The 453,564-nt window shown below is 44.0% G+C and overlaps 8 protein-coding genes and 1 pseudogene across 11 annotated transcripts; 3 read left to right on the forward strand and 6 right to left on the reverse strand.

The window, feature by feature from the left end:
- Nucleotides 1-43,986: 43,986 nt before the first annotated feature.
- On the reverse strand, nucleotides 43,987-103,232 carry IL17RD (interleukin 17 receptor D). The gene is made up of 13 exons (XM_040994681.1): nucleotides 103,022-103,232; nucleotides 65,387-65,444; nucleotides 60,515-60,640; nucleotides 57,072-57,190; nucleotides 56,401-56,521; nucleotides 55,183-55,227; nucleotides 54,914-55,065; nucleotides 52,873-52,938; nucleotides 51,847-51,901; nucleotides 51,174-51,284; nucleotides 50,314-50,498; nucleotides 46,357-47,305; nucleotides 43,987-45,610 (listed from the first exon to the last, which is right to left on the reverse strand). Exons 1-13 carry the CDS (start codon nucleotides 103,145-103,147, stop codon nucleotides 45,498-45,500), a joined length of 2,226 nt encoding a protein of 741 aa, XP_040850615.1. The 5' UTR covers nucleotides 103,148-103,232; the 3' UTR covers nucleotides 43,987-45,497.
- A 21,623-nt stretch (nucleotides 103,233-124,855) lies between these two features.
- On the reverse strand, nucleotides 124,856-126,400 carry HESX1 (HESX homeobox 1). The gene is made up of 4 exons (XM_040995052.1): nucleotides 126,177-126,400; nucleotides 125,497-125,696; nucleotides 125,114-125,215; nucleotides 124,856-125,010 (listed from the first exon to the last, which is right to left on the reverse strand). The coding sequence occupies exons 1-4, from the start codon at nucleotides 126,331-126,333 to the stop codon at nucleotides 124,900-124,902; spliced, it is 570 nt and encodes a 189-aa protein (XP_040850986.1). The 5' UTR covers nucleotides 126,334-126,400; the 3' UTR covers nucleotides 124,856-124,899.
- Nucleotides 126,401-136,513: 10,113 nt separating this feature from the next.
- APPL1 (adaptor protein, phosphotyrosine interacting with PH domain and leucine zipper 1) lies at nucleotides 136,514-173,951 on the forward strand. The gene is made up of 22 exons (XM_040994682.1): nucleotides 136,514-136,695; nucleotides 142,887-142,985; nucleotides 144,251-144,310; nucleotides 145,112-145,183; nucleotides 147,585-147,672; nucleotides 148,148-148,189; nucleotides 148,697-148,755; nucleotides 150,469-150,615; nucleotides 151,596-151,678; nucleotides 152,342-152,500; nucleotides 153,475-153,663; nucleotides 156,708-156,750; nucleotides 158,010-158,066; nucleotides 161,949-162,040; nucleotides 163,660-163,842; nucleotides 165,739-165,791; nucleotides 167,382-167,556; nucleotides 167,656-167,692; nucleotides 168,652-168,798; nucleotides 169,248-169,298; nucleotides 169,594-169,683; nucleotides 171,046-173,951. The coding sequence occupies exons 1-22, from the start codon at nucleotides 136,642-136,644 to the stop codon at nucleotides 171,190-171,192; spliced, it is 2,127 nt and encodes a 708-aa protein (XP_040850616.1). The 5' UTR covers nucleotides 136,514-136,641; the 3' UTR covers nucleotides 171,193-173,951.
- A 1,556-nt stretch (nucleotides 173,952-175,507) lies between these two features.
- Nucleotides 175,508-187,414, reverse strand: ASB14 (ankyrin repeat and SOCS box containing 14). 3 transcript variants are annotated; one of them, XM_040994685.1, is made up of 10 exons: nucleotides 187,305-187,414; nucleotides 185,957-186,011; nucleotides 185,867-185,872; nucleotides 185,425-185,551; nucleotides 185,171-185,329; nucleotides 181,614-181,859; nucleotides 179,293-179,464; nucleotides 178,037-178,580; nucleotides 176,210-176,363; nucleotides 175,508-175,686 (listed from the first exon to the last, which is right to left on the reverse strand). In XM_040994685.1, exons 1-10 carry the CDS (start codon nucleotides 187,412-187,414, stop codon nucleotides 175,508-175,510), a joined length of 1,752 nt encoding a protein of 583 aa, XP_040850619.1. The 3 variants fall into 3 exon arrangements, with proteins under 3 accessions (XP_040850619.1, XP_040850618.1, XP_040850617.1); XM_040994684.1 differs by having other exon boundaries at nucleotides 187,296-187,414; XM_040994683.1 differs by lacking the exon at nucleotides 185,867-185,872 and having other exon boundaries at nucleotides 185,425-185,559; nucleotides 185,956-186,011; nucleotides 187,296-187,414.
- Nucleotides 187,415-189,103: 1,689 nt separating this feature from the next.
- Nucleotides 189,104-314,186, reverse strand: DNAH12 (dynein axonemal heavy chain 12). Its single transcript, XM_040995053.1, has 73 exons — nucleotides 314,009-314,186; nucleotides 309,263-309,344; nucleotides 309,072-309,098; nucleotides 302,199-302,388; nucleotides 301,770-301,842; nucleotides 300,315-300,473; nucleotides 299,933-300,128; nucleotides 296,467-296,655; nucleotides 295,841-295,997; nucleotides 295,084-295,175; nucleotides 294,207-294,385; nucleotides 292,169-292,304; nucleotides 289,456-289,581; nucleotides 288,439-288,573; nucleotides 286,577-286,770; nucleotides 285,536-285,779; nucleotides 282,589-282,774; nucleotides 281,777-281,977; nucleotides 277,937-278,131; nucleotides 276,371-276,492; nucleotides 275,953-276,235; nucleotides 274,969-275,088; nucleotides 274,531-274,687; nucleotides 274,140-274,312; nucleotides 270,659-270,811; nucleotides 270,152-270,391; nucleotides 269,243-269,488; nucleotides 268,806-268,925; nucleotides 265,703-265,812; nucleotides 264,280-264,463; nucleotides 264,039-264,179; nucleotides 260,664-260,747; nucleotides 260,031-260,219; nucleotides 257,513-257,632; nucleotides 256,144-256,332; nucleotides 255,046-255,197; nucleotides 253,136-253,274; nucleotides 251,558-251,724; nucleotides 246,915-247,170; nucleotides 245,023-245,322; nucleotides 244,343-244,521; nucleotides 241,355-241,547; nucleotides 236,880-237,041; nucleotides 235,181-235,375; nucleotides 232,883-233,016; nucleotides 231,234-231,396; nucleotides 229,388-229,468; nucleotides 228,898-229,074; nucleotides 227,136-227,267; nucleotides 225,120-225,209; nucleotides 224,383-224,523; nucleotides 222,612-222,853; nucleotides 221,477-221,624; nucleotides 221,030-221,175; nucleotides 219,204-219,418; nucleotides 218,384-218,576; nucleotides 216,937-217,129; nucleotides 213,594-213,766; nucleotides 210,885-211,025; nucleotides 208,581-208,739; nucleotides 208,256-208,400; nucleotides 206,618-206,768; nucleotides 206,163-206,416; nucleotides 205,688-205,828; nucleotides 203,851-203,988; nucleotides 202,063-202,296; nucleotides 201,187-201,375; nucleotides 199,170-199,273; nucleotides 197,133-197,337; nucleotides 193,884-194,021; nucleotides 193,356-193,447; nucleotides 190,981-191,048; nucleotides 189,104-189,377 (listed from the first exon to the last, which is right to left on the reverse strand). Exons 1-73 carry the CDS (start codon nucleotides 314,176-314,178, stop codon nucleotides 189,187-189,189), a joined length of 11,883 nt encoding a protein of 3,960 aa, XP_040850987.1. The 5' UTR covers nucleotides 314,179-314,186; the 3' UTR covers nucleotides 189,104-189,186.
- Nucleotides 304,468-304,920, forward strand: LOC121165918 (annotated as a pseudogene).
- Nucleotides 314,187-318,405: 4,219 nt separating the features above from the next.
- PDE12 (phosphodiesterase 12) lies at nucleotides 318,406-321,970 on the forward strand. The gene is made up of 3 exons (XM_040994687.1): nucleotides 318,406-319,819; nucleotides 320,520-320,598; nucleotides 320,946-321,970. The coding sequence occupies exons 1-3, from the start codon at nucleotides 318,503-318,505 to the stop codon at nucleotides 321,386-321,388; spliced, it is 1,839 nt and encodes a 612-aa protein (XP_040850621.1). The 5' UTR covers nucleotides 318,406-318,502; the 3' UTR covers nucleotides 321,389-321,970.
- A 4,847-nt stretch (nucleotides 321,971-326,817) lies between these two features.
- On the reverse strand, nucleotides 326,818-344,075 carry ARF4 (ADP ribosylation factor 4). Its single transcript, XM_040994688.1, has 6 exons — nucleotides 343,753-344,075; nucleotides 335,335-335,415; nucleotides 334,690-334,799; nucleotides 331,461-331,532; nucleotides 329,365-329,490; nucleotides 326,818-327,758 (listed from the first exon to the last, which is right to left on the reverse strand). The coding sequence occupies exons 1-6, from the start codon at nucleotides 343,817-343,819 to the stop codon at nucleotides 327,672-327,674; spliced, it is 543 nt and encodes a 180-aa protein (XP_040850622.1). The 5' UTR covers nucleotides 343,820-344,075; the 3' UTR covers nucleotides 326,818-327,671.
- Nucleotides 344,076-357,431: 13,356 nt separating this feature from the next.
- Nucleotides 357,432-406,493, reverse strand: DENND6A (DENN domain containing 6A). 2 transcript variants are annotated; one of them, XM_040994689.1, is made up of 20 exons: nucleotides 406,222-406,493; nucleotides 389,712-389,750; nucleotides 389,575-389,617; nucleotides 382,900-383,012; nucleotides 379,978-380,058; nucleotides 378,852-378,957; nucleotides 377,908-377,987; nucleotides 376,247-376,300; nucleotides 375,405-375,460; nucleotides 373,432-373,554; nucleotides 372,830-372,925; nucleotides 371,331-371,425; nucleotides 365,807-365,872; nucleotides 365,661-365,725; nucleotides 364,960-365,049; nucleotides 362,578-362,631; nucleotides 362,373-362,482; nucleotides 361,757-361,859; nucleotides 360,153-360,227; nucleotides 357,432-359,686 (listed from the first exon to the last, which is right to left on the reverse strand). In XM_040994689.1, the coding sequence occupies exons 1-20, from the start codon at nucleotides 406,459-406,461 to the stop codon at nucleotides 359,555-359,557; spliced, it is 1,821 nt and encodes a 606-aa protein (XP_040850623.1). In that variant the 5' UTR covers nucleotides 406,462-406,493; the 3' UTR covers nucleotides 357,432-359,554. The 2 variants fall into 2 exon arrangements, with proteins under 2 accessions (XP_040850623.1, XP_040850624.1); XM_040994690.1 differs by lacking the exon at nucleotides 364,960-365,049.
- Nucleotides 406,494-453,564: the final 47,071 nt, after the last annotated feature.

Below are 453,564 nucleotides of genomic sequence, written 5' to 3' on the forward strand. Positions count from 1 at the left end.
CTTGTTACCATCATCCCAGTTGGGTCTGAGGGTGCAGCTGATTGTTTGGTACTTGGGACTCACTGTGTCTGTGAAGATAAGTGAGGTCCAAGTAGGTGTTGGGGATCACAACCTCATTAAAACTACAGATTGCTTGATGAGGGCCTGGCCAGTAGCAAGAACTCCATCTGTATGAAGAACCAACATGCGCCAAGGATTTCAAGAGCAGAAGAAGGACCACAGCAGGCTTCGATGAGGATGAGCGTGACTACCTGGGACAACAGGACACCCTCCAGGTGCACGTGATCCCACACTCCAGGATCCAGGGGACTCTGCTTGGGGGCGATCGAGGCTAAGAGAGACAGAGGGAGCAAGACAGAGGCAGAGCTACAAAGAGTATGGATGGCACAGATGTGCCAGAGGTTCACAGGCTAGCAGCTTCACCCTCAGGGAGGCAGCAATGGGATGTGAAAAGACCTTTAGAAGGTGGAGTTCGGTAGGCCATAACAGTCATTGGGGACAACACCTGAGAAGAGACTGACATGACCCTCCCCGACCACAGCCTCCCACAAGGATGTCCACTGCCAGGAGGCCCTCATTAGAGGTCACATGAACTTGAACTTCCGGCCTTTAAAGCTGTGAGCCACACAAACTATTTTTCTTTATAAAGTACCCAGCCTCTTGCATTTTGTAACAGACAGCAAATCAATATCCACATGGAAGATTTCGCTCACTACTCCCCTTTCTGGGCATTTGTCCCAAGGGGGTGTCTGGGCCATGGCTTAAGGTTCCCTGCTTCCCCAGTGTTAGCCACTGCATTCCTCACCACTCTGGGTGGGGTTTTAGCATCAACAGAAAGATACTCTTGGTACAACAGGGCCCCCCCCACACACACACAACTTACATACCAACTACTTGATGTGTTATTAGCCTGAGAAACAGCCACTGGCGTTAACACCAAAGAAAGTAGCTGTACAGGTCCCATGGAAGGGACAGCACAATGGACCACACACTGGCGCTTCTGAGGCAGAAGGTGTCAGGTCACTTCGATATCCAGCACTACTGCAGTCACTGTGTCCACAGCTGAGCATCACAGGCCTGCTGATTCTCCTTTCTAGCCCAGACTCCTCCATCTTGCCCAGCCAGAGCCTAACCTTCTCCCAAGTTAACTCTCGGGTCCAGGTGAACAGGGCCAGATACTCAGAACACTTGAGCTCCTGAGCCCCATGGCACAGGACAAAGCCAGTGTTGGGCAGACTTGAAGTCACTGCCTGCAATGCTATTCCCTTATTTCACAGGCCAGGAGCATACCAGGAGATATTTTTAGAATCTGGAACCCTGTCACAGGCGACTGCTCTGGCTTTCATCAGCACTAACTTCATCAGCTGAGGCATGTGTGTGTGTGATGGAGGGCCTGGGGTGAGAAAAGAGCCAAGATGTGGATCCTGGAGGCAGAGACAGGAAATAACTGAGAACTCAGGACAGCACCTTGGGGGTTCCCAGTGCCGGAGAGACCAAGCAGCCCACACCTGGGCTCTTGTTTCAGCCTGAGAGCCAAGTTTGCTGAGCGCTACAAGCTCTTCTACAACGTGGTAAATGCTGCCAGGGGACTTTACCCTACACTGCAAACTTTTCTCAATAAGGCACTTCCCAAGGAGCCATCAGAGGTCAAAGCCTGCCCCCCAGAAGCCAATGGCTAGTTCTAGGTCAAGGCCAGCACTGGAGACAATGCTCTGTACACAGCTAAAACACCAGCCTCAACCTGTGGCTAAGGAGAGGGGAGGGAGAATTGTCCCCATAACCTAGCACTGAGGGATGCCCTAGGGCCAGGCACTGAGGGGGAAGGTCTTGTCGAATACTCACACCAGCCTTAGCAGGCAGGAAATTGGGCGTGACCAAAATCCAGAGTTGGCAAAAGTCACACAGACAGTAAATGAGAAAGCTGAGACTTGAGCCAGACACTGACACCTGGGAACCCTTGTTCCTAACCACTGTGCTATTGCAGTGTGGATAGCTCAGCAATCAATGGTGGTGGAATGAATGAACGAATGAACTAATGGACAGCTTCAAAGGAATCCCAGGGATGGTGGAGCTGGGGATTGAATGTGTGTGTCTCTTGGAGACAAAGTCTCTATTAAACCCAGAGGGATTGACCATGAGTCTGACCTCATCTGCCCTGGATGCCAAGCAAGCGGCTGATATTCTCAGATCCAGCTCAAGGCAGTCACTCAGTCCCTTGAACACTGGGAACTCAGGCTGCCAAGATCTGAGAAAAGAATTTAACGCGCTCAACACTGGTGCAGCCATTGCCAATTCAGTGCCTCCTATTTATTATAACGGACAGCCAATTCCAGATACTCACCCAAACATTCCGGCCATCCACCCTCCAGGAAGCCAGCATCACAGCCATCTTAAAGATGCAAAACTGATCCCCTGGCTATGACCTGCACCTGCATGAGGGCAGTTCCAAAACCCAGTTCAGCTCACTCAGTGGCTGGTGATTCTCTCTGCCACACAATTGGCATCCTCACCCCAATTAATCAGAAAGCTGCAAAGATGAGAGCAGCTCGGGCGGGAAGTTCTTTATTACACTCAAGTTCATCAGCATCTCCCCTTCCAATCACGAATGTGAGAAAAGACCCTGCATCACACTCCCTCACTCCTTGCCCCAGCTGCCCGGATCAGCAGCACTGGGCACTTGCTGAGTGTCAAGACTGAGTCTACCAGCACCAAGTCCTGTTCATTTTTCCTTTAAAATAAAACCTCTTGGGTCCAGTGTGGTAGCCTAGCAGCTAAAATCCTTGCCTTGCCACACTGGGATCCCATATGGACGCCGGTTCTAATCTCAGCAGCCCCACTTCCCATCCAGCTCCCTGCTTGTGGCCTGGGAAAGCAGTCGAGGACGGCCCAAAGCCTTTGGACCCTACATCTGCGTGGGAGATCTGGAGGAAGTTCCTGGCTCCTGGCTTCAGATGGGCATAGCACTGGCCATTGTGGCTATTTGGGGAGTGAATCATCGGATGGAAGATTTTCCTCTCTCTCTCCTCCTCTCTGTATATCTGCCTTTCCAGTAAAAAATAAATAAACCTTTAAAAAATAAAATAAAATAAAACCTCTCACTGGGGCAGATGTTTGGTAAGGTTATTAGAAACACCATTTGGGATGCCCATATCCCATAGTGGAGTGACTGAGTTTAAGTTCAAGCTTTGTTCCCAAACCCAGCTTCCTGCTAATATACACCCCAGAAGGCAGCAGGTTATGGGATCTTGGGTTCCTGCCACCTGTTTGGTGGGGGTCCAGACTGAATGTCTAAGCCCCAGACACTGTGGGTACTTGGGGTGCAAAACAGCAGATAGAACATTTCTTTCTTTTTCCTGCTAACTTACTCTGCCTTTCAATTAAAAAAATTAAGCAGTATTCATAAATAACAGTTCTCTCATCCTATTTCCACTCCACCTTCAGCTGATCTGTTCAAATCTTCCGCTTTCTCCACTGCCCACCAGACATTCTGGAACATTCCCCTGCCCTGAGCTGCACAGTCCCCTCCTTGGTCTCCCTCCTCTCTCTTCACACACTTCTAATGTGGGTTTAAACCCCTCATAAGCTTCCCTGGCCCTGCAGTTGCTATAGGACTTAAAATGCATGCCATGCCAGTGGGACTCAATGGTGTCCCGTCCAGGTTCATTGCTATCAAGCAGGGATCTCCTTCCCTGGAGACTTATTCCAGACTGCAAGCGTCTCCAGTGAAGAATTCTCAAGGTCATGCACATCCCACTCGCCCCTGAGTTCCGGCTGCCTGTAAATGCCTACGACTAATTAATGACGACTTCTAATAACAGCCCTGGCTGCAGCAGGTTCAGCACCACTTCCACATGACCTCATTTCCTCTTCTCTCACCTGACAAAAGCGGGTGCTCTCTCGACCCCTCTTCTGAAAAGGAGAAAAACTGAGGCACAGAGCAGCTTGTCCACTTGCTGGAGGACCGAAGCTCCTCGGGGGAAAGGGTGAGAGTCAAACCTGGGGCTGTCTGACTCCAGAGTCTGCACCCCGCTCTGCTTTCACAGAGGAAGCAAGCCTACCATAACGGGCAGAGGGGGAAGGTGTAGACTTGGTGCTTCACAAACACTGTGACTGATCATCACAAAGGACCCACCGAGGAGGGAAAGCCCTTTGTCAGTACACAGAGAGCAAAGCAACACTCTTGACCAAATAAGATCTTCTCTCCTTCAGATCGCAGCAGAGGCCACGCCCCGCCAGGGAGCCCTGCACAGGCTCTGCGTGCTGCTTGCTCTGCATCATGCTTGGCACTCGGGAACTTTATAAACAGTTATCGGCCCACAAGAGCTTTTATCGCTGAGCAGGCAGAGGGCTGAATACATTTTTTTTTGTTCTCACTGTCTGTCAACTCCCAGAGCCATAGACAAAATCTGATTAGGATGCCAGGGCCTCAAGGTCCCAAGCCACGTGCCCCGATGACCTCACCTCCCCGATGGCCAAGGAGCATGAACCGGAGCCCTTGGCTAAGGACAAGGTCACCACCCACAAGAGCTGCTGAGGCCACTACAGGGAGACAGATAGTAGCAAGAGCAACCACACCACCTCAGGGCCATCACACTGTGCGGCTCATGATGCTGGGGACCAACTCAGGCCCGGGTACCCCTTCTTTCAAGGTCTGCACTGAAGTCAGTTAGCAAACAGCTGGGCCAGACATGTATCTGGGCCATTCAGCACTCTCATTCCTCCCCCAGAGGGTCTCAAAGCACCTGCAAGTGCCCCCACCTCAAGAAACCTGCAGGCTCCAGCCATGCCTCCTGCCTGCCTCCCCCCCCCCCCGCGCCCCGCCCCACACAGACACAGAAAGAAAAAAGACCTAAACATCCTTCCTTACGGTGCCATGTAATACAAAGCCTCTCAGAGTGGAACATGATGTAAGAGTTAAATCATAAAGCAGATCTGAACGCACATCGGTGACAAACGCCAACTTTACAGGCAATGCAAGAATAGTATATAAAGCATGAAGCTGCCGTGAAAAGACAAGTCCCCAGATTCCTGGAGCTACCCTCATGATGCCTGCCCAGCCCAGCCTGACAGAGTCCACGGCACCCACTCCTTCCCTGCTTGGTGCTTGGCAACACCAGGCTGCTGCCACAAACCTGGCCATGGTATGAAAGTTATCCTCCATGGAAATCAGAAAGCACTACATCACAGCTCTCTTCCCCACCAGCTCTGCACCCATGAGCTGATTAGACAGTTTCTAGCACCACACTGAAGCCACGTACAAATCATATTTTAAATTCAAAAGGGTCAAGGTCAAGGTTATCTTTTTTTAATTTGAAAAACAGAGAACATGCAAAAAACACAGAGAAATCAGTGGAGCTCCCATCTACTGGTTCTCTCCCCGCAAACGCCCACACAGGTCAGAGCTGGCCAGGCCACAGTCAGGAGCCAGAAACTCTGCCCAGGTCTCTCTTGTAGGTGCCAGGGCCAGGGTCTGCATTAGCAGGAAGCAGAAATGAGATGCTGGGACTTGAATCCAGGCACTCCGACATGGGATGCAGGTATTTTAAGAGGTCAAGTATTTTTCTAAGGTATTTTTTTTCTAAGGTATTTTTATGTGACTGCCTCTAAAGTGGACACCGACTAGCTAGAAGAGAAGGCAGGTTTCAGTGACATCCGTGCAGACAGTATTTTTGCAAGAATAACAACCAAGTGTTTCTCCGTATTTTGGAGTTTTCAAGATTAAAAGGAGATGCAGGGAATGGCACCAGGGCATAGGAAGTAAAGCCATTGCCTGGATGCTGGCATCCTCTACAGGCACAGGTTCAAGTTCCTGCAGCTCTTACTGCCAATCTAGCTCCTTGGTAATGCACATGGGAAAGCAACAGAAAATGGTTCAAGTGGTTGAGGCCCCTGCACCTACAGGGGAGCCCCTAAGGAAGCTTCCAACTCCTGGCTTCCATCTGGCCCAGCACTGCCATCTCCTTCTCTTTAAGTCTGCCTTTCGCATAAATAAAATAAATCTTTAAAAAAAAATACTATCCATCACAGTACAGTGTGACAAAGCCATAATAACAAAGACATGTACAGGTACATGGGAGGATGACCTCAGAGTACTATGGAGTGATGCCCGGGCTGGGTTTTTAACAGCAGTTAAGAGCGAGCCCAGCGGCCAAACACGCAGGGTCAGGGCCACTCTGGACAAAAGGTACAGCATAAGCAAGGACAAGGAGGAAAGGAGGACCCTCTCACTTCAGTGGGCTATGCACCTCCAGCACCTCCAGACTAAACAAGGTAATCCATGTATTGTGCTCAACCAAAACCATAATCAAGTGGTCAGTGCCTCCTATTTTGTAATGTTTTATTTGTACTTCATTTTCCTTTTATTTGAGAAACTGAGAGCTCTTCCATTCACTGGCTTACTCCCGCAAATACCCACAACTTCTGGGATTGGGCCTGGCTGAAGCTAGGACTCCATCTGGGTCTCCCATGTGGGTGGCAGACCCAAGTAGTGAGCAATAGGCTGCTGCCTCACACAGTGTGCGTCAGCAAGAAGCTGCAACTGGGAACCAGAGCTGGAACCCACATGCAAGCACCCCAACCCAGGAAGCAGGGGGCCCAAGTGGCAGCTTCACCTCTGTGCCACAAGTCCACCCAGAGTGGTATCTATCTTTATTTGCATTTCTACTCAGTCCTTCCTGAACACCAAAAATTGTGGCAGTCATGGTGGATTTCTGGGCCATGATTAGGAAATGAGGTTTCATACAGGCCCTTCAGGAGACATTTGGTTAGCACGACCCTTCAGGCCACCTTGGGATTTCTCACTGTAGTCTGAAATCAGGTTGTGGGGCTGTCCCAGTGCCCCTGCCACTCTTCCTTCGTTTCAGTAGGGTTTGTGCATACGAGGCTAGCACCCAAGGCATGGCCTCCACCATGTGCCCACTGGGGAAAGGCTGAGGAGGAGGTAAGGTCAGCCTTGGGCTGGATCACAAGGATCCAGCCTTTCCAGGAGGTAGAGGGGAGATCAAATCCCAGATCCCAGGATGAGGATTTGCAGAGGGTACCCTACTAGGGATCAGGTCCTACCTGGACTGAGGCTCCTTAGACCAAAAGGTGCTCTGAATTCAATCAACCACAGCATTCCCCTCCTCTAGGACCTGAGCACTGGTATTCCTGGGCCCGTTCTCCTACTCTAAAAGAGTGCCAGGATAGCAGAAGTGGCTGAATACCCCTACTTTACAGAAAAGCACTATTCCTGCCTGCCTACCTGCTTTTCTCTAAGTCTCCATCTTTAGGGACGCCCAGAACACTGAGCTTGCCAGAGAACAGGCAGACAGCTTCACAGGGGACCAACAGTGGAAGGCCACAAGGCACAGTGATAAGGACAGGCCTAGAGTTTTCCCATTCTATACTGGCAGCAGAGCCTGTCAGAGGGAGGACACTTAGGCAGTCCAGCAGCCACAGCAACAGCACCTGCTATGGGCTTCCTTCTGAAGCTGACCTTCTCAGTGACTCCATCCTGCAGGAGCTCATCTCCTCATCAGGGAGGAAACTGAGGTGTAAGGGGGTGCCAACCACCCACAGTGTGAGTGAGTGCAAGACCGAGGCACAAGCACTCAAAGCAAGGACCTCTGGCCCCCTCCCCCACCACAGAAGCCCCAAAAGAAAATAGCAGACTTGCACAACAGGGCCCCGGGCAAGGCTGGGTGCCAGTTTTTCTCATTGAGGTCAAAACTGGATCCCTTGGGCGGGGGAATGTGTTCTGACAGGATTCTTCCCGAGGCAGGGTGATTTGCTTAAATGAACACACACTACCCTTGCTGGTTCAGTAACATGCAGCAGTCCAAGCAGCTTCCTGCTCTTTCACATCCAACTTACCTCACACCCCCAGAGAGAGCATCAGAAGGCAGCCAAAAAAAAAAAAAAAAAGCAAATGATTCATTCCACTTGGGGACAAATTTGGTGAAACAGATGAGGCTTCAGTTAAGGGGAATGGAAGATCAATACACAGCAGGGAGCTGCCGCTCACCTACACCCTGACTCCCCTACAAAATGAAACTTTGTTCATCTGACCCAAATGTCTAGTGAGATAGATGCTGCAATGGAAAGGACCAATCACAGCCTCCTGACTGCCACTGGAGGGTAAATTCTCAAGTCAGCAGTAAAATCCTGGTGCCCCAAAATTCCCCCTGGAAAATCCCTCAGACACTCAGCAGGGCCAGTTCCTCCCCCAGCACAGGAGCAGGTGGCTATGTATTTGTCCACACTGCAGGTCAAGTGGGGTGCTCAGGACGGAAAGAAAGCACAGACGTATAACCCTGAGCCTCACACATGGGGCTTCCCCACACTGGTCTGAAGTACTGGGATGTGCGATTGCAACATTCCCTCATTCAGCAGAGCAGCAGGACCAAAAGGTTGTTTCCCCTTCTTTTGTTCTGAGAGTTTCTAGTTGAGATTGCACAAAATGAAATGCAAGGTGGATGTGACTCCATGATACCAGAATTGCATGTTGACATGATTTTAGGTAAGCTACTCAAACATCAATATGACAAAAAAAAAAAAAATAAGAATCTTTATAGTTTAGACAGCAGTGCTGACACAATTAGACTATCAGTACCTAACCTGATTTCTGTTGTTCTGCAGCTATGAGATACAGAATTTCTCTGTGCCTTGGTTTCCCCAACCATTAGGCAAGGACTGTCACAGTGTTTGCCTTGTGGGGCTTTTGTAAGGGATCGATGAAGCAACAGAAGCTAAGAGCCAGCACTGAGCCTCACAAGGGTGAGTGGCTCTTCCTCCTTCACCAATAAAGGTGGATGTTAGGAGAGCAGAGGGGTCCCCTCCATGGTTAAGCAGCCTGATGGAGGTACCCCTGCATCAGTTTTAGTGTAGACAGCTGTATGCAGAGCTATAGGTAGGAAGCTGCACATGAGAGGAGAGACCTCTGCTACAATCAGCCAGCCAGAGCTGAGTGAGAGAATCTAAAGTCTCAGCAGCCAGATACTGAGTGAATGAGAGGATGAGAGAAAGCAAGAGGCAGGTGTGGAAGGGCACGCTTCTAGAACATTCTAACCTGCCTGCTGAGGAACCATTACAGACCCACCCAGAAGGAAGACTTGTACAGGCCTGATGACCTCAGAAGCCAGATAAACCAGCTGCCCCAGCCCCAAAGAAAGTGACAGTAAACCTTGATGAGCCCTTCATGTTGCCCAAGGCACATGTAGGCCTTCAAGCCCCATTTCCCACTCTCCCTGGTCCTTGGCCCCCTTTCAACTCTGGGTGCTGAGATCTAAGTCTGCTCCCCATAGGGGATCAAGACCAAAAGTCTCTTCTCCACGTCACACACTTAACACAGAAGGGAGGACAGTGAGCAATGAGCTCTCTGGAGCCCAGCCAGCCCAGTCACGTGGCCAGCACGAGCCTCTGTCCTGCAGGCTGCTGACCCTTCACCTATTGCTTAAGCGCAGGAGACCGGGTCAGGCCTCTACCTCGTAGCACACGTACACTGCAAAGCCCATGGGGAAGTCTGCAGGGGCAGGGAGGAACAGGTGGAAGAGGACCCTTCTGCTGGGTCAAATTCAGTTCTCTGAAGTGAAGGAGGAACAGATAGTGGAAACGGGTAGACACTTCCAGAGGCAAGGCTTAGTGCCTGAGCACTGGGCTCTACTGGGGTGGAGGACAGCCGCTTCCCAACTCCTGCTGTCCCGAGGGACTGGCAGGGAGAAGACAGCAGACCAAAGCCAATCTGGGAACAGGAGCCCCCAAGTTGTTGGCCTATCATCTGGGAAGTCACTTGCCATCTTGTTACAGACACTCAAGGTCACAGTGTCAGACACTGCCACCTCCCACAAACTCTGCCTGGTGACCTGGCACCAAGGAAAACAGACCTCACCCACTGTGGCGGGACGTGCGAGGGCCTGTGGCCAAGGATGAGAGAGAGGAAAAGTCAGAGGTGTCAGAGCTAGGAGAACCTGCAGCTTACACCATGTCACGCCCAGCCCCTGCAGGCATCTTCTGAGCATGCTCAGCAAGGCTGAGCCTGGGAATCTACTCCCATGTGACTGGCACTGGCTGCTCAGGAAGCTGCATCGGTCCAGGCTGCTGGGTTGATCCAAAGGGGATGCAAGGCCAACTCCCACATTGGCAGCCCATGCATTCTCAGGTGGTCCCCTGTGTCTGGCTGGCTTCTAGGGACACAGGATGCTGTAAGCACCTACATCCCCCTGAGGGTGTTAGGTGTTAAGACTTGACCACCTGCACTTCAGTACTGAGGAGAGGAGAACCCAACAGGGAAGACAAAAAGCAGAGCCTGCCCGGAAGAGAAATCTGAACCCGAGGGCCAGGGAGGCCATTGCAGGCTGAGAAACCCATTCTGGAAAGCTGAGGGAGGGTAGCAGCATAGGGCACAACGAGAGAAAGATCTGTCTAGTGGTTCACTCCCCAAGTGGCTGCAAGGGCCAGAGCTAAGCCAATCTGAAGCCAGGATCCAGGAGCTTGCTCTGGGCCTCCCACGCAGGTGCAGGGCCCCAAGGTTTTGGGCCAGCTTCTACTGCCTTCCTGTACAGGGAGCTGTACAGGAAATGGAGCAACCAGGACATGAACTGGAGCCCATACGGGACTCTGGTGATTGTAAGGCAAGGATTTAGCCCTCAAACCAGATCTTATAGGGTGCTGGCTTAACCCAATATACCACAATGCCCATTCCAGACCTAACGGTTAAGACACCAGCTAGAATAACCACAACCCACGTTGGAGTGCCTGTGACCCATCCCATCTCTGCTCCTGATTCCAGATTCTTTGTTATACCCTGGGAGGCACAGGTCATGGGTCAAGTAGTTGGGTCCCCACTAGCCATGTGGAAGAGCAGGATGGAGACTTCAGCTCATATTCAGCCCAGTGATGGTTTTGTGGACATTTGAGAAGTGGACCAGCACAGTAAGTCTTATCTGTCTGCCTTTCAAATAATGTTATCTTTCAATTAAAACATAGCCCAGTGAACCAAGTCACCCCCTGGCTTACAATTCTGCAGGGACTTCATCCCAGCTCAAACATTCTCATTCTCTTCTGCTCATCTCAGAAGCCTTCGGCAACCCAACAGGACAACAGGAACCACATCGGGTCCCCTGCTTCCTCTAGAAGGCAAGGTCATAGCTCCACCGCACCACCCATGGCTGCCATGGTGCAGGTGGATGTCAGTGTCTGTGGGTACTAGGGAATCAGGAGCAGGAGGGTGGGTGTTGAACAACAAGGGATGATGAAGCTGATGTCAGAACCAAGGGCAGTGGTTGAGCAGCAATGGGCAAGGCTGGGCAGGAACTGGCCGGACAGGCAGGAGGGTAGTGAACATCCCAGAAAGGAGCGAGGATGAAATCCAGGGAGGGAGATGTGGGGGTGGACACAGAGATTGTGGACGACCATGGACCACCAGGGAAATCCTCAGAAGCAAGTGAAGAGCATGATCCAATGGATACTCGCACGTATCGGTGCATCTGTCTGCTTCCCTCATCTCTTTGAAAGGCAACCAACATCTACAAAACATACAATGTGCATGCCATTGGACAGAGCGGCTCCAAGTCTATGTAGGATGGTCACTGAGGGCCCCTTTCCTATCAGTAGAAGGGAGAAATGGCCACCTGGACAATAAATTATGACAGACGGGCCCAGGATCCCGTCAACAACCCTCAAGGCCTAACCTGTTTCAGAATTTACAATCTGTGCACATTTTAGAGAGGGAACATGAGGTATGAACAGTATGTTCCCTAGGAGTGCTGCAGGGTCGGGGACAGACCCTCCCTACCCCCCGCCGCCAACCATAACCTCATAAATATTGCTGCAGCCAAACACACGAGCATGTCTGCTATGTGCTATGAATAACCCCTGACTAACTCCAGAGAAAACTTCATCACCAACTCAGTTTCTATCAGATTTTTTTTGTTTTTAATGTGTAAGATTTTCTTGGTTCCCTGGCTATAAATTCAGGTCAAATAATGGAATAACCATAGCTCAGGGACAGGTACACAGCTCAGCATTACAATTCTGATGAAGACATCTGTGTCCCACACTGGAGTGCCTGAGGAGGTAGAATGGGAGTTACCTGGCTCTGGGAGGTTACTGTGACGGCTCAAGTAATTGGGTTTTTGTCAGCCACGAGACGTGGATTGAGATCCCAGGTCCCAGCTCTGACCTGGCCGCACCCTAACAGTTTGGGGCATCTGAGGAGTCATCTAAGGAACACAGCAGTCATCTCTTTCATTTTCTCTCTGTTCCTCTCAAATAAAAAAATATATGAAAATAACACCGGTGAAGGTTTCCTAAGCCCCTATGTGCACAGGTAACTCTCCAGGTGCCTTACCCCAGGGCCCAACAAGGGTATAACTAAGATCCTTCACCACTGCCACCACCATGAAATCTAACAGCACTGACTACACCAGGCATACTTGAAAGTACTCTATGTTAGTGACCGGATGAAATCCACCTTTCAATCCTAAACATGGCACAGTTAAAAAACCCAGACATGCCCACATGCCCAGCCCAAGGCCACTGCCAATAAGTGACATTTCATGTTCTCAGGCCTCTCACCCCCACGTTCTAGGTGTGTGTGTGTGTGTGTGTGTGCATTAGCCACAATGCCATGTCCAAGAATGCAGGCCTCACACTCTCCTAACCTCAACACACTCCTCATCTTCTCTTGAGAGAATTGGCTTTGTATTTTCACAGTCGTTGGCAAGTCACAATGAAAGAAAAAAAAAAAAAAAAAGAGTCACACCCTGCTTGCCTTCAGGCCCAGGACGTGTATGGTCCTGTGGGAGCTAGCACCTAGGAAGGAAATGAAGCAGGCCATCAGATCTGAAAGCCACCCAGCCAGAATGCCCAAGCTCAGGACCAGAGACCCTGTAGAGAATCCACATGCCCTACTACACCGCAGTCGGTTCAGTGTAACACTCTGCTGGGCCTTCCCCGGGGCCCTCGGCACAGCTTGAACACGCTGCTGAGGCTCAGCCTAGGACATGGCTGCAGGTGATATGTCCAAAGAGAGGCAGGTTCACCCTTCTCACTGGGTCCCTGTTACCTACCCCTCACCTCCATTTCACCCTCAGCTTCATGAAAAGCTGACCACCAAGGCAAATGAACTCCTGGTCCAAGTAGGAGCAGTAAAGAGAGTCCCCAAAGAACACGCTCTGGAAACACAGGTGGTAGATGCCTTCTTTGTTTAAAAAGCACTGGATTCAGAAAAGGCCACCCTCTCTCCATGTACCTTCTCTCCGCAAGGCAGGGACCATGCCAGGGACCAGCGACAGGCAGGGTTCACACACCACAGGATAAGAAGGCCAGCAGCATGGGCGCACAGGGGGTCACACAAAATCAACAGCACTGCCAACACCCGGGGCAGGGAGAGGCTGCGCAACAGAAGCCAATGCCAGCCGCCCGGCAGCCCTCCAACCTCGCCTATCTCTTGGGCTTGCCCTGCCCTCTGGCTTTGTACCAGCTTACCAAAACTTCCTCCAAGGACTCCTTAAAAGGTTCAGTAAAAGGATCAATAAAGTAGTTTACCACCTACAGAAAGTACAGAAACTTTAAGCAACATGTTTAGCTATGGATACCCCTGTGTCATCACTAAACAAGTGAAAACACAAAACATCTCCAGGCCCCTAGAAGGATGCCCATTCCAACGAGTGCCCTATGCCTAAGGCAACTGCTGTCACCACCTCTAACAGCCTAGATCACTTCCGCCTGTGTTTGAAATGCATACTCATGGATTCATACTGTACAGGCTCTTTAGCTTCTTGCACTCAACACTGTGTCATGAGGCCTGGGAGCCTGTGGCCTAGCAGCTAAAGTCCTCGCCTTGAACGCCCCGGGATCCCATATGGTCGCCGGTTCTAATCCCTGGCAGCTCCACTTCCCATCCAGCTCCCTGCTTGTGGCCTGGGAAAGCCTTGGGCCCCTGCTCCTGTGTGGGATACCCGGAAGAAGTTTCTGGATCCTGGCTTCGGGATCGGCATAGCATCGGCCGTTGTGCTCACTTGGGGAGTGAATCAGCAGACGGAAGATCTTCCTCTCTGTCTCTCCTCCTCTCTGTATATCTGATCTTTCTCTCTGTCTCTCCTCCTCTCTGTATATCTGACTTTCCAATAAATAAATAAATCTTAAAAAAAAAAACACTGTGTCATGAGTTTTATCTGTGGTATTGTGTGGAGCTCTTGTTCCTTCTTTCTCACGGCTGTGTATTCCATCGAGCAGACAGACCACAATATGCCTGTCCATAATGATGTTGACAGCACTGGGGTTGTTTCCATTCATTGGTAGTTACACAGAGAGCTGCTGTGAGCATGTGCATGCAAGTCCTGTCGTGTCCATGGGTACGCATTTCTCTCGGGTGTACACCTGGGAGTGGACATGCTACAGCATAGTGTGGTTTGAGTAGACACTGTCGAAACAGTATCTTTGCATCTTCATTCATGATTTCTTGGCCTTTCTCCCAGCTGTCACTTACATTCATGTGAGTATCTGATTAACATTGGTTTCCTGAAAGAGTCTGCTGCCTTCCAAAGAGTAGAGGCTGAGCCTATCTTTGCTATCATGGCCTCCCTAGTACCTAGCATGGGGCCTGGTCCAGGTGACAGATAATACACATATACACATATGTGATTTTTTTAAGTGAAAAAGTTTAAACATATGTACCATGTGGGCTGGTACCTCCAGTGGTCCACTCATTCCTAATCTTATTTCCTCCAAATTTCACCCACTGAAGCACATATAGTCATTGTATTCCTCAAGACATTCTTGGGGCCCAGTGCAGTGGCCCAGCAGCTAAAGTTCTCACCTTGAATGAGCCGGGATCCCATATGGGTGCTGGTTCTGATCCTGGTGACCCCACTTCCCATCCAGCTCCCTGCTGGCGGCCTGGGAAAACAGTAGAGTGTGGCCTAAGGCCTTGGGACCCTGCATCTGTGTGGGAGACCCAGAAGAAGCTCCTGGCTCCTGGCTTTGGATCGGCTCAGCTCTGGCTGTTGTGGCCACTTGGGGAATGAATTATCGGATGGAAGATCTTCTTCTCCATCTCTCCTTGTCTTTGTAAATCCGCCTTTCAAGTAAGAATAAATAAATCTTTTTTTTTTTTTTAAAGGACATACTTGGAGAGAGAGAATAAGCGCCTCCCATAGACAATGAGTGCTTCACCTTCGCTCTTACCAATCTGGCTGTTGATGTTAGCTATTCAGGAGGAGCTGCCCAACCTTAGCAACTGTGATAAAATTTCAGCTGTGAGACAGACCAACGACTCCCATGACCTCTCTTTTCCCCATGTTTATTGGTCGTTACCGCCTCGGGCCTGTTGTCAGGGCCACATCCACCCAGACACAACAGTCAAGCAAGGAACAGTTGTTGTCTCCCACTACTTCTTTCAAAAAAAAAACCAAAAACTGAAAAACAGCAAATCTCTTTCACAAAGACAGACAGCGGTCTTTCCCTCACACATGCACACGAAACCAAAGAACACTTTGCAGCTGAGTGTCACAGCTCACTCCCTGGAAACACAGTCTCCATTACACCCAGTACGATCGACTTTCACAGTTAGGGTCACTTGCTCCAGAGGCACAGGGTCTTTTTGAAATGTCATACCCACAAGGGCAGAGCAGCCAGAGACTCCAGGTCAGTAAGTGCAATGCAGTGTCTGGGCAACGTCCTCGGGACCCCAAAGCTGCAATGAAGATAATGGCCTGCAATGCTAAGAATCCATCACAAATTAAGGATGTGTTTTTTTGTGCCTGAGGTACAGTTAGTACCTGTGCTTTCTAAGCCCTTTTACAAGCACAGGGAGAGAATGCTCCAACATCTTCTGCCAGCGTACAACCTAAGGGTGGGTCACATTGTGGAGTCTTTCCTTCCACACATCCTTGTGCCCGTGTGCGTGTGGGGAGCAGTAGGTGCCCAGTCCCGGCTCCTACAGCTGCTGGCAGCCCGAGGCAAGCCACTGCACCCGTCTAAGCCCATGTCTTCTCCTGAAGGTGGGAATGACAGCAGTTCTTGATGGGGTGGGAGTGAGGCAGACAAGGGATGAACTAAGCCCCAGGCTTGTACACAGCAAGTGCTCAATCAAAGCAGCTGCTGTATTTGTGCTTGTTTTTAGAGGCACAGCACTAGGGTTCTGCGGGGGAGTGCTCTCTCTGGGCTGTGCACCAAGTGGTAAACCTGATCCTTTACACAGGGGCAGCCAGCATACTGGAGGTGACCTGGAGGAAGCTTCAGCAGCAGTGGCCTGAGTCACAGCCCAGCCCCTCCCAGCCATGTCCCTTTGTTCCCTGGGAGCTGAGCTGTGACTCACATGGCCTCTGGCCCTGGGCTGCGCCCATCTGACCAGGGTATGGACTGCCCTGCCCACAGAGTCACCAAGGAGACGGGGTTTACACAAGTTTCCTTTGCCTGCCCTTGTAACCCCTGCCTGCAGATCTAGGCGGGAACTTTGGGGTCTTGTGAATGGTTTGCACACATACAATGTCCCTTGTGGTCAGTATCTATTTGACACTGTGTGTCCATTTTGATTTTAGTCTATAGAGACTAACTCTAGGACAGTCACAATAGTATTTACCCCACCGCCATATGTAACTCTTCTCACAATTTCTCGAGCCATTTTTAAAAGGCTTCTTTATTTGAAAGGGAGAGAGAGAAAGAGAGGAAAGAGAAGGGGGCGGGAGAGAAAGAAACAGTAGGTCAGGTCAAAACCAGGTGGTCTCCCACATGGGTGTCAGGGGCTCAGAACTTGGGTCATCTTCCACTGCCTTTCCAAGTGCATAGCAGGAAGGTGGATAGGAAGTAGAGCAGCCAGGACCTGAACAGGTACTCTAACAAGGGATGCCAGAGTGACACATGGTGGCTTAACCCACTGCATCACAATGCCAGCTCCTTCCAACCATGTTTAAATGTACACTTCAGTGGCATCTTGTCTATTCACCATACCATGCACCCATCATCTCTGTTTCCAGAACTTTTCCAGCATCCCAAACAGAATCTCCCTGTTATTTAATCAGCAGCATTCCCCATTCCCCACTCTCCTCCCCTGGTAAACTATTCTACTTTCTGTCTCTGATGTTTGCTATTCTGAGAATCTCACACAGTGGAATCATAAAGTATCTATCCAGTTTGGATGCCATTGGATACTGTCATGTTCCACACTCATGTGCCTGGGCTTCCTTCTGTCCCAACTTCCCACTAACATGAACCTTGGGAGGCAGTGGGTGATAGCCCAAGTAGCTGGAGCCCTGCCACTCACATGGGAGACCTGGAATGAATTGTTGGCTACCAGCTTCAACCTAGTCCACATCTGGCCATTGTGGGTCTCTGGGGAGTGAACCAGTAGATTGGAATACCCTCATGCTCTCTCACCTTTTCAATTTAAGTAAATATTAAAACACATATCCTTCTGGCTTATTTCACTCATCATGAGGGCCTCGTGGTTCTTCCAGGATGCACCATGTGTCAGAATTTACTTCCTCTGTAAAGCTGCATATTTATCACACTTTGTCCATTTGTTCATTGTACCATGTGGCTACTGTGAATCACACTGCTCTGAACGTGAGTGTGCAAGGATCCAAGTCCCTAGTTTTGGTTTCAGGGTTACGTGCCCAGACATGGAATTGTTGGATCATATAGTAATTTTGTATTTAGAATGACCTGGGTGTGGCCTTATAACGGAAGCAGTCATCACACCACAGGTAAGGCTGCTGCACAGCTGTGAACATTTCTGTTTATTTCCTTATCAGTCCTCAAAGCAATTCCCAGAGGTGGGCCATGACGATTTTCACCCCATTCACAGACAAAGGAGCTACAGATGGGGAGGTTTCCCCTCTCAGATGGCAGTGCCATCATCAGAACCCGCACTGTATACCTGCTTTCTGCTGCTTCACCAAGCATGGCAACTGCTAGGGGCTAGCATGGTGCTGTAGCACATTAAGCTGCCGCTTGCAATGCTGGCATCCCACATAGCAGTGCTGATTCAAGTCCCCGCTGTTCCACTTCTGATTCAGCTCCCTGCTCATGTACCTGGGAGAGCAGCAAAAAATAGTGCAAGTGTTTGGGCCCCTGTCATCCACATGAGAGACCCAAATGGAAATCCAGACTCCTGGCTTTGGTCCAGCTCAGCTCCAGCAGCTGCAGCCATTTGCAGAGTGGATGGCAGACGTAAGTTACAAAAGAAGCACCCCAGCTCTGTTCACAAGCATTGTCTGCCCTAAAACATACTGTAAGGTTTTAACACCTGGCCTTGCCCTGAACTAAACAACTGAACATGGGTTCGTAGGAGGAACATTCCACTGGATCTGGTTTTATTCAGATTCCTTTCATGCAGCAAGAAATCCAATTGCATAGGAGAAGGGAGATTTGCAAGAGGGTCATGGGGCAGTTTGGTCACATGATTATATCAAAAGGCAATCAAGGGCCCTCGCCTTAAATGTGCTGGGATCCCATATGGGCATCGCTTCTAACCCTGGCAGCTCCACTTCCCATCCAGCTCCCTGTTTGTGGCCTGGGAAGGCAGTCAAGGATGGCCCAAAGCATTGGTACCCTGCACCCGTGTGGGATACCCGGAAAAAGTTCTTGGATCCTGGCTTCGGATCGGCACAGCACCAGCCATTGCGCTCACCTGAGGAGTGAGTCATCGGACAGAAGATCTTCCTCTCTGTCTCTCCTCCTCTCTATATATCTGACTTTGCAATAAAAACAAAATAAGTCTTAAAAAAAAAAGGCAATCCAAAGGAGCTCAGCCCTCTTTTCTTGCCAGCCCTGCTCCACACCCCTGGACCCTCCGTCCTACTTTGGACACAGGTGCCTCTGAGCATCTTCTCTGCCTCTTGTGAACCAAGGTGGGAGAAAGCTCACAGCATGGCCTGGCTGCTGGGCTTGTACTCGGCCCTGTTGTATCTCTGGAGCAGGCACCCACAGCCACTGGGCAGAGAACCCAGATAGGCTCAGTCTGGGTCACTCCCTCCACTTGATGCAGATGGGGAAACGGGCCCCATAAAGGTGCTCACTGTCTTTCATCAACAACAGCCAACATTTGGAAGCTTCCCAATAGAACTGAATAAGACAACAAGGTTAAATAAAGTTGTAACATACACTTAGTGAAACATTTTGTAGCTACTTAAAGAGCAATAACCAGCGAAGACTATGTAACAGCTTCAAGGAAAATGGAAATGGTTATGCAGTCCTACCTAATGGAAACTGCCAGATTCTCCCTCTTTCTGTCATTATTTTACATGGCATTACCTCCAAAGTTTCAGGGAAATGTAATTGTTTATTTCAGTACAAAAAAAATTGAAACAAATGCATATCTTTTTCATAATACATAATTTCCAAGGACTTTTTTTAAAGTTTTATTTTATTCTTATTGGAAAGGCAGATTTACAAAGACAAGGAGAGACAGAGAAGATGATCTTCTGTCCAATGATTCATTCCCCAAGTGGCCACAACAACCAGAGCTGAACCTATCCGAAGCCAGGAGCCAGGAGCTTCTTCTGGGTCTCCCACACAGATGCAGGGTCCCAAGGCCTTAGGCCACGCTCCACTGTTTTCCCAGGCCGCCAGCAGGGAGCTGATGAGAAGTGAAGCAGCCAGGACATGAACTGGCACCCATATGGGACCTCGGCAGGTGCAAGACGAGGACTTCAGCCACTAGGCTATCATGCTCGGCCTCTCCAACGACTTTTTGAAGACCCCTTGTCGACATGGATTTCAAAGCTGTTTGCATCAAAATAAAGGTCATCTTTTTTTTTTTTTTTAAAGATTTATTTTTATTATTTTTCATGAAGCGGAATAAGAGAGAGGAGAGCAGAGAGAAAATTTCGTCGATCACTCCCGGCAGGCGATCGTCGAGCAGACTCTGGTTCGGTGAGTCCAAGCTTGGGCCCACGTTCCAAGCAGGAGCGAAGGGAGGGCTGCGGATAGAAGGGCCCTGGCCGGTGGGCTTTAACTTGCCCACGCGCGCCCAAGGTCATCTTTTAACTCCACTGTTTTCATGAACTTTTCGAAGTATTCTCATATATGCCATAACTCACAGGTTAAGATTATCATCAAAGAATCAGACATAGCTTTGTAAATTTCCCAAACCTTTTTAAAACTGGTTCAACATTTCCGTGCTAGGGACAGAGCAGGCCACAAAACAGAAGAAAAGTCCCTGTCTTCATGAAATCTACATTCTAATGGGAAAGGCAGACAATAAAGATAAATAAGTAAGACACAGCATATACTGAAGCGATTACAGTAAGGAGGAAGAAAAAAGCAGAGAGCCCAGGGAGAATGCTGGAGGGAGTGTAGCTACAATGATCAGGAAGGGCTCAAGGAAGTGCAGGACTGAGTGTGTACAGCAGCAAATGAGTTTTGCCTTTGCCATGAAACAAGACCTATGCAGTTTTGATCAGAGGAGTTTTGATCTGCCCCACCCTTCAGGAGGATCCCTGTGCCATGGAATTGAGAACAAGCCGATATCAGGGGAGGGTGGAGACCACCACGGTGATTCCGGAGAGAAGGGCTTGGCTGTGGGTGGTCAGAAGCAGGGTGTAGAGCACTGGCCACATGCGAGCTCCACTTAGAAATGCAGACACCCTGGGGTCTTCTGCTAAGTGTGGCAAGAGTCCAGGGGGACACCCCAAGATTTGGTTCTGAGCAATCAGACAGCTTTCACTGAGATGCAGGATGGAGACCAGGAGAGCCAGGTGTTCCAGAAGCCAAGGCATGAAAGGGCTTCAAAGAAGAGAGTGACCAACTGCACAAACTCTGCTGGTACCAGACTGGGTGGTTCCAGACAATAGGACGCTACAGTGAATAAAACAGCAGTCCTCAAAGATCTCAGCAAGAAGTCAGGGACCAAGCTTGACTCACATGATGGATTCAAAAGACAATGAGTTCAAAGAGCAGCAAGCATTTAGCCAAGCAGTTCTATGACGCAGTAGACTAAGCCTCTGTCTACAACACCAGCATTCCATACAGGTGCTAGTTTCCATTCCAGCTATTCCATTTCTGATCCAGCTCTCTGCTAATGGCCTGGGAAAGCAGCTGAAGATGATCCAAGTCCTTGGGATCCTGCACCTACCTGGGAGACCCAGAAGTTCCTGGCTCTGGGCCTGGTGCAGTAGCCTAGTGGCTAAAATTCTTGCCTTGTATGTACTAGGATCCCATATGAATGCCAGTTCTAATCCTGGCAACCCCTCTTCCCATCCAGCTCCCTGCTTAGGGCCTGGGAAAACAGTCAAGGACAGCCCAAAGTCTTGGGACCTTGCACCCGTATGGGAGACCCAGAAGAAGCTCCTGGCTTCTGGCTTCATTCAGATTAGCTGAGCTCCAGCCATTTTAAACATGAATTGATAAAGACTGGGAAGACGGAATCAACAGGTAAACCCAAGACTCAGCCCTTAAAAGCAACAAATTCTGACTCATGCCACAACACGGATGAATAAACCTTGAAAACAAAGGAGGGGGTGGCGTGCTGGCATAATAACTCAATCGATTAATTCTTCACCTGCAAGTGCCAGTATTCCACATGAGTGCCAGTTATGTCCTGGCTGCTCCACTTCCAATCCAGCTCCCTGCTTATGGCCTGGGAGGGCAGCAGAGGATGGCCTAAAGCCTTGGAACCCTGCACTCATATCAGAAACTCCTCCAGAGTCTCCTGGCCCCTGGCTTCAGATCAGGTCAGTTCTGGCCATTGTGGTCATTAGAGGAATGAACCAATAGACAGAAGGTTTTTCCTCTCTCTGTCTCTCCCTTTCTCTGTAAATTTACCGCCTTTCCAAGAAAAAATAAAATGAAACATTTTGTAAAAAAAAAAAAAGACAAAGTAAGTGAGTGAAACAAGTCACAAAAGGCAAAACACTTTTTGATAAGCAAGATAAGTGGAGTCCCTGACACTCACAGAGACAGACAGCAGAACGGAGGCCATCAGGGGCTGCACGAGTGGGAGTGTGAGGCTCACTGCCTGAGACAGCTCCTGGAGACTGGCTGTACAACAACGGGAACACAGCCCTCACTGCTGAGCTACTGGACAGGCACCTGGCATGGCAGTGAAGATGCTGTGGGGGACCCACATCCCATATCCACATGCCTGAGTTTGAGCCCCTGCTTCGCTCCCATTCCAGCCTCCTGCTAACGAGCAGGCTGGGAGGCAGCAGGAGAGGGCTCAGGCGCTTGGGCTCCGGCTACCTGTGTGGGACACTGAGATGCGGTTCGAGTTCCCAGATTCAGCCTGGCCCAGCATTTCAAGAGCGAGCGGATGAATGGGAAATCTTGATCTCTGTCAAAGTACATACATTTTAAAACCTTTTAAACTGGACAGTGTTATTTGTATGGCACCACCATGCTTTAAAGCAAGAAGCAATGGAAGGCAAATAAACTGAGTCAGCAGGTCCAGACAATTGTTTCAAGAGGTTTAGCTCTGAGCTGAAGAGAAAGGAGAGCATAACTGGAGAGAACTGGAAAGAACACAGGGTTTCAGTTTTGTATTGGGTTGGGAGAAACAAAATTCTATGTATTTCTTGAAGGAACTGACTCAATACTGTTCCTGAATGTTCAAATTACATTCAAAACAAAGCTGTATTTTGGGGTAATGAGAATTTCTGGTGTAAGAAGGTGGTGTTGGTTACACAACTTGTGAATGTACTACTAAAACTATGATTTCTTAAAAAAAAAAAAAGAAAGAAAGAAAGAAAGAAAGAAAGAAAGAAAGAAAGAAAGAAAGAAAGAAAGAAAGAAAAAGGGCCTGTAGCAGCGGCCTAGTGGCTAAAGTCCTCACCTTGAATGCACTGGGATCCCATATGAGCGCTGCTTCTAATCCCAGCAGCCCTGCTTTCCATCCAGGTCCCTGCTTGTGGCCTGGGAAAGCAGTCGAGGATGGCCTAAAGCCTTGGGATCCTGCACCCATGTAAGAGACCTGGAAGAGCTCCTGGCTCCTGGCTCCTGGCTCCGGATCGGCACAACTCCAGCCACTGTGGTCACTTGGGGAGTGAATCATCAGAAAGAAGATCTTTCTCTCTGTCTCTGCTCCTCTCAATACGTCTGACTTTGCAATAAAAATAAATAAATCTTTCAAAATATAAATTTAAAAAAAAGAGAAAGAAATTACTAGATCGTGTTATTTAAAAGGATTATGGTGAGGGTCAATGTTGTGGTGTCGTTGGTAAAGCCGCCACCTGTTACACTGGCATCCTATATGGGTATCACTTCAAGTCCTGGCTGCTCCATTTCTGATCCAATCCCTGCTAATGCACCTGGGAAAAGAGCAGAAGATAGCTCAAGTACTTGCAAGAAAGTTCCTGGCTCCTGGCTTTGTCCTGGCCCAGCCCTGCCATCTGAGGAGTAAACCAACAGATGAAACAGCTTTCTGTCTCTCCCTTTCCCTGTAACTCTTTCAAATAAGTAAATAAATATTTTTAACATAAAAATATCTTGTGGTGTGCACTTAGCATAGCAGTTTAGACACATTTGGGAGTCTTGCATTTCCCCCTGAAGCAGCTGGTTCGAGTCCCAGCTCCTCTGCTTCCTCCAATCCAGCTCCCTGCTATTGTGCACCTTGGGGAGCAGCAGCAGATGGCCCCAATGTTTGGTCTCTGTTAGCCACACAGGACACCCCTAGTGAGTTCTGAACTCCTGGCTTCAGCCTGGCCAAGCCCTAGCTGCTGCAGGAACTCGGATGGTAAGCAAGCAAAAGGAAAATCTCTACCTCTCTGCCTTTCAAGAAAGTGAAAATCAACAAATAAAAATGTTATAGGGTCGGTTTTATAATAGGTGAATTAGATCATGATCAAAATTAAAAGCAAAATGCTAATGCATGTTTTCTGAATGCCCTGTACTGACACAGGCTGAGTTCCCACACAGACAGCTCCAGATCCCAACAGTCATGGGGGCCACTGACCCACTGGCCATTGCGACTGTGTGATACCTCACAGGTCAGGAAAGGCAAGATCACGCACGTTCCATCCGAGACACAAACGCCGCCTTAGTACACACAGCCCCCGTGGTTAAATCCACGGTATGTGCTCCCCCAGCGCTGCAGATAAATGACCTTTTTTATTATTATTATTATTATTAGAACCATAAAGTATCGAGTCTCTGGTCCTAAAACAACAACAACAACAAATCCAAGCAAGAAAATCTGTGACATCCCCCGAAATCTTATGCTGAACCCAGCAACTGCAACAGATCCCGGAATGGGCTTAGTGTACACTCCGTCACGGGGAGGGAGTCCTTTCTGAACCACCCACCCTCCCACCTGTAACAGTATTACCCTGGTGCTTTCAACCACAACCCTCTCCCTTTTCTCCAAACCACTTCGAACAGGATCTTTCTCACACACCCCCACACACCCGAGCCTCAAGGGTTAATTATGTGTCACTTGGGTTAAACCACAGTGACTAGACACTTGGCCAAGCATTACTCAAGAGGTTCCTGTCAAGGTGTTTTTTTAGCAATTAACCTTAAATCTTTAGACGTGGCAAAGCAGATCACACCTCACCGTGTGGGCAGGTGTCACCCCCAACAGTTACCTTCTGCCCATGAAAGCCTTTCAATTCAAGCTATGACTCTTCCCCAGGTCTGTAACCTGCAGATTTTGTATTCACCAAGCCTTTACAACTATATGAGCTGATACTTAAAAACCAAAATCTCAGTGGGTAAAGATGAACATCCTCTTGATAACACCAAACTCTAAAACACACCCAAAAGAAGTGACTTTCCACCTGAAATCATGCGTAAAGACTTGCACAAAATCTCAGGTTCTCAGAGGAGGAAACAGATTAAAACAAAACCAAATCCTGGGCCCAGTGTGCTGTGGCATGGTAGTTTAAACCGCTTCCTGAGATGCCAGCCTCCCATACAATGGCAGGTCTGTGTCCTGGCTGTTCCAGTTCCAGTTTAGCTCCCTGGTGGATTGTTGAGCAAAGCAGCAGAGGGATGGTTCAAGTGTTTGTGCCCCCGCCACCCACATAGGAGATTTAAATGGAGTCCCTGGCTCCTGGCCCACCCCTGGCTGTCCTGGCCACTTGGGAAGATCCATCTCTGTCTCTTCCTCTCTCTCTAACTCTGCCTTTCAAATAAATCAATCCTACCACTTAATAAAAGCACAAAATACAGCATAAGGAAGAATAACACCTGTCTGCATACCAATCAAAGCTCTCACGGCAGATAATTATTTTTAATGCAACTTCCAATCAAACAAATGGTATTATATCAATATCCATTTTGTAGCTGGGGTTTTTTTTTTTTTCAGTATGTAACAACTCATTAGAACACCAAAACTCCTGGCATCCCCTTAACTGCTGAAGGAGATAGGTATGTAATTTAGGTTCATGTCACGAACTCTTCTTAACAGGACTCAGCTTTTCTGGGTTCAAATCCTGGCTCCATCACTTGCTGGTAAATTATTTCCCTGTGCCTGGATTTCTTTATCCGTACAATATGTATGGTAACATCCAATCCATGAAGTTACTTTGAATATTAAAGGAAACAATACATGCTCAAGCACACTGAATTGTCTAACACGGAGAGAAAGAGTGGGTTCTGATCTATTAACGAGTTAAATTCAACGGGTGAATCATTCATTTAAAAACAAAAACTGGGAGCAGCATGTGGCAGGGCAGGTTGAGTCATCCCCAGCAATACTAGCACTGACTTCCAGAGCACCAGTTTGAGTCCAGGCTGCTCTGCGTCCAATGCGCTCATGCAACTGGAAAAGCAGCAGCAGACACCCCAAGCGCTTAGGCCACTGTCACCCACATGGGAAAGCTGGAGAGAATTCTGGGCTCCTGGCTTCAGCCCAGCCCAGTTCCAGGTGGGACAGCCACTTGGGGAGTGAACCAGCAGCGGGAAAGATCTTTATCTCTCCCTCCATCACTCTGTCTTTCAAATAAATAAATCTAAAACTTTAAGGGTGAAAAAAAAAAAAACCATAAACATTATGTAAGAAAGAATGAGCAAAAAACACTAGATATACATGGGCTAGTTATCAGATAATCTAACTTTTCTTTCAGATAAGTATACACATACAAACACACACATCCATCAGTCTAGATTTATTTTGTTAGGTGGGTCACAGGAAAAACACAGGTGAAAAGGCACTAGACTCCAGTATCAATTATACATTCCATAAAATTTGTAATCGTGGTCTTCAACTCATTCTAAAACTAATAATGTTACATTAAAATATGTTTAAATATGCTGCTGTTTAAATATGTTCCGGCCAAAGATTAGTGAGCCCCTGCCCAATTCAGAATACACAAAATGTGATTTGTCAAGAAAAATCACTTGAGTTTGCAAGACTGCACGAAGCTTGTGTAAAATGGAAGCCATACTGGAGAGAATCAGTCTTCCCAGATCCCTGGAGAGCTGTGTCATCCATGGAGGGTTACATGAGGTCAGCTAGGCTGCTCCTTCTAACACTCAGCAGGAGCCACAGTGCCAAAGCCAGGCTCTGTAACACGCTTCCTTGTTTTGGGGTCGGGTTATATCATTATGTTTTTTCCCTAACTTCCCATGGGCTCACGCAGGCGCACACAGACACATACCCCCAGTAAAAGATGGAAACAAAAGCTCAAATGAACTGTGTGTTTTAACAATTTCAGCAAAAGAAAACTATAAATCAAAGGCTCTTAGATTTTGAAGATCTCAAGACAATTTCTACAACACAGAAGGCCTCCCACCCACAAAGAAACCAAAAACTCAACCCTAATGAATCTGTTTCAAAATTCCTTTTTGGAAACAACAATGATACACAGCAACCAATCAGAGAGAAAGAGAGTGAGTTTTTGCTCTTCACAACTGAGAGTAAGCTGAGGCACGTGTGGCTCTGGGGTCTTCCAGGCTGTTCACTGTTTGGAAAACAAGGCTCCCTATGACATAAACACAAGTGCTTCACTTGTTAGTTCTTCTCCCTTGAGCATACGATCTCAGATTCATGCCAAAACATTGCATCTGGAACATATAAGTGCATGTGGGGTGGAAACTAAACTTTGGATGTGTGATATTGTTCCTTTCTTATTTGTATTCCATGCTTCAAACTCTGATGCCAGTGAATTAGGACAGGGGTAGTAAGCATTTCGGGAGTAGAATCCTTTACCCAAATGAATCCTATCCTTGCGTTAAATAGGTACAACAAGCTAAGCCAGCGCCTGACACTAGCATGACTGCCACTGTCTCATGCCCCCAGGGTGTGCCCTCCCCCTGCCTAGTTCTCACTTCTCAGGGCTCAGAGGCCAGGAGCTAGGGGAATATCTTCCGATTTCCCATCTCATCCACAGCACAAAAGCAAGCCATGTGGCCACAGGTGTGTGACTAGTGCCAAGATACATCCCACTTCAAAACTTTAAGATTTAAATGTCTTCTCTGAAGTCTCCAGCCTGAAACTACACACACCACACTGCACTGTGTCCCTTCCCCAACAGGGGGAAGCAGCAGGACACTGGATTCCCGTCCATGCAGCTCGAAGGACAGGCCTCCGAGGATTGCCCTAGCACATTTATTGATTACAGGAACTGAGCTACGCACCAGGGACCAGGACGGCTACAGGTCCAGACTGCATGTTGTAGTCAAGGGGGCCAAACTTTCCCAGCAAACTACAGCCAACACAACTCTTACCAAAGTCTCAGCTGACTCAAGATCAAGCTGATCCTGAAATCTGTACAGGGCTTAGAACAGCCAAAATACCATCAAAAGGAAGGCTAAGGTTGAAGGATTCATGCTTTCTTATCTCAAAACTTACCATAAAACTACTACTACAGGCCTTGCATGGTAGCCCAGTGACTAACGTCCTTGCCTTGCATGCCAGGGATCCCATAGGGATGCTGGTTTGTAGCCCGGCTGCTCTACTTCCCTTCCAGCTCCTTGCTTGTAGTCTGGGAAAGCAGTCAAGGACAGCCCAAAGCCTTGGGACCCTGGACCTGCTTGGGAGACCTGGAAGAAGCTCCTGGCTCCTGGCTTTGGATCAGCTCAACTCCGGCCGTTGTGGTCACTTAGGGAGTTCATCATTGGATGGAAGATCTTTCTGTCTCTGTAAATCTGACTTTCCAATAAAAATAATAATAAATCTTAAAAAAAAAAAAAAACTACTACTACACTGGTCAACACAGTACATATGGCGGTACTAAGTATGAGGATAGATGGGTTAATGAGATAAAATTAAAGGTGAAGAAATAAATTTATGGTCAACTGGTTTTGAATAAGTGATCAAGACAATGAAATGGGGTAGAATAGTTTTTTTCAACAAATGGTGCCGAGACAATAGAATACCCACATGCAAAAGAACGAGTTTGAACCTCTTCACTCATCTCACATTTCCTAGAAAAATAATTGAAAACAGGGGACAGGCACTTGGTCTACTGAGCCTGTAAGGCTGCCCCTATCCCAAATCTGAATGCCTGAGATGGAGCTCAGGGTATGATCCCAATGCCGGCTGCCTACTAGTCACATCCTGAAATACACTAGAGGTGAAGGCTCAGGTGGTTGGGTCCATGACACCCAGAGGTGAGAGCTGAACTGAGCATCCAGCCTTTGACTTTGACCTGGCCCAGCCTCGGTCATGGCAGACATTTGTGGAATGAACCAGCAGATAAGAACCACCTACCCTCTTCTCCCAAATAAAGAGCTTCTTAATAAATTAAAATAGGATCCATACTTTTAAAGAAAAAAAAATGGTTACAGAAATGAATATTACATAAAAGATACACATGGATTTTTAAATGTTCTGCACTAAAATTTAATTTTAATCTCATATTCCATAAACTTTCTGAATTATACTTAAACAAATCCATCTTAGACATAAAAACAGAGAAAGATTAAAGAGCAGCATACATACAATGAGCCAGTAAATAAATTTTTAAAGCTATCACAGGCGCACTCACCTGGATATAAAACCATAAGAAATGTGTAGCCTGTAAAGCATAAACATTTGCTTGGGAAGCAAGCTCAGCATAGAGGAGCTGGCATTTCATGTTCTACTCTTTAGTACCTGGCTTGCTTGCATTTGTAAATAAGAATATAGTCAAGATTTCTCATGCAAAAGACAAGGGAAGACAAATTCCCAAGGTAGACACAAGCGACTAAAGATTATGCCACGTAGTTAGATCAACAGGTGCAGGGCATCACAAGGGGGAAGGTTCTGGGGTACATGGAGAATGTTAGGATGGGCTCTGTCAGAGCACCCCACACACAGCTGGAGACAACCACGAAACAAAACGTTAGCTAGCCAGGATACAAGCATGTTCCTAAGGGACCAGGGGTATCCGCTGTCTTTCTCCAATTCTGCCCAAGTGCCCCAACCTCTCCTTCTAAAGCATTCTCATTCTGATGTAGCCCCCATGTCTAGTTCTGCCCCAACTAACAGGTCCACCCCAGGAAAGGTCAAGAGACACCTGGGAAATGAAAGCAGTGATTTATTCTGCAGTCACCCAGGGGCTCCAGGGCAACTATCCAACATCCCATAAATCGTCCCAGTGCTTAGGCACCACGCCAGGGTCCAGGTGTGCAAGCAGGAGCAGCTTCTGCCCTCCCAAAGCTGGAACACAGAATGTGTGAGAAGGAAGATCAGGCCAGACATTCAGAAACAGACCATTGTCTTCGCATCACCGCTTCCCAAGTAAAGCCAGGAAGGCCCTTTGCCCAACCAACTTTCCTGACACAGCCAGGCAGAGTTGTCAGAAAGTTATTCACACTCCACAGTACAACATCCTAGAGTGGAAAGCAAGGCTAACACGACGGCTGTGGCCCCAGACAGTGGTAGAGTTTGCAGGTACAGAGCCCAGTAGCACAGGAGGTGCCTTCCAGATGCACTGGAGTTTACTAAGGGTTGCTGTGTCAACTTCCTTGCCATGCCTGTGTCTGTAAACTCAGATACCTCATGCACACTCAAACAAAATGGCTAAAGCAAAGCAAGGCCTTGCACCATCTGTGGGCATCTTTATCTGGATCTTCACACATGCTCTTCTCTCTCCCTTCTACTCTCCACTTCCATTCTTGCTCTGGATGACTTGCTGTCACACTTTCCTGCTTTTCATTTTTTAATGTAAAGGTAGAGAGAAACATAGATAGGGAGAGAGCACCCATCTGCTGGCTGTCTCGCTCACTCACTTACTCAAACTCAGCTGGGATAGTTGTTTTTTTTTTTTTTTAAGATTTATTTTTATTTTTTTATTGGAACAACGGATATACAGAGAGAAGGAGAGACAGAGAGGAAGATCTTTCGTCCGATGGCTCACTCCCCAAGCGGCCACAATGGCTGGAGCTGAGCCATTCCAAAGCCAGGATCCAGGAGCTCTTCCAGGTCTCCCAAGTGGGCGCAGAATCCTAAGGCTTTGGGCCATCCTCCACTGCTCTCCCAGGCCACAAGCAAGGAGCTGGATGGGAAATGGGGCTGCCGGGATTAGAATCGGCGCTCATATGGGATCCCGGCATGTGCAAGGCAAGGAATTTAACCACTACGCCTTCACACCAGGCCCTCAGCTGAGATAGTTAAAGTCAGAAGCTGGAAACTCAACGTAGGTCTCCCACATGGGTGGCAGGAGCCCAGTTACTTGAGCCATCATCTGTTGCCTCCCATGGTCTGCATTAACAGCAAGCTGATATGAGGAGTCAGAGCTGGAAGCTGAGCCCAGGTACTCCAGGGCAGATGTCTTACCTGTGAGGTTAACCACTCCTCTGCATCATTTTATATGTCACTTATTCCAAGGACCCTCCCAGTCACTCCTCTTCCCTTGTATTACAAAAGAATGCAAAGAACTCTGGAAGGTGATATCACTGTCATATCTCACAACCCAGACAGTCTTTTTTTTTTTTTAAGATTTGCTTTATTTTTATTTGAAAGTACGAGTTACTGCGAGGAGAAACAGAGAGAGATCTTTAATCTACTGGCTCACTCCCCAAATGGCTACAATGGCCAGAGCTGAATCAATCTGAAGCCACGAACCACAAGATTCTTCTACTTCTCCCATGTGGGTACAGGGGCCCAGGGACTTGAGCTATCCTCTATTGCTTTCTTAGGCCACCAGCAAGGAGCTATGGATCAAAAGAGGAGCAACTGGGACTTGGCCCGCATCCATATGAATGTGCAGGCACCATACGCAGAAGTTTAGTCTATTATGCCACATCATCCACACACACACACACACACACACATCCTTAAATACATGAACTGCTGGGCATATTACAGAGCATTAAATAACACCAGTCGACCCATCAATCACTGCTGAGAGCAGGAAGTATGCACTTCTGTCCCCATCCTACTGATTTTCATCGCTTCAGTTCTCCGGTCAAGATCTGCTCAGTGACTACTCTCCCTTTGGGTGATAAGGTGGATGGGACCAAATGACACTAAAGAGGAAGGCATCCCTGTGCAGAGCAGGAGGGCTGAGCAAGGGACATACTACAGTCCACACTGCCCCAGCTTCCTGCTCATTTCACAGGGTGGTTTCAGAAAACTCACTGCTCCATGTTGTGTTGCCTGTCAAGGAAGGCAAGAGCCTCCTGGTCAACCAGTAGAGTCCACAATGAATGGCCAGATCTTACTCCAGGGGAGAGGTAGAGAGGTGAGTTCCAGTTCCACCTGAGTGACCCTGATCCCTCTGCCTGACAGCAGGCTATAGATCTGCTCATCTATTGTCTGTCTGCCTGCCACAGGATGTCCACCCCACAAAGGAAGGACCCTGTCAGTTTACTTGTTAAGCTGTGCAGTCGGCACCGGGGCAGTGCCTGGCATACAACTGCCCTCCCCGCCCTTCCTCCAGAAACATTTCTTAAAGAAGCTGAGTGACAAAGGCACACAAGGTCAACACAACTTCAGTTAGCAACAGTCTCTCCTGGTCCTCATTATTCTTTTCCTAAGGGGAAAAATGAGGGGTCAGGCATTTGTCTCGGCACCTGAATCACTGCTGGGGTTCAGTTGACTTTTAGGGCATCTGTCTCAGAGCAGCTCCTTTGAGTACTTGCTCTTTTGCTTTCAATCCAGTTTTTTACAAACGCATACCCCAGCAGGTAAAGGTAACAGCTACGGTGCCTGGGTCCCTGTCACCCATGACTGAATTCTGCTTTCCTGACGCTGGGCTGGCTCAGCCCTGGCTACTGCAGGCATTTGGGAAATGGGCCATTCCTCTTCTTTCTGGCTCAGTCCTGGTCTATTTCTGTGATTTTAAGATAAAAATGAAAACAGATCTAAAGAAAAAAATGTGTACCCATTTTCATAACTGAATGACAATTCTGATCAAAGTGAAGAACAAAACAAAACTTCTCATCAAAAATCCTCCAATAGATTCCACTCCACCTGTCACACAAAGAAGCTGACCCAAGACACAAATCAGAGGATACCTATATCAACCATTAGGAAAATGGATCTGGGTCCAACACGGTAACCTAGGCTTAGGTCCTCACTTTGCACGTGCCGGAATCCCATATGGGCACCAGTTCATGTCCTCGCTGCTCTACCTCCCTTCCAGCTCTCTGCTTGTGGTCTGAGAAAGCAGTAGAGGACAGCCTAAGGCCTTGGGACCCAGAAGAAGCTCCTAGCTTCTGGCTTCGGATTGGCTCAGCTCCAGCCATTGTGGCCAAGTGGAGAGTGAACCAGCTCTCTGTAAATCTGACTTTCCAATAAAAATGAATAAATCTTTTTTTAAAAAGCAAAATGGATTTGGGGTCTAGCACAAGTGTCCAGCATCTTAAGCCTCCATCTGCAGTGGCAGCATCCCACAGGAGCACCAGTTCAAGTCATGGCTGCTCCACTTTTGATCCAGCTCCCTGCTAATACGTCTCAAGAGCAGGGGATGATTGCTCAGTCCTTGAGCCCCTATACCCATGTGGGAGACCTGACAGAAGCTCCTGGCTTTGGGGGAGCCCAGCTCTGGCTAGTGTGGCCATTTGGGAAGTGGACACTGATGCTGGAAGTCAGGATGCACTACAGGGGGACCAGAGTGGTGGCACGCACAGGCCTGGTGACCACATCTGGGATTCTGGTTCCCTCACCCACACCCTTCTGCCAATGAACTCGGCTATCTGTGGAGGTGACAGAGTTCCTGGTCACTAGAGGAGTCACCCTCAAGCTAAGCAATAACTTGGAAAAGATGCTGCAGTGAGGACGGAAGCAAAGGTAAAACCACCTGACCTTAACAGTCACTTTGCACTCTGAGCTCCTTGCGGCCAGTTCCTTTTTACCTTTCAATCTTCAGCACTCCCCAGTGTCATCTCACGTCCCTCTGTGGGTGCGCCTCCATTCTGTCACTCAGGAGCATTTACCAAGCATCTATTATGTGTCAGGGTTCCCTGGAGAACAAAGCAGCACCTTCACCCTCCTGGATCCTACATCATCCTGGGCGGATGCAGACAATAAACCCTTAAGTAAACATACAAATAAAACCGTTTCGCATAAGCTCCCTGAACAACACGTCATGGGAGAACATGGCAGAAACAGGGGAGGGAGCTGCGATGGCCAGAGGGCCAGGAAAGTCACAGAAGAAACGATAGGACTGAAGAGCCAGGGCGAACCACACACAGGAGGGAGAGGTGGAAGGATGTGTTCAAGCAGCAGGACCAATACATGTGAAGACCCCAAATCTCCTGACCCCGTGAACTTAACGTCCATGAACTGCACCCCATCTTACCAGCCACACAATAGGCTGAAGCTCTAACCCCACAGCCTGCCTTCTGCTTTCCCTACTGACCTCTTTGCCAGCTGCTGTCCAAGGCAAGGTGGACCCCAACTTTCCACAGCGAGGCTGGGTTCTGAGCACGCACACTAAAGAACACAGACATGCTGATGTCAGCACTTCAACGTGTGTCATTCAGGGGTGGGACTGGATAAAGATGGCGGGCATGGGCCTTTGAGAGACACCTGGGCTGCTCCGTGTGTTTCTGGAGGTCCCCAGACTTGAGATTGCACATTTATGTCTGGAATGCAAAACGCCAAGAAGAGACCAAAGGAGGTTGGAGGGCAGCCCAGGAGACTCCACAGAAAAAGGGACAGTCCACTGGAGATAAAAGAACAGAGGAGACAGTGGCCAAGATGGGGTCCCAAGACCTTCAACAGACTCCTACACCAGGAGATTAGAGGCCATCACAGACCCAAAGGCTCAAGGGATTCAAGTGGCACCTCAGCCACTCTCCCCAGCCTTTCCCTGACACACACACATCCCACCGCTGCCCAGACCCCTGCTTTCCAACAGTGTCCTTGCTAAAGGTCATTCCAAGTCGCACATTCCAGGGCAAACTTCACACAAGGCTATGAGCCACTGGAAGCTGACCGCAAAGGCTCAGGTTTTCCAGTGAGGGGAGGGGGGGACCCCCAGCTTTCTGTGTGGAAAATTCCTGGTTCTTCACAGCATGGGCAGAAGCAAGAACCTGCACACACACCTCATAGGGAAGTGGGGAATGTGCTGTCCCTGGGTTCGAGTCTCTGCTACTCCACTTCAAGCCAGCTTCCTGCAAATGCACACCCTGGGGGACAGCTGAGAATGGTTCAAGTACTTGATTCCCTGGCACCCATGTGGAGACCAAGAATGCATTCCTGGCTCCTAGCTCTAGCCTGACCCAGTCCCAGTTGTTGCAGGCAGGTAAGGAGTAAACCAATGGATGGAAGATCAGTGGATCTCAACGGATGTGTCTCTGCCTTTTCAGATAATTCACAAAGTAGAAATTAAAATACTATCACACCAGCACCAAGGTAGACTTTACCTCGTACAATCACCATCTTAAAGCACTTGAATCGACAACCATTTTTGGTTCGTAATACCAGGGGATTTCTTCAAAAAGGTTCACAGGAAATGCATCCTAATGTGGCACCAACATAAACTTAGTTTTTCATTCCGGTTTTTTTTTTTTCTTTTTCCACGAACTTGTTGAAGAACCCTTCTATTCAACATCCCCCTCCTCTTACGGATGAGGACAAGCAGGTGCGCACAAGTGCAGTAAGAGTACGGGGCTCAAACAAACGCAGACCGAGGCTCTCCTCTCCCCCGCCCCAGGGAAGGAATCCCTGGGAAGTGCAAGAACCGGCGTCAACTTGAGTTTCTTTCTGTCGGTGCTTACGGGAGAACCACAGCCTGGCGGCAAGCCTAGTTGCAGGCAGCGCTGAGTGGAGAAGGCCGGTCCTCTAGGAACAAGCGGCTCTGTCTCCGCACGTTCCGGCGCCCGCGGAGGCCGCCCACAGAGCCAGCAGCTCTCCAGCACGGCCAAGCCCTGGGGAGCCCGTTTCCATCCTCCCACTCCCTCGGAGAACGCTGGCCGGGTGTCCCGGCGACGCTCACCTGAACGCCTCAGCGTCCGTCTCCTACCTCAGGAACGCGGGGACCCGCCGACACAGCCGACGCAGGAACCCCAGCCGGGAGCGCACAGAGCCCGACTCCCCCACCGCCCGTCACGCAAAACCACCAGCAAGCGACGTGCCCTTGCCCTGGCCCGCACCCCGCCGGGCTGGAGCAGAAATTTCAGTCCAGGGAAAGGGGCGCGTCCCGGCACAGGTGGCGCCTCCCTCCCCGGAAGTGGCTCCCAAGAACTAGCCGGCGACCCAAGTCAGCGCCTCCAGCCGGAGCGACGGCGCCACGACGGGCGCTGGCACTTGCCCACCTGCGCCGCGCCCAGGGCGCCCCCGTGCGATTCGCGGGACCCCACGGGCCAGGGCAGCGCTCGGGGCCGGCTGCTAGTAACCACGAGCCGGGCGGAGGGAACGAAGCGGCAGAGGGGTGAGAGGTGTAGCCGGGGACCGTGTCCGGCGGTGGCGGACCCTACCGGGATGTCCAGCCCGCCAGGGTCGGGCGTGGTTGGGGTTCCCGGCCGCCTGCCTGCACTCACCTCGGCACCTCGCGCTGCTCGGCCCGGCCCGCTGCAGGGCGCTCCGCGGTGGCCGGAGCGGGGAACGGCGGCTGCGGAGGCGGCTCCCCGGGGCGGGGCGGCCGGGCGGGCCACGTGGGCGGGAGGCGGGCCGGAGACCCCCGAGGGCGCCCGAGCCCCGAGGGCGCACGACCTGGACGCGGCCCTTGGCACTTTGCTCCCAGTGCCTCGCTGGAGGAGCAGACGGAGAGAGGGGTGTCTCCCAGCGGGGTCAGGAAGGGAAGAAACTCCAGTAGAGATCCGGGGTGTACAATCTGTTCCTTGCTCCACTCTCTGAGCCCGGAGCGTTCCCACGGAAAACACCCATCCCCAAGGGGTTGGCACGAGGGATAAAATCGAGCATAAGTGGCAGGGCAATGCAGGCGGGCCAGAGCCAGCAGCAAACTTGGTTCCACCGTGAGGAAGTAAACACGGGAACCTAAACGAAAGTATTTTCTGCATTCATTCATCCATTCAACAAACATAGCCCACAGTGTCCAAGAGCTCTTGGTGCTGTCGCTCTGCAAGCTAAGTCCCCACCTGCAGCGCCAGCATCTCATATAGATGACAATTTGAGTCCTGGCTGCTCCACTTTCAATCCAGCTTCATGCCTATAGCCTGGGAAAGCAGTGGAGGATGGCTCAAGTCCTTGGGCCCTTACACCCACGTGGGAGGCCTGGAAGAAACTCCTGGCTTCGGATTAGCTCAGCTCCAGCCATTACCACCATTTGGGGAGTGAATCAGCAGATGGAAGATCAGTCTCTCTTTCTCTGTATAAATGTGCCTCCCAGAAAAAAAAAAAAATATTTTTTTTAAAAATGAAAGAAAAAGTAATTTAATAATAATAACACTCAAGCTTGGTAGGCATTTATCATTTCTTAGGCAAATATAACCTACAGTGCTTAAATAAGTGAGGGCCCACCGCTGTGGCCTAGCGGCTAAAGCCCTTGCCTTGAACGTGCCGAGATCCCATATGGACGCTGGTTCTAATCCCAGCAGCCCCTCTTTCCATCCAGCTCCCTGCTTGTGGCCTGGGAGAGCAGTGGAGAATGGCCCAAAGCCTTGGGACCCTGCACCCACGTGGGAGACCTGAGGAAGCTTCTGGCTCCTGGCTTCAGATCAGCTCAGCTCCGACCATTGCAGCCACTTGGGGAGTGAACGAGTGGATGGAAGATCATTCTCTCTGCCTCTCCTCTGTAAATCTGACTTGCCAATAAAAATATATAATTTTTTTTTAAAGATAAACCACTCATTGTTTTTAGAGGCCTAAAAAGTGTGCATTTAGGGGCTGGACTGAATTTAGTATTTGCAGCAGCCCTAGGTGATGTGGGTCCTGTGTGGGCCCACATCTCAGATGCAGAAACTTAACCTAGGGAAGATGAAGCCAGCCCCCTGGCCAGAAGTCACAGCTGGACCCCTGATAATAGAGCAAACAGCTTTAGCAACCCAAGATGCCAAGGCTCCAGTCCCTGGCAGGCTTAGGGCTCTGGGGGACCTTCCCCAAGTTCTGTCCAAGGGTGAGCTGTAACTGCAACCTGTCCCCCTGCCCCTGATCCTTCCTCACAGGAGGCCTGAAGAATGGATTATAGATCTCAGAGTCCAGCATGAGGTGTCCCCTACTGGCTGCAGCTGGGCTTGGGCTGTCTGCAAGGCAAGCCCTGTCTCCTGCTACAAGTACTCAGCCTCACAACACTGGGTGGCCTCTTCCTGGCCAGCCGCCTGCCTGCCTGCCTGCCTGCCTCTGGGGCCAGAAATGAAGCATCGTGAGCAAAGCCACTTCCATTCCAACAGCTGCAACGTCTGTCCACTCCATCTCCAAAGAGCGCCCAAACCCCTGGGCCCAGTGCCTCCTGACCTGTCTGCTTCCTATCTCAGGAACACACACTGCACAGCATTTGATTTCCAAGGACGAACACTGTGTGCAGACCTGTAGTGCTGAGCCGTTTTCCCAGGAGCCACTTATGTTATCTTCCGCACTGGGGAGGAGCCAAGGAATTCAGTGTCTAAGGAACAAGCAAAAGACAGCCACCTCCTCATCAACCCAGAGCCCAGCAGCAGAACTACAAGCCAACACCAAATGCTCTACCCAGGCAGCCTTACGAACCATGTTCTCCTCCCATTAGACACCATTTAACAATGATTTGAGTGTCCCCTTCACGCCACACGCCAAGACAGATCCAGTCCTTGACCTCACACAGCTCACAAGCCAAAGAGGGAGACTGTCAGACCCTTCTAGCAGCAAACACAGAGCAGGAGATGATGAGAGACACCTGTGGGAAGTGCTGGACCAAACCCAGGCTCAAACCAGACAAGGAGGGAACCAGGCAGGCGGAAAGGGATGAGAGGGTGACAGGTGCACAAGCCCAGAAAGAACAGGACAGAGGTTCCACTGCTGGAAGTCCACCTCACTTTCCAACAAGTTCAGGTAAAGGCATGCTGTGGAAAGCTGTGGTCTGAAGACCTCACACTGCTGGCTGAGCAAGGCGTAGGTGCAGTGTGTGAGCCTCCTGCTCACAGCCAAAGGTGATGTGCTGTCTAATTACTGCTAAAAAACAAACTCCCTGATGTCCTCCTTGTAATTTTGGTTTCCAGAAGCCAGAACACATCTGCGTGTGCGATATGCAGACAGGCAACGCATCAGCTGTTCGGCATCAGGGCTTCTCCATGCAACTGTCCATTTTCACCCGGTCGGCATACCGAGCCTGCCTTTGATGAGGGGAGGTCTGTGATTTCTGGACTCAGGTTGGGAGTCTGCTGGGTGAGGAAACAGGTGGGAAATGTTGGGTGACTGTCCACATTTGGAAACCAGTGAAGAGGCCCAAAAGTCACCGCTGCTCAGCCATCTTTTCTTCTGCAAAATGATGTGCTTCAAGTGGCTAATAAAAGGCTTCCTTGAAAGCAAGTCCTTTCTGCTCTCATAACCTGGACCAGACGATTGCCAACAATCAGTGCTAGGTCAGGCTGGAGCCAGGAGACAGAACTCCAAGTGGGTGGCAGGGATCCAAGCACTTTGTCCATCATTCTCTGCCCTCCATGATGCAATAGCAAAAAGCCAGATTGGAAGTGGAGCAGCTGGGACTTGGCACTCACATAGGAAGTAGGCATCTCAAGTGCTGGCTTAAGGCACTGCACCATGGCAGCCAACCATCCCTGAAACTTCTTACTGCTCATCCTCTCCTGGATGCCTGCCAGCATTTATCGAGCAGTAACTACACCAAGCCATGGGCCAGAAGCATGCCACATTTACCACCCAGTTCAATTCAGTTCAGTTCACCACCTTCAGAAGGAGGGCTTTTTAATGGGCCCATTCTCCAGATCAGAAATAGAGGACTAGAGTCTTTAGAGTCACAGGGTGGCAGCAATAGTTGACATTGATGTGCATCAAGAAGTCAGTTCAGAGATCACAGAACACAAAGGAGCTGGGAAGAGAATGTCCGTTGAAAGAATGAACAGGTGTATATTTTTTTCTGCTTGACTGACAGGCAACTGAAGTGTGGCTTCCCAGCTTCAGGAGCTTTTCAAAACTTTTCTGGAGTGATAAAGCATAATTATTCTGTGAATCGTAAGTCTTCTGGACATGAACAACCCAAGGAGTGCAGGGAGGCTCACAGGTCACTGCCCCTGAAGAAGGAAGGGAGGGGCTTGGGGCTCAAACCCCAAGAAGTACTGAGGCTGGAGCCCTCAGAAAAGTACCAGGAACCCCAACCAGTCAATAAATAGAACAGACACTCTGAAATAAGGAACCACTCTGGTCTTAGAAACAAAGTTTTTTATTTCAATGCAGAAATTCTAGAGTACAAAAAAACATTTTGCAAATGTTAGCTGTGATCTACCATGACCTATTTACAAACTTCGGTACATATCAATCAAATCACTAACATCGTCAACATAAAACCACAGCACGCTGCCAGTTGGTGGGCACTCACTATCCCACCAAAGACAGACACACCGTGACACCAATCACTGTTGTGTTCCACAGGCTTCCCCATAAGGACAGCGAGGCAGCTTTCGCAGAATAAAGGAAAACCTCTTTTAACAGTGAAAATCAAGGTTACTAAACAAACACATTTGTTTTTTAACAAAAGGTTTTATTGCTGTCCAGACTCACTGTGCTTTATTCTTGAGAGGAAAAAAAAAATTTTTTTTTTTGTAACATAAGCTAGTGTCATCCACAGGTGATTTGTATCACTAGAGCTGTCCATTTTGTCCACATCCTTTGCTAGCGGAAGACCACCGCTGGGAACCCTCCTGGTTGAAAGCTTGAAGGACCAAATTGTCTGATGCACCATCTTAATGGTTTGCTTTGGTCAGGTTTTATTGACGATGCACAGCACAGCGCTTGATCAATGGAGAGCCAAGGCTTGGGCTCTTGAAGACATAGGAAAGGCTCTGGATACATCTGTGGTCCCAGTTACAGTTTCTGAGTGGCACTAACGGGCTGGAGGGGGCACAACTGGCCAAAATGCAGGGGGCCTCGTGGGAGGATTCCACTATGCTGGGAATGACCCTTCCAACAGGAAGGTGGCACTGAATGACTTCCTGTTGTCAACTCACCAGTGTTTAAACTGAAATTTGCACCATTTGAAGGCATTGCACCTCCCAAAATGAAAGCAACATCCAGAGATATGTAATTGGGGGAGGGTGGTAGGTGGCACAGGAGGTAAGAGCTGGTCTACATGCTGCTCAGGAATGATATTAAACCTACAGGGAATGAGCAACACACAGTTGACCTCAGCCGCCAAGAAATGATGACTTTCACGGGGGGGGGGGGGGCGGCACAAAAGCCATGTAGCAGTCATATAACTATCAGAATTAATATGAGCCATACACCGTATTTTTTTAAAGTGCTATTAGGTGTTTAAATGGTAAGACCATCTGAGCCCAGAAGAAATTCCCTGTAATCCTCACCCTGAGCTTGACTTTCTCAAAGGCACCAATGTGAATTAAGGCACCAACATTCGGTTTGAGGAACGAAACAGCGTGAAGCTGAGAAACAGAATAGCAGTGAAATTATTAAGCCCCTGGAAAACAAGGGCCTTGGAAGAAAGGTTTAAGTGAGTGGGACTATTTATCACTGAAACAAAAACACCAGGGGGATGACTTCACTGTGGTTTCTAAAGGCAGAGAAGGTGACCAGCTGTTCTCTCTCCACTAGCGCTGGAACAAAAGAAAGCTGGTTTGAATTTCTGTAAGGAAGACGTACAAAAAAACTATCTGATGAGCAGAGAAGGTTACAGAATCTCCTTCGCTGAAGATCTAGAATCCCATCCACAGCCATATGTCTGGAATAATTCAGTCCTGTCTGACACCAGGGAGGGCACACACCACAGCATCTAAACTTTCCCCTCGCCCCCTCAATCCTGAAACTGGAGCCAAAGCTATTGGCTTACAGTCAGACTTCCTTTTGTTGACTTTCACCTCAAGCCTGCAAAGGAGGGGATGTGACAAGGTTGCCCCTGACCCCCAGAAGGACTCCTGATTATCTCAACATCAGGAGGCTTTTCTCTGTGTACCCTCACACCTCCGACACAGGCAGGTCACAGATCCCATCAGCAGTGGATAATGCAAACACCTGGCTCTGGTGGAGACCGACAGACTGCCTGCCTTCCTCCCCACAAACGACCATTTTCCTAATTATGTCTGGGCCTAAACTCAGAACTGTACACCATCTAAGAAAACAGTTACAACGGAGGGAGAAACTATAAACCAAACTGATTGTGAAATTAACAGCTGGTCTGCCTATCTCTGAAGGTACTATGAAATACAAGAAGCAATCAAAACATTTCAAATATACTTAGAATCACATTAAATTTCTTTGAGGGGGAGTGGGGAGGAAAGAAAAGATCCCGCTACCAATGGCACTTACAGTGTTTTTGGGAGGCACCAAACGTCTGCAATTACCATGGATGGCTTTTGTTTCAAGTCTTACCAAAGTGCAGAGGTCAAGAGCAGGCAGCCGGTAGACTGCCAATCTACCTGCGTATTCAGTGGAGCCCATTCATGCCAATTCTTAAAATAGTACAGTTTGCCCCCTTTGGAAAGTTAGCCCCACAACACACACCTCCGTCCAGCTACCAGGAGGTAGTAAGAGGATGGGAACCTAACCAGACAATGGCGCTGAGAGTTGGGGGAGACATTTAGGACTACACAAGGTCATGACGGTAAGGCTTCCATGACTAAATTCTGGTGACTTTATGGGGAAGGGGGGTGGGGACACTGACTAGCTAACGCACATAAGCCCCCCCCCCCCCGGTCTGGGAGGCTCTGGCCAGCGAGGTAGCCAACATCACTTGTTCATCTCCAGAACCACGAGCTGAAATAAACCTCTCCCGTATACAACTTCTCCAGTCTGTGCTAGTATCAGCAACAGAGAACTACTTTTCTTATAAGAGAAAACTACACTTTTAATATCTGTTTAAAATCACTTTTCTTTTTTCCATTTTCATGCCCAGCTTCTCAATTTCTCTTGGGGAAAAAAAAAAGGAAAGATCAGCAAGTGCCACAAACATGGCCACAGTCAGCTGGAGTAGCTGTCCCCTGTGCGTTGGGTGGGAGCACTTCACTTTGCCCAAGTCCCCACCGTGCCCTGTTACCTTACACTAAAAAGGTACAATGTTACTTATGATATTATCCTACACCGGACCTTCCATGTTGGCACTCCAGGAGGCAAAGGATCCTTAAACAAAACACAGGATGAGCATCCTTCTCACTAGAATGACCTAAACCTTAACTACTCTCTCAGTAACAGAACCGGATTATTGTAGAGGAGCTATGAACTGCAAGATTTCTTGTCTTTTGGGAGGAAGTTGTGCCACTTCTAGAAATCAAAGTGCTCCCCTCACCTCCTCCCACAAGGTTCAACTCTGAAACACTCCCATAAACCCAGAGTTTTGGAGGGACAGTCCTGTTTACTTTGTATCAGAGTCACAGGACCTGAGTGTGAGACTTGGTTGCACAAACGGACTGTGATAAAGACCCATGTTTAACTACCCACATTTCACTACACATTGATGTTATCTTGTGTTCAAGGCCAACTTTAAAAACTCCTCATCTTGGACTGCGGTCACTCCCTGCTAACCCCAAACTGTCTTGGGACTTTAAAGCCTCATCGCCTTCTTGGGTGAAAATACTATCACCTGGCTGAGCTGGTCCTCCAAGAGGTAGTTGGCCCCTGCGAGGGGGTCACCTGTTCACCTGGCCTTTCCGCTCCCTCTCCTGGCGAGGCTGGCCACAGTAGATGCTGTGCCCCTTCTGTGAGGACCAGCAGCCAGCTCCCCACCTTCAGAGCCATCTCAGCAGCATCCTTGGTCTCCTGGAACCCCGGGGCTCCTTTCCACAGAACTTCATCCAACTTAACCACACGGGCTTTTTATTCTCAGGATCAAAGTCTTCTATGAGCTCATCCCTATTGTCTAGTTCCTGTTTCCCCAATTTCTGAAAGCCTGGGAGCCTTGGCAGAACTTTCTTCTGAATTCCATCTTATCATTTCCACTCTCTGGGACAACTTCTGAGACAAAAGAGGGGGAAAAAATGCACTTTGTTTCAAACAGATGTTGTGTCTCTGTAAGACAACTATGGCCATTCCTATGTCCCATATTTTGCATGCATGAACATAAACGAGGAAACTGGACCGGACTTGCTTGGAGTTTGGCAGGTTAGTGTGTGAGACTTGTCAATTAGAAATGCTAACATTTCAAAATGAGTACCCAAACCTTAAATCCAAAATAAAACACCTCCTGACTTCAGGACCAGCAGTCTCCTTGGCCTTTTTATTTTCCTTACAAGTGAGTTCACACTCCGGGCCCATGCCCTTGCAGCCCAGTGACTGCTTTCCTTCTGGTCCCTGAAGCGGCTTTTTTTTTTTTTCAAAGATGCCTTATTTTGCTTGCAAACCAGAATCTCTTCCTACACGTGGTTCCTAAGGGTATTCTGAGGGCTCTTGGCCTCAAAAAAAAAGAAATCTCTCTGCTCAAGGTCCCAGGTAATTTTCTTAACATGAGCAAGTCTGGGCCCAAATCTCCTTCACAGAACAGATGCCCGGGAGGCAATGGTGGAGTGAGCACCTGTGGTTGGGAGCCTGCCCCTCGCTCTAGACCCCAGGGTAGGGGAGGACACTCCTCTGAGGACCAGACGCCTGGCTTTATGGGGAGACGGTCTTGCAGCTCCCTGGCTCTGCCTCGGAGCAGCTGCAGGAAATTCGATGCCAGAGAACAGCCAAGCACGTTCTCCTGCTCCAGAGAAGCTGCCAGCTGCCTCTGCAGAGCTGGGAGTGTGACTCTGCATGCAAAACTCACACAGACATTTACTTCCAGCCTTCACTTCCCCACCTGCCAAGCATGTGTCCAGAGGGGTGCTCTACCCACCCCACCTCCCAACCCTGCCTCAGCCTGTGCCTCATCCATGCCCCTTGAGGCTGGCCCTATCTGAGGAATGAGAAAACACCCAGGTTCCTGGGCTGCATAATGAATGGACGTGTCAGAATCCAACTGCACCCATGAAAAAGGAGAGTGATGTCACAACTTGTTCTAACGCACTGGCAGGACAAGGCTTTTCCAGGGGGGAAGCTAAGACATCATCGCATCTTGCTGATCAATAAACAGGATAACAGCAACTCATCTTTCTTTTCTTTGGAAATGGAAATTTTGCAGAGAAGTCATTCACAAAAACAGAGTGTTTACTTCTGTGACAGTTTCCTTCCCACCTTCATTAAAAAAAAAATCTACATTTGTCAAGTCATCAAAGCCAGGTCAGATTACCGAGCCACCACCTCCCTACACTGCTGAAGCTCGAGGATTCTCACATCCCAAATGTTCAGAACACAAAAAGATGACCGAAGCACAAATTCCCAACTCCCAACAAATACCATCCAGCTGGGTGTCCGTTCCATAAAAGAAACTTCAAGACACCCATATCTGAGACACAACACGGTAAACCTAAGCCGGGAGATGTGGCCGGCAGCTTTGGCACCTGTATCATGCCTCCTCAGACCAAGGGAGGTACTACACATGGGCTCCCTGCATATGGACCAACCCATCTCAGACAAGACGGTCCAGATGCTCAGCCTGGTCCAGGGGTCCCCACCTCAGCCGGTCTCGGCACCCACTTAGACAATCACGCTTGTTGCATGAGTGCTGACTGCACATTCGGTCACTTTGTTGGCCTCTGGCTCCCAGCTTAGTTAACATCCATGCTACAGTCAGTTTCATCTCAGAATGGGCCAGGAACATCATCTGCAACATATCACAAGGCTCCAGATAGACCAGAACTCGATAACTGTGGCTGTCAGGAGAGACAAAGTGCTTTTTCCACAAAGCATTTCCAATCCACGTAGCAGACAGGGAGCGTCCACGGAGTTCAGTGACGTCTGAATAATCAGAGCAGATATTTTCCTTTTTCTCTTTCCATGTTTCCCCTCTCTGTCCCAGCGCAGGCTCTGGTCCAAAGCCTGGCCCAGTGTGGCAAGCTGCTGTCAGAACACACAAACACACCTTGCAGAGGTCTGCCCACAGGGCTTCAGAGAGTGGAAGACTTTGCCAAGCTGTTCATTAGAGGGCTGGAACAAAGGGGAGCGAGTGGTGGCTGGAACTTCACTCCAACTATCCTTGGATGAGACCTCAGCTCCAGTGGGGTATGCAGCCAGAGATGAACCGAGGAACCAGAGAGAGGTGACAGCTAAAGTGGCAATGCTTTGGACTCCCGTTCTGTTACAAAGGGGCAACCGTGTGGAGGTCATCACTGTAGACATGGCAGCCAAGCTCTACTCTGCACACCCCAGAGGCGAAGAGCTTGGAAGGGAGGACGGGAGGCTCTTCCTCACCTGAGAAGAAGAAAGAGCCACATGGTCACTGCATTGCCTTGGGTAGGCCGAGCGAGGGGTCCTTAGGCGGCTGGGTGGGGATTTGGACTTGGGGCTTTGTACATAGAAGGAGGACATTCCAAACAGCTCAGGACAGGGCACTGTGCACCTGTGAATGTGTATAGGTTGTCAGAGGTGAGGCCACAGACTGTCCTTGAAGGTTAAGGGTTTGTATGCTGAACTAACCACAGGGATGGAAGGGAACAGCATGCGATGGCATCCTGCAGGGGTTCCCTGACAGAGTGGCCTACTTTGGCACAGCCCTCTTCCTCTACCTGGGGCCCTGTGCTGAGTTAGTATGGAGAAAAGCCCGCTCCTGTGAACCCCAGGCTCAAATGGCACAGGTTCAAATGGAAGAGCAGTGGGCAGTCAGTGCCCTGAACACCAACCAGACATCAGGTATCAGACAGCCTTAGCACCCGAGGGGCTTGGAATTTAGCCCTTTCTGGAATCGAACGAGACAGCATAGGGCACATCCAGGGTGTCAGCATTCCCTTACAAGGCCTGGGGAGTACATCATTATTTCTGCGGAGTCAACACATTTATTCCTACATAGACTAAGTTTATCAAAGAAGCCAAGTTCCTTCCCAGCAGGTTTCAACACCCAACAAGGAAATACCAAAATGAAAAGAGAGAAGAAAAAAAAATGGTCTCAATGGCTTTCAGAAACGCGGCCAGGTGTTGTGGCCTGCACTGGGAGCCCTTACCCAAACCTGAGGAGGAGGACATGCTCTCAGTCAACGAAGACGTTTCTGTCTGATCAGCTGAGAGTCCTTCCATCAGCGGCAGGGAAAGCTCCGACGAGGGCACGGACGAATCGTAGATGCCCGAGTCCCGGGGCATGTCTGAAGGGCTGCCGGCTTTCCCCAAGTGAAACAGGGGTGGCAGGGCAGAGCCATTGTCCATGACGGTGGACTGGGCCTCCATGTCTTCGTCTGGGCTTCCCAGCTGGCCCTCCGGATGTGAGTCGGCCCGCCCAGGGATTCCAAGAGCAGTGACCTCGGCCTTGAGGCAGAAGTCGTTCTCGGGCCCTGATTTACCCATGACATCGTTTAAGACCAAACCCGAGTCAAACTTTTCCAAGACTGGCTCCCGGTAGTGCAGTGGGTGTGGATGGAAGGGGACGAACTGCTTCTCAAACCAGTCAGGCTCCTCGTCGATAAACTGGTGCATGTTGCAAATGGCGACATACAGGGAGCGGCCCGCCTTGCTCCGAAAGTAGTTCCGTCTATTGCTGCTGGATCCCGGATGCTGCGCGGGCTCCTGCAAGCCATGGTCACAGGAGTGCAGGTGCGAACAGAGCTGAGGGAGATTGTCCATGAGTTTGTACTTAGTACTCAGGTCCAGGACACCGGGGACATCTCCTTCACAGGAATAGTCAAAGTAAACGGTAATGAACTTGCTGAGCGCCCCAGAGGAGCTCTGCTTGGCCTGGCGGAGCTTCTCCGCGATGGCAGCCACAGCCACCAGGAAGAGTTCCCCCTTCCCCGAGCCATGGCCACTGCCTTTGTGCTTGTAGTTCTTCTTGTCCACAAAGTACTTCATGCCTTTGGAGCACACCACGATAATAAACTGGGCCTCATGGATCTTCTGGAAGACCCACGCCCGCTGCCCCTCTCTGCAGAGACTCAAATCTTCCCACAGGTCCAGAGCCACCTGTCACGAGGACAAAAGTCAGGTCACTTATCACACAGAACATGCAGGAAGATTGGAGGTATCAGAAGGAAGACGTTAGGCAGAGGTTGCAGGATCTGTGCCCCGGCACATTATCAGCGTGGCTATGTGCAGGCTCTTAGTTACTTTGCACCAGGGAGCAGTTGATGTTGCATGGTCACACACCAGGCCTCTCGAGGGCACGCCACTTTTAAAATACATCCTGTCGGGGTCATTATCAAGTCCTGGCCTACAAGCCCTTCCACTCCAAGGGAGATTTGCGGGGTCCCTGGACAAAGGGGAATAGTGCAGGTGGATCAGGCGGTTTTCCCTTCTCAGAACCCTCTCCCTGAATCCTGCTGCAGGCACCTCTTGGTGATCGTGCTTTCCCATGGCTACAACACAACACGGCAGCCACAGATCCTTACAGGGAAAGGGCATTCTGAGATGACCTTGTTCTCCTCCTCTGCTCCAGGATGTGACCCCCAACATGCATCCATTTGCTGAAAGTAATCCTGAGTCATCTTAGGATTCAAAAAGCTCATGAAAAAGAAAACTTAAAAGTAAGTTGACTCTGGAACAAACCTTGCATGGTTTTTGCATAATTTGCATTTCTACAGACTTGTTGAAATTTCAAATTTTCACGCATGGATTTCAAGAAAAAAAAATTTTTTTTGGAAACAAACGAACATATCTCTTAATTCCATTTCCCACAAATTCTTAATAATATTCTTCCATAGACAGAACAAGCATTTAGAAACCGTTCCAATCTTTGATCCAGTAATTCTGTTTCAGGGCCTCTATCCTTTGCAAACCATCACAAAGGGAGTATTACTGAACGATTAAGATATCTAACAACCTGGGTTAACTCAGTGATGCTGAATCGATATAATGGATTTTAAACTGCAACTTAAACTTGCAGTTTACAGAGGCGCTGCTAACAGTGGAGAAAGCATCAAGTGGAGAGAATCCTTCCAACATACAAAGCAAAACTGTATATGTAAGTTCTGCTCTATAGAAAGAGACTGGACAGGAACACAACAAATATTAACTGTGGTTCTTTCTCCAGGTTGATATTAGAGGACATTTCTAAATCTGTCATCTGTTTTCCGTTTCTAAATGTTCCACAACGTAGATCTAGTTCACTCAGAAATGTTCAAGTGGTCTCCCCAGAGTGTAATCAGCTTTAAAGCAGAACAAACTGAGCTGTCTGCGGAATCTGCAGATAACGTGTGTCAGTGGTTTGAGTTTGCAGTTGTTTTTTCAGCAGGTGCTAAAGCCAAGGTCAAGGCTTTCTCACGGGAGGAAACTGGATTGGCCTTGGAAATACATCCTATTGACACCAGGGGGCAGCCTTGCCACACGGAGAGATTCTGAGAAACACCAGTAGGTGGCTTCAACGCAAATTAACTCCCTATCACAAAATTATTGACAATTATTTAGGCCACCGCCTACAAGGCCGGTATCCCATATGGGCGCTGGTTCAAATCCTGGCTGTTCCATTTCTAATCCAACTCTCTCTGCTCAAATGGCAGAGAACGGACAGCCCAAGTGCTTAGAGCTCCTGGTTCCTGACTTGAGCTTGCTGCTTTCTAGCGTGCAGGATATTTCCCTCTCAGATTCTCCTCCCTCCTCCCTCTGTAACTCTGACTTTCAAATAAATAGAACCTTAAAAAGGAAATAGAAAAAGCAACAAGAGAGCTGTCATACGTCACTCTAAAAATGAACACCATGATATTAGGAAAAGCTACATATTACCAGCTTAAACAAGCAACTAGGAAACCAAGGCAGACAATTCAAGTACCTGACACATTAGGGCTCTCCCAGAGACCTCCGACCACAAACCAGCTTCTCCCTTGCCATTCCTCTGTAGCAATCAATGGCCATACAAGCTCACAAAACCCTCTGTTATACACGCCTCTCTGGACTCCGAGATTCCCTGCCTTCTGAAGACAGTCCTATTCTCCACTTACCTCCTTAGCAAAAGCCTGCCTGAATCACTGCTTTACTTGTCACACTCTGACCCTCCATCGGTGGCTTTTTCCTGAGCTCATTCACTGGGATGTCTTGACTGAACCCCTGCCCCGGCTGCATAGTCTTGTGACAGTTGCTGCTCACTACAATTCATGCCAGGTGGGTGCCACTCAATGCTTGTGAGCAATTATGGGCCAGGGATGGAAGCAAATGTTAGAATACTTAGCACTTGTGATGTGCAGGGCAGACTGCAATAGTACAGGACCACCTCCTAGGCTGGGGTTGTGACACAGCACAAAACCACCACCTGTAGAGCTGACATGCTCCATGAGCGACAGCTCAAGTCCTGGCTTTTTGTTTGTTTAGTATTTACTTATTTAAAAGGCAGAGTTACAAAGAGGGAGAGACAGAGAGATCTTCCATCTGCTGGTTCTTTGCCCATATGTCCACAATGGTTGGCGCTGGGCTGGTCCAGAACCAGGAGCTTTTTTCACATCTTCCATGTGGGTGCAGGATCCCAAGACTTGGGCTATCTTCCTCTGCTTTCTCAGGCCATCAGCAGGGAACAGGGTCAGAAATAGAGCGGCTGGGACTCAAGCCAGCACCCACATGGAATGCTGGAACTACAGGCAGATGTTTTCCCCACTACATAGCATTGGCCCCTGACTACTCCACTTCTTTTCCAGCTCCCTGCTAATGCACCTGGGACAGCAGTAGAAGATGACCCAAGCACTTGGGCCCCCTTCACTCACATGGGAGATTGGTAAAAAAAAAAAAAAAAAAAATTACTAGCTTCTGGTTTTGTCCTGGTCCAGTCTGGGCTGTTGCAATCATTTGGAAAGTAAACCAACACATGTTAGAGTGCTTTCTCTCTAACTCTGCTTTTTCAAATAAACAAAATAAAGCTTAAAAACAAATCTCCACTTTGGGAACTATGGCCAAGTCAAGGTCAAGTGTCACCAAAACCAGCTTGGAAGAGCAGAGGTGGAGGCAAGGAGATGGTACAAGAGTGAAAGATAAGGCTTTGAAACCCGCACCTCACAGCCGCAGAAGTCCTGGAGGAAGTAGGCGAAACACTGGACGACGTTCATGTGATTCTGGCCATCTTTGCTGGAATAGCACAGGAAGACCTTGGGCCGTGGCTGGAGCCGCTCCCTGGGGAGAGCTGCCGTGTATGTGGAGGTCTCGGAGCTCTCCTCGTCCAAATGTGAATATATGTTTTCTACATGGGAAAAGAAGACAGGGTTGATAGCTATCTGTGAACAAGGATGCTTTGTCCTATTCCCTAATATTAGGAACCCCAGGCGATCTGGACACAGTCCAGGGGTCCTGCTTGGTCAGCACTGTTGGGTCACCAGGATAGAAGGGACAGCTGGTTTCTATAGTGAAGCAACGAACATTATTCCTAGCATCAAACTGACCTTGGACAGGCCAGGAAATACAGCACTGGACACCGTAGGCGGCCATGCATGGTGCACCTCCTGGGACCAAGGAAGCATCGGCAGGATTCCCAGAGTGTTTTATGGAGGTGTGACTGACAGTGCACAAAGCTTCGAGGAAGTGGACACCTGGGTAGACTCCCTCGTCAGCTCCCTGGGCATGTGCTGTCCCGAGCACAGGAACAGAGTTAATGCCTGTCCTTTTAGCTGCTCCTGAGGTTCAGATACCAAATACGTTGCTCCAGGGAGGTAGGTACAGGAGCCAGGGAACTAACCAGGAGCTCTGAAGCTTCCCAGACGCCCGCACCAGGAAGCACCTGTACCCCTCCCTGCCTCCAAGTCTCCTAGGGCTGGTAGTGACCCTGGGCCTGCCCCTTGTGTGTGTGTGTGTGTGCGTGTGCATGCATGCGTGTGTTGGGGGAGAGGAGCAGGGAAGGAGACAACCCACAAAGAGCTACCTTGCTGCTTCTTGCGGCACATCACAGTGAAGAGGGTTGCAAACGCCGAAATGACGACCAGCGGCACGGTGATGGCCACAGCCCTGATGGGCCCTGCCCACGGGGAATGCACTGGGAGAAAGCAGAAAGGAGACCGGTCTGAGGAACTTCAGCAGCAGGAACAGGTTCAAAGAGAAATACCTGGGTTTGGTTTCTTTTTTTCCAGGGGGGGTTTGTTTTTCAAACATAAGCCAAGTGACAGGTTCTCAGACCCCATGGACCACCTTTCTCATAGAGCTTATGTGGCTACTTTAAAAGGATTCAGCAACTCACTTTTTTTTTTTTTTAAAGCAGCTCACTCAAAGGATTTCAGGCAACAATTCAACAGTGAAGAGTAGCGGCTGGCACAGTAAATACCTTGGAGGAGAATTCTGCCTAAGGAAACCTCTCCTCCCACCACTTTTCTTCCAAGGACAATTGACTGTTTATTTAGTTCCCAGCAACGGCGCACACCACACTGGCTTTGATCTTCCAGGCATCAACACAGGGGTGGAAGCAAAGTCAGACTTGACAGAGCAGCATTCAAGAGACAGGAGCCGACTTCTGTTTTTAGAAACCGTGAGGTACAGAAAGGATCAGATACTTGGGTGAGCAGCACCCCAGAGCCAATGTTTTAAGCAAAAACAATGTGTACCTGGCTTGAGGGCATAATGCATCACTTTTCTTGTCGTGTTAGTGTCATCTACCAGCTGCAAAACAGAGAACGCTGTGTTATTCTTCTTCAAAGTGATAGCACTGCAACAAGTTATATCTACCATGCACATGGAGGGGAAACAGGGTGATTTCACTCCTTTTTTTCCGTTGGTGGGCAGTGTGGGTCTAGGGGACGTGATGGAAGAGAACGCCTGGGATAAGGATGTGGCTGGAGCTCATCTTCATTTACCAGGGAGAGCCCAGGCATGAAATACATCCAGGCTCATCTCTGCACTGCCAGCGGGAAGCTCTCAACTTCACCAGGCTTCCTTTCTTGAATCCAAAGGCTGTTCATGCAACTGAAGAATACAGCCAGCGAGTCTCACATGCTAACGATTCTCAACTACACTGGCATCCTACCACTAACTCCAGCGGGCGTGCTTTCTGAAGGTGCGTCTGCCCAGAGCCACTCCCAGCTGCCAGAGAATGCAAGAAGTAGGTGTTGCGACAAAAATGTAAAGACACACGGCTAATTTCCTTTTCCACCAACGTCTACAGCACCAGTTCGATCGTGGAAAAGTCATCAAAGACAGGAGAAGAATCGGATTGACCTGTTCCCTGTCAGAGTACAAAGGAAGAAAAGCAAGAGAGACCTGGGATGGGGAAGTGTAGGCAGACAGAAGTTTGCTTTCCTGTTTTAATATCACATTACAACTTTTTAAAACTAAAATTTAAGGGGGAAAAAAAAAAAGTATCTCTGTAGGTTAAGGAATACCATATAGAAAATATAAATCTTGGGTCACAGGGATTATGTGGTCACTTTAAAAAAAATTACCAGAAATATTCTTGGAAAGTTCATGGAAAGATGAAGTATGGATTATATGTGAACTTTTCTGAAAAGCATGTAAAAACCATGCTTTTGGCACATGTCTTCAATGGTTTGCAATTTTCTTGCTATCCCTCAGTTGTCTGTGAAGTCAATTTGTTCAGTAGAATTGCTGATGGGGCTTTCTGGTGTTCCGCTTACCTCAATGAGATAATCCCCCGGAGAAACATTCTGAAGGAGGCAGCTGGTTATCTCCATATTCTGCTCCTGGCAAAGAAGCAAACAAGAATGTAAAAAAGGTCATGGAGCTTCTCCCGTAGAGCAAAAGGATCCTGCCAGGAGCCTCCACCAGACTGGCTGGGGAGGAACTGCGTTCAGCTCCATTCTGTGCTTCGCCAGGTACTAATTAGAACTTTCATCTAACGAAAGGGACAAAGGAAAACAAATGGAGCTTCCCGTACACACAATCAGCCAACATCTCAGGCGCTGAACTTCTGTATGAAGGTCAATGGCAGAAGTGAGGAGGGCCCAACACACAAAGGAGCACCTTGAGGAAGGGTGCTGGCCTTCAGCCACCACAACACCACACACTTAGCATTTGCTGTCCTGTGAACACCCACGAAATGTTTCCCCCTTAGTCCGATCACCACCAGTGTTAAGAATTTGGCTACAGAACCCACCGCTTAACCTTGGCCTAGCAGATAAAGTCAGTGGCCACTGAACTACTAGCGGCTTGGTTGCTACGTTCTGGAAACTGTAAGCTTGAGCAAGGCAGGTGACCTCCCTGAGCCTCAGTTTCCCCACCTGAGAAGGGAGGACAGTGGCAGCGCCTGAGTTTTGCAGGGCTTGAAGCTCAGCACCCGCCAGAGTGAGCATCCGAGCATCAGACAAATCACAGAAGAGTCGATAGAAATATGGAAGGCTTTTGGTTCCCTGTCAGCTGGAAGGTAGGTATCTGCAGAGTGAGGGCTCCTGGGCAGAGGTTCCCGAGTCACACTCAGTGATGACATTTCTTAAAATACTTATATATATACTATATTTTATATATATAATATATTATTATATATTATAATATAATATATTATTATATATATTAATATATTATTATATATATTATATATTATAATATATTATTATATATATATATAAATGGAAAAGCAGAGTTAGAGAGAGAAGGAGAAACAGAGAGAGAGAAAGATCTTCCATCTTCTGCTCCACTGTTCAGATGGCTGCATCAGCTGGAGCTGAGTTAATTCAAAGCCAGGAGCCAAGATCTTATAATTCTCCAGTGCAACTGCAGACTCCCAAAGATGTGGGCCACCCTTTGCTGCTTCCCCAGGCCATAAACCAAAAGCTGGATTAGAAAGTGGAGCAGCCAGGACACAAAACGGCACCAATTTAGAATGTGATGTTGCGGGCAAAGGATTAGCATGCTGAATCACCACACCGGCCCTGTGATGACATTCTGAACCAGCTACTGAGAGCTGAGTACTGGGAAAGCATGATGCCCACCTTTTAGCCACCCAAAGCCCAAAGGTGACTAACCGAGAGAGACGAAAACAGATTGACAGTACTCTGATGCCCTGGTTCACTTCCCAAATGCTAGCAGTAGCCAGTAAGGGATGGAATAGGTGAAGCCAGGAGCTGAGAACTCAGTCCAGGTCTCTAATGTAGACAGCAGGGCTCTAATTACCTGAGGTGTCCTCTACCTCCTAGGGCACACACTGGTGGTGAGGCTGGGATCTAGAGCTGGGAATGGAACCCAGGAGCTCCAATGTAGGATATGGGTATGCTAACTGAGATCTTAACTACCAGGCCAAACACCTGCCACCCCCAGGGTCACTTTAAAATACATGTGAGGGGGAAGCGGGTACATGGCACAGTAGCTGCTTAAGCCATTTCTAACCATGTTGGCATCCCACACGGGATTGCCACTTCAACTCCTGGCTGCTCCACTTCCAATCCAGCGTCCCACTAATGTGCTTAGGAAGGCAGCAGACAATGGCCCAACTACTTGGGCCCCTGCACAGTAAGCATCCCGCATCAGCTTCTGGCTTTGGCTCGGCTGTTACAGCCATGTGGAGGAGGGAGGGGCTTATCAATCAGCAGATGGCAGAGCTTTCCCTCTTTCCTCCTCTCTCTCTGTCTCCTTTTCTTCCTGTCATATATAAAAAAAAAAATCTTTTAAAACACACATGTACACACACACACACACAGAGCATTCCTTCAGCAAGCAGCTCACCTGCTTACAGGTCTTTCGCTTGAAGGGTCCTTCGTGCTTGAGCTTGTAATGAAGAGAGAAGGAGCGGAAGCCGAAGCTGTGTGGCGCTTGGTCGAAGGACACCTGCAGGTCGGAGCCGTGCTGGGTAATGTTCAGGTTCCGAGGCTTCCAGACTGGGGTTGGTGGGGGATGAAGGCAGAAAAGAAACAGAGTGAGCACCCCAAGTCGGCACCAGCACCTGGCTGGTGGTAAGGTGCAGACACCTGAAAACTAGGGACACCTCTACTCACAGGGTTTGCAGGCCAAGTTGTCTGGCTGGAGCAACAGGTCACAGGCTATTGGAAGAGAAACATACTTTTAAGTATCGGGAGAGTCCAATGTTTTTCTCACCTCACATATCTATGAAATATAAACATACGAAGCTGAGTAACTGCTGAAAAAGCCATAAAAGACACCAGCTCAATAACGATTTTCACTATGGCACATTTGTATCTTATGACAGTTTAAACAGCAAAGTAGAAGAATATCAACGCTGTTTATGCCACATAAATGGAGACAGCCTAAGTATAAAGATACCCGTGGGTTCAGTCTGTCAAGCAGTACATAGTTCCAAGGCCAATAACCATGGGTACTGGAAGTATGCTAGCATGCACACATCACTGTGATATAGAGGCAGTCGGAAATGATGCCAGCCCCTGCACACCTCCACCATGAAGGTATGTGGGCACCATGAAGGTATGTAACAGAAGCATCATTTCCACCTTCAGCAAGATTCTCATTTAAATTCCTTTTCATAAACTTTTGTTTTTTTAATCAGAAAGGCAGATCTACAGAGAGAAAGATCTTCCACGCACTGGTTCACTCTGCAAGTGTCTGCAACAGTTGGAGCTGAACCAATCTGAAACCAGGAGCTTATTCCAGGTCTCTCATGCAGATGCAAGGTCCCAAGGCTTTGGGTCATCCTCTACTGCTTTCCCAGGCCACAAACAGGGAGCTGGAAGGGAAGTAGAGCAGCTAGAATATGAACCAGCACCCCTACAGAATCCCAGTGGATACAAGGTGAGGATTTAGCCACAGGCAGGCATCTCCTGAGCAGTAGTGTTAACGCTAAAAACCAGGTTTGGCCCAAGCTGTAAACTCAGAAACAGAGCTTAAAACATGATAAAAACAGTAGAGAGCCGAACACGTGGTCCAGGAGACCAGGCTGCTCATGTGGGGAGAGTTCTGGACAATTGCCACATAATGCTACAAAAATCTAGAGACGTGAATGTCTTGATGGTGGCCACAGCCACGGGCGGGTATGTCCTGAAACAAGCCAACAGTGGCTGATCTGACGAGAGGCACCGTGTCTGGGCCTAATCTTCACTCTAAAAAGTGCTTTCCTGGATGCTTGTCTCTTTGCCACACCTGCTGCCTACCAGGATCTGGTGTGCTCTTGAACAGGTCTCTGTAGAGCAATTACTCAAGCAGGATAAAAGCCAAGTTGGGCCAGGGAAGGCCATACCCACCTCGGGTTCGGAAGAAGAAAGGGTGGTAATTGCTTTCATTTTTAGTGGAAGGGAAAGGGACAATCTTGACAAAGTAATCCGTTTCGAATTTCATGTTCAGGAAAGGCTGAGATTCCATTCCCTAAAAGGGAACGAAAAACACACGTGACGCCATGGAGAAACTGCCCGCCCTTTACCCATATGGGAGACCCTTGCTGCTACCTAGACCAAACGGGGTGCCATAGCGGCAGCACCCAGACACAATTCCAGGGCAGCGGGGTGCAACCCCCTCACTCTGCCCCCAGGAAAGCAGGAAGTAAGGTCTGCTTTCTGCACCAAGTTCACGTTTGGATTCCTAACCATGAGGACAGCCAGCACTGTGTGATCTTTGGCAAGGTCGCCATGGCTTGTTAATACCAAAGCTCAGGGCAAGGGGTGAAAGGGGGGCAGGGCGCTAGGCCCACGGACAACCTTCAGGGAGGGCTGCTGGGAGCAGGTAACCGGAGAGGTGTTTACCTCCGAAGGGTCTCAGAGATCATGGAGCAGGCAGGCTGGCGGCATGGCCAGGCCATTCTGGCATGCAGCCCCTTCCGTCTCCGGTTTCAGACACTCAGTAGACCATTCAGAAACCCCTCTCCCCCGGGGCATGGGGCTGGTCTGCGCCTGTGTCGCAGTCCCCACCTGGGACCCACCATTCTCCTGAAGCTACTGTTGAGCTGCTTGGGGTCCTTGAGGATGAGCTGTTGGCACTGCCGGCCCTCTGACTTCAGCTCCTCCAGGATCACCCGAAATCCTTTGAGGAATTCGATGCCTAAGCAAAGTAGAACGCAATCAGTAAAAACAGACCCAACAACTTGCAGAACTCTCTCCTTCCTCTCTACAGACACACCACAGCTAAAGGACTTCCGACGCCGTCTGAGTCTAGTGTCTACACGAGTGACACAATGCGACCTTGCACTCCTGTGAACAGAACAGGTGACTGTCCCTGTCCCACTGGCATCACCTGTTTAATCACTAACCCAGCCAGCCATTCCATAAGCCTCCACTGCCTCTGTGGCTTCAAGGGACAAATCTTTACACCCAAGTCACGATGGGCCGTGACAGTCACAGAACTGTATTGTTCCCGTGACATGAAACGGGATACATCTAGCCGATTTCCCTGGCTGACAAGGTCATTTCCCCAAAACACATTTCCACTTTAACTTTCTGCATGCTGACGTGTGGGCATGTTGTACCCAGCGACAGATAAAACACTCAACATACGGTATGTGTGTCCGAGCCTGAGCGGTTAGGGGATGGCTCTAGGACTTACAAAGTGGTTCCTGGTTTCATTCACAACTGAAAGGCAGACACCCAAGGGCTGCCCTATGTGTGCCGTACCTCCAACCCCCAAGCGCCCCCAGATACCTCCCTACTCCCCACCCTGCAGAAAAGCCCCGGCCACCCTTCCCCCCTCGCCCTGCCACCTGAGCTTTCCCCAGCTGCGTGTTCCGCTTTGCAAAGGATTAGGCTCTGGTGGCAGCAGGAGCCAGCTCGGGTCCCTGTCTCCTAAGGAGACTCCAGTGGCCCAGCTGCAGCTGGAGCTCTCCACAGCCGGCCCCAGTGGCCAAGAGATCGATTTCACATTCTTTCTCAGCACCAGACGCCCAGACGTTTTCAACCCGTCCCCTCCCACAGCAAAAAAAAAAATAAAATAATAATTACACAGGATGCAATTAACCAGGTGGGACCATTATTGATGGCAAAGGCCAGGGAAAACCTCTCTCCTCTCTCGAATGGGTTCCTCCAATCCTATAATTATTTGATGAAGAGCACATACTTCATGGCTGGGCAGGGCAGTTGTAGCCACAATTAGAGTTTCACGCGAGGTGGGTTCAGAGGGCTGCTGTGCCCAGGAAGTGACTCTGCCACGTTGCATTTCGATTAAAGTCTCCTGGGGAAGTGGGGGAGACCAACAGACCCACAGCTGGGGATTTGGAAGTGATGACGGATACAAGGGCTCAGCCTGACAATGCATTAGGTTTTCCAGGGACTTGCTTTGTGAGCCCCTCCCCGCCAAATATATATATATATATATAATTTTTTTGGAGCAAACCATTAATATTTATAACAAGCTTTAACTTCTGCTGTGTTCCTAGGACTACTAGTCAACAAAAGTCAGGTGATTCATGAAGGCCAATAAAATACCTCCAAATTACATGAAACGTTATCAGCTGAGATGGAGATGGGGCTGTAGTCCTTGTTGTTTAAATAGTTAGGTATTTACTTGAAAGGCAAAGCAACAGGGAGAGGGACAAGGAGAGAAAGGGAGAGATCATTCTGCTAATGCATGCAAAAGCCAGGGCTGTACCAGGGCAAAGCCCGGCTCGGAACTTCTTCTGGGCCTCTCGGATGAGTGGCAGGGAATCAGGCACTTGGGCTGTACCCCACGAGGCTTCAGCAGGTGGCTGGCTGGATTGGAAGCTGCACAGGCAGGACTACTGGAGCCAAGAGGCAGGTATCCCAGGCAGTGTCCTTACCTTTAAAAGGCCAGCCTGGAAATTACTTTGCCAAATCTCCGGGCAGGGACAGAGGCAGACAATGTTATTTCTTGTGGCAATGCTATGAACACCTCTAAGTTACATAATGGCCATCAATTTCCGAGGGCAGCTTCCCATGAAGGAATCTGTGCTTTCTCCCATCATCTCAGCTCATTAAATCCTCCTCACAACCACAGGAGGAAGCTGTTATTATCCCAATTCACAGATGAGGGAACTGAGTCTTAAGAAAGTTAATTGACTTCCCCAGGGTCTCGTAGGAATGAAACTCAGGAAGTGCATGGCTCTCAGCCAAGGCTGTTCACCTCCCTCATACCACGTCTTTCTGCCCTCCAAAGAGTTCCCTTGATAGAAACTCACAGAACCTGTCCATCTTTCTGTGCCCACCAATCTTCATCCAGGAACAGTTCCCAGCCTCTTGCCCCGGTTGTTGCATGTGTAACTCCTGCCCTCAGTCTGCACCCCAGTCTGCCTTTCACTGTGGAGGCTTCCTTAGCATGACCACTTCCCTTTTATCCACAGAGGGGTTTTTTTTTTAATCTTGAAATGTTAAGACAATATTAGTTTTGGAAAACCCACAAGCATTTATGTGGCAAAGTGAGCCAAGCCCGTGCGTCTGCTCCCAGCTCCTACTGCCAGCCCTTCTTCACCGCTGGAGCATCCCAGTTCTTCTGCAACGTGTCCCCGCATTCAGAAGTCAACTAGACTTCATTTTGCTTCTCCTTTGGCCACGGTTTTCCTGGACACCCCAGGAAGTGTGAAAGGGGCAGACAGGGGGACCAGGTTGTAATGAAGAGGACTGTGGCAGCAGCTCTGGTCTGGCAGCGTGCTCTGCAAACACTCTGCAGGGGTTTCTGAACCATAGGACTCCACTTGGCATTTGGGCTCAGCAAGGTGTGAACGCCTCCTGTGGACTCCAGGTTCAGATCCGAGCCCATCTGAACAAGTGGGTCCCTTCCCTGTCCCACGCGTGCCTCCTCTGTCCCCTCACAGGGGTCATCAACTCATTCAACAGGGCAGAGGTCAGCCCCAGCCTGAATTCAGCCACATAATGTGAATTTGTGGAGGGGTTTTTTTTTTTTTCTGCTTTTTTGTTTCTTTTCCTTTTTTTTTTTTTTTTTTTTGGCCCACACAAGTTAAATAAAAATTCAATCAGTTGCCAATTTCAGAAATTCACTTATGTCATGGTTTCTCATGAAAAAGCAGGATTTTCCTGAAAAAATCACAAAATGCACCAATGCTCAGTGTGGCCACAAGAGATCACAACACTGGTGGCCAAAACCATCACACGCTTGGACAAGGGTCCTCTTGGCACTGCCACTGGTCCCCATCTTCAAAGGCTGCTGGCACACGGAGAAAGCCACTCATCACTCACCTCTTTTATTACTTTTCAAGCCCACATCTCTCTCAGGAACAGCCAAGGAAACAGAAGACAAGCGACGTGCTTGTGCGTGTGCCCAACAAGCACAGGCAGCCAAAGACAAAGTGCGTTTGTGCCCAATCCAACCTAAACTTCACTGCCATCAAGACCTGCCTGTCCCTGGAGGTCAACCCACATGGGAACAGCCCTCAGTCACTGGGTTTCTTGAATCACTTACCGAAGGCCCCTGGGGACCAAAGAATGGTGACTGCCACTTGATCATGGCAAGCATACTGGCTGATGGTGATGTTCTGTGCATCGGCAATCACGTGCTTCCCCACTGGATTCAAGTAGGTGGTACAGTCTGGAGAATGGGAAGGATGAAGAATCAAGATGTGGTTTTGTTTGTTTGTTTGTTTGCTTATCTTTAGGTTCATTTTAGTCAAGTCACATAGAGCAAGTCTAGTCTGGAGAAAGCCAGATCCGTTCCATCTAAACATATGTATCTCAAAAACCTAAATACAACATCAAAAGTTGACTTACTGTTTGGGAAACAAGAAGGCATGACTGAAGGATTTATAGCATCACCACCACCACCAGCCACACACCCTGGCTTATATTGGAGGACAGTGTTAAGAATATCATACATGATGTGCACTTTTGTGCCTGGACCTGACATTGACTTCTTTGATTATTACGTAATTTTACCTTAACCATTAAGTTTTTATATTCATCCAACCAGTTTCCAGCATGAAAGGTGTCTGTACAAGGTCCTAACACAGTGCCCAAGTGACAAGGTTATTAATCAGCATTTTCAAAGATAAAACACTTGCTCCCAAACATTCTATCATCAAAGACACCCACAATCCCCACTAAACCCAAAGAGCCCTACAGTGCTCAACAGACACAACCACTTCCCTCTTTGATTTTTGTCTGAAGATATCACTCTGGCACCTGCCAAACCAGCCACAGCACAGAAGCAGCTGCAGCCTAATCTAGCTGAAGCTACCCACAAAAAACTCCCAGCCAGAATCAGTCTGGGACCTCCGCGCATGGCCATGACCTGCCTGTCTTGGCCACGCTTGCAGGAACAATCATGGGCCTTCCCTGCTAATACAATGCTTACACTGCCTCATCTCTAGCCCTTTCTCCGTGAAGTCCCTCCTGCATCAAATGTCCAAAGTCACCTGGTTACCCCCTGAAGTCATGGCATGATCCTCTGGGACAAGGTACTGCAGGGCATGTCCCAACAAGCCCACTGCTACAAACCAGAGCGCACATACACCATGTTTACAACTACAAATGTTCATCGGAGACCTTAGGAAATTGCCAACACCTTCCTTCTCCGGCTGCCTGAGGATCAGCCATCCTTATGGATGATAATGCACCCATTTGGATCAAGAAGTTCATGACTCACAGACTGTTTCAAGGAAACAAATGATCGTTGCTGTCTTTCATCCAGGGAAGGCATCACACAGAAATCCAGGGAACAGAAGATGTGGAAGTAAGACCACACACCAAATTGCATTTTCATATTTGGGATAGAGCCCATTTGGGTGATAAAATAACAACGGGCTTTGGCATGATTTATGCTTCCTCGGATTACATGAAGGAAAAGGTACGTAAAGACAGATTTACAAGATGTGGCCTGTATGAGAAGAAAGAGACCTTAGGAAAACACAAAAACAGGGCGAAGAAGTCAGAGAGCCACAAAGGCCAGCGCTGGTGCTGGCAGGAACAAGCTGGAGTCTGGAAAGTCTGCAGTGACGTCACCTGCAGTGATGGTGTCAGGTTTTCAAGAGAGAATTAATAAGCTATAAAAAATAAAACTTCAAAACAAGCCAATCACAAAAGACTAGTTTTAACATGTAAAAGTCATCCACACATCCACACTCTCACCACTAAGAGGTAACTATTAACATCATAATTGGACACCCTTCCCAGCCTTTTAACCTGCACGCAGTATCTCTCCTTTTAAATACGTCTTATTGGGAAGTCACATGTACCCCATCCTCCACACTGCTTCTGTCCTGCCTTCTTGCCTAAGTACGTACCATCTTCTCACCTCCTAATGCCTTCTGCTTCAAAAACAGCCACCTTTCCATTTCATTCAGATCTGAGAGGATGCTAATAACAAAAGCCAAGTTAGACTTCTGATTAAAACTCACTCTCAGAGCAATCAACAAGTGTTCTCTGGGTGCACATGAGAATTTCAGAAGAGGAAAAAAATATTCAACCATCTGGTTCAATACCTACATGATACACACCAGAAACCTACAGCCATGGAAGGTAAGCCAAGGACCTTAGGATCCCATCACTGGCTACCCCAGGCTCAAGACCTAAGTGACATAAGTCAGAAGGATCCCTCTTGGCTCTTGTCACTAGACTGAATCATCACAGAGCTTCTTCCTTCCAGCACAAGCTCCCCAGTAGCTGGTTGGTCAGCCTGCAACAAACGTGGCTGAGATCAGCTTCCCAGTACAGAAAAAAAGGCAAGACCCTATCATGCTGTTCAGATATTGTCATCTATTGAGGCTACAGTGGAAGTGAACCCTTTGGCTTCAGCAGTTCTAAGGAGATGCAGGAGCAAAAGCAGAACTTTTGGTTCATTGTCAAAGCCAGAGGGAATGCTCTTTGGGTTTCTGTAAATATCATTACGCACATATAAAGTCCAAGAACTGATAAAACGTACTTCAGTCTTACTCAGGCATACTCTTCCCTGAGAGTCCAAAGAAAACACATAGATGGCAAGGTCAAAGCAAACCAGGGGACTTGTGAAACTCCCTGTGCACTTAGAACAGCAGCATTTTCTTTCTTTGTAACATTAAGTGACATTAGAACAAAGAAAAAAGATTTTGTAGTTTAGTTTTGGAGAAAACCTGGAATTGTTCCTTTGCCATTTCAAACAGAACCCCTAGCTGGGTCAACTGAGCACTAAACAGGAACTTGCTAGTGAGTAAGAGAAGAACCTTTTTCACCAAAAAACACTGAATCAATGTTTTACACAGACTGGACCCATCAGCAAAGTCTAAAGTTTTTGGATTCTGGTTTAAAGACACTTATGCCCAAATAACATTTTGCCAAAGTACAAGTTTTGCGCATCTCAGGAGTCAATACAAGCTGTATATTGCCTCCTAATTAAATGCTGAAGGAGTAAAAATAAACTTAATGTGTAAAGGACAGGTATAGGTCCATGACCCAAACGTTTAGCATCCTGAAGACAATAATCAGTGAGTTACTGTAAGGATTTGCAAGTATAGATTCTTTTTCATCAAACTCATTAAATTAGAAAGAAAAATGCTCATCTGAAGCTGAACGAAAATTTTTGAATTCTCAAACATCATGCAAAATGTGCCAGGACCAAGAGCGTACATTAGAAATTCACTTCCAAGCCCAGTATGATAGCCTAGTGGCTAAAGTCCTCGCATCGCCTTGCATGTGCCAGGATCCCAAATGGGCACCAATTCATATCCTGGATGCTCCACTTCCTTTGCAGCTCACTGCTTGTAGCCTGGGAAAGCAGTAGAAGATGGCCTAAAGCCCAGGGACCCTGCACCCATGTGAGAGACCCAGAAGAAGCATCTGGTTTCTGGCTTTGGATCAGCTCAGCTTTGACTATTGTGACCACTTGAAGAATAACCCAGCTAATGAAAGAGCTTTCTCTCCATCTCTCCATCTCTCTGTAAATCTGACTTTCCAATCAAAAGAAATAAATCTTTTAAAAAACAGTTCACTTCCTAACTCAAAGAAAGATTCCTTACATGTCGATATTTAGCTGAATCAAGTATCATGGACTTGCAAATCTCTTCATTGCATCCCAGCATCTTCCCCCAGAAATGCACACAGAACTAATAACTTGAAACATCTGAGTGGCCATGTAGCAGCTCTCCTTGGAGCCTTAAATGCCCATGCCAGCAAGTGTGGGCATGAGTTTGACACATAGATTTGTATCATAAAATTGTGAGATTGTATTCACAACCTCAGTGTGTGACCTAAGCCTCCTCAAGCCTCCTCTTCGTTACATGGATTCATAACCCTCTCCAAGAGATGACTCCAATAAAGAGGAATGCAGCTTCCTCTAGTCATTTTCACATCTAAATCATGGCTCATAAGGCCAAAAGGCGCCCAATCCTGCACAGCTACCTGCTTATGAATGAACACAGCTATTTGGAGAGGCTCCTACGTGTATCACCAAAAGAAAAAGGTCTTGCACTATGTCCTCAGAAAACAATTTAAGCAAAGTCCCAATGTTTAAAAAAAAGGAATTTAAAAAAAGTGCTTGCACTTTCCTTAGTTGACCTAACTTCTAATATCAGTAGATAGCAATCATTGATTATTCACCACCAGCCAACTACCAAGTTCAGCAGTGGTAAGGATTATCCCATTGAAGGGATAATGGGAGAAGGAAAGCAGCCTTCATCTGCTATGAAAAAAAAAAAAACTGAGGCCTCGGATAAAGTCCAGTTGCCTGGCTACAGTTCATCACAGCCGACAGGTATAAACATGGCTGACAGGACCTCAGGCCAAGCCAGAGATGGCCAACTGGAGATCCCTGGGCCAAGCGGGGACACAGATCCACTCGGCCCATTTTGTGTGCGAGAGCATTTTCACATCACTGCTCACATAAAATACATTTTTTAAATTCTCTGCTCTTCTTGGAAATTACATCTGGCTACACTCAGTGGGAGTTCCTCAGGGTTACAATGAGCCTAAAGAGTCACAGCTCCTTCGAGACCAGACACAGGCTAGCCAGTTTGCCCCAGTCCCCACCATTCCCTAGCACCCTGCACTTGGGCAGTTTGGCTCCTCTGCCTCCCCCACATACCACACTCCCCATTGAGCCCTCTTAGCCTGTTCAGTGGAACCCCAAGGTCTCTGAATGCAGATTTTCTATGCCCCTGTGCTGTGCAAGTTTCCCAGCACTCCAGGGGCTTAGCTGACCGAGTGGCCACACCTCTTGACAAACACAAACACGTTAAAAAAAAAATTTTCTTTCCTCAATTCCCTCCTTCCCACTCCAGGACCCACAGTGTCCTGGATGAAGCCCAACAATATACAATTGAAATCACCGAAGGGGATTTGGTCCTTGTGGGGCAAGCCAAGCACTTACTGTCGTATCTGAAGGTGAGGTTGTGCAGCCCACTGCTCCTGCTGGCCGGCCCCACTCCCTGCGGGAAAACAAAAGAACATGAGGTGGAGGAGAAGCCAAGATCCTTTCTCACACAGAGACTCCACAGGGTCTCAACCCACCCAGTCCCATGGGCACCCAGGGTCAGGCCAGTCTGAGCTTTCTCTACCACCCAGAGACCTGCCTGTGGTCAGTGGTGGGCAGGGGGTGGAGGTGGTGGACAACTTTAAACTATCAGGCCAGGGCGGTCACAGGTACTCACTTCCTCTACGCCGAGGGGCTAAATAATTAACTGTAAGATTGGAAGGAAGACCAAGCCAGCTGGAGCCCTTCCAGTTGGATCGCTTTGAACCCTGATTGGTTGTAAAATTCACTCACCAGACACCCTCATTGGGAAAGCTCTGTTAAGCTACGACAGATAGGCAATTCTTCAAGTCTAAGGAAACCAGTTTCTCCTTCCAAGACTAGGGAATGAGTGTGGGAATAAGCCATCACTTTTAATGAGGAAATTCTTCCCTGCATCCGTACCTATGCTTGGAATACACAGACCGGGTCATAAAAAAGAAAGGGAAAAAAAAAAAAACCCGCGACTTTAAGAGCTCTAACTCTTAACTCTTGACGATGTGGCCATTAGCCATCTGCACTCTTAATAGCAGGGCTAACAATTCCACCAGACTCTTCGCTTTAATTACAGCGCCTGCAGAGGAACACTGGAACCCTCCCGGTGACCCTACCTTTCCCTAACCCACCACTTATCCATCATGGGAAACAGCAGCTACACGTCCACCCACTTGGATGTGACTGCTTCTCTAACAACCTGCAAATGGGCCATTCGCCATTAACTGCAGAACTCTCCCAAGCATGTGCATTTTGAAACGCTTAAGGATGGGAAAAATTCTCTATGCACACAGCTGAAGTTTCCATAGAACAAGGAGCATGCTGGGAGGGGGTGGGGAGAAAGGGGAGTGGTGGGAACCATAGGCCAGCAGCCTGGTATGTAACGGGCCATTGTTACCCAGAGACACAATGTGGAAAATACTTCTGAAGGGGCCCAGGGTTTCAGGCCATAGCCCCATCTCAGCCAAATGCTCCAGGCACGTTTACACGCCCACTGCAACCGTATCCCACAGTTCAGATATACAAGGAGCTTGGGAAAGTATGGTCATGTAGAAAAAAGCAAGAACACACACATCCCATGCTAAAGTGAAGACTAAGCAGTAACAGAATCTGAGTCAACAGGCACCCCAGTCCCTGAGCCACCGAACCTCCCAGCACCTTACCCCCACCCCCCCATACCACCGCACCTTTCTTCTCCAACTTCTCTTTCCACACACACAGGATTCCAGAACTCCTCACTTGAACAGAAACACTTTGGGAAGGGCTGCTAATCCCGGCAGTCCCGCTTGCCATCCAGCTCCCTGCTTGTGGCCTGGGAAAGCAGTCGAGGACGGCCCAAAGCCTTGGGACCCTGTACCTGCATGGGACACCTGAAAGAAGCTCCTGGCTCCTGGCTTCAGACTGGCTCAGCTCCAGCAGTTGTGACCACTTGGGGAGTGAACCATCAGATGGAAGATCTTCCTCTCTCCTTCTCCTCCTCTCTGTATATCTGCCTTTCCAATATAAATAAATAAGAAAAGAAAGAAACAGAGAGAGAGACCTTCCATCCATTGGTTTAACTTTCCAAGTGGCAACAAAAAACCAGGAGTCAGGAGCTCCCTCCGAGTCCCCCATAGGAGTGACGGGAACCCAAGTACCCGAGCCATCACCTGCTGCCCTACCAGGTGCAGGAGCAAGGAGCTGAATTAGAAGTGAAATAGCTGGAACTCAAACCAGCATTCCAACATAGGACACCACCAGCACCAAAGGCAGCAGCTTAAGCTGCGGCACCAGGCCAACCCCTCCTGAACTTTTCCCAAGATCCCCTCCTACGTATGCGTTTCAAAAACAAAAAACCTCTTCACCAAAATAAACATATCCTTTATTTCCATTTTCCACAAACTTTGCAAGGTTCCCTTTTGCACTTATATAATTATATCCAGCTGCAAAGTGCATCTCTCTCTCTCTCTCTCTCATACACACACACACACACACAAAACACACACACGGCAGCTCTTGTCATTCCTTCCCACCCCAACAGGCCTGCAATGGACTGCATGTGACTGCACTCTCTTCCACCCCACTCCCACACAGATTCAAGCAGACAGGAGACCCTCAGGGCTGCTGCCCGAGGTTCTGCCAGCCTAGCCAGCCTTCCGTGGGCTGACCTGGGGTCCATCTAGAGAAGAGGAGGAGTTGGTTGCACAGTTGAGTCTTCACATTGCCGGAGTTCCAGCTGTGTGATCTTAGGCTAGTGTCGGAACCTTCCTGGGCCTCATTTCCCTCGGCTATAAAGTATTTGAATAACACTTCCTAGCAAGGATTGGTGTTGTGGTTAATTATGATGACAAGCAATATTCCAAAATATTCACAGAAAAAGGAATGGAGAGATAAGCTGGGAGTTTGGTGCCAAATACTAAACAAAAAATAATTTGAGGTCCAAGCAGTTGTTTCTTCAACACATTTTTTTTTGGATTTTTTGTTTGTTTTATGAACTCTAGGAAGATCCTTCTGCATCATGAGCTCAATGAAGCAGCTGTTACAGAAATGTTGATGCCATTGTTTCTGAGATGTTTCCTGCTGTCCTAAAGGCAGAGGACACACGAAGATGATGGTCAAAACGGCAGGAACTGCACTGTCCAAATCCTTCTACAGCACCCAGAGCCCTGAGGGACTCAGAGATGGGGTGCAAAACCAGGTTAGCACAAGGTGGCAGGAGGCACTTTTGAGTGACAGGCATGGTAGGAACTGGGGAGGACATGAGTCCCTGCAGCCCCCAAAATACCTGCTCACAGCCCTGGGACTGGTACAGTTAACCAGCCCTTGGCAATGATCAGTTTTCCGTCCGAATAAATGAATGTAGGATTACAAACAGCAATACCTCGCTAGGTGATACGTAGCTGATTTGTGGGCTCAGAGTCAGAGGCTACACTAAGAAGAAACAAATAAGGCTGCATCAAGGCAGACAGTTCTTCAGGAAACAATCCCCAGCTTTTAGCTACCATGCCATCTTGATATTTAATGAGCTGACAATGAAAAAATACTTATTTGTTGCCTGTTAGTGAAAAACTATAAATGCTGAAGCTGTGGCCTCAGGGTGCCACATTCTTCGTTAATTAACCACCCCCATTGGCTGCACTGACGGGTAGCTTTTAATCTGTTCCAAAGCTGGCCTAAGAAGCAAGTCTTGGTGCCTGGAACTCCTGCTCTGAAATACCTTTGGTCTGTGCTCTAGGGGCCAGCAGAGCAGGAAGCAGCAAATGGGAGCGTAATGGAGAAAACATCTTTGATTCAGGAAGGAGGCGGTGGGGGAAGGGAGCCCTTAAGTGCACTAAAGGAATAAAATGCAAAAGGCAAACCCCACACCAATATTCAACCATATGGCTCCTGGACAAAGCCAGCCAGCCACAGGCAGGATTTCATGCCTCACAGCCAGGAGCAGCCTTAAGGGGAGTGTACTTCCTGGGGGTGGGGGGTGGTGAGGGTTGGGGATTCTTACCCCGCTAAAGACACCAACTTCCCAGAGAAGCACTTTCAATCCTATCCCCCCAACAGATGAACAGCCATTTTAGAAAACTTCATTTTGATAACTGTGTTAAATACAGCACTCCCTTCTCCAACAGACGGTGGGCCAAATGGTGAGGCATTCAGATCAACTAGGGAGCGTTAGGGAAGTGGGGGACGTTTTAGGGACCAGGATGTGGGGTGAAAATGGAAGTTAGAATACTGGTCAGAAAACAAGTGAGAGCTTGAGGTTTTTAAACGTGCACCTGTAGTGACTGAAAACTAAGGCCAACTACCATAACATTTTCCCCATCTTGGTTTTCCAGTGTGTCAAGATTATTTAAAAAAAAAGGTAAGGATGTGAGGTTTAAAATCTACCACAGGAACAAACACTTGTGCCTGTGAACTGAGACACATGGGAAAGGCACCACGGGGTCTGTTGATTCTGTGCTGGTTCAGATGGTTGCATAAACAAGGACAGGTCCCACTTAGTTCAGTCCAAGCCCTTCCACAACAACTACAAGTCAGCAAAGGCCCCAAGTGATGTAAGCCTACGGGAATGTTCGTGAACCCCAAACGTGAGGAAAATGCATCCCTGAGCCAGCCTGGACCTGGATCTAGGCAAGATATTCCTTTCACACTGCCGGGAACTGTGCCCTCACCACCCTCCAGGGAGATGCAACCAACCCGGTTCAGCCACGGAAGGATGCCAGCCATCCGCCTCGGGGGTGGCAAGGCATGGGCTTCAGGGGTGTTGAGTGCTGCTGGGTTCCCACCAGCAATTACCATGTCGGCCCAAAAAAAAGACCTGGAGATCTTAAGCTAATTAAAGAGATTTGCTCCGGGAGGTAGGAAATCACTACTCCGAAGCACAGTCTGTGCACCAGACCAAAGCCATAATCATGATTCATCTCTGACGTGTTGTTAATCAGCACACACATGTTCCTAATTTCACGCTCCCCAAAGGAGAGCTGAAGGGACAATTGTTTCTAAGCTGTAACATGGAGCCGACCTGGGCCAAGTCACCATGTGTGCTGCTTATCAAACGCAAAGCTCTCTTCTGAATCCAAGCTGCCCATCCCCTCCCCAGGGCACACAGGAAAGGCCCTGCTAGGACATTCACATGGGTTGTTTCTCCACGGCACAGCTGCTCTACGCAATGGTGGCCTCCATGGAATTGCATACACTTGGAAATGCCTCCGCTCCCCAAGCCTGACTTTATCATTTTCGCAATGCTCCGTCGCTGGAACACACAAGCTAAAGCTGAGAGCACTGCACACACTCAGTCACATGCATGCACACACATACATGTGCATGTGTGTGCACGCACATGCACACACATGCTGACCTCCCTCCTGTGTTTAAAAGCAAAGTTCTGCAACCTCCTTGCCTTCCACAAAGCTTTAAAGGCCATGCTTTCTTTGCCAAGCAGCCTGTAGAAGATCTGGGCTATGTGTCCCTCCAGTGGCTGAGACTCACAGATAGGATTGCTCCAGTTCCCTTCTTCTCCTCCCCCCACTCTGCAAATGTGGTTCAAGGCCAGCTATAAAACATGCCTCCGACAGCACTCCCCAGCACTCTTCAACAACAAGCCCATGTGGAGGGCCGGCATCTTGAAGGTCACCAGCGGCACCAGCTGTAGTTTCAAGAGCACATGCAGGCAGACAGCTCGCAGACACGGCTGAGCTGCTCTTCTGGAAACGCCAGGCACAAAGAGGAAGTGAACCAGCCACTGCCCACCCCCATTCCCATCTGCCCACCCAGCAAATCTGCCACCAGTTCCCTCTTCCTTAGCTGTGAAAGGAACAGTTACCAAGACTTTACTCCAGAAACCCAAAAGAGAGCAAAACAGTGATTAGACAATGAGGAAGGAGGGGGAGAAGAGACAGAAGTAAGGGCTCTAAACATGATTGTTATGCCTAAGCTGAGAGGAAATGTTCGGATCAAAACACAACTACTAATAAAAAGCCTTGGGACCACACAGAGAGCGCCACACTGAACGGTGCAAGACTTCAAATACCGTTTCCGAGGCGGCCAGCAGACCCAGTCTGAATACCGCTAACCTCTGGAATCTGCTTTTACAGCACACGCCAGTCTGCAGGATGGGGGGGGGGGGCGTTGCCATGGGAACCCAGCCCCCTCCACCCGAGCAGGTCCCTGGCAGGCCCCACACACGTGCTGCCTTCAAAGCGGATTTCCAGTATTTGGAAATGAGGGAAGGCCTCCCTCTTGGGTTCGGGTTGGCTGATCGGAAGCCTCACATGGCAAGCGAGAGAGCAGGGTGGACCCTTCCATAACCATCTGCCCCCATGGTGGTCTTGGGCACAAAAACCTTAATATAACAGAAACAGCCAGTTGCCATTAGAGCTTCCCCCCGCCCAATCCTCCCCCCTCCAAATGTGGCTTTTTTCATCTCTTTCTCCAAGAAGGGAAACAGGCTTCTCACATCCTTTGAAATGCACCTGTTTGCTCTCTGCAAGAATCTCTCCCTGCAAGAAACTTGTCTGCTGTTGGTGGCCCCCTAGGGAACCCCACTTAGGGTAAGACTCCAGGCAGAATTGACCTTGCCCCATCCAGTGGAGAAGGTAGGGAGGGGGGTTGTGCCTCTAATCCCATCCCTGTAGGGCCACTGCCCAGGCAGGGGGTCTTCACTTTTTATTACCAATGACCCTTTTGTTCAGGGGAAAGGGTTTCTAGACCCCTTTGGAGAATCCTATGAAAAACAGACCTTATCCAATTTCCCCCAGGAACATGGCTCACAAACTCTCAGGCATTCTCAGAGCTCCTTAAGGCACACAAGGGCCTCTGAAGTTGTCTCAGGCCCCAGGTTCAAAGCCATGTTAAGACACCAAGAGTCTAGAGACCCACACCTGGCAATGAGAGGGCTGCACCTGGGCTTGCCCACTTCTCTGGTGTGAAAACCTCAACCTGACCCCTTCAGGTGTGAATTCAGACAAGTGCCCATACACCACAAGTCTTTGGGGTCGGGAACCTTCTGCTCACCCCATTCTGCCACATCTCCCTTCTCAAGATTCTAGCTGACTGCAAGCCCTCAACACAGGAACACTTCATTAGTTCTGACCAAAATCTCCACCCTAAAAGCCAGAATGACCCTCTGAAGACTTCCTGCTGGGACAGAGAGGGAAGTTAATGAATAGGCCACAGGAGAAGCAGCTATCACCAAGCCGTTTTGGGGGTGCTGGTTTGGGGAGGGGGTCATGAAGCAGGCCTTCTTGTTCACTCCGCCCTGGATCAGGCGTGACCAACACAGCACATGCAGCCTCCTTAATGGAGCTACTTTCAGCTAGTCTCAGGAGTCACATCCAGAAATGTGCCCCAAGATGCAGCCTGGATCTCTAAGTGCCGGTTGGTGTGTCTGCGTGTGTGCTCCCAGCCGCACAGCCCAAAAGGAGGGTGGGGGTGGGGAAGCACCAGGCAGTCGGCGGTGCAGGCTCCAGGTGTTAACACTTAGCGCATCCTGCCCAGCCCCCTCCAGCTTGAAGCAAGCTGCCTGGGAGCCGGACACAGCAATTAGGCCCTTCCCGGGGCTGGGCGCCTTTGTCCCCTCTCTAACGTCATTAGTGTCTGACTTCCTGTGCACAACGGGGTCTCCCGGGGGGCAATGGCCGGCCTGACCCGGGCAAGGATTTAGACTTCCTTTGTCAAAGACCCTCGAAAGTTAACAAGCATGTGAACAACCTTCTCTCCCCTTGTCCCAGCCTCCACTCCAGCCTGCTACACTCAACCCTTTCTCCCTGACTTGAGGGACTCTGGAGAGACCCCGTCTGCAGACAGAGCTTCCAAACCTGCTTTGCTAAAGCCTTTCTGCTACCAACGTGCACACTCGATGCTTGCAAACAGCCCACTGGTCCCCAGGGCTGTGTCATTTGTCCTGCCTTGCCCAACAGGGCACGAACACAGGTGAAGATGCTCAGCCAATATCAAAGTCTTTGGCTTTGCCACAGCCAGTCCAGGACTCTGAGAAGTATGGCAGACTCGAGGACTGCAATGCAAGACGGCTTCAAGATTCAGGGAGTGGCTGAAGAGCTTCAGAACATGCTGGCCAGATGTGAAAACGGGCTGAGTAAACTGCCCTACAGACGCAATTCTACTGTCCCCATCCCCTGCCAGGGAAAAGGACTTCAAAATGTTTATGGAAAATGAAATTTAAAATAAATTAATTTTGGTGGGAAAAAAAAAGAAAACCTATGCATACCAATGATCTTTAAAACATGCATGGTAGGGCCCCATGCAGTAGCCTAGTGGCCAAAGTCCTCGCCTTGCATACACCGGGATCCCATATGGGCACCAGTTCTAATCCCGGCAGCTCAACTTCCCATCCAGCTCCCTGCTTGTGGCCTGGGAAAGCAGTCAAGGCCCAAAGCCTAGGGACCCTGCACCTGTGCGGGAAAACCAGAAGCTCCTGGCTCCTGGCTTCAGATCAGCTCAGCTCTGGCCATTGCAGCCACTTGGGGAATGAACCAGTGGACAAAAGATCCTTTTCTCTGTCTCTGCTTCTCTCTGTAAATCTGACACACACACACCCTCCCTGCATAAAATAATAATAGTAATAATAATAATAATAAATAAAGTAAATATTTTTTAAAAATAGACAATTTTTTTTAATGCATGGAAAACACAAATGGTTAAAAGATGCATGACTTTATTTCTTCTGTTTACCGATAACTGCTGAGAACTCATAGCATTTTAGGAGGCTTCTGGACCCCAGAAACCCACCAGGACACCTCACCTGCCAGCCCTAAGAATGCTGCGTGGTGAATGAATACAACGTCTAATGAATGATACAGGATTTTGCTTCAGCAATTGAAAATCAAATTCAAATGTTCACTGAGGGTGCAATCTCAGTTTTAAATAAAACTCTGGAATCATGCTGTGCAACTGTTACCCCTTAGGCAGTAGTTGCTACAGTTCCATAATTGAACACTTTTTCAGGATGTTGGGATAGGCAACCTTTGCACAGCAGCAACATCAAAGGCGACGATTATTTACGCATGAAGCAAAAAGAGAGAGGCATCTATCATTTTTCAGATCGCTGGGGACACGGTCATGTCTGCAGTCGAGCCAGTTTTGCTGAGTTGACTGGAGCAAACATGGCTAATTCTTATTCCATTTTTCTCACCACTGAGTGTGGAAACAGCCGATTTCCGTCCGCCCCCTTCCCCCAACCGCCCCCTCCCCCCGGCCAATCGACTGCCTTTAAGGAGTGTGGTGTTTGCTGTCAACACACAAAACTGGGTTAAGTCTGGGACACATTCTGAAATATGCATCCAAGAGACTCTCCAAGGGATAATCTAAAACCCCACCTTTGCAAAATGTAGGCTGATCTATGGCTCAGCCAGAGCAAAACACTTGCAGGCCCCAAAACTGGAGCACAGCAAAGGACACAGTGGCATGGGTAAGGCCAAACTGATGAATATTCAAAGTTTCAGAGGGCAAATAACGTTGCCCTTAGTTGTCGTTTTTTTACCTTTTGTAAGGCCAAAGGAAGGAGATATTCCAACACTAAGGATCCCTGCCACTTTGTCTCCCCACTTCTTGGATAGAGACCAGCAATCTGCCCTGAGGCTATAAGCAATAACTTGCAGGCTTACTTTCCTAATTTCCCAATGATGCCATATGGAATTGCCATTAAGACACACACACACAACCACACACACACACACGGTGACGCACCAATCAACTCATAAGACATGTAGGCCAGAAAACAACTTTGCCAAGACATATTCAGTTTTCATTTGAACTTCCTGGAGCAGCTAACATGTCATTCTGCAAAGGTGTGTGAAGAAGGATACAAAAGTAAAGGCCTAGCATCCTTGTGGATTTGACCGAGATGCTGCTCCCTGTGGGGGAAAGGCAATGTTCCCTGGCAGGAAGGGCTCCCTGAATTTCCCCCTACAACGACTGCTGGCTGAGTCCAGAGCAAATGCACTATGTGACAGAGGAGGCAGAAGGAACAGCAGACAGAAGCACAGCTGCTCCCCTGACAAGGTGGCCCTGGTCACGGCCAGTCCCTGTCCCTCTCTTGTCAGGCTGAGGCAACCAAATGTCACAGTCTTCTTCCTGATCCATCAACAGGGACAAATCAACGGGTCTTATCTTCTTCCTTAGGCTTCCCGTGGAAAAATGTTTACAAAATCAAAGCACTGGGGCATAAATAAATTGGAATCTTATAACACTTTGTCATTAAGTTAGCATGAAAAGGAGCCTACCAGGAAAGATTTGAGGGAATGATTAAATACTAAAGGGAAGCAAAAAAAAAAGGAATGTACAAAGACAGGCTTTCTTTTTGAAGACAGCTTTATATTTTTGTAAGTGTTACACACACGTTCAAGGCAACTACAACAACAAAATCTAAGTACAAACAAAAATATGAAATCTTCCCAAGCCTCCCCTGCCTCTCACTGTGAAAGTCTCTTTCAGACAAGTGGTCTCACTTGCCTGCATCTCACACACACACTTCATCTACAGATACAAAACATCCTGAAAGAAATATAAGGCACCAAAAGGGGAAATAACAGAAATTCACAAGATGACAGGATTTTGAGGTCGGACTCTGAGGGCCCAGTCACTTCCAACCACCCATCTTGTCCAACAAACGGAGAGCTAAGAAGTAATAGAACTGGCCTGTCCCACTGTCCTAAAATGGACCATGCCCATGGAAAACACAATAGGAGAAATGTATCGATGAGGCCACTCAGTGCGCAGGACACAAACCTTGCTTTCTCAGTAGGCTGCCTACTCATGTGACTATCCTAAACATTGGTCTGTTGGGTAACCCAATTAGTATAATTTATCCTGTATGTTTCCTTAAAATTACATGGATTCTGAGGATTTTGTGATTAGTTGGCTGGTCTCATGTGAATAACAGAATTGCTGGAAATTAAAAGGGAAACTGGCAAATCCAGGAAGCGAACTGACAACAGCCTCCGCCCTACACAGTAATCACATTACTGCCATGTAGAAACCCAAGACCTCCAACTCCTAGCAGAGCCATCAGAGAGGTTGTGAAAACACAAGTACGCATATGACTGCATGGGACAAGCTGAGGACATAGGAGAATTTGCTGGTTAAAATTGGGCCTCTCTTTTTCCGAGTATGGAAAGAGAATCATCTCAAAAACTTAGTTCTACCTAAAAGTATTGCTTTGGGTCCCGGCGGCATGGCCCAGCGGCTAAAGTCCTCACCTTGAATGCCCGGGATCCCATATGGGCACCCGTTCCAATCCTGGCAGCCCTGCTTCCCATCCAGCTCCCTGCTTGTGGCCTGGGAAAGCAGTCGAGGACAGCCCAAAGCTTTGGGACCCTGCACCCAAGTGGGAGACCTGGAGAAAGTTCCTGGATCCTGGCTTCAGATCGGCATAGCTCCGGCCGTTGCGCTCACTTGGGGAGTGAATCATCAGATGCAAGATCTTTCTCTCTGTCTCTCCTCCTTTCTGGATATCTGACTTTCCAATAAAAATAAAATGAATCTTTAAAAAAAATAAAAGTATTGATTTATAAAAGTATTGATTTGTACTCCACCCAAAAAAACACCTCAGCCTATGTGCCAGAATGTACGTGTTGATCATATGTCTCAAGCACCTGAAATGTACTTTTGCCTCCCCTGAGAGTGACATTTGACATGGCCAGGGATAAGGCTCTCACCTGCAGGAGTTGACCATTTTGGAAAAATGATACTAAGAACATGAAACTAAAATACAGTAGTTAAGTTTATGCTTCATAGAACGAACATGTCCAGTCATGAGAATGAGTTCCAAGTGAAACGGGATCGCAGGAGAGGGACAAGAGTTAAACAGAGGGAGGCTGGCCAGCAAAAGGTCTTTATAGGACAGACAGGTGTTTAGCTGGATGCTGGGGATGAGCCTTGGTCAGGGTGGGTGAAGGGAAGCAGGACTGTGGGGAAAAGACACAGGACCCCCCAGGCATCTACCATCAACCTCAGCACAGGGTGAACAGTCAGACAACCTCCCTGTGAATGACTCAGAGTCCTCATCATCCAGAACACACACTTAAGGCAAATCTAGAAGTAACTGACCACCACCTGAAACAATGGGCACAACAGGCCACGGAATGGAAGGTGGGTTCAGCCTTGCCCGTGGGGCACCCTGGCAGCCGACTCAAAGTGGTCCTTACATACGTAACTGTATGGCTGGATGCCACAGACGGGAGCTTAGGGAAGAGGAAGCAATGGACTAGGTGGGAAAGCTTGCAGATCTGGCGTTGCCTGGCCCTGGCCATTGCAGGCAGTAATGGAATAAAGCAGCAGGGAGCGCTCTGTCTTTCTCTAAGGGTGATCCAAAAGGATTAAAGAACAGAACCTAAGGGGTGAGCCAAAGTGCCTGGTTTGGCATCCAGACATGCCAGAAGCTAGGCTCTCATCATACCCATTCTCTTAGATTCTCAAGACAGACCTGACTGCCCCTGATGCATACAGAAGGTGCTTTAAGAAGAAAGGAGGTAAGTCCTGTTCACCACTTACCGTTAATTTTTATCTGAGCTTTTGCCAACTTTTATCTGAGTTTTTGCCAAGGTGCCCCATGGACAATGCTGGGACTTGGTCGGGCAAAGCCAAGAGCTTACTCCAGGTATCCAGTGGGTACACAGGATCTCATGCACTTGGGCCAACCTCTGCTGCTTTCCCAGTCACATTAGCAGGGAGTTGGACTAGAAATAGAGCAGCCAGGATGTAAACTGGTGCCTAGGGCAATACCAGTGTTACAGGTGGCAGCCCCACATGGTACATCCTGCCACAATTCTTTAAAAGAGAAGCAGAAAAGGAGGAACTGAAGCAGCTAAGTAATAATAACAAAGGGGTTGTAACCACATTTGCAGCAAGGACTAGGAAAGCAGAAGCCTGGAGCCAGACAGATGGGGCATTCGGGCAACTGCAGATGGTCTGAAAAGTGTCCTCAAGAGGAAAGGGGAGGATATGGTGGTAATGTCATTAAAGATACAGAAAAACTTAGGTGACTACAGAGTATGCTCTCATCACACCATGGGATTTTTGGAGGCGGGAGGAGGGGTGGGGAGGGATGGGTAGGATTAGGAGGCAAAAATTCACACTATAGAACCTTCAGAACAGATAAATTTGGGCCCGACGCAGTGGGCTAAAGTCCTCACCTTGAACGCACCAGGATCACATATGGGCACCAGTTCTAATCCCAGCCTTCCATCCAGCTCCCTGCTTGTGGCCTAGGAAGGCAGTCGAGGACGGCCCAAAGCCTTGGGACCCTGCACCCACGTGGGAGACCCAGAAGAGCTCCTGGCTCCTGGCTTCAAATCGGTGCAGCTCCGGCCATTGCAATCACTTGGGGAGTGAATCAATGGACGGAAGATATTTCTCTCTGCCTTTCCTCCTTCCCATATATATCTGACTTTGCAAAAAAAAAAAATCTTAAAAAAATATAGATGGATTCATCCATGAGATAAACAAAGAAAATGAATAGAGTATCTAAAAACTAACAAAAAAGAAAACAGATGTCTGGATGTGGTCAAGGTACCCAGATTCCCCTTCAAAGTGCCCGGGTTCCGTTCCAGGTGCCTGATTCCAATTGGCTGCTGATACAGAGTTTGGCAGGCAGCAGTGAGGGTCAAGTAATTTGGTTTATGTCTCTCATGTGGGGATGCCAGGGTTGAGTGACCCAGAGAGCCCCAGTCATTGCTGGTACTTAGTGATCAGAGCATTCTCTCTGTAAATGTGTGTGTGTCTTTCTGCCTGCCTTTCAAATAAAATAATTGAAAACAAGGAACTAAGACTTTCAGGACTGCCCATAGTTAGGGTTACAAAGAAAAACAAAAATTGAAAAATTGAGATTAGTAATGACATCAGAGAATGAAATAAAATTAACATACAAAATATGAAGTAGCTTAGAAGTAAAAGAATGCCAAAAAGGATGTGTTCAACATGAAAATCACTTTTTTTTTAAAGATTTATTTTTATTATTTTTTTTTTATTGGAAAGGCGGATATACAGAGAGGAGAGACAGAGAGGAAGATCTTCTGTCCGATGATTCACTCCCCAAGTGAGCGCAACGGTCGATGCTATGCCAATCTGAAGCCAGGAGCCTCTTCCAGGTCTCCCACGCGGGTGCAGGGTCCCAAAGCTTTGGGCCGTCCTTGACTGCTTTCCTGGGCCGAGGCAGGGAGCTGGAAGGGAAGCGGGGTTGCCGGGATAGAACCGGCGCCCATATGGGATCCGGGGCATGCAAGGCAAGGACCTTAACCACTGCGCCACCGCGCCAGGCCCAAAAATCACTTTTTATAAAAGGTTTCTTTTGGTAGCCTAGTGGCTAAATCATCACCTTGTATCCACCGGGATTCCTATGGGTGCTGGTTCTAATCCAGGCTGCTCCACTTCCCAACCAGCTCCCTGCTTGTGACCTGGGAAAGCAGATGAGGACGGCCCAAAGCCTTGGGAGCCTGCATTCACATCGGAGTCCCAGAAGAAGTTCCTGCCTTTGGATTAGCTCAGTTCTGGCCATTGCAGCTGCTTGGGGAATGAACCAGCAGATGGAAGATCTTTCTCTCTGCCTCTCCTTTTCTCTGTAATTCTCTTTCCAATAAAAATAAATAAATCTTTTTTTAAAGTTTATTTACTTATTTATTTGAAGGCAGAGTTGACAGGCAGGGAAGAGAGCAGGAAAAAAAAAAGACACCTTTTCTCCACTGCTTCAGTCCCCAAATGTTTGTCATGGCCAGGGCTGGGTCAGGGAAAAGCCAGGAGCCTGGAACTCAACTTGGGTCTTCCACTTGATTGGTAGGGATCCAAGTAACTGGACCATCTTCCTGCTGATTTTCCAAGTGTCTTAGCAGAGAGCTGCCCTAAAAATAGAGCAGCTGGGACTCAAACTGGCAGCTTAGCCTGCGGTGCCACAATGCCAGCCCAAAATCACCTCTTTGATTATATAAATATCTGAGCAAGCAATTATACTGATGGGTCATGTACAACATCTTTGAAAGCTCCACACTCATCTCCTGGGATTCTCTGCTGGTTCTAGGCATGACATGCCAATCAACATCCTGGCGGGCTGGCAGCAACCAAAGGGCAACCTTGTTTTCTCAGTATGATCACCTTAGTGACCAGGGGCTTTTAGATGCCCCTATGAAAAAAAAATACTGTCTGAGAAGGGGAGGATGGAGCCCATCTTCCACAGCAGGCCTCTGGGCTGTCGGGTCTGGATTACGATGATGTAACTACGTGGTGGTCACCACGAGGGCAGCGCCCCATAAGGAAGGCAGAACAGTCAGATCAGGGTTCCAAGTACCCCTGCATCCCCAGCCTGAATGCTTGCAGCCACGGAAGCCTGCCAAAGTCATCTCAAAAGAGACACGTGGCACCCCTCTCCCCTTCCCCCCCAAAAATAACGAACCATAAACTTTTAGCACTCAAGGGGAGTTTCAGAAGAGCCTACAGCTAAGGATTTGCAAACCAGTGCAGTTCCTCCCTTTTTAGAGTTGCAGGAAAACACAGGAACACACTAGATTCGCAAACAAAGGCAGCAGTATGCTAGGTTTTTCTTCTTTTTTTTTGGCTTGGAAAACTAGGAGCCAATACATTGCTTTTGGGAAGCCAGGGTAAGAGGTTTTACAAAAACAGCATCCAGATGTGCTTAAAAACTCAGTCTTTTCTTTCTTTAGGGGCGGAGCAGAGGAGGGAGAAACAATGGGTGGGAGAGACATTTTATTAAAAATGGAAAAGGTTATTGGTTTTTCTTGGCTTGCACACCCCACTCACTCTGGGCTGACAGGCAAGGCAGGGACGCCCAAGGCAGGACCAGGCCATGTCCTTCCTGCCCTGGTGCAGGAGAAAGCAAAACCTCAGGAATGCCTCTAACTTCCAGATCAGCCTGAATGGTCACGGTTCCACCAGGTGGTGCCAAAGGTAGTTGTGGGGGCAGGTGCTTCTGAAGGCCAAGAAGAAAAAGGAAACACAACTCAGGTTAAGAATGAAACATTTCTGCATTAGAAACAGATCCTCTTAGAATAAAAACCTTCACTCAAACATTGTTTTGTTTTTTTTTTGGGACCAGCATCGTGACACAGTAGATACCACCCCCTGTATCACCTGTATGGGATCTTGGAAGTTGCTAGGCGAGGATGCAGCCATTAGGCCATTGTTCCAGGGCCCTAAATAAACAACATATTTAACCAATGTGTTTTGCTGCTATCATGGCCCAGGATTGCCCTGGAAGTACCACGGAGGTCCACAGCTTCCTCCAGTCCTCCTGAGCCCAGGAGGACCTGCAGCACGCTGCATCGCTGCTACATCGCACAGCTCTTCCTGCATCTTCAGAAGTGCAGGGGCGGGCTCTGGGTCCTGGAGGTAGATGATTGTTTTAAACAGAGCATAAATAAGGTAGACAGAGAGTCAGGCATATATTATGAATAAAAAGATAATCCTAATAATAGTTTACATGAGCACAAACCAAAGTTTATGTGAGCAGCTAAGCCCCCTTTCAAAGCGGAGAGCAGCTGCTGGTACGGCAGAGGGAGATGGTATGTCAAAAATTTGACCTACCTTCAAGTTTGTTTAACTCCACTGTCAGCCTCTGCTTCCTTCCGCCACCTTACACGGGATGGGGGCGGGGCGGGGCAGCCTCCTGGGTGAAGTGTTTTGTTTGCCAAGGCTCCGAACAGTCTCAGCAAGTTAGAAGGAGCTTATCTCCTTGCTACTGGACAATCTTAACAAGGACAAGTCATCTCCATCAGTGCCCTGTGGGCTAGAATGGTGACCTCCACCAGAGGAGCCAGCATCCGGGCTGCCCTGTGATGGCCTCCCTGAAGTCAGAGGAGCATCCACACGGTGGACAGCTCAGGTCCACCAGAACCCCCTGGGAAGCAGACAAGGGGCTGGGAAACGGGGCTCCCACACAGATCAGAAGGAGCACCAAGATCTCCTAGGCTTCACAGGCATCCCAGAATGTGGATCCCGTAGAAACCCCTTTGACCAAGACATATGTGGTGGAATAACTGCACTGAATAGGTAATTAAGCTCAGAGTACACAGGATGTGCAGAGGCCAGCACTAGGTCCTGGGAAAGGGACAGGCTGACTGTGATAGGGGCCGTGCGCCCAAGGCATCCAGGTAGAAAACACACATCAGTGTGGCAGGGAATTTGACCCAAGATGACAGCAACCTTGTTTCTTGTCTCACATGAAAGAATTTTCATGTGGACAATTTTAGTGTGCAACAGCAAGATTTATTTAAGAAAGAGATCTCCTGCCATAGGGACAGGAGGGGGCTCCAAAGTAGGAAAGATCCCTGAACTGGTGGAAATGGTGTTTTTTTATATACCATCTCAAGGGAGTGACTTAGGGGGAAAAAAATTTTCACAATGGGCAGCAAGTTAGCACCTTGTCCAGAACCAAAGGACATTGGAAGGGTGTGACTGGTGGCTTCCTCCTCCCATTCTGATGATAAGCTGAAAACTCAGGCACCATCTCTTTGACAATAACCCAGGGATGGGACTGGTGTAGGCTGTGTTCTCCTTGCCTTTGTTAGGACAACCACTCTAAGAGATGGGAATTGGTATGCTGATTCTGTCCTTCAGTTCTCCCTAAATGGGAGAACGTGCCCTTGGAAAGGTAAGAGATGGGGAGAACCATGATTTTATATTTTAAAAAGTAACTTCACCAGAAACCAGAGAACTTAACTTCCACTATCCCATCTTGACTCCTAACCTCTATATTACCTGAGCGGACAAGGGGCATCTCCTATAAGTGGCCAGCTTCATGATCTCAGGTTAAAACAGCGTGCAACTTGGGCTACTTCTCTGAAGTATTTATTTATTTTACTTATGGGAGAGACCGAGATCTCTCAGGTGCTTTTTTATTTCCGTAAATACCTCCAACAGCCAGGCCTGGGATAGACTGAAACTCCATCTGGCTCCATCTTGCCAATGGCAGGGACCCAACTAGTTGAGCCATCACCTGCTCTTTCCAGGAGTGCTCACTGGCAGGAAGCTGGAATGGAGGGCAGAGCCGGGATCCAAACCCAGACACTCCAATGTGGCATATGGGCATTCCAAGCAGTGTTAACTATTTCTGAACCTGCAGGAGGCACCTGAGCACAGAGGAAAAGCAGTCCCCGTGCTTTATCTTTTTCAGGTTTTACAGACATGAAGTCCACTTGCTACAAGACGTTGTTGGGGCCAGTGTTGCAGCATAGTAGATTGAGTCACTGCCTACAACACTATATCCCATATAGGCGCTGGTTCAAGTGTCAGTTGCTCCATGTCCTTCAGCCCCCGCACCTACATGGGAGAACCCCAAAGAAGCTCCTGGCTTCCAGCTTCAGCCTGGCATAGTTGTCAACAGCCATTGTGGCCCTTTGAGGAGTGAACCAACAGAAGGAAGATCTCACCTTCTCTCTCTAACTCTGCCTTTCCAATGAATCATCATTTAAAAAACAAACATTAAAAAATGATGTTTCCACCCAGAGCTCAGTTCTCTCTGTAGTGATGGTTGGCTGTCTCCAAACAGCCCAGGTGGAATTAAGGGAAGGGGGTTCTGGCAATGAGGGGTAATCCACTACCACTTCCGTTTTCCTTCCTCTCCCTCCTGGTCTTTACCGTGGTGGTGACCCCAGTCCCCTGCAGGCACAAGGGAGCAGCCAGCAGGCATAGCTTTCAGCTGGCACAGAACCATGGCTCATAAGTACAAGGTGGTCACCAAACGTCACAAGTGGGCAAAGGCTCAGGGAAGGTTCCAGGATGCCAACAGTGGAGGGTCTTTCAAGGGAACAAGCTGCCCATACCCTGCTCAGGCCTTCGTGCAGAGGAGTTGGACTCTGTGTCCCGTGCTGCCATTGGCTGCGCTGCTTTCAAGGAACCAGTGCCTTCCCTGGGGCAGCCTGTCATCACTCCTGTCTAAGCTCAGAGCCTCAGAGGGTATGACCCCTGGAGATAAGGCTTAGGCCCCTCCACCCCCAGCCTCTGCCACCTTCTGGTCTCTAAATGGATGGCCTCTTCCTCAGCTACTCTTCTTCCCATCTTCCTCGGACCTGTGTCTACCTTCCCTACAGTCTACCAGACATTCTGGTCTCTTCTCCGACCCATTAGAGAATACTGACCTATGCCTTCATCATATTACCTTTAAGTAGACCTCTGTTTTTGATTTTTTTTTTTCTCCTTCTGGCCACCCACAAATGTTGTTAAGTCTAGGATTGTCACTCTGGTTGCTAAGGAGAAACCCAGAGCCAGCCACCCTTGAGCAGAAGAAACAATACCACTTCAACCAGGGCAGGTGGCCCATCACTAAGGATGAGGGCTCCTGGCCTAGAGGGAAATCCCTAGACAGCACTTGCTGGGTGAGGGACTGGAATAAGGAGCTGAGGGCTGTTTTCAAGCAGAGCCACCGTCCTCTAATCCCACCAGAGTTCCAAAGAAGGGGCTGCAACGTGGGTGTGTAATGTCTGTGTCACTCACTATTCCAGCCTCTTATCGTTTTCCCAAGACAATTTGGTGTAGATGCCAGTGGGAGACCTCAAAAGCAACTACTCAGTTCTGCATTTCACCTACATGCAAATTCTCTGCTATGCTGATTGTCCACCGAACAAAGGACGTTATATCTGATGAATGTTCATTTGTAGTTGCCTTTCCCTGCCCCCAATACTCCAAATCCTCTCCAATCCTAATGGTGGCCAACACCAAGGTCCAGGGTCCCTGTGACTGCCCACATCCCCTTCCTGCTGTGACTCTGAGAGCCAGGAGCAGTTAAGGCACCACTCTTGTTTATAGAGTCAGTGATGGATGAGGCCCTAAAAGCTCCTGGCCCAGAACACTAAATGGTATCAATCATTAACAATAGCCTAGACATTTTAACGGGGAGATGCCAGGGGCCACATTAGGGGTACAAATGCAATTTCCATGATAATACTAAGGTCCAACTGTTTTCATAACATGCTATTAAGTCAGAAGACTCACTAAGCAAATTTTGTCCTAACCTTTATTTCACTCAACACATCTGCCGCAACTCTCTTACCTGCAACATTTATTTCACTCATGATGGCTTTTTATTGTTAGACGGAACAGCCCTGCCATACACTCAGAAGATCTCACCAAGCAGAGGGTGAGATCTTAGTCCTTTCCAATAAATCCAGAAGTAAACATGCCACAAGGCACTTACCAAAATACCAAAGAATAAATCCTAAGAATTATAAACATCAAAATGCACAGCTTGTAGAAAACAGAACACAGGTATTCTGCTGGTCACAAGGAATGCCACTGATAACTGAACTTTTAATGCATATGTAGCCAGTCAAAGAGTTAAACAATCAAGTTGCCAAGCAATCCTGGAAAATGAATGATCATTAACCAATTTTACAGATGAAGACCTACGCTTAGAGAGAAATCTGCCTACAGTCATAATAAACTACCATTGGCCAATTATCCAATGAGAGAGTTGGGAGTTGAGGACCAAACCTGTCCCTTCCCAAAACACCATTCTTCCCAGTAAACTGGCACACTCATTACACAGCACAGGCTGGTAAACACATAAAAAGAGCAGCAGAGCTTTTGACATGGTCAGTGCACTTTGGGAAGTGTAAGTCAAGGAAATAAACCAAAACGGCAATGGAGGGTGGGCAGAAAACTAATTTGCATGAAGGCATTCACTGCAGCTTTACAATAGCAATAACTTGAAAATCGCCCAAAAGTTTCAGCCATGGGAGGAGAGGGAGAGCATCTAGCCTAGAGAAGACATCCCATTATCAAAGTGCTTGGGCTTGAGTTCCAGCTCCCCTCTTGATTTCAGCTTCCTGATAATACATACGTTTAAACAGCAGGTGAAGTAGTAATCCAGATTAGGGTTCCAACCCAGATTAGGGTTCCAACTTCTGTCTTGAGCCTGACCCAACTCTACCTGTTGTGAGCATTTGGGGAGTGAACCACCTACTCCAACCCACCCCAATCTCTCAGGTTGCTCTTATTCTTTTAAAGGTTTGTTTATTTGAAAGGCAGAGTCACATAGAGAGATCTTCCATCCCCTCATTCACTCTCGACATGGCCACACTGGCAAGGAAAGGACCAGTCTGAACCCAAGAACAAGGACCTTCTTCCAGTTTCCCACATGACTGCAGGGGCACAATGACTTGGGCCATCCTTCATTGCTTTCCCAGGCACATTAGTAAGAAGCTAGATAGGAAGTAGAACAGCTAGGATTTGAATCAGAGCCCATATGGAATGCCGGCACTGCTTGCTAAGCCATGGTTCTGGCCTCCCCCAGTCTTACTTTTAACTGATTAACAAAACCTAAGTAATTATAAGCTTACAATTCATGAAAGTCAGTAAGAGTACATCAACAAATTGGAACATGATTTCTGCCACCATTGTGTTCATGCCAACGAAAGTGCACACTCCAACTCTCACAGCACATTGGAAAAGTAACACTCCTGAAAACGGGGGGTATAAGAGCAGCTGAACACAAGCCTGGGTGGAAGCCACGTGTTCAATGCAGAAAGAGGGTGGTTTATGCCTAACTGTCACTTGTACTGACCTTGTCCTCTCAGGAAGACTAGGATATGCCCACTCCGTTTCTTTCTCATACCCTGTGCACGGTAACACGTGGATGCGGCACACACGAGCTAAGTTACAGACACTCCCTGACCTCTCTGGACGTAGACCCTGCAGTTGCCTCCTGACCATCCTCCTACCGTGAAGGAACAGAAGCACAACAACGGAAGAGCCCAACTAAAAACTCCGATTTTTGCAGATGATCTCTTCAGATGAGGCTGGAAAACTAGTTTTGGCTCCCATGTCCCTTTTCCTCTAGTCTTGGGGTGACTTACTCTTCAGGCATAAACTATCACTTGGTCTTGTGTATGGCTGACACAGAGCCAAGGCTGCATGCTATCACGGCGTCCACGCCTGGAGGGTGAGTGTCCAGTGACATAGCTTGTAGCTATTAGTGGCTACTCAAAGAACTAGGTTTAGGTGGAATTCAAATTTCAGTGGTAGGGTTTCATTAAGCCTTACCCTGCACTCCACTTCTAACCCAGCTCCCTGCTGATATGCCTGAGAGAGCAATAAAGAATGGCCCAAGTCCTTGGGCCCCCGATTCCCATGTGCAAGACCCGGAGGTAGCTCTAGTCTCCTGCCCAGCTCCAACTACTGCAGCCATGTGGAGAAGATCTCTCCATCTCTCATTCTCTCTCTGTAAATCTGCCTTTCAAATAAAAAATAAACCCTTACTATATATATATAGCTTTAAAAAAATTCAGTGGTAGGCATCTGGCATAGCAGTTAGCATACCACCATGCCATCTGAGAGTCCCTGGGAGGAGTTCCAAGTTCTGTTTCTCATTCCAGTTTTCCACTGTTTCAGACCCTGAGAAGTACCAGATGGCAGCTCAAATACTTGCATCCTTCCCACCCATATGGGAGACCTAGATTGAGTTCCACAGTCCTATCTTTGGTCTCAGCCTGCCCTGGTTATTCAGGCACTTGGGGAGTGAATCCGTGGGTGAAAAATCTCAGTCTTTGGGGCTGGCGTTGTGATATGCCAAGCAAAGCCATTACCTGTGACACTGGTATCCCACCTGGTGCCAGTTTGAATCCACTTCCAATCCAGCTCTCTGCTCATGTGCCTGGGAAAACAGCACAAAGTGGTCCAAGTCCTTGGGTCCTCCCTGTACTCACATGGCAGACCCAGAACCTCTTGGCTCCTAGCTCCCGCCTCACGCAGCTCTGGCCATTTGGGGAGCAAATGAGTGGACAGAACATCTCCGTCACGTCTTTGTCTCGCCTCCTCCCTCAGTAACTCTACCTTTGAAATAAATCTCTACTAAAAAAAGAAAAAATTAATTCCTGTGTCCATCTGCCTTTCAAATAACTTTTGTTTTTAATGTGGTTCTTCCATGTGTGAGCCACACAATAGCCACAGTGGCTAACGGTTACTGAATGGGCCAGTGCAGGAAGGAACAGATCCATCATCACACAAAGTCCTTTTGAGCAGTGCCAAGTGCAGAGGTCCAGCACCTGCACCACCTGCCTGTGATCCCACGTGATAGTCTCTTGCCAGCCATCACCATGCACCATCTGCTGCCTATGTAAAAACTCCATTTCAACTGGGCAACGTTTTCTGTTCAGTCACTTGCAGTAAAATGGACCTTTCTGTGGTTCCCCAAGTTCACAGGCACGTAAACATACGGGTATTTGCCACCACAATCAGCATACAGAGCAACTCTCTCAGCCCCCACATTCCCTTGAACTGCTCTGCTGTAATCAAGACCTCTGCACCCCCAACAAGCTTGGCAAACGCTGACCCAACAGCTTGCTTAAATACTCAGATACCTGTCTTTCCCCTGGAAATCCCACTTAAGCAGGTCTGGGGTGAGGCCCGGAATCTCCTACCCACCCAAAGAATGTTCCTTGGGTGATTCTGGTATTCCGCCAGGGTTGGGAATCTTTGGGGTAAGTGTCTAATTGAGCAGAATGTGAACTGTCTGGGAAGGGCTATTTCTTGTCTGTCTGTCCCCCACCGGCAGCTCTGTGACATGTGGTGGTCATGCATGCTAGCAGGGGGCTTGGAAGGCAGGGTAAGCCTGCTGGGGAATGGGGCTGGGGGAGCACTCGGAGGCTCTGGTTTCTGGCACAGAGAAGCCTCTGTGAGTCAGGTGCTCTCCCATTTTAATCCCTTCCTGGCTCTTTGTGCCATGGAATCCTCACTTGGGGAGGGGAAAAAAAAGGGAACCCCGTCAGAAATCATCGCCTACCTCTGAGGCTCCTGAGGAAGCGATGGTGGCTTAGATAACAGGTTCAAAGGCACTAACTGGGCAGACGAGGAGAAAGGGGCACTGTCTCCGCTTAAGCCCTCAAAACACAGCAGCGGCTTCCTCTGCAAGGCAGCCTCCTCACCCTGACTGCTCACCTCATGGATGTAGCAGACACATGACAATAAAACTACAGGCTTAAGAGAGAGAGAGAGAAAACCAGAAAAATTCTCCCTCCAAAATTCCTGATTCCAAGGGCAAGGTACCAAATTCCATATTTACAAGTGAATGTCAAGGGCCTAAGCACCATTTCAAAAAAAAAAAAAATCTCTTCTGCTCAGAGAGTAAACAGCTACCAACAGCAGCCAAACTCCCTGGCTTGCGTCTCCTCCACCAAGGATTCCTGGAAAACACTTTGAGAAGCTCAGAATGATCAAAGCCAAGGCCTGGCCAACACACAAAACGCTATCATTTAATATCACATGTTTATTTAGCCCCACAAAGCCAAAGAGGGAAGGCTGTTTGAAAAGGAGAGAATGCCTGCTTAATCAACTAAAAACGCATTCATTACTATGCTATTCACCGTGGCTTTCCTGAAATCAGACACTTTTGCCCCTAGACCATAAGATTGAAGCGATTTGAAATGAAAATATTTCCTGTCCGCTGCTTGCCAGTTTCTAGCCCCAGAGTGATATAACAGATGACATCCAGTACAATAAATGCTTTTATTAACCATAAATTTGAGACTGCTTTAGGGATTTGAAGTGTTGGGTTTCATGCTGAAAAAATGTAATGTTATCCACAGACCATCAGTGAGCAACAAAAACAGAGGCACAGGTTATGCCACTTTGATCAAACTATGCACCCCTTCCCCCCACCAAAAAAATATCAGCATTTGCATTTAAAACAGTAATTGCATTTGGGGAAGATTTTAAAGGTGCACCAGACACTATGGAGAGTTCAGTAGGCTCTGTCCTGGGTGCAGATGGAAGAGAACTAGCAGCTTGTTCAAAACAGAAAGAAGGCTGCAAAGTGTGAGGCTTAGAGAGCTGAGAAATACCTTCAAAATCAGAGTTTCTTCACATTAGTACTATCCATAATATATTGGGCCACAAAAGTTCTTCACTGGAGGGACAGAGGGAGGACTGATCTGTGCATTCTGGGATATGCAGCACCCCCAAAATCAGTTATGATGATCAAAAATATTTTCAGAAATCCCTCTCCCAAGTCACCTGAACCCCCAAACTCCAAGCTCTAAAACTGAATTCTAGGCCTACTTATTAGCAAATACCACTGCCCCAGTTCAAAGAAAGTGCCCCATTCAAAGAAAGTGTTATACAGCCCCCAGTGCTTTGTTCCCCCCACTCCCGAGTGCCCCCCACCACACGTGGAGATGGAGAGAGAGACCACCCCAAGTGGTCTGTGAAATCGAAAGCACCCCTCCCCCCTCCTCCTCTTCCACCCAAACAGAGGCAAGCATAACCATGGAAACCAAAGCTCGCTCCCGCCTGGGACCAGAGCAAGCCAGACTAAGCCAGAGGCAAGCTGCCACCCCCACCCCTCCTCCAGAGGTGCAACTCGGCCGGCCTTTGTGTCCAGAGCCCCGGGGCCCTGCTGGGTTGGGGCTACACCCCATCTTCACCAGCATCCAACTCGTTGCTTTCTGGCCTTTCACTGCCAGGCCACGGAAGGGACCACGGACTCGGTGCCAGCAAAGAAAATGAAAAGCAGCGGAGCTGAACCTCTGCAGTCCATTCTCTGGATGTTGAATGTCCCACTATGGCCTCTCGGCGTGACATTTCAGGACCAGCAGGGGAGGAGGCCCAGTCCTGAATGCTGAACAAATGCGGGACACACAGGCACGCCTGAGCCCTCACGCTCTCCCTGCACTTATGAATAAAAGATTGGGGGGGGGTTGTCTCTGCTGTTTCCCTGATAACCTCTAAGAATAACAACGTGTCACCATTTGAGGTATTCACTTAAGTTTGAAAAATGACCAATATTAACTTTACATGCCTTGGCCCTTATATCAGGGACAGGGCATTGATAGGAACCAAGAAAAGCCATGTAATTAGACAGCAGACAGTTAATTCCACTGAAGCCGGTGAAACTGTCTTTAAGGAGTTCTCCTAAAATAACTGAGCAACATAAGAATCACAGAACTAAAAAGGCTGGAAAGTGACTCGGGGGATGTGCTGTGAGCAAGGTGACTTTTCCTGGAGATAATAAAGCTCAACGTTTTTCCAGTACAAAGGAAAGGAATGGCTGGATTTGGGTGTGAGGAGGCACTCAACCGTAAGTGTTGCTCCCCCCCCCCAGCTCCCTCACTGAACAGGGGATTTAAAAACCAACTGGTTCCCAGTCCCCTAGGGCAACACCTACAACTGTTTGCAGCACACCCCTGTGAATAGCTAAAGATCTCAGCAGTCATGAGAAACAGTCCCCCTGAAGTTGAAAGGGGGTTAGCCGATTCCCAACGGGTCTTTTCACAGTTTACTGCAGGAAGGAGCAAATGGTGCCCATATATATATGTGCTTTTAGATCACCTTCTTCCACCGAAAGAAGCCAAATTCTTAATGTCAAATAGCAAAGATTTTTTTTTCAAAGACAACACAAAACTAAACTGTTCAGCCACCAAAAAGGTCTCCCTGTCTGCCATGATCTCAATGTAGAAAAAACCAAATTTTGCTTATGGCTAAAAAAGTGAACCCATTTCTTTGTTCCCTGTTGATATCTGAAGTACAACAATGTCACCCTTATCACCTGCAGTAGAGCTTGCAAAAATAGCTCATTTGATGACAATAATCAGAAATCCAGTGACTTTGAAACTTAAGGGGACAAAGAGCAAGAGTAGGTTGAAGAACTGTTCTAGATAAATGGCAAGTGAGGAGGCAGGACATTCAGAAAGCCATGAAGGAAGTATGAGAACAAGCTAGGAGAGGCAAAGACAGTGAGAACTGGGGACTCAAGGCAGAAAATTGTGTGTTCATTTTACCATTTTTTTTCTGTTTTTCTATGAGTTTGAAAAATTTTACTGGGCCAGCATGATAGCTCAAATCCTCTACTTTGCAGCACCAGCATCCCAAATGTGCACCAGCATCCCAAATGCGCACCAGCTTATGTCCTAGTTACTTCACTTCCCATCCAGCTCTCTGTTAGTGACTTGGGAAAGCAGCTGAGGACGTCCCAATGCCTTGGGACCTTGCATGGGAGACCCAGAGGAGACTCCTTGCTTCTGGCTTCAGATCAGCTCAGCTCTGGCCTTTGCAGGCAGGCACTTGGGGAGTGAACCAGCGGATGGAAGATCTTTCTGTTTCTCCTTTTCTCTGTAAATCTTTCTAGCAAAAATAAATTTTATTTAAAAAAATAAAAAGATACCATATGATCTAATGAAGACAACATAATAGCGCAACTTGGTGTTCACTGAGTAGGCGTGCAGCCAACAAACATGTAGAACATTCATATTCCTGCTTTGAAAGTTCACAGGTCCCAGAGACAGGTGTGTGGAGCAGCAGAGAAACCGCTCCTTGGGACTCATGACTTCTCACTCCTGATTCAAGCTGGTTCCTCTGCTTCCAGCTCAGCTTTTTGCTAATGCATATTCTAGGAGGCCTCAGATGCTGGCCCAAGTACTTGGGTCCCTGCCACCCATGAGGGAGACCAGAATGGAATTCCTGGCTCCTGGCTGTGACCTGGCCCAGACTTAGTTGTCGGTGTCCATTTGGGGAGTGAACTAGCAGATGAAGGATGTGTTTCTGTATCTTCCAAATAAAATGGGGGGGGGAGGGGAGGAAGCAGGACAGGGAGGGATGGAGGGAAGTCATCTGTGCCTTTAAAATTCCCCTCTAGACTCTTCCTTACAAACGTTCCTAGCAACTGCTCATTCTCCCTCTCCTCTTATCAGATTTCCAACTAATTTTAACCTTTTAGAACTCCTTAAAACCTCCCTGCCCCCAACCTTTTAAAATGAGATAAAAGCAGTGATTATACTAGCCTTGACCAACTCAAAAACTAAGCACTTAAAAAAAAAAGGTGTGACCCCTTTCAGTAAAAGTAAGAAAAAATGCTCAGGAAAAAGAAAAAAAGAAAAGGATGGGGGAAGTGTGCAAATGGAAAGATATGGGAGACAGAATGAATTTCTATGCTTCTGTGATGTGTTCCCCAGGGAAGGGAACAATGCGAATGGCAGTAGGTCTAGAACAACCTTGCAAGGGCTTGGGTGACAGTCACCTAAGGTGTATGGGACACTGAGAACTCCCAGCTCCTGGTCCTAAAGTTGTCTTCAGCCAGCTCTGCCAGATGTTACCTCTTCTCTGCTTAATTCTGGTAAAACTCCATGACCTCTTTTTCAAATTAAAAAGGCAATGCCATTTCCCCCCCCCCCAAAACCACAGGAGCTATCTTTAGTGAAACCTTCTAAGGATTTCACTAATTCATAGCCAGCCAACCAGGACTTTTCCCACAGCCTCCCACAAAACAGCCCGGGAAGTCACTGATTGCTTGGCTGGATCTGAATATAAGCAGAGGTAAGATCAGAAATATCTCATTCCTCCCACAGGGAGGCAAGGCATGAAAATCAAAGCCAGGCAAAAACTCATTACCACAGCTGGCCGGCAAATCCACAACCCCGGAAGGAAGGCTCAGAGCATCTTTGGTGCTGGACAGACCTGCAAGGGGCTTCAGAAGAAAAATGAAACATGGCCATTCACAAGTAAGAGGGAACAAAGGCGAGCCATGCACCTGCGCCAGCAAGGACAGAAAGTTTTAAGGATGATGGCAACTTTCCCTGGGGGGAGATGCTTCTCACTCACATTATTTTGCAAAGCCCCAAACCAGCATGTTAAGTTAGTACTCCACAGTCTTTTCTCACGTCTTTCTCATGCACACGGAACGGTGATGTGGATGGCCAAACACCCTCCTTGTGTAATGGCCCTGATGTGACTGCAATCCCCTTTCTCCCTCTGGGCTCTGGCAAATTGTGTGGCTCTCAGCAGGAGGGCTGATAATCTGCTTTGTGAATGAATGTATACAACATATTTTTTGCTACTCTCTGCACCTAATGTCACATGAATTAACAATGTTAAGAAAACACAAGTAACTCCAGAATAACCCAAGCGATCTTTCTATTGCAACTGCTCAGCATACATGTCATCTCCTTCATAGGAGATGGTGAACCTGCAAGCAGCCCGCTGGTGCTCTTCTCACCCATTTTAATTTCCTATCAAGCACTCAGCTGTTTCAGAAACAGCGGGTTTAGAAAACTAGGTACTGTTCTTGTGATGCAGAAGGAAACATAACAGATAAAGGCCCCACTCTGGTATAGCTGATGGTGCAGCAAAGAGCAAAGACAAGAAACTACTTTGTCTCACACTAAGAACTGAGGAAATGAAGACAGGATCTTCAGTGAGCTTGATATTTTGTTATTCTGTCCCCCCTCCTGAAATTTCAGCTGCAGGGTGTTTGGTCTGCAGGCACCAGCATTCCCTTCTAGAGGACCTGGGTTCCAGTCCTGGCTTTGTTTCCAATTCCAGCTGCCTGCTAATGCACAGCTGGGAGGCAGTAGACAATGATGGTTCAAGTAAAAGGGTCCTTGCCATTTGTGTGGGAGTCCTGGGTTGTGTTCCTGGCTCCCCATGTTAATCTTGGCTCAGCCCCAGCCATTGTGGACATTTGGGGAGTGGACCAGGGATAGGGAACTTGCTCGCTCTTTCTTTGCCTCCAAAGTAAAAATATCAGATAAAATTAATATCTTTAAGGAAAACATAAGCTTCAGAAATCATGTCTAACCCACAGAAAGCTTCCAGTAATCAGTGAGTGAATGAATGGCCACCGAGATTCACTGTGTCAAGCCAGCCATCTGCTGGACAGCCCTTCCAAGCCTCATTACATCTAACGACGCCTACACAGGCACAATTCAAGGTGCTCTCCAGCTATCACCATCCATGGCTTCGGCTTACTGTTCCCCTCCCCAGAACGCCCTCCTCCTCCAGCCTTGCCCACATCTTGCTTCTTTGCCAAACAGTCCTCTCCTCCAGCTCCACTGCCTGGAGAGGCTCTGTTCCAAGTCAGACCAAAGCCTCCACTGAACCATTCAGATTCCATGTCTTCTTCATAAATCAATCATATCTCAGTCTCTTTATCACACCACTGTCAACAAGGTTGGGCTGCCATGGTGGGTAAAGCTGGCAGCCTACAGTACCAGCATCCTATAAGGCGCCAGTTCATGTCCCCAGCTGTTCTACTTCCCATCCAGCTCCCTACTAATGCACATTCAAAAGCAGTGGAAGGCAGCCCAAGTCTTTGGGCCCCTATACCCATGTGGGAAACCCAAATGAAGCTCCTAGCTGCTGCCTTCAGCCTGGCCCAGTCCAACTCATCCATCATGACCATTTAAGCAGTGAACCAGCAGATGGAGGATTTCCCTTTCAGCTCCGTAATTCTGCCTTTCAAATACATTAAATAAAGGCTGGAAAAAAAAGGTCGGATGAAGTCTCACACCAGGAGGCAAGTGGAGGGGTCAGTCAGACTTTATTAAAGGCAGACTCAGGGCCCAGCGCGATAATGTAGTGGTTAAAGTCCTTGCCTTGTACATGTCGGGATCCCATATGGTCACCGATTCTAATCCTGATGGCTCTGCTTCCCATCCAGCTCCCTGCTTGTGGCCTGGGAAAGCAGTCGAGGACGGCCCAAAGCTTTGGGACCCTGCACCCATGTGGGAGTCCTGGAAGAGCTCCTGGCTTCAGATTGGCTCAGTTCCAACCATTGCGGTCACTTGGGGAGTGAACCATCAGACGGAAGATCTTCCTCTCTGTCTCTTCTCCTCTGTATACTGCCTTTCCAATAAAAATAAATAAAGCTTAAAAAAAAAAAAAAGGCAGGCTCAGTAGCCCAGGTAAAATTCACATGGGGAAACTGAGGCAGAGCAAGAAGCCAGAATGACTGGGGACCAATCAAGACATGGCCAAAAAAGCCAGAGTTCCCATGGTGGCCTCCATGAGCAGCCTAAGGCATCCTGCCGACATCAAATTGTTTTCCCATTGGCAGTTCTAGTAAGAGCAGCCGCAGACACATGGGCCAGGTTTCTTAGGGAGTAGCAGGAAGCGGCAGGGAGATGACAAGGAGTTCTCTTGTAGCTGCCCTCAGACTCCAGCCAGCACCTCCCTGTGGGACTGAGTTCCTCTCCCTTGTGTCTCTGGATAGGGAGCCACCGTGGACTGGGGCCTGGAGTCTGGTCCTATGCCTATTTCTCTCTATCCCGGATCCAGGCACAAAAACGGACCCTTGCTTTCACGCTCCAAAGAAGTCTTTCGGAGCTGTGAATAGTGACTGAGCAGTTACAATAAATCCCAACGGTGTGAGTGCCTGTGCCTCACCCCAGAGCAAATGCGCACACTCCAGAGGAAGGAGGCCATAAACTGTCACTCAACTGGGACCATGCTCCGGCCGACAGCCCCTGCATTTGGTCTGCACTGCATGGCCTTTTCCTGAGATGAAAGGGGGGCCGGGGGAAGGGAAAAACCAGAAATCACCTGGACAGAATAAAATCGCAGGCAAAGAGGTTCTAAACCATATGGCCTCCGCTCGGGAAAATTCACCCCTTCCTTCCAAGGGCACCCTCCCTTTATCCCAGCATCCTACCACACCCAAGGAAAACGTCTCAGAACAGAAGTCTAGGGCCACAGCCAGCCCTGTTTAAAGGGTTACTATTCAACGGTAAGGGGTAAAGGTGAGGGAGGAATCTACAAAAGCGACAAAAAAAACTATTTGGAAGAGAACAAAGTATTTTTAAAATCTGAAATAAGTTCTATTTAAAGCCGAATCCCTTATGATTTCCAAAAGATTCACTTAAGGTGTGAAATGCACATATACCAACCTCAATGTGAATGAAGGCTATCAATTTCTATTCGCTGTTTTTAAAATCAATGCTCCAGCCATATATGGATTTTCTGGCAAGTTTTAAGCAAGCTTTCCAACAATGCAATGATTCTAATCAAAGACCTCCAAGTGAATGTTCAGCCAGGACTAAAATGAAGAAGATGACAAGAAAATTTACAACTCACGCCACTTCCAACAACACTTGTCATCTGCTGCCCTTTCAAGACTTAACGTACCAGCCATAGGCAAAGAAGACATCTTGCCATCAGGTCAGCTACAAAACCAACCCTTCTCAAATGTGTACAGAAGAGGCAGTTTACATCTACGCTAGTCAATCAGAAAATTTATAGGCTGACTTCCGTTTTAGAAGAGAATTACATGTGTGCTCACATCACATCTTTATTTTGTTGTCTGGCTGGTGATTGGTTGAGGACAGCTGGCACCTATTAAGTCCCCCCTTTAAATGCTGTAGCCTTAATTAGCTACATCCACCTTCCCCCAACATTTCCAAACAAGGAACCAAAGAACAAGGAAGCTGCTTCCACCACGGGGACTTGGAACAATGGAGTTGTAAACGTTAAAATAATAGTGTCTGCTAGGGACTGGCTGAGGTGACTCCTTTTCTAGGCCCCTTCCCAAAAACACAGTACAGATGGAATTTCAATTTTCAGTCTTTATTATGTAGTTCCATTTTTTGTGTGTGCAATCTTCAATGTTTCGTTTCCTGCCTGGTGTTATTAATTAAACCTTCTTCTAAGATAGAGCTTGAGCAAAAGATGAGGGAATCTCCCAGGAGATATTCTTGGTCTTTTCTTAAGCTACAAACTGCAGTTGGCTTTTAAGCACGTGACACCAGGCAGACAGAATCGGCCAGCAGAAAAGCCAGCTGAAGATGTTTTCTGCAAACAGACACCAAAGTTTCCAACTTGCATGATGGGAAATCACTTTAACCTGCTGTAGCCAGACAAAACACACTGATGCAACCACCCTCTTGAGGCCACCCCTTCCTTCAAAAAGAAAAACAAAAAGTCCCTATCACCAGCCTAGGCAAATTAAGGAGCCGCCTTCCAAGATGCCACCCTCGGATTTGTCTCTCCTTACAGACTGGCCCCAGCTTTCATCTGCAAAGGATGATCTGTTTCAATTGGGATGCGGCTCACTCCAGGGCTGGTGTCTTTTCAATCAGCCCTGGTGGCCCTGCGGGGTTTAGAGTGGCAGAGGGGAAGTGGCCTGCGGTTAAACAGAGGAAATACCAAGGCATTTTAATAGAGCAAATAGTCTACTTCCCACCAGGAGGAGCTTCAAAGGCCCTGGGCCCCAGTGGAGACAATGTGTGGTGGGGCCATCAGTCACCTAATGGTGTGTCGGGCCCATTCACAAGCCAAGACAAACACTGCCCAGGAGGACATCGCTTCCCCACTGGCTGGACCACTCTGGCCAACTGGAGAAGGGGCCTATGGCACCAGCACACAGGGTCCCTGTGCTTGCTGCAGGCAGAACATACTCCATATTTGGGGGGAGATGTGAGACAGGAAAGGTATGGCTGCTAGGTCAGGATGGCAGAAGAGAAATCTGTTCTGAGGGTGCTGTCCCATGTCCTGTCCCCAAACTCTTATAAATCCAGGGTAGCGAGGCCCATGCCTCCAGAAGCCAGAAAATCCCATCCCATCCCAGCACAAGAGGTGGTGGGGAATGAAAGGGGACAACGTCATTGTGGCTGGGGTGGCCCCAGCAGCAAACATCTGCCAAGGCACAGTATGGGAAAACTTTAGGGCTAGAAGAGGAAGGGGTGGTGGGGGCGCTTGAAAGTTAAAAAAAAGAAAGAAAAGAAAAACCCTGACACATTTTAGGCCAAATGAAGCATGAAAAATACTCTACTCAAACTACAGACTTAAAAAAGCATTAGCAGTTCTTTCCTTTGTAGGAACGCTGAGGTTGGATCTGTGCGCAAGACTGATTTGGAGCCTGCCCCGCTCCCTCCTGGGACTGTTTTCCAGATGAGCCCAGCTGTTCTGGGGAAGAGTCCAGCACAAGTGTCAAGTCCCTCTCTCCCCAGGCCTGCTCCTCAGCCCCTGGTCAGAGGAGCCTTCCCAAGCCAGAATGCTCTGCCTAACTCGCCACGCATGCCCACCCCTACTCCTGCCCAGCACCCTCCCAGCCAGCCAACTCCTACAATTTCCCAGGGCTCTGACCAAAATCTCCGAATTTCTCTCCAAGTCCAGTATGAACCAACCTGATTTCCACTGTTTAGGATAAGTCTCTCTCTCTCTCTCCTTTCCTCCCTCCCTCTCTCCCTTCTCCAGGTTACAGAAACTGTTGGCTCCCCAGGCAGCAGAAGCCTGGTTAAGGGAGAAGTGGGGTTAAGGGAGATTTCCTGGAACGCTGATTCCCAGGTTCCACCTCACTTTCATTCACCCAGGGGGCCTGGAATCTGCATTTTAACAAGCTCCCAAGGCAATTCAGGTTTGGAAGGGAAAGGTCCATTAGTGGAGCTGGGAGGGGGCGCTGCCGGTCCGTTCACTGGGCTGCACAACACTGAGTTAATAATCAGCACAATGCCCCAGGCACCGTGGGGGCTCGCAGGCTGGCTGGCTGGCTGACCAGCCGGGGTAGGGAAAGAAGAGAGGGCAGCTGAAGAAAGATGGACACGGGCCAGGAGGGCTCCCAATTAACAGGGCAAAATGGGCTGCAAGAAAGCCCTGCACTTCTCATAAAAACGTCTCCTCTCTGCAAAATGTGTCAGCCAGCCTGAATAATTTTTAACGAAGATCCGTTAAAGGCCATGAGAGCATCTGTAACGTGGACGATACATCCAGGAGAAAGACAGGCCAGATGTGGGGCTTGGGAGCCCTGAGCTGCAAGTGAATGAAAATGCATCCAATTCTGAATCAAATCAACACAGCTGGGCACACGGCCAAGCAGAATTCTTGGATTGGACTTTTATCAGGAACCTAAATTTTAACCAGCTGGGACTCCTTTTTATCCAAGTACCACCCTATTCCTTCCTACCTTTCCAGATGAAGAATGCCTTAAATGGGAAACTTGCACATCATTGCGAAGATGATGCCAGCATGCTGGTTTCCTGAATTCCTAAAGGAGCACCCTGGGGGTGTCCGGGGCGGGAGGGGGAGGGCAAGCAGAGGGAAAGGGGTGCTGTAAGAACTGTGTTTCAGGGATAACAGACCAGAGGTGTACCCCATTTAGGCAAGGAGGTAAGAAATGCCCCCCTCCACCCCCGCAGCAGGAAATGCCACTAAATAAAAACCTGTGGGAGTGAATTCCTAAGGCCTTATTCCAGAAATAGGCTCCTCCACCAGCTTGGAGAAGGAGGAGGGAGGGAGTTAGGAAAGGGGGGGCCGGTTGGAAGAGACCTGAGCACGAAGGTCCCACACAAGGAAAGTTGCCATCACACAGGAAACCCCTGCCCTCCTAGCAAGCAGACCAGAGCTAAGAGCCAGCATGCCCACCCCTCCGCAGGCTTTACAAATTGTTACTTCTTTGAGAGCAATGCAGCTGGCAAGCGCCTGGCAAGAGAGACTCTTTCAAAGTGGTTCCTTGCAGAAGTGTGCCCACAACTCATTTCCCAAACAGGGAGCTGTGTTCAAGATGCTATCAGTTCTTAATTGCCCTGCTAATAATCAGGAGGTTGTGAAACCTGACCACTCAAACCAGGCCAGCCGCTGGCTCCACTGAGACCAGCCCTCAAAGGGTCTGCTTAGCAGAGACGCTGAGGATTGCTTGGCTGGCTGGCATCACCGTGTGTCTCCTGGGAAAGCTCACAGCCTCGAAGGGGCCAGGGTTCCTTAACTCCTGCTCCCTGGAGAGCAAGAGGTGAATGGATCAGCTTCTCTCCACACCCAGATCCTGTCCCTCCTTCAGGACTCTCGCCTCCACCCTGCGACTTTCCTCTTGGATTCTGGGTACTCAGATCCATAGGATGGATCCCTGTCTGTTCCTATAGTCCCAATCACACTGTGAGCAGCCTGAGCCTGTCGACTGAGAACCTGGTAGCAGACCCAGACAGGCATCAAATACCTGAGTCGCTGCCCACTTCCCCCTGACACAGCATCTTCCAGAGGCCTTTGCCAGGAGGGCTTGGGGGTGGGGAGTGGGGGCGTTGAGAGAGCAGGGAAGCGTTCCTGTAGAGAGTAATGCTGGAGCCGGGAGTGGCGTGCTGAGGAACACAGGCAGGAAAAGCCATGTGCAAAGGTCTGGTGCTCTGAGATAGATAAAAAATCGGGCAGGCCTAACTGGATTCAGCTAAGATTCATATCCAGGCTCTGAGGCCACCACAATGAGGTTCAGAGCTTGGCCAGAGGAAAGACAACTTAAAGGACAGAAGAAACAAAGGCTGACAGGGCAGCCTGACGGCAGGTGCTGACCTGCAGAAGACCAAAGCAAAGGGCTTAGCATTCTTGGAGGACTTCCCCAAAGAGACAACCCCTCAGTCGAGTCTCAGGCCAAGCAGAGCGTTCTCCTGAGGGGAACAAGACATGCCAGCCAGAGAGGAAAGCGTGCCCTGGCGGCACCAAGGGCATCAGGGGGGTGAGGAGCAGGGTGGGAGGGCTGAGGCTAGAAAGGTAGGTACGGAAAAAAAAAAAGTGGGAGAGCTGGGCCCATCCGATGCACCAAATGGTGGTGCCAGGCTGGGAAGAGCCTACTATCTGGGATATGGCTGGGAGGTCTCTCCCAGCCCCCAGGAAGGATCTGCAGGACCATGGCTGCTGAACAGGTCACCTTCCACCAGAGGCCATGGTGGGGGAAGAGAGGTCAGCCCCAGTGGGAGTGCACCAGAACAGGGGCCATCCTGAAGCTCTGAAGATTGCAGGTTGGAGGGAGGAGACAGAGAACAAAACCACCACCACGCCCCAAGGCCTTACCATTACCCAATGACAAGTCACAAGTTCTATGCCCTGGGGCAAGAAGCCATAGGAGAAAAAGCAGTCAGACCATCCAAGTGCTCCAGAATTTGAGCACTGTGAGACAGCCCTCAGGAAACTTAGTACCTATTATTTCTTTTTAATTAAAAAAAAAAGTGAAGCAATGATGTTTACTACAATGAAACACAGTTAGAAAATGCGATGTTTTACTCAACTGGCAAAGAGCCACAAAGCTTAGGCGAGATTCACTCTTGGGGGGGGGGGGTGAGGCAGGTACTGTGACTCCTCCACTGCCCCCCTCCGTCCCCTCCACCTAGCTCCCTCTGGATTTTTCTGCATCTCTGTATGTCTGGCTGGAGACAACCGCCCCAGGAGCATCATGTCCAAAGCTAAGGCACACCTTTCAGAAGAGCTGGGTCATCCTTGGCCTAAGTGAGCTACCAGATACCCATCCTTTGGCAGCAAGAATGGGGGAAACAAGGAAATCCGTCTTTCCTCCCCATTCTCCAGATGAAAAAAACCGGGGCTCACGGCTGCCCAGGTGGGGTCGGAGTCACGGTCGGTCGTGTTCCTAAGTGCAAAGCTCGCTTTCTCTCCTCAGGCTTAAGACTTAAGTACCCTGAGTCCAGACCGACCTGGCTACGAGTTAGTAGGCGAGCACCTCCAAGTTCTGACGCCGCCTAAATCCACCCCAGGCCCAGCCGGGAACCCCGGGGAGCAGCCGGTGGGGACAGCAGCGTCGGCGCGCACATCTCCTGCCCTCCCCCTCCTGGAGCGCCGCGTTGAGCTCCAAGCGCACGGATAAGTCCAGGCACATCTCCAGCGTCCTGTCCCGCACCTGACTGAGGTGACAAATCAACGCCGCCCGCCGTCAGGACGCGAAAAATCTCCGCACCTCGAGAGTCTGAGAGCAGGAGAGGTGGGGCAGCATCCAGGAGGCGAATGAAAGGTAGGTTGCGGGGGTTGGCTAAATTCTTCACTAAGTGTCGAGTCCGAAGCGGAGCGCGAGTGGGGTGGCCGCCCCGGCCGAAAAGGAACAAAAGCGAATACAGGCTGGGGCGCATCCTAACCCGCGCTCCGGGCTCCCCTCGCTGGCCGGTCAGGGCCTCTGCAGAGCGGTGGAGAAAGCTCCAAGGAAGACCCCACTCCCACACCCCAGAACCCCGCGTCGGGGCGCCCCCAAGAAGTCAGCTCCGGACGCTCAGCCCCGGGGGGTCGCGAACGAAAGGCGGGGTGCGCTCCCCCACCCGCCCCGCCGCACCCCCGGACCCGACCCCAGCCGGCGGCCGCGCCTCTCCTCCGGGAACACAAAGCCGGGGGGTCGGCCGGCGCCCGCGGACGCGCGTCCCAGCTGGGAAAGGCGGGCGATGCGCGCGCCAGGAGTTCGGGAGCCTCCTACTCCCAGTGCGGCTCTCGGACAGCAGGTAGGGCGCGCTGGCTCCTCCGCCAGCACCTGTGAACACCGCGTCCCCTGCTTCACGCCGTCCCCGCTTCCCCCCAAATCCCGGGGAGAAACGCGCCCGTGCGCGCTCTTACCCTCCAGCCACAGGTGTCGGCGCCCCGGGCGCGGCCAGAGCCGCCCGCGGCCACGGCCAGCCGCGAGCCATTGAGACAGGCGTTGACAGTGAAGAAGACGGAGCAGAGCTGCAGCCACGGGGCCATGGCCGTGCGCTTGCCCTGCCGGGCCCTCCTCTGAGCCCCCCGGCCGCCAGCAGCTGGCCAGCCCGGAGTGGGCGGTAGCAGCGGCGGCCGCGATGCGCGTCGTAGCGAGCATGCGCTGCCGGCCCTCGCCCCTCCCCTCCCCTCTGGGCCCCGCCTCTAGCCTCAGTTCTCGGGTCCTGCTCCTGCCCATTAAGCCTGACCCTCCAGTCTTGGTCACTGCAGAAGGACAGCTTCAAGTTTTGATCTTTTCGCCTGAGATTTTTTTTTTTAATGCCGTACGCAAACGCGTTGTTTGCGTGCCTGTTGCATGCTAAAACTCTGGAATACACAAGAATACCATAATGGCTAAGTGATAGGCACCTGCTATGTGCCAAGCCCCTTACACATCTTCCTAACCACACAGGAAAGTGTCAGGATGATTGTGTCAATTTTAGGTGCAGAAAAAAAAATAGCCTAACGTGACAGAGAACTCCGGTTTAGCATTAACTGCTGGGACTTTAGACGTGGCTTGCCGTTTCCACCACGTTGTTTGTCCCCTATTAGCTAAAATAATAAGGGTATCCTCATGGGGGAAAGGACAGCACAGCAGGGGTTCCATCAATATGCCACCTGTCATTAACTGACTTGGTAAGGTCACACAGCTGATACCTGTCAGACCTGAGCTTCACACCCCAAACTGACCAAAAGCAGTGATCTTAACCACTGACCGTGTCACACTTAGCTTTATGAAGTGTGTGTCACTCGAACACCAAACTGAGTCTGGGAGCAGTGGAGTGGCCACAAAGCGCCGCGCTCGCCTCGCCTTGCCTCTGTGACCTCCACCCCACCATCTTCCTTGGGACTGTTTTAGTATGCATCTCACTTGCCCTGGCATTCAGGAATTGACAGACCCGGGGAGGGCAGGCACCACACTGCCCTTCCTCTCCTGAGGATCCTGAGCCAGGATCCACAGAAGGCTGCTCGGGAGGCTCACAGTCTGATCAGAACTGAGGAGGCTCTGGGCTCTGCCCTTCCTCCCTCTCGCTCTCAGTAAAGCCCCAGGGGTTCAGGGAATGGGGTATCAATGGGAATGTCCCAGTCTTGGAGGTCAGAAGTGTCAGAGCCTGGGTTGAGAACAGGACCTTCGACGGTGCTGGTAAAATAGCAAGAAACCTGTGAGGCTACTGGCCCCTTAAATCTATATGCGTAAATATGTAACCTTTAATATGCTGCCTAAGTTATCAACGAATCCCATGCCAAGGGGTTTCTAGTATAATCAGAAACATAACATGTTTATTCAACTGTTTTCTGTTTTGAACTCTTATTTACTTATGTGAGAGACAGACAGGAATTCCAACAAAACTAAGGCAGAAGAGTGCCCATCTGCGGCCTCCCTCCCCAAATGCTTACAATGCCTGCAAGGCCTGGGCCTGAGCTGAGAGCTGGGAACTCAAGCTGGGTCTCCCACGTGGGTGCTAGGAACCCAGTCCTCCAAGCCATCACCGCCGCTCCCAGGGTCTGCCATATTTGGGAGCTGGAGTCAAAGTCAGGAATCAAACACAGGCACTCCAATTCTTTTTATTTAGTTTTTTATTGATATCAGTTTAGATTCCCCCTTTTGTAAACTGTATTTTTATCTTGTGCCCATTTTTCTATCATCTAATTAACTTACAGAATACGACTTTATAATCTGATGATTGATCTGAAATGCTTAATTCTTTCTATGAAGATTGGGCTCTTCCTTTCTTTGTTTCTTTTTTAAGATTTATTTATTTTTATTGCAAAGTCAGATATACAGAGAGGAGGAGAGAAAGAGAGGAAGATCTTGCATTCTATGATTCACTCTCCAAGTGACCACAACGGCCAGAGCTGAGCCAATCCGAAGCCAGGAGTCAGGAACTTCCCCCAGGAAGTTCCCCCCACACCGGTGCAGGGTCCCAAGACATTGGGCCATCCTGAACTGCTTTCCCAGGCCACAAACAGGGAGCTGGATGAGAAGCATGGCTGCTGGGATTAGAACTGGTGCCCATATGGGGTCCTGACGTTCAAGGTGAGGACTTTAACGGCTAGGCCACCGCGCAGGGCCCAGCATCTTAACCAGCCACCACTATTCACCTATTTTTCTAGGGCACACTCCTAGATTCAGAATTGTTGCATGATGCACATTTAAAAACAACAAACTGCTTCATATGTCATTGCCCCCTGAACTGACTTCTCGGGTGGTACAATAGAGCAGGTCTCCTGCACTTCCTGGCCACTTGCATTTTGTTCAGGAGTTAGATGGGAGCCTATAACAGAGGGAGAACCCTACCAAGAGCTGTAAGGACTGGCGAGTGTTTCCCGATGGGCTTTGCTCACATCATCATGTGCCAACACGACAAGCAGAGCCACGCTCCCCTCTCTTTCTGGGTAGAACCTGGTAAGACAGGGCAGGGAAGGAGCGGGTCTCTTCCTTACTTGCTGGGAAGAAGGCAAGCTGGCAAGAGAGTCATGCATAACAAAAGGGCAAGTGTATTCAGAAAATCAGGGTAATAAATTGGCATTGGGCAACGGCCTCTCCAATCTGCGGTGTTGCAATGAGGTGCCTCCTCCTGTCTCCCCCTTTCCAGCCTGGCCCTCCAGAATGTTTGGGAGGGTGCAAGGCGATTAGCCCTGGTGCTGGAAGCTGAGAGAAAATCCTGGAAGAGGAGAAGAGGGAACTGGAGCAGGGCAAGGAGGAGAAGACACCCCCTCAGGTCCCTATCTGAATTACGTCTGGGTTCCCAGGGTCTGCTATCCTACTAGGCACAACTAACAAACAAACAAAAACTTGTCACTGGCGCTCCCCCCTCCCAAATTTGGAATGAAGCTGAGGATTAAACAGATAAAATTACCTTAAAATAAACGGTTGCTGAAACGCAAATATAGTCTCCCTCAATCTACCAAGAACTTCACCAGATAAGCAAAATCTTTAATTCAAAGATTGGATGTTATTAGGGGTTAGAGTATCCTATGAAACCCAAGAAAGGATAAAATGATTATGAAAATTACTTGTGTCACAAATTTTTTTTTTTTCAGCTGAGAATAACTAAAGATTGCTTTAAGGAACGGTGGGTAGAAGTAGAAGGCCAAATTTCTTATTTATTTTGGGTGCTGTGATAATAATGGAAGTATTGATGCGCTCTGTTCTTCCGGTCCTCCCACCCTGACTCCCAGCAGGTGCAGGGGGCAAGGGTCCCGGCGCTTTGAGAATTTAGCAATCTTGGCATTGGCTTTCTCTTTGGTCCCTTGCCTGCCCCCACCCCAGGCTGCCTGGAGGCCGGCGTCGTTCCTTATTGCCCTGCCTGGAGGCTCCCCCAAAGTCAGTTGCCGCGTGCAGGCTCTTCACGGCGCCTTCTCCTTCCATAGAACCGACGTTCCGGCTGGAGAAAGACCCAACTGCACACCCACGAACTGCAGGGCGCGCGCCCCTGCAGTGCGCGGGTCAGCGGTCACTTCCTGTTTTCTCTCCAGGGGGCTACGAAGCGAGGGACATCAGGTCACCACGGTGACCGCGAGAGGGCGTGCGCCGTCCAGGTGTGGAGCTCCCACTCGCCGCATCCCCACCCCAGGAGACGCCACTGGGCTGCCCCAAGGCAAGCATAGGTCGTTTTTAGACAAAAAGCCTTCCGGGCGGGTGCAATTACTCCTGTTATCCAGACCTGATTTTGTGGGTGGGAGTAGAACGCAGACTGCAGTAAGAAAACGGGGTTATGCACAAATCGGTTTCCCTCACTGCATGTGAGTTTTGGCTGTGTCAATGACGGAGGCCCATGCATGCTGACCTCAGTGAGTTTTTGCTAAAATAAAGTAAGCAAGGAGTTATGAGGGTGAGTGAGCACTACCTCCTGTTGCAGGACGCGGAGGAGGAATTCACCCAGCCAGTCCCAGGAGCAGGTGAAACCCAGGCGAGAGTTGGTGGGGGAAGGGTGAGAGGTTAGGGACCTGCACCTCCAGCTTCTTCCAGAGGAGGCTAACACTTGGGTAGAATTTGCACACAAGTGGGTTGTGAATCACATCCTGCCCATCAGTCATTCATTCAGCTCTCATGGAGTCCCTGTTTCCCATGAGGGATTATAATGTAGCAAGGGTCTTTGTATTACAGAAACGCTGTCTGCAACAGGACACCTTTCTGGCAAACATCCCCTGGAGGATGCTGTGACCAGGAAAGAATAAGAAATAGATGGCTCTTTTCTGAAGAGGTGGTGTCTCCTGTTGAAAGGGGGAGAGTTATCGAGGGGTGCTGTGGCACAGCAGATAAAATGCCATCTGTGGTGCTGATATTCCATGTGGGCACTGGTTTGAATCTCGGTTGCTCCACTTTCGATCTTGCGCTCTGTTTATGGCCTGGGGAAACAGTGCAGTCAAGTCGTTAGACCTGTGCTGCTGCGTGAGAGACCCAGAAGAGGCTCCTGGCTTCGGACCAGCCTCTTGCAGCCATTTGGAGAGTGAACCATGGAAGATATCTCTCTGTCTCTCCCTCTCTCTCTCTGTAACTCTGCCTTTCAAATAAACTAATCTCTTTTTTTTTTTTTTCTTAAGTTACTTGGACAAAGAAGAGGAGTAAAGAGAAGACTGTCTCCCAGCTTCAGGCTTCTCTCTTCATTTTGGAGTTGCACATTGGTGAGACCCTTCATTCATCACAGCTCATATTGTCTTTGGGTTCTGGGGAGTTCTTTTAGGTATAATAATGCCCCCTTATCCCAAGAAATAAATACCTGCCTAGACCCTCTGGGATGCCTGAAAATACAACAATCTCAAATTCCAGTACGCTGCTCATGTCCATGCACGCATACCTACGGTGAAGTTTAAGTAACATTAGGCACAGTCAGAGATAAACAATAGTAGCTAATAACAAAACTGGAGAGTTGTAACAGCATCCTGCAATAAAAGCTAGGTGCGGGGCAGGTATTTGGTACAGCGCGTAAGCCACTCTGCAGGATGCCCATGTCCCATGTTGGAGCACCTGGGCTTGCCTTCTGAATGCAGTTTCCTACTAATGTGCCACCCACATGGGAGACCTGAATTGAGGCTCCTGATTTCTTCTTTGTAAAAAAACTTATTTTTGATGGGGTTTACATAATTGAGAAGGATGCATGCCCATGTGGGACCACTGATTAGGGTGGAAAGGGTCAAGGAAGGGGAACATGAATGAGACCGTTGTTTTCAATTTTCTGTTCCTTCTTCCTGTGTCTGAAGAAAGAGGGGAGATAAAGAGAGAAGCTTTGCCCAGCATCCTAACTATCGATACCCAGAGATGGGGCACGGTAACCAATGTCATCCCAGAGTCCTTGATGTGGAACATATTCCAAGGGTACTGCGCCGATCCAAAGCCAGGAACCAGGAACCTCCTCCAGATCTCCCACACGGGTGCAGGTCCCAAGGCTTTGGGTCATCATCGACTGCTTTCCCAGACCACAAGCAGGGAGCTGGATGGGAAGCAGGGCCGCTGGGATCAGACTCAGCACCCATATGGGATCCTGGTGCATGTAAAGCTAGGACTTTAACCACTAGGCTATCGTGCCAGCCCCTCTTATGGGATGGCAGAACAGCAGGAAGTAGCCTAACTTGACGGGCCACCATCCCAGTCTCTGCTTTTTATATTCTTTGATATCATTATGAATTTAAACGACACAGCAGTGATAAATAACAATGTGCAATCACAATGACTAGCATTTCCATACTCAACTGTTGACTTTCCGAGCGTTTGTTGGGTACGTGTTGTATACCAGGCACTGAGTAAGGCTCTGGGAAAATGACTGGATCAAGGTGATGATGTCCTTGCAGAAACTCACCCCCCAGAGCAACCATTTTCACTTAGCCAGAGCCCACTGGGCCTGGGAGGTGGCCACAGTGAGTTTCATTCGACAAAGAAAGGATGCGAGAATCAGGGAAGCCCCTCGCCTTGCTCAGGGACACACAGCTATTCCAGCACCAAGCTGCCCCACACACCCACACCTTTCTTTCCTACATGTCATGTTCCAAAAGCTGGGCATAAAGAGATGCTAGAGATAACATGCCACAGAAGGAGGATTTGGAAAAGCAAAAGAACTGGGAGGAAGCAACTGCAGACGGAGTTTGATAGCTTGATCAGGCCTGCGCATGTTAGCGGGGCAGGCAGCAAAGAACAGGGGTTGTCAATGCTCTCAGATCAGAAGAGAAGCATGAGATGCATGGTGCTCTGTGGATACTTGCAGGTAGAACAGCACTCGCATTGAAGAACTCACACACCTTGAGTAGTCCAGTGATAAAAACTCACTATGCACCATGACTCTGGTCTCCCTCCCAACCCAAAGCGAGCGCACAGCAAGTTCTAAATTTATAAACTGTAGCTAAATGTTGCTAAAGGTGGAGCCAGGAGAGAAGGACAGATGGCAACAACAGCAGCAAAACAAGATGTTGAGCCAAGTTCACAAGCAATAGGAGCCAGCCACACACCAGCAACAAACAAGCACCCAGGAGCAGGCCCCGCGAAGGCCCCAGGCTCCTGCCCAGCCAGGGGTTGCTCTGAGGGTGGACCAGCGCTGGGTCAGTAGCAGCTCTTCCTCCCCCAGGGGCAGCTCTGAGGGTGGACCAGCCCTGGGTCAGCAGCAGCTGGGCACCTGTGCATTCCTAGGAGTGGTGAGAAGCCCTGCAGGTTAGCCCCAGGAGGGGTGAGGGCTGCAGGCAGAGGAGAGCAGGGCAGGCTGGCCGTGTCTGGAGAGCTCGGATGATGATTCCACTGGCCTCTTCCAATGCAAATCAATATAGAAATATATTTAAACTGGAAACCTAAAGTAAATTCTTCCATCACTGCCGGCGGGATTACGTCATGTCTCTCAGTGTTTCCCATGGACACTCCAGGCGGTCTCATTTACGGCCTCAGTTGTGCTTCCAGCTTTGTTCATGACTTCCAAACTGTTCTCCATAAAACCGAGCTGTGTGCACTCTGGCTGCTGTCGACACAGTCTGCACCTTGAGAAGTATGCATGTGTGGCCTGAGGCCAACGCAGAAAATGCCATGCAAGGCCGTAGATTGGGTTCCTCTTTTTAAAAACCTGGCAGCATTTCAAGAGCGTTTACAAAAAAAAAAAAAAAAGTTTTCAAATAATTGTAAGCATACAGAAAAATTGCAAACTTAGTTCAAAGAATACCCATTGGGTATCCACCCAGCTTCCACTAACATTAACATTGTATGTAATCATAGTACAGTTATTAATTCCAGAAATCTAGCCTTAACATATTACTGGGTAATCTACAGACCTTATTGAAACATCACCAATCTTCCCACTAATGTCCCATTTTTAAAAGACAAGTTTTTAGGGCCCGGCATGATAGCCTAGTGGCTGAGGTCCTTGCCTTGCATGTGCTGGGATCCCATATGAGCGCTGGTTCTGGTCCCAGTGGCCCTGCTTCCCGTCCAGCTAGCTGCTTATGGTCTGAAAAAACAGTGGGGGAGGGTGCTCGCTTCGGCAGCACATATACTAAAACAGTGGGGGCGGCCCAAGGCCTTGGGACCCTGCAACAACATGGGAGACCCGAAAGAAGCTCCTGGCTGCGGATCGGCTCAGCTCTGGCTGTTGTAGCCGCTTGGAGAGTGGGTCAGTGGATGGAAGATCTTTGCTCTCTCTCCCCTTCTCTGTATATCTGTCTTTGCAATAAAAAACAACTTACCTATCCTCTCACTCCCCAAATGCTTGCAATGACCAGAACTGGGCCACGCTGAAACCAGGACACAGGAATTCATTCCTCTGGCAGGAATTGAACTTGGGCTGTCTATCACCGCTACGTGACTGTTGGCATCAGCTGGAGTCAGCAGGCAGGCATCGTGGCGTGGCAAGTTAAGGTGCTGCTGTGATGTTGGCATCTTGAATAGGCACCCTTCTGTGTCTCAACTGCTCTATTTCTGATTGAGCCCTCTGCTTGTGCACCTGGGAAAGCAGCGTCGCCCATGTGCGTGGAACCCTTGCCAACCACGTGGGAGACCCTGAGGAAGCTCCTGGCTCCCGGCTTTGCCCTGGCCCAGCTCTGGCAGTTGCTGTCACGGGGGGGATATGAACTGGTACATTGCAAGCGTTTTCTCTTTGTCCCTCCCTCTCTGTAACTGTAACACTGACTTTAAAATAAGTAAACAAACCTTTTAAAGGAGGAAGACAAAAGGAAGGAAGAAAGATGACAAGAAAATACAAGGGGCCCAGCGCCGTGGCCTAGCAGCTAAGGTCCTCGCCTTGAATGCGTCAGGATCCCATATGGGCACTGGTTCTAATCCCAGCAGCTCCACTTCCCAGCCAGCTCCCTGCTTGTGGCCTGGGAAAGCAGTCAAGGACGGCCCAAAACCTTGGGACCCTGCACCCGTGTTGGAGACCTGGAGGAGGTTCCTAGTTCCCAGCTTCGGATTGGCGCAGTACCGGCCGTTGTGCTCACTGGGGGAGTGAATCACTGGGTGGAAGATCTTCCTGTCTGTATATCTGACTTTGTGATACAAATAAATAAATCTTTAAAAAGAAAAGAAAAGAAAATACAAGAAGAATGAGGATTCAAACCCAGGACATCAGCATAGTTCCTTGGCAACCCAAATGGCATCCCAATTTCTTGGCCAAACACCCAGCTCTCTCTATCTCTCTTTTTAAGATTTATTCCATATAGGATCCTGCCATGTGCAAGGCGAGGACTTTAGCTACTAGGCTTTGGCACTGGCCCCAAATACCCAACTGCTGATACATTTTTGTTAGCTCAAGTCCATATTTTATCACAACAGCTCCTGTCTTCCGTTTTCTGCCAGTGTAGACCTTGAGAGGCAGTGCTGATGGCTTAAGTTGTTGGGTTCCACGTGCGTGGACCTGGATTGCATTCCCAGTTGCTGACTCTTGCCTCACCTATTCCCAGCTGATGTGGGCATTTGGGAGGGAAGCAACAAATGGGGGCTCCTTCTCTTCCCCCCCCCCCCCAGGCTCTATGCAAAAGCCAAGCGGGATCTATTGGAAACCAGGTCCCTTGTCAGCTGGCACTGTTAAACTTAGTCAGCAGAGGGCGATGGAGAGACATTGTAGGGGAAAGGAGACACCCCTGTTTGGGCTGTTGCTCCCTGGCAGGTTCCTGCAGTGGGGGCTGCTCCCCCAGCACCCAGTTCCTACAGCCTGGGCGACTTTTTCTGTGTCTGCAGCGCAAGCCATTTCCCCAGCGTCTGATTCCTGCCACCCAGACAGCTTCTCCCACACCAGTTCTTGCAGTGCACAACAGCCTCCCCAGGCACCCGCTCCACTGAGATGCGTAATCTCACCTTCCCTTGTGCAGCTTCTCCAGGCTCTATAATAGGTGGATTAGCCCCATTGGAGCCCCTTTGTTCCTCAGTGAGGCGTGGCTGTGTCCTCGCCAGCAAGGGTCTGGGTCCCTGCCCTGGGGAAGGGGGCTCTTCCTTAAGCTGTTCGTCCTAAGTAGTCCTCCCCTTTCCCCCTATAGTCTCTATATCCCTTCCAATTTTATTTGAAAAGTGTGTGGAGAGAGGAAAAGAAGGAAGAGACCTTCTAGCCACTGTTTCATTCCTCAGAGGCTCACAGTATCCAGGGTTGACCCAGGCGGATGGCAAAGACCCTACCTGAGCTGTCACCTGCTCTCTCCCAGGATGTGCATCTAGCAGGAAGCTGGAGCCTGAAGCAGAGCCAGGATTCCAACCCAGACCCTGGTACTTGGGAAGCAGGATACCAAGGGGTGTCTTGACAGCTGTGCCCAGTACCTGCAGGGTTATTGCAGAAGGACCTTAAGCCCATTCATGAGGGCTTACCTTTATGACAAACACCACCTGAAGGCTCCGAGGCCACAGAATATTATCGCCTTGAGGACTAGGATTTCAACATAGGAATTTGGAGCATGAGAGGAGTTAAAAATAGCCCCAGGCCCAGTGTGGTGGCCTAGCGGCTAAAGTCCTGTCCTGTCCTTGCACGCACTGGGATCCCATATGGGCACCGGTTTTAATTCCAGCAGCCCTGCTTCCCATCCAGCTTCCTTGCTTGTGCCCCAGGAAAGCAGTCGAGGACAGCCCAAAGCCTTGGAGGAGACAGAGAGGACGTTCTTCCATCCATTGATTCATTCCCCAAGCGGCTGCAGTGGCCGGAGCTGAACTAATCCAAAACCGGGAGCCAGGTTTCCCATGTGGGTGCCAGGTCCCAGGACTTTGTGGGCCATCTTCAACTGCTCTCAGACCACAACCAGGGAGCCGGATAGGAAGTGGGACCACTGGGATTAGAACCAGCGCCCTTATGGGATCCTGGTGTGTTCAAGGCGAGGACTTTAGCCACTAGGCCACCACGCCAGGCCCCTTTTCCCCTGCTTCTGTTAAATGTGAGAATCCTTTGTATAAAATTAGCCTAACTACGGCTGCTAGTAAAATCATGCAAGATAAGTAAAACAGTAATCTAGAATCTCGACTTAATAGCGAACTCCCGCAAGCCCTCATTTGCATGCTACAATCAGTCTTCAGGGACTCCACTCTGTCACATTCCGTTGTTGGAGTGTAAAGCCGTGTTTCCCCCGGCACACACGCTGTCTGCCTTGTCAGGCCAGCAGGCCTTTCCCCTGCAGAAAGCAGCTGGTGGCTGAGAGCAGAGTTCAGGTATTCGAGGCCCTTGCTTTCTGTGTCAAGCACCTGATGGCTAAGAAAGGAGGGCTCACCCCAACGCTCTATAGACAGGAGTGTAGAGAAATACCCGCAGGTCTGCATTTAGATCATTTCCCCCTGGGGAAAAGTGCAAAGCACAAAACTAGATACTTATCCTTACTACATTTTTAGAAAATTAAGATGAGAATGCACCAGGAAACTTGACTAAGCCACCAAACCGAGACAGAGACGCAAATACAATTAGTAGTCTTGGGCCCCGCTGCTCTGAGAATTCTTGGCTAATCCGGAGACATCCAGAGACCTCACGCGGGGAGCCAGGGGCCGCCAGGACACAGGCAGGCAGTTCCGGCCCCCGCTCTGCTTTTTTGTGTAGCTTGGGTTAAGACCAGGCAAAATAAACAATGGAATTTTGTCCAGGCATCCCACTCCCTTCTGGGAGGAAATGACTACACTCGTTGAAGTTTCTCTGTTTGGCATGCGTTTTCTGGTATTTTAATTTTTAAATCCCTTAGTCCTCCTCCTGCCTGTGTGCAGGAAAATTACTTGCAGCCTCTAACCTTACAGACTCAAAAAAGGCTACCTGTTAAAGCTCTTTTTTGACTTGGGAAATTTGCCCAGGCAGCAAAGAAATCTTGATGAGTGGGATGCAGCTTTCCTCTCATGGAATGCAGATCCCGCACGGCCTGGAATCATAATCTTTTATGCAAGAAGAAAAAGCGCATTAGCAAGTCACATATTTGATGTGGTTCTGCTGGTGCAAATGTGTGTGCGCTCACGCAGACAAGGTCTAGGCAGACAGTGGGGTCTCTGCATGGGAGACCCATTTCTTCTTGGATTTTCTGGTGCCCTTTAAGGTTTGAATATGGAGAATGTATCACCTTTGCAACAAGAGTATTTTTCACTGTGAAAGAATAACACAAAAAGGCAGAAGGTGGAGGAATTAGGGGATGAAGCAACTGGAAGAGCAGAATACAGGAACAAGAAAAATGCAACGACAGGGGCCGAAGTTAGTGTTCAAAATCCTCACATACTCCATGATTCAACACCCTCTCTTCCCTGCCCTCCCGTCCACACCCCTGCTTTCTTGCCTGAACCCCAGCAAAGGTTCCCTGTCTTCTTTTCTTTTTTTTTTTTTTTTTAAAGTCAGAATAACAGCGAGCGAGAGAGAGATCTTCTCCAGATGCTCACAACGACCAGGGCTGAGCCAAGCCAACTACGGAAGCCAGGGTCTCCATCTATGTCTCTCCCACATGAGTGGCAGGTGCCGGAGCACCTGGGCCACTCTTCCCTGCTTTTCCCAGGCCATTCAGAGGGAGCTGGATCGGAAGTGGAACAGCCACGACATGAACAAGCACCCATATGTGCTGGGGTCACAGCGGTGGCTTCACCTGCTCCTAACAGCACGTTGTCTCCTGAGTTCCAAAATCTTGAGCCAACCTGCTGCCTCCCAGTGCATGCAGGAACAAGAAGCTAGAGTCAAGAGGCAGAACCAGAATATAAACGTAACACTTCTTGGTCTTTTGGCCAAGATCAAATGCAGAATTTGAATGCAAGTGCTGTGATATGGCTTGCTGATGCCTTAACAACTGGAATACCCCTAAGGTAGTTTTCCTGAAATGAAGATCTGTAGATTGGCGTAGTGCTTCATCAGTCTGACCCTCTCTCTATGACTCCAGCATCCCATATAGGTACTGGTTCGAGTCCTGGCTGCTCCACTTCTGATCCAGCTCCCTTTTATGGCCTGGGAAAGCAGTGGAAGATGGCACAAAGCTTTGGGTCCCTACATGCAAGAGGGAGACACAGAAGATGCTCCTGGCTCCCAGCTTTGGATTGGCTCAGCTGCCGTTGTTGTGGCGACTTGGGGAGTGAATCAGCAGACAGAATATCTTTCTTTCCTTGTTTCTGTAAATCTGACTTTCCAATAAAAATAAATAAATCTAAAAAAAAGCAACCCAGCAACAACAACAATCAAAGCCTGTTTCTGCACAAAAAGACAGTTTATTTTTTTAAAAAGATAAGATGAAAATGAACATCTAATTCCTAATTCCCTTTTATATAACACCTTTAGGGGCTTCCAGGAGCACTCAGATGAAAATTTGGTCTCATTCTTGCACTCAAATTCCTACACTTCCTGGCCCTTGCTTCTCCGTTCCTTGTTCTTTTCACACTTTCTCACTTTGTGGGTAGTTCCCGGAAGTCCCACGTCTGCCTCAAGCTCTTTGTCGTTACCATTCTCCATGCTCTGACAGCTCTGCCCTCAGCCCCTCTCCCCTGTGGTGGGCCAGCCACTTGGAGTCTGTGGGGATCAGCATCTTAAATCTATACTGTACATGGCTCTCATGCAGTCTCAGGTTTTAAAACCTCTGGGTTATGAAGAGGACTTCAGGGGCAGGAAGCGTAAAAAGAAACTTCTGACGGATGTGTGCAATGCGGTTACTCTGCTTCAGCCCTTTGCAAGTCAAGGTGGGTTCTCCAAGCCACGGTGTTGCTCAAGATGCCGTGGCTGGGATGGGTACCTGGTGCGGTGTACCGAGACGCCGCTTAGGATGCCTGGGTCCTATGTCAGAGCGCTTCCCGGCTCCGCTTCTGCTTCCTGTTAATGCACATCTCCGGAGTCAGCAGGTGATGGCTCAAGTAGCTGGGTCCCTCTCAGTCATGTGGAGACTTAGACTAAGTTCTTGACACCAAGCCTTGGCCTGGCCCAATCCTGACTGTTGTGAAAGCTAGTGGAGTAAATCAGTGGATGGACGATATTACTGAATCTGTCTATGTACTTCTGCAGTTCTGCCGTTCAAATAAATAAAAAAACAAATGAATGCCCTTTTTAAAAGACTTACTTATTTTTATTGGAAAGTTGGATATACAAAAAGAGGGAGAGACAGAGAGGAAGGTTTCCCGCCGCTGACCCACTCTCCACAATGGCCGGAGCTGAGCCCATCCGAAGCCAGGAGCCCAGTGTTCTTCCAGGTCTCCCACGTGGGTGCAGGGTCCCAAGGCTTTGGGCCGTCCTAGACTGCTTTCCCAAGCCACAAGCAAGGAGCTGGATGGGAAGTGGGGCTGCTGGGATTAAAACTGGCACCCATTGGGATCTCTGCATGTGCAAGGCAGACTTTATCCGCTACGCTATGCTTCCAGGCCCCCAAATATATGTTTTTTAAAAGGGCATGGGCCAGCTCTGTGGCATGACAAGCTGATTCTCTACCTGTGGCTTCAGGAACACCTATGGGCACCAGTTTGAATCCCAGTTGCTCCACTTCTGATCCAGCTTCCTGCTTAAGGCCTGGGGAAAACAGCAGACAATGTCCGAAGTGCTTAGACCCCAGTACCCAAGTGGGATATCTGTAAAGACATCCTGGCTCCTGGTTTCAGATCAGCCCAACTTTGGCCATTGCAACCATTTGTGGAATAAACCAGGGGATGGAAGATCTCTCTCTCTTTCTCTTTAAGTCTCTCTTTCATTTCTCATTCTCTATACCTCGGCCTTTCAAATAAAAATAAGTAAATCTTCAAAAAAAAAAAAGGCAACAAAAAGTTGGCATTGTGGTTTAGTGGGCAAAGCTGCTGCCTGTGATAATAAAATCCCATACGGCTCTTGGTTTGATGTGGGGCTCAGGGGCAAAGGGGTCCCTAAGTGAACAAGATGGCGACTAAATCAAGGTCACTGGGTTACATGTGGTGAGCAAGATGATGGCCAAGGACAGAGCCCTGGGTGTGAACCAGGGCAGGGGTCACGTTGTTTCAAGGAAAGACTGATTAGCCAGGGCCATTTCGCTCACCTACCCCTGGCCTATGGAAGGTCATGCTCCTAGTAATTGGCTCCTAGATTCTCCCCTCCTGGAATTCCTGAAATTCCTGGCCTGAGGCTATCCCTTACCTTATATAAGAATCTGTACTTCGCAAATGAACTGGAACTGCTAGATAGAACCCTTGTCCCTCTGCCTCTCCCGCATCGGGAGGCTGGGTGGCAGGCAGCAGGCTCACCCCCTCTGGCAACGGGGTACTAGAGGAATCTGTGGGGGAGACCCCGCAGTTTGAGTCCTGGATGCCCCGCTTCTGGTCAGCTCACGGATCATGGCCTAGGAAAAGCAGCAGAGGATGATCCAGCTCTTTCAGCTGCTACCCCACTTGGGAGATCTGGAAGATCCTGGCTCCTGACTTCACATCAGCCTACCTCTGGCCCATTCAGCTCCTTTCCTGGTGTTGATGTTGCCCCTCCAGAGAACCCACTGCTATCCTGAGTATTTTGCTCAGAGTTCTTTCCTGGTAGATAAGTGGCCGTCAGCATTTTGGATGTTATGTTTGTTTCTGGTTGTCTCTCAAAGTCTACATAAAGCTTGGCTTCTGGAAGCCTGAACCACATGGCCTGGCCATAGTGAGGCTCTGCTCTTGAATCTGGCAAAACCGGAGCAGTAGTCCAAAACTTACAGTCATTGCAATGGACAGGCTTGAGTCCCTTCTTTACTCATAAAGTAGCTGACGAAGGGGATGGCGTGAGTCCGTTCAGAGTGACAGCGATTGAGCAACGGGAAGGCAGCTCTGGTTAGATATCCCAGCACACCAGGGGTGACTGGCCCCACAAGATGGGCCTCTTTTCCCAGCATCTCCTTAGCTGACTCCCGCGTTTGTGTTCCCTGGGCTGTGTACATTGGCCAAAGATGAGCCTTGTGCCGTCCAGTTCCATCAGTGCCCTCCCCACCCCACCAGCAGAGCTCACCCAAGAAACCACAGGACAGTGAGGGAGTGAGCTCCGAGGGCATCATTCCTGCCATAGATCCAGACAGCTGTGGCTAGACCTGCTGCTAGCTCTTCAGTGACAGGCACTAAAAATTCCCTTCATGCTTCACTGAACGTGAGCTCGGTTTCCTTTCTGGCAACACAAAGAACCCCGACAAAAGCACAGACCTGAGACTGTTGGGTTGTTCCAAGTTTCCAACTAAAAAAAAAAAAATGTATTATTGGCACCAGATTATCTTTGCAATTTAACATGGAGGCCAAGTTTGGAATGCAGATGAGCAGTTAGAATCCTACAGGCCGAGGGGCTTGTATAAATACTGGGCCAGGCATGAGCTCTTGGAAGTTCTCTTGTGTATGTCACAGTCTCGTGCCACCAAATACACATTGGTGTCTTCAGTTCTAACTCCCTACAGAGACATTCATTTCAACTTCCCGTCCATGCCAAGTAATTTCCCAACAGGGGGAAACCCAACTCCTAAGACCCTTCATCTTCACTTGTTTGCCCAAACCAATAATACACAGAAAATGGTTTCAGAATTGCTACTCCATACCACTACAAAAAGCAAGCCTGCTAATTAGAGTTCCACATTTGTTGATGGTTCTTTAACTTTTGTCTGAGGGCATATAGCCAAAGCATAGTGTGCAAAATTGTTGGCACTGATTCTGCCCTATACCTACCCTGTTTCAACATGTTCATGCCATCCGTTTGTGTCAATGAATGTTGAGTTCATCAGTTATGCTTATGCTCAAAAATTTTCTTACATCCTTGTTGGTTCTCAGTGTTAAGTAAGTGAAACATTATGGTAGATCTAAGAACCAAACTAGGCATGAAGGGCCTAGGCAGACAAAGGAAACAGCTGCCACTTGCCACTGCCCCATTCCTTCTGCCCTGTAAATGTGATCCCGCCACAGCCCCCTACTTCTAGAAGGGAAATTATTTCATTTTCTTCTTATACTTTCTACATCTCAGGTAAGCAGGTTAAGCCACTACCTGCAATGCTGGCATCCCACAGAGCACCTGTTTGAGTCCCAGCTGCTCCACTTCTGATCCAGCTCCCTGCTATTGCATCTGGGAAAGCAGCAGAGGTTGGCCCAAGTGTTTGGGCCCTTGCACTCATGTAGGAGACCTGAATGCGGCTCCTGGCTTCAGGCTTCAGCCTGGCACAGCACTGGCTGTTGCTGCAATTTAGGGAGTGAACCAGTGGACAAAACATCTCCTTCTGTCTCTCTTCCCTGTCTCTCTGTAACTCTACCTTTCAAGTAACTTTTAAAATAATTATTTAAAAATTCTTTTATGAATACAAGACTTTCAATATTATTTGTTTCTTCTTGGGTGAATTTTAGTGGTTTGTGGAGCTGATCATTTTCTTTTATTTGATTGATTTATTTTGTATTATTGTTTTATGATACAGTTCCATAGGCGCCGGGATTTCCGAGCTCCCTCCCCAAGTAAGCTTCCTCCTCAACCCCAATCATTTTCTTATGAGCTACTGAATTTATGTATGTAGAGTTGCTTACAATATTCCCTGCTCTCTTATTCCTCAATATTCTCAATATTCCCTCCCTCTCATTCCTGACATCAGAAATTTGTATTTTCTTTTTTTTTTTCTTTGTTAGCTTAGATTGAGGCTTGCCAATTGTATTAATCATTTCTTTTTTTCATTTAAAAAAGATTTATTGATGGAAATTTTTAAAGATTTATTTATTTTTTATTACAAAGTCAGATATACAGAGAGGAGGAGAGACAGAGGGAAAGACTCCATCACCTTCGCAGATATTGTGAAAGTGAGATGGGAGACTTGATGAGAAGTGCCAATATACAGCTCCTGGCAGTACTTCCTTAGTCTATTGACACCAACATGACAAAGCAACTGTTGATTTATAAACAACTGATATTTATTTCTCCCAGTTCTGAGGCTGAGGCGTCCAAGTTTGAAGTATGGGCAAGGCAGGATGTTTGGGTTAGCGGCTGGGACTTCTGTGTCCCACATCTGATTGCCGGGGCTCAGAGCCTTCTTCTGGCTCCTGACTTCCAACTGCCTGCTCATGTGGACCTCCTGGAGTGGTAGTGATGGCTTGAGTACCTGGGTCTGCGCTGTCCCCAGCCGAGATCTAGATTGAGATCCTGATTCTTAGTTTTGGCTTTAGCTCCAGCTGCTCAATCTTGGCTGTCACGGGCATTTGGTCAGTGTGCCATTGGATGCTTCTGTCTTTGTGTCTATTATTATTATTATTTTAATTAAAACATGGACATCTGTGGTGTCTGCTGAGGGCTTACTTCCTGGTGTACAGCTGATTTTCTGTTGTATTCTCACATAGGAGAAGAGAAAAGGGAGCCCTCGTTGCGGGGAGGTTCCCTTTTGGAGGGATACCAATCCCATTAATATCGCTCAAAAGAAAAAATAAGGTTTTCACCTTCATAACCCAATAACCTCCTAAAACCCCCCACTTTCAAATATCAAGTTGGGGAGGCTACCAGGGACATGAATATTCAGTCTCTAATAAATATTTAGCAAATGGTGGTATTGCTTTTATTATCAGTGCCATCATATTTTATGATTTATTGAATGACTTGTTCTAGTCATTACGATTGTTACATAAAAGAAAATGGATGGGCCAAAAAGTGCAAAAAAGGTAAATGAATCAGAAACTATCAAAACACTAGGTGATCACAAGACTGAGACGATATCAGATAAAGCAATGGAAAATACAAAGGAAATGACTAATCTGACTAAAATATGTGGAAATCTGCCTGCCAAATTATGAAATCCTAAGACGAGTTTTAAGATGCTTGGTGAGGAGGTTAAGATGCCCCTTGGGGTTCCCACATCCCATATTGGGATCTCTGGGTTGAAATCCTGGCTCCATACCTGATTCCAAGTTCACGATGTTCAGCCCTAGAAGTGCTAGCTCAGGCACTTGGGTCTCTTCCATCGTGTGGGAGAATGCCAAGGTCCTGACTTTCTAGGAGTTACCAGTTGACTTTTGGTGTCCTCGTTTTGGCCTGACTGAATTCTGGCTATTCTATTTGGGGAGCCAGCAGATGAAAGATCTCTCTTTTTCTGCTGTTCACATACATAAAAAGGAAAAATTTGAGATCAAAATGTGGTAATTAAATGTTAACTTTATAAAGAACTAGTTACATAGTGTGGGCCTTAAGGATTTTTATATATTATTAAACTCCGATTGACAACTCACTCATCACAGATCTGTGGATCAGCTTGGGGGTGGCAAATGTAGCCAGGAATGGCTGGTCTTGGCTCTAGGCTGCACAAGAGCTGAGTTCAGGTGGACTTCCAGGTTCTCACTTTGGAGCTAGCCCAAAGGGACAGCAGGTTGAGTAGGTGCATGGTTATTTGCAAGCTTATGATGGATATGAGATATGGTGTCATTTATTCCATTGAAATGACCTTGTTGTAAAATTTCAGTTAAAGGAGACAAGGCACTAGGCCATCCTAGGAGTCCCGAAGGAAGAGACCAGATGCTAAGATCCTGTTTGTTGGTGACTTTGCACCAGACAGAATGTAAGCAATTAGCCAGAAGGTTAACAACAAACATTTTTAGGCTGGAGGTTCGTTTGTGGTGTTCAGTAATGCCCACTGACACCAACAGTCTTGCCAAGGCACCAGGAGGAAAAAGGCAGTGGACGGAAACAAAAGAAAAGGGAAAGTGGTCCATCTGATGAGGTGGAGGAGGTAAGAGCCAGTGAATCCTGCCTCAGCTGCTCCAAGACACAAGACAGTCAACATGAACACGAATAGGGACAGCCAGCCACTGTTTGTCACATTGTGATTTGGGTACCACATCATGTCCATTAACCAACACGTGGCTCCCGACCTGCAGAAGCAGACACAAGGCCCAGACCGCCAATGCTGTGTGAGGGGTTCAGTAAAGGAGGGTTTTTGCCACGAGTATGGTGTGTGATCAGGTGAAAGCAGCTATTCACACTAACGAACTCAGATGGCTGACCACCAGCACACACATTGTTTTCCCCCACACTCTGTAGTGATGGGCTTTGTCAGGCTGGCTTCACAGGAGACGAATGCCATTACCGGAGAACAAATAACCTTATTTAGGCAGTGGGCAGATAATAGAGACGCTCCAGGTATTAGCTTGACTGCATTAGTTTGATTTGTTACTCCTGTTCACCTTGTCCTGGGCATTAGCGAAGACAAAGGCCTGGAATTACCAGGAGCAGAGAGATAAGCTGTGGATTAGAACCTGTGGGTTTCGAGGGAAAGATAATTCCATTTTGGTTTTTCATGGCCATTTTCATTTTGTCTGATTTTTCCTTAAAGTCCAGTTTGTTTTCCTCCAAATATCATTGTATTTGCTTCAAATTATTATCCAACTATAATTCTAAAAATACTGCTAATTCATGATTTCCTTTCACAAGATTAGCCTCCATCTTTGAGGTTTTTTTTTTTTTTTAAGGATTTTTTGGAAACACACATGATCCGGTTTATAATTTTGCTTCTTGGATGGTCTTCTGTATTACGAGATTCTGTCAGTAGTATCAGAAAATATAAATGGAGAAGTATAGTACATTTAAAATTTACTTTCTTAATATTATAAATTGTTACTACTTGCTTTTTTTGACTTCTAAACGTTATTTGTTCCCATTATAAGGATCATTTATACTATATAATTTAAAAGTTTCAAATATACAACACTAGTTACAAATAGAATTTATTTCAATTGTAAGCAAAGTTTAAATTTAAGACTATTTAAGTCAGCCATACAAAATTACAGCTGGAAAGCACTGAGACAGAAAGTCCAGAACTAGTATGTTTGTCATCTTACTAGATTTTATAGGTAAACTTGGCTGAAAGAACTCAATATCCGTCTCCTACATGTGTGGCTCAGAATAAAGTACTTGAGGCGTCACCCGCTGATTCACAGGTTGCACATCTGTAGAAGCTGGATTCAGCAGATGAGCCAGGGACTCAAGCCCAGATACTGCAAAGTGGGGTGTGGGCATCCCATGACACACAGCTCTCCCTGATCTTTGTGAAAATTTATTATGTATTTGAAAGGCAGAGTGACAGAGATCATTCATCTATTAATTCACTTCCCAAATGACAGCAAGAAAGCCAGAGAAGTGGAGTGTGGAAGGAATGGTAAGGGAGGGGTGTGTGTGTGTGTGTTGGGGGGGGGTGTCAATATAAACAGAGTTGAAACACAGTGGACAAAGTCACAGTGCTCAAGCTAAAGTTTCAGAAAAACCCACCCACTTAAGACTTCCATTACCTGGAAAACAAATACCCAATTTTTAGTGGAGAAAATTCCCTTTTTGTCATGCATCTTATCCTTAGATCCTTCTTTAAGTGGTAAGTAAATTGGGAAAATGGCGAATGAAAACAAGTCATTTCTTGTGGCTTAGGAAATGTCCCGATTATCACCAATAACAACAAGGGTATTTGAAAAAGTTTACAGAATATGGAATTGAAAGGCACGTTTTTTGAAATTCTTGAATGTCACAGATCTTCAAAAAAGTTCACAAAAATATCTATGATGAAAGAACTCTGCATGAATGAAAAAAGTGTGTTTTTTTTTAGCAAAATAACTTGCATTTCAATTCCATTTTCCATGAGCTTTTTGAAGTCCTCTTGTGTGTCAAAACACATACCATTAAGACCAGCCATTCTACTTTCTCTGCCCAGGTAATATTGTAACAAAATATGCTGATGACTGGACTCATTAAACCAGGAACAGATATAAGCCAGCTAACCAATATCACTTTAATGAAATAAATGAACCATAAAGCTACTTACATTTTGCATTTATTTGCTGCTGCATTTTGCATTTATGTGCAACATACTGCCAATGGTGAATATGTCAGCTGCTGTTTTTATGTCTCTGACATAGTGACTCGGCCTAAAAACCCAACAACTTGAAATTGGCATGCTATCAGGATATTTTAATATTTGGTGAGCTAACTATTATTACTTATGCCATAAATCATGAAACCCTGAAATTGATAAATAAATCACATCTGTAACACAGTTAAGCGACATCATGTTTCACAATGCACGTGAAGTAAACTAGTTCAAATAAACCACACTTTTGTTCTTCAGAGTATTTTGCTTGAAATAGTTTGTGAATGGAATCCAACTGGTAGAATGCATTCGTCACAAGTTTATCGATCTTGGGGAATTATTTTCTAATCGGAGTAACTGTGCTCACTTAAAAAATAGCTGGCTTTTCTGAATATGCTTATTTTAAATATATAGGAAATATCTGTGTTATGACTAAAAGTGCCCAAATATAATATGTACCATGCTATAACAGTAATTATTTATACTATAGTTTTAGGAAAAAAATACATATACAGATTAAATGCAGGAAGAGAAAGCACATTTTAAACAGCTGATTTTCCCCTTCATTGGTTCTTCATGATGTGTTCTTGGAAGATAATTTCGCTGGTTTAGTTTTCCATCTGCTCCAAAACGTTCGTGTCGAAATTTTTTTTTGCCCTTAGAAACTGCGTTTCTCTGTGGGACCTTTTCAGCTTTGCACGTCGATTTTGGAACCAAATCTAAAATGAAGAGGAAAAAAAAAAAGATCTCAGAAATACTCAAAATGTTATATTATTCTTCACATTTCAACCATCATAAGCAGAAATTCAGTTGGAAAACTACCTGGATTCTGTCTTCTTCAAGATCCAACTTTTGAGCCAAATCCTCTCTGATATCAATACCAGGGTAGCAGTTTACTCTGAAGACGTTTTCCAGCACTTCAATCTAAGTATAAGGAAATAAGTTGTTAAAAGGTTTATATCCAGGAGGTCACCAAAAACAGGCTTTTTGAACTTATCTAGCAAAATAATTGCATTCAAATCTTTGACAGTTAATTGGAAAACCTGTTAAAAAAGGATGATTCAGAGACTGTACAAAAATGATACAGCTTATGGATTCATCAATAAGGTTTCTATCTGTGATCCTAAAATGAATGGGTTTTTCCCACAGAGCATCAATCCAGACCTTTTCATTATCATTATTTAATTTAAAAACTTCTTTCCTACCTGATTTTGAGTAAAAGCAGTCCTTGGTCTTCGGCCTCTATACCAACTCAACTCTCTTTTCAAAGCGACTCTCTCTGAGGTTGGAAAGTAATTTTCATATTTCGAAACTCTTTCTTCTGGCATTGGGTGATCCACCACGCGTGGGAATGATAGCCCATTGGGAAAATCTGGGACATGTAACCGTGAGTTAGCATCCTTCCCTAAAGACCAGAAAAATAAACCCCATCTTAGATGGCCGATTCAATGTTTCCGAAAGCTCTAGAAGTGATTTTAGAACCTTGTCTTTCAATTTTTTAGTGGAATCATTAATCCGGCTTTCTTGACACAGTTGTCTTCCTACTCTATCAAAAGTTAAAAAACAGAAAGAACCTGCCTTGGTGATCAGTAACAACGTGGCTTCTGAACGTCGTTTGTTTTTTCTGGTGAGAACAGCGTGAGGCCATCCAAGGTGTCCAATAGACATTGAGAGAGCTACAGATTGTTGGCAGTTAATAACAGTGACTTCTACACACTTGCATCAAAAACTTCTTTCCATCTCCCACATGGCCCGGCTGGAGGCATTAAAGGTCCCAGACACTTCAGTTACTCAAAAGACAAACCCATGGATGCAGTCTATGTAGTATGAAATCAAGGCCAAATTAAACACAAGCAATGAAATAACAATGAGCTTTGGGACTTACCTAAGGAGCTGCAGGTGTCCGCCCAAGGCCTGTGGGGCTCCACTGTTGGAAGGACGTCTTTCTTTTGGTCCAGTCCTAAGATGCTCTCAATTGAGAAGGAGCAGGATGAGGGTTTGCCTTCCGCCAGCCGAGCCCCTTCCTGAAGACTGGGAGACATCCTCTCCTGGGCTGCACAGCCTCAGCTCCGGCCTCTCTCGTCCCTGCTCAACTTGTACAGGGCTGGGATCTTCCTGCAGTTCATGTTAAAGCTTTGTGGACAAGGGGGCTGGATTTAGAACGTGGTCACTAATTAAAATCCTGTCTTAGAAAGTTTTAGCATGTCAATGAACACTTGCCCAGCCAGCAGCTTAAGGAGTTAATTGTTTATTTGTTTGCAAGTAATTAGCAACTAATGGCTACGCCAGGGGGGCCACCTACAGGGAGAAAAAGTGTTATCTCTCCTAAGCAGAACACCGACTTAACTTTCTTGAAAGAAGTGATGCACAAATGTTGCACTCCTCTTTTATTTGAAATCATTAATGTATAAAATCATGGGTTTTTTTTTCTTAATGCACAAGTTGATACTTTCATGGGCTCTGGTTACCTACACGTGCAGGCAAGATAGGTGAGTAGTCAAGAAATAATCTAATTTAAGTGAATTTTCTTCCAAGGAAATTGGAAAAATAATAATCTCTTAATGCTATTATGGCAATTCTGATGAAAATGACTGGTTTTCATATGCATATGGAATAGTCAATGTTGTCCATGAAAGCACAATAGTGTTTGGAGCGTAGCATTCTGGAAAAGGTTGGCGTTGTTATTAACACTGAGTGTAATTGTCTTCCAAGTGCATGGATTAATTCACAGGAACATTTGCACCAAGTATTTTAAATAATTAAGGCACTGATTCCTTCCCTTCATGTTTTAAATGAGAACAATACAAGCGTCACGTGTAACGATGTCCAAATAGCATATTGGAAATATGGCTATTTGAACCAAACAGAATGATTTCTTTTTCTAGCAGTTATTTCGAGAGGGAGGGGGTGGAAATGAGCACAGTTCATTGTATTTCCTTTTTTAAAAAAATTTTCCATTTTTTAATTATATTTTTGACAATCTTTACATAGCTAATTAGGGTAAAAAAAAAAAAGGTTCAAGGGCTACAGGATCATTGTATTTCTTAAGAAGAAATTTCTGGGTTGCTCTGAGGAACTGAAGTGAACCTCCCAGCCCCTGGGTGTGCAAATGGTCTCCCATACGAACCATGGGCAGGCGCAGCTAACAGTGGCTTCATCAGCACATGAGGATGTGAGAGACACTGGGGATGAATAAACCCATGAACACTTACACAACTCGTGGACCTATTGTCTAAGGTGTCAGAAGTAAAGACGCTCCTGGAGAGTGGGAATTGAGGCCCTTCCCAGGTTTGTTTTCTTTCCTTTCAAACATTGACTCAATCCACGGCTGGTTCAACACCTCCTCCTTGCCCACATGAACCCTTATCCAACAGTGCAGGATGAGGTGAGATGTGCACACCCGTGCATGACAGGATAAGTCAGTTCTGGAGTATATTAGCTGAGGGTGACTACAGGGTAAGGACATGGGTGAACCTGGTGCTGTGACTGTAGAATGGGCAGGTAAAAGCCAGGGCAGGACTCTGAGCGTCTCACCCCCACAACTCTGTGCCTCTGGGGCACAAAGGACAAGGATACTCCAGCAGGTGCCCAAGCAACTCTGGCTTGCCAATTTCTTTCCATAAAAATGAGGACATTTCAACCTTTTCACTCATCTTGAACTAATTTTACTTGGATTTGCATAAAACTACATTCTAGAAGGATGACTCAGAGAAATAGAAAGGAAGGAATTTCTCTAAAAATGTAGGGGAAATGGTTTTTTGTCTATTCACTCTGCGCACTCCATGTGTTGCCAGACACAATCAAAGACGGTTGCAATGAATATGGTAATTTTAGTGAGCGATGAGAAATAAATAAAGAGAAACACAAATGTGATGGTGATGTAGTGCAGTGGGGCAGGCTGTCCAAGTACAGGAGCTAGGAGGGTCATTCAGGAGGTGGAACTTCTGCCGAAGACTGAGAGTGTGTCGGCAGGTCTGGGGCTGGTGAAAGAGCATTGCAGTTCCAGGAGTGGAAAGAACTAAGGTCTGATGGCTGAAAAACACTCAGAACAACTGAAAAGGGAGGCGGAAACAGTGGATCTTGCAGAGCAGAGCCAGGCTAGGCAACGGATGATCTCTACAAATCCCACACTCAGGAGCTCTAGTGCCGCATTGGGGGGTTTCAAGCCGGGCCTGAGTAAGTGTGGTTTTAGGCTCGAAAAGCTCACCCTGGCTGCTATGGGAAAAAACATCAGAAGAAGCTGAGTGTTGTCAAGAAGATTCAACATATTCTTACTGAGCATATACTGCACGGTGGGCATGTGGATTGTAGTGGTAAGAACACAGTGAGCTTTCTTATTCAGGGAAAAAATGATGGTCTTGGGCTAGCTCCATGGCAGTGTAGGCTAAGCCTCTGCTGGTGGTGCTGACATTCCATAGGGGCGAAGTTTGAGTACTGGCTGAGCCACTTCAGATCCAGCTCCTGCTGAAGTTCCTGGGAAAGCAGAAAAAGTCTTTGGGCCCCTGCACCCACCTGGGAGACCTAGATGCAGCTCCAGGCTTCTCCTGATTTTGGACTGGCACAACTTTGGCTGTTTCAGCCATTTAGGGAGTGAACCAGCAGAAGGAAGATCTCTCTGTGAGTCTGCCAAGTTCCTTTTCAAACAAAAATAAATATATCTTTTTAAAAAGTGATGGTCCCTGGGCCCATGCCTTGCACACACCAGGATCCCATATGGGCACCGGTTCTAATCCTGGCAGCCCCACTTCCCATCCAGCTCCCTGCTTGTAGCCTGGGAAAGCAGTCGAGGATGGCCCAAAGCTTTGGGACCCTGCACCCGTGTGGGGGACACGTGGAGGAAGCTCCTGGCTCCTGGCTTTGGATCAATTCAGCTCTGGCCGTTGTGGCTGCTTGGGGAGTGAATCAGTGGATGGACTATCTTCCTCTCTATCTCTTTTCTCTGAATACCTGATTTTCCAATACAAAATAAATAAATGTTTTTTTTTTAAAAAATGGTCCCTGGGGCCCAGTGCGGTGGCACAAGTGGTTAAAGGTCCTCGCCTTGCACGCCCGGGATCCCATATGGGCGCCGGTTCTAATCCCGGCAGCCCTGCTTCCCTTCCAGCTCCCTGCCTGTGGCCCGGGAAGGCAGTCGAGGACGGCCCAAAGCTTTGGGACCCTGCACCCACGTGGGAGACCCAGAAGAGGCTCCTGGCTTCGGATCGGCATAGCATCAGCCGTTGCGCTCACTTGGGGAGTGAATCATCGGACGGAAGATCTTCCTCTCTGTTTCTCCTCTCTGTATATCCGCCTTTCCAATAAAAACATAATAAAAATAAATCTTTAAAAAAAAAATAAAAAATGGTCCCTGAATGAAAGGGTAAGAATTTGGAGAGAAATGCAATTCTTCAGGAAGTTGTGGGACATAGAATCACTGAATAACTTGCCCACTTCTTCAGTCCCTGTAACATATCATTGTCCTTCTCTTGGCTATGGCTTCATGGAGAACACAGTCAACCTCCCAGGTTCGTCTTACTTGTTACTGCCAGCGGGAAGCTAACAATGTGAACAGAAGCTCAGAATGTGCCAGCCTGACTTATTTGCCCTCTTCTGGGCTTTGGACATCACCATGCTGTCATCCCCGGAGTAGCCACTGCCCTACAGTCCCGACAGAATCAGAGTGCCTAAGTTTGATGCCTAGCTTCAGCTGCTGACTCCAGCTACTGGCCAGTGTAAGCTCTGGGAGAGCCGGCCAGGGCCCACAGAGTAACCGTGTTCCTCCACCCACACAGGGGTCTGGGTTGCATCCCCAGCGCCTCGCTTTGACCTTGCCCGCCCCTCACTGTGGACATCTGGAGAGTGAGTCAGTGGATGGGAACTGACGCCCATATGGGAGAGTGAACCAACGGTTGAAGATTCTTCTGTGTGTCTACCTCTCCCTCTGTCACGCTGCCTTTCAAAGAAATAAAATGTGTGATAAAAATGAAAGCAATGCTAATTTGCTCTTGATTTATATTTTGTCTTGCAAATGAATTCAACTTTCCTAACACTAGTTTCAAACCACACCTGTAGAAAATACTTTTAAGAGGGATTTTTGGCTAAGGACAGGATGAAAACCAACACCCTCAGGTTAGATGATGATTTGCTCATCTGGACTCCTTCCCATCCCACATTCCTACTCACTTTTTACCTTCCTTGTATTTTTTTGTTTCTTTTTCAAGATGTATTTATCCACAAGACACAGTGACAGAGGATGAGACAGAGAAAAAGAAACCTTCCATCTGCTGGTTTATTCCCACAACAGTCTCAACAAACTGGGTCAGAAAGGTGGAACTCCGTCCTGGTTTCCCGTGTGGGTGGGTGTCAGGGGCCCTAGTTCTCAGGCCATCATCTGCTGCTTTCCCGGGGTCGTTAGCAGAAAGTACCTATACAAGTAGAGCAACTGGGGGCTTATAATAAGAGTTAGGGTCTCCCACTGCACCTGTGCTGCTTGCATAATTCTTTTTTTTTTTTTTTAAAGATTTATTTTTATTATTTTTTCATTGGAAAGGCGGATATACAGAGAGGAGAGACAGAGAGGAATATCTTCCGTCCGATGATTCACTCCCCAAGTGAGCGCAACGGGCCGATACTATGCCAATCCGAAGCCAGGAGCCTCTTCCGGGTCTCCCACGCGGGTGCAGGTTCCCAAAGCTTTGGGCTGTCCTCGACTGCTTTCCCAGGCCACAGGCAGGGAGCTGGAAGGGAAGCGGGGCTGCCGGGATTAGAACCGGCGCCCATATGGGATCCCGGGTGTGCAAGGTGAGGACCTTTAACCACTTGCGCCACCGCGCCGGGCCCATGCTTGCATAATTCTTGAACCAGGCCAGGCCGCTCCTGCTAAAAGGTTTTAAGCCTAGGCCCTGATGGGCCCTCTTCCTGGAAGGCTGTCATGTGGCTCAGTATGGCGCCTTCAATGTTTGTTCAGAGGTCACCTTCTCAATGAAGTCCACCCCTAAGAGCCTATTCAGAAATCCCAGTTGCCCCCAACCTCATTCTCCGTCTCTATTCTCCAGAGTACTTCCCTGCTACACTTCCAACACTGCTTATTATGTTTACTTTCTGGTAGCTTTCTCTCCACCACACTGACTGAACCTTAGCTCCAGAAGGATTTTTTAACGTTTTATTACTTAATAAATAACCTGTGCGAGACAACCCTTGCCTGAGGCAGCTGGAGTACCTCAACTAAATTAATAGCGCCATCTAGTGTTCATAGAAGAATGTGCAGATTCTGAGAATGCTGTACACATCGCAACAATGCGTAGTTTTCTACTGCCCTCTGTGGTTTGGTGAAAATTTAGATGTTTTCAATAAGTCATCACTCAAGGCAATTACTCTCCAAGAGCAATCTCTTCTTCACTTACTTGCCTGTTTGTACTGGGGGTGGAGTGTCATCAGGTCTGTATCTTTTAACCTTGGAACACCTCCACATCCACAGCCTACGCTTAATGTCCATTTGAAAACAAACACACACAAAAACCCAAAGCCTTGCCAGCATAACATCTTTTGTTTTGGTAACAGTTTTGGTAGACATTTTCTCCACAGTATCAAAATACGTACATATTGAGTTAAAAAAATTTTGATTTGGGCCACAAAAGTCTCTAAGTCCTGGGAATGAAACATGAGCAAGGGCAATGGTAATACTGTTTAAAAAACATGCCCAGCGGCGTGGCCTAGTGGCTAAAGCCCTCTCCTTGAACGCGCCGGGATCCCACATGGGCGCCGGTTCTAATCCCTAATCCCAGGAGGTCCACTTCCCATCCAGCTCCCTGCTTGTGGCCTGGGACAGCAGTCGAGGACGACCCAAAGCTTTGGGACCCTGCACCCGTGTGGGGGACACATGGAGGAAGCTCCTGGCTCCTGGCTTTGGATCGGCATAGCATCGGCCGTTGCACTCACTTGGGGAGTGAATCATCGGATGTAAGATCTTCCTCTCTGTCTCTCCTCCTCTCTGTATATCTGAGTTTCCAATAAATAAAAAAATCTTAAAAAAAAAAAAAAAGAATCAGCATTCTCTAATGCAAAGAACACAATCTTTTCTTTTCTTTTTTTTTTTTTTTTTTTTTTTTTAAGATTTGGTTTATTTTTATTGCAGGAAGCCGGATGGGAAGCAAGGATGCCAGCATTTGAACTGGTGCCCATGTGGGATCCTGGTGTGTTCAAGGTGAGAACTTTAGCCAGTAGGCCACATGCCAGGCCCAGAACACAATCTTCTGATTTAGAACTACTGTTCTGTTTAGATATGACATGGCATAAACTGAAGTACAGTGGCTTTAAGGCATTAAAAATTGTTTATACTGAAGAGATCATAAGAGATAATTAGATAATTTTTATTAAGTGCTTATCATGCAAGGCACTGCTGTGAAAGCTCATTAAAAATCTTTCTTTTTTTAAGTTGGAAAGTCAGATATACAGAAAGGAGGAGAGACAGAGAGGAAAGATCTTCTGTCCGTTGATTCACTCTGCAAGTGGCCAGTATGATCAGAGCTGAGCCAAACCGAATCCAGGAGCCAGGAGCCTCTTCTGCGTCTCCCGCGCAGGTGCAGGGTCCCAAGATTTTGGGCCGTCCTCGACTGTTTTCCCAGGCCACAAGCAGGGAGATAGATGGGAAGTGGAGCTGCTGGGATTAGAACCGGTGCCCCCACATGGAATCCTGGTGTGTTCAAGGCGAGGACTTTAGCCGCTAGGCCACGCTGCTATCTCCCCGAGGTATAATTTTTTAAAAGTCGAGCCCTATCATCATTTGGGTTATTGGATTCCTTCCTATTACAGACCACAGACCAGACCTTCAAGGAGCACCATGTGAAAATCTACTTATAAGAAGGCCAATATAATTTTAGATGAATCATTAACAAATCTATTTACAAGATTGTATGTCCTTTTGTTGTAAATTATATGTGTGAAACATCTCAAAGAGTTCTTTGGTGGATGGTGTTTCATCCTGACGTGCCTTCTATAAAATTAACCACCTGCCCACAGTTTTTACTCTGCTCCCCACACACCAGTCTCCAGCAGCCCCTGAGGCATTTTTTAAACAAGTTTCATTTCCTGCGTAAAAGGAAGTGGGCTTAAAACGGACTGAGTTTAGTCAACTGTACAAAACTGAAGCTGATGAAACATAGAAAAGTTCATTATTAAGGATGGTAAAGTCTGCAGCTTTGGAGATGTTTTAGCACAGGAAACACAACTTCACTTTGGATGATAGAGAGTGGCCAAAACAAAAAAGGATCCAAATAGAGGCACTTTAAAATTCTTCCTATTTTATAATTCAGCTTAACCACCATCCAATTGATTGTTCATCTCTCTCCGTTTTTGTTTGTTTTTTAACCAGCTGAGTCTGCCAAGAATTCCTGGCTTCTCTTAGAGAATGTAACACTTGCTTTAGAATTCTGTGCAGAAACACAGCTTAGATGCACATAGGAACAAAGGAGGAAATCATTGCACACACCCAAATGAGAGATCACACCCGGATAACTCAGATACCTAACAGATTTTTTTCTCCCCCTGGGAATTATTTAGTTTGGTCAAATGAACTGGGTACCTTCCCTTCAGCCACACTGGATACCTACTCTTTTTGTTAAAATTTGTTCAACTTGCCACTTTTCCCCTACCAGCAATTACTATCTGCTTCTCTCTCTCTTAAAAAAAACAAGATTTATTTATTTTTATTGGAAAGGCAGATATACAGAGAGGAGTAGAGACAGAGAGGAAGATCTTCCATCCAATGGTTCACTCTCCAAAGGGCCGCAATGGCTGGAGCTGAGCGGATCCGTAGCCAGGAGCCAGGAGCGTCCTCCTCCAGGTCTCCCACATAGGTGCAGGGTCCCAAAGCTTTGGGTTGTCCTTGACTGCTTTCCTAGACCACAAGCAGGGAGCTGGCTGGGAAGTGGGGCTGGGAAGCGGGGCTGCTGGGATTAGAACCAGTGCCCATATGGGATCCCAGTGCATTCAAGGCAAGGACTGGACTATGCCGATCTGAAGCCAGGATCCAGGAACTTCTTCGGGCTGTCCTAGACTGCTGTCTCAGGCCACAAGCAGGGAGCTGGATGGGAAGCGGGGCTGCAGGATTAGAACCAGCACTCATATGGGATCCTGGCGCATTCAAGGCAAGGACTTCAGCCACTAGGCCACGCTGCCAGGCCCCAACTAAATCTTTTTTAAAAAGAGAGATTTATTTATTTGAAAGAGCATCATAGAGAACATCTTCCTTTTTCATTCTCTCCATGGCTGCAACAATTGGGCTGGCCAGGCTGAAGACAGGAGCGTGGAACTCGATCCTGGTTTCTCATATGAGTGGTGGGATGTTAAATACCTGGACCACCTGCCTTCCCAGGAGTGATTAAGTAGGGAATTGGATTGGAAGTGGAGCATCAGATATCAGGTGCTAGCACTGTGTAGAGGCTTGACTTGCTGTACCACGATGCCATTCCATTATTCTTTTTTTTTTTAAAGATTTATTTTTATTATTTTTTGATTGGAAAGGCGGATATACAGAGAGGAGAGACAGAGAGGAAGATCTTCCGTCCGATGCAACCGCCGATGCTATGCCGATCCGAAGCCAGGAGCCTCTTCCGGGTCTCCCACGCGGGTGCAGGGTCCCAAAGCTTTGGGCTGTCCTCGACTGCTTTCCCGGGCCACAGGCAGGGAGCTGGAAGGGAAGCAGGGCCGCCGGGATAGAACCGGCGCCCATATGGGTTCCCGGGCGTGCAAGGCGAGGACCTTAACCACTTGCGCCACCGCGCCGGGCCCCCTCCGTCATTCTTCTTAGAGCACTGTGACCTCTTGAAGGAAATCCAACCTTGTTTTAGAAACTTTGCTACCAAGTGTTGGGTTAAGAGGTTAAGGCATCATTTGGAATGCGAATCGTGGGTATCAGAAAGCCTGGATATGAATCGTGGGTCCTTCTATTTCCAGTTTCCTGCACACCCTGCAGCAGCAGGTGATGGTTCAAGTACTGGGGTCCCTGCCCTCCATGTGGGAGACCTGGATGGATTTTCTAGCTCTACCCTGCCTAGTCCTGGCCACTGTAGGCTTTCTGGGGAGTGAACTAGTGAAGGTAAGATCTCTGCGCTCTCTCTCTTTTAAAGATTTATTTTATTTTTGTTGGAAAAACAGATATACAGAGAGGAGGAGGAGAGAGGAAGATCTTCTATCTGCTGATTCATTCCCTAAGCAGCTGAAGCTGTGCCAATCCGAAGCCAGGAGCCAGAGCCTCTTCCAGGTCTCTTAGGCAGGTGGAGGGTCCCAAGGCTTTGGGGTGTCCTCAACTGCTTTCCCAGGCTACAAGCAGGAAGCTGGCTGGGAAGTGAGGCTGCGAGGACTTCAGCCGCTAGGCTACCGTGTCGGGCGCTGTCACTCGCTTTTCTGTATCCCAAAGCTTCCTACGAGGAACTGTACAGTGAGATGGGGAAGATGGGCCAGGAGGCAGAAGGAAGGAGAGGGTCGCAGCTTCCATTCAGTCAAATCCCCGACCCCACGTTCTGCTTGCTGTAAAATTAAAAATCGATTAGGAGCCTCTTTCACATGTTTTGACTCGACTATAAATGCTAAGCGGTTTTGTACATAAGCAAGCAGCGTAGCCTTGTTCTGAAGAGGTGTTTTTCTTTGTGTGGTAAACAAAACACGGGAACTCTGTATGGCCGGAGTCACAGGTTTGTCTGTTTCTTTAAACTCAATAAAATGTTACCAAGCGTCCAGAAGGATCATTTCGACCCTACAAATTTATAGCAGGGATCTCGCATCTTACAGACACCCGTTTTGCTGGAGTGGGTTAAGACTGGATGCTTCGGACAGGACTGGGAAGGTTATGATTTGAGGGAACGTAGGGTGTTTTTCCAACGTCGCTGACGAAATATGTTGCGGGAGGCTGCCTCAAATTCCCCAGTGTCATCCTCGCTGGAGGTTTCTGGTTACCCGGCGCCCGCACGCCGTCAGGAAGACGGGCCCTGGCGAGTCGCATCCCCACGAGCGGCGCGCCGCCCACACAGCACCGGGGCGGCTCCACCCGCGAGGCCGGCCGGGCTCGCTGCCTCAACCTCCCGGCCGCCTCCAGCGCGGACGGGCGTGGCCGCGAGCCAATGGGAGCGCAGGGAGGCGCGGCCAGGAGGCCGAGGGGGCGGGATTTCCCCCTGCGGCCGCTGCGCGCCGGGCGAGGGCGGCACGGGCGGCGTCGGCGGGCCGGGCCTGCGAGCGAGGGAGCGGGCGGACGGGCGAGTGGGCGAGCGGGCCTGGGCCGGCTGTCGCCGCCACTGCTGCTGCTGCTGCTGCCCGCGGACCGGCACCTGGAGCTGTGGGCGGCCGCCCTGTGTCCTCCCGCCGCCGCCGCCGCCACCATGCCGGGCATCGACAAGCTGCCTATTGAGGAGACGCTGGAGGACAGCCCGCAGGTGAGGCGCGAGCGGCGGCGGGCGAGGAGGGCGAGGAGGGCGAGGAGGGCGAGCCGGGCGAGCCGGGCGAGCCGGGAGGGCCGAGCGTAGGCCCGGGGTCGCCCGCCGGTGCCGACTCGAGCCCAGGTGCCCCCTGCCGCCATCGCGGGGCCGCGCCCGGAGCCGCCGAGGCCCTTTGCTCGCGCGGCTGGACCCGAGGGGGCCGCCTCCTTTCGTGGGCCTGGCAGTCACGCACGCACGCGAGTCTGTCTCTCCCTCTCTCTGTCCTTCTTCTCTTTTATTTTTTTTTCAAAACGCCGTGGTGTGTTAAATCCTGACCCCGTCATTTGCGGAGAACAGGGAGCCAGCCATCCCGGGAGTGGGATTGCAGACGATTGCAGCGGCTCCGCGAGCTAGGAAAGGAAATGGGTCGTGTTTTTCTTTCCTTTTTTTTTTTTTTTTTGTCTTTTCCTCCCCCTCGGGAGGGCTGTGTGCGTCCCCGGGTGTTCGTGTCCAGGGCTGGCCGCTGTCACCCGAGCGCGGCGGGGCGAGGGACGGCTGCTTGGCGAGCGGCTCGGGCGGCCGCTGCACCGCCCGCTGCAGTCTTGGCTCCCGTGATAAATTCATCAAAATAAAAGCCCCGTGTTCTGTGTTGGTGCAATGGGGGGAGAGGAAGCCGGTGCGGTTTGCTGTGGTTTCAGACCTTTTTTTTGGGGGGGTGGGGGGGGTGGGCGATGCGCCGAGGTTTGTTGAGGGGAGGGAAGCATTTAGTTGGGCTTTCATCGGCATCAGCTGTTTTTAGGAAAGATGTTGGCCTGTGCCTTAGCGTCAAGAAACTTCCTTCCTTTTTCGCAACAAGCGATGTAAGATATTGCTAATTAGCTAGCTACCGCTTTAGAAAAATTTCGGAAGCGCCGTTCGTTTTACAAGTCCAGGCTATACAAATTTCATGTGTCTCAACGAGTTGATAGGGTTTCCTCTAAAAGAAGAAAAAAGGCGATTCTGTCTGCCCCCGCCTCCCCCCCATCCTCCCATTCCTGGACATCACTGCTGCCGTGGAATTTGGGCCAGTTGTAATTGCCAAGTTGAAATTGGGCTCTGATTTTAGGATTGATTTTTTTTTTTTTTCAGCCAGAGTTATGTTTCCAAGCCAGTTGCTTACTGGTAATGTACTCTTATCAGCCCATACGGATAGGAGACAGATAGACAGCTGAATTTGGGTTTATCTTGCCTGCCAGTTGAGATTTTTCTTAATGACTCCTGCAGTATGGAATTATAGACTGTCTTGTGTCAGATGATTTGCGAAACTTTTGGTGGGAGTGTTTTTGTGGAGTGTAGTTTGTTGTTTTGCTTTTTTTTTTTTTTTTAAATCTTGACGGATTGCCTTGCTTTTCTTTTCCCACCTGAGGTGTGTTTTATAATCCATAAACAGCTGAGGTTGGCTCACAGCCAGCCCAAGCCAGGGCTTGTGAGGCACAAATGACTTCTTGACTCATTTATGGCTTGAGTTTTGCTACAGAGTTTGTTTACAATCTGAGAATGAGGTTTTTAGTATTGATTTTTTATAATAACAATGAAATAATTGCATCAATACATTAATTTCCAGAAGCAACACATTTGAACTAGGTAATGTTGATTTGGGGAAATAAGTTGGGACAGCTGGGGTTTAGGTTGGTAAGTCCTGGCTCTGGAATGGAGGCGCCAAAGGTTTTCAGTCTTGCTACCAGTTAGGATTTTTTTAAAGGTTTATTTTATTTTTATTGGAAAGTCAGATATTCAGAGAGGAGAGACAGATAGGAAGATCTTCCGTCTGATGATTCACTCCCCTAGGTGGCTGCAATGGCCGGAGCTGTGCGAATCTGAAACCAGGAGCCCGGAGCTTCTTCCAGGTCTCCCACATGGGTGCAGGGTCCCAAGGCTTTGGGCTGTCCTTGACTGCTTTCCCAGACCACAAGCAGGGAGCTGGCTGGAAGCAGGGCTGCTGGAATTAGAACCAGTGCCCATATGGGATAACGGCATATTCAAGGCGAGGACTTTAGCCACTAGGCTACTGTGCAGGGCCCACCAGTTAGGATTTTCTGCCTTACGGCAAATCCCCTAGATTCTCTGAACCCTCTTTATTTTAGCCAGTGTTTGTAGTTTTTACTCCTATTATTACTAAAATAAGGAAATGATTGCTTTTCTCAGAAAACTGTGCACACTCAGTTACTTGTGAGGCATTAGCACAAAGTTACAGTTTTATTTAGTCTTTTTTTTCCTTAAACAGCATATGTTTAATGTAATTATATGGTGGAAGAGCAGTTGTTACACTTAACGTTGTAGCTCACCTATCTTCATGCATTGTGGGTGAGAGAGGCAGAAGACAGCATGTTTCTGTAATTGACTTAGCAATTAGCCTGTCCTTAGCATTTTACAATTTTCCCTTTCTGAAGAGGGTTGAATAATGCTGTTGGGCATATTTTTTTGTCCTCCTCTGTTTGAAATGTTTGATCTAGGATAGAGTCCAGGAAGTGGAGTAACAAGGACTATCACTTTTAAAGCTCCTGGTATGGATAATTTTTTTATTGGATCCTTTAAACCAAATTATAAGTGGCTTGCCAGTTGGTGTGCTTAGAAGTTAGAGCCTGGAGTCGTGGAAGACTATACTGACTTCCAGTTACCCTATCAGAGTTGATTTCTAGTAGATGGCTTTTAAAATAGGGTCAGTCTGCAAGTCCAGATGGAGCTGATTAAATATAAGCATCTTTTTTTTTTTTTAAGATTTATTTATTTTTATCAGAAAGACACATTCCCAGAGAGGAGTGACAGAAGGATCTTTCATCTGCTGGTTCACACTCCAAATGACCATAATGGCCAGAGCTAAGCCAGTGTGGTGCTGGGAGCTGCTTCTTGGTCTCTCATGAGGATGCAGGGTCCCAAGGCTTTGGGCTGTCCTCGACTGCTGACTGCTTTCCCAGGCCACAGTCAGGGAGCTGGATGGGAAGTGGAGCAGCTGGGAGGGACATGAATAGGCACGCATATGGGGGAAGACTTAGCTACTGGGCCATTGCACTGGTCCAACAGGTAGGACTTAAAATGATTGGTTTTTGGAGCCAGCATTGTGACAAAGCAATTAAAACCACTGCCTGTCATGCCAGCATCACATTTGGCACTATTTCAAGTCCTGGCTACTCCAGATCCAGCTCCCTGCTCATGGCTTGCTTGGCAAAGGCAGTGGGAGATGGTCCAAGTGTTTGGGTCCTTGCCACCCCTATGGGAGGCCTGGTTTAAGGTTCTGGCATTGGCCTGCCCATGTGGTCAACTGGGGAGTGAACCAAGGAATGGAAGATCTCGCTGCCTTTGAAAGAGTCTAACTCTGTGAAATATAAAAGTGTGTTTTCAACACTACTGATTCCTGTGTAAATGTTTAGTGATTCACTCATGATAAAGGATGGTGACGACAAACCTCAGCGTCAAGTGGAGATTGCTTTGTGTAATATAAAATATGCATAGACTATGAGATGCGATTTTCCCAACGTTTTAACATCTCTAATTCCATTCAATTTTGCTGTGCTTTTCAATAAGTGTTACCCCAGGTGTCAGTTGTAATGAACCTGACATTCCCTGCACCATGTACATGTGTGGTGGTTTTTTTTCTGGTCCTATACTGGCCAAGTGCGTGTGTAGCCTTTTAGTAAGCACAGTGAATCAATTTAACAGCTATTTGAAGAAAGAACTTTTTTTATGTGCAAATCTATTCCTATTTGGTGGAAGCAAGTGTCAGCATCAAAACTTGCTGTATATCCATGTCTTGGAAGGAAATACCAGGGACACAACTGGAGCATGTCCGAAACATGCTCCATGACACCGAATAACATGAGAAAGCATGAATATTGATGGCACTACAGTCAAAAAGTGATTCGTAAGAGTTGAATTGAGGTAGAGAACTTTGGAGCATATTTTGAATGTGTACTGTTGTATTTTTGTGTTTACATCAGACCTATTTGTGATAAAATTCTAAAGGATTCTTTGTATGCATGTAAAAATACCAAGATGTAAAGAAAACCTTAAATTACAGCTTGCTTTCCAGCATTATTTTGTTTTGGTATTATATGGAAGTGGTATATCTTGCAATAAATACCTTCATCGATTTAAAGAAATGATATCGGGACTGGCATGGTGGCCTAGTGGCTAATACCTTGCACGCACTGGGATCCCATATGGGCACCTGATCCTGCACCCGTGTGGGAGACTGGAAGAAGCTCCTGGCTTCAGATCAGCTCAGCTGATCTGGCTTCAGACCTGGCTTCAGTTGTGGCCACTTGGGGAGTGAGCCAGTAGATATGTCTCTTCCTTTGTTAAAAGATTTATTTTTTATTAGAAAGGCAGATATACAGAAAGGAGGAGAGACAGAGAAGAGAAAGATCTTCTGTCTGTCGGTTCACTCATGTGGAGGGCAGGGCCCTGCACACTTCCCAAACTATTAACGGCAAGGTAGATGGCAAGTGGTACAGTTAGGACAGAACTAAAGCCCATTTGAGATGCTTGTGTTGCAGTCGCTTTACTCTGATGCCACAATGCCGGTGCCGAGCCCCAGATTTGCATTTTTCTTTAAGATTTATTGATTTTGAAAACAAAGAGGGAGAGGTAGAGAGAGAGTTCTTCCATCCTCTGGTTTACTTCTCAGATGGTCACAACCACCAGGGCTGGGCCAGGCCAAAGCCCGGAGCCTTTATCCAGGTCTCCCGTGTGTGTTGGAGCCTAAACATTTGGGCCGTTCTCTACTTTCCTGAGCACATTAGCGGAGAACCAGATCTGAAATGGAGCATATGGGATGCTGGCACTGCAGACAGCAGCTGTATGAGCAATGCTACAGCTCTGTCCCCTTCTTTTTGTTTTGAAATAGCATGATGATGGGGAGTTGGGAGTGGAGTGCGAGAGTGACATCTCTGGGCCCTGGAGAAGTAGAAGACTTGAGCCTGGGGAATGGACTGTGCCTTTTCCCCCTTTATGCCACGAATGTAGAAGCTTAGTGCTCAAGTTGTGTTTTGGAATAACAGTGCAAGGTCATTTTTCAGATTTTAAACTTCAGTTATCAGTTATTGTTGGTATTTCAATTATTCTGCTTGTGGGACACAAAATGGAAAGCAAAGCTTGCTTTTGATAGGCAAGTTTGCTTTGTAATCTTTGTTGACATTCTTGTAAAATTTTTCTTACAGGTAGTTTTTACATGCTTACAGTTTAAAACAGCTGAACAAAGTAAAAATGTATAAAAAAGAAAAAATCCGGCCCAGCGCGGTGGCGCAGTGGTTAGGGTCCTCGCCTTGCACGCCCGGGATCCTATGAGGGCGCTGGTTCTGTCCCGGCAGCCCCGCTTCCCTTCCAGCTCCCTGCCTGTGGCCCGGGAAGGCAGTCGAGGACGACCCAGGGCTTTGGGACCCTGCACCCGCATGGGAGACCCTGAGAGGCTCCTGCCTGCGGATCGGCATGGCATTGGCCGTTGCGCTCACTTGGGGAGTGAACCATTGGATGGAAGATCTTCCTCTCTGTCTCTCCTCCTCTCTGTATATCCGCCTTTCCGATAAAAAAATAATAAAAATAAGAAAAAAATCCTTCAAATTCTGCACTTAGGAAAGTGTGATTGATATTTTATAGGCAGAAAATCTGACCATATTAGGAAGGAATATTGCCTTTATTTATTTTAGATTTATTTATTTTTATTGCAAAGTCAGATGTGTATATAGAGGAGGAGAGACAGAGAGGAAGATCTTCCGTCTAGTGATTCCCTACCCAAGTGACTGGAACAGCTGGAACTGTGTCGATCCGAAGCCAGGTACTCTTCCAGGTCTCCCATGCGGGTGCCAGGTACCAAGACTTTGGGCCGTCCTTGACTGCTTTCCCAGGCCACAGGCAGGGAGCTGGATGGGAAGTGGAGCTGCTGGGATTAGAACTGGTCCCCTAAGGGATCCCGGCACTTTCAGGGCGAGGACTTTAGCCACTAGGTCATCCCGCCGGGCCCTTTGTGTTTCCTTCGTAAGTTTGTGTGATGTAGTTGGCAAATGTCTCTGCTCTAAAGATGTGAAACTGAGAATAACACCCCTTAATTTTTTGATATTATCAAAAGAGATGATAGATTAAAACTCAGAATTATGAGAGCTGTAATAGTTTTGTTTTTGTTGAGAAAAACTTTCCAATTTATATTAATATATACTTACTGCTTTTATTTTTAACAGACAAGATCATTACTGGGTGTATTTGAAGAGGATGCTACAGCTATTTCCAACTACATGAACCAGTTGTATCAAGCTATGCATCGGATTTATGATGCACAGGTAAAAAGAGTGAAGACAGTAGTTTCATTTATTTTTCATTTTATTTGAAAAGTAGTCAGTGAGACAGCTTTGGTCTACTAGTTTGTTCCCTAAATGCCTGTAACAGCCAGGATGTGGCCAGCCTGTAGCCGGGAGCCTGGAGCTCAATCTGGGTCTCTTGGGTGGGTGGTGGGGACCCAAGTCCATAAGCTGTCATTGGTGTCAGGGTGTGCATCAACAGAAAGCTGGGAGCAGTCAGGAGCAGAGCTGGGTATTGGCACTGTAATACAGACATCCTGTCATCCTAACTGCCAGGCCCGACCCTGAAAATACACCTTGCCTTTCAGTTCCTGGTGTGTCGTTTGTAGCACTATGAAAGTGAGGGATGATTGAACATCTGCGCTTTGTGCCCAAACGTAGTAAGGCCCTCTGATTGCGATCTTTGAGGTTTGATCAAGATCTTCTATTGTTGCTAGTAAATTTGCTCTCATCACGTTTTTGATCCTAGGGAATATCCTCCCCCTCCTTTTTTTTTTTTTAAAGATTTGTTTTGTTTTTATTACAAAGTCAGATATACAGAGAAGAGGAGAGACAGAGAGGAATATCTTCTGTTCACCAATTCACTCCCCCAGGGGGCTGCAATGGCTAGATCTAAAGCCAGGAACCTGGAGTCTCTTCTGGATCTCCCATGTAGGTGCAGGGTCCCAAGGTTTTGGGCCATCCTTGACTGCTTTCCCAGACCTCATACAGGGAGCTGGATGGGAAGCAGGGCTGCCGGGATTAGAACCTGCACCCATATGGGATCTCGATGTGTTCAAGGCAAGGACTTTAGCTGCTCGATCATCACGCCAGGGCCCAATACTTCCCCCCACCCCCGCTTTTTTTTTTTTTTTTAAAGATTTATTTATTTATTGGAAAGTCAGATATACATAGAGGAGGAGAGACAGAGAGGAAGATCTTCCGTCCTATGACTCACTCCTCAAGTGAGCCGCAACGGCCAATGCTATGCCGATCCGAAGCCAGGATCCAGGAGCTCTTCCAGGTCTCCCACACGGGTGCAGGGTCCCAAGGCTTTGGACCGTCCTTGTCTGCTTTCCCAGGCCACAAGCAGGGAGCTGGATGGGAAGCAGGGCCGCCGGGATTAGAACCGGCGCCCATATGGTATCGTGGTGTGTTCAAGGCGAGGACTTTAGCTGCTAGGCCACGCCGCCGGGCCCTAGATTTTCAGTTAAAACTTTTTTCGTTAACCAGTAATTTGCTCATTGGAATGTTGTTGTTTTCCATAGAATGAATTAAGTGCGGCAACACACCTGACTTCAAAACTTTTAAAAGAATATGAAAAACAGGTATTGTATTATCAACATTTTTTTAAATGATTATTTTTATCTAAAAGGCAAGTTTTTACAGAGACAGAAGGGGAGACAGAGATAGGTCTGCTGGTTCATTCCCCAAAGGCCGAGTGACTGGAGCTGAGCAGATCCCAAGATGGAGCTTTGTTTCTGCCCTCTGGCATGAGTACTGGGCCCAGGCCATCCTCCACTGCTTTTCTAGGTCGTAAGCAGAGAGCTGGGTCAAAAGTGGGGCAGCTAGGGCACAAAACAGTGCCCATATCGGGTACTGGTGCTTGCAGGTGGAGGATTAACCTTCTAAACCACTGCACTGGCCCCTGTATATCAAGATTTTGATGTAAAATATACAGTGATACAGCATCTTTGGGAACAAATAGACTGTCATCTGGAGTCTTTGGCTTTTTTGAATTAACAGAATATGCTACTGAAATTTTACTACGTAAAGATAGTTTTAATAATTTAATGTTAGATATCGTGGGTTATCTAGTTTACCTGTCTTGATTTTTACAAATGAAGAACTTTGAGGCTTGCTAAAGTTTCTACTATTGGCTGTTGAAAGGACTGGAACTGAATGCCAGATGTTTAAACTCCCACTACACAGTGTATACTATACTATTATAGTATACCATGTTAATTGGTTACCTAGCAAACATCTTAACTAGTGTTTATTAAATATGTAAATTTTATTGTTTAAATAACAGCTTCAGACTTGTTAGAAAATTTGAAAGTCTATCGAGGTTAGTATGGTTTCATTCACAGGAGACCTACAGTACTGAACCTGTCTCTGTTTCTTCTCAGCGGTTTCCCTTAGGAGGTGATGATGAAGTTATGAGCTCTACTTTACAGCAGTTTTCAAAAGTTATAGATGAGGCAAGTGATTTTTTTTTCCCATTTGAATAAATTGTCTTGTAATTAAGTTGTTCAAGTTTAGCTTTTAGGAACTTCTATGATTCTCAGTAAAGCTCAATTGCAAAGATTACTGAAGAAGTAATGTCTATACCTTGGTGCCTGTCTCATTAAAAGAAAATGTACACCGTTTTTACCTGATTAAAACAGATTATTTCCTAGGAAGCATGTGGCTTTGTAGTCTAAGGATTGTCCCAAGTTTTCCTTATGTATGTATGTTTAAAAGATGTATTTGAAAGAGTGAGAGAAAAACAAAGACCCAAATCTTCAGTCTGCTGGTTCACTCTCCAGATGGCTTCAACAGGCAGGTCTAGACCAGAATAAAACCAAGAAGTAGGAACTCCCATCTGGTTTCCCATGTGGGTGGCAGGGACCCCAGTGCTTGAGCTCTCATGTGCTGCTTTCCCAGGAACATCAGCAAGCAGCGGCTAGGAGGCAGAGCAGCTGGGACTGACTGCCAAGCAGTGACTTAACCTGCCTTACCCTAACAGTGTGCCTTTCCTTGTGTTACTGAATGTGAGCAGAGAGAAAACTTCTGTTGCCAGACCCTGTGGTTTCTTGTATGACGTCAAGCAACATTTGTGTGTTCATTTCTTATTAGTCCTTTCTTTCTGAACAATGCTTAATTTCTCAAATTAAGTCATCATAACAAATCATTAAAAAATGAAAAGATGTGGTAGCTAAGAGGAAGAAAGACAGTGAGAGATGGGTGGGGAGTCCGTAACTGTTCTTCACTGTTGCAGTGAAAGCTGTTCATGAGTCAGTAGTTCTCTTTTCTAGTTCTTACAGCTGGAAGTGTGATTTTTGAACTATTTTAACAAATCATTTTAGTAAAATGTTACGCTAGGATGATGTCCTAGAATAATGCTTTAATGAAATGTGATTTATTTATTAAATTACAAAATTGTGGTAAAATATATGCAAAATTTGCCACTCTTGAAATGTAATGTATTCCCAATGTTGTGGGTTATCACCACTGTCTAATTCTAGAACCTTTCCATTATCCCAAAGGAAACCTGCTTGTAGGCTGGCATTTCCCCCTGCCTATGTTTAGCTGTTGGCAACCCCTGATCTGCTTCCTGTTTCTATGGATTTGCTTGTTTTGGATATTTTACATAATGAATTCAGAGAATTTGTAGACTTAGCATGTGTTTGTGCTTTATGTTGTTGTATACTTTTTCCAGCACTTTTCTTTTGACAGAAGTTTCATTTTATGGCTTTACCACATTTTGTTTATTATTGATAAGCATTTAGGTTGTTTCCACATTTTATCCGGTGTGAGTAGTGCTATGGGGAGCACTTGTGTACAGGTTTGTTTTCTTGAAGACAAGTTTTCAGTTATTTTGGTGTATAGCTGGAAGTGAGGCTTTTGGATCATAGGCTAGTTTTGGATTTTCCACAAACTATCAAACTGTAGTGCCTGTATCATTTTTCTGTCCACTGGTGATGTAGGAGAGTTGCAGTTTTTCTGTAACGTTATCAATGATTGTTCTCATGGTTTTAAAAATCATTATAGACATCTTAAGTGAATGTGAAGTGATACTGTGGTTTTGATTGGCATTTTTCTGGTGGCTAAAAATGTTCAGCATCTTCTCATTTGCTTTTTGGCTATACAGTTATGAAATATGTATCATATTTTGCCCACTTTTTGAAAGATATTTTTAACAAAGATTTATTTACTTGAAAGGCAGAGTGGTAGAGGGGTGGTGGTGGTGTGAGAGAGATCTGTATTTGCTGGTTCACTCCCTAAATGCCCACGCACCCTGCTGGTGGGTGGGAGGTGTCCAAGTACTTAGCCGTCATCTGCTTGCTGCCTGCCCGGGCTCATTACTGTATGGTTTGATTGGGAGCATAGTAGCTGGGTCTGCTGTGATATAGGATGCAAACCTTGCATGTGGCAGGTTAGCCCACGGTACGTTAAGTCCATTCTGCTTACTTTTTTATTGGGTTATTTGTTATCTTATTGAGGTGTAAGAGCTCTTCATTCTAAGTGCGAGTCTGTTATTAGATATGTGATTGGTCATGTGTTCTCAAATTTTATGGGTTGTCACTTGCCTGATAGTGTCCTTGAGGCATGAGAATTTTTAATCTCGATGAAATCCAGTTTATACTTTATTTGGTCCTTGTGCTTTTGGTGTCATATCTAAGAAGATATTGCCAAACCAAGGTCATTCTATTTTTTTTCTGAGTTTTAATGGAATTTTTGAATATGTAATATTTTGTAATAACCACATACTTTTTAGTGCTTTTTAGTATGAACTGTATCGAAACTTTTTTTTACTAAGGTTCAGTTAAATTTATGTTATACTCAATAAATGTCTCTGCATAGTTAGTTATTTGGCCTTTTTGGTCTTTCTTTCACTAGCTTAGCTCTTGTCATGCGGTTCTTTCAACTCAACTTGCTGATGCCATGATGTTCCCTATTACCCAGTTTAAAGAAAGAGACCTGAAAGGTATTGAAGTCAAACTTACGTTTACTTTCATCAGAAGGTCAATGCTTGTAAGATGCATATCACTCTCTACCTAGACTGTGACCACTTGTAGTCACCAGATATGTTTAGGAGCTCTGGGTAGATATCTGAACTAGATGCTGAGAAATACTGGTATGAGTAAGTTATCCCTTCCCTTCAGAAATTATAAAAACCACGTAACGGTGACACTGTGTCTGTTAGGATTTGTGGATTAGCACTGTGCTGTGGGGGCTCAGGAGGGGCTCAGGAAGGCTGTGCCAGCGATTGAGATTCTGCTCTCGTTGTTGCTAGTGATAGTGTTCCAAAGACGAGCTAAGATATGGAGTAACTATATCTTAATGTTGAAGTATTATTTGAAGGTTTTAATTTGCTTTAATTGGCACTTTAATGTCTTCTAAGCAAACTTTAGGATATTTCATAAATATACTGAACTGGAATTATCCTTGAACTTTTTCAGAGATACTGACATTAAAGGAAGTGTTTCAGATTGCCAGTAATGGTAAGTCCTGAGTCAGTGTCTTGAATGAGGCATTTATTGGTGCACGTCCATGGCTAGATGGGTTATGAAAATTGAAAACTTAAAAAAAGGAGAAAGTTAGAAGCCTAAGTGAATCTAATTTAAATTATTTTGTTACTTAGTTTCTGCTATTTAAAAATTAAAAGTAAATTTGTAGCTTACTGTTTATAATGTCTAAGATGTTTTACCTTGTACATTTCAGTTTTTCTTTAATGAGCATTTGCTATTTTTGTACTAGAATACTTCTAAAAAAATTCACTAATACATAGTTTTCTAGGCATTTTACATATATATGTATAGATATATGCCAATTTTATACACAGACACAATTTAAAGGGAATTGGCATATGGGAGAAATTTATGAGAAAAATTTGAATGCAGTAATTATGTGGTAGGGAATTCTTTTTGTTGGCACACTTCAGAAAGGTACACAAGTAAGAACCCGTTGGTGCTGTCGTACTGCTGTTAACATTTGCTCTTGCTTTCCAGATCATGATGCTGCAATTAACAGATACAGCCGATTGTCAAAAAAGAGAGAAAATGACAAGGTGTGATGCATATCTTCTCCTGTAGTGTCATTATGCATTATATTCTTGTAATTCTGTCTGTGAACTATATTGAATTGTTTTCTAAGTATTAGTGTCATGTTAACATGAGAATTGAAAAAAATAAAATGAAGGATCAAAAAAAGACTAGAGGAAATCTGAAGAAAATTATGGGGATAGTTTGTAAATAATAAAGGTTTTATCTAATGTTACTGAGATGCTGGCAATGCAAGCAACAGTTTAACGTGCTACATTACATTGCCAACCCTGAGAGAGATTTTATAAGAAAGATTGACAAGACTTGTGCTAGTAAGCAGAATCAAAAGTGAGTCCTAGATGAGTCCTGCAGAGCCAAGAAAGTAGAAGAGCAGGTTTTGTGAGGATTTCAACATGTGATTACGTGTACACACACACTCTGCACATGAACACACGAAAATCCAGGTGGACGTGTGTTTCCTTTGGCTCTTTTCTTTCTTTTTTTTTAAGATTTATTTACTTTTATTAGTGAGTCAGATATAAGGAGAGGAGGAGAGACAGAAAGGAAGATCTTCCATCAGCTTATTTACTCCCCAAGTGGCCGCATTGACTGGAGCTAAGCCGATCTGAATCCAGGAGCTTTTTTCAGATCTCCCACGCAGGTTCAGGGTCTCAAAGCTCTGGGCTGTCTTTGATTTCTTTCCCAGGACACAAGCAGGGAGCTGGATGGGAAGCAGGGCCGCTGGAATTAGAACCGGCGCCCATATGGGATCCCTGTGCGTTCAAGGTGGGGATTTTAGCCGCTAGGCCACTGTGCCGGGCCCCCTCCTTTGGCTCTTAAAATAGTGAGGAGCAGGAGATAAAACTGATCCTTGAGGGCCCAGTGCAGTAGCCTAGTAGCTAAAGTCCTCTGCTTGCATGCATCAGGATCCCATATGGGCACCGGTTTTAATCTCACTGGCTCCACTTTCCATCCAGCTCCCTGCTAGTGGCCTGTGAAAGCAGTCAGGGACAGCTAAGAGCCTTGGGGCTCTGTACCCATGTAGGAAACTTGGAGGAAACTCCCGTCTCACGTCTTTGGATTGGTTCAGCTCCAGCTGGTGCGGCCACTTGGGGAGTGAACCAGCTGATGGAAGACATTTCTCAGTGTAAATCTGAGTTTTCAATAAAAAAATCTTTGAAAAAACTGATCACTGAGTCCTTGGTATATTGGAATATTGGTATTTGATAGGATTCTAGAGGAGAAAGAGGGAAGAGCTAAGTGCGTATTGCACAATTGGTGTTCAGAAAATACTGTGTGAATAGAAAAAAATCAAGGGGCATATGTGTTTTAAAGTACGAGTGAAGGAGTAAAAGCAATTAGGAGAGGAGGGGCTGGTAGGAAGAGGACCAGGAGGTTAAGAGTAGTATGTGTTAGCGTATGTCGGAGACCCGTGCTGAGCTAACGGTTGTCTGGCTTTCCTCTCTGGTAGACTGTATTCTTAGTTTGGTTATTGTATCGGTCCTAGCTGTGTGCAGAACTTTTCTGTGGTATGTGTTTTGTAAAGGATGAGGTTGGTAGTTTTAAAATAGGGAAATACACTTAGCCAATATATTGAAGGATTTATAATTGAATAATAGGAATTCATGTCGAATTGTTCCTGATAAACCATTTTGCTTGGTAGGCTGTTTCACATAGCTGCTATTGAAGATAATTCAAAATTAAATAAGTAATAGTATTTTTAATTTTTTCATTCACAGGTGAAGTATGAAGTAACAGAAGATGTCTACACTTCCAGAAAGAAACAGCACCAGACGATGATGCATTATTTTTGTGCATTAAATACTCTTCAGTATAAGAAGAAAATAGCATTGTTAGAACCTCTGCTTGGGTACATGCAAGCTCAGGTAAATACTGTATTATACTTTAGACTATAATTGTTCGAGAAGCTGTATTTCAAGCTTCCAGTAAAGTTTAATGTAAGTATATCCAAACTATTATCAGTGTACTTACCTGCATCTCAGTTTTTAAAAGTAATATTAAAAATGTCATTGGAGTACTATTTTAAGAAAGTTGGGATGACAGTTTTCCTTGTAAATGATTTGAGATGTTTTACGGTAAATCGAACTACTTGCCATCATGTGTGGTTGGATCCTTTCTGCTTATAGGAAAGTAGGCTAGAAAATTTAGGTAGTAGATAAGATTTGTTCCTTAAAAATCAAGAATTTGGGGTGGGTGTTTGGCCTGGTGATCAAGGTGCTGGCAGAGATGCCTGTGTACCACGTTGGAATACGCCTGGGTTTGACTGTTGGTCCCAACTGCCGACTGCAGCTTGGTGCTAACGGATACCCTGGGAGGCGGCAGTGAGAACTCAAGTAATTGGTGTTTGTTGCCCACGTGGCAGACCTGAATTGAGTGTCTGGCTTCTGAATTACATGAGCAGTAGAGTGGGGCTGCCGCACTTGTGAGCATTTAGGGAATGAGCTAGTAAATCATGCATTCTTTCTTTTTTCTTCTTTCTTATCACCCCTCTTCACTTGCCACTCCTACCTGTTAAATAAACATATAGTCTAAGAAGCGTGAATGTATCTTCACACATAAGAGTACTTATTCTGGCTCAGTTACAAAATTTACATATCTTTTAGGAAAATATGAAATAGTTTACATACGTGTGTATTTTTTGTGCAGTTTAAAATATGGTAGGATATCAGTGGGGTCTAAATCTTGCTTACTGGGTGGCTTTATGTCTAGTAAAGTTTCAGATGCATAAAATGGAATAACCCCCCCTTCTGTTTTTTTTTACTTATCTGTGTATGTTGGGACTTGCTGATATAATTTTTTTGGTGTGCATATTTATGTTGTTCAACCCACTCGTCTTTCACCCCAGATAAGTTTCTTTAAGATGGGTTCTGAAAATCTCAGTGAGCAACTGGAAGAATTTTTAGCTAATATTGGAACAAGTGTCCAGAAGTAAGTACTTTTTTTCCTTTAAGTTTAAAATGGAGTGGATACACTGACAGCTAAATGCCACAATTTAAAGATACTTACCAGTCCACTTCCTGAGGGAGTGTTTTTCCTTCCATGAGAGTCTCTGCAGTGGCTTGTGGCTGCTGCCTGCCTTTTCCCCCCACGTTTCCCTGGAGTGTGAACTCTGAATTTCATAAATTTGATGATAAATATAGTGATTCAAAGCTAGATTTTTCTGTCTGAATACAGAAGACACAGTAATTACCCATAAGTGGAATTATGTTTAAATTGTGAGGATTGGATGGGAGATAACTTAATATGCTAAATAAATCTCGCTTTCTAAATATAAAAATTTACAGAAAGCAGTTCTAATCAGGTTCAAAAATTAGCAATGATGTGGTCAGAGTAAGGTATGAAGAAATGAAAAACATTGCTATAAAGACACAGAGCCATTTGTGGTGCTTCGTTACTTTTTGGATTTAGTATTGTTTCCAAAATACTTAAGTCAAATAAAATGTAAAGCTATTCAAAATATATTCATGTTACTTTTACCAACTAACTCTGCTTTTCTCTTTAAACAAAATATATATAAAGCAAGTATATAAGTGGATGTGATTGGTGAGGAATTTTTTGTTTTGGTAGGAAATAATGTGTTTTCTGTGTTAGTGTCCGCAGGGAAATGGACAGTGACGTGGAAACCATGCAGCAGACGATAGAGGATTTGGAAGTAGCCAGTGATCCCTTATATGTGCCTGACCCAGATCCCACCAAATTTCCTGTTAATCGAAACTTAACCCGAAAGGCTGGATACCTTAATGCTAGGAAGTAAGAAAACTCTTGTTATTTTCATATATTATGAATCATGTAAGGTGATGCCAAATGAACATAATATTTGATGTTATTTTCATTTGAAGAGGTTGGGCCTTTTTATTGTTATTTTTTAAATTGAAAGAGTTGGATATATCTGTATATAGACAGATAGATAGATACCTTTTATCCACTGGTATACTTTTCAGATAACTGCACTGTCTGGGGCTGGGCTAGGCTGGAACGGAAGCCAGGAGCCAGCAGCTTCATCTGGGTCTCCCACATGGGTACAGGGGCCCAAGTACTTGGGCCGTATTCTGCTTTCCCAGGTACATTAGTAGGGCTCTAGATCAGAAGTGGAGCAGCTGGGACTTGAAGTGGTGTTCATAGGAGATACCAGTGCTGCAGGCAGTGGCTTAATCCATTGTGCCATAGTGTTGGCCCTGGTATTAGCTATTATGTGATCCTGATGAAGTGTGACAAAATTTTTTAAGAGTAAGATTCTGTTTAGATGTTTATTGAGAAACGGAATGAAAAGGTGAATAGAGTTTGAGTTTGAATGACTTGGTGTTTGTATGCAGATAACAGCTTAATGCCACAGTACTAGCTTCAAGTTACCATATTTTAAACTGTGTAATTATTGCATGAAGTGAAGTTTCAGTTTTCATCTAAGATAGGATGAAGTTATTAGTCCTAGGAATAAAATTATTTTGAGTTTTTTTTCTTTGAAATATAACCTATATTTTTGTGGAGCATCATTAAACTGCTGTGTAATAATTTTCAGCCTTGTCTCAGATATACTTTCACACAAAGTGAGTCAACTTATGTGAATTCGTTTTAGAGACTGAAAAACTGGTATTTAAATTTTCGAGGCACTTTAGAGCCTATTCAAAAACTGGTTCTTTGCAGTATGCTTTGTCTTGTGTTTGGCTGATGATAAAGTGACTTGGGATGCTGTATTATTAAAGCATGAATGTACTTTCTTCATTTAGTAAAACAGGCTTGGTGTCATCTACCTGGGACAGACAGTTTTACTTCACGCAGGGTGGAAACTTAATGAGTCAAGCGCGTGGGGATGTTGCAGGCGGTCTGGCCATGGACATAGACAACTGTTCAGTGATGGCTGTGGACTGTGAAGACAGGCGATACTGCTTTCAGATCACCTCGTTTGATGGGAAAAAGTTAGTAATTTATTCTACTACTAAAATCTGAAGTATTTTAAACAACTGAAATGCAGAATTCCTTGTTCAAAAAATTGCATAGTGTTTAAACTTATACTGTATTAAGATCATTTCATTTGTCTTGTAGAAATAAGTTGCATTTTCTCTTCTGACTTGAAGAAATGATTTACTGACATTTGAGGTAGTCAGAGTGTCAAGAAACTGGTTCCTAAAATAGTTCTGCAAGGTAAAGGAATAGGAATGCGATAGGTATAGGAATGCAACCCATGTTGATGGAGAGTCCCCATAAAAGCTTTGTATATAGAGACCTTCTATCTGCTGGTTCACTTCCTAGGTGACAGCAGTGGCTAGGCTTATGCCAGGCTGAAGCTATGAGCCCCTAGTTTTTTTCTGAGTTTCCTAAGAGTGTGGCATGGACCTAAGCACTTGAAGCAGCTTGGCGCTGCTTTTCTCAGGACCATTAGCTGGGAGCCTGATCAGAAATGCACCGTTTGGGACCTGGTGCAATGGTCTAATGGCTAAAATCCTTGCCTTGCATGTTCTGTGAAGCCATATGGGTGCTGGTTCGTGTCCCGGTGCTCCACTTCCCATCCACCTCCTTGCTTGTGGACTGGAAAAGTGGTTCAAAGCCTTGGGACCCTGTACCTATGTGAGAAACTCGGAAGAGGCTCCTGGCTTTGGATCGTTTTAGCTCCAGCTGTTGCAGCCAGTTGGGGAGTGAATCAGCGGACAGAAGATCTTTTCTGTCTGTCTTTGCTTCTCTCTGTAAATCTGACTTTCCAATAAAAATCAATAAATATTTGGGGAAAAAGGTAACCAAGGCCCAGCATATAGTAGGTGCTAACAATAGCATTATGTGTTAAATGCTTATCAGTTATTTTGTTTATTTGCTTATAATGCTGTTGTGCTTTTGTTACACTGTTACATGAGAATCTGGAATACTGTTATTTTTTGTTTGTTTGTTTTAAATGATTTATATTTTTGGGCCTGTCTGAATTCTTGCCTTGCATCTGCTGGAATCTCATATGGGCGCAGATTTTTATCCTAGCTGCTCTACTTCTAGCTCCCTGCTTGTGGCCTGGGAAAGCAGTTGATGACGACCCAAATTTGGGACCCTGTACCTGTGTGGGAGACCCTGAAAAAGCTCCTGGCTCCTAGCTTTGGATTGGCTCAGCTCTGGCCATTGTGGCTACAGGGGAGTGAACCAGTGGAGGGAAGATCTTTCTGTATCTCCTTTTCTCTGTATATCACTTTCCAATAAAAGAAAATTTAAAAAAGTCTTAAAACAAGTTATTTATGTTTTTAAGATTATTTACCTGAAAGGCAGGTTATAGAGAAAAGGAGAGACAAAGAGATCTTCCTTTGGCTAATTCACTCCCAGTAATGCTACAGTGGCCAGAGCTGGGCTAGGCTAAAGCCAGGGGTTTCTTTTACGGCTGTCTTGTGGGTGAAGGAGCTCAAGCACTTGGGCCATCTTCCACTGTTTCCCCAGGGAGCTGGATGGGAAGTAGAGCAGGATGAATCAAACCAGCACCCATATAGAATGCTGGTACTGCTGATAATTGCTGTGCATGAGAGTAATGTTTTAAAAATTTGTGTATGTTTTAATTTTTTTTGTATTCAAAGATTATTTTACATTTTGTCACACTGATTTCAGATGCAGTCATTACACTTTTCTTGAAGACAGAGTGAGGGGATCATTGTCATGAATCCACAATGATCGTAATGTGGATTCAATGAGAACATTTATAAGTAAATATGAAATGTTATGATACTTACCCAGCATTTATCCATTTAAAACAATATTTTTAAAAAACATCACCAAAAGCAGCAATTAATTCCTTATTCTGTTGTCTCCCAGTTTGTATCCTAGGTACTCTTTTTTTTTTTTTGGCAAAGGGTCATTTATTTCTTTGAAAGGTAGAGTTAGAGGAGAGATCTTGGCATCTGTTCTACTCCTCAGATCGATGTTGTGGCCAGGGTTGTGCAAGGTCCAGACTAGGAGCCTGGCACTTCTTTGGGGTCTCCCATGTGGGTGCAGAGGTCTAAGCACTTGGGCCGTCTTTCGCTGCTTTCCTGGGCACGTTAGTAGGGAGCTGGATTGAAAGTGGAGCAGCTGGGACACAAACCGATACTCCTGTAGCGTACTGGCACTGGAGGTTGTGGCTTAAAATGTGCTAGGCTACAGTGCCATCCCCTAGGTATGTTTTTTTAAACAGTTGAAAAAATAGTTTATCTAATTTAGGTTCATATTCACTATGCCTTATTATGCCTGCATTATAATCTATTTAAGGACATGTATTGTAATTTAAATATTTTCCTATTGCTACACATCCTGAGTTGGCTATCTTTTTCTTCTTCTTCTTCTTCTTATTATTTTTACCTTTAAACTTTAACATGCAGGAGCAATTTCAGGGTTTTCTAAAGGTCATTCCGTTCCACATCCCCCATATAAATCCAATTCTTTCCCCTTAAAGAAAAATACTGTCCACTACATTTTATGATGGAGGCTGTTTAATTTCAGAATGTCAGTTCTGAATGTCAGTTATCACATTGGATGTTGGGGGCCCTATGTTTGTTTGTCAGACTTACTTAAAAGTTAATAATAATACTTAATAGTATTTTTAATTTTTGCTAGTACTTAAGATGATTTCCTATGTAATATTCCTGATATGATACAAAATTAGTGAAAGTTGATTTTCTTCTCACTTCTAAAACATTACCACCACAGAAAATCCTAAATATTGCTGTTAGTGGTATTGATTTTTTTCATGTTATTTATTTTTAAAGGAGAAATGATCAATAATAAAGGTGTTTTCTAGAAGGATCATTGATTTATATGCTAGCATGGTCACTTGAAATGCATTGTATTAATTGATGTGAACCTTCCTCAGGTGTTTGCTGAGGAACAATATCTACTCCCATTTTAACGTAGATGGCCAGATGCAGAGTTGTTAAGTGGTGGTCTCCTTTTCCTAAAATTTTGTTGCTTGTGTTTAAGTTTTGAAAATACTGAGGTTGAAACTATTTTCTTTTTTTCCTAGATCTTCAATTTTGCAAGCAGAGAGTAAAAAAGACCACGAAGAGGTAGATTTTTATCTATTGAATTTCTTTAGCAGCATCTAATACTGTTCTGATGACAGTCTTAATGTGTTCATTGTAAAAATTTAGGAGCATTTTCCCAATTTAAAGGTGTTTTCCTGATGAGTCTTTTCCTCACAAGCAGCATTTTAAGACTCTCAGTCTCGTGACTGAAAGGACCTTAGATAGAGTGTCTTTGCTGTGTTCAGGGGTCAAATTCAGCAGTGACCTTGTGACTGCTGCCTTCTGGCACACGGTTAGAATCATGAGGTGGCAGTAGAATTTCTTCCCTCACCAACTTTTGATAGTTGCTGCCATAAGAACATAGTCAATGCAGGAAGCACCTAAAGCTACAAACTGTGTGGGAATGAAAACCAGAAAAACAAAAATTTGGGAGTGTCTGTTGTTCCTATTGAGCCTTTTTGTCTTAGCTCCGTGTCTACTCTTACTATACTAGATTTGGAAGGCAAGGTACTGCCAAGAACTGTTGCTTCACGGCCTTTGTCTGGAGTTGTATCCTTGCATGAGATCATATACCGCAACTGGATTTTCAGCTTTTTAATTTGGTATTATTATGTTGATAAAAGGCAGAGTTAGAAATTATGTAAAGATCTACCTTTATTTGCTTTTCATGTAAATGTTGCCACTGAAATTTGTTTCAATCTCTGAGAAACAAATGGGTCTACTGTGTGCATGATTTATCAGACAAAATAGCAGTTTAGTGAGGCTCATCAGGCGTGGAGTCCCTGGGTCTTGAGAAGCAGAAGATGGGGAGCAGTGTTCGATGTGTTATTTAGGAACTTGCAGGAAGCGGGGTATGCAAAATTTAATTGCCAGGAGTATTTTCTTTTGGTAATTATAATAATTCAGACTGTCTTGTTTAGTTAGGATTAAGAGAGGAAGTGAAAACAAGAAATATAGAATGTTAAATTTTAATGTGATTATTATATTTCAGTTTTTATGGAATCTGAAGTTTTAAAATTATTAATCTGAATGTTCTATTAGAAAGGTATTTTAAGAAGCTTATGGAAAAATGGAGTTAAAAAATAATTTTAAAATATTTAAATCCATCCATAGTTTTTTCCTAATACATGTTTTCCATGAGCTTTTCGAAGATTCTTTGTGAGTGTATACAAATGTGCTTCCTTACAAAGGAAGCTTAAGTGGAACTTCTCATGGAAATTCTGTTTCAGTTGAATATTGAACATCCAAGAAGAGAAGCTCTGTGTAAAAATATTAATCATTTTTATGTTTTCCTTTTGCAGTGGATCTGCACAATAAATAACATATCTAAACAAATATACTTAACTGAAAATCCAGAGGTAATGTTTTTATTTACTAGATCCAGCAAAAATAATTGTATATTTACATGATTTATATTTAATCATAATTTCTCATGTTTTCTTTTGACTGTGTATGGCTATTGTGAATATAATATGTATGTAATGAATATCTGTTCTTACTAGAAAAATAAGTTAATTTGGAAGTACTGAAATGAGTCAGTCAGCAAATACTTAGTATTGACTAATTTGCCTCGGATTGAACACTTTGGAGAAGGAAAACATAGAAGAAAAATAAGCTATGGTCTCTAACTTCCAGGAATATATCTTTATGGGGAGATAAAACTAGACTGTTAACATTTCATATAAATCAGGATACCATTGAAAGTATATTGTGATGATGGAAACTTAATTTTTGAAATGTTTAATATCACTGTTGGACTTAAGTTTGAGAAAACTGAGTGGAGAAGGTAGAAGCGAGGTAGGAATTTATGGTGAGGAAAAGGCAGATAAAGAGTTAAAGTTGTAAATACAGAAATAGTATGCATATAGAACTAGTACTTTGTTGGAAATTAAGTTTTTAACGAGGAGTAATGTAAAATGTCAGTTCACCTAGAAGTCATATGGGGAATCTTGTTAAAATGCATATTATAATTCATTATGTCTGGTAATGCAGGTTGTTTTCCAAGTTTTGCAAATTGTCCTTTAAACCAGTTAAAGGTTAAACCAATTGAACTCTGAAATAGAAACAGCTTTAGGTACAGTGCAATCCAAACACACAGGTAAAACCAGAGGTCCAGAGAACTCTGGAAGCAAGTGGGTATACAAGGAGTGTAGTGGGAAAAGACATGATTCTAGGATGGAACCTGTGCAACTTGATGTGACTTTAGCCAGCCTCACTGTGCTGTGAACCCAGCTGTCCCTGCCCAGCTGGACAGAGGCGTTAGTAAGACTAAGAAGACCTCATTCTTCTAAGCCTTCGATTGCTGTGGATGTAATGGTAGATTAGATGGGAGTATGTGGTCCAGACAAATTAGTAACGGATTGATATAAAGGATGAAGATGAATAGGTAAAGGTGACCACCAAGTGTTAAACACAAATGAAGAGAACTGGGAAAAAGAAGAGTGCTATTTCCATCATAATAGCTTTTAAATTAATTAATTTTAATTATTATTTTGGACAACATCATAATAGCTTTTAGGTGCCAGACAAGACATGATAAAGATAGCCAAGAGGAAACTTGCATCAGCAAAACAGAATTTGATGATCTCCAGAATATCAGTAATTTGTTAGTTTTATAGTACATTTATAAGTTTATTTATTTTTTGTAAGGATTTATTTTTATTGGAAAGTCAGATATACAGAGAAGAGGAGAGACAGAGAGAAAGATCTTCTGTCTGATGATTCACTCCCCAAGTGACCGCAATGGCCGGTACTGCGCCAATCTGAAGCCAGGATTCAGGAACTTCTTCTAGGTCTCCCACACAGGCGCAGGGTCCCAAGGCTTTGGGCCGTCTTCAACTGCTTTCCCAGGCCACAAGCAGGGAGCTGGATGGGAAGCAGGGCTGCTAGGATTAGAACTAGTGCCCATAATGGGATCCTGGTACTTGTGAGGTAGGGACTTTAACTACTAGGTTAATAGATCTCTATTTTTTACTTTAAAAGTTAATCAGGAAAAATTTCATGCCAGATTTAGGAAAAATAGTTTGTTACTGTTGCATATTTACTGTACAAATAAAGCTGTATGAGTAAGAAAATATTCCAAATATTGAAAATAAATACTGAATGACAGGACCTGGTTAATTAATTTTGCCTTCCTGTTTCTTAAATTATCTTATTTAGATTTCACCTTTTTTTTTCCTTCAAAGATTTTTTTTTGAAAGAATCTCACATAGTGATAGATCTGTCCACCTTCTGGTTCACTCCACAACAGGCAGGGCTGGGCCTGGCTGAAGCCAGCACATAGATGACAGCCGCCCAAGCCCTTGGGCTTTCGTCTGCTTTCCCAGGCACATTAGTGTGGTGATGTCAGAAGCAGTGGTTGGACTCAATTCCAGGCATTCCATTATGCAATATACTCTGCACTGCCTGTTCCTAGCCAGAATTTTAAAAAAAGAACAAGTAAAAATACTTAAAGATTAATTTGAAAGTAGTTCTAGAGAGATTCATCTACCATTATCATCCACTGACTCACTGAGCAAATGGCCACGATGGTCAGGGTGGGTTTGACCAAAGCTAGGTCCTAGGAGTTTTACAGGTCTCCAGGAGACTAAGGACTTGGGCCGTCTTCTGTTATTTTTCCTAGGGCGTTAGCAGTGAGCTGGACTGAAAGTGAAGCAGCTGGGACTCAAAACTGTCCATATAGGATGGTAACATTGCAGTAGCAGCTTTACCCATTGACACCATAGTGCTGGCCCCCTGAAAGCAATTCTTACAGAAATCTTTCCTATCTTCAAGTCAAGGACTGAAAATAGATATACTTCATAAATTACTAAGTATGTGGATATTTCTAGTGTAAATATATTACACAAAATCATTAATACTTTGCTAGCATAGCTAGAGTACTAACTTTCAGGCATGTTCATTGTCTGCAATGGTTAAATTACCACTTGGTACAACGTAGCACATCCCATGTCAGAGTGCTTGGATTCAAGTCCTGCCTCTGCTTTGGATTTCAGCTTCCTGCTAATGTGCACTCTGGAAAGCAGCAGGTGTCTGCCCCCAGTGTGAGCCCGGATTGAGTTACAGACTCCTGCTTTTGTTGTGGTCAAGCCTAGCTATCGCGGGCATCTGGGGAGTGAAACATGTCTATCTCTGTCTTTCTGCCTTTCAAATAAGTAGGTTAAAAAATTTTTTTTAAAGATTTATTTTTATTAAAAAGTCAGATATACAGAGAGGAAGAGAAATAGAGGGGAAGATCTCCTATCTGATGATTCATTCCCCACGTATCCACAATGGCCAGTGCTGTGCCGATCCGAAAACAGGAGCCAGGAACTTCCTCCAGGTCTCCCACACGGGTGTAGGATCCTAAAGCATTGGGCTGTCCTCGACTGCAGGCCACAAGCAGGGAGCTGGCTGGGAAGTGGAGCTGCTGGGATTAGAACCGGCGCCCATGTGGGATCCCGGTTAAAGCCGAGGACTTTAACCGCTAGGCCATGCCACTGGGCCTAAGTAGGTTAAAATTAACAAATGCTAGTCTTCATATATATATATAAAGCCTTTATATATATATATATATTTAAAGATTTATTTTTTATTACAAAGTCAGGTATACAGAGGGAGAGAGAGAGAGGAAGGTCTTCTGTCGGATGATTCACTCCCCAAGTGACTCTAATGGCCGGAACTGTGCCAATCTGAAGCCAGGAGCCTGGAGTCTTCTCCAGGTCTCCCATACGGTTGTAGGGTCCCAAACTTTGGGCCGTCCTGGACTGCTTTCCCAGGCCACAAGCAGGGAGCTAGATGGGAAGCGGGGCTGCCAGGATTAGAACCAGTGCCCACGCCAGTTCCTGGCGTGTTCAAGGCGAGGACTTAGCTGCTAGGCCACTGCGCTGGGCCCTAGTCTTTATATTTTCATGAATATTTCCTATCCTGCATTTCTTCATTCGACAGATGGCTGTGTGTCTACTTTTCCAGGCATTATGCTGCGCACTTACAATGAAAACATTAATCCAAACATTTATAGTTGAAAGTTTATAGAGAAGGCAGTACTCATTCTTGTTATGTATATTAGTAGAAAATAGATTTTCTTCTAGTAGGTAATTTATAATGTGAAAATATATTAAAAACATTGAAGTACTTTAATATGTGTGATTTGTATGTTAAGTATAACTTAGAACATATTCTGACAATTCTTAGTTCTGTTTCAGCTTTGGTTTTCATTCTTTGCTAATAATAGCCCTTTTATCTGAAATAAATCTAAATAGGAAATTGCTGCCCGAGTAAATCAGTCTGCTCTGGAAGCTGTCACTCCTTCCCCATCTTTCCAGCAGAGGCATGAGAGCCTGCGGCCAGCAGGGTGAGTCACCACTGGAGTCCAGCTCCAGCTGAGTTCACAAAGGGTGTGTGGACCACCACAATTTCAGGATCATAATGGACAATGTGAGAAAGCTGTCCACTTTATTTATACAGAAGCCTTCACAAAGGTTGGCACAGACCACACCTGGTCAAGCGGACATCCTAAGGATAGTTTTGCCAGTTATTTCACCCTGAGGCAGGATATCAGCTGTCCTAATCCTGAGGTCAGGAAGTTCTCAGTAGACGGTACATATTAATCAGTTACACATTCCTACTAGAATCCTCATTCTACAGCTTAGTGTTGAATCAGTTAAGGGAGAAAGTGCATCACAGAAGGAGGGACCTAAAGATCAAGGAAAGAGGGAAAGAATAGATTCCTGTACACCTGGGGACTTAACACCCTTGGTTAGCATATGGTCAATGGGGTTAGCCTGAATAGTAAAAGGCCCTTTTGCAACATCATCAACTTCCAGTCTCACATTGATAGTAAAGACTGACTCTGCAGAGGCAGACAATGGCTAAATAGATTGCAGAAATCTCAGCGGGGTGGTCCAGTGTCCATGCAAAGGGAGGTGGAGCTGTATTCAGGTGGTTGTAGAGACATCGCTGGGCTGAAAATTCCTTACGGCCCTGCCTGCAATGGAACAATACTCTTCACACCTTCGTGTCTTCCACAACCACCACACGGACCCCAGCAAGTTACCATACTGCTTATAGAAAGAATTTCATGGGTTAGAGTGTTGGAAAGCACTCTTAATAATACTATTGACACTGGCATTAATTAGTTCATTGAACAACAGAGAACATGGATTTCAAAGTGGCAATTTTACCAATAAGGGTTTTAAATAAATGATTTCCTATTCCCTTATTTCCAACTAAATCTCTAGGTAGAGGTAATACTATGCTTTTGAGTTCACTAATTGGAAAGTCTACTGTTAAATAATTAGCTGATTTGGGATTATGCTTATGTTGAAGTTTTACTTCTCTCATTAACTTAACATGGAGTTTTTTTAAAGTAATTGTACTTCATTTTATTATTATCATTATATGATACAGTTCCACAGGCCCTGGATTTACCTTATCCCCTCCCCAATTCCCTCCTCCTTCACTGAGTTCCCCTATATCATTACTGTAGTATAGTTCTTCATACACAGTCATATGTATGTCCATCATTGTGGGCATGGACAATGGCAGAGAGTCCAGCATCCTATTGTCAAGGTATAGTAAACAATTTCATTGGGAGTCCTTCTTTGTCTGGAAGTAGAGATGCATACTGCATTGTATCCTCACATCTGGATATGACAGTCTCCCTTACAATTACTACACATTCTCTTAAATGAAAAGCCACAAAACATCAAAAGGAAGGAAAAAAAATCAACAATACCATGAAGTTAAATAACATGCTACTGAATGACTAATGTGTCACTGAAGAAATGAAAAAGAAAATCAACCTTCTTGAAGATAATGTTACTGTATGATCTATGAGTCATTGAAGCATTTAATCAGAAGGAAGTAATTTGAAGAGATGAAATTACCAAAAATCTTTTTTTATAATTTAAGTATTCAGTTTCTGAAAGAGAAAAGTAAATGCAATGCCTTCTTGTTTCCCTTTGTGCTCAGACAATCTCGACCACCGACGGCTCGGACCAGCAGTTCAGGATCCTTAGGGTCTGAGTCATCAAATTTGGCTGCCCTCTCTCTGGATTCTCTTGTTGCCCCGGACACCCCAATTCAGTTTGACATAATTTCTCCTGTGAGTGAAGATCAGCCTGGCCTGGCAAAAAACTCTGGCCAGGGAGGCAGGTAGGTGATGGCACCACAGGAACACTGTGCTGGATTTTGTAAGGTTTATGTTTCCATTTCTGCATTGAGATGCAGCTCTTAAATCTCATGTGAATCAGCCATGGAGTTTCTCTGTATAATTATTTAACATAATTTTGGTAGGGAAGAGTCGCATAGGCTTTTTTTTGTCTTTTGCCTCAATGTACAGAGTTAAGACAGTTTCAAAAATTGTTAATTCTAAATTGCTTAGCCTGTCTAGTTAGATATTTTCTCATGAAATTACAGAAGAAAATTGGGGGCCAAAGTTGTGGTGTAGATGGTAAAGCTACTACTTGTGATGCTGGCATCACATATGGGTGCCGGCTTGAGTCCTGGCTACTCCATTTCCAGTCTAGCTTCCTGCTAATAAATCTTGGAAAGCAGTGGAATACGGCCCGAGTAATTGGCCCCCTTGCACCCACACGGGAGATCCAGATGCCCTTACTATTGGGCAACTTGAAGGGAAACAGAGGACAGAAGATCCCTGTGTGTCTTGTCTCTGCACCTCCTGCCAGTGTGGATCCTGGGAGGCACTGTTGATGGCTCAGTTAGTTGGGCCACTATCATCTTGTAGGAGAACTGAATTGGAATCTTGTTCCTGACTTGGCTGCAATCCTGGCCCAGCCCTTGTTTTGTGGACAAAACAAAAAAACATAGCTCCTCAAAGCCTACTTTAAACTGTATTGTACTTGAATACAGTAAGATGGAGGTAATGTCCATTCCCCAGCTCAATTTTCTTCCTGTACTTAATTTTATCATGATAAATCCAGGTTTAAAAGTAGAAAACAGGGGCCCAACATAATAGCATAGTGGCTAAAGTCCTCACCTTGCATTCTCGGGATCCTGTATGGGTGCTGGTTTGTATCCCAGTGGCCCCATTTCCCATCCAACTCCCTGCTTGTGGCCTGGGAAAGTAGTCAAGAACGGCTCAAAACCTTGCGCTCCTAGCTTCAGATTGGCTGAACTCCAGCCATTGCAGCCACTTGGGGAGGGAATCAGCAGATGGAAGATCTTCATATTTGTCTCTCCTCTTCTCTGTATCTCTGACTTTCCAGTAAAAATAAATAAATCTTAAAAAATAAACTAATTACAGTTGTAAATTAGCTTGAATTGTTGAAGTAACTTGTGACACACACTTAGAATCCAAAAAGAGATTTTTACAACCCCAGGAAATCCCTTTTTTCCTTTTTTTTTTTTAAAAAGATTTATTTATTTGAAAGGCAAAGGTATAGAGAGGGGAGACAGATCTTTTATTCACGGGTTCACTCCCCAAATGGCTGCAATAACCAGAGTTGGGCTGGTCTAAAGCCAGGATTCAGAACATCTTCCAGGTTTCTTACATGGCTGCAAACACTTGGGCTGTCTTTACTTTCTCAGGCCATTGGCAGGAAGCTGGATGGGAAGTGGAGCAGCCAGGACTCCACTAGTGCCCACATGGGATGCTGGTGGCACAGGCTTATTATGCTTTGCCAGTTAATATGCTTTGCCAATTAATGCTTTGCTAATTAATATTAAAGCTAAATGCTTTCTCCTCTGGACTAGCTTACTTAAATTCAAGAACTTTAGGGAAGTTTCTTTGATGTTGATCTATTGTATGTGGCTGAGCTCCCAATCAGTTAATGTTTTAAGTGTAGCAAGAGGGTTCAGCATATTGAATAGTTAATATAAGTTAGCTATTTAGTAGTTAATAGTAGTTTGTTATTTAGTAGTTAATAGTAGTTTGCTGTTCAGTAATTCCTTAACAGTAATGGGTTTTCAGTTTTAAATGTGTGAACAGTTTTGTGGCTATTGGTTATCTCTGGTTTAAATAATGAAATTTCTCCCATGTGGCTCATAGTAACTAACCATTTTGATCACATTTTCTTCTAAACCTTGCAGGCGTACAAATCCATTTGGAGAATCTGGAGGAGGTACAAAGTCTGAAAGTGAAGGTAGAACAAATGTTTACTGTCTCAGTATTGTAGAATTGCACCTCAATGTAAATCAAAGAATCTGTCATTTGTGTTTGTTTTATTACTATGCTCTGTTTTGTCATCTCTTCAGAATTTACTGTATTTATTCTTAGCACACTTAGAATAGCAGAACTTAATTAGACTTGAGGTACTGTTATACAGAATTATAGAATATACTTTGACCTTCTAACAACTGATGTTTCCTTACTGCTATTAGTTACTAGAGGGAGCATAACTTATTTTTTCTTTTTACAGTAATTTCTTTCTTCCTTTTTTTTTTTTTTTTAAAGATTTATGTTGTTTATTGAAACAGAGGGAAAGACAGACATGAAGAGATTTTCCATCTGCTGGTTTACTCCCCAGATGGTCGTGATGGGTAGGACTGGGCCAGGCCCAAGCCAGGAGTCTGTAATTTCCATCTGGGTCTTCCATGTGGGTGCTAGTGGTCCAAATACTTAGGTCATTTTCTGCTACCTTTCCAGGAGCATTAGCAGGGAGCTGGATCAGAAATAGAGAAGCTGGGACTTGAAGCAGCACTCTGACACAGGATGCCAATGTCACAGGTTGCTTAACTCATTGCTGTCTGCCTCCAGTTATATGTGTATTTACTGGAGGTTTTATACACACACACACACACATATACATTAAAGACATTTATTTTTATTGCAAAGTCAGATATACACAGAGGAGGAGAGACAGGAAGATCTTCTGTCTGACGATTCACTTCCCAAGTGATTGCAACAGTCAGAGTTGCACTGATCCAAAGCCAGGAGCCTGGAACCTCCTCCAGGTCTCCCACATGGATGCAGGGTCCCAAGGTTTTGGACCGTCCTTGACTGCTTTCCCAGACCACATACAGGGAGCTGGATGGGAAATGGGGCTGCTGGGATTAGAACTGGCGCCCATATGGGAGCACAGCGTTGCATTCAAGGTGAGGACTTTGGCCACTAGGCCACCACACCAGGGCTTTTCTTTATATTTGCAAACTCACAGCAAAGCGGTTGGGATAGTATAAGTTCTTTTTCCTCAGAACTACGTTATTCAATCAGTATGCTGTTTGAATTTGAGATTCAATTTTTTTCTTTTAATGATTGTAGTTATTTATTTGAAAAACAGAGTTATAGAGGGAAGAAGGGAGGAAGGCAGTCTTTATCCACTGGTTCACTGTCTAAATGGCTGTCATGGCCAGGGTTAGGTCAAGCTAAAACCAGGAGTTAGTTACTTCTCCCAGGTTTCCCCTTGTGAGTGCAGGGGTCCAAGCACTTGAGCTGTTTTCTACTGCTTTCCCAGGCACATGAGTAGGGAGTTGGCTCAGAAGTGGAACATCTGGGACATGAACCGGTATCCATGTGGGATGGTGGCATCGCTGTCAGTGGCTTAACCATGTATGCCAGAATGCCGGCCCCTTCCTAATTTTCTTATAACTTAAAACATTGTAGTTAGGAGTTACTTTTAAATACTTGCTTTAGTTTGAGTTTTTCATTGGAAATCTAAAGGGAGGTAAGATATTTTATTCTTCTGAGAAGAAATGTAAAATTTGAAAACAAAATGTATCTTGTTCTGTTATAGATTCTATTCTTCATCAGTTATTTATTGTTCGATTCCTTGGTTCTATGGAAGTGAAATCAGATGACCATCCAGATGTTGTTTATGAAACTATGCGCCAAATCTTAGCTGCCCGGGCCATCCATAACATCTTTCGTATGACAGAATCCCATTTATTAGTCACTTGTGACTGTTTAAAGTAAGTAGTAATGGCCTCTAAAAATTGTATAGGAAAAAAGGCTTTCTTAATTTTGACCTGATTAAAATGTGTTTTCCAAATTTTTAATTGTTGTTATAGGTTAATTGACCCACAGACACAAGTTACACGGCTCACGGTGAGTTCTGCATTGCCAAATCTTTAGTCCCTTTATGCATATATACATCTTATAACTTGATACTAACCCTGATTCTGTGGATTCAGATGTGATAGTCTCAATTATGTTTAATCTTTGGGCGATGCAAAGATCAAACATATCAGTTAAGTCTGTGGCATTTTCAAAAAGTTAGAATTGAAAATTCCTTGTAAGTTAAAAAAGAATCAGTACAATCTGGTACGATACTTAGGTCTCCCTAATTTAATGTATTTCACACACCAGGGAAATTAATGCTAGAAATTAAAAGATGAATATTATTGAATTTATTTTCTAGTTTTCTGTCTTGAAGTAATTACAAGAGTGTGTTTCTCCTTAGTGATTTATGAGATAGGCCATTTTTTGTTACTGAATTCGACTTTGTAAAATGTACAATGAAACTGAGTCTAATGAAACGGAGTATTCAGCAACCTCTTGTTCTGTTAAAATTTGTTGACCAAAGTAGTTAGTTATGTATGCGGACACTTCAAAAAGTTTGTGAAAATCTGAAAAAATATGCATGAAATGAAAAAATTTTTTGCAACTTTGAGCTTACTGGGTGTGTGTCATGGCACAGTGAGTGAAGCTTCTGCCTGAGACACCTGCATCCCACATCAGAGTGCTGGGATCAAGTTCTGCCTCCAGCCCAGCATCCTCCTAGAGGCAGCAAGTATGGCTCAGAGGTTGGGATCCCTTTTACCCAGGTGGGAGACCTGCAGGGAGTTCATGGCTCCCAGCTGTGACCTGGCCCTGTCCCAGTTCTTTGGGCATTTGCAGGGAGGGCCAGTGGGCAGACGATTTCTCTGTTTTCCAGGTAAAGACAAGCAAATAAGAAACAAAATTCAAATAAGGAAATTTCATTGTCAGTGAACTTTTTGAAGCATCCTCATAAGTATTCCCTTTGGCTGGAAAGGACTCCTATTTACTTGTGCTCTCTGTTGCAGTTTCCATTACCCTGTGTAGTTCTGTATGCTACACACCAGGAGAACAAGAGACTTTTTGGATTTGTTCTTCGGACATCAGGAGGGAGAAGTGAAAGTAATCTGTCATCAGTTTGCTATATTTTTGAATCAAACAATGAAGGGGAAAAGGTATGTTGCCCTTAGATTGCTGGGTAGGGGGAGGAAAAACCATGCCAGATGATGCGTAACCTGCCTCGGTTACTTGGTGAAAGTGTTGCACTGATACAGGTTGAGCCTTCTGATCAATGGAGCCATCTCTTCCTGGCTCAGCCTTCTAGCCTCATTAACTCCTGAGAATGGACTTACCTTTCCTCAGTCATTCTCTGGTATCTAGCTCATCACAGCAACACATATGTTTGCTTTCCTCTTGGCAAGTCTTCCTGTCTAATAAATTTGAGATAAAGAAGCTGGGTACACAGAAAGTTTGATTATGGGACAGGAGAATTTTTAAGTTCACTTTTGTTACAAGTAGTATTTTATGTTGAGCTATAAAACTAGATATCAAGCTATTTGGATACTTGAAATTTTTGTTTTGCTGTGACAGTTGCCTCAGGTTTCCATATCATTTCCCTTTTTAGATTTGTGATTCTGTTGGATTGGCAAAACAAATAGCTTTGCACGCTGAACTGGTAAGAAACTGAGATACCGATTTTTCCAAGAATCTTTCAATAATAATATGGTGTAATACAAACTGTTTCTTGTTACTGAGTAAATAAAAGTGATTTTCCTTAGCAATGATGAATGCTGTTACTAATAGAAAATTTAGAATATGGATAAATTTGTACCATTTAGTATAAACGGTTGATGTGTTTTCTTATATATAAATGCAGAAAATAAAATGGAAGTCACAAAGGTGATATTAATTGCAGTGTATAAAATATGAAGTTACTTTATATTCATTAATTTTACTTATCTGTTCTTTAGGATCGTAGGGCATCAGAAAAGCAAAAAGAAATGGAGAGAGTAAAAGAGAAGCAACAGAAAGAACTTAGTAAACAAAAGCAGATTGAAAAGGTATGGAGTTTTGATGTTTTTTTCTTTTTAAAAATATATTTACTTACTTGAAAGGTAGAGAGAATGGGCAAGGGATAGAGGGAGAATTTTTACTGACTGGTTTGCCCCCAACCACATGGCTGCAAAAACTGAAACCAGCAACCTGGAACTTCATTTGCGTCTCCGCCATGGATGGCCCCGGTACAGAAGCTTGGGCCATTGTCCAGGTATTCAAGTAGGAAGCTGAACTGGAGGTGGAATAGACATGTTTCAAACAAATGCTCTGATGTGGGGTGCCAATTTCAACAGTGGCCTGCCAGCTGTACCACAGGGCTGGCCTCTGGATCTTTACTTGTGGTGTTTGTGAAGACTTCATGTTTGTTTTATTTTCTTTGAAAGACTCAAACTGATTGCCCATTTGCTCGTTCACTCCTCAAGTGCCTATAACAGCTGAGCCAGGAACTTAATTTAGTTTTCTCAAGTTGGGTGACAGGGACCCAAATGCTTGAGCCATCATCTGGTGTCTCCCTTGGGTCTGCACCAGTAAAAAGGTGAAACTAGGATATAACCAATATTGCCCTCCCATGAGTAATGTGGAACATCCCCAATGGCGTCTTCATCGCCAAGTCACATACCCTCCCCATGCAAAGACTAATTCAGCATTCTGACTTCCAGATTTGATTTCCAAGTGCACCTCTGTTTCTTCTTGCTCAGATACTTCATAACCAGATGGTTCCTAGCATAGTAGAAAAGCATATTTGTCTTGTGATATATTTGTAATACTGACATGTAGCATAACTTGCTATTCAGCAAATAGCAGAACTTGCATATTTCAGTGAGGAGTTTTTTTTTCTTAGTAAAAATGTTGCTAGGAGTGCCAATGCAACAGGAGAGTTTTAAGCTACATGACTTCCATAACAAAACCTGAGGAAAATTATATTGATGACAAGAAAAGAGGACAGTAAAAATAGAAAAAAAGGAGTCAGCTGTGGAGTACTTAATGAGAACAGAGGAGTAAGAGTTGGGAATTGACTGCATATGTGGACAGAGATGTGGCCAAGGTGACTCTGAGATACCTAGAGAAGGAAGGAGGCAAGGGGAGTGGGATGGGCCATTATGAGGATTTTACTATCATAAAAGTTGGAATTGGGTGTTGGCTATAAAAAAAAGATTCAAACATAAGTTTGAATATTTGCTTTTACAGGATTTCCAGAATACTCACTTTGCTGTTGCATTGTTTGCTACTGCCTCTCTCTCCCTCAAAATGCCTGAATTATGTGGTGACAAAGGACTGAAGTAGCTCTGGAGTTTGTATTTTAGTTGCATACTTTTCCACTGGACTGCAGACAATTAACTTCATTTCTTTTCCATCTTTTCGACCAGGACTTGGAAGAACAAAGTCGTTTAATAGCTGCTTCCAATAGACCAAACCAAGCCAATAGTGAGGGGCAGTTTGTTGTCCTGAGCAGCAGCCAGTCAGAAGAGAGCGACTTGGGAGAAGAAGGAAGGAAGAAAGAATCAGAAGCATAGACTTTCTCTTGGTTTTTGATTGGTATTTCCTCCCTTGGAGTTGGTCGATTTCTGTGGTGAAATGGCACAAGGTAACAACCATGTTGAAGTATCAAGAAGGAGACTAAGCTTTATATTTCTTCATTTTAACTTCATTTTTAAAATAAGCTTGAACTTGATAACTTAGGTGTGATTTTTTTCCCCCTAAAAATAACATACTATGCATTAACATGAAAAATTCTACATGTTAAAAAGAAACTCACTTATCTCCGTAAATAGATTGCTGGGGAATTAAACTTAAGTGTTTTTCCTTCAAGTTTTGAACTTATCTTGCACTGTAATTGATTATGAACATAGGAATAATTTATTCTTCAGGTTCAGATATTCATGGATGTGCTCCCTCTTTTCATTGGGAGTGTTTTGCTGGTAGTAAGGAAGCATTCAGTTAAACCCTTTATACAGAGAAGTCAATGAATTTGCAAATATTTTACAATATTAAATGTGCAATAGAACTTTTTAGAAATAGAGATTTTAGACTGAAGGTTTCAGATTACAGCTGGTGGCAGTGTTGATCTGGGGCACTGTTCTGGGTTGCTCATGTTTCTCTTAGGTTCTACGCCTGATGCCAGCAGGAAAGAAGTCGGACAGACGGTGACGTTGTATTATCACTTCTTAGTTCTCAGGTTGGGACTTCAACTATTGCTGCAGAGCGGTAATGGTTAAGATAAGATGTGAGTTTATTAAAAGGCTTTTTTTCTGTTGTTAAAATACGTTTTAGAGTAGGACTGACACTCTTATAGGGTAATGCATTGTAATTTTTTGCATTGTAGGGAATAATTTTTATTGATAATCAAGTGTTGTTTCAAAAAAAGTTCTGTAACACTTATGTTTACTGTGTAAAGGAAAAATTTCCAGAGTTTAGTTTGTAAAATCTTTCATAATTTCAGGCTGATATTCTCCATATTTTCATAACCCTATATTTAGATAAAGTACTAAATCAAATCATGTTATAGCCACAAAGCCATGTTGAGAGTAGAACAAATTGCACTAATTATGGTAAATACCTCTGATCTGCAAATGAGTAAAAGGTCTTAATTTCATGAAAGGATTAAAAAGGAAATGAATGGTATAATATAGGAAATGTAGACCAAGGAAGGATTTTAGCCTGGTGCCAAGGTTAAAGTGCCATTTCTGTGTTGCCGGTCTTTGGTCAAAACTTGATTTCTTTGATTTTTATTGTTGTTGACAAATTATGCTCGTGTGTCTCATTTAACTTCTATAAGATTAGTATGCTAAAATATTTTCCATAGACATATTTACACATTTTCCAGAGGTTAAGTTACTAAGATTAATTTTACACGAGAGTCTTTTCTAGTTTTTTCAGTTTGGAATGGCATTCGTGTCAGGTCTCAGAATATACTTGGTTGTCTCAAGCTTTGTTATACATTGTTTTCTGTAGGAGTGGAGTAATTTTATGTGGGATTTTTTTTTTAACCATGTGCCAAATGGGAAGAATAGTTAATAAAGCTCTACATACTTACATGGAAGCTGTGGTCCTACCCAGAAGGCGATCAGCACTAGAAAGGATTAGAACTTAACTCTAGCCTGCTAACGAAGGATAGCACTTGGCTATGATGTAAAGGGTGCTGGAAGATTTAGGGATGCAAGACAAACCTTAGTCCTTTTTAGTTGTTTGCTTATGGATTTCCCATACATCAGACCAAAATGTATTCCAATGCCAAATAAAAGTTAAGTAAATACAAGATGCAGCTTCTATTCCATTACCATTGAACTACTGGACTAAGCTCTCCTTTTTTGTTTATGAAGATGGCTGCCTGTGAGTTCCTGCCTACTGTTAAAGATGAGCTTGTTCTATTATCTGGGTGATTGGATTAGATTGGGGATGTCTTTTCCTATCTCAACCTTAATGCTTTTTTTTTTTTAAATTACACAACTTTTAAAGAGTAACCAAGCTTGCCGAGTTCTGTACATTCTATGTGAACAGTGCTTTTGTAACTATGGTAGTGAAGTCAGGAAGCTGTCTTTTGCTTCTCCATTTTACCATTTTAAAAAAACATGGTAACAAGGAGCTAAAGCTTTACCTTGAACAGATTGTTGCATCTGCCATGATTGAATTTTGAAAGAATTAGGCTCCGAAGTGTGGAGGAGATAGAGTTGTTTCCATTATGCTTTGGAAAAGGACAGTGGGATGCACATGGCATTTGAGGTTTTACATAAGGACCACTTGAAATCATCTTATAAATGATAGACCCTTACAACTAACATTGTAAAACCCTCTGCTACCTGAATAAAATGAAAATATTAATGTTGGTTTTGGTAACAGCTTCTTATCATTTAATTATACCAGTTGTAGCAAGCAAGCTCTTCATTTTTAGCAAGTTCGGTTTTACTCTTTTAAATTTTTATGTATAAATGAACAAAGTTTCAAAACTGGAACCCTATTATACTTTTTAAAATATCGTGTGGTTGGTCATTCAGTTAATGAGAACTGGGGGGTGAAATTATAACTAATGTGCAAAATTGTATATTTGGTGATTTTGTAATGTAAGTGAATTAGTTAATTCTTAATTACACTATTAATCTTGCAGTATACAACTAAAAATGATGCAACATTTCCCTTAAGATTGAATTTCAAGGACTCAACTTTGTGGAGAACTTATTTTTTCATTTTGTCAAAATAGGTATTTACTGATAGCAAGACTTCAAGAAATACATTTAGATTTTTAATGTATAATAAAATCCATGAATTTTGTACAGTCTTTTGTATGAAACACTTGATATACACTTTCACCAGGTAATTTTTAGTCTTTTATAAAAATTATTGGATTTAATTTGTTATGACACTATGATTACACATTTAACTCTATTGAAATTCTAACATTGGCTAAAATGAGTCCATACACTGGAAATAGTTGGTTATGGAAGCAAAGATGTTTCAGTAATTAGCCTACATGTGGTACAGACAGTGTGTACTTACTACTGTTGGGTTCTGTTCTGGGAAATTTGAATTGAAGGGACAGGTTCCTGTGCATGCCAGCTTAAGTTTTACTATGTGTATTCATCCAAGGTCTTTCTCTTGAATTTCTTTCTCCTGAATTCTCCTTGGATTACCTACACACCTTCAGAAGATCCAGAATGTGGATGAAATTAATGTTAGAATTACAAGATTTATCTGAGGGTATGTATACTGATAGACATGGTTTATCACTTAAGCATATAACATGCAGTTTGACTTCTTTGAGTCTGTTTAGTGAAGAGGTCATCTGTTATTGTATTTCAAAGGCAGATCTTGCATGTGCTGGTTTATTTCCCAGTGTCTCCAACCAGGGGCCTCCTATGTGGGTGGCTAACACCCAGATACTTGAGCCATCACCTGCTGGCTTCCAGGATCACTTAAGCAGGAGGCTGGATTGGGAATCGGGTGGGAATTGAGCCAGGCATTCTGATGTAGGGTGTGGCAGCTTTAAGCCAATGGACCAAATACACACCCATGTAATCTGTTTAGCAAAACAATCCATATTAATAAAACAAGCTATGATTTCTGAGGTAGATTTGTGGCTAAACAAAAATCTAAGCTTTATTATTTGCATTTATAGTCAGTAAATCACTAGGCTGTAGGAAAAATGGACTTCTCTTTATTCTGTAAGTATGCCACTGCACTTTGTTTAGCCACATTCACATGTAGAAACCTGTACTGACAAACAGCATGGACTACATAAAGATTTAATATTCTTATACAGAAATGCATGTAAGCACAGAATAACTTTTTAAGCTAGTATCTTATAACTGCTGCCCCTGAGTACTGCCCTGTCCATTATCAGGCTGGGCTCAGTTCTAAAAATATACGGTATCAACTTTAGCAGCCACATCAACCACTAAACGGTAAGCCATAACCAGGGGTCTCTGGGAAGAAGGGATACTCCTTTTCCTATGGATGAAGAAATTTCATTTGAAGGTTTCATTTCAATTAACTGAATTACCCTGGCTCTGTATATGACCCTGCAAATAGTATTAAATTATATTGCCATCAGGACAGCTGGCTTCCAGGGGTCAGCATCTATAATTTTGAGCATATAGAAATTTCATTTGTATACTTCATAAAAGATCAATACAGAACTGGAGCAGGTGGATTTTAGTTCATTGATCTTTGGGTTTTGGCTTTTTATAGTCTTTAGAGTTCTAGCCATTTATAGGTTGAAAGGCTAGGTGTAGAATAACATCTTGGTGTGGACTACACTGAAATTTAACTTATGGGTGACTAGTATTTTAAGAAATAGAGCTACATAATTATACCTTTTTCTCTGCAATAGTTTGATTACCAGGATCCTGTCACAATTCCTTGTCCATAAAGGTCATACTCTTTGTAAAGGACATATGCTTTTAGACGATTGGGTAGGGGAAGAAATGACATGAAGACAGGGCATCGCAAGTGGAGACGTCCCATACACTTCCGGATTTTCAGGCGGCACAAGTGTTTTAGGGAGCGAGGATTTGCTAAAATGGAAGAAATAGGCACATTATCAGAAAGAACTAAGAGCAGATTTTTAGTGGCCCTGGAACTTATTAAATATATCAAACGAGACTTTTTCTTTTGGTATACTTCAAGATCAGCACTCATGTGGAAATACAATAAAAGGAATTCTTGATTTGACAGTGTGCTGCCAGAGAGAATTTGAGAAGTGTCATTTGATGCTCTGTACACATTTAGACCTTACCTTTTCTCGCCACCAAGTTATTTTTTTAGTTTGTAATTCCTGTGACTAATATCTTGAAGTCACTGTTCAGATGGATTGCGAAAGAGTATTACTACTTATATGTAATAAGTAGTTACCTAACATATGCTTATTATAATTTCCCAGTAGATAGTATGTTAAATATAGATGTAAATAATATTTCAGAGAGCAATGGCATTTTTAACTTCTTTAGGTCAAGCTTTTAACCAGAGAAGCGTTAAGCACACACAAACGAGAATACAGTTACTATTTCAGTAGGAGTTTTCTACAGCAGAGATACTCACTCAAGATAAAATGGATCTCTGACCAAAGCCCCTGCTTTTGGAGCACAGCTTTTAACTTTGAACAGATCTGAACTTGGTCAACATAATCAAGCATCACTCGAACCACCTTTCCAGAAAGATGCTGCAGCCACGACAGTGTTATTACTTCACAGAACTGGGGGGTAGGGGAGAGGGGTCAGAACAAACGGTAAAATAGAAAACATCAGGTATCTATGGTTAGCATAGTAATCCAAGGTTTCAAATTCCTGACGTGTAAACTAAGGGAATAACAAAGAAAATCTCTTAGCAGGTGGTAGAGCTGTGCCTTCAGAAGGATATACATGTAAGATGAATTTGCTGTGTAACGACTGTTTCATAAGCTCTGTTAGCCTCTGGTCCACTGGCTTCTGAAGTAGATTTCCTTTTTTGAATCACTCATACCTAGGTGTGGCTATCTGACACCACCCATGATGTTGCAGCCAGAGATGTTAAGTGGGAGCAAGAACATCTCAGAATAACAAAGGCATAGGCTGTGCTGCTTCCTCCTGCTGTCCTGTGGGCTGGAATGTGGGTGTGAGTTCCTTCTGGGAATCATGAAGCTTTGTAACACTGTCACTGTAGCCATCTTGAAGTTCCTCTCCTTTGGGAGTTTTCTGTCACTCATAACCTAATACTGCCCTGCTGTCTGAGGGATGTGACAGTTTATGCATTAAAGTGCTTTTAGTTAAGATATACAGGTAAGTTAATATTATATAATCAAGAAATAATCAGTGCCAAGTTGTGAACTAAAGTGCTACATTAATCATCTACAGGTAAATCATTACAATATTTTTCAGATACCCAGGTAAAAAGAGTACTCAAATCAATAGTATCAGTTCCCACCAGCCTACAATGACTGGAATTGACCTAGTGCAGGACTGGAGCTAGGTTCAGAGTCAGAAACTGGGGAATGCAAGCCAAGTATCCTCACGGGGTGGTAAGGACCCAACTGAGCCATCTACTGGCTTCCAGGGATCTGTAAGCAAGAAGCTGGAGGTGGTTATTGAATCCAGGTACACTTTAACTGAGACGTGGACATCTGAACCACAAGGTACCCACTTGTCCACTTGTTTTTATTTCAAATTTTGATGATAGGAATTCAAGTATTTCCAGAGCATTCACTGCTACACTAAGCAGATCTGTAAGCTGGGGAAAGTAATGAGTAAATGTTCCTATTTGTGTATTTGTGGGGAAGACACGGTTGGTAGAATTAACAAGGTCCTTTTATAAACTGATAAATACTGTAAGGGAAATGAGCATCACATTCGAGTGATGGTGGTACCCAGAGCAGGGCCTCTCTCAGGCTCCAAAATGAGCCCCTAAGAGCTCAGATCAGGGAATCAGTTGGAGAGAACTAGGAGCATGGTGTGATGGAAATGAAGTGTCTTGTTAGCTTGTTTCTTGTGATTCTTTTTATCAAAAAGGTGACCCAGGGAAGCCATTTAATACTAGAGCTACACTTGATCTTAGCCAAAAAGCTGAGAAGCAATATAACACTAGAGCTAAAAGATCCACCAATCTAAGAGCACAAGTGTCAAGAACTTGGAAGCATTTTAGCGAGGTAGCTTATCAAAGAAAAAAAAGTACAATTAGAATACATTGACTTCAAAATGTTAACTGGGGTGATGCTTTGTAACACTCCACTGCAGGGCTAGGCAGGGTCACATCACTGTTTGCCTTTTATTTCTACTAGTATGTTTACTTGATCATAGAATTATTTTATCACATATTTGTTACACTAGAATCTTCCCCACCATGAGCTTCCATTGCTGTTAGGCCCAGGGTCAAGGGTCATAAATGTGGACTTACCATGGTGTCTTTGATAACTGTAGAGGTCCAGCCTTCAAAACTATATAAAGGATGCGCTTTGTCACCGTGAGGACAGTCGAAGCACAGCTCTGTATCATACCCATAATTGAGCAGCATCCTGAGCATGACTTCATCTTTCAGTGTGTATTGCAGTGCCGACGGGAAGTGCAGAGGGTTAACTTTGCAAAAGTAATTCACGTTGGCCCCATGCCTCAGCAGCAGACTTACCAGCTCGTAGTTGCCCAGTCGAAGGGCTATCTGGAGGCAGTTAACCGGGTCTTGATTAGGCAGAGCTCCTGCACTCAGAAGCAGCTTTACCGAAGAGAGATCACCGTTTGATACCGCAAAATACAAAGCTGATTTCCTTTGATCATCATAATGTTTGCGAATTTTCTGATCTAACATGAAATTCACATCAAATCCAGCCTGGATAAGAAGTTCCAGGCACTCAGAGTGCGCCCCTGCTGCTGCGCAGTGAACTGGACTGATCCCGCTCCGCTTGATGGCAACAAGATTTGTAACTGGAATCAGCTTCTTTAGAGCTCTGAGAAAGAGTTTCAAAGTGCATTTCAAAACCATATTTGTTAAGATTCAGCTTTTACAAGTCTAATACTGACACTGGATGTGTGGTTTTAGTATCAAACAACAAGAAAACAATTCCTTCCCCCAAAGATCAGATACTGGGTACTACTCACTACTGTCTAGGTTATAAGACTCAGAATTAGCCTGCCAATTGATGTGAAGCTGCCCAAATTGCTTACTGACCTGATGATGAAACAGATCTTACATCTTGTCAGTGGCTACCAAGAATACTTGGCTTCACTCTGCAGCTAGTCAAGAATTTAGAGGGAGTGTTAAAGATGTAAGCATCAGATAAAGAACAGAGTTCTAGAAGCTGCTCAAAGTGGGCATTGTATGGGGAGTTTGGCATAGTGATTAAGATACCACTTGGTGACACATAAAATGTCCCATTTTAGAGTGCTTGGTGTTGAGTCCTGGCTTTGCTTCTGATTTCAGCTTCCTGCTAATTGCTCCCTGGGAGTCAGTAGGTGATGGCTTAACCACTTGGGAGCCTGCTACCCTTCTGAGAGCCTCAGATTGAGTTCCTGGCTTCTGGCTTTAGCTTGATCCAGCTCCTGTTGTATTTGGGGAGTGAACCAGTGGATGGAAGATCACTGTGTCTCTGTTTTTCAAATAAAAAGTGACAAAGGTAGCCGTTTCTATTTATGTAGATATATTAATGTAATTGAACTTACAGTAAGTGACCTCTGTCTGCAGCCACATGGATGGGCAGGTGGCCCGAGTTCTTAGGGATGTTGGCATCAGCTCCGTACTCAAGCAGGAGGGCCACTGAGTCTGGATTTCCTCCTCTGGCAGCTTCCAGCAGGATGGAAGAAGAATCAGAGGCCTGACCGTGAGCATTAGCTCCTAGGAGGAGATGGAGTGCGGTTAGGCAAAAACTATTCTCCACTGTGTTAAACAAGCTTAAACCACCACCAAAATGCAATTCAAGTACTAAGAATCAGAAATGCTATATGTCCTGCTCTTGGGCAATTTGTAAACCAGTTGATGAGGAAAGAAAATGGTAAATCAGTTTAACAAACAGGTTAACTTTCAGTAATTTTGTCAAGCGTTGGTTGGAAACTTGACACTTTGAGTAGAAACATTTTCATAAAAGGTAAGTTTTCTTTTTAGACCAGCCTACAAACACCCACTTAACTTGTAATGGGATGATATTAATGTATTGGACTGTAACTTCACGCCATCTGATGGTGTTTTGGTAGAAGATGGTGTTTGTTCTGATTTGTTTTGGGGGGGGCTCTTCATAATAAGAGACACTGCAACTGTTCTAACTGAAGCTGGGGACAGTTAACAGTGAAAAGAACTACAGAACCCTGGGTGCTAAGTGTAGCGGAGTGATATGGGTCAGAGGACTGGGAATGTTGTCCAGGAAGTTTAGGGCTGAGGTTGTGATGGGAGCCTTGGGAGACAGTGCAAGAAGGTAAAAGAGCTTGGGGTCAGATGTTGAAGGTTGCCAGTAAAATGGACCCAAGTTGATGACACCTTTCTGGGCTTCCATAAATAGAGGTTAATGACTTATTTAGTGCAGACTCTACAGTAGCTCCCTGAGATCCCCATTCTTTGAATGTATTACAAAACCCTAGGTGCCTCCATTTTCCAAGTGCAGAACTAAACATCACAACAACCCCCCAAAGTACCAGTGTCCTTACTTTCAATATGAAGCAGCCAAGGCTCATTGAGCTTTATTTAGTGTTTTCCCCAGAAAGCAAGACCCTCAGTGTCTGTGTGCAGGTCTTCCAGACCCAGGACTGCTGCTGCGATGCCATGCCAGCTCTCTAGCATTGCAGGGCGCTAAAGGCATGAGATCTGGGATCGGGCTGATGTGGCTCCCGTGGCTGCCTCCTGTCTGCAATCTGTGTGCAGATTCCTTTGTAAAGAAATGCACACTCACCTCGCTGCAGTGAACCAGTATTGATTTCTTTGAAGGGCAGGGGTTTGAAAATCTGTTGCCTCCGTGTATTTTCATCAGTAATCTAATGTGTTCTCTCTCGTCAGCGTTGCCTTTGGTTGTTTGTGCTGATGATTTGAGACATTTCTTATGCCATTCTTTGTAAACATTCTGCTTAAACTTTCTGATGGCCATTGATTAGCAGCTAGCCATCTGGGATAGGGAAGATTGAGATAAGTCTAAAAAGCTCAAGGTTGTTCTTAAATATAGGCATTTGTGCCAACTAGAATATTGAAGACCAGGACTGTAATAGAAAGAATGAAAGGAAAGGAAAAAAGGCATCTGGAGTAGGGAGGAGGGGGAAAAAGCAATTTCTATGTGAGAACTTGATTAAATCTTGCTAAAAGTTTGCTCCTTGCAAATAATCGTCAGATACTACATTGCTTCCTCCAGTGGTATCCTCCGTGGAGGACTCCTCGAAGACAGTGCCTAAGTTCTGTGGGCCAGGGGCCTGTGGCAGGTAACCAAGGTCCATAATAGCCACAGCCCCTATAGTCCATCTAGCCCCTATCTGAGGATACATCACCTCCCCGTTATTAAGGACTGTATGAAGCACTGTGGGCAACTTAACCTCTGTCATTTCTTCAGCAGGCTTCACCTTCATTTTTTTGAGTTTGATTATTAACTGAGTGGAGAACTGGAACCAAAAGAAAATAACTCAGGACCTAGAGGCATTTAATAAGACATGAACCTGCCTCACAATTAGTCTAAGCAGTGACACCATGTAGGGCATTTGCAAGGTCTTCAATTTTATGATCCTAGCAAAGAGTTAACATCACAAAAGTAAAAATGGACAACCTTACCCTCAGCATGGTGAAGAAATGTTAAGAGGATGACTTCTACCCCTGTTGTTTTAAGGAGTTACAGCACCCTGAAAAGGAAACTCAGATTCTATTTTTAGCTGCTGTACAGGAGGTAACAGTAACAAGTACTTTGATCAGACATTCCTTTTGACTTAAGGAAGTTGTGAGCTTTGGAGCTCTGCACCAAGAGGAGAGCACCTGGCATGTTAGCCTGGTAGCCTGCACATCCGAGGAGTTAACTTGCCTTTCTGTAGTAGCAGCTCCATGACTGCAGTGTGGCCACCTTGGGCAGCGAGAGCCAGAGGGGTGAACCCGTAGGAGCTCTGAGGGTCAGGGTGTGCCCCAGAAACCAGCAGCAGCTTCACCATGTCCTGTCGGCCCAGTTTGGCTGCTTCGTGCAGAGCCGTCCTCTCATTGGCACAGCGCAGATTGACGTTGGCTCCGTGGCTGATCAGCAGGGAGGCCATGTCATAGCAGTCACGCAGAACAGCTGGGAAATGGGAGTGAGGTGGGCATGGTAACGTCCCATAGGTCAGTAAGTACCATATTGCTGATGCCCCCAAGTTTCTGTTGGCTTGCTTTAAAGTAGTTAATTAACTTGGAAAGAGAAGAGAGAGATGTTCCATCTGCTGGTTCCCTCTCCAACTGTCTGTGACAGCCAGGAGTCTGGAACTCCATTGCGTCTCCCTCTTAGGTGCCAGGGAGCCAAGTATTTGAGCTAGTACTGTTGCCTCCCAGGTTACACATTAGTAGCAAGCTGGAATTGAAGGCAGAACCTGGACTTGAACTCTGACACACTGATAAAGGATTCTGGTGTCCCAAGTGCTGTTTTAACCTATTTGTCAAATTTCTTCCTTTCCCCTCAGGCTTCTTAGGAACCCTTCAACCTACTCCCATGCCTCAGAATTATTATTGAGTAAGATCAGTATATTTGGTTTGCTTTCCCAAATGCCTGCAACAGTCAGAAATCAGAAACCTGGAACTTCATCTGGTGCTAGGGACTTAAGTACTTGGTGAGCTGTCATCTGTGACCTCAGTACACAGGAGTAGGACCTAGCTGGATTGGAAGCAGAGCAGCCAGGACTCCCCCAGGAACTTTCATGTGGGTTGCAGGTATCCCAAACAGTGGTTTAAATGCTATACCACTATGCCTGTCCCATGCTCCAGTGTTCTGTATTTAGGAATCACAGCATAAAGTAAGGTACGGTACGTGTCAAATAACATTAATCCTATTTTGTATCAGCGGACTACCTGTTTCCTGAAAGTCAGGACCAATTATTCATCATCTACCTGGCTGCTTATATAGTTGAGACACAGAAGCATGTACTCACTCATCATCTTAATTTTCTAAAAAAAAAAAAAAAAGATCCTAAATGCCCAGTGCAGTCCCAGCAGTGCTGTTTCTGGTTTCAAAGAAGAAAAACCAAAACAGCAATAAGAGCTACTCCAGCTGAACATAGACTAATGAGCAATTTAGATGTGCATGCTTAAATGAGTGGCTAAGCTTCCGGAACAGAAAAATGTTTTTGCCTGTGGCATAAAGTCCCTGGAGATTCTCTGTAAAGAAAACAATTCTGTGGTCAGAAAAATAAAACAGGCCTGTGCTGGAGCACAGTGGATCAGGCCGCTGCTATGATGCTGGCATCCCATACAGGTGTCGGTTCAAGTCCCAACTGTGCCACTTCTGAGTTCATCTCCCTGCTGATGTGCCTGGCAAACCGGCAGAGGATGGTCTACCTGCACTCATGTGGGGGACCCACACGAAGTTTCTCATTCCTGGTTTTGACCTAGCCTTAGCTGTTGCAGCCATCTGGAGAGTGAACAAGTGGATGGAAGCTCTGTCTTTATTTTTAAAGATTTATTATTTTTAATTGGAAAGTTAGATATACAGAGAAAGATCCTCTTTCTGATGATTCATGCCCCAAGTGGCTGCAATGGCTGGAGCTCAGCCAATCTGAAACCAGGAGCTTCTGAGTCTCCCATGTAGGTGCAGGGTCACAAGGCTTTGGGCCTTCCTTGACTGCTTTCCCAGGCTACAATCAGAGAGTTGGATGGGAAGCGGGGCTTCTAGGACACAAACCGGCACCCATATGCGATCCTGGTGCATGTAAGGCCAGGACTGTAACCACTCAGCAACCGTGCCAAGCCTTAAGTTCTTTTATAAGCACTTTGTTGTACAGAAACAAATCCTTAACCATAAAAGGTCTGAGAACACTGTACATTCTGTGAGGTTCACTTCGCACATGGCTGCACTGCAGGTTTCAATAAATCTCTCAATGAACTTGCTTCTCTTTCGGCCACATACCCCTTGGTCTCACATAGGAAATGCCATGTGGAGCCCATAGACATGGACTCACTCAAGCTGCCAAACAGGCAGAAGTCAAGAGAGGAAAATCAGTGCTTTCCACTATCATTGTTGAAACACATACGTGACTTTTCCATATACACACTAGACAATAACTCTGATCCCTATATTATAGATAAGGAAGTAAATTCAGAAGAATTAGACTTAAACCAAAGTTCTTTTCACTCAGTTGTGCAACCTGGGACTTTGAAGTTTACAAGCTGTAGTCATGGAGAAGGCTCCTCTGTTTTTTTTTTTAAGTTTGTTCTTCTTATTTTACTTTTTAAATTTATTTTTTATTTTAAATGTGAAAATGTGTGATGTTTTATTCTATTTTAAAATTTTTCGATTCTAATTCTATTATTTTAAAGTTTTCTTTATTCTATTCTATTCTATTCTATTCTATTCTATTCTATTCTATTCTATTCTATTCTATTCTATTCTATTCTATTCTATTCTATTCTAATCCTTTTACAGACACAAGCCCAAGACAGCGTCTTGGCACAAACCAGGGAGGGCCTCACATTTTCATCCTCAGCAGGTTCTGCTCTTCCTTGTCTGAGTCTGATCCTTCACACAGGTCCAAGAGTTTAAACCAAGCATCAGTTACTCTGGCCTTTTTCTTCTCCCTCCCCAGAGGCCTCCTTGAGCCGATCCTTAGATCTACGTTTCTGGATAGCCTGCTGACACTGCTACTTTTTGAATTTTTGTGTGTGGGTCTATCTGAATGACTTCTCACTATGAAAAATGAACCTTTTTCTCCTCCTGGCCTCATTCGCCTGCATATTGCTCATCCTGCCAATCTCCTATGCTTATTGCACAATGCTTGTGTTAGAGAAATGATGCTTACCTTATGATGATTGTACTTACACAAAGCTGGGTCAGGGAGGAATGTGTCCCAGGGAGGCATGTGACAGATCTAGAGACTACCTGTACCCACTCACAGCTGCTGCCCCATGCTCCTCCCCTCTTAGATCTAGCCTGCACCAAATTAACTGCAGTGATGAAGGGCCAGGACCAACAAGCTTCCTCTCTATGGGCAAAGGTTCCTTTAGGCCGTGACCACAGGCCAGCCCTGGAAAAGCTCCTTGACAGGCAGGTTCTCAGATCTGGGTGGGTGGGACCAGTGTGACAGGGCTGCCAGGAAACACAGCAACTTGTTGCTGGGACTCGTGGGCACAGAGGAGAGCTCAGAGTCACAAGCATCCCATATAGTTGCTGGTTTGAGTCCCTGCTGTTCCATTTCCAGTCCAGCTTCCTGCTAATGCACCTGGGAAAACAGTGGAGGATGTCCCAACTTTGGGTCCATGTAGGAGAAAAGGATTAAGCTATTGGCTGCAGCCTATCCCAGACCTGGCTATTGCAGCCATCTGGGGAGTGAACCAGCAGATGGAAGATCACCTCTTTCTGTAACACTTTCAAGTAAGTAAACCATCTGAGAGATGGTATTCCCTTACCTGTGAGAAGTGGAGAATTGCCTTCAAAGTTCCTTGCGTTGGGATCACAGCCATTGAGGAGGAGGAAACTGGCGTTTTCTATGAGGGAGCTGCTTACGGCCAGGAACAGCGGGGTCTCCCCAAGCTGGGTGGTTTGCTCCCACACACTGGCTTTTGAAGCTGAAATGCATGGATTGTCCCATGTAGGTTAAGACATGGAAACAAACCTCACAGACACGTCTCAGAAGCATCAACAGGAGTGAAAGGCAGTTTACCCTTCAGGGTTATTTCCAGAATGTTCTTATTTAGTTGCACCGTTGCCTTGTGCAGAGGGGTCCATCCCATCCCATCGGCTTCATCGAAAGCAGAGGGGTGCCGGGCCAGCTGTGACAATGCCTCTTCCTCACCTATTAGCAGGTCATAGGAGAACAGATTCACATTTGGGCACACATTCTGGGTGGTACACACCAATACCAAATGCTACCTGCACAGCCGGTGCCGAGACAACCGAATTAACACTACTTTTTATGAGAGGTACATGTACCTGTGGCTCAGGAAAGACAGATGACAGAACCTATCACCTGGCAATCCATAACCCCAGGGCCCCTGATCACACCTCCCCTTACCGCCCTCCCCCCCAAGCTTGTCACAAACAGTTCTGTGTACACAGGAAGCCAGGACTTTTGCTAAATTGTGGCCTCCCCTGGGAGAAAACACCTGGCCCTGAGATCCTTGACAACCAGCTGTGGACCGAGGCATCCTGAGCTCAGAGGGGAATGAGGAGCTAGAATAGGAAGAGTACTTAACTGCCTCGATAGTCTCAACTATCTTCTGACACTCGGTGCTCAGCATGGAATGCAAGCTGTGTAGAGAAAGCACATTCATGAATCCACAACTGAGGGCAGAACCAAGGCAACTCATGGAAACCAAAGACAAGGTGGGGACAGGTAAGGGCTCTGAAACCAAAGGCAGCAGACATTTGCCAAGGACAAAAACTCCTGGGAAGGAAAGCCTAGATACAACAGGTGGGATGTTAGATGCCAGGTGGGAATCCTGGCAGTGATGTGAGGCCTCCTGTCATCCCTGACGTAGGTTCTCGCAGTGTGTCCCCTGTCCCCACCTGTTTCCCCCGCCCCGGACCCCTTAGCTTCTTAAGGGCAAGGTTTGTGTGCCAGCCTGGAGGGAGCCCATTAGATTTTTAATCATGGGTAATGTAGCAAAGGATCGGGCAGGCCCAATTTACTTATAAAACTTTACAGATTATCTTAGCGAGTTCTCCTAAGTATAGAAAAGGTGTGTGGTGAAAAGCATGGACTTTGGAATCAGACTGCCTTGCTCCTCACTTGCCAGCCCTGTGCCTCAGTTTCTGCATTCCTGAGGATGAAAGCACTCATGTCGGAGAGAGGTAAAGAGAAGTGGGACTTAAGTGACTTCATGTTTATGAAGTGCTTCAGTGTGTCACACACATAGTGCTCACCCCAAGAGATGAACTCTATCATTATAATTGTAAAGCATCTTGGATTTGAAAAACATCTCTTCAGTTTCACCTTCAGCAGGAAAATAGAAGTCACCATTATAAGCAAACTGGATTTACCACCCCAGAGAAAGCAATGGCAGCTACGGCAGGGAGCTGCGGTCCCTGAGCAGCCAGTGGTGTGTCGGCTCAAGGGCACGTGACTGGAGTGCCTGTATCAGCTCCCAAGCCATCAAGAACCCCTTGTCCTTCTCTGCTCTTTTTAAGACAGAACACTGAGTCCACACCTCCCAGAGGGCTAGGACTCTCCTGGGTTTACCTTTCTATCGTTGCCCCCATGATCTGAGTCAATGAGAGCTCCTTGGGCCCTAGCCCCACCTCCTGCACGGAGGCTGCAGATAGCTCTGTGTGACTCGTCTGGGTTCATGTGTGTCCCTGACTCCCCAAAGCCAACATGCGCTTGAGTTCTTTGCTAGCCCCTGCTTCTCCTCTCCCCTTCTTCCTAGAAACTTCTTCTAAGTTGTTTTTAAAGATAGTTACACTGTAGTTTGTAGTAGTATTCTGACTATCCTTCCCACCCCTTTCCTTGCTTTTGTCACATTAGAATGATGGTGGGGACCAGCCATGCCTGTGGAATACCTAACAGGACACTGGCCAGGAGAAAGCGATCACCTGGCTTGCTCAGGTGCACGATGTGGTCCTGGCCTGTAAGCATCCTGCAGACTCTGCTGAATGGTGAGCTGGGTGGCCAGGTCATCCTCCGTGTCCTCGTCGCTGGAGTGATTATCCATGAGGTGTGGACAGTCAGGATGGAAGACAAGGATTTTTCTGATGTGAGATAAGTGTCAGCTGCTGAAAATTATTTTTAAAAAGATGTAGAAAGTTGATAGAATTGCTAAAACTAGAAAATGCAAAGGTCATTAAGCAGCATATTCATTTAAATGCTTTCCCTGTTTCAAACAGTTATCCGACTGCTGTAGATTGCACATACATAAGTTTGTCTGTGTTCCAAGCTTATTCAGAAAGCACAGCCTTTCACATAAGACTGAAGACCATGTCATTGTAACACTGGAAATGCTTGTACTTTTCACGTAACCAAAAAATCATCTTTCCCACACAGTTAAGCTGAAAATATTTTGTGACTTAGTAAACACTTAGACATTCTATAGGAATAGAAGATCCTCACACTACCTCACAGAATAGAAACAGCGGTAGTGAAAAGCCAATGTGTTTTATTAGGCAATGTCTAAGGAGTTTTAAAAGAACATTTAGTGTTAGCAAACGGTAGGTCTGATCACATACCTTTCGCTGTGTTCTTTAGGACAGCACCGAGATTTTCGCTGCTAGGCATTCGTACATGTAAGCTTCAGGATTTTCATTTCTATTTAGGCTCTCCACTCGCTGTAGGGCCATTCCATTAATAGCTCTACTATAAATACTTGATCATAAGACAGTCTGGCGCATTCTCCTTGGTTTTTTTTTTTTTTTTCACTTGTGGTTTAGCTGTTTGAAAACATGACCTCTTTCCCGCTAGATTCATCAAATTTAAATATAAAATGTTTTATGCTTGGAATAAAAAGCTTTTGCATGGGGTTAGTTAAAAAGAGAAGTCATTCTCTTAAAAGCCACACACAGCCACTGAAAACTACAATCAACTTTCTATTTAAGAGACTCAGTTCACTTTGCTCCAATGGAATTATCAAAAGTAACTGCCCAACATTCCCAATTCAGGGGTAGCTGCAGCTGCATTTTCTTGGGAGTACGGAACATGTGGAACTTGAAATGTTCCACAATCCCAAGAAAATGTAAGACACAAATGTCCTTGGAATTCTAAGAAAGGAGTTAATTCTACACAGGAGCACAGAAATTTAAGTGAAATTTTGTTTTGTTGAAATATTTAAAAATGTTTAATGTACACTAGTTAGGAGTGTACACTAAGTGATGATACTGTTAAAACAGATGCAGAGGCCACCTTACATTTCTAATTAACAAAAACATGAAAAGGTCTTGAGGTTCCTTTCCTTTCTAAGGGGTACTATCAGAAATAGAATCAATGTTTTTACCATATGAACATACAAGTCTGTTAATAGTTTCCTAATTTACAATTTCTTTATGAGTTTGAAATGCCTAAAGACAGTCACTTCAGACAGTGCAGTGGAAAGTAAACTATCACTGAAGTTGAAGGAATCAGTGACTTAATGCCCACGAAAGAGATGGTCTGTTAGAATTTATCATTTCATTGCACAAAGTTCCCATATGTATGAGAAACATGTACATTATATGTACATGTAAAATTTTGAAAAGCAAAAACTTTTTCAAATGCTTCCAAGGAAGCCTTCCTTTTCACACTTCCCTTCTACAGGCATCTGTGGCGCCTCAGTCCATTCAGAAGGTTCCATTCAAATCAACAGTGGCAAACCAGGGAGGAGAACCATACAAAGACCGACCCCAAAGACCCCAAGATAACAATGCCAACGAACTTGAGTTTATAAGACATGTATTTAAAACGAGTGAAGATAGTGGTTTCCTTTACTCTCACAAATGTTTTCTAAATGTGTCCCAGTTAATCGTCCAACTGGCAAAGCAAAGCGACCCCACGCTTGATCCAGTGATGGATAGGCTGGTCTGTTTTTAATGACATTGCGATGACAAAGTTAGTGGAATGTCCTGTCGTGGAAAGGGTTCCTTTCCGTTCACTTGTTTTGTAGAGAGGACAGACATAGGCATTTGACTTCACAATTTCAGACTTTCGAGCTTGAAAGAAAAGGAAATTCATCTGTTAAAAACAAAAGCTATCGCCAGCACTACCAGAACAGCATATATGTGTAATGGTTAGTACTGCCAATATTTAAAGATTTATAAGGTATGTGTTTTTTTTAAAAAAAGATTATAGCTGAGAAACAAGGCATATTATTTTATATGGTATATGATTTTAGGTCTAGAAGTCAAATCCCTTAGTAGCCATGAAGAAACTCAAGCGGATGTGCCAGGCAAAGAGAGTAAAGACAGGAGAAGTTCGGGAAGAAAGGGGGAAAAGGCAATGGAGAAGGCACAGAGGAAAAATACAGTTGCTTGGACCTCTAATGTAAGAAATCCATAAATTAGAAGCCAAAGTTTCCATTTGTTTTTGGGTCATTAATAGGAAAAACATTAAATCTTACCAACTCAGAAAGGATCTACATTTAATTCCTGAAATGCCAAATGTGAGATGTTGGGAGCTAAGGCCACATTTTTGGTAGTGATAGTTGACCCACATTAGTGATGAAAATATTTGACAGGCTGGGTAGTGATTTACAAATGCTTTCATTTATTGTTATTGAAGAATTAAAAAAACAGAAGATTGAGCCATATATATATATACACACACACACACACATATATATATATATATATATAAATTAATGGGCCTAATTATCTCAGAGTGATGGGAAAATGATGGCAGAGGAAGCAATGCACAAGTGGCTTCTCCAAGGAGTTACAACTGGCTTTGACCCCACATGGCTTGTCCTGTTCATGCCTGAGGCTCCTGAGGTTTCCAATGGCCAGAGAATGTCGATAATTATCTGGAGACTCCTGACCCTCTGTGCCTGTGAATGGTATGCGAGGCCATGCAGGATCAAAATATGGATGAGCAAATGTAACATCTTGGAAACACCCATAGAGATGTAGGGGACAGGCCTGGCACAATAGCTCAATTGGCTAATCCTCTGCTTACAAGTGCCAGGATCCCATATGGGTGCCAATTCATATCCTGGCTGCCAATTGGAAGGCTCATATCTCGTATTGTGGTGTGACAGGTTCAAATCCCAGCTCTGCTCCCAATTCCAGCTTCTTGCTAATGTGCACCGTGGGTGGGTGGGGCAGGTAGGCAGCAAGTGATGGTGGAAATACTTGAAGTCCTGCCATCTACATAGCAGACCCCAAATTCCTAACCCCTTACTGTAGCCTGTGAGGACATTGTAAGGACATGGGAAGTGACCCAGCAGGTGGAAGACCTGTGTCTAGCCTTGTTTCTGTCCTCTTTCAAGTTAGTGTTTTTTTTTTTCTTTTACCAGAAAATTATACATCCCATGGGCTAAGAACATAAACAATCAAATGACAGTCTCTTAAGTTATATGCATGTGAATATATAGTATAAATACGTGTACATATATATGTAGTATATATAGTGTATATATACACACACACATTACACTGAAAAAGGGACAACAATATAGTTCCAATGTAAATATTCCACTACTACTTATAATGGAGCTGAATCCTAAAAGCTTTTAGCAAAAAACTTATTAGGAAGGGCAGCTAAGAATACCAATATTTTCCCCCCAATTTGCAGAAATTTTGTTGAAAGCATATTTACTTGGTTTTATCCATATGATGGGCATCAGGTCAAACAAAAGTTTGGGATATTGTTCAGCAAGCAATCCACTGGGGAGAGAAATTGAGAAACATTAGAAATAACTTAGTGAATTCATTCCTTAGGATAGAATGCTACTTAGGATAGAATGCTACTTACATGCTGGCTTTTAATAGGAGAGGACCAGAAATATGCAGGAAAAACGAAACAGCTATACTGAGGGGAAGAAAAAAAATGACAGCAGGTCAAGTGGAAAGCAGGGGATACAGGTGGGTGCTGGCCAGGTCTCCAGTGCCGTCCGTTAGGGAGACACTGCGCCAGCACCTGGGATGCTGTCCTCGTTCCTGTTAGTTCACAGGTAGAGCCTGGAGACTCAGAGATATAAGTACTTTTCAAACACAGAGATGGTGCTCTAGAAAATCCATTTTCTAAGGACACAGCAACACATGAGAAAGCTACTGGCCAAAATCTTTGGCAAAGAAACAAAATAATAACATACCGAAAAAGCAAATCTGTGTCTACTTTTATTTGTCACAGTGCTGGAAGTCCCAGCTAGAGGAATTAGGCAAGAGAAATACATAAAAGGCATCTGAATTGTAAAGGAGGAAAATTGTGCTGGTTTGCAGATGACATGATGTTATAAATAGAAAATCCCAAAGACTCCATCAAAAACTATCGAACAAAGTTTTAACACACATCATTAACACACAGATAAATAGCATCATTACACATCAATATCAAACTACCTAAGAAAGAAATTGAGTAAGCAATTCAATTTCCAAGTACTATAAAATGGAAAAAAAAAACTACATAGGAAGAAATTTAATCAAAGAGGTGACAAATCTCTATAATGAAGACCATAAAATAATGATTAAATAAACTGAAAATACAAAGAAATGGAAAGACATACTCTGTTCACGGACTGGAAGAATCAATATAATGTCCAAAGTGATTTATAGACCCAATCATTATCAGAATGCCAAAGACCTCTTTCACAGAACTAGAAAAATACTGAAAAAAAATTGCCCTGACCCACAAAAAGCCTCAGATAACCAACAGAGTATCAAGGAGAAGAACAAAGTAGGAGACATTACATTACCTGACATTATCATATATTGCAAAGCTACAGCTATTAAACTAGCATGACATTGGTATTAAAAAAAAAAAAAAAGAGAGAGACCCTAGAAGTAAACCTGTGGATCTATTGCTAATTGAATATTGACAAAGACATTAAGAATATATGTTGGAAAAAAGGACTGTTTTTGAAACAGATGGTGCTGGGAAAATTGGATCTCGATATGCAGAAGATGGAAACAAGACATCCCCTGCCCATCTCTCATGTACAAAAATCAATTCCAAATCAATTTAAGGCCCAAATGAAAGGCCAGAAGCTGTGAAACTGCTGGTAGAAACACTTCATGACACTGGAAGGGAGAGAATTTTTTTTTCCCATTGGCACCCCAAAACACAGGAAACAAAAGAAACAAAATAGACAAATGTGATTTCATCAAACTGAATAGCTTCTGAGCAGCAAAAGGAACAATCCATATTGTGAAGAGACAACCTACAAATTGGGAGATAATATTTTCAGGGTCTATATCTGATTGATCTAAACAGAGTTTTTTTTGCAAAAGGAAGACCTACAAAAGGCCAAGAGTATGAGAAAAAAAAAGTCATGCAACATTGATAATCCTCAGGGAAAGGACAACCCAAATCACAATGAGATGTCACAGCTCACACTGCATTTACATGGTCTGAAAGGCCAAGAGATAGCAGGTGCTGATGGGGCACACGGGGGGGAAAAAGGAGCCCTCGCACACTGCTGGTGGGCTTGTAAAGGAGTACAGCCACTGTGCAGGACAGTGTGGAAGTTGCTTGGAAACTAAATCTGAAACTACTAGATGACCCAGCAATCCCAATACTGAGTGCTGATCCAAGGCAGATGTGGGCTGAGCAGACATCTGTCCTCCCCCTTAACTGCAGCACCACCCACAGCAGCCAAGATGGAAGCAGGCTAAGCATCCATCCCCTGAGGACTAAAGAAAATGTGGCACATACACGCAGTGGAATACTGCTCAGCTGCTGTGAGATGGCCTACAAGTTACAAAATGGAAGGTACTGGTTATAAAACAAGAGCAGAAAGGTAAGTTCAGCTAACTTTTCCTACTATCAACAACAAAGCCACTGAAATAATACTTAAAATGTGTTCAGCTTCTAAAGATAATTATTAATGGTTTACATAAAAAAATCCCTGGTATTATTTATTTCTTAAAAAAGGCCATTTGGCTAGGAAAAAAAAAAATAACAACAAGCAGATGACTGATGCAACCTAAGCTTTCTTGATAGTTGCCCGGTTTGTTGTGGTTTAAACTACTAACCTTTCCCTGTCCCAGCGTGCCCCATCCAGATACAATCCGTGGATGTAGACGCCATCTTCTGGCGCGGTGTCAGATTCATCCACAGGAATAACCTAAGGGGAGAGACACACGCTGGTTATGATCTCCTCTCGAGGCAATTTAAGCCTTTGGAAGAAAACTGCCAAGTCAGCGGAACGCTTTTAGGGCAACTCTATCTTAAAACAGCTTTTGAAACTAATTCTCTTACATCCAGAGTATGTATACATGTATTATCATGCTTAGCTATTCTATCAGGTTTTGCTGTACTTCATATGAATTTTTATCAAGGCAGAACAGTTTAGATTATCTGAACGGATTATGGAAATACATGGAAGTTCTGTGCTGGGATACCAAGATATATGACATGCTTTTTTTTTTTCATGGAACACACAGAAGGAAAAGTAAAATGCACTTACAATGGGATGTAATATTTATATTCTGCAGTCCTGCCTTGCTTAAACACAGGCTGTGATGAAGTCATTTACTGTTAAGTGTAAGGAGTTACTCTACCTCAAATTCAAATCCGAGTAAATCAATCGGGATTGTGTATTTTCGGGCGTAATTCTGCATGGCTCCCGTTAAAAAGGCTTGGGTGAAAAAGAAACCCGACAGCCAGAACACACAAGGTTTTCCTGAATCATGCCAGACCTGGAAAGGGAAAAATAACATTCAGTATGGCCAGTTTCTGACGTGTGCAGGTGTCATCTGACATATGTTCCCCAATTCTGGTTCCTGCCTGGGCTGCCCACAGGTCTCCCCCAAGAGCCCTTTTCTTGTCATCTCACAGCCTAGCTTAAACCACCTTCCCGCCGCAGCTATGCTCCCTTTTCAGTTCATCTTTGTGGAAAATTCAAAATAACCAGAATGAGTCACAGCATGAAAGATTGCTCTTCTGCAAAAAGCCTGATGTAAGTTGTTCAGGGATTTATTGCATGCCTTTTCCTACTCCAAAGCAACCAGCTGTAGCCATCTTACACACAGTCTGATGATGGCTGTCACATGTTGGCACCAGGGCCTCAGGCCTTTGTCTGCATGTCTGTCGCTCTCTCCAACCCAGAGCTTTAGGGTCTTCTTTCTCCATCACCATGTACTGTCTTGGCTTCTTCCCTTATTCTGCTCAATGTATCTAGAACCAGGTTGCTGGCATTTATGTTGCCAGCATAGTGGTAATATCCAACTCTTTTGCAGAGATCCAACAAATTCAAGCCTCAACTTCTTAGTGTGCTATTCGAGATACTTCACCATCTGATCTCAAGCTGTATTTTCAGCTCTCATTGTCTCTCTATATTCAAGTACCCTCCATTCTTATCAGACTTGACAATTCAGTGATGTCCTCTGTTCTGGGTGGACATCTGTTGTTTTTGCTATCTTTGAGACATGATAGTACCCATCTTCCCCTCCAACCCCACTCTCTTCACCTCCTGGAGTAGTCATGTGATTTGTGGTTGGCCAGCCATACCTCCAATCACAGTGACTCATCTAGGAATGGAGAAGTGACCCAAGTAAAGCCAGAAATGCATGCCGGGACTTACAGGCCTGAGATTGCACTCATCACTTTGAAGCTGTGTGGATGTGAGCTCATAGCTGTTACTGCAACTGTGTGTCACAGAAGACTCAAGTGTGGAGTCCAACTCAAGGGAGTTGAGCCAAAGGGTGACGCATGAGGAGCCAGGATCAGAACTTCAACCCCACGACTTCCCACCTAGGGAAGGGAACCGACTCTCCTCTTGCTCATCAGCATTCTTCCTCAGCCATACATGACATAGTGCCATCCATCCACACCTATGCAGCTGTCTGTAAACCCTTTCCCTTTCTTTGCAGGGTCCCAAACCATTCATTGTTTAGATCCAGTGCAAGCGTTCTGTCCACAATCCCAACTCTGCTTTTTAAACACAGAGCACATGACAAGAAGCTTTGCACTGAGTGGGCTCTCAGCTCAGAAGTGTTGAGTGAACACAGGAATCAGTGGATGACACATTATCCCTCAGCAAGCAGCCTACCGGGGGAAGAAGCAGCTTCCCAGGGAACAAACTCTTGCTGCTGCTATTATCATGAGACAGACCAGCAGCAATGAAAAAAAGGTCAAGAAAGAGATGGAGTGTGACAAGGGACCAGTGCCAAAAGGCAGAAAGAACCTAGAAGGCAAGTGCATAGCCAACTCTGACTAACCCAAGGCTTCATTTGGTGTGGCACTGCACTGATGCCACGGTCAGCTCCCTGTACCAACTCTTGAATCAACCATCATTGATCAAGTGCATAGAACATGCCTGGGTGTTTAGCTCACTTGATATGCATCTCTTTCATTTAATCCGTAAATCCTGAGTGAGGAAGAAACAGGCAGATAAGGATAACTTGCTCAGTCCCAAAAATAGTGTCTAATCCGGAATGTATCCCAAGGTTTTAAACCAACGTGTGAAAAATCAACATAAATGAAGGCAAAAGAGAGAGGGAAGACGCCAAGGACTATGTGTGTGTCTTCCTCCACAATTCCATCCACAAAATGATGGTGTGTGGAGATAAGGCCTTCAGAGGTCACAGGGGTGGAGGTGGTGAACCAGGAAAACATCCCATCCCACTGCCACGATTGCCATGACCACCACAGCCCTCTCAGCTTCTGAGATCGTGAGAAAGAAATGCTACTGAGTCATGGGACAGAGGCTATGCAGGGTAAAGGGTGAGAGAGAAGTGAAAAAAGGATAGAAAAGTCAGACGGCTCATTTGCTTAGTGTATTCACTGGGAGGTGGAAGAGTCCAGGAGAAAGATGTTGAGAAAAATCAGGCAGCTTCTGCAGGGGTCGGAGGGCACTGAAGGTCGGGTATTTGGGATTCTGCTGGATGCCATTTCTTGTTTTTTAATACACGCAGTCTATATAGGAAGCTACTGTGTATAAAAAACTGGTCCCAAAGCCCGACAGGATGTAAATACACAATTCATGGAAGAAGCAAGTGCACACATCAAAAGCAGCACATGATCATTAACAATCAAAGCTGGGTCGAAACAAGACACAAGTGAACACTCAGATCTGTAAAAATGTAAAAAGGACACAGGACAAAGTCTGACTCTTTGCATCCTCATCGCCACTTTAGCGTTGGTTTCTACAGTGAAACCCACAGAGCTTTGTGTTAAAGGGCCTCTGGGTACTGAAAGGCCATATGCCCATGTGAATTCCCAAGAAATGCTTTTAGCAATTACTCCCTCCTCCGTTAATATCAACCGTGGCCTGGGCAGGCCCGGGGAGGGAAGGGGGAAGTAGCGTCTGCCTCTTGTTTTCCTGTGCCCTGAACATCTCTACACGTGTGTGTTCCTGCATATGTGTGTACACACATGTACTTAGAGGGGATTTAAAAACTTTCACTTTTCCTTTGTATTTATAAGTGATCAGTGGCTTTGAGTTTTAAGATAATGGCCATTTTTATGTAAATCTAACACTCAAACACATTTGTAACTTATCCAGGGTATTAATCACAAGATAGCATTGAATTGTGGTTTCAGAAAAACAAAAACTTAGTATCTTCCAAACTATAAAATGTTACATAATACTTAAGTTTGGGTAGAGTGAAATTTAAATTTTATCCTCAGTACTTTGAAATATACATCTTCTCAATATTCTAAAATATTGGCTAAATTTCCAGGATACTACTAATCACCTTTTTTCCAACTCGGACATTTGAGTGGCCACAGCCAATTAATCACCAACACCTTCCTTTCAGCAACGCCAACACTAACAATAGGCATGTGTAAGTATAGCGATCTTTTACCTGTAAAAATTTTAGCCGGGCTAGGAAATCCGTGATGTAACTTCCTAGGGGCTTCAGACTTGGGTATGACCGCCTTGCCCATATTTCTGGAACCTTTCCAACAAGTAAGCTGCTAGACAGGGCCTCCAATGCAGAATCCATTACAACCACACCCTTAATTGCCTTTTCGAGGTCCCATAGAGTGTTCCGTATAGTTATAATTAAACTGCAATGGAAGAAATAATGTCATTTTCCTATATTTAACAATAAATGTTAATATCCAGATTCCCCAGAAGACTTAGCAGGAATCCCATTTCCAGGTGGCCCAAAGTGTGGTCCCCATCCACTTGGTGATAGGTGAGGTGATGTTAGCTGATGGTCGGGTGGATCTTTTTTATTTTAATCACTATATCCACTTAAGAATACAGAAAAAAACAACACAGCTAGTCAATCAACATTTTTGCCTTTTGGCCATTATTGTTTAGGGCCTGGCTAATTTGTTTTCATTATTATTTACAATATATTTATTCGCTTATTTTAAAGGCAGAGTTCTCTTTCCACAGAAAGGGAAGGAGAGAGATTTTTCATCCTCCAGTGCGCTCCCTAAATGGTCACAATGGCTGGGCTGGGTCGGGCTGGAATCAGGAGCTTGGAACTCTAGCTCTTCTCCCACGTGGGCAGTAATGGCTCAAGTACTTGGGCCACCCTCCCCTTTTCCAGGCATGTCACCTGAGCTGGATAGGAAGTGGAACAGCAAGGGCTTTAACTAGAGCTCATGCGGGATGCCAGCACTGCAGGCAGAGGCTTGAGTATGCAATAATAAAGGATAAATTAGCCAGTGTCTCTTGTGTAATGATTAATATAATTGCATATATTCATGAGGTAGAAAGTGAGCAAGTGAGTCTGGTTAGCGCATTTATCTCCTCAAATATTTAACTTTTTTTAGTGAGAACATTAGAATTTTTTTCTTAGTAGTATTAAAAGGTACAGCACTTGAGTGGTGAGTGTGCCCAGCAGGCTGTTACTGATTTCAGAAACCACCAACTGTTCCTCCTTCCTGAGGCTCTGTGCTCCTCTCCAGCTCTCCTCCGCCCCGGCCTGTGGTACTGGCGATTTTACTTTTTGTTTCTATACGTTCATTTGTTTCAGATCCCACATGGAATAGAGAACATGTACTCACTTGTCTTTCTGTATTTGTCAAAAGATGTGACTACACTTAGTCCTAACTCATGTTCATTTGCCTTTGCTTCCTCTGATTAGTCACAAATGAGTGAGAAATTATGATTAATGAATATAAGAAAAGATTTTGGGGGGGTGCAGTCCTAACAGGCTAAGCCTCTGCCTGCAGCATCAGTATCTCATATATATGGGGGCTGGTTTGTGTCTTGCTTGCTTCCCTTCTGATCCAGCTCCCTGCTGTGGCCTGGAAAAGCACCCCAAGTCCTTGGGTCCCTGTACCCACCTGGCTGAACAGGATGAAGCTCCTGGGCTCCCAGCTTCAGTCCAGCCCAGCTGTAAATGACCAGGAAGAAGCTCCTGGCCACTGTGGCCATTTGGAGAATGGACAGGTGGATGGAAGGTCTCTCTGTCTCTCCCTTTCTCTATAACTGGCTTTCAACTAAACAAATTTGTTTTGGAAAGTAACACCACTACGTCCTTTTAAAAAATGAGCTTTCATTGGGCCCGGCGCGGTGGCGCAAGTGGTTAAAGGTCCTCGCCTTGCACGCCCGGGATCCCATATGGGCGCCGGTTCTAATCCCGGCAGCCCCGCTTCCCTTCCAGCTCCCTGCTTGTGGCCTGGGAAAGCAGTCGAGGACGGCCCAAGGCTTTGGGAACCTGCGCCCGCGTGGGAGACCCGGAAGAGGCTCCTGGCTTCGGATCGGCGTAGTATCGACCCGTTGCGCTCACTTGGGGAGTGAATCATCGGATGGAAGATCTTCCTCTCTGTCTCTCCTCTCTGTATATCCGCCTTTCCAATAACAAAATAATAAAAATAAATCTTTAAAAAAAATGAGCTTTCATTAATTGCCTTCTAAGTTAGGGAATATGAATTCTTACTTGTTAAATCTTTCCATTTCTTGTACCAACACAGTATTCATGCTCTCTTTATATCTCACGGGATATTTCAGCAGCGCTAGTTCAATGTCAAAGTCATTTGGGAGCTAAAAGGAGAGATTTTGAAAATCACACATCACTCAGAACTGACAGCTGGTTTTCTCAACCATAATGACATCAGCAGCAAACACCAGGATGTGATGATGTCCAGTTACTGCGCTCACTGCTTTCCACACGTTATCTCATTTAATTCCCACCATGCGATCTTAGCTGCCATACTTATTTCCATGTTATTGGTAAGGACCTTTAAGTAAAGACACATTAAGTTACTGACCTGAAGGCATACAGCCAAAAAAGTGATCTGTGTCAATGCAGGTCTTTGATTCTAAAGGCTTACATCTTTAATTACCATAGCACTTTACAGAAAAAAATAATCTGAAAGTATAATTTCCTTTTGTCAATTCACATTTTCCATTGACAAAACTATTCACCATGTCATAACTGTTTTAAATTAATTTCTATTATACAGTCAACAGGCTCCCATTAGCCTGGCTTATGCAATTATCATTTATTATCTGTATAAATGTAGCAGGGTTCCATGGCACAGGGCATGTTCCAGATCACAGAGTGTCTGATTTCTGAGACATCTCAGTGTTGGCTGAGAGGTGATTAGGGGAGATTTGGGGAGTCTTAAGAATGCGGAATTCATACTCCCAAGGCAGCAAATTCCCAGGCAGGGGAGTTCTAGGCTGGGAAAGCTGACTGCTCAGAGTGTGCAGGTGATGGGCCCTACAAGTACAAAAAACCCCACAAATCTTCCAAGTCACACCAGTAGGGGGCGTTACTCAAGCGCCCTTTGGCTCTGCACAACCCTCTCATTCATCAAGTCCCAAACATGTCTGATGGGTGCCTTCTTTGGCATCTTGCAAGAGCCACCATTGAGCCAAAGGCAAGATCCTTTCCCCACAGAAATAAGCCATAGCAGCAGGAGGGTCCCGGGTGGCAGAAGGCAGGCCACAGCACGGGCATGGGAGTGGGGGTAGGCCAGGGCACTTTCCCCATGCTGCAGGCAGTGCAGCTCCCCTCTCCTGTCCAGTGCCCACATACAGGGCCCCAGCTTGCCTTGGAAGGAAACTGAGAGGACTCATGCTTAGGAGTATAAACTTCCAGAAGTTCCTGGAATAGTTCTTGATTGGATTTAAAATTTACAAAATAAAGGTGAGACCCGAGAATGCCTTTCTACCTTAGCGGGGCTAAGTGTGGGGGCTGTTTTATCAACAGAAAAGCTGTAGCATCTGACTTCCCACTGCTTCCTTGCTTCACTTCATGAAACACGGATTAAAAACCATTCCCTCCTTGACTCAGGGAGTTTAGAACATTTCCTCCATTTTTAAAAAGCAGGTCCTTGGGGCGTGTGTTGTGGCTTGTCAGGCTAATTTTTCACCTTGTGGTGCTGGCATACCACATGGGTTCCAGTTTGTGCCCTGGATGTTCCACTTGCAACCCAGCTCTCTGCTTGTGCTGGAAAAGCAGTGCAAGACAGCCCAAATGCTTGGGCCCCTGTGCCCGCAGAGACCTGTAGGAGGCTCTTGCTTCTTGGCTTCAGATCAGCTCAGCTCTGGCTGTTGCGACTTTGGGAAGTGAACCAGTGAGCAGAAGGTCTTCTATCTCTGCACCCCTCTCTAAAAAAATCTGCTTTTCAAATAGATAGTTTTCTTTTCTAATAGTCCCCTTACCTTTGACATAGAAATGTTAATCAATCATGCATGCATTAGTCCAACCACGACGGCAAGAACTTAGTCTAGGGCAGGCATTTTGCCCCCTGCTTTCAATTCCTGATCTTTCTGACATCCTCCAGGGTCATGCCCTCTTACAAGGTTTGTTAGCAAATGCTTAGAGGGGGTAACATCTCTCGCTCCAGGTCTTAATGCTGATGAGTGGAGTTTTCACGTGGTCCCTCGGCACCATTTCCATCTTCACTCTACACAGGGCACGCCAGGCATTTTATGCTGAATGTTACCTTGTTGAGAATATCCTTGGTGATTTCCAGCAGAATCTGGTCGGTGCTTTCTGAAGACCCAGTCTGTTTGGAGCCTCCCTGGGTCAGGAGCAGGGACTCGAAGAGGAGTTTGGTTTGCTGCAGATCTTTGGAGATATCCACGTTGTCATGTAATCCAAATACCTCAGGATCCTGGGTGAATGGAAGTTTCTATGAGAAAACAGAGTGAATATGTTGCATGTTTTTACTGGAGACCAGACAGCAGCAGGATATGCCACCCCCAAATAGGCCCTATGGTATAAGGATTGTTTTGAGTTGATGATGAAGGAAGAATCTGCGGACACGAAGTTTTCTTTACCTTCTTTGCATCTGCCCCAAAGCAGGGCAAAAAAATTCCCCTTGTACCAGGATGAGGAGAGCAACTCTTATCCAACTGGAGTCCTGATACCAAAATGAGTGCATAACCCCTTTTTGTCTGGTCACTTCTCTACAATTTATCACCCTTTGTTAAACTGGTACATAAACCCCCAAGAATAACTGCTTTTCTGGTTTTCATTTCTTGCCTGCAAAAGAAATGTCCATAAAAACATTAACATAAATAAAAACTGTATACCTTTTACTTCCTGTTATTTTGTATCTGTCAACTTAATAAACAGGCCCTAGCCACTTAACATAAGAGAATATATAGAGGAAAGGCTTTTTTGTTCTCCCTTAAAATAGATGAATTCAAGGAACAGACATGTGCAGACCAAAACCAAATGAACATCAAATAACAAAAGGTTCAAGCTTTTCCAGTTTTCAGTGTTTGCAAGATACTGAATGTTGGTGGGAACCAGACTCCTTTGTACACACACACGGAGAAGTCGCAGTCTAACCCTGTTTCGGGGCATCGGTTACCTTGATAAATTCAATATAGTCATCGTAAGTGCCTTTGGGAGGTGCGAAATAGTTTCCACTGGGAGAAAACTTATAATGAGGGTTTTCAATTATGTGCGAATTGTAGAAGTCAGCCAGCATGGTTAGCAGGAGCCGCCTGTCCCAGTCATCTGTCACTCTTCCTCCATAATTACACTCCCCTGTCAGGTAGGAGATGGCTTCGAATGGAATTGTGTCGTATTCATTCAGAAATAACTGAAACAAAGTGGGAAATGACACAGGAAAAACTTTAAAATCTTTCACTTTTTCATTTTTCAGATGACATTAAATATTCTCTAACAAGAGTTGAAAGAATTATCCTATGGCTTATCACTGGGTAGCTGGGATTGCTGGTGTTTTTATTTATTTATTTATTTTAAGATTTATTTATTTATTGGAAAGTCAGATATAGAGGAGGAGAGACAGAGAGTAAGATCTTCCATTCGATGATTCACTCCCCAAGTGACCGCAACGGCCGGTGCTGCACCGACCCGAAGCCAGGAACCAGGAACTTCTTCCAAGTCTCCCATGTGGGTGCAGGTTTCCAGGGCCGTCCTCTACTGCTTTCTCAGGCGACAAGCAGGGAGCTTGTTGGGAAGTGGAGCTGCCAGGATTAGAACCGGTGCCCATATGGGATCCTGGCGCGTTTGAGGCAAGGACTTTTAGCCACTAGGCCACCCCGCCAGGCCCTGGTGTTTTTTATTTTAAATCACTTTGCTTAGCAGCTTCTCCCAACTTTTTTTTTTTTCCTAGAATAAATGAGTTGCTTCTCTACTGAGCAAAATGCTGAGTAAGGAAAGATGACATGGAAATGACCAATTGTTTTTTCTTCTGAGCTTGGACTACCTTTGTTTCTGGGCCCTGCTCCTCAGCTGGGGTCACTCTGGTTCCTGAGGGGACATCAGACAATGTTGGGAGAAGCCAAGTTAGGAATTGGGGCACGACTGGCATCGACGGGGTAGAGTTTGGGAGGTTGCTGAGCTACGCACAGGGCAGCTGCCCGCAGCAACAGTGCCACAGTGGAGAACCAGACATCAGGGCACATTCAGAATATGATGGAAACAAAGCAATCCCAAACTTGAGTGTCACACCTCATGACTCAGTTCCATCAATATATAACAGAATTTCTAGTTTCTTTGTTGTTATAGTACTGATATTAATAAAAACTTATTTACATAGGTTTCACATTATCATATTCATTTCCCAATAACTGCACAGCAAGGGCAGAGATGCTGCTCTCAGCAGGCACAGGGATGTCCTGGAGGTCTCCTTCCGGAGCCAGCCTCTCCAGGAGTTTCTCAAACACACTTGTAATAAAATGTATCTCTACTTCAGGTAGACAACCTGGCTCTGTGGTCTGATGGAGCGTGAAGACAGAATTTACTGGGTGGAAGGGGAGACTAGAGTTCAGAGAGAGGGACTACGTAAATCCAGCAGGGAGGATGGCACTGCAGCGAGAGGGGGCCAGGGTCCCTGAGGTCAGCACTGTTTTTTTTTTGGCCAGTCAGCGAATGTTGGAGTTGATCCCTCCACTCCCATCTCTGTTTTCCCTTATGTTATAAGCCAGTTAGATTCAGATTTTTCCATTATTAGCAACAGAGGGAATCCAGATGGAGACACTACATTAAAACCCAGAACTTTTAATGACCATTGACTTCCGAGTCAGTGGTGATGCTGGGAGGCCTGGATTAGTTATCCTAAAGCAAAAGGACTTGCCTAGGGCTCGCTGGACAGTGATCCTTTAGAATACCAGTTCCTTTCTCGCTTTACCTGGAGCTGTTGGATACTGATGCGTAGATCTGATTCGTTAAATCCATACGGAATGTTCCAACCAAGAGGACCAAATTTCTTTCTCTCTTGCACAAGAGCATGAAAAAAACAAACTCCAAACAGCAACTTCTCCCAAGCCTTGAACATAAAAATTATGCAACAAGGCAAAATTCTGATCAGGTTTCCTTTAGTAAAATGATTGCAAGCTTCTAAGATATCACTCATGAAACTGTTTTTAAAAAGACAGCTATCAAATATTTAGTATAAAAGTATTGCTCTCATTACTTCAAACTTCTAAAGTTTGTCAAACCACAATTGTATACTTTATTAAATTCAATGTGCCATTTTACCAAAGTAATAGCTATTAATGCTTCGGAATTATTTATATATAGGTATTTATAATTAATCCTGTAAATTATACTCTCACTGGCTTACATAAAGCACTCACCGGCTTAAGCATTTGCAACTATAAGTGCAAAACAATAATGGATTATTATGAAATGAATAAATTCCAGTACATAATCCTTAATTTTGTGACTTTCCATTTTGAGACCTTAAAATTTACTTTCTTTAAAAGGTGTTTTTTTTTGGGGGGGAGGCTGGCTTAAACACTTGGACCATTTTCTTCTGTTTTTGCAAGCAGGGAACTGGATCAGAAGTCGAGCAGTCAGGATTCAAACCAGCTCCCAAATGAGATGCGAGCGTCACAGGCGGTGGCTTACCCTGTTATGCTACAATGCCAGTCCCAGGTGACTGTTGTATTTTACCTGTCCCCAGCATGCTCATATGTGTGACATATAGGCCACACAGTCCCTTCACTGAATCTGTCTCACTATTCTGAGGCATGTTAACCAACTTGTTGAGGACTGTCAAATAAATTTCAAGTATGCTATGTGGCATGCATTTTAAGTTAGATCATCTCAAATATACCTCCAAATCAGTGAAAAGCCACTTGTGGTTTTTAATATGATGTACTGGCATAACATTTTTTTAATATTAAAATTAAAGTATACTGATTATTCTGGAAATGGTGTACGTACATCAAAGCATGTTTTAAACACACCAGGATGCATGCTTGGCAAAACATTTAATAAAAGAAGGATCTTTTAACAACGAGAGCGATACCTAATTTATATATTATCCACATAGTTTATTTTCACATAGGTTTTGTGAAGGAGGGAAAGTTTTGGAAAATTGAATGTCAAATTTCCATGTTTCTGTTTTGTGTCTAGTATCTAGGCTGATTTATTGAGAGAACAAATTACTTGAAAATAGATTTCTACTCTTAAATTCTAATGAAAATGCTACTGGGCTTTGATTTATGATAAAGTCACTGAATACATATTTATTTCAATGAATAAAGTACTGAGAATGAAGTGATGAACAGGAAGGTACAATTTCTGCTTGTTACGAAATGCCTAATGTTTAATCAAACATGATTAAATAAGATTTTATTCAGGCTGAGCTTTGCTTATCCAAAATTCTTGGGATGACAGTTGTTTCATATTTCAAATATCTTAAAATATTTGTGCATATAATATGTTGTGATATCTTAGGGATAGGACCAAGCCTAAACACAAAATTCACTTGTTTCAAATACATCTTAAACACATGCTTGAAGGGAATTTAATGCAATAGTTTATAATGCACCCACATTTGACTGTGACCTCATTATGTGAAGATGGTATGGAATTTTCCATAGTGGCATCACATAAAAAAAAAGTTGGATTCTGAAACACTGTAGATTTGAAATTTTCAGATTAGGATTGGTCAACCTATACTTTCATATTTTATCACCCATAAACAAATTTTATAAGGCCCAGAAGCCGAGTATTACCAGTTCCTTCCCAGGGCATCCCTTGAAAAACTGCTCATCAGAAACTGGATCTGTGAGATACGACTGAAGGAGATTTAGCCGAAGACCCGTGGGAGGCTCATTGGTAATTTTTACACCGTTCTGTAGAATTGTTACTGGGAACTAGGAGAAAACAGACGCACAGGATTACGCAAAAAAGCAAGCTTGAACCCCTGAAACTGAGTACAGTAGTGGATGTACTGAATACAAAGGAGAACTCCGGGGGAGAGAGAGAGAGAGAGAGAGAGAGAGAGAGAGAGAGAGAGAGAGAGAGAGAGAGAGAGAGAGAGAGAGAGAGAGAGAGAGAGAGTGTGTGTGTGTGTGTGTGTGTGTGTGTGTGTGTGTGTGTGTGTGTGTATATTAAACCTCTTAAGGGGATGCATCAAAAACTCAATGTGGAAACATAAGGTAACAGAGAGCTCAGTAAATGTACTGAATGCTACAGAAAGACACCTACTTTTGGAGATGGATAGCTCGTGAGCCAAAGTCGAAAGGAGGGGTTGCAGTTTTCAGTCGAAAAATCTTCGCAGATCTTTTCCAACGTGGGCATCCAGGAGACGGCGAGGTGACAGTTCTGCAGGCAAACCCATGTTCCTTCTTCTACTGCTGCTCTGATCATTTTTGTAGCAACTGGTCCTTGTCCTTGTCCCAGGGAAATAGCTTGGAACTTGTTTCCAGACATAGATTTATCATTTGCAAATTTCAGTAAGCCTGTGGAGGATACAAAAAAAATGGCCCCACCATTGACTGGAGGATTGTAACATATGCCTTATCGGTCAGGGTAGAGATGGTTTATGGTGGAAAATTCTTCTTACCCTTTTTAATAATAGGTTTTCAATTATTGAAGAAATGGGCATTAAGCAAGATGTTTTCATGATAACTTCTTAATGGCTTACACCGCATGTGACTTACTGGCCATAGGATCTGCTCCTGGAGACAGCACAAAAACCAAGGGAACCGTGCAGCTTGAATCCAAGTAACTCTTTGCCAAATCAAAGGGCGGAGGCTCTACAAACTTTTTCCCCAGTTTGTCAGTGACATAATTCGTTATAGCTGGAGTTATCTGGTAAAGAGAGAAGAGATGATATTTAGACTAACTTCTGTCTTATGCAACAGTTAAGATTACTATTAAAAAAATAGTAACACAATAGTCTAATGGCCAAGAAAAGCATGCAACATACCCTAGATAAAATTAGACAAAAAGTAATTTCTCCAATATACCTAGATAGTCTGTGCATTGATGGACAAACTAGTCATTAAAAAAATGGGTAAAGGAAATAACTGTTTTCAGGAAATGAAACACAACTGGATATTGCACATGATAGAAGATGTTCAACTCATTCACGTGGCAGAGCCTTAAACCGTTTCCTTCCTCTTAGAAATAGCACCTCACACTGCCACATGATTTCTATGCAGCTAACGTGGCAACATGACTCAATTTTGGCCAGAAGGAGACAAGCAGAGATTAGACAGGAAATGTCTAGATTGTATAAAGAAGCTGTTTGCCTTTTACACTTCTGTCTTCAGCAAAGACAAGCTTCACATACCAGCTCCTGTCTTGCTGATGAGAATTACAATCAAGGAACTTTTCTAGCAAGGGAGAGAAAGCCTACGTTTCTGGAACTTCCCAAGGACTGAGCTGCCCTCTCTGTCCTTAATCCCTTGGCTCTGGGCTGTTAGGAGAGAAAGAAAATTGGCTTCTATTTTAGGTGATTGTATTTTAGGTCTTTCTGGTACAAGAGGTTAGTCTGTCTTCTTACAAGAAAAGTATGTCATAACTATAACAGAAGTTACATACTATCTTCACATTCCATGTTCTTTATAAAGACTATTTGTTTATTTTAAAGGTGCAGAGAGAGATTGATTGATTCCATGTGCTGGTTCATCCCCAGATGCTTAGGCAGCTAGGACTGAGCCAGGTTGAAGTCAGGAACTCCACGTGGGTCTCCCGTGTGGCGGCAAGGGTACAAAAACTTGGGCCATCTTCCACTGCCTTCCCAGGTGCACTAGCAGGAATCTAATTAGCAGGATCAGAAGCAGAGCAGTCGGGGACTCAAACTACTACCCATTTGGGATCCTGGCAATAGAGGCAGCAGATTCACTCACTACGTCACAATGTTGGCCCTACCCTATGGTTTCAGAAACAAGCCAAACAATACCCAGCAGTAGTCTACATGTTTCTATCTAAAATAGTGATAAAAGCATTGCACAGTAAAATCAGAAGTCAATAGTGTATTATTAAGTACTATGTACCATAAATAATTGTGATGCTATGCTGGCAGTGTAGCAGGCTTGCTGATTGCAGCATCGACACAGATGTGTCAGTCATGTGCTGTGCTCGGATGCTAGGACCAAGTGAGCGTCTCAGCTGATGGCATTCTCAGCTGCTGTATCATCTCATGGATCCTTCACAGGCCGTGACGTGTATCATTGACCCAAACACTGTTAAGTAGCACATGACTAAACTTTGAAGACTAGTACTTCACACATGGCAGTTGATCCATTTGGGGAACAGAGTATGTTCTGATAGAGTAAGGTATGCTCACTTACCTTATCGGGCCGTAGGCAGCGCAGGACTATGATTTTCTGCAACTCATTCAGCCTGGCGTCCATCGGCGCGGGCAGCCTTGCATTGTGTGGCTCCTTGCTATCATAGATCTCTCGCCATTCGGATATATTGTCAGAAAAATGATCTCTAATGGAAAAAAAGTTTCACAAGTATTCCCTTTCGTGGGCCAACTTTTAAAAGAGATTACTGAAGCAAAGCAGGAGAAGAAACAAGACAGTTTAGGGCTTTTTTTTTTTTTAAATGTCTCTACCACTACAAATCTACGTGTCACTACTTGAGGTTAAATCATCAGATGCAAGTAATTACCGCAGTCCTCGGAAGGCGGGAAGTTCGCTTACACGACAAATTTCCTCCCAGCTTTTATCTGGCAGCCACGTGGGGTCGGGATTTTTCTCAGCATTCCTAAGACTTACTCCACCAGTTAAAAGAAACATCAGCTCCTGGTATTCAATCTCTTTCTTTGCCCTGCAATCCCAAGATAAGGGTCACAGTGAGTTGTTCTGTATGATGGAATGACACTTCTGCTTGCATTGGCCGGATGAGTAAGCAGGGCCATGCTTACCGTCCTGCTGTCGGCCACCAAGAAATGGAACTGTGTGAACAACACGACTGGCTTGGGGGAGCTGTGTAGTAGGCAGTGCAGAACCATGGCCCCCGGGGGTGGGGGTGGGGGAGAGACAGAGAAGAGAAGAGGAGGGAAGTGACCAGAACCAAAGGCAGACATGCTGCTGAGTGGAGCAGGTGGATACCCCAGACTGAGCACACACTTTCTCGATTCCCACTGACACACGCTAAGGTGTGAATGAGTAGGACAGAACTCCACGAGGCCAGGCGAAGGCTGCTGGAATGTTCCCAAAGATCACACAAGTTCGGGACATTTCAGTTCTTGCCAATCAGACCTGAATCTTGGTTGCAAATCACAGGAACTCACTGGTGATGCAGGAGGAATCACCTTAGCAACAAAACTAGCCTACTCCTATTGAAAAAACAAACAAAAATACAGCAAAAACATTCTAAGATAGTCAGAAGAAAGTTAAAAAAAAAACCGAAAACAAGACTTGAGAACATTGAGCTGACCCATTAGTAATTTACTTCAAAAAGTAAAGCCTAAAGCAGAAACATATTATTGAGTTAAGAAGGTCAATAGCAAGAAAAAAGATACAGGAGTAAATTTAAATGAAAATATATATATATTTTATAGACGATAAAAGCATATTATAGAAATTAAAATACGGAGAATATTAAAATGTACAAGTGGAGCAAATAAATGAACAGGTAAGATGTTGTAAATCCTGGCATGTGAAAGTAGTAAAGATAACTAGACTGGTCCTGAGAATGCAGGTTAGTCACCAAAAGAAGAGTAAAAGAATGTATGATTAAAAGAGGACACATGAAAAAATACTCAACGTGGGCCCGGTGCCATGGCCTAGAGTCCTCGCCTTGAACTCCCTGGGATCCCATACGGGCGCCGGTTCTAATCCTGGCAGCTCCACTTCCCATCCAGCTCCCTGCTTGTGGCCTGGGAAAGCAGTCGAGGACGGCCCAAAGCCTTGGGACCCTGCACCCACGTGGGAGACTTGGAAGAAGTTCCTGGATCCTTTTTTGGATCAGCATAGCATTGACCGTTGCGCTCACTTGGGGAGTGAATCATCGGATGGAAGATCTTCCTCTCTGTCTCTCCTCTCTGTATATCTGACTTTCCAATAAATAAATAAATCTTTAAAAAAAAAGTAAGGTATGCGGGACAGGGGGAGGGTGCTGTGGTGCAGATGGCTAATCCTTCATCAGCAGTGCCAGTAGCATTCCACATGGGTGCTGGTTTCAGTTGCAGATCCTCCACTTCAACCCGGCTCCCTGCCTATTGCCTGGGAAAACAGCAGAAAAGATCTCAAATCCTTGGATCCCTGTACCCACATATGGGAGATCCAGAAGAAGCTCCTGGCTCCTGGCTTCAACCTGGCCCACCTCAGGCAGTGTGGCCATTGGGGGAATGAGCCAAAGAGCCAGCCTCCCTCTCTCTCTCTCTGTCTCTCTCTCTCTCTCTCCCTCTCACTGTCTCTTGTTCTCTCCCTCTCTCTGTAACTCTCCCTTTCTAATAAAATAAACAAATCAACTTTTTGCAAATTAACTTTACAGCAAAGTTGATAAAGCTCGTGTTCCTAACACTGGCTTCTCATATTGCAATGCTAGTTTGAATTTTGGCTCCGCTGCCTCGGATCCAACTTCCTGCTTATGGGCCTGGAAAAGCAAAAGATGGCTCAGGTGCTTTGGCGCTTGCCACCCACATAGGAGACGTGGAGAGAATTCCAGGCTCTTGGCTTCAGCCTCTCTCTCTCTCGTTTTCTCATTTTCCGTCACTCTAACTTTCAAATACATAAATAAATCTTATAAGAAGCTACTGGATTTTACAGTGATATTTCATGATGTTTTCTGTTACATAAATTAAATCAAATCACCATATTAACCACATCTGTAGAAGAAACACACCAAGAAAATAATGAATTAAGCAAAGCAAAATATCGCACCTCTCTGTGGGAAGTCATCTTTACAGATTAGACTTTCCGGGAGAGTGTTTCTACTAATGAAATTACAAAAAAGTCAGTAACTTACAGAAGAAGATTGGCACATAGTAAGAAGGAGAACAGTAGCTTGTCCTTCTCAAACAGTGACCGGCAGATATTACAGTACAAGTTGTATGTGAAGTGGTCATTTAAATATCGAAGGCGCTTTTCCAAAATTTTGGATTTGTTACTGAAAGGCAGGAAAGAAAGGAAAAAATGTAGACAAGCTAAAAATAACAGATAACATGAGTTAACATACACTGTTGATTTATCAAAGTGGTTCTTTCTGGAGGGTTATGATTGATATCTTCTTCTTTACATGTTTATATGTTTCAAGTTTTTGCAATAAGCATTCATGTTTTTTTTTTTAAGTTCAATTTTTAAAAATCCAGTACTTTTGCTGGTGTGACTATAAAATGAAGAAGCCCTTCTGGAAAACAGTATGGCAAATATCTTAACAGAAAAAAACAAAACAAAACAAAACAAAGCCCATACACTCAACATGCAACTTCCACACGACCCAGCAATTGCACTGTTGTATTTCTCTGAGACATGAAAAGTTGTATTCAGAATATGTGTTCACAAATGTTCACAGCAGTTTAAGAGATAATAACCTCGGGCCTGGCGCGGTGGCACAAGTGGTTAAAGGTCCTCGCCTTGCACGCCCGGGATCCCATATGGGCGCCGGTTCTAATCCCGGCAGCCCCGCTTCCCTTCCAGCTCCCTGCCTGTGGCCCGGGAAAGCAGTCGAGGACGGCCCAAAGCTTTGGGAACCTGCACCCGCGTGGGAGACCCGGAAGAGGCTCCTGGCTTCGGATCGGCATAGTATCGGCCCGTTGCGCTCACTTGGGGAGTGAATCATCGGATGGAAGATCTTCCTCTCTGTCTCTCCTCTCTCTGTATATCCGCCTTTCCGATGAAAAAATAATAAAAATAAATCTCAAAAAAAAAAGAGATAATAACCTCAGACCTGAAATGATAGAGGTGTCCTTCAATAGGTAAATGATTAAACCATGGAACACCCGCAACATGAAATACTTCTCAGCAATAAAGCAGAAACAGCTCAAATTATTGATATCCATAACAACCTGGATGGATTCTCAGGGAATTATGCTGAGGGAAAAAAGCCAAGCCCCATAGGCTGCAGCACCTGCTGCCAAGTGCAGGGATTGGGTGCAAGTCATGCAAAACTTAGCAACAGCCTCCCTGGTAGGCACTAGATCCGGGTCTGGGAACATGCCTGGCAGGGGAACTGCAGGAACTCCTCTGCTATGGTGTACCTACCGCTGGTGAACATGAGAACAGGGCTGGGGGTGGGGGTCTGGCTGGACAAGGCAGACACCTGTCAGCACACATGAGGGCTGGATCTCAGGGCAGGGCAGGCTGAGCTAAGCTGCAGCATGCATTGATGTGTCTAAGAGCAGATGGGATGTAGGTTGGGCCAGACTCGGCTGCAGGAGAGGCTGGCATGTGCAAAAACCAGGGCTGGAGGTCAGCTTGGTGGAGGTTAATGGGGGTTACCCCAACAAGGCTGCAGCACCCTGAAATGAATGAGGATGGGGCTCTGTGGTCAGCTGGCTGGGCTGGGCTGCAGCACCTATCAGTTCACATGATATAGAGGGCAGGGGGTGGAACTGACCAGGCAACTCGCATCCAGGGTCTTGGGCCCCTGCACCAAAGAAGCTCCTAGAAGAAGCTCCTGGCTTCAGATCAACCTAGTTCTGCCATTGTAGCCACTTGGGGAGCGAATCAGCAGAAGATCTTCCTCTCTGTTTCTCTTCTTCTATGTATATCTGACTTTTCAATAAAAAAAAATCTAAAAAAATCCTACAAGGTAGACACTATCATTATTCTTAATTTATTGTTAAGGAAAATTCCAACAATCACAGAAAGGTGAACTGGCTTGTCTGTAAAATACAGTTATTACATGGCAAGCCTGGGACAATCCCTGATCTGTTTGATGCCAAAATCCACACATATTCATGAGTTAACTAAAGTGAAAATATCTAGCAAACTACCACACACAAAGCTATGACTAATGCTTTATGGAGGCTTTGAGGTTGGGGGAAGATATAAACTGGAGTTGCCAACAACAACAAAAAAAGTTAACTGGGGCCCAACACGTTGGCTCAATAGGCTAATCCTCTGTCTGCAAGTGCTGGTATCATACATGGGCGCTGGTTCATGTCCTGGTTGCTCTATTTCCCATCCAGTTTCCTGTTTATGAGTGGGAAAAACAGTGGAGGATGGCTCAAAGCCTTGGCACCCCGCACCCACATGGGAAGAGGCTCCTGGCTTGGATCAGCTCAGCTCTGGCCGTTGTGCCCATTTGGGGAGTGAATCAGTGGATGGAGTATCTTTATCTCTCCTTCTCTCTTTGAATCTGCCGTTTTCCAGTAAAAATAAAAACAAATCTTTACAAAAATGTTAGGAACGTTACTGAAATATTTAAAAGAGGAGGAGCAAAATGATTAAAGCGAGTCTCTGCATGCTTATGTGGGAAGGAAGTTCTCACTCTCTTCCTTTTCTCTTTTCCTTCCTTGCTCCTACTCCTCTCTCCTTCCCTCCATTCCTGTCTCGCTGCTTCCTTCTTTGCTTCCTTCCCCTTCCCTTTCTTTCCCATTGCATATTTGCAGTGTTCTATAATGAATGTGTAATGTGTATGTATACATGTAACACGTTAGTATACACTACATATTTACACCATAGATAGGGTGTGACTCCAGCCCGGGGAGGGAGAATGACGAGCGACATCTACCTGACGTGAATGGAGCTGATGTACAGGTTCACGAACCAGGTGAGCGAGTACTGGTACATGGGGTCGATGTTGGCCAGGTCTGCGATGCTGAAGAACAGCACGGACGAGTGCTTGGCGATGGGTCTGTAGCCTTCCCGAGACTCTGCAATTTTGAGCTCTGTTTTTTCTGCAACCTGGGAGGAGGAAAATCAGGGTTAAAAACAAACTGGATTTAATGACATGTATATAATGAAGTTTATACTAAAAAATATTCCCTCACTGACAAAATTACCTGAGTTTTGAGCACAGTTGAAGACAAGAGGATCTGAAAAGCTTGAAAGAAAGAAAAGCAGAAAAGAACAAAAGAGGGAAGGGGAGACTGAAGGAAGAAGGGGATGGGAAAAAGCAAACAAAACCTTATTCTCAGGTTAGGATGATCTGACACAGGACAGCTATTTCTCAGGTAAAGCCATCGCCTGCAGTGGCATCTCATCTGGGAGCCAGTTCAAGTGCCGACTCTTCCACTTCCAGGGCTAATGTGTCTGGGAAAGCAGTGGAGGATGGCTCAAGTCCGTGGAGCCCTGCACTCACGTGGGAGACCTGAAGAAGCTCGAGGTTCCTGGTTCCTGGCTCCTTTGGCCTGGCAAAGCCATAGTCATTGCAGCCGTGTGTGAAGTAAAGCAGTGAATGGGAGATCTCTGTCTCTCCCTCTTGTTCTCGCTGCAATTGTATATTTCAAATAAACAAACTTAAAAAAAATTTACTTTTATTGGAAACAGAACAAGAAGGAGAGAGAGTGATCTTTCATCTGCTGGTTCACTCTCCAAGTGAACCATCTGAATGAATCCAGGAGCCAGGAGTCTTTTTTGAGTTTTCCCACTGAAGTGCAGGATCCCAAGACTTTGGGCCATCCTCGACTGCTTTCCCAGGCCACAGGCAGGGAGCTGGACGGGAAGAGGAGCAGCTGGGACGTGAAGTGCAGCCACATGGGATCCAACACTTGCAAAGCAAGGATTTAGCCACTAGCCATTACAGCATACACAACAAAATAAACTTAAAAAAAAATACCAGAGATATCAGCATTTGCTTATTCCTTGCCTGAATGTGACGGTAGCAGAGAGCTGATGATCAAGTATGCAGGTACGTGTCTTTGACAGGACCCAGCAGAGTCAGCTGAAGCAGTCATAGCATTCAAAACTGCTTTAGCTCGTGGCTTTTGACACTCAGATTTTTTTTTCAACTGGGTTCTCATATGTTTAACCTGTGCAGACTTAATAAATGTTGATATTCAACCCCTAAAGAAAAACTTCCTACAGGCTTCTCACTCTTCAACTGACCACTCAGTCTGACAGGCTGATGTTCTATAGAAATAATCTAGAACTCTAATCTGAGCCACTCTCCCGTCTCTGGCTTTCCTGCCCACAGACAATGCCAAACAAATATGCATGTGTAGTCATGCTTCTGCTGAATGATGCTGCTCAGGGCTGGTCCGATCAGCTGAAATTCAGGGCCAAATCTTGGGCAAGTTTATCAAAAACCCCTCTGGAGGGGACAGTGTTAGCCAAGTGGTCGAGTAGCTGGTTAAGATGCCTGTGTTTTCCATTGGTGTATTGGGGGTTCCGTGTCTGGCCCTGCCCTTCTGGCTCCAGCTCCTACTAAGGCAGACCCTGGGGAGCAGTGGGTGACGACTCCAGTGATGGGGTTCCTGCCACCCACAGGGGAGATCTATTCTCAGAAAGCACCTGCCCACTTTGTTTAGTGACATGTGACTGTATCACTCTGAGAGATTCTACTCCTTTGGCTCTCTGGAGAGGAAAAATGAAAAGCAACACAGCTGAATGGAAAACACCGTTGCCTTTGTATACTTGCATGGACGCCATTTTGAAAATCCGTGGGCCCAGCACAGAGGTGGGATAGGATGGAGAGCAGTGGGAGGAATGCTGACTGACTAGCACAGTCTTTTTTTTAGTATGTTTTAATTACCCCAAAGGGAATGAGTATTTAGCTCAGCTAGTGGGCCATGCAGGAATAAAAGTCTGGAAACCAATCAAGTTAGCCTATGGACATCATTCTACAATACCATTTCACTGTAGGGACTGGGGTCTCAACTAACTCATCTGGACCCTGCTTTTCTCAGCTATGATGTGTGAACCACTGATAGATAAGGCCTCATTTATCTATAATATTATATGGCTTTATGAAAGAAATAACAGTGTCATTTGGCTGTGTCAGACAAATTCGCATGATTTAACTATGTTTATTTGCAGGGGCAGAAGGGAGAGGAAGAGCGAGTAAGAGTGGGCTTCTAGAGCTGGTTCACTTGCCCAAATGCCTGAGATGAGGAGGGCTCAGCTGAGGCAGAATGCAAAGCTCCACTTCCACGGCCGCGACCCGGTCACCTGAGCCGTGACTGCTGCCTCCCACGGGCTGCTGGGATGGGTGGCCCAAGCAAGGGGCCAGGGGCAGGTTTCCAAGTGGAGGTGTCTCATCCAGCATCTCAATCTAGTTAGGCTAAGTACCTGTCCTTGAACTTTCAGCAAACTTTAAGCTGTAGACAATCTGCCTTCCTCCCTCCACTGCCACGGTCAATTCTCTTACCTCTCGTCCTGGCAAGCGAATGACAAAGTCACATCAGAGGAACATTCCTTGTGGTTCCTAGAACCACTTCATCAGCAGTCATTCCCACACTCTTCAAACTCCAACAGGAAATAGAGGCTAAGAGGAGTTCTCTGAAGCAGCAACTAAATTTGAGTGAATTTGGCTAGACTTGCTTACCTACCTAATAACAAATAAATATGATTTTAAAAGCTTCATGTTAAATTTCTTCTGTGTATGGTACAGTATAGTCCAGATGAGGTTTTGAACTATTCAGCATTAAGATAGCCTCTTATGGGGCCAGTGCACTAGCCTAGTAGCTGAAGTCCTCGCCTTGCATGCCCTGGGATCCCATATGAGCACCAGTTCACGTCCACTGGCTGCTCCACTTCCCATCCAGCTCCCTGCTTGTGACCTGGGAAAGCAGCCGAGGAAGGCCTAAAGCCTTGGGATCCTGCACCCACATGGCAGACACAGAAGAGACTCCTGGCTCCTGGGTTTGGATCAGCTCAGCTCCGGCTGTTGTGGCCACTTGGGGAGTGAACTAGTGCATGGAAGATCTTTATCTCTCTTTTCCTTGTTCTCTCTGTAAATCTTTCCAATAAAAATAAATAAGTATTTGAAAAGATAGCTTCTTATGGGTTTAAAGTAAGCTTTCTGTGTTTGAGAACTTATTTTCTTTTTTAGTAAACCCATGCCAGCACTTACCTCAGGGACCAAAGACAAACTAGAATCTTACAGAAAAACGGCTTTAGGATTCGTTTCTTACCTGCTGCTTCTTTGTTATCTCATTGGACATGATCTTGGCGGAATCTAAAACTTTAATTGCGCTTTCATCTTCTAAAATGTTCCCTTCAGAAGATGACAAAGTTTCTAAAATTTTTGTCTCTATATCTTTAAGCTGCTTCTTATTAGCTGCAGACTGAAGAATAAGAGCATTTCGCTCCTCTTCCAATTCTGGTCTAAAAAGACAGACATATTCCATGTGCATGTAGCCCTTCATGTAACATATATACCTCACCACGGCATACCACGTGCTGTAGACATTTAAGTAATTTTGAAGACATGCAATGCAGAATGCATTAATCTCTTTCATTTTAACTTAAGGGAAAAGTGCTTGCAGATAAATATTACTTTGAGAAATTCAAACAAAAAAACCCATTAATTATATACATGTTAAATGTACCAGTAACACGCCACAGTAAGTCTAAAAATGTATTAGATTTATCTATATAATAACTGGTTATATCAAAAGGGCAGATGAGCATATGAAAGTTAACAAATACTTGATTTTTGTCATCAAGTCTCACTTTCACCGTTTCTGTAAATATCAAGGACAAAAAGTACAATCAGTCATATATATATTTGGCTCTTCAAGCCAAAGGCTAAACTGGCACTTACGTTTTAATTCAAAAAAGAAAAGAAGATGAGCTGAGACTTCAAAACAACACAATCTACCATGTTACTATGTTTTGACAGGGTACTGCTTAGATACTCTACCAAGAGCTTAAAAAATTCACAGCAACAAAACCACCTCACGGTTCTTAATTTTAATTTGCTTTTAATTTTATTTTGGAAAATAGATATGATGGTATTATATCAAGCTTCAAGTGAATCAGAGTCCTTTCCTGAAGCCACTGTTTATTGGTGGCCTTTCAGATATCGTAACATTTCTTTCTTATTTGAAAAATATATACTAGTATTGAAAAGTGATAAAGGATGAATAAATTGTAAAGATTACCTACAACCTTATCCAGAGATAATCATTCTTAATACTCTCTGGTGTATTTTTTTGCAATATTTTTTCCACAGTAAATAATATAGAGCTATCATTTAAAAATATTTGCTATACTGTATATAGTTTGTATCCCATTTTTTTCCTTTTTATTTTAAGCATTTTCTTATTTCACCAACATCCTGTATGCAAGTCTTAGAATGCATTTGTCACAAGTCCTTAGCATAGATTCTTCAGGTTGAAATTTTGAGCTCAGATACAAGTTAGAAGTCGTGGCATGTAACCCAAAACCTGCTATCCATACTAGTAGCCCAATATAACATAGTTAATGTATAACTTACTTACAAAAGGATGACTACCTAGTATATAACTATGCATAACAATGAAATATAAAATTTTAACAGCCTTAAAGTAGCAATACAGCATCAGAGAGCCCCAACAATCCTCGCTAAGCATCTGGGAGTGCCTAGAAAACACATACCTTTCTTTGGCAACCACAATTCCTAGCAACTGATCTTCAAGTCCTTCTGGAGTTATCATGAAATTGAGCAAAGATACTTTTGTCGCCAGTTCTGGCATATAATGTGGGTTTCTCAGTTTGGTGGTGATGTAAAATTTGAATTCAAAGGAATACTCAATAATTGCTTCACCCAGTCGGATGCAATCAATGCCACCTGGATTTCCAAAACAAGTGCATAGTAAGTAAACATAGCTCCCTCTCCGAGATGGACTTGTCTAGGCTGCAAACAAAGGATCAACAGGAAATCTGAAACAGAAAGTTGGTGTGAGCAAAGTCAGACGCAGAGACAAACAAGCACATATCCGGGAGGACTTATTCCGGGGTTATGTGAGACATTTGGAGGGTTCCAATGGACCTCAGCAAACCCACATTCCCTTTGAGCTTTTTTCTTCTCAATCAATTTTCAACTATGATCCCAAAATACATACATGGGGCTCTTAAAGGTATTAGAACTTAATACAAAAATGATTTTTATAAGCAGAAAGATACAAGGTGGGCAAAGATACAAATTGGGACAATTCTGGCCCCAATCATCATGGTGCAAAATTATGGACTTTGGTCTTTATCGCAGTGACCCGAGTAACAGCGGCTAAGGCAGTGAAGACAGGGCCAGCCAGCTAGCTTAGATTGTCTGACTTAGGTTCACTCCCGGCAATGCGCCCAGCTTCCTGCCGCTCCCAACAGTGACGCAGAGGCTTTGTACTGAGATAGTGGTTTTCACTCGTGCCTCGAGCTCACGGTGATCGTTCAGTTCTATCCACTAATACGAACTGTCTTGTACCTTGTTTGAAAGTCTGTCTGAGAAGCAGAGGCTCCAACGACGGGTCCAAGTCTTCGCCAACATTTTCCAGGAGAAGCGGAGTTCCAAACTGAATACAGTTCTCCAGGGTCCTCATGTAGTCTGCATCAGATAGTTTAATAACATTAAGCTGGTTCTCTTTCTCCGAATTTTTGATCCACTTATTGGCTTGACCCTGCGGATCAATCATTAAAGGCCTAGAATACAAGAAGAAAAACTGAGCGGGGATAGATCCATGCCGAAATGTCTCTAAAAATTACATCATTTAAACAATCAACAGCATCACCAACCACTACAAATTGAAGCTATTTCACATGCTGTCAACACTAACTGTGAAGTACTGGAGGAAAAAACTGACAAGCTTTATTTATTTTTTCCAGATGAAGAAATTCAGTTTCAGTGAGAACTCCTGCCAAGGTGCTGAGATTCTAGGACCACTACATTCTCTCTCTCTCTTTTTAAATCCAGTACAGAAAGGGGTGTTTCGCTCTCCATCACTTCAGCTGTCTCAGACATCTTTCTATGACAAGGCTCAAATCTCCCTCCTCCCTCCCCAGGCTGGTCAATAAGCTCTGTCATCGCCCACTCCCAGACAACTGTCTTAAACTTTCCCTTCCTTGCCACCAAGACAAAACTACCTGTTTTGTTTCTCAGCTCAAAGTGTAATGAGATCCTGCCCGGGGCCCAGTGTTGTGGCCGAATGAATTAAGCTGCTAACCACACATCACCACCTCTTGAGTACAGATTTGAGTCCCGCTTGCTCCACTGCCACCCCAGCCCCGGTTAACACGCCTGGGAAAGCTGCACACGAAGTCCCAGTGCAAGCCCCCGGGGAGCCGGAGGACCAGTCATTCACCCTGCCACCAACACAAGCTTAACCGGGAGTGCCAAGGAACAGCCATCTTCCCCAGGGAAAGCAAGAACATAGAGAGATGCCCTCAGCGGTGCGGGCAGTCAGGAGCGGAGAAAGCTGAAGGTAACACGATCTCAATAGATGGCATCGACTATGAAATGACAGCATATCCTGAAAATGGGTCGAAGTACCAAGTTAAAAAAGCATACTTGAAGGCCTCAAATCTGGTGTCAATCAACGGGAGGAAGCATAGTGATGTTTTCATAATATTTTCAAAATAAAGACAGGAACTGTCTACCAATGCAGGCCACAGCATGGATGAGCCTAAACAAAGTTACGTAGCAGGGAAGAAGGTTCAGATATAAGCATACATGCAGTGTGATGTCACGCATGTGAACGTGCAGAAAAGGTCAAAGTTAAGGTGATAAAGAATTAGAGCACAGGCTTCCTGGGATGGGGAGGGGTGAGGGCACAGATGTTCTTTTTAGTTTATGAAAAGTTCCATAGGCTCTGGGATTTCCCTTACCACGAAGGACCTTCTGAGGTGGGAATGATGATGACAGAGGTTCGTATGACATGAATTGTATACTGAATGGCACATTGAGGCTTTGTCTATCTTGCGGTCTGTATATTTCACCCGAACTATAAATGATATTTGTAAAAACACACACACACGGAAGTATTTTGGGGAGAACACATTCCCATCTGTAACTTGCGCTGAAATGTACCAGACGGCTTGGAGGACTTCCAGGGGATGGACACACGTGTGATACAGCCGCAGGAAGAAGAAAAAGCTAGAAAAAAAAATCCCCAAACAAACAAAAACCTAGTCGCAGAATCTAAGAGGTGGGAGCTGTATTTGGTGCTTACTATAAAACTTTTCAAACTTCACCATATTTGGGGGAGCTTTTCCAGTAAAACCATGCAAAAAGTAAACGCGTTAAGATCTTCCTACCAGCGCCGGGAGTTGTTAACGATCACGCCGTTGTCGATGGAGAAGGTGTCCGTGGGTAAGCCAGCAATGTTCCAGGCTCTGATTTTAACTGGATCGCCCAGGGTCTTACTCAGTGAGAACTCCTCAGAACACGGGATTTTCTTCTCCTGTAAGAAACAAACATCTAATGTTTTTTTCTTTTATGTGGCCACTTGAATTGTTTTTGAAATTAAGATACTTGCTTAGGTATCATTAGGAAATCATCATTAACTTTAAGGAATAGGGGGAAAAAATTGAAAGTAGAACTAAGGAAGCATTTTACCAAAGAAGCAAAAACAAGCCAATAAGTAAATCAGTATTCCATACTTGTAGCTATTTCTTCCTCTGTCCTCCTCATTCTTTCCCCTCAAATCTCCCAAAACGGTCTGAAAAGTTTGAAAAGAAAATTTCCAAGGTGAAGGGTCCAACCTTGCACAACCTGCTCCAATCTTGGGTGCACGTGTTCCGAAAGCCAGAGGTGAAGGCCCCGAGGTAGGCTATGACCCCCGCGGACACCAGGACGTCGCCAGTTAAGTTTTCATACGTGCTCTGAAGGTCATTGGCGGCTTGCGACCACCTGCACAGTCAACCACAGACAACAAGTGCGTCACACCAGGGGATGACAGAGGACGGGCGTCCAAAGGGCAAGGGGCATCCAGTCCAAATTCTAGTTAAAGCTACGACGGCTCTGGGCACTTGCGTCCCTGTAAAGTGAGGCGGTTTGGTGTCTTCTAACACTAACATGACCGGATATACTAAAATATCCACGTTCATAAGAGTAATATTTTACCTGTCGTGAACATTAGACATTTTTTGCAGGACATGACTTTTCATCATAAGCTAAAACGAACTAACACAACAGCAGGATCTTGACTCATAATTTTCTCTAGGATGATTTAGTCTAATGACTCTGTTTGTTTACATGTTTATTAGGCCATAAGGTGGAATATTTATAATTACTACTAGAAATTACACCTGTATGAGAAGCCCACATGCTAATTGTAAGGCTGTTAGCCTTTCCATTTAACGAAAGCCTTTTAATAACAAGTGTATTCCTCAATCATCTGCTCTACAAAATATTGTCAAAGACCTGTCATATTACTAGGCCATTGCATAACAAATACAAGTAACAAATGAAACAGTTGGCTCTGCATCTAAGTTAAAAGAGAAGTTAGATCAAGCCAGACAGACTCAGAAGTGTGAATTTTGAAGATTTTTTTGGGGGGGCACCAAATGTAATTTTATCTTTTAATTCCATTTTCTACCAAGTTTCTGAAGTGTACACTTATCTTGCTTGAAATCAATTTTTACCCAGTAATTCAGGTGCTGCTCCCCCAAAACATTTCACTACCAAACTGAACATCTAGAAAATTGGAAAGAAAGCAGAATGAATATACCCACATAGTCACCATCTCAATTGAAAAACTGTTGTCATTTTGCCCTTATCACCTCTTAAAATTTTTTTAAAAATAAAATGAAAAGACAGTTCTGTTTGGAAGAGCTCAGCGCTCTGAGCAAGCACCCACAGGTGGTCATGTCCAACCCGACATCCTTCAATGCTGACCTTGATTTTTCTCCACCCAGTCCCCCAATCAGTTTGGAGGCTCTTTCGAGTTTCTTTGCACAGAGTTCCACCTGATCTTCTAAAGCAGCCTTTTCCTCTGTTTTCTCGCGAAACGTCTTTTGTAAATTTTCCAAGTGATGCTCTACGGATGCCAGCTCTGCTCTCTTCTCATTCAGAAGTTCCATGGTCTCGGCTAAAGACTTCTGGGCTTCTGATAAGCGAGCTTTCTTTGGAGCCACCACCTGTGTGGGAGCAATACAGCCCCGATGTGATGTCAAGCTGGTATGTTTTTGACTCTTATGAACACAATGGATTATAAATGCATTCTAAACATAAATTACACAAAATAAACATTTTGCCTTAAATCTTATTTTTATATAGAAAAAAAAGTCTAACACTGCTATATGCACTGTAAGACATCTAGCCTGGTGAGTTGTTACCTGTGAAAGAGAGAAATCATTCTGGTCTAAATGTCATAATGTGTAGCAAAGTATCCCCAAACAATGAGACATTTCTACGCTACTACCAAAGAAAACTCCCACAAAGATAAGTGACAAATAGTAAGTGTTGAGAACTGTATGAATAGATTTTTGTTTTGGCTGTCATTTTTTTTTTGGGGGGGGGTGGCTTGTTTTCCTTTCCAAGTCTGTGATCTTGTAATCCAGCCAACCTAAGGTATCCAACTGCCTAGGACAGCAGAAACACCAAGAAGAAAACCTTGACATTCAGCTTCACTACCAAAAGGGAATTTTTCATAACCAACTTGCAAAGTGGCACTTTGATGAGAGAAAAGGGTTCTCCTCAAGATAAATATCTTGTTAGGCTCCTTCGTCTGCCAAGAACAGGATTTGGCAAATTTCTTCAGTGAATGTACTACAAGCTACTAGTAAAAGGGATTTTTCAAGATGTCCAAATCAGCAGGAGGGCGGACCCGACCCCCTTCTGGTACAGTGCTATGAATGGAGCTGGATTAAGTTGAGAGGAAAGAGCGAGCAAGTGCCGGATGCCAAATGTGCAGAGTAGCCTCCTTTGGACTGAAACCTGGAGGGACGGACACCTGCACTAACAAGACAGCAAGTGGGAAGTTGCTCCTTCTGCTTTTGGCTTTGGAAGGGACGCTGCTGGATCGCTCCCCTCTCCCTCCTGTTTCAAATGGGGCAGCTGCATCAGAATGAGAGAGGCAGTGAAGAACTGCAGGTTTGGAAGGCAGAAATGAGCCAGGGGGTTCTGGTTTTTCTGCATTGTGGAAACGACCCAGAAAATTCTATATGCCCTGTGGCACGCTAGCAGACCTGCTGTGATACTACCACATGGGACATAAGAAAGTTAACAGGACATCCCAGATAAAATTAATGCCATTTCTTTATTGATTTACAATGCTCTGATGAAGTCTCTACCCTCCACAGGCAGGTGTTCTGTCTCATTTAGGCTCATCTCCCCAGTTGTTGCAGCCTGAAAGACAGAGTGACAGAGAAAGAGGGAAGGAGAGAAGGACAGCTTCCATCCACTGGTTCACTCTTCACATGGCTGTAACGACTGGGGCCTGGCCGGGCCAGGCAAGTCCAGTGTGATCAGTGTTAAGGATCACTGCGTCCCCCAGCCAGGAGGTGCCAGAGCCGAGTTCTTGCCTCCCCGCTAGGAGTGCCATCCACGTGGCAGGATATGTTCTCCCTGCAATCACTCTGAGTAATTTAACTTGCAAATACATGCACAGATTTTAGTTTCTGGGGAAAATTTAGGCAGAAGACGGTTGTGCTGATTCTCAAAATACCTTTGCGACCCGGTCGTACACTTCCATGGCCATGATCCACTTACACAGCCCCTCAGCTGCCGAAGATGCTTTGGCAACCTTGGGGGGGTCAAATTCAGGGTTCGTCAAGTATTCACCACGAATCTTCTGCATGATGGCCACCTGAACAACAACGAGGAGGGCTTCACAATCTTAGTATAGGACCCACAACTCAAGGTGACAAAAAAAAAAAACCCAGACAATAAAAACATCTGTACGAAAAAAGTTAAGAAGGAGGAAAACTATCATAGAAACACAAGAAAATTGTGAGTAAAATGTGCAAATTGATCCCGGATGTTGAGGCAAGATGTTTCCTTCCAAAATACTAAAAGACTCTTGTGAATTAAGAGAAAAAAAGACAAAAGGGAGAGGAACAATTAAATATAAGCAAGCAAATAAATTAGAATATGGATGGGGAAAGATGTGCCACTCTTTTAATCTGTTGTAGGTTTCTTAAGTAATCTATCATATGACAGAGAACTCTTTCAAGTTCTCTGTATGCATGTAAAGCATAATTCTTAGGTAAATTTCTAATTATGTGAAAGGAGGCTGGCTCCATACGTCATGAAATCTACAGTCATTCACAAACATACTATCCCTTGTTTAATCATCTTGATTCTAAAAAATGGGCCCTCTTCCTAAAGTTGATAAAACAGTGTGAGAGATCTCACACATCTTGTGACAGTGACATTTACAGAAAGAAATCCAATGCGACTCACGGGAATGTTGTCCTTGTCATATTCTTTCAGGTCTCTTAAGAAATTCATATCTCCCAGAAGTTTTTTGCTAGGTCCCCAGTAATCTAGTATCTATAAATAAAATGTATGGAAATTTTACGTGTGATTAAATATGCCACAAATCAATTCTTTCCTGAAATTGAAGATATGTTAGCAAGAGAAATTACACATTAACGTTCAAAATGCTCCCTGGAAGCTAAGACTCCTGTATTCGAGAATATGTGCAAGATGTGAAAAATTTAAAACATGTACATGAACTTGCAGAGTGAAATTGTAATAAAAAAAAACTTATTTTGAAAGAATAGGTGTTTAGCCTGCTGATTAAGATGGCTGGGTGTGGGGCTGGTGTTGTGTCAGAGTGTGTTAAACTTCTGCCTGGGATGCCGGAATCACATATGAGGACCAACCAATTTGAGTCCTGGCTGCTCTACTGCTGATCCAGCACGTCTGTTGATGTGCCTGGCAAGGCAGGTACTTGGGCCCCCAGCCATCTAAGCAGGACACCGGGTGGAGTTTCTGGGCTCCTGGTTTGTTGTAGGGGATGGACGATATCTCTGTTTCTCCCTCTCTCTGTGTATCTCTAAGACTCAAAGAAATAACTGCTTTTTAAAAAGCCACTTTGGCTCCTGGTTCTAGCTCCAGACTTTAGATCCCTACCAGTGAAGGACTCTTGGAGGCAGTGGTGATGGCTGGAGCAATTCTTCCTGCTACCCACGTGGGGGGCCTGGAGCAAGTTCCTAGCTGCCAGCACTGGCTTGGCCAGTTCCCTGGATACTGTGGGCATCTGGGGAGAGAACCAAGGAATGGGAGCTGTGCCTACCTTTCTTTCTCTCTGTATGTTTCTCAAATTAAACATAAAGGAAAATGATATGATTATTTTTTGAAAACTTTAGAAATACAACTGGCATAAATTCTATCAAAATTAAACTTAAAAAAGAGAAATTTTTGTTACTTTTGTTTTCCCTTTTCTTTGATTTTCAAGCAAGAAAAGCAGCAAACATGCTTTTGTTTTGAGATAAATTCCTTACCTTAATATGATCTCCAAATGAAATAAAACAAGAGCCCACACAGAGCCAGAAATTACATATTGTTTGGCCAGTTCTGGGGTAAGGAATGTGCTGGTAAAAGATGCTGAGCTATTAGCAGAATGCTCTTTTTCTGATGTCCAGAAGCCCTATAAAGAGGGGTGTGTGTGTGTGTGTGTGTGTGTGTGTGTGTGTGTGTGTGATGAGAGTAACTCGGTAAAAACCTAGTTATTTCCTGTATTATCTCATTGAAGAATAAAATGGCCAATTTAATGTGCAAGTTCAGGCATTATACAAATTTGAATAAACCAATCTGTAAATTTAGGTTAATATGGACACAGTGTTAGGTTAACAACAGTGTGTTTACCGGGTATGAGACTTTGTACGTCAGAGATTTCTATGAGTATTATTAACTAATCCAGTCCTCACACTGACTTTGTGAGAAAGGTGCTATGGTTTTTGCTTTTACAGACTGTCACTGAGGTCAAGCACCTTGTCCAAGGTCACACCACCAGTGGAGTCAGGATTTATGGATGCAGATATTATGACGCAAGAACACTTGATTTCAGCAATGTCACAGTAATTGAATCGGCAGAATCGTTCAAATGCTCAGAATCAGCATCTACAGGTCACATTTTCAAAAATCTTAGCTGGGAAAATGCAAATATTCCCAGTGTTCATTCATTTCCAACACATGATCCTGGGGAATTCCCACGCAGACAGCAAAGGTACTGGGAGCAGCTAGAACCGTATTTTCCTGGCACTATATTGTCTTAGCCTTACCCTAAAACACATTTGTATGGCTTGGATATTGCTTTGGAAGTCAAATGTCACCCAAAGGCTCATAGTCAAATCTAGCTCATCTTTTCTTCCCTGGATTGAGGACTGCCAATATTTAATTAGATACAAATTGCTGCCAAAAAAAAAAGTTGTGTGCATTTATGAACATGATTTAAGTCTGTGCAGGTATTACCTTGCCTCCAGTTCCCGAAGGGTCTGAAATTTTTTCTGGTTTTATATCTTTCATGACACAAATGGCAGCCATGACCAGTTTAACGCCAGATGGAGGATTCTTCATTGATTTCACAATTGCAATATCAGCTGGCTAAATCAAAAGAAAATGGGGACCTCTTCAGAGTAGCTTGCTTTTTAATAATGAAAGCTATTAAAGTAACATTGGGGAGATGTTGTTCCATTTAAATGTTGTTTTGTGTGGTTGTCATGGTTTAGACATTAGTTTGGATTAGTTGACTGTTCACCAAAGACCCATGTGTTAATGGCTCAGTCCCCCAGTCTAACGTTGAGGGTTCTACCAGGGTAGAATCTTAATCCCATTATGGGGTTTACCAGGTAGGACCTTTGGAAAGTGATTGGATTGGATAATGACAATTGGGACCGCATGATTGAGCCCTGGTGACTTTTTAAGAAACCATACAAATACTTGTGCTCCCTCTTGTCAAGTGCCACTCTGGACCACGTTAGGACTCTGCCAGTAGGCACCCTTCACCACACCAATATTGGAGCTGCTTGACCTTGGTCTCTTCAACCCTGAGCCAAAATAAATCTCTTTCCTTCCTAAGTAGCTTGTGAAATATTTCATTATAGTAATGAAAAGCTGATGGATACCATGCTTATGAAAAAAAAAAATCACCAAAAGAGAAATTAGCTCAGACTAAAAGTTCTAAATGGTCAGAATTCTACAAATTATATGAAGACGACAAGTATGAACCCTCCAGAAAAAAACATTTTTGCATATATCCAATCACATGCCAAACCCGTACATAGACCCCAGGTTAAGAACCTTAATTTAGTGCTCACTTTGGCAGCACGTATCCACATATTGCCCTACAGCAATAAAGACATATCATGTGGCTCACTTATTGTGTCTGGTATTTTGGGTTTGTGGTGAAAAAAGCTAATAGCTTTATCAAATCAAATGCTGTCCTGAACCTGTAAGGACAGAATGAAGAGAGAGCAATGGGGGCAGCACGTGGATTTTCATTGTTTCAGAGAGAATAAAGAAAGAATCTGATAAACTCAGGGGTTCAAGGCACAGTGAGGTCATCAGTCTCCATAAATAGCAAAATCTCTTGTCTTTGAACCACAGGGCTGATGTAACCAAAGATCAGAGTTTGACCCTGCAAGATTCTGAATGGGTTGAATTTACAATCTTGGGGGTCCCTTCCAGGAAAGCTAAGGCACTGGCTAGGAAAGCAAACAAGGGTCCAAGGGTGGGACTGAAGGTCAAGAGCTGTCATTCTTTTCTCTCAGGCTTCCCCTAGTCAGCAGACATGGCTCCACTGTTCTGCTTGCTGAGGCTATTGAGTCCCGAGCCCAGAGACCCTCTCAAAAGTTACACACCACACAGTGTGGGGCAGACAGGTGCCAGTCACAGCTGTGCCGGACGTGACCTTGAAGTTGTTCTGGGCAGACAGCGTGGGAAGCTGCAGAAGGGGCAGTTCCCCATCCGACCTACACATGCCTCCTGGTCCATGTGGCCTCCCCAGGATGGCCAGTCCTGATTCTGTGAGATTACCCTGGTGAAGGTTATGAACAGCATGTGAAAAGCAAAAACGTAACAAAGTACCTAAGAAGAGCTGAATAGCAAGGGTCTCAAGTGAACAAAAATGACAGAATGCCATTCCCGGAGACAGAATCCTATCTCACCCACCGAGAACCCATGGAGTTTCACCTTGTGGATGCTCAGTCCACAGGCAGCCAGTTCCGACACTTGCCTTAAGCGTGTCCAGTGCAGACAGAGCTGCCTCCAGGGCTGGGATGGCCTCAGCAAGGTCACTTTCACATTCATTTTTCAGAGCTTGAGCCTCATCGGCCTTCCCACTAGCTATCTCTTCATCCAATTTCACAAACTTCCTTTTCGCTTCTACTTGCGCAGACTCGATCTCAATGACCTCAAGAAAAGAAGGAGAAAGAAATAAAGGTACTTCTACAATCATTCTGCCAGTCTCTAAAACCCAAGAGAACACACAATTCAAGGATAAACATGGAGAGAAATGCAGGCACATGTGAGTGTGTTTGGAAGTGGGCTTTGGTCCTCCAGTCACAAATCACCACATCCACATGGAACCCAATGGGACAGACGGTCAGCACCAAAGGGCAAAGTCCCCCAACTGCCATTGCCAAAATTCAGGCTCACCTTCAAGGTCAATTTTACATACTTCACTTGTCCTTCAACATCAATAAGAAGCACTCAAGATACTCTACCTGCATCATATGTGCATTTTCAATCTTAGCTTCCTCCAACTTGGGCTGTAACTGAACAAGCTCCGCTTGCATTTCGCCAACCTAAATAGAACATTTCTCATTAAATTTCCATTGCTACACTGGTGACTGAAACCGAACACAGGAAACAGAAATTTGAATGTGTCATAAACGATCAGGGCAGTAAAGTCTCAACTTTTTCCTCCAGTCTTTGTGCAAGATCAACAAAATGATTTTGTGAAGCTTTCTTCATAGAAGACTGTCTGGAAGTCACAGAAAGACAGGTGGCAGCCGGACGCTTTCCTGCTATACTGTGATGAACCCACCAGCCAAATCCCTATTATTTATGGTGAGCTAACACTAATAACTATTATTAACACTGACTCATTTAAAAACTTTACATACATGGAGTCATTGTAGTAAAAAGTATGTCACACAGAATTTATCTCAAATATTTCATAATATTTCTTTCTTTAGGGCCCGGCGCGGTGGCGCAAGTGATTAAGGTCCTCACCTTGCACGCCCAGGATCCCATATGGGCACTAGTTCTATCCCGGCAGCCCTACTTCCCTTCCAGCTCCCTGCCTGTGGCCTGGGAAAGCAGTCGAGGACGGCCCAAAGCTTTGGGACCCTGCACCCGTGTGGGAGACCCGGAAGAGGCTCCTGACTTCGGATCAGCATAGCATCGACCGTTGAGCTCACTTGGGGAGTGAATCATCGGACGGAAGATCTTCCTCTCTGTCTCTCCTCTCTGTATATCCGCCTTTCCAATAAAAACATAATAAAAATAAATCTTTAAAAAAAAAAGATTTCTTTCTTTATTTAAAAGGCAGAGCTATGGTGGGGGAAGGAGGAGAGAGAGAAAGAATCTTCCAACTGCTTGCTCCCCTTCCTTCCCTCCCCGACCCTGCAAATGACCACAACAGGCAGGCTGGGCTAGGCCAGAGCCAGGAGCCTCCTCTGGGTCTTACACACAGGACACACAGGTGCAGGTATCCAAGCATTTCGTTCATCTTCCATTGTCTTCCCATATGCATCAACAGGGAGCTGGGTCAGAAGTGGAACAGCCAGGACTCAACTGGCATCCAAATGGCATGCCATGCTGCAGGCAGCGGCTTAACCCATTGAATAACAATGCAAGCTCCATCTTGCATTAAATTAACCCATTGCTATTGTGGAACGTGAAATCTTGGGCCTGGCACAATGTCTTAGTGGCTAAATCTTCACCTTGCATGACCCAGGATCCCACATGGGTTCATGCCGGCTGCTCCACTTCCCATCCAGCTCCCTGCTTGCGGTCTGGGAAGGGAATCAAGGATGGCCCAAAGCCTTGGGATCCTGCATCCATGTGGGAGACCTAAAAAAAACTCCTGGCTTCTTGCTTCAGATTAGCTCAGATCTGGCCATTGTGTCCACTTAGATCTTCTGTCAACTGGTTCACTCCCTATCTGCATCTCCTTCTCTCTAAATCTGCCTTTCTAATAAAACTTTAAAAATTACTTAATTTTATATTATGAAATCTTATATTTAAAAAAATTATTCTAAAAATAAAAGCAACTGAGAGTTAAAATATGTTCTCAAATATAAAAAATGAAATGAAATGAAAGCAGGATGTTTTTGAGTCCATGCTGTCTTGGCAATTTATTAAAGCTCTTAAAACTTACTGTACTGATCTGTAGAATGAGGACCATGAAGGTGTCCCCTTGCGGAGTTGTCGTGCTGAGTTACTGAGGGAATGCACAGGAAAGACACAGCCCCGGCAGGTGAGGCAATCTGCGGCATCAGTAGCTCTTGCCGTGCTTCTATTGCTCAGCGCAAATGAGCATGTTGAGCAGTTCGTGAAATTTACCTGAGACTCTGCAAAAGCTAGTTGGTCAAGCCCATTCACATATCGTTGCTTTGCCTCCATAATAGCCTGTCGTTTCTTAGTCAAAAGCTCTTGAAAGGAGCCAATGAGTTCAAGATAAGAAGTGGCAGTAACATAGTTGTGCCGTCCTAACTCTTGCAGGAACCTACAAGATGCAGATGACAGTTTGCTGTGAGCTACTGATTTCACAAAAAAGGTCAGTTCAAAACAACAGCAACGAGTATGTAGTAATAAAATTTGACACAGAAATTGCTCAGTCCCATACCTGAAATTTGTGACTCTAGAATTATAGCCATAATTACATCTTAATTTCTTGTCAACAAGATAGCAAATTCTAGTTACTACATTTAAAAAGCACAAGTCAGTGAGGATGTCCACCTGGGGTGAATTACAGACAGTTGAATCTGACCTTGGGTGGGCCCCCTGATGCTGGGTAAGTTGGGCAAGTTTAGTAGGACAGCGGACTGTGCACAGGACAGCAAGCCGGGGTCAGAGTTCCGTGGACAAGGGGCCACGTGCAGGCTGACTGGGATATGGCCATCACACATACTTGCAGAGACAATGGAAGCAATGGTATATCGTGGTAAGTCGGCCAACTACAGCCCACTAAATGGGTGCCACTGGTCAAGCCAACGTCAGCTGGCCGGATGCACATCTCTGGATAAGCAATATAGCATGAGCACATAGATAAACGCACCTTGAAATGCAGATCTCAAATGTGAACAGGGATGATGTGACACTACGGGTTATCTATAACCCACCAATCAGCTGCCTTCTCTAGGGAATTCTACCTGGTGGCTCTGTAATTATGTCTCATCTAAGAAACTTGCTGATCAGACCATGGCTGGGCACTGGACCCAAACAAAGCTATGCCATGTGGTAGTACATTTGGAATAAGGAGATAGAAACACCCTATTTGTCTCTGATTATGTTAGTAAACGTCACAGCAGAGGGCCCTGTGTGGTAGCCTAGTGGCTGAAGTCCTCGCCTTGCACGTGCCGGGATCTCATATAGGTGTCGGTTTGTGTCCTGGTGGCCCCGCTACCCATCCAGCTCCCTGCTTGTGGCTGGGAAAGCAGTTGAGGATGGCCCAAAGCCATGGGACTCTGCACCCGTGTGGAAGACCAGGAAGAAGCTCCAGGCTTTGGATTGGCTCAGCTCTGGCCGTTGTGGCCGCTTGGGGAGTGAATCAGTGGATGGAAGATCTTCCTCTCTCTCTGTATACCTGACTTTCCAATTAAAAAAAAAATCCATAAAAAAAAAAAGTCGCAGAGTAGAGGCACCAGTTTCTCTAAATGCATTGGCATGCAAAAAAAAGTCTGTTAGCTGAGAGAAAGGAGAGAGCGGAACCGCAGGAGAGCAGGACTGTGAAGCAGAGTGTTCCTAGGCGTCTGGCATCTTCCTACCACCGGCTCCCGTTCACTTCCGAGAGCCAGGTGCGTTCTGCACACAGTCCTGCACCTTCTAATAAGTTGCCCCTATTACTGAACCAGATTAGGGACTTTTCTAGTCCTAATATGTGATCAGCAAGATTTAGAAGACACAGAAATCGTGAACATTTTGGACTTCCACAAGAAGAGATGTTTTCAGATACAAAGCATCACTGTGCTGTCAAGAAGGGCAATACTAACCTTTCTGAAAGACTCCTGATGGAGGTGTGAAAGTGCTTGCAGATCGGCACCACCTCTTCCCGTTCAGCCGTAGTAAGCTCCAGCGACTCCAAGAATTTCACAGCTACACGTTCAAGGGCATCTTCAGGCCACGGCTAGAGAAAGGAAAAGTGAAAAATTCCGGAAATGTAAGATGCCAAGTCCCACTCAAAATACGAGGTCAGGTGACTGCCTCCGGGGGAAGAATTTGGGCTTAAAAAAAAAAAACAACTTCAAAGCTTTCTAAGGGAAAATAGATTTAGGGGAACTGGTCCGGGTGCAATGACTCAGTGGCTAAATCTTTGCCTTGCAATCACTGGGATCCTATATGGGCACCAACTGGTTTGTGTCTTGGCTGCTTCAATTCCCGTCCAGCTTTCTGCTTGAGGCCTGGGAAAGCCTTGGGGCCCTGCACCCAGAAAAAGCTCGTGGCTCCTGGCTTCAGATCAGCTCAGTTCTGATTGTTGATTGTTGTGGCCATTTGGGAAATGAACCAGGGGGCAGAAGATCTTTCTGTCTCTCCTTCTCTCTGTAAATCTGACCTGCCTTTCCAATAAATAAATACATCTCCAAAAAAAAAAAAAAGAAAGAAAGAAAGAAAAATTAGAGGAACTGGGGCCGTGGCATGGGTTTGGTCTTTCAATCTTATGTGTTAAAGTTGCAACTGAGGCTAACATTATATAAACAAGTATCAGTACCCTTTTGCTCAGCTAAAAGGCTACAATACCCAGCTGCCCCTGCAATTTCAAATAAGCAGTGACATACAAGCAGTTGCTGGGTAGAACCAAGAGAAGGTTCTTTAGATGGCTGTAGACTGCCCAGCAAGTGTCCTTTTTGCTATTGTTATTCCATCTGTTGGAACAGAGTTGTGAAAGGGGGAGGCCTGGCAGCTTCCTGTGATCATGAGTAGACTTTGAGAATAGAAATCACCTGCTAAGGAAACTTAAAGCAGAAAATGTTGGGATCCAGATGACTGTTAAGCTACAAACACCCCCAACTCTGCTTGCCTTCAGATTTTTTTTTTTTTTTTTTTTTTTTGCAGAAAGGGAAAAACAACAATAAAACCCCTTACATGTTTAGTTTGGATTCCTGTCACCCCAAGCCCAGGACAGCATTCCTCAACTTCAGGTTTCCTTCATTTTGCTCCTTACCCAGTCTCCTCCATCTCCTACAGTTTCTCTGCCATCCCTGCCATCTGCCTTTTCCTATCATGGAACTCTCCCCCCCCACCCCCAATGGATGAGGGAAATACATTTTCTCCCCAAAGCACCACAATCGTCTTTATCTCGGGATCCACTGACCAGGAATTGTTTACACACACTAGCAAGATGAGCGCAAGCACCAATACTGCCTTCGGCCTTGCTCCTGCCCTTCCCTGCTCTAGGTCCTTAGGCGGGAACAGCACACAGTACAGTATTGGCATTCTTGAGGGTCCATTTTACTGGTGGCATACTTTGGGAATTGCCAGCCTCTTACTGTCACCTGAGACAATCATGCAGAGAAAAAAAGTATGCATGTGTATGTGTGTGGTGTGCTAAATAAACATACATGCTTTTAAAAAATCTACTTTTATTGGAAAGGCAGATATACAGAGAGGAGGAGATGCAGAGAGAAAAATCTTCCATCTCCTGGTTCACCCCCCAGTGGTTCCAATGCTGGAGCTGAGCTGATCTGAAGCCAAGAGCCAGGAACTTCTTCTGGGTCTCCCATGTGAGTACAGGGTGCTAAGGCTGTAAGTCATCCTCCACTACCCTCCCAGGCTACAAATAGGAGTCTGGATGGGAAGTGAAGCAGCCGGGACATGAACTGGCACCCATATGGGATCCTGGGCATGCAAGGCGAGGACTTAGCCACTAGGCCATTGTGCTGGGCCCTTATGTGTGCTTTTTAATAATTCTCATTTTCATGAACTTTCTGAAGACTCCCTATATGCATGAATGTAAAAATTATTTGTGGGCCCAGCGTGCATATTGTTCCTGTTGGTTGCTAGTCTATCCCTCTATGTGACATACTCATCTTCACACTGACTCCTCCTGCTTCTTACACATCAATACTCTTTTTTCCTGACTTCCAGGCTAGAGTGTGAGCATGCTGTGGGGAAGTTGTATCCTTTATCAGGCCCTGGTGCTGAGCACTCTCCTGTCCTTGGAGAGAGCCATCAGGAAACATTTGCTACATATAAATGATAGGAACTTTAATAAGATTTAAAATGGCAACAGTTAGGTATACCTTCCATCCCTGGCGCGCAACACACACACACACACACACACACACACAAACCTGAAACCAGTCAATGGTACAGCAGTTGATGAGGGAAGGGAATTGCCTCAAGCGATTGCGAAAGGCATCCCCGATGGGGCTGAAGGCCACGACCACATGCAGGTTATCTTTGCAGCGATTCACAAAGAAAGCAAACAGGGCTAAGGGGCCGAGTTCTTCGTGCTTATGGCCAGCCTGGGCTACCGGGCGAACACCCTAGGGAGGATCAGAAAATGACAATTTCATAAATAAAAATTGTCAAGCTGATGTGTGGATATTAGAACATGACAGAGTCTTCTTTTCAGCAAATATCATTACAATTTTAAGTCAACAGAATGGCTTTTACATACTTAATATTTAGAAAAGTTTTTTCCAATCCTACTCTGCAATTTACTATAAATTCTGTAACTTACAAGCAAATATCTGCCAGGAATTGACCTTATAAAGACAGTCACAAAAGTCCACCCCATGCACGTATAGGACAGTAATACAGTATTGGTTTTTAACAGAAAAGAGAAGGAAACTAGTGTCCATTAGAAGTCATTTAAAAACATGAAAGATCCACATATTGTAATTTTATAAACTTGTTAAAAGTAACAGGCTATGCCCATGTCCATGCTGTGAGAAGAGCAGCAAGAAACCTGGGTTGTGCAATGGCAAGTGGAGTACAATCCTCATCGTTAGATTAAAAAAAATATATATATATACCAAGGATTGTAAAACATGCAAATATGGAACAGAAATGGCAGGGTCATGGAAACAATGGGTAGGAAAATGATGGCAATGGCTAAAGCAAGCAGGAAGGCCTGGCAAAGGTAAGGAAATCCCCGCAGCTGCTCCTGGGAAGGGAGAGTCGAGGAAAGATTCCTGTGAATGAAGAGGCTCACCCGCAGCCTTGCCCTTGCCCTTGGCTCTGATACCTCCCAGGCAGAAGCTAAGAATAGAAGTCAATTCTCTTCTCTTTTCTCCAGGCCCACTTAGAGCTTGTAGTAGTAATGTGATATTTAACGAGGGCCTTCTGAGTGCCTGACACCAAGGTACTTTGTCTTGTCTGAGTGTCGGGCCCCACACCAACCCTGTAGAGGAGCAACTGTTATCTGTGCCCCCGCTGGAGGAACTTAATGACCAGTGTGCCCTTGTCACGCCAGAAGGAGGCGTGGGAAGGAGGCTGGGAAGGAAACATCAGGTGTGAGAGATGCATTCTGGGGACGCCAGGAGTTACTAAGCAAAAAGGGGGTGACCAGGCAGAGACCTGACACAGCAAGTCTTAGAGGGGTCACAGTGCAGGACACCGGACAGTAACGGACACTTTACCAACTGCATTCTTGTGGCTCACATTGCCAAGCATGACTTTTAGATTGGTCAGAGCTGTAAGTCAGCAGTGTCATTAAGACTTTGGGAAGATTTGCTACCCATTGGTAAGCCCAAGAACTACCTAAGCAGCATGAAAATCAAGTCACCAACGTAACTGTAAGAGATGAATTTATGATCTCCAGGCATTCCTAAAGCATCCTAAACAACATCTACCTCATGAGTCCAACTACCATCATTAGGAAGAAAGGAAGCAAAATAAAAATACACCTACTATGAAGCAATTTCCAATCCACTATAAAAGGATACATAGTAAGCCTACATACTTCAAACTCTTAAGGACCACAGTCACCTGCCCATGCTTGGCTGACTGCTGGGCAGAGAACAGCCCTCTCCCAGCAGCACCTACCTCCATCACTTCCTGCTTCTCATCTGCAGCAAAAATGTTAGGCACTTCTCCGGTGTTGAGCACACTGTCAATATCCTCCAGAAAAGCCTCCTCTTTGATCTGAGTGTCTGTGATCAGAAAGACCGTCTTCTGGCCCTTCACGCCCACACTCTTTAGCAGACCCTTTGGCCAAAAAACAAAACAAACCACCTGAGCAGAACGCAGCAGCTATCTGGGGGTCGTGCTTTCCCTTCCTTCTCTCTCTCTCTCACTCTCAAATAAAAACACCTTGGCTTTAGGGCAGTACTTCTTTCCACTTTTGGTGGAAATAACTCTTCATTTCCTCCATGTGTTAGGTGAGTGACCCACATGGGTCAGCATGTTCACAGTCGCCTACACATCATTATGAATTCAGGGGAAAGGGTGAGATTGGAGCAGAGCCCAGTCACTGCTTACTTGGGGGACAGAGATAGAAACCCAAACAATTTCTGTCCTCCTGAGACACAAGGTGTAAAGTCATCATTTAAGCATCATGGGACCAACTGTTTTCCCTCAAGGAGTGAGCCTGCAGGACTAAAACCCAAATGGGGGAGAGCAGTGCCAGGAGATCCAAACTTACCAAGGACTTGATCTGAATCCCGCCTGTTAGCCTTGTCAAGGCTCCAGTGCCAGACGCCTCAGTCTGTCACCCTCTTTTTCTACTTGAGTTGAATTTTTTGTTTACTTCTGTCAATTGCAACTAAAACTCCCAAATAAAGATATGAACTCAGTAACATACAGGATTTGAATAGATTATTAGAAGTGATTGGTAGAATTTCAGGAACTTGCGAGCAAATCATTTAAAATCTCCAGAGTTTAAAATCTCCAGAGTTAAAATGAGACCGGGGACCAACACAGTGGTTTAGTTACTAATATTCTGCCTGCAGCACCAGCAATTCCAATGACCAACAGTGTGTGTCCCAGCTGCTCCACTTCCCACCCAGCTCCCTGCTTGTGGCCTGGGAAAGCAGTGGAGTATGACCCAGGTCTTTGGGCCCCATCACCCACCTGGGAGACCCAGAAAGAGAATCTGACTCCTGACTTTAGATTGGCTCAGTGCTGGCTGTTGTGACCATTTGGGGAATGCAAACTATTCATCTGACAAAAGATAAACACTTAGAATGTTTAAGGAACTACAAAAACTCAACAACAACAATAAAAATCGCCCAAATCCCAGTGAAGTAATGGACAAAAAGACAAAAGCATACAGAGAAATGACAAACCTATGTTAATGGGTTTGTAATATACAAAGATGTAATTTGCATCATCAGTAGTGAATGGATAAGTGGTAGAGTTGTAAGGGATAGAAATTTTGGATGCAGCTGAAGTTATTACCAGCTTAAAATAGATTATCACAACATTAAACTGTTTATGCAACAGCAGTGGTGACTGCCAGGAAGATATCTGATAAACAAAGTGAAATGAGAAGGAAATCAAAGCCTACAGCCATCTTGCAGATCAGCAAAGCAAGAAGAAAGGCAAAGAAACAAATAAAAAAGCTATGGAACACATGGATAGCAAATATCAAGGCTGCAATAATAAATCTTTTCACATATACAAGTTATTACTTTGAAATGTAAATGAATACCATTCCAACAGAAATAGAATATTAAATGGATTTTTGGAAAGATTTATTTCCTTTTATTTGAAAGGCAGATGCACAGAGAGAAGAGAGAGAGACCTTCCATCTACTGGCACCCTGCTCAAATGGCTGCCATGACCAGAACTGAGCCAATCTGAAGCCAGGAGCCTGCAGCTTCTTTCAGGTCTGCCAAACACTTGGGCCATCCTTTGCTGGTTTTCCAGACCATGAACATGGAGCTGGATCAGAAATGGAGCAGGTGGGACATGGAATGGCACTCTTATGGGATGCTGTTGCTGCAGGCTGGGGCTTAGCTTGCCATGCCACCATGCTGGCCCCTTCATTGATTTCTAAAAACTGGGCCTAAAAATATGCTGCTTACAAGAGACTCACTCAGACCCAAGGATACATATAGAGAAAATGAAAGGCATTATACATTAACACAAGGGGTAATTCTCCATAAAGATCAATAATAAACATTTGTGTACCAACTTCAGAGTTAACAAAATGAATCAAACTTTACTGAATTAAGTGGAGAAGTCGATGGCAAAACTTGAGTAAGAGAGTTTAACACTCGTGTTTCAAGAGAGGCTAGAATGATTGTGGAAAACCAATCAGGAACAATGTAGATCAATTAGCCCCGAGATTGACACAGAACACTGGATTCAACAGCAGCAGAATAAACTGGAGCTGAAGCATTCTCCAGACATGCTTGGTCACAGAGCAAGTCCTGAGCGATTTTAAAAGACTCAGATTGTATGAACTGAGAAGCAAAACTGGAAAATACACAAACACATGGAAAATAAATAATACGTTCTTAAACAACCAGTGGGTCAAAGAAGACATGAGAAGGGAACTTTAAAAATATCAAATAATAACAGAAGTACTACCAAAACCTATGCAACACAGCAAAAACCGATGCCAACAGGAAACTTTATAGCTGCAATAATTTTAAATAAAAAAGAATAAAAATGTCAAACAATCCAACTTCACAACACTAGGCGCTAGAATGACTATAGTTAAAAGTAATAGACTGGAAAATCAATTAAAAATCAATCAAACTAAGCTTTCAAATTATTTATTTATTGTTATTGGAAAGTCAGATATAGAGAGGAAGACAGAGAGGAAGATCTTCTGCCTGATGATTCACTCCCCAAGGGTTCACAACAACCAGAGCTGCGCTGATCCAAAGCCAGGAGCCCAGAGCCTTTCCCAGGTCTCCCGTGCAGGTGCAGGGTCCAAAGGCATTGGACCATCCTGGACTGCTTTCCCAGGCCACAAGCAGGGAGCTGGATGGGAAGCGGGGCTGCCAGGACACAAACTGGCACCTATATAGGACCCTTGCGCATGCAAAGCAAGGATTTTTAGCTGCAAGGCTATTGCACTGGGCCCAATGAAACTAAGTTTTTAAAATACATAAAAAACAATGACAAAACCAGCTAGGTTAATAGGGAGACACACAGAGAGAAAGAAGCTTCAAACAAAAGCAGAAACTAATAAGAAAACATAATAACTAATGCCAGAGATTTTTTTTTTTAAAAAAAAGGATTATAAGAGAATGCTATGAATAATTGTATACCAACAAACTGGATAACCTAGAAGAAATGCGTAAGTACTTAAAAAACTGCGTAAGTACTTAAGATACAGAAAGATTAAGTAATATGCCCAGAAAACACAGCCAAGAATTTGGGTAAGTCAAGAATTAGAACTGAACTGGATGGGGCCAGCAGGTCAGCACTGTGGAGTAGTATGCTAAGCCTCTGGCTGCAGTGCCAACATCCCATATAGGTAGGTGCTGGTTTGTGTCCTGGCTGCTCCACTTCTGATCTAGCTCCCTTCTTAAGGCCTGGCAAAGCAACAGAGGATGGCTTAAGTCCTTGGGCCCCCGATACCCACGTGGGAGACCTGGAAGAAACTCCTGGTTTCTGGCTTTGGATAAGCCCTGCTCTGGCTGTTGCAGCCATTTGGGGAGTGAACCAGCAGATGGAAGATTTCTGTCTCTTTCCCTCTGTAACCCTTTCAAATAAAAACAAATCTTATGAACAACAACAACAAAAAAAGCGTTCCCTTAAAACAAAAACAAAACTGAACTGGATGACTTTCAAGTTCGTGTTCTTGCTACGTGAAATGGCACATGAAGTACGCTGCTTTCCAAACCACTCACTAGTCATGCGTCAACATTTCTCCTGTGAAGTACCATCACAAAGATTATACATGCAATGGTTTCATTTCTGTTTGCAAAGATCTCTCTGATAATCAACTTGGATTCTACCATTTCCAGGTGTAAGTAGCCACGTGAAGCCCATTCCTCTGGGTTATTTTTAGGACGTGACAGATCGAGTGTGTAGGAGCCAGTAAAAGTGAAACAAGCCCAGGAATTCTCCCTTCCTGGTTTCACTTCGGATCATCTGTATTGGGGGATTGCAAACCACAAGGCACGTACCCTCCCCCATTATGCCGGTTTCAGGGACAACCAAACAGCTCTGAAGAATCTGTTAAGATTGCTATGAAGGCCACACCAACGGCACACTCCTCTGAATCACCATCCTTAGCAGGTTCACACCCATCAGCCTGCTGAAGAGCGGAGATTTACCGCAAGCCCATCCCTGAGCTAGAACCAAGACACACCGGGCAGCAGCACCACCGCCGACGGCGGGGCAGCTGAGAGTGGAGTTAGTCCTCTCATCAGCTATATCACTCTTGCCCTCGCACGCTTGCTGTACCTATCCAAGGAGAGAAGGCCAGCAGGGCACTGCGCGGCTCCTGCAGCTGGCCCTCTGTCGATAGCACCATCAGCAGCACCCGGACCTACAGCGCACGGCGACACAGAACGTACTGGCACAGCATTAGACACCACACTTCTCCCATGCCTTACCTTGATGTCATCTCGCCACTCGTTCATACCGTAGCTCTTCGAGATCTCTGGTTGGAAAATCTGCATTTTTGCCATGGACGTGGCCAGACGAGTTAAGGACTGCCGGCCACTTCCTCCAAGACCAACGAGCAAAGCGTTTCCACCCGACTGCTTGAGGATCCGGCAGATTCTTGACAAATGCTCCAAAACGTACCTGCCACCAAATAACGGACTTGTAACATCACAAGATGGATGTCACTGTGGGCGACTATCATTGATTTTTCTAGGAGGAGGATGTGACTGCTGCCCCATGTTATCTCACTGTTGGAGAGCTCGTCATCAGACAGTTGTGATTTTCTTTCAAAAGCAACTACAATGGAATCATTTGATGCAGAGAAAAACTACAAGTTCGGATTCAAGGAAATTAATATAGAGCATGAACAAAAATAAAATTATAGCTGCTTATACTGGCACTTAGTATATGTATATACTAGCATATATAATGTGCATATTATACATATACTATACAATCGATTATATAGTATTATGATATAATGCTATAATATTATAATGCCTGTTATTTTATTAGTATATATACTAATATTCATATTATATATAGATTACTATTTCTATGATATCATCTCTTCAATCTTTAAATAGAATTTCTGTGTAAGACATAGAAAATTGTTCATCCATAATACACCAAATTTATTAGCCTCACAAGCAATTAAATTAGCCCAATTAAATTTAAATCCACAATGTGATGCCATCCCATTTTGCTTAGACTGGAAAAACTTAGAAAGTTTGGCAGTTCCAGCAGTTGACAAATGTTAAGCATAATAGAAGTTCTCAATATTACTAGAAGGCATCTTGGCAACACTTAGTCTTTGAAGATGCTCATATGCCAGGGCACAATAAACTCATTTGTAGGAATACAACATAGAGAAACTGTCACACATGCATATCCACGCTCAAAGCCTATTTTTTTCAATAGTGACAACTATTAATAGAGACAACTAAGTTTATCTCAGACAAACTACACTGTGGTTATATTGCAATAGGCTGCAATACAGTAGTAAAAAGTTCATGTTTGTGACTCAACAGTATGGAGCAAGTCAAACCATGCAGACTAACAGCCACCCTCGTAAGTGTGGAGTGGCGTCAGGTACACTGCTGTACATTTCCCAAGCAAGGAGTGAGGCTGAGCACCACTTCAGGCACCTGCTGGCCATCGCAAGGGCATCTTTGGAGAAATGTCTATTCTAGATCCATGCCCATTTTAAAATCAGGGTGCATGTTTTCTTATGAGTTCTTCATAAACCAGAGATGTTAGCTCCTTATCTGGTTTGCAAATAATTTCTTCCATTCCAAGACTACCATTTCATTTTCTCATGTAAATGCTTTTCAGTTCTATGTAGTCCCAATGATTTATTTTTGCTTTTGTAGCCCAATATTTCATTGTGATATCCAAGAAAGCATTGCCAAGGTTACTGTTAAGCAACTCCTACTTTGTTTTAGCAGTTTTATAGCTTCTCGTCTTTCACTTAGGTCTTTTACCCATTTTGAGTTGATACTTGTGAATGGTATAAGAGAACAGGCCAATTTTGTTCTCCCCATTGTGCAAACCTAGCTTTCTCACCACCATTCATTTGAGAGACTATCCTTTCTCCAGTGTCGTTTTTGATGTCACTGTTGAAAATTAGCTGCACACTGTGCTTCTACAACTACATATGTTAATTTATTCTTCTATTTTATTGCATACAAATCTTACAACACTATGCTGTTACATTAAAATTTTTTTTTAAAATAGCAGAAAGGGCCCAGCATTGTGGCATAACAGCATAAGCCTCTGTCGACAACGCCACCATCATATATGGACTCAAGTCCTGGCTATTCCACTTCCCACTCAGTTCCCTGCTAAGGGCCTGGGAAAGCAGCTCACTATACCGAGGTGGGAGAACTGGATGAAGCTCCTGGTTCCTGCCTTCAGCCGGGTTCAGCTTTGGCTACTGTGGCCATTTGGGGAGTCAACCAGTAGATGGAAGATCGCTGCTTCTTCCTCTCTGCAACTGTGCTTTTTAAGTAAATGTTTAAAAAATAATAAAAATAGGGGCCAATGTTAGGGCGTAGCAAGTAAAGCCACTGCCTGCCATGCCAGTACTCCATACGGGTGACAGTTCTAGTCCTGGCTGCTCTACATCTAATGTAGCTCATTGATAATGGCCTGAGAAAAGCAGTGGAAGATGACCCAGCTTCTTGGCCCCTTTCCAATCACACAGGAGGCTCAGGAGCAGCTCCAGTCTTCTGGCCTCGAATGGGCTCAGTCCTTGCTGTTTGGGCCATTTGGGAAGTAAGCCAAGAAATAGAAGATCTCCATTTCCCTGTCTCTGAAATTTTGATTTTCAAATAAACAAATTTTTACCAAAAAAAAACAAATAAAACATGACAAATAAGACTATATACATTATGTGCAGTTCAAGTCCAAAGAAACATTTTTCTATTTTTAAGATTTTATTTTTAAAATCAGAGTTACAGATAAGAGAGATGGAGAGACAGAGATATATCCATTGTTTCACTTCCCAAATGGCCACAATGGTCAGAGCTGAGCCTATCCGAAACCAGGCGCTTCTTCTGGGTCTCCCATGTGGGTGCAGCGACCCAAAGCTTTCCTAGGCCATTGGCAGGAAGCTAGATTGGAAATGGAGCAGCTAGGATACAAACTGGTGCCCACATGGGATGCTGGTGCCCCTAGACAGAGGCTTATTCTACTACACCATGGCGCCAGCACATTGGAATTTCTTCTGACTACTCTAGTGGATGGGGTGAGGGAAGGTTGGTTACAACAGGAGACCCCAAATAAATGACCACACTTTATGCATTAACCTGGATGATGGCTACAAGGTTATCCAGCAGATTTTTCTTTACACATTTTTTTCTAAGCTTTCAATACTTCACGATAAAAGTTGACAAATAGCAATTTTCAGCATCAACGTCAGGTTTGTTAATTACCTGAAAATGACAAGATTCATTCTTGTCTTGTGAGTTTGATTGTACTCATCTAAGCACTGGTCTACAACCTCATTAAATTGCTGAATACTTGGAATTTCAATATAAACTCTATTATCTCCTTCAAGATCAGGGTTCATGTAATCACCAAACATGAGATTTCTTAAGTCCGCTTCGGTGATCTACAGACAGGAAAACAACAAATTACAACACTTATAAATTCTTTTCTAAAATAACGAAGAAAATGCATGTACTGGTCATCCATGTTATGCAATGATGACCAGAGATTCTTTTAAACATTACAAAGTGAATACCTTCAATTATGTCCTTATGAATCATGATTTTTAAAAAGATTTTTCCCTTTTTATAAGTTCCTTGTTGGAGTCATTATGTATGAATCCAACTTACTGGACATTAAGGAGCCCCAGGATATTATCATGTCATGAACTCCATAATACTGCGTACTCCCCATCATAGCAGCTTTTATTCTTCAAATAACTGGAATAACATACTTTCCCCTGAACACACATCTCAAATACCTATTTACAGAGAAAACCTCAAAGGATGCATTCATCAAAAATCAACCATATTTTTAAATACGATAGAATGGTTACTTGATAGTAACCATTCACATTACTGTTACGTTCTAACTTCTTGTGTTTCTAATGACTGACTATACTCACCGGAGCGTTATCTGCCCTCAGTCGGGCAAAGACCATATCAAATGATTCCTTAAAATGCTCCTTGATGACACGCTTGGTTAACTTGAAGAGCCAACTGCGGTCATCGTCATTGACCAGGCGGTCGTAGAAGACCCGCAGGACCTCATGCACGAACAGGCGGATCATGGTGCGCTTGCTCTCCACTGCGTCTCTCTCGACCAGCAAGCAGCCCTGGATGACGCGCGAGAAATCACGCAAGTTGAAAGTATAGTGAGATTTTGCAGGAGTGGGCAGAAGATTCTCCATGGATCGCTTGTATACCTGAGCACGAAGAAACAACAAAGCCAAAGCCAATCACCAGCCGAGGCGTGCCGCCGTGGAAGACATTTTACTTGTCCTATCAGATCCTGTCACCTTTTATCCATCCTGTCAGATTCGAGCACTGGACAGTACTCAGCCTCACATTCCACGGGAGTATTCACGCTTCCTGACAGTACTCAAGCAGACACTATGGAGTTGAGGGAACCTCATATTATCTGATTACATTCAAACCCAGGAAAAGACCATGCCAGAAAGTAAAATGTGGGAGCTCACTCTAAAGCTTTCCCAATGAAAAAGAGGAGGAAAGAATTTCCTTTTGACTACTCTTGTCTCAAAGTCAGTCTGCTGTAGATCTCCTTTCTTTTAATCGTTTCCCTTCCTTCACCTTATTAGTTACAATACAGAAATAAACGTTATTTTTACTATATGGAGAACTCACCAAAGCTTAAACCAAAGAAATTGAATTCAGTCTTCTATCAAATAGTCCACAAAATAGAAAAACAAATCCTGTGTGCTTTCTGAGTCTCATTCCCCAACCCAACATCCACACACAGTAGGTCTTAAAACTTCAAAGATTGGGGAAAGAATTCTTTCTGTAATTCTTTCTAGCTGATCAACTCCCCTGCCTTCCCAGGAGGTACCTAAAATGCAAACATCCAGTTTGATGACGGAAGCACCTTTATGTATCAGAATCAACGTACTACTTCTTTGCTTAAGGTTTTGTTCACAGCACCACTATAGTGCTGAAACCAGTGGAGAGCAACTGTGGGGAGAGCTTCCTGTTGTCTTAAATTGAATCCTATTGTATCAGGCTTCCAGAAAGCTTGGATTGGTGAGATGGTCTCTGACTTACCTGCAAACACATTCTTATTCCTTTTACCATCAGAGATGGGGCTGCTCTGGCCTCGGAGCCGGAGATGACACACGCTGAGGATGCCGAAGCTCTTTCGGGCCCCAACAGCTGTCTTGTTTTACTGTTCCTACTCTTGTATTTCCTCATTATTTTACCACTGCTACTTCTAAACTTATGCAGTGTGGCTAAAAGTAATGTGTTCATAAGCTACTTGAACTTTTTTCTCCCTTTTTAAAGATAAACATGACATCAATGTCCAATTTCAGCTTTCGGCTCCAGCTCCATGCTAACAGAGCCCAGGAGGCAGCAGTGGTGGTTCAGATAATGGGTTCCTGCAATTTGTGTGGGAAACTTGGGCCAAGTTAGCAGTTTCTAGAATTCCATGGCCCAGTCTTGGCCATGTGGCAGGCATTTGGGGTTAAGAACCAGAAAATAGAACTGGTTTTACCTTCACCCACCAATAAAGATATTTTTGTGATTTAATCAAGCCTATGAATGACCACATGATTTGTGAAAGGTCATATTCATATAGGGAGAAGCATCCGTCACATAGATACCTAACTCCAGAGACTGAGGTTCTCCTCCAGTCTTCTGATCTCCTTCTCTGCTAATGAAGACCCAAGTAGCTTCAGAAACAGTTTTTTTCTTTTCTTTTTTTTCAGGAACAAAAAGCCAAAGTGAGGACCAAATGGGAGACATGTGTGACCCTAGACCATTGCCTGTGACAGCACTCGCTCACCTCCATAGTCCCGCTGACTATCTGGTTTCCAACGATGAAGTACTCTGGTGTAAAATCGTGAGTCCTGAGGTAGAACGCAATGATCGTGGAGAAGATCCGGACCATGGTTTCATCGCTGAAAGCGTTGATGGTGCAGATGTTGAAATGTCGAACAAAACGGGGAGTGACGGGATTGCGTCCACCACCTGGCGGGCCCATGGCGGCAATCAGCTCTATGTCAACCAGTGTGATTTTACTCGTGTCCTTCAGGTCGTACCTGCAAAGCACATTCAGAAGTGTTCACCGGAATGTGCAGACAATGGAAGGAACTGCAGCACAGGTGACCCCAGGGACTGAATCTGATTTCAGCTTTTCTAAAAGGAACAGTTTCAGATAAGTGTTCTGAACGGCAGAGGATTTTCTGAAGACGAGCATCCTCTCTCTCCTTGGCGTGGCTAACGCTGTTGCTCAGCTCCTGTGTCTCTCACGTCTCTCTGCACTTGCCTGTCTTCCTCCACTCTTCCTCCCACTGGATTCTGCATGTGTCCTTTTACTTCCGAAACCCCAAAAGCACAGATCAGTGTGTCTACAGTTACTTGGGGCTGGTAGTAAGTACACTGCATGCGTGGCCCTTCTTAGCTAGAGCAACTCTGATTTGTGCCTTTTGTCCTGGAGTCACTATAACAGTGTCCCCCAACCTCCCCACCCCTCTACTTCCAGCACTGTCCCAGTTTGAACCATGAATAACATAGCCCTTGTAGCTACAGCAGGGCTCTGATTCTCTCCTCTCAAACCTTGTCTCCACAGCATATCTGCAAAGTCTACACAGTATCTGGATACTCTGTCATATGGAAAGAGAGCCATGAGGGAATAATAATGCTTCAAAAATGTAACCTTAATGTTACAGTTTGCTTAGAAGGTCACAGGTAAAATGGTGGCTATTTTCAATAGACGGTTACCTCCTTTAATATTAAAAGTCTTGAACAAAATAAGGAGGTTGAGGGAGAAATATATATAGGTCAATCCTTACACTACAAGCACACTAGGAAGAATGAAAATATGATTTGGTGTTTGACAATAATCCTGATAACAACCAAGGCAATCTGGCTGAGGAAACTGGCAAAATCTACACAAAGTCCAAGTAATATTAGAAGCCAATAAAATGTATGAAATAGACCAATATGCACTGTTAGAAGTGGATTTTCAGAATAAAATATTTAAGTGGAAACAATTCAAAACTATTACATACAACGTAAGCTGAGTAGATTAAACCTCTGTCTGCAGCATTGGTATCCCATATGGATACCAGCTGCAGTCCTGGCTGTTCTACTTTTAATTCTGTTCCCTGCTAACGTGTCTGGGAAAGCAGCAGAGGGTGATCCAAGTGTGTGGGCCATTACACCTGTGCAGGAGACGCTAAAGCAGTTCCTAACTTCCGGATTTGAGACAGCCCAGCAGCTCTGGCTATTGTGGCCATTTGGGGAGTGAAATAGAGGATGGAAGATCTGTCTATCTCTCCTTCTCTCTCTTTATAACTTTGCCTTTCAAACAAAAAATAAAGAACAAACCTTTTTAAAACTTACATAGAAGAAAGCATTAAGGACTTGGGGACACACAGCTAACCTGCCAGGGGTTTCTTGGAGGATTCCATGGACCTTTAAGTACTGCTGAAAATGTATGTCTAGAACATCAGTGAGCAGCAGGCCAGCATTATGGCACAGTGGGTCAAGCTGCTGCCTGTAATGCCAGCAGCCCTCACTGGGGTGCTGGTTTCAAGTTCTGGTAACTGTGCTTCCAGTTCAGTTTGTTGCTAATATGCCTAAGAAGGCAACAGAAGATGGTTCAACTACCTGGGCCCCTGAACGTACAAGACAGACACCAGATGGACTTCCTGGCTCCTGTCATAGGCCTGGCCCAGGCCCAGCTGAAGTGGCCATTTGGGGAGAGAACCAGTGGGTGGATGATCTCTTTTTCTCTCACTATTTCTCCTTTTTTTGGGTGTATCTTTGTAACTGTCTCTGACTAAATAAATGCCTCTTTGAAATATTGGAGCCAGTGTTGGATATAGTGGGTCACACTGCCATCATTAATGTAGCATCCCATATGGGTGCCATTCAAGTCCCAGCTGCTCCACTTCCAATCAGTTCCCTGCTAATGCACATGGGAAACAGTGGAAGATGGCCTGGATGCTTGCGCCTCTGCCATCCACACAGGAGATCCACATAAAGCTCCTGACTTTGGTCCAGCCCAGTGCTGGCCCCATTCTGGCCATGTGCGAAGCAAACCAGCAGGTAGACGGAAGCTCTCTGTTTCTCTCTTTCCACTTACTCTCTCTAGCTTTTTTTTGTTGTTTAATAAATGAGCAAAAAATATCAAGTAGCTTCAAAATTAGTCTATCCTTGCCCTCAGATAAAAAAAAAAATCATGGCCTTATTGGGGAAACTACATTCAAGAGGAGGAAATGAACAATCATTAACCCTAACCAAAATATATAATTAAAAAAATATTGGAGGCAATATTATCACAAAGTTGATGTGGAAGAATGGAAGGGTTTTCTAAAAAATCGCAAGTCATCACAAAGAACTGGGATCCCAAACAGTCAAAGAAAACATCGCGAACTCAATATTGTAGAAACTGCTAATTATGGTCGCCTGGGTTGGAGAACATCCACACAGTGTCAGCCCTGGGGGAATGGTATGCAGGACGATGTAACAGGTAAATTACTTTCAGTAACTGAAGATAATAGATGGAAAGCAAACAATGTACTGCATTAAGTAACACCATTCTCATCCCAGTTGCCTAATACATTCAGAGGAACAAATGTCATACACAGTTATGGATGGAACTGCTGTTTCCAGACCCTGCCTGCACCGACCACCCTGGAAGTCACCACTCCATCCCGCCGACACAGGGGAGTTAAACGGCCAAATCACTGCCCTGGGTATTAGAGCCAGCTTGTCAACATGGACCACGGCTTAGCCAACAGACACTCGCTGGCAGAGACCACAATAGGGACCAGTAGCAGGATGGAAAACCCCACTTGTGGTAGGTAACTACTGGGAACTCCAGGCAAACAAATCTGAGAGCTAAAATCTCCAGGGAGTCCCGATCATCTGCTAAAATTTTGCTATACTGACCTCCAGGAGCTGGACAAAGTTCTCAGTAAATTCCAGGGGAAACTCCCCTGACGAGGAGGAACTATTTAAATATGCCAACACAGCAGGTTCTCAGCCAAGCCTACCCTCGGGAGAAAGGAGCTGGCTGCAGCTCCCCAGGCTGGTGTAGTCTCAAAATCCAACTGACCTGAAGGGAGGGTGAAGCTCAGCCTCAGCCGCCTAGCTTTCCATGTGGCACAAAGGAAATACCTACCACCTTCACATCGCCTAAAGCATCCTGTCCCATCTACCAGGGGGAGAAACAAACAAACAAGCAAACAGAGAAACTCCTGTGAAGTTGACAGTGTGAGCTCGCAAAAGAGTGACCACAACAGGACTATAGAATGCCTTCCTTGTCCAACTACCTACATTACTACAAGTCTATTTCCAGGAGTTCCTCTTATGTGGCACATCACATCAGACTAGCAAGTAAAAAAATCGCAAGGCATACCAAAAAGCAAGGAACGCAGTTTGAAGAGACACAGCAGACATCAGAATCAGACATGACAGGGATGGTGGGACTATCAGAGTGGGAATTTGAAGCCACTGATGAAAAAGATAAGGACTCTAGCGACCAAGTAGATAGCCATGTAAGAACAGAGACCAGTGTCAAGCAGAGAGACATAAACCCTAAGAACAAACCAGAGATGCTAGAAGAGACAGATGCTGTAACATTAATGAAGAATGCTTATGGGCTTACAAAGAAAGGCTGGACCTGGCTAAGGAAAGCAGCCGTGAGCCAGAAGATGCGTTAAAAGAAACTTGAAGAACTAAACAGATTGATGAAACTTGGACAGGCTGTCTGAGGACCAGGGGACATGTTATATTATACTGCAAAAGGCATAAAAGTTTCCTGAGTTTATAGAGGATTGTGAGTGCCAGGAGCTGAGAAAGGAACAGAAGAAATACTTGAAATAATAGTGACTGAGAATTTTCCCCAAGTACGTGTCAGATACATCTGCAGGAGAGCCATCCTGTGCAGGAAGCTCAGACAAACAGGAACAAACGACAACAAACCCCAGGGGATTCCATCTCCAGATGCTGTGCGCTGAGATGATCAGAAAAGATTCTTAACATATAACATCACACCATCAAGACAAAGAGATCCACAAACTGGAACAAATGAACACCAAAGTATAAAATGACTTCAGTATAACTTCTTAGTGTTCTTAGAACACTAGTGAAGGGACAGGGGTTTGACGCAATAGCCACACCCTTGTTTGGCATGCCGACCTCCCATGGCAGAGCATGTAGGTTTAAGTTCCAACAGACCCACCCTCCAACCCAGCTTCCTTCTAGTGTCTGGGAGGCAGCAGGTGGTGGCTCAAGCATGGCTCAAGCACTTGGGTCTCCTTTAGCACATGGGAGACTCCTGGCCCCTGGCTTCATTCTGACTCCAGCTGTTACAGACATTTGGGGGTGAACTAGCAAATGGAAAAGCTCTGTCCTGTTCTCTTCCAAATTAAATGAAAATAACATATTTAAAAATCAGACAAACTAGATCTTTACCAATTTCCACAGTCAAAAAACTGTCGTAGTAACTCAATAGGAGGTTGAGCTCCATATTTCTCCAACGCAGGCATATTCATATCATCTATAAAAATGATGCACTTCTTCCCCATAGGTGGTCCAAAAACTCCTTTGCGTCTTTTATCCAATCGAGCCATGATAATGTTCTAAAATTTTCACAAGAGTGGGTTATATGCCGATTATTGAGAAATTTATCATCATTGCTTATGTTAAATGATTTTCAACAAGAATGTGTGTATTGCTAGAATTCATGGGGTTTCTATTAGTAACAGTTGCCACTTATTTATCAATGATTAACATAAAATTTGTATTTGACATAGAAAGGAAATAATGCTAAATAGCATTATTTACCCCTATTTTGGGAGATCAAAGAACGATCAGAATTGTTATATATACATGTACTTCTAATGCATACACATGTATTTTTAATGCACACATGTATATTCCTATTATTTTCCTATTTACCCCTATTTTGGGAGATCAAAGAACGATCAGAATTGTTATATATACATGTACTTCTAATGCATACACATGTATTTTTAATGCACACATGTATATTCCTATTATTTTCCTCAGCAGCTACCCCAAAGCATCTATTAATACTTACCTGAACAGTCTTTACCAACTAGGTATAGGTAACACAGATATGGACAGTCTGTGGTCTGTTATTTTTTAAAAACACATTTGTTTCATTTGAAAGAGTTGCAGAGAGAAAGGGAAGGACAAATATCTCCCACCCACTGGTTCAGTCTCCAAGTAGTGGCAATGGCCAGAGCTGGGCTAGTCCAAAGCTAGGAGCTTCCTCCAGGTCCCCACACGGGTACAGGAGCCCAGGGACCTGCTCCCCACTCCCCACTCCCCACTGCTTTCGTGGGTCATGGGCAGGGAGCTGCATCCGAAGTGGAGCAGCTGGGGATTCAAACCCACACCCATATGAATGCCAGTGCTGCGAGTGGAAGGTTAGCATACTATGTCTCTGTGCCAGCCCCTACTGACAATATTTTTTTAAAAAATATTTTAAAAACTCATCTGTCCTTTGCGAACAAATGAGCAGTGAAGTTACCATTATCATTAAAATAAAGCTCCACACCAAAATAGCTCTAAATTTGTACCAATCTGGAGCTAAGGGAATTGTATAGGCTTAAAATGACAGACAGGAGGGGGTCGGAACAGACATAAATCTAGGAACAGAGGCTAAAGGGGCAATTAGGAGAGTTTGACCAAGTGCATTGATCTCGCATTGTGGGTGGGAAGGGCAGGACGTACCACACACTAACAGTCCAGGGAGCAGCAAGTGCCCCGGAAGGAGGGGGGCGTCTAAAAAGAACAATACAAGGACCTCAGCATCCCTGCCCCCAATCCAACCTTGCTGGCAAGTGGGTGTGTGTTTCCTTTCAATAACCCAATCTTCTCTTAAGGGTTTTCGTTCAAAGATGACTTACAAAGTAGCTTGTAACTCCCCACTTTTAGGGCTTCAATTCACAGATGTCCAGTTGCCACACACACATGCACACAGAGTTCAAAACTAGAGATGCTTGTTTCTGGTTTTGAACTAACCTGAACCTGATTGGCGCTGGTCCGTGCAGAGAAATTAATGTAAAAAGGAAAGTACCGGTCCTTCTCCAAGTGGTTCATCAGCTTATCCTTCACGTACACGGATTTTCCTGTACCCGTCGGGCCCACAAAGAGCATTGGCCTTTATGGAAGCAAAATGAACACAGCATTCAGAATGGCAAAATGTCACACGAAGCTGGAGCTAGCTGAACACTTCAACAACAATCTTCAACTAGTAACTCATTTTTACCTGTAATTGTTGTTCATGAAAGATTGGCAAAAGGAAAACTGGTGTGTATTTTTGCCTGTTGTTGCAGGGACTTATAGATCAATGTTGCTCAATTAAAAATACCATTCATAAAACAAGTAATAGTATACGTAACTTTTGAAAACACAACATTTTGGGGGCCAGTTTGATGTCTCAATTGGTTAATTCTCTGCAAGTGCCAATATCCTATGTGGGCACTGGTTCATGTCCCAGTTGTTCCACTGCCCATTCAACTTCCTGTACGTGGCCTGGGAGGGCAGTGGAGGATGGCTTAAGACCATGGGACCCTGCTCTTGCATGGGAAACCCAGAGGAGGTTCCCCTGGCTTTGGATTGGCTCAGTTCTAGCCATCACATCCATTCAGGGAGTGAACCACAAAGGAAGATTTTTCTCTGTTCTCCATGTAAATCTGCCTTTCCAATGAAAATAAGTCTTTTTTTTTTTTAAACTAAGTTTTCTCCTCATAGAAGTGATTATTGGGCCCAGCACAATAGCCTAGTGGTTAAGTCCTCGCCTTGCAAGTACCAGGAGCCCATATGGGCACCAGTTCATGTCCTGGTTGCTCCACTTCCCACCCAGCTCCCTACTTGTCGCCTGGAAAAGCAGCAGAGTGTGGCCCAAAGTATTGGGACCCTGTACCTGTATTGGAGATTTGGAATAAGCTCCTGGCTCTTGGCTTTGGATCAGCTCAGCTTTGGCCACTTGGGGCCACTGAGAGCGTGAACCAGCAGATGGAAGATCTTTCTGTCTCCCCTTTTCTCTGTAAATCTGCCTTTCCAATAAAAATAAAAATTTTTTTTTTTTAAAAACCAAAGTGATGTGTTTGTGCTTTCTAGTGTGGGATTCAGCCATGGGCTGGCAACGAGATAGAACTCGGTGATGACCAGCAGGTTGGGATAGTTTGGGTTCCGTGGTTGTGTCAAAGCCTAAGACAAGGTTTGCTTCTTGGTCATTTCTGTTTCAAAGGGGCAGAATGACAGTGACTTGTAAAGCTGACAGTTACATGTGCCTGTGACTGGTAATAATGCGCCAGTCTCATTACCATCTGAAAATGTTCGCCTAGAAGCAAACTCTGATTCTTTTTTTCCATTATACATACACACATATACACCTACATGCATACATGTATATGCCACACACACACACAAACACAAAAGGAAAAACGCTATTTTGTAACGATTCCTGTGAAGCAGAAATTCATCATTAATACTTCTCTCTTTCAATGGCAACACATGATCCATTTTTTGAAGTGTTTTCAAAATATCCAGGAGACATTTTGTCCCTACCACTTGCTTCCCATTGAATGAAAGACACTTTGCCTCATACTGGAAGAAAAATATGTAATCCCCTAAAACACAATGCTTATGAATATTATGCAAATTTGTCTGTTTAGTGTGCCTAGTGTTTTATAACTCTGGCTTTGGAAACATAAAGATTATCAAGCGTGATGACAAGGGCTTTGGAGTAGACAATGAGCACTCTGGATTCCGGTTTCGCCAGTGTCACCAGCGGTCACTTAGGACCTCTAAATCAGTCCCCAGGGCTCAGTCATCTGGAAAATGCCCTCAATACTCACCTCAAATGACTATAATCCTATTAAAGTGACACCATTATTTAAAGTTTATGTTTATAGAAAGTTTCTTACTTTGCATAGGTAACGCTCAAATCCATTAGAAAAGTGTATCTAATTGTGTCCATTGTGGGGACTATGATGTCTTGAATTTTTATACGTTTATCTTCCAAATTAGTGCTTTTAATTAACTCATTCCAATGGAGCCAGCGGCCTCGGCTTTTAAACTACAAGAGAATAGAAGATTTAAAATATTATAATCATCACATATTTGGTTTAAAATAATTATAACTTTTTAGTTATAAAAATAACTTCTATTTAAAAAAATTTTATTTTTATTAGAAAGGCAGCTTTATAGAGAGAGGAGGTAGAGAGAAAGGTCCTCTATTTGCTTGTTCACTCCCCAAATGTCAACAACAGCTAGGACTTGACCAAGCTGAAGCCAGGAGCCTCTTTTAGGTCTCCCAGGTGGTTGCAGGGACCTAGGATTTGGGTCATCTTCCACTGCTTTACTAGGCATATTAGTAGGTACCCAGACTGGAAGTGGAGCAGCTGGGAATTGAACTGGTACACATACGGGATACTGGTACACATACGGGAAGAGGATTAGCCTACTACGCCATGGTGCCAGCCCCATTCCACCGTTATTCAGTGGTGTAATAGTGCATGATCTTCTTGAGATTATCTGTCTCCCTGCTAATGCACCCGAGAAAGCTGAAGATGGACTGAGTCCTCGCCACCTACGGAGAAGAGGCAGGCAGAACTCCAGGCTCCGGCTTCAGCCTGGGCCAGCCCCAGCAGCTGCAGTCACCTGCGGAGGAAACCAGCAATAGAAGGCTTCTCTCTCCTTCTCCTCTTCTGCCCTGTCTCCTTCTGTCTCCATTTCAAAAATGCATAAATCTTTTTTTTTTTAAAGACACTGATAAGTACTATTTCCAAGAACCTTTGGGGACTCTTATGAAGTGGAAAAAAAACACATGTAAAAATGACACTTCGAATATTAGAGCACATTTGTCTATACTGTCCAGAAGTTGTGGGAGAATTAAAGAAAAAAGGACTGAAAAGGTCACCCCAGGAGCCAGAAGGTCCGTGGCAGGGACCCACAGGCGCTCTGGCTGCTGACCCAAGGCGCTGTGTTCTGCATTTCACCCTAGCAAGCACTTCAGATCTTACCTCGTACGTGTAGTCATAGACCAGGCCTTTTTCCTCGAATGGGCATTCCCATTTACCCACGGCGGCTGGCACCAGTATTTCGTCGTCTTTCCCCATTATGGTTGTGCGTATGAAAGTGTCAAAAGCAAGGCGACCATCTGTATCACAACTTCCTCCAAGAGACCAGATCAAAGAGAATATAAAGCAAGCCTATGGGTGAAAGAAATATTTTAAAGATTTATACAAATGATTTTCAAAAAAGTTCTGAAAAAAAAACCTAAAATTTAACATTAGAGCCTATTCAACCTGCTTGCAACAGGTATATGTGTGCACATCCATCCATACACAGATACATATAGAGATACGAATGGAGCACGGCTAAGCCATGTAAGAGATCGTTCCTCTGAGGGGCTGATAATGAGCAAGCTAATCCTCAGCCTACAGTGCCGACATCCCATATGGGTGCGAGTTCGGGCCCTGGCTACCCCACTTCTGATCCAGCTCCCTGCTAAGTGTCCTAGAAAAGGAAGCAAAAGATGGCTCAATTCCTTGGGTCCCTGAATCCACGTGGGTGATTTGCAAGATACTCCTATCTCCCGGCTCCAGAATGACCCAGCTCTGGCTGTTACAGCCCTCTGGGCAGTGATCCAACGGACAGAAGATCTGTGTCTCTTTTTGGGACTTTTCAACTAAAATCAATCAAACCATCCATCCATCCTCTGGAAACATCTATGAAAATTATTAAATGTGTGTATCAACTGGTATAAGAATTTGCCTTTTAGAAATTTATTGTAGCTACATTCTCCCCTGTAAAAATGAAAGACATATAAGAAACTCCCCACAGCACTATTTGTAATAAGCAAGGATCAGAAGCAACACAAAGCTCCTTTCCACAGGGGTTCAGCATAATTAGATTATGCTAGACACATTGAGAAACATACAGTCATTACAGAGAGTGTCACTTGGGGCTGACATTGTGGCGCAGTGGCTTAAGTCATGCCCAGTAACACCAGCATCTCATCTGAGTGCTGGTTTGAGTTCCAGCTGCCCCACTTCTCATCCAGCTTTGTGCTAACATTCCCGACAAAGCAGACGGCCCAAGTAGTTGGACCCCTGTCATCCATATGGAAGACCCAGATGGAAACTCAGGCACCTAGGACTAAACTTGGCTTAATATTAAGTCGTGTCCTCATAAGTAACTGCAGTGGCTCCTTCTGATATATTGAGCTCTCAGTAAAACGCTTCTTAGCACCAGAACGCCAAGGAAGAGCGTCTCCTGCTCATCTGTGTGTGATTACCCCCCAAACAGCTCTGCTTCTTCGATGCCAACATGATTGGTGAGACGCATCTTTACTCTAGAACTATGAACCAGCTTGAGTGTGCAACCTACCATGATCCAGACCCGGATGTGCTTGCTTGATGGCTCATTTTCCACCAGATCACAGAGCAGGGATTCGAAGAGGCGTGTGAGGGACACAACCGCATTGCTGTTGCTTGTGGGTATCAGCTCCTGCAGAGGGCGAACAAGAAGACACAGCTCTAAGAAGTGCTAAGCCTGCCGGGCTGGCAGCCCAGCTGGAGAGTCAAAGAAAAATCCATTTGAAATACATATGATAAACACACTCCAATCAACGATCGAATGTTTTTCAACCTGGCAATAGCATATATGGTTTTCATAGCCTTTAAAGTTAAAAATTTAAATGGTAGGTGTGACAAAGACCTTTCTCAAATATCTGAGTTTGGCACAGGTAATTACAAGATTCTAAATTCTCTGCCAAATGAAAACTTGTTGTGGTAAGAGATTAAACAGTGTTTTAAGGATAGCAGAAATGAGGCCTCTTACAGCCACTCAGTATTAATTTAGTCAAGAAACACTTATGAAAAGCATGCTATCTCTATACCTAATTGACAGATACAATCACCAAAAAGTAGTAATATTAAAATTAAATTAATAACAAAATGTGGTAAAAATCGCCATATGGATAGAAGGAACTTTCCCGAGTACCTGGGCTAAGTCTAACTCAACCCCAAGGAAATGCCAAGGAAGACTTCTTGGAGGAAGTGACACTGAGCTGAATTGGGAGGGAAGTCAGTAGTTAGCAAGGTGGGAAGGTGGCAAGGCTGCTTATGGCAGGATCTGGTATAAAACACAAGGAAATGCGGACGTGAGCACACGTGGCTGAGGGTGTTCTGGAGCATGTGAAAGAGGGATGGGTAAAGAGTAAGATTTGAGGGACTGTTGTGGCACAGTGCACTAAGCTGCTGCTGATGTTGGCATCCTATAACAGTGCACTAGTGTGAGTCCCGGCCGCTCTGCTTCTGGTCCAGCTCCTCACCGTTGTGTCTGGGAAAGCAGCAGAAGACACTTCCCTACAAGAGACCAGGATGGAGTTCCTGCCTGGGTTCAGCCTAGATCCCGGCTGCAGCAGCCATTTGAGGAGCACATCAGTAGATTCAAGATCTCGCTTTCTCTCTCAAATAAGTAGATTTTAAAAAAATTTTTTAAAAGAGCAAGGGTTGAGAAGCAGACGACAGGATCATCCTGAAAGGTGTTACGAGCTGTGTCAGGGACCTCGCTGTAAGCACAGAGGGGGCCAGAGTGACTCCCCAGAGTGGCCAGTGGGCTGACAGGTGGGAAATGATGACGGTCCGAACAGCGGGAGGTGGGCTGTGAGAAGATGGCTGAGAAACGGAAACAGAGAGGAGGGGATGGGCACCAACGCAGACAAGGAGAGGAAGTCAGCTGCTCTTGCGGACTGACTGGATACAGAAGCTACCAGAATGAATCAGGAAAAGACAAACTAATTACCTACAAAGATGGCGCCTTGCTTGTATTACCTACGACTTCTAGTATCACAGCTTCAACACTGGAAACCGTACAAGGACTCCGGGTGTTTTCTCAAGAAAGGCACTGCACAGAATCTTCATCCGTTAGAATTTTTGTTTTTAAGGCAGCATATGTTTTCCACTCCCTGAGATAATAGTTTAGGACGAGTAATCTGCTAAATCTTTTAACTCTTTTGATCCTCACAAAGGAGTGACTTTAACATTTAATAGGCAAAAATATTCAGTGCAATGATATGACAGAAGTCACAGACAGAAGGGACTATATCAATGCATTTATTCCTGTGGAAGTAATACAGGTGTGTGTGTGTGTGTGTGTATGTGTGTGTGTGTGTGTGTGTGTGTGTGTGTGTGTGTGTGTGTGTGTGTGTGTGTGTGTGTTACAGTGACTGAATGGTGATCCTCAGAAGACATGACCATGCCTCATCTAGGAAGTTATGAGTATAACGTATTTGAAGGTTTAATTAAGTTATGGATTTCAATGGGATCCATTCTGGAGGATGTGATAGGTGGTCAGTTCCAAACCCTGGACCCTTCTCAGCACCACACAGAGAAGCGAGCTGCACGGGGCAGAAGACTGTGTGAGGTGGATGAAGGGCCTGGAGCCAAGGACTGTTTAGGGCTGCCGGGACTCGCCAAGAGTCATGAGGGATCCACTTCTGGTGCTTGTGCCATGACTGAACTCCAACCTCAGCCTCCAGAACTCTGGTGGGACATACTTCTGTCCATGGAGGCCACCTACTTTGGGGTGTCTGCAAATTAACACAATATGAGAAACTTTTACATGCAACACGAGGTATACATGTGCCTTTGTAAAGGTAGGGATTTAAAGTAAGTTTCAAGAGTGGAAAATCATTGGGATTTTGATAGCTTTCGAGACCACTGTTTTATACGGATAGTTTAGCTGAAGTACTCCCCAACCTCCAGGTTACTCAGCTGTACGTTGAGCAACATAAAAACCACTCAGTAGGTAAGGTTAGCTCCTCCCCTCACCGCTGTGACTGCACTTCCTCAAGCTAAGTGGAAACTGCGAAAACTTGAATGGGTCAGAACGCGAGTGTTACCTTGCACTGTTTCTTTCGGAACTTCAGAGCAGGTGGTATTAGCCAGTCGAAAAGTTCCCTCAGAAGTGCTTGGTGCTCAGCTTCCCGCAGCGGACCCTTGAGGGAGTTCAGCCAGGAAGACACGAGCGGCTCCCATCCGAGCTGTGAGGGCTCCAGGTAAATCATGCCACAGCGGCTGACGGTGGCTGGCTGGAGGAGAGGGACAGGGAGTCTTTCTCTCAGGTGGCTTTGTGTAGCAACAGCTCCTGGAAATCACCAGCTACTTCTAGACATGACTTTGGAGTCCCTTCCAGATCTGGTTCCTGTCCATCCCGACAGTCACATCTCCACCAGACGGTCCTCATATGGAAAACTACTTTCATTCAACTCAGTTTCCCAGAAAGGTCATGGTTCTGGGTCTTTAGACACCATCATCTCAAAACCTGGAAAGGCCCAAACAGCCACCCTAGAGAAGTCTTCCACCTTCTGCAAAACCCCATCAGGCATCCCCACCTGCCATGGTCCAGCCCCTTCTTGCATGCTCGCCCCTCCCTGCTCTCAGAGGACCCGAGTCGCTGGCATGCTGCGCATCTTTCCTAAGCAAGCACGGTGAAACTAATCACAAAAAGTGAATAAATAAATCGATGAACTTACTGAGGCCTGGGAAAGGTCCATGGTTTCAAAGATGAGGCTCATTTGAGGGGACATCTGAATTATTTCTCCACTCATGAGGCAAAGCTAAAGGCAATTATTTTTTCAGAGAGTTATTTGAAAAATATTTCCAAATTAGATAAAAAATGCATCCTAACAGAAAGCATCTCCTATGAGATAAAGGAATAAGTATTTGACTTGAAACAGAAAACCTTGAATTCTAGGTCTAGCTCCATCAGTCATTTCTAGATAAGCTGATATTTTCTGCATCAGTCTTTTCCAAACAGGTGTTTCCCTTTCCATTACTAATCCTTTCAATTCTTTGCCTACATTTGTCTTTCAGTAGTTCATCTTTACTTCTTGTCATCCCAATGTTGCTTCTGTCTGTCTGTATGTTAACAATGAGGCCCTTTTTAATATTTCTGGATAAAAAAAATGAATGGTATAGAGCTGGGTCACCCAATACGGCAGCCACTAGCCATTTGTGGTGATTTATGTTAGTGTCAATGCGATAACATTCAACAAAATTCAAAATTGTTCTTCAGATTGTGCTCAGTCACACTTCAAAATATTCCAGGGCCATAGGTGGCTGATGAGTGCTCATTTCATCAGACAGAATTGAGATTCCCAAAACTGTAGAAAGTTCTATGTGACAGTGCTGGCCTACAACATTCCAAGTTTTCATTTATTTCAGAGGCAGAGAAAGTGCTGGTGGGGAGAGCAGAAACAGAGACAAGGACGGAGAGCTGGTTCCCTCTTAAAATGCCCTCAAGGGTTGGGGCTGGGCTAGGGTTCATCCTGGGGACTGGCATCCCATCCATGTCTCCCATGGGAAAGCAGGGACCCGAACATCACTGCTGCCTCCCAGCAAAAAGCTGGCATCGGGAGTCGGAGCCAGCAGTGGAACTAAGATTCCCTGACGCGTGACACAGATGTCTTAACGTGGGGACTCAATGTTGGTCCCCAGAACAGTGGGACTCTCGTACCATGTCATGATGTAGCACACATCCCCCCAGCCACCAGTTTGGGTAGTGGAGGCTTCAGGCTCTCCAGTGTTGTTTACTGGCTACTTCTAGGCCACCCTCAAGGTCAATCAATTGTTCCTGGAACAGCTCCTGTTTTGTCACCCATAACCAAGGATTCCGCTCTGCTGAAAGTCACTGGCAGGTGGTCCAATCTCCTTCTCTCCACAGTACCTCTGACGTGATCCAGTGTGGATAAGGACGAGCGTCTCAGTCTGGCAGGCCCTCAGCAGCTGGACCACCGTGCTTCATTAAGTCTTTTCCCGTGCTCCTCTCCAGGCACTCAGCCCATGCATCGGAGGCCTTCCCCTGCCTCATCTCAGGCTCTTCCTATGGCTTCCGATCTGCCCCCTTCGCCCACTCATTCGCTCCTACCGTACTTGCTCTTCACGCTCTTCAGGACTTTCACAGCTCCATCGTTTCGCTTTCATCGGGAGCAGCTTCGGTTCTATGCTTCAGTGCTTCTCTACCAGCTTTACGCCATTGGTCATGAAACGCCTCCATAGATCAAGAATGGTAACCTCAGCTAGTCCAAAACCTAACCTATCCGGGGCTGGGAGTGATGCTGTCACAAGGGCAGACCTTGGTATACTTAATACTGTGTCTTCAACACAGTGTGATCAGGGCTTCGCACATATGCACCTATGCTTTCCCTGACAACTCTTTCCTGTTTTCCATAATGGTTGCTTTAACTTCATGCTATCTGCAAAGAACCAGGGCCCAACACTTCATAACGAGAAGTTATAACAATAACTGCCTACAAGTTTCTACCATGCAATCTGTACATTCACCTATTTGTACAACTATCTCTCACACTTCTCTCTCACCCAACAGGAAACGATCCTTCTACCTGCCTCTGAATGCTCGGACTTCACTTTACTGACTAATCCCCTCTGAATCATCGAGGCTTCTTGTGTGTTTACTTTCTATCCTCAGCTCAACGTTACTGAAATAATAAACAAGAATACATAACTAACTACCGATGATGAGGTATTTAAGTACATATTTGAATGTAAATTAGATGCCTTTGCTTATTTGGCATCTACATAGAATACTGATATAAAGAGCAATCAATTTGGGGCCAGCGAGGTGGTATAGCAAGCTAATCCTCTGCCTGCAGTGCCAGCATCCTATATGTGCACTGTTGCATGTACTGGCTACTTTGCTTCTAATCCAGCTCCTTGTTTACAACCTGGGAAAACAGCAGATGCTGGCCCAAGTCTTTGGTTCCCTGTTCCCATATGAGAGGCCTGGAAGAAGCTCCTGGCTTTGGGTCAACTCAGCTCCAGACATTTAGGGAGAGAACCAGCAGGTGGTTCTCTGTCTCTCCTCTGTAAACCTGCCTTTCAAATAAATTTAAAAAATAAATTAGTAAAATGAGATCCACATTAAGCATAGATACCCTAATCACGGACAACACTGAAGCATGTATTTGGTGCAGTGGACAACACTGGGGAAGACGGCCGGGTCCCAGTTTGGAACACCTGGTGTCAGTCCCTGGCTTGAGCTCTGGATTCCACCTGCCTGCTAATGCAGTCCCTGACGGCTCAGCATGGTTCCCACTCTCAGAGGGGAGACCTGCACCAAGCTCCTGGCTCCTGACCTTGGCCCGGCTCAGTCCCGGTCATCACCAGAGGTGAAAGAGTCAATCAACGAACGGCAGCCCTATTTTTACTTCCTATCCAAATAATTTTTTTTGAAAAGGGAAGACCCTCAAGAGCATTCTCCCATTTATATCAAGTTCACGAACTGGCAAAATTTGCTTGTCACGCATATCAGAATAGTGATTATGATGCAAGTCAGAATGGGACTGTATGCATAGACAGCGAAGAGTGAATGTTGGGTACAGGGAGTTTTCTGTATCTATCTGGGTAATATTTATATGTATGCATATCTATGCTAAAATTATGCAAACCAGCACACATAATCTACCCTACGTATACTTGCTCTCAAAGCATCAGAGGGCTTTCATTTGAAGTTCTGTTGCATATCTCGCTGCACACATATACAGGAACACTGCAACATTCAAAGTTTCCAAAAAAGGAATAAGCCCTTTTTTTACTTTTTCTTAAAATAACAATTCGAAGTTCCAGAAGAAATCATTGGCTTGAAGTTACTTCATTTATTCCCACCAAACAGAAGACTATGCCAGTCAGCTAACACAAGTTTTTAAATTCTCATTGTATTAAGAGAAAGGAGAGGCTTGCTACCACATAGCTTTCGTTGGCAGGACAGTTTTGAAGTCTGCTCAAGTTGCTGTCTCATTTACAACAGTTCATCTTGGTTGCCTGAATGTTGAATCCAGTAACAGTGCGACATCAAGCCTGAGGTTGCTTTGTCTTTAAACACGACTTACCTTTTTATTATCGTCCAGTACGGTGTTCATGCTCTCTATCCACAAGGTGTCAATAGGACCATCAAAGACAACCCACTTCCGGTCAGGTGTTTCTGCTAAAGCGAATTCTCTGAAAGTGTTAGCCACAATACCATCAGTCCACTGCAGGGAAAAAAAAGAACAGGAAAGCTCCCTTTGTAAAACGGCACTTAACACTGAAAGTGTGAGGACACTGCAAATGTCTGAGTTTGCTGTGCAATACCTCATGAGACACTGGGTCAAACTGCCCAAAGAGTTGGCCCATGGTAATGGACTTGGGGTTTACAGTCCGATAAACGACCTTCTCCTCCTCCCCGTAGCCGTGTTCATTCATAAGGGTGAGAATATCCGCCAGCACGTGCAGAACTTTGGTCTTCCCAGCAAAAGGCTCTCCTACTAACATGAAACTATGAAAGCAAAAAAGCAAGCAGGTAATCAACTCAAGACCTTTACAGGACTGTGCGTCCTGTGATAATGACTGCTCACCTTTTTTGAAATTTTAGGAATTTTTCCACAGACACAAGGCAAAAAACAATAACATCTTTACATTAATATCAGTAAATAAGTATAATAAATAATTTCCTTACATTAATAGCAATATCTAGTTAAAAAGACATAATAAAAATTTCCAACCAGGGGGCCCAGCATAGTAGCCTGGCAGCTAAAGTCCTCGCCTTGCACATGCTGGGATCCCATCTGGGCGCCGGTTCTAATCTTGGCAACTCTGCTTCCAGCTTGTGGCCTAGGAAAGCAGTTCAGGACGGACCAAAGCCTTGGGACCCTGCACCCGTGTGGGAGACCAGGAAGAAGCTCCAGGCTCCAGGCTTTGGATCGGCTTAGCACCAGCCATTGCAGCCAAATGGGGAGTGAACTGGTGGAAGGAAGATCTTTGCCTCTCCTCTTCTCTGTGTATCTGATTTTCCAATAAAAATAAATCTTTTTAAAAAATTTCCAGATGATAAAACTTCATAACTGCATTTTAAATTAAACATTTTATTAGTAAACACAGAGACAGACAAGGAGAGAGGGAGAGAGAGAGGGAATGAGAGAGAGAGGGAGGGAGGGAGGGAGAGAGAGAGAGAGAATCTTTCATTGTGGTGGTTATCACCAAATGAGCTTTCCTTACTAACCTTGCTGGGTCTGTAATACAATAAAGAAACGAATCTTGGTAGTAAGCTACTGGGTAAAGAAGGGAAGGGTTGCTTGCTCTTAAGCCATCTTCAAACTCTGTTGCTTCTTCTGGTTTACAAATTTTAGCTGTTTTAACTGTTCTATTTAAAAAAATAACTACTGGGCCCAGCACAATAACATAGTGGTTAAGGTCCTCACCTTGCATGCACCGGGATCCCATATGGTCGCTGGTTCTAATCCCGGCCGCCCCACTTCCCATCCAGCTCCCTGCCTGTGGCCTGGGAAAGCAGTCGAGGACAGCCCAAAGCCTTTTGACCCTGCACCCGTGTGGGAGACCTGGAAGAGTTCCTGGCTCCTGGCTCAGCTCCAGCTGTTGCAGTCACTTGAGGAGTGAATCATCGAACGGAAGATCTTCCTCTCTGTCTCTCCTCCTCTCTGTATATCCGCTTTTCCAATAAAAATAAATGTCTTAAAAAAAATAACCACTAACTCTGGCCACCAGCGTGCCATCTTACCCATGTCTAACGATCATCATTTCATAGGTCTGAATGATTTTGTCGAGAAAAAATTTCACAGGCTGAAGATTATGAGCTCTGCAAGCTTCATGGGCACACTCCAAAAATTCCTGAAATAAAAGAAAAAACAGGATACATATCTATAAGGTGGTATTTGTAAATTCTACCATAGATCTCTTCAATAAAGGTAGCTTTGTATTTTAAAGCAAAAAATGGGATTTTCATGTTAATAAATTGTGTCTTCCAATTATTTTTCAAATTAAGACAAGGGGAAAACAGAGTACCTTTGATTGATTTGCATTTTAAACCATAAATCATTTATGACCATTACATTACAGTATCGGGGCTATGCTGCATAGCAATAACTTTTTAATAGTATTTCTCAAAATTCCACTTTTGGATAGACTATGGAAAGATATGCCAGACAACCCCTCATACTATGCCATCTAGAAATTAAAGCCTTAGAGGACTTCTGTACAATTTAATTCTGTGTTGCTTAACTGACAAGGATACATCCTGAAAAATTTGTCCTTGGGTACAAACATCATCAAGTGTACCTACACAAACAGTACAGCCTACCACACAGTAGGGCTATCTATATGATAATTACCATCATCCCCCAAAAGCATTATGTAGTGTCTAAGTCTAAGGAATTAAGCTTCAGAATGAGGTGAACCTTTTCTATCAAGCTCAGTATATTAGCTCCTATTATGTCTGGGGACATTTCCTAAGTCTGGACAAGGTGCACTGGATTGGATCTGCTACCAACAACAGTACTGGCCTAAAGAGAGGAGAAACAACAGAGATGTTAGTGGCTATGATAACTGCTGTGACAGACTGGGATTTCCAGGAGCACCAGACATGCAACTGGCCCACCACATCTCCTGTGCTCATGGAGCATAAACGTTACCATAGAGCCTGAGGCCTCCACTGCAGTGTAGAGAGAGCACCTCTAGTTTTAGGGTGTTTAAGATCCCCAAATCTGGCTAGAGCGAGGGGCACAGGACACTGGAAAACAAGGACTACTCAACATACATTTTAACTGGAAGTAAACCGTAGCTCAGCAACGCTCTAACTTAGGTCAACTCCTGATTAATGAGCAGCTCAAGCTGATCTGTTTGAAAGGAAAAGAGATTTTCCATAGGGAAAACAGCACCAGCTTCGCCTATGGAATTGTTTTGTATTCAGTGTTTAATAAGAGAAAGAGCTGGTAACTAAGAGAAAAACTGATAAAGAAACCCAACAGATGACCCAAAATGTATTCCTTTAAAAAAAAAGCTATAAAATAGTACAGAGAAATAGGATCACTAAAAACAATCAGATGTAATATCCTTGAAAAAAAATGTGTAAAATGAAGAATTCAGTGAATGGGTTGATCAGCAAATGTTACAAAGCCAAAGAAAGCATCATTAATCTTGAAGACAGGTCAGTTACAAAGTTCAAGCAAAGCACAGAGAGAAAATAATGCAAAATGGAACAAAAACTGAGCCGAAAGCTATGAATGAGACTACATAGTATGGTCTATCATAATACTGTTGGAATCCCAGAAAGAAAGGGGAGGAAAACAGGGTGAAAGTATTTAAAAATTACAAGGGATTCTCTAGAAAAATACAACAACCCACAGATTCGTGGCACAGTGAATTCCGGGCAGTGTTAAGCACAAAACCAGATGAACACCAAGCACATGAACCAACTGCTTATAATCAAGGGAAAAGAAAGTATTACAATCCTTAATTTCATATTAAACTAGCAAGAAGCAAGCATCAGAAAAAAAAATCTGACTTCTAAGCATAACAAGGAAAGCCAGGAGTCCGTGGAGAAACATCTTTGACGGCTGGGGGAGGTGAGGGAGAAGACCCTAACCAGCTGAAATGTACACCCAGTAAAAGCTGCACAACAGGGAGAAGCAAGCAAAGACATGTTCAGACAAGCAAAAGTTGAGAAAACACAGATTGAACACCAAAGACGACCACAGGAAGTTCTTGAAAGAGCAAAGATCCTAGACAAAGCACTTATCTGCTGCCAAGAATAAAGAAAAGCACTGGACGTGGCGAATGTCCAAAGAGATGGGTTGTTCTTGATGGTACATTATTATGACGCAAGTACTGTCTAACAAAGCCGGACTCAGAGAAGTTCAGTGCAGAGGGACAGGGAGAGAGGGGAGCAGTGACCCAACAGGTGCACAGGCGGACGGAGTGGGAACTGGAGCTGCTGTCCCAGCACACTGCCAGGCAGCCACAGTTCATTACGACAGTGTACTGTGCACGGCAAAACCACTCAAGAAAGGATTTAAATGCTCTCACCCTACACACACACACACACACACACACACACACACACACACACACAAGCTAACTTCAAAAAAGTTCTTGGAATATGTGCCTTCTCAACTCCACTGTCCACCAATGTTTGAGGTTTACTCCTTTTGGAGACCATGGATTTGCTAATCATCAGCCTGATTTGATCATTATGTAATATGAGGGCGCTTAAAAAATTTGGGGAAAAGTTTCAAAGTAATGCATTTTTTCCAAAATACAATTTTTCATGAATTTATTCTACTTTCCTCGCGTGCATGGATTTAAATATTTTTTCCACTAAGATAAATGTATGACCTGGGATCACATATGAGCGCTGGTTCTAATCTTGGCAGCCCCACTTCCCATCCAGCTCCCTGCTTGTGGCCTGGGAAAGCAGTCGAGGATGGCCCAAAGCCTTGGGACCCTGCACCCGTGTGGGAGACCCGGAAGAAGTCTGACTCTTGGTTTTGGATCAGCTCAGCTCTGACTGTTGCAGTTGCTTGGGGAGTGAATCAATGGACAGAAGATCTTCCTGTCTCTCCTTTTATGTATTTGCCTTTCCAAGAAAAATAAATTTTTTCAAAACAGAACAAAGTAAAAATCACCTTGTACTTGAATCTTAGTGTTTAACCCTAGTAACATATAACAGAATGTGTCAACATTTTGTTATTCCCATTAAGTAAATTCGCCAAATAGGGATTATAGTTGTAAACAGAACAATTTCACTCATTTCATAAAACTGTAAACAACGGAGTCATCAGATGGATTCCCTGGACAGGATCAGGTGTTCTCATGAGTTTACATACATGATAATCAGCTTCAGGGAGCTTGATGCCAGGAAACAGATCACTGGTTATCCCATTAAATAAAGGTACATCATGCGACAGAAACTTTGGTTCATTGACGTCTTTAATCGACCGAAGGAGCTGAAATCAGAAAAAAGGGGGTAGAACAGAAGTTCATGCCAGCTTTTGTGTCCCCTACCACAAAGTTCGGTTATGTTTGTCCCATGGAATTACCCCAATGGAAAAAAAAAATGATTACTGTGCTTAGCAAACCAAAAAGTCACTGGATTCCTATCAACTGCAACGAACACCACAAGCTCCAAATGAAACTTTTAACTTCATACAGAAGATTCAAAGTACCCACCCTCTCCATGGATGCTTTACAATTCCTGATTGACCTCGCTCTAAAAAAAGAAAAAAGAAAAATCTTCCATGAGGTACATTTATGTCACACTTACAAGTATGTCTTCGTTTTCATTTGGAAATTTGAGCTTCAGGTTGCCAGCAGCCACGAGGACCGCTTTTACTGCTCGCATGCCATAGTCGTAGTGAAACTGCGAGGACAGCTGCTCTGAGCAGAGCCTGTAAGTCATCACAATCTTCACGGAGAGAGGCTTCGCGTTCAAAAACCCGTAGGAGTAGAGGGAGATTTCTGCAATGAGGGCATAGTTGGGGACCATCATAGCCACCGTTCTGAAAAGAACCTGAGAGATACGGGAAAAAAAAATATGACATTACTGACATACAGGAAGCTGTTTTTAAGCTGAACTTGGGAATTTAAAAAAAAAAATGATGATGGAGGCTCAACTGGCTAATTCTCTGCCTGTAAATCCTGGCATCCCATATGGACGCTGGTTTGTGTCCTGGCTGCTCCACTTCCCATCCAGTTCCCTGCTTACAGCCTAGGAGGACAGAAGGGGATGGAACAAAGCCATGGACCCCTGCACCCATATGGGAGGCCTGGGAAAAGGTTCCTGGCTCCTGGCTTCAGATTGGCTCAGCTCTGGTCATCACGACCATCTGCGGAGTGAACCAGAAGGCAGAAGATCTCTATTTTGTTTTCTCTGTAAATCTGCTTTCCCAATAAAAAATAATTTTCAAAAAAGAAATCGTGGTGATGCTCAACTGTATTCCCTGAATGCACTGCCCTCCCCAGCCCCGCCCCCAAACGCTGTGATTTGTCAGTATATAGTATTTGTCAGCACATAGTATTTTGGGGATGGCTAAAAGAAGTTATTGCCGATCCACCTTACAGAAAATAGAAAAGATGGAATGACAGACACATACTAAGCACTGATTGTGTTCTGAATACGTGACGCTGCTATCATTTGGCTACCCATGTTATACTCTCAAAAAAAAAAAATTACCTTAAGGTTGTCTGGCAACTCGGAGCGCCCTGCGTAGCCGGGATTCATAGTGATTGCCACAAAACAGTTGGGATTGAGTTTGAGCTCAGTTCCTTCGAAGAGGAACACGTCCAGCTTCTGCTGAATGGCTCTCTGGATACACAGGATCTGCTGCGCCACCACCGACAGCACCTCCAGCTCAATGCGGTTGAACTCGTCGAAGCAAGCCCAGGCACCCGAAGACGCCAACCCTTTAAAAAACTAAGCACACGGAGAGGTCAAGGGGGAGGGCTTCGGCTCTGGTAACAAATATTTAACCTTTAAGTCAAAACTCAACTATAGGTTACTAAAAGGCTCCCTCTCCCCTCCCAAAAAACAACAATGTCCTTACCCGTAAGCATTAGAGTTCAAGTAATACTTAATGCACATTCAAATAAGCTTTAGACAGGAGCTGGCTGCCGTTTACCCAGTTAGACCCAGATGTCAGCCTGAGGCAGAATCATACTGGCAATGCAGCCATGTGGCTACCTTTCCCATGGCGAGGTAATCCAGCCCATCAGAGCAGTTGAACACCACACACTGCACAGCCAGGGCCTTGGCCAAGTCCTTCGTGGTTTCGGTTTTTCCTGTGCCTGCTGGCCCCTCTGGAGCTCCTCCCAGGTTTAAGTAGAAGGCACCTATCTGAAGACAGAAATATAACAGAGAAGCCCATACTTAACTGGAGGGGAAAGAAAAAGTAGACAACTGTTTACCATGCAGCTACACTGTGAACTTTTAGCACGAAAATTTTCCAACTACACCAAGAGAAAGCCCTCGGAAGTGTCTTTTAAAAGTGGAAATGTATAGCAATCTCCTCCTCTAACACTTCATGCCTTCCCCGTTTGCCTTTAGCAACAGAGAGAACCAGCCTTGCAGGGCACTCTCAGTTGGCAAAGAATTTTAGCAACAAGTGGTTGTGGAGAAGGTTCTAAGGGGCAGTAATGACATTCTCCGGACAGCCAGCCGCAGAAAGGAAAAACACTGGCATCTCAGTGCGACACGGCGGGCCCATCGTCTGCAAGATGAACGGGTGCCCTATTATATAATTGTGTGTATAGTTTGCCTGGTTAGGTCCTTCCATTGTGGGCATATTTTCCATTTTCCACATTCCTGTAGCCCTGTTCTATGTTTTTCTCACTAGCACCGTTCCTCTCTATCCTGTATTACAGTTAGCTATGAACACTCTCTTAAAATCATACATTTAGTCTTTAAGCTCCTTACGGGCAACACAAACAGGATCTGAATTACTTCTGGGGTCTCACAATGTCGAGTACAGTGGCTGGACATTTTAGGAGTATATAATTCATTAGTCCTTTATGTAGAGTTTGTTTCAGGAAGACTGTCATGGGAGTCTATGCCATTTAATTCCTTTTAGAAAAAAAAAAAATGAAGCTAAGGGACCAAGGTCGTGCAACTAGAAAAGCAGAGGAGATCAAACAACTCTATACTGGATGCTTTGTTTTTCTGTGAATTTAAAACTGCTAGAGAGGGCCCGGCGCGGTGGCGCAAGTGGTTAAGTCCTCGCCTTGCACGCCCGGGATCCCATATGGGCGCCGGTTCTAATCCCAGCAGCCCCGCTTCCCTTCCAGCTCCCTGCCTGTGGCCTGGGAAGGCAGTTGAGGACGGCCCAAAGCTTTGGGACCCTGCACCCGCGTGGGAGACCCGGAAGAGGCTCCTGGCTTCGGATCGGCATAGTATCGACCCGTTGCGCTCACTTGGGGAGTGAATCATCGGATGGAAGATCTTCCTCTCTGTATCTCCTCTCTGTATATCCGCCTTTCCAATGAAAAAATAATAAAAATAAATCTTTAAAACTGCTAGAGAAATAGCCTATTTTAGAAATAGTAAAGAGAAGAAAATTAACAGTATTTTTTATACTTGCCAAAAAAAATCCAAGACGACAAATAAAGTTACTATTACTGAAATTTTCCTTAGATAATAAAATGTTCTGTTAAAGTCGATTAACTAGATTGCTGGAAACCTCAGGCTGTTGCTGTCCTCCACCTTCGAAGCAAACTGTTCAACTTTGTTCCCCTCGTTATGAATCAGAACCAGAAGACATCTTCTCCAGTGCCTAGCGCTATGCTCAAGTGCTCAATAAGACTCTGATTTTATAACTCAGGGTTGTTAACGTCCACATTAGCAGCAAATCTCAGCTTCTTTCACTGACTCACAAGACATGATGAAGAAGCTCGCAACACACCTACTTAAACATCTAGGGACAGCTATGTGCTTGTTTACTGCTAGGATAAAGTACAGAACAGGCATGTTATCCGCCCTCAGATAGCTTTCTGGTTAAACAGAGGGTTTAGGGAAACATGTAGCATAGCCATCGGCAACTTACTGGAAGCGTCCTTGCAAGCCAAGACACACACACGCTGTTGATATGGGATGCAAAGAGCTCACAGTTGGCCCTTCCTCTTAAGAACTGCATTTGTCAATAAACCCCTGCCCAAAGGGCTACAAAAATCAGACTCCATTGCCTTCGAGTGGGTAACTCCGCCATGTCACTTCAGGCCCTGGATGTGCCTAGGAGATCCAGCAGCAGCTGCACATCAGGTGAAACCGCCTCTTTTTTGGAACTCATTCCCCCATCGCATCGCATTTGCGCAAGAGCCCCATTCCATCTCTGCTCCTGGAGAACTCAATGGCAGACACTGATTATGCTGACTCAGCACAAGTTCCTCACTGCTCCCCCACCTATTGCCAGACAGAGGTGTCAGACTTGACCAATACCAATACAAAATGCCCAATTACATTCAAATTCCAGCATAACAACGAATTATATTTGAGATGTACCTATACTAAAGAAATATTTACTGCTTGTTTGAAATTCAGATTTACTTGAAAGCATTTTGTCTGCCAATCATATTTTCCTATGCTGATGATGTTCCACGTTAGTTTGTGGGTGTAGAACTCTTTTCTCCTCCTCCTCTCTTCCCTTTTTCCCCTCCTGCCATATTATCACAGCAGTATAGTTCCTTAGTAAGATGTGCAAATTTAGGGCCCAGCGCAGTAGTCTAGTGGCTAAAGTCCTAACTTTGTATGCACGAGGATTCTATATGGGTATAAGTTTTTATTCCAGTGACCCTGCTTTCCATCCAGCTCCCTGCTTGTGGCCTTGGAAAGTAGTTGACAGCCCCAAGACTTGGTCCAAGACCCTGCACCCATGTGGGAGGCCCAGAAGAGGCTCTTGGCTCCTGGCTTAGGATAGGCTCAGCTCTGGCCATTGCAGCTGCTTGGGGAGTGAATCAGTGGATGGAAAATCTTCCTGTCTCTCCTCCTCTCTGTATATCTGACTTTCCAATAAAAAAATAAAACTTTTTTTTAAAAAAAAAGGAATTGCAAGTTTAACATTACGCTATTTAAGTGTACCATGGCATCGTAGGTGCAGGCAAAGGTAGAAAACCTACCGCTGTACCGTCCAGGTGCATTTAACAGTGTCATTGGGAGTCCTCCTTTTATTTTGGAGTACAGATGTGCAATGCAGCTGCAAGACAGCAGTAATGGATGCATCTTCCACAGCCTTCCAACCACACACAGATGTCAGCACCTGTCCCCTACCCCAGCTCCAATTTGGAGTTCTGAGGCCCAAATGTATATGCCTCATCTTCCTGTCGTCTCTCCCAGGATTTGCCCTGCAAAAGCTGCTTGTGCTCTCCAAAGCTCCTGTTTTATCTTTCTATCTTTAGTATCTTGTGTTTTCCTAATCATCCCCAGTAGGAATGACTCACAATTCCCACACAATAGAGAGCAGCCATTCTCACATGCTACAGAAACATCTAGGAGAGAGAATATTCAGTACTTCCAATTCCATGAAAGGATAATCCGCTATTAGGAAGGCATAACTGTGTTCCAACTATTACAAGTAAGGCAGTTAATGAGGGGTACTGAATCCAATTTGGATGAGAAAATATGACATAGCGAAGAGTAATGTCTAGGGCATGAATTAAATAATTGGAATGCTTACCAATGTTCTGTAGCATCTGTCAGTGAGGGGAGTGATGACGAGTCGGGGCGAGTTGCCGAGGTACTCATAAGCGTATTTTACATTGCAATTAATGATACGAACTCGTACATTCTCATACTCCCAATAGTAACGGAGCTGAGCAAGCCACTGAAAATCTGTGTCATGGGAGACACCTAGAAGAATACAACAAAATCAAACACATAATTCTTAAATGGAAAGGATATGAAAACAGATATTCCATCATCGTTTAGCTCAGCAGATGCTGATTCATATTGCCCCACTCACAGACAAAATCATACAAGAAACTGTTGAGCAAAAGGCACATAGCATCAGGTTTTGTTCTAGAAGCTATCGAGGCTTTATTGCTAACAGTAAAGGAAAACTCACAGACCTATTTCAATCATGTCCATGACCACGTCTCGAGCGTGGACGTCGATAGTGACCAAAGCTCCCAGGGTGATCCGGGTCTGCTTTGACAGTTTTCCCCTGACCAGCTCGACGATGTCATTCAGCTGACTCTGCAGCTCTGTGTAGTACTTCTTTAACCCCTGTAGGACAAAAGGCAACTTCACTGATGCTATACCCTCCTGTGAATATGCATGTTATGGAATTTACTCTTTTGTAAAAGAATTCTGACTTCAATTTCTAAATGAACTACAGACTAGAATGATTCTTTCCAGGTCTTGTGAAAGTAACAAGTATTCAAAGAATGACCTAATTTTTACATATAAAATTGAAAAAAAGTGTTGCCTTTGCACAGAACAGACAAGCTAAGAAAGCTGGAGTGCAAAACAAGAGAACTAGTGTTTACAATTAAACAGCACTTTACCTTCGGTCCACCACTTATGACCTCCTGTGTCCTGGAGGTCCAGAACATTTGAGAAACACAGAGCACAACCTGACCCGGCCACTCTCGAACCCAGTCGCTTCGCGCAGACTCCGGATACGCCTGCATAGTGAAAATGAATGTGTGTCTTTAAGAGACTACAAGAAGCAAAACTGGAAAATGTGTCAACTCACAGAAGTACAGTAGCTAACATATTTATAGGACAGAATATACTACAGTCATGACCAGTTTCAGGTGAGTATATGAAATACTGGAAACGTATGTTTTTGAAATATCCTTGGATAGATGAGTACCATCATGCTAATAATGGGTCTTGGTTGCTCCACTTCCCTTCCCTTCCCACGTCCTGCTTGTGGCCTGGGAAAGCAGTCAAGGATGGCCCAGGGTCTTGGGACTCTGCACCCGCAAGGCTCAGCTCCAGCTGTTGTGGCCACTTGGGGAGTGAACCAGTGGATGGAAGATCTTCCTCTCTCTGCCTCTCCTTCTCTCTGTAAATTTGACTTTCCAATAAAAATTAAATAAATAACATCTTTAAAAAACTGACTGCCTTTCTTTCCAATTTGCTCACTTTTTTTTTTTATTCTTTTGGGTTTTCACCAATTGGGGCCTTACCACAAGATACCCAGACACAATCTCATTTTGCTTTTTTCCTGGACAGTTCTGGCTTATCCACGGAGTCTCAGTTGCAATGTGACTACCTCTAAGAGCTAAGCAACTGGGCATGCCACCTCTACTCTAAATTACTGTTCTCTTCTCTCTCATTCCCCCCTTTTGTCTCTTTTAACAGCACTTAGTTCAAACTACCAATCCTTCTTGATAATGATTTTATTACTAATGATAGAAACAAATACCAGAGCCCAGGCAATAACACATAGTTGGAACTAGTAAGAACTTGAAACGTTCATTTCCCCGACACCTCTTTGAGACTTCCTCCATGGGATAGGTGTGAAAGCCCAGCAAGCTCACCAGCCTGGCAGCAGCAATGACCTCGTGAATACTCCGGAGCATCAGGTCTTCCACTTGGATGAGCCACTTTTCCACGGCACCGCGCGCAGCAGATGTGGAAATCAGCGCGAGCAGCTCCACGCGCTCACCCTCCGAGCTGAACATGGCCTTGATGTCCAGATTGGGAAGGAACTCCAGCTTCGCGATGCCCTCAAAGCACTTTTTTAAATGAGGCTGAACTCGAAGTGGATCTTTGGTCTCCGACAAAATCTCTAACATTTCATCATTGGACAAGAAGAAGAAGCTAGAGAGAAAGAGAGAGAGAGAGAGACAAAGAGAGAGAAAAGAAACAGCACATGTAAATACACAAGTTTTGGGGCTAATTCAACATACACCAGACAGCGACACACATTGTAATGTAAGGCGTTAGCCACCATACCGGGGGAAGAACAGCCGCTTCTTTTCAAGGTACGCATTAAGCCCTTTCATGATTTTCTCCAGAAGTTCATTGCAGTTTTGCAGTTTTTCCAGCAAACCTGTTAAAGAAGTAGCAGCAAGAACCTAAAAGAGACGTTTGCTCAGGTCAGCATTTATGTGCTAGCTACAATTGTACGACCTAAATATTAACCTATACTGTGCATCAAAAGTGTTCAAGTATTGGGTCCAGTACGATGCCTCAGTGGATAAATCCTCATCTTGTAAGCACCAGGATTCCATATGGGCACTAGTTCATGTCCTGGCTGCTCCACTTTCCATCCAGCTCCCTGCTCATGGCCTGGGAAAGTAGCTGAGGACAGCCCACTTGCTTGGAACCATACACTAGTCGGGGAGACCTGGAAGAAGCTCCTGGCTCCTGGCCTTGGATTGGTTTAGCTCTGGCCATTGCAGCCACTTGGGGAATGAACCAGTGGATAGAAAATCTTTTTCTGTTTCTCCTTCTCTCTATAAATCAGTTTTTCCAAGAAAAATGAATATTTCATTTAAAAAAGTGCTTAAGTGTTAAAAATAAAATGTGTAGTAAAATACTTCTATAATGAAAAACTTAAAAATTCAACAAATTCAAAATATTCTCATCCAAGCAGACTAACCATAAATGAGTGCTGTTCTTTTGAGTGTCGTGGGAAGAGTTTGTTAGGTTGATATACTACTCAATTTCAGCTTTTAAAAAAAGATATTTGAAAGGCAGAGAGGAGGGAGATCCTCCATCTGCTGGTTCACTTTCCTAATGGCTGCAATGCCAGAGCTGGGCCAAGTCAAAACTAGGAATTTCTGGGTCTCTATGTGGCTGCAGGGGTCCAAGGACTTGGGGCATTCTCTGACTATGATGGCAGCAGAGTTGAGCAGCTGCTGCTAAAAGACTGTCTTATACAACCTAAACCCTGCCATTTGGAGGAAAGAATTGCTCATCATCTCTCTACCAACAATCACGGATCACAGAGGATCTGGAGTTAACAGTTCAGCAAAGTCCTTGGAGCTCACACCTGTCAGTGCACTTCTTCTGTGTAAATAAGTCTCGAACAGCTCACTTTCCATCCAGTGTCAGAATAAAGCATTTCTTTACTGGAATTCCACATTAGAAGTAGACAGACATGGATGAAAACCGGTCTGCCTTTTGTTACTGGACTCACACTCAACAAGGCATAGTTCTTATCCAAGAGACAACTGAGAGGACACCACGGTCACGGTGGAATGCCAGGCAGACACCTGCACGCCTCATTCCCTCTACTCTCCCCCATGTCCCATTTTATTTACCTGTTTGTTTTGTAAGTAGGGGAAGCAATGACCAAGGGATTTAAATAAACACCTGAAGTAACTTGTTAGCACACGTAGCAGTTCATCTTATTAACTGAAAAATAAATTATTTGTAATACCTTTTTACTTTCTAACAGTTTTTCAGAAATTCCTGGCTTTACCTTGGTAATCAGGGGGGGAAGTCCAATGCTTTCTTTAAAACTCTATGATAAAGGCTCACCTGCTGAAAACAGAGAAAGCAACCCCCCGCTACCTTTGGGTCTTTAGCACAAAACTTCATGATGTCCCTCCAGTGTCTGTCCACCGTCTGAAACTGACGCCCTTCTTCCGGCATCTGCTGCATGATGTCCTCCGAGCAGAAGATGGGCTCCAGGTACAACCACTGGGCTTGCACCTTTAGCCACTCATCAATTGTTTCTTGGATGCGAATCAAACGGTCCTCCCAGGCCTTCAAGAAAAACACACTGTTCTACGTTCCCCTTATTAAAGGAAAGCTGGAGAGTACAGTAACAAAATTTATTGAAACTTTCCTGTGATTTTCAGGTCAGCTATATAGCTAATAGCTTAAGGTCTTTTATAGAGTCAATGGAATAGAACAAAATAAAAAGATGAGCAAAATAAACCTGCTTATTCTTCTAGGTTCCTACCACTACCACCCCACCCTCAAAGATGTTTCATTAGCTAGAAACCGTTCAGACAATTCTCTTTGGTTTTTAAACCCAAGTATGTACCTTAAGGTCCTGGCCTCATGACTGTGCCTTAAATTCTTACACAAGGCCCGGCATGGTAGTCTAGTGGCTGAAGTCCTCACGCTGCATGCACCAGGATCCCATATGGACACCAGTTTTAATGCCAGCAGCTCCATTTCTCACCCAGCTCCCTGCTTGTGGCCTGGGAAAGCAGTCGAGGACGGCCCAAAGCCTTGGGACCCTGCACACACTTGGGAGACCTGCAAGAGGTCCCAGGTTCCTAGCTTAGGATTGGCTCAGCTCTGGCCATTGCAGCCGCTTGGGGAGTGAATCATTGGATGGAAGATCTTCCTCTCTGTCTCTCCTCTTTTCTGTATATCTAACTTTCCAATACAAACAATACATCTAAAAAAAAAATTTTTCCATACAGGACATGTCGCATCAGGAAAAGCTGGGCCTGCCTATTTGACAGGGGAGTAATGTTCAACCTTATATCCTCTTGCGAGAACACCACTCTGTATTTCTCCAAATAATGGAAGCCAGGATCTTCCAGCCTGGTACTGGCACAAAGACAGAAAGGAAGATCAATGGAATAGAATAGAAGCACCAAAAGGGAATCCACACAGATACAGCCAATTAATCTTTGACAAAAAGACCAAGTGACAGCTTAAGCAAGTGGAGGACTCTTAGTAAATGTTGGTTGGACAACTGCTGATAGCCTGGTAAAAACAAAAAGATAGACCCACATCTATCACCATCACTAAGATCCCAATCAACATGGATAAAAGACCTAAACCTACAACCAGAAAACCTTAAAAACTCTTGCAAGAAAAGTAGGAAATACCCAGCAAGAACCTAGAGTAGGTAACCAACTTCTAAGAAGGACACCAAAAGCAATAGCATATGAGAACAGAATAAAACAATGGACCTCATCAAACTAGAAGCTTCTGTACAGCAAAGAAACAATCACAAAGTAAAAAAGCATCCCACAGATGGAGAAGATTCTATTGCAACGATATAGTCGATAGGGGTCCTAATATCCAGGATATACAAAGAACTTCAAAACAACCAAAAAACCAAAACAAACAAGAGCCACTCAAGAAAATGGCACGGAAACGGCAAACATTTCCACAAAGGACAACGTCCAAATGGCAAACAAACATAGAAAAAATGTTCCAGCTCCCTAGCAATAAGGGAAATCCAAATTAAAACATCGATGAGGTACCACCTAACACAGTAAGAATGGCCCACATAACAAGAACACCAACGACGCTTGCTGCGAGGATGCGGGAAAAAGGAACCCACTCCACAGCTGGTGGAGCTGCAAATTGGTGGCACAGCTTTATGGAAATCAGTCTGGAGAACACTCAAACACTCAAAATCTGCATACCATATGACCCAGCAATAGCACTCCTAGAAAATCCCCAAACAAGTGATTAACGACAAACCCACATTATCCCATGTTCATTGCAGCACAATCAGTAATTGCGAAAACATGGAAGCAACTAATGCCCATCAGTCAGAAGATTGGATAAGAAAGCTTTGGTTCATCTACTCCATGGAATCCAACTCAGCTATTAATAAAAACAAATGCAGTTCTTTGTGGCTAAATGGGCTCAACTGAAACTATAATGCTAAGGGAAATGAGCGAATCCCAAAGATTAATACCACATGTTTGCCTTGATTAACCATATTTTTTGTTTGGTTGTTGTTATTTTCCGAACCTGTCATTGATACTGTCTCAACCCAGATGTTTCGAAGATGGAACTTGCCATTATTTTTAAAATATATTTACAACCAAAACTATTGTACATTAATGTCATAAATGTTGTATAATGATACTGAGGCCTTGTAGGGGGCTTTTAACTGACTGGATCATTACTCTGTTAGACCTATCTTCAGACCATAGAAGGTCTCCCCAAGAGGCCACTGAACATATCTGGACATAAACGCTGAACTTTAGCTGTCATGGTGTTTGCAAGCAATGAATCTCAACTGAACTTGAACTATGGTTAAGCAACAAGGTGAGAATCCACCATGGTGGGAGGTATGGAGGGGTGGGGGGATCCCCCACTGCCTATAAAACTGTACACTAAAATAAATGTAAGCAACTAGATAAAGAAAAAAAAAAAAATTAAAAAAAAAAAAAAAGCATTACTTACTTCCAGATAAAACAGTCTACCTTGTAAACATACATCAAAGAATCACAATGTGCCCCATATATATGTAATTATTTGTCAATTAAAAGATTTAAATAACAATCATAGCTATTGTTTAAAAAAACGACCAAATCATCTTGGTGTGAATCCCAGCTCTGTCATTTCTGAATTGGGTCAATACGGGCAGATGACCCATCCTGTGGTGTCTTAGTTTCCTGCTCTGTGAACGTAGCTGGTAACAAAGTTGCCTTGAAGGTCTCCTGTGGGGGTTAAGCTGATCAATACATAATTGATAATGCATGGGGATAATGTTCCAGGGCAGGATCTGACACGTGGTTGAAAAGCAGCCAATATCTTTGTTCTTATACAGTTTCAAATTAGAATTTTGATCATAGTGATAAAGCTATTAATTGCTGTAATTTCTTTTTCACCTTTACCTATACCAAATTTAAACATACTTAGGATGCGAAATATCATTTTTTAAAGTGGGCAATAACCCATTAACTACTCTAAAAAAACTGTCAAGGTACCTTTTTACAGATGTAATGAATGTCCAACGTATGAACTTTACCACAAGTTACCAGACAGCATTACAAAACTGAATCCTTGCTTTCTTTTTTTTTTTTAAAGATTTATTTTTATTATTTTCTCATTGGAAAGGCGGATATACAGAGAGGAGAGACAGAGAGGAAGATCTTCCATCCGATGACTCACTCCCCAAGTGAGCACAACGGGCCGATACTATGCCGATCGCCAGGAGCCTCTTCCGGGTCTCCCATGCGGGTGGGGTGCAGGTGCCCAAAGCCTTGGGCCGTCCTCGACTGCTTTCCCGGGCCACAGGCAGGGAGCTGGAAGGGAAGCGGGGCTGCCGGGATTAGAACCGGCGCCCATATGGGATCCCGGGCGTGCTAGGCGAGGACCTTAACCACTTGCGCCACCGCGCCGGGCCCGTGAATCCTTGCTTTCTTAACAAAACAAATACCAACTGTTTTCCTTCTAAGCCAATTACCATCATTGGAAAAGATTTTAATGAGACGTATTTTTTTTCCTCATAAAACCATTAGAATTCATGTCATTGATCTATTCCATATATTTCCGTATTAATTTCAGAGGAGATACCAAGGTTAAGGATGATTTCAATTAACGTTTGAAAAGCCCTCAAAACAAAGGCACTCATCTCCATGAAAACATACATAGAATAAGATCACTTTTATAAACAATCAAGAGCTGTTATTTTCACTCTACCTTGATCTCTTTTTCGAACGGCTTGATGAAAGGTGATCCTCTGATGGTCTGAGTTTTTATGATCTGGTCATCCAGGATAGCCTGGATCTCATCCACTGAAGAAAGGATGCAGACGCCAGTGTCCCGATAGAGGCTGATGTGGAACGCAATATCGTCCCAGGTGCCTATCATCGTACGCATGGCTTTCTCTAACGAAAATTCCTACGTGGGAGGAAGGAGGAAGGAATGACTGTCCCTGCTGAATTCAACAAGCAGCCGATGCCTTAACGCCGCCATTCCCTTTAGGCATCAGTGAATACAATGCCACTTTTGGGTTGGGAAGGTTTTTAAAAATAATTTCAAAATTCAAAAAAAAAATTTTTTTTTAATTCACTTCCTGTGAAAATGAATGCTGTCACTATTACAGATGGATGAGAAGAAATGCCTGCTGGGTTTGCTCCCAGGGGGCCTTTCTGCAGGCAGCCTGTTGGCTGAAGATGTTCCCTGTGTATTTCAAGGGTATTTTCCCTAAGGCCACACTTGTCTTGCTATAACATACACATACGACATTTAACTGGAAAAGACTATGTGTCTACATGAAAGTGTCATCCAACCACAGCAGCATGAGGCAGGACTAACAGGTCTGCTCCTCCTTAGTTTCAGGACAAGTAAATCCGCACTGTGTGGGGGAAACACGTGACTGCCTATCACTTCCCCCAGCTCCTCTGCTAACTGCTGCTGATCCTGGGCCACACATATTCAGCTGCAAGAAAAACTATGCTTATTTGGCTGATGAATTCATCAGATAAGTTGCAGTTGATCTTTATGTGTACCTTGCTTGCCCCGGCACTTATCACTTCAAATTGTTCCAAGTATGGTGCGAGGTTTAATTTCAAGACTTTTCTCAGCGTCGTCCCCGAGTCTGGAGTCAAGTCGTAGCCGACAATGTCTGACATCTGTTTCCAGTGACGGGCCCTCATGCCCGGATTGCACAGAATGGAGACAGTAGGGACATACTCCTAACAGCAAACATTTAAAAAAAAAAATACAAAAAAATCCACAGTGAGTCATGTACCAGTTTCATACTCACATATTCATAGTATGGGGAAACTTGTCTCCAAATTATTAAACGTGTTTTATGATTACAATCAATATCCGAATGAAATTTTGAGGAAGATGAAAACATTAATGAGACACAAATGTTATATGAAATATTAATTATGATAAAAATAACAGTAATTGAGCCCAGCGCGATAGCCTAGTGGCTAAAGTCCTCACGCTGCATGACCCGGGATCACATATGAGCGCCGGTTCTAATCCTGGCAGCTCCACTTCCCATCCAGCTCCCTGCTTGTGGCCTGGGAAAGCAGTGGAGGATGGCCCAAAGCCTTGGGACCCTGCACCTGCGTGGGAGACCCAGAAGAGGCTCTGGGTTCCTGGTTTTGAATCAGCTCAGCTGTGGCCGTTTTGGCCACTTGGGGAGTGAACTAGTGAATGAAAGATCTTCATCTCTCTTTTCCTTGTTCTCTCTGTAAATTTGTCTTTCCAACAAAAATAAATATTTTAAAACAGCCAGTGACTCAGCAGATCTCCTCTCTGTATATCTGCCTTTCTAATAAAACCAAATCTTGAAAACAGTAATCATTAAAGCTATGGCATCATTTTAGAAATTCAAATTTATGTGTAAGGAGAAATAAGAAATATAACCATGTAAAATGTGATTACAAATATATACAAACATTATGAAGGGGGAAAGTCTGTGCCAAAACGCAACATTTTCATGGGAACATTGCTGAGCACAGTAGGTTAAGCTGCTGCCTGTGGCACCTGCATCCCACAAGGGCACTGGTTCACACCCCAGCTGCTCCATTTTCAATCCAGCTCCCTACAGATAGCCTGGAAAAGTAGAAGACAGCCTGAGAACTTAAGACACTGCACTCCATGAGACAGAACCTGAGGAGGCTCCTGGCTTCTGGCTCCTATCTGGCTCAGCACTGGCCATTGTGGCCATTTCAAGAGTGAATCCACAGATGGAAGAACTCGCTTTCTGTCTTCCTCCCCACTACTCCCAACTCCATCTTCAAAAAAAAAAAATTTATCTTAAATTTTTTTTAACTAAGGAATGAGACTAAAAGTTTTAAGCCACGTTTCTGTGCCTTTCTACATCACCTAAGTATGTGCTAACCAAAATCATATAATTATTGCTTTAGTTTGAAAGTGACACCATTCAAAGAAACAAAATTCATCATTCTTGATACTGTTTTCCTTAAAATCAAGAATAAGAAAAACATATTACTTAATTGGCATTGTTTTGAGGATTCTGGCCAGTCTAATGATTTAGATAAAGATATATGAGGATTGGAAATTATAAAAGCAAAACTTTCATAGCTCACAGGTTATTTTCCATTAATGGTGGCTGGATATTAAGATCATGTAAATAGAACAAATTTTAAATACCAGTCACAGCTAAAAAGATAACCAAAAAAAATCAATTCATAACAAAAACAACAAAAGTATCCAGGGAGAAGTCAAATGAAAGCTGCTGTGCAATGCTGGTTTGGAAGAAATTATGTAACTTAAAAGATGTTTAAAAATTCCCAATTAGCACAAATAGGTCATTATCACATAAATGACAAGGGGTTCCTATCTAGAATGTATTATAAAAATCCCATAAATCAACAAAAACAGAAAAAGAATCAAAAGACAAGAATAAGCATTTTAACAAAAGAAGAATAAAACAAATGGTACAGCCACTTAGTAAAACTATTTGGCAGTTTTTCAAAAGGTTAAACATAAATTACCATGCGACTCTAATTTCACCCTTAGGTACTGGCTTCAGAAATGTCAAATCTATGCCCCTAAGTACAGTTCCACCGAACACAAATGTTCATGCCAGTATTCGTAAGATCAACAACGTCCATGTCCACCAAGAGATGAATGCATCAACTGAACAGTATTATTCCCCAGTGAGCAAGAATGAAGACCTGGTGCATACCACAGTACAGACATACAGTGGAAATATGTGCCATGTGAAAGAAGCCAGGCTTTATGATTCTACTTACATGAAATGTCCCCCCAACAGACAAAATCACAAAAGAAAAAGTAGATTAGTAACTGGTGTGGCCTGGGAGGAGAGGACACAGATGAGTGATGGCCGACGTCTATGGGCTTAGTCACTGGAACAACAGCTGCACAATTCTGGGAATACTCTCAAACCACTTTAAAAGGACAAATTATCATGGTGTGTGAATTATAATTCAATAAAGTTATTCGTAGAAGATATAAGCCAACTGGGTTAGCTTCAAGCAGATACTCAAGTGGGAGGTTGATCAAACCCATTTGACACAAAGCAAGACTATTGTTAAAACTAAAAGATGAATTTTATATTTTATGTAGCAGATATCACCCCCTCATTCCTCTCAGTTTCCATCTTGTAAACAAATAAGGGGTAGGCATTTGGTTCGACAGTTAAGATGCTCACATTTCATAATAGATTTGTTTGCATTTTAACTCTCACTCCAGCTTCCAGTTTCCTGCACACCCCAGGCAGCCGCAGATGACAACTAAGTAGTGGGCTACCTGCCACTCACATGGCACACCTGGAAGGGAGCCAGGTTCCCGGCTGTGGCCTGGCCAGGTCCAGCTCTTGCATGCATTTGGGGAGCAAATCAGGAAATGGAAGATCTCTATCTCCCTCTCTCAGTTGCACTGCCTTCCTTTCAAATTAAAAAAAAAAAAGTTAAGATAGCTACACTGAAAAATCAGTAAGTATATCTGTACCTTAAATGTCTTTATCTGCTCCATTACTGCAGCGCACATGGTAATTGTAGGATTCTCTTTGGGTGCTTCCTCAATTTTCTCTTCCATCAGAGATAGTCTTCTCTCTGCTCTCCTTTTTTCTTGCAATTCTTTCTTTTGTTTCAGTTGGAAAAACTTCAGCGTCTTAAAAATTTCTCGGGAAAACTCATCCACTTCAGCTTCCATGGTTTCCCGATTGAGATCCAAAAACCCTCCATCCATCCACCTGGATTGAAGTAATAGACATTGAAGTCCAGACTTCTGGAACATTCACTATAATTCACTCTCTCTCTTTGCCTATAGGACATGCTGAGGCCAAGAGCAGTTAATGATTGCCATCAGTCATAGAAAGCAGACAAGACACGTGACTTAAATCATCATTGGAGCTCTGCTGCATGTCCTGAAATAGGTATCAGATTGCAAATGGAAAACTAGCATTCACTAAATAAAACACAGGTCTCATACCCATTAACTCGTGTGACTCATGTTCACACATTTAGCAAGGGAATGGACTCTGGAAACCCCAAGTGACAGCTCAGGTTTTAGTCAGGGGGAGTTGCCATAGCATTTGACTCCTCACCTATAAGACGTGTGTTTCTCTTACAAATGAACAGATAAGTCCTAGCTTTAAAACATTTAATCCAAACCATTAAAATTTCACAAATTATGACCAGAGATTGCTCTTTCAGGGCAGGCATGATGGCAGCAGGTTAAACAGTCATTTGGGCTGCCCATGTTAATTACTGGAATTGCTGGTTCAACTCCAAGCTGCTCTGCTTCTAATCCAGTGCCCTGCTGATGTGTCTGGGAAGACAGTAACTGACAGTTCCAGTATTGGATCTCCACCACCCACGTGGCAGGTCAAGATGGAGTTCTGGGGCTCTTGGCCCAGCCTCATTATTTATGGGCATTTGGGAAAATGAACCAGCAGATGGAATACTTCTCTTTTTGTTCCTTCTGTCTCTCTTTCTCCTCCTTTTTTTCCCTCATTTTGCCATCCAAATAAATAAACTTAAAAATTACCGTTTTTCTGTTCGCTGCCATTTTAAAACAAAATTGAAAAACTTCTGGTAGGGTTCAATGTTAACTTTCAATTTATCCAGTTCAGGATATTTTGTCAATTCCCATCTGAAAAGTTCCTCTTCTTTATTAATAAACTGAACTGCTTCTTCTGAGTCTTGGATGCGTTTTTGTAATTGCCTTACATCTGTCACATACTGTAAGCAAACAATTTTTTATCTCAAGAAATAGTCAAGTTACATTATTAAAAATAGATCATTTGGTACAGCATAGGCTATGTCCTTGTATTTATACAGCAGCTTTAAATATTAACTTCATACAATTACAAAGCAAACACGTTGGTTAAAAAATGGCAAAGGGTGTAAGTAGATGTTTGGTTCAAAGAAAGAAACACAAATGACCAGCGAACACAGGAAGATGATCAGGTTCATCAGCTATGAAGGAAAAGGGAATGAAGGATCACTAGGAGGTATCGTCTCACTCTAGTCAGAATGATTAAAAAATGGTAAATGTCGACTGACCAGGATGTGGAGAAAAAGAAACCTGAATACACAGCATTGTGGAATACCATCATTGTGGAAAACAGCATGGTGATTTCTCAAAAGTCTAAAACTAAACTGACGTTATGGTCCAGCTATCTCTTCTAGCCCCAAATGAAATCAAGTCAGAATATGAAGAGTACACACGCATTCCCATGTTTATGGCAACACTATACACAAGAGCAAATGTGTGAATTCAGCCTCGATGTCCATAAAAGGGTGAAGAAAACTTGGGGGCTGATGTGGCACAGGGGGTTAAGCCACCACCCACTAAGCACTGGTTCCAATCCCAACTGTTCCACTTCCTATCCAGGGCCTGATGATTGCCTGGTAAAGTTACAGAAAATGACCTCAATACCTAGGGCACTTCTACCCACATGGGCAACTCAGAGTTTCAGGCTCCTGGCTTTGGGTTGGCCCAGCTCAGCCTGTTGAGGCCAATTTGGGGGAGTGAGGCAGTGGATAAATCTCTCACCGACTCTGCCTTATGAATGAGGGGAGGAGAATGGAGCAGGGGAATGGAGAGGAAGAGAAACACAGGGAGAAGGAAATGGGGGAGAGCGGGAAGGGGAAAAGAGAGGCAAAGGTGGGCAAGGGGAAAAGAAACGAGAAAATGTGGTATATGTCTGAACTGGAACATTGCTTAGCCATAAAAAAATGGTGAGATTCTGACATGTGCAACAAAATGGATGAAATTAGAGATCACTACACTAAGTGAAATAAATCAGACACAGATAACTCCCATGTTTTCTCTCAAATGTAGGATAGCAAAAAAAAAAAAAAGAAAAAAAAAGAGTGTATTATTTGGTATACAGATACTCAAATGTTGTTTTAAGTGGATTACATCCCTTACATAATAATGTACCCTTATCTTCTCATTTTATGATCTTTATCATGGCTCCCTTGTTATGTGAAATCAATATTTGCATATTAATTCCTGCTTTAACAAATCAACAGGTATATAGAATGTTTAAAGCAAGCATAGTAAAAACAAAGTGTCAAACCTAGGTGTGCTCACTGAACCTTCCTCTATGTCTTTTTATAGTACTTGGAATGTTTTTAAATTTAAGGAAGTGTAAAAAAAGAAAAAAGATGAGGATAACACTATAATGCTAGAGAGAAAAGGTGTGGCAATAATTACTCTACAAATAGCAAATTAATTCATTTTTAAAAAATCACACAGATAAAATCAGCCCCATCCCTAAGAGTCAAGTGCTTGAGTCAGCCCCGATCCTTAAAAGTCATTGTGAGCACATGATTTCCTGTATATCCAAATATACGGCAATGCATCCTAGCCAGCCAGAGCCACAGCCTCCAGAGTCACACCTGTTGCATGCGATCCAGCTCTGCAAACTCGGAGAACTCCTCCATGCGGCGTGCTATCTTTTCTATTTCCAGAATCAGTTTCTCTCTCCTGGCAATTAGTTCATTTTCTTTTTTAAGCTTAGCATTCTCGATGAGCTTTTGAAAAATTGAATCATATTAATTATATTACAGCAGAGAATTATCAAATCATGAATCTAAATGATTTGCATAGCAATAAAAAAATCAGTGAAGTACAAATGTTTATAAAGATCAAGTAATCTACAATAACTGAAGCAAAAACCAAAGAATAAACACCACAGAAAGTCTTCCTCTAAGGTGATTGTCACGCCACTTATTTATGAACTAGATACAACTATTTTATACAGTCTGGTGAGCAATGCCTGCACCATGGGTCATTCTGTGTCACACCAAGAATTCTCCTCCTCTTTTCAGAGGTGAGGAAGTTGACAATGAGACACCTCAAGAGGCATAGCCAACCTTAAAAAAAAAAAATTAAAATCGGGACCAGAATCTCGATTCACCCGATTAAAGCTCATGCTAATCATTACTAGACTGTCTTCCCTCCCAGCGGAGGATCAAGTGGCTCCACTCGGAGTTCTTCCAATTCAACTAGACGCGGTCACGTAGGACGCTCACTGAGCACTCTCACCCCTGTGATAGGAAGCTTTCTCACTTCTGTTTCATTTCTCTCATCTGCAAAGTGAGATAAACAGCAGCACCTGGGGGTTTTGATTTGTCCTTAAGCATTTAACACACACAGAGTTTAATTTACGGCTTGCTACTGCAAGTTTTCCTAATAGTTCAGACTTCTTTAGTGTCAGTCTCCCCACTGCAGAAGCCCTGTCTGCGAGCTAAGGCCAACAGCTTACCCTGAGCAACAATGTTGCCAAGCTCAAAGTTATACTGACATGTATTTTACTTTTAAAAGGTAGTAACCATGGAGATACGAAAAATAAATGTGAACACAGACAGCATTGATACATTACAAAAAAAATGCACATTGAAAAATATTTTTACCTCATCATTCTCATCAAAGACAGGACGAATTTTGCTGGGCCACATGAGGACACTGGCATTTAAAGCTAAGTGTTCTTTAGGAAACAAAAAGACATCCAAGAAGTAACTCATCTGGCGTTTGGATTCCTACAAAAGAAACTTTAGATATAATACACCGAACAAAGTCAAAGGCATCAGGAAACAGAACTAATGATCCAGTCTTTCAAATTCAATCCGACTCAGATGAGCTGACCTTTATAAATAACCCAACATTCTAATATGTGAAGTGTTTATTCAGTTTCAGGTCACATAGCTGTACCTCCATACTGGCAAACAAAGCTTTTTAAAAGTTTTCACTTGTGACTCATTTAACGTGAAGAAACTCTGGATCCTCCTCATACAAAACTGAAAAGATGTTCAAACGTTCAGTAACGCCTTAAACTTTGGATCCTAAGGAATTTAAAATTAGTTTTAACTTACGAATTTTTAAAGCTTTATATGTTTTGTATAGCTGGTGATGTTACCATCTTATTTGCCCACTTAGCATAAAGCAATAGTCTCAGCAAACAGGAAAGATTTTCGAGGTAAGCAGCAAAGAAAAAAAAAAACTTTGAAAACAATTTATCCGATAGACAAGCCACATATTATCTTACTTCCTATAGCTTTCACTAATCTCATGCTGTATCATAAGGCTATAAAATGTTTTTTTAAAGATCTACTCATTTTTATTTAGAAGACAGAGTTCAAGACAGAGAGAGAGAGAGAGAGAGAGAGAGAGAGAGAGAGAGAGAGAGAGAGAGAGAGAGAGAGATGGAGTGATAAAGAGGTCTTCCATCTGCTGATTTATTCCCCAAAAGACCACAACGGCCAGAACTGGGCTGATGAAAAGCCAGAAGCTTTGTCAGCATCTCCCAATGTGGGCTCACTGGCCCAAGCCCTGGAACCATCTTCTACTGTCACAGGCACACTAGATGGGAGCTATATCAGAAGTAGAGCAGCCAGGAGTTGAACTAACACCCATATGGGATGCCAGTGGGGCAAGAAGGCTTAACCTACTGTGTCATAGACCCAACTCCCATAGAAGTTTTTTAATCACAAAGACAGAGAAAAGGAGAGAGTTCACCCACTGGTTCACCCCACAAATGTTTAAACAACAGCTAAGACTGGGACCTCAATCAGGTCCTACCTGGAACCCAAACATATGAGCTATCACCTATTGCTTCTCAGCACTGACGTTGGCAGGAAACCCAAACTGGGATCTGGAGCAGGTCAGGCACTCCAATAAAGGAAACAGGCAGCTCAACCACTTCAAACACATATCTACCCATGACATTTTTTAAGAATTGAAATAGGATGCCTACTTTAAGGGTTTTTTTTTTTGTTGTTATTTATTATGTGAATATACATTCTCCACTCACTTTAAGACACACCCATACAAATAAATGTATATGAAGATACGGTGCATGTACATTTTAACTTAAATATTTGGGGGGCTGATGTCATGGTGCAGTAGGTTAAGCTTATGCTTGTTGCACCAATATCTCGTATGGCCACCAGGTTGAGTCCCTGCTGCTCCACTTCCAACCCAGGACCCTGTTAATGAGTCTGGGGAAGCAGAAGATGATGGCCCATGGACTTGGGTCCTTGCCATCCACATAGGAGAAAACAAGCTTTTGATTCCTCATTTTTGCCAGGCTCATTTTTAATGGCTCAATAGCTAAACCCTCCCTCGCAAGTGCTGGAATCCCATATGGGTGTCAAACCATGTGCTGCCTGCTCTCCTTCTTGTTCTTTTCCCTGTTTTTCCTTTTCTCTGTAAATCTGAACTGCCAATCTGGAGCCAGGAGCTAGGAGACTTCCTTGGATTTCCCACACAGGTGCAGAGTCCCAAACCACTGGGCCATCCTCTACTGCCTTCCCAGTTTACAAGCAGGGAGTTGGATCATAAATTAAGCAGCCCTAAGACTTATGACTGTTTATGAAGGACTATACTACCACAATAATATGGAGTAACTAAGTTAGGGGAAGGGAATATGGCCTATGCAATCGTACCATAAAAAATAAAAGAGGGGGGAAAAAAAAAGAAATGAAGCAATCAAGGCGTAAACCAGTGCCCAAATGGGATCCAAGCACTTGCAAGGCCAGGATTCAGCCACGGAGCTTTCACGCCAGGTTCAAAATAAATGTTTTTAAAAATATATAAATTGTAGGAAAGGAAGTCAAAGACATGGATTCTGTACAAATTAAGGGAAATTCTCCCCAGGGGAGAAAGGAGAAATTGTTTCCAGAAAGTCCTTTGCAGAAGCCTTCAAGATCTCTTGTTTATTTGAAAGGAAGAACAATGTGGGGGTAGTGTAGAGGGAGAGGGGTCCATCTTTTATCGGCTGGTTTGATTCCTAAGCGGGTATAACAGCCAAGGCTGGGCCAGATCAAAGTCAGGTCTCCCATGAGAGTGGCAAGCACTTAAGCCAACTTTTTCTTCTTGCACATGTTAGTAGGGAACTGCATCAGAAATAGAGAAGCCAGAACATGAATAGGCACTCCAATATGGGTTGCAGCTTAACCCACTACACCATGTTGTTGGCTCCATAGAGCTCCCCTATTTCTTACCTTGGGTGGTGACAACATAGGCCTTCACTTGATAGTGTTTTATCCATGTGTCTCACACATGTTAAACACATCCCACAATAAAAAAAAAAAAATATTTAAAATATGTCCACCAGAAGTTTCTTACCTGGATCCTTAAAGCCAGGTCTTCAATGCCTGCAGTGCGGGCTTTCTCGATGTAGGAGATCAGATCCATCATCTCCTCTGACGTCTCCGGGACTTTCAGCGCACGCTCTTTAATGGCTTCAAACTCACTGCAAATACTGACAGAACAGGCTGCTTTACCATGCTGTAGCATTTCATGTTCCAGCACATTCCATAAATGCATTGCTGGGTTATCACAAAATAGCAACTATGGGAATCTAAAAGTTGGTTAACTCAACGTATTTCTAAAACAGTAAGCTAAGTCAATACACATTATTCAGCAACAAAATCTATAGTTAAAATGTTGTTGTGAAATCATGGCATATGTCTTCTTAGTGATCTCTTCAAGATCACATCGCATTTGGGATCAGGCAGCCCTAAACCAAAGTGCAAGCTCCTACTTTTGTGAGCTTTAATGAATGTCCACGCCTGTGAAACAAAGCTTGGCATATTTATGTTGCTAGATGCTTGTTAGAACAACTCGTTAAAGGACCAGGCACACAGCACACTCTCATTTACCAATAAACGGTTCTTTGTAGGATCACTTATGATTCTTATTAAAGACTCTCAAGACGGGAATGGAATCTAGCATTTCATTTTTGTATTTTTCAGTGTTGTGTACTTTTTACTCAGCAAATACCTGATAACCCTCAACTTCTGGACAGCCATATCTGTTTATTTAAAACAAGGGAAGCATTCCTGCTCTGTACCAGGCATGGGGCTAGGTGCGTTGCATGTGTTATCTGGGGGGCTGACACCATGGTACAGTGAACTATGCAACTGCCTGCAATACTGCCATTCCACAGGGCTGAAGGTCCAGTTCCTGGCTGCTTCCCTGCTGGTCCAGCTCCCTGAATATGCCTGGGAAGGCAGTGGAGGCTGATCCGAGTGCTTGGTCCCCTGCCACCCACATGGGAAGCCTGGATGGAGCGCTGGGCTCCTGGCTTTGGCCTGCACCAGTCCCAGACAATGTGGCACTCGCTCTCCTTGCCTTTCCCCTTCAAATAAATACATCTTTTAAACACTAGTATTTGTGATACCGACATTAGTTCAGCAGGGGAGATTATATTTTTCCTAGTTGACACAACAAGAAACTTGGGCTCAGGGAGATGAAGTAGCTTGTCCAGAGTCATGGAATTAGTTCACAGCAGCGTCAGAATTCAGTTTTTGTTGGCCATGGTGGTTTTATTTATTTATTTATTTATTTTTTACTCTAAAGCACCTGCTTTCCCCACACTGCTTCTGGAAAAATAAAGTTATAACTAACATTTACTGACTTCCACGTGCCAAGCACAGTAACAGACGCCATCCATATACAGGTTTTAATCTTTCAGAAGCTAGAAACGTGGACTGCTTTAGAGCCAGGTGGGAACAAATGAGCAAGATGAACTGGAGGCCGAGCTGCCAGAAACTGGATGCGTGTGTGAATGAGAAAGCAGATTCTGAGCTCCGCTTACAACCCAACGCCCAACATGGCGTACTGTCTCCACTTTGTAAAGAAAAGTAACACATCTAGAGGAAAAGGGTGATAGAGAAATTTTTGAAAAAGTCAACAGCAAACTAAAATTTCAGCTAAACAAACCAAAAAGCACAGTGAGAAAAAGCACAACCCAGCTGCACAACCTGGAGCGAACAGGGGCCACCGGCTAAACGGCCGTCACCTCTCCACGTTGCAGATGACAAAGACAAAAGTGACACAAGTGAATATCAGAATTGGCAGTTAACTCAAGCCTCTGCTGTCTCACAGGAAGTCTACATGGTTTCCATTATTGTGTAATTCATGTACAAATAGTAAAAAAGCAAAATTTGTGGGCTGCCTTGAAGTGTGTGTCTCAGCCAGCATCCAACATGCAGAACAGCCACCGGATGTGTCCAGAAAGCTCCTGGGAGGTCTCTCCGCAGGAAAGGCTGTGGGCACACCAACTTGTGTCTTGTTGATAACCAAGAAGCATTTTAGCAGTTTTGGCACAGTGTTTTACTTCCCCTCTGCAATTCTGACTTTGCTAACTATTCCTACTTACCACTCATTCTCTCTCCTGTGTTTCGAAGCTATGTCATTTAGCAATAAGTTCGCGAAGTCCCTTGCTTTATTTTTCAGGCCTGTCTTCAAGTCTTCGCAGTCCAAACGCACCATGGGGAAATGAACCCACTGAGGCAAAAGCATTATTTCTGAGGCAAGACTGAAAAACTTATCTATAAACTTAAAAAGAGAGAAGAATTATGAGTGCTTAGAATTTAATAATTTTATAGGACTGTGTTTTAATGAAAGTCTTAATCATAAATCAAACACTTTTTGCTAAGTGACTGAAATGTTCCCTTCATTGTCACATGTCTTTTTTTCCCCGACTTTTAATTTTTATTGCAAAGTCAGATACACAGAGAGGAGAGACAGAAAGATCTTCCATCCGATGATTTACTCCCCAAGTGACCGCAATGGCCAGTGGTGTGCTGATTCGCTGATCTTAAGCCAGGAGCCAGGAACTTACTCCAGGTCTCCCACACAGGCGCAGGATCCCAAGGCTTTGGGACCGTCCTCGACTGCTTTCCCAGGCCACAAGCAGGGAGCTGGATGGGAAGTGAAGCTGCCAGAATTGAAATTGGCTCCCATATGAGATCCCGGTACATTCAAGGTAAGCCCAGCTTTTGGTGGCATGCCATCATGCTGGCCATTTTCTGGGAAATGGGTAAATTCCTTTGTGAAAGAATAGGTTAAAAATAAGACATGTGTTGGGCCTGGCATGGTGGCCTAGTGGCTAAAGTACTTTAAAAGGAAATCATGAGGTGAACAAATGAGATTACAAAAATATTTAAGAAATTGTGTTTTAATTCCTTTTAGAGTAAGATTCCAATTCACAACAGATGCGAAAGGCGTTAATATCAAGCACAACTGTCACTTACTGCCGTGTATTCATCAAAAGTGTGATCCTTTGCCTGAAAAGCCTTGATCTTTTTGATTGCAGTCCCATCAAGGAGCCAATTATATTTTTCAACTGAAAATTGATCATCAAAATTTGAATAATACCCTTTTAAAGGTAAAATACATTAAAAATATAATCATGCAAATGGGTAACCTACTCAAATAATATTAGAAGAATTTTAACATACATGAATTACTACATTGAAAGGAATGGGTGGAATAAAAAGAACTGCAAACCAAGCTAAACATGGTTTTGAGTTTAATGTGTTTAAGTTTAAAATATGGGTATTTTAAAATAAAGGTAAAAGTACTATTTTTCATTAACTTAAAGATAACAATTAACCAGTGACTAAAATATTTTCCTTAATAGCAAGTAAAGCAGCAACTATGCATCCTCATCTCACACACACTATGGGAGATGAACCAAAAAAAAATTAAGTTGCCAGTTTTTCTAAACTGTTCTTATGAACTACCTTGTTTTATCCTTGACTTATTACCTTCTTATTCTAACTTCTTTCTACCCTTGGACTTCATTGCCTTGCTCCAATTAACAGTCATCCTTTGAGCTGCACAAAACAGTTTTACTTTCTTGGCTTTGATCCTAGGATCTGCCAAAAGTCATGTTTGTGTTTATGCCCAATTCTTCCTTCCTTCCACGTCAACCCCAGACCACCAAATAACTGCCAATTCTAGCAAACGTAACGATGGGGGGAAGAGCACAATTAAAACGATACATACTGTAAGTCTCATAATGTTTTCTTACACCTTCTAGGTTCCGATTCACAGCGAGCTTCAGCGTGCCTAGAGCCCAGTGTAACACGTGCTCGGGAAGCTCTGTGTCAAGATTCACAGGGGTAGAAGTTCCTGATAGCCACGAGTGTACCGTTTGGACATTCTGTCACAAGAAATAACAATTCATGCACTAAACATCAAACTGCAACTGGTCTACAAACCAATATTTTTAAAAAATTTCATTAATGAAACAAAAATAACTTAAGAATTAAAATCTTTATGATTTGTAGTCTAATATAAAAACATAAGTTGTGTATAATTCTCTATCATTAATAAGTATTTGAGTAACCATAATGTCAATCAATCATGCTAGAAATCTTTCTGAAGAACAAGTATCAATGGGGTCTTGTTCTCAACAAGCTCACAACTTAGGAGAAAAGATGAGACATAACACAAAAATACCACTTTATAACTACAAGGAAAGTTTAGGGAAGAGGAAGTACTTTCCAGCTTAAAATAACTTATGAGATTTTCCAGACATATACACCCCACAGAGATTCAGCTCAAGAAACTCGGCAGCATGCAACAGAGCCACATAGAGAAATATGGCGGGTCAAGGTGATGTGGTATACCTGCATGGCATCAGCTATGCGCTCCACCACTCCCAGAACGGCATCTTCCAGGTCTTGAAAGGTAGGATAGAACTCCATTTTGTCATCATCAAGCATCAATTCCATTTTAAATATTGGCAACCTTTGTTGATCTTTTGGGTCAAAGAGTTTGACAAATCCTTCTACGGTTCTTCTTAAGAGATCCTTTAGCTGTAGACCATAGATCACTATTATTTTAGAAAGTACACAGCCTTTAATTGAAGTCAGTGAACTATGCTCTACCATCAAATCATTTTCAGTCTAGTCACGAAAATTATCTTTATTCAATACACTGCATTCTTTTTATTTTATTATTGTTTTTTATTGATTATATTGTATTATGTGACACAGTAATACAGTGCATTCTTAATAAACATGGTAGAAAACAATAAATAAGCCAACACCAGCAAACCTTTATTTATAAAACATGAACAATTTTCAAATGGCTATTGATATCTTAAATGGTTGGAATATTTGTTCCACAGAAATTGGCAAGCACCATTAATAAAGGTATTTTTATCTCTAGAGAGCCAGATAGCCAGCACACCCAGGTGAGGGTGAAGTCACCAGAACTTAGAAATATTTCCAGTGCAGTCATTGTATCTAGATTTTCAGGTTCAGGGTTCTACACTCAGGAGCACACAGACTGTGTAATTCACGCGCCTGTATGGCTGAGGTAACTAGTCATCGTGGGCTCATCCTGCGTGGTTGGTTCACGTTGTCAGAGAGGCTGAGGATCCAATTACACTAGCTACCGCACCCTGCACCCTGCTGAAGATTTACTGCGTTCAATCTGAGTGTCACCCTGGACTCTTGCTCCACTCTCAAGCCCTGAATATTCAAGCTTGAAGAGAATTCCTTGGAACTACTCATACCAAAACAAGCAGAAAAGTTAAAAAAAAAAACTGAAAATAGTCTTCAATATCTATGGAATACTACAAAAAAAAAAAAAAACAACCAAGCATATGTGTCTTAGGGAAAAGAGAATAGATTAGAAAGCCTGTTCTAAGAAATAGCAGAAAACTTCACTCATTTGGAGAAAGATATAAAACAAAGTTCATGAAGCACATAGAACTCTAACAGAAATAGCCAGAAGATTTTTGTTGTGATACATCATAAGCAAACTTTCAAAAGTAAAGCAAAGAGAATATTCTACAGTGTGCACAAGACCTAAAGGTCACCTTTACAGTTTCTCCAGTTAGACTGAAAGCTGATTTCTCATCAGAATCCCTACCGGCTAGAGAACAACGGAGAGATTTAATCCACATCCCTAAAGGGAGAAAAAACTGTCAGAATACTGCATCCAGCAAAGCTCTCATTCTTAAATGAAGGTAAGCTAAAAATTGTACAAAACAAATTTAAAGAATTTGTCACCACTCCCTCAGCCTTATAAATAACACTTAAGGATATGCTGTAATACAGAAACAGCTAAAAAAATGGTCATCACCATGCAATAATGTAAAGACTTAGAATATCCTGGTAAAAGTATGAAGGCAATCCAAAACAAACAATAGGAACAGTTATGGAAAAATGACCAAGTCTTTACTTATTGATAACCACCCTGATTGGAAATGGATTAAGTTCTCTAATTAGAAAATACAGACTGGCTGAATGGATGAAGACCCATCTATTTTTTGACTCCAAGAAACACACCTCACCCACAAAGATGCACGCAGACTGAAATTGCAAAGATGGGAAGAGATGTCCCATGATACCAGAAAGCAAAGGAGAGCAGGACTAGCCATTCCAGTACCAGAACAGACAATTACACAGACTGTTAGAAGAGACAGAGAAGTACAGAATGTAATGATTAAGGATTCAGTTCAACAGGATAACATGACCTAAATAATGTATAAACATGGATTCCCAAGGTGCCTGGTTCTTTTAAAAACAAATGTTAAAGTATTTAAAGCAAAACATAGGCTCCAATAAAATAATAATGGGGGACTTCAACATTTCACTTTTACCAACTAGACAAAAAATATCAACTAAGAAGCAGAGCTAATCCACACTATGGACCAAATGGACCTAACTGGTATCCACAGAACATTTCATCACACAGGTACAGAACACACATTCTTTTGATCAATACAAACAACTTTTTCTAGGATACACCATATGCTAGGTCATTTTAAAAAGTCTCAGCAAATGTGCGTGCGTGCGCGCGCGCACACACACACACACACACACAAATACAATTATACCATGTATCTTTTCTGACCATAATGAAAATGAAGCTAGAATTTAACAATTTAGGAAACTGTAAAAATAGGCAAACACATGGAAATTGAACAAAATGCTCTTGAATGAACACTGGGAAGGCATGAGCCATATGGGAGATCCAGATGGGATTCCAGGCTCCTGGGTTTCACCAGGTTTACCTCCAGTTGTTTTGGCAATTGCTAAACCAGTGGACAGAAGATCTCTTTCCCTGTCTATTTTTTCTGTCACTCTCTCAAATAACTAAAATCTTTTTTTAAAAAAATTGATGGAGGGCCTTGCACCATGGCCTAGCGGCTGAAGTCCTCGCCTTGAACGTGCCGGGATCCCATATGGGCGCCGGTTCTAATCCTGGCAGCTCCACTTCTGACTTTGCAACAAAAATAAATCCATTTAAAAAACCCTGATTTTAAAAAAAACTGATGGAACCTTTAGTGATCTTTTCTCCAAAAATCCAGAGCTTCATTAAAATCACTTTTTTTTTTCTTCGGGATTGGCATGGTGACGCAAAGAGCTAAGCTGCTGCATGCAATGCCAGTATCCCTAGGGCTGCTGCTTTGGACAAAAGCTGTTCCAATCTCAACGCAGGTCCCTGCCAATGGCCTGGGAAAAGCACTTGGACTTCTGCACTCACGCAGGAGCCCTGGATGAAACTTCTGACTCCTAACTTCAGCCTGGCCCAACCCTGCCACTGTGGTTATGTAGGGAGAATCAGCAGATGGGAGACCTCGCTCAGTTCTCCTCTCCCCAGTACCACACCTCTACAATTCAAATAACTAAAATAGATCTTATTTTGAGGAATACACAAATATAATCAACCAAAACTGATATTCTCTGTCATTAAAAAGATTATTAATAACATCGTGAATCAAGATTTACTGAGAACAAAATGAGAGCCACTCATTTTGGAATAAGTCCAAAAATATAATTACTAGCATAGAACTTCTGTTAATAAACTCCAATAAAATAATGGTTAGCTTGTAGCCCTTAAGCATGAGTGAAGCCATCACTCATTATACTGATCCATCACTCAAGAATTTGTCATTTTAAATTAAATAACTTAACAAAGTTTGATATAAGTAAAATAATAATGCTTTAAATTTATCTTGAAGTAATTAATTAGAATTATTCAGGAAATAATTTTACTTAAATATTAAGGAGAACTTTACTAAAAAATGCTGATGTAAGGTTAACAGTATTACTTAAGATATATAAAACTTTTTTTTACCTGATTTGACATAAGTGTGGAAACACAGTTATAAAATGCATCCAGTTTTTCAGGTTTAATCCCATCCAATGCCTCCTTCTTGGCAAAGAGATTTATAACCTTTGGATACCACGTGTTCAACAACTTCTCTTCCATCTTTCTGGCTTGTATTGACAGGTCATTTTTCAGTGACTCACAATCAATTGGGCCTTTAGCTCTATTTTTGAGGGAGAAAAAAACCAATGACAGATATTGGTCTTGGTATAAAATTGCTGAAATAAGATAAATTCTAAAAATTCTTAAACCCTGAATATTTGGAGATTTGTGAATCCTTTCCAAAAAAAAAAAAAAAAGCCAAATACATATTTAAGTATAGGGTCAAATTTTAAATACAAAATTATACCTAATTCCTGTTAAGTCCAGCAACACTGTATCAGCGAATGTTGAGTAACCAAGGTCCAGTAACATTTTCATAGTTGGATGAACAATGTGTAAATTAGCTAATATTTTGCTTCTCGCCTGCACATAGTTGGAATGCCAAGGGTTGGAGTAATCGAGGCCTCTGGAAAAGCAAAACATCATATAAAGCATCATTAAAACAATCAAGGCTAACTTTCAGAAAGAATGCTTAGGACATATTGTTAATATTAAAGTGAGAAAACCGGGGATTGAGAAGCATCAACTATGGTCAGAGCAGCGTTGGGAGACAGACATTTAATAACCGATCGAGGCATCCGAAGCAGGTCGTCTGTGGGTAAGGCAGGCAGCTGGGCCAGCCCCAGCTCACTTCCTCTGTGCCATGGCTCAGCTGCCTGAGGTCTCGATTGCACACTGGGGAAAAATGACAGAGAAAGCTGCCCAGTATACATCAAAGTTTATTTAAAGGCAACGTTGAGTTATAATATTCATAAAGGTCCTCCTAGCTGTGAAAAGGAGACCTAGACAAGCACGGTATAAAGAAAAGCTTCGGCTCTAATTGGGTAAGTTCCAAATTACAGGTCTTCTTCAGAAGGTTCGCAGAAATGGATATTTAAAAAAACAAACCCTATGCATGGACGGACTTCAGTGTTTTGCACCAGAAATAAACTTTAAAAAATTTTTTTAATTTATTATTTGAGAGAGAAATCAGAAAGTTAGAACCGCACTTCTTCTGTTTATTCTGCAAATAACCGTAACAGCCAGGCACGGGGCTGGACCAGGACCTCAGGAGGGAGCCTGGAACATCGCTTATCATGGGTTGGGAAGTCAGGCCGCTATGGATGGTCCTACACAAAGCTGGGGCCAGGAGCCCAAGCCAAGCCAGAAGCTGAACCTAGGCACTCCAGTGTAGGATACAAGCGTCTTAACTGCTGTGCTGTCACCTTCTGTCATGAAGTTATCTTTTAATTCTGTTCTCCTGATTTTTGAAGCCCCCTTGTACTTCTGACCATCACAACTAAAGACCTGAATGGAAGATCAGTTCATTTTCTACCTGTCTCACACTAGATAAAGGGCCAGTTGTCGTCACAGCAGCAACATCCCTCAGACACTCACAACCCATTTCAGAGTCCCTGAGCTTGAGCTCCAAGTCTGCTTTCCATCCATCTCCTTGTTAATGTACACCCTGGGAGGCAGCAAATGACAGGTCAAATACCTGGGTCCCTGTCCACATGTGGGAGACTGACCCAGACTCCAGGCTCCCGGCATCCGGGGGTGAACCAGTGAATACAAGATGTTTCCTTGTCTTCCCTGCCTCTCTCTCCACTCTCCCCCTTCCTGCTCGCTTTCCCATTCTATCTCTGAGTGTGTGTGTCTTTTAAATAAACAAATGAATTTCAAATATTCAAGTAAACTACAGTGTTTAGAACATTTTACTCACACAGGGGACTCGGGCAAAGGGCCTCCTTCATCTTCGAGCCAGGAAACTGACGGTTTCACGAGAACACTCTGCACTAAAATACATGTACACATGAACACTGCTTGAAAACCCCGGCAAGAACTACACCTGCCAACATTTCTAACCTTGGATATTAGACAATATGGTATAACATACAGTAAAATAAATTCTTCAATATTAAGAAAATGAAGTTCTTGGGACTATTTTAGCCTTTAGCTATTAGATACTAAACCTACAGTTAAAAAAAAAGGTTGCAGAAATTTTGAGTAAATTATAATAAACTGAAGATAAAATGTTTAAATACAAATTATATCTAAAGTACGTAATGCTCATTGCTCATTTTACTGCTACTTTAGATTTGGTACGGAGAGGGAATTAAAAGAAGTTTGGCATGTGTAAGATGCTACTCACCCAAATGTCTCTTCATGCTTTTTTCAAAGTCATGTGACACCTCATTTATGAGATGCTCCAGAAGTTGTTCTTTCTCTTTCCCTTCCTTTAAGGACTCGGGTATCAGCATTAACACATGATCCAGCCACTCCTGCTGAATAGGTACTATAGGTCTACTTTCCACACATTGCTTCATGTAAATATAGTTGAACTAGAATATAAGAAAAATGTAAATATTCTCCATGGGATAGCATTTCAGCATAACTTTTGAATACTCTTGCCTCGCTAAAATAACATATCGAAATAAAAATACTCTTGAGCCTATGTTGTAGTGCAGCAGGTAAAGCTGGCATCATATATTGGCACTGGTTTGTGCCTCACCCGCTCCATTACTGAGCCAGCTCCCCGCTAATACACCTGTGAAAGCACTGGAGGATGGTCCAGGTTCTACTGTAGAACTCCTGGCCCTACCACCCAGGTGGGATGGAGCTCCTGGCTCCTGTCTTGAGCCTGGCCCAGACCTGGCTATTTGGACAGTGAACCAGTAGATGGAAGATATCCGTCTCTCCTTCTCTGTCTTTCAAATACATAAACACACTCTTTCTTTTAAAAACAAAATCCAGAGAAAGAAAATGTTCTCAGAATAAATAACTTGTAACCTAAAAGTGGTCTATAGTAATATGGTATTTGCATCTTGTGTTCATCCACCATTCTTGGATTCTAACTCCCTCCCAAAGGTAGGGCATTGAAATTCCTTCCACCTTTTGGTCTTGGATCTGGCCACTGCAAAAATCTTTGCCCCATCTTGTCTATCTTGTCTGATGGCCCTAAGACTCCTGTTTCAGAGGGCTAACCTCCACACTCACAAGGAAGTATCATTGTACAAAAGAGCCAAGAAGAATCTGGACAGGCACTCCAGGGTTTCCCTATCTAGTCTACTAGCATTCTATCAGACCTCTTTCATCTGTTCACTGTTCCAAATCCAACCACACCCGTGCAGTGACATGGCCATGAAAACCCAGTTTAGAGAGCTTCCAGACAGTGGAACACACGGAGGTCTCAGGAGGGTGTGCAGCCGAGGAAGGCATGGAATTTCTGGGCACCTGCCCATATCTTGCCCTGGGCATCTCTTCCTATGTTAGGGAAGCACATTCCCTGGCTTGAGTGTTGTGAGTCACTGTAGCAAACTAATTGAATCCAAAGAAGAAGCTGTAAGAACCCGGATCTATAGCCAGTAGATTAGACACAGGTGAAAGAACAAGGGGCTTGTGACTGGCGTCTAAAGTGCAGGGAGGCAGTCTTTGGAAGTGAGACCTCGAGTTGTAGGATCTGACACTGTCCCCAAAAGGCATCCACTGTAGAACTCTTGCATTGATCACAGTATTGAGGAAAACTCCACACACATCTGATGGAGAAGCAACCTGCTGTGAGAGCAACCGGAGGAATGAAGTTTTTTTTTTTATTAAAGATTTATTTATTTTTATTGGAAAATCAGATTTTTTAAATTGTTATTAACATTGTATTATGTGATACAGTTTAATAGGCACTGGGGATTCCTCCTACCCCTCCCATACCCCTCCCCCCATAGTGGATTCCTCCACCTTGCTGCATAACCACAGTTCAAGTTCAGTTGAGATTCCTTCATTGCAAGCATATACCTAGCATAAAGTCCAGCGTCTTATTGTCCAGATAAGTTCAGTGGGAAATGGAGTTTTCAGTTTGGAAAATTAGCCCTAGGAAACATTCAAGCCTACTGTCATGCCTGCATAATTAGAACAGTGTGGTAAATGTACTTGGACAGATAGAACAAAGTCCAGCAAAAGACTAGCATATTAGAAAGCTTAGCATATGATATACATTCCGTCTTAAGCAATTGGGACACACGTGAGTTTCGATAAATAGTTCTGGGACAACTGGTTTGACATCTGGGAAAACTTAAAATTAGGGGCTGGAGTCTGGCACAATCAGGTAAGGCTGTCTTGCTGACGCTCCATGAGTGCCAGTGCAGACTCAGGTACTCCACTTCTGAGTGTGTGAGTGTGTGTGTGTGTGTGTGTGTGTGTGTGTGTGTGTGTGTGTGTGTCCCTCTGTCACTCTGCCTTTCAAGTAAATCAATGCCTTTTCACCTTATGTCAGAATAAGCCCCAAATAGATTAGCAATTTAACTGAAAGAATGAAAACATATGAGGACCAGGGAAAGTGGAAGCATAGATGATATCTTCTGCAATTTTAGTACTGGGAAAAACATCCTTTGTTTTCTTCCCTGGTTGCAAGAGGGTGAGCTGACATCATGAATGACACAGTAACTTCTGAGATCAGGGAGCATGGGACTGACCGACGATCAGAGGAAACGAATGGTCATGGATGTTCACCCTGGGAAGGTGACCACATCAAAGACAGAAGTTCCAGAAAAAAATTATCCAAAATGTACAAGACCACTCCCAGTGTCACCTTCATATTTGGATTTGGAATTCACCAAGACAACAGGCCTTGGCATGATTCAAGACTCCTTGAGGTATGCTGGAAAAAGAAAAATGAACCCAAACAAAGACTTGCAAGACCCGGCCTGTGTGAGAAAAAGACTTTGAGAAGAGAGTGAAAGGAACCCAGGAACAGGATGGATAGAGTCGGGGAAACTGCCAAGACCAACACCGGTGCCAGCAGAGAGCCAAGGCAAGCAAGATGTGACTGTGATTTTACCTACAGCAACTGGCAAATATTTTCATGGGAAGTAAAACTGTAAAAACAAAAAACAAAAACACCTTTCTGAAAAAAAAAAAAAGACTTGCTAGAAAGTTCTAGCTACAGTACAAATTTCCAATACAAAAAAGAAAAAAAAAAAGGAAAAGGTGATAGGTAAGTTGAAATGAATGACATCAAAATGAAAATGGCAAAAATATTGGCAAAGTGGGAGAAGGTATTTGCAACACGTATTTCAGGTAAAGCGTAAAGAAATTTTTCAGAACATAGGGGATGAGCAAACCTAGAGTACATTATGCTAAGTACAGCATATCTATGATACAGAACAAATGCTGTAATGCTTCCACTCACAGAGGCCTTTAACTCACAAAAACAGAGCAGAATGCAACAGCCAGGGTGGGTGTGGAGGGGAGGAGGAAATAGGGAGGTATTATTCAGTAAGTGTAGTTTCAGTTTTGCAAGATGAAATATTCTAAAAATTAGTTGCACAACAATGTGAAATGCTTAACACTACTGAACTGTGTCCTGACACAGTACATTTTACATTGCATGTATTTAGCCAGATTTAATGTTCAGGGGAAAATAAGATTAAAAACAGTAGAAGGATGGGCACAAGATAAGAACTAACATTTCATCAAAACAATCTTATAAAAATGGCTTGTAACCCCATACAGAGATGTTTGTTTTCACTCATAATTAGAAAAGGCAGATTTAAGCCTCCCCAAGGTGCTATGTGCTAGATGGCTGTGCTATAGAGAAGAGGATAGATAGGACGAGTGAGAGATGCTGCTACATCTGCTGGCTCACTCCCCAAATGGCCACAATGGCAGGAGCTGGGCAGGTCCCAGGCCAGGAACCAGCAGCTTCATCAGGTTCTTCCACATGGGTGCAGAGACCCAAAGACTTGGGTCCCTCTTGGCTACCTTCCCAGGCCACCAGCAGGGAACTGAATCAGAAGTGGAGCCACCAGGACTTGAACAGGTACCCACGTGAGATCCTGGCGCTGCAGGCACAAACTCAGGCAGCTCTGCCACAGCACTACCGTGGCACTACTCGCTTTCCTCCAATGGCTTTTGAACACAATATCTTGACTATATACTCTAAGGCTGAATTTTTTTTTTAAAATAAGACTTTAAAAGGCCCAGGTACTGGGGCAGTTGGGAGGCTGGGTGTAGTTTCTCTCCTTAACCCTCCCCTTCCCCCAGATACAGAATGAAAAAAGAAAACATGGAAACAATGGTCTCACCCATGTTCCCGTACTCCTTCACCCTTCCCACCCTGATCAACTATGTAAACATTAAAAATAAATACCATTCCATTGTGTAAGAAAAAAAGCTACAGGCAATTACTGAACCACAGTGAATGTGTTTGTATTTAAAGTGGTATGCATAGCAACCTTGAAACTCTGTATGTTCTAGGATTTAACAAAATAAATAAATGTATCTTGGTCAATGAAAGCCAGATGCCTCACAGCTGCAGAAAACTAAAATAAATCCTGTGGTGCTAAATTTGAATAGGAGGCATCAGTGTGATTGCTAAGACAGATACTACAACTAGCTGGTTAGACAGATAAATCACAGATAGAGAATAAGCTCTTGGAAGTTTTTGCTGAGAACACCCAGAATCAATGACTTCTCAGCACGATATCTGTATTGTGAGTCTGACGCATCATTCTCCCCTTCAAGGCCCATGGAATCCTTGGAGAAAGAGTTGAGCTCAGGGCTAGAAAAGAATGTATACAAAAGGGAACCAGGAATACCTGACTGTAGCCGAGAGTAGGTAAGTACTCAAAGAAAGATGGGTGATGTAGATTTGGGGCACGGAGGGGAAGCAGCAGCAGCACTCTCACTGGTCAAACCTGGGACAACTGATCACCTAAGCCCCGATCATCCTCAGGTTGTAAGTCAATGGCTGAACAAAAACCTGTGACCCGCATTGATATGACTGAGCAAATGAATAAGGAAAAAAGATCAAGTTCTATGCTGTCCACTGGGGACCCTGGGTTGATAGTGGGCGGCCATTCCCCATCTCTGGGTACTGGGAAAGTGCAGCAGCTGGGTGCGGTTTCTCCCTTTATCCCTCCCTTCCCCCAGAAACAGGAAGAAAGAACAAGAACAATTGGAAACAATGGTCTCACCTACTTTCGCCTAACTACCTGGATCCTTTCCACCCTGATCAACTATGTAATGAAAAGGAAGGACGGAAGGAAGAGAAAGAAGAGAAAGATTCATCAAGGTCTTCCTTACCACAAAATCTCATCTAGAAAATATACAACGATGGAAAAAATCACTATTGACGGTCACCATAGCAATCATTGGTTCAGGCAAGGATGTTAACATTGTTGGAACAAGATAAGCAAATTTAGTTCGTTTTTTTTTTTTTTTTACAGTTTCTCTGTAAATATGAAAATACTTTAAATATTTTTAAAATGGATTCATTAGACTTTTGTTTCAATTGTTTTAACTGGTTGCTCACGACAAAATTCTTAAGGACTCATTTTCTATGGTTTCCCCATTAACGTGCTGCTTGATCCTGAGTGGTCCCCAATCTCTCCTCACATCAACAGACTGATGAGGATCTAGAAACAAACCCGGTCACTTCTTATTCTCTGCAAGGCCTGGACTTGTTCCGTGACGGCGATGCCATCTGCGGAAGTTGCTATGTTTTGAGTCTATGCCTTTACAACCGAGTTCTCCCTGAAACCTCCAGGACCATCCAAGCAAACACTTTGACTTCCAACTCCTTCACCTGCTTTGTAATCATCTTAATAAACACTACCCATCACTCTGTAAAATCAGGACCAAAGCAAGAGTTGTCCTTGGCACCGCTTTTCTTCGCCCTCTACCACAACTCTGCCAGAAGTCCTGTCAGCTCTACTTCCAAAACACACCGAATCTAACACTTTCTCTTTTTCTCTTGTTACTGCTCTAGTCAAATAGGATGATTTTACCCCTAGGCTGTTTGACTAACCCTGTGGGTTTTTTCCCCTAAAACTTCAAAGTCTTGAATTTGTCTTCTCTCTTCTCTCATAATTTTGAAAATAATCTTCTGAGTTGAACTTAAAACCAAAATCACTTTGTCCCTTAATTTTTGTCAAAAGTGTGAGGTTTAGTCTGGTTTTTTTTTTTTATTGGATCTGTTTTTATGGGTGTCCCTTTGCTCCCTCCTGTTTGTTGAAAGCTATCCTAACCCTATAGAATAAACCAAACGCTGGCTGACCTTGGTGAGGTCCAGTTGTGAATTATCTTTTCTGCTCCACTAACTTATGTATCTAGTTATTTCAAAAGGACATGTTTCTGAAAATTCATGCACAGGTCCCGCAAAAGTACTAAACAATGCCCTATGGCTAAGCCAACTGGCAGCGACAATGTCAACAGTGACAGGTTCTCGGAAGCCAGGCTGCCCAGCACAGTAGGTTCTACCCTGAAACACACTAGGAAAGCAAGAACTGTGGACAAACAGCTAGAATGCTCAACACACATGAATACACTTAACACATTCATGGAAAATAAATTTTAAAACTAGGTTGGTTTTGGTTAAAAAAAAAATCTGTGCATATTTGTTCAGCATTTCCATGAACTTTTTGAAGAAGATCCCCTCATGGACACAGATGTGTTTCATAGTCTAAGCAGTCACACAGTAGGTATTTATTACTAAGTCAAATAAAAGAAAGGATGAAAGAAGGATGAGGGAAGGGAGGGTCACATCACTGTATTCTTAGAATCGTGTCTATGAACTGCTTGTAATATGTTTTTTTATATTAATAAAAACATTTCAAAAATATTTATTACTGACTTGGGGGTGGTTTGTGTCCAGCACAAGCCAGATTCTCAGTGCACATTTGTTTAGTAGCTAAAAAGCTACCACATTTAGGTATCAATTACTGCCCAAATAACAAAACAAGCAGCATTTTCTTTAGAATTTTTTAAAAATATAAACAACAGTATTTTTTTAATCAGAAGAACTGAAATATTTATACCAGTAATCCTCAGATAATGAATGATAATAAAAGTATTACTCCTAAAGCCCATATTGCCACCTACGACAGGTCTCTCCTCCTGGGTAAGGAACTAAAAGTCTGTTTCTAAATTTTTTTTTTTTTTCTGTAGAATGAAACAATCCTTGTCTTAGATGGATCTAGCTTGTAATAATTTCTCTGTACATTTTCAAGACAAGAAAAATAAGCCAACTCACCCCTCTCTTCTTCAGCTCACTGGTCATCTGTTAAAAAAAAAAAAAGGCATAATTAAAGAAGAAAAAATGTAAAGTAATTCATTTTTTACAGCATGAAAAACAATTCTGAAGCACGTATTCTATTACTCTTTTTTCAATATTGGTTACACTGAGACCAACTGAGGACTGAGAACGTCAGAGGACAGACTTACAGTTGGAGGGTAGTCGATCTCCGGCAGCACAGGGGTCCTCTTAGCAAGGGTTGTATCTAAGTTGCCTTTGGCTCTGTCAATTCTGAAATGTTTAATTAGGAAAAGGTATGACCCGCTTATGATGATGGTAGCAGAAATTATTACAATCTGAATTGTTTTAAAGATACAGGTATGGGCCCATCATTTCTCCTCCCTGCTTCCTGTCCTGGGTGAAGAGTTTCCTCCCAGAACTTCATCAGCACACCATTCTTGGTCCTGGCAGCCCCATTGGTGACTTTGTTGGGTGGGTTCAGCTGCCTTCCAACCCAGCAGGCTGGGACCCACCTGACAACATTACCAAACAAGGGTGAACTGTTGATGATGCAGATACTGGTCGGCTTCCCAGGCCTGCTTCCACATTCCTTATACACATTCCCTGTTCATCTGACTCCTCTCACACACACTGGTTGATGTCTACCACATCACGCTGCTGCAGTGGAATAGATGACCCAAGAAGGCAGCACACACTCTGAGCAAGAAGACCAGAGGGGCCAAGGGTTGAAATGAAGGAAGGCAACAACAGAAGGAACATGGCAGACCCGTGAGAGAAGTCAGAGCAGAATCAAAGGAATGCCAAAAGGGATGGGCGGCGACATTTGTCTAGTCTCCCTCAGGGTGCTTACTAAACACATGTGAAATGAATGATCTGAGGGGTGGGTTTGAGAAGGACCTTGCACAGCCAGCTCAGTACTTCATCAGATCCACAAACACCTCAACAATGTGAAATGCATGGATACCATTCATCACTTCCTGAGGCAGCCCATCATTGGCTCAAGTTTTTAAGAGGATTTTTTAAAAAAATTATCTATAATTTTGTTTTGAAAGGCAAAGAAACACAGAGGTTGAGATTTTAAAATCTGCTGGTTCATCCCCCAAGCGCACATAACAGCCAGGCGTGGCTTAGACCAAACTGTCAGGAGACGCGCCTCCAACACATCTCTGAACAGCACTGCTCTCAGCAATGGAGGAGAATGGAACCTCCCTTGGCACACTAACTGGTACCAGTCTTGGGCAGAGCTACACTGTTGTTATCCCAGCAGAAACATGCCCGGCTCCCTGGATCGGTTCACACAGAAATGCCACCTTGTAACAGAGAGCCAGTTTCTGGAGTATGCTTCCTCCTGCAGGGAATAAACAAACAGCTGGGAAAAGGCAGGAATTAGGTTTTTCACTCTTACTACTTTGCATAATAACCGTTAAAAAAAAAGTGAAAACTGGGCAGTTTCAGAAGACAGTGTGAGATGCCACATTCAGTGAAAGAAAAATAGTAAAACTGACATTGCCTGAGTCAACGGAGAAGGAAATAACCAGGAAGTTACTGATTTGCTAAACTTGCACTTGCAATGCTGGCGTCCCATATGGGTGCCGATTTCAGGACCAAATGCTTTTAGCTCCCTGACATGCCTGGGAAAGCAGAAAAAGATGGCCCAAGACCTTTGGCCCCCACACCCACATGGGAGACCCAGAGGACGCTCCTGGCTCCAGCCACTGCAGCCATCTGGGGAGTGAAGCAGCAAACAGATCTGCCTCTCCAATAAACATAAATAAATGTTTAGGAAAAAGAATAAAGCTCCTGATTCTACTAAACGATTGGGTTCAGGCAGGTATTCCCGGGGACAGATTGCAGCAGAGGGCTCCTTCTGTCCAATCCACATCCAACCTTCAGAACTAGGAAGTGTGCGTTCTCCTTGCCCAGGAGAAAGCTAGGAGGCCGACAGAGCAGTTCCAGTTTCACGGTCAAAGATGCGCTTCCAGAACAACTTTTCATTCCAAATGCAATGGAATGAAAATGCATGGCAATCCTAATCTCAGCTGCAATATAGCCCTCCACTACAGAACAAAGTGGAGCACATCTTTGTAAAGCAAGATTGTTTCTTTCAAACTTTGAGACCCAGGAGAGGCTCCTGGCTTCTGACTTTGGGTCATCTCAGCTTTGGCCGCTAGAGCCAGTTGGGGAGTGGACCAGTGGATGGAAGAGCTTCCTCTCTGCAAAATCTTTCTATATACCTGCCTTTCCAATAGAAAAACTAAAAAACCTGCATTCTTTCATTCATTCGCTCACTCGCTCACTCACAGTGCCGCAGTGCCGGACACAGTGCTTTGTGCTGTCATCTTTCTCCTTAACGACAATTCAGGTGCAGGAGAAAGCCAGGCACAGGGTTCCAAGGCTTTGTGCCGTTCTCTACTGCTTTCCCAGGCAACAAGCAGGGAAGTGGAGTACCCAGGAAACAAACTGGTGCCACTATGGGATCCTGGCACATGCAAGACAAGGACTTTAGCTACTAGGCTACCACGCTGGGCCTTCCCCACAGCTTCAAAAATCACCTAAAGGCTATGATTCGCACATTTCTACCTCTAATTTTAGCTTTTTTCTTCAATGGCTAACTGCCTATTAGCACATTTACCCTAAACCACTATGTCGGCACCTCAGCCCCAGACAAGAATAATTGCTTCTGATCCCTGCCTCACAGACTTCCGATCTCTATGCACTACACCACCATCTACTGGCTACCAAAGCCAATCCCACAGCCAAATCCATCGATTCTGGCTCCCCAAGACATGTTAGACATCTATCACTCTCCTCCTCCACTGCCCCTCCCCGTCTTATCCAAGCCCTCACGGGATCTGCTTGGGAGCTACTACAGTAGCCCCAGCCTGGCTCCTGATTTCCTTCCATGGCCGCCTTCCCTTCACCTCACTCTTCTCAGCAGTCAATGCTTTTTAGAATGTGAAGAGTTTCCTGCCTCTGCTTCCAACATTTCAGTCACCTCAGTGTCCTTCATAAAAACCCAAGTATCTCATCACATTCTAGAAAGCTCCACCCAACCCCCTCTCCATCAGATAGGACACAGTCCCAGGCTCTTGACACCCTAGGGGCAGTGGCCGTTGACAATTCCTAGGACGCAATAAAGCATTCATACAGCAGGACTATCCCTTTGCTAGGCTATTGCTTTTCTTTTTCCTGTTTATTTAAAGGAGGATTCCTCCCATTCTTTAAAGATCCCTACTTCAACACCGTCTTTACAGGATTCTCTGTCTAGTCTCCATTCCTGCCTGTCTCTATTCCACTCTCCGGAGTGCCCACCACCACCCAGAAGGTTAATATCTGCTGCCTTTTCCTCCTGTGTCTCCTCCCAGGAGCACAAAAACCTCTAAAGTCTGTACTCTTAAAGCCAGAGTACAGAAAATCAGAGTTTCCATTTGCCAGTTCACTCCCCAAATGGCCACAAGGAAACCAGGCATTTCATCCCCTTTCCACGTGCATCCAAGGGCCCAAGCACCTATGCTATCTTTGCTTCTTTCTCTGGTGCATAAGCAGGGATCTGGATCTGAAACAAACAACCAGGACTTGAACTGGTGCCCATTTAGGATGCCAGTGTTACAGGTGGCAGCTTCACCCAGTGCACCGCAATGGCAAACCCACACCCAAACCTCTTAAAGATAGTTTTTTCGATTGCATATTCTAGGGCCTCCCCAGTAACAAGCACAGTTTTGGGGTAACAACATATGCTCACCATCTGTTAAATAAACTGAGGGAAGAGAAAACGGATGCAGAAAGGTTAAGGTAGCTCGAAAGGGGTTCAGAGAAGGCTTTCAAGAAAAGCTGGTCTATGAAGCTTGAAAAGCTAAAGTCCACAGTGAGGCAGGGCCAGAGAAGAGACTGCCCGGATCATCTCTAATCTGCGAAAAGTGTAAGATATTCACAGAAAACTCCAAGGCATCGAACATGGCAACTTGAGATAGTGAGAAGTGTTGAGTGGCTATGGTCAGTCAGTCTGGCACACCTGGCTACACTCTAAAAGAATGGAAACACCAAGTTGTGGGAAAGCTGTGGGTAAAGCATCTTCATTAGGGGCCGGCACTGTACCCCATGGGTTAAGCTGCTGCCTGGGGCACTTGTATCCCATCTGTGTGGGATGACTGTTGGTTGAGTCCCAGCTGCTGCATTTTCAGCTCCCTCCTACTATGCCTCAGAAAAGCAGAAGTTCATGGCCCAGCTACCTGGTGGCCCTTGGCACCCGGCAGGAGGCTCTGACGGAGTCCAAGGCTTCTGGCTTCAACCTGGCCCAGCCCTGGCTGTTGCTACGCTTTGGGAGAGTAAACCAGCAGATAGCAGACCTTTGCCTTTCAAACAAATAAACTGATTTTAGAATTGGGACCTCTAATAGTACATAAACTGATGTTAGTGTAACTAATACATTTAATAAGCAAGACTGAATGAACTAAGAAAAATATTAAACACTAAATTGTGGGGTGGGGAAGAAGGGTCTTGGATGAGGATTTCTTTTGTATGGAAAAAAAATGTTATGCACAAGTATTTTTTGAAATATTTTACTAAGTGCTTCACTGCAAGGCTGTTTGAAGTCGTTTGGTTTTATTCTCAAAGAGGAGTGTGGTATCGTCTGTGGAGGGGAGCCCAGTGCCGCGAAGCCAAGTCCATCAACTCTACAACCAGCTTCCCCAGCCCCAAACCCTGGCAGCGTGAGCCGGGCATCTCTGTGCCTCAGTGCCCTCACACAACGACACCCCCAGTGCCTCTCAGGGTTGTTGTGCGAAGTGCAATTCAACAGGGCGCAACAATGCCTCAGACAGAAATATTTACTACCATCAACACTTTCCCAATTGTTTCCCCAAGTTGAAGAAAGTGTTTTACCCACAATCTACCCAGCTGAACCCTGTTACGGATGCCAAGCCGCAGACACTTACACTAGCTGGTTAATGGTCCTTTGCTGCTCCCTGGCTCTTCGGTAGCTCATCAGCTCGCACTGGCTCGGGGTGAGGACACCTAAGTCTTTTGGAGGGTGGACGATGGGCGGTAGCTTCAACTTCAGAGCCTTCTTTTCCTCTTCGATGGCAGCTCTGTCTGGATTGGACATCTTGGACTCTTGATGACTAAAATACTCTAGGGAGAAGTTGTTCAACCGTTATTGTGAATGTCAGCCCTGTTCTACCATAGACTTACACATATGGATGCCATTTACATCTTACACACATACAAACACATACACAGCAACACCCAATTCTAGACTTTTCTAGAGCTTCCTCCTAAGTGTGATAGTAATCCGAAAAAAACTAAAGGGTAGACACCTGCAAAGGGATTCTGGTTAACCGTCCTCCCACCCACTCGCTCTAAAGAAATGAAGTCCGTCAGTCTCCTTTAAGACTTGAAATCAACTAAACTATGTTCTTTAAACTCCGTTATTGGGCCTGAGCTCAAAGCTTTCCCTGGAGGTAAATCACAACGACCACCTCAGTAAAAAGAAAAGAAAAATCTAGAAATGAGGAATAACAACCCCTCTCCTACCCCTACTCCCTACCCTCCCACCCGCCTAAGATCGGATAGTTAGCATCGTTAATATTCTTACGCTTCAGTATCGTTTCTTAGTCTTGTGTCCTCCTTAGAAACTAACAAACACACGCAAGCCTGCTTCATGCATAGCCAATCTAAAGTACCACCGGGTGAAAAACTCAACTTTACCCGCACTGCCAACCCGCCAGCAGCGACCGCCCGCCCGGGAACGGAGAGAGTCTTGCCTGGGAGAAGCAAGCCCGGGTCTTTTCAACCCGCGCCCAAACTGCGATCACCTGCGGAGGGGCGGAGTCAGGAGACCAGCGCACAGGTGCGCGGCTGCTGGCTGCTTTCAGGACGCGCACACAAAAGGGAAGCTGCTCAAAACTTCTCTAGTTCAAAAGAAGAGGGGTGACGAGGGAAGAAACTTCCAGAATGCCACCAGCTCAGGGCCGAGGACAAGGTCAGCGGCGGTCGCCTACCGTTTGGAAACAGAGTCGTAGCCATGGAAACCGTCGTGGCCACGACTGCGTGGGGCAGGCGGCAAAGACGAGCGCTCAGCTGCCCTTGATGAGGACTCCCGAGGGGAAGGGAACTTTTTTTTTTTTCTTTTACTAATTGACAACCAACCATGAGGTTGCTCGAGAGAGAGATGCTAAATTTTGCAATTTGAAGCCGCACACTATCTACCCCTCAACTGTAGCAGCCTCCACTAACACTACCTGCCTCTGGGAAAAGGAGCAAAACCTTCTGGTAGATGTATTTCAACAAAGATCACCTTGTAAGGAACTTCTCTGGTTCTAATCAAACATAATCAGAAAAAGCAAACCATTGTGTAGGAAACAAATTTTTTAAAATTGTGATGGGATTTTGGAGATCACTTAAGTTAGGCTCAACTACAAAGACTAAAGGAAAGGCAGCAGCCTTGTGGGATTGACACACCTTCTCCCAGTTAATCAGTTGCACAACTCCCCTGCCGCAGCTGAGAGCTCTTCCAATTGCCAATCCAGGGGAGTCTTGCTGGGCCGGCTAACTCAACAGCTGTGTCTCCATTCCTCACCAAGTTTTGGGGGCTGCTTCTCCATCCCACCTGCAGTACAGACTTTAGGCTGGCTTGTGTAGCCGCCTCGGTTGCACACGCCAGTGGTCTGCTTCTCTGATTAGACTCTGATGTCATGGATCTCATCTCTTATTATTTGAAAGAATTACACAGAGAGCTGGTGACACAGAGTGAGAAAAAGAGGAATCTTCCACCCCTGGTTCACTTCCCCAGATGGCCACAAGCCAGGAGCCAGTAGCTTCATCCACGTGTCCCACTTGGGTTATCTTCTGCTGCTTTCCCAGGCCCTTAGCAAGAAGCTGGCTAGAAGTGGAGCAGCTGGAACTCGATGCTGGCATCCCAGGAGGCAATTAAACACACTATGCCACTCACAAAGTATATATATTTTACGATTTTTGCCATTTTTATATTTGACAGGCAAATTTACAGAGAGAGGAGAGACAGAAAAGAGAGATCTTCCATCTGCTGATTCAATCCCCAGCCAGCATTGGACGGTCCGAAGAAGGGAGCCAGGGGTCTCTTCCAGGTCTCCCACATGGGTGCATGAGTTTAAGCACTTGAGCCATTCTCTGCTGCTTTCCCATGCCAGAAGCAGGGAGCTAGATGCAAAATGGAGCTGCCGGGACAAAAAACCAGTATCTGAGCCAAGCGCATGGTAGCCTAGCAGCTAAAATCCTCGCCTTGAACGCCCCAGGATCCCATATGGGCGCCGGTTCTAATCCCAGCAGCTCTACTTCCCATCCAGCTCCCTGCTTGTGGCCTGGGAAAACAGTCAAGGATGGCCCAAAGCCTTGGGACCCTGCACCTGTGTGGGAGACCCAGAAAAAACTTCCTGGATCCTGGCATAGCATCGGCTGTTGCACTCACTTGGGGAGTGAATATTCAGACGGAAGATCTTCCTCTCTGTCTCTCCTCCTCTCTGTATATCTGACTTTCCAATAAACAAATAAACCTTTAAAAAAAAAAAAACAATATCCTTATGGGGTGCCTCCTATACCATAACACCAGTTCTGAACTATGTGTTATCTTAAAGCAACTTTATGTACCATAACACCACTTATAAGAATACAATTGAGTCCAATACAATGATTTTAGTAAGTTTATTGAGTTGTGTTACAATTGCCAAGATCTAATACATTTCCATCCCTGAAGAAAGGTCTTTAGGGCAGTTCCCATGCCTACCTCGAGATCCAGGGACACTACTGAGTAGCCTTTGGTTGTTCTAGCATTGTAATTTCTAGGAATTTTATATAAATAAGGCCATACAGAGGCTAGGGTTGTGGCGCAGCACATTAAGCCACCACCTGGGACACTGCATCCCCTATGGAAGGCGGTTCAAGTCTTGGCTGTTCTGCTTCCAATGAAAAACTCTGCCATAACCTGCGCAACATAAACCCTGCTGAAAAGGGAGCGTGCCACTCGAGACGGAGACACAAAGTACATATTTATAAAAGCAGGGGCAGGGATGTGGTGGGGACAGTGAGGAAACCACTGAGCTCCTCGCACCGGTTTTTATTCCTGGGCTTCTTGGGCCAGCCGCTGTCTTGTGTAGATCACCCTGACAGAGTTAGCTTCTGGCTGCAGACCGGCCCAGCTCTCACCTTTGGGGACTGAGCCATCTTTTTCTCTCTCTCGCTGCCTTTCAAATAATTGAATAAATCTAAAAAAAAAAAAAAAAACACAAACAAAACAAAACAAAAACACCTTTTCTCCATCTTTAAATTGTGTTATCTGAGTTGGGAGGGTTTTTTACATCTTCTGGATACACATTTTATCAGGTAACTTGTAGATGCACTGTCCGTGCCGGTAACTCGTGGGAGGAAAGTACAACGTATCACCCACGGTTCTCGACACTCCTCACAGTCCACACTGTTCCTGCGCTGCAAGCCAAGTTCCCCGAGCCCATCCAGGTCTTCAGAACTAGAAATAAGACGCAAGACGCCCAGCTACATCCGGATTTCAGATAAGCCATTCAGTATTTCTTGGGATAATCTTTTAAATTCAAAGGGGTGGGGGATAAGGGGAGGCGGAACGAGTCTTCTTAGGTGCCAACATCTAGATACTCCAAAAAGGTTCTCCCTTGCCCCTCCACTGACTGAACGGCTTCCCACCATTTGTCAGGTCACCGGCAGGGTGACCTTTCACGCAGGTCACTCTAGCTCTTATTCGGGTCCGGAACCTCCCTCACCATTCGGGGTTGAGTCAGCACTCACTAAAGGGGAGTCACTATATACTGTTCGTTAATATTAACGATCACAAAGGCTCGGCTCCACGCGTAGACGCCGGCTGGGTCTGCGATGACCCCACTGCACCTGGGAAAGGCGCGATTCGGAAGGAGGGCGGAGAGGCCATGGCACCGGCTGGCCACGCCGGGAGCCGAGCCGGGAATCCGGGTGGAGAGCTCTGCCACTCCCGGGAGCCGCCCAGGCTGGGGCCGAGCGAGCAGCGCGGCAGCTCACACTGACGCGGAACGAAGCAACGCCACGCAACGCGTGACGCTAGCCCAGCCACGTCCGGCCTGGCGCGCCTTCCTTTGTGTTCCAGACCCGCACTTTCAACAAACTCCCGGAGTTCCCATAGTTTCCTCTGGCACCCTTGCATTTTCTTCAAGCCTCCCTCATGCTGGGTCAGGTTGCGGATGAAAATGAAGTTTGGTGAATTCAGAGACAGGAGCGACCACAGAAAGAAAAGTTCAGCTAAGCGAGTCTGGCGAAACTGCGAGGTAGCAGCACCGCGCTGCTTCTCTTCCCGGAGCGGAAGTCGCCGGCTCTGAATGGGCTCTCCAGCCGGCGCCCGGGGCTCCTCGCTCGGCGCCTGAGCCCGCCTTGTCTGCTTCGGGGCCGCCAGGTTCATGTGGAGGCTCCCAAGAGCTCGCGCCGCGCTTCGTGGGGTGCGGACGGTCGTGGGGCGGCGCAGCCGGGCCGAGGCGGCGACCGAGACGGCGGCGGGCGCGATGGAGCGCGCGGTGGTGCGCTGCGTGCCCTCGGAGCCCAAGCTGAGCCTGTCGTTCGCGCTGGCCGACGGCAGCCACAAAAACATGCAGCGCGATCAGAGCGAGCCGCTGGGCCGGGCCCTCAGTCGGATCGCCACCAACGCCCTCAAGGGCCACGCCAAGGCGGCCGCGGCCAAAAAGAGTAGAAAGAACCGGCCGAACGCGGGCGGCGGCGCGGCGTGTGCGGGCCCCGAGCCGGCAGCGGCCTGCGAGCCCGTGGTGAGGCTGTACTACCGGGAGGAGGCAGTGGCCGAGGACGTGCTCAACGTGGACGCCTGGCAGGACGGCGCGGTGCTGCAGATCGGTGATGTCAAGTACAAAGTGGAGCGCAACCCGCCCGCCTTCACCGAGCTGCAGCTGCCGCGCTACATCATGGCTGGCTTCCCGGTGTGCCCCAAGCTCAGCCTCGAATTTGGGGATCCTGCCAGCTCCCTCTTCCGCTGGTACAAGGAAGCCAAACCTGGAGCGCCGGAAGCCCAGGACAGTGGCTCTTCGGCCTCGTCTGCCCCTTCCTCCTCCTCTCCCTCAGGGTCTGCCACTTGGACAGAGACGGGTGTGGACGCGCGCGTCTACATCCCTTCCAATGCCGACATCGGGCTCCGGCTCAAGCTTCAGTGCACCCCAGGCAATGGGCAGCGCTTCGGGCCGAGCCGCGAGTTGGAAAGCGTGTGTCCGGTGGAGGCCGGGCCTGGCACCTGCACTTTTGACCATCGGCATCTCTACACCAAGAAGGTGACAGAGGCCGCGCGCATCCGCACCGTCTCCTACAACATCCTGGCGGACACTTACGCCCAGACCGAGTTCTCGCGGACCGTGCTGTACCCGTACTGTGCGCCCTACGCCCTGGAGCTCGACTACCGCCAGAACCTCATCCAGAAGGAGCTCACGGGCTACAACGCCGACCTCGTCTGTCTGCAGGAGGTGGACAAGGCCGTCTTCGCTGACAGCTTGGTCCCCGCCCTCGAGGCCTTCGGGCTGGAGGGTGTGTTTCGAATCAAGCAGCACGAAGGCTTGGCCACCTTCTACCGCAAGTCCAAGTTCCGCCTCTTGAGCCAGCACGATATTTCCTTCCACGAAGCCCTGGAGTCTGACCCCTTACACAGAGAACTGCTGGAGAAGCTGGCTTTGTACCCGCGGGCGCAGGAGAAGGTGCTGCAGAGATCGTCTGTCCTTCAGGTAAAAGAGTTCGCCCGGGAGTCGGGGGGCCGGGGAGCAGGAAGGCGCACCGGGTAGGGGGTGGAGGCAGAGGTTGTCATTGAACTGAAACTAAGTAGATTTGATGGACAGGTGTGATGGCGCTTGGCTCTAGGGCGTCAAGTTCAGTACTCCTTGGCTCCGCAAACTCTTCCGGGACACCTGTTGTGTGCTCACCACGCTGCAGGTTGCCCGCTGCCAGTCAGGGACTTACAACCCAGTGAGATGGACTCCTGGGAAACACAAGAAAACTGCAGGCGCAAGGACTTGCTACCGACGTTTTTCTTCCCTGTTTAAGCACCTGCTAGGTTTCTTGCACTTACATGTAAGCTTCTTTAATTAAATCCGCACAAGGATCCCCTGCAGGATGAATGGCTTCGTCTTGGAAGTCTCCCAGTTGACAGCAGGTGTTCAAACCTGGGTCTCCGACTCCAGACCCTGCACTTCCGGCTTGAAGCTCTGTCCCCAGCTTTGTGTTTTTGTATGTTTGTATGTCGGGCTATGAGTGCAACATGTTACACTGACCTATGCACATCCTGAAATTTTGATAACGAATGAAATTTCATGATTTCAGTCTTCATGTAGCAAAGGTTAGATAGAGAATAATGTTTTCATCACAGAGTCATAGGTTAAAAAGTGGGCACTGGTAGACACCAGCTGAACTCCTGGCACTTTGTTTTAGGTTTCAGTTCTTCAGTCTACACAGGATTCTTCGAAGAAGATATGTGTGGCCAACACTCATTTGTACTGGCATCCAAAAGGTAGGTTTTATTTGTTCATACGGTGGCTTAATACATGTCATAAATGTCACCTAGCTACCATAGATTTTTTGATTTTCACTTGTTTCATAATCTAAAGCAGGGATGGGGAACTTCTGGCCCAAGAGCTGAATAAGGCCTGCAAAATCATTTGGTCTGAGCCTGCCAAGACAACTGCAAGACAGGATTCAAAATTCAATACATCAGTAGCAGGCCAGTTTTTAAGTTGATCATTTTGTGTGGCTCGCACATGAGGACATAAATATCCAAATGGTCCTTGGCAGAATAAAGGTTCCCTACCCCTGAGAGATAACTAAGTAATACTACAATAATGGATTTTATGTTCACAGGTGGATACATTCGTCTCATTCAAATGGCAGTGGCCTTGGCTCACATCAGACATGTTTCATGTGAATTGTACCCTGGCATACCAGTTATATTTTGTGGGGACTTCAACAGTACACCCTCAGCAGGGATGTATCACTTTGTCATCAAAGGCAGCATTCCAGAGGATCATGAAGACTGGACTTCCAATGGAGAGGAGGAGAGGTGCAACATGGCCCTTACACATCTCTTCAAGCTCAGGAGTGCCTGCGGCGAGCCCGCCTACACAAACTATGTGGGCGGCTTTCATGGGTGTCTGGATTACATTTTCATTGACGCCAATGCTTTGGAAGTCGAACAGGTGATTCCACTGCCTAGTCACGAAGAAGTCACTACCCACCAGGCCTTACCTAGCGTCTCCCATCCTTCTGATCATATAGCACTTGTATGTGACTTAAAATGGAAATAGATTTGTGTTCAGTGGAATTTCTTTGTTAAGTCTGAAAAGGAAGTTAATTACTTTGGTAGAAAAATGTTAATCACAGTTTCTGTGTGACCCTCCCAGGGACACTAAGGTAGAAGAGTTACACCCAACGTTGCAGGTGGCTCCCCGCGGGGTTGCCTATGCTGGCAGTGTATACCTTCCCTACTCGTCTTTCCCCAAATGTATTTATGACTAGTAAGAAGAAAGTGGAATTTTGCCTACATTTTTGTGATTTTTTTAAGCCAATAATTAAGAATTCTTTTTTAACAGTTTCAAAGATCTTACAATTTTTCTTTCATAACATTTCAAACGGAATCATGTTTATACAGTTAGGGAAGAAATGCATGTAGGTTCAGGTGAGAGACCCAAATTCCAACACATGGAAGGAATAACATTAGGGTCTAGCTCTGCCTCAGTCTGGATGGCATTTAATACAGTGTCAAGGGTTTTAACAAAAGATTAGAACATACTATCACCAACTGTTACTGCTGCTTCTTTGTAATCAACAATGTATTTTGTTTTTATAATTATCGTGTTCAGAATATGGTATAAATGGACATAACATTCCTTTTGGTGCTCGGCTTGTTTTCATTTTTAGGATGCAAGCACATTTCAGCATTCAGATCAAGGAGCAACAGAATCAGCTTGATCTCAGTGCTATCTAATTCTGGCCCATGAAATGTGCTCCCCAATCAACAGGGTCTTCAGCTATATTAGAAAATGTCGTGCCATAAGAAACTGCCTGCTGACGTGGGATTCAAATGATGAACCACTGAGCATTTCTGCGCTAAGAACATTTCCAGAATTGTCTGTTTTCATAAATAAGCAAAAGGGGGACGGTAGAGCTTTTTGAATGTGTCTGATATAAAAATCTCTTTTGCGAGACTTCATTCAGCATTATAGTTTGAGTCACAGGGCAACCCTGTGTATACAGCTAACATTCCACGCAGGAAAATGAAAATGTGAAGGCAAACGTTAACAGCAGGTGTGATTCGCAGTGGCCCTGGCGTCCAGCCTTCAACCTCACCAGCGCAGGGCTTTGCCACCATGCATCTGTAGTCCTTCAGCTGTTTTATTTCTAGCTGACTCGCCTCACAAGTGCTTACTGCGGATTGCTTAATCTGAAAACCCTTAAATCTGCGTCATAACTATTTTGATGAAGTTGCCTGTACTACTGATATTTTGGTCACCATCAAATGCTTATAAATTTGAGAAAGTTTACATGCACTTCAGATCAAACTTAGAAGAACTTAATAGAATTAAGGTAGCAGTTTTTAGGGATCTTGTTTGGAAAAGCTATAAATGTAAAGTTGATATTGCTAAAACAAAAGAACCCTGTGCCTTCAACTTTTTGTGTTTGTGTAAGGCACGAGTTTGGAGGGGTGAGTGCCCAGCCTGATGGCCTGAGTTTGATACCCAGATCCTGATTCTGGCCTCCCACTCCATACAGAACGCAGGGGACAGTAGGGACAGCCCTGGTCAGTTGAGTTCCTGCCGCTGGCTTGAGGCTTTGCGACCAACTGGCAGGCGTTTAGGGAGTAAGTCAGTGAACGAGAGCTCTCACTAACCCAAAATAAAAGCTACCATCTGATTACTTTGCAAAATATATTTATTTTTCCTTCTTAAAATTTGGTTTTTGTTTATTTTTAAGACACAGTGGTAGGTCTCTTGAGAGAAAACCAAAATTCTCAAAAAAGGATGAACACATTTTGAAAGAAAAAAATTGTGACTAAATTATTCATACCCATAAAAAAAAAGGCATATAGATCTTACATTAAAGCCAAGGCTGGATAGACGGAACTCTGATCAGAAAAAATAAACAATCATACATTATACGTCCTAAGTCCTTACATTTGATAGATTGTATAGAGGTATTTCAGAGTTATCAGGAAATAAAATGTTGTGAACTGCCAGATGTTCTGGTAAAATTTCTAGTATCCAGATAGGTTAACAAGTTGTATTTATTTTTTTAACAAGTTGTATTTATTATAAAAAATAAATACAACTTGTACATAAACGTCGTTGAAGTTCTTGATGCGCTGCTCCTACCCCTATACCAACTCTGTGGATCCTTGGGAAAGGTGAAGTGCTGGCAATCATTTATTTCTAATCACATTGTCAGAACCAAACCTTCTGCATCAGACTTGACACAGCCGTTGCACTAATTTTCTTTCATCAGATTTTCCAGATAATGTACTAGCAGAAATGTCGACCATCTGTGCTTACTACTCAAGTCTTCCTTATTCCACAAAATTTCATGACCAATATTTACATGACTTCAAAAAAATTTTTTTGAGGCAGAGGGAGGTGGGGAGAGACAGCACTCCTTTCCCTTGGCTCGCTCCACAAATGCCCACAGTGGCCAGGACTGGGCCAGGCTGAGGCTGGAACCAGCAACTCCATCCAGGTCCCCATGCGGGCAACAGGGACCCAAGCGCCTGTCACCTCCCGGGACCTGCATGAGCAGGAAGCTGGATCTGGGAGTTTAGAGATACAACTCCAATATGGAATGCAGGCATCCTAAGACAGTAACTTAACCACGAGGCCAAAGGACCATTCCCAGTTACTACTGAAACATCCAACACATCACCAGGAACTGTAACTTGTTTAACAAGTCAGAAGTTATTTCCAAATCTCAATGATAAGCAACCAGAAATTCTTTTAGGAAAACGAATTCCCCAGCAATCTGACATAATCAACACATGGGATAATTCTGTATCTGTTACAAAGCTCCTGAATGATTCACAGATGTTCTTTAAAGTAAAGGTAGCATATTTCCTGTCAGTTGTTTTCAATAAAAAAGTACATAAGACAAAGGGAGAACATGCACAGAAACTGAAGTCTGTAAGAAACATTAAGATGCCACAGAGTAGCTAACAACTAGACAAAAGACAATGGGGAATAGGATGAGCCAAAAAAAAAAAAAAAAAGTATTTGATAGGGACAGAATAATGATGCTATTCTGAACTGCTAGTGAGCCTTTAAGAGAACCACAATTCCTTTTCAGTTTGTTATAATGCTTGACAATCATTTAACAGAATTTTTCATCTAGGAGAATAATCAACCATTCTGCATGATAGGGGGGAGGTCAGAGAAACCTTTTATTGACTGGTCATCAACACTAACTTTAAGCTAAGAGTAAACACTGAATCTTCACAGTATCAAGTATTTCATAAGAACACTGGTCACTTCAATAAATCAAGACAATGTACGTTTTCTAAATATGAAAAGCAATTATCTATTTTTTTAAAAAAGGAACTTGTCATTTTTAAAACTAGTATCTAACACTGAAGAAAAAGTCATTTCCCCAGGCTTAAAAAAAGTGAATGCTTTCCCTTAAAAAAAAGGGGGCGGGGGGGGGGTAGGTAGTGCCATAGCATAACAAGCCAAGCCTCTGTCTATGCCACTGGTATCTCAAGTGAGTGCCAGTTTTTGTCCCCACTGCTCCATTTCCAGTCCAATTCTCTGCTTATGGCCTGGGAATGCAGCAGAGGATGGTTAAAGTCCTGGGTTCCTACACCCATGTGAGACCTGGAAGAAGCTTCTGGCTTTAGACCAGTGCAGTTCTGACTACTGCGGCCATTTAAGAAGTGAACCGGTGGACATATCTCTGCTTCTTTAATTCTTTCAAACAAAAATAAATCTTCAATTATTTTAAAAATAATTTTAAAAGGGAAAACTTACACATCTTTTTTTACCCCATCTGGGAAAAAATGAGGCAATTTTTAGTTTAAGTCATCCATTTCTAATGGTGTAAGAGCTAACACATCACAAGTAAGATTACATGGACTTTCAGTGAGCATCTGGAGAAGCTGCCTGAGACGCCCACGTTCCACACTAGAAAACCTGCAAACAAGTTGCAGTTCTGCTCCCAAGCCAGGATCCAATATGGGTGCCTGGTTCATGGCCCAGCTGCTCCACTTCCCATCCAGCTCTCTGCTTGTGACCTAGCAGATGAAGGCCCAAAGTCTTGGGAGCCTGAACTAGCCTGCGAGACCTGAGGAAGCTCCTGGCTCCTGGCTTCAGCTTGGCTCCAGCTGTTGTAGCCACTTAGGGAATGAACTAACACATGTCTCTCCTTTTCTCCCTAAATTTGATCTGCCTTTCCAATAAAAACAAGTAAATCGTCACAAAAAAGTGTCAAACTAGTTCAATCACATTGATAATCACCAATTGCTAAATTCCATTTTCTTTTTGCTTTTTGCCATTTTTTCAGGATGCCTGTTTGAATGACAGAGTTAACAGAGAGAAAGAATCTTCCATTCACTAAACAGCCCCATATTCAGACCTGAGCTAATCCAAAGCCAGAAGCCTTGAGCTTCTTCGAAGTTTCCCACATGGATGCTTGAGCCATTCTCGACTGCTTTCCCAGGCCATAACCATGGAGCTGGATCTGAAATGGAGCAGCCAGGATTTGAATCAGCACCCATATGGGATACCAGCACTATAGGTGGAGGCTTAGCCTACTACACTCAGTGCCAGACCCAAGTCAGTGGACTTTTAACAAATGTGCATTTGGTCTTAGAAGCAAATTTCCAGGGGCCAGAATGGTAGGTATAGTAAGCTAATCTTCCACCCGAGGCACCATCATCCCTTATGGGTGCCAGTTCTTAAATAGCTGCTTACTTCTGACTCAGCTCCCTACTGATTGCCTGGTAAGATAGTGGAGGAGAGCCCAAATTCTTGGCCCCGCAACGCATAGAAGAGGTGCAGAAGAAGCTCTTGGCTCCTGGCTTTAGACTAGTTCACCTCTGGCCTCTGCTGATGGAGGATTTCTCTCCATCTCTCTTTCAAATAAAAATAAATTTCTAAATAAATTAAACCCAGTCTATAAGTTTATCTATCTATACAAGCCAATAAGAAGTTTTATAAAATATTATACTATAGACAAAAACTAAGTTACTGTGCTTAAATTGCATCTTTAACAATGTGGTCAGTAGGGTATACCTTTATGCCCTTATGGACAAAAGAACGTCACATGCAGCTCTCTGTGGAAGTTCTCAAATTTATCAAGTTAAAATGACAAACTGTCAACTTGTTCTCTGCAGAAGAGTAGAAACATTAGCAGTCCATGCTTTTTGCCATGTGAACAGCTCTGGAAAAAACGTGGAATATTAGCTGAGAAACAAAAACATACAGATAAACATATATAATTAAGTATATATTTATATTTTATTATACATTTTTCTCCCTTTAGGCCGGACTTTAGAAACTTACATCATCAAATAGCTATCAAAGAAAACTACATCTTTGCTGTTGTTCTCCACTCTATTATATACATAACAACTCATTTCACTTCCAATTTGAACAACTAGTAAACCAACAGGGATTTGCAGTATATAGTTCACACTTTATAAAATATGCAAGGAAACCTACTTTGTCTTCAAGACTCAAAAAGGACACATACACAATGATCTATTTTATCATTTTATTAGGAATAATTCCAAATGGGTTATGAAGAAAACGTATTCATTGAGTTTGATGAATTTTCCAAAAATTCTTACTGAAAGTATGTTCACCAATAAACAATAAAACATCAGCAGAACTATCATATACTGGGCAAAGAGTCAGGCTGATACCAAAAGCAACATGCAACATAAAAAAGATAAAATAGAAAGGAAGACAATCTGCTGAATATCAAAAAACCAGCTCACTATGAACTCTTTGCAACCAGCATAGAACTAAGTATCGATCAAATCCAAACCTTGCCAAGGTACGCTTGGCTGACGGAAGCCAGGAGTCAATAGTGGGGAAAAAATAGTTCCTCAGTGCAAGAGAGCTGAATAGTGTTTTGGGAGCATTTCCCTGGCTGGTACAAGCAGTATTAGAAAATCTTTTTGGCAAGGGATAGAAATAAATACAAATGGAATGCTACATTTTTAACTCAGCAGACTGTTCCAGGAATGATAAAGGTTCAATAAAGTAACAAGGGGTAACTTTAAAACATTATTCATTGTGGGCTCAAGAAACATTCAAAACAGATTTGTTTAAAGGTGTCACAACAGCTATGTCCAGGCATTTAAGTTTAGGGAGTAAAACTAAAAGAGTACACTTTTTTCCCAAGAAAAATCTCTTTAACTCCAAGCATATTGCTAAATAGCAACCTTATACTTGGTAAACAATAATTGGCAACAAAGTAAGTTTAAATGCTGTATTATTCTGCCCAAACCAGTTCCAGATACTGTTTAATAACCAAGATGCAAACTAATTTTGTTGTAACAAGCCTAGACCAACTCTATCAAACATGTCCGTGGTTAGAGTATCCAGCTTAACGTTTGGAAAGTTCATTTGACAGCCAGTCCAGTCCTTCATACAGACCAGTTCCTTGTGTAGCACAAGTGGCTTGAACATACCACTGTGAAGAGAGGACAAAAAATAATTAACAGGAGACTACATAAAACCAGTGTTCAAATTTCCCTAATCAAAAAATTAAACATTTCCCTCCAAATGTCCAAGAACATTACTGAAGTCAATAGTAATCATGAATAGGAAAAAAGGAAAAAAAAAAAGTAAAACCCCAAGAATGTAAATAATGTTAGAAAGTATTATCTCACAAATGATTGTTTCACATTTAATAGTATCTGTAACTATAAAGATCAAATTTTGCTATCCTTAGGAGTTTCTCACGCATCTTGCTCCTCATAAGGCTCTCTCCACGGCTGTAGTTTTTCTATCCACTCATAAGATTTACTATCACTTCATCTGAAGACCTTCCTATTCCACACAAAACTAAGCAGAAGAGGCAATTTTTTAAAAATCAGGGTCTGTTGTTATTTTAGGAACAAACTTTTCAAATATTTTTACCATCTTTAATCATAGTTATTCTAAAATCTTCCGCCTTTTTACATGCAAACACGTTTTACATCTAATAACTGAGCAGAAATAAAAAATTACAAAGTATCAAGGGGAAAAAAAGCTAGAAAACAAATTTATTGGTAAGTCTGAATGTGAAGTCCTACAGGAGGTGGGTTTTCTGCATGTTTTTGCTGAATTGGTCTATTACTTGAAAATGGTAGAAATCCTTTGACCATGTCATTTGCCTTAAACAGAATTTGTCTTTGTACTTTCTGGATTTTTTAAAAAAGATGCTCTGTACATCATAAATATCTCTAAATTTAAAAAAAAATTCTAAAGGCACTGTTTTATCAATTGTTTTTGTCTTAAAAGTTTGCTTTAATGTGGCAAGACCACATGTATACCATGTTGCTAATCACTATCTAAGTATCAGTAGTAACCTGGAAGGCTGGCACAGGGCCTGAATTCATACCTTCACACCAAGCCAAAGGTCAATCATGAGATCCCTCCAAGAGCTTATATTAACAAGCAAACAGGTACTAGCCACTATCATCTCAACTATGTCTACTAAATAAATAGTAAACTTCATGTGAAAAAAAAAAAAAATCACAAAATATTTGGTCTAACTATTTAAAAGACACAAAGTTATTCTTAATAGAAGCTGGTGTTGTGATGTAGCATAGAGCACCAAGTCTGTAACACCAGCATCCCATGTAGGAACCAGTTATGGTCCAGGTTGCTCCACTTTTGATTCAGCTTCCTGCACATGTCTTAGAAAGCAGCACAAGATAGCTCAGGTACTTGGGACCCTACCACCCACATGGGAGACCCAGACAAAGTTCCCGGCTTTGGGCCAGTATAACTCTGGCCATTTCAACCACTTGGGGAGTAAATCAGAGTGTGGGATACCGCTCTCTTTCTCTCTCCGTATCCCTTTCAAATTAATAAATGAACCTTTAAAAAGTAAACAAATGAAATTAAGAGTAACAATATTTAGAGATTTCAATTCTATAATGTTATACCTCTTAATACTAAAGATAAAGTTAACAAAACTCTAATAAAAATATTTAAACTTTGGAACCTTAAGGAATAAATTACCATTTTAAAAATGTAAGATATCAACATTAACACTGACAGGATGTTAGTATCAACCTCCAAATACTTACTGTTCTGTTGCGAAGAGACTGAAGCCCTAGTTTATCTGTCATTTCACTGATGGCCATAGCATTTGGCAAATCCTGCTTGTTTGCAAACAGCAGCAGTACTGCATCCTGAAGCTCATCTTCCTGAAGCTGGGAACAAGTGAAGCTAAGAAATTACCAACTAGCACACTACAATCTAGTCATTGTAACAAACCAGGCTAAATATTGTCCTCCTCTATGTAACTTTTATCCAACATTAGAAATGTTACTAAACATTAGCCAAATTTCTCTACATTAAGTTCAGGTATTGCAAATCCAGAACAATAATCATGACGTCAAGTAAGGTAATACTGCTTTTTAAAGTGTATCACCCTATATGCATTCAATCACCAAGGGCCACAGAATTCAAAAAGGCAAGGAACATGAAGACACTGCAAAAAATTTGCAAACACTTTTGAAAAATCAAATGAAAATTTGTTTTGATGCAAAAGAATTTTGAAACTTATGTATGGTTTTGAAAGCTGATTTTTCTATGTACTTTCTGAAGTCCGCACGTGTGCATTTCTGCACCAAAAATAAACTTTCATCTCAGATGTTTTTATTCAGTTTCTTAAAAGAAATAAAGCAGAAAAAAGCCAACAATCTGATGAGCATCCTGTTTATATAGGTAACTCTAAGAAAACTTTGTTTCCCCAATCTGCACAAAAGGCCTTTGTGAATAAAACACCACTGAATTCCATTTTCCACAGACACTTTGAAAAACTTTTTTTTTTTAAGTACTGATTTATTATAGATTCGCTTTTAAGCCTAAACTAAAACCAAATGTGAGGGCCAAGTGTGTGCTGGGCAGAACCAGGCTGGACTGCAACACCCATTGGTTCCAGTGGAAGACAGGACTGGAAACAAAACCGACCCAGCAATTGCAATCACCAGCTGATTGGGGCGATGGACTGTGCTGGGCCCTGTACTTGCTGGTGCATACAAGAATCTGGCCTGGGAACACCTCAGACAAAGCTTCTTTAGGCATTCCCCCAATCGAACTGCCAGACTCAGATTCCTAACCATGAAAAGGCAGAGGATAAAACAATTTAATCAACTACCCCAGCCATATGTTCGCAGTGAAAAACAGGGAAGAGACTCTAAAATGGACTATGTCAACCAGTGGATTCTGGAGAGATTTCTTCATGCTTGGAATGGCAAGACTGACAGCAATTCAGAACTGTTGAACTATCAAAACCATTTGAGCAAGACCCTCAGAGCATGCCCCTCATTGGGGACCTGGGATGGGTGGAAGACTGGGTGGGGCTTCTCCCTTTACCCCCCCCCTTTACCCTAGATATAGAAAAAAAAATGTGTGGAAATAATAGTCTTACCCACTTTCCTGTAGCCCTTGAACCTTTGTGCCCTAATTAACTATGTAAAGATTGTCAAAAACATAATTTTAAAAATGGGGAAAAAAAAAACAACAAAAAAAACCCCAAAACTAATATTTTACATCTGTGGACCTGGCGCGATGACTTAGTGGCTAAATCCTCACCTTGTGTGTGCCGGGATCCCATATGGGCACCAGTTCATGTCCTGGCTGCTCCACTTCCCATCCAGCTCCCTGCTTGTGGCCTGGGAGAGCAATAGAGGATGGCCCAAAGCCATGGGACCCTGTACATGGGAGACCTCAAAGAAGCTCCTGGTTCCTGGCTTCAGGATGGCTCAGCCCTGGCCATTGTAACTACTCGGGGAATGAACAAGCGGACGGAAGATCTTTGTCTCCTCTTTCTCTGAAATCTGCCTTCCAAATAAAACAAATAAATAAATTTTGCACCTGTAAAATAAGTCACTAGACCAAATCAGGATCCCTTACCAGAAAAACATCATCAAAATCAAGCAGGAAGCATTCTAAAGATCTGTGCCTTCTCAACTTACTGAAGTAGTTGCTCCTGCAGATGTTTCTACAAAAACTCTACGGGTTTTTATGCGCATTTGTAAGAACTCACATGTAATAGCAAGATTCCTCTGACGCTTCATTTGTACAGTGTAACCACGGTTATAACATACCAGCCACAAATAACAATATCAACCACAACATGTATCTTGAAAATGACAAATTTAAAGTATATTCTTACAATTTTCCGCAGCTCTTCTGCTCCTTCCTGGATCCTTTCACGATCGTTGCTATCCACCACAAAAATAAGACCCTAGGAAAAACCATTTATATAAAACCAATTATAACATTTTATATAAAACCATTTATATAAAACCAATTATAACAATTCTAACACTTACATGACACACTAAATAGGAAGCAGTAGCAAAATTATAAAATCATTTTTCTAACCTATAACAGTTAAAAGGGGACACTAAATTTGAAACAGTAGCAAAAAGGTATCAAGGAACAGATATTAGGAAGAAAATATCTCTGCTCAAAAACAAAACAAATGACAACAATATCAAATCCAAAGCTTCCAATACTTAAAAAAAGATTAGTTTTAAAGCTTCTTCAAATCTGAAAAAAATTTATTCCTATCAACTGTCTTTGTAACTGATAACCATCTGTATTCTGCCCACTGCTCCCCAAGTCTTACTCTTAAGCAACCTATCACTTTCTCAATTATACCAGCAAGAATAAATGTAATCTCTTTCCCTCTCCATTTTTACTTCCATAGTCAAATGTAAATTGATATAAATGATAACACAGACCAGATATGGATAAAAGAATCATCCAAAGATACACAGATTCATCAATTTACTGAAAAAATTCACTAATCCATGCAAAGGGCTGCAGGGCAGGATCAGAGGTCGACATGTTTCAGAGTAGTTTTGTATTTTCTTCTGAAAACCCTAACCAATAAAATATATTATAACCATTTGTTATACACTGTAGGCTGTCTTGTGTCATTATTTACTTATATAAGTAACTAAATTACATCCAGAGAGAACAAAGAAAAATGCTATATTACTTTGTTTCTATTTGTCAGTAATACCACAGTATTGGACTCACCAAAATGTATCAGTATTTATTTCAGACTAAAGTCAAGTTCCAAATTCATTTCCTTCAAACCAAACATCCCAACTTTCTATTAAATAAAACAATACCACCATTTCCTCCAGCCTAGTAAAGATGAATCAGAGACATGAAAGGATCCCATATCCCATCAGATACTTGCTAACCTGTCTCTTCCCCTTATCCCCAAAGCCTCTCCTTTTTGGAACCCTCCTTCCAGAAGGGGTAATCCCTCTAAAAGGATCTTTGTCTCGCCTGCCAATATTCTATTTCTATCATTTTAAAATGTAAACAACGCTGTGTGAAATAACAGTACAGATAGAATTATTTTAAGAATGTACTAAGTTAACCTTCTCCTCATGGAGCAGTCTAGAATCAAGAATACCAAAAACTAGGATTCTAAAATTAAGCCCAGTTGCTATGAGGTTATATAAAAAGTCAAATTTTTATTTTAAACAGTGAAATAACCAGAATTATTCAATGAAGGAAGCAGAATTTAACGTAATAAACACTGTACCTTGGACTGTTAATTATAAAAGAGAAAGTTAAATGGACACAATTACTTTCTTTTCATTGTTACATCTAGAATAACATTAGGAATACCAGAGGAGCAAGCTGCCAGCTTAGCTGTAATTAAGTCAAAGTAGCACAAAGCTTTTCCTTCACAGGCACGAGCCCCCTTGGAAGGCGCATTTTTAACTCTACAGTAGTCCAAAGAGGTCAAGAATGAGCCCAATCTCAAGAACTCAAGGTTCTTACAAAGCATTTTGAAACAAATCTAGAGTTAAAGTTAAGCTCATGGATAGGCCCAAAAATGTAACGCAAGCAGGCAGCTGGTCTAGTGGTTACAATGCATACTTCCTGTAATAGAGTGCCTGACTCCAATATCCAACTCCACTTCTGACTCCAGCTTCCTGCTGCTGAACAGTCTCTGCTGCAGCACTGATGGTTCCACTGACTGGGTTCCTCTCACCCTCAAACACTGACTTCTTGGCTCCCAGCTCAGCCCTAGCTGGGGCTGATCACAGGCACTTGGGAAATAATGGGAGCATCTGTCCCTCAAATTTAACTGGATTTAGTTCTTTAAAAAAAAGAATTACAATGAAGTAAAATTCATCTTTTGAAGAGAGAGACCTGCAGTCATTTTTACTACAGTAGTATTCACAATAGCCAGGAAACAGAAATAATGAAAAGATCCACCAACTAATAAACGGATAAAATGTACTTCTATGTAAAATATTATTCAATCATGCAGAAGGATGGAATCATTTGCAACATGGATGTGCGCGTAAGCTAATTAGGATGACAGACTGTGCCAGACCCTGTATTGCCAAGCACACAAAAGAATCAGGTCTGGGACCATCTCAGATAAGGTTTCTTTGGGGATCCCCCCACATTGAAACACTGGGAGTCAGAACTTCAACCATGGAGAAAATTGCAGGTTTCATGGTCCAACCATGGTGTGTTTGTGGCTTAGACAAAACAGTGGACAGCATGGTCAGGTGCACGTGGAAGATATGACAACACATTAGAACCTGCAGAGGACACCTGGTACCAGAACAGATGATGGAGGACAGAACAAATTGACCAACTACCCCAACGAAGTGGCAGTGAAAATCTAGGCAAACGGCGACTCTAAGGTGGACTATGTCAGCCAGTGGATTCTGGAGAGATTTCACCATGCTTGAAGTGGTGAGATCATCAGCAATTCAGAACTGTTGAACTATCAAAACCACTTGAGCAGTGCCCTCAGAGCAGGCCCTGGGCCACTTGGGAAGCTGGGTGTGGCTTCTCCCTTTATCTTGCCTCTTTGTACAGATACAAGAAGGAAAGAAGAGAGCATGGAAACTGGTCTTACCAACTTTCCTCTATCCTTTGTGCCCTAATCAACTATGTAAATATCAAACACACACACAAAATTTCCATAGTTTCTGAAGATCCACCACATAGATGAATTACAGAGTTTTGTACCAAAATAAGATTTTTCTTTAAATTCTATTTCCACAAATTTATTAAAGTGTGGCTGCTTGGGAAGTGAATCAAAACACGGAAGATCTTCCTCTCTGTCTCTCCTCCTCTCTGTATATCTGCCTTTCCAATAAAAATAAAATAAAAAGAATGAAACCAAAGGATTACTGATGAGGCAACACGCACTACTTCAAAAATATATGGTGAGTATGTCATTTTTCTACCCCACGTAACTTAGCTTTCAAAATCATGTGTGGGAATCTATTAAAGAATATGAAGGTTAACCATATAACAAACATCATCATCCAAGTAAATAGTAATTTAATCTAAACTTCAGAGCATGAATCCCATAAAATTACAATAATTTGTACAGTATTTCTCACCTGGGTATTCTGGAAGTAATGCCTCCAGAGAGGCCTAATTTTATCTTGACCACCAACATCCCATACAGTGAAACAAATGTTCTTATATTCTACTGTTTCCACATTAAAACCTGTAACAAAAATAAAAATGACTACTGTGCATATTAAAGCATCTTAAGGAAAAAAAATCCCTTTATTGAAGAAGTCTGTCTATATAGAATACTTTTTATTAAAATCCTACTAAGACAGGGCCCGGCACTGTGGCCTAGTGGCTAAAGTCCTCACCTTGAATGTGCCAGGATCCCATATGGGTGCCGGTTCTAATTCCAGTAGCCCCACTTCCCATCCAGCTCCCTGCTTGTGGCCTGGGATGCAGTCAGGACAGCCCAAGATTTTGGGACCCTGCACCCACATGGAGACTTAGAAATTCCTGGCTCCTAGCTTCGGAACGGTGCAGCACCAGCCGTTGTGGTCATTTAGGGAGTGAATCATTGGACGGAAGATCTTCCTCTCTGTCTCTCCTCCTCTGTATATTTGACTTTGTAATGAAAACAAATCTTTTAAAAAAAATCCTACTAAGACAATAAAAAAGCTTAATAAGACTTCTATTTCTCTTTAGTATGTATCATCATGACATAAATTAGCGTCATCTGTAAACTTTCTTACCAATGGTAGGGATGGTGGTGACTATCTCTCCTAACTTCAGTTTATACAGAATGGTCGTCTTGCCAGCAGCATCCAATCCAACTAGAAGAGACATTATAGAGTTAAATGTGGACAAAAAACAAAGAAATACTTTTACAAGTTTAAAGTCTACTCACAAGACCAAATATAAGTCACAAGTGAAACTACTCCATTTCTAACTTACACAGGCAACATTTTTCTACATTTCTCTCCATTTTACTTTCTACTTCTAGAGACATGGTATAGTTGTAAAAAAAGAAAAGAGAGGGAGATTGAGGATCTCTGGTACCTTTAAATAGGTCGTGTTAGGGTCAAAAAAACTAGCCATAAAACAAAGGGACTAGATCAGACAACATAAAAAGTACCATCAGTTCTAAAGACCCAAATTAGAATTAAATAAGAACAGATTAAAACGTGTGACTAACAATTATTGGGTGAGGGAGGAAGCACAGTGGCATTAACAAGCTAAATTTCCGCAACAGTGCCAGCATCCCATAAGGGCACCAGTTTGCGTCCCAGCTGTTCAACGTCTGGTTCAGCTCCCTGTTAATGCACCTGTTAAAGCAACGGGATTGGGATGGCCCAATGCCCTGAACCCAAGCCACCCAAAAAAAGCTCCTGGCTTCTGCATGGCTCAGCCTCAGTCACTGCAACCATTTGGGGGAGTGAACCAGCCAATTTTTGCTTGCAGTAACTCTTTCAAATAAGTACATCTTTTTTAAAAATCATCTTAAGATTTATAAACTAATTTCCCTTTATTTATAGGGCAAATTTGGGGGAAAAGACTTTGAGACTGTGGGAAATTCACATGGCTATGCCTTAGGCCCCTTATATTAGTAAGGACTATGAAGCCAATTTTACTCTTACCTAAAGCCATTTCAGCACCAAATGTACAAAAGTACACACCTAAATCTCATTACATTGTGTGTAAAACAGTTCTAACATATTCATCTCAGTTATAAATGATGTCTAAACTCTTAAAAACCAGTTCATTTGAGGTAGAAGGACAAAAAGGGAAGAATATCCTTGTTGGGGGAAGGGGGAATTTTTAAAAATTCATTAATATTTGAAAGGCAGATTTTACAAAGAGGAGAAATAAGGAGAAAGATCTTCCACCTGCTGGCTTACTCCCCAGTGGCCATAGCAGCCAGAGTTAAGCTGATCCAAAGTCAGGAACCAGGAGATGTTCTAGGTCTCTCACGTACACGCAGGAGCCCAGCAGTAGAGCATAGCCTAGTGTTGGACACCTGCCCCTCACGCAGGAAACAGTTTGAGCTATGGGCTCCAGCTATTTGGGCCGAAATCCAGCAGACAGAAGAATCTCGGTCTTTCCCTGTCACTCTGCCTTTTAATAAATACTTTAAAAAAAAAAAAAGTAATAAAAAAGAGGGAAGCCACTGGCACAGTATCCTTGTGGAGCCAGGATCCCATATGGGCGCCATTTCTAATCCCAGCGGCCCCACTTCCCATTCAGCTCCCTGCTTATAGCCTTGGAAAGCAGTTGAGGACAGCCCAAAGCCTTGGGACCCTTCACCCATGTGGGAAGCCCGGAAAAGGCTCCAGGCTTCTGCCTTCAGATTAGCTCAGCTCCAGCTGTTGCTGTCGCAAACACTGGAGAGTAGACCAAGAGACGGAGGATCTTCCTCTCTGTTTCTCCTCCTTTCTGTGTATATGCCTTTCCAATAAAAATACAATAAATCTTTAAAAAAAAAAAAAAAAAGGAAAAACTATCTAGATTTTAATACAATACTCACTGATTAAATTTCCTAACTTTTGGAAGATGACTATTTGAGGGCCTTAAACATTTTACATATTCATTTTTAGGTCTTTTTATAAAAAGGAAGTGTTTACAATGCCACCGGAAGCTCTTTTAAACAGTCACAAATATTTTAAGTAAAAAGAACAAAACAAGAGTTTAATGATAAAGAGAAGGTATCTTTTGCAGTTATACCTGAAAGAACAGCCAAGCATAAAAATCAAACCAAAAGCGAAAAAAAAAAAAAATGGGGTGTGGTATTTGACATAATGATAAAACATCATTAGGGTCTGACTGGCTTCCTGCTAACACACACTGTGTGGAGGCAGCAGCTGATGGCAGGCAGCTGGATGTCTGACACGCACCTACACAGAAGCTAACCAAGCTCTCCCTACCAAGCATTTCCAGCAAATTCAGAGATTTCCCTTTCTGGGTCTGTTTCTGCTTGTCACATAAAATCATCTTGTTACAAACTGTCTCAACCATAAGCTTTAAGAGCACAAACTGTATGTACATCATTTAAACTCATTCTATGGCGCAGGTGCTGTGGTGTAGTGGGTAAAGCCACCACCTGCAATGCTGGCTGGCATCTCATTTTTGCCCCTGATTCAGATACTGACTGTTCCACTTTGAATTCAGCTCCCTGCTAATGGTCTGGAAAAGCAGCAGAAATGGCCCATGCTTGGGTCCCATTCTCCATGTGGGAGGCCCGGATGAAGCTCTTGGATCCTGACTTCAGCCTGGCAAATGCTGCCATATGGGAAATGAATCAGTGGATGGAAGATTCTCTCCCTTTTTCAAATAAATAAATCTTTTTTTTTTTTTTAAGATTAATTGCATGTTTCTTTACTCAAAAGACACAGCTGGGGTCTGGAGCAGTAGTCTAGTGGCTAAAGTCCTCGTCATATAGGCACCAGTTTGTGTCCCAGCTACCACACTTCCCATCCAGCTCCCTGCTTGTGGCTTGGGAAAGCATGGAGGACAGCCCAAAGCCTTGGTACCCCGTACCCACACAGGAGACCTGAAAGAGGTTCCTGGCTTCAGATCTGCTCCGCTCCGGCCGTTGAGGCCACTTGGGATGTGAACTGGTAGATGGAAGATCTTTCTGTCTCTCCTCTCTGTAAACCTCCCTTTCCAATAAAAATAAATCAATCTCACAAAAAAAAAAAAAAAGACACAGCTGTTACTAACACTTCAGTGCCACTTTAGTCATTTAAGTATTTATTTCCTTAATGTTGCAATATTTGGCAATGAGATTTTTTTCCACAAAATGAAACTTCAACCAATTTTCAGTTAGCTGAGATAAAACTAATCTGTACAGCCCAGCAATGCTCCCCTCCTCACGGCCTCATAAACAAGTGACTGCAAAGGTACACTAGAATCATTACTCATTTCTCTCAGACCTGAACCTAACCAAAGTACTAACACAGCAAGCAAAACTACTCCAAAATCCAGACCAATCATTTCTCTTCATGTTTTCCTTCACCTTCCAAATTTCCTGCAAGATTTAAAGACACCATACTAGTAATTTTAAAAATAATTTAAAACTGGGTGTTTATTGTGTTCCAAGCATAATATTCAATTGATCCCATACAGTTTTGTAATTTAACTTTTATAATAATCTTTCATTTTTAAGATGAGGGCATCTGAGGTTAGGGAATGTTCCCAAAAATCAAAGAAGTACAATAGGTATTCAGAGACCTAGGTTTTCACAAAACAAAACCCTTATGTATAATTCATAGGGCTATAAAATTATATGTATACTTTGGAAACAAGTATGCCAATTCTTCAAAATGTTAAACACAGTAACGAGCCTAAAAGTTAAAAAAATATATATATATATCCATCAATTGAAGAAATATAAACAAAATGTAGCATTCAACCAATACAAAGAAAATAATACTTGGCAAAAAAAAAAAAAGAAGTTACATAAATATTCTGTAATACGAATTTTGAAGTCATGGAAAGTAAAAAAGCCAGATATGGGACCAGCATGTTGGCTCAACTGGCTAATCCTCCACCTCCCAGCACAGCATCTCATGTAAGTGCCAACTGCAGCCATGGTTGTCTGCTTCCCATCCAGTTCCTGCTTGTGGCCTGGGAAAGCAGCGGAGGACAGTCCATCTGTGTGGGAAATCCAGAAGAAGCTCCTGGCTTCTGGTTTTGCATTGGCTCAGCTCTGGCCACTGCAGTCATTTGGGGAATGAACCACAGAACGTAAGATCTTTTTCTATGTCTCTCCTCTCTGTAAATCTGCCTTTCTAATAGCAACAACAACAAAAAATACTCTTTTAAAAACCCAGATATACGATATTCCATTATATGAAATGTTAACAAATAGAAATAGATGACAGATGCCAGAAGATGGGGACAGAATTCGAGTAACTGCTAAAGGACACAGGTTGTTTTAGGTGATGAAGAAAGTAATTTGGAATTACAGTGGTGATGGCCACAGAAGTTCGTGAATATTCTAATAAAAAGTACTGAACTATACACTAGAAATGGGTACATTTTATGGTACATAAAATTGCCATTTAAAAAAAAAAAAAGAAAAAGAAAAAAACCCCTGGTTCTGATGCCAAATTTGTCAGATAGTATTTACACATTGTATCCTGCCTTTGGGTTTTTATAGCAGACATACTGTATCTTAAAATTTATCTGCCTTTTCAGAGCTGTGATCATCCAAGCTGAACCTGAGGCTACTAGGTACACAGAAAAACAGTAAACTGGCTCTGCTTCTATCCAACACATCAGGAACATCTGCACTTCCACTAATGAATCCACCAGCAACAAATCATCAATGTCTCACACAGTCATATTAACACTGCAAGCAAGTGCTCTTGAGGCAAGTACTCGTCAACTTCAATCAGCACGAAACCAGATGCCTGGTTTTCTGATGCTTCCCAAGTCACACGGCTGTATCAGAAGGGCCCTCCTTTGGAAAACACTAGCAGTTAAATTTGCAACCAATGAGAACACGCTTACACTATTCTACTTCAAAAACTACGTATCATAACTATCATTTCAGATGTTTTTCAAAAACTTCTTAAAAGGGTGAAAGTGAATTATAGGTAATTATAATTTCATGTGTTTTCTGAATTTAATAAAAATGACATTTTTAGAATCAGAAAAATTTTAAAATAAACAAAGTATGCTAAAAAAAAAAAAAAGCACAAAGCCCTAGTCGTCCAGTTGAAATCTCACTCAAAATATTGATAACATGGCCCGGCACGGTGGCGCAGTGGTTAAGGTCCTCGCCTTGCACGCCCAGGATCCCATATGGGCACCGGTTCTAATCCCAACAGCCCCACTTGCCATCCAGCTCCCTGTCTGTGGCCTGGGAAAGCAGTCAAGGACGGCCCAAAGCTTTGGGACCCTGCACCAGCGTGGGAGACCCAGAAGAGGTTACTGGCTTCGGATCAGCATAGCATCGACCGTTGCGCTCACTTGGGGAGTGAATCATCGGATGGAAGATCTTCCTCTCTGTCTCTCCTCTCTGTATATCTGCCTTTCCAATAAACAAATAAAATAAATCTTAAAAAAAAATATTGATAACATTTCTCAAACTGACAAGCATGGGACCCTAACTCCTGAACAACTCTGGTGTCCCCCCCAAAACAGTGAGAAACAAAATAGATTTAATATTGACAAATTTTTACAAAGCCATACTTTCAGCTTTTCCACAAACAAGACTTCAGAAGTTCAAAACAAAGAGATTGGAACTGGTAATTTCTGGCCTAGTAAGTTGGCTCAACTGGCTGGTCCTTCACTTCTGGGCACTGAGATCCCATATGGGCACTGGTTCGTGATTTGGTTGCTCCTCTTCCCATCCAGCTCCCTGTTAGTGACCTGGAAAAGCAACGAGGATGGCCCAAAGCCTTGGGACCCTGCACCTGTGTAGGGGACCCAAAAGAAGCTCCTGGCTCTTGGCTTTGGATCAACTCAGCTCAGCTTGGACTGTTGCAGCCATTTGGAGAGTGAATCAGAGGATGGAGGATCTGTCTGTCTCTCCTTCTCTCTGAAAATCTGCCTTTCCAATAAAAATAAGTCTTTAAGAATAAATAAGTCTTAGAGAAAGTATGGGTAATTTTTTTGCAGAATAATTTAGTATTTTTAAACATAAATACAACTTAGGGTTTTGTTTATGAAAATTACACCTTCTCAGATACTAAGACATAGAGATCTGCCAATGCTGAAGCCATACAGTGTTCCAACTCTGGTTACAGGAGAAATTTAAGGTGGAAACTGGCTGTCCTTGAATTGAAACTCAGTATCATTCATATGAGCTACTATCCCTTGTATCAACCAAAACTTCAAATGAGGTTGAAATTGAAACTGAAATTGTCTTGTATTTTTACTTTTAAATTACAGTTAAAAATCAGTCTTCAAATACCTTTAAAACTGAATTTTGGGAATAACAGCAGTATAGAAATTAAGCTTAAAACTTCTCCACAGTGCTTTCACAAATCAATTATTAGCTAACATCTGCCTCTTTATTTTAAAATGGTAAAGTATGAAAAAGTCACTGAGCATGATTTTTACCTAAGCTTTATAAAGGGAAAAAAAAAAACTCACAAATTCTGTAAGACATTATTCACTGATCATTCCAACACCTAGATGGGGTAGATACCTTAAAAGTGTTCATTCTATGAATGATTTCTGCTGCTAATCATTCATAGGGTCAGAAAGAAAAATCTGGAAATGAGCAAGCTCCCAGATCATTATTCTCCCTGTTGGTGCTCATATCCTTCACCTGTTTATATGTACTTTAATGAGTTACGTCCACAGTGGACCCTCCAAAAAACACTGATCATCAAAAAAATTAAATTGTAAAACAAGAGCTAAACCTGAGTAGCAAAACATCTGACATAAATTGAATAATCCCAGACCATGGCTTCCATCTCTGTACAAATGCGGAAAACTCTAAATGTTTCTGTTTTCTTCCAGTGATTCTTTTTTTTGGGGGGTGTGGATTAGGATAACTCTCCTCAGTAAGTAGAAGGGGGTGCTTACAGGGGAGCTGCCTTGCTTCCCCACCGCAGCACCCCAGTCACAGTCTCCTAAATAGAGACCGATCAGCAGCACCTCTCAGAAACAACTGCGTCCTGGTTATTATTCTAAGGAACTGGTTGGAAATTTCTCACAGTCCAAAGTCCTTCCGGCGCCTTCAGGTCCTTCTCCAGACTGCCACTTTCCAGCCACTTAAAGCTCACTTTAGTATGCCTTTCTAAAAATAATCCACGTCTTCTTCACAAAGACCATCTTTGAAACTTTGAAAACCGTCTTACCCCAGTGAATGATCAAGAAAACTTGTCTACGAACTGGAAACAAGCTGAACGCACAGGCTCACGGGAAAGTGAAACAACCAAACGGATACACACTTACTTTTCAGATATCTGGAAACGTCACATTTTGCTTCTAAAACTTTCCGTTTGGTGGAAGAGCTCTAAAATATCACGACCTCCACCGTCTCTCTCAGTTAATGAACTGACACCGTGTCTTTTAAAAAACAAATCCGATTTTATTCCACGGTTGAAATTCACTAGCAGAACCAACAAGGTTCAATGTTCAAAGCTAGAGGGGCTCCTCCGAGCATTCCGGGGGGCTCGGAGCTCGGTTGTGATGCACGCTGCTGCTCACAGTACTGGGACTGGGTGGGGGGGTTCGTCTATATCACCCAATTGACAGTCCTTCCTCAAGGCTGGGCAAGGAAGGACGCCTGAAAAGCAGCTTTCAAATTCTATTTCGAAAGGAATTTCCAAACAAAAACTTTGTAGCTATCATTCAACATGCCTACTCTACAATAGCCGAAAAAATATCAAGCTTGAAAAAAAGGGGAGGGGAGTCGGGGGAGTCCTTTCTGCATAAAACCTTAGGCCGGCTAGATAAAAACGAGTTGGAAATCCAAAAACAACAAGTCAAATACATTAAAGTTCTAGTAACCAAAAGAAACATACAGAATAAAGCGAGTCTACATGAAACGAGTTTATTAATAAGAATACGTGGATTCCGAGGCGAGGCAAAGTTAGCCCAGTGAGTGCTGGGGAAAAGCCGGGTGCTGCCCGGCCGGCGCCCAGGGCCTGGTCACTTCCTGCCCCGGGTGGCTCCGGGCTCACACACCGGCAGGGTGTGCAATGTGCACACGAAGCGGAAAGCAGCAGGCAGGCTGCGGTCGCTAGCCGCCCTCCCGGCCGTGACCCACACCCGGGGCCCACTGCACCCTCACAAAGGACCTCACCTGTGCTCGCTTCCCAGGGTTCGGCACCCCCACCCCACCCCACCCCACCCCCCTGCTCCACCCCGCCCCCCAAGTCTCCGCCCAATCTTGTCCGGCATTCAAAGAAAGCCAAGCCCAGAAAGAGGAAACCTTGCCCAGGCCCTGTCCCCGGTCTCCTCGGGCGACAGATCCCGAGGAGGCGACCGCTAACTCTACGCTTCCATTGTTCCCCACTCCCCCCTTTCCACCATTCTTTCCGACCCTGGACCCGCCTCCCCTCCCCCACCACGGCCGGTGGAGAGGGTGGGAGGAAGAAAAAACAAACAAAATAACAAACAAAGCGAGCGAGACAACCCAGCCTCCCTCCGGCCCCGAACCCCGACACCCACCAGGCCCTGGCCTCCGCCCGCGGCCCTGCCTCGCTCACCCATCAAAATGCGCATCTGCTTCTTGCCGAAGAGGCGGGAGAAGAGAGAGGAGATGGTGAGGCCCATGGCGGCAGGGGCACTTGCTCTGGGCAGAAGCAGAAGGGGTTCGGGGAGAGTCCCTGGAGCCTTTCTTTTCACCCTCCTGGCCAAGTGAACCAGAAAGGACAAGAAAAAGAGTCGAGGAAGAAAAAGAGAGGGCGGCAGGGACGGCTCGCAGGCCGGCGTGTCTGTCGGACGGAGCTCCGGAACGGACACCGGCGGGGGAAGGACCTGCTAGGCGACTGGCGCGACAGCTCCGGCTCCGGGCTCTAAGTCTTGGGCTGTGCCACGTCACGCGGCGGCCGCGGCGGCTCCGGCAGCAGCCCGGCCCCTCCAACGCGGACAAAATCGCGTCACCGCCGCCCCATCCCCCTGCGCTTCCGGTTGCTGCCAGAGCCACTGCGCCTGCGCACGCCAGGGATTGGCCCACTTTCACTGACGTGCTTCTCTCGCCGCCGCCGCCTCCGGGACGTGGCTCCAGGAGTCGGGCGAGGCTGCCAGGCGCATGCGCACTAGGAGGAGATCGCTGAGGGCCCACAATGCCTCGCTCTGTCCCTGCCAATCGGGCTTTAGGGGAGACGCTCCCACCCGGATGAATGCTTCGTCTGGGGCGGTAGTCCCGCTTCCGGGAAGGCGAGTTGTGTATTATGGGTTAAGAATGGACCTTCCTTCTCGCCTGTGATCCTACTGTTCTAGAGCGCTCTGTACGTTGGAGAGTCCCACACAAATGGACAACGATCGATTCGTAGACGCGACCAGAAGTTTGTCTCGAGTGGAGGCCCTGCCTTCCCGAGAAAGAAGGGATTAAAAGCCGACGTGCGGGCGGAGAGTTGGTGGCAGCCTAGTAGGGCCGCGGAGGCGAGACTATTCGACCTCCAGCCCAGGCCTTGAGGACCCCGATTGTATGTCAAGACCGCCCCAAGACATTGCCGCTGGCTACGGCATTTTAATTGTATCAGAGCGACTATTTCCTGTATCTTTCCTAGAACAAATGGGAAAATAGCGTCCTCGCTTTGAGATGATTTCTAAGCTTACTGTTTTTCTGGTTACAAGAGATCTTTTTTCAAGCATGTTTTAGGAAGGATTCCCAACTTCTCCCTAAATGTCAGTATCCCCCATCCACTGCAGGCTAGTGTCTCCATCCTCCTCTATTTCAGAGCTGTTTGCAAGATATTTTCCCTTGGAAAATCCCTCCTAAGGCGTTCACAGTTAGTTGTTACCGTTGACCATGCCCTTCCCCCTTGTAGGAAGCACCTGGAAGGCTGAAAACAAGTCCATTTTTATTACCTATTGTATTTCTTGGGCTTGGCACGCCATGTAAGTGCAGCTGAGTGGTAAAGGGGATGGTTGGATGAAATGAAACGCCTGTTCTGTGGGCTACTTCTAGGAACTGTTAAAGGGGACACAGTATTCTGCTTAGATCTCCAAGATTCACAGGATGGAAAAAAGCCAAATAGGGTTGTGAAGTGTTATAAACAGATTTTTTTGTGTGTAAGTGTAAATGCAGAATTAAAGTACAATGCACTTAAAGAAGGGGGTAGTTAGTTTATGTGATTAATCTGTGCAGGGGGACAAGGGGACCCATAAGAGTGAGGGGACTTTATTTGGGGCTGATGGTCAAAATACAGCGAATGCTTACTTTAAAAAGTTCTCATTACTGAGCTGTCATTTACTGCAATAAAATTCAAGTATACGTTGGATATTGCCAAGTGTATGCAGTAGCACAGCCACCATTATAATCACCGCAACTATTTTATTACCCCAAAAATTTCCGCATTCTCCCTTGACCTCATCCTCTAACCTCGTGTCCATGCCCAGCTAACCACTGGTCTGCTATCACTGGAGTTTTCCCTTTCCAAAAAAATTTTTTTTATTTATTTTTATTGGAAAGGCAAATTTTACAGAGGTTAGAGACAGGAAGATCTTCATCCACTGGTTCACTCCTCAAATGGCTGCATTGGCTAGAGCTGAGCTAATCTGAAGCCAGGAGCCAGGAACTTCTGTGGATCTCTGATGTGGGTGCATGCCTCAAGGACTTGAGCCATCCTCTTATCCTTTCCCAGGCTGTAGGCAGGGAGCTGGATGGAAAGTTGAGCAGCCAGGACACAGTAGCACCCTTATGGGATGCCACACTTGCAGGTGGAGAATTTAGCCAGTCGAATCGATGCACCAGCACCCCCATCCAAAATTTCATATACATGAGTCAGTCACACACACACACACACACACACACACACACATATAATCTGTGTGTATATGTAGTCTTTTGTTTATGTCCTTCCTCTAGCATACTGATTTTGAGATCCATATTGCACGTGTAAGTAGTTTTTTAATAGTTATTAGTCCCTTGTATGGAATATACTACTATTTGTTTATCAGCCATCAATAAAAAGAATTTGGCTTGTCTTAAGTTTTAAGTTATTGTGAATAAAGCTGCATTGAACATCTGAGTACACATTTTTATACCTATCAATTTTATAAATTTATTCATGCATCACTTAAGTAATTTATAAAAATTATATCTTCAAGTTTGGTGAATGAACTGCCCACTGTTTGAAATATTCTTCCAGATTTTCTGCTCTGAAATACCACTGTCTGTATAAGTACTAATGAGACTTTATAATAGTAAGCCATTTCTTTGTATATTTAACATAAAGTGCACATGTTAAAATAGCAGTACCTGAAGACTTCATTCATGCATTCATCTTGTGCATGTGAGATGACTTATTTAACTGATCTATCAAACTGTAAAATGTGTACACTTTGATAATATTAAGAAAAATTTCCCTCAAGTTTTATTGGTTGTACTTATAAGATGTCCAGTGTTCACTATAGCATTATATGTAACAGAAGAAAACATGAAAATATTGATTTTTTTAAAAAAAATTTAAAAATTAAAATTGTTATTTCTTTCCCTCATTAACTAATACTCCAGAGACTCCAATGTTGGATTTGCAGTGAATTCACAACAATGATAAATTAAGACTAAATAGACCTCTCTAGGTTCAAGATTTTGTTTTAAAGATTTATTTATTATATTGGAAAGGCAGATGTACAGAGAGGAGGAGAGACAGACAGGAAGATCTTCCATTCGATGATTCACTCCCCAAGTGGACACAACGGCCAGTCTGAGCTGAAGCCAGGAGCCAGGAACTTCCTCCAGGTCTCCCTCGCAGATGCAGGGTCCCAAGGCTTTGAGCTGTCCTCCACTGCTTCCCCAGGCCACAGGCAAGGAGCTGGATGGGAAGTGGAGCTTCTAGGATTAGAACCAGCATCCATATGGGATCCCAGTGCGTTCAAGACGAGGGCCTTAACTATTACGCTATCACGCCAGGCCCTAGGTTCAAGATTTAATTTATCTTCTGATTTGATTTGTTGCTACTGCTGTCCTAAGCAGTTTTATAGTTGTTTATTCCAACTGGTGCATTTTTGCAGAAAAGGGTTGAATTAGAAACACCTGCAAAGTTCCAAAGAGTGAGCTACTTTGTATAGCTGAAGGCTTGCTGGAAAAGCCTTGTTAATAGAAATATCCTTCAGAGATGGTCATTTATCAGCAATGGCCCTGCTGTATCAAAAGCAAAACCTCTAGCTGAAGTAGATGACAGGGTAAAACCATTATTTGCTTGCTTGTTTGTTTATTACAAATTTATTGCTAATGGATAGGCATACTTATAGAAAGAAGGAGAGACAAAATCTTCCATCCGCTGGTTCACTCCCCAAATGCCCACAATGGTTGAAACTGAGCTGATCCAAAGCCATGAGCTCCTTCTGGGTCTCCCAAATGGGTGCAGGGTTCCAAGGCATAGCCCCATCCTCAACTGCTTTCCCATGTCACAAGCGGGGAGCTGGATGGGAAGTGAAGCAGCTGGGACATGAGCCAGTGCCCATTTGGGATCATGGCAGTCGTAAGGTGAAGATGTAGCCATACAGCCATTGCATTGGGCCGGAAAAGCCATTTCATGGTCAAAGATGATTTTGCTCTTCTGGGTCCCCTGCCCTACTTCCACATACTCTAGATGAAACAACTGTAATTAGTAATGTATGTAACACCGAGGAAATTTGAAGGGAAAATTAAACTGTTTTTTTCTTTTTTTTGCCCTCGGGCTTTTAAACTCTAAGCAATTGACTATAAATGTCTGTTAATTTCTGATGTAAAGAAAAATGTCTCTTAATTTTTTAATAGCTTAATGCAATTACTCGAGAGACACAAACATTTCCCTAGGATTTAACGAGTGTAATTAAATCTTTATCTCCCAAAGAAGAACAGAAATACCTTCTTTGCACCTGAGACACATGTAAAGAGTTGCTTTATAATGAAATAAAACGACATTTGGAAGCTTATTCAATAAAAGACATTCTTATATCCTTTGACTCACTTTATGTATGTCTTGTGTTTCACATGGAATCCTTAAAACAATGGCCACCTGATCTCAAGGGTCTTCTCCATCAACTACTTAAATTTCTGAAGACAAAGTATATGGATCCTCCTCTCTGTTGTTTCAAATGGAAAGATTTTTTTTTTTATCCATCTATAGCCTTTAAAAGCCCAAACAGTTAAAGCTAGTGAAGATACACTGGAAGCCTAGACAGAGGCCACAACTAAAAGGAGTCCTCATTGCCTGAGAAAGGGAAAGGAGAGGGGCACCTCCACGGATGTCATGCACAGCAGCTCTGTGTGCACAGAACAGGCTTTGACAGTGTGGTGCCATCGTTGAGAAGGAAAGGACTGTCAGCAATCATACTGCTGTAAAGCGCAGAGGCTCCTGCGTAACTCCCTACCCGGAACCCCACAGAGTAACCGAAAGGACATCAGCTTCCCAAACCCAACCCAGCATCCCAGAGCATACGTGCCATGTCCTACAGGGAAATGTTACTACAGCAGGGTGGACTCGCCCCCAACATCCTAGCACTAGCCAAGACAGCATGTGCCACGGCTGGGACCTGTGTGCCTCTCTAGACTTGAGAACAAAGGTACATACGCCCTTCACAATTACCATCAACTGCTGCAGAAGCTGCTGTAGGAAGACTGCTCAGTTGGAACCATAGCCTAATTAGTCTACCAAAACAACCTCAAAGACACATAGTCAGAAGAAAAAAAATCTATCATGAAAGTGACCTTTTAAACATAGTAGAAACAATCTTCTAAATGTGCAAATGTCTGCATAGAGACATAGCATAAAAAACAAGGTAGGGCCTGGCACAGTAGCCTAGGTGCTAAAAGTTATCACCTTGCATGAGCCAGGATCTCATTTGGGTTCTAGATCTAATCCCTGCAGCTCCGTTTACCATCAGCTCCCTGCTTGTGGCCTGGAAAAGCAGCAGAGGACAACCCAAAGCCTTGGACCCTGCACCCATGTGGGAAATCCAGAAGAGGCCCTGGTTCCTGGCTTCGGGTCGGTTAAGTTTTGGTTGTTGCAGCCACTTGGGGAGTGAATCAATGGGCAGAAGATCTTCCTCTCTGTCTCTCTTCCTCTCTGTATGTCTGCCTTTCCAAGAAACATGAATAATCTTTAAAAAAAAAAAAAGACAAGATCACTATATAATGATCAAGTGACTGATTCAGTAACAAAATGATTGTAAATGTACCGAATACCTAATGTTGGAGTACAATTTTATAAAACAAGCATTATTACATCCAGTGGGAGAGACAGGCTATACAATAACAACGGGAAACCGCAACATCCCTTCAGAAAAGTATCAATACAGGCTGCTGTTATGGTTGAGCTGCCACCTAAGAAGCCAACATCCTGTAAGGGCACTGTTTCAAGTCCCGGCTGCTCCTTGTCTGACTCCCTGCTGGTGCAACTGGTAAAGTAGCAGAGGGTGTCCCAGGTACTTGGATCCCTGTACTAACCACATGAGAGATTCCTGGATCCTGTTTCAACCATTCTACTAGCCACTGCAGACATTTAGGGAGTAAACTAGGGAACGGACGATAGCAACCTTTCTCTCTCTTTCTCTGTAACTCTGCCTTTCAAATAAGTAAAAATATTAAAAAAAAAAAAATCAACAAACAGGGCCCGGCGTGATGGCCTATCGGCTAAAGTCCTTGCTTTGAACGCGCACCGGGAACCCATAGGGGTGCCAGTTGTTATCCCAGCAGCTCCACTTCCCATCCAGCTCCCTGCTTGTGGCCTGGGAAAGCAGTCAAGGACGGCCCAAAGCCTTAGGACCTTGTACCCGCGTGGGAGACCTGGAGGAAGTTCCTGGCTCCTGGCTTCAGATTGGCTCAGACTGGCTGTTGCGGCTCACTTGGGGAGTGAATCATCGGACAGAAGATCTTCCTCTCTGTCTCTTCTCCTCTTTGCATATCTGACTTTGTAATCAAAATGAATAAATCAAAGATTTATTTAATAAAATAAAATCAAAAGTTTATTCAAAATTTAAAAATCAAAGATATATTTATTTTTATTACAAAGTCAGATATACAGAGAGGAAGAGAAACAGAGAGGAAGATCTTCTGTCCGATGTCCGATGATTCACTCCCCAAGTGAGCGCAATGGCTGGTACTAAGCCGATCCAAAGCCGGGAGCCAGGAACCTCTTCCAGGTCTCCCACACAGGTGCAGGGTCCCAAAGCTTTGGGCCATCCTTGACTGCTTTCCCAGGCCACAAGCAGGGAGCTGGATGGGAAGTAGAGCTGCCGGGATTAGAACCAGTGCCCACATGGGATCCTGGCGCGTTCAAGGCGAGGACTTTAGCCGATAGGCCATGGCACCGGGCACGGGACCCAAAATTGATAGAAGAAATAAAAAACAGAGCAGAAATAAAGGATATAGTCTACAAATATACATACTTAGCAGATCATGTAAATGAAGAGCTTTTTTTAAATCAACAAAATTGATAAACCATTAGCTTGACTAATAAAAAAAAATTAGCAAAGACTCAAACAAAATCAAGGATGAAAACAGAGACACTAATATAGAAATATAAAGAACAATTAGGAATTGTTACGAAAAACTTACACACTAACAAACAGGAAACCCTAGGGAAAAAATGGATAAACCTCTGGACACAAAATTTTCTAAAATTAGGCCACAGAGACACAGAAATCCTGAGCAAACCAGTGACAGTCAATGAAATGCAAGCAGCTATGAAAAAGTCAACTAACAGGGAAATCCAGGACCAGAAGATTCAGTGTTGAACTCTATGTCTCCCTCTATACATAAAGTACTATCACCAATTCTCTTCAAAACATTCCCTCAAACAGAAAGGACCCTTCCTAACTCATTCTATGAGGCCAGCAGTCACCTTGATACCAAAACCACATAAGGATGGAACATAAAACTACATATCAATCTTCTTGATGACACCGATGTGAAAAAACTTAACAGAATATTTGCAAATCTAATATAACAGCACACCACAAGGATCATTCAATGTGATCTAGTGGGATTTATCCAGGCTTCAACATACACACTTCAACATGCATAACACCTCAACAGAGTTGGAGCTAAAAACCATATAATCATCTCAATAAAGACAGAACTTGATAAAAATTCCGTATCTCTTTTTAATGAAAATGCTGAACAGACTAGGTACACAAGGAACATACCTCAAGAGAAATCTACCACGTGATTTAGCTTTCCCACTTCCGGGTGTATATACAGAAAAGGAAATCAAAATATGAAAAAATACCAGTACCTTCATGTTCATTATAACATTATGCACAACAGACAAGATGTGGAACCAACCTAGGAGGCACTTGATGGGTGAATGAAGAGAAAGGGGCAAATATATGTACACATAATTGAATATTATTCAGTTATAAAAAGAATGAAATCCTGACAAATGCAGGTCATCATTTTGGACAAAATAGTCCAAATACAAGCAAATACTTCATGTTACCTTTCATGTGTGGAAGCTAGAAACAAAACAACTTGATCTGAATACAAAATAGTGATTATTAGAAGGAAGAGAGGCAGGAGGAGAGGGGAAGAAGGAAAGCTACATAACAGATGCCAAAACAGAGTTACATGGAAGGAATGAGATTTATTATTTCACAATGCAAAGGGGGGATTAGAGTTTATGATGTACCATGTCTTTTTTGAAGAAGAGAGGAACTCAAAGACTCCAAACAATAAAGAATTATAATGAAATGGAAATACATACAGTAATCACTGCATATATGTATTGGAATATTTAGAGTACTCTGTAAAAATGTAAAATAAGGGTCCAGTGCAATAGCCCAGTAGCTAAATCCTTGCCTTGCACTTCTGGGATCCCACATGGGTGCCAGTTCATATCCCAGCTGCCACACTTCCCTTCCGGCTCCCTGTTGGTGAGCCTGGGAAAGCAGTACAGGACAGCCCAAAGCCTTGGGATCCTGCACCCACGTGGGAGACCTGGAGGAAGCTCCTATCATGGGATAAATGGGGAGCATGAGGAATTTTTTCTATAAGGCACTGTCTGTCATTTAAAGAATGGACAAATGCTGCCCGAAACTGCAATTGATGTATGTTTTATAGACTCTAAAACATTAAGATGAAGATTAAACTTAAAGGAAGGTGGCCATTTCAGCCTTTGCTTAGCACGTTGTAACTTTACTCTTAGCCCTTCAAGTGGGTTTAATACCAGCAGTCCAATTATGTTCCAGAGATGAAAAAAAAAAAAAAGAGATCTTCAGCAGTGTGACAATGAAGAATCCATTATCTAAACATCTTCCTGGTGTTTCCAGAGCCCAGGCTCTGCTCTGCTTATGCTGGCAGAGCCCGGAGAGTGTACAATGCCCACAGGCCCACATTCCCACTGCTCAGAGGCATTCTGTACTGATTGCAACGTGTTCCTTCCCAAGAAGAAGGTTACAGCCAGGAAGAAAAGTAAAAAGGGCTATGGATATAATCATAATGAGTAAATTAATCCACACACTGATTTCTAGTACAGGAAAATAAAAATGGTGTTTTCACTCCCACCCCAGATCCCTCCCCCACATGGTACTGCAAATACAGTAGCTAATGTAGTCATGAGACCAGATGTTAATGCCAGACTGAAATTTATTGTACTGATAAGGCTAATAAAAGTGAGGTTAAGTAACCTACCCAAAGTAACACAAATAAAAACAGTAGAACCGGAATAAGAACCCATTTTCTCATTACAACGAGTAACGAGCCGCTGGAGCTGTGACACAGTTGATTAAGCCTCCTCTTGCAGCACCAGCAATGCCGTATGGGCACTAGTTTGTGTCCAGATGTTCCACTTCTTACTGCGCTTCCTGCTTATGGCCTGAGAAAGCAGCAGAAGATAGCCCAAGTCCTTGGGCTTCTGGACCCAGGGGGAAACCTAGGAGAAATTCCTGGTTTCTGGCTTCAGATTTACCCAGCACCAGCCTTGGTAGCGCCTTGGGGAGTGATTCAGCAGATGGAAGATCTCTAACTGCCTTTTGAATTAAGATTAAAAATAATAATTCAAAAAGTGTAACCATTACACATACTGATTACTTTTTTTTAAATAGTTGGGGATGGGCCTGTGTTTTTTTTTTTTTTCTTCTAGATTTATTTTTATTGCAAAGACAGATTTACGGAGAAAAGGAGAGACAGAAAGTTTAGAGATCACATTTTCCTCATCTCTGTTTATTTTCCTTAATCAGACATGAATGCCTATGTTTCTGGTCTCGTCTAATAGTTTTGCTGATCATCTATGTCACATAACAATGCAGCGAAAGAAATTGTGTCACTTCGTTGGTAACCTTCAACGTGCCTGAGAGGTTATAGTCAACAGCCAGCGCTGGTATTTAAGAGCAACGCTGAGTGCTTCTGGAGCGCTCACAGTGTGCTGAGCAGCACTTACAGTGTGCCGAGGACTGTGCTGAACATGGTTTGTGCCATTGAATCCTCACAATGAATTCCTCCAAATCACTTTGTTCTCTCCATCTGGTTTAGTTTTTGCTTCTAGTCCACTAATTGTTAGTTGCACAACTTCCCCTCTAACCTGTGTAAACTCCATTTTGATCTCATTCTAACTTGAATCACTAATCCTGTTTGAAATTCACATTCTCTATTATTCATATGCAATTGCAGAATACTGTCTATCCACTTTCTCTTCCAGAAGGAAGCGATATGTGAATTCCCAGTCTGGGTGCTTTGGCCCCACTTGTTGACTCTCGGCAAATTACGTCAGCCAGGAAGTTAAGAGCTTGCCTTAGCTTTAGCGCCCTTGACTGCCTTTTCCTTACACACACACACACACACACACACACACACACACACACACACACACTATGTATTCAGTTTGGTTTTATGGGAGCATCCAAATATCTGGGTCTCTCATCCTTCGTAAGAGTCAGAGTCTTATTTGCTTTTAAAATTTTTGGTAAACACTACTGACTTAGAAGAGCATAAAATCTACCTAAGTCAACATTTGCTTGTTTTCCCAACGTAAAAAAATTTCCTTGCTTTGTTTGCTTCACAAACATGGCATACATATTATAGACATTGCAACCTATTTTAAAGTTTCCTGGAGCAAACTTTTTAAAAAAATAAGAAATACAATTGCAGGACTGGCTTTCTTTGCAGTGTGTATGGCAGTCTGAGTCCAGGTTTCCAGAAGAAACCTGTCAGTATTTTTATGATGAGGGCACAGCTTGAAGCCATTAACGCCAGTAAGATCTGTATTTACCATCAAATCTTTATAAAAGTGTCACCGTTAATGAAATTGGGTAACTCAAAACAGCTAAGACTGCTCACTTGCGCAATAGCAATGTTAATAAAATGAGGTTATTTCACAAAACCCTTTTCCCTTACATAAATCTCCACCCTTCCTGGTTGCACAAATATATTTGTTTAAAGATTTTTTATTTGAAAGACAGAGTTATAGAAAGAGAGAGAGAGAGAGAGAGATCTTCAATCTGCTGGTTCATTCCCCAAATGGCTGTAACAGCTAGAGCTGGCTGAACTGATCTGAAACCAAGAAGAACTTTTTTGGGTGTGCCCCATGGGCACAGGGGCCAAGGACTTGGGTCGTTCTCTGCTACTTTCCCAGGCCATAAGCTGGAAACTGAATCAGAAGTGAAAGAGCTAGTACTTGAATCTACACACATATGTAAATCCAGTGCCACAGGCAGAGGCATAGCCAGCTACTCCATGGCACCAGCCTCTGCATAAATATTTTAAATATCTCACAATTACTAAAATATCTTCTCTGCAACAAAACAGAAATAAAAGAATTAATGTATAAATATTTCCAGTATTTTCAATAGATGAAAAGATTTATTGATTTACTCATCTTGTCTTTATGCTAAACACTAACTGTAATGTTAATAAAAATAAAAACCTAATGTTGAGTTCATGTGTCTAAATGGTTTTCAGACTTCAACAGAATTTTTAAACTGAAGACAGGGTTATTTATTATAACTCCATTGCTGGAACTCTTACTTCTGACAGAGATCCAATAAGAAGGCCTAGATTTCCCTTCTTATCTAAAATAACCCAAAGCAGTAATTTTTCGAGATCCTGAATACCAAGCCACAGAGGACAATGATGCCTGGATGTAAACGAGTCAAATGGAGGGAGCCCTGAGCCTTGAGACAGCGCCCACTTTATTGCCCTGCCAAGTGTTTCCAGGCTGTAGCAGAGAGAAAGGAAAGAAAAGTGCATCCTGGTAGTTAATGAGCTAAGAGTCTGGGAGAACTAAACTTGAGAATTCCAGAGAGGAGACAGCAACACAGAAAGAGAAGCTGCTGTGCCCAGACACAGAAGGTTCCTCTACCTAACCAAGTACACATCAGAGGATGCAAGCAAACTGCCCAAAACCAAGGAAGAGAACATCAGAACAATTTGAGTGCACAGCGTTCAAGTTGGTGGGGTAAACAATGGTTATTCCCATCGTCAGACTGCAAAAAAAAAAAAAAAAAAAAAAATCCCAGTGTCATGGGACAGTAGCTAGACTATGCACGGAGGTCTTGCCTCGGTACCAAAGAACATTAGTTGCAGTAAACAATTGCTCCAGACCTACCCAATAAATTTATAGGAGACATGAAAGACTCAAATCTTCTCAGTAACCTAACTTCTAGAACAAAGATCAAGAAGACTCATAACACTATACTATGAGTATTCTATACCCAACAAGGCTTAAATTCTTGCATCAGAAGCAGTAGTACATAACCATAATAAAAATAATTAGTAATTGAAACCAGTTCAAAATTGACAGATATTATTTTTTTAGTTCTATATTTTGCAAAATCTTTAGAATTTAAATAATTAATTAAAATCAATCAATTAGTAACATTTTCAATTTAAATACTTTTCACCCTGAATATGTATGGCAGCTTAACTTACCTATATGTGATGTTTAAGAAGGCAGAACTTTTCTAGGTCTGTTAAAAGTTGTGTTGCAGCCAGGAACAAGAAGAAATAGCAAATTTGGAAGCAATGAATTCACCCAATCTTTTCTAAACCTCGATCCTTCCCATCTGATCAACCAGGTATTCATTATTAAAAATTAATTAATTTTTAAAAAGTTGTGTTGCAGGCTCAGCGTGGTAGCCTAGTGGCTAAGGTCCTTGCCTTGCACGTGCCAGGATTCCATATGGGCAGTGGTTCTAATTCCAGCAGCCTCGCTTCCCACCCAGCTTTCTTCTTGTGGCCTGGAAAAGCAGTGGAAGACAGCACTTCCCACCATCATCAACTGTTTAAACATCATCAACAAGAAAATTTTGAAAAATAAACAGCAAGACAAAAGACTCCAAACTTTCTGGATAAATAATCACATTAATTGAAATGGCGTAAATATATTTATAAACAAACACCACAAAAAATGTGGTGGATATCTGGTCTAGTGGTTCAAATATTTCAACTCATATTGGAGTACCTGGGTTTGAGATCCAGTTTTTTAAAAGCTTTATTTTTTTGGTGGTTTTAAAAAAAGATTTATTTATTTTTATTGGAAAGTCAGATAGATTTGCAACAAGAAGGAGACCGAGATAAAGATCTTCCATCCACTGGTTCACTACCCAAGTGTCTGCAACAGCCAGAGCTGAGCCAATCTGAAACCAGGAGCCAGGAGCAAGGAGCTTCTTCCAGGTCTCTCATACAGATGCAGGGTCCCAAGGCTTCAGGCCATCCTCTGCTGCCTTCTCAGGACACAGACAGGGAGCTGGATGAGAAGTGGAGCAGCCAGGATTAGAACCGGAGCCCATATCGGATCCTGGTGCATGCAAGGTGAGGGCTTTATCTGCTAGCTACCATGCTGGGCCTGTAATTTATTTTTTAAAAGATTTACTTATTTTATTTGAGAGTCAGAGTTACATAGAGAGAAGAGACAGATATTCCATCCTCTGGTTTACTTCCCAAATGGCTGCCATAGCCAGAGCTGAGCTAATCCGAAGCTAGGAGCCAGGAGCTTCTTCTGGGTCCTCACATGGGTGCAGGAAGCCAAGGACTTAACTATCCTCCACTGTTTCCCCATGCCATTAGCTGGTAGCTAGCTCAGAAATGGAATGGCCAGGACTCTAACCGGCACCCAGGTGGGATGCTGGTGTCACAGGCAGGAGCTTAACTTGCTATGTTACCATGCCAGCCCCAATGTTGTAATATAAAAAAAAAAAAACAAATTAACTAAACAATTTACAAATGTGTAAGTTACATTAACTATGTATATTTTCCAAGCATTTCAACTCCCCTCAGAAACAACACAAGATATTCAAGTGCTTTAAAATCCAAGGCCTTTAATTCAGTTTTCAGCAATGACCACCTATGCCTCCACAACTCCTCTTCTTTAGCATAAAGAGAAGGCACTAGGCATTACAAAACACCCTTACAGCAGTGATTCCTTCTGATGCTGGTGGAGAGAAAACATTACATGGCAGGTTTCAGATATTAACAAAGTCTTCTGAAAAAAAAAATACAACTATGAAAATCATATAAAAAAAAATTAAGTTGCCAGGCAGTCTTCTCAGGTTTCCAATGCAACTTGAAGTTACTCTTACAGGTACATAATTTGAAATGAAGAGAGAAACTGGCAAAGTATGATACGGTTGTCAACACATGTTAGGTTTCAATTAAACACAAGTAAACGTGAAGATACCACTGTAATGCTAACTGGCATCTTTCGTTACAGTATAGATGTGCAAAATAAACTGGAAATGATACAGCCTGTAGTGGCATAATTAAAAAGATCCTTGATATGACACTAATAACCTTTAAATTCTGGTCACAAACAGTGTATATAAAATGTAAGATTATTAAAATACACATTCTTGAAAAATAATAAGATGACCATTTATACCTAAATAAAGTTTCCCAGAAAGTTATGAAATACGTTAGCATATAAAAGCAGTTGACCCTTTTCTGAAAGGTCTACTGTTCATATGATCCAAGGCAAATGACTTCCTTCAAACGCCATATTCTCTCTTTGAGGTATGCTTCAAGAGCTGTATCCATGCGGGAAAGGGCACATTTAGGTATCAGACCACAGTTAGCAACAGGAGGAGCCTTTCTTGAGTCAGGAATGCCCTTGAGGGTTATACTGACAGAAAACAAGAGATAGCTCCAGGAGCCATTTTTCAAATATAAATACATACAACTGAATTTGGAGAATAACCCAAGATACAGCTATTTACATTTGTGTTATGTGTGCCTATTTCAAATAGTGGCTTCTGTGGGATACTGTGTCCAAACACAAACCAGGCAACCTTACCCTTCCAAGTCACATTCTTCTATTTTTGGCAAGGCAGTACAAACAAAACAGAAGAAATAAAATAAACAACAACAGCAACAGTAACAACAAAACTACCTATAACAATGATTCAGGGAAAAGTTTTCATGTGAAACAACAGTAGGAAACATGTTCTGAGAAACAGGAAGGGAAAAAAAAAATTACCAAACGAATAATGCTGGAAATCAATCATACAGTCACTCAACTATTACATAAAAGGCTTACAAATGTTCTTGAATTCAGGAGCATTCAGTTTTAAAAAAAAAACAGCTGATTATAAGGTTAAAATTAGAATGGTTTTCAATTAAACAGGTTAGACTGACAATGATAAGAGAAAATACACTCTTCCATAATTAATATTGGACAACTTCTTGCCTTTGGAGAAACTGGTAAGATGGGATTTTAAAAACATCAAAGACAACAGTGAAATGAAAACCTGTATGACAACTGGTGAAAAAACAAAAAAATAAAAATAAACAAAGAACCCTACCATGGCTATGAACAAACACGATGAGCAGCAAGAAACATTTATAAGCAATGATTACTCAGTAGAATGTCTTATAAAATAATATATCATAATCAAGCTAAGAAAAAGCTTCGAGACTAGCAGCTGGGCTCCGTTAAACACATAGGACAACAGAAGGCACTACACAAGCATCAATTACTCCTAACTAGAGTTGGACAGTTCAGATGGTTTTCCTGTTAAGAAGATAGCCAGTGTGAGTGTTATTTTTATATCCCCCTGAGTTTTAACATGATTGGGCAAAACAGCACCAATTTTTAAAAAAATACCTGCAATGCCAGCACTGCAGTTTGGAATCACTTATACTAATGGCCCCACAGGTCTCTCCTAAGAGCACTTTATAACATGATTAAAAATATAGAAATGCCTTTTGGTGTTTCAGTATTAAAGTGGAACCCCCACAGTCATCCATTTTTAAAAATAATGCATTAAAAAGGTCTGTTTATACAATACAGTCTTTCCACCCTGTAGCTAGCATTCACAGCCACTTTGCACTCCACTGCTGCCGAGCGAGCGAGTTCCTTTGTGCATCTGTTGAAATGTCAGTATGCTTCACGGTACACAATCCTTTTTGGCTGGAAAATTCTGGTGTCATGTCATGCCTGTTTTGAGCAATATGCTTTGCAGGTCCTCTGGTAATGCTAAGATAATTGCATCTATGTGTGTCCGTAACTTTTCCATGGTGTCGGGTTTCACAGGTAAATGCTCCCGATCAGCCTGCAACTACATAAAGAAACATTGGGAGCATTTAAATAGATGTCAATCACCAGATCCTTTAAATGAGCTATTTTAATGGTCTACAGTTTGAAGAAAACCTTGTCTTACAGCAGAATTTATAGAAACTAAAGAAGTAAAGAACATGTCATTTAAATGATCCATTACCGAGCTCAGTAAAAAGCTGCTATGTAAATTCACAGGCAGTACCGAGGAATGTGTACTACATGGTACTACACGTGACAGTGCTTTTGAGGAGTTCACGACAGTCTACGTCAACAGCTTTATAACAATACAGCATCATCACGGTTGCAAGCGACCCAGTGGTCCAATCAGATCTATCATCAACTGACCAACCTCCAGTCCTCTCATTCACAAAGTGACTTCTGCCTTACAGCATGGATTGACAGCTCAAACTAGGGGAAACGTCTCCACAGAAGATTCAGTTTAATCTTTAGTTGCTTTTGCTACGTACCAGCTTATTTTTCAGCTTCAAAACAAGGTCTACTATTTCTACTTCTGTGTGTTTCTGGATCCAAAGAAGTAAATCCTAAGAACAATAAACAAATCTCAAATCAGTTAACTGTTTAAAATAAGATTCCAACCTATTTCAGTAGTAAAGAGTGCGAGAATAATTTTCATCATACCCAGCCATTGTTAGAGAATTTCTTAAAAGATTTATTTATTTGTTTAAAGGTAGACTAACAAAAAACAGGAGAAAAAGAGACGAGGGGGGGCGGGGAGGGAAAGACTGAGGAGATACTGATCCTCCATCTTCTGTTGCATTCTCCAAACCTGTAAAACAGCTGGACGTGGACCAGGCCCAAGCCAGGAGCTTGGAGTGGCAGAGACCCAGCTGAGCCATTGTCAACTGCCCTCCCAGGTGCATTGGCAGGAAGCTGGGTCAGAAGCACACAGTGCCAGGATCTTGAACAGGCACCCTGATGTGGGATGCAGCCTAACCAGCGGGCTCATAATGCCTACTCATAACAGTCACTAACAAATCCAGATGAGTGAGTGTGAGTATACTACGGGATATAAACGTTCATCCTTAAATAAGCTCTTCCTGAGCATATTAAATACTAATGAAAATAAGACTATCCTTTATATTTTCACAAGTATTAACTTAAAGTAGTCTAGTGAGAAATTACAGAATATGAAACATCAGTCCAAACATGTTTTTAAAAATTTGATAATACTGGGCCCAGTGCCGTGGCCTAGGGCTAAAGTCCTCGCCTTGAAGGTGCCAGCATTCCATATGGATGCCGGTTCTAATCCCAGCAGCTCCACTTCCCATCCAGCTCCCTGCTTGAGGCCTGGGAAAGCAGTCAAGGATGGCTCAAACCTTGGGACCTGCACCCGTATGGGATACCCGGAAGAAGTTCCTGGCTCCTGGCTTCAGATCGGCATAGCACCGGCCATAGTGGTCACTTTGGGGAGTGAATCATCGGATGGAAGATCCTCCTCTCTGTCTCTCCTCCTCTCTGTATACCTGAATTTGCAAAAAAAAAAAAAAAATTTTTTTGATAACACCAGTGGAAAATGTAAGTTATTCTGTAAAAGATGCAGAGTTGCACCTGATAGAATGTGAACCTTGACTCCACCCAGTAGTGTGATGGCCTCTGGTTCTCTAGAGAAAGTCCCTGGTTTGCAGCATTTGCCAATTTCTACGATGTTCACTCCCACTCTAGGCACTCTGAAACTAACCACCAACCAAAGCTCACACAACGCAGCGCTGGGAGGAGGTGTACCCATGCAAGCAGCTCTTCTGAAGCAATGCAGGTGAGTCCCAGCTCACTGCTGGCTCCACTGACGCAAACAAAATTAAGTCACATCCCTGCAACTGACCCTTCGGGCAGTTCAGAACACACTTCCCTCAATGTACTGTTCTGAGGATGACAAGAGCTTATCCACTAAACACACGTACAGGGTCTCGGGGATGTAGCCCACGACCTAGGCAATCTGGCTATCATCACAACTTCATACAGTGGACACGGGCTCAATTTTCCACCTCTAAGGGTAACTGTGTCTTAACTGTCAATAGTTGGTCATTATCACATAAACATGCTGTTTTCTAACCTCTTCACAAAGGGCTTCCAGATGAAGTGCCTCTAATTTTTGGGTCATTTCCTTCCGCCGGGTCTTGAACCAGCCATCGAAATTTGGAGACTTTAGAAAATGCCTGTAAGAATAAATGTAAAGAAAACAAAGTTTGACTACGACTTCCTTCCTGTTCTCAATACTTTCACTTATAGCTCAGAGGACCAGGTTAAACATTGGAAACTTTAAAACAAACAAGTTGAAGTCCAGATTTTTAATTCTTTTGTCTTTTTTGTTTTTATTTTTAAAGTTTTTTGTTTGTTTTTGTTTTTGGAGAGAGAGGGGAAGAGTGCTAGACCTCCCATCCCCACTGGCTCACTTCTCAAATGCCTGAAGCAGCCAGGAGGGGCCAGAACCAGAAGCCTGGAACACAATCCAGGTCTGCTCCATGTGGCTGGCTCCATGTGGCTGACACTTTGAGCTACCACCCCTATGCTCTGGAGAGAAGCTGGGCTTCAAACCCAGTTACTCTGGCGTGGGACACAGGTTATCTTAACTGCTAGGATCAATACCCATCAGTATTGTTCTGTTTTCAAAGGAAACAGTACAACTGGGTAAAAAAGAGATACAGAGAGGTAAATAAGAAAAGACTAACCGATAAAGTCCAATCCAATCTCCTTTTATTCTAGATGTTAGCTGAGGTCCAGTTTTCTCAAGTGTTTTCATGAATTCCTCTGGAAGAAACTGTCTTAATTGGGGTGGACTCTAGAAAACAGGACATGCTATATTTAGAAACCAGAAATGGATACATTTGTGGAAGTTAATTTGAGAACACAAAAAGGAATTCAATATACCCATACCTTCCATGGAGAAATACTTTTCTGCAAAGGCATCAAACTTGCCACATATCGTTCCTGAAACAAAATAAAACAGAATGAGATGGTCTTACCCTGGCAGTCTTCAAAAATGTTTAGACAGCTCAACCTTTTTTTTAAGGTTCCCAAGTGTGAGATTTCATACATATGGCGAGAAAGAGAGGTAGAGGGACAGGCTTTTATCCATGGTGTATGGCACAAATTCCTTCTCCACTGGCAGCTTTTAGAAAACAAAGTTTTCTTCCCCAAAGTGGGTCACAGAAAGTCTAATCTTCCCTTGCTTTTCTGTCCTAGAGCTGCTGATCATAAATTCTCTGAGCTCCTTTGATAATAGACAATAAAACTCTTTTCAGAAGGGATCCAGCCTCACACCAGCAAGGAAGGAATGCTGAAGAATCTGAACAGACAGGCTTGGCTGGGTTTCCACAGTCTATTAGCATGGATCATTCCCCTTCTGTCCAATCACATTTCTACACAGTTGTTAAGCTTCTATCACGCTGATGCAACAAAGTCTCCATTAAAAAAAAAGTGGGGGTGGAGGGTTTGGAGAGCTTTGGGATAGCTGAACCTGTACAACTCACTGCAGGGCTCTGCAGCCTTCCGTTCACATCTCACTCCATGCAGCTCTTCACCCGTATCTTCTATAATAACTTTATGACAAACCAATAGCCTTCGAGTATTTCCTGGAATTCTTTGGGCAACTTAAGCTAACGAATCAAACCTGAGTTTGAGGGTTTGTGGGAACCCTCACTTACAGGTGATCAGTCAGAAGCACAAGTGAAAAAATCCAGAGCTGCAATTGGCATCTGAAGTAGAGGAAGCCAGTCCTGCGGACTGAGCCCGCAACCTGTGGGATTTAACTCCAGGTAGATAGTGACAGAATCAAATCAGAGGACACCTAGCTGGTACCAACTGCACAAGTGACTAGCTGACAGGGAGAAAACTCACACTGCCTGGGAACACAGAATCATCTGTGCTGTGAGTATATAATGGAAGAAATTGGGTCTGAACTTGTTTATTCAGCATATGCACTTTCCGCGGATAACAACTCCAGTACTTCCTATGACAGACACTGACACATTTAGATAGAGCTGGAAAGTGGGAGATGGGGGGGGCGGGGTGGAGGATGGAAAGAAAAAGAAAAAGAGAGAGAGAGAGAAAGAGGAAGAGAGAGAGAGAGAGAGAAATTTTCTAGGCACCGTTTCATTCCCCAAAAGGACAAAATGGCTGGGTCTGGGCCAGGTACAAACTAAGAGTCAGACTCATCTGGATCCCCCACGTGGGTGCAGGGATCCAAGTACTTAGGATGTCTTCCATTGCTTTCCTACATAGTTTAGCAGGGGGCTGACTGCAAGCAGAGTGGCTGGAATTTGAAGTGCTTACCCAAACAGGATGCCAGCACTGCTGGTTAGGCATCTTAACCAGCAGAACCACAGTGCCAGCCAGAGACTACATATGTTAATGACAATAATTAACCTCGTCAAATAACCAGGTGCTGAAAACTGTCCTTCACATTTTATTACATGATTTAAGTATTATTGGGAAACTGAGGCTTCAAAAGGCTAAGTAACCTGACCAGCTTGAACTCAAATTTATGTCTACTTGAATTTAATCCATGCTTTTAGTCTCTACAGCAAAGTATATTTACTTAAACAAGCAGACTGAAATTCAACGGAATAGACTGACATCCACAGACAAAGAAAGAACATTTTCTCCCAAAATCTAACAGCAAAAATCTTACAAGTTGCCCTGTATAATATTCAGAGATAGGTCATGCTAGAAATCACACAAAACCTACCATGAAATCTCCAGGTGAGCAGCATGCTATGGTACGACCTGAATTTTCCTTTATTGGTCCACTGAACTTCTGAGGATAACCATATTTCCTAGTTATTTATTTCATAAGCATTTGAGTGCCACCATATGCCAGACTGAAGAAATGGGCACTGTTGTGATGAAATTACTACGGTCTCAGGGAATGATGCCAAATGAGGTCCAAGCAAACAATTCCAAGAGAAAGCAGCTCTATGGCAGCACTCTTCAGATGAGTGAGACGTAACAGTTATGTAAGATTTTATCTTAACTGTGTCAGTGGAGATTCACCACAATTCAGTAAGGTAGGCAGGGAAAGAGGAATCAGCGCCATTTTACAGGGGAGGAAAGTGAGGGTCGGACAGAGGAAGCGACTCAGCGGAGCCGCACAGATAACGCGAGCGCAAAGACAGTGGGTCTCTTTGGCAAGACTCTTCCTTCACCACCAGAACACCAGCAGTAAAACACACAACTCAAGGCTCTGAAGGATGGGACTCACATTCGTGTACTTGCTAATAAATCACTAAATTAGGTCAGATGTATTTGTTAACTTACTAATGGAATGATGAAGCTTTGTGTCAGTTCCAAAAAATAGCGTCGGAGAATAACACTCTGAGCCTCCGAAGGACGTTTCTGCTGTACACCCTTAAAAGGAGACACAGTGAGGACCCACCATGAGGACCCACAGTGACGACCCGCAGTGAGGACCCACATGTACATTCTGGCATCAGGGAATATGAAACAAGGTATAATTATCAAGTTCACTAAATAAACATTTATACTTAACAATTAAAAAAAATAAGTGAACTTCATTTTGGAATAACTTAATTTGAAGTTCGTTATGCAACATCCTATGGAAAGAATCTTACAACAAAACATGAGAGACCAGCTTAGGGAACATCATTCATCCCATACTTTAAAATATCAGTTCACTTTTTAAATTTATATTTATATTAATACTATTTAAACTTTTTAAAATGCTAACTATGTCCAACTGTTAGATGATAAGCTGCCTCATGGTAAAATCTGTAACTTTTCCAGTAGACCCTAAACCTTCTAGAGATACTGGCTCTCTTCTGTAGTTGTAGCACCAATATTCAAGTCTGTAATTGCTGCTGCTTCAGACTCCTGGTTTTTGTGATGCTTAAGACCAAAAGGACCTTTCACATCTCATATATGAAGCATGTGTATTTTAGCTGCACCTTAGGTATCTGAACAAGGAAATTTTAAATTACTAATTACAGCAAGTAAGTTACCTTCTGCAGTTGCTTTATGATCTCTTCATCTCTGTTTAGATATGGCTTATAAGAAGTATAAACTCCTAGGGGTAAAGAAAAGACAGTGAACAGAAAAGCCAAGTGCTCGCTTTGACATGTATTTTAACATTAAGAAAGGTCAGTACCAGGCTTCGAATCCAGAGTCTTCAGGTTCTTCAGTTTTTTCACCTTAACCTGCTTAGGAATTTCACCTGCAGGAAACAATAGAAATACTCTCATAATTATGGCAATCATAAACATAAAACTGGAATTGTATACATTTAATATTCTGACTACTTACTACAGAGAGATATAACTAAATCCTTCATCTTAACATAAATTAATGCTAAAGAGTTTCTTCTGGGCATTTTAAAACTAGGTAAATACAACACTGGATTATTATAATAATACATAAACAAAATTATATTAAGTGAATATTTTGTTTCCCATTAACATATATATATGTTAACCAATAATTTAAAAAACCTATGAAACGTGAAATTGCAGGTTTATGTGCCAAATAGGAATAAAATATGCCTCAAGGGTAGATGAAATATTGACTGAGTACATGTAGTCTTCAAAACTTTCTTTCCAAAGTTTAGATTTGCACAGCAGAATCTCACACTGCCACCAAGTGGTGACAGCATGTACAACACCCACAGCTCTGAAACACACGGATACAACTCCCGGGAAGGTTGTTGCTTTATCCCAACAGTTTGTCAGACAAACCTGGGCTCTGCCTTTTGGTCAAGAGAAGCTACAATTTAAACAGTGCTTACAACAGGCAGAAAATCCCTCAAGGTGCACACTCAAAGTGTCATGAACACACCTAATGTAATAGACTTTTTTTTTTCTCCCCTTCCCTATTTTTAATTTATGCATTAAATTGTGCATAGTTATGGGGTGCCATGTGACATTTTGAACATGCAATGTTCAAGACAGGATAAGCATACCTATCTCCTCAAACATTTTTCTTCGTGCAAAAGCATTCAAAATCCTTTCTTGTAGTGTTTTTGAATTATAAAAATGCATTACTATACAAATGTAACTAACAGTACTCACTGGCCAACTTTTCCCTAACACTCATCCCTTCTTGTCTCCCCAGGCTCTGCAAACCACCATTAGACTCTCAACTTCCACAAGATCAACCTTTTTTTTATTAGATTCCACATAGGAATGAGGTCATGTGGTGTTTATCTTTCTGTGCTTGGCTTACTTCATTTAACACAGGGACTTCTGAGCAGTCACTTTTAAACACTGTAGCATTACAGCATGCTTGGAGAGTATGCTGTTAACGGGGGATGAAGCCGGTTGGGTATTCAATGAGCAATGAAGATGTTTGAAAGACTAAAATGATGGGCTTGTGGACAAGTTAGTGAAGAGTAAGATGCCATGACCCAGTGTACAGTTGGACACACTCACTGCCACCAGCTGCTGAGAGTGTAGGCCACAAGCACAGTCCTGAGCCATGCAGGGACAGGCTCCTGCACAGGGCTGCTGTGCTGCATGGAGGAGCTGAAAGGAGAGGGGAGATCTGTGCCCTGCAGAGCACAGCACCACTCCTGGGCAGAGGCAGAGCCTTCAGCAAGGTGGCCAGCCCTGTTAAAGGAGGGGACCGCCAGGCTTGGGCGAGGGGAGGGAGAGAGGGGCTGAACGACAGAAATGGGCAGACTCCAGAGCTAGGCTTTCTCAGTTTTCCCCTTGCCAACTGACTCATCTTCCTCACACTCTAATTCTCATGAGAATGGATCACATCTCAAGATCTTGCTTCACAGAGTTTAGGGTACCCAGAAGAGGCTCCCGATGCCTAACTGTGGATTGGCTCAGCTCCGGCAGTTATGGCCACTTGGGGAGTAAACCAGCAGATGAAAGATTTTCTATCTCTTTCTTTTTCTGTAAATCTGCCTTTCCAATAAAAATGGACAAATCTTTTAAAAAGAAAAAAAAAAGAAAGAAAAAAAGAAAGAAAAAAAGAATTTCTACTCCCCTAGAAGTTCCAGCTAAAGTAGAGACTAGATTTGATAGATTAAGTAGATTGGATTAGATTAAATAGATGGGAAAATAAATGTCATTCAGATAAAAAAAAGAAAGAAAATAAACTAGGTACAGATGACATGATCCCGCAACATAAATATCCTACAGACCATTGGGAAAATATACATGAATTAATTGTTTCTATAAAATAGCAATAAAAAAACAAAGTGAAATTAAGAATTTTGCTTATAAATGCATCCAAAAAAAGAAACATACATAGCTTAATTTAACACATGAAATATAAGGCTTATCCAACAAAAACTACAAAACATTCTTGAGAAAAATTAAAGATCTCAACAAACAGAAACAAGTTACATGTTCATGAATAAGAAAACTCTCTACATTTATGATAGCAATTCTTCCTCCAATGATTACTTATTCGGTACAACACCTGTAGGTAAAATCTCCAACTGGCCTTTTTTTTTTTCAGAAATTGACAAACTGTTCCTAAAACTGATATGAAAATACAAATGACTTAACATCGCCAATATAATTTTGAAAAACAAGACTAAAGTTAGAAGACTTTGTGCTTTCAAAGCTTATTATAAAGACAGCATAGTCATGGTGAAAGCACAGATCAGTAAAACTGAAACAAGACTTGACATTAAATGTCAACAGATTTTCAACAAAGGAACCAACACGATTCAGTAGAAAAGAATAGTCTTTTCAATAAATGGTGTGAGGATAACTGGATACCCAGAAGCAAAATGGTGATTTTATCAGATACTCATTTTAGACCATACATAAAAATTACAGTGATCCACAGACCTAAACATAAGCACTAACAGTAAAACTTTTAGAAGAAAACATAGAAGATAAATCCTTGGGATTCTGAGTTGGGCAACAACAAATTCTCAGATTGAATACCAAAATGCCAATGCATCAGAGAAAACATTCGATAAACTAGGTTTCCTCAAAATTAAAAACCTTTCCACTTCAAAAGATATCACAAAGAAAATGTATACTAAGGGAAAGATTTGCAAATCATGTATCTTATAACATACTTGTGTCTGCAATGACTTCTTATAACCCAATAATAAGACAAAGAGCCTAACTTAAAAATGGACATCATACTTAAAACAGAAAAGAAAGATCTTTCATTTCAAGAAAGATCACATGTAAGTGAAAATTCAAAGATGAAGATAAACTCAACATCACTATCATTAGGGAAAGTCAATTAAAATGGCTATTTCATACACAGCAGAACAGCTATCATGTAAAAGCACCATCAAATGTTGGCAAAGTATAAAGAAGCGGGAACCTTCACAGACTGCTAATAAGAAAGTAAAAGAATGAGCCAGTAAGGAAAGAGTTTGGTGGTTTCAACAGCTACTCGAACCAGTGATTTTACACATAAGTTCTATACCCACATCCCAAACACAGGGTCATTTTCCACTATAAAGAGAGAATAAATAGTACCTTATTGTAATAATAGCCAGATTACATTAATTGGATCAAATCATGAAAATAAATGCCAAGACTAAGTGACAATTTTTAAGAAGTTTTCTCCTGTGTTCTTGTATTCAAAATTCTAGCAATTTCTGCTTTCTGAACTACCACTGATACTCAAGACACTAAAGGAATGGCTGCAGCCCATGCTGTTTACCTGGACCATGCTTTAGGCTCTGTTCTTAACCCTCCCTGCAAAGAACTTGTGCTTTGGAGAAGCAGTTCTGTTCAATATTAGATATCTCTGCCTGAAGGTGAGGGCCTTTTCTCTATTCAAAAAGGCTTTTAAAGCCGGGCTGGGCGGATTATTCCTACTGGTGCAAGCAAAATTAAAGTGGGCAAGGGTTGTTTGGGCTTAGACGCAGCATCAACCGGAATCTGGGAGTGGGAGAGGCCTGGGAGGGAAATAGTGGGCTCATCCCTCTTGGGTTACCACTTTCACAGGACATAAAACTAAGATAACTAAGATAGCGGCTGGGGTGGAATGGGGTGTGGGACAGACTGGATTACTGCTACACTTACTGGCAAACCAGGGTAGGGAGTGGGCCTGGTGGGGGTTATTGTGGGTCGCTCCAACCTAGGCTGCAGCTCCCGCTGGTTTAATGTGAGGGCCAAGTATGTGCTGGGCAGAACCAGGCTGGACTGCAACACCCATTGGTTCCAGTGGAAGTCGGGAGTGAAAACAGAACCAACCCAGCAACTGTAACCACCAGCTGATTGGAGCGATGGACGGTGCCAGGCCCTGTACTTGTTAGCACATACAAGAAGTTTCTTTGGAGATCTTCCTAATCTAAATGCTGGACTCAGAACCCTAACGAAGAAAACAGAGAAGACAGAACAGGTCAACCAACCATCTCAGCTATGATGGACTATGTCAATCAGTTGATTTTTCAAAGATCTCATAGTGCTTGGAGTGGCAAGATTGACAGCGATTCATGACTGTGGCAATATCAAAACCACTTGAGCAAGAACCTCAGAGCATGCCCTACATCTGGGACCTGGGGAGGGTGGGAAATTGGGTGGGCCTTCTCCCTTAAATAACCCCCTTTAAACATGAAGGTAACAATATGGAAAACATACTAGTATTATCCACTTTCATGTAGCCCTTGAACCTTCTTACCCTAATTAACTTTGTAAAAAATGTCAAAATAAAATCTTATAAACATTAAAAAAAAAAAAAAAAGGCTTTTAAGAATTTCAGTGAAAGACAAAATAGAGCTTTTACAATATGATGTAAAGCTATCTCAAATGTGACTACAGGCATCTAGGTATGGCATGCCAGAAGGGATATTTTATAAAATATTACTAGATCATGCTTTAAATACAGCCTGTGCTTACCAGAAAGAATAATCTTTAACAGTGATAAGCCACAAAGTTATTTTTTAAAAAATCAGATTTCTCATATTACAGGTATATTTCAGTGAAATTTCAGTAATGTTCATTAAGGAATGTTAGAGGTACCATTAATTTATTACCTAGATCAATAAAATTTCCAATTCTCAGAACTCACTCAATGAACACATATTTTACAAACTCTTACCATGAAAACGAAGATGTCTTTTTCTCAAGAAAAGCACAACTTTTTTTAATGTCTCCCTTAATCAATACTTGTGCCCAAGGATGTATAATATTTGTCTTGAGATATAGCTGAGAACTTTGTGCACAGTCTAGAATAACTCTAGTTTTCTATCAAGGCTTTAGCCAAATACTACTGGAAATTCCTGTTCTATTGAGCTTCTACACACATTTACAAAAAGCTCATATTTCAGGGGATTCTTTTTACTTCACTGTGATTCATTCAATGTGTGTAACACAGAAAGTACATTTTTGGGAGGAGGGCATAACATATGCATATAATTTGCACATCATAATGAAACATTCTTCTCCCAAGGTTCTCCTTTAAATTTGCTTCAAAGAACCGGGTGGGGCTTCTCCCTCAATATCCCCCTCTACCTCAGATTTATGAAGCAAACAATATGGAAATAATAGTCTTACCCACTTTCCTGTAGCCCTTGACCCTTTTTGCCCAAATTAACTATGTAAAGATTGTCAAAATAAAAAAAAATTATTTTTAAAAAAAAAAGTTTGCTTCAAAGAAAGATGCCAACAATACCAAAGGAATGACAACAAAACCAAAGAATGACAAATGTTACACTCTAAAATCACAACATCCAGATTATACTTTACCTGCAGGCTTAAGGTCTCCTATCCGAATAATGTGTGGCCAGTGCTGGAGAGTTTTAGCAAAAAAAGGATTGGTTACTCCTAATATGACTGAAGGCCTATATAAAAACAAAACAGAAGGAGGTGAGGAAAACATGAATATTACATCAGTGAGGAGTTGCTTACAACTTCTTATGAGTAACATGTAATCTTTTCCATGACTTAATGCTTTACAGATCAACTCTATGCCGAGCAACATGTTTAGCAACAGGCATGAAGATGGAGGGATGGTTCCTTTCAGTAGATACACATACCCAATCAGGATCACAAAAATTAGCAGACAATGAAGGTGGTATAAGATGGACAATAACGACAAAGGAGAATCAGTGTCTACCAAAGAGTTAAAGGACAGCCTCATCAAGGAGATGACATTTATGGAAGACACAGGAATGCTTTTTGCTTTTTTTTTTTAAGTGGACAGAGGAGAAAGGCTGAGGGTGACACAAGAGAGTGAACAGCATATGCGAAACAATAATGTGAAATCATGGTCTACTTGTGGACTACACATGGTTCAGCATTCCTGGAACACAAAGTGGAAAACATGAACAGTGAGAAGTAAGAGTGCATGTTGCACAGATCATGAAGTACTAGGTTTACAGGCAAAGGAATTTAGATGTTATCTTGCAGCTACGGATACAAGAAAGAAAGGGGAACTACTAGAACCAACTGGAGGATTACCACAGGAATGAAAGATCACTGTGGGGGAGATTTGGGAGTTACCCATACAAAGCAGGGCTTGGGGGAAGAAAAGCAAAAGCATTTGAGAAGGACTGGACTATAAAATCGGGAAGGGAGGCAGGGCAAGAAGATAATAACTGCTATGAGAACATTTTACAATGTTGAATTGGTGGGATTTCATTAAAATTTGATGTGAAATTTACAATTCACATTTATAGTAAGTAAAATCATTAATCTGGTACCATCCAATTAAAAAAAGGGATGTGAGATTTGATAAGAAAAAAGAGATGAAATGTGTTTTCATAAAGCATTTTTTCAATGCTTTATGACATCTAGTTGGCAAGTTGATGGAAAAGCAACCAGAAAATCAAGCAGGGAAAGTAGAGGGAGTTCTCTGTTTTGACTATTTTAGAAACTTAGTTCCAAAAACAAAGTGAGCAACAGAAAAGGGATGAGTAGAGATAGGGTAAGATGATTCTCTCCCTTTTACAGATTGGGAAATTTTTTCATAAAAACTGCAGTAGAATTAAAAGTACTGTTGGATGGCTATTAATGATAGAGTCCATTACTAAATGCAATCACTCAAAGATACCAACTCTTTCTCTTTTTTAGATACTAACTCTTGACATCTAAAATTTTTACCAGTAGCGCTTCAAGCCTTCTTTATAAAATTAAGATTCCTGTAAGTTCTAAACCTTAATTAAAATTGGCATTATTGAAAATAATTCTACACATTTTGGATATAAAGATTAATACCTGGTTAATAAAAGTTACTGTTTACTCACGGAGCTTGAGTTCGGGTAGTATATTCCTTGAATTCACTATCATGAATAGTGAAGTAAGGCCGGAAATCACTGCAGTACTTCAACGGAGAAATAGAGCTGTAGGGCAGGAAGAGCATGGAAAACAAAGGGCAGGAAGATTAAAGGCTCTAGAAGTCAACTATCCACACAGCTTACACCCAAGGGAAGCATTCATTTATTCTAAAAGAAGGTAAACTCATTTTAGGGAATCAGAAAGACAAATGGAAATATGAATGTAAAATGGCCCACTGAAAAAATACGTATGGAGCAGAGGATGGGATGAAATCCACACTGCAACATTCATGAGTCATGTGTCTTTGGTTAAACAGTGACCACTGATAAACTAGTATTTGTCACAAGAGTCAACTTCATGTAAATGAATGGATGTGCCTGTGGTTCAGAGTAACAAAACTGTCATTTCAGCCCTCATAGAGTCTGAACTAGCATCCTCACCCATAAATTGGTGCTATAATAAGCATTGTCTCTGACAAGGTGGTTGTGTACACCAGCTTAATACTGTGTGGGGAAGTACAACTGACGGGAAAGTGCAACAAATCCCACCACCAGGAATGTGTTATACTCACTTGACAAGGGCCAATACAGTCTCCGATGACTCTGATGGTGATGGTGCCATGACCACAAGGGGTTCCCCCAACAGCACCAGCTCCCAAAGCATTTGACTATGCAGGAAAACTGGGCAGAAACATCTAAAACATGTGGACACAGCAGAAATATTTTGTTATTTACCCAACCATGTGTGCTAATTTTTTATGCAATCATTCTTATTTAAAATATTTATATCTTGATTGCAACCACTTAAGACACCTAAGCTAGATCTATACTCTTAACCCTCAGAAACAATATAACAATAATTATTTAGGGCTGGGCATTTGGAGCAGCAATTAAGACAATGCTTGGCATGCTCATATTCCATGTCAGAGTGGTGGGATTTGAGTTGTGGCTCCAGTTCTGATTCTAGCTTTCTGCTAATGCACACTGTAGGAGGCAGCAGGTGGTGGCTCAAGTACCTGGGTCCCCTGTCACCTATCTGCATTTCAGGCTCTTGACTTCAGCCTGGCCCAGCCCCAGCTGTTCCAGGCATTTGCAGAGTGAACCAATGGGTGGAATAGTGCTATCTCTCTCTCTATCTTTCAAATAAATAAAAGTAAACAAGGAAATAGAATTTTTAAATTTAAGTACTATCAGTCATTTTAAGTATTGGAATAACTTACTACTTAGCGAGAAACAACATTGTTTCAAAGTATATCTTTGAAGGAAAAGCAATAACTCTGTGGAGAAGCTCCCAGGACACCATGATATTCAAAGAGAACATCAGCAATGAGGCAAGCACAATTTATGTGCCACTTCCCTGCCAAAGATGTAAAGCCTGAATCTAAATAGGTGTACTGCCAGATAATCCTACACCAAAAAAGTTTTGGTTTGGTTTGTTTTTGCAAAAATAACTGTTCTGTAATCCTGTAATCCACAAAACCTCATGGTCAGAAAAGTAAGACTAAAAGAAACTAGACTGAGCAAGATGGAACAGCCATGGCAGTTGAAGTCCCAAGGCTTTGGGCCGTCCTCGACTGCTTTCCCAGGCCACAAGCAGGGAGCTGGATGCAAAGCAGAGCTGTTGGGATTAGAACTGGCGACCATATGGGATCCCGGCATGTATAAGGCGAGGATCTTAACCACTACGCTATTGCACTGGGCCTTAACTGTTCCACTTCTTATCCAGCTCCCTGCTAATGCACTTGGGAAAGCAGCAGAAGCTGGCCCAAGTGGTTGGGCTGCTGTACCCAAATGCGACCTGGAAAAACTTCAGGCTCCTTCCTTTGGACCAGCCCAGTTCCAGCCATTGCAGCCATGTGGGGAAATGAACCAGTAAATGAAGTTTTCTCACTCTATCTCTCCTTCTTTCTTTAAGTCTGCTTTTCAAATAAAAACAGATACATCTTTCAGATATATACATGTACTGCTACAATAAAATTCTAATGTCAAACAAAAAATAATTTGCTTTTACCATGTAATACCCAATGCATACCCAATTTCCCTGATTGTTAAGACTGATAATACACACTCAGAATTGAACCATGGATTTACAGCATTATGAAACACAATAATTTTAAAGGCCCTATAACTAAAGTCCTCATCTTCTGTGTGCCAGGATCCCATATGGGTGCCAGTTCTAATCCTGACAGCCCAGCTTTCCATCCAGCTCCCTGCTTGTGGCCTGGGAAAGCAGTTGAGGACAGCCCAAAGCCCTGGGACTCTGCACCTGCATGGGAGACCCGGAAGAGGCTCCAGACTCTTGGCTTTGGATTGGCTCAGCTCTGGACATTGTGGCTACTTGGGGAGTGAATCAATGGACAGAAGATCTTCCTTTCTGTCTCTGCTCCTCTCTGTACATTTGACTTAAAAATAAAAATAAAATAAATCTCTAAAAAAGCCCACAATGATTCCTTTATTTCATTTTTTCCATATCCTATAAAAGAATATTCATTTTTTAAATAAAGAAACATCACAAGGTAAAAGACAAAAGGCAGTTTTTTTTTACCTGAAAAGATCCACCTCATGAACTGTTGGTAAAATAACAGATATGTGTGTGTCTGCCTAAGAGAAAAATAGGAAAAAGAAATCACCAAAATTGGCTGATATTAATTCTTAAAATGTCTATTTATTTGATGATCAATAAGGCATGCTGGTCTTGTCTACTTTTTAAAGATTATCTTTCTCCAAAAGCAGCCAGAGAAAATAGGCATTAGCAATCTCCCCCAATACAACAGAAAATAAAAAATAACACAATTAGTATATTTATTAGTTAACCAACAGTTTGACATAAGATTAATTCACAACTGTAAGAAATATCATTAGTAGTACTGGTTGGTATAGATAAATAGGAAAATGAGTTTTCCTACTATTTTCCATAGTTTACTCAATTCAAAAAACAAAGGGAGTGTCAAGATACCAGTTAAAACATTCCAAATAAAAAATTCAACCACACCCATAAACAGATGTTACTTTGATGAACATGAAAGGCAATTATAACTAAATAATTCTTTGGACTGAGTGTCCTACAGTTAGGAGAAGACTACAGACCACTCATCTACGGTAAGAGATGGTGCCAGAATTAAACTTGGTTTAATGTTTTTTTTCTTTTCTTTGTCCTCAGCATAAATCCTGAGTTCTCCAGAGTCTACTGGAGAAATAACAAGAAAAAACTCTAAGAAACATCACAAAGTTTATTATCATCTCACTAAAAGGAATATTTAGTAGAACATTTCTATAAGAGTTAGAAATATAAACCGAGGAAACTTCATCTACTAATTTAAAATTTGAAATTCTGTTAGGGAGACTGTGCTGGACTACTCCATCAAAGTACTACACCAGCCAAAGTACCTGCTGCACTATCTGAGTTGTCCCAGGCTTGTCATGACACGTGGGAATTCGTACCTTAGAGAGAAAGAGAGCAGCTTTAGCTGGGAGAGAATGAGGGACCAGACAGCTATATTATTCTGCTAAAAGTGTGTACTTAACATGCCTTTCAAAGCTATAAAAATAAAATACTTATATCCGATTAAATAACTAAGGTCATATTTGTTTTCAGTCTTATTTTTAGTTACAGAAGTTAGTGAACCAAGGTCTCCATTCCCACATTCACAAGAAAACACTAACCCACTGAGAAGCAAATGCAGTGAGAAAAGGAAAAAGGACATGAACTCCATATGGCTTCCTGTTTATTGTTCCAATCTTTGTTTCACTTTGTACACACACCCAAGCACACCCTGTTGGACTTGCCAAACTTCTGGATAAATCTCACAGGAAACAGTGGGAACTCCCAACACAGAATGCTATCAGTGCTACTTTTAATGACTTCCAAAAGGAAAAACAGAAATACCTACCCTACCCAAAAGTGAGCACATCTCAAGAGAACATAGTCAAAAACAAGTCAAGGGCCTGGCGGCATGGCCTAGTGGCTAAAGTCTTCGCCTTGAACACGCCAGGATCCCATATGGGCATCAGTTCTAATCCTGGCAGTCCTGCTTCCCATCCAGCTCCCTGCTTGTGAACTGGGAAAGCAGTCAAGGACATTCCAAAGCCTTAGGACCCTGCACCTGCGTGGGAGACCTGGAGGAAGTTCCTGGCTCCTGGTTTTAGATTGGCGCAGCGCCGGCCGTTGTGGTCACTTGGGGAGTGAATCGTCGGATGGAAGATCTTCCTCTCTGTCTCTCTTCTTCTCTGTATATCTGACTTTGCAATAAAAATAAATAAATCTTTTAAAAAATGTCTAACTTGATAGTGAATTGCGAAACACATCATACTCATAAAAAGACTGAGGGCAAAATGTTAATATGAAAAGTAACCAACTGGAGAGCAATACCTAGGGATGAACATAATAGTTTGTTTTTTGAAATTTATTTATTTATTTATTTTTATTGGATAGGCAGATCAGATTTAGAGAGAAAACAGAGAGAGAAAGATCTTCCATCTGTTGGTTCACTCCCCAGATAATCACAACAGCTAGAGCTGAGCCAATCTGAAGCCAGGAGCCAGATTCTTTCAGGTCTCTCATGTGGGTGCAGGGGACCAAGGCCTTGGACCATCCTCAGCTGCTTTCCCAAGCCATAAGCAAGGAGCTGGATAGGAAATGGAGCAGAGGGAAGGCCCCTATATGGGATCCCGGCACCTGCAAGGTGAGGATTTAGCCATTGAGCCATCACACTGGGCCCAAACATATGTTCTTACATTGTAGCTTAAGATGATCATTTCTAATAAGAACCAATGGCTTTCCTAGTTTCCTTAATTTTTTTAATGATTAATGTTTGATTCTACTAGTGATCTGTTTTTTGTTAACTATCTCTCTCTTGAAGTACTGGAATGTAAAAGGAGTCCCAGAATTCCAAGAGGTGGCATTTACTGCACATATGTCACATATAACGTCTCACATCAATGACAAACAAGTGAAGCAGTTATACCACCAAATGCTATTGAGAAGTTAAACCCTTGTGTGAACTTCCCAGATTCTTGAAAGAGGAAACAAATATGGTATCAGCTGTTACCTTCATTACCACCCCCATGATGGGCAAGTGTAATGTTTTCCCTGGCACTGGAGCAGGCCATCGATCAACATCATTACAAGCTGAAAAGCAGAACAAAATGCTTCTTCAGTGTAAGTAGAAATAGTAAAGTATTCAAAAACGAAGCAATAGAAATAAAATTCTACTTCCTATAGAGCAAGAGAAATATACTAGGAAGAATGAAAAATAAGGTAATAGCAAAGTACATTTTATTCAGAAAACCATACACTTTAGGATATAAACTTGTTAATAAGCTTTTGGAAGTAATAAAATAATAAAGGAAGTCTTCCTATAAAAAATTACTACCAAAATTCCCTAACAAAGCATACCTCTGGCAGAGGTCTTCCAACTGTATCAATCTGTTAAGGATTTATTAGTACTCTGTCCACTCAGAACTCATTCATTAGCATCCTAATAAATAAAACATCTATGGTGTTGGAGAAGGCAATGAAAGACAGCTTCTATGTTTGCAGGCAAATATACCAGACAAACAGTTTTATAGTTCTCACCCATTTTACAGCCCTTATATTCCATTTAGTATTTTCTTATTTTAGAGGCAAAGAGAAAAAGAGTTTCCATCTGTTAATCCACTCCCCAAATGTCCATGGTATCCAAGACTGGGCAGAGATTGGAGCCAGAAGATAGGAACTCAAGCCAGGTCTTGCACTTGGGTAGTAGGAACCCAATGACTTGAGCCATCACTATTGTTTCATGGGGGCTGCACTAGCCGGAAGCTAGTCAGGAGCCAGTGGGATGCACTGAACGAGGCACCCTGAACATGGGCCGTGGGCATCTTAACACCATGCCAAATCCCTGCCCCAGTCCCTAAGTTCTTACCTAAGGTCCAACTATTTTTAGCACACAACTCCACTAAAAAATTTTAATTTCTTCATAAGGATACACAACTCCTACAATAGTTAACTTACCTGCTTCCAAATAAGGTTCACTCTTTTCAAAGTACTCTGGTGCTATCTGTTTCAGCACGGTGTGGAAAAAATGAATATAAGGTAGTTTGCTGATCAAAACCAAGGACTGCAGAGAAAAAAGAAACAAATTTTAACCACCTAATGCTCGTAACTTAAGCTTTCCATTCACTGCTTGCAGGTTCAATTGCTACTATGCTAAAGATAGCAAAAGGCTTGGCTTTGAAATAAGGCTTTTATTGCAGACAGAAGGAAACAGAAAACCACTGCTGAAGCATGCAAAATATTCCATGGTATTACTACACTTTACTAACATAAAAACATATTCAGATTTTCCTGCTCTCCAGGAAAAACAATTTCCTATAAATCGACTAATATCATGGATCATTTCCAAAGTCTACCTATTGTCCCTAGCATAGCAATATCAGGATTAGATTTTTTTTTTTAAAGAAAACTCTTCCTATTAAGGAAAGAATAAATTATACAGTTTTTGGAGAAAGACCTACAATTTTGTATTCTACAGTTCAATTTTCATATCCATATACTTTATAGTGATTTAATAGCTTAATTAATTTAGATATAGATTATGCTGATTTTTGGTTTTTGTTTTTCTTGAAAAACCACTCTTTTTGTTTCCAGCCAGTATCAATTAGCAATCAGGGTAAATTCTGACTTCAAATGAGTAAAGTGTGCCCTGCTGTCTGTCTGGGACTAAATGCTATAGATTTAGGGGTGGGAAGTAGAAAACAAGATTGAATATTTAGGATGTAAACAAAAAGGCTAAGATATTGCTACAGTTTATTCACTGGCACTTCAGAAAGACATTCTAAGGGTTTTTTTGTTAGGTGTAACAATATTACAATCTGTTAAGCAAAATCTTCCATAAAAAAATCAAGCAGAATATTCCCTACAATAATCATAATTTATTGTCAGGAATCTATAACACAGAAAAAAAATTTTCAATGGCAGTGAAAAATCTATCGACAAGTGTCTGTGATCTAAAAAAAAATATAGAAACTCTAGTTATGTTTTAAGGCTAAAATATCAAAAAGTGTAAAGGTGGGTAAGCCTAACAATTTCTATATTTCTAACAATATAGAATCATTTTATTAGCTTATATGAAAGTTACCTTCTGAAAGTAGCCTCTTTTTAGAGTTTTATCTCGAACTTGTCGGAAATAGACATATCCATAAAAATAAGCAGGATCTTTCTGTGGAAAGAAATGACAAACATACATATGTATACATAGTTATTCTTTATCACTAACACCAAGCTAAGCCCGAATCAAGACGTGAGGTACACACAAACAACTGGCTATGCTTTTCTGCCAACAAGTAACAACCACAAGGGTAAATGCCAGATGGCAAACCCACTAACTTGGCCACAGGCGAAACCATCATAATCTTACTACTAAAGTCAAATGTTCCCCCTGCAACATAGGCAGCTTATGTTAGTTATCCATATCTATGCTAGGGTCAAGCTTAGGAGACAATCAAATTCTGTGCTTTCCCCCATGGTATATTAGCTTTTTAAATATTCTGCCTATAATTTTGAGTTTCTCAAGGTGAAGGTACCAGCTTTCACTAAAACGAGAAGTCCTAATGCACACTCTCAAGAAGTTAATGTTATAATGAATCTTCTAAAGCCAGTTATTTTATTCCAAAAGTAATGAAACACAATTTTTATCGATCCCAAATTCAAGATAATTAGATTACTGAAAGAACGAAGAAGTTCTCACATCCTAATGGAATAAACATCAGCTCTGTTTTATATTTGACAGATACTTCTTCAAGAAATATTGACTATCTACTTGGAACAACATATTACATTAGAGAAGATTAAAAAGGCACACAAAGCACAGTTCCTTGGGATTACAATCTGGAACAAGTAAAGTTCAAAGGGGACATGAGGTTACAGGAGGGCAGGTACCATAAAGAAAGCACGGAGTGTTTACAGGAAGGCCTAAAAGGGTGAGCAGATTTCATAGAGGTAACTGTTTCTGAATTGAGCATTGAGGATGGATAGGACTGAAACAAAAACAAAGACATTCCAGGTATAGAGGGCCAGGGATTTGAGCAAAAACAGAGACAGTGCTGGACTGTCTCCACTGTGTGGTCCTTCAGCTTTTTTTTCTAACTTCATAATATTAAAAGAACTCATGTTAGAGACCCTTTCCACTTGGAAGGCTTTGTAGTTGTGACATGACATACATTTTATTGTTTGTGATAAAATGATCTATACAAAAAAGTCCTGTGTTAGCTTCAACACTTTGCACATGACTTTTTTTTTTTTCTTCCATTCTACATTACCATCTACAACCTCCCTAACTCTTAGCATCATTTTCTACTGAGATTCTGGAGCCTAGGGAGCTGGAGTTCTTTTGGTTGGCTTTTTGTTCTCGCTTCCCTGAAGCAAGAGAATTCACGGCTTCCAGTGTAAAGACTTCAGACCAATCCCTTGTTATTACACTTGGTTGCCTCTTGGCTTTTTAATTTGTGAGTGCAAAGGACTGATTTTTTTTCAATGAAGTACCGTAGAGAATAAATCATAATGGGTAAAACAGACAGAAATACAAACTATCACATGAAAAACCACAGGGTTCAGTTTGGCAAAAATACAAATATAGACATGACACTGGAAAAGTAAATGGTTTTATTTTGAAAGATCCAAAAAGTGAGGACTAGGAAACAGTATTATCATTAACTTTCCCATTAGGCAATTAACAGTCACGTTAGATCTTATTTTATAATACAACAAGTTCACAGCAGGCAAAACTTATTTTGATGCCAAAAAGCCCCTGAAATCCACGAATACATGTGCACACTTTAGCTGGCAACATTGTGGTAGTTGGAAAACATAGAATTGAGAGGTCCTGCCTGGAGCAAATTTCTTATCATTAACAGACCTAAACTAACTCTTCTGCAAAAGGGACTCTCACCTCACTATCAAGAAGATTGAAATGGGATGACATGCTTATTATACGATGCCAAGAACACAAAAGCCCTGATGATTAATTGCTTTTATATTCACCAGTTGGAACGATTTGGTATTAATGGTAACAACTGGTCCTGGAAAAGAGTAGAAGACTCAAAGAGACACTTCGGAGGCACTGTCTTCATCAGCTGAGAGAGGGTTTCAGCCATTAGAACCAGGGTGGTAAACTATAAAGAATGATTTCAGGCTAATGCACCAACTTCATACTGGATATGTTAACAGCATATCCAATTAGAAATGTCCCTGGGGACTGGGGCGGTAGCCTGCTGGCTGGAGTCCTCACCTTGCATGTGCCAGAATCTCACATGGGTGCTGGTACTAATCCCAGAGGCCCTGCTTCCCAACCAGCTCTCTGCTTGTGGCCCGGGAAAGCAGTCAAGGATGGTGCAAAGCATTGGGACTCTGCACCCATTAGAGACCCAGAAGAGGCTCCTGGCTTCAGATTGGCTCAGCTCCAGCTGTTGTGGCCACTTGCGGAGCGAATCAACAGAGGATCTTCCCTTCTATCTCTCCTTCTCTCTGTATATCTGACTTAGCAATGAAAATAAATAAAATAAATCTTTAAAAAAAAAAGAAACAAATGTCCCTCTAGCAGCTATAAATGTATGCATGGATTAGCAAAGAAAGAAATCTATAGATGCTGAAATCATGTGAGTTATTAGAACTGTTTCAGTAATCACTAACTATAAAATAAAACTCATTAAGATACCAGAAATCTGATGACATGCTATCATAAAGTACTCAGGGATTTCCATAGGGAGCGAGTACCCCAATTCTGGGTGATCTTTACCAATGAACACTACTTCAACTCCACATCTAAACAGGAATTATTAATGGCAGAAAAATTACTTCAACACTCTAATCCATCTCTTCAATTCATAATAGCACTATATTTTGAAACCAGTAGCTTTATAAAGTCTCTATACTCTCATGTTGAGTCATTAAAAATCAGAATCACGAGGAAAAGCAGCTAGCTAATACAGTATTAAAACAAAAGTAAAAGAGGCGACAGTGAGTTCTAAGTTCCCTCTTGTGGATATTTTGCTACTTTTCCAACCTTTAAGTAAACTGGCAAATCTTTGTCAAACTGATCCAGGAGACAATGCAGGGACACCCTCCGCCCAGAAGACTGCCGAAATCTGAAACAAAACTGGGTATCTCCAAGACAACCTAATGAAAACAAAAAATGAAAGAAGTTAAGGAGAGCTTAGTTTAATCCAGTTTTCATCAATTTTAGAGCTGAAGAAACCTTAAAAATTACTTTATCTCATTCTTTCCTGTTTCAGAGAAGATAAAGAAGATTGTAAGGATTCAATGACTTGTTCAAAACAATCTTTTCTGGTTAGACCCAGCGTCATAAGGAAAACAATCATCTTTGCTCTAAAGATATTTACTTTTTGTTCTATTTAATTTTCCTCATATATATCCATAATGTAGACTCACAAGCATAATAATGAAGAAATAAAGCCAAACACAAACAATTGTTCAATCCCATTTCTAAAACATTGCAAAACTGGCTAAACTAAAATACATTATTCAAACAGTTTGGTATTGAAAGCATAAAACTGGGCCTGGTGCGGTGTCCTAGCAGCTAAAGTTCTCGCCTTGAACACGCCAGGATCCCATATAGTTGTCGGTTCTAATCCCGGCAGTTCCGCTTCCCATCAGCTTCCTGCTTGTGGCCTGGGAAAGCAGTCGAGGAAGGTCCAAAACCTTGGGACCCTGCACCTGTGTGGGAGGCCCGGAGGAAGTTCCTGGTTCTTGGCTTCAGATTGGCGTATCACCAGCAGTAGTGATCACTTGGGGAGTGAGTCATCGGACAGAAAATCTTCCTCTCTGTCTCTCCTCCTCTCTGTATATCTGACTTTACAATAAAAAGTAAATAAATTAAATCTTGTTTATAATAAGAAAGCATAAAATAAAGCAAAAACTAAATCACTCCATTGTCAGGATACTGGTCACATTTGGAAGAAGAACAGTTCGAAAGAGAATTTTCAGGCACTAACAAAGTTCTATTTTTTGGCCTTATTCTGTGATTCACAGTAAGAAGTTCCTCTTAAAAGATACAATACAAAACACTCAGGTAGAGCCCAAGTTATAACTTACCATATTAATCACTTTAATAAAAAATGGGATTTTTCCAGCTCACGCCTCATGGCCTGAGAAAGCAGTAAAGGATGGTCCAAAACCTTGGGACCTGCACCCATATGGGCGACCCGGAAGAAGCTCCTGGCTTCTGGCTTTGGATCAGCTCAGCTCCTGTCATTGTGGCCAGTTGGATAGTGAACCAGTAGAAGAAAGATCTTTCTGTTTCTCCTTTTCTTTGTAAATCTGTCTTTCCAATAAAAGTAAATATCTTTTTTTTAAATGGGATTAAAAAAACCTGTAACCATTTTAGCAATTTCTTGAGACGCAAACTTCAAAATCATTCTGGTAACAATTTAAAAAAAAATGTAAAAATCACCTGAAATAATTAATGATTCAAACTTGTCCTGGATACAATAATTAATAATGCTACAAACGTGAAATACGATCAAGATCTTCATTGTGACACATGAGTTGTTAACATTTCTTTAGGCAGGATATTCTCAAGAGAGGAAATAGAAACTTGACAATACATTTAAATTTTTAAAAAAGTAATCCAGTTCAAATAAATAAGTAAATTTTTAAAAAAGTAAATAAAAACCCACCCAGTATGAATATCTCAATGAAATTAGAGACATTACTATTTCTTTAATGGTGAAGAGAAGAAACAGAGAGAACTGCAGAAGGTGAGGCCGTTCAGTTTCTCTATTTGTTAGAGTAGCTAGTTCAAAAACAAGGCAAAGAGACAAATGTGGTTTAATGAGAGCTACCCTGCAAACAGGTTTCAGATCGTTTTGATTCAGCAAATTTATACTGATGATTCAACTTTTTTCTTTAAAAGATATTTAAATCTTTATAAAGAGAAAAAAATCAACAGAGTGAAAATAATCTGCACATAGGAAGAAATTATTTGCAACTCATCTACCTGGGAAGGGATTAATTCTTCCGAATAGACTTTTTCCAATAGAAAATAAAAAATGCACAACAAGTCTATGAAAGATGCCCACGAATCGTTAGAGAAGTGCACAACTAAATCACAATGAGATGCCACTTCACACCTGTTAGGGTATTAGTGAAACAAAACAAAACAAACAAACCAGAAAATCACAAGTGTTGACAAGGATTCAGACGTATTAACCTCTGTGCATTGTTGCCTGAAGATAAAGTATCAGAGCTGCTATAGAAAACAGTGTGGGGTTCCTTTAAGAAAAAATCAAAACCAGAATTCCTAGATGACTCAGCAATATGACTTCTGGGTACATGCGTTTAAAAGAACTGAAAATAGGTTCTCCAAGGGATATTTGCACACCTTTGTTCATCCCAGTATTGTCTGTAGCAGGCAGGAGTGGAATATTATTTGGATGTTAAAGAGAAGGAAATCCTGTCATGTGCTACAACACAAATGAAAAATAAAAAAGAAAGCATGATTCCACTTACTCTAGATACCTAAAATACTTAGCCTCTAAGGAACAGAAAAGTTAAATGGTAGTTGCCAGGGGCTGGGTGGAAAGAGGAGAAAGGAAGTTGTGAATTAAAAAGCTTTGGGGTCTGAGTCGTGCTACAGTGGATTAAGCCATCATCTGCCACACTAGCCTTCATATGAGCCCATGTTTTCAGTCCCAGCTACTCCACTTCTGACCCAGCTCTCCACAAATGTGCCCGGGAAGGCAGCAGATGACCCAAGTGCTTGGGGCCCCTTCCACTCACCAAGCAAACTAAGATGGAGTTCCAGCCTACAGGCTTGCATATGGCCTGGTCCTGTTGCTATAACCAATTGAGGTATGAACCAGAGGATGGAAGATCTCACTTTTCCTTCCCTCCGGCTCTGAGCCAGTAGATAGAAGATCCCTCTGTAACTCTGCCTTTGAAACAAGTCAAATAAATCTTAAAACAAAAATTTCAGTTTTTTAAGATAAAAAAGTTTGAGATATATTGCAAAGATGCATACATAGTTAACATTACTGTGCAATATACTCAACATTGGTCAAGTCATTTTATATGCATGTTTCAGACCATAATGAAAATAAAGTTGATTGCTGTAACAGTTGCACAACTCTAAATATAGTAAAAGTCACTGAATTGTACAATTGATATGAGTGAATTTTATCTCAATAAAGACATTATTTTTTAAAATGTCACTCCACCACTAAATGGAGAGGGGGAATAAAACGTTTCTTCATCCAAACAACAGAAGTTTCTCTGTAAAAGGTTACTCAGCTTGAAGAGTTCTTGAACTCAGCTTGCCACTGAGTCACGTCATTCATTCAGGGAGCGAGGCCTTTCAGTCACAGCTCCTCCTTCTCGAACATCATGTGGGAAGGCAGGAAGAGACTGCCACTCATTTTAGAGTTATCAAAAGCTCGGAGAATTATGTAAGCGTCCTTTACCTCTCCAACTCAAACAGAGACTGCAGAGCTGAAGGTAAATAACACTCTTCTTACACCAAAAATATCACTCTGGAATTTAGGAAAAAAAAGTTGAAACACATCATTTTCTTGAAGGCAACAGACAACTTTAAAATATTACTTTTATATTAGCACAATGCCAAATGCCTAAGACAAAATGTAAAAGTTCAAGAACTAGCTATAGAGGCCAGCACTATGGCACAGTGGGTTCTGCCACGCCTGCGATGCGAGCACCCTAAATATGCACTGGTGTGAACTCTGCTGTTCCACTTCTGATTTGGCTCCCTGCTAACACACTATCACTCAAGTGGGAACTCTGGATGGAGTTCCAGGCTCTTCCTTCCGTCTGGTCCAGCCCTGGCCTCGGCCCCATCTATTGTAGCCATTTGGGAAGTGAATCAACAGATGGAAGATTTCTGTCTTTCAAATAAAAATAAGTAAATCTTTAAACAAGAGAGAGAAAGCTCCAATCCATCATCATCAGCTCTGTGTAGTCACTCGCCATGAAACTAGAGTAGCTACATTGCAACTGCTGAGAAACAGTACATACAGTTGAGCTGAGTTTCTCAGAGCATCCTATACACCAGTCCACAAACTCTCACTATGGACCCACAACCAAATAAATATGAAAGTTAAAATATTTGGAATGATAAATATGGACTTCGATTGTTTTTATTTATTTGTGCTTTTTAGATTTCATTTTTCAAATAATTCATTCTACATTGCATTCTAAGTCCATAAGAGACTTTAAAAATTTAGAAACCTCTAATGGCTCTTCAGGAATAGCACCATAATCTTAGCTGTAGCCACTGCCAAGTGTAAGCTTGCAGGCTGTTTCAGAAGCACCTACATCTAGAAAACACTTGTGATAAACAGAAAAGAGGGAAAAAAATGGACAAGTATTTGTCAGAGAAAAAGCACATTTTAAATCTAGGGTCCTAAAGATAAAAATCATTCAAATGTAACAAGAAACATAAAAATAAACAAAAGTTTCTTCTAAAATCATGAGGATTTCATGGGCAGTGTGGGGGAAGCAGGGGATAGAAGAGGCAGTGCTGGGACTAGTGAATCAATCCACTGGGAATTCCAAAATCACTTTTTCTGACCTGTGTAGCAGTCTGAAATGTTTCATTTTTTTCTCAAGCTGGTGCCATGAAAAGAAAAGCTTGATTTATGAGTCTTTCCTAAGGACGACTCTCCTGTACCTAGATTTCCTTCCCTAGCAAGAACAGCTACTTAGGGAAAACTAAATCCACTTCAAGACTGGCACCGTAATCCCAACTTCCACTGAAGGGACATATAAGAGAAACGAACATTTTGGGGGATGACAACTTGGAACGGTGATGATAAATATGTACAAAACACATGGTCTCCTGCTGCTCACAGCCTCATAATGTTCAAATGCCTGCTTTTGGGGGAGATGCCCGCTTTCAAGATGTTTTGTCAGTTTGAGTTATAAATCTCAACCATACTGCAGTGTAAAGAAATATACTTCATTTGATACAGAACTTGTAAGCGGGCATTTCAAAACATCAGTAGATCATATGCCTAACATATCAAAAAGTTTTTCATCTATATAGATCTAAAACAAATTTAACTTCCATAAAGAAAATAATACATAGAATACATGCAGAGTAATCATAAAATCATAAAATTATATAAAATTACATATAACCATAAAAAGGATATTGAAACCACATAGAATTAAGGGGGGAGACTTTTCTTCTGCTCTTTGAAGCAGCAGATGCAAGCTCTCTCCCTCCATCTCTACCTCTCTTTGTGTAACTCTTACTCTAAAGTAAAAATTAGAAGTAAAAATTTAGAGGCTAAATTCCTTGCGTTGAACATGCCAGGATCCCATATGGGTGCCAGTTCTAACCTTGGCAGTCCCACTTCCCATCCAGCTCCCTGCTTGTGGCCTGGGAAGGCAGTCAAGGATGGTCCAAAGTTTTGGGACCCTGCACCCCTGTGACCTGGAGAAAGTTCCTTGCTCCTGGCTTCAGATAAGCTCAGCTCCAGCCATTGTGGTCATTTGGGGAGTGGGTCAGTGGATGGAAGATCTTCCTGCCTCTCCTTCTCTCTGTATATCTGACTTTCCAATAAAAATTTAAAAATCCAAAAAAAAAAAAAAAATAGAGCAGAACCAGCTACCGTGTGAAAAAAAAAAATGTGCTATATAATCCATGGGACTCCAATGACTCCAATTGCAGAAAGTCAGTCTGTCCTGCAATCCTGCAATGCAGACAATTCATAGCTGTATGTACAAATTTCCTAAGGAAAATGCTAAACAAGGATGGAGCCCAGAAAACCTCTCTCGCATTATTTCATTAATGGACAAACAACTCTAAAGGGTTGTAATCATTACAGATCAGAACAAGGAGTGCTACACTGTAATTTCTCAAAGGTAGCATATACTTTACCAAGATATCCACTTTTCTTTCATGTTTCACCAAAGCGGAGTTTCAAATATACAGAGGAGAAACTCTGGAGGCATTTAAACAGAAAGGAGAAAACTGCTAAAACAAAACAAAACAAAACCAAAAGCAACACAAAGATATAATGTTAAATTTCCCAAGTCAGGTGAACTAAACTAAGTTCACAGGATATTAACGGGAAACCGGAGTGACTGCCTTATAGGGTTTTTACTGTGTGGGGCCAGAGAGGCTGAAAGCTCTGGTCACTGTAATCCTAAAATACTATTTTGAAAGGAAAACACAGGAGGTAACCTGAAAGATGTCAGCCATTAGGACCACACAAAGGAAGTTTGAGAGAGACCAGCAAAAACCAAACTTAACAATAAGCAACCACTCACATGATTTTTCTATACACCAAGAATCTCTCCAAGTGCTTTATATAGTATACGAACCCATTAACTACTGCAAATGATTGATGACTGTGTTTGATAACCAGTCATTGTTTTTTTAATATATATAAACTCACTGCTTTTACAAAGTTCCTGGCAATCTCCGAAACCATACCACTGCTGCTCACTTTCAATCTCCTCACTATTGCAACAGTTTATTCCTCCGGGATGTTTTACTTCATTACACCATAACAGTTATTTTAAGAGTGGAACCAACCAAAACCAGCAATGACATGATTAGGAATCAAAATAATGATTTTGTTGAGCTAAGATTGAGTTTGCATTCTAACACGTTATTTCAACTAATTTTCAGATATTAGAATGTACTTGGTATTCTCAATATAAAATTCAAAAGAAACACTACATGAAAAATAGTTACCTGAATTTGAATCTGGAAAAGACAAATAGCAAATATTGGTTTTCTGAAAAAGAAAACAAAAGCTATATATGCTGACACACACACACCAATAAAATCAAATTTCACAGCAGAGCATGCAGGACAATATTTTTACTTACTTCTTTATCAGTAAGTTTGGAATGTTGAGGATAAATTACCTAGAAAAAAAAGTCAAATATTGTTAGCTATAAACATTAACAGGTACTTCAAATAGAGTACTTACAACAGTCAAATAGCTTTAATAAACAGGTTATAAGTCCTGACAGTGTAACAAGGAGGACGCTGGGAAAACTGAGTAAAATTCACTTCCAGTTAAAAATTGAGGCAGGCCTGGTGCAATAGCCTAGTAGCTAAAGTCCTCGCCTTGCATCCACCAGGATCCCAGGCACTGGTTTGAATACTGGCTGCTCCACTTCCAATCCAGCTCCCAGCCTGTGGCCTGAAAAAGCAGGAGAGGACAGCCCAAAACCTTAGGATCCTACACCCATGTGGAGGACCCAGAAGAAGCTCCTGGCTCCTGGCTTCAGATGGGCTGAGCTCTGGCCATTGTGACCACTTGGGCAGTGAACCAGCAGACAGAAGCTCGTTCTCTGACTCTCCTTGATCTATCAAAAAACAGTACTTTACAAGACACAATATATATCATTATCTACTTACTAAAAGGAAAATTAAGTATCTGTGGTCTAAGAAGTCTCAATGATCTCCCATTATAAGGCTCAGTCTAATACCTTCAATGCCTTCCAATATTCATCACGTGATTCCCAGACAGGTGATTTAGCACCTGCAATGCTCTAACCTCCTTCTGAGGTAAACTCCTGCCTCACAACCACTGCAAATGAAACAGAAGTGAGCCAAGCAGCTGCTGCCAGAGAAACCACCAGTAAACAGCAGGTCCAAGGGTATCCACTCTACAAGGTATCACCAACCTGCCCCATGATCATCAACCCTGAGATGGACAAGACATTTATTAGAGTGACAAAACGTGCTTCCCGACTAGTCAATACATTAGTGACAGACAAAAGGCACCTCATAGCACTGGCAGTTATGGGTTGCCCTTATGCAAATAAGGTAACAGAGGAGTACTGTTAAGGTGCCATCTGAGGTTGAGAGCAAGGCCCTCAATGCATACATACACACACAACTCAGGCTTCTAGTGTGTGAAACTAAGACTCAGAAGTTGGCCAACATTTTATTTTTTTAAGGATTTGTCCTACTTATTTGAAAGGCAGAGTTATAGAGGGAGAGAGAAAGAGGGCTTCAATGCACTAGTTCACTCTCCATTTAAGTGGCCGCAACAGCCAGGGCTTGGAAAGGCCAAAGTCAGGAGCCTGGAACACATTCAGGTCCCTTAAGTAGAAAGCAAGAGCCCTGATGCTTGGTCCATCTTCCACTGCTGATCTGGGTCCATTAGAAAAGATCTAGACTGGAAGTAGAAGAACCAGGACTTCAACAAACTCTGAAAATGGCATGCCAGTGTTGCAAGTAAAGGCTTATCCACTCTACCACATGCCAGCCCCAGAAGTCAGCAAACTTTTGTATTCTCAGTAAACAGTTTACAATTTAATGGCAAGAATCTTTAAATTCGTGAGTAGTCAAACCTACAAACTTGTAATTTCTCTCTTTCTGCTCTCACTCATAGAAATAAGAATCAGTTCTGGTATTTTCCGAGTCCCCACCCTGGATATATCCAGATTTACTTTTAACAAAGACATCTCTTCAGTTCAGAATTCAGAAACATAACAATGCCTTGACAAATATCCACTACTATCTTTTAAGAAATACATGCTTCCAGATCAGTAATAAGAGCACCTCACATTAAATCCCCCTCAGAGGCAGCATTAAATAGGGGTTTCCAAAATAAAAATAACAATAGTTTAAGATTAGATTTTCTCACGTGATGTGGGGACAAGAAATGTAGCCTGGGTACACAACTTAGACTCAAATTCTGAAATAATTAGTCCATTTCAATGGTGCAATGGATTAAATCATGTCCTGCAAAATTCCTATGTTGACCTCACCCCCAGTGTGACAATATTCTGAATGGGGGCTTTCAGGAGGTAATTAGGTCATGACAGTGGAGGTTGTGATTGGATGAGAGAGCTCACAAGGGAAAAAGGTGAAATCTTTCCTCTTTAAAAAAAAAAAAAAAGATTGGGGGCCTGGCACGATAGCACAGTGGTTAAGGTCCTTGCCTTGAAAGCGCCGGGATCCCATGTGGGCACTGGTTCTAATCCCGGCAACTCCACTTCCCATCCAGCTCCCTGCTTGTGGCCTGGGAAAGCAGTCAAGGACGGCCCAAGGCCTTGGGACCCTGCACCGATGTGGGAGACCCGGAGGGAAGTTCCTGGCTCCTGGCTTTGGATCGGCACAGCACCGGCAGTTGCGGCCACTTGGGGAGTGAATCATCAGATGGAGGATGGAGGATCTTCCTCTCTGTCTCTCCTCCTCTCTGTACATCTGCCTTTCTAATAAAATAAATAAATCTTAAAAAAAAAAAAAAGTTAATGAGGTTAGCACTGTGGTGTGAGTGGGTTAAAGCACCACTTGCAGTGTTGAGTATCCATATAAGCGCTGGCTCATGTCCCAGCTGCTCCACTTCCAATCCAGCTTCCTGGAAAGCAGTGGAAGATGGTACAATTTCTTGTGCCACTGTTACCATTTGAGAACACTGAAAGACATTCCTGGCTCTGGGGAAGCCCGGTCAGGCCACCGCAGCCATCTGGAATGCAAACCAGCAGATGGAAGAATCTCTTTCTTTCTCTCTGACTCTGTCCTTCAAAAATATAAATAATTTAAAAGTTTATCTTAAAGACAGAAACAAAAAAAAAAAGAGAGAGAAAGAGAGAGCAATCTTACATGTGCTGGTTCATGCCCCAAATAGCTGCAGGGCTGAACCAGGTCAAACACAGGAGCCCCAATCTCTATCCAGGTCTCTCACACCGAGCGATTCAACTGTCAACAGTTAACTCTTAGAATGCATTAACAGAAAACTGGTCCAGAAGTAGAAGTGGGACTTAATTCCAGACACTCCAATACGGGATGTGAGCTTCCCGAGCAGAGGCATTTACCACTGCACCACAACATCTGTCCAAGAAAAGGACTTGCCTATTTTCAGTTATGTGAGGACTCAGTTACAATGAGGACTCTCACTAGAAACTTGGTCTTGGACCTCCCAGAGGACAGAAATAAAATAAATGTCTGTTGATGCTGCCCTATCTACAGCCTTTGTTACAGTAGCCACAGCAGAGAAGTACAGATGGCTTGTGGGAAGACAGGAGATATGAGAATAGAATGTACCGGTATGGTTACCATATGTAGGGATCCTGTTCTTCCATCTTTCTATCTTCTAAGAAATATTAAACATACATTCCCACCTGCCCTGACAGAAGGTAATGGATTTGAAAAATTAACATTTTGTCATCTATTTCTTCGTTGTTGCTTTTCATTTTACTGTCCTAACCTATGTCTTTGCTTCCTATCATCTCTTCTCCACTTCAGTTTTTCTTTTTCTTTAAAGCTTATCCTAAAAATAAACAAATACAGGTCTACCTCTTCAGCCTCCCAGCAGTCATGGTGTATAACAGAAAGCACTGGTCCCAAAACCGGATCTTGATTGTGACTGGATGTGCCCTTGTGGGAAATCACCAGCCAGCTGATGCCTCACCTCTGCTTCCAGAGTATGAAGGGGTACCTCCCACACCCACTGCTCTCCATACTGGTATGGCCTCTCCCAAGTTTCTGTCCATCACCATGCTCAGCACCCCATGTCATCTCAGTGTTAACCTCTCCCTCCCCACTCTGCCAGGCTGTGTTGCAGCTGCAGTTCTTGCAGCTGCTCTCCGTTTGCAGCTGAGCCCCCTCCTTCCACTCAAGATTAAAAACTCCTTAGCAGCTTCCTTAATGTGGTCCACAAGCCCCTCCACACATCCGTCCTTTCCCAACCTCTTCAGTTTCACCCTGCCCTGGCTGGCTTATGCTCAAGGGGCATTCCCCAGTCAGTGGGCAGACAGCAATTCCCCTAATTCAGACTTAGTCATTCCCTTGACCTCTTCCTCTCTCCCTCTCCTTCAAACACACACAAACACACACACACTTACACACGATCATAATATTATGCTGCTTCATGGCCACTTCCATTTTTCATGTGCAGCACAAAATACATAATTCACTACAGACTTAGTCTGTAATTATTTAACCTCAGTCTCCACAACTCACAAAGAAGCAACAACATGCTTGGCTTCATTCACCATTTAGAACGGTCTATGGACCGGAGCAAACACCATAAAAATGCCTGCTCAACCCTAGGATTAATTCAGTGAACAGTATTTAATAACATATAATCTTTCCTATGTGCATGCAGATCTCCCCTGCTTTGCGTTAGGATCATTTCATTTGTTGCAGCAGAAATGGCAAACCAAAAATCATTTATTTTTGTTGTGCTCTATTCAAATTTCATGAAAACCTCATTATAGCTCTGGAGACTGCTGGTCTGCATCACATTGGCAAGTTTAGCTCAATCTTAGACTAGAAGTTCAGTTTTACATAAATGTCCTCCAGATTTTACTTCCCACAATTAAAATATCAACTCCAAAGCTAATATACACAATTTACACATTTTGTTAAAGATATCGCAGTAGTTTCTTTGGACTTTGGTTTTCTGTGGCTTAATAAAACAGCATAACATATGAAAACAAAAAAAGGCAGTATGTTTTAAATGTACAAAAGAACTAAAAGTATGTTAAATGTATGTAATACGCATGTGTGCATAAAAGAGAAATCAGCCTTTGCCAAGGATCCTGAATCACTGTCCCTATTGCCATGTTACTATAACTGTCTATCTTGTGAAAAATGAAAAAGTTTTGGAACAGGTGTTGTGGCATTCCAAGGTAAGCTGCCATTTGAGAAGCCTACATCCCACAACAGAATGCTGGTTTGAGTCCCAGCTTCTCTGCTATGTTTCTGGGAAAGCAGAAAGATGATGGCCCCTGTACCGGGGTACCAACCAACCATGTAGGACACTTGCATGGAGTTTCAGGCTCCTGGCTTCACCCTGGTCCAGTCCTCAGCTGTTATAAGCATTTGGAAAGTGTACCATTGGATGATCTGTCTTACTTTTTCTCCTTCTCTCTCTCTCACAACCCCCCTTATCCCACTTCTCTGTCATTCAGTCTTTCAAATAAATACATCTTTTTAAAAAGAAAAAAATTTAAACATAAGTCTGGTCCCAGCTGAAGGCAAGTGCCTATGTTGCCTTATACCTGGTACAAGTATTACACTGCTGAGAGAAAAGCAGCCAATAGCTGGTGGGTACTGAGGCCCTGGTTTATGTCAAATTTGTGTTAACTATACCAGTGTGCCAGTGGAGTTGCTTTTTTTTTTTTTTTTTTAAGATACACAGGGAATGTAGAGAACACCAGGCCAGGACATGCTACCACAATTCCTAAGCAGGGCAGGAAGGCAGGGGGTTGCAGAGTTCCTGGTGAAGGAGTGGCTTGTCTGACAGGGGAGGAATGACTTCTGGGGGCTTCCATGGACACAGCCACTACACTGGCTGGTAGGCAAGGAAGATGAGGTAAGATAGTTGAGAAGGGGTAAAACCAGAGGGCATGTATGGGTCAGGCCAAGACACCTGCCCACAAAGGCGATCTGAGCTGGGCTAAGCAACATCACCTGCACCTGCACCTGCCAGCACATGCAGAAATTGGGCCCAGGGAGCATGCCTGGCTGGGTTAGGCAGGGTTCCTGCCTTTGAGTGTTAGGGCAGGGATTGGGCCACATCAGGCTGGGTGACAGCACCCAGCAGAAGGTGACAGAACTGGATGTGGGGGGCAGATTCTGTAGGGAACTTGTGGGCTCACTTCTGTGGGACTACAGTACTCACTGGTTTGTGCAGAGAGTTGAGTAGTGATGGGCTGAGCCAGACTAGACAATGGAACTCACCTGACATTCACAGGAGCCAGAGCTAGGAGGAGGTCAGGCTGGGCCAGGCTACAGCACCCACCAGCACACAGAAAGGTCAAGACTGAGGGTAGTCCAAGCCAGGCAGGGCAGAGGCACCCACTGGCACTCATCAGATCAGGAACAGGCACTGGTTCATATTCCGGCTGCTCTGTTTCCATTCCAGCTCCCTACTTAGGGCCTGGGGAAGCAGTGGTGGATGGTCCAGGTGCTTGGGCCCCTGCTTTTATGAGGGGCCCCCTGCATTTATGAGGGGCCCCCTGCATTTATGAGGGAGACCCAGAAGAAGTTCCTGACTCCTGGTTTCAGATCACTTTAGCTCTGGCCATTGTGGTCATGTGGGAAATTAAATCAGCAAATGAAAGATTCTCTCTAACTCTTTCAAATTAAAAAATAAAATCATATGGTAAAAAATTATTACAAAAAAATGTCCTCATTGATGTCAAGGCTGCCTTCCTCAAACACAATCACTATAAACACCTTACATCTTTCAAACAAAATTATACATGTATTTTTGTAAGCATAAATCATGTTAAGATCTTAACGTTTCAGTATACAACCTGCCATTTAATAATTCTAATATATTCTGAACTTGGCCAATTTCTTTCTTGCTCACACTTAAGAACTATTTCATTATTTTGAATCTGCCCATCAAAACCTAACCTGCACATAAAATAAATTATTTCCATTTCTGCTTTTCACTATTTCTGCAATTATCCAAAGAACTCATGTATATCACTTTTTAATAATATAAGTTAAAATTTTCAACACTGCAGGCCTTAGGGTTCAAATCAAATCTCACCCTCCACCAGAAATTCTTACTTACTCTCTGGATCACTTACTGCTTACTTTTCTTATAATTCTTTAGTTAAATTCCTGGGGAACAGGGATTCTCATGTTTTCATTGGCATTTTTGTTTATTTTAATTTGAGAGGCAAGGAGAGAAATGGAGACAGACTGGCTGGAGGCTGGGCCAGGGTTCAGGGTCAAAGCTAGGAGCTGGGAACTCAAACCAAGTCTCCCACGTGGCTGGCAGGAATCCAATTATTTGAGCCATCACCACCTCCTCTGGTGATCTGAACTGGCAAGAAACTAGAGATAGAACCAGGAGTTGGGAATTGAACCCAGGCAACCTAATGTGAGACAGGCTAATGCTGCCAGGCTAAATTCCCACTCTGTCTTTATCTGATTAAGGTGCCTAATGAATCTTTTGTACATTATAGGTGCTAACAAATGAATTATTATTGCTATGAATACAGTATTAGTGCCCCTATAACAATAAATACTAACAAAAATTTAATTTTGAATCTATATTACTGATTATGGATTCTACAGTTACATAGAAATGTTAATATAATATTCACCTAAAAGAGTAACTATTTCATTACTTAGGGAAAACTCAATCATTACAATAGCTTAATCTAACAAGTACTTCCTTAGTCCCAGGCACTATACAGTGTAGATTCTTACAAACACACTAGAAGGAACTATCATTGTTTCATTTCAGCATCTACCTAATGTTGTAAACTGTATTATCAGAATACTAACATACAGAAAATTAATATTTATATCACTTACATAGGTCACACTGGTCTACGTGCAGGCACTCTTTGTCTCTCTCTTTTTGAAGATTTACTTTTTTATTTTGAAAGTCTGAGAGAGAGAGAAAGACCAATCTTCCGAGCACTGAGCACTGGTTCACTCTACAGATGACCGTAATGGCCAGGTCGAAGCCAGGAGCCTGGTACTTTTAATCTGGGTCTCCGAAATAGGTAGCAGGATCCCAAGTTCTTTAACCACTATCTGCTGCCCAGTGGGATGTACACTAGCAGGTAGCAGAGGCAAATGGACTCAAACCAGACATTTAGAAACAGGATGCTGGTATGCCAAGCATCATCTCATCCCCTGAAACAAATGTTCCTCCATGAAAAATATTCAACAGACAACTTCACAATGATTTCAGATGCTATAGTGCATTTAATAATTACATGCATAGAGAAAGACACTGGGAAACATATACCTCATACACTACCACAACGTTCTGATTTTAACTCAGAAAGTCTGGAATAAAGCCCCGGAATTTTCATTTGCAACAAATGCCCCTAAATGACTCTCATGGTAAAAGAAGTTTCAGAAACAAAATTTCTCAAACAGACAGAATCCCAGTGACAAATAACAGCTTAAATTTACTAAAACAAAAATGTTTAGCCTCATTTCTGAGCAGCTACAGAAATTTCCACATTCTTGGTAGATCATAATCCTTTATTCCAAAATTATAGAAGAATGGTGTAGAATTTTCATTCACATACAACACTGTCCCTCAGTGAACCTAAAGTTACTCTTCAATTTTCTTAAGTTTATATTGTAAAATTCAAGCTTATGAATCAATTAAAATAAACCCTTTGCTACTTAGGATTGTGATGCTCCAAAAACAGGACAGTGAATATTTGTTGCCTCCCAATATCTATTCCTCTCTTCTCTTCTTTCTTCATAGAAGCCTTTGAATCTCAGCCATAGCTTGCCCCCATCTCCCTGTAACTTAATATAGATACGTGGTCCAAGTTTTGACTCACAATGTGTGAGAAATAGTGTTCACAACTGGCCAGGCTGTGGCCTTAAATGGACAGGACAAGAACGTCACCAATGTATTGCTGCCCCTCTAAACAAGATGTACTTTTGCTTGCCCCTCTAAACAAGGTTATAACTAAACAAGGACTTACAAGGCAATATCTGGGGCAGTGACAATATTCCATTTTTTTTATCTAAATGACAGTTTTATGTGTGATCATGCTACAAGAACTCATTAAAACACAGAATTAGAATTTGTGTAGTTTCCTACATGTACATTATACTTTAATAAAAATGACTGCCTGACATCACAGTATCAGGAGAGCACAGGCCATGGATGCCAGCTCACTCAAGCTCTATACCAAGCATGCTATTGAACACTTGGTCATTCTGAACATGGAACACACAGTGAATTGCTTTTCCCAAGAAAGTATAAAGTTTAGATGCAACTGTCCATGTTCGACACATAAACTTAAAAAAGCACAGGCATCTGTGAAAGCGCTAACTGAACAGCAGCATGTCTCAGATTATCTCTGGCCTGAGATTATAACACTTCATAACAGAATCAGAAGTTGGTGCACACCAAGGAAGCCTTTGTAAAATCTGGGGGCCTAGGAGGTTCAGAAGTCGCTGGGGATTTTATCTTCAAATACAGGATTCTACCATGCTGCTTGGAAGCACTGTTATCTAAGAAGAGAATATGAAGCCACACTATTAATAATCTGCCCTTCCTCCTATCCCAACAGCCTACCTTCTGTGCTAGATTGTAAATTTCACAAAGGACAGGATGAACAAGGTTATGTCTTCAGCATACACTGCTGTCTGAGATACGGCAGCTGCCCGGTAAATATCTGCTGAGTAGATGGCTCCATGGCACAGCACAGCAAAACACTCCCATTTCACATAACTCTCAGTTAAAACAGTCCACTCCCTGAGAATCAAACACTGAGGCTAGGGGTCACGCAGTTCATGAGAAAGAAACAGAGCAAATAACCCTTCCCACAGCTGCCTCGATCCCTCTCAGGATAATAAACAGAAACTTTGCTAAGATAAAGAACACTGGTCACTCCTCCATGCTCCACCCTAGTTGGGAATGAGAACAGTCAGCAAAGTGGGGACAGGTGCTTGACCCCCCCACATCTGTAGTGCCTGGGTTCCACTTGAAGCTCTGGCTCCCGACTGAAGCTTCCTGCTGCTTCAGATCCTGGAGGACAGTGGTGATGATTCAAGTCATTGCACCCCTGCTTCCCACTTGGGAGATCCAGACTGAGTCACTGGTACCAGGCTTTTGCGTGGGCCTGCCCGTTACCAAACCCTGGCCATCCCAGGATCCCAGTCACTTGGGGAACAAACTAGTAGATGGAAACTTTCTTTGTCTCTTTCTCCAAAATAAAGTTTTTAAAATGAGTAAGAATTAAATGTATGATTCACACAGCAAATTAATGACAGATTGTCCTGGCTTTAATCACCTAAGTTGTCTGAAGATTGTAAATTATATGTAAATAGAAATGGATTACATCATAAATTATCAGCAAAATGAATTCTAGCAAACTTGTTTCTCCAGGAGGACTATTCATTTATTTATTTGAAAAGCAGAATGACAGAGAAGGATAGAGACTAATAGAGAAAAAAATCTCTTCCATCTGCTGATTTACTTATCAATGGACAGGACTGGGGCTGGGCCAGGTTTAAGCCAGGTGCCTACAGCTTTACCCAGGGGCTCCTACATGAACGGCAGTGGCCCAAGTACTTAAACCACCTTCCACTACTTCCCTAGGTCATCAGCAGGGAGCTGAGTACGAAGCAGAGCAGCCAAAACTTGAACCTAGGGAATGTTGATGTTGCACAAGGAAGCTTAACCCACTACACCATGATGCTGGCCACCAGAAAAGACTTTTAAAAAATTATTCAATTATTTGAAAGATAGAGAGACAGAGACAGATTTTTAGTTCACTGACTCATACCCCAAATGCTCACAAGAGACATAGGAGCCAGGCTAAAGCCAGAAACCTAGAACTCCATCTGGGTCTCATATGTGTGACTGAGGCTTACATATTTAAGCATTATCCTTTCTCCCAGGCACATTAACAGGAAGTTGGATGAGAAGCAAGTAGCCAGGATTTAAACCAGTTACTCCCAATATAGGGGGAAGGCATCTCCAGTGGGAGCTTCATCTGCTGTGCCACAATGTCCATTCTAGAAAACACCTTGGATTCACACCCAAAACTGTGTCTTAAAAAAAAAAAAAATCAGGCCCAGCATGATAGCCTAGTCACTAAATCCCCACTCATATGGGTCCCAGCTGCTCCACTTCCCACCCAGCTCCCTACCTGTAGCCTGGCAAATCAACAGAGGACAGCCCAAAGCTTTGGGAACCTGCACCCATGTGGAAGACCCAGAAAAACTCCAGGCTCCTGACTTCGGATCAGCTTAGCTCAGGCCATTGCAGCCACCTGGGGAGTGAACCAGCAGACAGAAGATCAAAGATCATTCTGTCTTTCCTTCTCTCTGTAAAAATCTGTCTTCCCAATAAAAACAAATAAATAAATCTTTAAAAAAATCATCTAAAGGCAAAATAATGAGATTAAGGGAATAGCTACAAATAGCTCCACACTGAAAATTCAATGTAAAAGGCCACTAACTACAAAGGAAACTAACAAATTGAGCATGCATTAATTTTTCTTTTAAGGCAAAGTTAAAAAGAGATAGAGGGAGGCAGAGTCAGGGAGAGAGAAAGAGATCTTTCATCTGTTAGTTTACTTCCCAGATGGCCGAAATAGCCAGGGCTGGCCCAGACCAAAGTCAGGAACCAGGGGTTTCATCTGGGTCTTCCACCTTGGTGAAGGGACCTAAGCACTTAGGCTATCTTCTGCTGCTTTCCCTGGCACATTGACAGGCAGCTGGATAGGAAGTGAAGCCACTAGGACTGGGACCAGAGCCCATAAGCGCTGCCAATACTATAGATGACAGCTTCACTGGCTATGCCAGAGTGCCTGCCTCGTAGGCATTAATTCTTATATGCAGTATCTCACTTACTCAATAAACACAGACTAAGTGGAAGGTGTTATGACACAGCAGGTTAAGTTATCACTTCAGATACCTGCATCCCATATTGGAGTACCTGGTTCAAGTCCCGGCTACTCTACTTCTATTCCATCTTCCTGCTAATGGGTATCCTGCGAGGTACCAGATGATGGTTTAAATACCTGAGCTCCTGCCACTCACGTGACAGACCTAGATGAATTCCAAGGTCATGGTCCCAGCCTGGCTCAGCCCTGGCTGCTGTGGACATTTGGGGAATGAATCAGCAAATGAAGATCTCATTTGTGGTCTGTGTCTCTGTTGCCTGAAACCTCAGTCTCCCTTAAAGAAAGTTTAAGATTTCTGCTTCTAACAATCAAATCAATCTTTGATGGATACAAACTTTATATGTAAAACAAAAGCATTAACAACATGCCAAATACTAAGACGTTTACTCTTGGAGAAGTAGAGTTAGGTGTGATATTTTGTAGTATTTATAATTTTCCTTTCTTGCAAAGTTTTCAACAATCAGCACGTTATTACTTGGGGGGGGGGGGGAGAATTGTGAGTAAAAGACCCAATTCTGAATTCAGACAAACAAGGTGTGACTATAGAACCAGATCATTTCAAAGCCAGAAGTGATACGAAGTACATAAAACTCAGGGCATTTCAAATCCCCTGGAATTCTATGGAGGCACTTATAGAATCACCTTAGGGGTGACCATGAATCCTTCTTAACACCACTTCCACTTAGGACAGGGTCTTTAAGTGACAATTCATGCAAGGTGAACTACTCTTTAGACCCACCTAGGTCTCAAGCCAACTGTATGAGAGGACATATGCCCCACCGGGCCCGCGTACCTTCTTCACAAGCTTAGAATAAGAATCAAAGATTGACCTTCTTCAACAAGTGGCTGCAAACAGCAACTTCCCCATCCTCAAGGTCAGAGAAACAGAAAGTCAGTTTGCCAGGAGCATGAAGCATGAACAAGACCCGCCCTCCAAAAAAAGCAAAAGATCCTCCAGTACTGGGCCATTTTCTGAAGCTCCTCTAGCTTGGCGCCTTGAATAGCTTGAAATATGTTGGTATTCTTACCGCAAGTTGCTGTTTTCTGCTTGAGCTGACTTAGATTATATTCTGCTGTCTACAACTAGATACAAAGTACCCATTCAACCCCATTAGTCAATATAGTTCTATATTAGTGTTTTATTTACACAGGTGGAAAAGTTCCCCTTCTATAAAAGTACTGATTCAAGTACCTAAATTCCAATTTACAAATAAGAAAACCAAGGTCCAACTTCCCAAAGCAGAAGCCAGGGGTTCTTTCCACTGAAAAGGGGAATTTCTGGATAATCAACTTCCCGAATACAGGCTTTAGCAGGCCTTACCATATCTAGACACTGTTCCAAATGATTGACCAACATTAACTTACCTAATCCTCACAACAATGTCAGACACAGGTACTGTTATCTTGTTACAGAAGCGGTGAATGCCAGGCTTAGACAAGCTAAGTAACTTACCTAGTCACATGGGTTCAAACCTAGACAGCTCAGCTCCACAATCTAGATTCTTGATCACTATCCTAGTCTGTCTCTTTCAATAGGGATTTTAAAGGTCTCTTTCCTTGTTTGGAGAGGCAGGCAAATAAGAGAGAGGGAGACAGAGAAAGAGGGAACATTCCACATTCCCAGGGAAGCTGGACTAAAAATGCAGGCAGGGGGCTTGGCACCATAGCCTAGCAGCAAAAGTCCTTGCTTTGCATGAGCTGGGATGCCATATGGGTGCCAGTTCTAATCCCGGCCGACCTGCTTCCCAACCAGCTCCCTGCTTGTGGCCTGGGAAAGCAGTTGAGGACAGCCCAAAGCCTTGGGACCCTGTACCCACATGGAAGACTCAGAAGAGGCTCCGGGATCCTGGCTTCGGATTGGCTCGGCTCTGGCTGCCACGACTGCTTCGGGAATGAATCAACAGAAAAAAAGATCTTCCTCTCTGTCTCTCCTCCTCTCTGTATGTCTGCCTTTTCAATAAAAAAAATAAAATTAATCTAAGAAAAAATACAGCCAGGTCCAAATCAACAATACTCTAATAGAAGATACTGTCTCAACGGCTAGGCCAATCATTTGCTACCCATACCTCATTTTAAAAATGGCAAATATTCCACATTTCTTGCTCAGGGAAAACAAGGTAAAATTAAGTTGTCTTATGTTTCACCTGTGAGTATCTTTCTTTGGATCTTCTATGGAAGAATCTTCCCCATCCTCATCTGACACCCTTTTAAAGTGAGTGATTCTCTCTTTTTTTAAATAATTGCTTGAAAGGCAGAACGATAGAGGGGGAGAAACAGAAATCTCTCATCTATCGGTTCAACTCCCAAATGACCAAAACAGCTAAACCTAGGACTGTCTAAAGGCAGAAGCCAAGAACTCCATCCAGTTCTTCCAAACGGGTGACAGGATTCCAAGTACTTGGGCTATCCTCTGCCTTCCCACACGCATCAGCAAGAAGCTGGTTCAAAAGTGGAACACAAACTACTGTTCATATAGGATAGTGATAGCAGTTTAACCCACTGCAGCACAACACCAGCCCAAATCACTGATTTAATAAGAGGCTAACAGACAGACTGCCCATGTATACAGCAGTTCATAGCAGTGTATCAATATACTCTTGAGTTGGCAAGCTTTTTCCTATAGAGAGTGAATGATGTTTCTCACATTTTAATTAGTGATCCAGAAATCAAAAGAAGTACTTATGTTAGACTATGCAGTGGCATGTACTATGGGAAATGAAATTCAATGTAACTTCATTAATGATTCACATTTCTGCAGCACTTAAACTACTTAATAAGTGTTCTGCTTATTTGGTCAAAAAATATACTCACAGTGTGGCACAGTGGGTTAAATCACTGCCTGTAACACCAGCATTCCATAAGAGCACCGGTTGAAGTCCCAGCTGTTTCAATTCCAATTCAGCTTCTGCTAATGTGCTTGGAGAAATGGCAGAAGGGCCAACTGTCTGAGCCCCTGCATCCACGTGGTTGACCCAGCTAAAGCTTGGCTTCTCCCTGGCCCAGTCTTGGTCACTGAAACCAACTGGGGAGTGAACTAGCTGACGGAAGATCTCTGTCTCTCCTTCTCCCTCTCTCTGTAACTCTACCTTTCAAACAAATAATACATCTTAATTTACAAAACTGCAAATAATGTCTCAAAAGGATCCTCTTAGCTATTTTAAAATGTACTCAGGGCCAACTGTGTGACGCACTACTTAAAATACCCTCATTTCTTATGAGAATGGTGGTTCAAATCTCAGCTGTTCCACTTCCAATCCAACTTCCGGGCTAACGTGCCTGGGAAGGCAATAGCAGATGGCCCAAGTCTCTGGGATCCTGCCACTCATGTAGGAAATCAAGCTGGGATTCCTGGTTCCTAGATAGGGCTTGGCCCAGCCCTGGCTACTGTGGGCATGCGGGAACTGAGCAAGCAAATGGAAGATCTCTCATTGACTCTCTATTGTCATCACTCTATCAAACAAAGCTGTTTTTTTGGAAAATGCCGTTGGAGTGAGCATTCAGCCGAATGATTGAGACATCTTGGCCTCACATCAGAGCACTGGTTTAATCCCAGACTCTAGCTCCTGACTCCAAATTTCTGCTCATCTAGACACTCAGAGGCAGTGGTGATGGCTCAAATAACCAGGTCCCTGCCAGCCATGTGGGAGACCTGGATTGAATTCCCAGCTCCCAGACACAATCACTGCTGGCATCTGGGGAATGGATTTCTGGAGAGGAGCACGTGCACTCTCTCTCTCTCTCTAATACTTTTTAAAATATGCCTTAAACCACAACAACTTAATCCTATGCTTTTTGGTCTAATTCTATTCTGCCATATAGGTAACTCTGAATTAATAGGTCCATGTAAACACTAAATGCTTTTAACTGTCTTTTCCAAAGTCTTTGGGAACTCCTATAGTCTTCCAGAAAGGTAAAGGATTTTTCACATATCCATTCATTCAGCCAATAGGTATTTACCAAATGGAGCTATGTGCCACACTGGACCCCCCTGAGCTACTGAGCTACTGAGATTAATGCTTGGTCCTTCCCTAAACTGTCCCAATCGACAAACACTGGTTGGAGCCTATGTCTGACAAATAGCATTTATACCTAGATCTCAAAGGAAACTTCATGTTTACTGAGCTGTGTATGTAATAAACGTTGAGAAGACAAGCCAAACACAGAAGTTGTAGTATCACATAAAGAAAAACCTTCCATCCCAGTTTTCTCAGATAGAGATGAAAATGTTCATCTCCGCCGAAGACCCCAAACGCTTCTAAGCACAATTCGTTCAGATAATGCTTCTCTCGGACACAGAAAGGCCAAAAAGCTCTTGTGCTACTCGAAGGAACCTAAGAAATGTCAAGAAGGAGTAACATGCCATGGCCTTTGGAATAGGGAGCCAAGAAAACTGGACAACTTGGCACATTTACGAGCCAAAGGAATTTCCCTACATTCACCCTGACATGAGCTTTCGCGACAGTCAAGAAGCAACACTGACAAAATGACAGAAATGAGGCAAAAAGGAACGCTGAGATAGATAGGCACGTGACTCAGGCGGACTGGAATGCTCTTCAGAGTTACTGCGAATGACCCAAACAATCTCGCCTCCGGAGTTGCCTGTACACAAGGCTCGCTATTAACACTTCACACTGTCTGTCAGGGCCATTGTTCTCTTCTTGGAAAAGCCCCAAACATCCTGCCGACAGCTTACTCTGGGAACCACTAACCCTCTGAGTTGTTTTTTTTTTTTTTTTTTTCTGTGACTCTGGGATTTAAAAAAAAAAAAAATACACGAACATCAGCAAGTATTTAGGAGGGGCCTAGAGGCAACTTTTCACCCCTAGCCACAGCCCTAGATCCTCCCACGGGAACTGCCAATGGACCGCAGCCCGGCCCCACGGCGGAGGGGCGGCTGACCACGCCCGGATGCGCAATGGCTAAGGTCCAGGCCCGCCTGCCCTGCGGGGCCACAGGCTGTGTCCGGACCGCCCCGGGGCCGGAGCGCGGGAGCCTGGGTGCGGCCGGGCCTCACCTCCACCGCCTGGCCCAGCTCCAGGTCGAAGCCCACCACACACACGCAGTGCAGCCAAGCTGAGAAACCGTCCCAGCGCAGCAGGCCTCGACCGCGGCCATCGTCCTCTTCATCGTCCTCCACTGCGGCTCCCGCCGCCACCGGGGCCGACGCCTCGCGCCCGTCGGCCGCAGCCACCGTCGTCTCGTCCAACAGCCCGCGGGTGCCGGGCTCCAAGGCCGCCGGGCCCCGCAGAGCCATCCGCCTCCCCCTGGCTGTTCGCGCCGCCCTCCGCCGCTCACCGCGCTGCAGAGCGCGCTCGGCTCGGCGCAGGCGCAGCAGCCGCTGCCGCAGCCGCCCGGGACCCGCTCCGGCGGCGGGGCGGGGCCGCAGAGCACGTGACGACAGGCACCCCGCCACGGACGTCAGGCTGCCGCTGCTCTGCTGACGGAGAAACCCGGCCTGACCGAGCTGTGCAGGGCCGACGCGGTGCTGGACGGATCCCTGTCCCCCGCTGTCCCCAGTCCAGCCACCTCCAGGGGATGGCACCGCTTAGAATTATTAGCATAAAGTATTGCTAAAACATAAGCGTTATTCTGGCTACGGTTTACCGAGATGGTTTTTCTCTTCATTACCAGTTGATGTGCCAGGTAAAGATGGTGACAAATATTGAGTCCTCCCAGCATCGCAGGCAGGGAGACCTGATTGCGTTGTACAGTACTGAGAGGTGACGAAATCAGTAGAGCAGGGATGACAGTTCATGCAGTTGACTGACTCAGACACGTGTGCCTGCCCTCCACTACTTTGTCCTGACCAAGGCCCTTCCCTCCCTTCTGGGTCTGGCTATCTGTGACTCACTCAATGATCACAGACCTGCAGATCTTTCTGGAACTTCAGGCTGAGCAGGTAGATTGGCCTGCTGGATAATCTGGGGCTCTTGCTCACGTGAGCAGCTGGGCAAGGCAAGGGCCTGGCGAGGCTACTTTGTATCCTCAGACATGATCGCGGTACTGGGCGCCCGGGAGGCACTTGTTCTGCTGAGTTGGTTACTGATTCTGTGTACAACATGATAGGACTGGCTAGGATTTATTCAGCACTCACTGTTAATGTAAACAGCATGATGAAACTGAACATGAAATGAAGTAATATTTCAATAGGCAGATGCATAAAAAATTCCTGATAATAATGAATATTAAATGCACTATAAGGGCCTAGAAGGTTTGGTGGCTAAATCCTCACCGTGTAACTGCTGGGATCACACATAGGCACCGATTTGGCTCAGTTCCAGCTGTTGAAGTCACTTATAGAGTGAACCAGGATGGAAGATCATTTTTTTCTTATAAAGACAGAGAGGAAGATCTTCCATCTGATGATTCACTCCCCAAGTGACCACTACTGCCGGTGCTACGCCAATCCAAAGCCAGGAGACAAGAACTTCCTCCAGGTCTCCCACACAGGTGCAGGGTCCCAAGGCTTTGGGCCATCCTTGACTGCTTTCCCAGGCCACAAACAGGGAGCTGGATGGGAAGTGGAGCTGCTGGGATTAGAACCAGCACCCAAATGGGATCCTGGTGTGTGCAAGGCAAGGACTTTTGCTGCTAGGCTATTGCGCTGGGCCCATGCTCACGCTTTTATACTTACTAACATACCTAGTTCTTCCAACAGTGCCTAAAGGCAGGTCCCAATATTGTTCCCATTTTACAGAGAAAGAAACTGAGTAGCCATTGAATTAGCATGTCACAACAATACACAACAGACCTTTAATTTGTATTTATTTTTTAAAAGATTTATTTATTTTTATTGGAAAGGCAGATGTACAGAAAGGAGAGACAGAGAGGAAGATCTTCCGTCCGATGATTCACTCCCCAAGTGGCTGTAACCATTGGTGCTATGCCGATCCGAAGCCAGGAGCCAGGAACTTCCTTCAGGTCTCCCATACAGGTGCAGGATCCCAAGGCTTTGGGCTGTCCTCGACTGCTTTCCCAGGCCACAAGCAGGGAGCTGGATGGGAAGTGGGGTCGCTGGGATTAGAACTGGCATCCATATGGGATCCCAGCACGTTGAAGGCGAGAATTTTAACCATTATGCAGTCGCGCCGGGGCCCAATTTGTATTTATTTAGGAGCCAGAGAGACAGAGCTCCCCCCATCTCATCCAGTGATTGACTCCCCCACTGCCTAAGACCAAGGGGAAGCCAGGAGCTGGCATCTCTAGCCAGGTCTCACAAGTGGGTGGCAAGAGCTCAACAATTTGACTTCTCACCGTGGCCTCCTTAGGGTCTGGGTTGGCAGGAGCCAGCACCAAGTATTAAAGCCAGGAGGGACACAGGCCCAACGGCTGGGCTAAAAGTCTACACTGAGAACATACACTTAAACCCAGATCTTTGTAACAGCCTGAGCCCAAACCTACTTCACAAACTCTATCCTCACCAAAGCCCTGGGCTGCTTGTCTGGAGTAAGCCCTAACACCTCTGCTTTGAGAGCAGTGAGATATTCCCAGACATCGAAAGTAACGCCTGTTAGAACCTTACTTTAGAACAAAAGATGAACAAGAGATGTTACTGAAGTGTGAGGTCAAGCTTTAGGCCAAAGCAACCACCCACCATCTTACTGCAGAGCACCGCTATAGTGAAAAAAGAAGCTATATCTTGCATTCAAGTCCCTAAACCAACTACTGAAAAACAGAACAAAACCAGGAGCCTTTTGTATTAGAAAAAAAAAAAAAAAACACTGGTGTACAAATAAAAAAGCCTGAGTCCTAATACTAGACCCATCCATGATCATGGTAAGGCCAGCTACTCCAAGACCCAGTTTCTGCACTGGTAAACAGGACTAGTTATTGCTAACTCATCTCACTGACTGTTGGGGTGAGGCAAGCTATCCAAATGCACACATTTTTCTGGTTTCTACTTCGTTATTAATCATGAGGGAGCACTAATCCCCCATATGGTTTCACCTGTTCTTTCACACATGGACAGCCAAACTGCCATTCTCAGATACTGCCGTATGGTTAAGGGTTGCTATGGTGTGGATTTTAGTTCATACTTTCTCAAAGGCCCAAGGGTTAAAGGCTTGATCCCCATCCGCTTATGTTAATGGTTAATAGACTGATGTTAATGGTTAATGGATTAAGGGTGGAAACCTAATCCAATTATGGTGTCCAATTAAGGTGGGGCCCTGGTTAGCGATTAGATTGGATCAGCTTGTTGGGTGGAGCGCGTGATTGAATCCCGATGCCTTTATAAAGAAAGACCACACAGGCTGCTGACAAGCATGCTCTCCCACTGCTTCCTGGCTCGTCATGTGATCACTTTGTATATGTTGTGCTGCTGCCATCCTCCAGTCTCATCAGACAGCTGGACCAATGAGACTGGCCTGATATTGAACTCTGAACCCCCCAAACCTTAAGACAAAATAAACCTTTCCCTGTGTAAGTGGCCTGTGCCTGGCGTTTAATGAAAACCTGATTAACAAACTTAAGTGCCCTGAAAATAACTTATTAAGAGGGCCAATCCTGGCGCAGCAGCTTAGTGGCTGAAGTCCTCACCTTGCCTATCCCGGGATCTCCTATGGACGTTGGCTCATGTCCCAGTTGCTCCACTTTTCATCCAGCTCCCTGATTGTGGCCTAGGAGAGCAGTTGAGGACGACCCAGGGTTTGGGGATCCTCTACCTGCATGGGAGACCCAGAAGAAGCTCCTCGCTCCTGGCTTCGGATTGGCTCAGCTCTGGCTGTTGTGGCCACTTGTGGAGTGAACTAGCAATTGGAAGAAGTTTCCCTCTGTTTCTCCTTCTCTCTGTAAATCTGACTTTCTAATAAAAATAAATAAATCTGTATAAGAAAAAAAAAAGGCCAAAATTTTCATGAGGAAAAATGTTTGCCAAGGATCTAGTGAATTTTTTATGGAAAAAAAATTAGTCTGTTTTGAACAATTTTTTTAGAAGGCACACGCATACTACCTATTAAACCTTTCTAAATGGAATAGTAGTAATGGGATCTGAGAAAATAAGTACTGACTGCTTCCAACTTTAGGTTTGCCATTAGGATCTTAAATCGGGACATCTCTCCAAACTTGCTGTCCTATACATGAATCCTCTGGTTTTCAGCCAGCCAGCCTCTTTTCTAACACCCCTAATAAAATTAACTTGTTATCTTTCAGAGCTGGCATTTTCTAGATGCTCATGGGCTAGAAAACCTTTCCCTTTATGGAGACAAGATCAGCCATGTTGTAACATATACCACTGATCTAAATTGTACTCACTGAGATTACACAAAAGGTTCCAACGCCTCTACATGATAGCCCTGTGAACGTTCCAAAACAGTCATCCCATACCCCCATCTGTGTCTTCTGGTTTCCAGATCCTACAACTGTTCCTCAAAAGATGTAGTTTCTAGGCTATTCATCATCCTGTTGCTCAACTTGGGCATCCTCCAGCTTGCCAACGTCACTCTTCAAATGCAGAAGGAAATACCATCCACCAGGTGTGATCTGGGCCACTCCAGGTTGTACTCTGGGACTATTATCCTCTTTGTCCCAGCCACCAACCTTCTGTTAATGCCAGTTCAGATCACATTTGCTTGTTTTGGCAGCCAAGTCACATCCCTGGCTCAGGTTACATTTACTGTCAACTAAAGCTCCGGTCTTTTTTCATGTGAGGAGCACTTAAGTCAGGGTAGGCTGCTTCAGCCAAGTGCGTGACTGCATCCGTGGGCTCTGCTGCTCTTCTAATATTACCGACTAGCCTGAACACAGGATTAAAAACATTCCAAACTTCCTTACTCACCCATCAGCACACTCTTGATATTTCAGGGAGAAAGAAAGAAAGAAAGAAAGAAAGAAAGAAAGAAAGAAAGAAAGAAAGAAAGAGCGAGCGAGCACAAGTACAGAAATACAGTGGCATCCACCATATGAAGTCTCTCTGATTAACTTTACCAAAAATACCTGCAGGGAATCCAAATGACCTACATAACCCACATAACCTAGTTGGGCAATTAGAGGAATTCCCTCTTACATCTGTGCCAAATATTACCAGGGTTACTGAGGCGTAACTATAATGCAGTGGCAAGAAAATACATACTCCAGCTATAGGAAACTGCCTAGGTTGCCTCGTACCTAGGCAAATGTTACAGTGCTGGGAGAAAAGCAGCCAATAGCTGGTGGGCATTCTGGCCTGGTTGATGTCAAATCTGTGTTAATTATATCAGTGCGGCAGCATAGTAGCCTATTCCTATTTTTATTTGTATTAATATTTTTAAAAGATATGTGAGGAAGCTTCCTTCTACCAGGCACCTAGGCTGCCTCAGGGAGGAGGCTCTGAGGACTTGCACTGGGGCTGGCAGAGCAGAGTAGATCTGGGAACTTTCACGTGTGTTTGAGTCCAGGCAGGCAGCTGCGGGAGCGGGGTTTGTTAGGACCCCAGGCTGGCATGGTGGCATGGTGTACTGGTAGACTGGGCTTGTGGATTCATTAACATGCTTGAGTTCTGGATGAGCAGAAGGGTAGGGTCCCAAGCCCGCACATGTGCTGGACAACTAGCTCTGGGAGTCATGGTGGGTGGACTTCAGGCCAGCATGTCATTCGGTCAAAAGACTGGGACAGGGAACACCTGTTCTTGCAGGCACAGAGGCCATGGATTGATCAGGGAAGGGGCATAGGATGTGTGGGAGAGAGGACTGCTAAGGAAGTATGTTACGGGTGAGGAATGACTTCTGACAACAAGGTCACTGTACTTGCAGATAAACAAGGGTGTTGAAGCCGAGAGGTTTGGAGGACGGGAGTTAGAGAAACTTTTTGGATCAGACTGATACAACTGCCCACATGGAAGACTTCAGCTGGACTAATTAGCATCAACCACTGCCAACCACCACCAACTTGCACACACTAAAACTAGGGCTAGGAGCCTACCTGGGAGGAATAGATCACAGTGCCTGCCAGTGAGTGTCAGAACAGGGGATGGGTGACACTAGGCTGGGCCATAACACTAATCAGTGTGCAAGAGGACCAGGTCAGATTCTGTGGGGGATATGTGTGTTCACCCCTGTGAAATTGCAGTGTCTGCTTATTTCCTCAAGAGCTAGGGGTGGTGACAGGCTAAGCTAGGTATTACCATGAAACCCCAAGAAACTCATGGGTACTAGGATTGGGAACAGGCTGGGGTGGTCCAGGATGCAGCACACATAAGTGTACCCAGGAATAGGGTGTGGTGGGATGAGCGGCAACATCCACCAGCACACACAAAGGCTGAGACAGAAGGGGCGGACTATGTTGGGTAAGGTCCTAGTACCCACTGGCACATGTGAGATCTGGGTCTGAGAGTGGGCCTGGTAGGGGATCCTGGAAGACTTCTGTGGTGGCCTGTAGCTGCCACTAGGGAGCAGCACATGATTCAGGCCTGGGTGTTGGTCAAACTGGGCAAGTGTGTTGGCTGGTTCTGGGGCGGTGGACCAGGAGGGGCCAGGACAAACAGTAGCACACCGGCATGTGCAAGAGTCAGGTTGGAGTCACATCTACTGGTTTGCATTAGCCAGGGATCGGGGCAGGCTGGGCAGGCTAAGTTGTGGCATGACTAGCAAGAGTTAGAACTGGAATTGGGCCAGGCCAGGCCAGGCTGCAGCATCTGATGGGAAAGGCCAAGACCGGGAGATAGACTATCTGGGTTGGGTCAGAGCAACCAGTGACGCACACAAGATCTGTGCCTGGGAGCAGGACTAGTTGGGGAGTTAAAAGCACACCCCAGTTGGGCTGTGGGTTTCACTGGTGAGAGCTGGAATGAGGGTGGCAAACACGGCTGGATATGGTTGCAGTATATCTTGGCATGGGTGTGGACAGGGTCTGGGGTGTGCCAGACTTGGCTAGGCTTTAGCACCTGCTGGTGCTCACAGGAGCCAGGGTGGGTGTAGGACAGGCTTGGCTAGGTCTCAGTATGCACTGAACCACGCTAGAGCTGAGTCTGGGAGTTGACCAGGTGTGGCTGGGCTACAGCACTCAATAGTAAGAGCCAGAATGGGTGTGGGCTGATTGGGCAAAACTGCTGTACCTGCCAGGACAGAAGGTGGGTCAAATCAGGCTGGGCCAAGCACCCACCAGTGTGTACGAGATCTGTCATAGGAAGGTCACTTGATAGAGGAGCTTGAGGAATTCTTCTGTCAGAACACAGTTCTTACAGGTGAGTGAAAGAATCATGACTGGGAGCAGCCCAGACCAAGCCAAGTTACAATACCTGCCAACATACCTGTGGGTGAGGTCTGGGGGTGGGTCAGGCTGGGCCAGTTCACTGCACTCATTGGCAGATGTGAGAACCAGGATGGGGTGCATGACAAGCCAGGCTGGGACACAACACCAGCCAGTTCACATTAGGGCTGGGACTAGGAGGTTTATCCAAGCTGTGCTAGGCTGTAGCAGCCACCAGAATGAGTTGGAACTGAAGGCAGGCGAGTCCAAGCCAGGCTACAGCACCTACAGGCAAATGCTGGGGTGAGGCAGGTCACATCAGACTGGGCCACAGCACCCACCAGCACATGAAGACCAGAGGCAGGGGGTTGAGGGGGACAAGGAATGTCAGGCCAGGGCACACTACTCCAGCCCACTGGAAGGGGGCCAACAGATGGTCCAGAGAAGGGAAGGGATGTTTTGGAGTGGGAATGGCTGAGAGCATGTTTGACAGGGGAGGAATGACTTCTGGGGGCTTCCATGGACATGGACGGCCACTATACTCTCAGGTAGGCAAGAGGGCTGAGATAAGATAGTTGAGAAGAGGAAAAACTAGAGGGCATGTATGGGTCAGGCCAAGACACCTGCCCACATAGCAGATTTGAGCTGGGCTAAGCAGCATCACCTGCACCTGCACCTGCCAGCACATGCAGAAACTGGGGCCAGGGGGCATGCCTGGCTGGGTTAGGCAGAGTTCCTGCCTTTGAGTATTAGGGCAGGGATTGGGCCACATCAGGCTGGGTGACAGCACCCACCAGAAAGTGAGAGAACTGGATGTGGGGGCAGATTCTGTAGGGAATTTGTGGGCTCACCTCTGTGGGACTACAGTACCCACTGTTTTGTGCAGAGAGCTGAGGGTGGTGATGGGCTTGACCTTGGAACTCTCCTGACATTCACAGGAGCTAGAGCTTTGAGGGGGTCAGGCTGGGAAATCTGCAATGCCTGCTGGTACTTGCAGGGGCCAGGCCTGAGGGCAGACCATGCCAGGCAGGGCTGTGGCAGCTGTTAGCACACAAGAACCTGAAAGGGCCTGGTTGGGGAACTTTGGGACTCCCCTGCTAGGCAACAACTCCCACTGGTGAGTGCAAGAGCCAAGGCTGTGAGCCCACCTGGCTGGACAAGGCTGCAGTACCTATCAGCATCAGGGTGGGAGTAGGCCAGCCTGGGCTAGGCTTCAGCACCCACTGGCGCTTGTGAGAGATAGAATGGGTGTAGATAGGCCGGGTTAGGCCACAGCACCCACTGGATCACATGAGAGCTGGGCCTGGGAGGGCCAGCCTGAACTGGGCTGTAATACCCATCAATCAGAACCAGAATGGGTACAGGCCAGTTGGACTAGGCCACAGGACGAACCAGTGAGTGCCAGGACTGGGGCCAGCCATATCAGTCATCAAATGATTGTCCCACATCCTTGATGTTGATGTAGTTTGACAGCAAGGAGTGGCCCCTTCTCTTCCCTCAATGTGAGCACAGGAGAAAAAGGGAAAAACTTGTTCCTCTATATCTCGACCCTCCCCATCCTAATCAGAGGCCTACATGTCCTGTATCCCTCTCAACCATGTAAACAATATTAAAAATATAAAAAGAAAATGCATAAAGAAATACACAGAGGCCCAAGCACAAATGTGCCAGCAATACAGAACTAAATTTATTTTCTTTTATTTAGAGACTTATTTTATTTACTTGAAAGGCAAAGCTACAGAAAGAGGGAGCTATCTTGCAATAGCTGGTTTATTCCCCAAATGGCTGCAACAGCAAGAACTGAGCCAGGTTAAAGTCAGAAGCCAGAAACTCATGTTGGTCTCATGTGGATGGCAGGAGCTTAACTACATGGACCATCTTTTGCTAATTTCCCAGGTGCATTAGCAGTGAGCTGGATCACAAGTGGAACAGATGAGACTTGAACCACTGCTCACATAGGATGCTGGCATTGCTGTAGGCAGTTTAACCTATTGAGCCACAATGAAAGCTCTGAAAACTGAGTTTATTGCCATATCTCAGGAAGACCAAAGGCACCTATGCAGATTTTTGAAGGAAGATCAATCCAAAGAAGATTATAAAATGTACAGTTAGACACTTTCTAAACAGTGTTTATGAAACCTTAAGAAAAAGATTAACTTTTTCATCTTTATATTCTTAATATCTACATAGTACCTCAATCATGGCAAGCACTCAGTAAATACTCACTGAATTAATGATATACTAAAAGAAAATAGCTCTAACTTTCATTCTCTTACAGACTTTTCTTTCTGTAACACACGAAAAGTTAAGATTAAAGCTTTTCGGGGCCCGGCAGCGCGGTCTAGCAGTTAAAGTCCTTGCCTTGTATGTGCCAGGATCCCATATGGGCGCTGGTTCTAATCCTGGCAACTCCACTTCCCATCCAGCTCCCTGCTTGTGGCCTGGGAAAGCAGTCGAGGACGGCCCAAAGCCTTGGGATCCTGCACCCGTGTGGGAGACCTGGAGGAAGTTCCTGGCTCCTGGGTTTGGATCAGCATAGCACCGGCAGTTGCGGCCACTTGGAGAATGAATCATCAGATGGAAGATCTTCCTCTCTGTCTCTCTTCTTCTCTCTATATATCTGACTTTGTAATATAAAAAAAAAATCTTTAAAAAAATGATTAAAGCTTTTCTTAGATGGAGTTCTCTCAGTTAATGAAAAGTAAAGATAGTAGTAACTTACTTATTCAAAGTCACTTCCAACTATCTGACATAGTTAGTACCTGGAAGTGGATTTAATAGGCCACAATGCAATCAAATTGCAAAATAGAAAATATAACAAGGAAATTTCATGTACTTTAGCCAGAAAGATGTAAGGCTGTCATTCATAACTTAGTTTTCCTAAATTTACACTGTAACTGTAACAGATTGTTTCTCTGGTTCCCAGACTAAGAAAAGAGCTCCAGGCTACTTGAAATGGAGCCTGACAAGATCAGAAAAATAAGATATAGATTAATAGAAGAAAGAGGAATAAAACGATACATAGAACAAAATAATAATAAATCAAAAGGATACACAGTAAACTGTGGTTGACCCAAGGAAAACAGAAGTGCTGGAAAATACAAGTACTGGGAAATAAGATCAAGCATTTGCCTTTTATTTACATAGTTCTTTTTTTGTTTCAGTTACTTAGTAAGGGCATGAATTGCTTTAGGAATCAAAACATTAAAAGATACCAAGAGTATAAAAGAGTTGCTTGTACGATTAAAAAAATTGGAAACCACCTAGATGACCAACAATAGAAGCCTGATGGCAGATACCATATATCCACTATTAGCAGGTACTCAAAATGTTATACATGAATATTTTGTGGCAGAAAAATGTTCAAGAGAAATATCCTAGGCAGAAAAAAAAAAAAACCCAAGTAGGTTACAAGGGCCTGGTGTGATAGCCTGGCCGCTAAAATCCTTGCCTTGCATGCCGGGGATCCCATATGAGCGCTGGTTCTAACCTGGCAACCCTGCTTCCCATCCAACTCCCTGCTTGTGACCTGGGAAAGCAGTGGAGGACAACCCGAAGTCTTAGGATCCTGCACCTGTGTGGGAGAACCAGAAGAAGTTCCTGGCTCCTGACCTCAGATCAGCACAGTTCTGGCCATTGTGGTCACTTGGGCAGTGAACCATTGGATAGAAGATCTTCCTCTCTGTGTCTCCTCCTCTAAATAAATATGTATTTATTACATAAATAAATATATCTTTAAAAAGAGAGAGAAAAAAATGAACCAGTGGCTTTGAAATTGATTAATGTGGTTAATGGGTAGGAGCTGGAAAAATTTTTAGGTACATACTAGCATGGAGCTAGAATGGAAGTAGAACATTTAGGAACCAAACCAGTGCCCATATGGGATGCCAGAACCACAGGTAGTTTAACCCATTGTATCACAATGCTGGCCCTGATTTTGAACTTTTTGACTTCCAAATTTGTGAAAAATAAATATCTATTGCCTGAGACACTCACTCTATCGTTTTTAAAATTTGTTTTTAGATATTTGTCCATTTGAAATATGGAGAAAATGAGGGAAAGGGGAAGGAAGGGAGGAGATCTTTCATCTGCTGATTTACTACAGAAATGGCCACAGCAGCCAGAGCTAGATTATTCTGAATCCAGGATCTGGGAGCTTCTGCATGTGGGTGTAAAACAAGAACTTGGGCCTCAGGCACATTAGTAAGGAGCTGAATTGGAAATGGGGCAACTGGGACTTGAACGCCAGTGCTGCAGGCAGCTAGCTGCTTTTCCTACTAAGCCATAATGCTGGCCCCTCTAAAGTGTTTTGCTATAGAGTCTATGCCAACCAATTCATCACCAAGATACCCATTGTTGCTTTCTTGTTTATGTAGCCTAGTTTAACTTGGGATGTCACTGAGACTAGAAGACCGTGTTTTTAAGCTTTCATTAAAGATCATGAAAAGAATACGGTTATGGAAAAGCATTAACTAGAATATCTGATCACACTCTTTTAAAAGCAAACAACAAAATCAATAAATACAATAAGCAGCTTTTGCCCTTGAACACGCCTTTACCTGCTGCCAACCAGAATGTAAGGCCAAATTCCAATAACCATTTTGAGACTCTGAAGAAAATATTAAGAGGCATCCATAATGTGTAGGAGCAAGGCAGGAAACAACTTGCCTCTGGACATGTTATGTGAAGAAAAGACTTACCTTCTCATTGTACCATAGTTAGATCTGTCATTCCTGGCAAACATACATTGGACGTGAGTCAGCTTTCATATTACAATGTGTACAATGAGTAAAACTGCACCAGAAAGCCCAAATGGTAGGCATAAGTTAAAATAAGCTTGTATTAACTTGAAGCTGACTACATTTATGCAAAAGTAGACTTTAAAATAGCTTTGCCTTTTGAGGAAAATCTAGGACTCAGCAGTTACTTTGTTCAAATTCACTCGGGATTCCAAATAACTGATTTGGGGAGAAAAGAGGAGCCTCGCTTGGCTTTTGTGGAGTTGACACTTAGTACTTAATTAGTCTTTTATTTAACAGAGTTGACAAAGTGAATGACACATTATTTGGGGGAGGAAAGTATGGAAGACTAAAAAATCTCAAGTTTGGGCACTTTTGACTGCTTTCAGAAACTAACTTCAAGGGGCTGCTAGCATGAGGGCCATCATTATGGCACAAGTTAAGCTCCACTTGCAGTGTAGCAGACCATATTAGGAACTCCAATTCAAGTCCCAGCTGCTCCACTTCTGCGTTAGCTCCCTCCTGATGTACCCAGAAAGGCCATTATTATTTTGAAAATTATTTTAGAAAATTTACTTTATTTTATAAAAATAAATTATTTTAATTATTTTATTATAATAATTATTATTTTATTATTTTAGAAAATAATTTCTAAATTATTAGTTGTGTAATTAATTAAATGTTAATTAATTATTTTAGAAAATTTATTTATTTTTACTGGAAAGACAGATTTACAGAGAGAAGGAGAGACAAAGATCTTCCATCCACTGGTTCACTCTCTAAGTAGCTGCAATGGCCAGAGCTGCACCAATCCGAAGGCAGGAGGCAGGAGCTTCTTTCAGGTCTCCCATGCAGGTGCAGGGTCCCAAGGCTTTGGGCCATCCTCCACTACTTTCCCAGTCTACAAGCAGGGAGCTGGATGGAAAGTGGAGCAGCTGGAACATGAACTGATGTATATATGAGATTCTGGTGCATGCAAGGTGAGGACTTCAGACACTAGGCTCTTGTGCAGGGCCCAATTCTTTTTTCTTTCTTTTTAATATTTATTTGATTTTATTGGAAAGTCAAATTTACAAACAGAATGAGAGACACAGAGAGAAATATCCTCTGTCTACTAGTTTACCCCACAAGTGGTCACAATAGAGCTGAGCTGATCTGAAGCCAGGAGCCAGGGACCTCTTTTGGGTCTCCCACACAGGCACAGGGTCCCAAGGCTTTGAGCCATTCTCTACTGCTTTCCCAGGCCACAAGCAAGGAGCTGGCTGAGAAGCAGAGCAGCCAGGACACGAACCGCCACTCATGGGATCCCAGTGCATGCAAGGCGAGGACTTAGCCACTGAACCATCACACAGTGCCCTCTCTCAGTTCTGAAGCTCTTGTGAGAAGACATGGTGAACAAGACTCAGAAACACTCTACAATGATGGAGTGAAGAAGAAAAGCTATCTAAGATTTCTGTGAATATTGGTAATCAACGTAAAAAACCTCTTTGTATCTTCCATTAAAAAAAAAAACATACCAAGACTTATCTAATTAGCATGTAAAACTAAGGAACTTATGAATTTAAATGACTATTCACTTGTATATTTACCTGCTTTCCATTTTTTTTTAATCCACTTATTTATTTTGCAAGGGTTACAGAAAAATAGAGGGAGAACCACAGAGAAAGAAATCTTCCACCCCTGATTCACTCCCCGGATGGTGACAGCACTGGGTAATGGCTTCACCCCAAATCAGTTCTTTGGAAGCCAGCTCTGGGCCAGGCAGGAGCCAGGAGCTTCATCCAGGTTCCCCACATTGGTGACAGAGTCCCCAATCTGCAGGTCATCTTCCGATGCTTTTCCCAAGTCATTTTCAGGGAGATGGATTGGAAGTAGAGAAGCTGTGACATGAACCAGCACCCATATAGGACGTCAGCATTGCAGGTGGCAGCTTTACCTATTATACCACATTGCTTTTCTGGGGAAAAGCTACTGCCCCAAATTCTCACTACATGAACCTCAGGAGGAAGTAAATGCTACCTCTGGACTCCAACATGGGCACGTAATTCAGGCCTAGACAATCACTGTATTCTACCTCGCTAGAGTTATTTGCAGGCACATACCCGTGTATGTCCCAAGCAAACAATGCAGTTCAACTCTGGAAGTCATTAAACTGTACTGAAAGAGCTACTGTCCTACCAGTAGAATTGCTGAGGAGAAAGAATGTAAGCTTGGAACTTTGAGCAGTATTATCACCATGGGCAGAAAGAACACCCAACAGAGAAACAGCCAAGAAATGCAAAAAGTAAGGTGAAGTCCTAACGACTTCCTTTAACCCTGGATTTAGCCAAGCCTGAACTTTTCACATATGTGAGCCAAATACATTTTCTATTTTGGCTGAAGCCAGTTTGAACTAGGTCTAAGAGGTTTGGCTAACACAATTACACATGGTAAATAATCCTGATTCATTAGGCACTTTTTCATCATCCCAGTGCTTACATGAAATCTTTCCCGAGAGTTTACCACAAGTTATAATCAAATGCTAACATAATGCTTTGTTTGAGGTTTTTAAGTTAATTATTTAAAGACTTATTATTTTTGTATTGGAAAATCAGATATACAGAGTGGAGGAGAGACAAAGACCTTCCGTCCACTGGTTCACCCCCTAAAGGGGCCACACAGCTAGAGCTACACCCATCCAAAGCCAGGAGCCTGGAGCTTCTTCTGGGTCTCCTACACGGGTGCAGGGTCCCAAGGCTTTGGACTATCCTTTACTGCTTCCTAGGCCACAAACAGTGAGATGGATGGGAAGTGGAGCAGCCGGGATTTGAACTGGTGCCCATATGGGATCCTGGTGCTTGCAAGATGAGGATTTAGCCACTGAACCACCATATTGGGCCTCCAATTTAAACTTTTTATAAAGGGACCTATCATTACTATAATACCATCACTTAGATAAAGAATATTTATCTCATCCCCTCCCCGCAAAAAAACCAAATGAAACAATTTTCACTGGGAAATAATCTCCAAAACAAAGAGAGATAGATCAGTTCATTCTCCCTCCCTTCAAATATTTATTTAACTTATGAAACACACAAAATTGAACTACAAGATGAGCAGACTGAGTATTAGGCTGTTGTAATCAAGTAAGGCAGATAAAGCATGTTGGCAAATAAGTTATACATCACTTTCTGAGATTTAGACAATGGTAAGAAATAATATCTAGGGGATGTAGAAACAAAATCCTGTAATAGTATCAGGGCTGTTAGAACTCTCGGAGGTGAACAAGTCTCTAACAGTGGTGGTGATGTCAACCAGTGGCTTGATTTCCTTAGTAAATCAGTGTAAAAATCTCACTAGAAACCAGATCTCGTAAACACAGTCCCACACTCTTACTACCGCACCCTACCACTTTAGGAAAAAAGCAAAATGTCAAAGTTTCCTGAACTATTTTTTTCCCTCCCGCATAGCCTTTGAGCTCACAGTAAAGTAAAGCTTGATTCTCCTTTTATCATTTATAGAAGGAAAGCAGTCAAGGCTGTGTCCCAGTTATCAGAATTTGGCTTCAACTTTCTGCCATGGTTTTTCTCTCATTGACTTTTGCTTTTTATTAGTTTAACCTTGAGTGTGCAGCAACCCTGTCTGAGGAAAATCCCAAACAGATTGTTTGGAACACATTTGCCCTCTTCTCTATTCTCCATGGAGGCTGATAGTACAAACTACAAAGAATTACTTAAGTTAAACTTAATCCAGGAAGTCTCCCTTGGCAGATTTCCCAGCCTGGCAGTGCCAGCCTGAACAAGACTGGAGTGCTAAAGACTCTTACTTTATGCCAATTGAGAGTTTGGCCTAGGGAAAATAAAGGAAATACTAAAATTCCAAATTATGACTGCTATTTTTTTTGAAAGGCAGATTTTACATAGAGAGAATGCAGAGAAGGTCTTCCATCCACTGGTTCACTCCCCAAATGGCCACAACAGTCAGAGCTGAGCAGATCTGCAGCTGGAAGCCAAGAGCTGCTTCCCAGTCTTCCATGTGGGTTCAGGGTCCCAAGACTTGGGACATCCTCTGCTGCTTTCCCAACCATAAGCAGGTGGCTGGATGGAAAGTGGAGCAGCTGGGACATGATTCAGCACCTGTATGAGATCTTAAAGGCTTGAAGGTGGAAGATTAGTTTATTGAGCCATGGTGACAGACTCCCAATTTCACTTTAATCCTGTTTCCTGTTAGCAGGCACCCTGGGAAGCCAAAGATAATGTATAAATACTTCAATCCCTGCTACCTAAATAGGAGATCCAGATGGAATTCCTGGCTCTTGACATCAGCCGGTCCCAGCCCTGATCATTGCAGGTATTTGGGGAGTCAATCAGTGGATGGAAGAGAAATTTTCTTTCTTTCTGTCACTCTGCCTTTTAAACAAACAAACACATAAGTAAAATCAGTATAGAGATCTACCAAAAAACCAAACAGAATTGGCAATCCCACTTCGAAATACATATACACAGAATAAGTGAAACCAGTGTTCATAGTAGCTTTGTTCAAATGGCCAAAAGATGGAAACATTCTATAAATCTATTTATGAATGAAGGTTAAAGAAAATGTGGTGGGCCCAACGCTGTGGCCTAGCGGCTAAAGTCCTCGCCCTAAATGTGCCAGAATCCCATACGGGCACCAGTTCTAATCCTGGCAGCCCTGTTTCCCATCCAGCTCCCTGCTTGTGGCCTGGGAAGCAGTGGAGAATGGTCAAAAGCCTTGGGACCTGCACCCCTATGGGAGACCTGGAAGAGCTCCTGGCTTTGAAAAATAAATATTAAAAAAAGAGAGAGAGAGAGAGAGAGAGAGAGAGAGAGAGAAAGAGAGAATGCAGAGTTTCTGTTTTTGGAATTTATCACTGGAGAAGGAAATACAAAGAAAAAGAAGACGCCCAGGGAAGATGACTTATCAAGGGAAAAACAGAATTGGAAAATGAGATTTTGAAAGAAAGGCATTCCACGTGTGATGGCTCAATGGCGAAATCCTTGCCTTGCACATGCTGGGATCCCAGATCGGCACTGGTTCGTGTCCTGGCTACTCCATTTCCCTTCCAGCTCCCACTTACAGCAGTAGAAAGCAGTGGAGAATGACCTAAAGCCTTGGGACCCTGCACCCACGTGGGGGACCTGGAAGCTCCTGGCTCCTGGCTTCAGATCAGCTCAGCTCCAGCCTTGGATCATTTAGGGAGTGAACTAGTGGATGGAAGAACTTTCCCTCTCTCTCTTTCCTTCTCTCTGTAAATCTGATCTGCCTTTCCAATAAAGACAAATAAAGCTTATTTTAAAAATAAGGAAAGCAACACTACAGTGTATCTAAAAGAATAAGATTGTATCTTTCTGAGAGTTCAAGAAGGATACATAAAGACTGACACATTAGAGAATGTCCTTGAAGCCTTAGATTTGAAATAAAAAGATTTTTATTTTTGGCTTCCTAATTCTTTATTATTTTTAATAATTTATTTATTTATTTATTTTGCTTCCTAATCATTTAAAGAAAGCTTTTATTTAAAAAAAAATCTAATGCAACATTGTGGTGTAGATGAAGAAGTATGCAATATATTCTATTCTCTCTCCTTTTTAGTTCCTCTTTATTAATATTGGAACTTCATTTAGATTTAATTTGTAAGGAGTATAATTTTTTTTTACAGTAGACATACAATGGCTATGAATGTGGATCCAACTGTGCAATTTCACTCTTAACTGGTAGCTCTATGACAAGTGCTTCCGCTGTTTCATCCATTCTCAACTTTCAAGTCTGCAGTGGCAACCCTGACATAGTCTGTAGTGATAAAGAAGTTAAAGAACATACTGCAGGCAGCAAGCACCTGCTTCAGCACTTGCTCACGCCACCCTTCTCCCAGGCCCTTCCGAAGAATGGAATAACAAGTCGAATATGATCAAGCCAATGCACAAACTGAATAATCCTGTACCTGCCATTCCCCCTTCCCTCTTCCTAGGCATTTTCCCAGTAGAATTGACTATAAAACTGGCTGGCCTAATGTAAGATACTATTGAAGCAAAACTTAAAAAAAAATTATTGGACTTTTTAAAATGGCTCTTATTATATAAGAAAATACTAATAAGCAGATAAATATTGAATTATTTAATAGGAACCTTTACTTTTTATTTGTATACAGTGACTGATAAATAATAAAAATAGAATTCTAGAATGCTATTGGCATCCTTTTAGGGAAAAAAAAAACATAACAGCATGCATGGGTATCATAGCAGAGTACATTAAGCCCCTGTCTGCAAAGGTGGCATTCCACATAGGTACCAGTTTGAGTCCTGGTTAACCCACTTTAATTCAACTCCCTTGTAATACTCCTAGGAAAGCAGCAGAAGACGGTCCAAGTACTTGGGCCCCTGCACCCATATGGGAGACCTGAAAGAAGCTCCCGATTCCTGCTTCGAACCAGACCAGCTCTGGCCATTGCAGCCATGTGGAGGTTGAACCAAAAAAATAAGATTTTCTCTCTCTGTGACTCTGCCTTTCAAATAAGTAAATAAGTAATTTTTTTTTAAAAAGGGATCATACAAAGTCTCCTCATAATAGAGTTATAACTGAAGTCCTGTACTTCACATAGACACATTCTGTTAGACAGGATGCAGTAGTGCGCTCACAGAAGAAAAAGATATGAAAGTAAGAAGTGGCTGTGTGTGTGTAGCCAGGAGTTCTCTGGTGGCTGGTATATATCAGATGACGGTTGAAATTGTGGTTTGTAGGACTTTTTGAAGGAGTTAAAGAAAGCTTCTGATACACCCTCAACCCAGAGTTGAATATTTCAATTCAGGTGTCCCATATCGGTGGCTGGACCCCAACTACATGAGCCACCAATTTTGCCTCCCAGGTTGCACATTAGCAGAAAGTTGAAATTAGGATTAGATGTGAACACTCTGATATGGGATTTGTGTGTCCTAACAAGTGTCTGAACTGCTACACTAAACGCCTGCCCCTAAATTTTTAATAAACCTGTATATCATTCAGATGCATGTGAATTCAGCATTGTGCTTCAGAAACACTGCCCATTCAAAGCAAGCACTTCCATCTGCCTGTATACAAGATGGAGTGTGAAAGGCTCTCTGATTGGAGAAGGTAGCTAAGGGACTTGTTCAGAAAGTTTGCTCACAAAGCAGATATGCTGTTTGTTTATGTGATGTGTGCCTGAGGGATGTGGGAGTCACCATTTGTTAAGGGATACTTGGAGCAGTGCTTCTCAAACCTGGCCATGCACACCAATCATCATGTATCTTGTGAAAATGCAGATTCTAATTTAGTGGGACCAAGAGAGAAATTTATTTGTAAAAGACCTGAACGATAGTCCCAGGAACACATCTGAGTTATAAGACTTTAGGCTAAAGGTGAGGTATGAAATGCAAAGAGATGGTCAGAAACTGCACGCAAAATGCAAGCCAAGCCATGTAGCACAGCAACAGTCCAAACAGACTGGATCCAAAGGTTAAGCAAATTTGAATCATGAAAAGGGAAACAGCTGAGTTACAATTCAGGCAACCCACCCTGGCTAACAGTGAACAAGGTTCTAGCTCTCAGCCTTTCCTAGTTGTCCTGAACCACTGTTCTTACACACCCATGGGGCATGGTTGATGCCTACATGAGAAGAGGGGCACAGGCATGTCCTCTTCGTATGTAAAGCCAAAAAATAGCCCACGGAATTTCTTAAAGAACCCCTGATGAACAAACCTACACCCCCAAAGCTAGAGAATCAAAGTTTCTAACAGAGGGTAACTGATGCTCATGACATAAGTTTCAAATGCAAATACTTGTGATTTCTCTTGTGTTCTGAAAATTCATTGCCCAGTATTAAGGACGAAACCCAAAAGAGTTCCAAATTTTTAATTCGATTTCTTTCATATTCTGGTCCGTTACTATATTTTCAACTCTGTCTTATCAATAACCAGGTTCCTCACACACTTTCAGTGCAGACCACACCTACGAGCCAGGTACTTCCTGCTTGCAGGTCTCTGCTGAATGCCTTTTTTCTATTATGTTCTCCAAAGCCTAGTATTAACATAATGATGATGATGATGAAATAACAATCTGTATTTACCATTGTCCTTATTATTTGCTCTGTACTATATTATTTAGTAAATTCTAGCCCTAGCTATGACAGTTGGGAATTAGAGCCCATTCATTTAGCAAATATTTCTTGAGCACCAAGTGCTACACGAGGCACTAAAATAGGCAAGTGTATTCATTCCATAAGCTTACATTCCAGTTTTGAGATTACTAACAGGAGCTGGCAGTTATCCCAGCAATGAAGATGCCCATGTCCCATATCTATGTCCTTGGATTTGACTTCTGGCTCCAACTCCTGACTCCAGCTTCCTCCTGATACACCACTCTAGCAGTGATGGCTCAGCTACCCTCTTGGGAGATGCGGGTTGTATTCCTGGCTCCAGCCCAGCCCCATCCATTTCAGGCACTTAAGGAATGAATCAAAAATTGGAAACTCCCTTTGTTTTTGCCCATCTGACTTTGAGATTAATTTTTGGAAAACTTTCAAAGATAAATAATAACATGTCAATACATAATATGACCAGTGGCAAGTGCTGAGGAAAAAAGTGAAGCAGGGTTTGGGATAACGATCAAGGGAATGGTATGAGCACATACCTAAACGGAGTTAGTCGTTAGCTTTGAAGACAGATGGAGACAAAGAAAACACAAACCATAGGGGTGCATGCTTAACACGTTTGGCAATGTTTGACTGAAGAGGATGGTTGGGTCAGAGGTCAAACAAGAGAAGAAGCATGACACTAAATCACATAGGAGGACTTGGTATTCTAGCCAAGAATTTTTGCACTTTTCTCTAAAATAGAAGTAAAGCAAAAAATGATCTATTTTTAAAGAATCAGAGCTAGTGCCTTGAAAACTGATGTTAGGGGGCCCGGCACAGTAGCTTAGTGGCTCAAGCCCTCACCATACACACACTGGGATCCCATATGAGCACCAGTTCATATCCAGCGGTCCTGCTTCCCATCCAGCTCCCTGCTTGTGGCCCCGGGAAAGCAGTCGAGGACAGTCCAAAGTCTTGGGACCGTGCACCTGTGTGGGAGACCCAGAAGAAGCTCCTGGCTTTGGATCGGCTCAGCTCTGGCCATTGTGGCCACTTGGGAAGTGAATCAGTGGGTGGAAGATCTTCCTCTGTATCTCTCCTCTCTGTATATCTGACTTTGCAATAAAAATAAATAAATATTTAAAAAAGAAAACTGATCTTAGGAAACAAGCATTGCATCCTTGGAGATCTGTTAGGAGACTGCTGTAAAGATGCAGGTGAGATGCTGGGTTCCAAGTGGAAGCACACAAGCATGGAGAGGTACTCAGCCTGGACCTATCTTGAATATTAAACAGGCAGAAGATAATGTTTTAAAGGAGCTTATAAAGACAAGGAGGCTTCTTGGTTTCTGCAACTGGCAAGATTATGCTGCTATCTGTTGTCTTACAGATAAAGTATTTTGAGGCTTAAGGAGGTTAAGTAACTGTCCAGTTGTCAGTTACAGGCTTATCTGGAATAGCTGAGTGGGGGTTCCTCTTCCCGTTTTCTTAAGAAAAAGCCTAGCTGGAGTTCTGTGTTTCCCTCAACTCAACAGACAATAGGTCCCCTGTATTCCAAGAAGGTTTTGCTAATTTATATACAAGAATGAAATGTGGAGCTGACGTCATGGCATGGTGGGTGAAGTTAAAGCCAGAAATGCTGACATCCCACACAGGTGCAGATTGGGAATCCACCTGCTCCACTTCCAATCCAGTTTCCTGCTAATGCACCTGGGACAACATCATAAGATGGCACAATGACTTGAACCTCTACACCAGTATAGGAGACCTGGATAAAATTCTAGGCTCCTAACTTCAACTTGGCACAAACTTGGCTATGCGACCATTTGGGGAGTGAACCAGCACATGAAAGATCTCACTTTGTGTGTGTGTGCACGCACAATTCTCCCTTTCAAATTAATAGAAAATGTTTTTCAAAAGGGTGAATTGCACAAAAGCTCTGGAGTGGGGTTGTGAGGTTTTAGGATTTCCAAGTGTATGCCTCTCTCAGAACACCCAGCTAGATGAAACTCGGGTTGGGATGGTTGCAGGATGCCCCAGAGACAGGTCATCAGGCACTGAGACTATGGAAGTACCAGTAAGAGTGTGGGGCAACCTCAGTGCCAAACAAATGTGAGGAAGCCCTCTGCAGACAGCTGCCTCTGATTAGACACAGAAGATCAACAGTATAACTTTATTCCAGCGTCCTAGAGTCGCCCACAACATACAGGTCACTGAAATGAGCAAAGAGGTCCCCAAAATAACTTGCAGCTATCCTAATAATGAAGTGTGTGGAGGGAGGCTCTGCATCATGTTTATGTCAATAAATACATTAAACTAACAAGGGATAGAAATGTGGTGCCCTCAGGGCAAAGTGGGATGAGCCATACCTTGTGATGCCTGCATCCTGTACCAAGGTGCTGATTTGTGTATTAACTGCTACACTTCCAACCCAGCATGACCTGGAAAGGCAGCAGAAAATGTTTCAGGTGTTTGGGTCCCTACATGAGAGACTCTGCTGAAATTCTCAGCTTCAGCCTGGTCCAGTTCTGGCTGTTGTGACCATTTTAGGAGTAAACCAGCATACAGAACATTTGTTTGTTTGTTTTTTGATTCTTCTCTGTTGCTATGTGTAGTAAATGATAAATAAATATGATTTAGCTATTTATCATGGCATTGCTAATAAAAAAAAAAAATAAGAAGAAAACATTGGGGCCCAGTGCAGTGGCCTAGCAGCTAAAGTCCTTGCCTTGTACGCGTCAGGATCCCATATGGCCACCGGTTCTAATCCCAGCAGCCTTGTTTCCCATCCAGCTCCCTGTTTGTGCCTTGGAAAAGCAGTGGACACTGCATCTGCGTAGGAGACCCAGAAGAAGCTCCGGGCTTTGGATTGGCTCAGCTCTGGCCGTTGGGACCACTTGGGGAGTGAATCATTGGATGGAAGATCTTCCTCTCTGTATATCTGACTTTCCAATAAAAATAAATAAATCTTAAAAAAAAAAAAAGACATTGGGAATGGGGTGAGTGTTGTGATGTGGCAGGTTGACCCACTGCTGAAGATAAGTACCTGGGGTTGAGTTCTGACTCTACTTTTGATGTATCTTTCTGTTAATGCACTCGGGAAACAGCAAATTATAGCCCAAGTACTTGAGTTTCTGCAGCCTATCTGGAGGACCTGGATGTAGTTCCTGGATCCGGCTTCCTTACAGGCATCTGGGGAAGCAAACAGCAGATGGAAGATTCTTTCTCTCCCTCTCTCCTCCTCTCTTTGTCTTCTGTCTCTCAAATACATATACAAACTTGACAAAAAAGAAAGAAAGCAAAGACCCTGAATATAACCTAAAGATTCTATAATACAGGATTGGCTGCTTAACACATGGGTATTTATAGAGTGTAACACCTGTGCTCACATCCACAAAGCCACAATAGATCTTCATAAATGTGAAAAGGTGTCCGCAATGTGTTCCAAAATGAATGGATCAGTCTACAGAAAAGTATGCAGAATGTGATTATGTGTAAGTCAAACCATGTACATGAATAGGCATATACAAATATCTGTATGAAGGGACTGAAGGGATGGTTGGAAGCAAGTTCACAAAATGCTAACAAAGCCCACTTGTGGTTACTGAGGTTATGGAATTCATTTTCTGCTTTTCTGTGCTGGGTTTTTAGAATTGAGAATGTCTCAGTTATGCAATCAGAAAAAAATTTTTTTCACTTTAGAAAAAAAAATCTGAAATTTTTAGCTTTATGCTGTTTTATTTAAAGCTAAATTTAAAACAATCATCAGATATTTTGTACCTTAGACACTATCCATTAAGCTTCCACTTTCAATTTCAAAAAGTTAAGAACATTAAGTGATATCTCATAATTCTTGTGTTCTTTCCAATAAGCTGGTTAAAAAATGCTCAGCTCCAATTATACAATTTTAACATTATTTTTCTTGGAGTTTTGTGCTGACAGAAATTAAGTGATAACTTCATATTTATTTAAATCACAGTTATTTCCACAAAGAAGATGACATGAATTGCATTGATATGAATTTTTTTTACTGAGGCAGAAACACTTTTGGAAACAATTAAAGGAAAAAGTACTGTTCAAAATCTGGCATTTTAGTGCATGTTTTTCATTCATTCTTTTTTTCTTTTTTTCTTTATTTTAAAATTATGTGGCCTTCAAGTCGTTTTTCTCAATCCTTCAATACATAGATAAATGCTATGGCACTGCATTTATCTGTAAATTTACTAATACCTAGTTACTGGACAAGTAGGTCAATTCAAGTGATTTCGTTGAATCCCAGCTCTTGGAATGTTGGTGACTAGGCATATTTGGTAGAGATGATAACCACTCCTTTAGTTGAAAAACACTTTCAAAGAGTTAGATGGTATTGATAATAAAATCAAGAACTGTGCCATGCCAAAAAAAAAAAAAAAAACCAACAACAAAAACAACAAAAAACTGCGTTGCTTATTCAACGCTCAATAAAGGAAATTAAGGAACAGCTGTCGCAGCTGTCATATATTTAATTAAGGGAGTGGTTTAAGAAAAGGGGGGAAGTATAAGATTATGAAACTGATGCAAAAATGCTAGAAAACAGGTGAAGTAAACAGAAGCACAATTTAATTAAAGCAAAGTTTTTAAATTGATGACACAGAATTGGGGCAGAGATTGTAACAAATTAGAAGTGATGAAACAGGCACCCGTAAAAGGGAAAGCTTTGAAGAGGAGTCACTTTTTAGATTGTTCCCCTTACCTCAGGATCTATATTTAATTAGTCACTAGGTTCTGCTTCTGGTTGAGTCCTCAGGAAAAAAAATATATCTTCTAACTATAGATACATATGGAAGGTGGTCTGGGGGGGCGTCTGGCACTTGGGACATCTATATTTCCTATAGATTTGAGTCCAAGTGTGGTAGGGTAGGCAGCTAGCTCAGGGTCACAAGCTTGGAAGCCATTCCCCCCCACCCACTAGGTGTGCCCTCCTGTCTCCCTGTGAGGCTCATCTATCATCACCTGGAACCTGAGAGGGGGCGATATTATCTTGCTTGCACCCCGCAACATTTGGAGACCTCAGTAAGATAGAGAACCCTGGTCAGAGGGCAGTGGCCATCCTTTGCTAGGGAACCTGGGTTGGTAGTCTGCGGAGGCCACTGTGATGGTTACAACAGGGTCCCAGCACCTAATCCTGGCTTCCTGGCTCACAGGATTCTCACTGACCCTTAAGAGGGGTCACCTGCGTGACCAGTCACTGTTTGCCACCATCTGATCTGATTCTGTTCCTGCGAGTGCTCACCTGGGACTCTGAGAAGGCTGGATGCAGCATAACTTCTTGAGTCAGGGTCCATAGGAGATACAGTCATGGCCCATCAGGTTTGGGTCCCCAGATTTTGGGTTCCCAAAGACAGTTGGTTTCTGGATTGTATGGTCACAGGTCTGTCTGTCTTGCCTGTCTTTTGTTAAGTGAATACATATTTTGTAAAAGAAAAGGTCTTGTTTTGCAGTAACACTGCTTAGTCTCAGAACTCCTTGAAACTGAAGTAGGAACAGCCTTATAATTTTAGTTTTATGCCTCGTTTTTCCAGCTACTTGCTTTAGGAAAAATCTCAAAATTGTTAGCATGTATTGCTGTCTGTGTTTGCTAACTGGGAAGTGTTAATACTTTTTGCTTACTGTGAACTAGCTTTTAAGAGTTTTCTGTAACAGAAAAATTATTTAAAAGGGTAAACATGTTTGTCTGATATATATATGTTTCTTGGATCATGTCGGTACAGTGAGTAAGTATAAATTGGGCAAAGGCAGGAGATAATTTGGGTTTGTTTCAAGTACTGTGTTAAATTTGGCATGTTATTTATTTAGAAGGATGGTTTCAAATTGTAAATCAACAACATTAGCAGATGAAATATGATTACAAACTTGAAAATTGTCCTCAGTGATAAAAAAAAAAAGGGGGGGGGGGTTCAGAAAGAAAGAATTTGGGGATTTCTTGTAGCATGTTTTTCCTGAAGAAGAATGACTGCATTATCCTGGAATGGAAGGTTGGAGGAATGAGTCTTTCTGACATACTAATATCTGAATTAGTTGAAGTCTAATTTTGAAATCTATTTGCAAAAAGGTTTTTTTGAAATGTTAATATGTAGATGTGTTAGTAAGTACCTGAAAAAAGTAGATTTGTTAGGAAAAAAACCCTAAAATGTCTCCCTTTAATAGTTTAATTGGGGCCTGACGCAGTGGCGCAGTGGTTAAGGTCCTCACCTTGCATGCCCGGGATCCCATATGGGCACTAGTTCTAATCCCGGCAGCTCCACTTCCCTTCCAGCTCCCTGCCTGTGGCCCTGGAAAGCAGTTGAGGACGGCCCAAAGCTTTGGGACCCTGCACCCGCGTGGGAAGAGGCTCCTGGCTTTGGATCGGCATCGGCCATTGCACTCACTTGGGGAGTATATCCGCCTTTCCAATAAAAAAATAATAAAAATAAATCTTTAAAAAAATAGTTTAATTGGTAAATTTCTGCTTAGTTGGTGACTGTTGATTTCCCAGCCAGCTCCAGTAAGCTATATTTTGTCTTCACTGTTAAATATTGTTAGAAGAATCAAAATAATTGTTAGAATGTTAAAAGTAATAACATGAAACTGTTAAGTTCTGATTGTTTGGGGAAGAGCTGAGTTTTAAAAATGTAATGGTTACATATTTTCTTTGAAATGATTTGAGTGAGCACTTTGTAAGTGTGAAAATTCGATCTGTAACCTGTAATCTGTAAACTGCCCAAAAGGGTAGATATTATTTTGTGATGATGGGCAATCTTATTTTGACTGGATGTTTTTAAAGTCTCTTGGCATATTTGAAAGTTCTGGTATGTGACTTTGAGACTTCCAGATGGGCTCCTGGAGTTCTTAAAGTAAGAAGACTAGAAGAACTCTCTCTTCTGGTAAAGGCAATAACTAATTTTGCTGTTTGGATGGTATGCAAAGTCCTGCCAAGATGTGAAATTACGCTACATTATTCTGTGATACAGGTGTCCCTGGAGATTAGAAAACTTAATCGTCTCGTTATTATCAGTTTTGATTGTTATTTTGTTGAGAAGGGACAAGTTTTGTAAATCATTTAGTTGCTTTCAGAATGCTACATGGACTGAGTATAAGTGGTTTTGTTGCGGGTGCAAGTGAGATCACTCCAGACATGTCTAAGGTTTATTAAAGAGTCTTTACTAACCAAGCTTGGTGATAACATGGCCCACTAGAAATAACAAATCACAAGTCCATATACCAATCCAGTCAATCAAAACCACAAGAAGAACAAATGATCATTACCCTGAAGTCCATCTGTTATGCCGAAGACCTATGTCTCAGCTTTCCCAACAATCTAGGTTATCCTAAGAGACATGCAATGAATAACCTGGACACACTTATAAAGGTGCAGACATTCACCTTTCCCTGGCTTCTCTGCTCACATTCCATCACTGCTAGGCCTCGCCTGATACTCCTGATAGTACACACATTAGAAATACAAAGCATCTTAGCATTGCTATCTTCACTGTCCCACCCAAGCAGTGAACAGAGGGTGAGAAATACAGACACACAGAGGCCATGCTCAGGGGATACCTGTCCTCAGCCTGTCCTTGGAAAGCCAGAGTGCAAGCAGGCACTGGGAAGGCCAAGAGTCAAGAGTGCCAGAGTGATGGAGGCACACAACCAGGAGAGTGGGCCCCTCCTTCTCATGGGCCGTTACAGAGGCTTGTGAGGGGGTGGTTACACAGCAATGCAGTACCATCCCTGCTCAGATGATCCGTGAGAGTCACAGGTGGGCAGGAGGGAACACCCATGTGGGGGGAGGGGGTGGCTTCCAAGCTCAAGACCCTAAATTAACTGCCTACTTCACTACAGTTTTCTTGGCCAATGAATGAGTGTAAGTTATTTAAAGTCTCTTGCAACCCAGTTTTGTATTTTCTGATATGTTTACATTCAGATTTATAAAGAGAAGTGTTCCTGAATATAGGTTTCTTGCAGCTTTAATGTTGATGAACTAGATAAGAAATTCTAGAACTCTGAGAAGAAAAGAACTATGAAATCCACAGAACTGTATCTTTTCAGCAGTATCATGGCTTGGGTTCACTGGTTTTAAGTTTAGTCTGGTTGTTACCCAGGATAGTTCTAGGAGTGAAGCTTTGCCGCCTCAGATTCTGGGGCAAAGGTGGCAGCTTGAGGTGCTCAAAAGATCCTGCAAGATGTCTCTGGCTCCTACTCTTCATTTTCTGATGTTCCCTGTGGGTTACTAGGATCACGGCAATGACAAGGCCTCCTAAGGTCATAGTCCTTGGGCATGACAAAGTAAGCACCCTGAAAATTGAGGGTGCAGAAGCCATGGGATTCACTTAAATTGCTTTTTAAAAAAAAAAGATTTATTTTTTTATTTATTTTTATTGGAAAGGCAGATATACAGAGAGGAGGAGAGACAGAGGAAGATCTTGTCTGATGGTTCACTCCCAAAGCGGCCACAATGGCTAGAGCTGAGCTGATCCGAAGCCAGGAGCCCAGAGCCTCTTCCAGGTCTCCCACACAGTTTCAGGGTTCCAAGGCTTTGGGCTGTCCTCAACTGCTTTCCCAGGCCACAAGCAGGGAGCTGGATGGGAAGTGGAGCTTCCGGGATTAGAACCGGCGCCCATATGGGATCCCGGGGCGTTCAAGGCGAGGACTTTAGCCGCTAGGCCACGCCGCTGGACCCTGTTTATAGACTTTTTAAAGTAGTGTTTTGTGGATATTTGGTTATCTAAAAAATCTTAAATAGAAAGAGCTTGTAATGCAGTGGCTACTAATGGCCTGTATGCTTAGGAGCAGTTGCTGCTGGTGGAGAAAGAAACAAAGCTGACTTGAGACCAGCCACCCGAAGTCCAAACGCCACATCTGCAGGCTGAACCTTTGGAAAATCCAGATGTCAGAGGGTTTCTTGATGGTATTAGTTACATAAAGGAGTCAGAAAGACAGCTTAGGCCATTGTGGCCTTTACCCACGTAATAGAAGCTCAGGCTGAACTTCAAAGCTTTGCACAGAGCCTCACAATTGGAAAAAGGCCAGCCTTTACAGCAAACACTCAAATCGGTGGATATTCTGTCTAAACAGTTACGGATAACTGACAGGCCTTAGAGGGTTTATTTGCTTTATTCCAGCTTTGCTCATACTGATTGAAATTGTCTATTTCAGAATCCAGCAACTACTTCAACTACTTGGGAGAATGAGGACCATATGGGCGCACAGCCATTGGCAGTGATTGAAAATTATCCAGCTCGTGAGATGATCCACTAATCAGATGAGATAGGAAGACTTTTGAACCTCAGAAAGGCAAGGCCTAGTCCCCTAATCAGCAGGAAGCAGCTACAGAAGATATGATTCTGCATCCCTCAGCAACCCTGGCACGGTAGCCTAGTGGCTAAAGTCCTCAGCTTGCATGTGCCAGGATCCTATATGGGCGCTGGTTTGTGTCCCTTGGGAGGTGAACTAGTAAACGGAAGATCTCTCTTTTGTCTCTTCTTCTCTCTGGAAAATCTGTTTTTCAAATAAAAGTAAATCTTTGAAAAAAAAAAAGATTACGGGCTAGGAAGTCCCTGAGGGAGAGAATGTGGTAAGGTAGGCAGCTAGTTCAGGGGCACGAGCTTGGAAGCCACCCCACTACCACCACCACCTAGGTGTGCCCTCCTGTCTCCTTGTGATGCTCACCTATCATCACCTGGAACCTGAGAGGGGGTGGTATTGTCTTGCTGGCACCCCACAGCACCAACCTACTTCTGATTTCCGGTTTCTGGGAGACAACAGGTAATAGCTCTGGACTGAGTTTCAGACTCCTGACCTTGGCAGACTCTAGCCCTGGTTGTTTCAGGCATTTGGGGCTGAAGCAGGGAATGGAAGAACCTCTCCCTCTCCTTTCTCTCTGTCTCTCTCTGCCTTTCAAATGTACAAATATAAACTAAAATTTAAAAAGTATAGGGCCCAAATTATGACTAAGCAGAATAAGCAGAGTAAGTCACCATCTTTAACACCAGCATCCCACGTGGGTGTAGGATCCCAAGGCTTTGGATGGAACCCATATGGGATGCTGTTGCTTGCAGACAGAGGATTAACCAATTCAATTGTTATCCTGGCCACTATACTTTTAATTCTAAATGAATTTGCTGTCAGTGAAAGGCAAAACTCCAAATGTATTTATTTATTTATATTTTATTCTGCCCATGGAATTTTTAATAAGGCATGCATGGATGCAAAAGACTTTAAAACTTGTCTTTATCTTCAGCCTAATTTTGCTCTCTCTTGGGTTTATCCTATAACAGCGTTTCTCATACATGTTTACCAGGGTGTGTCAGACCACTGAAACTCACCCCTCTATAACTTGTTACTCCCCTAGGATCCCACATTTTCCATTTCTTGGATTGTTCATACGCTAAAAATGTAACTTCCTAAAGCTCCGCAAATCCATTCTCTGCTAAGGACTTGGTTCAAACCCCAAACTTTTCTTATCTGGACTTGCAAAGGAGCTTCTAAATGGTCTTTCTGCCTATAGTCCATCATCCATTTGGCCATCATTCTAAAACATACAATTAAATAAAATGTGTAATCAATGATGTCACTTGCTTAAAAATTCTTTAACAGGGAGCCGGCATTGGGGTGTAATGGGTTAAGCCACTACCTACAATGCCAGCATTCCGTGTGAGCAGCAGTTTGAGTCCCAGCTGCTTCACTTGTGATTCAGCTCCATGCTTATGCGCCTGAGAAAGCAGTGGGCCATGAGCCAAGTGCTTGGCCCTGAAACTACGTGGGAGACCTGGATGGAGCTTGTGGCTTTTGGCTTTGGGTTAGTCTAGCTCTGATCACTTATAGTGATTTGGAGATTGAAACAGCAAAATGGAAGAGCTCTTCCCCCTCTCATTCGCTGTTTTTTTAAATTTATTTATTTTTATCAAAAAGTCAGATACACAGAGGAGAGACAGAGAAGATCTTCCATCTGATAATTCACTCCCCAAGCAGCCGCAATGGCCAGAGCTGAGCCATACTGAAGACAGGAGCCAGGAGCCTTCTCCGGGTCTCCCACGCAGGTGCAGGGTCCCAAGGCCTTGGGCTGTCCTCGACTACTTTGCCAGGCCACAAGCAGGGAGCTGGATAGGAAGTGGGACTGCTAGGATTAGAACCAGTGCCCATATGGGATCCCAGTGCATGCAAGGCAAAGACTTTAGCCGCTAAGCTACCATACCAGGCCCCACTCTGCTTTGAGATAAACAAAGTAAGAGTATGTTTTAAATTCTTCAGTGGTTCTTTATTGCTTTCAGGATAAAAACAACAAGTACATGAGCCTGACATATGGTTATTTATGAACGGGTTCCTATTTTTTTTCTTTTTTTAAACCATGCAGTAGTATCTTTTACCATGTATGAGTTTCCACAATTATTTCTTCAATCTCACTATATACAGACAAAACCAAGTGTGCTGTTTAGCATATTGGGACATACAGACCTGCTCACTGCTTAGAGAAGGGAAAATTATCCCCAGAACCTGCTTAACCAGACCATTTTCTCTGCTGACCTGAGCACATTAAGATGAACTTGATAGACACACTGCCATCCGAACCTTTTGTCAGTACCCTTCGCCACCCTTACCACCATTCTGTTGCTGTCAGAAGGGCGACACATTTCCTGCGAGGAACCGTTAAATCCCGGTAGATTTTCATCATCAGCTTCTTCTGCAGAAATTTGGGATGTGTTAGTGTATGAAAGGCAATGTCATGGAAAATCAGACACTGGCCATCTTCAGGAATGTTTCTGGGTGACATTTCCTTGCAGATATAGTACTCCCGAAGATCTTGTCATCACCAAGCTGGGGTGACCTGAGTGAGGCCTTTCACCTTCCATCTCGGCTTGCCTCCTGTATAGCATGGCTAGAAAAGCATCTCAGGAGGAGGGAAGAGCCCGGAAGTGGGCAGAGGGTGGATCTGCCTGCTCTTCTAATCCCTCTCCATTTCATTCTTTAAGTCCTAACCGCTGTTTTTAAACAAGCCATGCCCTCTTCTGGCCCTGTGGTCAAGCTGCTATTTCAGGCTGAAATGATTTCCCTTGCTCCACCTTCAATCCACCTGCAAGTTCCTGGTTGTCTCTAAAGACGCATGTCCCCTTTCTCTCTAAAGACTTTCCTGGCATCTGTAGGCAGAGCTGCATGCAGACACATTATTCTAGATAGCACAGCTTTTATATTAACACCCAAGCTAACCTGTAGACACTATCTCTCACAGTTCCTATAGGTCCAAAATTTTAGGAGCTGCTTGACTCCACAGTTCTGGCATGGGGTTTCTCATGAAGTTCAGTTGGCTATCAGCCAGAGGTACAATATATAATATTCTGAGTGGTCATTTCATTCCAAAGGTTTATTCACACAGCTGGCATATGTGTGCTGAGTGTTTCTATAATTAAAATAAAATGATTTATGATATTTATTTGAAAGGTAGAGTTAGAGAGAAAGGGAAGGACAGAGAGGAAGTCTATAAATCTACTGGTTCACTTACCAAATAGTCCAAAGGGGCTGGGCAGGTAGAAGCCAGGACTCAGAAGCTTCTTTTCATCTGTAAGGAAGCCTAGGAGCAGAGGCCCAAGTGCCTGGGCCGTCCTCCACTGCTTTCCCCAGGGCATAAGCAGGGACCTGGAACAAAGTGGAGCAGTGGAACCGGCGCAGTGAGTAGAGGTTCCTGGGATGCTTGGATCCCATATGGGCACCAGTTCAACAAGTTCTGGCTGTCCCACTACTGGCCATTGCAGCCATCTAGGGAATGAACCAGTCGATGCAAGATCTCTCACTGTCTCTCCTTTTCTTTATGTTTGACTCTGACTTTCAAGTAAACATTTACAAAGAAGGAGGAGAAAATAAAAACATTTAAAAATAGAAGGAGGAGGAGGAGAAGAAAAAGAAGAAGAGTAAGAAGAAGAGCTAGAACTCGAACTAGTACCTACATGGGATGCCAGCACTGTAGGCTGCAACTTAACCTGCTACCCACAGCATCAGCCCCGAGTGTAAACCTCAATTCCTCACTTATGGGCCTCTCTACAAGATGACCACTTGTCTGCCCCTAAGGAAATAATCCAAGAGAATGAAGCACAAGCCACAAGTCCTTTACAACCGATCACTGCAACCTTCATCAAATAGACCAGCCCTGATTAACTGTACAAGACTACACGATCAGTATGAAGCCAGACAGTGAGGATTGTTGGGAGCCATCCTGGACACTGGCTCTCCTGGAGTAACTGAACTATACAACATTTCACACCGGCCAATGACAGAAAATAACATCATAAGTTTAAACATGTTGATTTAAAAATACTGAGCATACATTTCTGAAAATGTAATATATGTTACTGCATACTAATAATTTTTTAAAGATTTATTTATTTTTATTGGAAAGACAGATATACAGAGAGGAGGAGAGACAGAGAAGAAGATCTTCCATCTGATGATTCACTCACCAAGTGACTGCAATGGCCGGTGCTGCGCTGATCTGAAGCCAGGATCCAGGAACTTCCTTCTGGGTCTTCCAGGCAGGTGCAGGGTCCCAAGGCTCTGGGCTGTCCTTGACAGGGAGCTGGACAGGAAGTGGAGCTGCCGGGATTAGAACCGACACCAATATGGGATCCTGGTGCGTTTAAGGCAAGGACCTTAATCGCTACGCTATCACACCAGGCCCTGAATTTTTTTTTTTTTCTTGCTACTGAGCTGTGTGCATTCCTATTATATGGATATTCATATAATATTCCTTTAAAAGTACAAATTATGATGGTTTATTATTTTATTTCATACTATGATGCTAAAATCCTCATGGTTTGTTTCCTCCACATTTCTGATAAGATTCAGCAGATAGTTAGTTCTATGCTGTTAGGAAAAGTTCCTCCTGGTATTCTGGGTCTGTCACAGCTCTACTTTCTCTAAGCATCAAGAAGGTGGCCTTGCTGGGCCTCAGCATGCTACACTGACCACTGTCGCCACTGCTTCCAACACTGACTTTGGAAAGTGCTTCAAAGACCTCCAAGAAAGTGAAGCAAGCTCCAGAACACCAGTGAGGCCACGCTGTGACTATCAACACATCTTCAGCTTTTTGTTTACAAAAAGTCTAACAGAGTAACTTACAGGACCATTGGTTACTCTGAGAGAAGTCCAAAGTCTAACCTTAATCTCTGAGTGGCTCAGACCTAGGTCTTCTAGAACTCAGCCACAAGCAGATGGTGACCTCCTGTCCTGTGTCCTGCAAAAGACAGTGCAGTGCAGCCTGTCACCAGTCCCATTCCTAAGGCCTGAGCTTTTCAGCCTTTAAATAGCACCACAGGTGGAACTTGACCGTCCATGCCGTCAGTGCTTGGCCAAACATCCTTCTCTTCTTGTTCACAGCCTCCCTCCCAGCACTGGCTGAAGAAAACCAATCTTCACCTTCAGCATTCCTCCCCATCCTGCTCCCACCACCCTCACGAAGGCTGCTCAAAGAACAGTCCTCTCAACACTGCACAGGTATCCAGTCACACCGCCCGAGCCCAGGACAGCCTAAGGCCAACCTTGGGGAAAATCATTTCCTTACACAAATTCATCAGTGGAGGCAGAAAAACTCCTAAGAGACACTTTGTAAAAACAGCTTGCAGCATCTACACTGGCTTTATGTCAATTGTTTCAAGGCCTTCCCACAGAACTAGATTTGGGTGATTGCTTTGCATTTACGTAACTCAAGAGGTTACTTTGGGGTATTTCTCAGGACTAAAGGAGAACCAGCACCCAAAGGAAACCTGATCTGTTGCTTTTTGAAGGTAGTGTTTACCAGCTGCTGCACTCATCAAGGTTAGAAAATAAAATCCTGGTTTCAGCTAGCTTGGCTCTGAAAGCACCTGCTGTAATTACTTGCTGGAAAGCAGGTCTCCTGTTCATTAGAGAGCCTGGAGGTCAGAAAGCAAAAATAGGAGCTGGAAGAGGTAGAGAGGGAATAAGTTGATCCTAAAGATGGAAAATAATGTCAGGCAGATTGTCCGTCTTGTGGGAACACCGGGCTATAGTGACGTGATTAGAAGTTGAGGAGTCAAACAGATGTACGTACACATTATGGTGGGACATTTCCTCCCAGGGGAAGTAGTAACGCAGACTTCTGGAAGCCTTAGTTTTCTCATATGTAAAATGATAGTAACCATCTCCCTTCACCAAGCTGAGGATTAAATGAGAAAAGACATAATCAAGTCCCAGCAGGCAGGCAAGCAGGCAGGCTGTGCTCCAAGTAGAGCAATGGGTGCTGGGAATAACATGGTGAATGGATCAAAATGAGTCACTGTTTTCCCCCAGATTCAGTCCAGAAGGGAACATGGGCGTTAAACAAAGAACTATCTAATTACCATCGTGATGACTGCTCTCCAGAGGCTACGGAATCATAAAAGAAGACCTGACCTGATTTAGGGTGGCATGGGGATGTTTCTTTGAGGAAGTGATTCAAAAACCGGAGAGTCTGGGTTAGGAGCGAACATATCAGGTTTTAATATGGGCATGTTGGAGAGTCAGTGAGTAACCAGGAGCTGAGAGGCTGCCAGCAGTCGCTGCCTGTGCCTTGCACTGCAAAATTCCCACCTCCTTCCATGCCAAGACTGATACGGCTGTAGGCTTGCCACACCCACCCTCCCTTCTCGATCAAGCATGAGACACCAGGATGACTGTGTGTATGCTGAGCTTCACATGGGGACGCCATGACTGCTGTGTGCACTGCAGCCCCACCCAAATTCTGCTTCATTCGTGTGTTCTATTAGGGTGCCACTCTTTACCTGACGAATTAAGGGATGACTTTGGGGGATGTGTTGCATCTCACAACAGCAGGCACAACCCCTTCCTCATGGAGAGAGGCTGATCACATTCACATCCAAATAAGTACCACTCCTTCTGTTTGGTTAAATAAATCTTGCTCTCATTCTTGCACCTTATCTATGTCTCCCCTTTCAATTCTCCCCTGTTGAGACAAGAACTTGGAGTACACCCAGCTGGAACCCCATTTCCCACAATCGTTTCAGCTGGAGTATTTCTAGGCTCACAGAACATATTCAAGAAATGGAAGTGCATATTGTTATTGCTATTTGCTGACTGTCTACTGCGTATACTGTACTAACAGGCAGACTGAAGGCATGACAGAGGTGTGAACAGTGTAACTGCCTTGAGCCTCAGTGTGTTCTTCTGTGAAGTGTGGGGCATTAATAATACCTACTTCTTTAGAAGTTTTTGAAAATTATACATTTTTTTTGAAAATTAAATGAGATAGTATATATAAAGTGTTTAACAGAGCCTAATGTAGAGTAAAGTAAATATATGTTAATAATATTATTCCTTAATAAGGAATGACTACATATGCTTTCAGGACTCATTGCAATATAAAAATGAAACAAACCTTATTTTAAAATTTTAGGAATCTAAGATATATTAAAGTTATCTGATCCAGTTATTTAACTCTTGGGAATTAATCCAAACGAAATAAAGTCGGCATATGAGACGGGTATCTACATTCCCATGTTTACAATAGCTAAATTCACAATAGCTAAGATATAGAATCAACCTGCATATCTATCAACTAAAGAAAATCTGGTATACATATATACTAAGGAAGACTACTTGGCCATAAAAAGAATGAAATTCTTTTTTTGATAACAAATAGATGCAACTGGAAGTCATCATGCTTTAGTGAAAAAAATCCAGTCACAAAAAGAAAAATGTCATATATTTTCCCTGATCAAAAAATATGGAGTGCAAAAAAAGTTATCTATATGAGCAAAACTGACACTGTGAGGTTGAGTTACTCTTGACTGCCTTGGACTGTACTCTTGGGGAATGGTGTTTCTCTCTCTACACTTGGTAATTATTAAATTCCTTACCTAATGGAGTCTTAAGCCTGTAATTATGAAGCCATCCACAACCACGTGATCATAAAAATTTTAAAAGGGGGGGATGGTTGGTAGCCTTGCATGTGATGGAATCTCATATGGGCCCTAGCTTTAATCCCTGCCACCCTCCTTCCCATCCAGCTCCCTGCTTGTGGCCTGGGAAAGCAGTCAAGGACAGCCCAAAGCCTTGGGACCCTGAAACCATGTGGGAGGCCTGGAAGAGGCTCTGGGCTCCTGGCCTCAGATCAGCTCAGCTCCAGCCGTTGTGGCCACTTGAGGAGTGAATCAATAGACAGAAGATCTTCCTCTCTGTCTCTCCTCCTGTATGTATATTCTGAGTTTCCAATAAAAACAAGTAAATCTTAAAAGGAAAGAAAGAAAGAAAGGAAGAAGGAAAGAAAGAGAGAGAGAAAAAAAAGAAAAAGAAAGAAAGAAACCTAGGCGCTCTAATGGAAGATGGGTCACAAGCAGTGACTTAGCAGCGAAGCCAAAAGCCCACCTCTGAATGAATGGATTTTACCAGTACTCCATGTATGCTGGTTGGTCCCAAACATAAAACTTAGGACTAGTGTCACTGGCATCTCAAATGAGCACCAGTTTGAATCCCAGCAACTCCACTTGGATGTAGCTACTTACTAAAGTGCCTGGAAAGGCAGCAGAAGATGGGACAAGTGCTTGAACTCCTCCTACCCACATCGAAGACATGGATGGAGTTCCTCACTCCTTGCTTTGGTCTGGCCCAGCCCTTTCTGTTGCAGTGTACAACTCTTTCTTTCTGGTAAACAAAATAGATCTTAAAAACAGAAACAAAACCAAAAACTGGGCCCAACGCAGAAGCCTAGTGGCTAAAGTCATTGCCTTGCATGCACTGGGATCCCATATGGGCACTGGTTCTAATCCTAGCAGTCCCACTTCCTATCCAGCTCCCTGCTTGTGGCCTGGGAAAGCAGTTGAGGATGGCCCAAAGCCTTGGGACCCTGCTGAGACGCTGCAGACCTGTTAGAAACCAGAACAAAGCTCCTGGTTCCTGGCTTCGAATTGGTGCAGCTCCAGCCATTGCAGTAGCTTGGGAAGTGAATCAGAGGACAGAAGATCTTCCTCTCTCCTCCTTTCTGTACATCTGACTTTCCAATAAAAAATAAAAATCTTTAAGAAAAACTTTGTGCATACAATACTGCGATGATTATCCTTCTAGATGCTGAAATCTTTTTTTTTTTTGGTATAAGGGATGACCGTATGGGGTTAGTGTTTGATCTCAAATCAAGTTACCAAGTATTTGGCAGAGAAAAGTCTTGGTTTTCAGATGAATATTAAAAAATACAAAGCATTAAACACATGTGCTGGGTCTGAAACATAGTCCCACAAACAACTGTTAAAGAAAAGTCAAGAGGAAATCTCCACCTACATCAACTCCCCAGGAGGAGTAAATGCAGGTGGAGGAGAAAGCAAGCCCCGGCCAGTGTCTTCTGGGCCACAGCGGAGCTTTGTGACACTAAACGCAGGAACTCATGGTGGACTCTGTGCTTCGGCATTCAGTACTTCCCCGAGGGAGTTTGGATCAAGAAATGCGAACACACAAATATTCACTTGTCATGTAATCATTCATTAGAGGCCCTTCGGACGTGCCAGTGGATGAGCATGGTCACTTCTTGCTCTCCCTGTTGAGTTTTGTGTTTTTTAACTTCATTTTGCATTCCAAACTTAGTTTTAAGGACTGCTCAAAGAACATCCATATGCCGTTTATTCAAGTTCATGCTTCTCAAACATTTTTCAGTGAAGTTTTTGGAGAGTAGGTACTACATATCTTTTTTCATCATTACGTATTCCCCGAAAATAAGTATATTACATTGATTTAGGTGGAGGGAGGAGAGAAACTGACCCAGCTACTTCCATTCTACCCTTTTTTAGAATCACAGACCGTATTCTACTAGCAGCTTGTACTTCACTGCTAAGAGACACACAGATGAGTAATTTTCTTGAATGTTCACTCAATAAGCCCATAAACAGACATATGCTTTTGCCTGCTCAGCTGTCCTTCCCACTCCCTCAGGCAACAACCTTAAAAAACCATTCCTCTTTCATTGGTGCAGTTAGTTCTTGCAAGTGTCCTGCCTTCTGGAATGCAGTGCAGGTTGACTGGCTTCTCTGGAGCATTTGAATCTTAAAAAAATGATTTTAGAGATTGAAAAAGAAGGGGCCAGCATGGTGGCTCAACAGGCTAACCCTCTGTGTTCCTGGTTCTAGTCCTGGCTGCTCCACTGCTCTCTGTGGATGGAGACGACAGTAGGGGATGGCTGATGTCCTTGGGCCTCTGCACCCATGTGGGAGACCCCAAGGGGGCTCCTGGCTGTGGGTGCAGCCATTTGCGGAGTAAGCCAGTGGATGGAACATCTCTCTTTCTCTGTGAATCTACTTTCAAAAAAATATTTTAAAAAATAAGATTGAAAAAGGATTAAGATGGAGCCCGGCACAATAGTGTAGCAGTTAAAGTCCTCGCCTTGAACACACCGGGATCCCATATGAGCACTGATTCTAGTCCTGGCCAACCTGCTTCCCATCCAGCTCCCTGCTTGTGGCCTGGGAAAGCAGTTGAGGACAGCCCAAAGCCTTGGGATCCTGCACCTGTGTGGGAGACCTATTAGAAGCTCCTGGCTCCTGGTTTTGGATTGGCTCAGCTCCAGCCGTTGCTGCCACTTGGGGAGTGAATCATCGGACAAAAAATCTTTTTCTCTGTTTCTCCTCCTCTCTGTATATCTGATTTTCCAATAAAAATAAATAAATCTTATAAAAAAAAAGAAAAGAAAAAGGGTACGATGATTCCTACTAAGGATAGTATCTGTGGTAGACTTGGCTATTCCACTTTTTTTTTTAAGATTTATTTATTCACATTGGAAAGTCAGATATATAGACAGGAGGAGAGACAAAGAGGAAGATCTTCCATCTATTGATTCACTCCCCAAGTGGCCACAATGGGCAGAGCTGAGCTGATCTGAAGCCAGGAGCCCAGAGCCCAGGTCTCCCACATGGTTTCAGGGTCCCAAGGATTTGGGCCATCCTCGGCTGCTTTCCCAGGCCACAAGCAGGGAGCTGGATGGGAAGGAGGGAGCCACTGGAATTAGAACTGGCACCCAAATGGGAATCTGACGCATTCAAGGCCAGGAACTTTAGTCGCTAGGCTACCATGCTGGGCCCAGCTGCTCCACTTCTAATCCAGCTGCCTAATGCGCCTTGTAAAGGAAATGGCCCAAATGCTTCAGACTCTGCACCCATGTGGGAGATTTCGAACAAGTTCCACAGGCCTAGACTTTGAGCTAGCCCAGTTCTGGCCAATCTGCACATTTTGGGAGTGAACTACCACCGGGAAGATCTCTTGTCTTTTCCTCTCTCTGTGTAACTCTTTGAAATAAAAGGACATCTATTAAAAAAAAAAAGTTGGCTCTGGGTATGCACTTTCACAATGCTTCATGTGTTGGTGCCTCACAAGCCTGCAGCTTTCAAATGACACCTTATTTCACACTCCCAGAAGTGCCCGTTCCTGGAAAAGCAGAGCAGTTCTGTTCATTACAGCTCTCAGAAATGTCTCCAACAGTGGAGCACTGTCTTACTGCCCGCTTCTGCCTTCAAACTGCTTCATCTGGGTGGCAGAATGAGGAAACACAATAGGACTCGGGCGCAGTAGACCACCCTGGGCTCCTGGCCTGCGGACCGACTCTCGGGCTGTTTGCTGCAGCAGGAAGCTACTGCTCACTGTCTTTCTTTTTTCCTCTTTTTTCCTAAATTTTGTTTGGTTATTTTTATCTACTTAAAAGGCTGCATCTCTCTCTCTCTCTCTCTCACACACACACGGACAGAGAGCAGAGAGAGAAAGCACCAGAAAGACTCTTCCAATCTCTGATTCACTCCCAAGTGGTCTGCAACAGCCAGAGCCAGGCCAGGCTGAAGACAGAAGCCTGGAACTCGGACATGTGATGGTGGCATCCCAAGGGACAGCCTACTCTTCTGCACTGCGATGCTGACACTCCTCAAGGATGGTTTTCCTCTGCTAGCACCTTTGCCACTGATCCTGAGCCATCATAAAATTAACTCCAAGAAGTGGAGATATGTATCTGCCTGATTTCACTGAAAGTGTCTCATTTCTCTAGTTGCTTTACCACTGTCAGTGATGTAAGCATTTCTCCTACAGCATTGCTCAGGTTACCCTGTTAGGCTTACCAACAGGCTAGCCTGGCAGCGGGGAGACAGTGTTTGCCAAGCAGTATGTTTAAGGCAGCATTAGCTATATAATTTGAGAGGCCCAGTGCAACTGAAAAGGAGAAAGCTCTTTGTTAAAAAATTATCTAGAATTTCAACATAGCAGGGTTTGTTCATGTGTAGTTCTGTCAAGTGCAGTTTCTTCGTATGGATCACAGACCACTGGAATTGGCTCCTTACAAAACCCAGCAAAGCATCCACACCCCTGCATGGCAGGCATGCCTGGAGGGAGAGGGAGAGGGGAGGAGCAGGCATTCTAGATTCATTTCACTCTATGGGTCTCTTCACCTCATTTCCACCTTGTCTTCTTAGAAATCTTTAATACTGAAGACCTTTGAAGAACCCATCAGTTTTCTAGAACACAGCCATCTGGTAATATGGCTGCTATTCACCATTATTCATGACATTACTACACAGTAGTAACAATTGTATCTATCTAAACAAGCGCTCTAGTGGAGCTTATTAAAATGAAATACAAATATTACACTCAAAACTGATTCAAAATGCCACAGTGTTCCAAAATATTATTTTTAAAATATTTGTTAAAAGGGGCCAGTGGACTGGATTGCTGTGATGGTGTTAACGAGGACTTAAACTTTATTTACTTTTGTTTATTTAAATATATGCAGGAAGCATGCATTTCTTTTACCAATTAGAAAAAAAAATCTATAGTGGCTTTTTTTTTTTTAGAATGAAAAAAACCCCAGCATGCACCATGGATCTAGCGCAGTGAAACATGTTGGGTCATATTAAGAATCTTAATCTTTGAGCCTGAGACTTAGTTTCCCTAGCTTTCAAATAGGATCAATACTAGGACACAGAGATGGTATGAGGAAGGTTAATACACACTTGGTAAAGGCTCCTTTTCACCCTTGGCTTCCTAGGCTCTGTGAGAAAGAAACTGGCTGAGCTCTCTGAGATCCTGTCTAAAGTTAATACTCCTATTCCTTCTTATATCGACAGAACACAACTGCTTAATGAAAAAAATAAATGTCTTTACCCGTCTTCAGGTCGTTATTTTCCTTTCACTTCCTGAAGAACCAGGAAACCCCAAACAGATGAATAGTGCTTCTGGAATGTCTGGGCTGCTCCACCCTAGGCACCTGGGAAATGATAGTGTATTTCCACTCGTTAGAAACTCCCTGTTGAGATGAACCTTCCTCAGGAGGAAGAGGTTCAAACTTCCATCTTACGAAGCCAGCGTGTACCGCGAAAACTCGTATATACTCTCAATTTTGCTCTTTTATTGAGTACTTACAACATTCTCTTTCATCGGTTTGCTTGCATTGATAGCATTTGCAGGCCACTCTACTGAGGCAGTTATGCAAGCGTTCTTCATTTATTACGTCCAGTGTGGATGTCTTTGGGTAAAGTCCAATTAAATTAAAATCAATTGGAGAAGGGTTGCACATTAACTGCCTTTACAGAGTTGGCCTTTACTTATAGGTAATAATAATAGTTGCCCCTGTTTGATGGTACTAGGATAATCATTTTATAATTGTCTTCACTTTCGTGAGATTGAAAAGTGGCTTGGATCGCAGCAGTGGTCTACCAAAGGCAACAGACTGAAAAAGAGAGCAAGAGCTACGTCATGGGCAAATACTGCCATGTCACATGTCAGAAAACATGGCATGTTTTCTCTTTCACTAACTTTTTGTATGGATCCAGATCAGGGCGAGGAACACCCACATGGTTTAGAATTTGAAGTATCTAATGTATGAGCTTTCTTCATTTAAACATTTTCTGTGCCTGCTGCATACCAGTGGGTGAAGAATGCCTTCTGTGCCATTTTGGCATTCTCAGAGCCCTGTGTAACTCAGTGGGATTCTTTACCATGACAGGTCACAGCAGCTCCAGCTTTTCTTCTACAATAGATGAAAACTTACTGTAATACTGGTTTTAAGAGATACTACAGTAGAGTTGAACACAAAGAGTAATTTTTCCTTTACATATTTGTTTTCAAGTTTATCATAAATTAGAGATAGTCTCGGGATTTAAGCCTGCCAGCAGGCTGCGAAGTCACAGAGGGAGAGGCGTCGGTGATCTTCAGCCAAAGAACCATCAGAGACAAGCTGCTGAGGAATGCCTGCTTATTCACCACAAATTCCAGGGTTAGGGCCTGGTGTGGTAACCTAGTTCTAATCCCAGCCAACCTGCTTCCCATCCAGCTCCCTGCCTGTGGCCTGGGAAAGCAGTTGAGGATGGTCCAAAACCTTAGGACCTTGCACCCACATGGGAGACCCAGAGGAGGCTCGTGGCTCCTGACTTTGGATCGGCTCATTTCTGGCCATTACGTCCACTTGGGGAGTCAACCATCAAATGGAAGATGTTTCTCTCTGTTTCTCCTCCTGTCTGTATAACTGACTTTCCAATAAGAATAAACAAATATTTACAAGAAAAATTCCAGGATTATATAGGTTAAGGAAGGGGAGGACAGGAGGGCATTCTCTAGCAGTTTCCCCACTCACCAAAGACAATGTAATTGGCTAGAAGACGTGTCTATTTCCCTTGATTCCGGTCATGTCAGAGGTCATGTTCCATGTGTATTCTCCTTGACCTTTTAGTCAAGTTGGTGGTCATGCTGCTCGTGTAGGCCTGGAAGCTGTGCCTCAGGTCATACGCAGGTACCTGGTGGCATGGCTTAGAGCTTACCTGCCTATCACCTGAGGCACAGAGGTGATTGCATACAGGATAGAACACCTGCCTCCTTACTTACAAGGTTGAAGAAATTCAAATTATGAGCCGTGATAATAAAAATGACCATTCTCTGAATATCTATTAGTTTCTAGGCCTTGTAGCTGGCATTTTGTCATGCAGTATCTTAGTTAAACCTAATAAAAGTCTGTGAGATGTTTTGTACTTTTCTCCAAGAGGAAATGAGATTTACAGGTGTTAAATCATTTACCATTTACAGTGTTGGTAAACAGTGATGCCACGTTGGCTCTCAAAACCTTAATTTTCCTTACTGTCCACTGACCTCCCGAGAGGCAGATGGAAACGTTCTGAAGTCTGTGGCATGGCCGAGAAGTCCTTCAGCAACTGAAACTGCACTTTTGTCACCACAACCATTCTTCATATTCCAGTAATGTAGATGCACTCTTATTTCTCGTTAAGATCGGTTCTTTCAAGTCTCTCGATCTTTGATGATAACATTTTCTTGGCTTAAAAATATTTTCATCACATTAGTACCAGACTAGCTGGCCTAGTGTGAACTCATTTTCCAAGTCCCAATTTAAATTACTCTGTCCTGGACCTAGCACAATGGCCCAGTGGCTAAATCCTTGCCTTGCATGTTCAGGATCCCATCTGGGCACTGGTTTGTGCCTCAGCTGCTCCATTTTCCATCCAGCTCTCTGCTTGTGGCCTGGGAGAGCCTTTGAACTCTGCCTGGAAAATGCTGCTGGCTCCTGGCTTTGGATTGGCTCCACTCCAGCCACTGTGGCACCTGGGAGAGTGAACCCGGATTGAAGATCTTTCTCTTTGTCTCTCCTTCACTCTGTAAATCTGCCTTTCCGAAGAAAATAAATAAACCTTGAAATAAAACACTTACTCTGTCCTGTGCTTCCTGTTGTGCTTTATACTCTCTACTACATCAAAGATATTAGTATGTCACCACCTAAATTGTCAGCAGCTTTGGGGATATCTTTTCAAAGATCTATTTATTTATTTGAAAGCCAGAGCTACAGAAAGGAGAGACAGAGAGCTCCTACATTCACTGGTTTACTTCCTAGGTGGCCACAAAGATCAGGACTACATCAGGTCAAAGTCAGGAGCCAAGAGCTTCATCCGGGTCTCCCATGTGGGTGATGGGGCCCACATACTGGGGCCCTCATCCGCTGCTTTCCCCAGGCCATTAGTAGGGAGCTAGATCGGAAGTGGAGCAGCTTTAACTGGTATGGCAAAATGATAGGCTACAATGGAATCTTTTTTCTTCCTTCTTTTATTTCCAGGGTCTTTCAAGATAACTGCTTACCAGCAGCCATTCAAGAAAATATTTATAGAATGAATGAATGAAAGAAAGAATATATTAATGACTCATAAATTAGTGGACAGTATTCATTATGGATTTATGGAAGACTCCTTCTTATTTTAGACAAGCCTAAAAGTTACTAGAAATTAAAAACCGACAAACAAAATTTCTGTAAGGAAAACTTCCCAGCATACCCTTTTTTCTATAGAACAAAGAACCTGGGGATCAATGGTGACTCAGTAAATATTTGCTGAAATAATTAAGGGTCTCAAAAAAGTATATAAGTTTACAGAAAAGCAGTGTCCCAGGGGTTAGGACACCTGAGTGAACCCTCTGGCTCCTGAGGCCAGCTGTTGCCTGTTCATGAGGATGCTGGCAGGTAACGGGTGATGGCTCAAGTAGCGGGACCCCTCAGTGCATGTGGCAGACCTAGATTGAATCCCAGTAATGCCTATTGTCTAGACCTACTTTGTACCACTCCTACCTTATCCTCTAATAATGAGTAATTGTATGCAATTTTCATGAACGCATCAAATATTTATTTAACCACGCCACCAGTGCACATTGCTGCAGCTGCTTCAAATAGCCTTATTCCTTTCCTTGCTATTCTTCTACCCGGAAATTTATTATTAAAACATTCAGCATTACACGACACTTATTGCGGCTTTCTCACCTTCCTTCCTTCAGTTCGGTCCCGTCTGGCGCTGACGCCGTGGTAGCTCGCCTCTGTCTTAGTCTTCCTGACAGCCGAGATCAGTTGTCTGTAGCTCTGCCACCCCTCCCCCACCGCTAACGCAATCGCAGCTGGGCTCAGGGACTGGGCCAGGAGGCCACCCTGCCTGAGTCCCTGGGGTCCAGCACTGCATGGGGCTAAAGCTCTAAATATAAATACTGTAATAAATAATAACTCCACTTTCATTGCACAACATGCACTTGACACCTGGCATCACCTTGAAGTCTCGCTACAACAAGTGCATTAACGATCCTATATCCACGTTGTGGGTGAGAAAGACATTTGAAAAAGTTTAGAAACTTGCCCAAGGTCATGGTGGAGGAATTTTGTCACAGGAATCTGAAGAATGAGGCCTTCCTTGTGCTAAACGACTTCTAGTGAGATCTTTCCCTGAAGTTTTGGTTAGCTCTGGAAAAGCTTTGTCTTCTTCTTCTTTTTTTAAAGATTTACTTATTTTTATTGGGAAGTCAGATATACAGAGCGGAGGAGAGACAGAGGGGAAGATCTTCTGTCCATCGATTCACTCCCCAAGTGGCCACAATAGCCGGAACTGAGGTGATCCAAAGCCAGGAGCCAGAAGCCTTTCCCAGTGTCCCTATGCAGGGAGCTGGATGGGAAGCAGGTCAGCCAGGATTAGAACCAGCGCCCATATGGAATCCCAGCTGTGCAAGGCAAGGACTTTGGGTGCTAGGTTACCACGCCGGGTCCAAGTCTTGCCTTCTTCTTCTTCTTCTTCTTTTTTTTTTTAAAGTCTTGTTTTCTTTAGGCCAATAACTCCTCATGTTTTAAGATTTTTGAGGGGAGGCAACATTCTGTTTTTCCTACTGGAACTTGTCCGACCTCTTTCTGGAAGCAAAGTGATTCTAAATTTTCTGAAGTCTCATTCCCTCTAATTCCATGTTGGAGGACGGTTATTCAAGTCGGAATGCAGGCACCAAGGAAGTTTTTCTCCTTTCAGGAAACACAGCGAAGAATTTACGAGTGAAGGATGGTTCTTGTCATACCTAAGGCGCAAATCCCGAGACTTGTGGGAGTTTGGTGGCTTTCCCCCAAGCGGCAGAGGGTGACTGTGTGCCCAGAGCTAAGATGGCTTCTAAGGACTATCTCTAGCACTCGGATCTGTTTCCTTTACTCGTGGCTGCTTTCAAAAAGAGCTACAGTGAATAAAATTTCGCCAAATCTGGTACTCGACTGAAAGAAGGAAAAGTGGGCAGTTAGTACGATTTGCTTCTGAAACTTTCAACAGCTCAAATTCTTTCTTGCCCTTAACCAAAATGGTCGTACAGGCTATCCGGGGATTTGAAGTTTCTTGCCCTTAACTAACATGGCTCCCGGAGGATTCATTAAAAGTCAGCTTGCCCTGCTTGCTGCCCTCGACAAACATGGCTTCCATGGCGTCTGCCACGTGACATCCCCAAGCTACGGCGCGGGAGAAGGGGTAGGAGGGCCCTTGAAGGGTGCGCGTTCCCGTGGTTGTGCACCGGGTAGGTTTCAGTCAGAGTCACTATGGCGGCGGGCGCTGGCAAGGTAAGCT

This window comes from Ochotona curzoniae, unplaced genomic scaffold (assembly GCF_017591425.1).
Source record: "Ochotona curzoniae isolate NIBS_2020 unplaced genomic scaffold, NIBS_Ocur_1.0 contig_908, whole genome shotgun sequence".
Classification (NCBI taxonomy): Eukaryota; Metazoa; Chordata; class Mammalia; order Lagomorpha; family Ochotonidae; genus Ochotona; species Ochotona curzoniae.

Excerpts from the sequence above, each read along its gene's own strand:
- IL17RD (XM_040994681.1), bottom strand. The coding sequence starts at position 103,147 with ATGGCCCCGTGGCTGCAGCTCTGCTCCGTCTTCTTCACTGTCAACGCC. Across the intron at positions 55,066-55,182 it reads CAACTTGGCCTGCAAACCCT|TCTGGAAGCCTCGGAACCTG; the intron begins GTGAGTAGAGGT and ends CACCAACCCCAG. Across the intron at positions 47,306-50,313 it reads AGGACTTCTGCGGCTGTGAG|GTGGCTCTGGACCTGTGGGA; the intron begins GTGCGGGTTTCA and ends TCCTCGTGACAG.
- HESX1 (XM_040995052.1), bottom strand. The coding sequence starts at position 126,333 with ATGTCTCCCAGTCTTCAGGAAGGGGCTCGGCTGGCGGAAGGCAAACCC. Across the intron at positions 125,216-125,496 it reads CTGCTTTTACTCAAAATCAG|ATTGAAGTGCTGGAAAACGT; the intron begins GTAGGAAAGAAG and ends CCTTATACTTAG. Across the intron at positions 125,011-125,113 it reads TTGAAGAAGACAGAATCCAG|ATTTGGTTCCAAAATCGACG; the intron begins GTAGTTTTCCAA and ends TCTTCATTTTAG.
- APPL1 (XM_040994682.1), top strand. The coding sequence starts at position 136,642 with ATGCCGGGCATCGACAAGCTGCCTATTGAGGAGACGCTGGAGGACAGC. Across the intron at positions 136,696-142,886 it reads CGCTGGAGGACAGCCCGCAG|ACAAGATCATTACTGGGTGT; the intron begins GTGAGGCGCGAG and ends TATTTTTAACAG. Across the intron at positions 167,557-167,655 it reads GTCACTTGTGACTGTTTAAA|GTTAATTGACCCACAGACAC; the intron begins GTAAGTAGTAAT and ends TTGTTGTTATAG.
- ASB14 (XM_040994683.1), bottom strand. The coding sequence starts at position 187,414 with ATGGATAATCACTCCAGCGACGAGGACACGGAGGATGACCTGGCCACC. Across the intron at positions 186,012-187,295 it reads CGTGCACCTGAGCAAGCCAG|CTTGCATTCCATGCTGAGCA; the intron begins GTGATCGCTTTC and ends TTCTCTACACAG. Across the intron at positions 185,560-185,955 it reads AGTTGAGACTATCGAGGCAG|TAGGTGAGGAAGAGGCATTG; the intron begins TTAAGTACTCTT and ends ATGACCTGCTAA.
- DNAH12 (XM_040995053.1), bottom strand. The coding sequence starts at position 314,178 with ATGTCCAATCCAGACAGAGCTGCCATCGAAGAGGAAAAGAAGGCTCTG. Across the intron at positions 218,577-219,203 it reads CAGACAGACTTTCAAACAAG|GTGGCATTGATTGCATCCGA; the intron begins GTACAAGACAGT and ends TTGGAAATCCAG. Across the intron at positions 205,829-206,162 it reads CGAGCTATCCATCTCCAAAA|TTCCCAGTAACAATTCTACA; the intron begins GTAGGTGTCTTT and ends GTTTTCTCCTAG.
- PDE12 (XM_040994687.1), top strand. The coding sequence starts at position 318,503 with ATGTGGAGGCTCCCAAGAGCTCGCGCCGCGCTTCGTGGGGTGCGGACG. Across the intron at positions 319,820-320,519 it reads AGAGATCGTCTGTCCTTCAG|GTTTCAGTTCTTCAGTCTAC; the intron begins GTAAAAGAGTTC and ends ACTTTGTTTTAG. Across the intron at positions 320,599-320,945 it reads TTTGTACTGGCATCCAAAAG|GTGGATACATTCGTCTCATT; the intron begins GTAGGTTTTATT and ends TTATGTTCACAG.
- ARF4 (XM_040994688.1), bottom strand. The coding sequence starts at position 343,819 with ATGGGCCTCACCATCTCCTCTCTCTTCTCCCGCCTCTTCGGCAAGAAG. Across the intron at positions 334,800-335,334 it reads CACCACCATCCCTACCATTG|GTTTTAATGTGGAAACAGTA; the intron begins GTAAGAAAGTTT and ends TTTTTGTTACAG. Across the intron at positions 331,533-334,689 it reads ATTACTTCCAGAATACCCAG|GGTCTTATTTTTGTGGTGGA; the intron begins GTGAGAAATACT and ends GGTTTTTCCTAG.
- DENND6A (XM_040994689.1), bottom strand. The coding sequence starts at position 406,461 with ATGGCTCTGCGGGGCCCGGCGGCCTTGGAGCCCGGCACCCGCGGGCTG. Across the intron at positions 389,618-389,711 it reads CCAAACTTACTGATAAAGAA|AAAACCAATATTTGCTATTT; the intron begins GTAAGTAAAAAT and ends TTTCTTTTTCAG. Across the intron at positions 365,050-365,660 it reads TCATAAAGCAACTGCAGAAG|GGTGTACAGCAGAAACGTCC; the intron begins GTAACTTACTTG and ends TCTCCTTTTAAG.